This window comes from Astyanax mexicanus, chromosome 19 (genome assembly GCF_023375975.1).
Source record: "Astyanax mexicanus isolate ESR-SI-001 chromosome 19, AstMex3_surface, whole genome shotgun sequence".
Taxonomy (NCBI): Eukaryota; Metazoa; Chordata; class Actinopteri; order Characiformes; family Acestrorhamphidae; genus Astyanax; species Astyanax mexicanus.
The window spans coordinates 12,826,323-13,403,038 of NC_064426.1; the positions used below are offsets into that span (position 1 = coordinate 12,826,323).

The following is a 576,716-nucleotide window of genomic DNA, read 5'->3' on the forward strand; positions in this document are numbered from 1 at the left end:
CTGTTAGCCCCTGTAGCTCTGTAGCCCAGCCTGCTAGTCCCTGTAGCTCTCTAGCCCAGCCTGCTAGTCCCTGTAACTCTCTAGCCCAGCCTGCTAGCCCCTGTAACTCTCTAGCCTAGCCTGTTAGCCCCTGTAGCTCTCTAGCCCAGCCTGCTAGTCCCTGTAGCTCTGTAGCCCAGCCTGCTAGTCCCTGTAGCTCTGTAGCCCAGCCTGCCAGTCCCTATAGCTCTGTAGCCCAGCCTGCCAGTCCCTGTTGCTCTCTAGCCTAGCCTGTTAGTCCCTGTAGCTCTCTAGTCTAGCCTGTTAGCCCCTGCAGCTCTCTAGCTCAGCCTGCTAGTCCCTGTAGCTCTTTAGCCCAGCCTGCTAGTCCAAGTAGCTCTCCAGCCCAGCCTGCTAGTCCCTGTAGCTCTCCAGCCCAGCCTGCTAGTCCCTGTAGCTCTCCAGCCCAGCCTGCTAGTCCCTGTAGCTCTCTAGCCCAGCCTGCTAGTCCCTGTAGCTCTCTAGCCCAGCCTGCTAGTCCCTGTAGCTCTTGAGCCCAGCCTGCTAGTCCCTGTAGCTCTGTAGCCCAGCCTGCTACTCCCTGTAGCTCTTGAGCCCAGCCTGCTAGTCCCTGTAGCTCTGTAGCCCAGCCTGCCAGTCCCTGTAGCTCTGTAGCCCAGCCTGCTAGTCCCTGTAGCTCTGTAGCCCAGCCTGCTAGTCCCTGTAGCTCTGTAGCCCAGCCTGCTAGTCCCTGTAGCTCTTGAGCCCAGCCTGCTAACCCCCGTAGCTCTCTAGCCCAGCTTGCTAGCCTGGTGTAGTTTTTTAGTTTGGTCTGCTAGCCCATTTAGCCTCCTAGAAGGCATAGCCAATATTAGAATTGGCTAGACTTATCTTTGGTAACCAGTTATGGGACTTTAGATCGCTGCTAAAAGGGTGTAATTCAAAGCAGTTTTTTGTGAAGTAAGGCAGGATGAAACAATGTAAACGGTGTATTAACTGGTGTTTTATTTATAATTTAGGCCTACCACTCTGCTTTCTTCTCTGACTCTTATCCTGTAAACTGAGTGGTATGTTTTTATGCTAAACTTGGTGCTAATATTTATTGAATGTATATTGAGAGTAAACGGTTTATTTTGTGTCTTAGATCGGTCCAGCGACTAGGTTGCTGGCTGCTTTTCTCTACTTTTATTTGTTTGTTTTTTGTTTTATTGTCAAACTTCCCCTAATGCTGCTGCTTGAGCCATTTTTAACTTTAGTATTTTGACTTATTTCTTAAGGTACAGCTAAGTCTGTGACAAAATCACTAAATTCTTTTAAAAAATTCTAGATAGGGTCCTGGTGGTCTGTAGATATTAATTAAAGAAAACACATTTTTTTTAACTGGATTAATTATACTGGTGTAAAGAATCTCAAAAGAAGTAAAATTTTCATAGTGTTTCTGATTGCTAACTAAGGTATTTCGGAAAAGTATGCAGACCCCACCTCCTCTACCGGACAATCTCGGATTGTGTATATAATTGTAGCCTGCAGGGGTGGCTTCATTTAATGCTACATATTCATTTGGCCTAATCCAGGTTTCTGTCAGACACAGAACATCGAATTTCTGATCAGTTATCATTTCATTCACTAGAACCGCTTTTGAATTCTAAAAGATCTAAAGGAAAAAAAAAATTTTTGATGCAGGATGACTGTGTGTTATTAAAACCAGATCAAAACAAAGTTATGGTACAATGTGGAACTGTTTAATTTCTTATTTTCAACAATAATATGAAGTATAATTTTATAAATATACAGCTATAAGGCTTAGGTCCAAATGTACACTGTAAAAGGAAATAAAGATAATACAAAATTAATGCAATGTGTGACAGCTGTCTATAAATGGCTTATATAAGAGCTACTTTAAATATGTAACACTATATAAAATCAAAATAGCTGGTCTAAAATACTATTAATACAATGTTTTAAGATATTTAGTAAATGGGCATTTCATATAATTTGGATCAATTTTATCATTTATTCCAATATGTTTCCTAATTATTACCTGAAACATGCAACAAGCTTCAAATAAAAAAAATAATTATAAACTTGTTCAAGCTATATTTTCTGAATTGTGTTCATTTTTTGCTACAAAGATTAAAATTATAGATGAAATCTATCATAAAATTAGTAATGATGTAACCATCATTTTAGAAGAGATGCATTTCCATGGAGGCTGGATGTTATGAATGTTATTGAGAAATGAATAAACACTTCCACATTGTATCAACTTTGTTTTGATCTGGTTTTAATAACAGTTATCCTGCATCAGTAAAATGTTTGTTTTCTTTATTCATGACTGGAATTGAATGTATTTGTCTATATTGTTGGTAAATAAGCTTCTACCCACACGGCGGGCGTCTCGCGGCGTGGGAACCGGTGCCACGGTCGGCTCTCCCCCACGCACTGTGGAGACACCACCACCACGGCAAAATCTGCACACTGTACTATCTAACTAACACTACTGCATTATTATTAACAGGTTATAATTGTAGATATCTGCTCCTTTCCCTCCGAGCTTGGCTCGAATTACAGAAATTGTGAGCACGAATTACAAATCTTTCATTCAAATGAAGGAAAACGTGAACACAAACTGCTATATTGTTCACTCGATTCATTTTTTTTTTCATCCACGTCCCCCCCCCGGGCTCCGTAGGATGTAACCTTCTTACCTAAAAATAAGAATTCTTGTTACTTTTTTACTGTATTTATATTTATTTGCATATGTGTAAATCATATGTGGCGCTTTTTTCAGGCAAAACACTCACGTTGCTAAGATAAATGAATGTAAATGTAATTTGCTTAGGTGCCTAAAACTTTTGCACAGTACTGTATGTACGCATGCACGCGAGCACACACACACAAGTACATCTAAAAAAAAATTAAAAAGTTGAAAAGTTACTTTATTTCAGTAATTCAGTTCAAAATGTGAAACTCATATTATATAGCTTTATTACATACAGAGATTTTTTTTTATTGTTGTTGATTTTGGCTCACAGCCAATGAAAACCCAAAAATCAGTGTATCAGAAAATTAGAATAGTGTATATAAGACTAATTTGATACTTTTGGCAGTATGTTGTCAGCAGAGGGAAGCATGATGTGTTGTAAGATTTTTGTAGGGAAAACACTAAACTGACTTTGGACTTGATATAACAGAGTGGATCAACACCAGCAGATGACATGTCTCTCCAAACCATCACTGATAGGTAGGAAACTTACAACATTCCCACCTTCAAAAAAGCCCAGCAGAAGATGTTGAGCCTTGCTTTTTTGTCCAAGCCTTTACAAGAGGCCCATTTTCATAGTTTGTCAGCAGACATGCTACAGTATAGAGCTGATTAATGTTGCTAAAAAGCCAGAGAGGAATCTCTGTGTCAAAGAATTTGTGTTCCTTCACTTGACGTATAAGGCGTTCCAACGTGCACCCTAGGGCGGGCAATGGCCTGGGTCTCCCTGACCTCACCAGCAGGCAGCTGGGATCTTCCAGACAGAAATGGAGGCCTGTAGATTTTACATGGCAGAAAGTCATCAACAAGAAATCCTCGATAGACCATGATGGCCATCCCAGGTCTCAACAGGGAGAGCATTCCAGACTCTCTCATGATCTGTTTGTCACTGATGGATCCAGCATACAGTGGAGAGATGAATGTGACAGCCCCATGAGGAGCAACACCAAGCAGCCCTTTAAGTGGACAATGAGACTTGTACACAGAAAATACTTCACTTTGAAGAAGAGATGATGATGGGCACTGGCACCTCAGCTCTGTGTGTGGTGGAAAATAATGACAGGAAGAAAGAAATATTCAGAGTCTCTGAGTCTTGATCAGAATGAGTAACAAGATTTATTGAGAAGCCACACGTAATGAATACAGAGTGAACTCCTCCCTTGCAAGAGTGCCAAGCTCTCTTTATACCCCACCCTTACTATCTTGCTTTCCCAATTATGGGCACAGTGCCACCATTGTGACACGTCAACTTCTTCTGACATGTGATATGACATAATCCCTTAGTGAGCATCTCAGGCTGGTCCTCAAAATACTGCAAGCAGGAGAGGAAGATGGCCCTGGCGCCAGGGCTTGTAGATACGACAGCTGTGACGTGCATTCCTCAACACACATACACACACACATAGACACACACTGCTGGCGCCAGATAGAGAAAACTCTTACTCAGCATTTCAGAAAAGCTCACTGAGGGTAAAATGTTCACAGTACACATTATCATCGCATAGAACAAAAAGTAATATCATTAATAGTCGTCATTGTTTATGAATCATCACATGTCATTGATTATGAATCATTTCAGTAAACACTTTCCATCACACTCCCCCCTTTGATTCTGAATCAATAATGAAATTTTCTTTTTACAGCTAATTTTATTTACCTTCATTAAACAAACGGTCTAGCCCAAATGCAGTATCTAACTCTATTGTATCTACTGTAACTTGCAGGTACTGGCCTTTCTTCTGCATATGGCGGAACAAAAATTAATAGATATATATTAGAAAAGAGTAAAAGTACATCAACAAATAAAATCTTGATAGGTCAACACATTCGCGCGAGAGAGAGAGAGAGAGAGAGAGAGAGAGAGAGAGAGAGAAAGAAAGAAATAAACTAAAGCCAGTCGAGGGCCAGAGAGAATTCCTCATACTTCATCCAAGCAGTTATACATTTTGCAAATGACATGTGATTGTACAGAACTTATCAATATGATTACGTCAGCAGAGTCCAGTTAACAGCATGTTGTCCAGTTTTAATGACGTGATTAGCTCCAGCCTGTCTGAGCAACAAGTTCTTATCATGATGTTGTTCAGCACTGTGTCCTTCATGAACACAGCAGACAGTCCTTAAGTGTCCTAAAGTCTGTGAGAAGATGAGACAGAGGAAAAGAGTGGATGGAAAGATCTTCTGGCTATCTGAGGAGAGGTTTCCAGCACTTCACTCAGATAACTTGTTGTCTCCTAGTTCATATGCACTGGTCCCAGAACAGCAGAACAGCAGTGAAGCTTCTCTGCCACTCAGGGTCACGTTCTCCTCACAGCTCTCATTGTTGATGAAAACACTCTGACCTTCCTGATTCCTGAAAAAGTAAAAACAACCTCCAAAGCCTTGTCATAGTGACAGTTAAAAAGAGAGCAGAGATCATAAGGTTATTAAGTGAATTATAATGTGAACAGTAAAAATAATAACTGTATATATAAATGTATAAAACATTTAAGAATAAGAGTGTGAAGGTGTGGTTATCTCCAATCATACCCTTCACTCCCCCCTTCTAGACCAAATGGAATCATCCAAGATTCCATGATGGTCTACATAACGCCTAAGAAGCCCCGGGAGTAATGACAAGTGTCCGCATACAGAGTATGAGAACAAGTGTTTCTTCATCTCAGCTGTGGACATGCTGGGGCCTATTGCACACCAGTCCCCACGCCGGACTCTCCCTGCCTCGTCATGCCCACCATGGATCTGAGAAGATTCATAAACAAATTTTACTACATTAACTTTCTCTTTTTTTTTTTTTTCCAGAATTACAACATGAAGTTTAAAAGTGTTAAAATCAAGTCAATGTTTTTCAACATTGTCACTGTTTTCGCTCTAGACTATAGAATACAGTCTCAACATTTATTTATCAAATGCCTTCATATTTTCTTTTAACCTTTCACATTGTCTAATTTAATCTTCAACCACAATAATGTATATATTTTTTATACATTAATTAGACATTTTCTTACACTAGATGCTGAGAAGCTGATCTACACCTTTGTTTTGATTAGAGTATTGTAATGCATTATTCTCTGGATTACAATTATTATTCTCTACAATTTACAAATTACATCGTGGTCAAAATGCTGCAGCTACAGTTCTAACTCACACACATAAAAAAGAGAGAAGATTATTTAGATTGGATTTTAATATTCATTTAGTGTAAAAAGTGTAAAAATCTCTTAACTGCTTAGCAGCTAAGTATATATCAGGACTCCTGACAGATCGACAATTCCAGCTCATTTGTTGAGAACATTTAGCGTTGCCTTTTGTATTTATGCACCAAAGATTTGTAACTCTCTATCAGTTTATATCCATCAGGGATCACCCAGTTCTTCCTTTGAAGCACATCTAAAACTTATTTGTGCACTTCAGATTAATCTTAGTTTTATTTATTTTAAAATAGTTTGTTATGTGCCAAAATTCTTAATGCCAATCTGTAGACAAACAATCCTCAACTTTACACATACTCAGAAATCCTTAAAGCATTGTTCAGAATATTTAGTCTGATTAGTGCTGTTATTTGAGGGCGAACACACAAAGAGCATAAAACACCCCCTTTTTATTTTAGTTATTGAGTAGAGAGTTCAGTTCTTCCAAAACACTGATGAGTATGATGCAGTCAGTGCATTTCCTCTATATCCTTCGTAAACTTATTTTCCATCTGTTAACTTGAGTCTAAAAACATTTGGCTGATGTTAGAATTTAAATGTGTGTGGAGTTGTGTCCACAAGCTGTTGTAGGCATGGTCCACCTAAGTTTAGACTAACTAGTTCCTATGACAGTGATTTTGAAGCTATGAGCTGCAGTGGTCCTGTTTGAAGTTATTGGCCTAATATTTATTTTCCTTGTTCAGTTCCAATATATATTTTTGCGAACTGTGCTACCTGTAAATTAATTGCAAAAAATAAAAACATATTTAAGTTTCACTTGTTTGGCATAGTTGCAAGACTGTTAGCTGGTGGTTTAGCAAGCTAGTTATTATTATATATATTGAATTAATTTAGCATTAATATTAATGCACATATAAGAGGAAGATTTCTATCTTACCCTATATATATTTTTTTTTAAAAACTTTTGGAGCAAGCAAAGCTCTTTTTGTAGTTGATAGTCTACATTGATGTATTAATAAGATTTTAAATGGTTGATTTTTATTTAAGCCAGCATGCTTGGTTACTTTAGCTAGTTACAACTACATCTGAGTTTATATGTATTAATTTTGTCAAAAGCCAGTAAACAACTTCCCTTACATAAGCTTTAATGGAGATGATTGTTATTAAAAATGTTTTATACAAATCATAGTCATTAGGCAACATAAATTACATAATGTAAACCTAAAAAAAAAAAAACTTTCCAGTGAAAATTGAGGGCCAATGTGTGATAGGCCTCTAATGTATTAATCTGCCAAGCAACCATGTTTGGCTACTGTTTACAATGAAATTAAAGATTTTTTTTTTCCTGAACTAGATATTATTTTTAATTCATCAAAGTTTTTGATGAGAAACACTATTTAAAAGAGAAACAAAAAAAGCTAAAACCTCCCTTTTTTTTTTTCTTAAAAAGAAAGGTAAAACAGTCATAATTTGAGTCACCACCAGATTTAAAGTTTAACCAAACATTTTCTACATGAGGCATAAACATCAAAAAATTAAATAAAATCACTCCTTTTAATGGAAAAAAAGTAAACAGGCATAAAAATAAAAAATCTGGTCTCACGTCTCTGTTGCTGGCTCAGGCTGAGGGGTGGATCCACTGGGCTGATTGGCTGCTGGGGGTGGGTGGTGTTGATGGTTGAGCAGGTGCTGTCTGAAGCGGTCTCTGATCGCTCAGTTCTTCCAGATCTGAAACCAGTTTCCTGGACCAGTGCTGTAACATTTCAATCACAGCAGGTCCGGTGAAGACGCAGTCCAGCCATCGACCGACAGCTGGACCAAACACAGTCTCTCATCTGAGACTCTCCTCATGAAGTGCTCTGGTTCAGATGATGTTCACAGTACTGTTGCAGAGGACCCTGTCTCTGAGGGTCAAAACTCCTGTGATGAGCACCACCCCCGCCTTCTCAAACACCCAGAAAACAGCACTGAGCAACAATCAGTCAAAAGAGAAAAATCCCTCCAAAAAAAACCTTAAAAGAAAAAAAATAATAATAAAAAAGAAATCCTGAAAGGAATTCTAACATGGTTAAAAATTGTTTAGCCTCATGAAATAACTAAAACAAAAATTATTTCCAGCCAAACGATGCTTGATATTTCTAAACTTGTATAAACATTAACATTATATTGTTGTGCTCTGATGGGGACTCAAAATATAGCCAAGAATATGCAAGCAAGTTCTTCATTGCGAGAAATAGAAAACATATGGAAAGCAAAACAAAAAGCTCCATTTTTTTTTTTTTTTTTTTAAAACATCTGATGTCTCCTTGTTTAAAAGTCAGAAAGAGAGACCCAATTCACTGCAGCTCGTAATAGATACAATATTAAGTTTGTCAAATTAAACCTTTCCAAAGAAAGTAAGGTCTTTTCTTACTGGTTTCTAAAATCTACTATCCTCATTAAGAGAATCAAAAGATCAGCATAGACTGAGATACATGAGAACCACTAGAGAAATTAGATATGTGTATTCTTTAAATCTCATTCAGCTGAGACTGAGCTGAAGTCAGTCTCAATAAGAAAAGAATAAGAATAGAAAAGGCCTAAACCACATGAAGACAGAAGCTGTGTTCAGAATGGCTCACTCATTAACTCTTTCACTATGTAGCATTTTCTATTTACTAAACGAATTATGGAACAACCAAACAATAAAGCATGTTTGTCCTGCTCTGAGGACGTCTAATACAACAGCACTGCATTGCATTATAGTATATTTTGGAATTTCTAAATTTTGTGATGCATTAGGTTTTTCATAGTGAACTATATAGGGAACAGAATGTACTGCTGCGGTTTTAAACAGTATTGCAAAAATGGTTTATACACTATATAGTGCACTATTTCTGGAATAGGGAGCGATTCTGACACAGCCACACACACATTATATTCATCATTAGATTAGCTTATAGAATATCAGAGTTAGACAAATGTTAGAAACATACACACTTACACACACGCACAGACACACACACACACACACACACACACCAAATGTGATAGAAGATAGCAGAGAAGAGATGTTTTGTCTATCTCTCTCACTGCTTTATTCAACACACGCAGAAACACACACACACACATTGTATCAAAAGCCTGGAATCCTCATCTCTTTTCTGTTTCAATCAGGGATGACTTTCACAATGTGGACATTTGTACATAACTCATCACTACTACTCAAACATGAAGCTGTCTCACATATTCACTAAACTGTCATCCTCAGAATTCTACAGCATTTTCCATAAAGATAATGAAACATGTTACATTGAACAGTTCCAGCATGGCTCAATATTCTGCCCTACTTTAATATATGTATATTGGGTTAATATGCTAATGATTCCAAACCTTTGAACAACACTACATAAACACACACACACACAGACATACACATATAGTCTTGGCTCATTTGATTGAAAAGAGCTGCGTCATGAATTTTTGGATTAAATTTCAATTCTTTAGTTACTTGGGATCCCATTTTGTTCTCTCATTCGATTTTAATGACTCAGAGTAATTTAGCCCCAATAATCACGTCTCACCTTCCTTCTTCTAACCCTGCTTAATACACAATCAGTACCCTGTACTATTATAGTATTATTTATGCACTCCTCCCCACGGTCCCGGGACCTATTACTCTAATGACACGTCTATCAATAGAGGCCTCGCTATGACCAGGCTAGTCTTCTCTTTACTTTAAAGATATATTTACATACATCAATAAAGGCCTCACGACCAGGCTAGTCTTGTACAACGTCATGTCACTATACACTGTCCAGGGCGGAGTGCTGAAGGAAGGATGGAGGGGAGTAAATTAATTTAAGAACAAAATTTTGTATTTAAAATTTTCTTAATGAGTAAATTAGTTAACCTGTCACTCACCACCAATGTTTGTCGATGAGGCCTGGATTTTGCGAGTGAGGGGTGAGAGGCCGCACCTACCCCCGCGGTACTTCGTCCTTATTCTGTGGAATTTTCCCTTGCTTCTGGGGCCCAGCTGTTTTGCTGGAGAGCGTCCTCGGCAGGTGCTAGTCTCTCCCCCTCCGCCGCAAGACCATGCTCATCCTGTTCCGTGACGCCAAATTGTGGTGGAAAATAATGACAGGAAGAAAGAAATATTCAGAGTCTCTGAGTCTTGATCAGAATGAGTAACAAGATTTATTGAGAAGCCACACGTAATGAATACAGAGTGAACTCCTCCCTTGCAAGAGTGCCAAGCTCTCTTTATACCCCACCCTTACTATCTTGCTTTCCCAATTATGGGCACAGTGCCACCATTGTGACACGTCAACTTCTTCTGACATGTGATATGACATAATCCCTTAGTGAGCATCTCAGGCTGGTCCTCAAAATACTGCAAGCAGGAGAGGAAGATGGCCCTGGCGCCAGGGCTTGTAGATACGACAGCTGTGACGTGCATTCCTCAACACACATACACACACACATAGACACACACTGCTGGCGCCAGATAGAGAAAACTCTTACTCAGCATTTCAGAAAAGCTCACTGAGGGTAAAATGTTCACAGTACACATTATCATCGCATAGAACAAAAAGTAATATCATTAATAGTCGTCATTGTTTATGAATCATCACACGTCATTGATTATGAATCATTTCAGTAAACACTTTCCATCACATGTGCAGTCCAGGATAACTGTAGTGTCTGCATAGTCCTTGAACTCTGCTGGCAGATGTTCCCTTATTTTTTCCTCTGGCATCCAGATTCTAACTGACCCAAGCACAGCATATAAAAAGTTGCTCCACATTGTAATAATCTGACTGACTGTGCACTGGTGGACTCCAAACCGGTCGGCAAGGTCATGCTGTTTTAAACCCAGTGCAAGATAGTTCAAAAACATGAACATCTCATCTATGGGCTGCAGGTAACGAGTCTGTAAAAATAACACAAGGTAATATTTATTTATATATATAATATATATATTCATACCTGTCAAGTCTCCCGTTTTGGCCGGGAAACTACCGTATTTTACTCCTCTTTCCCGCCGTCCTCCCGTATTAGTATTTTCCCCGTAAATTTCCCGTATTATATTAAAAAATTAAAAACTTTTTTTATTGAGGCGACTGACCGCTGTGTGTTTCTGAACCAATCGTTGTGCCGGTTCAAGAAGAAAGTCCCGCCTTTTAGGAGAAACAGCCAATCAGCTTGCTAGTTTTAAGGAGCGCGGAGGAAAGTCAGTGTGGGGAACCTTGATTACTGCCATAAAATTGTGTTTCCCAGCGGATCCAACTAGTCAGCTAACAAACAGTCCTTTACTGAGTTTACCTGTTAAAATCCCTTAGCTCCTTATCGACCATAGATCAATCATTATGTATATCCAGCAGTGCATTAGACACATTATACCACCGCTTACTTCATTAAGTGCCTTCAAACAGAGACAGATCTAGAATATGCAGTAGAATATGCAGGAACAGGGTGTAGAAACACTGCTGCAACGTGACTTCTGTTCATTTGTAGTTCACAGTAACACCACAGTAAGACCTCATGTCCTGAGTAAATAGAGGGGTTCCAGGTAATTATATGTTTTGAGCAACTATACAGCAACTTAGTCAATAGTGTGCCAATGTTTAAGCAAATTTGAGAAAAGTATAAAGAGAAAAAATGTTGCAAAAGAAATGCTAGTTATTTTTTATATATGTGTTGTGAATGTTACGAAATATTTTTTTTTTTTATAGTTGAGGGCTAGTTTTAGGGCTTGTCAGTGTAATTTGGTGTAATTTACTATTTAGAAGGGGTAAAAGAGATGGTTGAGCTGGAGAGAGAAAAAAATGTGGAGAGGACTGAAATTATCTGAACTGATCAGGACTGGATTGAAGTATTAATATTATTAATATATAGATATATATTTATAATATAACAGAGTGCATTCCTGCCTGTAGTGGCAGCTCTTTCTGCCTTTGCTTACCACCAACGGAGCAGGTGTATAACAACCAGTCTGACTCGACAAAATTTCCTCAAACACAAAAAATCTTCATGTAACAATGTTTACTGACAAAAAAGATCAGAATACAAAAAATATTGATAATCCAAGCTGTACATGTCTCTCTTAGTTGAGGTCTTAACTGGTCAGTCGGTCAGAAAACTGTATCACTTCCACCCGACCGTCTAGAGAACTTAAACTGAAGTGAGTTAATTTAACTGCAACTTAAGCACATACACAAACTCCCCCTAGTGGGTAAACACATGTATTACATTTTCAACATGGCTCTTACATATCCGGCCCCTAATTGTTTATGCTGTGGCCAGAACAATTACCAATTTTTTTTATTAAAACAAGAGCCATTATACATAAACTTTAGGCTGACAAATGTCAATAAATCTCAATACTTAAACATTTTGACTAGTCCACCCGAAGAGCTCTTGAGCCAGAATTTCCTGACTCCTGGATCAAGCAGAGTTTAGTCACTGGTCTGTCCAACTGACTGGTCTTTGTTTGCACAACAGCTCGCCTGTCCAAACCCTTGGCATCAGGCAAGGTCTTTGTGATCCGTCCCATTATCCAAGAGTTGCGTGGAGCAGTATCATCTGCTATCAAGACGACATCTCCCTCTTGAAAGTTCCGCTTTGGTCTTGACCACCTTTGGCGATTCTGAAGTAATGGTAGGTACTCTTTGAGCCACCTTGTCCAAAACAGATCTGCGATATATTGTACCTGCCGCCATCGTCTTCGAACATACTGGTCATTCTTGGAGAAGATTCCAGGCGGGATGCTTATTTGTGCCTTCAAAAGCAGCAAGTGGTTAGGTGTCAAGACATCAAGATCATTAGGATCGTCTGATGCCAGTGTGAGAGGCCTGTTGTTGATGATGGATTCCACCTCACACATGACAGTTAGCAGACCTTCATCATCCAGTGACTGCTGTCCGACGATTGAGTTTAAGATCTTCCGGACTGTACGTATCTGCCTTTCCCACACACCACCGTGATGAGAGGCTGCGGGGGCATTGAATATCCATTCGACTCCTCTCTCCATCATTGCATCAATGATTCTCTTTTGGCACAAATCTTGTAGTGCCTCACGAAGCTCTCTCTCAGCAGCAACAAAATTAGTCCCATTGTCTGAACGCATGATCTTGACCTGACCTCTTCTGCATGTAAAGCGGCGGAGTGCATTTACACAGGAGTCTGTGTCCAGACTATGGGCAATCTCAATGTGAACAGCTCTTGTGGTAAGACAGCTAAAGAGTACTCCGTACCTTTTGACATGACTTCTTCCTCTCTTGACCAGAAAAGGTCCAAAGAAGTCTACTCCTACGTTGGTAAACGGAGGCTGATCTGGTATGATGCGGTCCAATGGCAGATCTGCCATTTTCTGCTCTCCTGTCCTACTGTTAAGCCTTCTGCAGACTGTGCATTTTGAAATTATGCCTCTAAATGCTGAGCTTACTTGAGGTATCCAATACTTGGTACGCAGCTTGGATAACATGTAGTTGCGCCCACAATGTCCGATTTCTTTGTGGATATGTTGCAAGATGAGAGCAGCAACTGAAGACCCCTTGCAAAGAATTGCAGGGTGCTTCATCTCCTCTGACATTGACATTCTGGAGAGACGTCCTCCCACTCTCACAATTTCATCTTTCAGGAAGGGATCCAGCTTGTAGATTGGACTGATTCTTTTCACATGTCTACCTGTCTGTAAAGCCATAATTTCCTCTGGATACGTTTGGAGCTGACTGAACCTTATTAGCTCATTCTCAGCCTCTTCCAAGTCTTTTATGGTGAGCAAAGTTGGTTTCAGCATCAGGCGACACTTTTTCATGTGTGCTGTTGTCAGCAGCTCTTGTTGGTTTGGACAGCTCTCTGACAATGTGATTTTGTCCATAAAGACCTTTCTTTCCTCTCTCAAATGTAGCAGAATTTGTTTCAGCTTCAAAAGCCAGGCCACTGCTTTTTTTAGCCATGTCCAATCAGAGTAGTACACGATCAGCTTATCCAGAGCCAACACCTTCTTCTGCCCATCCTCTTCAACCTTTATTGCACAGGACTTGACCTCAGGGTCATCTTGGGGTATGTCATTCACATAAGGCAATTCCGGCCAATCTTCCTGAGACTTTAGAAGGAAACTTGGGCCTTGCAACCAAGTCTTGTTTTCTAGAAACTCCTTCACTTTCATCCCCCTTGAGGCTTGGTCCGCTGGATTTTCTCCTGACTTCACATAATGCCATTGGGAAAGCTGGCTATGTTCCCTTATGACTGCGACTCTGTTTGCGACGAAAGTCTTGAAGCGACTATGCTTGTTTCCAATGTATCTCAGAACTGTAGTGCTGTCAGTCCAAAAGATGGAATCTTGGAGTGGCACCTGTAGTTCACGTTGCAACATCTGGTCCATTTTCACAGCCACCACAGCAACTGTTAATTCTAGCCGTGGGATTGTTACAAGTTTCAAAGGGGCTACTCTGGCTTTTCCAATTAAGAGAGTGCAACATTTCTCACCAGCTTGGTTTGACAGGAGCAGGTAGGAGGCAGTGCCATAGCCGGTCTCTGATGCATCAGCAAAGTGATGTAGTTGTGCTGACTGCAAAGGTCCAAATGATATTGGCTTCACACACCTGCTTACTGAGAATCCCTCTAGCAGTTTCATTTCTGCCAACCATTCTTGCCATCTGACTGCCTGAGAGTCTTTGATTTCTTGATCCCAGCCACACTTTTGTTCACACAGAGTCCTCAGAATCTGCTTTGCGGGCAGAATAACTGGCGCCAATAGGCCTAGGGGGTCATACAATGCACTAACTACAGACAGAATCCCCCGCCTTGTTTTTGGCCTTTCAGGAACATTCAGTTGGAATTGGAAACTGTCTGAGTCTGTGCGCCACTGGACACCCAGGGCACGCTCCATGGGAGGGATGCTGTGGCTCAGGTCCAAGTCTTTGACATCAGTTGCACGATCTTCTTCAGGGATGGTCAACAGAACAGCCTTACTGGAACTGACCCACTTAGTCAGCTGAAAGCCACCCATGGCGCACAGTGCTCTTAGGTCTTTCACAAGTTGAGCTGCCTGAGCTTCAGAAAGGACTGACTTCAAGAAGTCATCTACATAACAGTTGTGAATAACTGTGTCAGCTGCTTCTGGGCTTGCTGTTTTCTTGTTGTCCTCTGCTGTTTTCCTTAAGGCATAAGATGCACAACTGGGTGAAGATGTTGCACCGAAAAGGTGAACAGTCATTCTGAATTCTTCCATCTCTTCATCCAGGTTGCCATCTGGCCACCACAGGAAACGTAGAAGATCTGCATCTTCTTCAGGAACTTTAACCTGATAGAACATGGCTTTGACATCTGCCATCAATGCCACAGGCTCTTGCCTGAATCTCGTTAGAACACCAACAAGAGTATTGGTAAGGTTTGGGCCCTGCAGCAACTGCTCGTTAAGTGAGACTCCTCTGTAAGTTGCAGTGCAATCGAAGACAATCCGAATTTTCTTTTTCTTGGGGTGATACACTCCGTGGTGGGGAATGTACCACACCCTGCCATCATCACGCAGTAGTTGCTCACTGGGAACCCTGACTGCATATCCATTCTCAATGACATCCTTCATGAACATCTTATAGTCTTCATGGAAACCTGGAAGTCTTTTCAGTTTCCTTTTCAGGCTGATGGCACGCTGTTCTGCAATACAGCGGTTGTTTGGCATTTTTACTGCCTCATCTTTCAGTGGCAAGCCTACACAGTAATGCCCATTCACTAGTCTAGCAGAATTACTCACTAGACTCATGAACCTTTGGTCTTCTTGTGACAGTTCTTCTTTCTCTTCACAGTCACGTTCTGGGAAATCTGCATTGTACTGTTGTTTTAACAGCTCCTCTATTTCCACAACTGAGAGACGGTTAACTGTGTGGCTCTCGCCGGAGTTACTGTCCATCTTCAAACTTCTAAGCGGTCCATTCACCACCCAGCCTAAAGCAGTTCTCACTGCATAGGGACCATCTCCTTCGCTATGTACTACATGCCATGGCTCCATTGCTTTTGGGACATTGGTGCCTATGAGCAGGCCCACTTCAGCATTGATCTGAGGTAGAGACACATCTTTCAGATAAGGCCACCTTGCAATGTCTTCTGGCTTAGGAATATTCTCCTTTTGCACTGGAATGAAGCTATGGGTGAATACTCTGGGCAGGTCTATGTATGTATCCTCCTCCACACCACAAACTTCCAAGTCCGTCAGAACAAATGTCTTCAAAACCTTACTGTCATCTGCCCTGCTACAGCCCATGGTGTTGAGAAGAATCTGTGTTCGTCTACCCCTGAGATTCAGCTTTCTTAGTAGACCTTCAGTACAAAAGCTTGCTGTGCTGCCAGGATCCATAAATGCATATGTTTCCACATATCTATCACTCTTCTTGGATTTGATCTTCACAGGCAATATAGCTAATGCACATGTCCCTCCGGCCCCAGTATAGGCACAAGCTTCACTATCCAGAGAGATGCACGCACTGGAGATTTCTTTGTTCTCAGAGAAATCTTGTTCCTTTTTATCACAAAGCAAGATGTCTTCATTCTTTTCCATGTGCAACAGGTCTGGATGTCTTTGTGAACATATCTGACACTTTGCTTTTCTTTTGCAGTCCTTGCTAAGGTGTCCTGGGAAGAGACATCCAAAGCACAAGCCTTTGGACTTAAGAAAGTCCAATCTATCTTTAACTGGTAGTTCTCTAATCTTTCTACACTCTGCTAGAGTGTGCTTGTTGTAACAGTAGACACAAGGTTTCTGCAAAGCAAGATTAACAACTTTCTTCACTGTCATTTGTTGTTCCTTTTCTTCTTGTGGAGCCTTAACGCCTGTAGCAAAGCTACTCTTTTGACTACCTCTCCTGACTTCATTGTCTTTTCTGTTCTTGCCTTCCTTCATTGCATGAGACTCTGACACGATTCCAAATATGGGGTCCATGATGATTTTTGCCTGGCGATCAATGAACTCGACCATGTCTGAGAACCTTGCACGTCCTCTCCCCTTCTCTTGAATTTCAAAGGCTGCTACTCTCCATTTCTCACGCACTTTAAATGGAAGCTTTGAAAGAACAGTCCGCATATTAGTGGGGTTGTCCATTTCCTCCATGAAGTCTAAATCACCCATTGTGTTCTTGCAGCCAATCAGGAACAGCGCATATGCATTGAGAGCTTTACCATCTTCTTGCCTGATAATAGGCCAATTCAATGCTTTCTCCATGTAGGCATTTGCAATCTTTAACTCATTGCCATAGTTTTTTTGCAGCAGCCTTCTGGCTTCCTTGTAGCCTCTTTCAGATGGCATATGCTCACAGCTACGAACTAGTTCCTGTGCTTCACCACTGGTGTACTGCTCCAGGTAGTAGAACTTGTCTTGATAGGTATCAGCTTTGCTCTCCACAGCATGTTCATATGACCTAATGAACGACTTGTGAGAGGATCACCTTTAAACACTGGAACCTCCTTGCGTGGCAGACTTGATAGATTATGCTGTCTTACAAGCATTTCTGTGATGACGCTTTGTTTCTGTAACACCTGATGGAGGTCTTTGTCATCATCCAACTGTCTTGCATCTTGTGTCTGGTTACTACCCACTGGCTGGTATATTCCAGGACCAGAGCTCTGCACAACTCTTCCTGTTGATGACTGTGCTCTATCATCTCTTTCCTCCTTTATAACTTTTTGTCTAGAAGATATTTTTGAGACATAACTGTTCATGCCATCTTCTTCATATGACTCTAACACCTTCAATTTTGCAATGGATTCTGCAAGTGCTGCGTCAACTTCTAACTTCTCTCTTTTAGCCTTGAGTCTGGTTTCCTCAAGATCAAGAGCTTGTTTTTGTTCTAGTGCTGCTGCTCGTGCTAGTAAAGCTGCATGTTCTGCTGCCTCTTTGGCGCGCACAGCTGACACTGAGCTCCTTGAGGACCTTCTGGACCCACTTGAGGCCACAGATCCATATTTACTTTTAGGTCTGCAATCCTGCAGATTAACTTGTGAAACGCTATCACCCACATCATCTTCATCTTCTTCTATGGAAACATCTGAAGATGCACTTGGAACCTTTTCTTGTTTTTGAAGCTGGCATCCAACCCATTCCATAGAATTGTCAACATATGCCTTGACTGACATTATCTTATTGATGAACCATTCCTGATCCACTTTCCTTTCTTCTTCATCCATTAAAGGAATGATTGAATCATTGAGCTTGACTACTTCTTCATGCAAGTTCCACATATCACCTTGCAAAAGATCTTGCACTCTGTATACATTCTCATCATTATCCATGAGCTTATCAATTTCTTTCATTTTAGTTGTGAGCTGGCTGAATTTCCCTTTTCTTGTTCCAATTAGTCTATGCAGCTTATCTTGTAATGCCTTTTCAGTAGGCTTTGGTGCCCTCTTGTGGCCAACATCTTCAGGTGTCTGTCTGTTTCCAGAACTTTCTGCCATCTTGTTAATGCACTAGCAAACAGTTGAACCTTTCAACATCAAATGCTTGTATCCTTATACTTCTTCGAAGTGCAGAGATTATCTTATCATAAGATCCGTGATTAAACAAGACACCACATCTTCACTGCATGACTCAGCACTTAGCAATAGCAGCTATGCTAGCAGGGGTTAGCTTCTGCTTCTGACTCAGCACTTAGCAATAGCAGCTATGCTAGCAGGGGTTAGCTTCTGCTTCTGACTCAGCATTTAGCAACAGCAGCTATGTTAGCAGGAGTTAGCTTCAGCTCACCTTTCCAAACTCTTAGATCCCCTTCACGCCCCTACAGTGGTTCTGTGGCGTGTACTTCTTCCAGTGAAGTTTTCTGACTTTATGTAGTGGCAGCTCTTTCTGCCTTTGCTTACCACCAATGGAGCAGGTGTATAACAACCAGTCTGACTCGACAAAATTTCCTCAAACACAAAAAATCTTCATGTAACAATGTTTACTGACAAAAAAGATCAGAATACAAAAAATATTGATAATCCAAGCTGTACATGTCTCTCTTAGTTGAGGTCTTAACTGGTCAGTCGGTCAGAAAACTGTATCACTTCCACCCGACCGTCTAGAGAACTTAAACTGAAGTGAGTTAATTTAACTGCAACTTAAGCACATACACAAACTCCCCCTAGTGGGTAAACACATGTATTACATTTTCAACATGGCTCTTACACTGCCAAAAAAGTGAAGATTTAATGTAAATATCTAGAAAATGTTTTATTTAGGCTGTATTATAAGTAGAAGGAATACAAGAATATCCACAGCATTTCAGTGTCAACAAACGTAGACCTATTACATTCTGATAATCTAATTGTAGTCTGTAACAGGTGGTTATTTTATATTTCTTGTAAACCTGTCTCAAAATGTAAGGGATACTGAACCTCGGTTGGGCTAGTTGGATGGCTCGAAGCGGGCGGCGGAAAATTTCCCTTATTTATAAATCCAAAACTTGACAAGTATGTATATATTATATATATATTACCTATATTGTATTAATTTTATTTTTTGGCCATTATCCTGGTCAGGTTATAAGGTATGGTCCATGAAAATAAACATAATTGCAATAACAACAAAAAGTACTTACCACAGTGGAACTTGGCTCTGCGAAGGTGCCTCTCTGTGCCTGTGTGACACTAACCATACATGGCAGAGAGGGCTCTATTAAGGCCCAGAAGCACATGAGGAGGTCATAGCATCCAAACCTAAAAAATACAATTATTTTTATGATTAAAATTGGTATCAGTGTTTATTAGCAACTTAATTTGAAATAATTAAATTGAAATATATCATTAAAAAGTTCACTTTTGATAACTCAATTTAAACCACGAGCTTACGTGTGATTAATATGAAATATGGCCCTTTAAATTAAAATATAAAACCTTTTTACCATATTCTCGTTTTTAATGTTACACTGTATATTTATAATCAGCAAACAAACTTTAATCAGTGCTCAATGTCTGTATGCTTTACTTATTTTAGTGCATAAACTTCAATAATAAAACCTGCTTACCTTGTATAAATGCGAATGTCACTGTCTGAGCCAGCAAAGCCGTGAATGCCAAAGCGACGCTCCAGAGTATACTTCTCTATTTGTTGCTTCAGCTTGAGGACCTCCTCTTTAAGAAGCAGGTTTTCTTCCAGAACCAAGTCGACAGCAGCGGGATCCGGAGCCGAAGCGTAGTCGTGGTGTGCATCCGTCTCCTGGACAGGTGTCTCATCCTCGGTCGGTCGCTCTCTCCTCTTCCAAACCCCCGGTCGTGAAAGTGGGACGGAGAAATTGTTCCACTCAAACAACATCGGCACCGCTCCCTTCTCTAACAGTCGCTGTCCAGACTTGGACTCTTGTTCACGCAAATCCTCTTTCTTAAAATGCTGGCTACACACGCGGATATGCGGATTGACTGAAGTTCTCCCTCCGGATAGGGAGGGAAATGTATAAAAACTAATTTTATATATATATATATATATTCCATGATCCCATTGTTGTGGAAATTTGGTGGTTTGGAGTGAAATAATAATGTTGAATGCTGAGTCAGGATCGAAGTGAGTAGCCCTACTGTATCAGACCTCCCCCACTACCTGGTATTCATACAAAACCCATATGTTACTATTTACACAATTACAGACACTTTAATATTATGCATCATTTAATACCACACTATTCCATTACAACACCCCTCTTTTGATTCTTAATTACCTCCTTATACGTCATTCTCATTAAACAAATGTTCCAGACCTAATTCTTTATTTAATCTGAGCTGAAATTTACATTGCACTTGTGTTAAACAAATAACTTAATTTGATAAGTTTCTGAATTGAGGGTAGGGACATGTATGCTGCAGGTGAAGAGTTACTTATCTGCTTATGGCCGCTGTACACCAAAGTTAAATTTTTTTAAATCAGCGTTACTTCAAATAAGTATAAAATAGTTCATGTTAAACGAGAGATATGCGATAAAAAGAGACTTTTCACTGAATGGGGCTGACTCAGCTTCGTACACTTTGTCACAAGCATGTGAGACATGGATGAGGAGAAGCTGATTAAATGTGCTAAATGTTTTTAATAATAACAAGTTTATTTATTTGTCTGACAATCTTTAGTGTGATCTAATTATCTGTCATGGAGTGCACTTTAGTCGCGGTGCTGCTCTGCATCCTGCTCTTTCACAGTTTCTCATGGAGATCTGGTGGGAGTTAAGTCGTTTTGCTGTCTGTTTCTATGTGTTACATTGCTGATACATTTCTTTGTGGTTCAGAAAAAACTAGGACTTGTACCTTGCAACACTTCGCCAAAATTTTCCTTTAGAACTTTACATTTTTAAGCATGTTTTTTTCCTTTCAGAATTTATTACGTATAAAACAAATCTTTCTTAGTTATGTTTTAAGTAGTAAGTAATAATGTTATTTGTTATGATTTAAATATTATTTTATACTTAAAATACTTATTTTCATTTAAACTTCAGAAGAGAATTCATGTCAATTAATGATTTTTGAAGAAAGTCTAATAATATAGTTTTGTTTACTACATCCAGTTAAGAGTCTATATTAATTTAATAATTATCTAGTTTCTTTTTTGTGTAAAGACTCAAGTAATTTAAGGCAATGGGTTAATATGCAATTTTTTAATAAAGTCAACTAACTTGGGTTACGAGAATGATATCTCATCTAAACTCAGCGAAACAAAATGCCATATATTTCTGTGTACATTTCAAAAACAAATGAATCATCTGCAATGTGTGGCATCAAAGAACAAACATAATATGTATTATTACACCTGATGTATGTGCTATAAAATTTGCGTACTGCCATAAACATTTTTCTGCAGATGTCTGACATGAACCTCATCAGAATCATATAACAATGTCCCTATGCTGATCAGCAAAACAGTCCAGTCCAACTGCCATCACAATTAGCCCTTTAGCGCTGATCATCTTTTAAGATGTTTCTTCAGATGTAGTCGGAGCATTCTTGCGTATTCCATCTTCATGGCCATCTAGAACACTAGGAGCACATTTGCCTGCGGAGGTCTCGTATCAGCATCCAGTCGCCTGGCTCGTGGTTGCGTCAGCACTGCTTTCACCTGGACACAGACAGAAACACGCCTCATACAACGAGACGCAATAACCGTGAGATAATGATCTAGTATCAATGGAAGTAAAACAGTGTCACCAGACTTTGAAATTTAAAAGCACTTGAATTTTTAGCACTTAATTATTTTACATTGAATTATTGCATGTGATTTTTTTGCCTCTGAATTAAACACTTTAATTTTTCAGTATATCATTTTCACTTATTTTATTTTAATGTAAAAAAAAATCAAAAGTAAAAATTCAAGTTTAAAAAATTCAATTAAAATAAATTCAGGTTGCTCAAATTCGACCTGTCAAATTCGACTGCTAAAATACAACGCTCAAAATTCGCTGTCAACATCCGGGACACACAGGATGAGCAATCGATTCAGTCTTCAATCGAGCCAACAACCAGCCAATCACATCACGCTCCGAAGATCACGTGACAGGTAGCGCCTCACGGCTCAGAGCCACTCAACGCGAGTCACAGCCCCCTCCGCTGCTCTTCTCGAGAAGGTGAGTGTAAAACAGCTGAAAACAGGGCATTTACCTCACCACTGTGGCCATGTAATATCACTTAAACGGCGTAGAAATCATCACTTTAACCAGGGTTTGCTCTGTGGTTTGTAAACATATTAAATTAAGATAGATAACCAGATATACCTTGTTAAACTAACTAACTAAATAAATAAAGCTCCTCTGTTCATTTCAGAAAGAGCTTCAAACACGAACACTAGATCAATTATTTATAAATACAGCCAGACTGTGTGGAAGATAATTACTACTGTAGAATCTGAGATAGTAACTTAGTTAGCTAAATTATAGCTAGTTAGCTGTGGGACTGTGCGATTATAGACAAGATACTACCTAGTTAGCGGTTTGTTTAGCAATACCTTATTTACACTTTGCTGCAAAGTATGTTGCTTAGTGTACTGGCCACTGTCTAAATAAATATATTGAGCTATATTACACTTACTATACCCCTCTCAGGCTGGTCCTCTCATTAAATAAAGGAGATTTATTAGAATTGCTTTTTGTCTCTTTACTAACTAATTTAACAGAGATAATTTAAGATATGACCATTATTTATTTTATGATATTAATTTTAATGTTCCTCTCCCTGGGCTGCCACCTTATCGTGGTGGAGGGGTTTGAGTGTCTCAAGGATCCTAGGAGCTATGTTGTCAGGGGCTTCATGCCCCCGGTAGGGACACCCAAGGCAAACAGGTCCTAGGTGAGGGACCAGACGAAGTGCAGCCCAAACGACCCCAATGAAGAGATACAACATTGGATTAAGTGTTCCCTCGCCCGGACGCGGGTCACCGGGGCCCCACTCTGGAGCCAGGCCTGGAGGTGGGGCACGCTGGCGAGCGCCTGGTGGCCGGGCTTTTGCCCATGGAGCTCGGCCGGGCATAGCCCGAAGAGGAGACAGGGGCCCCCCTTCCCATGGGCTCACCACCTGTGGGAGGGGCCAAAGGGGTCGGGTGCAGTGTGATTTGGGTGGCGGCCGAAGGCATGGACCCTGGCGATCTGATCCTCGGCTGCAGAAGTTGGCTCTTGGGACGTGGAATGTCACCTCTCTGGAGGGGAAGGAGCCGGAGTTGGTGTGCGAGTTAGAGAGGTTCCGGCTAGAAATAGTCGGGCTCACCTCGACGCACGGCTCTGGCTCTGGAACCAGTCTCCTTGAGAGGGGTTGGACACTCTTTCACTCTGGAGTTGCCCCGGGAGAGAGGCGCCGAGCTGGGGTTGGCATACTTGTTGCCCCCCATCTCGGGGCCTGTACGTTGGGGTTCACCGCAGTGAACGAGAGGGTAGCCTCCCTTCGCCTACGGGTGGGGGGACGGGTCCTGACTGTTGTTTGTGCCTATGCACCGAACAGCAGTTCAGGCTACCCACCCTTTTTGGAGTCTTTGGAGGGGGTGTTGGAGAGCACCCCTCCAGGGGACTCCCTTGTTCTGCTGGGGGACTTCAACGCTCACGTGGGTAATGACAGTGAGACCTGGAGAGGTGTGGTTGGGAGAAATGGCCCTCCCGATCGTAACCCGAGTGGTGTTTTGTTATTGGACTTCTGTGCTCGTCATGGATTGTCCATAACCAACACCATGTTCAAGCATAAGGGTGTCCATATGTGCACTTGGCACCAGGACACCCTAGGCCGCAGTTCAATGATAGACTTTGTTGTCGTGTCATCTGATCTGCGGCCGTATGTCTTGGACACTCGGGTGAAGAGGGGAGCGGAGCTCTCCACTGACCACTACCTGGTGGTGAGTTGGCTCCGATGGTGGGGAAGGATGCCGGTCAGACCTGGCAGACCTAAACGAATTGTGAGGGTCTGCTGGGAACGGTTGGCAGAGTCTCCTGTCAGACGGAGCTTCAACTCCCACCTCCGGGAGAGCTTCAAACACGTTCCGGGGGAGGTTGGGGATATTGAGTCAGAGTGGGCCGTGTTCCGCACCTCCATTGCTGAAGCGGCCTACCTGAGCTGTGGCCGCAAGGTTGTCGGTGCCTGTCGTGGCGGCAATCCTCGAACCCGCTGGTGGACACCGGCGGTGAGGGATGCTGTCAGGCTGAAGAAGGAGTCCTATCGGGCCTTTCTGGCCCGTGGGACTCCGGAAGCAGCTGACGGGTACCGGCAGTCCAAGCGGCATGCGGCACGGGTGGTTGCTGAGGCAAAAACTCGGGCGTGGGAGGAGTTCGGAGAGGCCATGGAAAATGACTTCCGTACGGCTTCGAGGCGATTCTGGTCCACCATACGGCGTCTCAGGGGAGGGAAGCAGTATCCCACAAACACTATTTATAGTGGGTGTGGTGTGCTGTTGACCTCAACTCGGGACATTGTGGGCCGGTGGGCAGAGTACTTCGAAGACCTCCTCAATCCCACCAGCACGCCTTCCATTGAGGAAGCAGAGCCAGGGGACCTTGGGGTGGGCTCTCCAATTTCAGATGCTGAGGTCACCGAGGTGGTTAAAAAGCTCCTCGGTGGTAAGGCACCGGGGGTGGATGAGATCCGCCCGGAGTTCCTTAAGGCTCTGGATGTTGTAGGGTTGTGTTGGTTAACGCGACTCTGCAACATTGCGTGGACATCGGGGGCAGTTCCTGTGGATTGGCAGACCGGGGTGGTTGTCCCCTTATTCAAAAAGGGGGACAGGAGAGTGTGTTCCAATTACAGGGGAATCACACTCTTAAGCCTCCCTGGTAAGGTCTATTCGGGGGTCCTGGAGAGGAGGGTTCGTCGGATAGTCGAACCTCGGATACAGGAGGAGCAGTGTGGTTTTCGTCCTGGCCGTGGAACACTGGATCAGCTCTATACCCTCAGCAGGGTCTTGGAGGGGTCATGGGAGTTCGCCCAACCAGTCTACATGTGTTTTGTGGACTTGGAGAAGGCGTTCGGTCGTGTCCCTCGGGGAGTCTTGTGGGGGGTACTCCGGGAGTATGGGGTACCGGGCCCTTTGATACGGGCTGTCAGGTCCCTGTATGACCGGTGTCAGAGCTTGGTCCGCATTGCCGGCAGTAAGTCGGACTCGTTTCCAGTGAGGGTTGGACTCCGCCAAGGTTGCCCTCTGTCACCGATTCTGTTCATAACTTTTATGGATAGAATTTCTAGGCGCAGCCAAGGTGTTGAGGGGATCCGTTTTGGTGGCCTTGGGATAGCATCTCTGCTTTTTGCGGATGATGTGGTCTTATTGGCTTCATCAGCTCGTGATCTACAACTCGCACTGGAGCAGTTCGCAGCCGAGTGTGAAATGGCCGGGATGAGAATCAGCGCCTCCAAGTCCGAGGCCATGGTCCTGAGCCGGAAAAGGGTAGAATGCCTTCTCTGGGTTGGGGAGGAGGTCCTGCCTCAAGTGGAGGAGTTTAAGTATCTTGGGGTCTTGTTCACGAATGAGGGAAAGATGGAGCGGGAGATCGACAGACGGATCAGTGCTGCGTCAGCAGTCATGCGGGCGCTGTACGGGTCCGTCGTGGTGAAGAGAGAGCTGAGCCAAAAAGCAAAGCTCTCGGTTTACCAGTCGATCTACGTTCCTACCCTCATCTATGGTCATGAGCTTTGGGTCATGACCGAAAGAACGAGATCACGGATACAAGCGGCCGAAATGAGTTTCCTCCGCAGGGTGTCTGGGCTCTCCCTTAGAGATAGGGTGAGGAGCTCAGTCATCCGGGAGGGACTCAGAGTAGAGCCGCTGCTTCTCCACATCGAGAGGAGCCAGTTGAGGTGGCTTGGGCATCTGATTAGGATGCCTCCTGGACGCCTCCCTGGTGAGGTGTTTCGGGCACGTCCCACCGGGAGGAGGCCCAGGGGAAGACCCAGGACACGCTGGAGGGACTATGTCTCTCGGTTGGCCTGGGAACGCCTTGGAATTCCCCCGGACGAGCTGGCCCAAGTGGCTGGGGAGAGGGAAGTCTGGGTTTCCCTGCTTAGGCTGCTGCCCCCGCGACCCGACCCTGGATAAGCGGAGGAAAATGGATGGATGGATGGATGGATTTTAATGTTTATATTTAATATATATTTTATACATTTGTTAACAATTCAACTCAGGCTTTTACTGAGGATATCAACAGTAAATAATAGTCCTAAAATGCTTGTGTAATTAAAATACAGCATGATTAGTCCTGTTTACTAGTGCATCTCAAAAGTGAAAAATATATATTTGTGTTTAATATCGTTCAGTAAACGGTCACCTTATGTTTAAAGCGACACATTTAACTTTTTTTTTTATTTTAAGTTTAAACTACATATTCTAGTAAACTGGGTTAAGGTTAGGACAGTAATTCTGGTTTAATGAACTTTTAGCCAGGTAAAAATGATTTGGAATATGTCACTTTACATGTAGTGTAATGTATAATTTCTGTTCAATTATGATATTCTCATGATCTTCAGATTTTCTGAGATGCATTAGTAATTGGTTTGTGCCAAAACCAATGCAATAATAATTGCAAAAATGTTTTATATAAATATAAATGAAGTAAATACTGAATCCAAACAACACCAAGTTTAACACAGTCATATTCCTTGTCTTCATTTTCTTAAACAGGATATTTTCTCGCAGAAAAAGAAAGGATAATAAAAGGTAGGTAATGTTCTTAAATTGTTTAATTATATCCATGTATCAAATGCAGTAATTTTTCAAGTTTCTTTTGTATTCCACAGGTTTCCTTTCTCCAAACTTTTAAAGAACAAATAAAGAAATCCAATTTCATGCAGTCTGTGCTGTGTTTATTTGATTTATTTACATGTGCCATGTTCTGTTTTTCTTTAGTTGTTTACATGTGTTCTGTATTTTTTTTTTGTATGTTTTAGGCAGCCTCCCTATATTCTGGCACATCATATCATGTTCATCTTGTTTGTATAAATAATAAAAGCTGTTGCAAATAATGTGGTTCCTATTCATAATCCAAATAATTCTGCATAAAATCTTCAAGTGGTGACTTCAGAATATGGACAGATCTTTGTATTCTTTGACTTCCTTCTTTTCGTGGTGAACTCTTCATAGCTGCAAGCTGAAACTTCTCCATCTTCTTTTCAACCTTAAATAAAAACATCAGATTCACTTTTAGCGACAGCATTTACAAAATGTGATAATTATTATTAACATAAAACATTTAATAAATATTACTAATAATACTCTCTCATGGGTTGCAATATTTGATTCTCATTTATTAACATGACCTAAATATAAATAAAAATGTATAAAAGACATCACTAATAAATATTGCACTGATTACAAATTAGATAATGCCCACACATACATCTAGACCTAGTTACCAGCCTGAGAGGTATATAGTAACTGTAATAATCTCCTTTATTTAATGAGAGGACCAGCCTGAGAGGGGTACAGTAAGTGTAATATAGCTCAATATATTTATTTAGACAGTGGCCAGTACACTAAGCAAAATACTTTGCAGCAAAGTGTCAATAAGGTATTGCTAAACAAACAGCTAACTAGGTAGTATCTTGTCTATAATCACACAGTCCCACAGCTAACTAGCAAGATAGGTAGCTATAATTTAGCTAACTAAGTTACTATCTCAGATTCTACAGTAGTAATTATCTTCCACACAGTCTGGCTGTATTTATAAATAATTGATCTAGTGTTCGTGTTTGAAGCTCTTTCTGAAATGAACAGAGGAGCTTTATTTAGTTAGTTAGTTAGTTTAACAAGGTATATCTGGATATCTATCTTAATTTAATATGTTTACAAACCACAGAGCAAACCGTGGTTAAAGTGAGGATTTCTACGCCGTTTAAGTGATATTACATGGCCACAGTGGTGAGGTAAATGCCCTGTTTTCAGCTGTTTTACACTCACCTACTCGAGAGGAGCAGCGGAGGGGGCTGTGACTCGCGTTGAGCGGCTCTGAGCCGTGAGGCGCTACCTGTCACGTGATCTTCGGAGCGTGATGTGATTGGCTGGTTGTTGGCTCGATTTCTCAAGGGCACTGAGACCTGTTTATATTTTTCTTATCTGGTTCCGCTTTGCCGGAGGACCAGGGGAAAGACTTTTAATCCAATTAATGCCTGTTTATTGTTTTTTTTATATATATATATTTTTTTTTCTTCCCAGGTCATTATTAATTGATCCTATCAACCATTTCCACCACCCCAGGACTAGTGGGGTGATAAGCGTCATGCTTCTTAATATCTATCCCTAAATATTTTGGTCAAATTAACCTGAATGTAAATATGGAGTGCCATTGTCACTTGAGAAGTTGTGGCAGACCCAGCCCAGAGATAATAGGCTTGTTCGAGATGCGGCTGCGCCTCGCCTTGCTGGTCAGCGAGAGCAGCCGCGTGCATTGGCGGGGTGGAGAGGCGGAGAAGTCAGGTCGGACAGTCTCCACCTGCAGCCCACGTGAACAACACAGGATCTCGCGATGAATGCGCTGTTTGTTTACTTCTGGTGTGAATAAAATCGCAAAAGTGAAACAGAGATAACATGAGTGTTATTAAATTGAGATAAAAACTTCATATTCACAAAACATACTGTCATGTTACAGATGTATTGTGTAGCACTAAATTAATAATGGGATTAATTTTTTATTTGCAGACCAGCTTTTCTGTCCTTTGTTCTTGGAAATAAATACATCATGCTCATTTACACAGCTTTAATTGTTTAGCGCATTTCACAACACAAAAACAATAGAAGAAAAGAAAAGTAGATCTCAGTATAATAGTTATGTAGGTTTAAAGATAATTAATAAGAGCAGTTCAGGGCGCTTTATAAAACAGTAAAAATGATAGCAGTTGAGCTTTATTATGATATAAAATGCAGATTATGAACAAATAAATATTTTTGAATACTGCATGAAAATGAACTGTCTTGCTACTAGATATGACAGTGTAAATACTGTGTTTTTTAAGGGGTTTTAGAGGAGATATATATTTTAAAATAAAAAGATTCACACGTGATAGGTGTCGGTGGATCTTCTAACCAATGGGGATTAAGCTCTGTCGTCATCAGGGCGGCTCTAGGCTCCCGCAGTTGGTGGGAAGCAACTGCAGCGCCTGGGTCAGACGGCTGCAGGCAGATTTCACTCGCGGGACTATAACGCCGGAAGTCATCGTCACGTGATGAAGGCGCAGACGCAAGTCGGACAAAAAAACTAACCAGCATGCACCATACCGAGCCAGGCGGCGATCGGACTGCGCAGCGCCGGGTTAAGTCGAACAAGCCTTATCTCTCTGAAAAGAGCTTCTTCTCTGTTTCGCCATCCTGTGTAGCTGTAGAAAAAACCTTTACCCATTTGCTGAACATGCATACACAGACCACGAGAAACCGTTCTCCTCCCACTAGTATTATTTCCACAAAATTAATCTGCCAATGATGAAATGGGGAATGACCCACAGGCTGAACAAGAGAATTTTTTTTTTTCTTTTTGTCAATATTGCTATCTCTTATCAAATCCACCCCCCCCCCCCTTCTGCTCATGGTAATCTCCCCATGAGCACTAACAATTAAACCTTTCATGCACTGAAAAAACAAACTTTTTGGTATAGTAAAATACACTTAATTAACTTTGATAAAGTCTACACCGTAATATTAACATTTAGTCAAAACTAAAAAAAATAAGTAAGAATATAAATATATACACAATTTATTCATGTAATAAATTTACTGTGTTGTGTGAGTAAATCTTACTAGGAACGTCATAGTTATATTTACATGTTTTTTTGTCAATGTACATAAACCTAGAAATTCGAAGTAAATTTTAACCAAACAATACAACTAAAAAAAAGTTTTAAATCCGCGCATGCGCGTTCAGCTACACTTGATACGCGCCTTTTTTTAAGCAAGTTCAGAGCAGTTCAGAGCCAGTACGGAGGTGCCGCTGCAAGACTGGATCCAGTCGGGTGTTAGGTAAGCTCCTGCTTTAAAGATAAGGTTGTGCCGGCAGTTAGGCACGGTTAGCGCTGCCCGCTATCTATCAGGCACGGCCAGTCGTGTTTTAGCGCTGCCTGCTAGCTGCCGGGCACGGCTAGCCGTGTTTTAGCTCTCCGCCGGGAATTTGTGTCTAAATTTATGTTAAAGGATTTGTGGGGTTCTGTTGTATGTTGTATTGTGTATATAATGATTATAATCGTGTTTTATTTGAAACTGTTTGTTAGCCCAGAAAATGCTCTGAATGCATTGCCATGTTTCAGTAACTTACAATCATTAAATCAAGTGTTACAGAATTTGACTAGGTTATCAAATTAACATTAATAGGCAATATTTTATGAAATATTACATTAAATAATAAGTGTTCCACTGCAAATGTGAAAATTAGTGAACAAATAACCAGGCATGTATACAGCCCTAATGATGCCCGTTCATGGTAAAGAGAAAACATATGTAATGCGCTCAAATTGATAAGATTAGTAAAATACTATTAAAAAAAACAAAAGTGTAAACATTTGTTGAGCTTCATGCAATAGGCTGCTTTTCATCAGTATTTTACAATTTTGGTTATCCAGTTTAGGCTTGTCATTTAGTTATTATTATTCCAGTGTAAGTTCATTTTTAATTTGTTGTTCAAAATCATATTAACATTTTCTTTCAATTAACATTGTACCTGCAGGGTAGTGGCGGGTAAATTGAGGGCTGTGTGAGTGGAGAACACTCCAACTTTCATCTTGTTCAGGCAGGTAAGGATCTTTTGAGAGTGTTTTTACTCTAGTCATTCCTGACACTGCATAATACAAGGATACAATTATTGTTCTATTGTTTTAATACTGCTTTTTCCCTTCTTTTTTTTAGAGTCTCCTTACTTTCAGAACAAGCTGTTGCAGTGGACAGAATAGGCCTTAGGTCAGCTTAGGAGAGGACATACTTGACTGGTTTGAATGCTGGTGTCATCAGAGAGAAACAGTAGGCTTCCAGTATTATGAGATTATGTTATGTTATGGTTTTGTGAGTGGTAGTCCAGCGGTGGATGAGTTCAGAGAGAGATGGCCTGCTTTGTATTCTGAAGCTGAGGTAGGTGAACAGCAAATTTACAAAATGTAAAAAGAAAAAGGAAAAAATTCTCTCAGTTAAAATTTGGAAAATATATTTTTAGTTTTTGAGTCGATAAACATATAGTAGTAACACTCAGTAGTAGGATTTTACGTCCTCTTTATTTTGTATCAGATCATGTGGTCCAGTTCCTAATGTACTCACTTTTTCACTTTTTCACTTTTTTGTGATTTCAGATCAAAGAGGAATTCAGGAGAATAACTACGGTTTCCTTAGAGCAGACCTTCATGCGCAAACTTGACTACTACGCTCCAAAACCCTGATGAAGGCCAAAGAAGGTGTTGTGGGGACCAAGCTGAGACCACACTCAGACAAAATGTGTCAGGTGTGTCTTTTTCTTTTTCTTTTCTAATTTGTTGTTAATTTTTAAGGTACATATATGGTACATGCATGTACATACACTTTGTCAAGTGAGCACACAAGCATTTATTTGCAAGGAGCAGTGACATAGGCAACACAGTTTGTTGTGAGTCATGCATTGGATGAGCCATGAGTAATGATTCGTTGTCTTCATTTGTTTGCAGGATCAAAGCATTGAAATGAGACGAGATGCTATTATCCGCAGCCTCAAACTGTACCTTGGTGAGAAAGAAGAAGAACTTTTTAAAGATTGCCTGGTAATTCCTTTTTTCTTTTTTCAACAGTACAGTTTAAAATTGATGTGCAAGTTTACTTTAAAATTAACAGTGAAAGGCATGAAGCAAGCTTAGTCATTAATGGTCAAAATTTTATATTGAGGGGAGGGAGGTGGGGGAGGGTCAAATTAAGTATATTCTCAAGAATTGCAAACCAGCACAGTTAACCGTCCGTACAAATTTCACTGTAAATAGATTTAATTTATCTCTGCCTTTTTTATTTATTTTTTATTTTAGCAAGCTGTGCTGGGAAAATTTTATTTCAACTGATTCTAAATGTTTCATTTTTTGTTTTCTTTTAAATTTTATGCAGGAAGATAACCGCAGTGACGTGACTGAACACCTCCTTAAGATATTGGTCATCCATGGTGCTGAGGGAGAGGATCCAGTGGATGTCTCAATCCTTCTTGATGGTGCAGAGATCTTACCGGGATGCTGCAACACTGCCAAAGCTTGTGCGCTGCTCATGGGGCTAATTTATGCTCTGAATCTGGCATACCCTTTGTCACTGCGATACACTTTTGAGGTGTTCCAGAAACTTTTCCTGGAGCTGGATGTAATTAAACTGTCCCATTTCAATTTGCTGACCACTACACTGGACCTTCCTCTCACAAACTGCAGTTTGTCGTTCCATGGGACTTCCACTGTCCAGACACCCAGACCTTGAATTTCATTTTTAGGTATGTGCTTGGCCCCAATGGCTGCAGTGATATACTGTTTGCAGTGTTATGGATAATTTACAGGATTCTGAGTTCCTCTTCTTGATTGTTTTGTGGGACATTGCCCAATTTTCCCTAGTCCTCAAAGTTTGCTTTGTAAGTCATGCCTCGGTTCTTATTGGTCCTGAAGTCCTGAATTTTGCCCAGGTTCCTGTCGCAACAGTTGTAAAGTAGGTATTTCTTTACAGTGAGCCATTTGATTTTAAACCACTCATACTGCTCTCAGCTGAATGTACAAGTGATCCAAAGTAATTCCACAGATGTTAAAAAATGTTTTAATGTGTTTAGTGCACTGTTTCAGACGGTTTGAATGTTTTAATTACACTCCATTGTTACTGCATTCACTCTCAAATATTGGTCATGCGAACATTAAGTGGTTTCTAATATTGACCAAATAAATGGTTGAAATATATTGTATTTGTTTGGGTTTTTTTTTTCATCGTAAATGTACATTGTGTACATAGAGACATTTTTTTTTTTGGTAAAAAAAAAATTTGGTAAAGTTTACTTGCATATAATAAGTAATATATATTTATATAACCAAGTAATTTACAATGTAAAACAGAAAAAAGCATATAGAATTAAAGTTATTTTATAACATATTTACTTAATTTTAATCTTTATTTAATCTTTATCTTTAGTTATTTTTTTCAGTGTGTATACCTTTTGGGAGACATTGTCTATGTTGCTGTATGCACCCACACATTATTTAGCTGTCTTTTTTTTTTCTTCTTTAACACCCCGCTTTAGTTCATTGAATTCGTTCCCCTTCAGTGGCTATGGGTTGAATGTCTAGTAAGGATGGTTTCTCTTGGTCTGTTGTAGGGTGTTGTGCGGCGTGACTGCGGTGTCGGCGCGTACTGTATGTTTTGTCACGTGGTCTGCTAACGCATTACCCTCGGTTACTGAATCATTTGCAGTAGAATATGCTGCGCATTTAACAACTGTAATTAGTAATGGTAGGCCATTCACCTGTTTGTTTCTTTTAATTTCCATTTTTCCTCTATACCTTATTTATTTATTCAGTCAGGTATCTTATTTGTGTGTTATCGCCGTTGTTATTAATCTTATTATAGTTGTCATTCCAGATATTTTCAAGTTCAAACCCTAGGAACTTAAATCTTCAGATTTCTATAAATCTGGTATCTTTCTCTCCCCATACATGTTTTTATGAATTAGTTTAAGATATATAAAGAGAGAGGATCAGCGCGCTGACTCCTACTGATCCTCTCTCTCAGAGCGCGCAGACTCCTGCTGATCCTCTCTCTCAGAGCGCGCCGACTCCTACTGATCCTCTCTCTCAGAGCGCGCAGACTCCTGCTGATCCTCTCTCTCAGAGCGCGCCGACTCCTGCTGATCCTCTCTCTCAGAGCGCGCAGACTCCTGCTGATCCTCTCTCTCAGAGCGCGCCGACTCCTGCTGATCCTCTCTCTCAGAGCGCGCAGACTCCTGCTGATCCTCTCTCTCAGAGCGCGCAGACTCCTGCTGATCCTCTCTCTCAGAGCGCGCAGACTCCTGCTGATCCTCTCTCTCAGAGCGCGCAGACTCCTGCTGATCCTCTCTCTCAGAGGGCGCAGACTCCTGCTGATCCTCTCTCTCAGAGCGCGCCGACTCCTGCTGATCCTCTCTCTCAGAGCGTGCTTACTCCTGCTGATCCTCTCTCTCAGAGCGCGCAGACTCCTGCTGATCCTCTCTCTCAGAGCGCGCCGACTCCTGCTGATCCTCTCTCTCAGAGCGCGCCGACTCCTGCTGATCCTCTCTCTCAGAGCGCGCCGACTCCTGCTGATCCTCTCTCTCAGAGCGCGCCGACTCCTGCTGATCCTCTCTCTCAGAGCGCGCCGACTACTGCTGATCCTCTCTCTCAGAGCGCGCAGACTCCTGCTGATCCTCTCTCTCAGAGCGCGCAGACTCCTGCTGATCCTCTCTCTCAGAGCGCGCAGACTCCTGCTGATCCTCTCTCTCAGAGCGCGCAGACTCCTGCTGATCCTCTCTCTCAGAGCGCGCAGACTCCTGCTGATCCTCTCTCTCAGAGCGCGCAGACTCCTGCTGATCCTCTCTCTCAGAGCGCGCAGACTCCTGCTGATCCTCTCTCTCAGAGCGCGCAGACTCCTGCTGATCCTCTCTCTCAGAGCGCGCCGACTCCTGCTGATCCTCTCTCTCAGAGCGTGCCGACTCCTGCTGATCCTCTCTCTCAGAGCGCGCAGACTCCTGCTGATCCTCTCTCTCAGAGCGTGCTTACTCCTGCTGATCCTCTCTCTCAGAGCGCACAGACTCCTGCTGATCCTCTCTCTCAGAGCGCGCAGACTCCTGCTGATCCTCTCTCTCAGAGCGCGCCGACTCCTGCTGATCCTCTCTCTCAGAGCGCGCCGACTCCTGCTGATCCTCTCTCTCAGAGCGCGCAGACTCCTGCTGATCCTCTCTCTCAGAGCGCGCCGACTCCTGCTGATCCTCTCTCTCAGAGCGCGCCGACTCCTGCTGATCCTCTCTCTCAGAGCGCGCCGACTCCTGCTGATCCTCTCTCTCAGAGCGCGCAGACTCCTGCTGATCCTCTCTCTCAGAGCGCGCAGACTCCTGCTGATCCTCTCTCTCAGAGCGCGCAGACTCCTGCTGATCCTCTCTCTCAGAGCGCGCAGACTCCTGCTGATCCTCTCTCTCAGAGCGCGCAGACTCCTGCTGATCCTCTCTCTCAGAGCGCGCAGACTCCTGCTGATCCTCTCTCTCAGAGCGCGCCGACTCCTGCTGATCCTCTCTCTCAGAGCGCGCCGACTCCTGCTGATCCTCTCTCTCAGAGCGCGCCGACTCCTGCTGATCCTCTCTCTCAGAGCGCGCAGACTCCTGCTGATCCTCTCTCTCAGAGCGCGCAGACTCCTGCTGATCCTCTCTCTCAGAGCGCGCAGACTCCTGCTGATCCTCTCTCTCAGAGCGCGCAGACTCCTGCTGATCCTCTCTCTCAGAGCGCGCAGACTCCTGCTGATCCTCTCTCTCAGAGCGCGCCGACTCCTGCTGATCCTCTCTCTCAGAGCGTGCCGACTCCTGCTGATCCTCTCTCTCAGAGCGCGCAGACTCCTGCTGATCCTCTCTCTCAGAGCGTGCTTACTCCTGCTGATCCTCTCTCTCAGAGCGCACAGACTCCTGCTGATCCTCTCTCTCAGAGCGCGCAGACTCCTGCTGATCCTCTCTCTCAGAGCGCGCCGACTCCTGCTGATCCTCTCTCTCAGAGCGCGCCGACTCCTGCTGATCCTCTCTCTCAGAGCGCGCAGACTCCTGCTGATCCTCTCTCTCAGAGCGCGCCGACTCCTGCTGATCCTCTCTCTCAGAGCGCGCCGACTCCTGCTGATCCTCTCTCTCAGAGCGCGCCGACTCCTGCTGATCCTCTCTCTCAGAGCGCGCAGACTCCTGCTGATCCTCTCTCTCAGAGCGCGCCGACTCCTGCTGATCCTCTCTCTCAGAGCGCGCCGACTCCTGCTGATCCTCTCTCTCAGAGCGCGCCGACTCCTGCTGATCCTCTCTCTCAGAGCGCGCCGACTCCTGCTGATCCTCTCTCTCAGAGCGCGCCGACTCCTGCTGATCCTCTCTCTCAGAGCGCGCCGACTCCTGCTGATCCTCTCTCTCAGAGCGCGCAGACTCCTGCTGATCCTCTCTCTCAGAGCGCGCAGACACCTGCTGATCCTCTCTCTCAGAGCGCGCTTACTCTGGGTGTGGGGAACTCTGGGTGAGTTGGCTAGGCTCCGTTCAGCTCTTCCAGCTGTTGCTGCGCTACGCTGTAGATCCAGTTCACTCGCAAGGTTCTGGTCGTACTCGTTTTCTTTCTTCCTCTAGATCTTCTCGCTTCATCTTGGCTGGTTCTGGTCTTTTCGGCAGGGCGACATTGAGGTGATGCAGGATCAGCAGCACCTGAGACACACTGAGAAGGATCCTACACTTAACACATTAACAAGACACAAACAAATAGTAAAATGAAAAAAGAATTTTCAGAATGTTCTTTCCGGTTTGCACAACTTTTTGTAACTAATATTAATAATTAATTTATGTAATTAATATTAATATTCAACCAATTAAACCAATATTTCACTCTTGATACATAGTTACTAATATTAAGCTTTTAGGAGTAACAGTTTAGAGAGGATAACAGTTACTAATGCAAAGCTCCCAGCCTTAACAAACAAATATCTCTGTTTCGAGATGTTCTTCCCTTTCTCCCTTTTTCCGTTTTAATTTTTAAAAATGTTTTATTTATTTATCTGGGATCCCAGGTTTTTTTGCTCTCTCACTTGATTTAATGACTCAGCAATTTAGCCCCAGCAACGTGTCTCACCTCCCAATGTCCTAAGCTATCCTCTCACTTATTCTAATGCCGCTTCTTCCCAGGACCCGGGTCTACTGTAATTTGATAATACGTCTATTGTCAAATACCTCACTCTAGGAGCAGGTTACTCCAATCTGTCGAATGACAACATTCATGACAAATATATCATCAGCCTTGCTGATCATATTTATGAAACATTTATCACTGGCCTCACTCTACGAACAGGCTATTCACTTACACCGTTGTGTAATATCTATGCTATTTCAAGGGAGAAACGCACAAAGGGTAGGTGGAGGGGATATAATATATCTATAAAAAGGTTGGGTTTTTCCCCAATTGTACTTTTTGTTCCAATTATAATAAATTAATTGTCACTCACCACCACCACCACCAAGGTCCGTAGATGAGGATTGATCTGCAGGCAGAGGGCTAAAGCCACTGGACCCCCTGGCCGGTACTATTCCTTTGTTTTTGGGGAATTTTCCCTGATTTCTGGGTCCAGTCTGTGGCTGGAGAGCGTCCTTGGTCCGCGTCTTGTCTCCCTCCGCTGCAGATCACAACTCATCCCACTTCTAACACCAAAACTGTTGTGGAAATTTGGTGGTTTGGAGTGAAATAATAATGTTGAATGCTGAGTCAGGATCGAGTAGCAAGGTTTTATTGAAGTCAGAGAGTGTCGTATACACCAAGAATCTGCTTGCCCCCCAGCTCCCCCCACAATCCTTTTTATACGCTCTTTCAGCCCCTCACCCCACACACGTCGTATACGACATGTGTGAGTACATGGCATTGGAGCATGTGACCTTTTACTACATGTGTGAGTACGTGGCATAAGAGCATGTGACCAATAAGTCTTACGTGGTAAGCTCTGGATCCCTACTGTGTCAGACTTCCCCCACGTCATTTTACTGTCTAACTATAGACCTATTTCAAACTTACCCTTTATTTCTAAGATTTTAGAAAAAGCTGTAGCCCAACAACTTTGCTCTTACCTGCAAAGAAACCAGATCTATGAAAAATTTCAATCTGGATTTAGGCCTTATCATAGCACTGAGACAGCTTTAGTTAAAATAACAAACGATCTACTTATAGCCGCCGACCAAGGCTGTGTTTCCCTACTGGTACTTCTCGATCTGAGCGCAGCCTTTGATACAATAGATCATACTATCCTCTTAGAAAGACTAGAGAACATGGTCGGTGTAACCGGAACTGCCTTAGCATGGTTTAAATCGTACTTAACCGATCGCTATCAGTTTGTGAGGTTAAATGATATGTCTTCCAGTTATACCAAGGTAAGATATGGAATTCCACAAGGCTCTATATTAGGACCGTTATTATTTACATTATATATGCTCCCACTGGGCAAAGTTATTAGAAAACATGATGTGAATTTTCATTGTTATGCGGATGACACACAGCTCTTCATATCAGCCAAACCTGATGACAGAGTGAGATTAAAGAAAATCAAGGATTGTGTAGAAGATGTAAAATCATGGATGTCGCACAACTTCCTCCTATTAAATAGTGATAAAACAGAAGTTCTCCAATTAGGCCCCAAAGCTGCTAGAAATAAATTATCAGACTTATTGCTAAATCTGGCTGACTTCTCAGCCACCCCTGATTCAGCAGCTAAAAACCTTGGAGTTATCATAGATTCAGATCTAGCATCCGATAAACACATATCTAATGTTACTAGAACAGCTTTTCTACACCTCCGTAATATTGCCAAGCTAAGAAATGCCCTATCACTGCATGACGCAGAAAAATTAGTACATGCCTTTATTACCTCAAGGCTAGATTATTGTAATGCGCTACTGTCTGGATGTTCCTGCAGTAACTTAAATAAACTTCAGCTAGTTCAAAATGCTGCAGCCAGGGTCCTTACTAAAACGAGAAAATTTGACCATATTAGTCCAGTACTATCAGCACTGCACTGGCTTCCAGTCAAATTCCGCATAGACTATAAAATTCTCCTGTTAACGTATAAAGCCCAACACGGGCTCGCTCCTGAGTATTTACAAGACCTCATCTCCTGTTATGAACCACCGCGATTACTTAGATCTCAGGGTGCTGGTTTATTAGTAGTTCCTAAAATTCAGAGGAGCTCTGCAGGAGGAAGAGCTTTCTCTTATAAAGCGCCTCAACTCTGGAATAATCTCCCCGAATATGTTCGGGACTCAGACACAGTCTCAATCTTTAAGTCTAGACTGAAAACTTACTTGTTTAGTTTAGCTTTTGGTAATTAATGTTTTTTCCTTTAGATAAGGCTGCAGATTCAGGGGTTCATGGACAGAGGGAATTGTGGGTAAACTGAGATGCTGGTGCTGTTGTCCTCCCACTGCACACGGTCACTCAGGTTTGTGGACGGTGGACTGGGTGGATGCCAGTGTTTCAGGGAGCCTCCATGTCTATGTTACCTTCTGGCTCTCTGCCTTTAGTTAGGCTGTTTTATTCAGTTATGCCGGAGTCATTTGCCACACTCTGATAATGTTTTGATATTCTCAGTTTTGCATAAATCCAGTCAAAACTAATTCCATCTCTCTGCTTTCCTCCGAGTTACTGATTGCCCACCTGTCTGACCCGATACTGATGTTGGACCCTCAGGCTCTCGCGTCTCCTGTCCGGCCAGACTGATGGAAGTTTCTGAAGTCAGCTCTTCTCCACCACCACCACAGATCAGCTGCTCATCGTCCATCTTATTCTCCACTACTGATTACATACAAGCCATTAGTGGCGCTATTACACTCCTGAGTACATAAAACCTATATGGATGTATAAAAGACTTTTTAAATTTTAATTTAAAAGCCGTTTGACCAGTGGTAGGATGGTCCCCCCTCATATGTGAGTCTTGGTCCTCCCAAGGTTTCTTCCTCTTCCTGCAGCTCTGAGGGAGTTTTTTCTTGCCTCCGCGCTCACTGGGGGTTCTGTATTCTGTATTTTCTATGTTTAATGTTTTGCCTGATTCTTTGTCCTGTAATCATGTTTCTGTAAAGCTGCTTTGTGCCAACACCTGTTGTAAAAAGCGCTATACAAATAAATTTGATTTGATTTGATTTGACCTAGTATTCATACAAAACCCATATGTTACTATTTACACAATTACAGATACTTTAATATTATGCATCATTTAATACCACACTATTCCATTACACCATGTTCTTAGTTTATTATATATAAATTATTAGATATAAATTTTATAATTTCTTATTATCTTTTCATTTTACTTTACCTCTTCATAAGATATAAATTCTTTATTTATGATCTTTTTAAAATGTCCTATTTTTCCTTTTTTTGTATATATTTTAATTGTCTATAGTAAATGCCAGTTTTTATTTCAAATTAAAAAAAAATATTTATTAGCCCTTTTAAACTGTAAATGCTCAGCAGCATTGTAAATGAGGATCCCCCTCCAGTGTAAATAATCAATTACTTGATTAATGTTCAGTGTTGCAAACCCAGTTTTTACATAAACAATGAACAGAATAAAGAATAAAATAACATTACTATTTCATTATATAAGCTGCTGGTGTATCTTCACAGCGTGACGCACAGTCAGTTTATGCGCTCTTAAAATAGGAATGAACAGAAGTCAGAGCGCTCCTGCATCTTAAAGGTAATGACTACAGACACACTGATTGGTTTATTTCACGTTACGTCAAAAACACACCCATGAATAATGGGTGGATAAGGTGAATAAGTTAGAGCTGCACATCTGGGGTTTAATAAGGGATAGAAAGCAGGATTCACTGTTAGCAGCCCCGGGTGTCTCAGGGAGAGTTAGTACCCCCTCGACTCCGGCCTTAGAGCCCTCACAGCGGGGCGAATGGGTAACGTCTCGGCGGCATTGTCGAAAGGCTAAGGCTAATGCTAACGCAAAGGCCACAGCCAGCCCACCTGAACACCATGCTCCCCCAGCTCATGTGTCAAACAGGTTTGCCCCGCTCAGTGAAGCACCAACTGAGGAGCCCGTTAAAGGTACTCTGGTGATAGGAGACTCTTTCGTCCGACACGTGAAATTAGCTACTCTTTTAGGGGCACCAGTGGCAACAGTTACTTGCTTACCGGGAGCCAGAGCACATTAGTGGCAACCTTAGGCTGTTAGGGAATAGGAGATATTCGAGGGAAGTAATTCATGTAGGGGCCAATGATATCCGTCTGCGGCAGTCTGAAGTAACTAAGGCTAATATTAAAGAGGTGATTAAACAGGCCCAGATGCTGTCCGAGGAGGTAATCTGCTCTGGCCCCATCCCAATGAGACGTGGTAGTGAAGCTTACAGCAGGCTTTCTTCACTAAACCCCTGGATGTCCAAGTGGTGTGCAGAAAATCATGTGGGCTTTATAGATAACTGGCTACAGTTTGAGGGCAAGCCTGGTCTTTTAGGTAGGGATGGTGTCCACCCCACGTGGGAGGGTGCTGCCTTATTTTCATGCAGCATAGCTCATAGACTTTTATCTAGTCGGCAGAGTAGTGTTAGAAGCTGCTGACAATCCAAAGCCGGGACCAGGCCACAGACAGAGAGGCTTAACCAACCGTCTGCGAGCTGCAAAGAGACGTTACCAAGATACCAATGTATTCAGACTGTGTCTGTCCCCCGAGTCAAACAAAAACATCAAAAAACTAAAACAGTCAATCCAAATAACTTAACTTATATTAAACAATCATATCCAGACTGTAGTACTAACACCTCAAACCTAAAGATTGGTTTACTTAATATCAGATCTCTAAATTCAAAAGCAGTTCTAGTGAATGAAATGATAACTGATCAGAAATTCGATGTTCTGTGTCTGACAGAAACCTGGATTAGGCCAAATAAATGTTTGTAGTGTTTCACTCTGTGTGGAAAGACAGTCTTGTTAAATATAGAAAAGAACTTAATAAAGCCCGCTCAGCATATCTGGCCTCACCATAGACTGTATATAAAGATGGACGCCATGTCGCCGTTCCCATTCATTCAATGAAAATGAAGCCAAAATCTTCCGCCATTTTGGCGATTCAGAAACCAGAGTCTGCGCAGTAGAGACCAGAGGAGGGAGAAAGACTGTGGAGAGACAGCCTACTCATTTAAATAAACCTGCCCCTGAGGGCAGCCTCCACAGAGCTCACACAGTCTGCCGAGCCGAGCCGAGCCGAGCGGAGCGGAGTCCAGTCGAGCCGAGCGGAGAACTTATCTGCAGCACAATAAGATTAATATTTTCATAGTAACAGTGCAGTTCGTGCATGTTATGGATATTAACCGTGTACCCAGCCACATGATAGTTCTGTATGTAGCAAGTGGAAGTTCAGTTCATTTTGCCGCTGAGACGAACTGAGCCGCACGCACCGGTGACGGGCGAAGCCACTGACCAAGTAAAAATATTAATTCTACAGAGTCTAGCGAATATAGTTAGTAAGATAACTACACTAATGTTAACTAACAAATTAAGCTAGCTATAAAATCCAACCGAGATTAAATGCTTCGCCTAAGATCTTGATAATTAATAAAATAAAATGCACACAGACACAGGAGTGGAGGGAAAAACAGCCAGCAAACTTACCGAAAAAACTGCAAAGAACTTTGTCCAGAATGTCTGTTAGAGCAATTAACAGCAGAACACGACATTATTAATACAACAATCTAAATTCAGTTTAGCTAATAAAAAATAATAACGGTAGTACAGTTAGCTAGCTAAACGTTTGACTAACTACTAGTCCTAGTCTACTGCTTGACGTAAGGGGAAAAAAGAACATGATGCAGGTTCTGCTGACGGTCTGTTATTGGTCCCGCCCATACAGTCATTGGTCCCAACCCGGCTAGGTGTAACCCAGCCCTTTTTACAATAACCACACCTTTTTATATAGAGCTGAATAACGCTTTAAAAAACGAATTCTGTGTGAATATAAAAATTTGACAATATAAGCAGAGGTTACACTAGCTGTTGCATTTAAACAAAGGAGGTAGAATTACAGTATATTAGAAAAATGTGATTGAAATTTGTCTGTTTTGCCATTGAAACCTATGGGGATGGGTGGGGTTATACAGCTTTCTGCAGCCGAACAGGAGGGGGTGCCCGACCTGTGATGGCTTCACTTTTGAGAGAGGATGCTCTGTCCAGCTATATACAGTCTATGGGCCTCACAGATCGAGATGAATAAAAATAATCCTAGAGCTCTCTTTAGAGTTATTTCCAAATGAACTAAAAACCAGGCAGAAACTGAACCTCAGATTCCAGCCATTCACACATGCAATGCTTTTATGGACTTCTTCGATAGTAAAATTGAAAACATTCAGGATAAAATTAAACAGATTAATAGCACATCCTCTCTGTCATCTGGTGTGGCTGATCTAGAACAAAACTCTGTTACTGAAGTTAGGTTGGAAGTCTTTAACCCACTTCCACAGCTAGAACTAGAGAAAATGATCTCCTCTTCAAGCAGCACAACCTGCACACTTGATGCAGTTCCCACAAAATTACTAAAACAGGTACTGCCAGATATAATTTAACCACTGTTAATGATAGTAAACTCATCACTCACCCTAGACCATCAACCTAAAGCCTTTTAAACAGGTGTGATTAAACCTCTGATCAAGAAACCAATTGTACTGTCTGACTATAGACCTATTTCAAACTTACCGTTTATTTATAAGATTTTAGAAAAAGCTGTGGCCCAACAACTTTGCTCTTACCTGCAAAGAAACCAGATCTATGAAAAATTTCAGTCTGGATTTAGGCCTCAATTATCGCACTGAGACAGCTTTAGTTAGAATAACAAACGATCTACTTACAGCTGCCGACCAAGGCTGTATTTCCCTACTAGTACTTCTCGATCTGAGCGCAGCCTTTGATACAATAGATCATACAATCCTTTTAGAAAGATTAGAGAACATGGTCAGTGTAACTGGAACTGCCTTAGCATGGTTTAAATCATACTTAACCGATCGCTACCAGTTTGTGAGGATAAATGATATGTCTTCCAGTTATACTAAGGTAAGATATGGAATTCCACAAGGCTCTATATTAGGACCGTTATTATTTACATTATATATGCTCCCACTGGCCAAAGTTATTAGAAAACATGATGTAAATTTTCACTGTTATGCCGATGACACGCAGCTCTTCATATCAGCCAAACCTGACGAAAGAGTGAGATTAAAGAAAATTGAGGATTGTGTAAAAGATGTGAAATTGTGGATGTCGCGCAACTTCCTCCTATTAAATAGTGATAAAACAGAAGCTCTCCTATTAGGCCCCAAACCTGCTAGAAGTAAATTATCAGACTTAATGCTAAATCTGGCCAACTTCTCCGTCACCTCTGGTTCAGCAGCTAAAAATCTTGGAGTTATCATAGATTCAGATCTAGCATTCGAGAAACACATATCTAATGTTACTAGAACAGCTTTTCTACACCTTCGTAATATTGCCAAGCTAAGAAATGCCCTATCACTGCATGACGCAGAAAAATTAGTACATGCCTTCATTACCTCAAGGCTTGATTATTGTAATGCGCTACTGTCTGGATGTTCCTGCGGTAATTTAAATAAACTTCAGCTAGTTCAAAATGCTGCAGCCAGGGTCCTCACTAAAACTAGAAAATTTGAGCATATTAGTCCAGTCCTGTCAGCACTGCACTGGCTTCCAGTCCAATTCTACATAGACTATAAAATTCTCCTGTAACGTATAAAGCCCTACACGGGCTCGCTCCTGCGTATTTGCGAGACCTCATCTCCTATTATGAACCACCGCGATTACTTAGATCTCAGGGTGCTGGTTTCTTAGTAGTTCCTAAAATTCAGAGGAGCTCTGCAGGAGGAAGAGCTTTCCCTTATAAAGCTCCTCAACTCTGGAATAATCTCCCAGAATATGTTCGGGACTCTTTAAGTCTTGACTGAAAACTTACTGTTTTAGTTTAGCTTTTGGTAATTAATGTTTCTCCCTTTAGATAAGGCTGCAGATCCAGGGGTTCATGGACAGAGGGAATTGTGGGTAAACTGAGATGCTGGTGCTGTTGTTCTCCCACTGCACACGGTCACTCAGGTTTGTGGACGGTGGAGTGGGTGGATGCCAGTGTTTCAGGGAGCCTCCATGTCTATGTTACCTTCTGGCTCTCTGCCTTTAGTTAGGCTGTTTTATTTAGATCTGAGTCATTAGCCACACTCTAATAATATTTTATATTCTCCGTTTTACATAAATCCAGTCAAAACTAATTCCATCTCTCTGCCTTCCTCCGAGTTACTGACTGCCCACCTGTCTGACCCGATACCGATGTTGGACCCTCAGGCTCTCGTGTCTCCTGTCCAGCCAGACTGATGGAAGTTTCTGGAGTCAGCTCTTCTCCATCACCCACCACAGATCAGCTGCTCATCATCCATCTTACTCTCCACTACAGATTACATCCGAGCTATTAGTGGCGCTATTATACTCCTGAATATATAAAACCTATGTGGATGTATAAAAGACTTTTTTAATTTAAAAGCTGTTTGACCAGTGGTAGGATGGTCCCCCTTAAATGTGAGTCTTGGTCCTCCCAAGGTTTCTTCCTCCTCCTGCAGCTCTGAGGGAGTTTTTCCTTGCCTCCGCGCTCACTGGGGGTTCTGTATTCTGTATTTTCTATGTTTAATGTTTTACCTGATTCTTTGTCCTGTGATCATGTTTCTGTAAAGCTGCTTTGTGCCAACACCAGTTGTAAAAAGCGCTATACAAATAAATTTGATTTGGTTTGACTGCTTATCTGTAGAACAGTGTACCGTTTTGGAAATGTTTGGAGAGCTATTAAATAAGCAAATCAAATGGTTATTGTCACACAAGACCAGGATAGTGAATCCAAACGCAGGTTTATTTGACAAAAAAACAGACAATAATCCAAGCAACAAGGCAGTCGAGGGAAATCCAAAAATCGAGGTCTTAAACAAAAAAAAGGTCATATCACAGCAACAACACAATGAGAAAACGCTTCGAATTGCAGGAGAACTGACAAGACGTCACAAAGAGGCATGCATGAGAGAGAGTTATATAGCAGACTGATTATAAGGTCAGACCACTAAGACTGAGGTGAGAGTGTCCTCCTGTGGCGTGGAGGCGCATTACCAGGGTCACTGGTGACATCCCCCCCCTTGACTGTCGGCCCCAGCCGACCTTAGGACTGCACGACGAGGACGACCCCTGGGACGTGGGCCTGGACGTTCTGGGTGTTCCCTGTGAAAGTCAGAGATTAAGGATGGGTCAAGGATGTCACAAGCAGGGGGTGTAGGTCGTCTTCTTCGATCAGCCTGCAGTTTTATTCGGTTCACAGCTCGCTGAAGTCGAACATGGGCCTCCTCCCACGTTTGCTGACTCCTGTTTTTCCATTCATCCACGGCAGGTAGGCTACTCGGTTCTGTGTCAATGGGCAAAAAAAAAGAGGTTGAAAACCTAAAACACATTGAAAAGGGGTGAGTCCTGTGGATGAGCTGGTCAGGGAGTTCTGTGCATACTCTGCCCAGGGAACAAAGTTGCTCCAGTCATGTTGGTTGCGCTGACAGTATGAACGCAAAAAACATCCTATTTCTTGATAAAGTCTATCTGTTTGGCCATTGGAGTTGGGATGGTAGCCTGAACTTTACACTCACGTGTATATTGAGTACCTTACGAAATGCCCTCCAGACTAGATGTGAACTGTGGTCCTCGGTCAGATACAATGTCCATTGGCAAGCCATAGAACCTGAACACATTTTCAAACAAGATGTCAGCCATTTCAAATGCTGTCGGAATTTTTTTTCAGTGGAATTAGTCTGCATGCTTTGGAGAACCAGTCTATAGTCACCAGAATGGTGGTGTAGCCATTAGGCAAGTCTGTGATAAAATCCACACCTAGGTGTGACCAGGGACGTCTTGGGATCTCCAATGGCACCAACAGCCCTGCAGGCGGGGAACGAGGAGATTTACTCTGAGCACATACCTCACATTGCTGTACGACCCACGTAGCATCTTCCAGTGAAGTGGGCCACCGGTATCTGCGGTATATCAACTCTGCAGTACACTGAATGCCAGGGTGACCGGAGCTGGGAGTGGAATGGATGAGAGAGAGCAAGCGATTACGTAGGGTAGCAGGTACATATATCTTACCCTCAGGACAACCCTCGGGTGAAGGATCTGAGGTTTGTTCGAGCTGGATCTCTCTGTCTAGGTCCCACAACACAGGAGCTATTACACAGGAGTCAGGAAGAATGTTCTCCGGGCTGTCATTGAGCCGTCTTCCAGGGTCTGAAAACATGCGTGACAATGCGTCAGCTTTGCCATTCTTGGATCCAGGTCTATAGGTAACAGAAAAATGAAAGCAGTTAAAAAACAAGGACCAGCGGGCTTGTCTAGAATTCAAACGTTTAGCCGTTCTGATGTATTCCAGATTCCGATGGTCAGTGAAAATCACAAAGGGGTGTTTGGCCCCTTCCAGCCAATGGCTCCATTCTTCTAAGGCATATTTTATAGAGAGTAGTTCTCTGTTGCCAACATCATAATTTTTTTCAGCTGAGTTTAGTTTGCGAGAGTAGTAAGCACATGGGTGTAACTTGGGCGGATTACCAGACCTTTGGGACAGAACGGCTCCAACTCCAGTGTCGGATGCATCAACCTCTACCACAAAGGAGAGTTCGGGATTAGGGTGTACTAAGATAGGGGCTGAGGTGAATTTGTCTTTCAAAGCTGTGAAGGCTAGGTCAGCAACCCTAGACCAATTCAAGGATTTGAGATTACCTTTTAGAAGCGAAGTAAGGGGGCTGCTACCGAGCTGAAGCCTCTGATGAACCGTCTGTAGAAATTGGAGAACCCAAGGAAGCGCTGTAACTCCTTCACAGTCTTGGGTCTGGGCCAATTGATCACAGCATTGACTTTATCAGGACTCATGCTGACTCCACCAGGTTTGATGATGTAGCCCAAAAAGGAGAACATGGAACACATTGTTCTGCTTTGACAAAGAGTTGATGATCTAGGAGTCTTCGCAGCACCTTCCGGACGTGGTTCACATGTTCATCAAATGAGGCTGAGTACACCAAAATGTCATCCATAATGGCATTAAGACCTCTGTTATCAATGCATTGGCGGAGACCCCATCCTTCTTTTCAATAAAAAAGAAGCCTGCTGCACACGGGGAAGTGGAGGGTCTGATATGGCCCATGGCCAGGGCCTCGTCAATGTATGACTCAAGGGCTTGGGTTTCAGTTTCTGAAAGGGGGTAAACTCTACTGCGGGGGGGTGTGGTGTTGGGAAGGAGGTCTATCGCGCAGTCCCAAGGTCTGTGAGGGGAAAGTTGAGTGGCACGCTCTTTGCTAAACACCTCCAGAAGATCCGTATAGTTGTTGGGGACGTGTACAGGGTTAATCATTTGAGGGCTCTCTACAGAAGTAGCAAGACAGGGCAGGGATAAACAATGACTATGGCAAAAGTTACTCCACTGGAGGATTTCTCCATGTTTCCAGGATATGAGGGGGTCGTGTAAGGCCAGCCAGTTATAACCTAAAATGATTGGGTGATCTGGGGATTCTAAGATAAAAAATGTCATGGATTCATGATGAAAAAGGCCCACTTGCAGTGATAGTTCCTCTGTGGCTTGAGATACAGTGCCTTTTCCCAGCGGACGGCCATCTAGAGCTTTGAAGAGGAATGTGGAGTTGTTTGGCCAGTTCGACATCCATGAAGTTAGCTGCAGCCCCAGAATCTATAAGGGCTAAAGCAGAAAATGTATTAGAGCCTAGTATAATCTGTACAGGAATGGTCATTTGTTTAATTTGTGTAGAGAACTGGGACCCACTCACCGCTGCTGGGATGGATAGGCAGGAAACGCATATATGGCCAGGCTGTCCACAGTATAAACAAAGCCTCTCCCTGCGTCTCCACTGCTTCTCCTCCGGAGTCAGACGAGCTCTTCCTATTTGCATTGGTTCAGGCTCGCTATGGGGGACGGAGCTTGTGTGGGGGCGGAGCTTGCGTGGCCAGTGAGTGGTCTGAAGTCTCTCTTGAGCTTTCTCTTGTCTCTTAGAAGATTGTCAAGGGCTGCCTCGAAAAATTAACTCTTATCTTCCCTTAGTCCCTTCTGAAAAACAGTTCTCAGCGCAGGTTCACTCCAGAACGGGTGCTTTGTTTGAGTTCACAGAGCAGCAAACCCACCTCTTTACCGGCGGGGGCGTGGTCAAACACTGCTTTGAACTGACTGAAAAAGCTGGCTTCAGAGCGTAAAACTTCACTATTTGTGGACCACAGGGCGGTAGCCCATTCTTTGGCTTTGCCAGTAAGCAGAGACATCACAAAATGTATTTTAACCATCTCACAACGGAATTGAGCCGCGTTATGGTTAATGTACAAGGTACACTGCATAAGAAAGCTTTTACAGGTTCCAAGAGAGCCGTCATACCTTAAGGAAACTTAGGAAAAATTTCTATTTATTTTTGCAAAAACAACATTTCAAAGTCCTATAAAACCAGCAAATCAAATTATTATCAAATGCCACCACAATAGTCTTGAAGAACACATTCCATACTATTAATGACATGAGTAACAAAGAATAGACATTTTTCCTAAGTTTGGTATCCAATTAGTCCAAAATAATACAGTAATATTCTTGGATAATAATTTGATTTACTGGTATTATAGAACTCCAAAATGTGGTTTATGCACAACTAAATAGATATTTTTTCTACGTTTGGTATCCAATTACTTCAAAATTATACAATAATATTCTGTGTTACTCATGTTATTAATACTATGGAATGTGTTCTTCAGGACTGTCTTGGTGGCACTGGATAACAAATTGATTTGCTGGTTTTATAGGACCCCCAAATCTGGTTTATGCACAACCGAAGAGACATTTTTTAATTTTGGTATCCAATTACTCCAAAATGATACAGTAATATTCTTTGTTACTCATGTCATTACTAATATGGAATGTGTTCTTCAAGACTGTCTTGGTGCAATTGGATAACAATTTGATTTGCTGGTTTTATAGGACTTTGAAATGTTGTTTATGCAAAAACAAATAGACATTTTTCCTAAGTTTGGTATCCAATTACTCCAAAATGATACAGTAATATCACTTCAAACATATATCTGGGATACATGAGAACAAGATCTCTAAGAATTTAGTGATGTGATATGATAGCCATTTGATTTGCTTATTTAATAGCTCTCCAAACATTTCCAAAACGTTACACTGTTCTACAGATAAGCAGTGGTCTTTCTGGTGTATATTTGTGGATTAGACCTCGTTAAATCATATTTATTTAGGTGTAAAACTAGTTTCTGTTCCATTTTAAGTCTCTGCATGAGAAGCGCCAGTCTCTGCTCCTCCGGGTGCGCTGTGCACGTGGCTATGGTAAAACACGGTTTAGACACTACACTGGAATTTTCGTTTATACAGCGCGACCGAGCGTTTTCTAAGTGCAGATGGCGTGACCGCGGTTGAATTTAGACTACTGTTAGGAAAACGTTTCTTTGTACTGCATATCTAAGTATTTTTCTCTCCGTAACTGGACTACGATCATGTAAAGTATATGCTTAGTCCACCTCATTTAGGTTTGGATCCAGGCCGGAGTTTGAGTACCCCTGCGCTAGCATAACGCTAATTCAGGTTATCTTTTACATATATTTGCCTAGCGCTCAAGAACTTGGTCTGAACGTGGCCGTTTAGTGAAAGAGATTTATAAAGATTATTTAATAAAGATCACTTAGATAGTAATACTCTGATCCATTTCACCATTTCAGCTCTTGGACTCTTCTAACTTACTCACATCAGCTCTTCTTTCTCTGGGCTTGATTGCCAAGCCACTATGTGAAAAACACGCCCCTTTTTTATAATATAAGCACAAGGAAAAACAGAAATAAATAAATCGGGAAATGAATTAATGCGAATTAATTGAGTGATTTACTAGTTTTTATTTATTTATTTATTTATTTATTTATTTATTTATTTATTTTATTTGGGCAGTTTTGGTCCTCCATACAAAGATACGTTACCTAGATACCAATGTATTCAGACTGTGTCTGTCTCCTGAGTCAAACAAAAAACTAAAACGGTCAATCCAAATAACTAAACTTATATTAAACAATCGTATCCAGACTGTAGTACTAACACCTCAAACCTAAAGATTGGTTTACTTAATATCAGATCTCTAAATTCAAAAGCAGTTCTAGTGAATGAAATGATAACTGATCAGAAATTCGATGTTCTGTGTCTGACAGAAACCTGGATTAGGCCAAATGAATATGTAGCATTAAATGAAGCCACCCCTGCAGGCTACAATTATATACACAATCCGAGATTGTCCGGTAGAGGAGGTGGGGTCTGCATATTTTTCCAAAGTACCTTAGTTAGCAATCAGAAACACAGGTGTGGCTGATCTAGAACAAAACCCTGTCACCGAAGTTAGGTTGGAAGTCTTTAACCCACTTCCACAGCTAGAACTAGAGAAAATTATCTCCTCTTCAAACAGCACAACCTGCACACTTGATGCAGTTTTTCTAGCGAATGTGTACTGTTGGGAGCCATTAGCCCGGAGGCAAGCTAAAGAGTGTGTGTACGCGTGTGTTGCTGAATTATATGGTAGGTCGCTGGTTTTATTACTCGTATCTGCCGCTTACTGGCTGGAGTGAAGTACGGTCTATCTGGATAGAGTTTTTCAGTTAAATGTATTTGGTCTCTTTAGCCTAGGTTGGTGTGTGTGGTGGCGATTAGCTGTGGTTGCTACCTGGAGCTGGCGTAACGTAGCCTGTATATCCGTTGGGTATTTGTTATAATGAAGTTTTTTTTTACTTCTAAGTCATTCATTGGAGCTGGGTATCTATAGCTGGGTATCTATATGGGTCCACTTTTAGTGTATGAGTAATACCGCACTAGGCTTTAATTAATATTGGTCACATATAGTATATCTTTTTATGTATATACACTACCGTTCAAAAGTTTGGGGTCACTCAAACAATTTTGTGTTTTCCATGAAAAGTCACACTTATTCACCACCATATGTTGTGAAATGAATAGAAAATAGAGTCAAGACATTGACAAGGTTAGAAATAATGATTTGTATTTGAAATAACATTGTTTTTACATCAAACTTTGCTTTCATCAAAGCAATTACAGCATTGCACACCTTTGGCATTCTAGCTGTTAATTTGTTGAGGTAAGCTGGAGAAATTGCGCCCCACGCTTCTAGAAGCAGCTCCCACAAGTTGGATTGGTTGGATGGGCACTTCTGGCCGCTCCCACAACAGCTCAATGGGGTTCAGATCTGGTGACTGCGCTGGCCACTCCATTACCAATAGAATACCAGCTGCCTGCTTCTGCTGTAAATAGTTCTTGCACAATTTGGAGGTGTGTTTAGGGTCATTGTCCTGTTGTAGGACGAAATTGGCTCCGATCAGGCGCTGTCCACTGGGTATGGCATGGCGTTGCAAAATGGAGTGATAGCCTTCCTTATTCAGAATCCCTTTTACCCTGTACAAATCTCCCACCTTACCAGCACCAAAGCAACCCCAGACCATCACATTACCTCCACCATGCTTAACAGATGGCGTCAGGCATTCTTCCAGCATCTTTTCATTTGTTCTGCGTCTCACAAACGTTCTTCTTTGTGATCCAAACACCTCAAACTTGGATTCATCCATCCACAACACTTTTTTCCAGTCTTCCTCTGTCCAATGTCTGTGTTCTTTTGCCCATCTTAATCTTTTTCTTTTATTAGCCAGTCCCAGATATGGCTTTTTCTTTGCCACTCTGCCCTGAAGCCCAAAATCCCGCAGCCGCCTCTTCACTGTAGATGTTGACACTGGTGTTTTGCGGGTACTATTTAATGAAGATGCCAGTTGGGGACCTGTGAGGCGTCTGTTTCTCAAACTAGAGACTCTAATGTACTTATCTTCTTGCTTAGTTGTGCAACGCGGCCTCCCACTTCTTTTTCTACTCTGGTTAGAGCCTGTTTGTGCTGTCCTCTGAAGGGAGTAATACACACTGTTGTAGGAAATCTTCAATTTCTTAGCAATTTCTCGCATGGAATAGCCTTCATTTCTAAGAACAAGAATAGACTGTCAAGTTTCAGATGAAAGTTCTCTTTTTCTGGCCATTTTGAGCGTTTAATTGACCCCACAAACGTGATGCTCCAGAAACTCAATCTGCTCAAAGGAAGGTCAGTTTTGTAGCTTCTGTAATGAGCTAGACTGTTTTCAGGTGTGTGAACATGATTGCACAAGGGTTTTCTAATCATCAATTAGCCTTCTGAGCCAATGAGCAAACACATTGTACCATTAGAACACTGGAGTGATAGTTGCTGGAAATGGGCCTCTATACACCTATGTAGATATTGCACCAAAACCAGACATTTGCAGCTAGAATAGTCATTTACCACATTAGCAATGTACAGAGTGTATTTGTTTACAGTTAGGACTAGTTTAAAGTTATCTTCATTGAAAAGTACAGTGCTTTTCCTTCAAAAATAAGGACGTTTCAATGTGACCCCAAACTTTTGAACGGTAGTATATTTATATTTATATACATATACTTGTTATATTTTGTATTTTTACACTATAAAATGTTCCTGTAGCTTTACTGCATAACTGTATTATTATTATTACTTCATTATACATATTTATATGTATATGTATTGTTTGATTTTTGGAAAACAAACAAAAAGACAGTTTAACGTGCTCTGCCAGAGAATGTGAAAATGTGCAGCTGCTGAAATCAAACTGCTGTATTGCTGCTTGCTATGTGTGCAGAGGTCGAGAGAGAGTACGAGACAATAAAGAGTACAGAGAGAGAAAGACAAGAAAGCGGTGTCCTGGTCCTTCTTCACGCACACACACACACTGGTGCCATGACGCCTTGGATCTCAAGATCAGCCTGATGCAGATCACTGTGTGGTTGCAGTAGGAGAGATGGAGACCAAAGATATTCATCTAATCAGATTGTGTCTTTCAAGGGACTGTTTGTGATTGATATTTACAGCATTGTACATTTACTCTTATTCAAAAAATATTTCTTTTTTTTTCTCTTTCACAAACTTGAGTACAATATACGAAGTAGTATAGGCCCACATTTTTTTTCTCTTTTTTTTATCATTCATTTTTTTGTACATTTTAAGGATCTCTTTTTTTAACACTTTTTTTTTTTAAATATGGCCCAAAAAACCTCAATATAGTCTCAAAGTGATTAATTCAGTCCTTTTGTTCCAAGAGGTAGAGGTGCATTGTTTTCTGGATTAGCTAGGTGCTCAGATTCTTTAAATGCAAGCCCATCAGTGACTGGAATGCAAAAGACATCCAGCTAAGAATAGATGAGTACCAACGAGAACAAAGAGCAACTACAAGCCATGATAGGTTCCATCAACTTAAAAGTCATGCCACAGCACTTCAAGAGGAGCCTTTGTATGTTCAGATGCCCAGTCCACCCACTGTTGATCAGCACCATGTTTTAAGTCTGCCTTCTGCCACACAGTATCAGACATCTGCTTCACCATGCGCATCCTCTGTCTCACCCTACCTGCATTCTGCACCACTGTGCCCATCTTCCACTTCTGCACAGACACACTGTCATTCTTCGTATTCCCAGCAAGCCCACTCACTGATCCAAAATGTGCAACAGCCTGAGGAAAGGATATTGAACCGAATGATGGGAATGTTAGAGCTGGTGCTGGAAAAAAGTACAGCAGAGAAATAACCCTGCACCAAGAACTGAGAGAAAATTTTATCCTAGCTCTGCTGAAAAAACATGTAGAGTCTACAAATCAAAAACACACACTACCAAGACTCACTGCCTCAGAGAGAGATTGTGCTTTGAATGCTTAACTCCTGGCCACTCACAACGAATGCAGCAAAAGACGTCCACCTTAGCAAAATCCACAGGCAGGAAACTAGCCAACCTGTATGTGGCGGGAGGCCATACAGGTGTTTCTGAAAACTCCCATGAATGAGAGCTCAGTGCTGATGTTTTATTTGAGACCGCTAAAGCATCATGCAACACACACAAAGTTATCTTCCAGAACACACAAGTAATAGGTAGGAGTGACAGCCTGTTTTACACACCAGTTATTGTTGGAAGAAAACTCACCTTGGGAGCAATGCTAGACAGTGGCTCCATGGCCTGCACTATAAGTGAGACTGCAGAGTTACAGCTCATCAAGGCTGGTCTACTTGATGTAAAAAAACAGCATGATGCAGATGTTATTCTCGTAGGCTCTGGTGGTAATCAGGTCAAGCCCAAGTCAGCTTATGACCTCCAAATAGAAGTGTACGGCTGTGAAATGATTGTCCCAACCCTGGTTGTTCCAGTTCAACATGATGACATGATTTTAGGTACTAACATCATTAAACACATGCTACGTGAGTCAAAGAAATGTGGTAGTTACTGGACAGCAGTGTCATCTCCATGCTCTAATCTAGACTCAGAGTCTGAGCAGTTCCTGTCAATGTTAGCTGGTCTGTGTCACTGGAGAGGCGATAAAATCCCAAACAAAATTGGCACAGTCAAGTCCAATTCTGCTGTGTGTCTTGATCCTGGCAAGAAGTATCTGGTTTGGAGAAAAGTGCCAAAAACCTCTCTTGTTTCTGCTGGCAGCACTGTGATGACTGAGCCTACCTCTTCCTGCTCAGCTTCCAGAAACATACTGGTACCACGAATTGTCACATCTCTTTGGGGAAACACTCAAACTCATTAACATGTCTGACCATCCAGTGACAATCAAACATAATCCAAAGCTTGCTGACGTATTCTCTTGTGTCGCATTGGAAGACATTGATGATGATTGTCCAGTTTAACCTACTCCTCTTTCATGCTGTTCTCAGGTGACTGCCTCAGATGTAGACTGCAGGTTCCAGAAGATGTTGACAAGCGACTTCAGCAAATTGGACTGAGTGGACTGGATTTAAAATTGTGTAATGTCTCTGAGAAGTGTAGGTCTCAGCTGGTTGACCTCATTGTGCGATACGAGGATGTTTTCTCCTGCCACCACCTCGACTGTGGGAAAGCAAAGGGATTTGTGCACAGAATACACCTCTCTGACCAAGTCATTTCATCTGCCATTCAGAAGAGTGCCCCCCTAGCCAATACCAGAAGTTGAGGCAATTTCTAGACGAGATGGAAGAGCGAGACATTATTCGCAAGTCAAGCAGCGAATATGCATCTCCTTTAGTACTAGTTTGGAAGAAGAACAGACTTACGTGTGTGTACAGACTTCCGGTGGCTTAACAAAAGATCTCTGAAGGATGCACATCCTGTTCCTCATCAAGCAGACTGTTTGGCTGCACTTGGTGGCAATTGTCTTTTTTTACAATATGCCACTTCATGAAGAGGACAAGATTACTCAGCCTTTACGACACCTATGGGGCTATATGAGTACAACAGGCTCCCTCAAGGCCTATGTAACAGTCCTGCCAGCTTTATGGGCATGATGATGGGCATTTTTAGAGACCAAAATTTCCTGAGCTTACTTTGCTACCTTGACGATTTTCTTGTCTTTGCACCAAATGAGACCATTGCCTTGGAACGCCTGGAGATGGTGTTTGTCAGACTGCACAGTCACAACCTGAAACTGACTCCAAAGAAATGTTTTTTTCTTAGGAACTCTGTCAAGTTCCTTGGCCATGTAATAAATGAAGATGGTGTCTCTACTGATCCAGGAAAGGTTGAGAGCATTGCAAATCTCATGGAGGAGGATGGTGTGACACCATGCCAGAAACGTATCAGATCATTTCTGGGTATAATCAATTACTATCAACATTTTGTGCCCAACTACTCTGCTATCGCTAAGCCACTGTTTGATTTACTGTCTGGCCAGAAAAGAAAGTACAAAGGCACACGCAAGTCAAAACAAGCATCTCAGTATCGGAAGCTAAACCCAACTGACTGGACACCTGAGCACTAGCATGCCTTCGATAGACTGAAAGAATCTCTTGTTAAGATTCTTCTGGGTGCACATGGATCGAGACGTGAGAGAATATGTGCGTCATTATCAGCGCTGCATTCTAAGTAAAGCTGCTGAGCCAGAGGGCAGAGCACCTCTAGAGAACATAACATCTACAAGACCACTACAGCTTGTGTGCATCGATTTTTGGTCAGCAGAAGATGCAAGCAATACGTCCATTGACATTCTGGTTGTTACTGACCATTTTTTGAGGCTAGCGCATGCATTTGTCTGCAAAAATCAGTCGGCTAAACAACTTGCCAGAGTCCTGTGGGATAAGTACTTCTGTGTGTATGGGTTTCCAGAGAGGATACACTCAGACCAAGGGGCAAGTTTTGAAAGTCAACTGATCAGTGAAGTCAACTGCAGACACTTACTTTCATGTACAATTGCATGGTTCATGAGACGACGGGATGTAACCATATCCCATGGTCACATTCATTTTTAATAGTTTTTTTTTTGTTGTAATGGCATTTTTTCAACATCGGGGGGCTACGCTGAGCCCAAGATCTGGTGATCACCATATGGTAGAAGAAGTGGCCATTGTTACAGGTACAGGTGTTACAAACAGTTTGTTTGCTGCTCACATGCTGTTTGAGCTTTTGAAGTCCTTCTTTTGGGAAACCTGAGTGTTTTAAGCCCATCAAGGACTTTTTTTTGTGTGTACTGCTCTGTTGTTCTGGGATTTGAATGGACTATGGACAGAAAAATGGAGAGTCTTGGACTTCTATCTCCAACTTTATTGGACTTTCATAGGTGCTAAGGACAATGTTGATCATGGCTCACTCTGCTTGGCTTCGGATTGGATAACTGCAACTAAAACTCTGGGAATCAACCCTTCAATGAACTTTGACTACTCACCCGGAGAGATCAGTCCTTTTTTTGTATTTTTATTTATTTATTTATTTTTATTTTTTTGTAGTTTCTGTTTAAACCGAGGCTTACCTGGTTCAGAGACTACATTCAAACATTATATCAGCTCTGACTGAGAATTGATTGTACATTAAGTTGTAAATATTTGTGTGGAAATACATATTTTGTTTATAAGACATAATTTGTGAGGTTTAATTCATGCAACATAGGCTGATGATTAGAATCCCTTCAGAGTATGTGATTGACTTTTTTGTTCAGAAAGAGGTTTGTTTGTTTCTATTTGATGTTTGGAAGGGTCACTCATCTTCCCATAGATGTCATGTTCAAGAGTGTCCTACATGATCCATGTGTAGCAGATTACAACAAGTATGTGGCATCTCTGTCCAAAGATCTCAAGTAGGCCATGTTGATTGGCCAGAAGCATGCTGAAAAGGAGCAGAATCGCCATGCTGAGATCTACAACAGAAAAGTGAAAGGGCCTTCTATTGAAGTGAATGACCGGGTGTTCTTGGCGAATAAGACAGAAAGAGGAAAGAGGAAAACTGCAGATCGCTGGGAGTCAACAGTGTATAAGGTGGATAAAAACCCTCAAACTCACACTTTCAGGATTTGAAATACAGCCAATGGACAAGAGAAAGTTGTACATCGCAACCTCTTGATGCTAGCAAACTTCCTTCCAGTAGTGGAAAACAGTGTATTGCCTGACTCACAACTATGTCCACTGTTAGCTCAGATAAACCTATAGACATTCAGATGCAAACAGACCATGATTTTCCTGCTCCTTGCGAGAACACTGAGCAACTTTCACCTGACGACAGATAAAGTGACTGTGCATCTTTGAGCTTTGGTGGATCACAGGAACCTGTTTATGACTCTGACAGAGGAACAAAGGCATGCCCATCTGCAATTGACAGTTCAGATTCTAACTCTATGCGCACAGATGATCCAAACCATTTCAACTCTGAAAACAGGACTTTGGAATGGATCAAGGACTTGAATGAATGTCCTGCAAGAAACCTTAGCTATGCTAGAAGTGTGACACTACTTATCAAAACTGAGACCAGTACAAATATGAGTGGAGATGAGACTGAAGACATCCAAGATGGTCAAGAACCTGTAAATCTCACTGAGAGTGCCAATTCTGTACATCCTGATCAGAAGTCTCCTCATCCTGAGAATGAACAGTCTAATATACCCCTCAGTACACACCCAGATTCACCCAACACTCAGACTGAGAACACAACTACACACACAGATGTCAGATCTCGTTTTGGTCGCATTGTTAGAACAGTAAACAGATTGATATACACTGTCTAGGCAAGACGCTGTCAGCAATGCTAAAGATAATGTTCGGACCATTTGCAGGTCAATTTTTCAGACTTTCAAACATTAGGATGTAGGATAACACTGTTCAGTTTCGATACATTGTAAACCAATGTGCTTTTGTTATTGTTTTATTTTAACAGTAATTTGTTTCGATGTGACAGGCATTATGGTGCATATTTAATGGGTAATGTGGGGTGTTAAAGGCATCCTACAGCCAGTGGTTGGCTTTAGAGTTTAGTTCTGCTCTCTTGCCAGTTTAGGACATCCTGTTGGTTAAATGTTGTGTATAGCACCTAGGTGTTTTTCATATTTGTTATGTAATTTTGGCAAAATTCAGTGGGGGTGGGTGTAACCGGTTTAAAAATAACCTTAAAAATAGCCTTAATAATTCATTGTGAATTCAATCAAAAGTATAATAATATTCAGCAAATATAAGATTTTTTTTATATAATTGTTCATTTCTCTCTACTATTTTGAAGTTGTGCCTTGCATTTGCAACATCCTGTTAGCCAGTGTGCAGCTGTAGCTTGGTCCCTCCCTTTTCCCCTCACTCTGGCACAGTCTAACATGTGCTCTGCCAGAGGTAGAACACACACAAAGCACAGGGGAACTATTTCACATTTATAAAGTTAAATATGGACATATAAGTTCATAATTCTCTACTTAATTTATCAGTAACTAACTAGCCAGCACTGTTAAACTGACTTTGAAGCATTTTAGATGCAGTTTTCTCTGACCATGCTAAGCTAGCAGCTAGTAACTAGCCCATAATCCGAGAGAGAGGTCGAGAGAGAGTACGAGACAATAAAGAGTACAGAGAGAGAAAGACAAGAAAGCGGTGTCCTGGTCCTTCTTCACGCACGCATGTCACGGCCTCTTTTAAAATGGGCCAAAATATCCCTTAACACCAATTAAAAAAACTATACACCTTGGGGATTAGTAAAGCCAACAGTAATACACTGGAGAGGGTATACGTTTCACAATCATTTATTGAACAATGGAAAAATAAGATCTACTTAAGAGATTAAGAAATAAGATTTGTAGAGCTCTAAAAGTCCATGCAGAAGTCCAAAACCTTGGCAGCAGCTCAAGGAGGGAAGTAAAAACAGTCCACAGTCTACTCAGTCCATTGTTGGCTTCACCACTGACGAGATACCAAAAAAGAAAGAAAGAAACAAAAGCAGTCACTAAATCTTATAATTTGGAATTTAACTAAATCATATAAATCAACACACTATAAATAAATATAAATCAAAAATAACAAACAACAAGTATCTTTTACTGGCTTGAACTGGTAAAAACACTAAATATTCACTCCTTCACACCATTGCACACTCGATCACCCCAAAATTCAAATATACAAATTAATATGTAACTCAAAGCCAAAGCAAAACCCACACACTCTTCACAAAAATAATAAGTAAATAGCAAATTAAATATAACCAGAAGCCAGAATAAAAAAACTAAATTCTATTATTAATTTAAAGTAAACAAAATCAATAAACCAAAACAATATAAAATGTACTTAAACTAATACTAGTGGTGAGCCAAGAGTAGAATTCTCAAAATATGGGGGGAAATAGCACTTAACTTAGGGAAGGGTGAGCGTTCTCACCCTTCCTTCTCCTCACAACGCCTCTTGGAGCAGACAAACGCCGCTGCAATAGAGTCTCTCACGTTCTCATACACACCGGCAGGTCCACGTGGCTTCCCAGCGCGCAGCAGCAGACACAGGGCAAACACTAACATGAACAGAACGCCGCTCAGTTTCTCACAGACAGCAACTTGTTCAGAACTGACTCAGAATATGAACTTAACTTTGTGGAAGGGTGAGTCGAATCCACACCCTTCCCCCAGCCAACACAGCCTCACCGATTCACCTTCTCGGTCAGTGATTCAACCAGCGGCCACTCGATTCCTTCGAATCCCAGTTCAGTCAGCACGAGTCATTCTCAGTCAGCACGAGTCATTCCCAGTCAGCGCTCCGCTCCGCTTCTCCACTGCCATGTGTTTGGTGAGAGCCCCCAACCGCGTCCGCGTGCGGCGTCCCTGGTCCTGCACTTCCGCTCTCCCGATGGGCTGGTGTGAGTCTGTTAAATAGTTCCGCTCAAACAGCGCCAGTTCACAAGCCGCAGCTGAGCCACATTTAAATCAAATAGTCTTTGCTGCGGCAGCCCAACAAAATAAAAGTCCATAAAATAAAATTACAATAAATTAAAAGTCACCTTAAAAACACATTAATTTGGCACCCGTGACACCCTCCCCCACCAATGGGTTCTAGTCCCGAGAACCACAGCTCAAGAAGCCCAGTCTCCAAACCTCACTGGTGGTTGACCACGATTTACCCGCTGGGACCGTCTAGCATCTACTTCTGCTTGCTCCTCTAGGCAGTCCTGAAAAACAGGAACCCAACCCCACTGTTCTGTCACCCTCAAATTCTCTTCTATTGGGGGAACCTGAGGGATCTTTGGTGAGTACAAACAAGGGCGTAAAAGGTTACGATGGAGAGTGCGTTCGGGCCCAGACTTCCCCTCTGGTCTCACTACATACACCGGGCGCCCCTAGAAAGCTGCCGCACAATTACATATGGCTGAGACTCCCAACGATCACCCAATTTTCCCTTTGCTCTCCGCCTATTGTCCCATACTAAAACCCGTTCACCTGACAATAGTGGCGAGTCTCGAGCTGTCCTATCATACAGGCGTTTGTTTTTAGCTGCTGCCTTTGAGGAGTTCTCAGAAGCCTTACCATAAGCATAAGTTAACCGCTCGTGATGTGTGCTAACCCACTCCTGTACACTATTCGCCCCATCTTGCCTAGGCACACCCAGGGCCAAGTCAAGGGGTAAACATGCATGTCTGCCAAACATCAAATACATGGGGGCATAACCTGTGGTACTATGCATGGTGTTATTATAGGCGTGTACAAGCGAAGGGAGATGCTCTACCCACCTACTCTGTTGCTCACGCTCCAATGTCCCCAGCAAATCTAACAAGGTCTGATTGAATCTCTCACAAACCCCATTACCTTGAGGATGATACACACTAGTGCGACTTTTCCTACACCCATAAAGTGCCCAGAGCTCCTTGACTAAATTAGACTCAAAATTAGCCCCTTGATCTGAATGGAATACCTCTGGACAGCCGAAAGGCTGGATGACACAATTCCACAAAACTCTAGCTGTGGTTAGCGCAGACTGGTCTACAGTAGGCACTGCCCATGCAGATTTGGTGAACAGATCTGTAATCACAAGTATGTTTTGATAACGATCTGCAGGTCGTCCTAAAGACAGAAAATCCATAGCCACTACATTAAGAGGAGTCTGAGCTGTAAAAGGGACTAAAGGGGCCTTACTTTCCGGTCTAGCCTTACGGAAAATACAACGGGGACATGCCTGAATAAAATCACGTAGGGTACCTTCCATCCCCACCCAATAAAAATGTCTCCTCAACAGTGACAAGGTTCGCTCTACACCTTGATGCCCTGTCTTATCATGGTAATTCTCCAAAAGAACACTAGTACGCTGCTGGGGGACCCAAATTTGTGTGATAGTCTCATTTGTCTGAGAATCTTGCACAACCCTACAAATCACCCCATCCTGTACAGTTAACCTATTCCACTGGCTTAGCATCTTCCGTACCTGTCTGGACTGTTGCTTACGTTCAGGAGCTGCCGGCACTTTGCTGCTTTCTTAGTAGCCTTGCACGACTTTGAGATCGGGGTCAGCCCTCTGCAGTTCCCGCCAATGAGCTGGATCCCAACCCCACCCAAAACCTGCATCGGTCAGTTCACCTGGAGCCTGGACCATTTCCACCACACACACTGTGGTATTCTGAGTAGCCAAATCTGGGGCCGGACTGTCAACACCTGGTGTAGGAAGCCTTGAAAGAACATCAGCATTTACATGGTTACGGCCAGGTCGATACTTAATCTGATAGTAGTAATTAGCCAATTGTGCTGCCCATCTCTGTTCTACAGCCCCCAATTTAGCTGTTTCCAAATGTACCAGAGGGTTATTATCTGTAAATGAACTGTAGTTTGAATCATTTCTTTTAGCTGGATGCAAACTCCTACTAGCATAAGCTATTACCCGCTCTGTACATCTTGCTGTTGAGCCAACACTACCCCAAGCCCCTGATTGCTAGCATCAGTATAGACTAGAAAGGACTGAGTAAAATCTGCATAGGCCAAAATTGGTGGTTGGAGAAGCTTTTGCTTCAACTGGCTAAAAGCCTCCTCACATTCAGGAGTCCATTTTACACTAGGCGAACCCCGCCTTTTACAGCGACCTGTACCCCCTAACAAAGCATTTAGAGGTTTAGCCATTTTCGAAAAATCTTTAATAAATCGCCTATAATATCCAACAAATCCCAAAAAGGATCGCACTTGCCTTACAGTTGTTGGTGTGGCCCACTCCTCAACAACCGAAATTTTAGCAGTGTCAGGAGACACTCCTCTCCCACTTACACAGTGCCCCAGAAACTTCACCTCCTTCTGGAATAAGTGACACTTTTCAGGCCGAAGTTTCAATCCATACCGCTCCAAGGACTGGAACGCAGCTTCCAAATGTGCCAGATGTACTGCAAAATCTACAGAGAAGACAATTACATCATCCAGGTAAACTAAAGTTGATTCTGATAGTTGGCTTTTCACGGTCCTGTTCGTCCATCTTTACCTGCCAATACCCACTAGCTAAATCTAGAGTTGAGTACCACTCTGCTTGAGTCAAGCTGGTAAGGGAATCTTCTATCCTGGGAAGAGGGAAGGCATCCTTTTTAGTCACATTCAATTGATGATAGTCCACACAGAATCGCCAGGCCGCACACTTTTTCTGAACCAAAACTACAGGGGCAGCCCAAGGACTACAACTTTCCCTTATGACATCCCCCTCCATCATACCTTGCAGTAGGCCACGAATCTCCTTATAAAGGGTAGGGGGAACTGGTCTATACCTTTCCCGAATGGGTGGAGCATCTCCAGTTGGAATGCAGTGTTTAACAACATCAGTACACCCATAATCTTCATCATTTGAAGCAAACAAATGTTGCCACTTGCCCAAAAACTGCTGTAACTGGTGCTGTTGGTCTGCATTTAGCCCTTCGCCCTGCAAAGTCTCACCCTTGAGCCATTCAGGCAACTCATCCCTAAAAGGGCTTACCGCTGAACCCACCTGAACAATGCCCACACGCAGCTGTTACACATAGACATATTATGTAAGAAAAATGTTTATTAAGAACAGCTGCACACAGAGCTGCAAGTCAGGTGCTTAATGTCAATAAATGTAGGCGTTCACGTGTGCTCATTCTTGTGCAGCTTTAAGAAAAAACAGTTTGTTTTGTTCATTTGCTATATTGTGTTTCTATATAAAAAATATAAAAATAACAGACTATTTTCTTAAGCAGACAGAGTACGAGGACACTGATTGAAAATCTCGGCCCAGCCTGATTTCGGTTCAGACATAGGCTCAAACAGCGAATCTAAACTCTACTTCACAGGATTTCTGCTGCATTTTGGTTCCGTTTTTGCAACAAAAAAAAAAAGCCCATAAAAACGTCAAAAGTAAAATTACGGAAAAATAAATAAGGGAAATACCTTATGGTGAAGGATGACTGGCTGTGTGTTTCTGCAGTAAGCATTTAAGGTGGAACGGTAATCCGAATAAGAAGCTTGTGAAAAATCAAAGTCAAGTTCAGCTTCTGATCCGTTTTTTTAATTTTTCATTTTTGTTTGGATCATCAAATAAAAAACAGAAAATACAAGCCGTTATTTTTTTTTGGTACTATTTTCAAAAACTAATTAATAAATTGATTTTTTTATTTTCTTGATTCTCAATTAAATATCAAATAAATGAATGATACACGGATTAAGAAGTATTACACAAGGATTAAAGTGTGTGAGCACAGTGACCTTTTTTTAAGTGTATGAGGCATCTGTATTAGTTGGTTTTATAGACACAGCGCTGTTTATACAACAGTTCACATTATTAAAGTATTAAACTTCTAACATAATACCTTTCTAAACTGAATATTTGTGAGATATTTCCGTTTGTGAGGCATCTGTGAAGTTTGAGTTGGTTTTACACAGTGCTACAGTGAACTGTGTTGACTGACAGCCATTTCTTGAAAGTAGTCAAGCATCAAACCGAGAGAAAGTGCAATGGTAGCTAGCTAGCTGAGTGCTTAAAAACCAGGCTGGGTGAGCAGACCAGAGTCGGTTTAGCTGGCTTAACCCCCATATTGTTAGCGTGCTGTAATGGCGTCAACGGGGTCGCTAATGTGATGTTAGCATTATGGCACACTAACAATATGTTGGTTAAGCCAGCTAAACTGACCCTGGTCCGTTTACTGGGGTCGCTAATGTGTCGTTAGCATTATGGCCCAGCCCAGTTTGTAAGCACCCAGTGCCAGACCGTGCCTATGTGGCCACCAGGTTGGTTATCCTACGTGCTCGCTAGCAACCATTGCCCTTTCTCTCAGTTTGCAGGGACATGGGAGGGGGTCTTATGAATTAAAGCCCACACTATCCCCTTAAACAATATTAGCTAAAAAGTAAATGAGATAAAAGACACTCATATCAACATATTAATTACTAGTTCGTGTAAGCCCTCACATCAGGCTCTTTAATTTCACCTCTTCACCTGCAATTGCCCTGTTTGATTGTACCAGTATACCTCTAATAAGATGGTAAATAAAATAACATGATATTTAAAGTAATATAGTAATGTGTTTGGTTAATAATTTATTATTATTATGTTTTATGTGCAAGTGTAACAGTTGTCAAAGTGTGCTTTATATAAAAATGGTTCAGTGAAATTTATGTAAATGAGTTCAGCACCACCTGCTGATCAAATGCGGCCAGTTTCAGTGTAAAGAGTGCATGCTGGGAGACTCCTAGCAGTCTGAGATATCCCTGTTGTGGGTAAGTTGTCTCTCTGCAGAGCTCCAGTGAATATCACTAAAATATCAGAACAAGTACTCAGCGCTAGTATATTTTAATATTTGTTATGTGAATGCTGAAATTGTTTCAGGTGCGTTTAATTCTATAATTCTTATATTATTTTAATATAAGATTTTTGTTATTGTTATTTGTTATTAAATTGTTATTTTAATAACAAGAATATTAATAAGTTATATATATATTATTATATTTATGGGTATATTAATAATTTAAATATTTGAAGAATTATAAAATGTGCTTTAGCTTGAGCCTAGCTCTGCTAGGCGTGTTATATCTGGTGTAACCACAAGGTGGCAGTATTGTATCCCTTTTTCAATATTTTCTACTGTAGTATGATTTCATAAGAATGTTTTTATTTCAATTTTATTTTATTTAGTTTTAGTCATTATTTTGTAATGATAAAGCTAATTAAGTTAGATTTATAAAATGTATACTGATTATAAGAATACTGTTATATAATACTTATCTCTGCTGTGGGCAGGCTAGCTAACCAGAAACTGAACTGATGTGTCATGTGAATGCTGAACTCCTTTCAGAATAAAAGACACATCATCCAACCATGTGGTGTCCATTCTCGGGGCAGGACAGAGTAAGAAAGGTCACATGACATCGTGATATCTGTCTGGAAGTGCGGGTCTTCCTGCCATCGCTCGGGTGGAATTCAAGCACAGTTCTTTCTGCAACATTTTCACTAGCCAGTTTAATTCCATGAACAGTCAGGTTGTTGATCTGTCTGTTCAGTTGGTCACACCAAGAAAGTTAAAGAACCTCCAACCTTTAAAGGGGATGGTTCAGACACAGTCTCTATACAAGAATGGGAGGACCTTATGAAAACTTTCATAAAAAGAGCCAATCTTAGACTGGAAGATAAGACTGAAGAAATCCTCGTGCATCTGCGAGAAAAAAGCGAAAGATGTTGTGAGATTCGGAATTCAAAACAGTTGCCTTGTAACGCCCACTGAAAAAAATACGAGCCCAGTCTCTAGGATTCTCAAAACAATATAGACTAAGGAATTTACCTAGCTCCTGGTTCATGCTTTCACATTGACCATTAGTTTCTGAATAATAACCAGAGGACAGACTTACAGAGACATCTATGAGTTCGAAAAAGGCTGACCAGACCTGAGAGGTAAATTGAGGGCCCCTATCAGATACGATATCTTCAGGAATTCCAAAAATGCAAAATACATAGTTAAACAGGACTTCAGCTGTCTGAAACGCTGTGGGTAATGACAGAAACTGAATAATTCTAACTCCACCAGAGAACCTATCAATAACTGTAAGGATGGTAGTTTAAGACCAAGATCAGTGACAAAATCTACAGCTAAATGAAACCAGGGACGGCTGGGAACAGGTAATGAGACTTGTTTGCCGGCAGGCAAAGTCTTGAGGGTTTTGCACTGAGAACAGACAAAACACGAAGACACAAATTTGTGTACATCACTAGACATGCTCTCCCACCAATATCTATTGAGCAAAAGCTGCTGAGTGCGGGTCTCACCTGGATGGCCAGAAGTAATAGATGAATGTAATTAACTGTAATTAAACGGTCACAGAAATTAACAGGAACACATAACTTATCTGAAGGACACTAAGGCGTCTCAAAATCCTGTAAGGCCCTCTTGATCTCAGTTTAGTAAAAATGGTGCCTCCTCTTAACTATTCTGAAGCTACTGGGATGAGAGGCAGAGAATAGGGGTAAGGTTTAGTACTCTGATTTTGACCTCTATAATCTATACAAGTACGTAATCCACCATGCTTCTTTAAAACAAAGAAGAACCCAGAGGCTGCTGGAGATTTGGATGGTCGGATAAAACCCTGAGCTAAGAACTTCTCTACATATTCTTCCATAACTTTCTCCTCAGCCTGAGTAAGGGGATAAACTCTGAACTTGAGTAGCCCCCATCAAGGAGCTCAATAGCACAGTCATATTGTCTATGAGGAGTTTTTACTTTGTTAAAAACTTCTTGGAGATCCTGGTATTCAAGAGAGAGATGTAACATGGCATTGCTTTTGGGGTTCTCAATAGAAGTGGCACCAACAGACAAAACTGGAGTAGTTAGTTTTCCAAACAAAAGGGGAACCAAAAAAGCAGCTCTTGGTCTGACCATGAGATCAGAGGGTCATGTAGTTTTAACTAGGGCATCAATCGGGGCTGAGAAAACAGAAACAAATGGAGGGCAGTAGAGTGTAACAGGTAACAAGAAAGGCCGTGAAGCTAACCCCTGAGTGGGAATGTGAAGATGTGACGAAGTGCTCAGGTTTGGAAAATGGAAAGAGGTGTAGATTTTTCCCCGCAAGGATCAGGTCTGACTCCAGATGTAAGTTGCACACATTAAGTGATTGTTTATTTTGTATTATACAAGCGAATAGAAAATGAAAATGAAAATATTCAGGGACTAACATACATTCTCTGCCCAGATTACTCAGTCCCTATTCTGGCATATCATCTGACAGCGAGTGTCTGAGGCCGCAGGGCCACATAGACACCACCCACATTCAACGAGACCCCTCAATGAATCCCCCCTGCAGATTTATACACCAAGCCCCGCCCCAATCAGACAGACCAGACTAATCTTCTGACTGGTAGGGCTACATAAGGGACCAAACAAACAAACAAAACATTAACTCGATAGACAATAAACACATGACACATACAATACACTAGTTCATTTACCGGTAAGTATATACAATTTGTTTTTCCACCTCTAACCCTTTTCTTTGTCTTCTCCACAGGTTCCGGGACTTTACCTCCCCCCCTTCGACACAAAGCCGTGGGCTCTACCGGCCAGTATAAGAGGAAGCCCTGGAAGGCGCCCGCACTCCCCATAGAATCAGCACAAAGATCACACCCACAGGTAAGTACACATATACACCAAATACCAATACCTCTGTTCCTAGGCTTTTTACACAACTTTACAAGTCCCAGTGTCCTTGCACAGTCCTGGTGATGGGTAGACTCGCTAACCCTATCACAGGGAAGACTCACCACTTTCCAGGAGTCAGTGCCTGACATCTATGCAGACGGGACTGACAATCATGTAGAACGTGAATAGCCCCGCCACAGTACAAGCATAGACCACCATGCAAACGACAAAGTCTTTCTTCATGAGACAGACGAGAAGAGTCACACTACATGGGATCTTGTCTTCCTCACTATGGTGCAGAGGTGTTTGAGGAGGAGGAGGAGAGGGAAGCATGTTTGTAGGAAATCTATGGGTTACTTGACCAGCGTGTTGAAAAACAATTCTAGGTTTACATTCCTGCAATAACTGATCTAAACGGATAGCTTACTTTATTAAATCATCCAAAGCAAGATTATCGTCCTTACAGCCCAGTTAGCACATCAGCATTTAGGCCATTGCAAAACATCACCACCAGGCCTAGCTCATTCCACCCACTACTAGCTGCCAAAGTACAAAACTCCAAAGCAAACTCTGCCACAGACTGATTACCTTGCTTAATTTTAGCTAGTAATTCTCCATTAGATTTACCCTCATGAGGGTGATCAAAAGCTGAGCTGATCAATAAACTGCTCAAATGTACATAACTGTAAGTTAGACCATACAGCAGTAGAACAATCCAGCGCTTTATCTGTCATACCGGATATTACCAGTGATATCAGTAATGCGTTACTTAGTTACTTACTTACCCTTTTTTTCAGTAACGAGTAATCTAACGCGTTACTATTTCCAATCCAGTAATCCCCACCCCTGGCAAAACTGGTTATAATTTTTATGTTAAGGTGGCGGGAGGTGGTGTCTGCAGCTGCTGAAAGTAACTAAGAAAGTAACTTGTAAAGTAACTTAGTTACTTTTAAAATCAAGTAATCCATAAAGTAACTAAGTTACTTTTTAAAGGAGTAATCAATAATCAGTAATCGGATTACTTTTTCAAAGTAACTATACCATCACTGGATTTTACAAAAGCAATACGAGACTTATCAAAGCTTGGGGGAGAATTACTGAAATAGATAGAACACTGCAACAGAAAACCCTTGCACAAATCAGGAGAGCCATCAAATTTATCAGGTTTACTCACAGCAAAAACGTGACCAGTAATAGGAGCTACGAGCAGACTGAACAGCAGCAAAAGCTCCCAAAGTTTGTAGCTGAGAAGATAATTGCTTCATACCTTCAATCACCTGGGCTAGTTGGTCCTGCTAATCTCCCTGACACTGAGCCATAGCACTCACAGACTGAGTAAATTCTTCAAAGAGCTGCTGGTGCTGTTTTACTCCGCTTACTAACCGTGTTTTTAAGAGCCTCGAAATCCACCGTCTGCATAATGGCGAGGTATTCTGTACAGAATACGAAGACGAAAGTCAGACGCTCGCGGTAAAAACAAAATGAGGTTTTATTACAAGACACCTTAACAGATAGCGTAGTCAAATAACAGGCATGGGTCAAAACCAGAGAGACAACTAACTAATACATCAGAGCCGAATCACAAAAAAAAACGAAACCCTGAGCCAGAAGCAGAGTTCAATAAACCAGAAAATCACAAATATAAACAGAGCAATATGGTAAGGCAGAAACATAGTCGAAAGAACAAACAAGGGTCATAAACGGATAATTCAGACAGAAAGAAAACGCTCAGTATATCGCTGGATAAACAGGAAAAAAACCTTGCAACAAACATGACAAACAAATGGGTATTTATATTATCAGTAAATTGCAAACACCTAAATGCAATCTAGAATTCCGGTGACGTAGATTGCGAGAGTGAGCCAAGGTTGGCTGAGTCCAGACACGTATTGTTTTTAGGTTCATACTGAGAAGTGTAGTTGAATGAGTATCATGCTGAGACAAGCTTCAGATCTACTGCTCCTGTGTACACTGAAACGAAAGGACACATTGCCATGAACATGGCAGAGGTGGGCCCTAGCCCATTCGCCACTTCCAGCAGCCAAGTAACAGCAGACACCAAGCTCTGACCATTTTAGTTTAGCTCATGTTGTAGAGATGCTGGACAAAATCTTGCTGTGTGATCCTGGTGCAGTGCAGTCTGGCTTTTAGAAGGGAATCCATAACATGCAACCTAGAATTGAAGGCTTTGACAAAACACCTTGCTCTATTTGCAGTGATGTCGCCCACTCTGTTGTGTCTTCATCCAAAACAGTCATTTTTCATTGATCTCATAAGTTCATGACATCTGATATCTTGTTCTACACCTTGTTGTCCACAACGGTCCTACTCTCAGAGCAATGATAGATGGTGGATCAATGGCCTGCACCCTAAGTGAAGCTGCAGAGGAAAGCCTTTTACTGCATTATCCTGATATTATAAAGAAAGAGACTGAAAATATTGTCATTATTGGATGTGGTGGTAATCATGTCACCCCTAAGGGCTTGTATGATCTTAATGTCACCATCTATGGGTGCAAGATGGTTATTCCAGCACTAGTTGTGCCAGGTAAAACAGAGCAGATGATCTTGGGCAGCAATGCAATCAAGCACTTGTTAACATAATTGAAAAACACTGACAGCTAATGTTGGCTGACAGCTATACACTGACAGCTAATGTCCTTACCTTGCAAAACTGATGATGAGCTCAGTCAATTAAAGTCACTGTTGTCCAACAAAGAGCCACAAAGTGAGCATCTTATCTGGGGCAAGTTACCTGCCTCATCGTCAATGTCAGCAGGCAGCACAATACTTGTGGAGCCTACCCAGTCAAAAGCCAGGCCAAGGCACTTCCTTGTTGGGAGAGTCATCACTCTGTTGTGGGGTGATAGGTGGGTACCAGTTAAAAAAAATAATCTCACCAGTCACACTGTTGTTCTGAAGAGGAAAACAAAGATTGCACATTTTTCTCCCTGTGTAGCATTGTAAGATTTGGCTAACCCTAATGAAGTCTGCTGTGCCATGCAGTGCACCTAAAGTGTACGGTCAAAGCCGAGATTAGAGACATAACACACGTATTGGAGACTTTGGTACTATCGGATCTAAACCTGAACTCTTGTGAAGTGTCTCTTGAATGGAAGAATAAACTACTCAGTCTCATTGAGCAGTATTTTTTCACGACACAAGATGGACTGTGGTGAGGCCAAGAGTTTTATGCATTGCATTTGTCTGGTCAATGTTAAGCATTTCCGGTTACTCTACTGACGCATTCCTTCAAGTCCTTACGAGAAGCTCAGGACAGCCTTGAATGAGATGGAAGAAAAGGGCATTATACAAAAGTCGCACAGTGAATATGAATCACTGCTCGTTTTGTTGTGGAAGAAAAATGGCGATCTCAGGATTTGTTCTGATTTTAGATGGCTAAAGGCAAGGAGTGTTAAAGATGCTCACCCTCTTCCTCACCAAGCCGATTCTCTGGCTGCACTTGGTGGTAATGCATTTTTCTCCACCATGGAACTTTGCATGAGAAGGACAGGAAATACACTGCCTTTTCATCACCCTTTGGCCTTCATGAGTATACTCGTCTTCCTCAAGGATTATGTAACAGTCCTGCCACATTCATGTGTATGATGATGACCATCTGTCAGATCAGAACTTCTCAAGCCCTCTTTGCTACCTGGACAATCTCCTAGTGTTCGCCCCAACTGAAGAGGTTGCTCTTGAGAGGTTACAGATGGTATTTTCCGTCTTGCTAAACACAATCTTAAACTCTCAACGAAGAAATGTTCCTTCCTTTAGAGATCTTAAGTTCAAAAGTTTCTTGGCCACATCACATGTGAAGATGGTGTTCAAACTGATCCGGAGATGGTCAAGGTCATCAACGACATCCAGACAATAGATCTCGTGGAGTCTGATGGGAAGACACCTTGTGCCATGAAAGTCAGGTCATTTTTGGGCATGGTCATGTACTGTCAACACTTTATTGGGAGATGCTCTGCAAAAGCCAAACCCCTATTCAGCCTTACTGCTGAGCCTGCCATGCATAACTCTGGAAAGAAAAAGAGCAAGGCACTTAACCCTATCAGGACGACGGACGCACGGGCGCATCAAACGCAGCGTTGCTGGGCGTTTCTATTAATATCTTTGCGATAACACGGCACAGAAACAGAGTTCAAACATTTCCTAAATCAACCCTTTAATGATACCCAATCCTGAGTCTTTACGTCACTCATGTCTGGACTTATAAGCCTATTAAACGAGCAATCTGGTCTGCCTCTCTTGTCTGACTGGTGGATTCGTGTGTCTATCACCATCCTCTTATCTGCGAATGGTGGATACATGTGTGTGTCATCTCTGTTGGTTGTGTGAAGCTGACCAATGGGATTTCAGAAAATCACTAAAAACCCTCCCACACATCATTTACATCAGTCTTTGTCAGAGAGAAATACACGTGGGGGAGGGGTAAACAGTTCACGGCTGCTGAAGTTACAGCAGCGTTATGAGAAGCAGCGGTTTAGGTAGCAGTGTTATTGAATATTTTGATATAAAATATGTGGGTATTATTTTAAATGAAAGGCAACATTAAGAAAATATCCAAAAATCGATATAATGCCTCTAGTCTGGAAAGGGTTAAGAAAGCAACACGTCAAACTGTCTCCATCTGACTGGTCCATGTAATGTCAAGAGGCATTTGAGATCCTGAAGCATGACATCAAGACAAGTGTCACTCTGACCCACCCCAACTTCATTGAGCCATTCATTTTGGTTGCTTCGTTTGATAGAATTGGAGCAGTTCTTTCTCAAATGACACCTACTGAGAAAATATCTAGGCCTGTGGCCTTTGCGAGTAAAACACTATCCAAGTCCCAGTTGAACTACCCCACACATAGGCTTGAATTTCTCGCATTGAAATGGGCAGCTTGTGACAAATTCAGTCATTGGCTGAAGGGCAGACACTTTGTAGTATGGACAGATAACAATCCCTTGACATATATACTGACATATATACTGACCAATTTCCAAGCCTGCCTCATACAGTTTTCATTCCAAGTACATAGCTGGTCCCAAAATGTCATTACTGATGCTTTGAGCCCACAGCCATTTGTCCAGTCCTCTGTCAGCCACCGCCTTGTATCTGAGCCTTATGCTGCACTCAATAAAGTTGATGGTGTATGTGATAGCACTTATCAGGACACATTCAGACTCTCCAACAACTGTAGAACCAGACTCATAATTTAGCGGAAGGGTAAGTAGACAATTCTACATGGCATGCCACAGGGTGTTCTATAGCATCAGATGAGATTGCAGCGTTGTTCACTATGCAGCAAACTGGTGGTGTGTGTCGGATGGTGGGATCGGGCACTGCTATTCCTCAGGTTCTAAAGGAAGACACAAGCATGACCCTTTGCTTTGCTAGAACAAGATGACACTATAGGCAGAACCATGTTTTACATGCAGAGACACAAAAGGTCCAACAAACGTGAACGAGCCTTGACTCGTAGAGTCAAGTTTCTTAAGCACTGGAATAAATTCACCATAAGAAATGGTATTCTGTACAAAACAAAAAAGGGTGTCGTGAGCACAAATGTGAAACTAGGGAGCAAAAGAAGGGAATCATGTGCTTGCTGAAGAAAATGTTGCTACGGTCACTATATCCGGGCTAACCGGCCATAGAGCAGGCTGTTTGGATGTTAGCATAGCCAGCTCGCTAACTCTCCTGCCGTCTCTCTTTTCCCGCCCTCCTCCGGCTTGTGGAGGTAGGCAGTCCGTCACGAACCCCGGAGATATTAGCCAATAGCGTTCGCTGAGGGAGGTGACCCTGACTCCGCCCCCTAACTGTCAAAACCACCCCTTTCAAAACTGTCTATGTTGATCACTTTTTTTTCACATACTCTTCAAGAAGAATTTTCACAAATATATTCCATAGTATGCATTTTTTTCTCTTTCCTTTCTTATCTTTTTCTTTTATTGTTATCAAGTTTATGCTTCGCCGATTTGACAGAATTTTAAGGTGGGGTGTATGTAACAGTGTTAAAAGTGTGCTTTATATGTAAATAGTTCAGTGGGAGACTCCCAGCAGACTGAGATATCCTTGCTGTGGGTAAGTTGTCTCTCTGCAGAGCTCCAGTGAATATCACTAAAGTATCAGAATAAGTACTCAGCGCTAGTATATTTTAATATTTAACAGATCTAAACGACTAAATAATGAACGTGCATGTGTTAGTTACATGTATTAAGTACTTTTTTGTGTGCCGATTAGCTAGCTGATTTAGCTAGCAGGCCACATGTCACTAATGCAACACTAGCTAATGCTGTTTAGGCTGGCTAGCTGACCAGAAACTGAACTGAACGTGTTATGTGAATGCTGAAATCGTTTCAGGTGAGTTTAATTCTATAATTCTTGTTATATTCATAAGTTAAATATTTGAAGAATTGTAAAATGTGCTTTAGCTTGAGCCTAGCTCTGCTAGGTTATATCTGTTACCACAAGGTGGCAGTATTGTATCCCTTTTTCAATATTTTCTTCTGTGAAAATCTACAAAATGGATGATGTGATTTGAGCAACTCCAGTATGATTTTAAGAATGTTTTTATTTAAATTTTATTTTATTTTGTTTTAATCATTATTTTGTAATGATAAAGCTAATTAAGTTAGATTTATATAATATATACGGATTATAAGAATACTGTTATATATTACTTAATAATAATAATAATAATAATAATATAATTACTTAAATAGATACAATTATAAATGTTTAGTTGCCTAATTAATATTTACTATATCTTCATACTATAACGATCACTGTCTTTTCTATTTTTAATTTTTTTCTATTGTCACACCTGTTCTCAATCAAGACATCACTTAAATAGGACCTGCCTGACAAAGTGAAGTCCACCAAAAGATCCTTAAAAGCTACACATCATGCCGCGATCCAAAGAAATTCAGGAACAATTGAGAAAGAAGGTAATTGAGATCTATCCGTCTGGAAAGGGTTATAAAGCCATTTCCAAAGAATCCAGCGAACCACAGTGAGAGCCATTGTCCACAAACAGTGAAGATATGGAACAGTGGTGAACCTTCCCAGGAGTGGCCGGCCGCCCAAAATTACCGCAAGAGTGCAGCGACGACTCATCCAAGAAGTCACAAAAGACCCCACAACAACATCCAAAGAACTGCAGGCCTCACTTGCCTCAGTTAAGGTTAGTGTTTATTCCTCCACCATCAGAAAGAGACTGGGCAAAAACGTTCCTAGATGAAAACCACCGCTGAGCAAAAAGAACATTAAAGCTCGTCTCAATTTTTCCAGAACACATCTTGACAACAGACAAACAGACAAAAGCTGAGCCCTTTGGAAGGTGTGTGTCCCAGTATATCTGCCGTAAAAAAACACTGCATTCCAGAAAAACATCATATCAACAGTAAAACATGGTGGTGGTAGTGTGATGGTCTGGGGCTGTTTTGCTGTGTCAGGGCCTGAAAGACTTGCTGTGATAAATGGAACCATGAATTCTGCTGTCTACCAAAAGATCCTGAAGGAGAATATCCGGCCATCTGTTTGTGACCTCAAGCTGAAACGAACTTGGGTTCTGCAGCAGGACAATGATCCAAAACACACCAGCAAATCCACCTCTGGATGGCTGATGAAAAACAAAATGAAGACTTCGGATTGGCCTAGTCAAAGTCCTGACCTGAATCTGATTGAGATGCTGTGACAGTACCTTAAAAAGGCCGTTCATGCTCGAAAAAACTCTAATGAGGCTGAATTAAAACAATTCTGCAAAGATGGGTGGAGCCAAAATTTCTCCACAACGCTGTAAAAGACTCATTGCAAGTTATTGCAAACACTTGGTTGCAGTTGTTGTTGCTAAGAGTGGCCCGACCAGCTATTAGGTTTAGGGGCAATCACTTTTTCGCACAGGGTCATGTAGGTTTGGATTTTTTTCTCTCTTAATAATAAACACCTTAATTTAAAAATAGCATTTTGTGTTTACCTGTGTTGTCTTTGACTAATATTTAAATTGGTTTGATGTTCTGAAACATTTAAGTGTGACAAACATGCAAAAAATCAGGAAATCAGGAAGGGGCAATCAGGAAGGTTTTATTTTTTTCTTTTGTGTCATTATGGTGAAATGAACTGTATGTTAAGGTTACACTAACAAAGGTTAAGCTATACATGAATAGTCCCAAACAGCACACTTGGGAACACAACCTTATCTGCCGTTACTCCTGGTTTCGGGGAGTTATTGTAGTTTTTGGTTTATTTAGATTTCGGTTAAGTTAGCAGTGTTATTCAGTAGTTGGTTTTGTTTGTTGTTCTGGCATATGCTCACCCTTGTAGTTACAATTGTTGCACTGATTGACAAAATCTTGCACTGAGTCATTATCTGGTGTTTGGTTTGGCAAAGGCTCTGGGTAGAGAGCCCACTCTCATTTTCTGTTTTGAAAGTGGCTGATTCTACACCACTCATGACAGCTGGTCAATGTGGCAGTTTTTTTTTTTTTCAGAGCAGTGCCAGTGAGGGGGTAACGGATAAAACTTAACACCTGAAACAAAGACTCTAGTCTGCCATCAGTGTGTGTGTGTACATGTTTAACTGTTTGGAAAACACCTGCTGACAACAAGAGAGAACATCAGGCTCACAAAAGCATCACAGCAGTAAGCGCGTGCGTGTGTGTGTGTGTGTGTGTGTGTGTGTGTGTGTGTGTGTGTGTGTGTTGGTTGGGAGGGTGGTGATAAGGATGAAGGGGCAATTAGTGCAGAGGATTGTGGGTGATAAGAAGATGAAAGGGCTGTGGGAATAGATGACAAGCACGCATACACAATACACATCATTGTATCCTGTTGAGTTGAACTTTGTATTCATGCTGAACGCATCTCTCTCTCTCTCTGTCTGAGATAGTAATCAGATAGGACAAGTCTGTTGTGAATGACTGCAGTTCACGTTAGCATGAGTAGCATGACTGCGTTAGCCGCTTACTGCACATCACTTGCTAGACTAGGCTAGTCTTGCTAGACTAGCTAGTTATCTCAGGTACCCACTGCCTTGTTATCCCAGCTGCCCACAGACCACTGATGTGAACACGAACACTCATGACCTGGCTAAAGTAGTTAGCTAAGCTAGCTAACATATTTTTGGGACTGTGGGACTGAGTGGGACTGAGAAACCAGTCAGAGTTCAACTCAATAAGGGGAAGCGTCATGTTAAAAAATTAATCAGCTGAGCTGTCACACTGGGCACGGTCTGCACTAGCAAACTTAGACAACCCACTCTCTCTGGACTGATCGCTCCTGGGCTCTAAAGCAGCATTCACGCAGAACCAAACTTTCCGAAACCGTAGAGAAAGCACACCCAGGTTCGGAAAAATGGCCAGTGTGATAACGCCCCAAGCGTGAGAACCAAGCCTGTGTTAAAATCTACTCAACTCTGAAAAGCATGCAGACGTCTGTGACCAAATCCTTTATTTATAGAATTAGAATTCCTCTTATATTCTGTTGTGAAAAAACATTTTCTCTGGTTTAAAATACTGCTATGAGTTGACACGCTTTTGGCATGGTAGTGAGGAGGTAGTGTTTGTTTTTAATTTGGCACAAATTCCTTTCCATATATATTGGTAGCTAGCTACTGTGGTAGAAAAAAGTTTGATTTCATGACTTTCCTTAATTTCAGTGTAATATATCATATAGCAGACAAACAGTGATATTAAAGAAGTGAAATGAAGTTTCTAGCAGACAAACCAAGTCTCCCTGAAGCTGTGTGAGTCTCCCGCATTTCGGTAGTGGCTCCCTGATGCCCTGAAGTCACTTATAATCTCCCGGAAATCAGGAATTCAGAACGAGGGCCCCAAACGCGCACACAGGCAACTTTTTTTCTCTAATCATGTGTGGAAAGTAGAGAGAGAAAACAGAGAGGGTTCTGATTGGCCTGTTTTCTGCAAAGAGTCTGTGAGACAGCCAATTAGTTTTTAGTGTGGGCAGGCAGTGTTTTTCCCCCCTCCCGGACAGGATTTGTTGAGAGAAAGCAGATCATGGCGGAGGCAATATTAATAATTATTGTAATATGATATGAAATGTTTTTGATGTTGTGCAATTTTTTGTGATATTGTAACTGTCAATTTTTGTCAAATAAAGGGTTTTTTTTTAAAAAAAAAAAAAAAGAAGGAAAGCAGAGGCAGGGCCTTCCAAAAAGAAAAAAGATAAAACTCATTTCACCTCTGAATACTCTAAATTTTATTTTAAAAAAAAGTAAAATTAATTAATATAAAAGTAAAGTTTCGTTATCCTTTGGTGTGTGTGTGCAAGGTTTTTTTGGTCTTTTTTTGGGGGGGGAGGGGGGGGGGGGCTCACCTCCCTGAAATCAACTTTTGCAACTTGGGACGCCTGTTATAGCATTTACAGAAAATGTGCAATAATTATTTAAACAAAATTGGGCAGGTGCATAAATTTGGCCACCACAACTAAAAAATGACGTCAATATTTAGTAGCTCCTCCTTTAGAAGAAATAACAGCCTCTAAACTCTTTCTATAGCTTCCAATGAGAGTCCAGCTTCTGGTTGAAGGTATTTTAGACTGTTCTTCTTTAAAAAAACATCTCCAGTTCAGTCAGGTTTGATGGTTTCTGATCATGAACAGTCCGCTTTAAATCACACGACAGATTTATAATAATATTCAGGTCTGTGGACTGAGATGATCATTCCAGAATGTTGTACTTGTTCCTCTGCATGAAAGCTTTAGAGAGTTTAGTGTTTAGTTTAGTGTTTTTTAGAGAGTTTAGCCCAAGATGCTCTTTTACACATATTCAAAGCAGCAACAACAACTCTACGACACCACCGACAGTCGGCAAAAACACTTTCTTACGCCTTATATGAAACTATTTACCCCCAACTCTTTTTTTATTAGAATACAGTGCCCACTGGGATTAAAGAGTACAGGTAGTGGCCAATAGTTCTGCAATGCTAAAACCTTGTTATTTGTTTTAAATATATACATTTAAATATAAAATGAGCATGTTATTCCAGTTCTGCTGTACTGATTATAAGCACTGAACGAGCAGGATTACACTACAACCACACACACATACTGGGCACACACATCACACATTTCCTGTTTCTGCATTTCCTCCTGGTGCTCCATTAGGAGCTTGATGTGTGTGTGTGTTCTGCTTAAGGCTGATAGCAGAACGGATACTGGAGGAACAATCAGCAGCCTCAGGAGCTCTGCCGGTCAGCATCATTCTACTGGACAGAGGGACTAGCCCTGCATTACATCACACATTATGTCACTCACTGATCACTGTTTGTATTTCAAATGCACTGGCAAGATTATGTCTGACCGCTCCCACCCCAGACATCACCCTTTCCAACAGCTTTCCTAAGAAGTTTCTGGAACAAAGCCAGCATAACTAGACACGCTTTTCATCATGTAAATGTAAATGTCCCAGAAACTGACAAATCTTTTCAACCTTCCACACTGTGAGCCAGAACTTTAAACATGCACCCTTACTGTGGCCCAGAACTGTACAAAGCCCATTAATAAAATCCAGAACTTTACAATGCCCATATTGTGGAACTGAATTTTACAAACCCTTTTAGTGTTGTCAATTTACATACCCCTTACATACCCCTTTACAAATCTTGCACACACCACATCCACAAGTTATTCCACCACTTGCATAACCTGCACTTTTCCACCCTCATCTCCTGCTTCAATAAACCACCATTCCACACCTTAATTCCATCTGTTATCTGCCTTGAAATTGGCAAACCGCATTACTTTAATCACTGTCCTCTTCAGTTATCCTTTTTTATCTCCAAGACCAACAAAATTAGTTGCTGATGAATGTTCTGCACAGTAATTGGAGAACCAATATTAGCTGTGAGAAGATGAGATCTCTGCTTGCCAGGTTCTCAGTGGTCACAACTGCTGCACACAATATCAGTAACTAAAGACTAAAGACTAAAGTTTCTTAAGCTATAATCAGCTGCCTTTCACTCAGAACATCTTTCAGGACCCCAACCAGGCTTTAAACTGGTGATCTATATAGAAACTGCCCTTACTAGTTACTGAGATCAAATCTGCAAGATCATCTTAACATTCTTCAATCCAGATTCTAATTCCTCCATTCAGCAGCCATTGCATCATCCCATACATTCCCCACCAGTCTTGTAATCAATGGCACTGCATGGCAATGGGTTATATTATGCCTGGAAGGGTGCTCTTACCAGTTGTCCAGCATGGATGCCACTCTGGTTCTCATTCAGTCTTTTATCATTGCATATCTTTTTCTTGCTGGTCTTCCTCTGCATGGCACCACGAACTTCAGCTGATCCAGAACACAGCGACTTGTTCACATTCTCTTGCTTACAAAGTTTAGCTGACTTCCTGTAGTCACCCAACAGATTAGAAAAAAACTGACGCTTTCAAAGTCAGTGACACAAAATCAGCCCCTCCCTACCTGATGACAATGGTCAAAACCTAATCTATACCAAAAGCCCTTCAAGCTGAAGTATGGTTTAGCTTGATTCACCATTAGTCAAGATGGAACTATCTCCAGAATCCCATACAAATTTCAAGAACTTGAAATGTGTGTGAAGGTCAGGAGGTGGTACACTGTCCTACTGTGCAGCATTGCTTACCCAAATGCAATCTTCATAGAGTCATACAAATGATACCTTATGTGTCAACCCATAACAGAACCCTATGATTGAAAGACCGACAGAAGCTGGAAGAGATTTGTAAATATTTTCTGGGGAAGCAAAAACAGAACTGTTTGACCACAATCAGCAAAGATACATTTTGAAAAAAAAAAATTATTGAGTTGCTGGTTTGTGATGAAGGCAAATTTGGTCAAGAACTGAAGCAACAAAAAACAGCAGCAGTCAGATATGAAACAAGATTGGTTGCATGCACCAAGTGTGTGCGTGCAGACCTGCAGTGTGGAGACCACGGAGGAGCAACCAAAGCAAATCTGAAGAGCTGATAAAATACTCCACCCTCTCAGGAGCTTCATTCCTGAAAATATAGCTCATTTTACACATCATTGAAAAAAAGTACCTAGGTAAAAGGGTGTGTGTGTGTTGGGGTTGGGGGTGGGGTAAGGTGCCCAGATTGTCCTGCTGATTGTTAAATTTGATTTGGTTTCATTTATTAGCTTAACCAGAGAGAGAGAGAGAGAGAGAGAGAGAGAGAGAGAGAGAGAGAGAGAGAGAGAGGAGCAGCTAAGAGAGAGAGAGAGGAGGAGCTAAGAGAGAGAGAGGTGGGTCTCAGAATAAAAGGCAGGGAGAGGGAGGGTGTTAGTGAGTGGTGGAGTGCAGTCAGGGTCAGTGAGAGAGTGTAGAGAGGATGAGGGTGATCAGGCTGAGCTCTCCAGGTGGTACGGGCAGGTTCCCTGAGGCTGTGGTGTGTGTGTGTGTATGTGTGTGTGTGAGTGTGTGTGTTCTCCCACTAAGTTTCTGCTTCAATGTGGACTCTCGCTTTGCTCTGCTCAAACAGTCCCCAAACCCCGGCAGCCTGTTCGGACTCTCTGTGGCACTACACCAGCAGACCAACCCAGCCAGATACCTGTAAGTACATCTCTATCTCTCTCTCTCTCTGTCTCTCTTTCTCTCTCTTTCTCTGTCTTGTCCTGTAACTTGTGTTTGATTCTGTCTGATTCTCTCAATATATCAAATCTTTGTAGCCACTGGAAGAGATGTATTGCAATGTTCATGTTGCGGGTGTCTCTGAGGTTAGTGTGGTGGGCTTTGTGGTCTACATTACTGGAGACTTTGAGCTTAGTTTAGTGGTCTGTATGGACTACATGTAGTGTGTGGATGTGAGTCTCATATGAGCGCTCAGTGGAATATTAGATATCCTCTCAATTGTCTATGGATGTGTCCGTGAACTTTTGGTTTTACTTATCTGCTCTCCTCCCCCTCCCCTCTTACGCCTTTTCTCCTCCCTATACCTTCCGACTGCTCCACTTCTACCCTGAAAATGAGGAATGGATGAGAAAACAGGAGCAGAAGGACTAAAATAGAGGGTAACTGGGGAAATGGGACAACTGAATCCTCTCAGATATGATGTTGACTTCTGATAGCCAATCAGAACACTTGCTTTCATCTTACCACCAATACTGCCAAGCCAATCACAGCTGCTAAACAGACCGGCATCCTTTTAATAGCAGTAATCATTAACTTTTAAAAAGAATGTTCTTAAAACCTAAGTCTACTTAAAAACTTTTACCCTAGAAAATAACTGTCAAAAGCCTCAGGTGGGTGTTCTCAAGACCTCATCCTGGATAGTACTCCTCCACCATGAAGAGCACTGTCAAAAATATCCATCCATCCATCTATCTATGAAAAGGTCCATCAGCTGAAACACTAGTTGTGATCAGACTATATGGATTAAACTTTGTTTTACTTACAGCCAGTTGCTTTCTCTCTCTCTCTCTCTCTCTCTCTCTCTCTCTCTCTCTCTCTCTCTCTCTCTTTTACAGTCTTTCTATCTAACTCTCTTTCTTTAACTCTCTCTTACACACTTTCTCAATCTGTGTGTGTATTGAGTTAATGATTACTTACTTTAGTTTTCATTGTGGTTCTGTTCAGGGTGTGTTTGCCCTGATCTGTGGAGATAATAATAGTCTGTGTGTGTGTGTGTGTGTGTTTAAGGTGTGTCAGAGTAAATGATTAGTGAGAGCAAGTTCTGCTGGAGGAACTGAGTGTGAGTGTGAGTGTGTGAGTGTGTGTGTGTTGGGGGTATGATTGGTAGAGTCTGGACAGCTTCACATGTGTTTTGTCCTTTATGTATCAGATACACACCTTAATTGCTAAATACACATGCACACGCACACGTGCACACACACACACACACACACACGCACGCACGCACACACAGCAAGACTGTGTTTAAGTGCCCCTAAGTAATAATTCATATAAATCAAGTTAGAGCTCCGAGCTGATTGAACTTAAACACTCTGATCAGTGTTTATATCAAGCACAACCAAACAAATAATTCAGAGGATTTAGATTCTTAAGGGAATGATCGGTGCATCATAAAATGATTCAACTCAAGATTAACTCTGTGAATCGACTTAGCCGCTTAAACGGTTTGGTTCAATAGATCAACAAGTTAGTCCTGGTCTAGATTGTTAATTCAGATCAGCTCAGTGATTTAGAACCACTTCAGAAATTCAGATCTCATGATTTATTGATTTAGGACTAGATTAGTGATCCAAGATTAAGATTAAGATCAGTGTTTGATTCTGATCAGTGAGTGCAGTTCCTAGTTGCGTTTTTTGCTGTTTCCTGTAATTTTCGCTCCCTTAGGGAAAGTAAAGTTCTAGCTATGAGCAGGCGAGACACAACAGGTTGAAACAGGGAGACAGACAAAGAGAGAGAGAGAGATATTTAATAAGATCTGCAGGATGTGAGATCAGACAGCTGAGAGTGGTTTAATATCAGTGCAATCCAGCGTTCCACACAATCCAACTGTGAATAAAATTGCTGGGTGTAAAAACTTCAGAAATATTTCTGTTAGTATTATTATTATTATTATTATTATTATTATTATTATTATTATTATTATTATTATTATTATTATATTACTGTATTTTTCACACTATATAGCGCACTGGATTTTAGGATGCGCTATCAATAAACGTATATTTTTTTGTCTATTTTCACACATAAGGCACGTTGGATTATAAGGCGCATTATTCTACACTGGTAAGGCACAGGGGTGTCACAATGTTTTCCTTCTAATTTAGCTATATAATAAAGCTAAGTTAAGTAAACAAAACTGTAATTCTTAAAGACATATTTTATTTTAAAGTCAAATAAGAGCTGGATGCTAATCTACACAGATTTCCCTCCTGAAAGCTGTTTATTTGAGAAAAGCGCTTATTTACAGTAAGCTTAGAATTACAGATTTCCACGAAGGCTGGATGCAGCAGCAGTTAGTGGCTAATGTCACCTGACAGAACCCTGAGTGTTCTGGTAAGCCAGGACGATATTAGCTTGTGGTTGGTCCCATATAGCTTGTTTTAACAATGGTAAACACACAGGCTACAGGCCGATAATACTCACCTCTAAATGGCGTATGAGCTAGTGCTTAGCGCGGTTAGTGGCTAATGCTAATGCTGCTCCAGCAGTATTAGCTGGGGTTAGCAGCATGCTACAGGCCAATAATTCTCACCTCTGAACACCGAAAGAGCTAGGACGGTTAACGGCTAATGCTTATGTATTGGTGAGTGATTACATGCAGACATTGCAGATGTGATCGTTACAGTAAGGATAATGTACTGACTGAGCAAACCTTTAGCATTTAACTCAGACTGACTGCACAATGTTTTCAGGTGGTCTTAAAGATGGTTGGATACACAAATGGTTGTGTAGTTATTGTAAGGTTCATATTGCAATCAGGACTGATTTTTGTCTGTTAGACAGGCTCAGAGTCGCAAAAGAGTGATCCACAGAGACAGACAGAGAGAGACAAAGAGTCAGAGATAGACATACAGACAGACAGACATAAAAACATAAAACATGTTTATTATAAACAGATGTTTACACAACATCCCACATCATAGCTGGGCAGACTGTGGTCACTGTGGTCAGTGAGTGCTGAGCTGTTTACAGCTGTAATGTTCTGCATTGTTTTAAGTTTAGATTACTGTTCATCTTCAACCAGAAGGCCCCACATTTCTTCTTATATCTCTAATTGTCTCCTCATATCTCCTAATTTCTCAGAGCACTCATGTTGATGAGTAATTTGTCGTGCATACTCGCTTCCTGCTGCCTGCTTATTGAGGCCTTTGGAAAAAAAAAGGCTGGACTGCAGAGAGTCCCTGAGGGAGATTCTGTAATCTCCTATATCTGTTCTTCGGTTCCTTGTTTCTTTAATGTCTTTAGAGCTGCTGCTGAAGGGAATCAAACAGCAAATACAGACGTCACAAACCACTTGTGAGACTTCCTCCCAGCTTTCTGAAACTGTCTGGTCAGAAGAGGAAACTGTTCTTCTGTGAGACGTTGATGTTGTAGGTCACCTCTGACGATAGAAGATAGAATAGCTAAACACACACAAGCACGCACACACACACACACACACATGCATGCTGTTCAGATGTTGTATTTGTTCAGGCAGTTATGTTTTCATATAGCTCCAGTTGTGGTCTTGTTCTTATGCATTACTTTACCAGTGAAGAAGACGCAATCTTTTCTGCAATCACCCAGTTCGTTCCTGTCTGCTCTGTAAAAAGCTGCTACAGCACGGACTTGCTGAATTTACTTGTTTTAAACCTAGATTCTTCTGGTCTTGATAGAGTCCCAGACAAGAGAAAGTTTATTTCCTAAAGGGCAGTGTGGGTTCAATTCACCCACTTTTTATGACTGAGATTGAGCAAATTCTGAAATCAATATTATCAGCTCACTCCACTTGCCAATAAGAAATGAAGACGGTTTGCAGGTTTAAATTACGTGTGGCAAATCTTCTTGTCCTCTGCCTTCTCCACCAGAAGGCTGTGCAGACAGCGTTGCCCTATCAAGCCGCCCCTCACACTACCACAACGGTCATCCCTGCCTCCCTCATGTGAAGGCATGAACAGCTATCACTGGAAAAGCCTCTCTATGAGATCTCAACTCATCCACATGCTAGGCCAATCACCACCTCTGTCTATAGCTAGGTCAGGATTTGGAGGCCCACGGTTAAAACAAGCCCAACTTGATTCAGACTTCACTCAAGACAAGACTCACTGGCAACTAGACACCTGTGTAGGGTACTAGCACTCTTAAAGTGTTCCCTCTGCCACCCTACAGTCCCCCTGGTTCCTCGCATGCCACCAGAGGTTAAAGTGTGTACTCTGCTGCTGAGGGACTCGCCCTGTCTTGCACTTGTTTCAGGCCTTATGATGGTTCAGTTAGTAACATTGTGTTGCAAGCTAGCTTGATTGTAGTCTTATTGTCATAAACCTCACATTGTACTCTAATTATGCTTAAACAGAAATAGAAAACAGAAAGTTTTATATATATATATATATATATATATATATATATATATATATATATATATATATATATATATATATATATATATATATATAACTACGTATTTTAGCTTTAGCTTTGACCAAAGTGTAGAAGCATATCTAGAGACTGCAGTGAAAAAACAATAGTGGTGAGAGTCACTTCAGGAAGTTCTCAGAGAACGGAAACCTGGTAGGCTCTGTTTTTTTACAGTTTCTGCTCTGATAGAAAAAAAAAATCTGAGATTACTACCTTGGCTAATGCTAATTCCAACATGGAAGCTCTGCACAACTGAGCTTCTCCCTGAATCCAACAATGATCCAGGTAATAAAGGTCAGAGCCTTTCTGACATGAACCGTTCACATGCTGTACATTGCATTAAAAGGGTGACCTCTTTAAAAATGATTCTTCGAGGGTTCTTTAGAAAAAGCAGAGGTGCTATCATAGATAAGGGGCTATGTGTTTGATCACTGCATCTGAGGGAGGAAGTGTGTGTGTGTGTGTGTGTATTTGCTAAAATGTGATCAGAAGGGAAGTGACTCACCTTGCTATGGCTAATCACTCATATTGTTTCAGGCATTTTGGATCTAAAGGAAAAAGATACAGCCCTAAATCGAATGAAGTTGAGGCATTGTGTATAACATAATTATATACACAATTGTTCACTCATTTATTGCAACACCCAAAGAAGTTGGGACAGGGGCAACAAAAGAAAGTTGGAAAGTTGGAGGATGAGCAAAAACATTCCACAGGTGAACAGGTTAATCAGAAAGAGGAAAGGAAGCATCCCTGAAAGACGTAGTCCTTCACAAGTAAGGGTGGTGCAAGGTTCACCACTTTGTGAACTGTGAACTGGCAAAAAAAGTTGATCTGTTTGAACATTAAATATCTTGTCCTTATAATTTGCATTTATTTATGATTCATACAATGTTTCAACTTCATTGGAATTGTCGTTTTTTATGGCCTTTACATTACCGCAGCTTTGGTTAAAGGACTGGGTGTTACAATTCCTAATGTTTGCACAATTTGTATTATGGCTACTTGGATTCCTCATCGGGACACATTATCAGTTATGTACCTCAACATAACAGGGTGTTTCGGCTATTTATCATAAGACACCCTCCACTGGGGCAGGCCCACCATGGGTTGATCAATCCTGGTTGTGTGTCTCGAGATTTATCTGTTCTCCTTAGCAGCCCACAGCCAATGCCGGGTCCTCTCTGCTGTGTCGACAAGCTCTTTACTTGCCTGTCTATAAGACTGACCCCTAATTCCGATCTCCTTGAGTAGCTTTGCAGTTGTTCTGGCTAGAAATCCCCTGCACCCCACCTTCGCTGGGTAGATATTCAGGTGATGCAGTGAACAGTTATTCAGGTGATGCAGTGAACAGTTATTCAGGTGATGCAGTGAGCAGTTATTCAGGTGATGCAGTTATTCAGGTGATGCAGTTATTCAGGTGATGCAGTTATTCAGGTGATGCAGTGAGCAGTTATTCAGGTGATGCAGTTATTCAGGTGATGCAGTTATTCAGGTGATGCAGTGAACAGTTATTCAGGTGATGCAGTGAACAGTTATTCAGGTGATGCAGTGAACAGTTATTCAGGTGATGCAGTGAACAGTTATTCAGGTGATGCAGTGAGCAGTTATTCAGGTGATGCAGTGAACAGTTATTCAGGTGATGCAGTGAACAGTTATTCAGGTGATGCAGTGAGCAGTTATTCAGGTGATGCAGTTATTCAGGTGATGCAGTGAACAGTTATTCAGGTGATGCAGTGAGCAGTTATTCAGGTGATGCAGTGAGCAGTTATTCAGGTGATGCAGTGAACAGTTATTCAGGTGATGCAGTGAGCAGTTATTCAGGTGATGCAGTGAACAGTTATTCAGGTGATGCAGTGAACAGTTATTCAGGTGATGCAGTGAGCAGTTATTCAGGTGATGCAGTTATTCAGGTGATGCAGTGAACAGTTATTCAGGTGATGCAGTGAGCAGTTATTCAGGTGATGCAGTGAGCAGTTATTCAGGTGATGCAGTGAACAGTTATTCAGGTGATGCAGTGAGCAGTTATTCAGGTGATGCAGTGAACAGTTATTCAGGTGATGCAGTGAACAGTTATTCAGGTGATTCAGTAAACAGTTATTCATGTGATGCAGTTATTCAGGTGATGCAGTGAGCAGTTATTCAGGTGATGCAGTGAGCAGTTATTCAGGTGATGCAGTGAGCAGTTATTCAGGTGATGCAGTTATTCAGGTGATGCAGTGAGCAGTTATTCAGGTGATGCAGTGAGCAGTTATTCAGGTGATGCAGTTATTCAGGTGATGCAGTTATTCAGGTGATGCAGTGAACAGTTATTCAGGTGATGCAGTGAACAGTTATTCAGGTGATGCAGTGAACAGTTATTCAGGTGATGCAGTGAGCAGTTATTCAGGTGATGCAGTGAACAGTTATTCAGGTGATGCAGTGAACAGTTATTCAGGTGATGCAGTGAGCAGTTATTCAGGTGATGCAGTTATTCAGGTGATGCAGCGAACAGTTATTCAGGTGATGCAGTGAACAGTTATTCAGGTGATGCAGTGAACAGTTATTCAGGTGATTCAGTAAACAGTTATTCATGTGATGCAGTTATTCAGGTGATGCAGTGAGCAGTTATTCAGGTGATGCAGTGAGCAGTTATTCAGGTGATGCAGTGAGCAGTTATTCAGGTGATGCAGTTATTCAGGTGATGCAGTGAGCAGTTATTCAGGTGATGCAGTGAACAGTTATTCAGGTGATGCAGTGAGCAGTTATTCAGGTGATGCAATGAGCAGTTATTCAGGTGATGCAGTGAACAGTTATTCAGGTGATGCAGTGAACAGTTATTCAGGTGATGCAGTGAACAGTTATTCAGGTGATGCAGTTATTCAGGTGATGCAGTGAGCAGTTATTCAGGTGATGCAGTGAACAGTTATTCAGGTGATGCAGTGAACAGTTATTCAGGTGATGCAGTGAACAGTTATTCAGGTGATGCAGTGAACAGTTATTCAGGTGATGCAGTGAACAGTTATTCAGGTGATGCAGTGAACAGTTATTCAGGTGATGCAGTGAGCAGTTATTCAGGTGATGCAGTGAACAGTTATTCAGGTGATGCAGTGAGCAGTTATTCAGGTGATGCAGTGAACAGTTATTCAGGTGATGCAGTGAACAGTTATTCAGGTGATGCAGTGAACAGTTATTCAGGTGATGCAGTAAACAGTTATTCATGTGATGCAGTTATTCAGGTGATGCAGTGAGCAGTTATTCAGGTGATGCAGTGAGCAGTTATTCAGGTGATGCAGTGAACAGTTATTCAGGTGATGCAGTTATTCAGGTGATGCAGTAAATAGTTCTTCAGGTGATGTAGTGAGCAGTTATTCAGGTGATGCAGTGAACAGAAGAATGCAGAAGAAGACTGGACTGCCCAGCCTGCAGTCCTGACCTGTCCTCAGTGTGTGTGTAAGAATGTTTGGAGAATTGTAAAATCATATAAACAAAAAAAATAACAATAACGACAAAGTACAGTTACATACCTTAGCATGTGTTTGCAGGAACAGTGGGCAAAATCCTCAGTGCTAAAACGTTTTTGTAATGTTTTGAGAAAAAATAACAACATAATAGAGCAGTAAATGCTTTGTTGTCAATTTTTTTAAAATGTGTAGCAGGCCTAAAATATGGGAATGGATGTGATGCAATGCAATAAGGTTGTCCAAATAAAAGTGTATTGCAATCTTACTTTCAAATAAAAGTAAAAAAAAGGTAAATAACAGTGTATTAGTTGTAGCTTTTTCTGGCAGGAGTAGTAAACGGGGTATGAGTGTGGGAAAAACTTGGAAAAAACATTTAAACCTTTTTTTATTGTTGTTAAGGTAGATCTGATTGTAAAGATGTTTGTGTGGAGTCTGATGAGCTGTAACTTGTAATTGGTGGATTAGGTGCCTATCTGACTGAGTGTGAAGAATGCTGACTGAGGTGTGTTTTGATCATCATGTGATTCAGCTGTGTTTAAGCTTGTACTGGTTATTCATCCTTAAGTGATTCATATTCTGGTTCTAATTCAGTGAATCATTTCAGTGCCTTTTTCAGAGTTCTAAACTAGGATACAATAAAAAGAGAAACTTTATGAAAATACTTTTCTAACTGATTTATTTACTCTCTACTAAGATTGATTCATTTTAACAATATTTCGTTTTTTTTATGGGAACGTGTTTAGGGTAAATTATAGCTTTTGACATAACTTGTTTAAATAATACAAAATACATGTTGTTACCAACCTGTGATGCACATTAATGAGCATGAATTGTTACCTAATCTTTATATTATTAGTGTGTGATTGGTGCAACTTAATTTGTGTTCAAGTTTTGATGAGGCAGGTGATAGAAATCCCTGCATTCTATCCGATCACCAACAACTGGAACAGTTTTATACTGTCAGCCAGTTTCCTACAGAGAGCTACTACATATTGATTATTTCCATAACAATCTTCAAATTTTTATGATGTCAATATTTTTTTACATGTAAATAACTTGTACATTGTCTGCATTTCACTGTATTTAGTTTTGTTCTGTACTGTTGATCAATGTAGAGAATCAAATTCTTTGTGTGTACAACAGGACAGCCAAACCATGCAATTTCCTGGGACCCTGAGCTGGATTGGGGTTATTGTTATGAATTGAATGCAATGGCAAATTGTGAAAGGCCTTTTAAATTCTGTGCTGGTCCATGCAAGAAAGTACAATAATACTATTATCAGAATCCCCCTGACAGTAGCAAATAACCAGACTGGAACATGTTCAGCAGTATCCATGCACACTAGCCTTAACAGCACCGTTTTTAACACTAGAACAGATAAAGCTAATAATCTACATTAGTTTTGCTTTCAAATCATGGAAACAACATATCAAAACATCAAACTATCCTTTATATTGTGGGGTCAATTTTGCTTGGGGCCTCACGTAATGTAAATGAGTGAGGTTATTCCCCCTTACTGGTTTAAAACCAAAAAGCACTAAAGGAGAAATGATCAGTCAGTCACAGATAAAGCATTTCTTTAAGGTTCTTTGGCTAAAAAAGAAAACATTTCTGTGTTGCGATTAAAATTATTTCTACAGCACCTTATCAACCACAGCAGGTCTGTGTCTTCTTGTGGTTCCTAGGTTGTTCCTGTCCACACCGCTTTCAGCTCTGGGGAGAGTTTGGCACTTTTATCCAAACCTTGTCCATAACAAAGTGCCAACACCTCTCAGTAATTCAGTCTTATGTACAACTGTATGTACTGATGATCCTGAAATCTTCACATTTACATCCGTTATTTACTGGACTGTTGTGATGTGTTGGTGAGTAAGCACCAGACAGAGCAGTCCCACCTTAAATGAAGCAGCAGTCACACTCCAGAACCTCTGCCTACACCATTTAAGGTGGCCCTCTCTTTCTCTCTCTCTCTTTCTCTCTTTCTCTCTATCTCTCTCTATTTCTCTCTCTCTTTCTCTCTCTCTCGCTCTCTCGCTATTTTTCTCTCTCTCTCTATTTCTCTCTCTCTCTATCTCTCTCTATTTCTCTTTCTCTCTCTCTCTATTTTTCTCTCTCTTTCTCTCTCTCTATCTATTTCTCTTTTTCTCTCTCTCTATTTTTCTCTCTCTCTATATATATAGATCAAGAGAGAGAGAAAGATATATATATATATATATATCTTTCTCTCTCTCGATTTCTCTCTCTCTATCTATATATATATAGAGCGAGAGAGAGAGAGAAATATATATATTTCTCTCTCTCTCTCTGAGTTTGACCTCCATCTATTGTCCTTATCAGCTGTATCTCATCACCACGTGTGTCGCGTATCAAACAGACCAGAGAATAAAGAACAAATCAGCGTGAAGGAGAGGCGAGACGAGTGGAGAAGGTGAAGAGCGATGAAGGACAAGAGATTGCGCGCAATAGAGAGAGACTCGCACTGCTTTAATGTCTCTTGCTCCTTTCACCTGGTAGAGAAACCTGATCTGTATTCGGCTCAGCTCTGTGTCAGGCCTCCTCCATATTGACCTCCCCAAATGAGCTTCATGTATACCCTATGATGTCATCGTATCAAACAGACATTAAAAAACTTCTGTTCTATATTTGATTTGTTAGATTTTGCCATAACTTTAATAATATAAAAGCTAAAGATGTAAATGTCAATCATATTTAATTTTTAACACATTTAGCCACAAAGTAAAAAATACTGATACATATATAACTTTAATAAGAAATCTATGATACTTATGATACTTAATGTATCTAACATTTTTCATTTAATCCACACCATATAGACAAAACTATTGCTTCCTTTTCTGATAACAAGGGTTAAAACAGCTTTCTATTTCATTTTGAAGCATTGCTGTGTGGATTTGATTGCATTCAACAACAGGCACTTGTGAGGTAGGGGTGTTGGATGATTTCCATCCCATCTCATCCCCAACTCCCCAACAAATCCCATTTTATTCCTTCTCAGTCCTTCTCAGCAGGGAATAGACAAGCTGTCTGTGCATTTGCACATCTGTGACAAAAATTGCTTTAACTAACAGTAGCTGTATGAATTCAGTTGAAAGAAAGAAGAAATGTGTCGCTCTGATCATAAAGGCATTATTTTTGAATCTGTCTTTTAGTCTAAAGTTGTGGACAATAAATGCATTATACGTTTTATTCTGTTTTATTCAGTCCTATTTTTCTATTTACGACTACAATTTGCCCTTCTATACTGCCTTACATTGTAATTGTTCTCTACTTTTTATGCTTGTTTTCTGGTTTTGACCTTGCCTGTTTTTCATTACTATTTTGGATTACCCTTCGCATAAGCCCTTGTCTTATCCCTGCCTGGCCCTGATCAGCAAGTTGTGAGAAGATATAGTTTTAATACCAAATTAGCCCAGTGCTAGCCTTTCTTCACTGGCCAGTGACATTTAGGATCAGTTTTAAGGTCGGTATGTTAAGCTGCCAGAATACTTTTAGATATCAAATCAAATCAAATCAAATCAAATTTATTTGTATAGCGCTTTTTACAACAGGTGTTGGCACAAAGCAGCTTTACAGAAACATGATTACAGGACAAAGAATCAGGCAAAACATTACACATAGAAAATACAGAATACAGAACCCCCAGTGAGCGCGGAGGCAAGGAAAAACTCCCTCAGAGCTGCAGGAGGAGGAAGAAACCTTGGGAGGACCAAGACTCACATTAAAGGGGGGACCATCCTACCACTGGTCAAACGGCTTTTAAATAGAAATTTAAAAAGTCTTTTATACATCTATATAGGTTTTATGTACTCAGGAGTGTAATAGCGCCACTAATGGCTTGGATGTAATCTGTAGTGGAGAGTAAGATGGATGATGAGCAGCTGATCTGTGGTGGTGGTGGAGAAGAGCTGACTTCAGAAACTTCCATCAGTCTGGCCGGACAGGAGACGCGAGAGCCTGAGGGTCCAACATCGGTATCGGGTCAGACAGGTGGGCAGTCAGTAACTCGGAGGAAGGCAGAGAGATGGAATTAGTTTTGACTGGATTTATGCAAAACTGAGAATATTAAAACATTATCAGAGTGTGGCAAATGACTCCGGCAGAACTGAATAAAACAGCCTAACTAAAGGCAGAGAGCCAGAAGGTAACATAGACATGGAGGCACCCTGAAACACCAGCATCCACCCACTCCACCGTCCACAAACCTGAGTGACCGTGTGCAGTGGGAGAACAACAGCACCAGCATCTCAGTTTACCACAATTTCCTCTGTCCATGAACCCCTGAATCTGCAGCCTTATCTAAAGGGAAAAACATTAATTACCAAAAGCTAAACTAAACAAGTAAGTTTTCAGTCTAGACTTAAAGATTGAGACTGTGTCTGAGTCCCGAACATATTCGGGGAGATTATTCCAGAGTTGAGGCGCTTTATAAGAGAAAGCTCTTCCTCCTGCAGAGCTCCTCTGAATTTTAGGCACTACTAATAAACCAGAACCCTGAGATCTGAGTAATCGCGGTGGTTCATAACAGGAGATGAGGTCTTGTAAATACTCAGGAGCGAGCCCGTGTAGGGCTTTATACGTTAACAGGAGAATTTTATAGTCTATGCGGAATTTGACTGGAAGCCAGTGCAGTGCTGATAGTACTGGACTAATATGGTCAAATTTTCTAGTTTTAGTAAGGACCCTGGCTGCAGCATTTTGAACTAGCTGAAGTTTATTTAAGTTACTGCCGGAACATCCAGACAGTAGCGCATTACAATAATAGCGCATTACAATAATATCAAACCCACTGAGTCTAAAGCATCTTTTAAAAAATGTTTAAAAACCCATCATGGGTATTGTGCCTTTACTGCTGTGTTGTATTTTCTCTGTCAATTAAAAAAAAAAATTATAATAAATTTACCATATTTTTTGCACTGTAAGACGCACTTAAAATAATTACATTTTCCTAAAAAATCATCAGTGTGCCTTATAATCCAGTGCAGTTTATGTATGAATTTAACAGTTAGGTTGTAAGGAGCAGTAAAGCCACTCCGCTTGAAGTGCAGCGTTATACAGGAGTTTCAGTTTAGCTCTCCAACACCGAGACTGGAGCAGTTTTAGCATTAGCTGCTAACCGCGCTAAGCACTAGCTCTTTTGCCTTTCAGAGGTGAGTATTATCGGCTAGCACTGCTGGAGCAGAATTAGCATAAGCCTCTAACCATGCTAAGCGCTAGCTCTTTTGCCGTGGGTGAGTATTATCAGACTGTAGCCTGCGTGTTTACCTTGTTAAAACAAGCTACGTGTGACGAACTGCTAGCTAATATCATCCTTGGTTACCGGAACACTCACAGTTCCTTAGTATAGTGGCATTAGCCGCTAACTTTACTCAACCAAATAAACAGATTTCAGGAGAGAAATCTGTGTAGCTTAACATCCAGCACTCATTTGACGTTTTTTAATTGCAGTTTTGTTTATTTAAATTAGCTTAGCTTTATGTTGAAGGAAAACACCTCACTAGTGCACCTTATGTATGAAAATAGACCAGAATATATATATTTATTTATGTTGTGACTTATAATACGTTGTGCTTTATAGTGCGAAAAATACGTTAAATTGTAAAAAAAATATAAAATTGTTAGAAGCACTTTAGAGAAAGTGCTATATAAATGTATTAGTAACCGCCTAACAAAACCTATGCAGTCGCCTCGTATTGCACAACAAACACTTAGCACCACCTTAGCAACCACCTCGGATGATGGCAAACCATTTAGTAACACCTTATAAATTTCACTTTTTTCCATAAACATTTTTACAATATATGTATATACATTTTTTACAACAAATGCTATTACAAAGCTGCTTTATAAATCTGGATTGTATATTTTTTTGTTGTTGTAATTTGTTGAATTTTATACATCATAAATGAATGAGAAAGTTGAAAGTTAAATCCTAATTCAGATCAGATGGTCAGAACTGTTTTGATGCTGGACAGGATTAAACGTAACCCTGCAGGGAAGGAACCAGGCCTAGATCACATGGTCAGCCTAACACTTCACTAACTGTGGCTATTCGGTAGCAGAGGGCTGAACAGTCATGGCTCAGCAGGAGAGAGACTTATTTGGCAATAACCCTCACTGCTTAAGTGTGTGTGTGTGTGTGTGTGTGTGTGTGTGGACATGTCCTGTCATGTCTTGGTGTGGTTCTGACTCTACAGCTGATGGATTTGAAGATTACATTACTTTGCAGTTGATTCAGTGCGGGGGATAGGGAGGAATTTTGTGTGTTCTTAAATAACCACATCCCAACATGTGTGTGTTTTCTAAAGTTTGTATTACAATATTTTTTATAATTATCTTTATATCTCACTCTATTTCTCACTTTATATCTCACTTTATATCTAACATTATATTACACACCTCATATCTAACTTTATATCTAACTTTTAATCTCACTGTCTCTCACATTATGCCTAGCTTCATAGTTCACTTTATATCTCAGTTTATATCTCATCTCTTATTTTATATCAAACTTTATATCTCACTCTATTTCCCTTATTACAGATTACTCGTAGGAGCACCAAAAGAGAGGGCGGAGCCTACCATTTCAGCCAATGAAACAGGAGATATGTTTACATGTCCTATTAGCACCGACCCCAGAGACTGTAGAAGATCAAACTTAATCACCTCAGGTAAACTATATGCTTTAATCAATTAACAACACAATTTATCACTAAACGCTAAATTTAGCCTACTGTCCTTTTAAATTGTGTGTGTGTGTGTGTGCAGAACCTCTGGACCCTGATGGTATAGTGGAGGGGATGTGGCTGGGTGTCTCTGTGGCCAGTCAGCCACAAGGTGGACGAGTTCTGGTCAGTTAAATGCTTCCCTGATTATCATCAATGTCTCTATGTAAAATGTATATTGCTCTGAAGGTGGAGATGATCAGGTATTACTTAATTTAGTTTAGATTAGTTGCTACCAATCTTAAACACTAGTAGACTAGGTAAACCCTGATACATAATATACTATATGCATATTAGTGCTGTCAGTATTAACACATTAACATATGAGATTAATCTGGACTTCTCACTTACAGCCAGTGTGTAGTCTTCCCCATTAGGGCTACCTTACTTAGTTAAATTTAGTAATGGTTGACTTGGCTGCCTACACAACTGTGGGCCATAAGAACAAGGTGCTGTTTTCTTTACCTCAAAGTGTGTTATGAAGTCTGATATGAAATAAAATACAATTAAAATGCTGTCAAACTGCTGCCAGTTATTTTGTTTTTATTATTACAATTGTATATACAGTGGTTCACAGTTTTTCAAGAACCACTGTATTATACAGCTCCAGAAAAAATAAATTAAAGCCCACTTCATTAATTTATATCACTTTACTTTTTGTAAAATGAGTAAAATGAACATAGCTTTTAAAAAATGTATATCACAATATTTTTCAAGACTACTCTAAATACTGTTTATCACAGTATTTTTATTCTTATTATTTATTTATACATTTGTGCATGACAGCTACGGGTTGGTGCGGTTAGCCTCGCTCCTCCTTACAAGGGAGGCAAGGCCTTGGGACTTTCTTGGCTGTGCTCCCAGCAGCTCCGAGGACATGAGCCTTTTTTTTTTCGTACCAACCCGCCTACCGCTGCCTGATCCCTAACCTGCCCACTGGCCTCCTTCAGTTCCCACGCCAGCTCGCGTGCATGCACCTCCTGTTTCCCCGCCAGTCTCCACGTCGTCTCCCATGCCCGTGGCTCCAGTCTCCACGCCGTCTCCTATGCCCGTGGCTCCAGTCTGCCTGCGGATCCAGCGGCTCTAGCGCTGGTCTCTGTCACCCAAATCCAGTCTCCAGTCCGGGTTTTGCTGCACCTGCAGTTACAGGCCCGCTGCAGCAACATCCGCTGACTCAGCTCCTGTACCTGCATCCGCTGCTTCCGCCGCCTCATAGCCTGTATCCACGGCTCTCGGCGCTCTGGTGCCCGTGCCAGCTATTATCGTTGCCGCGCCAGCTCCTGTGCCTGCGGCTCCCGTCACCGCACCTGCTCCTTTTCCGGTGGCTGCTCCCAGAACTTTCAGCCACCGGTCACGTGCACCTAGGCCTGCTCCGGGGCCACCTGAACTATTTCACCCATCTATGCTTTTCGTACCTCTGTCTCTCCCAGTCCTAGTTCCTATCTCTGTCTACGTCCCTGTACCCATCTCCTTCTCTGTCTCTATCCCAGTCCCTGTCACTGTGTTAGTGTCGGCCCCGATTCATGTTTTAATTGTTGTCCCCTTGCTCATTAATATCCAGTCCCCGTTTCCTGTACAGTCCCCTGTCCAGTCTTTTGTCATGTCGTCCGGTCTAGTCTTCGTTCATGTCTCCTTTCGTCTCCGCTGTCCAGTCGAGTGTCCAGTCGTTTGTCCCATCACCTGTCCAACACTTCATTTGTGTCGCCTGTCCAGTCTGCTGTACAGACCCCTGTCCAGTCTAAGCTGTGCGTTTAGAGGGAGGCTACTGTCACGCCCTAGCCCTGTTCCCTGTCTGTCTTCCTTCTTTGTTTGTGTTTCTCTGTGTTCATTTACCTTCTGCACATGCCCTGTGTGTATCCTGTCCCCTCCCCTGTTGCTCACCTGTTCACCTGTTGTAGCTCCGCCCCTAGTCCCAGGTGTTTCCTGTAAATATTCAGTGAGAGTGCGCTACACAGCGCAGCGATTATCAGCAACTCTGTGTCACTCTGCAGTTTAAACCGCAAAGGTGGGAATGTATGTGTGGGGCGGTGGTCTTCTACACTGTGTGCTTCTCCACAGCGCTCTGCTGCGTCTCTAGCGGTATGTAAAAAAATCCATACCTGACTACTGACTACTCTAAACTACTGCTACCACAAAGGCGAACAGACCTAAGTTTCTTGGACCCACTGTCAAATTTGGTGGAGAATTGGTGAAGATCTGGGGAGGTTGGAGTCAGGCAGATTTGTCTTCGCAAGGGACACATGAATCAATACACATTGAAGGTTATCCAAGAAGAAAACTTCCTTCTGCTCTGGCAATGTTCACCTATTCTGAGGACAGGGCAATGCTCAATTCCACACAGTTGGATCAGTGAAGATGTGGATGAAGGACTACCAGATCAAGACCCTGTCATGGCCATCTCCAGACCGATAGAATGCACAAGCAGTTGTTTTACCAAAAGTCGTTTTCCAAAGAATGGTTCAGGAAAACTTAAGTAAATGTTTTTGAATGGCCTGACATCAACGCAATGGAAATGTTGTAAAAGGACCTGAAGTGAGCAGTTGATGTGAGGAAACCCACCAAAATACCAGAGTAGAAGCAGTTCTGTATGAAGGAACTGAGCCGGTGTGCAGGGCTGATCAGCAGATACTGGAAAAGTTTAGTTACAAAGCTGCGATGGATTGTCGGTCTGTTCAGGGTGTATACTGCCGGCTGAGACAGGTTTCAAGCCTAATAAGCCTACATAAATGTACATGGTTCATGTGATTCATTCTGTGCTTTGCAGGCCTGTGGTCATCGTTACATCCGGAAAACCGGCGACAAAAATATTCTACCGATGATTGGGAAGTGTTTTATCCGAGGAAATGATCTGAACTATGAGCCCGATAAGGATTACCAGTGGCAGTATCGATATGAAGTTTGCGACCCTACCACAGACCTGTTGCAGGAGGGTCTGTGCAACATGGGCATCTCTGCAGTCATCACCCAGAAGGATGTCATAGCGGGAGCACCAGGCTGCTACAACTGGCAAGGTAAAGATATACATTAATCGGATTAATTGAGGCTTTGGGGGTGCAGGAGATTTTGTCCAGGTCATGAATGAGCTGACTGAGGTGTAGTACACATGAATCTATATATTTAAAAAAATGAAGGCTTTTTTCTGCATTTTTAAAAGTATCTTTCTGCACACCAGCAGCATTTAAAAATATATATATCCTGTGCACGCAGAAACGCAGTTCTGCTTAAAAACGCTGGAATGAACGTCAGCCCAATAGAAGGAGATCACACCTTCTACAACATAACATCAAAACACATGTAGGAGGAGAGACATACCAAGCATACTGCTGAATAACAGTATTTAAAAACTAAACGCAGTGCATTTTGCCACCACTGTGTTCTGTAATGTGAATGACAACAGAAACAATCAAGGCTCTATCCATGTTTCCAGCTCATTCTGGACAAGCTAAGCTAATGTAAACAAGAAACAGATTTACTGTGTGATGTCAGCATTTTGTAGAACTGAGTTTACTCCATCCACACAGCTTTACAAAATCTTCATGATGGATGGTGCTTTCAAAATGCTTAATTTTCATTTCACTTTAATAAAACATTGTTTTCATGTGGACAGCAGGCTGAAATGCAGACAAACACCTCCGGATTCGTGTGAATAGGGCCTGAGATTTCTCACATCCTGCAGATCTTATTAAACCTCTTTCTCTCACTAGGAAATTCATTTGTTATTTACCGAAATCCAAATGACAAGTACGATATTCAGAAGATCAAGTTTCCAGACTTGCAACAGGGAAACATCTATATGGGTAAGAGTGTAGATTGGATTATTTTCATGATTTGAGTTATGTTAGTTTTCTCTAAAACTACAGTAAAAAATCTGCTGTTTTTGCATCATTTTACATTTTTGCATGGATCACTGTGTTTCACTGGATTAGTGTGTTTGATTGGATTACCTGTATTTGATTGCATTGAGTGTTTGATTGGATGACTGTGTTGTATTGGATCAGTGTGTTTGTTTGGATCACTGTTAGTTTGAATCGCTGTGTTTGATTGGATCACCTGTGTTTGATTAAATCACTGTGTTTGATTGGATCAGTGTGTTTGATTGGATTGCTGTGTTTGATTGGATCGCTGTGTTTGATTGGACCACTGTGTTTGATTGGACCACTGTGTTTGATTGGACCACTGTGTTTGATTGGACCACTGTGTTTCATTGGCTCACTGTGTTTCATTGGCTCGCTGTGTTTCACCGGATTAGTGTGTTTGATTGGATCGCCTGTGTTTAAATTGATCACTGTGTTTGTGCAGGTTACTCCGTGGGGAAGGACAGTGGTGTTCTGAACGAGGCTGAGGACACAGTGGTGTCCGGTGCCCCCCGGGATGAGTCTAAGGGCTCAGTGATTCTGGCTAAAGAGATAAAGAAACCTGATGGAGTGTCTGAGCTGAGGACCCAGGTCATCCTGAGAGGACAGCAGGTCGGGTCGTATTTTGGAAACAGCATCGCCATAGTGGACATTAATAATGACGGGTACGACTGGAAATCGTGTAAATAAAACACAGGAACAGGAATGTGAGTCACAGATCTTTAAGTCAGTGCGGTGGTTTTATTACAGATGGAAGGAGCTGATAGTTGGTGCTCCATTCTACTTTGATCGGAGGAAAGAAGAGGGAGGAGCCGTTTACCTCTTCATGAATGAGAATGGCTCATTTCAGGACAAAACTGATCTATTCTTCACCGGACCCAAGCAGTCGGGGTTCGGCATGGCTGTGGCCGCTATTGGAGACGTTAATCAGGACGGGTTCCAGGGTAAAACACCAGCAATGATCTACTAGTTCAGTTTTCTGGAATGCTGTGTGGTTGTAGATTTAAGTTTCTGCTCTCCTGCCACCTGCTGGTGAGCGTTTCTTATCACAACTAAAATATTTTTTGCAGATTTTGCAGTTGGTGCTCCATATCACAGTTCTGGCAGGGTGTACATCTGGATGGGAAGCAAAGATGGACTATCAAAGAAGCCAAGTCAGGCAAGAGCAGATAGAACACACACCTTTTCATGCATGTTGACAGTCCAGCTAAACTACCAATGAGTGAGTACCTGGGTTAAAGTGTATATTGTTGTGTTGTAGGTGATTGAGGGAAAGGACATTACTAATGGTGGTTTCCAGACGTTTGGCTACTCCATCAGTGGGGGGTTAGATGTTGATGATAACAAATATCCGGATATGGTTGTGGGATCTTTGGATGATCGAGTGGTGCTGCTAAGGTGATCAGGCTCAATATTTTTACTCTGTTTTAATTCTGACTTGAATAACGTGATTTTCTGTAGAACAAATTGTGTATGTGTGTGTATGTGTGCTCTCCAGATCTCGTCCTGTGATCCATCTAAAAAAATCCTTCACTGTGACTCCGCTTATCATTAACCCACAGAGCTGTGACTCCTGGTGAGCTCAAATATCACTTTAATTTACTATATCATTATCACTATTACTATTTCAGTGTTCATTTTGACAAAAAAAATTGATTTAGTTTTAGTTATAGTCTTGTGATGAAAATAGCATTTAGTTTTAGTCATAATTTAGTAATCTCAAATGTTTTTAGTTCGAGTCTAGTTTTAGTTCACTAATTATCATAAGAATATTCTTGACTAAAACAACAGTCAATTTAGTCGATTAAAATATAAAGGGTGTAAATTGAAATGCTTGTTCATCAGTTCCCTTGAATTATTACACTTACAACTATACACTAATACAAAATAAAACATTTACTAACCAGTTGTGTAATATTATTAATGTTTGAATGTGAAATATTTTTATATTTTATGTATTATTTAACTTATATCATATTGTAGGTATGTAAATTTTTTATTAAAAAATTTTGTTCTAGAAATCAGGTCATAATTAAATGTATGGAATGTAAAACCTTTAATTAAAGTATTTGAATGGTTAAATAGTTTGAACAGACCTGTAGACGCGAAAACACTAACAAACACTAACCCAGCATTCCTAGCTACATCCTATAAATGAAGTCAAACACACACATTTACACACTGTCCTGTAGAGATGCTCTCAGGATGTACTGAGAGACTTTATGAGTTTAAGTGAGAAACTTATGAGAAAGTGCTGTAAGAAAATTTACACTGACTTTTGGGTTCATAGATTCGTTTATTTTATTGTTAATGAGAGAGTTCTGTATCAGTTACATTAACTTTACAGAACAGCAGTGGTGTGTTTTAGTGCACAGCCGAGTTAAACACACCGTCATCGGCTCATTAAATAACATTAGTATTAAAACGCTGGTCTCTGCAGGGAGAGATCTGTGTGTCACCCCACGCGGTTTACACGTTGTCTTGTTTTTTGCGACATCAAAGGAGCAATATATGTGGCCTCTCCTGTTTGTCTCTACTGACTCTGTCGAGTTAACTTTGAGTCGAGCCCCGTAAGTAATGAGAGTCCTTCCGGGTTTTGTATCTGGCCGCGGCCCCGCTGCTGCAAGAGAGACCGGTATTGATTGGATGAGATCTGGAGACAAGCTTGGCCAGTCCATCAGCTTTACCCTTAGTCTCTTCAATAAAGCTGCCCTGCATCTCTGCAGGAGGAAGGGGATCAGGACATATTGGAGTTCATGTGTCCCTCAGTGAAATGTAACTCCCCAACACCTGCTGCACTCATGCAGCCCCAGACCATGGTATTCCCACCATCATGCTTGACTGTAGGCATAACACACTTATCTTTGTACTCCTCAACTGATTGCTGCAACACTTCTGCAATTTTCAGGGACCAGTATGAAAGTGTGTGAGAGCTGTACAACAATATTGAACACACCTGCTCCCCATGCACACCTGAGACCTAGAAACACTAACGAGTCACATAACATTTTGGAGGGAACATGGCAAACAGTACTCAGTTTGGACATGTAGGGATGTAGTCTCTTAGGGGTGTATATTGAGTTATTTTGAGGGAAGAATAAATTTACATTGTTATATAAGCTGCACACAGACTATTTTGTCAGTGTTATCCCATGAAAATATATACCTAAATATCTGCAGAAATGTGAGGGGTGCACTCACTTTTGTGATACACTGTAAATACTCATCGCTGTGCACTTATCACGCACATCACTATATACTATCAGAAGGTGGATAGATTGCTTTTAATTTATGCTGAATATGGAGTAAAACCATCTCTTTCTCTCTCTTTCTCACACACACAGACACAAACAAACACACATTAACACACACACATAGCTGCTGGCATGTGTTCTTTTTCCACGTTTCCTCAAGCTTCTCATGCTTGATGCTAAAGCTTCCCATTGAACCTATACTCAGCACATTAAACAATTTAATTTAAATCCATCAAAACTAGTTTGAGATATAGTAATAAAGTAGAAAAGGCTCTAGTCTGTTTGCCAGGAATAAAACACGACAAAATGATCTCCCTCACAAAATACAGCGACATTTTAGTCATAAATAATCAAAGAATATTATTGTGACTAATGTAATTAAGCCATTGACACCACTACTATAAATATAATTCCATTTTGTCATCTTGCATTCATTATAATATTTGCATTTAAAAATACACTACTAAAAGCTTAAATCTTAAGAAGAAGAAAATGTGTGATTATTATGATTTTATTGACACTGCTACTATTTATCATTATATGTTCTTTATACCCCTATTAATGTACACTCATCACTATACACTCATCACTAAACATTTTATATACAGTTTAATTTATAGCTTATTAATATAATTGTGTATGTGTGTGTGTTGCAGCATTGAGGTGAAGGTGTGTTTTTCCTACACAGTCAGCACAGGAGATTCAAACTACAAAAAGAACATCAGTAAGTACCGTTCGCTTGTGCAGGGAATGTAGTCAAAGCCGCATCAGTTAGCACATAGTAGTGGAGTTAATTAGTCACATTAGCCCCGTAACTCCAGCTTAACGATGTCTGTGATTGGAGTAATGATGGAAGGTTAAACTGTTTACTAAAAGATGGCTTTATAAGGGGTCAGTGGTAGGTGTGAGTGTTTGGTGTTTACTGTTTTAGCTGTGAAGTTTACTGTGGAGGCTGATCTGCTCCAGCGCTCCACACGGAGCCGAGTCCAGTTCCTTAGCAACAACATGGATACCTACACCGGATACCTGTCTATGCCTTCGTCCCAATGTCAGAACCTCCAGCTCGCTCTGATGGTGAGAGGCCCATTAACACACATACTATTACACTTAAAATGTCTTAACCTTGAGGTCTACACCTCTCCTAGAAAGCTGTCTAATCCTTTTATCTTTCTGTCCTGCAGACCCCAATCCGTAACAAGGTGGCGCCATTGTCTTTTTCTCTAAACGTTTCTCTGTACGAACCTCCTCCCGTCTCTCAACAGCAGCTGCAGAATCTGGATGCTTACCCTGTAATAAGCCAGGGGGAAGCACTCACAGACAGAACAGAGGTGAAGACTACTGATATTAATGACCATGATATACACTACTGATCACAACACACACTAACAGTCACAACCCAGTACTGACCACAACTCACACTACTGACCGTGATATACACTACTGATCACATCACACACTAACAGTCACAACCCAGTACTGACCACAACTCACACTACTGACCGTGATATACACTACTGATCACATCACACACTAACAGTCACAACCCAGTACTGACCACAACTCATACTACTGACCATGATATACACTACTGACCACAACACACTAACAGTCGTAATAATGTCGATTATTGCAGATGGTAATTTTAATTTGTTTTCAGTCTTTTTGATTTTGGAGCTCAGCCGTGATGTTAACTGGTGAAATTCGAGGAAATGATTGCTTCCAATGCCAAAATTCTGGGTGAGATATGGGAGAGACACTATGGTGTTGTTGTGGAATATATGTTTAAGATGGGTGATGGCTTTATCGCTCCAGGTAGTGAAGTGGAATGTTTCTTTAATCATAAGATCAGGGTTATTCCATATGGGTGAGTTGGTGCTTAGTGAGAGAGTGGAGTTTGTGATTTTGTGAAATTTCCACCAAGCTGTCAAAGTTGTTGCTATTGTTAAAATTTTGAAGCAGGCATGCTTTTTAAGTGTATAAGTGGTAAATGGTAAGTCTGCTATGTTGATATTTTTGCTATCCATGTACTGTCAGTCTGGGAAGGGCTTATCCATTTTAATATATATTGTAATTGCGTTGCGAGGAAATAGTTGTAGAAATTTGGAGCTTCTAAGCCTCCCTGGGTTTTGGAATTTTGGAGTGTGGTAAGTTTAATTCTAGGTGGTTTATTTTTCCAATAGAATTTAGAAATAGCTGTGTCTAAGGATGTTAGCCATTTAATGGGAGGTTCGACAGGAAGCATAGAAAATAGATAATTGACTTTGGGTAATATCGTCATTTTGACTACTGCTATTCTGCCTATGGGAAATGGGAAATGGGAAGGTTTGTCCAGCGTTGGAGATCGTCACATACTGTTTTGAGAAGGGGGTGGGGGGTAATTAAGGTTGGGTAACTCTGACAGCTGGGGGGACACTTTTATGCCCAGATATGTGATAAAGTCGGTGTTCGGTGGGATAGGGTGTGTCTGAATTGGGGTGTTATATACATTTGTATTTAATGGTAGGATAGTGGATTTAGACCAATTAATGGAGTAATCTGAGATTTTGGAATATTGATCAATGGTTTTAATTATTTCTTTTATTGAGGTTGACGGGTTTTGCAGGAAAAGTAGAATGTCCTCTGCATATAAGCTGATTTTATGTTGAGTATGTGATGTCTGAATTCCTTTTATAATCACATTTTGTCGTATTGCTGCAGCTAATGGTTCAATGAATATGGCAAATAAATGGGGAGAGAGGGGGCATCCTTGTCTAGTGCCCCTGTGGAGAGTGAAACCTTGTGAGATTATACCATTGGTGGTTATATTGGCCATAGGTGATAAGGTGTAATAGATAAGGTGTATAAGATCTTAATCCATTGTATAAATGATTCCCCGAAACCCAATCTTTGTAATGTGGTAAATATTAATTTCCAGTTTACTTTATCAAAAGCCTTTTCCGCATCTAGGGTTATAATTGCTGTTTGTGACTTTTGTTCAGTAGCATATTGTATTATGTTAATTAGTCTACGCATATTGGTGGAGGAGTGTCTGCCTTTAATAAAACCTGTTTGATCGGGGTGGATTAGATATGGAATAACTGTTTCTAGTCTATTTGCTAATGCTTTGCTTATAATTTAAATGTCTGTGTTGATAAGGGATAGAGGTCTGTAACTAGATGGAATGGTGGGGTCTTTGTTAGGTTTGAGGTGAAGGGAAATTGAAGCCGTATTCATACCAGTGGGCAGTTTCATTTTATGTTTGGTCTCTTTTAACACTCTTCCAAAGAGTGGAGATAGTATTGGCCAAAAATGTTTGTAGAATTCAGCTGGGAAACCGTCCGGGCCTGGAGCTTTATTGTTAGGTATTTGGTTTAGTGCTTTATGGGTTTCTTCTAATGAGATTGGTTCATCTAGAGTATATTTTTGTTCTTCTGTTAGTTTGGGTAGTTTTATATTTTCCAAAAAGGTGTTGATATCTTCTAATTTTGGGTCATGGTCTGATGAATATAGATTGAATATAGATGAAGTAATTTCGGAATGTGCTGTTGATTTAATCAGGATTCTGAGTGATCAATCCTGTTGGGTCTTTGATTGCTGGAATGGTAGTTTTTTCTTTGTTTCTTTTGATAAGATTTGCTAAGAATTTGTTTGATTTATTACTGTACTCAAAGTTTTCATGTCTTAGTCTTTGTAGTAGAAATTTGGTTCTTTCATTTGTCAGTTCGTTAAGCTGGAGTTTATGCTTTCTTAATTCTTTATATGCTTCTTCTGTGGGGTTGATTATTATAGTATTTTCTATGTCTTTGATTATTTGCTCTAAATTTAATTATTTTTCTGTATTCTTTTTTTTTTCTTATATGTAGAATAGGATATTATTTTACCTCTAAAAACTGCCTTAGCAGTTTCCCATAGGGTTGTTGATTGGATTTCTGGGGAATCATTTATATCAAGGAAGGATGCCCACTCCCTTTCAATGTAAGTGGAAAATTCTGGGTCGTTTAGTAGGGATGTATTGAAGCGCCACCTAAAAGTCGGTTTATGTTGTTCTTCTTTCAGTATGATTGAGACGGGGGCATGGTCACTTATTGTAATTGGGTGGATCTGTGTATGAGTGATGTTCTGATTAATTGAATTACTAATTAGAAAGAAGTCTATGCGGGAAAAAGAATGATGAACCGGTGATTGGAATGTAAATTCTTTTGTGTTTGGGTGGGATAATCGCCAAGACCAAATTCACTCATGAGCTGTTTTATTGTTTCTGTTGATTTCCAATTGCGTATGTTTTTTGAGTTTGTTATTCTGTCTAAATCTGGATCCATGACTGTGTTGAAATCACCACCAATTATAATTGGGGAATCTGAGAGGTTGGAAAGTTGATCTGATAAGTTTTGGAAGAATGTGGGATTATCAATATTTGGGCCATATATACTTGCAATAGTTAATGTATTATTGGAAATAGAAATATTTATAATAATAAATCGTCCTTCAGGGTCTGCAATAGTGGTGTTGTGGGTGAATGAGATGTTTTTGCTTATAAGTATTGCTACGCCTCTTTGTTTGGAATTATAATTAGCTGTAAATATGTGGTTAAAACAGGGTGACTTCAGTTTGTGTTGGTCAGAATCTGTTAGGTGAGTTTCTTGTAAAAGGCATATATCTGCCTTTAGGTTTTCGAGGTGATTTTGTATCTTATGTTTTTTTTCCTGAGATCCAATACCACGTATATTCCATGTAACAAATTTCAGTTGCGGCATGTTTGGTTATACGATGTTAAATGGTGTGTGTTTAAGTAAAACTGTCTGTCTGTGTGTGTGTGTGTGTGTGTGTGTGTGTGTGTGAAAATTAAAGGGAAAGAGAAAAACATAAAGAAAGGCAGAGGGGTTGAGAAAAGGAAATAATGGAAGATCAAAGAAAGAAGAGGAAAAGAATGGCTGGGATGTTTAGCAAGCGTATTTGAGACAAAGTGCAGAACCTTTTTTTTTAAGCAATTATATGGTGGCCTATTTAATGTGAGTAATACAGAGGTGGATTTTGTGAAGGTGGGTGTGTGTATGTGGGAGAGAGATAGATAGATAGATATTGTTTGAAGTTATATACGATAGATAGATAGATAGATAGATAGATATTGTATGAAGTTATATATGATAGATAGATAGATAGAGATAGATAGATAGATAGATAAATAGATAGATATTGTTTGAAGTTATATACGATAGATAGATAGATAGATAGATAGATAGATAGATAGATAGATAGATAGATATTGTATGAAGTTATATACGATAGATAGATAGATAGATAGATAGATAGATAGATAGATAGATAGATAGATAGATAGATAGATAGATAGATATTGTTTGAAGTTATATACGATAGATAGATAGATAGATAGATAGATAGATAGATAGATAGATAGATAGATATTGTATGAAGTTATATACGATAGATAGATAGATAGATAGATAGATAGATAGATAGATAGATAGATAGATATTGTATGAAGTTATATACGATAGATAGATAGATAGATAGATAGATAGATAGATAGATAGATAGATAGATAGATAGATAGATAGATAGATATTGTATGAAGTTATATACGATAGATAGATAGATAGATAGATAGATAGATAGATAGATAGATAGATAGATAGATAGATAGATAGATAGATATTGTATGAAGTTATATACGATAGATAGATAGATAGATAGATAGATAGATAGATAGATAGATAGATAGATAGATAGATAGATAGATATATAGATATTGTATGAAGTTATATACGATAGATAGATAGATAGAGATAGATAGATAGATAAATAGATAGATATTGTTTGAAGTTATATACGGTAGATAGATAGATAGATAGATAGATAGATAGATAGATAGATATTGTATGAAGTTATGTACGTCAGATAGATAGATAGATAGATAGATAGATAGATAGATAGAAAGGTATATGGTGGCCTATTTAATGTGAGTAATACAGAGGTGGATTTTGTGAAGGTGGGTGTGTGTATGTGGGAGAGAGAGGGAATCCATAAGATAGATAGATTGAAAGATATTGTTTGAAATTATATACGATAGATAGATATTAAATGAAGTTATGTACATCAGATAGATAGATAGATAAATAGATAGATATTGTTTGAATTTATATATGATAGATAGATAGATAGATAGATAGATAGATAGATAGATAGATAGATAGATAGATAGATAGATAGATAGATATTGTATGAAGTTATGTACGTCAGATAGATAGATAGATAGATAGATAGATAGATAGAAAGATATTGTATGAAGTTATATTAGATAGATAGATAGATAGATAGATAGATAGATAGATAGATAGATATTGTATGAAGTTATATATGATAGATAGATAGATAGATAGATAGATAGATAGATAGATAGATAGATAGATAGATAGATAGAGATAGATAGATAGATATTGTATGAAGTTATGTACGTCAGATAGATAGATAGATAGATAGATAGATAGATAGATAGAAAGATATTGTATGAAGTTATATTAGATAGATAGATAGATAGATAGATATTGTTTGAAGTTATATACGATAGATAGATAGATAGATAGATAGATAGATAGATATTGTATGAAGTTATATATGATAGATAGATAGATAGATAGATAGATAGATAGATAGAGATAGATAGATAGATATTGTATGAAGTTATGTACGTCAGATAGATAGATAGATAGATAGATAGATAGATAGATAGATAGATAGATAGATAGATAGATAGATAGAAAGATATTGTATGAAGTTATATTAGATAGATAGATAGATAGATAGATATTGTTTGAAGTTATATACGATAGATAGATAGATAGATAGATAGATAGATAGATAGATAGATATTGTTTGAAGTTATGTACGTCAGATAGATAGATAGATAGATAGATAGATAGATATTGTATGAAGTTATATATGATAGATAGATAGATAGATAGAGATAGATAGATAGATAGATAGATAGAAAGATATTGTATGAAGTTATATTAGATAGATAGATAGATAGATAGATAGATATTGTTTGAAGTTATATACGATAGATAGATAGATAGATAGATAGATAGATAGATAGATAGATAGATAGATATTGTATGAAGTTATATACGATAGATAGATAGATAGATAGATAGATAGATAGATAGATAGATAGATAGATAGATAGATAGATAGATAGATAGATATTGTATGAAGTTATATACGATAGATAGATAGATAGAGATAGATAGATAGATAGATAGATAGATAGATAGATAGATAGATAGATAGATAGATAGATATTGTATGAAGTTATATACGATAGATAGATAGATAGATAGATAGATAGATAGATAGATAGATAGATAGATAGATATTGTATGAAGTTATATACGATAGATAGATAGATAGATAGATAGATAGATAGATAGATAGATAGATAGATATTGTATGAAGTTATATACGATAGATAGATAGATAGAGATAGATAGATAGATAGATAGATAGATAGATAGATAGATAGATAGATAGATAGATATTGTATGAAGTTATATACGATAGATAGATAGATAGATAGATAGATAGATAGATAGATAGATAGATAGATAGATATTGTATGAAGTTATATACGATAGATAGATAGATAGAGATAGATAGATAGATAGATAGATAGATAGATAGATAGATAGATAGATAGATAGATAGATAGATATTGTATGAAGTTATATACGATAGATAGAGATAGATAGATAGATAGATAGATAGATAGAGATAGATAGATAGATATTGTATGAAGTTATGTACGTCAGATAGATAGATAGATAGATAGATAGAAAGATATTGTATGAAGTTATATTAGATAGATAGATAGATAGATAGATAGATAGATAGATAGATAGATAGATAGATAGATAGATAGATAGATAGATAGATATTGTTTGAAGTTATATACGATAGATAGATAGATAGATAGATAGATAGATAGATAGATAGATAGATAGATAGATAGATAGATGGATAGATAGATAGATATTGTATGAAGTTATATACGATAGATAGATAGATAGATAGATAGATAGATAGATAGATAGATAGATAGATAGATAGATATTGTATGAAGTTATATACGATAGATAGATAGAGATAGATAGATAGATAAATAGATAGATATTGTTTGAAGTTATATACGATAGATAGATAGATAGATAGATAGATAGATAGATAGATAGATAGATAGATAGATAGATATTGTATGAAGTTATGTACATCAGATAGATAGATAGATAAATAGATAGATATTGTTTGAAGTTATATACGATAGATAGATAGATAGATAGATAGATAGATAGATAGATAGATAGATAGATAGATAGATAGATAGATAGATAGATAGATAGATATTGTATGAAGTTATGTACGTCAGATAGATAGATAGATAGATAGAAATATATTGTATGAAGTTATATTAGATAGATAGATAGATAGATAGATAGATAGATAGATAGATAGATAGATAGATAGATATTGTTTGAAGTTATATGCGATAGATAGATAGATAGATAGATAGATAGATAGATAGATAGATATTGTATGAAGTTATGTACATCAGATAGATAGATAGATAGATAGATAAATAGATAGATATTGTTTGAAGTTATATATGATAGATAGATAGATAGATAGATAGATAGATAGATAGATAGATAGATAGATAGATAGATAGATAGATATTGTATGAAGTTATGTACGTCAGATAGATAGATAGATAGATAGATAGATAGATAGATAGATAGATAGAAAGATAGATAGATATTGTATGAAGTTATGTACGTCAGATAGATAGATAGATAGATAGATAGATAGAAAGGTATTGTATGAAGTTATATTAGATAGATAGATATTGTTTGAAGTTATATGCGAGAGATAGATAGATAGATAGATAGATAGATAGATAGATAGATAGATAGATAGATAGATAGATAGATAGATAGATAGATAGATAGATATTGTATGAAGTTATGTACGTCAGATAGATAGATAGATAGATAGATAGATAGATAGAAAGGTATTGTATGAAGTTATATTAGATAGATAGATAGATAGATATTGTTTGAAGTTATGTACATCAGATAGATAGATAGATAGATAGATAGATAGATAGATAGATAGATAGATAGATAGATAGATAGATAGATAGATATTGTATGAAGTTATGTACGTCAGATAGATAGATAGATAGATAGATAGATATTAAATGAAGTTATGTACATCAGATAGGTAGATAGATAGATAGATAGATAGATAGATAGATAGATAGATAGATATTGTTTGAAGTTATGTACGATAGATAGATATACCCTACTGACCACAACACACACTAACAGTCACAACCCAGTACTGACTACAACTCACACTACTGACCGTGATATACACTACTGACCACAACACACACTAACCGTCACAACCCAGTACTGACTACAACTCACACTACTGACCGTGATATACACTACTGACCACAACACACACTAACCGTCACAACCCAGTACTGACTACAACTCACACTACTGACCGTGATATACACTACTGACCACAACACACACTAACACTCACAACCCAGTACTGACTACAACTCACACTACTGCCCATAATTTACACTACTGACCAAATTAAACACTACTGAACACAATTCAGTACTGACTACAAGTCACACTACTGACCATGCTATACACTACTGACCACAATAAACACTACTGAACAAAACCCAGTACTGACTACAACTCACCCTACTGACCATGTTATACACTACTGACCACAACACATACTTACAGTCACAACCCAGTACTGACTACAACTCACACTACTGGCAGTGATACACACTACTGATCACAACACACGCTAAAAGTCGCAACCCACTACTGAGTACAGCTCACACTACTGACCGTGATATACACTACTGACCACAACACACACTAACACTCACAACCCAGTACTGACTACAACTCACACTACTGACCGTGATATACACTACTGACCACAACACACACTAACCGTCACAACCCAGTACTGACTACAACTCACACTACTGACCGTGATATACACTACTGACCACAACACACACTAACACTCACAACCCAGTACTGACTACAACTCACACTACTGACCGTGATATACACTACTGACCACATCACACACTAACACTCACAACCCAGTACTGACTACAACTCCCACTACTGATCATGCTATACACTACTGACCACAATAATACTACTGAACACAACCCAGTACTAACCACAACTCACACTACTGTCCCTGATTTACTCTGCTGACCAGAACACACACTAACAGTCGCAACCAAGTACTGACTACAACTCCCACTACTGCCCATGATTTACACTACTGACCAAATTAACCACTACTGAACACAATTCAGTACTGACTACAACTTAAACTACTGACCATGATTCACACTACTGACCAGAACACACACTAACAGTCGCAACCAAGTACTGACTACAACTCACACTACTGACCATGATATACACTACTGATCACAACACACAATAACATTCGCAACCCAGTACTGACTACAACTCACACTACTGAACGTCATATACACTACTGTTCACAACACACACCAACAGTCGCAACCCAGTACTGAGGTCAACTAACCCTACTGACCGTTATATACACTACTGACCACAACACACACTAACACTAACAACCCAGTACTGACTACAACTCACACTACTTGCAGTGATATACACTACTGATCACAACACACACTAACAGTCGCAACCCAGTACTGACCACAACTCACACTACTGACCATGATATACACTACTCAAAACAATCCAGTACTGACTACAACTCACACTTCTGACCATGCTATACACTAATGATCACAATAAACACTACTGAACACAACCCAATACTCACTGCAGACCACAGCAGGCACTACTGACCACAAGATTTACTGTCCTTTTCTGCTGTTTAGATTCACTTTGAGAAACTCTGTGGTTTGGACAACAAGTGTGAGAGCAATCTGCAGATGAGTGCCATGTTCGCCAACCCTCAGCAGGAGCCCTTACCAGTGTAAGCTGTACACAAACATAAGTAACACAACATACACTGTTGTCTGTTGTGTTACTTATCAGATCATATAATAAACAGAAATATCAACTGCTGGTCCACTGAACTGCTGCAGTAAATCATGTTAACAGTTCTTTGTGTGTGTGTGTGTGTGTGTGTGTGTGTATGTTTAGTCAGGGCAGTCACCAGGTGCTGCTGTATGACTCAAATGTTAAAAAGGTGCATCTCCAGGTGAACGTCTCAAACTTTCTATCTGATGGAAGGTTAGCTGAGGACGCTTACAACACTGTGTTGAACATCACCATCCCACCCTTCCTGCAGTACTCTGCAGTCCGGGTAAGAAACTGACATGGTCAGCGGGGGAATGAATGGTGTTTAGTAGAAAACAGGGTAGAGCAGTTTGGATGTGTACAGCAGTTTAGCTCCATCTATTCAGCCTACATCAGTTTAGCTCCATCCATTCAGTCTACAGCAGTTTAGCTCCATCCATTCAGTCTACAGCAGTTTAGCTCCATCCATTCAGTCTACAGCAGTTTAGCTCCATCTATTCAGCCTACATCAGTTTAGCTCCATCTATTCAGCCTACATCAGTTTAGCTCCATCCATTCAGTCTACAGCAGTTTAGCTCCATCTATTCAGCCTACATCATTTTAGCTCCATCTATTCAGCCTACATCATTTTAGCTCCATCTATTCAGCCTACAGCAGTTTAGCTCCATCTATTCAACCTACAGCAGTTTAGCTCCATCTATTCAGCCTACATCAGTTTAGCTCCATCTATTCAGCCTACAGTAGTTCAGCACCATCTATTCAGCCTACAGTAGTTCAGCACCATCTATTCAGCCTACAACAGTTTAGCTCCATCTAATCAGCCTACAACAGTTTAGCTCCATCTATTCAGCCTACAGTAGTTCAGCACCATCTATTCAGCCTACAGCAGTTTAGCTCCATCTATTCAGCCTACATCAGTTTAGCTCCATCTATTCAGCCTACATCAGTTTAGCTCCATCCATTCAGTCTACAGCAGTTTAGCTCCATCTATTCAGCCTACATCAGTTTAGCTCCATCTATTCAGCCTACAGCAGTTTAGCTCCATCTATTCAGCCTACAGCAGTTTAGCTCCATCTATTCAGCCTACATCAGTTTAGCTCCATCTATTCAGCCTACATCAGTTTAGCTCCATCCATTCAGTCTACAGCAGTTTAGCTCCATCTATTCAGCCTACATCAGTTTAGCTCCATCCATTCAGCCTACATCAGTTTAGCTCCATCTATTCAGCCTACATCAGTTTAGCTCCATCCATTCAGCCTACATCAGTTTAGCTCCATCTATTCAGCCTACAGCAGTTTAGCTCCATCTATTCAGCCTACAGCAGTTTAGCTCCATCTATTCAGCCTACATCAGTTTAGCTCCATCTATTCAGCCTACATCAGTTTAGCTCCATCTATTCAGCCTACATCAGTTTAGCTCCATCCATTCAGTCTACAGCAGTTTAGCTCCATCTATTCAGCCTACATCAGTTTAGCTCCATCTATTCAGCCTACATCAGTTTAGCTCCATCCATTCAGTCTACAGCAGTTTAGCTCCATCTATTCAGCCTACATCATTTTAGCTCCATCTATTCAGCCTACAGCAGTTTAGCTCCATCTATTCAACCTACAGCAGTTTAGCTCCATCTATTCAGCCTACAGTAGTTCAGCACCATCTATTCAGCCTACAGTAGTTCAGCACCATCTATTCAGCCTACAACAGTTTAGCTCCATCTAATCAGCCTACAACAGTTTAGCTCCATCTATTCAGCCTACAGTAGTTCAGCACCATCTATTCAGCCTACAGCAGTTTAGCTCCATCTATTCAGCCTACATCAGTTTAGCTCCATCTATTCAGCCTACATCAGTTTAGCTCCATCCATTCAGTCTACAGCAGTTTAGCTCCATCTATTCAGCCTACATCAGTTTAGCTCCATCTATTCAGCCTACAGCAGTTTAGCTCCATCAATTCAGCCTACAGCAGTTTAGCTCCATCTATTTAGCCTACAGCAGTTTAGCTCCATCTATTCAGCCTACAGTCGTTTAGCTCCATCTATTCAGCCTACAATAGTTTAGCTCCATCTATTCAGTCTACAATAGTTTAGCTCCATCTATTCAGCCTAAGCAGTTTAGCTCCATCCATTCAGCCTACAGCAGTTTAGCCCCATCTATTCAGCCTACAGCAGTTTAGCTCCATCTATTCAGCCTACAGCAGTTTAGCTCCATCAATTCAGCCTACAGCAGTTTAGCTCCATCTATTTAGCCTACAGCAGTTTAGCTCCATCTATTCAGCCTACAGTCGTTTAGCTCCATCTATTTAGCCTACAGCAGTTTAGCTCCATCTATTCAGCCTACAGTCGTTTAGCTCCATCTATTCAGCCTACAATAGTTTAGCTCCATCTATTCAGTCTACAATAGTTTAGCTCCATCTATTCAGCCTAAGCAGTTTAGCTCCATCCATTCAGCCTACAGCAGTTTAGCCCCATCTATTCAGCCTACAGCAGTTTAGCTCCATCTATTCAGCCTACAGCAGTTTAGCTCCATCAATTCAGCCTACAGCAGTTTAGCTCCATCTATTTAGCCTACAGCAGTTTAGCTCCATCCATTCAGTCTACAACAGTTTAGCTCTACCTATTCAGTCTACAGCAGTTTAGTAGGCTTGCAGACCAGGGCTGCTGTACCTAGGCTATTCAGTTAATACTTGCAAAAGTAGGAAATATGATTGCCAGAAAGCACCTACTCCTTATGTTTTAGTCACTCAGTCACTATTCACTTTTAGTCACTAACCATTGCTTATGCTGTGAAAATTAGCTTCTGTTTTTGACTTTTAATAAAGAATACGTTGTCCTGCTTCTTTTCTGCCAGCCTGTATTCCCCTAATGATCACTGTGACACAGTGTACCTCTGCAGCAGTTTAGCCCCTCCTATTTAGGGCTGGAGACCAGATTACAACAAGGCCAAAATAAATACAAAAAACTCGATAAACCGAAGCGGTGTAAAAACTGGGGTTGGAGTTGGATTTTACAATGTGAAATGCTTAAATGCAAACTACTCTTTGGGGTGGTGGTTTGTTTTTTCAGAAAGAGGGAATTTATTTAAGGAGAAACAAAATGGCTGCAGCCCAGCTGCAGTTTAGACAAAGGAGAAGGAAAAGGGCAGGAAAACAAGAAAAAAAGCAACAAACAAACTAAAGGGAAAGGCGATCAAACCGCAAGCACTCGGTTTGTATTGAAGAACTCAAATATAGATACTCAGGAAGGAGGAAAAAGACGATCATTTTCAGACGATTATTGAGTCTTTTACTCAGAAAAAAAAACAAATGGGAAGAAACACTAAAAACTTCAGAAGAGGAGTGAATAGAAAGCAGACCCAGGGGAGAACACCCAAGGAGGCTGGAATAGAAACTAAGTATTAGTTGTTTTTAAAGAGACACAGCCTTTTCTTCATTTTTGTTTGTTTGTTTGTTTGTTTTCTTTCTTTCTTTCTTTCTTTCTTTCTTTCTTTCTTTCTTTCTTTCTTTCTTTCTTTCTTTCTTTCTTTCAAACTAAGACAGCTCTTTGCTACTAGTGTGACCTGAACAGATTCAAGACTCTGCAAGCAATCAGCCTGATTATTGCGATTGGCAGAAGATGGTCTCTCTCTAGAGGCAGGAGGACACGGCACAAGCGCCCCCTTGCAGGACCCCCTCCCCTAGGGATGGCCCCAGAATCCTTAAGACCAGCAAGGTCTGGATAAGATCCGGGTCTAGAATACGAGCAGCCGGCACCCAGGACCGCTCTTCTGGCCCATAGCTCTCCCAATCAACCATGTACTGGCAGTGTTGGGCACGTTACTTTGAAAAAGTAATTAGTTATAGTTACTAGTTACTTCTCCAAAAAAGTAACAGAGTTACTAATGGAGTTACTCCACTATAAAAGTAATTAGTTACCAGTAAAAGTAACTATCGCGTTACTTTTTATTATTCGCTCGTCAAAAAAAGGAAATCAATTATGCATTTACTATTATTATTAGAAAAATAACAAAAAATAACAAACGAAAATAAACCCAAAATGTTGACAAAAATATAAAAAAATAAAACGAAATTCTCCACACAACCAAAGAAAATTACTAAAACTTGTAATACTGAAAAAAGCGGAAAAACGCGTCTGGGGATGAAATTTAACAAACCAAGCCACACTCAAAAGAAATATGTATATATAAAACAAAATAATGGACAAAAACAACAATTTAATGCCCGTTAAAATGGTATTAATATAATAGCTTCACCAAAAGAGAATAGAGCTTAGATCGGGCCCAAAAAATCCGACCCAGCCGGAGCCCGTGCACGTTCTGCCCAAGCCCGAACCATAAACTGTCATTATGAGCCCGACCCGATCCGCCCCATAAACTGTCTGTTTTCGGGCTGATTGAATGAGCGAAATATGATCAGAATTATGTTAATTAACACTGTAACATAGAAGCATAGAACTATTATTTAATTTAAATGATTTTTAAGAACAGCTACACACAATGCTGCAAGTCAAACGCGGAGGCGTTCGCGTGCGCCCAGAGCTACGTGATTACATTTTTCATTTTTATTATAGTTTAATTTTATTTTGTTTTTATTTTTTCTGTTCATTTTAGGGTGGGCTTGCTTTATACAAGAACTAACGGACCACGAGGTGCCGCGCGCTCGGCACAACAACTCCCGCTGTACAACTCCGCTGTACAACAGCGCTTATAAATAAATTAAACACAAAAATGAGGGTATTCTATCAGTAATTTCAGTTCGTTTTAGTTAGTTTTATAAACACAAAATACAGTTCGAGATAGTTATGTTTTTCCTTTTAATTACCGTTTTTATTAGATTCAGTTAACACATGTTTTTCACTTTCAGTTTTCGCTATTTCGTTCGCTTTAGTGAACAATAATAATTGGTTACTTAGCAACATTGTGATTATCACAAAAGAGCTTTATATAAAATAAAAATAGGAGCCTGATTTCGGGTCGGTCCTCAGGTCAGGTGGGATTCGGGCAGAGAATCTAAGCTCTAAAATAGAAAGCAGCAGCACCACAAAAACCGGAGCAGCTAAAAAGAGCTTAACGTCCTTAATTCAGAACTTGGGTTGTCCACGGCAATCACTGAATTGATTAGAGCACGCAAATCGTCACAATTGTGCCTCACTTCACCACGCCAAACCACAGGCACAGCGGCCAGAAGCTCAAGTTCACCGGACAGAGGAGGGGTTAACCAGGGCAAAGCGAAGTAAAAAAAAAAAGTTCATAGAGCGGCTAAAGTAACATGCAGTAACGGGGTGTCGGAAATGGTAACGGCGTTATAGTTACAGTCATAGTAATTAGTTAGATTACTTGTTACTGAAAAAAAGTAACGGCGTTAGTTTTAACGCCATTACTCCCAACACTGTGTACTGGACACGACACCTCACCCTGGGGGAGTCCAGAATTCGGTTTACTATATAAGCAGGTGAACCTGCGATCATACGAGCAGGTGGCGGGTCTGCAGGCTGGTGCATAGGAGTGCACAGATAGGGTTTAAGTCAGGACACATAAAAAGTGGAATTGACCCTCCATGATTGTGGGAGCTGCAGGCGGAAGGAAACGGGATTAACCCGGACAATTTTCTGTTGCGTTGCCTAAGGGGAAGATCCTTAGCAGAAAGCCATTTTGTCTGACCAGGCCGAAATTATGTTCTCAGTCTTCTCCTCCTTTCTGCAGTGGCTTTCGTGTGGCTGATTGGGCAACCAGGGTGGCACGGACACGCCGTCATGCACACTTGTCCATTAGACTGAGGGTGACCACCACAGAAGGCCTTCCAGAACTGGCTGGTGAATTGAGGCCCCCTGTCAGAAACAACATCAGTAAGGATTCCATGGTATCTCGAGCTGTGCTGTCTTCTGTTATGGCGGGAGTTTTGGTAGCCCTATGAATCTTGCTGCTTTGGAAAAACTGTCTACAATGACAAGGATCACAAAGTTCCCACGTGATATCGGCAACCCTGTGATAAAGTCTATAGACAGACCAAGGACGATGTGGAATAGAGGGTGTAGCAGACCTTGTGGTTTGGTTCTTGGCTCCTTGTTACGGGCACACACTTCACAAGGTGTGGGTAGTGCCTGGATGCCCAGTAAAAGGGCTGGCATGTCCCCACTGCATGATCCTTTGCATGAATGATGTTGGAACATAGAGTCTGTGGGTGTAAGAAATGCCATCTTCCACTCATCTCCCTGCCCAATCCACACAAGGTTATAAGCACTGCAGAGATCCAATTTTGTGAATATAAAGGCCTGCTGTAATGCCTTAAAAACTGTTGTCATGAGTGACAAAGGATACCGGTCTTTGACTGTTATCTTATTGAGGCCTCTATAGGGCCTCTATACAAGGTCATAGACCCCCGTCCTGCTCCAGCAGGTGAAGTGGAAGGCTGTACGAAGCCTTGGGCTAGGGCTTTCTCAATGTACCTCTCTATATCCATCTTCTCAGGACCAGAAAGTGAAAACAGATTACCTAGATGAGGCCAAGTACCTGGGAGGAAGTCAATAGCAAAATCAAAAGCTCGGTGAGGAGGTAGGACCTCTGCTTTCCTTTTGCTAAAGACCTCCCTGAGATCATGGTAGGCTTATGGTACTTTACTGAGGTCAGCCTGTGCCTCCACCATAACTGATGTGGTTCCACCACCCTTAGACCTTCAACGAAACCCTGGCAGTGTGGACCCCATTGACAGATAGACCATAACCAGTAATTGGGGATTATGCCTCTGCAGCCAAGGTTAGCAATAGCCTGATGTAATGCAGCCTTGTCTGCTGAGTCAATCTTAATAGCAGAGTCTAGCTATAACGGTGCAGCAATCCAAATAGAGGGTAAGAATTACCTCAGGAATTACCTCAGGAATGTTTATTATTAACTTCCTAATGGATATCTCCACCAGTGCAGACCAGATTACAACAAGGCCAAAATAAATACATGGTGTGAAGACTGGGGTTGGAGTTGGAGTTGGATTTCACACTGTGAAATGCTTGAATGCAAACAACTCTTAGGGGTTGTGGTGTGCTTTTCAGAAAGAGGCGAAACAAAATGGCTGCAGCACTGCTGCAATTTCAACTAAAGAGAAGGAAAATGAGAAACAAAGGCGCCAAACAAACTAAAGGGAAAGGCTCAAATACAGATACTCAAGTAAGAGGAAACGGAGAATCTTTTTAAGACCAATACTGAATCTTTCACTCAGAAAAAAACAAATGGGAAGAAACACTGAAAACCTTAAAAGATGAGTAAACAGAAAGCAGCCTCAGGGGAGAACACCCAAGGAGGCTGGAATAGAAACTAAGTAAAAGTAATTTATTTGATTTTCTTTAAGAGACACAGACTTTTCTTTCTTGCTTTCTTGCTTTCTTGCTTTCTTGCTTTCTTGCTTTCTTGCTTTCTTGCTTTCTTGCTTTCTTGCTTGCTCTCTGCTACTAGTGTGACCTGAACAGATTCAAGACTCTGCACTGTCTGAACAATGGCCAGTCCTTATAAAGGCACTAACCAGGTGGGATCAATCAGCCTGATTATTGCGAGTAGCAGAAGGTGGTCTCCCTCTAGAGGCAGCAGGACCACGGTGCAAGCGCCCCCTTACAAAATTAAGATTGTTAAAACAAAGATTCTAAAGTAAATACAGTGAAGGAAATAAATATTTGACCCCTTGCTGATAAGTTTGTAAGTCCACTGAAGGTTCATTTTAACAGAAAAAGATAATCTGGAGTCTGGAGAAAGTTTTGTAGATGATCTCAAAATCGTTATGATTGGCAACTCTTTAAGTTTTCTATGGGATTAAGGTCTGTAGACCGCTCCATGATCTTAATGTGCTTCTTTTTGAGCCATTCTTTTGTTGCCATAGCTGTATGTTTTGGGTCATTGTGGTGCTGAAAGCTCAGCCACAACCCATTTTTAATGTCCTAGCAGAGGGAGAAAGGTTGTCACTCAGGATTTTATGGTACATGGCTCCATCCATTCTCCCATTGATGCGGTGAAGTAGTCCTTTGCCCTTAGCAGGGAAACACCCCCATGCTTCACAGTGTTCTTGGGTCGAAGTCAGCATTTCTTCCTCCAAACATGGCGAGTTGAGTTAATGCCACAGAGCAAAATCATTGTCTCATCTGACCAAAGAACCTTCTCCCAATCACTCTCAGAATCATCTAGGTGTTCATTGGCAAACTTCTTGAGCAGGGGGACCTTGCGGGCACTGCAGGATTTTAATCCTTAATGGCCAAAGGTCTTTCACCTTCCTCATGATCAAGGATACCCCACAAGGTGAGATTTTGCATGGAGCCCCAGATTACTGTCGACTGACAGTCATTTTGTATTTCTTATATTTTCTTACTATTGCACCAACAGTTGTCTCCTTCAAACTCAGCGTCTTACTTTGTAGCTTATTCCAGCCTTGTGCAGGTCTATGATGTTGTCCCTGACATCCTTAAAAAGCTCGTTGGTCTTGGCCATGCTGTAGAGGCTAGAGTGTGACTGAGTAATTAAGTCTGTGGATAGAAGTCTTTTATACATGTGACAATTTAAGACAGCTGTCTTTAATGCAGGTAATGAGTTGATTTGGATTGTCTAACTCGTCTAAAGGACTCGTCTCTTTCTCTCTCTCTGTAGGGGTCAGCAGTCTTGTGTGTAGCTGAGGGGATTGTGCTGTGTGAGCTGGGGGACCCCTTCAGGAGTGAGCAGCAGGTATAAAACCACCCGGCACCCCTACACACTCCTGTATTTCTGATTGACACTTTATTATTGTGTTGCATGCACTGGTCTCAGGTCAGAGCTTTTGTGTTCTCTAACAGAAGGAATTTACGATCGAGTTTGAGACATCAGGGATCACTCTGGACACGCAAGAAATTGAAGTGATCCTGCAGCTTTCCACGTCAGTCAAACTAGTTTTATTCACTATATACATTTAGAGTGTTAATAATATATGTTCACCCTAATAAGACTGTAGCTCCACCTCAGTGTAGATCACTATACTTACATTTATAGTGTTAATGATATACTCTGCTTAAAAAAATAAAGGGAACACTAAAATAACACATTTTAGATCTCAATTAATAAAATATTCCAGTTGAGAATCTTAATTTATTACATAGTGGAATGCGTTGAGAGCAAAATAACATAAAAGTGATAAATGTAAGTCAAAATTCATAACTTGGAGTTCTGTATTTGGAATCATACTCAAAATCAAAGTGGAAAATCAAATGACAGGCTGATTCAACTTCAGTGGAAATTGCTTAAGACGAGTTAAAATGAGGCTCAGTAGTGTGTGTGGATCCGCTTGTCTGTATGACCTCTCTACAACACCTGGGCTGCTCCTGATGAGGCGGCGGATGTTCTCCTGAGGAATCTCCTCCCAGACCTGGATTAAACCTTCATACCTGGCTTTAGAATATCTGCATCTCCCAAGGCTTGACTTTTATAGACAATTTTAACCTCTTTTGGAATCGCCCCTCTTTCTCTAGATTTGATGGGATACATCCCAATAGGCTGGGTGCGCAGATTTTTAGAACACAACATGTTTTACTCTGTTTTTAATTTTAAATGACTACCCAAGACCTACAATGCAAGTTCAATGATACCAGTAGTCATTAGTAGTGGAAGACTTAGACCATCATTTTTACAAGAAATGCCAATAATCTACAAAATGTTAAGGTTTTTAGTAATTGTAATAATCTTATACACATTAAGCCATCTCAAATTACTGTAAACTCAAAGGAAAAACTGCACTGATAATCCAATTAGTAATATTATAAGTTTTAAAAAAGAAAAGGATTAGGTATAATCAATTTAAATATTAGAAGCCTACTACAGAAAGATAGAATGGATCATCTTAAAATTATGGTTGTACAATCTGATTCTGATATAATAGTTTTAACAGAGACCTGGCTTAGTCATAGTTCCAAGTAGTGCTGGACGATATGGCCAAAATTTATATTGCGATATATTCCTTAATTTCGGTCGATACGATATAATTTCGATATCGATATAAATACTTTGAAGGCTTAAATAAAACCTGCTAAGAATCCCTGCAATGGATATCTGTACATTACTGTCTGAAACTTTAAGTCTTTAAAGCCTCCTCTCACAAAAAACTATTTATTTTTCTAAAATACTTTAGAAATAAAAAATGATCAGAATAAATCAATTCTCACTTTTATTTGCATGTAGCAAAATAAAAACATGACATCCCTGTCAAACACAAACCTATAACCTATATACATATTACCAATATAAATAACTTTACATTACAACAGAGGTAGAGCTTCTTATTCTTTTGTAAACATATTTAACAGATCAAAACAAAAGTGCTTCAACCAGGATAAGGAATACAAAAAGCCTTCATATATATAAAAGGAACATGATATCCCCGTTAAATAAGCAAACCTGTATCAACTTTAAATAACTTAGATACAACATAAACTACAAAAGTGTTTTAGCCAGAATAAGGAAGATATTGTGTAGTGAATCTGCTTGAGGTGGAGGAACAGATGTATTACTGTTGCTGGTCGACTCCACTCTCCAGAACAATTTGGAGCAAGCTGAAGTCTAAAGTTTATCAGACCTTTGAACGCCGAACCACTGAATTAGACCTGCCTCCATCAAGTATTTCTTCTGTTTAATCACTTGTGGAAGCATCAGGCGCACTCATTCTTCATCTAAAATATCCTGCACTGAAGCCGAACGGAGCGGAGCCGAGCATCGCGGGACATTTTAGGTGCGGAGCAGAGCGCAGCCGAGATCTGCTCGATTAGGGTCGGTTTGCCTCATCGCGGGACATACTAGGTGCGGAGCACAGCGCTGCCGAGATCTGCTCAGTTGAGCTCGGTTTCGCTTCATCGCAGGAGATTTTAGGTGTGGGCTAATGCACAGCCGAGCTTCATCACCTCTGACCGTAGAGGAGATTAAGATTTCTATTAAAGTTTTATTAGATTTTTTTAAAGTTTATTGATAAATTGGCTCCTATTCTTTTGTCAGTCTTTGAGGAATCTTTAGCTTCAGGAACTTTGCCACACACGATGATGCAAGCTTCTATTTCACTGCGGTATTTATGGAACATTACAGTTCTTTTCCTGAATTAGTTATTTCTCTGGATGCAGAAAAAATGTTCGATAGAGTTGAATGGAATTTTTTATTTTTGGTGCTGCATAAATTTGGATTTGGAGATATATTTATTTCCTGGATTAGACTTTTATACACGATAAAAGCTAGTGTACATACAAATGGTATTCGATCTGAATATTTTCCAGTGATGCGTGGGACAAGGCAGGGGTGCCCGTTGTCACCATTATTTTTTGCTTTGGCTATCGAGCCCTTGTCTATTGCTTTAAAATCTCTTCCACCTTTTCAGGGTATTGTACGTGCTGATCTTTATACGCTGATGATCTGTTATTGTACGTGACTGATCCCGCCTCTTCCCTTCCATTAATTCTATCTCTGTTGAACACATTTGGCTTCATTTCAGGATATAGATTAAATTTGCAGAAGAGTGAGTGTTATCCAATTAATGCATTGGCCCTGACATTTAACTATTCCACTATACCATTCAAATTGGCTCCAACAGGTTTTAAATATCTGGGGATACATGTCTCTCACACCATACCATCTCTTTTTTGCAATAATTTCACTCCTTTGTTGAATAAACTCAAATTGGACTTGCAGAGGTGGAAATCCCTTCCCTTGTCCTTAATGCCATCAAGATGAATGTCTTGCTTAGAATTCTTTCTTTGTTTCAGTCCATTCCCTTATATTCACCTAAAAAGTTTTTTTTAAGATTTGGATCAGCTTATCATCTCGTTTATTTGGAATGGGAAGCCTCCTCAAGTAAGTAAATTAGTTTTGCAAAGATTCAGTTCTGATGGAGGTCTCTCCCTCCCTAACTTTTCATTCTATTATTGGTCAGCACATGTTCACAAAATACTTTATTGGCTTCACTCTCCAGAGTTGTTGTGGTGCAGACTGGAGACGCAAACCTATGTCATCTTCTCCACTTGTTCTACTTACCTCTCCCTTATCTCTTAAGGTTAAATTTTTTTCCAAAAACCCACTGTTGATCTCCACACTTTGCATCTGGCGCCAGTTTAGACACCATTTTAAATTCTTAGCTCTTTCTTTGTTAATGCCTGTCTTAAATAATCATTTATTTCCCCCATCTCTCTCACTGCCTTTCTTACTTGGCAAAATAGGGGTAAAAAATCTTTTGGTGACCTCTTTAGAGATGGGAACTTTTGCACCTTTGCCCAACTGGCCTCTGAGCTTAACCTACCCTCTTTGCACCTGTTTCGATATTTCCAGATCAGACATTGTGCCTTATTTCTCTTCCCTAGCTGCCCTATAGTGCAGCTTTGGGATGATTTATAGTCTTTAGATCCTCACAAAAAGTCACTTATATCTAGAATGTATTTGCAACTTCTAAATTTAGATTGGGAATCGAGAATCGATTCCTGTTGAGAATCGATTCCGTGTGTTTCGATTCCACGGAATCGTTTGGCACCTTGCTTAATGATTCTCTTATCGATTCCAGACAGCACGATCACGCAAGTTACGCAAGTTACGCAAGTTACGCATGTTACGCATGATTCAGTAAGCATGTCTTTTCAATGGCGTCCACTAGGTTAAAACGCTCGAAAGTTTGGCTTCATTTCACGCTACACAAGGATGGCAACAGGGCGTTTTGCAACCATTGTAAATTTTTGATAACATCGCCGGGAGGGAATACATCAAATATGCACAAACATCTGCGCACACAACATTATTATTTAAGTAAACAAAGTTGGTGCTTATGAAACTGTTTGCTCTCCTTTTTTCCCCAAATTGGAATCGATAAGAGAATTGATAAGGAATCGAATCGTTTCACAGAATCGATAAGGGAATCGGAATCGGAAAAATCTTATCAATTCCCATCCCTAAATTTAGATATAGCTGGTGTGTGTAAAATTAAATGTGCTTGGGAGGAGGAGTTGGGCATTTCTCTTTCGGACCAATGGTTGTTCTTCACCCTGTGCAAGGCTCCAACTGATTCAATTTAAGGTTTTGCATAGAATGCACCGTTCTAAATTGCAGTTATCAAAACTTTATCCCAACCTAGTCAATGATCGGTGTGATAGGTGTTCATTTTCTCCTTGTAATCTAAGCCACATGTTTTTCTTTTGCCCAGTTTTGCAGAGGTTCTGGACCTGTTACTTTGATATCATGTCCAAGGTTTTGGAGGTTGAAATAGATATGTGTCCACTGGTGGCAATATTTGGCCTTTCCCTTCAACTATCCTCACTTACCCGAGGGCAGGCACAGGTCTTGGCCTTTACCTCCTTACTAGCGAGGCGCCTTATTCTTTTTTTATGGAAATCTTCAAAGCCTCCTTCTGTTGCTCTGTGGCTTCAAGATGTAATTCAGTTTCTCAAACTGGAAAAGACGTCATGTACCTTCAAAGGCAACTCTGCCTCATTTTACACCAAATGGAACTCTTTTCTTTCCTACGTTGATTCGCTTTCGACATTGCCGGCCGACTGAACTTGAACTTTCGAGTACTATAATAATTTGGATTGATTTATTATAATAATTATAATTATTATTATTATTATTTTTATTTTTTGTGAGTGTGTATTTTTGTTTGCTTGTATTTTATTTTTTTTTATTAATTATCTCATTCAATTTTGCTCTATTGTGAGTTTTTATGACTAGGGTGGACAAAAATGTTTGGGGGGGAAAAATGTTGAGCGTAGAACGTTTTCCACTATCATGTAATTGTAACTGCTTTTGATATTGCTCTAAAATATAACAAATAATTGAATCCTCCATAGAAAAGAGGGGAGTTGCTATTTACACCCAGGTAAATACACAGACTACCGTTTTTGTGCAGTTTCTAAAGAAAAATGTTATTTAAGAGTTTTTAACCCTCGAGTTTTTTACTTGGGAAAAATAACTCTTTTGTTTTAATTGGGATATACAGGCCTCCCTCTGCTTCGCACTCTGCAATCGAGGAATTAGCTGATCTTTTATCAAAATGTAGTAGTTCTGAATTGCTGGTCCTAGGTGATTTTAACCTCAACTGGCTTTCCAATCACTTAATGGAAATATGTGGAAATCTTACCCTAACACAATTAATCAATGAACCAACTCGCCCAAATCTGAAAGAACCTACCAAGACAACCCTGATAGATCTAATACTGTCCAATAAAGCTGACAAAATTCCTGCCTTTTGAAATTGGCATAAGTGATCATTGTCCCATCGGATGCATTAGAAGCAGTTATACAAAGTAAACAGGCTCTCGATTGGAAATTTTTATAATTTTAACAAGCAAGCTTTCCCTTCTGAACTAGCAATGTGTGAAATCTACCTTACTCCAGAGATCCCAGATGTTGATGGGGCTCTAAACCATTTCAGTAAAACCTTCCTAACAGTGGTAAACAAACAGGCCCCATTCAAAAAGTCAAGAATAAGAGACAGGTCGCAGCCCTGGTTTACAGGTGATGTTTCCTTTTAGAAAGCTGAGAAACAAATGTACCTATGTTGTTAGAAAAGCTAAATTAGAATATTACCTCAACTTAATCGCCACCTCTAGAAACCCTTAAAACTTCCCCTCCTTTTCCAACCAGTGTTTTAGTTAATGATCAGTTGATTTTTGAACCAAAAGGAAATATGTCAAGCTTTTAACTCACATTTTGCTGCAGCTGGCCACATCTTTGATAGAAATAGCACAAACATATTGAATAAAACTGATCTCAACTCTACTGTTTCTAAAACACATGGTCTCTTTTCACTTCAGTCATTTTCCATATTTAGTTGCTAATGACCTGGCTAAAATTAATCTCCCCAATAATTTTAGCGTACATTTTATACATTTTTAATCTCTCAGTTATATTTTGCAGAATTCCCAGGGTCTGGAGAACAGTTCCTGCTATTCCTCTACATAAAGGTGGTGAAACAACAGAGTTGAATAATTATAGACCAATCTCAAAACTGTTAGCAAAGATGATAGAATTTCTAGTTAACCAACAATTAAAAATAATTTCTTCACGAAAATGTAGTTTTATCTAAATATCAGTCTGGTTTCAGAGAAGAACACAGCACTATCTCTGCTACAACCAGGAGCATTGCCTGAGTATGTAAAGATCTGGGGCTCAGACCAGTTACTTGACTAGGGCCAGTATATATATTACAATACGTATCCTGATATATAATGATTAACACTATAATGTGTAGTTTATTAGCTGATCAGTTGGATTCGTTGGAAAATACCCAGAGACCAGAGTTAAAAAACTCATTTAAACTAAGTAATGTACTAAAATCTAAAACATTCAGCTTCTAGCTAACTGGTTAGCTAAATGAATTTTCGTTAATTATAGCTTACAGTAATCCTGCAATCCTAAATTAATAAAAACAAATTTGGAAATAAAATAGTTATTGGCTGATTACATCAGGGCAAGTTAAACACATATATATATATATATATATATTTTTTTTTTTCTCAAACCTTGACTATCTATCTAAGCTAGCTAATTCTAAAGGTAAGCTAACTGACTGTAACAGGCTGTAATTTATTAAGCTCACAATGGGTTTCATCTGTGACTTTTGATTCAGAGACGAGTCTTTTTAGTCTTTTTAACCAGCTATCAGAAACATCACAGTTTCATCACAGATTACATGGTTAGCTCCATTACCTTTCTTTTAGAAAAATCACTGTATATCCGTATATATATGTTTTAACATCAGCGCTGAAACCTGGTGCAAGAACTCAAAAATCCCCAAGGGGGGGGGGTCTGCCTACTAGCCCCATTGACAGTATATATTAACTGGACCAAGCCATCCCGCTGATTTCAACGGAGCCAGGTGAGGCCAATCGTGTCACTTCCTGCTCGGCTTCTTGTGGGGCATTAACCGGGAAAGTGAGAGATTGCACAGGCGCCAGCATGACGCGAATAATCCGCGTGCTGTGCAAACAACCGTACTGTTTATAGGAGCTGCACAGAGCTATTCCGTCCCAGAATGGGTCTTTTATTGAATGAACAGCAGATATAAACTAGAATTACTGATAGCCAATTTCAGTCCACGGATTTACTGAAGAATATTCATAGTTTTTCTATATAACAAGCATTCAGAAACTCTGTAATGATAATAATAAATGTGTAATATAAACTATAGGAGCAACTACTCCAAACATTACAGCACGGTATTTTGGGTCACGTTTCTTTCACGTCATCGTTAGCATAGTTGTATAAAAATGTTATTTTCTAAAGCTGTGAACAGATTATTAATCTTATGGATCAAATGACAGAAAATCCGTTCTGAACATGGGCCGTGTCATAGTCGAAAACGGCTTGGAAATATGTTTATTATTGGTTCAAAGACACCCCGAAATGAATGGAAGTGAATGGATAGCTTTGATCAAATGGTCCTCTCATCCCTCAGCAGCACTTTTCTGGTGGCACGTTTTGGAAGGGAAAAGCTGGGGGCCTGACTAGCCCACTGCGCTCCACAAAACCTGATTGGCTGTTTCTTCTAAAAGGCAGAACTTTATCCTTGAACTGGCTCCATGGTAAGTGTTAAGAGATTTTCCATTTACACAGCGGTCACTGGCCTGTCTCCTCATTAATAATACAGCTAAACTGAGCGAATGATTCAGGTCTACTGCAAAATTATTCAGGGCTAAAGTTTTAAATCTCTAATTAGACACGGACAAGAAGAAACATTGTGCAGCTATTTTTATGGACTTAACAAAAGCCTTTGACACAGTTGAACTCACTCTTCTCTTAAGGAATCTAGAAATGATTGGCTTCAATGAAACTGCTCTGGAATGGGCCCAAAACAACCTTACTGACAGAATGCATGTTCTTGAATAATTTTAAATTGGATTTGGTATCTGTGTTTAAAGGCGTACCACAAGGTTCTATTTTGGGTCCAGTTCTGTTTAATGTTTACACAAATTGTATTGTTGCCTCTGCTTCTACCTCAGAGAGCTGGAGAATCCACCTTTATACAGATGACACAATTTTATATTGCTCAGCTGGTTCTGTTCAGGCTGCAGTAAGAAAATTACAGAACTCATTTAATGCTTTACAGGTTGAATTGTATAAGCACTAGTTTTAAAGTTCATGCTGTTTTCCAGTTTCCCCATGCACACCGGAAACAGATTAGTTGAGGCAATTTTACTAGCAGTGCTGGACTATGGCGACATTATTTATAAACATGCTCCCTCCAGCTCCCTCAGTGTATCACTCAACACTGAGGTTCATCACTGGAGATCCATACGGAACTCATCACTGTGAGCTCTACAAAAAAGTTGGTTGGCCATCTTTAATGATACGAAGGGAAACACACCGGTTAATTTTTATTCATAAGACACTCTCCGGTCATTTGCCAGAATACATCACTTCATTGATAAATGTAAATAACAGTAATTATCAGACTCACTCTTTAAAACTTTAAAACTCAGCTCACTGGTGTCACTAAATCATTTTGAACTTTTTTTAATATCTACCACCTTCAGACAGTCTGTACCTGTTTTACAGCCTGAACTTTTATTTTTTATTTTAGTTTAGTTTTATTCTTTTTTCCTTATTTTATTATTTATATGTATTCATTTATAAATGTATATATTAATTATTTAAATAGTTTTGTATTATTGCTTTCTAACTTATTTTGATTTTCTTTTATTATTACTATTATTATTTTTATTATTATTGCTTTTATAATTGTTTTGTAAATGTTTTTATTTGTATTTTTATTGTATTATGTAAAAGTTAGTTTTAGCTTAATTTTAACTATTTTTTTATTGATCTTATCTTCTTTTGATCTTAATTTCTTATTAATTCAACCAAGTTTTATTGTTTATTTTGTTTTATCTATTTTTATATTTTATTTACTGCTGTTTTAAAATGATTAAATGTAGTTATTATTTTCTTTTTCATGTCAATCCCTGTATTTGTAAATGCTCGGCTACATTGAAAATGAGGGTTGCCCTCAATGTTCTTCCGAGTCAAAATAAAGGTTGATTGATTAATTGATTAAAGCGTCAGTCAACTCCTGGACAGTCTGTGGTGCAGTGTGATGTTGGTGGATGGAGCGAGACATGATGTTCCAGATGTGCTGGATTGGATTCAGGTCTGGGGAACGGGCGGGTCAGTCCATAGCATCGATGCCTTCATCATGCAGGAACTGCTGACACACTTCAGACACATGAGGTCTCGCATTGTCCTGCATCAGGAGGAACCCAGGGCCCACTGCACCACCATATGGTCTCACAAGGGGTCTGAGGTTCTCATCTCGGTACCTAATGGCAGTCAGGGTTCCTCTGACGAGCACATGGAGGTCTGTGCGGCCCTCCAAAGAAATGCCTCCCCACAACATTACTGACCCACTGCCAAACCGGTCATGCTGGAGGATGTTGGTGCAGCAGAATGTTCTCCACGGAGTTTTCAGACTCTGTCACGTCTGTCACATGTGCTCAGTGTGAACCTGCTCTCATCTGTGAAGAGCACAGGCCGCCTATGTCAAATCTTGGTTTTCCAAGTGTTGAGCTGTAGGCACAAGCCCCACTTGTGGACGTCAGGCCCTCATATCACCCTCATGGAGTCTGTTTCTGACAGTTTGAGCAGAAACATGGATATTAGTGGGCTGCTGGAGGTCATTATGCAGGGCTCTTGCACTGCTCCTTCTGTTCCTCCTTGCACAAAGGAGGAGGTAGCGGTCCTGCTGCTGGGTTGTTGCCCTCCTACGGCCCCCTCCATGTCTCCTGATGTACTGGCCTGTCTCCTGGTATCTGCTCCATGCTCTGGACACTGTGCTGAAAGATACAGCAAACCTTCCTGCCAGAGCTCACATTGATGTACCATCCTGGATGAGCTGCACTACCTGAGCAACTTCTGTGGGTTGTAGACACCACCTCATGCTTCCTCTATGGTGAGAGAACTGACAAAATGCAAAAGTGACCAAAACATCAGCCAGAAAGGATGAGAACAGAGAAAAGGTCTGTGTTCACCAGCTGCAGAACCACTCCTTTATAAGGGTTGTCTCTATAATTGCCTCTCATTTCTACCTGTTGTCTGTTCCATTTGCACAACAGCAGGTAAAATTGATTCAGTGTGATCAGTGTTGCTTCCTAACTGGACATGTTAATTTCACAGAAGTGTGGTTGACCTGGAGTTACATTGTGTTCTTTAAGTGTTTCCTTTATTTTTTGAGCAGTGTATATTCACCCTAATGAGACTGTAGCTCTATCTCAGTGTATATCACAGTACCTACATTTATAGTGTTAATAATATATATTCACCCTATAGAGAGACTGTAGCTCCATCTTAGTGTATATCACAATACCTACATTTAGAGTGTTATTAATATTCAGGTATACATATATATATATATCAGACAGTATATATATATATATATATATATATATATATATATATATATATATATATATATATATATATATATATATATATATTTATTTATGGTGATGGAGTTGTTTTGTGATTTATTTTTCTTGCTGTGTTTAGACTTAGTATACAGAATGACCTGGCTCCTCTCACTAAAGTGCTGATGGTGGAATATACTCTGCAGCCTTCCATATTTGCGTGAGTTTAACTCTAATGTTCATTAAATCTGCTGTTCATTTCATGTAAAATCTCATCCCTCTTTCAGAAATAATTAGCCAGTCAGGTCTTGTTATACGCTTCTATAGATTCAGCTACATAGCTAGGAGGGTAATGTAACTAGCAGTACCTATACGTTTGTTGTAACTGTATATCTAAATCAGCACACACAGGCCTTAGCGATGGTAGCTTCTTACTCACGAGCTTCTTATAGCAATTTCCTTTACCACTATAAATGGTGCAGATGTTAAATTTATGCATTACAGACCAAATCATTTTCCAGTAAACCTAGCATTTCACTGTAAAACCCAACCTTTTCCTTTTAAACCGACCTTTTACCATTACAACCAACCTTTCAATATTTAACCAACCCTTTCACCATTTAACCTGACCTTTCACCATTTAACCTGACCTTTCACCATTAAACCCAACCTTTCACCATTTAACCTGACATTTCACCATTTACCCCAACCTTTCACCATTTAACCTGACCTTTCACCATTAAACCCAACCTTTCACCATTTAACCTGACCTTTCACCATTTACCCCAACCTTTCACCATTTAACCTGACCTTTCACCATTTACGTCAACCTTTCACCATTTAACCAAACCTTTCACTATTAAACCCAACGTTTTACCATTAAGCCTAAAATCTAACCCTATACCTAACCCTAATCAACCCTTAAATCTAACCCTACACCTTACTCTAACCCTTAATCAACCCTAAAATCTAACCCTAACCTTAACCCTTAATGAACCCTAAAATCTAACCCTACACCTAACCATAACCTTAACCCTTAATCAACCCTACAATCTAACCCTACACCTAACCATAACCTTAACCCTTAATCAACCCTACAATCTAACCCTACACCTAACCTTAACCCTAATCAACACTAAAATCTAACCCTACACCTAACCCTAACCTAAGCTTTAAATTTAACAATGATAAAATGTTACGATTAGGTTAGAGTTGGATGTCGGGTTACATTCAATAAATAATCATTTCCTTTCACCTTTCAGTTCAGTTACTTTTAATAGACATGCAGTTGAATGTTAGTTGAATGTCAATTGATGATCATCAAATGGACCACCCAAGTAAAGTGTTACCTTACTTTACCCCATCCAGACATATTTTCTTTCATATCTCTCTTTGTGCTACATCAGACACATTCAGTCCTAACAGATTATATATCTCTATGTCACTGACAGCACCTGGTTTAGTCAAATGCTCAGATCCAGAACCAGCTGTGGTTGGCTTACCATAGCCTCTTATTTATTATTAATAATCTGTAAATTTAAATTGTGTATTAGTTATAATAGCTGTACATCTGATATTGTTGCAGAAGCAGTAGTTATATACTGTATTTAAGATTTGGAACATGATGTAGTTAATTTTGTCATGCTGTATTCAAGCAATTGTAAATAAGATAAGAAAGATGCAGAATTGTGTGAGTGGGGAATCTAGTTTGTTAATAAAATGTAAGCATGTTTAAAACATGTATATTGTGTGATAGCAACATGAATTGTATGAACAGTATAGTCCACAACAGACAGATGTTGTGTAAAGCGTATTTAGAGATTTGAAAATGTGACTACAGATTGGACAAAAGCATGTCAGCGACTGTAAAAAACTGTGAACCTTTTTACCAATAAACCCAACATTTTACCATTTAGCCAATTCTTTCACCATTATATCCCAACTTTTCACCATTTAACCAAACCTTTCACCATTAAACTCAACATTTTACCATTTAGCCAACCCTTTCACCATTAAATCCCAACCTTTCACCATTTAACTAAACCGTTCACCATTAAATTCAACCTTTCATTATTTAACCAAACCTTTCATCATTAAACCCAATCTTTTACCATTTAACCTGACATTTCACCATTTGACCCAACCTTTCACCATTGAACCCAATCTTTTACCATTTAACCTGACCTTTCACCATTTGACCAAACCTTTCACCATTGAACCCAATCTTTTACCATTTAACCAAATTGTTTACCTTTAAATCCAACCTTTCACCATTTAACCAAACATTGTACCATTAAACCCAATCTTTTATCATTTAACCTGACATTTTACCATTAAACCCAACCTTTCCCAAATCAAAATCTGAAAAGTGTGACAGGCAAAAATATTCTGTATTTACCGTATTTTTCGGACTATAAGGCGCACCGTATTATAAGGCGCACGATGAGTGAACGGTCTATTTTTAGTGTTAGTCCATACACAAGGCGCACTGGATTATAAGGCGCACTAAATTAAACTTAGCCGCAACGCTCCGACAGACCAAAATATTATGTTGAAGCACAGCAAGTACGTATTACTCCGCGACGCTCCTGACAACGGTAGCCGCAACGCTCCGACAGACCATAATATTATGTTGAAGCACAGCAAGTACGTATTACTCCGCGACGCTCCTGACAACGGTAGCCGCAACGCTCCGACAGACCATAATATTATGTTGAAGCACAGCAAGTACGTATTACTCCGCGACGCTCCTGACAACGGTAGCCGCAACGCTCCGACAGACCATAATATTATGTTGAAGCACAGCAAGTACGGATTACTCCGCGACGCTCCTGACAACGGTAGCCGCAACGCTCCGACAGACCATAATATTATGTTGAAGCACAGCAAGTACGTATTACTCCGCGAGGCTTCTGACTGTAATAGCGTGTTGTGCCGAATTCGGTGAATAAAACGGTTTTAAAACAGAGATAAAGATTGGATAAGTTTCATTTCTGGATGAAGTGATTTCCAGCGCTGTTTGGATATAACTGTGGATTACAGGAGACTGGATTGATGGATTCTCTTTAGTCTGGACGCGTTTTGAAGGTAGGACCTGTGGCTGAGCGCGGGTGTGTGTTCGGGGGGTGGCGGCAGTGACCGGAGGTTACCCCAGGACAAAAGGAGAGCCTTTTATTACTGGAAACATGCGCTCTGACGCAGCTCTAATTCATGAAACATACATCCTACAGTAAAAGCACAGTTCTGGAATCCGGAGAGCCAGACGGTTCGAATGGTGTATGACATGACCGCATTCGATGAAATATGGACGAACGATAAATGCAAATATGAGAGTTATGAATTATTAAAATCATAACCAAGGCATATTTCGCCCTAAATGTTTATTTTCTGAAAGGATATTCCGCTAAATAGGCTAAATAGCTCAAAAGCAGAGATTCTAAGCTTTAAAATGGTATATTGGATGTCTATATTGAACCTGTAACTGTTCATAACTATTCAGAAACACAGCCAGTTATGAAATATTTCTGGCCCGCCGGTGGGCCAGCGCGTGTTAAGAGGTTAACTTTACTTAGAAGTGGGCGCTAAAAAGAAACAGTTTGTGCTATTACCCCAGAACGGGTGGAAAGGAAAGTTTACCGGCACCTTGTTCTGGCCACGGAGCTACAGTGGAAACTAGCTACCCTGAACCACAGCCGAGAGGCAGTACGGCAGTCAAAGGTAACCGCGCGCTAGCCCAAGAGGGGGATCTTTTTCTGGCGTGGGTGAGGAATTCTGCACAACAGAGCGCCGTGTACCACATAAAATCGAGGTCAGTAAACACAAGCAAAATCCATACACAAGGCGCACTGCATTATAAGGCGCAATGACGATTTTTGGGAAAAAATAAGTATTTTAAGTGCGCCTTATAGCCCGAAAAATACGGTACTCTAAGTTTGTTAAAGAACACTAGTGAACGAACAGCATCATGAAGACCAAGGACTCACCAGACAGGTCAGAGATAAAACATATTCCAAGCCTTGAGCATCCCATGGAGCACTGTACAATCCATCATCCAAAAATGGAGAATTGATTCTACAACTGCAAACCTACCAAGACATGAACATTCACCCAAACTGACAAATCGAGCAAGGAGAGGAGACTGGGAAGGAGATTTACCTTCCAGCAAGACAATGACCCTAAACATACAGTCAGAGCTACAGTAGAATGATTTAGATCAAAGAGTATTTATGTTAGAATATTAGAATGGCCCAGTCTTAAATTGCATTGAGCTTCTGTGGCAAGACATGAAAATTGCTGTTTACAGATGTTCTCCATCCAACCTAACTGAGGTTAAGCTGTTTTATAAAGAAGAATGAGCAACAATCTCAGTCTCTAGATGTGCAAAGCTGGTAATGACACACCCCAAAAGACTTACAGTTGTAATTGCAGTGAAATATGGCTCTACTAAGTACTATATACTTTTGCATGTCACACTTTTCAGATTTTTATTTGATTAACCTTTTAAATCATTTTGTTCCACTTCACATTTATGCAATACTTTGTGTTTGTCTATCACCTAAAATCTCAATAAAATACATTTAAGTTTGTGGTTGTACAGTGACAAAATGTGGAAAAGTTCAAGGGGTATGAATACTTTTGCAAGCCACTGTATTTTGGTATAATAGAAGTTTCACCTGGTCTCTCCTCAGACCATGTGGAGCTGTTCACTAATCTTTAATAGACCAGATCAGGAAGCACTAACTGCTACTGCTAACTGCAAATGTTTAAAGTATGTGTGTTTCTTCCCAGAATGCCTCACAGTGTGAGGGTGGAGTTTAGTGGGGAGGTGGTGGGGGAGTCAGCGATGAAGAGCACTGCAGACATTGGCAGCCCAGTGGAGTTTACCTTTACAGTGAGTACCTGCAGAAACATTGATCACTAAAACTGATCAAGAGTGATCAGTGTCATCACTCACAGTCAGAGATGGAAAAAGTACTGAAAATTGTAATTAAGTAAAAGCACCTTTACTTTGCTAAAAATCTACTCAAGTAAAAGTAAAAGTATCCATCTAAAAATCTACTCAAGTAAAAGTAAAAGTATCCATCTAAAAATCTACTTGAGTAAAAGTAAAAGTATCCATCTAAAAATCTACTCAAGTAAAAGTAAAAGTATCCATCTAAAAATCTACTTGAGTAAAAGTAAAAGTATCCATCTAAAAATCTACTCAAGTAAAAGTAAAAGTATCCATCTAAAAATCTACTCAAGTAAAAGTAAAAGTATCCATCTAAAAATCTACTCAAGTAAAAGTAAAAGTATCCATCTAAAAATCTACTTGAGTAAAAGTAAAAAAGTACTCAGTTTGCAGTTTTTGGCTCATTTCTTGAACCTGAGATGACATTCCTATAACTATAAGGTAAATTGGCCAAACAGACTTACAGTTCTTCACAACACTTCAGATAACCAGCAAAATGTCATATGTCTCCCAAAACATTCATTATTGCTTCAAAATGAAGTCCCTCTCCCATATAAATAGTCAGTACCATAAAAATGGCATAGATCCTTCTCAATTGCTTTGGCACATTTTCATTCATTTCCTCCTTCTGTCAAAATAAACTGAAAGGTGCAGCACAACTACACGGATCCTCATCACTGCTCATATCGCTCCAAAAACAGTTTACCCATGTGTCAAAACTAATTTCCTTTCTCACACAAATCATCAGTGCCCCCAAAATACATTGACCTCGGCATTGTGTAAGTACTGCAAGTCAAAATGCTTAGATGTTTTGTCTTTATGGCAGAGGTCTAGCTAAAGGAATACAATTTTCACACCACACACTGCACTCATTCTGCGGAGAATGAGTTTTGTACACATTAATGTAGGTAGAAAATAAAAGAAAAATACAAAGGAAAATGTATCAAATATACTATGTATACAAAATACAGCAACCTGCAAAAACAAAACAAAAAAACAGTTAAGCATCACAAATGCAATACAGTAACATTCTGACTACTCTGTGCCATCCTCTACACTGATTGCCTGTTATATCATCACAGGACTAGCATCAAAGTACTAGCACCAGGCCAAGCTGTATATATACAGCAAAGCCAGCATTCAGAATCATAGGCAACACCTGTCAGGTAACAAACTGATGGATTGGTCACCTGTAATGTGGGACACTCCTCCTCATCAAAACCTGCTTTCATCTGTTACCTACTCACCTGATTGACATGAATTTATGAAATGTTCCAAAATATGTGTTCTGTATTGTATTACAATTTCTTAACTCATTTTGAGAATTGAGCAGACTGTTCTGCAGATGATGACTTATATGATGAAATTGTGCTGACATGTTTTGGAGAGAACAACCATTACACTGAGAATCAACTAATTGGGATAGACCAACAAGATGCATTCTTTTGGAAAATGTACTAAATGTAGGATGATTGTGTGAAGTGTAGGCTACTTGTACATAACCATTTGCAAAGATGTACTAAGTGCTTGAGACATGTACAAAGCATTTGAAATGTGATGAAAGCAACGAGAAATGCCATTCTGTTGTGAGGAACTGAAAGTTAGTTTGGGGGTTTGTCCATGTTATTAAAATGAGTTATAAATGAGCCAAACCAATTGAAAAAAACTGTAAAATGTACTTTGAGTAAAAGTTACATAGTTACATTTAATTATTTGATGTAAAAAAGTACAACAAATCATAAATAAATTTGTTTTAAATTAATATAATAATACAATAACATAATAATTTGGATCGTTCAGGCAGTATTTGTTCAGACCACCCCATAAAACATTTGAACAAGTGGCATATGTTTCTATAATCCATTTTTTTTTCTTTACTGTTAGAAAGTTATGGTCATATAGGCAACTATGAACCATATTTTTATAGTTTTAAAGTTCATTATTATTTTTTTAACTTGCCATTGCTATGTTTTAACTGCTATTTACATGTTTTTAACAGTCAAGCAGATTGTTTAATGTTCAGAATAACTACAGGGACACTCTTTGAACCATGGGATCATTTTTACTTAAATTGAACAGTATTTGCTGGTGCCTTTCTTATCGGCTGAAAGGAAATCAGGTCATCCAAACAGTTAAACCCCACTTACTATTATATATTTTGTAATGATCACTGGACACTGTATTCCTAAAAAATATAAACATTTTGACACAAAATAAATAGAAATTTGTACACACATTTTTAATCTAACAAATTTTATTTTTTATTTATTTATTTATTTATTACAGATTTCTGTGTATTTTGTGTTGAAATGTTTATATTTTTGTGAGGACTACCGTGTCCAGTAATCTCCCGGAGACATTGTGGAAAATATATAAGAATTTAATATATACTTTATTTAGATTTGTTCTTTAAATTGCCATATTTAATGGCTGGACCAATACCATTGCTAGCTGGACCAAGACCAATGCTACCTGGGTCAACATCATTGCTAGCTGGGATTCCACTTATGCTTGTTGGGACTTTACCCTCACTACTAACAACTGGGCCTTCACTCATGTTAGCTGGTAGACTTCCACTGCTTGCACCACTGTTATCTGGATTTCCATCACTGCCAGTTGGGCCCTCATCTGTGCTAGCTGGGCCTTCACTTATGCTAACTGGGCCTTCACTTATGCCAGTTGGACCTTCATCTATGTTAGTTGGACCTTTACCTATGCCAGTTGGACCTTCATCTATGCCAGCTGGGCTTTCACCTATGTCAGCTGGGTCTTCACCTATACCAAGTGGGCCTTCATTTATGCCAGCTGGGCCTTCACCTATGCTAGCTGGATCTTCATCTATGCAAGCTGGGCCTTCATCTGTGCTAGCTGGGTCCTCACCTATGCTAGCTGGGCCTTCACCTCTAGCTGGGTCTCCATTTGTGGAAGAAAGCAGTGTAAAGCTGCCTGCAAACATTGTCAATAAAAGAAACAGAAGGCTGCCAAATCCTGCAATATTAAAACATCGAAAGCTTAGGGTGCTTCAAACTGTTAATAACTCTAAATTAATATGGGACTCAACACATAAGCCAAAGGGCATTCTTTGTGCACACTTAAATATACGAAGTATTCTATCGAAAAGTGACCAGGTCCACCATCTTCTTACTGACTCTAATATTGATTTTCTTTGCTTATCTGAGACTTGGCTTTGTGAATATTCGCCTTCAGCGATACTATCTGTACCTGGATATAACATTTTCAGAAAAGATAGACAGGGTTCTAAGGGAGGAGGTGTTCTGATTTATGCCAAGAATACTTTTAATTGTAATGAGATACATGTTTCAGATGAGATTGGATTAGAACATGTTGCATTAACTGTTACCTTGTCACAACAAATGTCCTTTACTCTTGTAGTTATCTATAGGCCTCCTTCTTCAAGTGTGGAATTTTTCGAAAAGCTGAAAGGCCTTTTAAAACAACTTAACCTTGCAAAAGAGGTAATAATAATGGGCGACTTAAATGTTAATTGGGAAGTTAATAAACTTAGGAAAAATTTGAAAAAGGTTATGGATGATATGGACATGACTCAGGTAATCAATGGCCCTACAAGAATTACAAACTCAACCAGCACCCAGATTGATTTAGCTTTCACTAATATGCCAGAAAGGATATTGAAGTCATACAATATGCTTACAGGAATGTCTGATCACAATCTTATAATGGTCACAAGAAAATTAAACAAAAGACGTTTTAAACCCTTGGCTGGTACTGAATTTTATGGGATACCAAGACAGGAACAACAAAATTTCCAAGACTCAATAAATGAAGTTAATTGGGATGAACTGCTCACTGGCAAAAATTTAGATATGGATTGTTCTAATATGGCCAACAAAATACAAGAAATTATTAAACGATTTACAAGGTCAATTAAACTAAAAGCTAAAAAGAACAGCATTCCTTGGCTAAATACATCTATTCTACAACTAATGAAAGAACGAGATCACTCTTTGAAGTTGGCAAATAAATTAGGACACAGCAGACATCAATTTATTTCATTGAGAAATAGGGTAGTGAAAGAAATAAGAAAATCTAAAGCTGACTTCTTTATTACCGTCTTGAATAGTGCGAGAGGGAATTCTAAAATAACCTGGAACTATATTAAAAAACTTTTGGGTGAATCCCAAAACAAAAATAAATCAAAACCAGGGCAAATTAACTTAAATGGAATTATTTTGACAAAGCCTCAATTGATGGCTGATGCCTTTAACAATTACTTTATTGAGTCTGTGTCAGAAATTTCTGATAAGTTTACAGTTAAACAAAGGAGGGAATACCCCACATTGTCTGAAACGCAGTCGTTTACCATTACAAATATTACTGAAACTAAAGTTATTAATTTAATCCAATCACTTAAGTCATCTAGAGCAAAGGATGTTTTTGGAATGGACCCGAACATGCTTAAAGATCTCGGCCCAGCTCTTGCCGCTCCTATTGCCTCAATCATTAATCTCTCAATCTCATCGCACTGCTTTCCAAAGGCCTGGAAATCTGCTATTGTCACCCCCATCTTTAAATCTGGTGAATCAACTTCTCTAATTAACTACCGTCCAATAAGTATTCTACCAGTCATTTCTAAATTAGCAGAAAAATGGGTGGCAAAGCAGATTGTCCATTATTTAAACAACAGCTCCCCCTCTCTTCATCCCATGCAGTTTGGTTTTAGATCTAAGTATTCCACTGAAATGGCTACATGCCTCTTTATTGAAAAAATTAAATATTTTCTCGATAAGGGTGGAGTTGTAGGGGCGGTGTTTTTGGACCTTAGAAAAGCATTTGATACAGTAAATCTTCTTAACAAGCTCTTAAAATTTAACTTTTCTCAAAATGCTGTGACCTGGATTGAATCATATCTGACTGATCGATTTCAATCTGTATCGGTTAATAACTGTAGATCTGACTTTCTTAGGCTTACCTCTGGAGTTCCTCAGGGGTCAATTTTAGGACCCCTTTTATTTAGCCTTTACATTAACGATTTGCCCACAGTCTGTTCGGAAGCCGAATGCCTTATGTATGCAGATGATACGGTTTTTTTTGTACATGGACACACCAAAGACATTGTTGCGGCCAAACTCATAAAAACAATGTCATGTGTTACAACTTGGATGCAGAAATGCTGTTTGGAGCTAAACACTTCGAAAACTGTAGGCATGTATTTCACTAAAACAAACAGAGTATCATCTGACCCTGATATCCATGTTAATGGAGAACGATTACAAATTGTTAACCAATATAAATATCTGGGGTTAATAATAGATTCAGAGCTCTCCTTTAAAGCCCATATCGGAAAATTGTGTAAAACAGTAAAGTTTAATCTCGCAAACTTTCGTGCGATTCGCAATAATATGTCAACTGAAGCTGCAAAAAGGTATGTGCATTCAATGATTTTTAGCCATTTTAATTATTGCATAACCAGTTGGTCCCAGGCTTGTCAAAGTTCAAAAAAACCGTTGGAAATCTTGTACAAGCAAGTAATTAAAGTAATGGATAAAAAACCCAGGTACCATCATCACTGTGCAATTTTAAAAAAATACAATTTTTTGGATTGGGACAGTCTTCACACATTTGCAGACCTAAAATTGATCTATAAAGTACTGCATAAATTGGCTGCAGATCCTCTGGCAGACTTTATCAGCCAAAGAAATAGCCTTGAGCGTGTCACCCGAGGATCTGTCAGAGGTGACTGCAACATTCCGTTGCGCAGAAGCACTTTTGGTAAATCGGCCTGGTCTGTAAGGAGTGCAAGCGTGTGGAACTCAGTACCTGAGGAGGTTAAGTTGCTCACAACATATAAGAACTTCACAAAAAAACTGAAAATGTGGCTTATTAATAACTATAGTTGCCAACATTAAAATATAAGCCTGTTGTGTTGTTTTAGTGATATGATAAATCTTTGTCTTTTTTTTTTTTTTTTTTTTTTTTTTCTGTATTATACTGTATGGTAGTTTGTCCTTTTCTTCTTACTCTCTTTTTCTTAAATTGTAATTCTATCTTGTGTCTTTTCTCTTTTAAATTTCTTCTTGCCTTTTTACATCGTGGCCTGGGGACTACAGATGAAAATTAGCCTTCTGGCTAATTCTGGCTTTTTTAACTATGTATAATCATGTGTTTTATGAAAATGCACTGTCCCCTTCTAAATAAATAAATACTAAATACTAATATATATAATCATTCTTTCGACAAAACTCAACATACTAATCGATCAAACCACAATATTAAGTCTATTAAAATAAGCTCTGCCCCATGCACTGGCATCTTCTGGCAAAATCACAACCAGATAATACCATAATTACCTGTAAAATATCAGTCTCAGGAGATGAGTGGGGAATGAAGGACTGTGAGACTGATGCTCGGGCAGTGAGATAGTGTTGCTCTCCTGACCCATCTGGTATCATAGAGCCACCGCGCGCCACCAAAAACACTTGCCCGACACGTTTAACAATTTAACTTATAATCATCTCTACTGACCCCCTCTTTCCACCCATGCCTGTATTTTTGTGGCGATATCGCAGAGTACTTACTGTCTGTAGTGGAGATTTAAAAAGGCGCGGGGTTTTAGAGCAGCTCCGGTGTGTGTGTGTGTGTGTGTGTGTGTGTGTGTGTGTGTCTGTGCTGCAGCAGCACAGAGGAGCTGGATGTGAGTGTCAGACATGTGGATTGGACATTTATGAAAATACGGAACAAATCAAATTTTGTGACAAAATGTTCTTGAGTAAAAGTAAAATTAACTATTTTAAAAACTACTTTAAAAATGACAAATTACTCATTAAATCTACTTAATTACAGTAATGTGAGTAAATGTAATTCGTTACTAAACGTGTGTGTGTGTGTGTGTGTGTAGGTGACTTTGAATGGGAGGCCTCTGGGCTCTCTGGGTTTTCTTCAGGTTGGATTTGAATGGCCATATGAGGTGGAGAATGAGAAGTGGCTGCTGTACCTGGCAGAGATTCAGGTCAGATCAGGAACATCAGTGTCTTTTTGCAGACCAGCAGAGAACATAGTCAACCCACTTAACTTACTGGTGAGTCCCCACAGATTTCTGACCACACACACAATCACACATGCATACACACAAAGAGATTTACCAAAAATGTTTTATTAATGTAAATATTTATATGTAAGCAATAGTTTCAGACATTTTGCTTATTTACATATATTAATCTGGAAATGGTGTGTGGGTGTGTGTAGGTCTCTGAGCGTAATTCTATTCAAAGGAGGAGGAGAAGTGATGAAGGCTCTGCTGTTGTCTATCCAGAAGCTCAGGCAGCTCTGAACTCACAGAGCATGCGGCGGAGAAGAGTCCAGCTGGTCAGTCCACCCGTCCACCCATCCTCCTCAGGCATTTCTCAGTGTTTTAGTTGCTAGGCAACCAGATTTACTCATGACTGACTGTCTGCCCCCACTGACTGACTTTAGTTACAGTTATATATATATATATATATATGTGTGTGTGTGTGTGTGTGTGTGTCCTGCAGAGTTGTAGGTCAGGAGGAGGAGCAAAGTGTCAGACCTTCAGCTGCCCACTGCTCAACATGACCTCCACCACTGTGCTCATGGTGCGCGCTCGGCTGTGGAACAGCACCATGCTGGAGGTTATTCTACACGCACACACCTACACACACACACACACACAATCGTGAGGTACCTACTCTTTGTAGATTCTGCAGCAAAAGTAGTCTAGATGGAAACAGGGATCCGCGAGCACATAGTGGATTTTTTTTCCCCACCTGTTTTTTCTTAACCTTTGAACCTTTAAATTTAACCCTTTAATGCGACTATGCTAATTCTGAACTGGAAAAAAAGGATGATGAAATTGGCATAGCTCCTTAAGTTAAAACCTATAAAGACAAATAAGCACACTTTTCCATACAATTTTGGGCCATGGAATTCAATAGAATGGTTATTTTTAGGTTTTTGACACATTTTGACTCAATTCTGGGACAAAAATATCAAAGATTAGCAGAAAATGTTATGGTCACCTGTATGTTTTCACATTATACATTATATTCACATTATGAAAAGTCTGACAGGTACCAGGATGAAAAATTTAATTAGCTGCAGAACTAATTGATGATAAAATCCAACAATGTACTAAAAATAAAGTATTAGTATAGTGTTGGACTAATAATTATAATCCTCATTATCACCATTGAAGAGATCATCAAAGTCTATCTTTTAAATCTCTGTCCCTTCCTCCTGATCACCTGTCCCCTCTCCAATCAATCCTGTCTCTTCTGCTCTTGCAAAAATGTCAACAAGAGAAGGAGAGAAGATGGGGCAAACTGACCAGAGTCTAGCATCATTATTACCCTCTGTCATTGTTAAGTCATTCTCACACCTGGAAATCTGGACAAAGCATTGTTTTAACACTGTAAAATAATACATTCATTACACTAGCTAATGTAGCACATATCACACAATAACCTTTATCATCAGATTTCATAAACAATATATTATATAGCAAATCTAACAGCTAATCCTGCAAAAACAAACACAATACAATTGGTTGCTACTATACACAAACTAGACCTGTACATGATACAACATAGGTCTTCCAAAACTCTACATCTGTCAGTAGTTTTCTTGATGTGTGAAATTATTGCTAACATATAAAGACTGCTTTATACAATCATAAGTAGTTCTACAGAGCTCCAAATATTATTTGAATACTTGGACTATCAGAACCCTGACAGGATCCAACATTGAGCGAGTCACAGAGTAGAAGTATCTTGACATCAGGCTGGATGAAAAACTCTCATTTAAAACTCATATAAATAATTTAGTCATTAGGTGCAGACAGAGACTGGGTTTCCTTTACTGTAATTAATCTTGTCTGCCTATGTTTGCTAGAAAAAGAGTGGTAGAGGCCACTTTACTGTCAGTGTTGGACTATGCTGATGTAATTTATAGGCAGGCGTCTGCCAGTACCCTGAAACCTCTGGACTCAGTATATGATTCTGCTCTAAGGTTCATTACTGGTAACCTTTACACTACTCACCACTGCAAACTGTACCACAAAATAGGCTGGTCCTCACTAGCAGCTCGACGGAAAACACACTGGCTTTATATAATATATAATGCCATCTTATATCTCATCCATGATTTCTATAAACACCAGTAATTATCAGACCCGCTCTACTGATTGGATCAGCTGTTTTTACTGAACTGGGAAAATGTGCTTTTAGCTACAGAGAATCAGCGAGCTGGAAGTCACTAAAACTCACTAAATCAAATGATGTCACTAAACCATTTTAAACTTTTAATATTTAACAACCTTCAGACAGCTGTACCTGTTTTAGTAGAGTTTTTATTTTAATGTGTCATTTATTTTAATTATTTTGTCTTTTTATTAATCTAATTTTATGTTTTACCATTTAGCCCTTATATTTTATTTATATTATTCATTTCATCGTTTTATTTGTTTTGTTACTGCTTTTACTTTTGGCCTTTTACATTTTTATTTCATTTATTGTCTTCCTTTTTTATATATTTTTTACTTTTTTTTACTTATTATTATTATTATTATTATTATTATATATTATTTATTTTAGTTCCATCATTTACTTTTTTTTATAATTGTGGTTATTTTAGTTCCTTTATTTTTTAAACTGTTTTTATTTCATTATTCTACATATTTATCTCTTTGTTTTTTTGCTCTACATTTTAGCCTGTTTGCATATCCTTTTATTTTGAATTAGTTAATTTTTTCTTAATTAAATCTTACATTGTTTGCTTGTTTTTATAATTTAAACTTAAGTTTCAATCCCTTTAATTTTATGTAAGCTCGGCTACATTTAAAAATGAGGGTTACCCTCAATGATTGATGGGGGGAGCACGTACACAAAGGGGAGTCAGATTCTGACAGAGAGGTAGAATTCATCACAACACCTGGCAAAGCAACTCGCCTAACTCATAACTAACATTCCACAAACCAATTAATATGAAGTATAGAGAGACCACATTGTAGTAAACTGCAGAGTGAAACCAACTGGACCAAAAAGTATATACTATACCTACTTTCTCTAAAAATAAGGCCTTACTTTGTCTTAAAATGTCTGTAATCTGTTTTTTCTAAGTTTTTCTTTTGAAATATTACAGACTGTAAACACAAATTTGCTTTTATATTTTAATTATTTAAAATATTTCTAAAATATTTTAAACAAGTTAGTTTTGTTTAAAATATTGGTTTGTTAAAAATACTATAATCATAAACTTAATGTAAAGTCTGTAATATTGGTATTTTTGTTGTTTTGAAAACTGTATTACAACGTCTTAAAAAGTCTTACATATGCAGATATCAGATCTGAGTTTACTGTAGAGCTACTCATATAGGCGTACCTAATACCTCACTACTAAAGCCACCAGAGTATAAATTTATAATTTAATATTCACATTTTTAATTCCACCTTAAAATGGCTAACATGTTACATTGCACCTGTAGTAGATGTTAGGTGCTTTAAGAGTTTTATATGTTTCAGTTAATGTTGTGCAGACAGTATAAACAGTCCACATAAAACTACACCTGGATTCTTTTATGAATCTTATGTTCCACCTTTGTTTAAGGTGGAATGGTAAATTTAAAATCTTTGGAAGAGGAGTTTACTGAAGACAGCTTACAGAGCGTGGGGGCTGTATGTGGAGAAATTGTCTGTCTTTAAAAAGCATGCCTCTTTAAAACCACACGCTCTTGTAGAACTCTCGTCCAATAGTACTGCGTGCTTTTGAGTCTCCAGACCCTTTAGGAGCAGTGCAGGGAGCAGGGTGTGATTTGGGACAGGTCGGTAAACGTTGATCAGAGAGTAGCAGCACTAAACAAACTGCATGCATCATAATGCCCTGAAAAAGTGAACGCTGCAATGTGTTCATGGCTTTAACAGCTGGAATGCACCCGAACCCTTGTTTTTACCTCTTTGAAGGGGTTCACGTCTAATAAGAGGGTCACCCCCGTTATTTACACCCTGGCTGCATCTCTCTATACTGATACTGACTGGATTGTGGAATGTTGGCAGTTAGTTCAGTGAGTTGCCTTTTTGGTGTTGTGTTGAGTTCTGCATCCCTGCCAGAATTCAACTCCCCTTTGAGTGCATGTGCATCACGCAGCAGGAAAGGGTCACTGATTTCTCTTGTTTTCTTTTATTCATGTCTATAAATAAGGGCTACATTTACATTAGATACACGAGTCACAAGTGTAATCTGTCGTACCCATACTGTTGCGTGATGCGTGTGCAAATGCATCAGAGTCTGACATTTTGGCACAACACCATTTCTTTCTTATCCTTTTAATGCTGAATAGTTGAGGATGGCCTACCACATTCTTCTGTAAATGTACAAACCATCTAATAAAAGTACTTTCTCACTGCAAATGAACGGGACCATGTGTCAGTTGCTCCAGACCAAGAGCAGTGTGTTTGTGTGTTTGTAGGATTACAGGGATTCAGAAACACGTATCGAAGTCCTGGCCACACTGCAGCTGATCACTGATAAACCCACCATCAGAATGGACAACGCCTCCTCCACCGTAAGAACAGTAAAATTCTCTCTACTGTTATATATCCCTGAGATGGGAATACACTGAGCCACACTGAATTATATACTGTAATGAGATACAGTGAGATGCGCTGAGATACACTGACGTACTGATAACCCGAGACATTATACTTTTTAGACACAATAAGATACTCTGACACACTGAGATGCAATAAATATACTGATACCATGAGATATACATTATCTCACAAAAGTGAGTACACCACCCAAGATGGCAAAGGTCATACAACAGTTTTCCAGCACAGGTTCTAGTCCCAACAGATACAGTATGATACACTTAGATTGTTACAGTGAGATTTCTTGAGACACATTGAGATTTAATGAGATATTTGATTATGACAGCTTTTCCTTTCTCTTTGGTCAGTTTTATGTGGAAGTGGTCCCCGCAGGCCAGAAGGAGATGCTGTATGAAGCTCCGCTGTGGATCATCATTGTGTCTGTGCTGGCTGGTGTCATCCTGCTAGGACTCATCATTCTCCTTCTGTGGAAGGTCTGCATTAACAAAATTAGAACCAATCACAATCATAGGGAGGAGTCTCAGAACTAACAAGGCGGTAATTAATATTAATCACAGTCAGAGGGAGACCTTTAGGACAATCAAGTGCCGACATCAGAATGAGAAATGGGACAATATTCAGACTCCTAGTGATGGCAGATTCAAATTCTGTAACTGAGTGGAGCTTATGGTTATTTCTGTTTTTCGGTGCGTGATTGGCTGTGTGTGTATTCACAGGGTGTGATTGGCTGTGTGTGTATTCACAGGGTGTGATTGGCTGTGCGTGTATTCACAGGGTGTGATTGGCTGTGTGTGTATTCACAGGGTGTGATTGGCTGTGTGTGTATTCACAGGGTGTGATTGGCTGTGTGTGTATTCACAGGGTGTGATTGGCTGTGTGTGTATTCACAGGGTGTGATTGGCTGTGTGTGTATTCACAGGGTGTGATTGGCTGTGTGTGTATTCACAGGGTGTGATTGGCTGTGTGTGTATTCACAGAGTGTGATTGGCTGTGTGTGTATTCACAGAGTGTGATTGGCTGTGTGTGTATTCACAGGGTGTGATTGGCTGTGCGTGTATTCACAGGGTGTGATTGGCTGTGTGTGTATTCACAGGGTGTGATTGGCTGTGTGTGTATTCACAGGGTGTGATTGGCTGTATGTGTATTCACAGGGTGTGATTGGCTGTATGTGTATTCACAGGGTGTGATTGGCTGTGTGTGTATTCACAGGGTGTGATTGGCTGTATGTGTATTCACAGGGTGTGATTGGCTGTGTGTGTATTCACAGGGTGTGATTGGCTGTGTGTGTATTCACAGGGTGCGATTGGCTGTGTGTGTATTCACAGGGTGTGATTGGCTGTGCGTGTATTCACAGGGTGCGATTGGCTGTGTGTGTATTCACAGGGTGTGATTGGCTGTGCGTGTATTCACAGGGTGTGATTGGCTGTGCGTGTATTCACAGGGTGTGATTGGCTGTGTGTGTATTCACAGGGTGTGATTGGCTGTGTATGTATTCACAGGGTGTGATTGGCTGTGTGTGTATTCACAGGGTGTAATTGGCTGTGTGTGGATTTTCAGCGTGTTATTGGCTGTGTGTAAATTCTCAGTGTATGATTGGCCCTGAGTAAATCCTCAGTTCGTGACTGACTGTGTGTGAGTTCCTTGTCATCAACTGTATCTTCCTTGAGCTAATGCACAAGAAAGCTCACAGTTTGCTGAAGACAAGCAGCCCAAGATCATGGATTACTGGAACCATGTCTTTCAGTCTAATGAGATCAAGATAAACTTGTTTGGCTCAGATGTTGTTCAGCATGTGTGGTGGCTTCCTGGTGAGAAGTGCCATAACAGTTGTCCCTTACTTACAGTCAAGCATGGTGGTGGTAGTATCGTGGTCTGGCGCTGCATACATGCTGCCATTCTGACATTCTAAAGCAGAGCATGATCCTCTAGCAGTTTTCAAGCATAATAATGACTCCAAACACACCTCCAAGATGACAACTGCCTTGCTGAGGAAGGTAAAGGTGATGGACTGGCCAAGTATTTCTCCAGACCTTAACCCTATTGAACAAGGTCTCTGACATGCACCAGATCTGAGATTTTAGCTGTGGAGGTGTGGATTCCAGTGTCAACCTGTGAAGTTCTGTGAAGAGAGTTAAGGCAATTTTGACACTTTGGGCACAAAGCTGTACAAGCTTTACACATTGTGCGGCTGTGTGAATTCTCATTGAGTGATTGGCTGTGTGAATTCTCATTGTGTGATTGGCTGTGTGTGAATTCTCAATGTGTGATTGGCTGTGTGTGAATTCTCATTGTGTGATTGGCTGTGTGAATTCTCATTGAGTGATTGGCTGTGTGAATTCTCATTGTGTGATTGGCTGTGTGTGAATTCTCATTGTGTGATTGGCTGTGTGAAGTCTCATTGTGTGATTGGCTGTGTGAAGTCTCATTGTGTGATTGGCTGTGTGAATTCTCATTGTGTGATTGGCTGTGTGTAAATTGTCATTGTGTGATTGGTTGTGTGAATTCTCATTGAGTGATTGGCTGTGTGAATTCTCATTGTGTGATTGGCTGTTTGTGAATTCTCATTGTGTGATTGGCTGTGTGTGAATTCTCATTGAGTGATTGGCTGTGTGAATTCTCATTGAGTGATTGGCTGTGGGAATTCTCATTGTGTGATTGGCTGTGTGAAGTCTCATTGTGTGATTGGCTGTGGGAATTCTCATTGAGTGATTGGCTGTGTGAATTCTCATTGAGTGATTGGCTGTGTGAATTCTCATTGTGTGATTGGCTGTGTGAATTCTCATTGAGTGATTGGCTGTGTGAATTCTCATTGTGTGATTGGCTGTGTGAATTCTCATTGTGTGATTGGCTGTGTGTAAATTGTCATTGTGTGATTGGTTGTGTGAATTCTCATTGAGTGATTGGCTGTGTGAATTCTCATTGTGTGATTGGCTGTGTGTGAATTCTCATTGTGTGATTGGCTGTGTGTGAATTCTCATTGAGTGATTGGCTGTGTGAATTCTCATTGTGTGATTGGCTGTGTGAATTCTCATTGTGTGATTGGCTGTGTGAATTCTCATTGTGTGATTGGCTGTGTGAATTCTCATTGAGTGATTGGCTGTGTGAATTCTCATTGTGTGATTGGCTGTGTGAATTCTCATTGTGTGATTGGCTGTGTGAATTCTCATTGAGTGATTGGCTGTGTGAATTCTCATTGTGTGATTGGCTGTGTGAATTCTCATTGTGTGATTGGCTGTGTGAATTCTCATTGTGTGATTGGCTGTGTGAATTCTCATTGAGTGATTGGCTGTGTGAATTCTCATTGTGTGATTGGCTGTGTGAATTCTCATTGAGTGATTGGCTGTGTGAATTCTCATTGTGTGATTGGCTTTGTGAATTCTCATTGTGTGATTGGCTTGTGTGAATTCTCATTGTGTGATTGGCTGTGTGTGAATTCTCATTGTGTGATTGGCTGTGTGTGAATTCTCATTGTGTGATTGGCTGTGTGTGAATTCTCAATGTGTGATTGGCTGTGTGTGAATTCTCATTGTGTGATTGGCTGTGTGTAAATTCTCATTGTGTGATTGGCTGTGTGTAAATTCTCATTGTGTGATTGGCTGTGTGTGAATTCTCATTGTGTGATTGGCTGTGTGTGAATTCTCATTGTGTGATTGGCTGTGTGTGAATTCTCAATGTGTGATTGGCTGTGTGTGAATTCTCATTGTGTGATTGGCTGTGTGTAAATTCTCATTGTGTGATTGGCTTGTGTGAATTCTCATTGTGTGATTGGCTGTGTGTGAATTCTCATTGTGTGATTGGCTGTGTGTGAATTCTCATTGTGTGATTGGCTGTGTGTGAATTCTCAATGTGTGATTGGCTGTGTGTGAATTCTCATTGTGTGATTGGCTGTGTGTGAATTCTCATTGTGTGATTGGCTGTGTGTAAATTCTCATTGTGTGATTGGCTGTGTGTAAATTCTCATTGTGTGATTGGCTGTGTGTAAATTCTCATTGTGTGATTGGCTGTGTGTGAATTCTCATTGTGTAATCGGCTGTGTGAATTCTTATTGTGTGATTGGCTGTGTGTGAATTCTCATTGTGTGATTGGCTGTGTGTGAATTCTCATGGTGTGATTGGCTGTGTGAAGTCTCATTGTGTGATTGGCTGTTTGTGAATTCTCATTGTGTTTTTGGCTGTGTGAATTCTCATTGTGTGATTGGCTGTGTGTGAATCCTCAGTGTGGGTTCTTCCGGAGGGCGAGTACTCGGGAACTGTATGAGGCAAAGTCTCAGAAGGCGGAGATGAAGGTGCAGCCATCTGAGACAAATCGGCTAACGGAGGAGGACTGAGGACGGACTGTGTTCAACTGATTGTTTAGGAGCTCTTGGTAAACTTAGTTCTCTCTATCTCTGTCCCCCTTTTTCTCTCTCTCTCTCTCTCTCTCTCTCTCTCTCTCTCTCTCTCTAACCTGTAGCTCTTTGTGGTTCTCTTTTTCTCTCTCTTTCCCCTGATTCTGCAGAACTTTAACTCACTGATCAAATGTTTAGGAACATCTTGCTTTTTAGCTGATTGTATTAGTTTCTCCAGGGAGTTAATGGTGCATGTTCACACTCAATCCAGGTTCAAAAAGTAAAAAACAGAAGCGAGTGCAGTTGTGAGTTTGAGGTCATTTAGAGAGAAAATTGGATCAAGTAAAAGCTTATTTTTGTATTATTCAGTCAGAGAAACTCTGGATTCCATCATTTACAATCAAAAAAGACATCAAGGTCATTCCCCTGATTAAAAAGTCTAATCATACCTTCCTTTTTGCTTCTGGACTCTTCCTCCCTCCTGCTCTGCGGAAATGACCTTCAGCTGAATAACCTTACTGTACTCTTTGTTCAAGGCTAACACATGTTCCTTTCCCACAGTGCACTGCAGCAGGGTCATCCAGATGTTCTGAGTCTGTGACATTAATTACAAGCCACTTAATGCCATGATTGTATTATTACTGAATATTAATATATTGTTAATATTATTAATATGGATAATTTTGAAATTAATATTGCTATTACTACTGAATTCAATACTGATATTAACGTTGCTAAATAATATGTTCTTCAGTGTTTATGATAATGAAGTTTTCATGTAGATGATCTTTTAGATTTTCCCTCGCTTTCCTACTGTTCTAATGACATCTTTTTTCTGTGTCTGTGTGTGTTTTAGAGTGGATTCTTCAGACGAACTGTTTATTTCAGAGAAATGCTGAAACACCGGGGCGTGCGAGTGTGTAAAGAGGAGCGCTACAGCCTCAGCCAGGGTTCCCTCATTCAGAAGAACACCAAAAAACCCTGGATCACCAACTTGACTGAGACTCAGCTATACTACTGACCAGATCACCGCTAGGTCCAGCTTGGGTCTAAAGGGTTTATTAGGTCCACTTTTTTTTAGGTCTACTGTTTTCACAGTATCCACTGTGGCCAAGGATTCCACAGTAACCACTGGGTCTTCTGGGCCAATTGGGTCCACAGGATTCACTTTGTCCATTGGGCCAAAGGGCTAATTAAGTTGACAAGGTCAAGGCAGCTGACATGGCAGCTGCTGGGATTGGTGGATGCTGTGAACTCGGTGGACACAAGAGAATTGATAGATGCTGTGGAGACGGTAGACATTGTGGACTTGATGGATACTTTGGATACAGTGGGCACTGTGCTAAAGACAGTCTGGACACTGTGAACACAGTGGTAGACATTGTGGATGCTTTAGATGCTGTGGATTATGTGGGTGCTGCACTTCCTTATAAACTCAGCTGGCATTTAAAAGTAGAAATAGAATTTTGTAACTGTTAAATTAACAGCACTTAATAAAAACAACAAATATTAAATGGTATAATATATTGTACTGAAACTGGTTTACATGTTGTTATGATTGATGTATGTGTAAAGTCAGTATCAACTCCTAGCATTATGTGTAAAAATGTTTTGCAGTCATGTTGATCTTGCTGTAAAATATGTTTCCGCTCTGAATTAAACCACTGTTAGATGTGTTTAAGTGAACTGTTTGTGAGATGTTTTGAAATGCTTTTTAATGTGTCATCTGCTGGATTCTGATGACCACAGCTGAACCTGGAAGGTTGGCTTCTGCGGGTTGTTTACAGTTCCGAAAGGCTTACAAATGTTTTTCTTTGACCTCAGAAGTTTTGTATCCCCTGTCAAATCCTAGAGATTAATTCACTTCTCAGTGCTCACCTGAGTTCAGTTGGAGAAGTGTGAGTGCTGTATGGGTTCCTCTTTTTGACGGTAGAACTTTATTGCTGTTCGTTGATCTGGTAAAGATATATTTAGAAATGTAAAATAATAATAATGTCAGACAGCCACACCTCTGAGAGAATTCCTAGTCCAGGCAATCACAGTAGATGTATTATTATTCCTTCTCCTGATGTTGAAAAGTGGAGTTTTTGCTCTGCGTGAAGAACCCCTCTTTATAGTGATTTATTTTTATATTGGAGATTTTGTAAAAGATGTTTTACACATTTACGGTCTAATCTGTTTTGTTGGGGTTTCTGTGCTCAGTGTTTCCAGTCTGTATTTAAATAAACCCAATAACTCTTATTGATTAGATTTCATGTGTTTATTTATTCATTCACTGTGGATAAATCTGACTTTACACAGTCTGACTGAATACTGCAAAATCCATAGTGGATACTGAATAATTCATACTACACTTGCAGAGGTGAGTACACCCCTCACCTTTCTGCAAATATTTTATTTATGGCTGTCAACATTAAAGCATTAACACACATGATTAATTTTGAATTAGTAACACGTTTTTTGTGTGTAATTTTTTACGCACATTACTTTTGCGTAACTTCTGCCTAAAAGTCTTGGAGCTCCCAACAGGGAAATGATGCAGTTTAGGTACGAAGTGGCCGGCTAGACCAGCACTCACCGTTCACATTCTCCTGCTCTCACGAACTAACTGTGGTGGCTTAACTGCCTCTTAAGCTGTTAAATCTCTTAAATATAATATAAAATATATGAACTATCTTTAGCTTTAGAGCAGAGAATGCTAAGAAAATAGCTCTGTAGACACACACACACACAAACAGGTAGTAAGCAAACAGCAGTAGTAAGGGCAAAACATACCAGGGTGGTCAAACAGTCCAGAGGTCACACACAATGCAGGCAACATCAAAGGGTAGACAAGAAGAAGGCAAGAATTGTGGTCAGTAAACAAACAAAGGTCAAAAAAGAGAGAACAATAGTAACAAAGGAGAAACGCGTAGCACAAGGGTAAACCTACAATACACAGCAAAGACTATGGCTGCGTCCAGAAACTTTTGCTACTCCTCCTTTCCTACTCCTCCTCTCCTACCCCGGAAGAAGGTGGAGGAATCGAGGAGAGGAGCAGGAGGAACTGAGGAAAGGAGCTGTAATTGGGGAAATGGAACAGCTGATCCCTTTTAGATAGGATGTTGACTACTGATGAACTGAGCCAATCACAATGCTCACTTTCAGCACATGCCGGAAACTGCCCAGCCAATCACAGCTTCCGCATACAAAAATAAAAACGAGAAATCAATAAACACAACTCCAAATTCTAGAGATCATAACTTTGACAAGCATATTAAGCTTCAAAGTGCAGCCTGATTTGCTATTGATGAAGGTTGCATATGTAAATATTAAATTATTTTAATAGTGAAATGTGATTTCATTGAATGTAATAAAACAAAAAATAATTAATAAATAATAAATATAATAATAAATATTATTTTTTCATACATGTTGAAATGATGTGTACATGTACAACAACATGTTACATATAGGGTCATTAATAAAGTTTTACTGAGCATACAGCTTACCTAAACTAAACATTATATTACTGCTTTACTGGCTGTTTAATTAGACAAGGAACCTAGTTAATTAATATGTTTATGATGTATATTTGTGCGTTGCCTTCTCCATTTTCGCGTGCTCTGTGGGCGTGGATGCAGTGATGTCATTTGAAAATCCCTAAGTCTTCCAGAGTAGGATGCACTGATGTATCCTCCATTGGAAGCCTATTCGAGGCGGATTTTAAGCGGCTTCTTTCGTCTCCTACGGTATTCGGACAGGCGGCAAGATGGCGTCACGAAATCACTTTCCGGGTCACGGAGGAGAGGAGGAGGATCGGTAGGAAAAAGGAGACACTTTTGGGCCCCTTTTATAGTGCTAGAATTCAGATGACCTGTTTCCTCAAAGTGTCATGTGCTGTGTCATGTCATCGGGGTTGTGTGTGATGTCAGTGTTTGATGCATTCTGGGCAATGTAGTCCAGAGGCTGCAGATCGCAAGCGGAGCTAAGTGTGGGAGAGAAGATAATAATAATAATAATAATAATAATAATAATAATAATAATAATAATAATAATAATAATAATAACACAGTGAATGCATAAACAATGAGATAGATATAGCAAAGAATGTCAAGTCAGGTCAAGAGGCTTTTATTGTCATTACATCTGAGTATAGGTACACAGGCCTGTCACGATAAGATTTTTTTTGTGGACGATATATTTTCCCACAAATGATTGCGATACACAATTTTTTTGTAATTTTAAGACTATTACATTCCACTGAGATAATGATAATAGAATAGCATAAAAAAGCAATTATATATTTTTTGAAGACAGCAAAAATAATTAATTAAAATGAATCATTTATTATAACAAGTTTGGGAATTATATATTTATTCCTTTACCTACTTTAGTCTACACTGTGTGTATGGAGTCAAAGTTATTGAAGCATGACTGGATAAAATACTGTTTACTGTTATATATGTGAACAAACATTCAAATAAACACAATAGACGTTATCACGATTATTAAAAAGTATTGAGGTCATGTTCATTTATTGTACAATAAATCAAAATAGCAATTATTGTGACAGGCCTAGGTACACAGTGTAATAAAATTACGTTCCTTCAGAACCATTATGCAACATAGAACAACAATACAATAGAAAACATAAAGTGCAACGAAAACTAAAACACTACCATAAATACAACAGATGAGACAGTTTAACAGACAGGACAGTGCAGTACCGATACGGTATAATGAAATGTTCTAGTGAGGATAATATGTGTAACATACTGTAACATGTAGAACATACATAATCACAGCAGTTCTGTGTAAGCAGCACACACACCTCTGCAGTCATCCACGGCTTCTGTTTGAGACGAGTTGGGATTGTATTGGAGACAGTATAAACATCAATGACAGAACAAAACAACAGTACAGAGAGATAATGTAAAGCTATAGAAAATGTAGCAGTTACTTATTTATGAATGTAAAGATTTATGAATGTAAAGATTGAGACTGTGTCTGAGTCCCGAACCTATTCAGGAAGGCTATTCCAGAGTTTGGGAGCTTTATAAGAGAAAGCTCTTCCTCCTGCAGAGGAACTGCTAAAAAAGCACCCTAAGATCTATAATATTAATTTTTTTGTCTGATTTGATATTACAGATTAATGTGGAAACAAAAGTAAGTTCAGCACACTTTACAAAAGAGTGTTTCTTTAAAACACTGGTTGAAATGATAAAGTTAAAGAAGGATCCTGTGCCCACGTTCTTTGAAGGGCTACAGGGTATTTTTCTAGTCACTAATATTTAGTAACTAACTAACTAGCATGTTAGCTAACACGTGAGTTTTCAATACAGCTAACAAAGGTAATAACCTAGCTCCTCTCCACATCGTGCGCATAACCCTTATGTCAGTTGCTGTACCCTTTGTTATCTTAGTTTTCATGTCAAACTTGGGGGAACTGACAACCCTACACGTTAGTCAGCGACCTATTATCGTCCCCGTCCTTGCGTGAGTTCGTAGGTAATCATGGGGAGAAGCATAGAATCTGACAATCATGGGTACAGTAGCACTTGCGTGATGGTAGCGCTTTTGTGCATAGAAAAACGCAAACAGAAGAGAAAGAAGCGACTGTGGGCTCGTTCCTGGGTGACCCAAAGAGGACATCACTGGCTTTTTGTACTCCAGAGAGAACTTGAGGTATGGTAAATCTACGTAGGTTTCAGTGCCTGTAAACAGAATATCTCATGGATGAAGTAGATTATTAGATGATTATTAGATTATTCTTCTGTTTCGCTGGTCCAGCAAACTGCAGGAGCACCGTCCCACTTTCTTTTCCCATCTTTACATCTGTGCGCCACAGAACGCTCTGTCCTCCTATTAGTCAGGGAGCTCTTTGACTGTGTCACACTACACAGACCTTTGTCGCTCGAGACACTGAATTTTGGATCTGACGCAGGCAATTTGTCGGCTCCAACAAAATCGAGTCAAAGTCGGGCTAAAATCGTGTAGTTTGATCCGGGCATTAACTAAAAAAAAAGCCCGGGGAATCTTGCACTTGTTTTCTGTCAATTTTTCAATCTCATTCACCATTAAATCAGGGAGGTGTGCAAAGTTAGTTGTCCACACAGGCGCTGCCATTTACACTGGATATTCGGCCAGCTGCCTCGCTGCTTGGAATTTCCGGTTTAGTAGCCAGCCTCACTTTTGGTTCAACATGGGCACTGAGTGAATCAGGTGCACTGTGTGTGTGTGTGTGTGTGTGTGTGTGTGTGTGTGTGTGTGTGTGTGTGTGTGTAAATGATAAAACAGTAGGGGAGAGCGGGGTAATGTGAGCCATTTTTTACATTTGCCCCTTGTTAGCTGAGCTACAATGATATATAAGAAAAATTTTATCCAATTAATTCAGGATGTTTCCTAGCTATTAAAGTTATCAGAATGTCTTCAAGACAAAGGACAATGAAAATATGTTTGTTTTAAAAAAAGTGGTCTTGTGTCTCACTTTACCCCAACTCAGGGGTAAACTAAGACAGACCAGAGAAATTAAGGGGGTAAAGTGAACCAGTTGGGGGTGTGCTGTTCCACTTATGTTTTCCACTTTTAAACTACCATTAACATTACATGTTGTAACAATTACCATCCTTACAGCTAGATTGACAACCACACATTCCATAACTAATATCAGACTAGTGTTAGGATAATGGAGATTCAGTCCATTAATATTTTGCTGGTCATTATCACAACCCACTCACTATTAGTCTCTTATATCATGTATAGCGCTGTGGTTTTTGAACTGTAAAGACACCTGTTTCATCCACATTGTAAATCATGTGTGGAGGGAATGCGTGTCTTTTAAAGATGAGAGACAAGGGAAGAATCTTATTGAAATCAAAGCCAAAAATTACAGGTAAAGTCTCCATAAAACTTATGCAACTAAAGAATTGATTCTGTCACCTGTCCATTACTACAGCGAGATTTTCGAAGAACTCCCTCACTGTTGTTTTATTGAAAGTTGTAGCCCTTTGCAGGGATGTTCACTTTACCCCACAGCGTTTGTCTCACTTAACCCCACAGCTACCATTTTAGAAAAAACACAATCTCTAGCAAATCAGGCTAATCTTCAACTAGCATCAATCACATGGTTTTATATGTTGAAAGTTCATAAGCATGTATGATATTAGTTTTTCTACCTGAATCAATTTACTTAGATAAAATAGTTGATTAAGTTCAAAGCAAGAAAATTTACTTTTACATGCAGAAAACACCTTTTTGTGAAAAAAAAAAAAAAACTTAACAGCGCCAGCAACAACTTCCTCTTCCGTGGGAAATGGGGGGACTTGACAACATAATGGTCACATGACCACAATTGTGTTCAGTTGCCAAGATACAAGGGGTGTCTCACATTACCCGATTTCTCACATTACCCCGCTCTCCCCTACAGAACTCCAGTCTTTTCCTCTTTAGGATCTGGGCGCCCACTGTCTGCAGCTGAGAGAACTGCAGTGTATATCAGCGCCCTCTGCAGGCTCTGCCTGAAAATATCTTATTCTTTTTCTCCGAGTGTGTGCTTGCGTGTGTGTGTGAGAGAGAGAGAGAGAGAGAGAGAGAGAGAGAGAGAGAGAGAGAGAGCGGCACTGTGTATAGGTGTTGGAAGCTTCACTGTGTTTTGCTCGGCGGTGGTGTGAGTGTGTGTGGAGTGTGTGTGTGTTAGAGTATAGATCAGTGAGTGTGTGCTGCTCGGTCTGTCCTGTCCGGATGGGCAGCAACAGCAGGCTGGACAAAACTCATCTTCCTCACCGTCGTCCTCCACCACCTCCTCCTGCTGCTTTCTGCTGTCGGAGCGCGGCGCTGGGATGGACTGAGCGGACGATGCAGCTCCTCTGCGAGATCTTCCTCATCCTCCACATCACCATCATCAGCTCTGAAGGTAGGTCTGAGAACAGGAGAATGTCTGTGCTGCTCTGCTGCTGGACTCTGCTGGATGTGTGTACATCCTCTGAACTGCAGCCTCTGATTCTCATTCACCTCACAGCTCAAAACTTCAGCCTCTCTACTGCTCCAGCACAGCCCACATAACACCTGCCCTGCTGCTGCTGCAGAGCTCAGGTGTTCAGAGTTAATGTTACTTAATGAAGAGTTTAAGAAGAGTTGTGTAGAGGTAGTGTAGAGTTAAAGGTGCTAAATCCAACGTTTTAAATATTATTATAGCGGCATAATTAAGTTCTGTGTTTAGATGTTTTGGATCAAAGGTATTGACATTCATTCATTAAGGGTTTAAAATACTGTTGTAGAAGGTGAACTCAACTTTCCCACGTGTAAAAGGACTGGTTTCAAATCTACTTCAAGTATAAAAGTAAAAGTAAAGCCATACAGGGGGGAAAAATAAAGCCATAAAAAATAGTTCCCCCTCCTGAAAACACATTTTTTTAATAGCCATGATGACTATAATGTAATATTAAAATGGTAACGTTGATACATTTGGAAAGCACGATGCTCCATGTTTCAGCTGCATATATGCTCCTTGCACATGAATTCTTTTTAGTACAAAGTAAATATATTAAAGAAGCTTAGTTGGACATTTGGCTCGAGTTCTCTTGAGTCTCTGCACGGATCATCTTCATACTAGGCTACATACATCTGCTATGTTCTTGCTGAAGTGTGGGTGGGGCGTGTGCAGGTTTGATGGATTGTGTATAAACCAATAGGGTGTCAGAATGGGATATGTTTATGTTAATGCTTCATATGGAATCACAATCAAATTCACTCTATCCGCATGGCAATAAAAACAAACTGAAATGGAATAGGAGCAACAAGGCTATTTTTAAAATGAGTAGAAAGTTCATATTTGGGTGAAAATGTACGGAGTAGAATGAAAAAAAAATACACCAGTAAAATATAGATAACCAAAATTTATACTTAAATTATTTGACTAAGTATCTGTAGTTTATTACTTGACACCTCTGGTAGTGGATCAACCGCTTCATGAGCAGAGAATGAAGTCACACTCCTTCTGTTCTCTGCTTTTTATGTTTATAGCCTGTACAACTGTTTGTGGGTTTTAGTGCCACCCTGTCAAAACTTAGGCCCTCCCAGAGAGTCAAGACAGTGCCCCGTGCAGGAGTGCAGGACAGAAAGTTTAGGAGAAAGGTGAAATATTGCTTCTCTTTTATGCATTACGTTTTCTAGAAGCATGTTTAAACAGTACACTCTTTAAAGGTTTAAAATCCTGATGCTGCCAGAGACAGCAGCCAGGTTTCACAAGTTTGGAGTAGGTTAGCCACAGTGCTAGCTGTCAGCCTTGACAGGATTGGAGCAGAAATGATAACAGACACAGCAGTCAGCCTAGGAATTGGAGTGGGTTAGGCACATTGCTAACCGCCAGCCTTGACAGGGTTCAGAAAAGCAGCACAGCAGTCATGTAAAGACACAGAGAAGCGGCAGTCATAGGGAGATGCCAGTATTCTTTCACCTGGAGATAAAGGCACAGACTTTATAAATATGAAACCTGTGCTTCTTTATCTTACTGCTTTGCTGTACACGTCTGTGTTTAGCAGCTGCTTTCTCTGAACTGTAACACAGTTCTGAGCACACAAACTGGAAGAGATGCTGGTGGTGGTCTGCATGGTCAACATGTAGCAGGGGTTTCTGAGGTTAGTGTGGTGGTCTGTTTGGTCTACACGTAGCAGAAGTCTCTGAGGTAAGTGTGGTGGTCTGTATGGTCTACATGTAGCAGGGGTCTCTGAGGTTAGTGTGGTGGTCTGTATGGTCTACATGTAGCAGGGGTTTTTGAGGTAAGTGTGGTGGCCTGTATGGTCTACATGTAGCAGGGGTTTCTGAGGTAAGTGTGGTGGTCTGTATGGTCTACATGTAGCAGGGGTTTCTGAGGTAAGTGTGGTGGTCTGTATGGTCTACATGTAGCAGGGGTTTCTGAGGTTAGTGTGGTGGTCTGTATGGTCTACATGTAGCAGGAGTTTCTGAGGTAAGTGTGGTGGTCTGTATGGTCAAAATGTAGCAGGGGTTTCTGAGGTTAGTGTGGTGGTCTGTATGGTCTACATGTAGCAGGAGTTTCTGAGGTAAGTGTGGTGGTCTGTATGGTCAAAATGTAGCAGGGGTTTCTGAGGTAAGTGTGGTGGTCTGTATGGTCTACATGTAGCAGGGGTTTCTGAGGTAAGTGTGGTGGTCTGTATGGTCTACATGTAGCAGGGGTTTCTGAGGTTAGTGTGGTGGTCTGTATGGTCTACATGTAGCAGGAGTTTCTGAGGTAAGTGTGGTGGTCTGTATGGTCAAAATGTAGCAGGGGTTTCTGAGGTTAGTGTGGTGGTCTGTATGGTCTACATGTAGCAGGAGTTTCTGAGGTAAGTGTGGTGGTCTGTATGGTCAAAATGTAGCAGGGGTTTCTGAGGTAAGTGTGGTGGTCTGTATGGTCTACATGTAGCAGGTGTTTCTGAGGTTAGTGTGGTGGTCTGTATGGTCTACATGTAGCAGGGGTTTCTGAGGTTAGTGTGGTGGTCTGTTTGGTCTACACGTAGCAGAAGTCTCTGAGGTAAGTGTGGTGGTCTGTATGGTCTACATGTAGCAGGGGTCTCTGAGGTTAGTGTGGTGGTCTGTATGGTCTACATTTAGCAGGGGTTTTTGAGGTAAGTGTGGTGGCCTGTATGGTCTACATGTAGCAGGGGTTTCTGAGGTAAGTGTGGTGGTCTGTATGGTCTACATGTAGCAGGGGTTTCTGAGGTAAGTGTGGTGGTCTGTATGGTCTACATGTAGCAGGGGTTTCTGAGGTTAGTGTGGTGGTCTGTATGGTCTACATGTAGCAGGAGTTTCTGAGGTAAGTGTGGTGGTCTGTATGGTCAAAATGTAGCAGGGGTTTCTGAGGTTAGTGTGGTGGTCTGTATGGTCTACATGTAGCAGGGGTTTCTGAGGTAAGTGTGGTGGTCTGTATGGGCTACATGTAGCAGGGGTTTCTGAGGTAAGTGTGGTGGTCTGTATGGTCTACATGTAGCAGGGGTTTCTGAGGTTAGTGTGGTGGTCTGTATGGTCTACATGTAGCAGGGGTTTCTGAGGTAAGTGTGGTGGTCTGTATGGGCTACATGTAGCAGGGGTTTCTGAGGTAAGTGTGGTGGTCTGTATGGTCTACATGTAGCAGGGGTTTCTGAGGTAAGTGTGGTGGTCTGTATGGTCTACATGTAGCAGGGGTTTCTGAGGTAAGTGTGGTGGTCTGTATGGTCTACATGTAGCAGAGGTCTCTGAGGACAGTGTGGTGGTCTGTATGGTCTACATGTAGCAGGGGGTTCTGAGGTTAGTGTGGTGGTCTGTATGGGCTACATGTAGCAGGGGTTTCTGAGGTTAGTGTGGTGGTCTGTATGGTCTACATGTAGTGGGGAAAGTTCTGGGAAGTGAAATGGTGGTTTTGAACAGGTGTTAAACAGAAATGATCTTTAAATAAATATGTAAAGCAAAGCAGATGTGGGTAAAACCTTTGACAGTTTGAAGGTCAGGAGAGTAAAGTAGGGTTTAATAAAGTATTCAGACATCAGTGGAAGCTGTGTGTGAGAGAGAGTGAGAGAGAGATTTAGCATTCTGTTTGTTGTGGCCAGTGTGTGTTTTTTTAGGGGGGATGTTTGATGGAGTGATGTAAGCGAGAGCTGGAGGTGAGTGAAATGGTGGTGTAATAAAAACAGAATGAAATAAAACCCCAGCTCCCGAGCTTCTGACCTACTTTTCCACACTGGAGATCCATAATGCATCTGGCTTCATTTCATCCAGCCAATTAGGATGCACGAGCCGAGCAGAGATTTAATTAAGCCACACTGCTGTATGCAGCCATGTTGCTAACACTGAGGCGTGTATCTACATGTGTATATTCACTTTTTATCAACCAAAACATGTTTAAAATTAAGCTGGTCCATTACAGGTTTTAACTGTCTGTTCCACAATGAATGGCGCAGACCATTTAATGTGGAAAAGGCGATTCCAAGAAGAAACCAATTTCAGTTTATGGAGGCAACTATATATTGATTATCTTCAGTGCTGATTGAAAGGATACGAGTTCATACATTTTAAGCTACAGTGCTAATTGGTGAGAAATACACCTACATATATATATACAGCTGAATAGCTATATTTGTGGAGAATTTAGAGTCTTTATTGCATTATTCCTATAACAAAGGCAGTGTGGAGCGATTATGGTGGTGTTAATGATGTTCTCCTGTTTCGCCTGCAGCTCAGCCTGTCTCCTCAAAGCTTCATGACGGTTGGTGGGCTTACAAAGACGCAGTGCAGGGAACCTTCATCCCAGGTAAGAGAGAGTGGGTGAGGGGTAAAGTAATAGAGCTGTGTGTAAAGCAGGGTCTTTGTCAGTTATAATTTATATTGTTTATAATTTCATTCTGAATTCATGTTTTAAATTGATCCACACATGAAGATCACACGCTCTGCTCTCCCAAATCTTCTGATGATTTTTCACAGGAGCTTATAAAGAGGTTCATGTTTATTTGATGAAATTAATCCGCAAACAAACAGACACACACACACACACACACACACACATATCCATTAGCATAGTTATATAAGAGCTGCATTCACTTAATGAGTCTGTGGTGTTCCAGAGTGGAGCTGTGCTTTCAGGAGTGGTGAGGGAGGAGTGGGGCTCATGAAGATGAGCCCACCTCTTTCCTCTAAATCACTCCCAACACAGATTTAAACCCAATTCTGTCTTAAATAAGTCACCTCTATCGCTTATTTCATTCACAGCAACCATTTTTTCAGTCTTCTGAGTATTCACTGGGAATAAGGTTACCATCACCATGGTATTGAGTGTAGTGTCACCATGGAAGTAAGTGTAGTGTTAACATGGGAATAATTGTAGTTTTACCATGGAAGTAAGTGTAGTGTTAACATGGAAGTAAGTGTAGTGTTACCATGGAAGTAAATGTAGTGTTACCATGGAAGTAAATGTAGTGTTGCAATGGGAATAAGTGTAGTGACACCATTGAAATAAGTGGATGTGAGCGATGAACCAAAGAAGTATATTTGATTGTTGGGTCAGATCAAGGTAGAATCACATTCTCACCACCTCAACTTTCCGGTCTGGAGTTCACTTGGGACCAGACATAGAACACTTTCTCTTGTGGGTGTTGGTGCAGTTGTTTTAGTCTGCACCCAGGTGTGATTAATGTCTTTACACTTGCCAAAGAGAGAGCTCCAAGTGTGCAAATGAGCCAATTTTAACCGGGTCAGTTTTAACCAGACCGGGAAAGTGCTGCTATGAAAACACCCAAACAAATAATACAATCATGATAACCTTTAAAATATGAAAGTTAAGATAAAGTTGTCTGATTGTGACAGGACTGTGTGTGTGTTTGATTGTGCTCTCCGTAGAAACATTCCATTTTAATTAAAGTGAAAATAATGGCTTTGTTGTGAGAGATGAGGCGAGACGAGCATGTTGGAGTCGAGCGCTACGTTCTCCTCAGGGCTATAATGGGATTGTAGCAGCGTTTAATGGGATACTCTACAGTCTGTGTCAGAGTTACTGTACAGTTCAGAGGTACGTTTCCGTCCAAAAGTATTCAGACACCTTTTCTACTGAGTGACTGAATTGTTTTAAGGTGTCTGATACAGGTGTTTATACACAGTCATATAATCTCCATAGAAAAAACTGACCAACAGCTTTGGAGCAGCTGTGATCACATGAATCAAAGAGCCACTGTGCCCAGCTATCAAAGACCAGTGCCTGAATTATTCTTTAACGCTCATCAAACATCTATTTGACTGTTTCTGTCTCTTTCTCTCTCTCACACACACACACACACACACACACACACACACACACAGAATTTAATAGAATTTAATAAAGTGCTTTGGGAGGATGTATTGTGTGGAGAAATATAAAAATTGATGGCTGATTAGTATGTAGTAAGTGGAATTGTGAGTGGAGATGTATTGTGAGTGGAGTGATGTGGGGTGATGTATTGTGAGTGGAGTGATGTGGGGTGATGTATTGTGAGTGGAGTGATGTGGGGGGATGTATTGTGAGTGGAGTGATGTGGGGGGATGTATTGTGAGTGGAATGATGTGGGGTGATGTATTGTGAGTGGAGTGATGTGGGGGGATGTATTGTGAGTGGAGTGATGTGGGGGGATGTATTGTGAGTGGAGTGATGTGGGGGGATGTATTGTGAGTGGAGTGATGTATTGTGAGTGAAGTGATGTGGGGGGATGTATTGTGAGTGGAGTGATGTGGGGGGATGTATTGTGAGTGGAGTGATGTGGGGGGATGTATTGTGAGTGGAGTGATGTGGGGGGATGTATTGTGAGTGGAGTGATGTGGGGGATGTATTGTGAGGGGAGTGATGTGGGGTGATGTATTGTGAGTGAAGTGATGTGGGGTGATGTATTGTGAGGGGAGTGATGTGGGGTGATGTATTGTGAGTGGGTTGATGTATTGTGAGTGGAGTGATGTGGGGGGATGTATTGTGAGTGGAGTGATGTGGGGGGATGTATTGTGAGTGGAGTGATGTGGGGTGATGTATTGTGAGTGAAGTGATGTGGGGGGATGTATTGTGAGTGGAATGATGTGGGGTGATGTATTGTGAGTGGAGTGATGTGGGGGGATGTATTGTGAGTGGAGTGATGTGGGGGGATGTATTGTGAGGGGAGTGATGTGGGGTGATGTATTGTGAGGGGAGTGATGTGGGGTGATGTATTGTGAGTGGGTTGATGTATTGTGAGTGGAGTGATGTGGGGGATGTATTGTGAGTGGAGTGATGTGGGGGGATGTATTGTGAGTGGAGTGATGTGGGGTGATGTATTGTGAGTGGAGTGATGTGGGGGGATGTATTGTGAGTGGAATGATGTGGGGTGATGTATTGTGAGTGGAGTGATGTGGGGGGATGTATTGTGAGTGGAGTGATGTGGGGGGATGTATTGTGAGTGGAGTGATGTGGGGTGATGTATTGTGAGTGGGTTGATGTATTGTGAGTGGAGTGATGTGGGGGGATGTATTGTGAGTGGAGTGATGTGGGGTGATGTATTGTGAGTGGAGTGATGTGGGGTGATGTATTGTGAGGGGAGTGATGTGGGGGGATGTATTGTGAGTGGAGTGATGTGGGGGGATGTATTGTGAGTGGAGTGATGTGGGGTGATGTATTGTGAGTGGGTTGATGTATTGTGAGTGGAGTGATGTGGGGGGATGTATTGTGAGTGGAGTGATGTGGGGGGATGTATTGTGAGTGGAATGATGTGGGGTGATGTATTGTGAGTGGAGTGATGTGGGGGGATGTATTGTGAGTGGAGTGATGTGGGGGGATGTATTGTGAGTGGAGTGATGTGGGGTGATGTATTGTGAGTGGGTTGATGTATTGTGAGTGGAGTGATGTGGGGGGATGTATTGTGAGTGGAGTGATGTGGGGTGATGTATTGTGAGTGGAGTGATGTGGGGTGATGTGGGGTGATGTATTGTGAGTGGAGTGATGTGGGGGGATGTATTGTGAGTGGAATGATGTGGGGTGATGTATTGTGAGTGGAGTGATGTGGGGGGATGTATTGTGAGTGGAGTGATGTGGGGGGATGTATTGTGAGTGGAGTGATGTGGGGGGATGTATTGTGAGTGGAGTGATGTGGGGGGATGTATTGTGAGTGGAGTGATGTGGGGGGATGTATTGTGAGGGGAGTGATGTGGGGTGATGTATTGTGAGGGGAGTGATGTGGGGTGATGTATTGTGAGTGGGTTGATGTATTGTGAGTGGAGTGATGTGGGGGGATGTATTGTGAGTGGAGTGATGTGGGGGGATGTATTGTGAGTGGAGTGATGTGGGGTGATGTATTGTGAGTGAAGTGATGTGGGGGGATGTATTGTGAGTGGAATGATGTGGGGTGATGTATTGTGAGTGGAGTGATGTGGGGGGATGTATTGTGAGTGGAGTGATGTGGGGGGATGTATTGTGAGGGGAGTGATGTGGGGTGATGTATTGTGAGGGGAGTGATGTGGGGTGATTTATTGTGAGTGGGTTGATGTATTGTGAGTGGAGTGATGTGGGGGGATGTATTGTGAGTGGAGTGATGTGGGGGGATGTATTGTGAGTGGAGTGATGTGGGGTGATGTATTGTGAGTGGAGTGATGTGGGGGGATGTATTGTGAGTGCAGTGATGTATTGGTACTGGAGTGATGTGGAGTGATGTATTGTGAGTGGAGTGATGTGGGTGATGTATTGTGAGTGGAGTGATGTGGGGTGATGTATTGTGAGTGGAGTGATGTGGGGTGATGTATTGTGAGTGGAGTGATGTGGGTGATGTATTGGTACTGGAGTGATGTGGAGTGATGTATTGTGAGTGGAGTGATGTGGGTGATGTATTGTGAGTGGAGTGATGTGGGGGGATGTATTGTGAGTGGAGTGATGTGGGGTGATGTATTGTGAGTGCAGTGGTGTATTGGTACTGGAGTGATGTGGAGTGATGTATTGTGAGTGGAGTGATGTGGGGTGATGTATTGTGAGTGGAGTGATGTGGGGGGATGTATTGTGAGTGGAGTGATGTGGGTGATGTATTGTGAGTGGAGTGATGTGGGGTGATGTATTGTGAGTGAAGTGATGTGGGGGGATGTATTGTGAGTGGAATGATGTGGGGTGATGTATTGTGAGTGGAGTGATGTGGGGGGATGTATTGTGAGTGGAGTGATGTGGGGGGATGTATTGTGAGGGGAGTGATGTGGGGTGATGTATTGTGAGGGGAGTGATGTGGGGTGATGTATTGTGAGTGGGTTGATGTATTGTGAGTGGAGTGATGTGGGGGGATGTATTGTGAGTGGAGTGATGTGGGGGGATGTATTGTGAGTGGAGTGATGTGGGGTGATGTATTGTGAGTGGAGTGATGTGGGGGGATGTATTGTGAGTGCAGTGATGTATTGGTACTGGAGTGATGTGGAGTGATGTATTGTGAGTGGAGTGATGTGGGTGATGTATTGTGAGTGGAGTGATGTGGGGTGATGTATTGTGAGTGGAGTGATGTGGGGTGATGTATTGTGAGTGGAGTGATGTGGGTGATGTATTGGTACTGGAGTGATGTGGAGTGATGTATTGTGAGTGGAGTGATGTGGGTGATGTATTGTGAGTGGAGTGATGTGGGGGGATGTATTGTGAGTGGAGTGATGTGGGGTGATGTATTGTGAGTGCAGTGGTGTATTGGTACTGGAGTGATGTGGAGTGATGTATTGTGAGTGGAGTGATGTGGGGTGATGTATTGTGAGTGGAGTGATGTGGGGGGATGTATTGTGAGTGGAATGATGTGGGGTGATGTATTGTGAGTGGAGTGATGTGGGGGGATGTATTGTGAGTGGAGTGATGTGGGGGGATGTATTGTGAGTGGAGTGATGTGGGGTGATGTATTGTGAGTGGGTTGATGTATTGTGAGTGGAGTGATGTGGGGGGATGTATTGTGAGTGGAGTGATGTGGGGTGATGTATTGTGAGTGGAGTGATGTGGGGTGATGTATTGTGAGTGGAGTGATGTGGGTGATGTATTGTGAGTGGAGTGATGTGGGGTGATGTATTGTGAGTGGAGTGATGTTGGTGATGTATTGTGAGTGGAGTGATGTGGGGGGATGTATTGTGAGTGGAGTGATGTGGGGTGATGTATTGTGAGTGGAGTGATGTGGGGGGATGTATTGTGAGTGGAATGATGTGGGGTGATGTATTGTGAGTGGAGTGATGTGGGGGGATGTATTGTGAGTGGAGTGATGTGGGGGGATGTATTGTGAGTGGAGTGATGTGGGGGGATGTATTGTGAGTGGGTTGATGTATTGTGAGTGGAGTGATGTGGGGGGATGTATTGTGAGTGGAGTGATGTGGGGTGATGTATTGTGAGTGGAGTGATGTGGGGTGATGTATTGTGAGTGGAGTGATGTGGGTGATGTATTGTGAGTGGAGTGATGTGGGGTGATGTATTGTGAGTGCAGTGATGTATTGGTACTGGAGTGATGTGGAGTGATGTATTGTGAGTGGAGTGATGTGGGTGATGTATTGTGAGTGGAGTGATGTGGGGGGATGTATTGTGAGTGGAGTGATGTGGGGGGATGTATTGTGAGTGGAGTGATGTGGGTGATGTATTGTGAGTGGAGTGATGTGGGGTGATGTATTGTGAGTGGAGTGATGTGGGGGGATGTATTGTGAGTGGAGTGATGTGGGGTGATGTATTGTGAGTGGAGTGATGTGGGTGATGTATTGTGAGTGGAGTGATGTGGGGGGATGTATTGTGAGTGGAGTGATGTATTGGTACTGGAGTGATGTGGAGTGATGTATTGTGAGTGGAGTGATGTGGGTGATGTATTGTGAGTGGAGTGATGTGGGGGGATGTATTGTGAGTGGAGTGATGTATTGGTACTGGAGTGATGTGGAGTGATGTATTTCAAGTAGAGAGATATATTGTTGCTGTAGTGATGTAAAGTGATGTATTGTTAGTAGAGAGATATATTGTTACTGTAGTGATGTGGAGTGATGTATTGTGAGTGGAGTGATATATTGTTACTGTAGTGATGTGAAGTGATGTATTGTTAGTAGAGAGATATATTGTTACTGCAGTGATGTGGAGTGATGTATTGTGAGTGGAGTGATATATTGTTACTGTAGTGATGTGGAGTGATGTATTGTGAGTAGAGAGATATATTGTTACTGTAGTGATGTGGAGTGATGTATTGTTAGTAGAGAGATATATTGTTACTGTAGTGATGTGGAGTGATGTATTGTGAGTGGAGTGATATATTGTTACTGTAGTGATGTGGAGTGATGTATTGTGAGTAGAGAGATATATTGTTACTGAAGTGATGTATTGTTAGTAGAGAAATATATTGTTACTGTAGTGATGTGGAGTGATGTATTGTGAGTAGAGAGATATATTGTTACTGTAGTGATGTATTGTGAGTAGAGAGATATATTGTTACTGTAGTGATGTATTGTTAGTAGAGAAATATATTGTTACTGTAGTGATGTGGAGTGATGTATTGTGAGTAGAGAGATATATTGTTACTGTAGTGATGTATTGTGAGTAGAGAGATATATTGTTACTGTAGTGATGTGGAGTGATGTATTGTGAGTAGAGAGATATATTGTCACTGTAGTGATGTATTGTGAGTGGAGTGATATATTGTTACTGTAGTGATGTGGAGTGATGTATTGTGAGTGGAGTGATATATTGTTACTGTAGTGATGTGGAGTGATGTATTGTGAGTAGAGAGATATATTGTTACTGTAGTGATGTGGAGTGATGTATTGTGAGTAGAGAGATATATTGTTACTGTAGTGATGTATTGTGAGTAGAGAGATATATTGTTACTGTAGTGATGTATTGTGAGTAGAGAGATATATTGTTACTGTAGTGATGTGGAGTGATGTATTGTGAGTAGAGAGATATATTGTCACTGTAGTGATGTGGAGTGATGTATTGTGAGTAGAGAGATATATTGTTACTGAAGTGATGTATTGTGAGTAGAGAGATATATTGTTACTGTAGTGATGTAGAGTGATGTATTGTGAGTAGAGAGATATATTGTTACTGTAGTGATGTATTGTGAGTAGAGAGATATATTGTTACTGTAGTGATGTGGAGTGATGTATTGTGAGTAGAGAGATATATTGTCACTGTAGTGATATGGAGTGATGTATTGTGAGTAGAGAGATATATTGTTACTGAAGTGATGTATTGTGAGTAGAGAGATATATTGTTACTGTAGTGATGTGGAGTGATGTATTGTGAGTAGAGAAACATATTGTTACTGTAGTGATGTATTGTGAGTAGAGAGATATATTGTTACTGTAGTGATGTATTGTGAATAGAGAGATATATTGTTACTGTAGTGATGTATTGTTAGTAGAGAAATATATTGTTACTGTAGTGATGTGGAGTGATGTATTGTGAGTAGAGAGATATATTGTTACTGTAGTGATGTATTGTGAGTAGAGAGATATATTGTTACTGTAGTGATGTGGAGTGATGTATTGTGAGTAGAGAGATATATTGTTACTGTAGTGATGTATTGTGAGTGGAGTGATATATTGTTACTGTAGTGATGTCGAGTGATGTATTGTGAGTAGAGAGATATATTGTCACTGTAGTGATGTATTGTGAGTGGAGTGATATATTGTTACTGTAGTGATGTGGAGTGATGTATTGTGAGTAGAGAGATATATTGTTACTGTAGTGATGTATTGTGAGTAGAGAGATATATTGTTACTATAGTGATGTGTAGTGATGTATTGTGAGTAGAGAGATATATTGTTACTGTAGTGATGTGGAGTGATGTATTGTGAGTAGAGAGATATATTGTTACTGTAGTGATGTATTATGAGTAGAGAGATATATTGTTACTGTAGTGATGTATTGTGAGTAGAGAGATATATTGTTACTGTAGTGATGTGGAGTGATGTATTGTGAGTAGAGAGATATATTGTTACTGTAGTGATGTGGAGTGATGTATTGTGAGTAGAGAGATATATTGTTACTGTAGTGATGTGGAGTGATGTATTGTGAGTAGAGTGATATATTGTTACTGTAGTGATGTGGAGTGATGTATTGTGAGTAGAGAGATATATTGTTACTGTAGTGATGTGGAGTGATGTATTGTGAGTAGAGTGATATATTGTTACTGTAGTGATGTGTAGTGATGTATTGTGAGTAGAGTGATATATTGTTACTGTAGTGATGTGGAGTGATGTATTGTGAGTAGAGAGATATATTGTTACTGTAGTGATGTGGAGTGATGTATTGTGAGTAGAGAGATATATTGTTACTGTAGTGATGTGGAGTGATGTATTGTGAGTAGAGTGATATATTGTTACTGTAGTGATGTGGAGTGATGTATTGTGAGTGGAGTGATGTGGGTGATGTATTGTGAGTGGAGTGATGTGGGGTGATGTATTGTGAGTGGAGTGATGTGGGGGGATGTATTGTGAGTGGAGTGATGTGGGGTGATGTATTGTGAGTGGAGTGATGTGGGGTGATGTATTGTGAGTGGAGTGATGTGGGTGATGTATTGTGAGTGGAGTGATGTGGGGGGATGTATTGTGAGTGGAGTGATGTATTGTGAGTGGAGTGATGTGGGTGATGTATTGTGAGTGGAGTGATGTGGGGGGATGTATTGTGATTGGAGTGATGTGGGGTGATGTATTGTGAGTGCAGTGATGTATTGGTACTGGAGTGATGTGGAGTGATGTATTGTGAGTGGAGTGATGTGGGTGATGTATTGTGAGTGGAGTGATGTGGGGGGATGTATTGTGAGTGCAGTGATGTATTGGTACTGGAGTGATGTGGAGTGATGTATTGTGAGTGGAGTGATGTGGGTGATGTATTGTGAGTGGAGTGATGTGGGGGGATGTATTGTGAGTGGAGTGATGTGGGTGATGTATTGTGAGTGGAGTGATGTGGGGTGATGTATTGTGAGTGGAGTGATGTGGGGTGATGTATTGTGAGTGGAGTGATGTGGGTGATGTATTGTGAGTAGAGTGATGTGGGGTGATGTATTGTGAGTGGAGTGATGTGGGGGGATGTATTGTGAGTGGAGTGATGTGGGGGGATGTATTGTGAGTGGAGTGATGTGGGGTGATGTATTGTGAGTGGAGTGATGTGGGGGGATGTATTGTGAGTGGAGTGATGTATTGGTACTGGAGTGATGTGGAGTGATGTATTGTGAGTGGAGTGATGTGGGTGATGTATTGTGAGTGGAGTGATGTGGGGGGATGTATTGTGAGTGGAGTGATATATTGGTACTGGAGTGATGTGGAGTGATGTAAGTAGAGAGATATATTGTTGCTGTAGTGATGTAAAGTGATGTATTGTTAGTAGAGAGATATATTGTTACTGTAGTGATGTGGAGTGATGTATTGTGAGTGGAGTGATATATTGTTACTGTAGTGATGTGAAGTGATGTATTGTTAGTAGAGAGATATATTGTTACTGTAGTGATGTGGAGTGATGTATTGTGAGTGGAGTGATATATTGTTACTGTAGTGATGTGGAGTGATGTATTGTGAGTAGAGAGATATATTGTTACTGTAGTGATGTGGAGTGATGTATTGTTAGTAGAGAGATATATTGTTACTGAAGTGATGTGGAGTGATGTATTGTGAGTGGAGTGATATATTGTTACTGTAGTGATGTGGAGTGATGTATTGTGAGTAGAGAGATATATTGTTACTGAAGTGATGTATTGTTAGTAGAGAAATATATTGTTACTGTAGTGATGTGGAGTGATGTATTGTGAGTAGAGAGATATATTGTTACTGTAGTGATGTATTGTGAGTAGAGAGATATATTGTTACTGTAGTGATGTATTGTTAGTAGAGAAATATATTGTTACTGTAGTGATGTGGAGTGATGTATTGTGAGTAGAGAGATATATTGTTACTGTAGTGATGTATTGTGAGTAGAGAGATATATTGTTACTGTAGTGATGTATTGTTAGTAGAGAAATATATTGTTACTGTAGTGATGTGGAGTGATGTATTGTGAGTAGAGAGATATATTGTCACTGTAGTGATGTGGAGTGATGTATTGTGAGTAGAGAGATATATTGTTACTGTAGTGATGTATTGTGAGTAGAGAGATATATTGTTACTATAGTGATGTGGAGTGATGTATTGTGAGTGGAGTGATATATTGTTACTGTAGTGATGTGGAGTGATGTATTGTGAGTAGAGAGATATATTGTTACTGTAGTGATGTGGAGTGATGTATTGTGAGTAGAGAGATATATTGTTACTGTAGTGATGTATTGTGAGTAGAGAGATATATTGTTACTGTAGTGATGTATTGTGAGTAGAGAGATATATTGTTACTGTAGTGATGTATTGTGAGTAGAGAGATATATTGTTACTGTAGTGATGTATTGTTAGTAGAGAAATATATTGTTACTGTAGTGATGTATTGTGAGTAGAGAGATATATTGTTACTGTAGTGATGTATTGTGAGTAGAGAGATATATTGTTACTGTAGTGATGTATTGTTAGTAGAGAAATATATTGTTACTGTAGTGATGTGGAGTGATGTATTGTGAGTAGAGAGATATATTGTTACTGTAGTGATGTGGAGTGATGTATTGTGAGTAGAGAGATATATTGTTACTGTAGTGATGTGGAGTGATGTATTGTGAGTAGAGAGATATATTGTTACTGTAGTGATGTGGAGTGATGTATTGTGAGAGGAGTGATATATTGTTACTGTAGTGATTTGGAGTGATGTATTGTGAGTAGAGAGATATATTGTTACTGTAGTGATGTGGAGTGATGTATTGTGAGTAGAGTGATATATTGTTACTGTAGTGATGTGGAGTGATGTATTGTGAGTAGAGAGATATATTGTTACTGTAGTGATGTGGAGTGATGTATTGTGAGTAGAGTGATATATTGTTACTGTAGTGATGTGTAGTGATGTATTGTGAGTAGAGTGATATATTGTTACTGTAGTGATGTGGAGTGATGTATTGTGAGTAGAGAGATATATTGTTACTGTAGTGATGTGGAGTGATGTATTGTTAGTAGAGAGATATATTGTTACTGTAGTGATGTATTGTGATTGTAGTTAAGTGGAGTGAATGGAGTGATGTGAAGGTGCTGAGTGAGAGTAGCAGGATTGCTGGGAGATTTCAGCTCTATTTTGGGAAACACATAAATGTAGGTCAGTGAAGAAAAAACAACTAAAGAGTGTTACGATTGGTTAAACCTGTACAGGACACTCCCTCACTCCACCTGTACTCACACCACATACACACTGTAAAAGTATTGGGGCACCTATTTGTTTCTTGTTTCTTCTGAAATCAAGGCTATTAAAAGTTTGTACTGCTTTTGTTTGAGTAACTGTCTGTGCTGTGCAGTGAAAGATTTTGCAGCACTGTTGTGAGTATTTGATTACATTCAGGAAAAGGGTCTCCAACTTTTCAGGAGGGAGTCACTGTCAGCATACTGTCATTCAATTAAGATTATGGGTTTATTTTACTTAAATGTAAAATTAATTTTGTTCACATTATTAATGAAACTTCTTATCCCTCACTGCACTTGATCTGAGCTGATGTGTGAGAGATGTGTATTTTGGGGTGGGGTGGGAGGGTTTTACTGTCGCAGAGACCTGCAGCCCCCTCCCCCCAACCCCACTCGATGATGTAATTCTGAATGGGGTCAGTATTTTACTGTCCATCTGCTGTATCTGCCCACAGCTGTTCATCTCCCACTGCTGCTGCTTAATGACAGACATCTCCTACTGTTCTTCATCAGCCCTCCACATCACTCCAGTAACAAATCATAGTCAGCCCACTGTCACCCACAGTCAGCCCACTGTCACCCACAGCCATCCACCATCACCTACAGTCATCTACATTCATCCACAGTCAGCCCACAATCACCCACAGTCACCCAAAGTCACCCACAGTGACCTACAGGCATCCACAGTAAACCACCACCATTTACAGTCACCTACAGCCATCCACAGTCCCCTACAGTCAGTCCACCATCACCTAGAGCCATCGACAGTCACCTACAATCAGCCCACCATCACCTAGAGTCATCCACAGTCACCTACAATCAGCCCGCCATCACCTAGAGCCCTCCACAGTCACCTACAATCAGCCCACCATCACCTAGAGCCACCCACAGTCCCCTACAATCAGCTACAGACACCCACAGTCCCCTAGTCACCCACAGCCACCCACACTCAGCCCACAGTCACCAAAGGCACTCACATTCGCCTACAGTCACCCACAGTCACCTACAGTCCCCTACAGTCACCCACAGTCACCTACAGTCAGCCTACTGTCACCCAGAGCCATCCACCATCAACTACAGTCACCTACAGTCATCTACATTCATCCACAGTCAGCCCACCGTCACCTAGAGCCATTTACAGTCACCTACTATCAGCCCACCGTCACCCACAGTTACCTACAGTCACCCAAAGCCATCCACACTCACCTACAGTGAACTAAAATCACTCACAGTCACCTACAGCCATCCACAGTCACCCACCACCATTTACAGTCACCCACAGTCACCTACAGTCACCTATAGTCCTCTACAGTCACCCATAGTCACCTGCAGTCACCCACAGTCACCCGCAGTCACTTACAGTCACCCACAGTCACTTACAGTCACCCACAGTCACACACAGTCACCTACAGTCACTCATAGTCACCCACAGTCCCCTACAGTCACCTACATTCATCCACAGTCAGCCCACCGTCACCTAGAGCCATTTACAGTCACCTACAATCAGCCCACCGTCACCCACAGTTACCTACAGTCACCTATAGTCCTCTACAGTCACCCATAGTCACCTGCAGTCACCCACAGTTACCCGCAGTCACCTACAGTCACCCACAGTCACCTACAGTCTCCTACAGTCAGCCCACTGACACCCACAGCCATCCACCATCAACTACAGTCACCTACAGTCATCTACATTTATCCACAGTCAGCCCACCATCACATAGAGCCATTTACAGTCACCTACAATCAGCCCACCATTACCCACAGTTACCTACAGTCACCCAAAGCCATCCACACTTACCTACAGTCAATCACAGTCACCGACAGCCATCAGCAGTAAACCACAGTCACCGACAGTCCCTTACAGTCAACCAAGGTCCCCTAGTTACCCACAGTCCCCTACAATCAGCTACAGCCACCCACAGTCCCCTAGTCACCCACAGCCACCCACACTCAGCCCACAGTCACCCAAAGTCACTCACAGTCCCCTACAGTCACCCACAGTCACCCACACCAGCCATCCACAGTAAACCACCACAATTTACAGTCACCTACAACCATCCACAGTAAACCACCAGCATTTACAGTCACCTACAGCCATCCACAGTCACCTACAATCAGCCCACCGTCACCCACAGTTACCTACAGTCACCCAAAGCCATCCACACTCACCTACAGTCAACCATAGTCACCGACAGTCCCCTACAGTCAAACAAGGTCCCCTAGTCACCCACAGTCCCCTACGGTCAGCTACAGACACCCACAGTCCCCTAGTCACCCACAGCCACCCACACTCAGCCCAAAGTCACTTACAGTCACCCACAGTACCCTACAGTCACCCACAGTCACCTAAAGTCAACCACAGTGACCTACTGCCATCCACAGTAAACCACCACAATTTACAGTCACCTACAGCCATCCACAGTAAACCACCAGCATTTACAGTCACCTACAGCCATCCACAGGCCCCCACAGTCAGTCCACCATCACCTAGAGCCATCCACAGTCACCTACAATCAGCCCACCATTACCTACAGTTACCTACACTCACCCAAAGCCATCCACCCACAGTCACCTAGTCAGCCCACTGTCACCCACAGCCATCCACCATCACCTACTGTCACCTACAGTCATCCACAGTCAGCCCACAGCCACTCACAATCAACCACAGTCAACTAAAATCACCCACAGTTACCTACAGCCATCCACAGTCACCTACAGCCATCCACAGTCACCCAGAGTCACTTACAGTCACCTACAGTCACCCACAGTCCCCTACAGTCACTGACAGTCAGCCCACTGTCACCCACAGCCATCCACCATCAACTACAGTCACCTACAGTCATCTACATTCATCCACAGTCAGCCCACCATCACCTAGAGCTATTTACAGTCACCTACTATCAGCCCACCATCACCCACAGTTACCTACAGTCACCCAAAGCCATTCACACTTACCTACAGTCAATCACAGTCACCGACAGTCCCCTACAGTCAACCAAAGTCCCCTAGTCACCCACAGTCCCCTACAATCACTTACAGCCACCCACAGTCCCCTAGTCACCCACAGTCAGTCCACAGTCATCCAAAGTCACTCACAGTCACCCACAGTCACCCACAGTCCCCTACAGTCACCCACAGTCACCCACATTCACCTACAGTCACTCACGGTCACACTCAGTCCCCCATAGTCACGCACAGTCACCTACAATCCTCTACAGTCACCCACAGTTACCTACAGTCACCAACACTCACCTACAGTCAACCACAGTCACCCACAGTCCCCTACAATCAGCTACAGCCACCCACAGTCCCCTAGTCACCCACAGCCACCCACACTCAGCCCACAGTCACCCAAAGTCACTCTCAGTCCCCTACAGTCACCCACAGTCACCTACAGTCACCGACAGTCCCCTACAGTCAACCAAAGTCCCCTAGTCACCCAGAGTCCCCTACAATCACTTACAGCCACCCACAGTCAGCCCACAGTCACCCAAAGTCACTCACAGTCCCCTACAGTCACCCACAGTCACCCACATTCACCTACAGTCACTCACGGTCACACTCAGTCCCCCATAGTCACGCACAGTCCCCTACAGTCTACTACAGTCACCCACAGTTACCTACAGTCACCGACAGTCCCCTACAGTCAGTGTGTGATTAAAAGTGTGTGTGTATGTGTGTGTGTGTAATAGAGAGTGTGTGAGTAATAGAAAGTGTAATAGAGAGTGTGTGAGGTGTGTACGTGTTTGAGTAATAAAGAATGTGTGAGGTGTGTAGGTGTGTGAGTAATAGTGTGAGGAATAGAGCTTGTAAGTAATAGAAAGTTTGTGATATGTGTAGGTTTGCGAGTAATAGAGAGTGTTTGAGTAATAGAGAGTATGAGTAATAGAGTGTGTGAGTTATGTAGGTGTGTGAGTAATAGAGAGTATGAGTAATAGAGAGTGTGTGAGTAATATAGAATGTGGGATTAATGAGAGTGTGTGGGTTGTGTAGGTGTATGGGTAAAAGAGTGTGTAGGAGTAATGGACAGTGTGTAAGGTGTGTAGATGTGTGAATAATAAAGAGTGTGTTATGTGTAGATGTGTGAGTAATACAGAGTGTGTGAGTAAAAGAGAGTGTGTGAGTAATACTGTGTGAGTAATAGTGTGTAAGTGTGTGAGTAATACGGTGTGAGTAATAGAGAGTGTGTGAGTAATACTGTGTGAGTAATAGTGTGTAAGTGTGTGAGTAATAGAGAGTGTGTGAGTAATAGTGTGTGAGTTGTGTAAGTGTGTGAGTAATAGAGAGTGTGTGAGTAATAGTGTGTGAGTTGTGTAAGTGTGTGAGTACTAGAGAGTGTGTGAGTAATAGTGTGAGTTGTGTAAGTGTGTTAGTAATAGAGAGTGTGTGAGTAATAGTGTGTGAGTTGTGTAAGTGTGTGAGTAATAGAGAGTGTGTGAGTAATAGAGAGTGTGTGAGTAATAGTGTGTGAGTTGTGTAAGTGTGTGAGTAATAAAGAGTGTGTGAGTAATAGAGAGTGTGAGTAATAGTGTGTGAGTTGTGTAAGTGTGTGAGTAATAGAGAGTGTGTGAGTAATAGAGAGTGTGTGAGTAATAGTGTGTGAGTTGTGTAAGTGTGTGAGTAATAGAGAGTGTGTGAGTAATAGTGTGAGTTGTGTAAGTGTGTTAGTAATAGAGAGTGTGTGAGTAATAGTGTGTGAGTAATAGTGTGTGAGTTGTGTAAGTGTGTGAGTAATAGAGAGTGTGTGAGTAATAGAGAGTGTGTGAGTAATAGAGAGTGTGTGAGTAATAGAGAGTGTGTGAGTAATAGAGAGTGTGTGAGTAATAGTGTGTGAGTTGTGTAAGTGTGTGAGTAATAGAGTGTGTGAGTAATAGAGAGTGTGTGAGTAATAGTGTGTGAGTAATAGTGTGTGAGTTGTGTAAGTGTGTGAGTAATAGAGAGTGTGTGAGTAATAGTGTGTGAGTAATAGAGTGTGTGAGTAATAGTGTGTAAGTGTGTGAGTAATAGAGAGTGTGTGAGTAATAGTGTGTGAGTAATAGAGTGTGTGAGTAATAGTGTGTAAGTGTGTGAGTAATAGTGTGTGAGTTGTGTAAGTGTGTGAGTAATAGAGAGTGTGTGAGTAATAGTGTGAGTTGTGTAAGTGTGTTAGTAATAGAGAGTGTGAGTAATAGTGTGTGAGTTGTGTAAGTGTGTGAGTAATAGAGAGTGTGTGAGTAATAGTGTGAGTTGTGTAAGTGTGTTAGTAATAGAGAGTGTGTGAGTAATAGTGTGTGAGTAATAGAGTGTGTGAGTAATAGTGTGTAAGTGTGTGAGTAATAGAGAGTGTGTGAGTAATAGTGTGTGAGTTGTATAAGTGTGTGAGTAATAGAGAGTGTGTGAGTAATAGTGTGTGAGTTGTATAAGTGTGTGAGTAATAGAGAGTGTGTGAGTAATAGTGTGAGTTGTGTAAGTGTGTTAGTAATAGAGAGTGTGAGTAATAGTGTGTGAGTTGTGTAAGTGTGTGAGTAATAGAGAGTGTGTGAGTAATAGTGTGAGTTGTGTAAGTGTGTTAGTAATAGAGAGTGTGTGAGTAATAGTGTGTGAGTAATAGAGTGTGTGAGTAATAGTGTGTAAGTGTGTGAGTAATAGAGAGTGTGTGAGTAATAGTGTGTGAGTAATAGAGTGTGTGAGTAATAGTGTGTGAGTTGTGTAAGTGTGTGAGTAATAGAGAGTGTGTGAGTAATAGTGTGTGAGTAATAGAGTGTGTGAGTAACAGTGTGTAAGTGTGTGAGTAATAGAGAGTGTGTGAGTAATAGTGTGTGAGTAATAGAGTGTGTGAGTAATAGTGTGTGAGTTGTGTAAGTGTGTGAGTAATAGAGAGTGTGTGAGTAATAGAGAGTGTGTGAGTAATAGTGTGTGAGTTGTATAAGTGTGTGAGTAATAGAGAGTGTGTGAGTAATAGTGTGTGAGTTGTGTAAGTGTGTGAGTAATAGAGAGTGTGTGAGTAATAGTGTGTGAGTAATAGTGTGTGAGTAATAGAGAGTGTGTGAGTAATAGTGTGTGAGTTGTGTAAGTGTGTGAGTAATAGAGAGTGTGTGAGTAATAGTGTGTGAGTTGTGTAAGTGTGTGAGTAATAGAGAGTGTGTGAGTAATAGTGTGTGAGTTGTGTAAGTGTGTGAGTAATAGAGAGTTTGTGAGTAATAGTGTGAGTTGTGTAAGTGTGTGAGTAATAGAGAGTGTGTGAGTAATAGTGTGTGAGTTGTGTAAGTGTGTGAGTAATAGAGAGTGTGTGAGTAATAGTGTGTGAGTAATAGTGTGTGAGTAATAGTGTGTGAGTTGTGTAAGTGTGTGAGTAATAGAGAGTGTGTGAGTAATAGTGTGTGAGTAATAGTGTGTGAGTAATAGAGAGTGTGTGAGTAATAGAGAGTGTGTGAGTAATAGAGTGTGTGAGTAATAGTGTGTGAGTTGTGTAAGTGTGTGAGTAATAGAGAGTGTGTGAGTAATAGAGTGTGTGAGTAATAGTGTGTGAGTTGTGTAAGTGTGTGAGTAATAGAGAGTGTGTGAGTAATAGTGTGTGAGTAATAGTGTGTGAGTAATAGAGAGTGTGTGAGTAATAGAGAGTGTGTGAGTAATAGAGTGTGTGAGTAATAGTGTGTGAGTTGTGTAAGTGTGTGAGTAATAGAGAGTGTGTGAGTAATAGAGTGTGTGAGTAATAGTGTGTGAGTTGTGTAAGTGTGTGAGTAATAGAGAGTGTGTGAGTAATAGTGTGTGAGTAATAGTGTGTGAGTAATAGAGAGTGTTATTAAATTTTAATAAAAACACATCACATATATTTTAATCTCTCTCTGTCTGTAGAACACTAGAGTAGATGAACCACATACAAAATTAATATATTTGTGTGCGTTTGTTTGTGTGTGTGTGTTTTTCTGTGTGTGTGTGTGTTTGTTTGTGTGTGTTTGTGTGTGTGTGTTTGTTTGTGTGTGTGTGTGTGTTTGTGTGTGTGTGTGTGTGTTTGTTTGTGTGTGTTTGTGTGTGTGTGTGTGTGTGTGTGTGTTTGTGTGTGTGTGTGTGCGTGTGTTTGTGTGTGTGTGTTTGTTTGTGTGTTTGAGTGTGTTTGTGTGTGTGTGTGTGTGTTTGTGTGTGTGTGTGTGTTTGTGTGTGTGTTTGAGTATGTGTGTGTGTGTGTGTGTGTGTGTGTGTGTTTGTTTGTGTGTGTGTGTTTGTGTGTGTGTGTGTGTGTTTTCGCAGTGCCATCATTTTGGGGACTGGTGAACACAGCATGGAACCTGTGCTCTGTGGGGAGGAGACAGTCTCCGGTTAACATTGAGACCCGGCGGTTAATCTTTGACCCCTACCTCACTCCGATACGCCTCAACACTGGAGGGAAAAAGGTAAGAAACAGCATGAAAATGTCCACAATGTTTAACTATTACATACATCGCCATATATACTTTATAACTACTGTATATGTGAAACACTGTATATGAGAGACCCTTTATTATACAACAGTTAGTTCCGACCTCACAATATGATTGGTTGAGAAGTAATCTAGCCGTGATGATATTTCGTGATAACATCACGGCCTTCTCACACTAAACTTGTATCTCTCCGCCGACGCGTTGCCGAGTAAGCTAACTTTCGTGGTGTTAGTCTGCCTGAACCATACACTGTATGTAGTTAAGTTGTGGTGGAACTACTTTTTGGCAGAAGGCTCAGTCCATATTAAAGCATATTCAAACTGAATTTCTTAAAGTTCTTTGATTTATTTTCTTGATTTATTTAGTAAAAAATAAACTGTTGTATAAAAGCAATAGAACACTCGAGGTCGTGTGTTATCACGAATAACATCACGGCTGTGATGATCTACAGTATTCGCCTTCGGCTCGTGCTTGCGACCAAATCACAGCCGTGATGTTATTTCGCGATAACACACTCCCTCTCGTGTTCTATTGCTTAAATATAACACAGTATACATAATACTAACACAAAACTAACAGTAAAATAAAAATTATTCAGTGATTAGAAAATAGCTAAATTAATTGTTGTTATTTTGGTGTATTACTGTCAAATACTGCTTAAAACTCACAATAAATATGCAATACAACAAACAAAACAACTGTAAAAAGTTATTGTCTTACATTATAAAGGTGTATATTTTAGTGTCATTTCTGACATTTTGGGTAGTTTTCGGTAAATCTTATGGTGATGGACCCTAAGCTTAGATAGTTTCTCAGTTTTAGAGGATACATGTCCACTTTATTCTGTGCAACGGCAAGGAAGTCGCCATGTTTGTTTACGTTGTGTTGGATTTTCCGGTGCAGCAGCAAATCATTGATGTAGATTATACCCACAGTGATAATAAACGTAGAGAATGAGTAATATAATATACTCTGTTAGTTAGAGTGTGTTACAGTCATTAGAAGAAGAGGAGAAGTTTGCTTGAACAGCAGAAAGATTGCAGTGGTGAGAAGTTCCATTTTACTTCCAAAGAAGAGGAGCTGCGTCTGTGATTAAAGGAGCTCAATTTTAAAGACCAACCCAAACGTCCATACGTCTGCTCTTACCAATCAGTGGAGGGGAAATCATCGAGAGAAACAGACTGATTCAGCTACAGTAAAGGAACATGTCGAGCGTGAACACACCCGTATTCCTGCATCATCAGCACCCGACCCGTCCGCTTCACCAGAGCCTCAGAACAGTTCCCTCTGCTGAACAGTAAAAGCAGATGTTTGGATGGATGTTTTTTATTTAGCTCCTTCAACTACAGACTCTGAAAGGCATTGGAGATGTTAGCTAACTAGCTAATTAACATAACTATCCTAGCTATAACTGTAACACGGAAGAGGCGGCAGGATGCAAATGCAAGTTGGTTTTATTTTCCATTTTTAGCAAAAATAAACAAACAACAAAACACTAGGGAGGAACTATAATAAATAAGGATACTGAAAAAAAACACTATAAAACAAAGGATAAACTAAAATACTTAAACAAGCAAGCAAAATAAGCAAACAAAAAAACAAACTAAAGAAAACAAAACAGAATACTGTAGACAAAAACACAGCAGGTCCAAGGCTCAACAAACAAGATCCAAACAGAGTAACAGGATGAGATCAAACCAAAAACACAACAGAGAACAAAGGAACACATGGGGTATTTATACTCAGGAACACAAAGGGACACCTGTGGAGGTAATGAGGGAGCGGAGTTACAAATGAGACACAAGGTGATAACACTAATGACTAGGCCGGGGCTAGGGTGGAGACTGGACAATAACAAAACAATGCCATGTGCTCAAAAAAGCACATGGCTGGGAACACAAGACAGGAAAACAGAGGGCAGCTGCACAGAAAACCAAAAGAGGGAAAAACACACGACAGACAGGCTAATGTGTTACAGTAACTATTTAGTGCCCCCACATATGCTCCCAAATAGCTGTAAATAACATTTAAGCAGGAACCCGTCTGCGCTCTGAATCAGCCACAAATCTCTTCACAGTATCATAATCACGCTTCAGTTTTCGTAAAATATCTAATGTTTTCATACCTTGTCCAGGGCATTGCACTATTTAACGCTTTTCAGGAGCAGAGAAATCCTTTCTTTCCCATGTTGCTTGAAACCTGTGGCCTGCTTAACAATGTGGAACATCCTTCTTTAGTAGTTTTCCTTTAATTGGGCTCACCTGGCAAACTAATTATCACAGGTATCTGAGATTGATTTCAGTAATCCAAAGAGCCCTGAGTGTCAGGTCTTAGCCCTGTCTCGTGTCTCTGTGTGTCTTCCCCACGTGACCTGTGCTCCCCTATGTCTCCCGTCTTAGTAGATTTCCACCTGTGTCTCATTTGTAGCTCCGCCCCTTCCCCAGGTGTTTCCAATTCTAGAGTGTTTCTTGTTTCTTTAAATAGCCCTCGTCTACCACTTTGTCTCCGTCGGTCTTTGCACCTTCCCATGTCGTTTTGTCTCTCAGCGTTTCTCTGTGTTTCATTGCCTCTCTGTGTTTCATTGCCTCTCTGTGTTTATATCTAGTTTTATGTTTCTAGTTTCCTGTTTATTTCCGTCTCCCTAAGCTCCTTATATATATCCCTGCTTTGTGTTTATTTTCTAGATTTGTTACTTGTTATTTATTTACTAAATCATTCATTTTTCACTTACCTGCATTTGTGTCCGCCTCCTCGTCTCCCTGCCTGGGTCATTTGTGACAGATTGTGACACTGAGACACAATACCATCCATGAGTTTAATTGAAAAACATGACACTTAAATCCAATTTGCACAGAGTATAAGTATCTTGGCATCAGGCTGGATGAAAAACTCTTATTTAAAACCCATATAAATAATTTAGTCATTAGGTGCAGACAGAGACTGGGTTTCCTTTATTGTAATTAATAAAAAGTCTGCCTATGTTTGCTAGAAAAAGAGTGGTAGAGGCCACTTTACTGTCAGTGTTGGACTACGCTGATGTAATTTTATATTTTATTATTTTAATTATTTATCTCTTTGTTTAATTGCTTTACATTTTAGCCTGTCTGCATGTCCTTTATTCTGAATTATTTTTATTTTATCTTTATTAAAGCTTATATTGTTTGTTTGTTTTTATAATTTAAACTTATTTTTCAGTCCCTTTAATTTTGTAAATATATATATATATATATATATATATATATATATATATATATATATATATATATATATATATATATATATATATATACAGTGCCTTGCAAAAGTATTTTGAACTTTTCAACCTTTTGCCACATTCCAGGCTTCAAACATAAAGATATGAAATTGTATTTTTTGTGAAAAATCAACAAGTGGGACACAACTGTGAAGTGGAACAAAATTTATAAGATATTTGTGATGAGGTAAGAAGTCTCCCTCATCACCAAAGCTGTTGCCAGAGTTTTAATATTCTGTAAAGACAATTGTTTTAACAAACACAGGGAGATACTTACCTGAGAAGGGGGTTCCAAAGGACTGGCAGCCATTACAGTTCCTCTTCTTGTACTAGCCAGAAGGGCCCATGGCAGTGCAGGAGAGAGGGGAGCTGGAGTGAAGAACCTGAAAAAGAAAAAGACTAAGTTAATTAAAAGGAATACTTACCGGTAGATGTTGTGATGAAATGGCCATTTTAAACCTGTGTGAGAATATGTGCACATTGTAGAAAATGTTAATGTTTGTATGCATTTAATTAGGATGTTTTAACCCACCTGCTGAGATTTGGTTTAGCCCGGGGCGGGGCTTCCAGTATTTAAAGGGGCAGTAAGTTAGAGTGGGGGAGCCTTTTTTTCTCATTGTGTAACTGACTGCTGAAGAGTTAGTAAGCTCAGTGAAGTACTGTCCTGAAGCCTAGGCACAGTATTTATTTGTAGGACTGCTGTTCAATGCTAATTTGCATTATAGTCCTTTAATTTGCATTGTATTTTTTAATTCTTTATTTTCCTTTTTTCTTTAATTACACTTTTTTTGAATAAATTCTGCACTTTGAACTTACCTGGAGGTATCCTTTGATCTTGGTGTGGTGGATTCCGATCTCCTACCTTGGCGCTTTCCACACGTAAATCCCTAAGTTCCCCTGGCTTCACACACCTTCCAGTGGAGAACTCTTACAATATTTTAAACTTTTTTTAGAAATAAAAAACTGAAAATATTATTCAGCCCCTTTACTTTCAGTGCAGCAAACTCACTCCAGAGGTTCAGTGAGGATCTCTGAATGATCCACCTTTGACCTAAACCAGGGAGAGCACCAAGCAGCGATGGGATAACAGCTGAAGTCCTGAAATGCGGGAAGCCTGCTCTACTCAAAAAACTTCACAAACTCTTCTGTATGTGCTGGAGTGAAGGTGCTGTACCACAAGACATGCGGGATGCCACCATCGTCACCCTGTATAAGAACAAGGGCGACAGGAGTGACTGTAAAAACTACTGTGGTGTCTCTTTACTCAGTACCACTGGAAAGCTCCTTGCAAGAATTGTGCTGAACCGACTTCAGGTCCTTCCAGGGAAGATCTACCCTGAATCACAGGCAGGGTTCAGGGCAGGAAGAGCAAGCACTGACATGATCTTCTTTCTCAGACAGTTAAGGAGAAGTGCGGAGAGCAGAATAAACCGCTCTACATGGCATTCATTGACCTGACTAAGGCTTTCGACCTAATAAGTAGGAGTGGCCTCTTCTAGCTGGTTGAACGGGTAGGCTGCCACCCAAAACTTCTCCGTATCCTCCAGTTCTTTCACACAGACATGCAATGTACAATACAGTTTGATGGGTCCACCTCGTATGCTTTCAAAATCTGTTGTGGTGTCAAGCCGGGATGCGTGTTGGCACCCACCTTGTTTGGGATCTTCTTTTCTACTTCTTTTCTACTGAGGCAAGCTTTTGGATCATCAACTGAGGGCGTCTACCTCCACACATGAACAAATGGTAACCTATTCAACCCTGCCCGTTTAAAAGCCAAAAAAAAAGGTTAGGCCACTTGTTATCCGGGACATGCTGTTTGCTGATGATGCTGCAGTGGTAGCACACTCCCGGAGCACTTGCAAACTCTCATGAACTGGTTTACTCAAGCCTGTAAAGACTTTAGCCTGACCATCAGTCAGGCCAAAACAAAGACAATGGGACAAAGCACTATAAAATCATCACCATCAAAACTACACTCTGGAAGCCATGAGCAACTTCACCTACCTCGAATCCATCATCACAGACAATCTGTCACTTGATGCAGAACTTAGCAGCCGCATTGGAAAAGCTGCTTCTACTTTCGGGAAGCTCACAGAGAGTGTATGGAACAGTGGAAAACTCTCTGTCCATACAAAAGTGCAGATGTACAGAGCCTGTGTCATCAGTACACTACTATATAGTAGCAAAACCTGGAAACCTTACTCGTTTCAAGAACGGCGGCTCATATTGGGTATTACCTGGAGGAATGGGATCACCAACACCACAGTTCTGGAAAGAGCGCAGCCTCCCAGCATGTACTCTCTTCTAAGGCAGCGACGTCTCCACTGGCTGGGCCATGTCCAGCGGATGGACGATGGACGAATTCCGAAGGACATCCTCTATGCGGAACTGTCATCTGGCAAGAGAAAAACTGGTTGCCCCAGGCTTCGCTACAAGGACATCTGCAAGCGTGATCTCAAGTGCTTCAACATCAGTCCTGCCACTTGGGAAAATGCAGCTCAGGACCACCTTCAGTGGCAGCGGCCCTTTGCAGCGGGTTGTTACAATATGAAACCACAATGGCCCGCTGTCAGGAAGCAAAGAGGGGAAGGAAGAAACAAAAACAGGACACCACCACACCACCAGCAACAAAACCCATATACACATACGTCAACTGTGGTCGAGTCTGTCGTTTGCAGATTGGCCTTCTCAGTCACAGCAGACGCTATGTGAATACCTAACTCCAGGCACAAGAAATCTATGGTCTTCCGAGACTGCGATGCCGACGAATTAGAATTCAGTACGGTCCAGTTAGAGAAAATTTCCGCACCATCACCATTTTTTACTTGCATTAGGATTCAGTATTATATCCTTTATACTGAAGAAGCCTAGTAGTTCTGTCAGTGTTATATGTCACCAACAACTAAAGACAAAACAAATTACACATACTAGTATATTTCAACACTATTGTTTTAAATAGGCCTGTCACAATAATTACATTATCAACCTATCATAAAATAAATGGAAACACCCTGAATAATTGTACTTATCGAGTCAACTTTGCTTCAAAATGCTATATTAATTATATTTCTTATTTACATGGTTACCATGGAGACAGCAGATTATGAGGCTCTGTGATCTGGTTTGTATAAGCACGATCAGGTTCTTGGGCAGCACCAGCAGATGCTGGTAGGCCCCAACCAGAGTGTGGGTGAGCTATCTAACCAGAAGAGCTCTCATAGCTCTCAGCTAGCCCAGATTAGTGCAGGTTTACACAGTCTTATCAGCAGGCTATACCAGCTACTACTTCACCAGTATCTCACAGTACAGTATTTCCTGTGTGTAAGCCTAAGTGTGGTGTTTTTTACTACAATACTCTGTTTACTTTAGTAACTCCCAGCCTAGCTCTGATCAAGCTAAGATAGCTTTTGTTATTTCCCGTCTTTCTGGTAAGACATTGGAATGGGCTTCTGCTATCTGGTCTTTACTTCAGTCTCTATCTTATTATAACTTTCTGTTGAGAACGGCAACTTTGTTTCGGAAGGGTCTCTCTGTCGACGTCAGCTCTGAACTAGCTTGTCGATTTATAATCTTAGGCTTGACCATTTTTTTTCTCTCGCTATTCGTATAGATCTAATTTTTTTCCTAGTTTATTTCCACTCATACGCTCATTAGTGGCACTCAAGTTACCCCTTAGTCTCCTGCTGAAGGCATGTCCTGTGACACCACCCGTCTCTCGCCAGAAGAGCGCCAGAATCGCCTCTGCCTGTACTGAGGAGAATCTGGTCACTTTAAGGCTACCTGTGAACATTTTTATAGACAACATCCTTTTCTATTCCCCAAATTTTCAAACCCACGTTAATTACGTCCGCCATGTTCTCTCACGTTTTAGGATAACCATCTGTATGCCAAAACAGTCTCCTTCCTTGTTATGGGATCAGTTTTTCTTGCATCCTCATAATGTGTGATGAAAAGGTTACAGCCATTATGAATTGGCCCACTCCCACTAGCATGAAAGAGTTACAAAGATTTCTAGGTTTCACTAACTTATATAGGCGATTCATTCGCAATTTCAGCTCTCCAGCCGCTCCTCTCATTTCCCTGTTAAATGGATCCCCCTAAACCTTTACATAGGACAGACACTGCTCAGTGTGCGTTTGACACGCTCAAGGTAGTGTTCACCTAAACTCCCATTCTGAAACATCACAATCTTGATTTACCATTTGTTGTTGAGGTAGATGCTTCCGAGTCAGGCTTTCTTCTCCTCCAAGTTATTTCCTGCAGAACGCAATTCTGGTATCGGTGATAGGGAGTTGTTAGGCATTAAACTGACATTACAGAGTGGCGGCACTGGCTAGATGGTGCGTCTCATCTGTTTGTGGTTTTCACAGATTATAAGAATCTTGAGTATCTTAAGTCTGCGAAACGCCTTAACTCACATCAAGCCCGCTGATCTCTGTTCTTCTCAAGTTTTGATTTCTCTATTTCGTTTCGTCCTGGTCCTCACAACACCAAGGCTGATGCCTTGTCTAGTGTTTTCTCTGAAGAGGGGGAGAAGGTGTCTACTCATGAACGCATCCTACCTCTGATTGTTTCCGTTTCTGGTATTCGGTGGGAGTTTGATAAACAGATTTGACAGGTAGCTATTCACCAAACTCCTGATGGTAAAATGTTTGTCCCTACACAGTTTCATCCCCAACTTAGTTGGGCACCCTAGCTTATCTCAAACCGTTATTGGTGGGACACAACGTGCAATGTCCAGGAGTTTGTAGCTTCTGGTTCCGTAAGTGCTCAGTGCAAAACTCACTGCTGGTAAACAAGTACCATTACCCGTTCCTAAACATTCTTGTTCCTATTTAGCTGTAACCTTCGTAACTGATTTAACCCCATCCAATGGCTACCACCATACTTACTATAGTTGACAGGTTTTCACAAGGAGTCAGATTCATCCCATTTTGTTCACTTCTCACAGCCTTTCAAACAGCCCAAGCCTTGTTTGAACATGTATTTAGATATTACGGTATCCCAGAGAATATCCTTACTGGACGCGGTCCCCAGATCACATCCCAAGTTTGGAAAGCATTTTTTGAACACCTTGGTGTGTCAGTTAGTCTCACGTCAGGTTTCCACTCTATTTGTAATGGCCAGTGGGAAAAAGCCAACCAGGAGTATAGTTTCACATATCCTAGTGACTGATCTGCATGCTCTACTGACATTCTTGCCATCAATGATTGGATGAGATGCAGTAAACCTGTCTGGGAGGAGAAACATCACCACATCCACACTCTCCTGCAGAAGCACAAGGAGCAGGCTTAGGTGTGCCAACCCCAAGTACTAATCAGGGGACATGGTATGGTTGATTTCTAAGGACTTGAGGTTTGATCAGCCAGCACCCAGACCCACAGGGCGTCCTTGGCGCTCTTTTCCCGGTTTGCAGCTTGTATGCTGGGGTGCTGGATCCCTGGTATTGCGTCCGTCCAGATCCTCCGCTGGTCCTGTTGTGGCTTCTTCTCCCTCTTCCTCTCCGTCGGTTGGTCGCCGTTGGGGGTCATGCTCACCTCAGGCCCGCTTCGGGCGCTTTAGGGGACTTCCTGTCTGCGTGCCATGGACTCTAATTCTGTGACTCAGCACTACACTCTCCAGAGTTCCCCTGTGCTCTCTCTACAGGACTCTCCCAGTCACGTGCCACTGCATCTCACAAACTCTCAATCTTACTAATTAGTCTGATTGTTCTCACCTGTTCAGCCCTGTATAAATACCCCCCATTTCCTATTGTCTGTGCTCGGTATTGAATCTAGTTCCTAGCTCTTCTACCTCGTGTTCTCTTTTGCCTTTCTGCATTTTCGTGTATGATCTCTGCCTGTTTGTTTCCTTACCACTGCTTTAGTTTAGCCCTTCTGTTTGTAATTGTGTTCTGGTTCAGATCCTTCCTGTAGTTCTGTTGCCATTTTAATTAAATTCTCTATTTCTTATCCGCGTGTTTCTCACCGGTATCTGGCATGCGTGACAACTAAATGTTACTTAAAGCTAATGCTGCTACCTAATATGACGAAAATTATTACCTTTCAGTTTTTACAGTACATAATAATTATCGTCATATTTTGACACATACACAAAAAAAAATTATCATCAATAGTACAGTGATTTTTCTTCAAAATCTATCCAGTTACACAAATTACACTTTCTGGTATTACAGTTTTGCTGGTCAGTGTTTTTTAAAGCACTAATAATATCCACAATATTCTCAGAAAAGTATGTGTATTACAATAACAAAATTGATCAGAGTTAATAAAAAAAATAATATTGCTTATAGGCCACCAGTTAGCATGGAAGCTGCGAGGCTTATGTAGCTTACATAATAAATGAAAGTTTGTGCTGCACCAATTAGCATTGGTGTTTTTCACATTTAATTGTTGAGCAGTTCCGTCAGTCCGGTTGTGTCTCTTCTCAGACACAGAGTGGAGGTCTAGTGTGTCCTTAAGAGAGAATAATGATGTGGTTTCTGATACTGTACGACTCTATAGTGTACTTTGGTAACAGACTATCGCTTTAATCAGAGGATCTCTGACCCTGTTGGTTCTGGTGGTTCAGAGTTAAGAGATACAGTGTTCAGTTCAATATAGCTGGGCATATATCAGTCTGCACACTGTTTATCCTGAGTGGACTGATCCATATAAATCTGTGGAGGCTCATTGTCTTATAGAGTGTGTGATAGAGTGTATTATAGAGTATGTTGTGGGTGGAATAACAGGGAGTGAGGAGTTAACTCCTGATTTAAAGTCTGCTGCATGATTAATGCTACTGTGCATCTGCTGGGGAGATTAGACTACACACCATCTGTGCAGATGGACGAGGGTGCACACACACTTACACAAAGACACACACACACACACACACATGGGAAGAAATATAGTTATAAACAAACCCTTTGAGAGAATCCTAACTTCCCATGGAGCCCAGAGTAAATCATCGGAATCACAGCTGTACAAGAGATGCTCACTCAGCTGTGTATGAATTTGACGTGTTTTCATTAGTTGTATATAAACCTCAGAGCAGAGTGAATCAGTTAAGTGTGCAGGTCAGACCAAATCCCTTATATTTGAAGCTCCGAGTGAATAAGTTATATATGGGTCAGTTGTGTATCTGTCAATTGTGTGCAAATCTCAGAGTAAATCAGTTATGTAGAAAGGTCATGATAAATGAGTTTTATCCAAAAGTGAATCAGTTGAATATGATTTAGATGTATATGCAGCAGTTATGTGCAAATTACATGAGCGTCTTACATGAATTAGTTACAGTGCTTTCAGAAAGGTTTCATACTCTTATACTTTTCCAGATTTTATACACATGTATTTTATGCATGTAAAATTTTCTTAAGAATTGATCATAAGCTGTGTCAAACATCAAGACCAGGAGACTGAGACCCAGCATGCATAGTGCCTTATGAAAGTTTAAGGTCTGCATTATCTCAAGTTGACCGTCAGAATCGATGGAGTTTTCTTTAAATCAGGATGATGTAAACACTGCTCTGGGGTCCTTGTGGAGTGTGAATGTTAACCTATTGTTACTAGCAACACTGTTAAGCATCAGTGCTGCTTGTGATGCTAAATTTCCTACTGTGCTCAGATGAATATCATACTACAATTCCCTACTTATTCAGTTTTATAGGCAACTAATAGGCTACTGATGATATATAGGCCCTAGATTAAGCTATATGACATTGTTGAATATGTTATACAAAGAGTAGGCTAGTTGACTGTTATCAGACAAATCAAATAAAATGTATTTATATAGCACTTTAGCATTTATATAGCATTTATTTAGCATTTTACAATTGATGTCGCAAAGCAGCTTTACAGAAATGTGGTAGCAAGATTGTGAATCAGGAGCACCTTGAACTATCACATGTACTGTCAAGGCTAATATATAAAGGGGGACCGATCCTCCTCTGGTCAGACAAAGGTAAAAAGTAATTATAGATCCACATATGTCTAAAATATTCAGGTGAAGAGCCACACCAGTAGTGGGATCATTTAGAAAATTCCTAGTTAACGTTCATATGAAAAATTGGATGTAATTAGAAGTGGAGAGTGATTAACTAGTCCTAGGCAGGTGGTTAAAAACTGGACAATGGCCAGCTGATCTGTGGTGGGTGATATGGAAGGCCGGAATCCAGAAACTTCTATTAATCTGGCCGACAGGTGACAGGAGAGCCTGAGAGTCCAACATCCAGCTGTGTCTGGCAGAACAGGTGGTCAGTCAGTAACTTGGAGGAAGGCAGGGTATGAAAATCTGAATAAAACAGCCTAACTAAAGGGAGAGAGCCAGAAGGTATCATAGACACAGAGGCACCCTGAAACACTGGCATCCACCCACTCCACCGTCCACAAACCTGAGTGACCGTGTGCAGTGTATTATAATGGACACCAGCACCAACATCTCACTTTACCACAATTCCTTATGTCCTTAGTCCCCTGGATCTGCAGCCTTATCTAAAGGGAAAAACATGAAATACCAAAAGCTAAACTAAACAAGTAAGTTTCTAGTCTAGACAGTTGGGTCAGCCGGAGTATACACTGTGGTTGATAAATCAGGAAGGTTATCAGTAAATTGTTGGGCTGTAAAGGGTGTTATTGAACATTTCTTAGAGTAGCTGGGGGATGTGCGCATATTATGAAGAGGATGATATGAGATTGTTGAGGTTTAAGAAATAATTTCTAGATTATCTATTTAAAACTAAATCCAGGGTATTATTACAGTAATGTAGGTCCTGTTACATTTTGAATAAAGGTTGTTAATAGTCTGCATATGGTTTGCAAAGTGTCTAAAAGGGGACTATCCAAACAAAGTGTTGCTAAACCTTTTTGCATTTTTTGCTTTTTGCATCACTTTAAAATTATAGCTTATAACTGGATAAAAATATAAAAGATCCATCATTAATAATTTTTTGCAATGTGAAATGCCACCACCATGCTTCAATGTGAGGATGAATAGTTCTTGGTTAACAACAAATATGCTAGAATTTCTATGCTTAGAAATTAGGCTTCCTAAAACCAGACAGTTTTGTTTCTCACAGTCTGAGGGTCCTTTTCTCACTCCGGGCAAGCTTACAAGATACACAAAGGGCTGTGATGAATATGATGACATGTTGGATCATTGAGTTCTGGAGAAATACTGTATGTATTTTTAAAATTCACAATATATGAAATATATTAAATATTGCAATATTTTTTTTCTAATGTTATGCAGTTCTAACACTCACCCACATTGCAGCCATAGCCAGTGTTGGGAAGTAACGGATTACATGTAACGGCGTTACGTAATCAGATTACAAATTATGAGTAACTGTAATCCGTTACAGTTACTGCTTCAGTAAATGGTAATCAGATTACAGTTACTCTGCTAAAGTAAATGGATTACATTGCGGTACTTTTCTATTTTTGGTCTTCCAATCCAACACTGACAAAACGCAAACACATTCACATAAATCACGACATCAGAATATTCTATGATTCACAACCTCCTGCTCAGAATGTTTTCACTGCAGAAGCGCCCCCTAGCCCGTCGGCGGGCCCGTTCTGACTATGTAAAGTTGAATGCTTATAAGCGTCAAATATTCTAAACACACCGACCAAATAACCGACTCATATTCTTTAGTACTAATTTAACTACCTGCATGCAAATTTACAACCATCTACATGAAACCAGTCGCCAGAAATCGCCAACTGAAAACAGCCTGTTTTTTCACATTGTTTACATGGGGAACACGCCTCCCCAACAAAATAGCCTTATAACATATTATTAGTATATAAAATAACATCATATTACATTATAGAAAATTCACTTACTATCACAGCATCCACAATACAGCACTGAACCGCAGATAAAATATCCATAAAGTCCTTTATTCGCCTGCTCACTTCTCCTCACAAACATGCGTTTATTTTCAGCGCAGCTGAAACGTAATATTCTCAAGCTCCTAGCGACCACACAATGTAATATTTTCACGTAAAGTTGTACGTGAATACAAAGCTAAGGATGTCCTCTTCTAGATTCTGTGTTTTTTATTGGTCCACAAACCACTTTTTTTCTTGAGTGATCGTCTTTTGAACCAATAACGTGAGCGCTGGATCAATCCAATCCAATCAAATCAGGTCATAGCCTTTCTCCAGCGTCACAAAAGTGATTGACACCTATTTCAACCAATAGTCCACCCTTAGACGAAAACATTGGTACGTAATTTGCCCTGATTGGTCTCCTAATGGCTGGGGGAGGGGCATGCCTAACCGCTGTCACCAAATTCCCTCTGCTAAACATAAGTGCGCCCACAGCGCGCATACGTGTGATTTTGTTTGTCATTTCATCAAAAGTATTAATATTACTCTGAAATAGACTTACATGCATTTATTTTATCACAAACAAACAAAAAAATTACAAACTCTGGCTGTATAGAGACAGATTTACTGGAGAGGTTTTGAACACTTTGGAGACGCCTGGTGGACACCTAATATAATGCAGTGTAACTCTTCAATGCATTGTGATATAAATTACAAATTTTGTAATTTGTTTGTCAAGACCCTACTGAATCAGGAAATGTAGAGAATGATTGACTATTCATCACCAACATCCATACACACATTGTAAACTCTAAATATAACAGGCGCTTTTTTTTTGTTACATTTTCTTCTGCATTTGATGTTCTCAAATGGAACTTAAATAATGGAAATGAAAGTGTTGAAGTGAATTATTGTTTACTGTTTATGATTACACTGCATTTGACATTTAATAATAAAACATTCAAATTATATTTTGTTTGCATTTGTGAGTTCTTAGAAAAGGAACAGATTGTAATCGCATTAAATCCTATTGGACCAAATTGTATCGTATAAAGACATAATTTGCATTACAAATTTACATTATCGTATCGCTGACTAAAATAATCGTATTGTATCGTATCGTAATGAATCTTGTGATTTACACCCCTAGATAATCCTGGCAAAAAATCCACCTGCAGAAAGTGGCAAACCTGCAAATAGTTAGCTTACAGTTGTTGTTACATTGTTTGGTTTTTAATGATTTTATCATCAATTTATAGAAGTGTTTTATAAAATTGTTTGATTAAATGGTTTCATAAGTATTTTTATAGGGTGATTGAAAAGGCTGTTTTATTTTTATTTTCTATCTATTAACTGGAAGGAAAAATAAAAGAATAATATGCAAGATGTGGTTGCTACATTCATTCAGGCTTAAAAAAACGACAATATTGTAAGTAATCCAAAGTAATCAGATTACGTTACTCACTTGAAGTAATGTAACTGATTACGTTACAAATTACATTTTGAGTGATGTAATCAGTAATCTGTAAGGGATTACATTTTAAAAGTAACCTTCCCAACACTGGCCATAGCAAAAGACAGTGAAGTTATTTAGAGACTCCTCAGCTTTATAAATACAGAGAGTAATGTCAGTCAGGTAATTACACAATTTATCAATCAATCTGTCTTTCTTTCACTCTGTATATTTGTATTTATTTCTGTCTGTGTACGGTTGTGTCTCTGTGTGTGTGCGTGTGTGTGTGTTCTCAGGAGACTACTGATGGAATGTTAAAGAGACCTAGTTACATTTATTTATGAGTTAAAGCTTAGTAGATTATGAGGGTGATGATGAGGATGATGAAGAGTGGTCAATTTGGTTTCTAGAGCTTTTCTCCTACTCAGGTGAATTGTTCTAGCTTAGTAAACAACCTCACTGGTTTTAGTGGCAAGGTTCTGATTTTGTTATGCACTAGCAACAATGCTTTAACTTACCTGACAGTCCGAATTACATATGTATATGTACAGTTGAGATTAAAATTATTCAACTCCACTGCAGTAAAGTGTTTTAGCAAATTTAACATTTATTGTTTATCTTCTTAACAATCAGATCAAGTAATGACTTGTATAATAGACAAATGCAACTTAAATGACAACTATATTTTTTTCTGATACAACAACAAATGTCCTTTTTGTGATTTCCTCATCGACGAAAAAAATCCTTAAAGATTTCCTTAAAGATTTCCACTCTTCGGAACAGAAGTTTCCGTCAGGTGTTTTCAATCAGGCATTAAAAAGCACCTGTAAGTGTGAATAGGACCATAATGGCCAGCAATTTAGCAGATTTAAAAGGTCTTAGATACTCAGCTACTTCTAGACAGTTAATGGTGTCTCAGCAACATGGTGAAGTCCAGGGAATGGTCAAAGAAGTTTAGAGAGGAGGTAATTGACCTTCCTAAGCAAATGATATGGATATAATATAAAGATAGCAAATCAAATCAAATTTATTTGTATACCGCATTTTACAACTGATGTTGTTGCAAAGCCACTTTACAGAAATGTGATCGCAGGACAGAGAATCAGGCAAAACATTGAACATACAACACAAAACTCCCAGTGAGCAACAGGCAAGGGAAAGGAGCTAGAGGAGGAAGAAACCTTGGCAGAAACCAAGGCTCACATATAAACCTGGATGTAATGTGTAGTGGAGAGTGAGAAACTAGACATTAAACATTTCAAGAGAAATAATTGGAACAAAGTACTGAGTACTGATATTGTATGTGACTAAGGGGTTGAATAATTTTGTCAATGAGGAAATCACAAAAAGGACATTTGTTGGTTTATTATAAAAAATATGGTTGTAATTTATGTTGTCCTTATTGACCAAGATAAAACAAATGTGTTAAACTTGCTAAAATACTTTACTGCATTGGGGATTGAATAATTTTGAACACAACTGTAGTTGTACCACCCAGTGGGCTGTATGGTAGTGGATAGAGGAAAGGGGTCTGTTCAGGGGAGAGTATGGAACAGTTCCCAAAGGGCACACCCATGGACAAAAAATAGTGATGCAATTATGGTTTAAATTCAGACATGTATGCACAGTCAACAATCACCAGAACACACCTGTGGCAGGCAGGGTTGAGGCCCAATGTTACCTACATCTGAAGTGATCAAATTTTAGACCATGCAGAACTGTGTGCATATAAGGCATAAGGGAAAAGGAAGAGACAAAAAAAACTTGTTTTTCCAAACTAGGCCAAAATTCTATTTTCTTAATGTTTCTTACACCTTTTAAAAACAAATTTTGCTGACCTGGACCATGTTTATAAAATGGATAGACTGGCATGGGGTCAGAGAGCTTTTCATCATGTTTTTGGAATCCCCAGGGGCCCGTCAGTCAGAGTTTCCATGCCCGTCATGAACCACTCAAGGAGGAGATCTCACTGATAAATTCTAATGCTCAGCTTCTTGAGTGGAAGGCACCTGAGGTAGCGATTGATAACCCTAAAGGCCAGAATCGGATGATAGCCTTTGTCTTTTTTGGGCACGAGAATGTAAACTTAACACAGATGAGGGTGTGTGTTAGCAACAATGCCAGTAGGTGCTATGGTGATGGCCTATGGGCTTTGACAAACTTTAATGAGATCTTCCTCCATGGGACTGCAGGCTTGAACAATTTTTCAATTGAACAACTTTGTCAGGAAAGACAAGTAGAAAAGCTACACACTCATCCATGGGGGGCATGTGATCCAGGTAGTCCAAGCAGGGATGCACCTGCCATACTGCCAACTATCTGCGCCAAAGATGCCTGACCTCGTGGTTTGTTGAGCTGTGTCCAGCCCCTTATGAGTTAAGGGAGGCCTAATAATTCCAACGAATTAGCCGGAGATTCTCACGCTTCCCCTTGGTTGTCACACTGTGCTGGGTGCTCAACAAAAGAGTGTGATGGAGATGAGAGTATAAAGCTCGGAATATCCAGCTCATGATACTTTGCAGCACACAGCATGACTATATATACTTATATATATATATACTCTGTGAAGCATTTAAGTGGACTCTTATCTGGGGTGCTGTTAACTCTGATGAAAATATCCTGTGCAATAGAGGTAACTCTTGCTTATACTTTCCTGGGGCTGTCCTGATACATTTGATGGTCTTTGCGACTGCACTTGAGGATACTTTGCGGCTGCTCTTGCAGATAACTTCTTGAATTTTTTGTATTGACTAACCATCATTTTTTAAAGTATTGTTTACTTTACTTAGTTGAGTAGGTTTTGACTAAATATGGATTAGAACATTACTCAAATAGAGATATTCACTGTATACCTGTAACTCTACCTCTTCACCACTGATGCTCTCTAACACATTAAGGGACAAGAAATTCAAGTAATTAACTCTTGAGGAGTTCAGCACAGCTGTTAACTGAAAGCCTGAATTCCAGGTGATTCTACCTAATAAAGCTGACTGAGAAAATGCAAATATGTGCAAAGCCATCATCTCAGCAAAAGGTGCTACTTTGAAGAATCTAAAGTATAAAACATATTCTGGTTTGCTTAACATCTTTGTGTTTATAAAATAATTCCTTATATTTTCATAGTTTGGATGACTTTAGTATTAATCTACAATGCAAAAAACAAACAAAAAAAAAACACAGAATTTAAGGTGACTGGTACTGGAATAGAAAACATGCAACATGGAGTATGCTACCGACCCCTGCAGCTCTGATTGTAACAGCCTATAGAGAGCCAGAAGGTAACATAGAGCATCCTCTAACGCTAACGCTGGCAGACAGTGTATGACGGGGTTGATTGGAGGTGTGCAGGTAGGTTGTGATGTTATGTTAGCTCGACAGCTGTAAAAGCTTCATTATAGCCGTACACTCTCACAGACGATGATTAACAATCATCACTGCCAGATTTGTCCTGACAGAACCGGCTAGCCCAGGAGAGAGCAGGTGTTAGCTTCCATTTATAGTCCTACCTCTCTCTCTGTAAATATACAAACACAGCTGCACCTGCCGCCCCACTTCACCTAAAAAAACCTTCCCATGATTCAATGTTTAAACCTCAGCCACCCATCAGCAGAGAAACACGCCTCCATCTGCACTTCCATTATCATTTCTGCTAGTCCCTAAAGCTTATCCTCATGGGACATTAGCTTTAGATCATTAGAGACAAATACACACCTTATTATATATATATATATATATATATATATATATATATATATATATATATATATATATATATATATATATACAGAACAGGCACCTTCTCATTCAGTGTGTTTTCTTTATTTTTATGACTATTTACATTGCAGAGTATATCTATATCTATATATATATATATATATATATATATATATAATGCCTTGCAAAAGTATTTGTCCCCCTTAACTTTTGCCACCTTTCAGGCTTCAAAGATATGAAATTGTAATTTTTTTGTGAAGAATCAACAACAAGTGGGACACAATGATGAAGTGAAATGAAATTTATGGGATATTTTAAACTTGGGGCTTGGGGAGTACAATATTATTCAGCCCCTTTAGTTTCAGTGCAGCAAACTCACTCTAGAAATTCAGTGAGGATCTCTAAATGATCCAATGTTGACTAAAATGACTGATGATAAATAGAATCCACCTGTGTGTAATCAAGTCTCTGTATAAATGCATCTGCTCTGTGAGAGTCTCAGAGTTTTGTTTAAAGCGCAGAGAGCATTATGAAGACAAAGGAACACATCAGGCAGGTCCGAGATGCTGTTGTGAAGAAGTTTAAAGACGGATTTGGATACAAAAATATTTCCCAAGCTTTAAACATCACAAGGAGCACTGTGCAAGTGATCATACTGAAATGGAAGGACCATTGCAAATCTGCTGTCCCTCTAAACTTTCAGCTCAAAGACTGATCGGATATGTCGACAAGAGGCCCATGATCACTCTGGATGAACTGCAGAGATCTACAGCTAAGGTGGAAGAATCTGTCGACAGGACAACTGTAAGTCGTGCACTCCACAATCTTGGACTTTATGGAAGAGTGGCAAGAAGAAAGCTACTGTTGAAAGAAAGACATAAGAAGTGATGTTTGCATAGCAAGCATGTGGAAGAAGGTTCTGTGGTCAGATGGATCCAAAGTTGACGTTTTTGGCCTAAATACATCGTGCTTTGTGTAGTAACACAAGTAACACTGCTCATCACTCATAACACACCATCCCCAAATTGAAACATGGTGGTGGCAGCATGATGGTTTGGCCCTGCGTTTCTTCAGCAGGGACAGGGAAGATGGTTAAAATTGGTGGGAAGATGAATGGAGCCAAATACAGGATCATTCTGGAAGAAAACCTGTTGGAGTCTGCAAAAGACCTGAGACTGGGATGAAGATTTATCTTCCAACAAGACAAGGATCCAAAACATGAAGCAAAATCTACAATGGAATGGTTCACAAATAAACATATCCTGGTGTTAGAATGGCCAAGTCAAAGTCCAGACCTGAATCCAATAGAGAATCTGTGAAAAAAGCTAAAAACTGCTGTTCGCAAACGCTCTCCATCCAACCTCACTGAGCTCCAGCTGTTTTGCAAGAAAGAATGGGCAAAAATTTCAGTCTCTTGTTGTGCAAAATGGACATACCCCAAGGGACTTGCAGCAAAAGGTGGCGCTACAAAGTATTAACTCAAGGGAGCCAAATAATATTGCACGCCCCACTTTTCAGTTTTTTATTTAAAATATCCAATAAATTTGCTCCACTTCCCGATTGTGTCCCACTTGTTGTTGATTCTTCATAAAAAATTACCATTTTATATTTTTATGGTTGAAGCCTAAATGTGGCAAAAGGTTGAAAAGTTAAAGGGGGCAGAAAACTTTTGCAAGGCACTGTATATATATATATATATATATTTAGTTTAATTTGTTCATTCATTAACATTTTAATTTACTTACCTACTAAACACTGAGAGTATAATTCTGTGGTAGAACAAGAATAGACACTACAGCGCACAGACCAAAACAGACAACAGTAACTTGCTCTTGCTCCACACATATACCTACGAAAACACAGCCCAGCGAAAATAAAAGCAGATTTACTATCGTACACCCTGCGCAAGGCATGTAGCGTGGTGCGTTGCCATCGTACACCCCGTCAACAGTCTATTTTTACGCCTTGCGCACGTGTCCTTAAAATAGCAATGAACTTTTGGAATATATTAACACCAGTGGGCGTGGTGGTCTGGAAATGATGTGTGTTCAGGTACATTTCTAATGTGTTTCTATCTTGGCGGCGGAAATAAGCGGCAGAAAAAAAGCTGTTTGAGAATTTTAACAGATGCTTATTCTCACAGTGCGCGCGGAATTACCTTTGTTTTCTTAAAAACATTTTAACAATTAACGTCGGATCAAGTGTAGCAAAATCCATGGTATTAAATTCACTATTAAAGGCAAAATGTGCTGCTCATCTCTCTCTCTCTCTCTCTCTCTCTCTCTTCTGCAGCGCGGAGCTGAATTCAGCGCGAGGCTACAAATAATATAAAACTCAGTTTAGTTAAATAAAGTAAGATGAGTGAGGACCTGTAAAGTTAATCAAATATTGTCAAATATAAAGGTTTTGAGGTTGAGGTTTTGGTGAGCTGTTTTCATGATTTGAAACTAAACTGAAACTGAAACTTTTATTATTTATTATTCTTATTAGGAAGCCTGTAATTGTTTTAAATGAGTTTTTTAATGTGTTTATATTTTATAGATTGTTTTATTCATATTTATTTATTTGTATTATTTTATTGATTAAATTAGTTAGGCAAGGCGTATTTTTCGTGCGCTCATGATACCAAAGACACAGGACACGCCCCTAAATCCAGCTGCACAAAGCGCAACTACCTAAAATAGGGCCCTGTGTCGGTGACCTGAAGACATGCCAAGTATGCAAATAGATGGTGGCAGGAGCCAATGGGAAAGATGTTTTTGAAAAGTTGTATTGCAATAACAAACAAGTGACTGCAGATTATTAAATCAACACGGCTGACTTAGTTACAATGTTTAGAAATTATTCAGTTTAACAGTAGTGCAGTTTATACTTGTGAGTGTGCCAGTGGCATGAAACCAGATACAAGTTAGTAATGTGTGCATGTTTATGTGTGTGTGTGTGTTTAGATCAGTGGGATAATGTACAACACGGGTCACCATGTCTCCCTGAGGCTTGATAGAGCCCACCTGGTGAACATGTCTGGGGGTCCACTGAGCTACAGCTACAGGCTGGAGGAGATCAGACTGCACTTTGGTAGTGAAGACGGACAGGGGTCTGAACATCTGCTTAATGGACAAGCTTTTCCTGGAGAGGTGAGAAACTGAATATGAATCAACATCTTTAAGATCCCTTCTACTCTGTATAAATCTCTTATTTTTCCACCCCCAAAGCATCCCCAGACCATCATGCTGCCTCCACCATATTTGACAGATGGCATTAAGCACTGGTCATGCATCTATTCATTGGTCCTCTGCCTCACAAATGTTCTTCTGTTTGATCCAATGACCTCAAACTTGGACTCCTTTGTCCACAAAACCTTCTTCCAATCTTCCTGCATCCAATATATTTTCTCTTTGGCCCACTCTTTATTGGCCAGTGTGAGGTATGGCTTTTTCTTGGCAATTCTGCCATGAAGTTCAGCATCCTCGAAGTCGCCTCTTGATCGTTGATGCTGACACTGGTGTTTGATGGGTTCCATTTAGTTCAGATGTCAGATGATAACCTGTGAGGCGTCTTTCTCTCAAACTGCACACTCTAAGATATTTATCTTTTTGCACAGTTGTGCATCAGGGCCTCCTTTTTTGTTTTTTCAGAGCCAGTTTGTGTCACTCTTTAAAGGGAGTAGTTAACAGCATGGTAAGATATTTTCATTTATCTCGCATTAAGTAGCCTTTCTTCCTTTACTTTCAAAAAGAAGGACATTTACAAGTGAACTAAACTTTTGAGAGGTAGTGTATATGTAACACAACTGAATTTTAGATGTACACATAATTTGTTAAATGCTATATAACTGTAAATAGATGATTAGATGATGATGATTTAATGTTTAAGAAGCGAGTGCTTAGTGATGTTAGTGATGTTGGGGTGTAATTTAATGTTATTAAAGGTGTAGAGACAGGTTGGGGTGGAGGGGTGGCTAAAAGCTTGGTGCTGATGAGATTAGCTGGGTTGCTAAAATTTCTGCATGACAATAAAGGCGAACTGGCTGATGCTAGCTGGACTGCTGATGATTCTGATAAAAGGACAGAGGCTCTCGGCTCAGGCTTTGTGTTTGTTTTGTTGTTGTTTGTTTTGTTGTTTTACTGGGGTTGAAAGTGTGTCAGAAGAATCTGTCGAATACTGATCAAAGAGTTTCAGACAGAGCTTTAACCTGCAGATAGTGTGTGTGTATGTGTGTGTGTGTGTGTGTGTGTGTGTGCGTGTCTCCTGTGTCAGTTTTCTATATTCAATATCTTTCTAATTTTGAACATTTTACAAGCACTGTTTTTTCTTTTAGAAATGTATTAGTAGTTATTCTAGTTAAAATAATAAAATAAATAAAATATTATTTAAAACATTAGTGGTGCTATTATACTCCTGAATATATAAAGCCTATGTGGATGTATAAAAGACTTTTTAAATTTTAATTTAAAAGCTGTTTGACCAGTGGTAGGATGGTCCCCCCTTAAATGTGAGTCTTGGTCCTCCCAAGGTTTCTTCCTCCTCCTGCAGCTCTGAGGGAGTTTTTCCTTGCCTCCGCGCTCACTGGGGGTTCTGTATTCTGTATTTTCTATGTTTAATGTTTTGCCTGATTCTTTGTCCTGTGATCATGTTTCTGTAAAGCTGCTTTGTGCCAACACCAGTTGTAAAAAGCGCTATACAAATAAATTTGATTTGATTTGATTAGATTAAAATATGAAGTGTAAAAATCTGATATGCTATGCCATAAACTGGACCTACACAATAGCCTACACAGTAGTTTGAACAATGTTTCTACTATAAAGTTTTTAAGTTATTGATTCTGTAAATTTGTTTCAGGTGCAGTTAATCCACTACAACCAGGACCTGTACCTAAACTACAGCGCCGCTGCCAGGAGTCCCAATGGCATTGCAGTCATCTCTATATTCATGAAGGTCAATGCACACACACACACAAATGAATGTGGATTTTCCCAAATTCTTCACCATTGTTGTTATGAAACTGCAGTAAATCTATTTTTATTTTTGGTTCCAGATTTCAGAACCCACCAACTTGTTTCTAATCCGGATGCTGAGCAGAGAAATCATCACCAGAATCACATACAAGAGTAAGACCCTCCATATGTTTATACTGTGTGTGTGTGGGGGTTTGTGTTCACACGGTTCTTTAGGGTTTTTTTGTGGGTTCTTTGTGAATTCCTCCAGAAGATGCGTATGTGCTGGAGGGTCTGAATTTACAAGATCTGTTTCCGGAAACGTCACGGTTTATAACGTACGACGGTTCTCTGACCATTCCGCCGTGCCTTGAGAGCGCCACATGGATCCTGATGAACAAACCCATTTACATCTCACAGATAGAGGTTAGAACCTTCCTTTTGAAGCTTCACCTAGAATCTCCACTATCACGCTTTTATACCTAATCACCAGTCTGAATATTAATGCTAGTAAATGTGAAAACTGTGTGTGTATTTGTGTTTAGATGCAGTCTCTGCGATTATTAAGTCAGAATCAGCCAATGGAAATCTTTCTCAGTATGAGTGACAACAACCGACCGGTGCAGCAGCTCCACCAGCGCTGCCTCCGCACCAACATCCACTACAACCAGCAAGGAAGAAACTGCCCCAACAACCGCATGCTCCGCCCACAGTACAGAGGTACTATCAGAGAATCTTTAATAGAGTCACTCCTGAGTTTGTCCACACAAAACAATATCAAATGTTTCAGCACTGCAGACCGTTTTCTTTTCTTTTCTTTTTTTTTTACAAAATGCATCATTAGTTACTACCTCCTCAGTGATTACCCATTCATTTTGTACTCAATCATGGGCTCCCTTTAGAGGTTTAGAGGTCATTTTCTGATATAGCGGCAGAGAAAGGAAGTAAGTATGCTCTCTATAAGTTGGTTTTGATACACACAGTGAACTGCTGTAGGCTGAATGGGTGGGGCTAATCTACTGTTGGCTTGATGGGTGCTTTAGACTAAATAAGTTCAATAAACAGCTATAGGCTGATTGTTCAGACTAAACTGCTGTAGAGTTTTTCTGCCTTAAGCTAAAAGGTGGGGTTATACTGCAATATGCTGACTGGATATCCCTAAACTGATGTAGGATGAAGTGTCTGTGTTTAGGGTTTAATTTGCTCTGTTTGGTTTTGTGTTTCAGTGAACGAGTGGCTGCTGAAGTAACTGTGTTCTGGAGCTGAGTTTCAGTCCACTGAGAATGATTCTGAGGCAGAGGACAGAACTTCATAACATCGCCTCCTATTTTTATACGTATTTATATGTTTATATCCCAGAGGAGGAGGAGGGGGCAGAACCCTGCGTGTTGCTCCTAGATATACAGATGGAGGATAATGAACAGGCCCACAGCTGCACCCAAACTTGTCAACTTTGTCAATACATTTTGGGAAAATTCTAATTGTGTACAGTTTCCAGACTCAGAGGAACCACACTGAGGGGTGGTGGATGATTATGGAAGGACGTTCTGAGCATGTTGCCTTCTGTCTCTGTTTACAGTAATAAACACCTGATCAATATCTGTCCAATAAACCTGATCCAGGTGATCAATAGCTGTGCTGTTTCTTAAAGAACTGCAGAACCAGATACAAACACAAGGGTTCTCCTATCGTTCTTTAGTAAAAGCTGTGGTTCTGAACAAGGCCATCTTTTCTGCACAGATTTGAAGGACGCTTTGAATGTTGACAGTTTTTTCTCAGTCACTCTGATATATTTCTCAGATCATAACTGGATTTTTCTTTGCTATTTATTTAATCCACATCATCTAGTCAGTTGTGTCTGTCATATAAACTGTTTCTCATTTATTTTGAACAAAAATCAAATGCTTTGGCATATGTCAGCAAATGATGTTATACTATTGTCTGCTTCTTTCCCCTTCATTATCAATCACTTTTATCATGCAGATCAAAATGTACTTTACTCTGCTCAACTGTTCTACCATTTAAAAACACTGAACCAGTTGTTAGGATCTGTGAAGCAGATTTTATCAATTTCTGTATAAGCCATTTATTTGAGCTAAACCACTGATAAAGCAAGCACAGTTTAAACTGATATATTAGCTAGATAACACTAATTACCACAGCTGTGAACAAACACTGTGTCCGTCTGCGCTGCATTCACTGCTCACAGCCGCGTGACTCTGTTTATTATGTATAAATCTGCGCTGCACGTAGAAACACAAAATCTTCTCGCTGTATTTACTTTTTTCTTATATTTATATTTAACGTACTTCCGTGTCAGACAGCTCTGACCAATCAGAGGACACAGGCTGCTCCCGTGGTTTATTGATGCGCATTTTGGTGCGTTTACATTTATGCCTATGTGAAACCAGACCGAACAGAGCGAGAAAACGCTCCAAGTAAACGAACTCATTAACTGATTCAGACCAGAGAAACGAACTACAGGTGTGAAAATGCCCTAAAAGACCTTTTTTCTTTTTAGCTTGTGGAATTAGACATAATCGTTCATATATGCCACCATTCAAAAAGGGTTCTCTAAAGCTTCTTATTTACAAAGAACCATGACAACATAAAAGGTTTCTTTGTTTTTTTAATCATTTTTTAGGCCGAAAAACTGCTTTTTCATGCTATAAAGGATATGCTTTGCTTATAGACCAACTGAATGCTTAGATGTTCTTTGTCTCTCACAGTTGTCACTATTATCACTATTGTCAGTCCTGCAGTGCAGTATTTCAATTTCTATTTACCTGGAGTACTGAAATTAATTACATGTGCATTTTTCAATAGTTGCTGACCTGCAGGACAAAGCCAGATGTTGGTAATTCAGCTATAAAGAGTAAAATCCACCCTGGATTTTGTACTGACTACCTGGATGGCTTTGTGTGTAGCTTATTCAAAATCTGGGGATGGATTTTACTCTCTGGACCTGGATTCTTCACCTCTAAAAAAAAGGACACATTTATTGTTTAAAATGTAATTAGAACATCAAGCACACACACACACACTCAGCTGTCCCTCAGTCACATTATGTTCAGTCTATTTCCTATTAAAATCATCCAGCTGAATTCACTCAGTGTTAAATTAAATTAATGAAATGATAACTCATCTCTAAAATGCATTGCTGTCCATTACTCACCACATCACATCATCAAAAGCAATGACGACGCTTTAGGCTCCGTATTTATTCTTTTAATACAGTTTAATTGTGTACTAACTCCCACAGGAAGGAAACTGCCACTGATTCTTCAGAATTCTCTAAACAACAATCATTGTAAACAGACTTACACACAGCAGCAGATCCTAAGCATCATAACTGATATTTCATATAAAACCACATAAAAATATCAAAAATAACAGGCCTAGACTCATTTTGCTGGCCGCTAAAGAAGAGTATTAAATTCATTTGTACAATAATTTTACACAGTAACATTTTCAGTGAAAAGTAGAGCAGAATACAATGTAGTGCTATAGTGTAGAGTAGATTAATATAGTATAGTTTAGTATAGAGTAGTACATAATAGTTTAGCATAGTTTAGTGCAATATTGTATAGTTAAGTATACTGTTTAGTATAGTATAAAATACTATAGTAAACAGAAGTTTAGTGTAGTATAGTATAAATGCACTGTGGTATGGTGCACTATAGCATATTATAAAATAAGGTGCAGTATAACAGGTATAGTGCATTATAGTGTAGAAGACGGATGTATATAACCTTGTATATAAAAGTACTGGATGGAGCACCAGTTTCACTGCTGTACAGCACAATGCTGAGGGGTTTTATTGGCAGTCATTTTCTACAGGGACTAGCAGAGATGCTCACAAGTCTTTGATCACGAGTCCGAATCAAGTCTCAAGTCTCTTCTTGCAAAATAAAAGTCAAAGAAATACTCTGTGAGGCAAATAAGGCCTGGTCTTGAAAAAATAATGGAAAATTAATAACAGAAAAATGAATATGAAATTGGAAAATAACCAACTAAACTAAGCCCAATAAAATCTAATCTAACGAATTTCAAACGATAAAAACTAAAAACTCAGCAGAAGAGTAGTATTAAATAAAGTAATACTTAAAAAAAAACAATAAACTGCATCTGGATAAGTTAGCAAAGCTATGCGCTTTCTCAACATTTTGTTCTGCTGAACTGAGTGCTGGTATTCGAAAGAGTTCTGCATACTAGAGTTAAGATTGTCTGCCTGCCAGTGTCACCATAAAATTGGCATCTCTGTGGTGCTGCTCATAAGAGGCGTGGGCCTGTTTTTCTCTGTAAAGCTGCTTTGTAACAACCTTTGTTGTAAAAAGTGCTATAAAAATAAAATTGAATTGAACCCGAGCCCAAGTCGGAGGCTAAACCTCAGCCTGAACCCGAGCCTAAAGCATAAACTCGAGCCTTAACCCGAGTCTGAACCCAAGCCTGACTGACCCGACACCTAAACCCAAGCCTAAACCCTAGCCTTAACCTTTGTCTGAACCCAAGCCTGACTGACCCGACGCCTAAACCCAAGCCTGAACCCGAGCCTAAACCCTAGCCTTAACCCGAGTCTGAACCCGTGCCTTAACCCAAGCCTGACTTGCCTGAACTTGGGCCTAAGTTTTAATGTAACAAATTACATTGTGATTTTACAGTTACAATTCATCCACCTGTTTAAAGCTTAAAACCTGTTGTTTTAATCGGTGCGCTGTGCACCTCACGATTTGGCGCATCTTTTAAGCAAGATGATGGACAGTTTTGGGGCACAGATGATAAAGTACAGCACGTACATCTCAGAATTGTAGTTAAAAGGTCAGTTTTAATGCTCTACTAAATTAATATCGGACAGCTTGTGAGTCAGACTACAGTGTCAGCATATACAGGTCCTTCTCAAAAAATTAGCATAGTGTGATAAAATTCCTTCTTTTCTAAAATGAAATGATCAAAATTAAACTTTCATATATTTTAGATTCATTGCACACCAACTGAAATATTTTAGGTCTTTTATTGTTTTAATACTGATGATTTTGGCATACAGCTCATGAAAACCCAAAATTCCTATCTCACAAAATTAGCATATCATAAAAAAAGGTTCTCTAAACGAGCTATTAACCTAATCATCTGAATCAACGAATTAACTCTAAACACCTGCAAAAGATTCCTGAGGCTTTAAAAAAATCCCAGCCTGGTTCATTACTCAAAACCACAATCATGGGTAAGACTGCCGACCTGACTGCTGTCCAGAAGACCATCCTTGACACCCTCAAGCAAGAGGGTAAGACACAGAAAGAAATTTCTGAACGAATAGGCTGTTCCCAGAGTGCTGTATCAAGGCACCTCAGTGGGAAGTCTGTGGGAAGGAAAAAGTGTGGCAGAAAACGCTGCACAACCAGAAGAGGTGACCGGACCCCGAGGAAGATTGTGGAGAAGGGCCGATTCCAGACCTCGGGGGACCTGCGGAAGCAGTGGACTGAGTCTGGAGTAGAAACATCCAGAGCCACCGTGCGCAGACGTGTGCAGGAAATGGGCTACAGGTGCCGCATTCCCCAGGTCAAGCCACTTTTGAACCAGAAACAGCGGCAGAAGCGCCTGACCTGGACTACAGAGAAGCAGCACTGGACTGTTGCTCAGTGGTCCAAAGTACTTTTTTTTTTATGAAAGCAGTGCCAGAGTCTGGAGGAAGACTGTGGAGAAGGAAATGCCAAAATGCCTGAAGTCCAGTGTCAAGTACCCACAGTCAGTGATGGTCTGGGGTGCCATGTCAGCTGCTGGTGTTGGTCCACTGTGTTTTATCAAGGGCAGGATCAACGCAGCTAGCTATCAGGAGATTTTGGAGCACTTCATGCTTCCATCTGCTAAAAAGCTTTATGAAGATGAAGATTTCATTTTTCAGCAGGACCTGGCACCTGCACGTGCCAAAACCACGCGTAAATGTGATCTGGTCACTGGTCACTTGCCAAAACAGACAAACCAAGTCTCCCTGAAGCTACGAGAGTCTTCCGCATTTCGGTAGTGGCTCCCTGATGCCCGCGAGTCACATATAATCTCCCGGAATTCAGAACAAGTGCGACAAACTTTTTTTCTCGAATCATGTGTGGAAAGGAGAGAGAGAAAACAGAGAGGGTTCTGATTGGCCTGTTCTCTGCAAAGAGTGTGTTTTTAGTGTGGGAGGGCAGTGTTTTTCCCCCCTCCCGGACAGGATTTTTTCAGTGAGTGAGAGAAAGCAGATCATGGCGGAGGCAATATTAATAATTATTGTAATATGATATGAAATGTTTTTGATGTTGTGCAATTTTTTGTGATATTGTAACTGTCAATTTTTGTCAAATAAAGGCTTTTTAAAAAAAAAAAAAAAAAAAGGAAAGCAGAGGCAGGGCCTTCCAAAAACTTATTTCACCTCTGAATACTCAAAATTTAATTTTTAAAACAGTCAAATTAATTAATATAAATGTAAAGTTTCGTTATCCTTTGGTGTGTGCAAGTTTTTTTTGTTTTGTTTTTTTTTTGGCGGGGGGGAGGGAGGGGGGGTGTAACCTCCCTGAAATCAACTTTTGCAACTGCCAAAACCATGGTATTACTGTGCTCAATTGGCCTGCCAACTCTCCTGACCTGAACCCCATAGAGAATCTGTGGGATATTGTGAAAAGAAAGTTGAGAGACGCAAGACCGAGGGCATAACTGAACATAATTATTTGAAGGTTGACTTTTTTTGTATTAAAAACACTTTTCTGTTATTGGTCGGATGAAATATGCTAATTTTTTTAGAAGGACCTGTAAATCGCGTCCGTTTTCCTACAAGACAAACCATTCAAACGTGCAGATGAGCTCTCATTAAAAATCACACAGTGTCTGTCTTGGTTAAAATACTTAGGTACAGCTATTTAATATAGATTAATAAATTAACATTCATTAAAAGATCAGTGAGAAGTTCTGTATGCTGAATGACAAAGAATCTATCAACCAGCTAAAAGCTAATAAGCTAACAACAACATTTAATAATAACAGAAAAATAGATATGAAATTGGAAAATAAGCAACTAAAGTAAGCTCAAAATGCTAAAAGAAATATAGTCTAAACAGCAGTAGAAAAACATAGTCTGGGCTACTGAACCAAACAAAGAAATAACAAAAAATGTACAAAAACAACAATTTAACAGCCACTAAAATGGCACAAATCTCAAAGCAGCATCTCAAAAGCCAGAATATGCAGCAAAGACCAGCGCTATGAGATGCAACACCTGTAAAACAGAAGGAGCAGTGGCAGCGCGACGGTTCTAGTAAAATACATTAGTAAGTAAAAAGCATTTTAATAAGGGGACACACCATTTTGGCTAGCTTCCAACAACAGAGCCTAAAGTTTTATCACGTTGATATATATATACATATATATATATATGTATATATATATCAAAGATGATGTAAAGTGTCACACAGGTGGTTTTACTGTCCGATAACCAGCGAGGAATATCGTGTTTATTCCCGTGAAGAACTGCTGGCCCTTCGACCCGCGGGACGTGGGGGCATTGTCCACTCAATACCGGGGGAACTAAGGAGGAATTACCGAGGCTGTAGGGCCGGAGCTAAGCTAAAGGCTAAGCTAAAGGCTAAGAGTACGGAGAAGCGCTGGAGGTACAAACCCTCAGTTCCGTCGGTGGTTATGGGGAATGTCAACTCACTGACCAACAAAACCGACGAGCTAGCGTGTCTGGTGAAGAATCAGAAGCTCTACAGGGAGTGTAGCGTGCTGTGTTTCACCGAGACCTGGCTCACCCCCAACACGCCGGATGCTAACGTGGAGCTACATGTAAACGTGAAGGAGGTGATCTGCTGTCGGGATATTGAACTGTTAGCGGTGAGTCTCCGACCTTATTACATGCCGCGGGAGCTCTCTCATGCGATCCTCGTCTGTGTTTACATTCAGCCGAGAGCGGACGTACAGGCGGCGTGTGACGTCATCCACTCCACCGTCGCAGCGCTGCAGACACAGCACCCTGACGCCTTCTATAAGGCGTATTTTGAACATGGTCTGACATTGCAAGCCTTGTGCAGTCAGCAAAAACTGTTCTACAATTCAACGGAAAATTTTGCAGAGCCATGATTGCACTGACCTAAAGGCAGGGTAAACACTATGGATATAAAATGGCGGGGGTTACATTATGTGAAATAGGGGGTACATCATAGACACATGATTACAACGTTTCAGTTATGTGGACCTTGCGTGCAGAGTGTGTATGAGTATGTATGGGGCTATGTCACGGTACGTAGACACTGCGTTGTAACCCACGTAAGCGTCTTATGAATATGGAATACAATACGTTGCATGACATCATGTGTTGTCAGGCTGCCTTATTACAATGCAAATGTATGCATAGGCGCGTTTACCGATTGGATGTTAGATGCCAAAACGTGTATACACGAACAGTTTTACCGCCTGTACACGTGATTTTTTTACGTGTGGACACGTCATATTTTTACGCGTGGAGGCGTTTCTTTCCCACACGTTTTGGCTTAGTTGGCTTGCCATATCTATGTGATTACTGGTGATTTTAATCACGTAACGCTGGACTCTACACTGCCTGCCTTTTTCCAGTTTGTGGACTGTCCCACCAGGAAGAACAGAACCATAGACTTGCTGTATGCTAATGTGAGGGATGCATACAGGGCTATTCCACTACCACCGCTGGGGAGATCAGATCACAACCTGGTCTTCCTACAGCCTCAGTACAAACCACTGGTACTGAGGCAGCCCACTACCACACGCTCATTCAGAGTCTGGTCTCCTGAAGCAGAGGAAGCCCTAAGGGACTGCTATGACACCACTGACTGGAGCGTGCTGCTGCACCCACATGGCGAGGACATTGAGGGGCTGACTCACTGTGTTACAGACTACTTGAATTACTGTATGGATGTTGCTGTTCCCACAAAGACTGTACGCTGCTTTCCAAACAACAAACCTTGGATTACCAGCACCGTCAAGGACCTCCTCAACCAAAAGAAGAGGGCGTTCAAAGATGGAAACCTGGTAGAGCTGAAGCGCGTACAGGGGGAACTCAAGGTACGTCTTAAAGAGGCCAAGGAGTCTTACAGGAAAAAGGTGGAAAGAAAGCTGCAAGATAACAACACAAAGGAAGTCTGGGGTGCGATGAAAACCATCACTGGGTGCAAGAACAACAGCGGCAACCCAGCAGATGGGGGTGTGGACAGAGCAAACCAGTTTAACAACTTTTACAACAGGTTTGACTGTCCTGCTCCTGCTGCCCCCTCCTTCTACCCCCCTGCATCTTTACCATCATCTCCATCTCCACCGCCACCACCATCATCATCTCCATCTCCACCATCTTCATCATCATCATCACCACCATTACCCTCTCCTCCATCTTCACCACCACCACCACCAACCTCATCACCTCCATCATCATCTTCATCACCCTCACCTCCACCATCTTCATCACCACCATCACCCTCACCCCAACCATCTTCTTCATCATCATCATCACCACCAGCACCCTCACCCCCACCATCTTCTTCATCATCATCGTCACCACCATCAACACTATCAGCTAGCAGACAAATCAGCTCCTCCAGTCCACCAACCTTTACTGCAGACCAAGTCAGGAGACAGCTGAGGAGACTTCACCCCAGGAAGGCAGCTGGCCCGGACAGAGTGTGCCCCAGAATGCTCAAGGCTTGTGCTGTTCAACTGGGTGAGCCCCTCCAACATGTGTTTAACCTGAGTCTGCGTCTAGGGAGAGTTCCTGCCACGTGGAAGACAACCTGCCTCGTTCCAGTTCCTAAGAAGGCACACCCGAAGGAGCTGAATGACTACAGGCCAGTTGCTTTGAACCATCTACAGCTGAACATCTCCAAAACCAAGGAGATGTGCATAGACTTCAGAAGGTCCAGGCCCTCTGCTCAGCAGCCAATCTCCATCGAGGGGGTCAATGTGGAAGTGGTCAAGTCCTACAGATACCTTGGTGTGCACCTGGACGATAGGCTGGACTGGTCAGTGAACACTGACTCCCTCTACAGGAAGGCCCAGAGCAGACTGTACTTCCTCAGAAGGCTTGGGTCCTTTAACATCTGCCAGAAACTCCTGCTGATGTTCTACCAGTCTGTGGTAGCCAGCGTCCTCTTTTACGCTGTAGTGTGCTGGGGAGGCAGCATCAGCAAGAGGGACGCTGGACGACTGAACAGGCTGGTGAGGAAAGCTGGTTCTGTGTTGGGACTAGAGCTGGAGTCCTTAACACCACTGGCAGAGAGGAGAGCCCTCAGCAAGCTGCTGAACATCATGGACAATGTTCACCACCCTCTGCACAGCACCATCACCAGGCAGAGGAGCTCATTCAGCGGCAGACTGCTGTCCCAGTCCTGCTCCACAGACAGACTTCGAAAGTCTTTTGTCCCTCAGGCCATAAGACTTTTCAACTCATCTCAGCACAGCAAACTGAAGACTCTGTGACACCTTTTCTTTCCAGCAATTCTGTCCACACCATGGACATACCCCCATCTATGGTCACACTATCTTGCTGATGCCCATAACACTATTTTTATAGTTCTACCCTATTTTGCACTAGTAGTTCATTCACTAGTTCATTCATCTACTGTTTACGTATCATTTGCACTGCTAAATTTAAATTATTATATAACTGTGTTTGCACTTTCTGTATGGCGGACATCAGTTATCCTTATCCTTACTTTATGCACATCAACTGGTGTTCGCTGTCTATTGTGTTCAACTGCACTACCTCCATTTTACATCACACACACACACTAAAGACTGTATTTTTTTTATCTTTTTGTAACTTTGTGTACTATACACACCTGCTGCTGGATGTCTATCTATCTATCTATCTATCTATCTATCTATCTATCTATCTATCTATCTATCTATCTATCTATCTTTCTTTCTTTCTTTCTTTCTTTCTTTCTTTCTTTCTTGCTTGGATATGTTTTTCCAGTCCAGCTGCTCTCTCTTCCTCTCCCGTTCTCTCACTCTTCTCCCAAAAAAGCTCCTAGCCCCGCCCACTACTTAGACTTTTGACTGACAAGCAGATAAACTAATCACCTTGCAGCAACTAAAAAGATATCTCAACAGAAATTACTGAATTAAAATGTGAGCACAAATAAACTATTGTAAAAATGAATGAACTTGATGATTTAAATGAAGTTTTAATATAATTTCCTTGAAATCTCTTTTTAAATAACTGAAAAATTAAACAAGGCTACATAATAGACCAGTGCAGCCATGTTGTCAGTTTGTAGTTAGGTCCCCTTTCTACACTGCTTTTTTCTTTGGGCAAAATAAATGTGGTTTTCAAAAGCTCGCCTCTATCACATTCTGTGGTAAATAAATATGTTCAGAACCCTGTACGTTTCATTCTGTGTACATCACTGGATCCTCTGAATTATGAAATCGATTAAGTAATAAGAAAAATGCTAACTTTAAGCTCATGCTACAGCGCACTGAATTGATGGCACAGGCAGAGATATGACACCAGCAAACTCCGGATAGGTCATGTTTTTTATTATTATCCTCACAGGGAATCATTGATTAGTTTGATTTGATTAGTGCTCATACCAATATGATAGCACATAGAACATTCATCTGTTTCTCTAATCAAGCATCCTAATACCACAGCAGCTACACTGGAAAAGCATGGCACAGTGTTTAAAGAATGTTTCTGGAGTAACACTGTGCTGCTTGTTTTAGTGATTTTCTGCTGTAATCCTACCAGCTCACCTCAGAGAGGGTAGTTAGTTCATTAATTGGATCAGCTGTAATATGCTGTAAAAATAGGACTGGAGTTTGCTGGCGTTGCACTAAACTGAGAAAGCACTCTGCTGCTGTGCTGTGACGTCGGTTCAGTGCGCTGTAGCATTAGCTTTAAGCTAGCATTTTTCTAATAATGACTTATAAACGATCTCGTAATTGAGAGGATCCAGTGTTTTTCTGGAGAATTATGTACTCAGAATAAAACATACAAGGTTCTAAACATATTTATTTACCAAGGAATGTGATAGAGGCAAGTTTTTGAAAACCGTACGAGGACTACAGAATGACACATAACTGCAGTGGCCTATATTTTATGTTAAATGCTGAAGGGGAAACGCCCCCTACAGATATAATGCCCATGGTGTAATTACACAGAGCATGTTTAAAGAAAAAATATTGTATTTTATTATGTAATGTAATATTATATTATGTCCAGGTCATTATTTCTTCGTGTGTTTGTTGGAGTCTAGAAAACACAAGCCTACAGAGCGGTATAGACAAAGATACATTATCGGTACTGTGCTGCCCCCTGCAGTTCAGTGTATGTGGGACACTGTGGGGGTACTGTGGCTGCGCTGCCGCAGTGTTTAGGCCGGCCTGCGGGGGCAACACTGAGACCGTGCAGAGTCAGGCGGAGGGAACAAAGGAGCGCGGGTGAGTGTTTAAAGCGCCCAATATTTCTAAAATTAATCTTTAAAACTGGCAATTAAAGTTCGGATCGCCCTTCATATTGTGTGTTATGAGCCTTAGATCACGAGCCCGGCTGTTCGGGTCGGTAATGTTGGGTTATCTGTCGCCGGTTTCTGACTGTTAGGGTTTGGCTGCGATAGCGGAGCTTCATCGCATTCAACCGATTATTAACCTCACCGCGCTGCTGTTTTACTCCAGCTTTTTAGCTTTTACCAGAATGTATCCAGACAGTTTACGCAGTTTAGGAAAATAAGTGTAGAGACCGCTTTGTAAGTGTGATTTATGATCATGAGGGGTAATGTAGGTTAACGAGTTATATTTGTTGTAATTCTGACTATGAAAGGGTTGCCGTAGCTGCTAAAGGCTGGGCTCACAGATGGATATCCTCAGTCCGGGCTAAAGATAAAATTAGTATTTTAATTTTAGAGATTAATTAACTCCAATCACCCGACGTGTTTTCTATTATATAGAGTTACTTTATTATTAGTGAAAATCAGCCCACATTAGCTCTCACTGCCGAAGCTAAATTTAGCTAGCCTAAGGTAGATTAGTTTATTTGAATTGTTCGTTCCACCTTAAATGGTTACAGCAGGTTAGGGCAGCTCTCAAGCCCCGCTGTAACTGCTGCACAATTTAAGGTGGCACAAACAATTCAGACAAGCCAACTTCAGCTGCAGGCTAACACGCGCTAACGTGGACTATAACATTTCTTTTAACACTTTAATGTTTACTCACGTAGCCTTAATTACTTATCTCCGGTTTTTAATCTAATTTTAGCTACTGTATTACAATCCTAAACATGCTTAACCTCGCTAGCTAGCTTGCGTGTTTTTTTAGCAACGTTTATTTCTTTTATTCCGGTTTAGCTTAGCACAGGGTGCTAATCTGCTAATGCTAGGTAACTTGCTAACTGGCCCGAATGCTCGCACTTCTAGCTACAGATCGCATCGAGTTATTGTTTTGGGAGAGTTATTATTGCATCTCTGTTGTTACAAAATACACTTTAAACGTTACAATAGTTAAATATAACGTTTATGCCATTAGATTCGTTTGGTCAGTTAAAATAGTATGGTAGCTATATTCTAATAATGTTTATGTTGTTTAGTAGTCCAGGAGCTTGTATTGTTATAGTAAATCGTATAATCTCTATTCACATGAAATTGTTCAGGCAGATATAGTCATTTAGGGATGTTTTAATGTGCCATATGGGACTGAAAGCGTGCCTCTATGTCTAATCCATCTTTACCCTATTGTAGAACCGTGATGGAGTTAGCCTGATATCCTCAATCCTGCAAACAAGATGTCAAGTAAGAGCTCTAATTTTATCTGAAGGTCATCTGTAACCCTTGTCTGAGACCACCTGTATAATGCTTTGCTGTTATGAATGTTGTCTTAAGGCCCTGTATGTGAACCTCTGAACCGTGCAGCCTTTCTATGCCATTTGCAGGAACGGCTTGTTTAAAGGGGAACTTAGCCAGCCATTTAGAATTGTGTAATTCATTGTGTTTGATGAATTCATTTGTAGTGGGGTCTTGGTGTAAAATTGTGGCTTATTCTAAGCAAATTTACTCACTGATTCACCATAACTACAATACAAATGTAGCCATTTTATTTTCTATCCAAGCCCACCAATGAATGTGTATGTTTTTCTCAGAACAGTGTTCCATGCAAGTTTCTTTAGATTGGAGCATTTTACACCAAGCCGACTCCGAACGTCTTTGTTCACGTCATACCTGTTTAACTACACAGATAATTTAGGAAATTGATGGGATAACCCTGTGAGTGATGTGTAGAAGTGATGTGAGTAAGATTCAACTGAAGCGGATGCGAGGTATAAGTAGGTTTTAGTACTGCTTCGATAAATGGCAAACGTCTCATTGTAATGGAATAATGTCTGCCCTCTGTGTGATTTTTCTCTTACAGAGCGGCCCTCGTACGCCCCTCCCCCCGCCCCGGCCCCCACCACAGTAAGTGTTCCACCACACCATCCATAAATGACCACATCACCCACACCAAACCTTAAGACCCCTGGAAGTGTGGAAAGGACTGCGGGATGATGATGATGATGATGATGATGATGATTCTTCCATGGGGTGGCTCAGTAGTACATGTTCCAGATGTTACAGAATATCCAGCTTATGCTGAGTTTTTTTATTTTTTATTTTTTATTTTAAAACCATCTCATTGAATTTAAAGCCCCCCCTTCCCCCATAGTGTGTGTGGCTTGGCTTTGAGTGGGTGTAAAACAATGCCAGGTTGTGCTGCTGTCAGATTGCTGCTTTTTGCATGTCTTATGCAAATCATGACCAAAAAAAGCAAAAACAAATCTTCCTTTTTTCTTTTTTTTGTCCCTTCCTCCCTTGTTTGTGTCATTTCTCATTCGTGTTTTGTCTCATTTGTCTCCATCAGCAAATGCCCACCACCCCTGGGTTTGTGGGGTACAACCCATACAGCCATCTGGCCTACAACAACTACAGGCTGGGAGGGAACCCCGGCGGGAACAACAGGGTAATGGTAGGACAAAAGGAAAAAGCAAAACTGCGTAGCTGCAGCAGAGGAGCTAGAACCCCAGAGCAGAACTGCCCGAGCTGACAACCTGGGCTGTAACCCAAAAGTCGTGCTATTTTACTCTAGTCTGTTTTACTACTTTTAGTTTGGAACATGGGCTTCTTATATTAGGGGGCGGAGCAAGGAGAGACTTGATATCATGGGTAGCTGATGTAGATCTTAGATGCTTCTGTACTGTCCTCTTCCTCACTCCTTTTGTAAACCACTTGGCCCACTCTGTCCACTCTGATTTTAAGTTACAGGTTTCCAGTGTTAGGACATCACCCTCCTCATTAGTTTGCATGAGTGCTATGCCCTTCAGCTTGCTTGGCTTCTAAACATAAATGGCTATTTAGAGATTTGTTTATTTTTCTCATTAGTATTGATTAATTATTTGCATAAAGTTTTGAAAAGCTCATATTTTTTGTCAGTATCTTTTTCTGTAAATTGTATGAAGTTGCACACAGGTTGCTACAGGTGGGCTACAGTAGTATGTGTAAATGTGTGTGTATATATTAAGTATTGACATTTCATGGTACATGTTTTTTTTTAAACTGTAAAAGCACATCCTCTATGGTGTGATAAATGTTCAATGAAATGGTTGTCATACCTGAGATACACATTTGTAACTCAACTCTTCTGTATTCCACCTGTAACAGTGAAAACATCGCCAGCAGTTAGCTTGCTATTGAACAAAATTTAATGTGTAAGAATAGTTATTAAGCATATAATAATCAATGAAGTGTGACCCTCCTTTATTTCTTGAACCCATTTTTTTCTTGAACCTCACTTAAAGAAATTAGTTTGTTTTATAATTGAGCATTACTGACAAGAGAAATAGCCTACATTTAAATTTTTTTATGAGCCTGCAGCAGTTTAGCTCCATCTATTTACTCTGAAGTTTAAGGAATGTTTGGTCTGGGCTACTGTTTAAATGAGCCTCAATACATTTCAGCCAATAAAATGTATGTACATATGTATAGGCAGAGTATATCTACAAGGGAAAGATATTCTGAGGTTGGTATAGAAATCATTTCTGAGTTTGTTTAGTTTATAAACTTGCACAGAAGGACTCTGGTGTCTCTGGTGGAGGTTAAATGTTGGATATGGGCCCTTGAATGTGAGCTGTGTTTAACTGAAGATAAGCAGCTCTCTCTCTCTTTCTTTCTTTCACACCTCACATACCACACATATGCATGTGCACACATTAGATTTGTTTCCTTAACTATTCAGTCCTGCATTTTTTCTTTTTTTGCTGATCTACTGTATCAGTTTGGTGTCATGTCTACTTGTAATGGCCAAAGCAGGGCAGTGGCTCAGCTCAGTGTTTGAAATGGCATTAAAGCATTGTTAACTTTTGGCTGTTCTCTTACTTTGCACGAGACTGTTGGGATCAAAACAACCAACTATCAAAGGCACTGATTTGTTTTAAAGCTTCATTAAACCCTCATCTGCATGTGATGTTCTGTCAATAAACTCCAGATATGTTTGTTTAGATCATTCTTCCACTGTGGCTAGTCTCACCTTCCTCATTTTCAGTTCAACCTGACTCTTAGTGCTCCATTGCTGTGTTTGAGTGTGCGCGTGTGTTCCATTGCCTTTTCTATCGCCCATCTAACCATTTAACCCCTTGGTCGCTTTCTTTTCTCCTTCTCCTCTTTTCTGCAGAACTCCTCAGGGATCACTGTCCCGAAGCCCCCGAAACCGCCCGACAAGCCGCTGATGCCCTACATGCGGTATAGCCGGAAGGTAAGCAGGAAGGTAAGACACCCACGGTGTCTGCTTTTACTGCTTTTACTGAAGGAGTGCTCGGAGCTGCCTGGAACCTCCAGCTCTTCCCTACCCTTCCCTGGAGCTGCCTTGGATGACAACCTACTGGAGTTTATTCTGTTACCTGATTGCAAAGGCTTATTTACTGTCTTTATAAATATTTTAAGGAGAATGTTTTGTAGTTTCTGCAGTAGATAAACTGTATTTTTCTGCCAAGTGTTATAAGGTGGGAATAAGTGAATGTCAATTACAGAATCATGTTGTTTGATATTGCAGATCTTACAGCAGTTTCGGTATATTTGTCTTGTCTAACCCTTAACTCTGTCAATATAATTTATTTTACTGATTAGAGTATTCAGCTAGGCAGTATGTTTGTGTAGTAGCTATGCAGTTACTTACATCTGGGCCATCAGATGTAAATATCAGAGTTGGAATTGTACAAAATCTACATTTCCCTTAAAAACATTGGGATATTAATAATTTAATAATTTGTTCAATTCTTAAGCCCTCTTTACTGTGTTGACTCCCCTCACTTACGGCCGAACAGCCGCTCCCTGTACCCCTGCCTAGACTGAACCTCTCAGTTCAGGTTATTGCAAGTTCTGACTGTTCCTCCTCTTCAGGTTTGGGACCAAGTGAAAGCCTCTAATCCCGATCTGAAGCTATGGGAGATCGGGAAGATCATTGGTGGGATGTGGAGGGACCTTACTGATGAGGAGAAGCAGGATTATTTAAACGAGTACGAAGCTGAGAAGGTCAGTGTGAAAATCCATGTGAGCCTGTTTAGTTAACCGTACAGTCACATATGGATCACTCTGTGCAAAGCCTATGACATAAAAATAGATAAACTACTTTTAATAAGAAATGATTAAAAAAAGAGAAAAAATCAAGGGCTTTGTTTGTGTGAGGAGTGCTTTTGGCTACAAGAAGTTATGGTAAGAGATTAAAGAAAAAAATAAACAAAATAATTAACACCTGTCAGCCGTGATGTTCTCTGTGTTCCTGATTGGGAATGTTCTGCCTCTGCAGATTGAGTATAATGACTCTTTGAAGGCGTACCACAACTCTCCGGCGTATCTAGCGTACGTCAACGCGAAGAACCGCGCAGAAGCTGCTTTAGAGGAGGAGAGCAGGCAGAGACAGTCTCGGCTGGATAAGGGGGAACCCTACATGAGCATCCAGCCTGCTGAGGACCCCGACGGTAAGAACACCAGAACAAGCAGGAACTGGGCAATTGGTCATAGTGTGTAAGTTAAATAGAATACTTGATCTAATCTGAAGCACAAAACATTGTATTGATTTAAACATACAGATTTTCAGAGGCAGTATACATAATGAATGGTAATAAAACAGAGGTAGAATACAACACAAATAGAATACAGAATGTTTATTACTGAGCTAGCACATTTTCTCACTGTATGTTCACTCTCTGGAAAGGGTTCCAGTTACACATGCCGGTTTTCTAATCCAAGAGTAAATCCACAATATAAAATATATGCTAATGTTTTGTGTGGATTTTTAGACTACGATGATGGCTTCTCCATGAAGCACACAGCAGCAGCTCGTTTCCAGAGGAACCACCGCCTGATCAGTGATATCCTGAGTGAAGTTGTGGTGCCGGACGTTCGCTCTGTGGTCACCACCGCTCGCATGCAGGTCCTGAAGCGGCAGGTCCAGTCCCTTATGGTACATCAGGTATGTTGGACAACTACACAGAGATAATCTACTGCTTATCCACCTGTGGGTGATGTGAGCTGATCAGGACCAAAACCTGAAGCAGCGAAGAACAGAGCTCGATTTCTAGTGCATCCTCAGTCAAGAAAAGCTTTATAAAATGACTGTCAAACAAAGATGGTAGATTCCAGTCAGCCTGATTTGGTTATCTTGCCTAATGGAGAAATCCTGCTGGAACGCCCTCAGTGTCAATCCTGGTCCTGGAGACATTGTTGATTCATGGTTTGATGGATGTGGGTGTATGTGTGTTCCTTTTACAGAGGAAGCTGGAGGCAGAGTTGCTCCAGATTGAGGACAGACATCAGGAGAAGAAGAGAAGGTTCCTGGAATCCACCGAGTCTTTCAACAGTGAACTCAAACGGGTAAGACTGTGTGTGGTTCACCTCCGTTTAGTGACTAAATTGACTCATTGTTTAATGTTTGTATGCATCATGGTTAGGGCTGGGTATCGAAATTCAATACTAAAAAGCACAGACTGAAATGTCTCTGTACTACCAAGTACAGAAAATTTGGTTCCTATTTCTGATACTTTGCGTGAAATGCACAAACGTGGAATGAAATCCATTTTCTGAGACACGGATTTTTGGGTTTTCGTTGGCTGAAAGCCATAATTAACAGTACTTTTAGCGCAGACAACAGAAGCCTGTCACTTACACAGAGAAGACGCTGTAAACGCACATGTGGGAAGCTGTGCACCTTAGTCCAGCACAGTTTTGTGCAGATATTTCTAGTTACAGCTCAATTCACACTTTAAATCTAGAAAAATGCTTTTATTTACATTTTAAAAAGCCATTTAAATGCCTGATTAAGGACCGAATACTGTTTTGCTTTGGTTTTGAAAGCTCGGCTCTTGATCGGTCCGGACGCGAAACAGTCCGCGGGTGGGGGCGGGACTGGTGACGTCATGGACCCTGCATTGTTTAATATCGCAATATGTATCACCTCAAAAAAAAAAACATTTGCAATGTAAACTTTTTCCAATATTGTGAAGCCCTAACATTTTTGCATTTTAGTGCTTTGTCCTGCCTGTACCTCTGCTGGGAGCATATTTAACATAGTACTTTAGCCTATTTACTACCTAATGTTTTCTTTGGGCGAGTTTCCTGTAAATATACACTACAGTAGCACAATTTAGCAGACATACCCAAACCATGTTGAGACTACATGAGGGGAAAGAAAGGCAAACCTCCTTCTCTAGATGGCTGTTCAGCAGTTGGGCTAATGGATGTATTTCTGCAACAACGGAATACATCATGACTATACTTTAGCTCTGAGGCTCTTGAGTCATCGCAGTTTGTTGGTTTCATAATTTTAGCATTTTTGTGAAAAAAAAAAAAAAAAAAACAACTCCCCACAACTAATTTAACTGAAATGAGAAACTGTACTTTAGCTTGTAGCTGCATTTCATGGATTTATGTCCCAAATGGTCCTGTGTGTGTTTGTATGTAAAAATATATAAAATTTCTATTTAATGTGTGTGTGTGTGTGTGTATAGTTGTGCAGTCTGAAGGTGGAGGTGGATATGGAGAAGCTTGCGGCAGAAATGGCGGCAGCTGAAGAAGCTGCACGACGACGGGCGGAGGAGAGGGAGAGGGAGGCAGCAGAGCAGGCTGAGCGGGCAGCTCAGGAGGAGCAACAGGGTGGTGCTGGAGGAGCTGCTAATTCTGAACAGAACAGCTCTGACAGTAAAGAACAGCAAGATAAACCCAGCCCAATGGAGACAGGTTAGAATCACGATTTCTGAATGGGTATAGGATTTTTTTAGTGTTTTAGCCACATATACAATCAGGAATTACTAAAGTGTTATCTGAGGGGAAATTAGCCAGTTTACATTTAGATTCCCAAAGATGTAAAAAAAAAAAAAATAGTGCTAAATTGTGCTTTGATTACTATTTAGCTACATTAGCTTGTAGCTCCAGTGTAAACCTGATCAGATGTGGATTAGATTTTCACTGAACTATTGCATTAAACTCCCTCTTCAGACGAAGCTCCTGCTGAAGCGTCTGATGGGCCGGTGGAATCTGAGGAGAATCCTGCAGGGGCGACGGTGGAGAAGCCAGCGGCGGTGGAGCCAGCGGAGGGCGCTACAGATGAGGGAACGAGCGACAGTACGGCTCCATCAGAGAGTAGCTCTGGACCGCTGACTGAGGCCCCATCAACTGAAATGGGGTCAGAGGAGCGCCCCCCGCCCCCCAGTCAGTAACACAGGACCATAGCGACCTCAGTATGGGGTTTAAAGCCACACCCTTTTTTTCATTTAAAGGGATGCTTTGGTGCTGCTGAAGGTTCTGTCTCTCTGATTCAATTAAACGGTATCCACCCATTAATTAAGTGTGACATATTAATTGGATATAAACCTAAATAACTGTTCCACATGCTGCAGCTGCATCAGACAGAGATTATCTTGAAAAGCACTGAAGTATCTCTTTAATTCTAGATTATGCAGATGTCGATACCCAGAACTGGCCTCTAAAAGCAGATGAAAGGGAGCTTTTAGATCACTTCTCTTAGAAAAGATCTAGACCCAGTTTTTGTGACTAAAATTGGGCAGTAAAGTAATTCTCTCCACCTGGAACACAGATCGTTACAGAGGAATATGAAAGTTCTGCTCTCGCACTGTGCCGTCGTACAAATTTGTTTCTTTTTTGTTCATCTTTGTTGCCTTTCTGTAATCTGGAGCATTAGTTAGTAGAATGTGGTTGATGGTGTCTTTCAGATAGAGATGGGGAAAATAAAATATCAGGGTCCAGAAAGTCAAAATCCATTTTTCACTTTGTGGACCTGAGTTTACCATCTCTACTTTCAGTCATTTTTTTCTTTTACCTTGCTTTTTTTAACGCTCCTGATCTTTATTTGATGACATATCTCAGCAAATCACTGATGGATCTGTAGGCACTCTCCTTGAAATTTTACTGTAGGCTTCTTTGTTACTGACTGCTGTTTTGTATTGTCACTATTGCCCAATAAAGTGATTTCTATGTCTGTTTTAATATACCTGCATCTTTCTTTACAATAAAAACACAGACATGTTTAAAAGAGAACATTTCCTAGAGTTATCTTGGGTTCTGAGGTCACTCGGTCAGCTGAATCGAAGTAAAGTAATCTAGTCTCCTGTTATTAGGCAAAAATGCTAACAACCAAAGACAGCCCAGCTAAACGCTCGTATCTAGCAGTAAACTAGTGAACTAGTGATGGTAAAGTCAGGACATATATTTCCCTTTTGATTTAGACAGAGACCTTCATCATTGCTTCCTTTAAGGTGAGCATAATATCCCACAGATTCTCTATGGGGTTCAGGTCAGGAGAGTTGGCAGGCCAATTGAGCACAGTAATACCATGGTCAGTAAACCATTTACGCGTGATTTTGGCACTGTGAGCAGGTGCCAGGTCCTGCTGAAAAATTAAATCTTCATCTCCATAAAGCTTTTCAGCAGATGGAAGCATAAAGTGCTCCAAAATCTCCTGATAGCTAGCTGCATTGACCCTGCCCTTGATAAAACACAGTGGACCAACACCAGCAGCTGACATGGCACCCCAGACCATCACTGACTGTGGGTACTTGACACTGGACTTCAGGCATTTTGGCATTTCCTTCTCCACAGTCTTCCTCCAGACTCTGGAACCTTGATTTCCGAATGAATACTTTGGACCACTGAGCAACAGTCCAGTGCTGCTTCTCTGTAGCCCAGGTCAGGCACTTCTGCCGCTGTTTCTGGTTCAAAGGTGGCTTGACCTGGGGAATGCGGCCCATTTCCTGCACACGTCTGCGCACGGTGGCTCTGGATGTTTCTACTCCAGACTCAGTCCACTGCTTCCGCAGGTCCCCCAAGGTCTGGAATCGGCCCTTCTCCACAATCTTCCTCAGGGTCCGGTCACCTCTTCTCGTTGTGCAGCGTTTTCTGCCACACTTTTTCCTTCCCACAGACTTCCCACTGAGGTGCCTTGATACAGCACTCTGGGAACAGCCTATTTGTTCAGAAATTTCTTTCTGTGTCTTACCCTCTTGCTTGAGTGTGTCAATGATGGTCTTCTGGACAGCAGTCAGGTCGGCAGTTTACCCATGATTGTGGTTTTGAGTAATGAACCAGGCTGGGATTTTTTTAAAGCCTCAGGAATCTTTTGCAGGTGTTTAGAGTTAATTCGTTGATTCAGATGATTAGGTTAATAGCTCATTTAGAGAACCTTTTCATGATATGCTAATTTTGTGAGATAGGAATTTTGGGTTTTCATGAGCTGTATGCCAAAATCATCAGTATTAAAACAATAAAAGACATGAAATATTTCAGTTGGTGTGCAATGAATCTAAAATATATGAAAGTTTAATTTTGATCATTTCACACTACTTAAAATACTGAAAAAAATGTTACCTGTCCCCACTCTCTAACTATACACTTTACCATAAAATATTATTAAAATTTCTACAGAGACGTTTTTTTTTATTGTTGTGTGACTCCAAATCCAATCTAGGTTTTAAAGATAGTTTTCATTCTAAATCCATAATATTTAATTTAAAATATTCATTTTAGTTGTGTCCCTGGGTTTCACTTATTCCTGTTATTAAAACATATATTCCCATCTGAAATATCTGGAACATTCTATAAGTCACATCTACAACAGAGTTGGTTCCCTGATTTATCTTTCTGTATGTTTGATCTTCTATGTTTGTTGTAATGATGACTGAGGAGGTAAATCTCAACACTCATTCGTGTTACCTAAATGAATTCTTAGATCTTATTTGTTTATTTTTTCAATACAAACTGTGGGAAAGTCACTACAATCTGCACAGCGTCCTCAGGCTATTAGCATAGCCATGCTTTGGCTATTTTTCATGTTTTTGCTAATTCTACACTTAAAAATCATTCCTGTTACTTTCAGTCCTGTTACTCAAAACATAACAAGTAACAGGAATAAGTGCCATTAACAGGAGTGACTTTCAGTAACAGGAGTGATTCCCTGGTTTATAAATTTACTAATGTAAATATTAGTTAATGTAATCCACTTTTTCCAATTCTGTTTGGTTCATCATTTTTATTATTTATAGGTTTATGTTTGAGTAAAATGAACATTGTTGTTTTATTCTATAAACTACAGACAACATTTGTCCGAAATTTCAAAGAAAAATATTGTAATTTAGAGCATTTATTTGCAGAAAATGAGAAATGGCTGAAATAACAAAACAGATGCAGAGCTTTCAGACCTCAAATAATGCAAACAAAACAAGTTCATACACATAAAGCTTTAATAGTTCAGAAATCAATATTTGGTGGAAGAACCCTGGTTTTTAATCACAGTTTTCATGCATCTTGTGATGTTCTCCTCCACCAGTCTTACACACTGCTTCAGGATAACTTTATGCCACTCCTGGTGCAAAAATTCAGTTTGGTTTGATGGGTTGTGATCATCCATCTTCCTCTTGATTATATTTCAGAGGTTTTCAATCATCATTTTCATCATTTTTTAAGTGGTCTCTTACTTCTTTCCAGGAGCTGTATATAGTGTTTTGTGTCATAAATAACAGAGAAGATCAAAGGAATTAGCTGACTTGCTTTTCAAGATGCTTTTTAATTATCACGATTTTTGGTAACAGACTGATGTCAAACTTATGTTTTACAAGGATTAGAAACCTTGTAAAACATAAGGCAAAGCTGTCTGAGATAGAACAATACATGTTTTGAATAGTTAAATATATGTGTTATTAGATTCAGAGTTGGGGAAAAAAAGATAAAAAAAAAAAGTTTAATTTGTTAAAATTAGTTACAACAAGCAAATGACACGATCGTTTGAAACGAATTAGAGTTAGAGACTATACACACAAATTTACACTAATCTTTTCAAACCCAGCCCTGCTCATTGGCTCCCCATTTGGGTGACCTTTTCATTAGAGAACTTGTATTTACCAAACAGGAAATAGTAAAGACTGCCTTTATTCGCCGTTTAATCTGTGTACTTTGATATGATGCAGCACGTGAGAGAGATTACACACCTCTACTTATTATTCCCACGCACTGACCTTACAATACCTCCAGGCGGCCGGAAGAGGGCAGAGAGGAGCGCAACAACAATGTTTGGACCTTTGAGGCAGTTCCAGTATACAAATAACCAATTAATTATTAGATAAACAAAACAAATATTAATAAATAAACACGAGTATATGAATGGTTTAAGTAAACAGTTAAATTAGTCCATAAAGTTTAGTTTATTTGTCTTTATGGCTCTTTAAGGCTTGGTAAATGAATTTTAGTATGTTGTACGTTGAAGCTGTTTCTGTGTTTAACAGAGGAAGTGTCGGGGTGTTAACCAGAGGAAGCTGCAGCAGCTAAAAGATAGATAAAAATGCTGCTGATACACTCCACAGCTCATCAGCACACACACACACATACGCATGCAGAGTTACTGAAGGGTTAAAGGCAGGGGTTTAGCAGAAACTGCTTCTCAGACTAATATCAATATAAGTGTACTGTAATATGTAGTATTGTGGATACTACATATTACAGATTTAAATTGCGTTACTCTTTGACCCATACAGTGGCTTGAAGTTTTTCACAATTTGTCACCTTACAACCACAAACTTAGTAGCACATAATTGTGAAGTGGATTTTTTTTTTTTATTTCATGGTTTTCAAAATTTGTATCAAATAAAAATTGTGATGTGCAAATTCTTCTTCTTCTTCTTCTTCTTCTTCTTCTTCTTATTATTATTATTATTATTATTATTATTATTATTATTGATGTTGTTATTGAATCAAAACAAATGTATTTGTACAGCACTTTTTATAACTGATGTTAGTGCTGGACGATATGGCCAAAATTTATATCATGATATATTCCTTAAATTTCGGTCGATACGATATAATTTCGATATCGATAAATACTTTGAAGGCCTCAGAAAAAGAATCCCTGCAATCTCTGCAGCTTGCACTGCAAATTTAAATTATTATTTAACTGTGTATTTGCACTTTTTGTATCAATCTATCTAATGGAAATCTGTACCTACTACTGTATGAAAATGTTTTTTAAGTCTTTGAAACCTCCTTTCACAAAAACTTTAATACTTTAGAAATAAAAGTAGTCAAAATAAATCAATGCTCAATTTTATTTGCATATAGCAAAATAATAACATGACATCCCTGTCAAACATAAGCCTATATAACTATTACAAATAAAAATAACTTTAAATGACAACAGAGGCAGAGCTTCTTATTCATTGTAAACAAATTTAACAGATTAAAACAAAAGTGTTTTAACTAGGATATATAATACAAGAAGCCTTTATAAATAAAGCGACAAGATTTTCCCGTCAAATAAACAAACCTATAGGATTTTTCAACTATAAATAACTTAGTGACAACATAATCTATTAAAGTGCTTCAGCCAGAATACAAGCGGTATTCAACATGATATCAACGGCAAATAAACAAACCTAAAGGATTCATAAACTTTAAATAACTTAGTTTCAACATAATCTATTAAAGTGCTTCAGTCAGTATAAGGAAAATATTGTATGTAGTGAAGATGCTTGAGGTGGTGGAACAGATTAGATGTATTAACGTTACGCTGCTTGTCGGCTCCACTCACCGGCACAATTTGCAGCAAAGCGGCAAGCGAGCGGACCCGCGGCTGGGCGAGCGGAGCCGCGGATGAGCGAGCGGAGGCGCGGATGAGCGAGCGGACCCGCGGCTGGGCGAGTGGAGCCGCGGCTGAGCGAGCGGAGGCGCGGATGAGCGAGCGGACGAGCGAGCGGAGCCGCGGATGAGCGAGCGGACGAGCGAGCGGAGCCGCGGATGAGCGAGCGGACGAGCGAGCGGAGCCGCGGATGAGCGAGCGGACGAGCGAGCGGACGCGCGAATGGGCGAGCGAAACAGCGGCTGACCGAACCGAGTCTACCCTAGCCTTGGATCCGCTCGTCCCGGCTCCGTTTCGAGACATTTTAGATGCGTAGCGGAGCGGACCTGAACCTAACCTAGCCTAGCCTAGCCTAGCCATTTTAACCTAGCCTAGCCTAGCCTATCTGGCTACGTGCCTGTGTGATTGCGTCATCACGCACTGAGGTAGCACAGCTATGGGGGCTGAATGTGTTTGGCTCTGCGGCGAGCTGACGCCAGTAAAAAACGCCTGTCCGTGACAGATTCTGTACATAATACATATCGATATACCACAAAAGTGATATCACCGTTATTGAAACATTTCTTATCGCGATAAATACCGATATCGAATTATTGTCCAGGCCTAACTGATGTTGCAAAGCAGCTTTACAGAAATGTGATCACAAGACAGAAAATCAGAGAAAACAATGAACATACAACACAGAACCCCCAGTAAGCACAGAGGCAAGGACAAACTCCCTCAGAGCTGGAGGAGGAAGGAACCTTGGGAGGAACCAAGACTCACGTGTACTATGGAATGTACTATCGAGGCTAATATATCAGCAGTGGAAGCAGTTAGACAGTTCCTAGTTAGAGTTTATGTAATCGGTAGTGAAGTGTAATTAACTAGTCCGAAGCTGTTGGCATAAACTGGACGTTGGGCAGCTGATCTGTGGTGGGTGATGGGAAGCCTGACCTCTAGAAACTTTCATCAGTCTGGCCGGACAGGGGACAGGAGAACATGAGATAACATACACACAGAGGCTCCCTGAAACACTGGCATCCATTTACTCCACCGTCCACAAACCTGAGTGACCGTGTGCACAATTCCCTCTGTCCATGAACCCCTGGATCTGCAGCCTTATCTAAAGGAAAACATTAATTACCAAAAGCTAAACTAAACAAGTAAGTTTTTAGTCTAGACTTAAAGATTAAGTCTGTGTCTGAGTCCCGAACATATTCAGGAAGATTATTGCAAAGTTGGGAGAGAAAGCTCTTCCTCCTGCAGAACTGTAGTTGTGATCTACTAGGAAACCAGCACCCTGAGATCTAAGTAATCATGGTGCTTCATAACAGGAGATGAGGTTTCAGGAAGCAGATTGTTTGTTATTCTAACTAAAGCTGTCTTAGTGCTATGATGAGGGCTAAATCCAGATTGGAATTTTTCATAGATCTGGTTTCTTTGCAGGTAAGAGCAAAGTTTTTGGGTCACAGCTTTTTCTAAAATCTTAGAAATAAACGGTAAGTTTGAAATAGGTCTATAGTTAGACAGTACACTAGGATCAAGATGTGGTTTCTGCTATTGGCTACTGCTATTTTAAAGGCTTTTAAAGGTTTTAGTAATTTTGTGAGAACTGAATCAAGTGTGCTGTTTCATTTTATAGTCCTAGCTGTGGAAGTTATTATTAATATTATTATTATTATTTTAAATATGAAATGGAACAGCGCCACTGACACATCCGCCTTCGGCTGTAGGACTACGCATGCGTGAGAGCCAAACCCCGCGCCACAATAATTAGTAAGAGTGGGCGTGTCTTGAACGCTTCGTGAGCACAATGGGCGTGGCCTGTAGTGGTGGCTCGCGCAGCAGCAGCGGCTTCGGCAGCAGTAGCGATAGTGCAGGTGCAGTGTGTCTGCGTGTGTGTGAGAGAGAGAGGCGCGCGCGCTGTGAGGATGGCGGATCTCGCGCAGAGCGGCAGTGACGGAGAGCAGCGCGCACGGGGCTTCGCGCGCCAGGGCGCCCTGAGGCAGAAGAACGTGCACGAGGTGAAGAACCACAAGTTCATCGCGAGGTTCTTCAAGCAGCCCACCTTCTGCAGCCACTGCACCGACTTTATCTGGTGAGCAACATCAGCCCCTGTGTGTGTGTGTGTGTGTGTGTGTTAGTTATAGTACCCCATAAACAAACAAACAAGTAATCAAAGTTTCTCCTCCTCATTTGTGGTCTGTTATTGTTGTTGTTTATGCAGGGGCTTTGGTAAACAAGGATTCCAGTGTCAAGGTAAGACTCTGTAATAACACCCCGATCAGCCATAACATTAAAACCACTGACACTGTTGTGGCTCCTGTCAAAAGGGTAGACACATTAGGCAGCAAGTGAACAGTCAGCAAAAAAGGAAAGCCTAAGAATCTGAGATACATTGAAAAGAACCAAACTGTTCTAGAAGACCAGGTCAGAACAGGTCTTTAGGTTGGCTGTTCCAGCCTGCAGTAGTCAGTACCTCCAAAAAGTGCTCCAAGAGGAAGGACAACCAGTTGACAGGGACATGGACACCTAAAGCTCCTCACACATTACAGGGATCTGCTGTAACATTAGTCTTGGTGCCAGATACCACATACATATTTACTGTCATGCAAAACCCTTCTCCCATTTTTGCTTTTTTTCACCTTTATTCATAATGTGAATCTGGGTGTTGTTCTTTATATTGTATTAGAATTCCTTGGTTAATAGACCAATAGAGATGTTTGACTCCCGATACAAGAATGCAAGAAATTAAATAAATATAAATGTTACATATTTTTTTTTACATTTCATTTTAGATTTATCATTTTTTATAGGACATAATTGTAAATTGACATCTAAATGGAGAGGGCTGTGTTGTTGGCCCAGGTCTTGTCACGCCTGGAACCTTGCAGATCCTAGATAGGAAGAAGGAACTGTGCAACCAGGAAACAACAATCTGGAAGCAGGGGGGAGGAAAGAGGGGAAACATATATATTTTCTGTATTTAAAAGTCATATTGTTTAAGAAATAGGTTGAAGCTAGTGATTGATTAGGAAATAAAGTAGTGTTTGAGTCTCCTAGTAGAACTTTTTCAGTTAAATTGCTGTTTAGAAGATACAAGTTTTTTGTAAATATATTTATATACAGTAATATATTTATTTAGTGCTCTCACTTTATCTCTCTCTCTCTCTCTCTCTCTCTCTCTATATATATATATATATATATATATATATATATATATAGTACTGTATATATTAGCTTGGACTGTGTTGCTGACTGTCTGCAGCAACTGAGCGGTTTACACTCACACACAAACTCACACACATACACACCCTTTCTCTGCGCTGGTTAATTATAGTGTCTCTTTTACACACACACTGTGACCGACTCATTCATTTTGAATAAGGCCACTTCACACACACGCTCACACACGCTCACACACGCAAACCCACTGTTTGGGTTTCTCGTGCAAGATCGGGTTTGCAGCCGTTACACACTCTGTATAAACACACACTTTAAAGATGCACACACCGTTTATACTGTACATATCACACATTCACACACACATTCACACACACTCTGTTTGAGCGTATACAGCAGTGTTCTCTCTTTGTGTGTAATATGCTCAGTATAAATGCTGTGTGTGTCTCTACAGTGTATGCTTATTTCAGAGTTCCTACAGGTGGAGTTGATGGGTGCTGCAGGTTTGTTGTGGGTGGGATTTGTGGGCGTGCCCTTGGGCAGAGATGATGTGAGCTGCTGTAGTTTGTGGTTACTGAGAGACTTGTGAGATGTCTGTAGAAACAATGTGTTGTAGATCTTTAGAGCTAGACAGTTTCTGCTCAAAGCCAATTTGAATATATGAGGCCCCACCCCCTGCCCCATCCCCTGATGGACAGCACATAGGGGTGTTAAAACACTGTTTTTTTAATCTCTTAGAGGACGAGAGGTTTAGCTGACTCAAACTGAAATAAGAGCAGCATCTCTCTGACTGTTAAAGTGGTCATGTGATGTAAACGCGTCGTACTCGGGGAATTCACTGCAGTGCAGTCGTATCAATAAAGAGTACACAGATAACTAATCTACCCTAACAGTGATAACGATTTGACTCAACAGGTTTAATAGGTGCTGAATAATAAAGCTCCAGTAACACAACCATCGCACAGATCTCGCCACAAACATCAGATTCTACTATATTGTATCTAATTTTATCCTTTATATCTTGCGTCCTTATATTGGATTATGTTGTATGATATATTGTAGTCTTCCAGCTTGCTTTCTTAGAGCTGAGCTGTTGATTGGTGAGTGCGTTTGTGAACTCAGCCTCAAATGCCTAGTCTTTGCTGATAGGCTGGATTCAGGGTATCCAGGGAAACAGGTATGTCTGATTTTAAGTTGAAGTATCGCTTTAAAGCTGCTGCTGCTGTTTCCCAGCGGCTCCTTGCTCTATTTCAGCTCCTCAGGGGCAAGAGCTTGTTCTAATAACAGGTGCACAGTGGAGTATGTGTGTGAAAGTGTGTGTGTATGAGAGTGTCTGTGTGTGTCTGCCCACCGTACACAGCATTATGATTCAGTGATGGAGAATAATAATGGTGTCCTGCTGTCGCACACTGTATTCACCCTTACTCTGCAGAACCATCTGATATACAAAAAAAGTTGCTAGAAAAAGTATGTGAACCCTTTGGGATTACTTGGATTTCTGTATAAATTGGTCATTAAATGTGTTCTGATCTTCATATTAGTCTAAAAAATTATGTGAACCTTTGTATTTAATTACTGGTTGATCCTCCTTCGGCAGCAAAAACCTCAACCAAACATTTCCTGTAGTTGCAGATCAGACCTGAATTTTGGATCATTCCTCTTCACTAGACTGTTTCAGTTCAGCTATAATATTCTTGGGATATCTGGTGTGAATCTCTCTCTTGACGTCATGATGCCACAGCATCTCAATTGGGTTGAGGTCAGGACTCTCCAGAGGGCGTATTTTCTTCTGTTGAAGCCGTTCGGTTGTTGATTTACTTTTATGTTTCGGGTCGTTGTCACGTTGCATCATCCATCCTCTGTTGAGCTTCAGTTGGGGGACAGAAGGTTTTAGGTTTTCCTGAAAAATATATTTGTAAACTTGGGAATTAATTTTTCCGTTGATGACGGGCCCTGAGGCAAAGCAACCATGATTGTAGATTTGTCAACAAAAATGTTTATGTGCCAGAGATTTCAGTCTTCAGATGACACTCTAGGATTCTTCCTCACCTCATTGATCATTCTGTGCTGTGCTCTTGCAGTCATCTCTACAGGACAACCACGCCTAGAGAGAGTAGCAACTGTGCTGAACTTTCTCCATTTATAGACCGTCTTTCTCACCGTGGACACATGAACATCAAGAGTTTTAGAGATACTTTTATAACCCTTTCCAGCTTCATGCAAATCAACAATGCATGCAAAAATGCATGAGAGCTCTTTTATGTGAGGCATGATTCACATCAAGCAATGCTTTTTAACAACAGGAAACTCAAAACTGGTGTGTGTTTCTCAGCGTTGGGAGTAATGGCGTTAAAATTAACAGCGTTACTAACGCTGTTTCTTTTTTTCAGTAACGAGTAATCTAACTAATTACTCTGAGTGTAACTATAACGGCACTACCATTTCCGACACCCCGTTACTGCACGTTACTTTTTTTCTTTTAACTTCGCTTTGCCCTGGTTAAGCCCTCCTCTTTCCGGTGAACTTGAGCGTCTGGCTGCTGTGCCTGTAGGTTTACGTGGTTTGGCGTGGTGAAGTGAGGCACAATTGTGACTATTTGCGTGCTCTAATTAATTCAGTGATTGCCGTGGTAAGGCCAAGTTCTGATTTAAGGACATTAAGCTCTTTTTAGCTGCTCCGGTTTTTGTGGTGCTGCTGCTTTCTCTTTTAGAGCTTAGATTCTCTGCCTGAACCCGACCTGACCCGAGGACCGACCCGAAATCAGGCTCCTATTTTTATTTTATATAAAGCTCGGGTGTGATAATCACAATGTTGCTAAGTAACCAATTATTATTGTTCACTAAAGCAAACAAAATAGCGAAAACTGAAAGTGAAAAAACATTTGTGTTAACTGAATCTAATAAAAACGGTAATTAAAAGGAAAAAACACAACTATCTCGAACTGTATTTTGTGTTTATAAAACTAACTAAAACAAACTGAAATTACTGATTAGAATAACCTCATTTTCGTGTTATTTATAAGTGCTGTTGTACAGCGGAGTTGTACAGCAGGCAGTGTTGTGCCGATTCTGTTTGCGATGCAGAGTCGGATTCAGCAGGGAGTCGGATACGGCACAGCAGCAGCAGCGTGCGGCACCTCGTGGTCCGTGGTGTTTGTTCTTGTTTAAAGCGCTCGCGCTAACCGCAAAATACAACAGAAAACACTGAGAAACTTCAGAATTATGTATGGGATTAGAATAAGAGCGTGAGGCTGATGAAAGAGAAACAGGAGATACAGTGTGTGAAAACTTTTACCTGTGCGTAGCTCACACACCAGAACACACAAATCTCTCTCTCTCTCTGTCTCTCGTTTCCTAGATTGATCTCTCTGATGAGATGTGTGAAAACTAATAAAAAATATCAAGCCCACTCTAAAAACAAATTAAAACTTACTGAACAGAACGCCTCTGCGTTTGACTTGCAGCATTGTGTGTAGCTATTCTTATTCAATTCTCATTCAAACAGCCCGAAAACAGTCGGATCGGGTCAGGGTCGAACAGAACGTGCACGGGCTCGGGCTGGGTCAAGTCAGATTTTTTGGGCCTGATCTAAGCTCTATTCTCTTTTGGTGAAGCTGTTTGATCCAGCTGTTAAACTGTTATATAATACCATTTTAACGGTCATTAGATTGTTGTTTTTGTACATTTATTTTGTTTTGATTACATATTTCCTTTGAGTGTGGCTTGGTTTGTTTAATTTCATCCCCAGACGCGTTTTTTCCGTTTTTTCAGTATTACAAGTTTTAGTAACTTTCTTTGGTTGTGTGGAGAATTTTGTTTTGTTTTTTTAATTCATTAGATTATATTTTTGTCAACATTTTGGGATTATTTTCGTTTGTTATTTTTCTAATAATAGTAGTAAATAAATAATTGATTTCCTTTTTTTTTGAAGGGCGAATAACAAAAGTAATGCGATAGTTACTTTTACTGGTAACTAATTACTTTTATAGTGAAGTAACTCCGTGAGTAACTCAGTTACTTTTTGGGAGAAGTAACTAGTAACTATAACTAATTACTTTTTCAAAGTAACGTACTCAACACTGGTGTTTCTTATAGGGCCGGGCAGCTTTGACCAACACATCCAATTTCATCACATCCTGACTCCAATTAGCTTAGAAATAAGAATTAGCCTAGGGGTTCACATACTTCCATCCTGTACATGTTGTGTTCAAAAAACATGCAAACATATAATTAATGTGTGGTATAAGTTTACGCAAACGAATTATCCAACTGATATTGAGATTGAGTGGAGTGTGTTAAGGTGGAATAGAGTGTGTTCAGATCGAGTGGAGTGTGTTAAGGTGGAATAGAGAGTGTTCAGATCGAGTGGAGTGTGTTAAGGTGGAATAGAGAGTGTTCAGATTGAGTGGAGTGTGTTAAGGTGGAATAGAGTATGTTCAGATTGAGTGGAGTGTGTTAAGGTGGAATAGAGAGTGTTCAGATTGAGTGGAGTGTGTTCAGGTGGAATAGAGAGTGTTCAGATCGAGTGAAGTGTGTTCAGGTGGAATAGAGAGTGTTCAGATCGAGTGGAGTGTGTTAAGGTGGAATAGAGAGTGTTCAGATCGAGTGGAGTGTGTTAAGGTGGAATAGAGTGTTCAGATCGAGTGAAGTGTGTTCAGGTGGAATAGAGAGTGTTCAGATCGAGTGAAGTGTGTTAAGGTGGAATAGAGAGTGTTCAGATCGAGTGAAGTGTGTTCAGGTGGAATAGAGAGTGTTTAGATCGAGTGAAGTGTGTTCAGGTGGAATAGAGAGTGTTCAGATCGAGTGGAGCGTGTTCAGGTGGAATAGAGAGTGTTCAGATCGAGTGGAGCGTGTTCAGGTGGAATAGAGAGTGTTCAGATCGAGTGGAGCGTGTTCAGGTGGAATAGAGAGTGTTCAGATCGAGTGGAGTGCGTTCAGGTGGAATAGAGAGTGTTCAGATCGAGTGGAGTGCGTTCAGGTGGAATAGAGAGTGTTCAGATCGAGTGGAGTGTGTTCAGGTGGAATAGAGAGTGTTCAGATCGAGTGGAGTGTGTTCAGGTGGAATAGAGAGTGTTCAGATCGAGTGGAGTGTGTTCAGGTGGAATAGAGAGTGTTCAGATCGAGTGGAGTGCGTTCAGGTGGAATATAGAGTGTTCAGATCGAGTGGAGTGTGTTAAGGTGGAATAGAGAGTGTTCAGATCGAGTGAAGTGTGTTCAGGTGGAATAGAGAGTGTTCAGATCGAGTGGAGTGTGTTCAGGTGGAATAGAGAGTGTTCAGATCGAGTGGAGCGTGTTCAGGTGGAATAGAGAGTGTTCAGATCGAGTGGAGTGTGTTCAGGTGGAATAGAGAGTGTTCAGATCGAGTGGAGTGCGTTCAGGTGGAATAGAGAGTGTTCAGATCGAGTGGAGTGCGTTCAGGTGGAATAGAGAGTGTTCATATTTAGTGGAGTGTGTTAAGGTGAAATTGAGAGTGTTCAGATTTAGTGGAGTGTGTTAAGGTGGAATAGAGAGTGTTCAGATCCAGTGAAGTGTGTTCAGGTGGAATATAGAGTGTTCAGATCGAGTGGAGTGTGTTAAGGTGGAATAGAGAGTGTTCAGATCGAGTGGAGTGTGTTCAGGTGGAATAGAGAGTGTTCAGATCGAGTGGAGTGTGTTCAGGTAGAATAGAGAGTGTTCAGATCGAGTGGAGTGCGTTCAGGTGGAATAGAGAGTGTTCAGATCGAGTGGAGTGCGTTCAGGTGGAATAGAGAGTGTTCAGATCGAGTGGAGTATGTTCAGGTGGAATAGAGAGTGTTCAGATTGAGTGGAGTGCGTTCAGGTGGAATAGATAGTGTTCAGATTGAATGGAGTGCGTTAAGGTGGAATAGAGAGTGTTCAGATCGAGTGGAGTGTGTTAAGGTGGAATAGAGAGTGTTCAGATCGAGTGGAGTGTGTTAATGTGGAATAGAGAGTGTTCAGATCGAGTGGAGTATGTTCAGGTGGAATAGAGAGTGTTCAGATTGAGTGGAGTGCGTTCAGGTGGAATAGATAGTGTTCAGATTGAATGGAGTGCGTTAAGGTGGAATCGAGAGTGTTCAGATTGAATGGAGTGCGTTAAGGTGGAATAGAGAGTGTTCAGATCGAGTGGAGTGTGTTAAGGTGGAATAGAGAGTGTTCAGATCGAGTGGAGTGTGTTAATGTGGAATAGAGAGTGTTCAGATTGAGTGGAGTGTGTTCAGGTGGAATAGAGAGTGTTCAGAACAAGTGGAGTGTGTTCAGGTGGAATAGAGTGTTCAGATTTAGTGGAGTGTGTTCAGGTGGAATAGAGAGTGTTCAGAACAAGTGGAGTGTGTTCAGGTGGAATAGAGTGTTCAGATCGAGTGGAGTGTGTTAAGGTGGAATAGAGAGTGTTCAGATCGAGTGAAGTGTGTAAAGGCGAAATTGAGAGTGTTCAGATTTAGTGGAGTGTGTTAAGGTGGAATAGAGAGTGTTCAGATCCAGTGAAGTGTGTTCAGGTGGAATATAGAGTGTTCAGATCGAGTGGAGTGTGTTCAGGTGGAATAGAGAGTGTTCAGATTGAGTGGAGTGTGTTCAGGTGGAATAGAGAGTGTTCAGATCGAGTGGAGTGTGTTCAGGTAGAATAGAGAGTGTTCAGATCGAGTGGAGTGCGTTCAGGTGGAATAGAGAGTGTTCAGATCGAGTGGAGTGCGTTCAGGTGGAATAGAGAGTGTTCAGATCGAGTGGAGTATGTTCAGGTGGAATAGAGAGTGTTCAGATTGAGTGGAGTGCGTTCAGGTGGAATAGAGAGTGTTCAGATCGAGTGGAGTGTGTTAATGTGGAATAGAGAGTGTTCAGATCGAGTGGAGTGTGTTAAGGTGGAATAGAGAGTGTTCAGATCGAGTGGAGTGTGTTAAGGTGGAATAGAGAGTGTTCAGATCGAGTGGAGTGTGTTAAGGTGGAATAGAGAGTGTTCAGATCGAGTGGAGTGTGTTAAGGTGGAATAGAGAGTGTTCAGATCGAGTGGAGTGCGTTCAGGTGGAATAGAGAGTGTTCAGATCGAGTGGAGTGCGTTCAGGTGGAATAGAGAGTGTTCAGATCGAGTGGAGTGCGTTCAGGTGGAATAGAGAGTGTTCAGATCGAGTGGAGTGCGTTCAGGTGGAATAGAGAGTGTTCAGATCGAGTGGAGTGCGTTCAGGTGGAATAGAGAGTGTTCAGATCGAGTGGAGTGTGTTCAGGTGGAATAGAGAGTGTTCAGATCGAGTGGAGTGCGTTCAGGTGGAATAGAGAGTGTTCAGATCGAGTGGAGTGTGTTCAGGTGGAATAGAGAGTGTTCAGATCGAGTGGAGTGCGTTCAGGTGGAATAGAGAGTGTTCAGATCGAGTGGAGTATGTTCAGGTGGAATAGAGAGTGTTCAGATTGAGTGGAGTGCGTTCAGGTGGAATAGAGAGTGTTCAGATTGAATGGAGTGCGTTAAGGTGGAATAGAGAGTGTTCAGATCGAGTGGAGTGTGTTAAGGTGGAATAGAGAGTGTTCAGATCGAGTGGAGTGTGTTAATGTGGAATAGAGTGTTCAGATTGAGTGGAGTGTGTTAATGTGGAATAGAGAGTGTTCAGATTGAGTGGAGTGTGTTCAGGTGGAATAGAGAGTGTTCAGAACAAGTGGAGTGTGTTCAGGTGGAATAGAGTGTTCAGATTTAGTGGAGTGTGTTCAGATGGAATAGAGAGTGTTCAGAACAAGTGGAGTGTGTTCAGGTGGAATAGAGTGTTCAGATCGAGTGGAGTGTGTTAAGGTGGAATAGAGAGTGTTCAGATCGAGTGAAGTGTGTTAAGGTGGAATAGAGAGTGTTCAGATCGAGTGGAGTGTGTTAATGTGGAATAGAGAGTGTTCAGATCGAGTGAAGTGTGTTAAGGTGGAATAGAGTGTGTACAGATTGAGTGGAGTGTGTTCAGGTGGAATAGAGAGTGTTCAGATTGAGTGGAGTGTGTTAAGGTGAAATAGAGAGTGTTCAGATTGAGTGGAGTGTGTTCAGGTGGAATAGAGAGTGTTCAGATTGAGTGGAGTGTGTTCAGGTGGAATAGAGAGTGTTCAGATTGAGTGGAGTGTGTTAAGGTGGAATAGAGAGTGTTCAGATCGAGTGGAGTGTGTTAAGGTGGAATATAGAGTGTTCAGATCGTGTGGAGTGTGTTAATGTGGAATAGAGAGTGTTCAGATCGAGTGGAGTGTGTTAATGTGGAATAGAGAGTGTTCAGATTGAGTGGAGTGTGTTAATGTGGAATAGAGAGTGTTCAGATTGAGTGGAGTGTGTTCAGGTGGAATAGAGAGTGTTCAGATTGAGTGGAGTGTGTTAAGGTGGAATAGAGAGTGTTCAGGTGGAATAGAGAGTGTTCAGATCGAGTGGAGTGTGTTAAGGTGGAATAGAGAGTGTTCAGATTGAGTGGAGTGTGTTCAGGTGGAATAGAGAGTGTTCAGATCGACTGGAATGTGTTAAGGTGTAATAGAGAGTGTTCAGATTGAGTGGAGTGTGTTAAGGTGGAATAGAGAGTGTTCAGAGTGAGTGAAGTGTGTTAAGGTGGAATAGAGAGTGTTCAGATCGAGTGGAGTGTGTTAAGGTGGAATAGAGTGTTCAGATAGAGTGGAGTGTGTTAAGGTGGAATAGAGAGTGTTCAGATCGAGTGGAGTGTGTTAAGGTGGAATAGAGAGTGTTCAGATCGAGTGGAGTGCGTTCAGGTGTAGAATATTGCTAAAATGAAAAAAAATGATCACGGTATAATAAAATTCATGTATTATATGTGTTACGCTTAATCTAGTAAGCTCAGGTTAAATAGTGTGTGAAAATAGTATGTTCAGGTGCTGCTCATTCCATTCTCAGAGACCTGTAACTCAAGCCTTCTCTAACAAACCCAAACTTTGTTTAATAATCCAAAACCTTGTTTAACAAACCCAAACCTTCTCCACCAAACCCATCCCTTTTCTAACAAACCCAAACATTCTGCAACAACCCAAACCTTCTCCACCAAACCCATCCCTTTTCTAACAAACCCAAACATTCTGCAACAAACCCAAACCTTCTCCACCAAACCCACACCTTCTCTTACAAACCCAAACTTTCTGCAACAAACCCAAACCTTCTCCACCAAACCCACACCTTCTCTTACAAACCCAAACTTTCTGCAACAAACCCTTCCCTTTTCCAACAAACCCAAACCTTCACTAATAATAACAAACCTTTTCTCTAACAAACCCAAACTTTGTTCTATAATCCCAAACCTTTTCTCCAACAAACCCAAACCTTCACTAATAATAACAAACCTTTTCTCTAACAAACCCAAACTTTGTTCTATAATCCCAAACCTTTTCTCCAACAAACCCAAACCTTCACTAATAATAACAAACCTTTTCTCTAACAAACCCAAACTTTCAGTAATACAATCACTTTCGAGTTTCCGGCGCTGACGAGATCTATCTATCTATCTATCTATCTATCTATCTATCTATCTATCTATCTATCTATCTATCTATCTATCTATCTATCTATCTATCTATCTATCTATCTATCTATCTATCTATCTATCTATCTATCTATCTATCTATCTATCTATCTATCTATCTATCTATCAAACATACTCTTACAAATACAAACTTTGTTCTATAATCCCAAACCTTCTCCACCAAACCCATCCCTTTTCTAACAAACCCAAACATTCTGCAACAAACCCAAACCTTTACTAACAATACCAAGCTTTCTGTGATGCTGAACACATGCACTCATCTAAAACCCATGCCTTCAACAAACAAAATACTCAAACAATCCTAAATCTTTACTGCCAAACAAAACATTCTTCAGCAAACTCTTATGATCTGCATCAAACCCATTCCTGCTCCAACTAACCTGACCCCTATCCACCAAACGCAACCATCATTAAGCCCAGCCCTTGAACAACCCAATTTCAGAGAAAAAAACATCTATTCTAGACCTTCTCCATCAACACCATCAAACTTTTCCAACAAAAAACACTTTCTTTAAAGTACTTAAATCTTCTTTAACGGTCCTAAACCCTCTCCATCAAAATGCAGCCTTCTTCGCTAACCTCCAAAAAACTTCTCTAACAATCACAAATTTACAAACCATCTCAGACTTTATCCAAAAAAATCCAGACATTTTCCATAAAACATTAAACACACATTTTTCAAGAACCAAAACCGTCCTCTTCAATTACCCCAAACCTTCTCCACTAAACCCAATCATTCTTTTGACTTAAAATTTATTTCTTAGTATGTTTAACAGCCTGATGGGAGTAAAGGTATTCTCTGCTCATTAGTCTTCTTTAAACATCATTTTGTATGATAATCTCCTTTATATTGCTTCCATCCTCCTTTGGGAACCTGTTGTCATACTGTTTTGTTGTAGAAGACCTTCAGTTGTCTGGTGTAACAGTGAGTGGCAGATAATATTTTCTTGTACTTTTTTTGTTACATCCAGTTTTCAGCTCTACAGCTCATTATTTGGACCTCTGTTTGCAAAAACTTGGGTTTGAAGGTCCTTGTTCTGCTGAGCTGTTTTGTGTCGTGTCTCTCCTCTCTGGGTCATTTGTTGTTGATTGTTGATCTGAGAAGTTAAAAGCCGTCTTTCTTCACCTTTTCTATCGGTAGTGAAGCAGAATAGACCGGTGAATCAGCAGCTTTGGATCGATGTAGTACACTCCTACTCACACTGCTGACCTTCAGTTTCAGCCGCAGGGTTTCAGAAAAGCTTTAAAGGTGAAAAAAATCTTTTAAAGGACTTCCAGACTCAACTTGTTCAGGAATTTACACACACACACACACAAACACACAATATACACAACATCTTTCTCTCTTACACACACATACTTTAGGACTGTTTAGAGTTTTTTGCATTCTCTACGCACAGTTTCTGAATCTGTGGCTGTGTCTGAAATTCCTACTTCTGGTATAGACTCCTAAAAAAAACACTTCGTTTTTAAGCAAGCCGGGATGTGCCTACAATGCACATGTGCGAATCTGAATCAAGTTGGTTTGAGAAAAACAGTAAATAAGGCTGATGACTAAAGCCTAACATCTCTGGATATTGTCTGTATCTGATTCTCTGCACATTTTGTGGAGAATGCTTAATTAGCATCACTCTTTTGATTCCCAGGGACTGTGTCAGAACCTCTTTGGTTGTCGTGTTAAGAACCCATGGGCTGGCCTCTCTGCCCAGCCTCACAAAAAACTCAAACCAGGGTTCTCTTTGTCCAGCATTAACCTGTGGCCTCTTCACATGGCTCAGAGTTATAGAGATTAGCTAGAACTGTTTTCACAAGTAGGGGTAGTAGTAGTAATAGTACATATGTGGTGTTTTTGTTTTCCAACAGAAAGGGTTTTTAGTTTTTAATGATGTATACCATGTAGGAAACTGTTTTTTAGAATTACCAAATGAGTGTAAGATAGACATTTTGCATATGGTTTAGTGCACTAGGCCAAATGATCAGTTTTTGGGGGTTGCACAAACTGTAATAGAAGGAGGCACTGGTGCGATACACAGTGAGGTAAGGGTAAATAATTCTGCAGCGGGCTGTTAGGAACCATTCCATTATTTTGAGTGGAGAAAAGTTTTATTCTGATTCAGATTTTGTTCTAAGTCCAGTAGTTTCTGACTTTGCTGTCACTCTACTTCAAGGGGAATTCCACTTAATGTGTTTGGTTTTATCGAAAACAAAATACATACAAAAACTCCCTTTCTGACCACCCTATCATACTGTATACACTCTCAGCCAATGGGTTCAATCAAGTTAACACCAGCTGTTCTGTATGTATATATTATTATTCAAATTAGTTTCCACCCAGAATGATAAATACAGCTATTAATATACTGTTTAATCCCATATGCAGGTTACAGCGCCCCCTGTAATGTGACGACCCCAGACTGTGAGGCTTTTGACAATGGAAACCTGAGCTCTTACTGGGATTTGAACATGTGATCTCTCCGTTAGTCCATAGGGCCAGTCTAGTGCTGGGAAACTACACTACAGTTCAAGATCATGAGTTTCAATCCTGTCAACACTTACAAAAGGAACACCTTCCCTATTTCATGTGATGAGGGGTTCTAATCTGCAGCTGGAAATATAGTGTATCACAAAGAGAGTACACCCCTCACATTTCTGCAGATATATCTTTTCATGGGACAACACTGACAAAATGACACTTTGGCACAATGAAAAGTAGTCTGTGTGCAGCTTATATAACTGTAAATTTATTCTTCCCTCAAAATAACTCAACATACAGCCATTTTCCCTCCAAAATGTTATGTGACTCGTTAGTGTTTCTAGGTCTCAGGTGTGCATGTGGAGCAGGTGTGTTCAATATTGTTGTACAGCTCTCACACACTTTCATACTTGTCACTAAAAGTGCTAACATGGCACCTCTTGGCAAATAACTCTGAAGATCTTAAAAGACAAATTTGTTGCAGTACTTGAAGATGGCCAAGGCTACAAGAAGATTACCAACACCCTGAAACTGAGCTGCAGCACAGTGGCCAAATCATTCAGCTTTTTAAAAGAGAAGGGTCCACTCAGAACAGACCTTGTGTTGGTCGTCCAAAGAAGCTGAGTGCACGTGCTCAGCATCACGTCCAAATGCTGTCTTTGAAAGATAGACGCACGAGTATGGCGTCACATCAATGTCAAAAGTCACGGGCGCAGAAATAACAGGTGATAAAAATTAACCAGCGTGTTTTAACATTTTGCGTGTGTAAATTAACATCTCGTGAGCACAAATGTGAAACTTGCAGGCAAAAAAAGTGAATCATGCGCGCTGAACAGAATATCGCTCTCGAGTAGGGTTGTAGCGGTAACCGGTTTCACGGTATACCATGGTATTAAAATGCACGGTTATCATACCGTGTGTGTTTGCTTATTACCGGTAAAACGCAAGCCAGCGGAGAAACTCACCTGCGCATGCGCAACTCTGCTCCGCTTCAGCTACTCAGCACACAGCGGTGAGAACAGCAGAAAGTGCATCAGACTAAACAAATCTCCGTCCGCCTAAAAAAAGGCTAAACTAAAATCAGCAGTGTGGGAATATTTCAGAGACCCGCCGAACGCACCCGAGGATGGTTATCCGATTTATAATCAATGTGGCCGTAAAGTCACAGCTAAAGGTGGACATACGTCAAACCTGTTCTCCCATCTCCAAGAACACCACCCCGCCGTGCAGCGCAAAGTATGTGTTTAGTTTATAATTTTAATCTGAACATAAATAAAACCTCTTTGTAGTCGTGCACAACCCCTGCGGTAAGCGAAAGCGCTGAGTTATCCGAAATTTGGGCACGCAGGTACAGGCGTGAAGTGCGTGCTGCGATGGATTCACGTGTCCGTGTAAAGGTCCTGGCTGGACTGGATGTGAAAGACGCCATTTATTTACATGCGTTCATTTTCAAATTCTGACGTGCCTGTTTTTCATGTGTTAAAACCAGACTCAGAAATAAATCCCCTCTATCTGGTTATATACCAACTTGGCAGTAAAACGGACGTTTACAACAGTTGTTGATCAGACACTGACCCAGGCTCAGTTTATCAGATATTAAATAATTTAAACTTAAATAATTGTACTGAATAGTTTAAACACAGGATCTTTACTTCTTAGAGGACATGTAATGTGTGACACGTGTGTGTGTGTGTGTGTGTGTGTGTGTATATATATATATATATATAATTATATACACCCTTAATGCCCTTAAGAGTAGTGGAAAAACCTGGTTTCCTTCACCTAATGGTGTACAGTTTATTTTTTTTAAGGAGACATTATCTATATAGTTGTTCCAGGTTTCTACAATAAATAGTTAATTGAACAAAAACCTTTGTTGTAATTTCTTTAAGGGTCAGTTTAATAATATATGTAACAAACTGTGATACCGTGATAACCGTGATACCGCGGTATTTTCTGAGACGGTTATCATACCGTGAAAATCTCATACCGTTGCAACCCTACTCTCGAGCTTCATTTTTCTCCTCTCTGGTGTTTTTTTTCTGTTGAATTCACTGTTCTTATCGCACATCATGCTAATTACCTGCGGCTGCAGTTTGTGCTCGAGTGAGTTTTTTGCTCTCAAGTTTTGAAAGGGGTGGTTTTGACAGTTTGGGGACAGTCGGGGTCACCTCCCTTAGAAATTCTATTGGCTGATATCCAGGGTTTGTGATGGACCACCTACCTCGGAGAGCCGGAGGAGGGCGAAGAAAGGAGGACAGCAGGAGAGTTAACTAGAGCCAGTTGCACCAGGTGCTAAACCAGGCAGACAGAGCCAGAGAGCTCGGTTGCTCTGGGCACTAAACCCAGGCTAACAGCACCGGAGAGCGGCTTGTTTGGATGTTAGCATAGCCAGCTAGCTAACTCTCCTGCCGTCCTTCATTCTCCACCCTCCTCCTCTTGGGGGTAGGTGGTCCATCACAAACCCTGGAGATATCAGCCAATAGCATTCGCTGAGGGAGGTGACCATGACCCCACCCCCAAACTGTCAAAACCACTCTTTTTAAAAACTCACTTGAGTACAAACTGCAGCGTCAGGTCATTTGCAGAACTGTGAATTAATTTTTTACATTTGTGCTCATGAGAAGTTAATTTCAAATTTTTAAAACATTCTGGTTAATTTTTTTCATCTGTTATTTTTTGCCCACAACTTTTGACATTGATGTGATGTCAGACAGGAGTGCTGTCAGCAATGCTGCAGAGATTAAAGAGGTGGGGTTCAGCCTGTCAGAGCTCAGACCATATGCTGCATACTACATCAAATTGGTCTGCAATGCTGTCACCCAAGAAGACAGCCTCTTCTGAAGTCTGTACACAAAAAAGGCTGCAAACAGTTTGCTGAAGACATGTCAACAAAGGACATGGATTACTGAAACCATGTCCTATGGTCTGATGAAACCAAGATTATGTTGTTTGGTTCAAATGGTCTTAAGCATGCATGGCGGCAATCAGGTGAGAAGTACAAAGATAAGCCTACAGTCAAGCATGATGGTGGGAATACCATGGTCTGGGGCTGCATGAGTGCAGCAGGTGTTGGGGAGTTACATTTCACTGAGGGACACATAAACCCAAATATGTACTGTTAAACACAGAAACAGAGCATGATCCCCTCCCTCCAGAAACTGGGATGCAGGGCAGAGTTTCAGCATGGTAATGACCCCAAACACACTGCTAAGACGACCACTGCTTTATTGAAGAGACTGAGGGTAAAGCTGATGGACTGACCAAGCATGTATCCAGATCTAAACCTAATAGAACAGCTTTGTTTCATCCTCAAGCGGAAGGCGGAGGAGCGCAAAGTCTTGAATATTGGCCAGCTCTGTGATGTCGCCATGAAGGAATGGAAAAGCATTCCATGCCCAGGAGAGTTAAGGCAGTTCTGGAAAATCATGGTGGCCACACAAAATATTGACACTTCAGGAACTTTCTCTAAGGGGTGTACTCCCTTTTGTTGCTGGTGGAATAGACATTAATGGCTGTATTTTTTGAGGGAGGAATATATTTACACCGTTATATAAGCTGCACACAGAGTACTTTTCATTGTGTCAAAGTGTTGTTTTGTCAGTGTTGTCCCATAAAAAAATATACTTTGATATCTGAAGAAATGTGAGGAGTGTACTCACTTTTGTAATACACTGTTTAAAGTAAGGTAATAAGGGAAAGAAGGGTCAACTCTCTTTATTGTTGAGTAATGTTAAAGGGATAGTTCGGGATTTTTGACATGAATCTGTATGGCATCAACATGACCAGTGTCGTGCATTCTCACTGACTTACCCCCGACCATGTCCGCTGAGCGGAGTTCTTGTCCAGTATTGTCCGAGCCGAAAGTAGTCCGGCATGTTTGCTGGGGTCACGAAACGAAAGCGTTTTTCTTCCCAAAACAGTACGAGTGCAAAAGAGTGATTTATTTGCATAACAAAAAACGGTGTCTGCAAAAGTCACGCCTCATTATCACTGGGGCACTACTTTCATTTTGGATCAGTGCGCATGTCATTCTAACTGCGAGCAGCGCACTAGTCTTTCAGATCATTGGCTGCGCTCAGCTTCAACCAGCAACGCAAAGAGCAAGCTTTAGAGAGAAGTTTATCGGCTTTTATAAGCTTCTTGAACACAGATTTATACATTTGTATGTGTGTGTGTTAAAATGGTGCGGACTTGTGATTATCCAGGCTGTAGCAACAAAGATGTGGCTGATTCTCCGCACAGTTTCCATCGTATCCCCGTGACTGACATTGCTCTCAGGCAGCTTTGGATACTTGCAATGGGCTTCCATGTGGACACCAAAGTGGTGAAAATTAAGAAGCTTCGTGTTTGCGGTGCGCACTTCAGCGAGGATGACTATGTTTCTCCATGCCCGCTGTTGTTTGTGATGCAGGCAGCAGCTGGCCCGCCGACGTCCTCATCAATTGACAGGTTCTGTATCTCGGGCATAACTAAATCCCACTCGTGGCAGCAGTAACATTCCACCTCTGTCGGCATTAGTTCGCACTTCAAACAAGTGCACCAGGATTTGTCGGCCACCCTTGGTATCGCAGCAGCAGCGGCTCCAGCTTCGGTCTCAATCATTTCTCTGTCCACCCTCTCTCTTTCTGCACGATCCAATTCGATTTGGGCAAGTTCCTCCTCAGTATACTCAGGCTCATAAAGATACCCCCTTGGCTCTGAGCGGAAATCAATATATTCCTCGTCGCTCTCGTAGTCCGACATGTTCCCGAACAGTAAACAGTGAAATCGAAAACGTAGGCTAGCTGCCAGGTTGCGCAATCGCGCGCACTGATCCAAAATGAAAGTAGTGCCCCAGTGATAATGAGGCGTGACTTTTGCAGACACCGTTTTTTGTTATGCAAATAAATCACTATTTTGCACTCGTACTGTTTTGGGAAGAAAAACGCTTTCGTTTCGTGACCCCAGCAAACATGCCGGACTACTTTCGGCTCGGACAATACTGGACAAGAACTCCGCTCACCGGACATGGTCGGGGGTAAGTCAGTGAGAATGCACGAAACTGGTCATGTTGATGCCATACAGATTCATGTCAAAAATCCCGAACTATCCCTTTAAGGTTAATTACCCTGCTGAGGGTATTTTTTTGACTCTCTAGATCCACCTCTAGTAATCAGCTATTGCTCTTTAGTCTAGTCTTAGACTTAGTCTGTGACTGTTTTTGTCTTTAGTTCCAGCTCTTCAGCAGACATCCTGACCTTCACCCTGCTGTGTATGGTTGCTGGAGTGTGTTTGATGTGGTGTGTGTGTGTGTGTTTGATGTGGAGCTGCAGGCTGGTTTGCTGGAGGATTAAAGCAGGTTAGTGGGACGGCGAGGGGGGTGAAGGTCCTGGGGGAACTTCTACAGTCTCTTTATCACTTTAGAAATTAGGCCGTACAACACTGATCCTAGCCCAGGAGGATGAGGAGCTTTCAGAGTTGTTTCTGTTCTCCACACAACAAAACATTGAAGAAACAGAGCATCAGAAGTTATGCATTGCATTATGCACGTATATTGCATGTGTTTTAAAGAGACTTCATCTCTGAAGAGAAAACATCATCTCTGTTACCACAAGGTCATTGGTCTGATCCCTAGTAATGTCACAGCCATCCGTCAGTGTTTACGAACCCAAGAGAGCATAATTGACTTGTCTCTTGGTGGGTTCACCTTTTCACTCTGATGTCATAAGGTATGTTTAGAGTGCATTTCTGCTACATGTAGCCTATACAGACCACCACACTGTCCTCAGAGACCTCTGCTACATGTAGCCCATACAGACCACCACACTGTCCTCAGAGACCTCTGCTACATGTAGCCCATACAGACCACCACATTAACCTCAGAAACCTCAGCTATATGCAGAGGCGGCTCTTTAATTAGTCAAACCTAGGCATTTGCCTAGGGCCTCAACCAAATCTGTCCTCCATAGGGGCCCCCAAATCTGACCATCCCAGCTACAGTAAATACACCAAAAACAAGGTTAATTTGTTACTTATGTAAATTAAAGAAAAACAAATTTCTATTAAAAAAACAACAGAAATATCAGTAGAATACAGAATTAATGTCTAAATACCAATTGTTCAAACACACATACCCCCTCCGTTGCTTGCATTGAACTAGTACATAATATGATGACGTAGCAATGTGCCACACGACGTGACTTCAAACCAAAACAGCGGGAACTGTACGCGACTAGAGTGACAGCTGTCACAGTGAAAATGAAGCGGAGTTATGAAAGTGGTTCTGCTAAACTAAAGAAACGGCAGAGAGCAAAAGAATCGCAGATGCACTGCCAAAATTTACCTCCTTTTTTACACCTCCTGGACCGATTAGTGTTTTTGGAGCAGATTCCGATCGCTGATCATCTTTCACCACGATCGGCCGATCGCCGATACCAATATTGGGCGGGGCCAAATGCCACATTAATGCAACACAGGTGCCAGACAAACCTGGAACTGATTCCCCTAATTACATCCACGCCAAAGCAAACACTGGTAATTTTCGCTGCTAGTAAATGAACACAAGAGTGTTACTGACCAAAATAAACGCTTTTTAGGAGAGATATAAGTTATGTGTAAATATTTATAAGACAATACCTGACAAAATCTGTTTTAAGAACGACAGCGCTAGTCACAGTTTCACCGCAGCAAAGGACAAAGACGTGAATCACTTATCTAACCAGTGGTTGGTAGTGGTTGGATGAGGAACTGCAGCTTCCTGTAAGCGAACAGTTTCACCGGTTTCATCCACACACAGCTCTGATAAACTGCTTAACCCTAAACTCCTGAATCAGATCGGCTAAAATCAGAAGAATATCTGCAGATCGCTGATACCGTATTTTGGCTGAAAATTGGCTGATAGCGATACACTGCCGATCGATCGTTCCATCTCTAGTTATTTGGTTTATGTGTGTGTTTCAAGAATGAGGGCTCCTTGTTTATATTTTGCCAAGGGCCCCAAAATGGCTAGATCCACCCCTGGCTATATGTAGCCCATACAGACCACCACACTGTACTCAGAGACCTCTGCTACATGTAGCCCATACAGACCACCACACTGTACTCTGAGACCTCTGCTACATGTTGACCATAAAGACCACTACACTGTCCTCAGAGTCCTCCGCTACATGTAGACCACACAGACCACCACAATGTCCTCAGAGACCTCTGCTACATGTGGCTAATGCAGACCACCACACTGTCCTTAGAGACCTCCGCTACATGCAGCCAATACAGACCACTACACTGTCCTCAGACACCTCCGCTACATGTAGCCAAAACAGACCACCACACTGTACTCAGTCACCTACACTACATGTAGCCCATACAGACCACCACACTTAACTCAGACCTCCGCTACATGTAGCCCATACAGATCACTACACTGTCCTCAGAGTCCTCCGCTACATGTTGACCACACAGACCACCACACTGTCCTCAGAGACCTACGCTACATGTAGCCCATACAGACCACCACACTGTCCCCAGAGACCTCTGCTACATGTAGCCCATACAGACCACCACACTGTCCTCAGAGACCTCCGTTACATGTAGACCACACAGACCACCACACTGTCCTCAGAGACCTCTTCTACATGAAGCCCAAACAGACCATCACACTATCCTCAGAAACCCCTGCTACATATAGACCATACAGACCTACGCTATATGTAGCCCATACGGACTACCACACTGTCCTCAGAGACCTCTGCTACATGAAACTAGGGCTGAACGATTTTGGAAAATAATCTAATTGCAATTTTTTATCTATAAATTGCGATTGCGATTTAAAATGTGATTTTTTAATGTCTTCTCAAGTATTTTTCAACAAAAAGAAGCAATAAATCAAGTTGTTTAATAATAAACAATGTCAGATTTATTTAAAGCACAGATAACAATAAAGCAAACAAATCTATGCTTTTCCTTTTCACCATTTGTTTTTTTTTTATAGAAAAATAAATATATAAATAGCTTTTCCTTTTCACCATTTTTTTTTATAGAAAAAATAGATATAAAAAAATTAAACTTACTGCTCTCCAGCTGGTAACATCATAATGAAGTAAATAAAGTGCAAAAAACATAAAGAGAATCTGCTTTAACCAACTCGTTATTTTCTGTATTTGAAAATGCAGCACTGGTCGTTGGCATTTTAGCCTTGCAAATACCATACGAGGCTTTGTGATGTTTTTTTTTAGGGCGTTTTCACACCTGTAGTTCGTTTCTCTGGTCTGAATCAGTTAATGAGTTTGTTTACTTGGAGCGTTTTCTCGCTCTGTTCGGTCTGGTTTCACATAGGCATAAATGTAAACGCACCAAAATGCGCATCAATAAACCATGCGAGCAGCCTGTGTCCTCTGATTGGTCAGAGCTGTCTGACATGGGAGTACGTTAAATATAAATATACGAAAAAAGTAAATACAGCGAGAAGATTTTGTGTTTCTACGTGCAGCGCAGATTTATACATAATAAACAGAGTCACGCGGCTGTGAGCGGTGAATACAGCGCAGACGGCGCGAGCATGGAGACAGTGTTTGTTCACAGCTGTGGTAATTAACTTTATCCACCTCCTCTAGCTGGTCTCGGTTCGGTTCTTTTGATCCGCACCCGAGTGCGATTACTGTTTTCACACCTGCTCAATCGAACCGCACTAAAGTTACAAACGGACCAGAGTTCGATTTAACCAGACCAAACAGTGCTGGTGTGAAAGTGCGCTGTGTTGACTTCACTTCTCCACCTCCCTGCCTCCTGCTCGGGTTTGCTCCGCTCGTCCTCGGCTCGGCTCGCTCCCAAGTCACGTGACCAGTCAAATCGCAGCCTGTGCGGTTAGAGAATCTCATTTTAAAATATCGCGAGATAATCGCAAATGCAATTAATCGTTCAGCCCTACATGAAACCCATACAAACCACCACACTGTCCTCAGAGACCTATATGTAGAGCATGCAGACCACCACACTAAATTCAGAGTTCTGTCCGCTATAGATAGCTCATACAGATCATATCTTTAATATAAACATTAAGTTGAATATGCTTCAGATGCTGTTCATCATGCATAAATTATATATGCAGAGTGATGGATCTGTAAACAGCTTGACTCATATGTAAATAAGATTATAAGCTGATAATGAATACTCAGTTAATGCATTTGAACTTTGAATGTGTTAAGAGGTCTCGGTGTGATTCTCCAGCTTTCACATCATTTTGTAAGGTATAGGTGTATTCAGACCTGTGTTTGTTTGTTTTTTTATGTTGCTTGTGTGAAAGATTAGTGTGTGTATTTGTGTGTGTGATCGAGTGAATTGTTTATTTATATAAACAGAAGGGTTACATTTTTAAACACTTTAAAAATGTTAATTTATACTAACGCTTTTTATTGTTCAACTCTAGAAAGTATATTATGATTGTCTGAATCATTTGTTAACTTACATCAAGTTTTTCCCCAAAAATATAAATCTAATATATATAAGATCTAATATATATAATATAAAAATATGTATAAGAGGTTTATTAAAAAAGACAGGTGCAGGAGGTACATGTTATAGCCAAAACCTCGAGTCATTTATTCATACTAGAGACCACAACTAGACATTTTAAAAATGAATTAAAAAATTATAGAATGAGACCTTTAAGAACAGGAGAGACTGTGGAAGACTGCCATATAAGCAGGGGTTGTGTCATAGTACACCAACTGCACAGTACACACAAATGCAGATACAAAGCACAGTCTTTATTAAAGGGGCGTAGGAAAAAAAGGGTAGTAAGAGATTGGCAAGGTCGATATTAATAGGGCAGCGTAAACAAAAAACATACCAAAAAATTGTCAGGCAGTCCGTGGTCATACACGGTAAATCCAAAGTGCAGACAAGGCAAAAGGGGAATTCAAAGACAAAAGCAGAACAACGTAACAAGAACGTGTTGTGTGAGAGCTAGTAATCTAGATGCAATACTTTGCGGAGACAGGAAGAATGTGAGGGGTATATATACACAGGTTAACAGGTGTGTGCAATCAGCAGCTTGGACAGTGGGAACACCGTATCGTCACATGATGAGATGTGTGTGAGAGTTCCAGTAAGAGTGCATGCTGGGAATTGGAGTTCTGAGTGTTCACTTTAGAGTCCGGTGACAGGCTGACAGTGTCAGGACTGACACCAGCGGAACCACCGCAACTAAATCCTGTTCACCTACAAACACATATAACACATAAAAAACCCCACCGACACCATCCCTGAATAGTTTCAAACAAAGAAAAATGCACAGAAAATTTTGAGTGTGAAGCAAAATTAAGAGGCGGAGCCTTTGAGACTCTGGAATTTTAATGCTGAGGGTGGTTAGAATAACTCTCTGTAAGTCCAAAAATGTTTACACTGTAACTTTAAAACTGGATTTTAAAAACTGGTGTAAATGGATATAACTTGGCACAAACTGGTATTATCAAGGATCGTTGTGTTGTTGCTGTGTGTGTATGTGTGTTTGTTAGTTTGAACCTGACTGGAGGTGTTTACTGTGGACTACATGGAAGATTCTGATGAATAGCGCTAATGAAGGTGTAAAACCTGTCACAAACTCCGCCTGTTACTCCACACCTCACACTCATCTGCAGCTGTACCATGCACACACACACAAACACACACTCACTAAACATCTGTCACAACAAACTATAATCACTGAGAAAAGCAGACCATGTGCGTGTGTGAGAGAGACAGTGTTGTTGAGCTGATTTATGATTTTAACCCCTCAGGCTCCGTGCTCCTGTGGTTGCTAGGAAACAGCAGATTAAGTGATGGATATTTTTCTCCATTATTACAGTCTCTCTCTCTCCCTCCTTTCTCAACTCGCCCCAAAAGTACAGGATGGAGCACCATCATTCCTGGATGGAACCAATACAGTTCCACTGCTCTGCTTATCTATACTCAACTATACTATATACAACTACACAACTATATTCATAATACATACTGCAATAGGTTTATGTTTATCCCATCCAGAGAGGTCTATTCTGTTGGTAGTATTTCTGTGTGTTTATGTGTGTGTGTGCGTGTGTGCATTTGCACATCTGTGTCAACAATGCGTGCGACTTAAAATTATTATAAAAATAAATGATTTCATTTCATAGGTGTCCAGACAGAAAGTAAAACTATATATGTAAATACACTATATTGTAACGCGCGAGCAGATGGGAGGCGGACGTAAATGCGGGTAAGAGAGACTTTAATAAATAACAAATAAACAAATAAACAAACAGGGGAATCACGAATAAATATATATACATAAACAAACAGGGAAAACAAACAAAGAGCTAAGCTAAACAGATAAGTGGCTAAACTAAACAGATAATAACAAAACAGGGCTAGGGAATATATACAAGGGTAAATACGTGGATATGTACAAACAAGGAAAATAACAAGACTAGAAATAAACGTGACAACATATAAACTAGAAATAAACAAGAACGTAAGAACACAATAACATAGAAAGAGCAATGACGTGGCGTAGTACACAATGAGAAAACGTGAACGTGACAGACAACAGAGGAAGGTGCAGAGACCGACAGCAAACGTAGACTAACAAGTACTATTTATACTAAACATGAAACAATAAACACCTGGGGAAACAGGTAACGAGGGGCGGAGCTACAAATTACACACACGTGAGGGAAAAGTACTAGAGAAACACACTAGGAAACGAGGAAAACACAGGAAAACATAGCGAGGGCGTAACATATATACTGTTCCTCTATACAATATTAAATGTATTTTTTATGAAATGTTTTGGGTTGGGTGGTGTGGTTCTATTCTGGGTAAGCGTGATGTAGGCTGCATGTACTGGTGGTTAAATCAGCCTATCCCAGGTTTGAGAGGCATCAGGCCTATTCATTCAGCGGTACTGCTATTAAACTGCTGCTACCTCTCGCTCTCTATCCACCTCACCACTCATCCTCATCCACCACTCCTGGAGGGTAAAAGGAGGACAGGATGGTTTTAGGGGAGGTCAGTGGGAAGCTTTTATTCAGAGCCTGTGTGAAGGTTATCGACAGAAAAACAGGTAGATGGTAGAGCTGCACTCCATGGCGTAGAGAGCTGGGGCCTAACAAAGACACAAAATGTTGGTTCATATACAAACCACCTTTAACCAAAAAAGCAGCTGACCTTCAGTGGAGAGTCCTGCATGGTATCTTGTCTGTCAACTCTTTAATTTAAACCCTGAGGTCTCACATGAGTGTCCCTTCTGCGTGCAGAGAGAAACGGTGTTTACTGCTTTTATGAGATGTTTTAGACTGCATACCCTGTTTGGAGTTTTACAGACTGTTTTACTCTTCTTAACCTCAGTTTTACGCCACAGTTTCATCCTGGGTTTTAAATGCAGTCGATCCCAGCGGTTCAAGTGCCAGATAAACTTTATCCTTGGCCAAGTGAAACAGGTCAAATACACCAGCAGAAAGAACAAGATAGCATCCAGCACAGACTATGATACTGTGCAGATCTTCACCAGGCAGGTCAGGGTGAGAGCGAAGATTTATTAAAACCTTGTAACATATGTTTATGATATCTCTGTCACCCCCTCTCTTGCTCTGTCTATCTCTCTCTCTCTCTCTCTCTCTCTATCACTGTCTCTCTATCACCGTCAGTGTCTTTGATCTCCATTGGCTTCCAGTTGCTGCTTGTATCAAATTCAAAGCTCTTACAATGGCCTACAAGGTGATGACAGAACAGCTCCTTCCTACCTGCACTGAACTCCTGAAGGCTTACACTACCTCCCGGCCGCTGCGCTCCTGCAATGAACGTCGCCTCGCTTTACCAAACAAACATTCACACAAAGCAATCCAGACTGTTCTCATACAGAGTTCCCCAATGGTGGAACAAACTTCCCTCCACTACCAGATCAGGAGAATCTCTCACTATCTTTAATAAACTCCTGAAGACAGAGCTCTTCAAAGAGCACTTACTCTCCTAACACCTCTAACTAACTACCTTCTACTACCAGATCAGGAGAATCTCTCGCTATCTTTAATAAACTCCTGAAGACAGAGCTCTTCAAAGAGCACTTACTCTCCTAACACCTCTAACACACTAACTACTTCTAACCTCATTTCCTTCTTCCCCTCCTTCACTCCTCTATCCCATTATTTCCCTTTGACCTCCTTTAGGCCCTATCTAAAAATGTTTTTACCTTTAACTTCCATTACTTTTGTATTTAACAATGGTAAGTCGCTTTAGACAAAAGCGTCTGCCAAATGTAATGTAATGTAATAACTGTCTCTTTATCCCCCCCTCTCTATTACTGTCTCTCTATCACTCTCTCTCTATCACTGTCACTCTATCACTCCCCCTCTCTATCACTGTCTCTCTTTCACTTTCTCTCTATCACTGTCACTCTATCACTCCCCCTCTCTATCACTGTTTCTCTATCACTCCCCCTCTCTATCACTGTCTCTTTATCACTGTCTCTCTATCACTCCCCCTCTCTATCACTGTTTCTCTATCACTCCCCCTCTCTATCACTGTCTCTTTATCACTGTCTCTCTATCACTGTCTCTCTATCACTCCCCCTCTCTATCACTGTTTCTCTATCACTCCCCCTCTCTATCACTGTTTCTCTATCACTCCCCCTCTCTATCACTGTTTCTCTATCACTCCCCCTCTCTATTACTGTCTCTCTATCACTCCCCCTCTCTATCACTGTCTCTGTATCACTCCCCCTCTCTATCACTGTCTCTCTATCACTCCCCCTCTCTATCACTGTCTCTCTATCACTCCCCCTCTCTATCACTGTCTCTCTATCACTCCCCCTCTCTATTACTGTCTCTCTATCACTGTCTCTCTATTACTGTCTCTCTATCACTCCCCCTCTCTATTACTGTCTCTCTATCACTCCCCCTCTCTATCACTGTCTCTGTATCACTCCCCCTTTCTATCACTGTCTCTGTATCACTCCCCCTCTCTATCACTGTCTCTCTATCACTCCCCCTCTCTATTACTGTCTCTCTATCACTGTCTCTCTATTACTGTCTCTCTATCACTCCCCCTCTCTATTACTGTCTCTCTATCACTCCCCCTCTCTATCACTGTCTCTCTATCACTCCCCCTCTCTATCACTGTCTCTGTATCACTCCCCCTCTCTATCACTGTTTCTCTATCACTCCCCCTCTCTATTACTGTCTCTCTATCACTCCCCCTCTCTATTACTGTCTCTCTATCACTCCCCCTCTCTATCACTGTCTCTCTATCACTCCCCCTCTCTATCACTGTCTCTTTATCACTGTCTCTCTATCACTGTCTCTCTATCACTCCCCCTCTCTATCACTGTCTCTCTATCACTCCCCCTCTCTATCACTGTCTCTTTATCACTGTCTCTCTATCACTGTCTCTCTATCACTCCCCCTCTCTATCACTGTCTCTTTATCACTCCCCCTCTCTATTACTGTCTCTTTATCACTGTCTCTCTATCACTGTCTCTCTATCACTCCCCCTCTCTATCACTGTCTCTCTATCACTCCCCCTCTCTATCACTGTTTCTCTATCACTCCCCCTCTCTATCACTGTCTCTCTATCACTCCCCCTCTCTATCACTGTTTCTCTATCACTCCCCCTCTCTATCACTGTTTCTCTATCACTCCCCCTCTCTATCACTGTCTCTCTATCACTCCCCCTCTCTATCACTGTCTCTCTATCACTCCCCCTCTCTATCACTGTTTCTCTATCACTCCCCCTCTCTATCACTGTTTCTCTATCACTCCCCCTCTCTATCACTGTCTCTCTATCACTCCCCCTCTCTATTACTGTCTCTCTATCACTGTCTCTCTATCACTGTCTCTCTATCACTCCCCCTCTCTATTACTGTCTCTCTATCACTGTCTCTCTATCACTCCCCCTCTCTATCACTGCCTCTCTATCACTCCCCCTCTCAATCACTGTCTCTCTATCACTCCCCCTCTCTATCACTGTCTCTTTATCACTCCCCCTCTCTATTACTGTCTCTTTATCACTGTCTCTCTATCACTGTCTCTTTATCACTGTCTCTCTATCACTGTCTCTCTATCACTCCCCCTCTCTATCACTCTCTCTATCACTGTCTCATTATCACTCCCCCTCTCTATCACTCTCTCTATCACTGTCTGTCACTCTCTCTCTTGCTCTGTCTATGACTCCTTCTCTTTATCACTATCTCTCTATCACTGTCTCTCTATCACTCCCCCTCTCTATCACTGTTTCTCTGTCACTCCCCCTCTCTATCACTGTTTCTCTATCACTCCCCCTCTCTATCACTGTTTCTCTATCACTCCCCCTCTCTATCACTGTTTCTCTATCACTCCCCCTCTCTATCACTGTCTCTCTATCACTCCCCCTCTCTATCACTGTCTCTCTATCACTCCCCCTCTCTATTACTGTCTCTCTATCACTGTCTCTCTATCACTCCCCCTCTCTATCACTGTCTCTCTATCACTCCCCCTCTCTATCACTGTTTCTCTATCACTCCCCCTCTCTATCACTGTCTCTCTATCACTCCCCCTCTCTATCACTGTCTCTTTATCACTCCCCCTCTCTATCACTGTCTCTTTATCACTCCCCCTCTCTATCACTCCCCCTCTCTATCACTGTCTCTCTATCACTCCCCCTCTCTATCACTGTTTCTCTATCACTCCCCCTCTCTATCACTGTCTCTCTATCACTCCCCCACTCTATCACTGTCTCTTTATCACTCCCCCTCTCTATCACTGTCTCTCTATCACTCCCCCTCTCTATCACTGTCTCTTTATCACTCCCCCTCTCTATTACTGTCTCTCTATTACTGTCTCTCTATCTCTGTCTCTCTATCACTGTCTCTCTATCACTCCCCCTCTCTATCACTCCCCCTCTCTATCACTGTTTCTCTATCACTCCCCCTCTCTATCACTCCCCCTCTCAATCACTGTCTCTCTATCACTCCCCCTCTCTATCACTGTCTCTCTATCACTCCCCCTCTCTATCACTGTCTCTTTATCACTCCCCCTCTCTATTACTGTCTCTTTATCACTGTCTCTCGATCACTGTCTCTCTATCACTCCCCCTCTCAATCACGGTCTCTCTATCACTCCCCCTCTCTATCACTGTCTCTCTATCACTGCCTCTCTATCACTCCCCCTCTCAATCACTGTCTCTCTATCACTCCCCCTCTCTATCACTGTCTCTTTATCACTCCCCCTCTCTATTACTGTCTCTCTATCACTGTCTCTTTATCACTCCCCCTCTCTATCACTGTCTCTCTATCACTCCCCCTCTCTATTACTGTCTCTTTATCACTGTCTCTCTATCACTGTCTCTTTATCACTGTCTCTCTATCACTGTCTCTCAATCACTGTCTCTCTATCACTGTCTCTCTATCACTCCCCCTCTCTATCACTCTCTCTATCACTGTCTGTCACTCTCTCTCTTGCTCTGTCTATGACTCCTTCTCTTTATCACTATCTCTCTATCACTGTCTCTCTATCACTCCCCCTCTCAATCACTGTCTCTCTATCACTGTCTCTGTCACTCCCTCTCTTGCTCTCTCTATCACTCTCTCTCTCTCTTTCTATCACTCTCTCTCTCTATCTCTCTCTCTCTCTCTCTCTCTCTTTCTCTTTCTCTCTCTCACTCACTCTCTCTCAGATGTACAGTGTGTCCTATATAAAGTGGTCAAATTTAACAAGTTTTTGGGTCATTAGACTGAAGTGTTGGAGTGTGTGTGTGTGTGTGTGTGTGTGTGTGTGTGTGTGGCATGAATCTTGAGAAGAAAAAGTCAGCAAAGCGTGAGAGAGACGACACAATTGAATAAATTAAAAACCAAACATACCCTTATTAAAAAAACCCTGACACCAACATGTTAACAAACAGATGAAATCTAGTCTCTAGTCCGCTTGCCTTGTCTTTTGCTTTGTGTTTCTGCTCATATGAGACCTCTCGGTTCCTCGCTGTTCAGGTCACAGTGGGTTTTGTGGTTTAAATGGAGCTCAGGTGGTTGCGGTATGGTAAAAACATAGTATTTAATATGTAAATAATATTTTTATGCTTCATACTCAGTAAGACAATAGAATGTATATATAGCAGGACTTAGCCAGAAGTTAATAGTAAAGCTGTAGTACTTAATTAATATAAACATACTTTGCAAGTAAATAGGAACTTAAATAAAATCTATAAAGTATGTACTTGTAGTAGAGGTTAGATCGGGCCCAAAAAATCCGACCCGACCCAGCTCGAGCCCGTGCACGTTCTGCTCGAGCCCGACCCAACCCGAACCATAAACTGTTATTCTGAGCCCGAGCCCGAGCCCGCCCCGCCCCATAAACTGGCTGTTTTCTGGCTGTTTGAATGAATTATGTTAATTAACACTGTTACATAGAAGCATAGAACTATTATTTAATTAAAATAATTTTTAAGAACAGCTACACACAGTGCTGCAAGTCAAACGCGGAGGCGTTTAGGTGCGAGAGAGAGAGAGAGACAGACACAGAGAGAGAGAGAGAGACAGAGAGAGAGTAAGAGATTTGCGTGTTCTGGTGTATGAGCTACTCACAGGTAAAGGTTCTCACATACTGTACATATCCTGTTTCTCTTTTATCTCCTCATGCTCATATTCTAGTCCCATACAGAATTCTACAGCTCCCTCAGTGTTTTCTGTCGTATTTTGCGGCTAGCGCGAGCGCTTACAACTAACACCACGGACCGCGAGGTGCCGCCGCGCTGCCTCTGTTGTGCCGAATCCGCTGCTGAATCCGACTCTCGCTTCGCGGACAGAATCGGCACAACACCCCCCGCTGTACAACTGCGGGAGTGAAAACAGCGCTTATAAATAAATTAGTTTTTTTCACTTTCAGTTTTCGTTATTTGGTCCGTTTTCGTTAACAATAATAATTGGTTACTTAGCAACATTGTGATTATCACTCCAGAGCTTTATTTAAAAATAAAAATATAATTAAAAAACAGATGCCTACATCTCAGACTATTTTCTGGAGCCCGACCCAACCCGGCCGAGGAATGTGGTGGGAAATCTCGGCCCGAACCGACCCGATTTTGGGTCAGGCCTTGGGTCAGGTCGGGTTTGGACAGACAATCTAAGCTCTAACTTGTAGGGGTGGGTTTTAAAATTGATTTTTTATTAAATTTAACCTTCTTTTAAATTATTCAATAATCTTTGCACCGGCACGTAAAACTCGCGTCACAGCGCAAAAAAAATGTCATGCTTAGGGCACTACCTCTTCACACTTGCTCCAGGTAACAAAAGACCTCGTTACCAGTGTTAATTTTGACAACCAATTTTTATTTAGTTTTAGTTGTAGTCTTGTGACAAAGAGAGCATTTAGTTTTAGTCTAGTTTTAGTCGACTAAATATCATAAATGTACAGTCAATTTAGTCGACTAAAATATAAAGGGTGTAAATGTAAATGCTTTTTCATGAGTTCCCTTGATCCCTTTTAACTATACACTTATTAAAAATTTAAACATTTATTAACCAGTTGTGTAATATTGTTAATGTGAAATATATTTATATTTATACAGTCATATGAAAATGGGTGTTTGCAACAGCCATTTCAGTTTGATATATCCAATAACTGATGGACACAGTAATATTTCAGGATTGAAATGAGGTTTATTGTACTAACATAAAATGTGCAATATGCATTAAACCAAAATTTGACCGGTGCAAAAGTATGGGCACCCTTATCATTTTATTGATTTGAATACTCCTAACTACTTTTCACTGACTTAATGAAGCACAAAATTGGTTTGGTAACCTCATTGAGCTTTGAACTTCATAGCTGTCAGGCTGAGGTGTGAAGGAGGAGGAGGACGTAAGTGCAAAGATATTTATTTTAAACAAACAAGATAAATCAGAACAAATAAAACGCGGGTAACGCAAAACAACAAGGCTTGGAATAACAAACTAACAAACACAGACTAAGAAACTAAAACTAGGAAACATACGGGCAGCAAGGATACATACAGACTAAGGACATCGGATACAGGATACAAAATACAGGATACAAAATACAAAAGACTCGACACTGAACATTCAAACAGAGGGGCTTAAATACAGGAGGGGAGTGAGAAACACCTGGGCTGGGATGACGAGGGGGCGGGGTTACAAACAGGACACAGGTGAGAACACTAATAGCTAGGGCAGGGATGGGGCGGAGTTATGGTAGAGACAAAAACAACAACACAAGCACATGGCTGGGAACACTTGACAGGAAAACAGAGGGGCAGGAGCACAAGAGACCAAACGAGAGAGAAACAGAAGACAGACACGGGCTAAACTGTAACATAACCCCCCTTCAACGGCGCCACTGCCAGGGGCGCCGAGAGAGAGAGGGAACAGAGGAAGGGAACATAGACGGGACTAACGACCGAACAGGGGCTGAGACTGGACACGAAACGGGGACAGGACCTGGAATGGAGACGGGACAGGGGACGGAGACTGGGACTGAACAGGGGACAGGACACAGGGCTGGACAGTAGACGGAGACTGGACAAAAGACTGGACAGGGGGCTGAGACTGAACAAACGACCGAGCAGGGGGCTGAGACTGGACAGGGGACACAGACTGGACATGGGGCAAGGACTGGACAAAAGACTGGACAGGGGACCGAACAGGAGACGGAGACTGGGCAGCAGACCGAACAGAAGACGGGGACTGGACAAAACTGGACAGGGGAACTGGGACAAATACATGGACAGGGACGGACAAGAACATGGTGATGGGGACAGGAACCGAAACAGAGACTGAGATGGGTACAGGGACACAAACTGAGACAGGGACCAAAACAGGGAGAGACACGGGAACAAACAAAACTTGGGGATGCCCAGGACTGGCTAAAGTCTGTGGGGTAGTTAGAGGGGCCAGCCTGGGCACAGTTCTTGGGCAGAGGTCCGGGGGCCTTGGGGCGGGCCTAGGAGCCCGTGACCTGGGAGCAGGCCTGGGGATAGGCCTGGGGGCATACAAAGTTCTGGGAGTGGGCACAGGGTCAGAGGCGGCCGGAGCCGCGGGCACAGGGTCAGAGGCGGCCGGAGCCGCGGGCGCAGGGTCAGAGGCGGCCGGAGCCGCGAGCAAAGAGTCAGAGGCGGCCGGAGCTGCGGGCAAAGAGTCAGAGGCGGCCGGAGCCGTGGGCACAGGGTCAGAGGCGGCCGGAGCCGCGGGCACAGGGTCTGGAGCAGTGGGTACCACGTGGGCAGCAGGCACTGCTGGTGCTGGAGCTGAGGCCGGAGCAGTGGGAGCTGCTGGAGCTGGAGCCGAGGCTGGAGCAGCGGGAGCTGCTGGAGCTGGAGCCGAGGCTGGAGCAGCGGGAGCTGCTGGCGCTGGAGCTGAAGTAGCAGGAGCTGCTGGTGCTGGAGCTGAAGCAGCGGGAGCTGCTGGCGCTGGAGCTGAAGCAGCGGGAGCTGCTGGTGCTGGAGCTGGGGCAGAAGGTGCTGGAGCCGGGGCAGCAGGAGCTGGAGCTGGGGCTGGAGCAGCGGAAGCTGCTGGTGCTTGAGCTGGAGCTGAGGCTGGAGCAGCGGGAGCTGCTGGTGCTTGAGCTGGAGCTGAGGCTGGAGCAGCGGGTGCTGCTGGAGCTTGAGCTGGAGCTGAGGCTGGAGCAGAGGAAGCTGCTGGTTCTTGAGCTGGAGCTGAGGCTGGAGCAGCAGAAGCTGCTGGTGCTTGAGCTGGAGCTGAGGCTGTAGCAGCGGGTGCAGCTTGAGCAGGCGCGGCGGGTGCAGCTTGAGCAGGCGCGGCGGGGCCGCGGGAACTGGGTCAGAGGCGGCCGGAACCGCGGGAACTGGGTCAGAGGCAGCCGGGGCCGCGGGAACTGGGTCAGAGGCGGCCGGGGCCGCGGGAACTGGGTCAAAGGCGGCCGGGGCCGCGGGCAGCGCTGATCCAGAGGCGGCCGGAGCCGCGGGCAGCGCTGAAACAGAGGCGGTGGGTCCTGCTGGCGTGAGCGCGGCAGGCACCGCTGACGTGGAGGCGGCTGCCACCGCGGGCTTGGAGGCGGCTGGCACCGCTGGCGAAGAAGCCGCTTCAGCGGGAGCTGAGAGTGCGGCTGTCGCCAAGATCCGGACTGGAGCCGCAGATTCAGCAGTGGGCGTGGTTGTAAACACCGGACCGGAGCTTGCTTCCGGAGCCGGAGTCGACGATCTGGAAGCCGGCCGGGCTAGAAAGCTGGAAGCCTGCCGAGCTGCAGTGCTGAAAGTCGGCCGGGCTGGAGAGCTGGAAGCCGGCCGCGCTGGAGAGCTGGAAGTCGGCCGCGCTGGAGAGCTGGACGCCGGCCGAGCTGGAGTGCTGAAAGTCGGCCGGGCTGGAGAGCTGGAAGCCGGCCGCGCTGGAGAGCTGGAAGCCGGCCGAGCTGGAGTGCTGGAAGTCGGCCGGGCTGGAGAGTGCGGTGGAGCTTACATGCTAGTTAGCTTAGCTGGAGCTGGGCCGACACTCTCCACCCCAAGGAGAGGCGCCGGGAGCGGTTCATCCCCCCGAATTAGCTCCGCGAGGAACCGGAGATACTCCAGGTCCGCCTTCCTCGTGGCATTCCACTTTGCTACGTCCATCTTTTGGTCGAGTCTTATGTCAGGCTGAGGTGTGAAGGAGGAGGAGGACGTAAGTGCAAAGATATTTATTTTAAACAAACAAGACAAATCAAAACAAATAAAACGCGGGTAACGCAAAACAACAAGACTTGGAATAACAAACTAACAAACACAGACTAAGAAACTAAAACTAGGAAACATACGGGCAGCAAGGATACATACAGACTAAGGATATCGGATACAGGATACAAAATACAGGATACAAAATACAAAAGACTCGACACTGAACATTCAAACAGAGGGGCTTAAATACAGGAGGGGAGTGAGAAACACCTGTGCTGGGATGAAGAGGGGGCGGGGTTACAAACAGGACACAGGTGAGAACACTAATAGCTAGGGCAGGGCTGGGGCGGAGCTATGGTGGAGACAAAAACAACAACACAAGCACATGGCTGGGAACACTTGACAGGAAAACAGAGGGGCAGGAGCACAAGAGACCAAACGAGAGAGAAACAGAAGACAGACACGGGCTAAACTGTAACAATAGCCAGGTGTATCCAATCATGAGAAAAGGTATTTAAGGTGGCCAATTGCAAGTTGTTCTCCTATTTGAATCTCCTCTGAAGAGTGGCATCATGGGCTCATCAAAACAACTCTCAAATGATCTAAAAACAAAGATTGTACAACATAGTTGTTCAGGGGAAGGATACAAAACGTTGTCTCAGAGATTTAACCTGTCAGTTTCCACTGTGAGGAACATAGTAAGGAAATGGAACACCACAGGGACAGTTCTTGTTAAGCCCAGAAGTGGCAGGCCAAGAAAGATATCAGAAAGGCAGAGAAGAAGAATGGTGAGAACAGTCAAGGACAATCCACAGACCACCTCCAAAGAGCTGCAGCATCATCTTGCTGCAGATGGTGTCACTGTGCATCAGTGAACAATACAGCTCACTTTGCACAAGGAGCAGCTGTATGGGATAGTGATGCGAAAGAAGCCATTTCTGCAAGCAAACCTTTCAAAAGCCAAAAGCACACCTCAGGCGACTCTGTTTGTGGCGTGCTTGCAGAAATGGCTCATTTCGCATCACTCTCCCATACAGCTTCTCCTTGTGCAAAGTGCGCTTTGGTTTAATGCATATTGTACAAACCTCATTTCAATCCTGAAATATTACTGTGTCCATCAGCATGTGTGCCCAAACTTTTTCATATGACTGTATATGATTCAATGTATATTATTTGTATTATTGTAGGAATGTGACTATTAATATTTTACATTTAAAATTTTGTTCTAAAAATCAGGTCATAAAACATCTGAATGGTTAAATTATAGTTTGAACAGAGCTGTAGACGTAAAAGGAACTTGTTTTATCTCCAGCACTAAACCAGCACACCTACTGTAGCTACATTCTGTATAAACACAAACACACAAACTGTCCTGTAGAGATGCTCTCAGGATGTACTGAGAGACTTTATGAGTTTAAGTGAGAAACTTATGAGAAAGTGCTGTAAGAAAATTTACACTGACTTTTGGGTTCATAGATTAACTTATTTTATTGTTATATTTCCGCTACATCTTTTTCCTTTCTGACCTGTTCCTGCTGTCAACACTAGCTTTGTGTTTCCCACTGTGGGACTAAACAGATGATCTGATCTTAACTAGTGAGTTAATCTGTATCAGAAACATTAACTTTACAGAACAGCAGTGGTGTGTTTTAGTGCACAGTCGAGTTAAACACCACGGCCGCACTGCTGCAGAACAGACGGTATTGATTGGATGACTAACCTACTTGTCCCGCCTCCACCTTCGCTAAAGTAGTAGTGATTGGACCTCTTCTTAACTACCGCTCACAAAACTAAATCAGCTCTGATTGGATATCGTCCCTGCCAAACACTGAAATCTCGTTTTTATTTGTCAGGTAATTTCGTCTCGTTTAATTTTTTTATGCTGTTTTTATTTATTTATCATTTCGTTGACGAAAACTATGACGGGAATTTTTTGTCGACGAAATTAACTCGTTACTGAGTGAGCTGAGAATTTTCTCAACCTTTTTAACATAAAACGTGGGTATTTTAGTGTAGTCAACATGTCTTTTAAGGCCCTCGGATCCCTGATCTCCGTAAAATGTTAACTAATATTTTTAATAATGGAAGGTTGAGTGTTCTTTTTACAATTACAACCTCAGTTCTGGAAAAACCTTTTCATATTCAGACAAACCTGTAATTGTAAAATATCCCTAAATGAAATAATATAGAATTATATATCAGAATGTAAAGCAAATAGAGACCTGGTGAATTGGAATTAAAGAGATTCTGGAAATCGGTGGTAATACTCAGCCCCATATTCATCAGTACTTAATATGTAGTACATACAAGAAATAGCCTAAACTTTGCAAGTAAGTCAAAGGTGTGTCCAAACCTTTGATTGGTATTGCACATTCATACATACCTATCTGCCTAAATGCAACCATATAAACTTGCAATTATGCAAGAGTTACGAGCTGGAGCTAGCGAGCATGTAGCCACACTCAGCAACACAAAACATGGCAGCTTGCTTTTACAATAGTATTTGATGCATATCTTTGTGAAAATACAGCACATTTAAGAAATTCACAACCAAAGGTGACAACCATCAACTTTGATGCTTAAGAAGGTTAGGAAATTGCTGTAAAATGCTGTAAAGATTGGGGTGGATGTTTCATGCCATAAAATTCCAGAATATCCTGGATTCAAATGTCAAACCGTCTTTTAAAAGTATGAAGGTGTCTTGGTGATTAGTTTGGTTCCCTCTCAGCACCGAGTTTCAGTATTCTCCTCATAACCACACGGAACTCAAACAGAGCCAAAACATGGAGATCGGGATAATTGGTTACTGTGTGAATTCTTTCAGTGGATGTTTTTTTTAAACTACTTCTTTTTTTCTTAACATTATAAAATATCTGTGGATGACCTTAAATAAGCATTGCAGCCAAAAACATCTTATAAAATAATAGAAGCTATAGATCCAACTACAAACTACAAAGATTTTAGTTTTAAGAGAATAGATGTTTTCACATGTGAAGGTCCAGAAGTAGGTCTTAACTGACGCTAATTATTGTTTTCCAGTGATTATTTTTATCCCAGTTAGTATTTGTTCCATTCCTATGTCCTGTCCTCATCACCTTATACTGGGTGTCCCTATACATTGATTGGCTGTAGAAGGGCGTGTCTGATGTTGTAGTGGTGTCAGTTCAGTGGGTCATCTTTTCGGGAATAAATGGTAAACAGACTGATTTGGCTACACTAAACTGCTGATATTTAAGCGTTACTACGAGCATAACCAACTTTAAACATAAAAATCCCAGACTAGGTCCAGTTCTCCTGAGGAATGAGCTTGTCCTGCAGCAGTTACATCATCACTCTGTGACAGAACAGGTCTGCCGGGCTAACACTGATTATGTTTCTAGCCTTCTAATTTTTCAAACATCGCTCCGCCCCTGTTTAGTACTCACTATTTATGTTACATGCTTGTTTGGTTATTTACATAATCTTTCAGGTAATTGTTACTTTGCAGGGTTTGCTAAGCAGAGACAGATGTTTTTTTTTTAAAGGGCCCCATTGTAGTTATCTATAGGCAAAAACCCTCAAACGTGCACCGTGGATTAGTATTTTAATGGCACAGTGCTTCTGCTGTTCACAGCAGAGGAAACTGACCTGTGCATTTATGCTGTGTTTAATGCGGGAGGAGGTTTATGCATGGTGAGTGCTCACGGCGATCCTGCATTGACAAGAGAGGGTTTAAATCAAGCGCACCTGTGTTTTCTGTTGCCAATTTAATAATACACCATCACTATTTTAATGGCAAAGGCAAAAGGCATGATTAATAGCTTGTTGACGGAATGCAAGATAGCAAGGAGCATCATGGTGTGCCTTTGCAGGGCACAGGCTGTAAGATACAGACTCTCATCCATACTCCATAGCAGTTGGGGTAGCAGTTGTGGTTTCCAGCAGAGAAAGGGGATCCAAATGGTTTTACCTGGTCTTCTGTAGTCCCAGGGCAAGTTGAGGCATGCACAGTTTGGGGCAAGTGGCTTGGACCACCTATAGGGGAAAAGAGTCTTTACATATTTTCTCTCTTTTTTCTTTCCCTTGGGTATTGCAGAGTTTCTCAGCTCTCTGTTTCCCAAGATTTTTTGTAAGTTTTTATTTCATATGTATTAATATTTTATTTAACATATTTGGGCACAAGCATGTGTTTATATGTTTGGACAGATCCAAATGATTAAACCATCCAAGAAAGTAATTTCACACTGCAGATGAACTGAACCACAGCTGATTTTGATCTGTACAAACAAGGTATGTATGAAACATTTGCACAGTCCCCCTGATATGCTGGATGATTTTAAAATCTATTTCTTCTGCTGCTGGGTTACAGTATGGATGTGGTCTGGTTGTGTGAGTCAGAACCTGTGAAATCTGTAGATGTTTTTTTATTTTTTTGTGTCCTAATCTTTCCCACAGTTCAATTACTTACTTTGCAGCTAGATTGCAGTGTGTGTGTGTGTGTGTGTGTGTGTGCGCAGGTATGCCGGGGTCAGGTGTGTGTGTGGGTGTATGTTGAAGAGGGAGCCTATTCGTGCTGCAGAGCTGCTACACATACAGATGGGAAGAGAAGCGAACACACACAAACACATGCACACACACACACACACACACACACACACACACACACACACACACACACACTCACATGCTGGAGAGTTTGACCTGTGACTTCAGCCTGTTTTTCCTGCTGGAATCCTCCGTTCACTCTGCATTCATTACTGATCCTCCAATCAAGCGAGAGAATCAGCCTCAGTCTGACTGAATGTACCTTTACTGAGATCTGCAGCTTTTTTAGGTTTACAGTGGAGCTACAAGGCAAATTGTGCTACCAAATGAAGGGAATTTATACCCCACCATTAGCATGGTGCGAACTGCATCACTAAATCATCACACTCTCCTTGCTTACCTAAATGAAGCTGCCTTCCTTTTCTTTTGTTCCACTTTAAACACTATCACTTATGTCATGGTACATTGCACTTTGCTGTGCACAAAGATAAAGATCTGTCTCCATCCCATTTTTTTTATATCTCTATTTAAAGTAGAATGGAAAAATTGATCTTCAATGTTAAGCTTTCATGCTTTTGCTTTGAGACCAACTTTGCGATTTGTGATCTGGACTAATTGTGATCTGGGGGAGGTCTCTGAATAAAAATGAGGTGGTAATCAGGTCTACTCACAGTTTGGAGGGGTTTAAGAATTTAAAAAATGAGGTAGTGATCAGGTCTAATCACAGTCAGAGGGAGGTCTCTGAATAAAATGAGGTAGTGATCAGGTCTAATCACAGTCAGAGGGAGGTCTTAGAATTAAATGAGGTAGTGATCAGGTCTAATCACAGTCAGAGGGAGGTCTCTGAATAAAATGAGGTAGTGATCAGGTCTAATCACAGACAGGGGGAGGTCTCTGAATAAAATGAGGTAGTGATCAGGTCTAATCACAGTCGGGGGGAGGTCTCTGAATAAAATGAGGTAGTGATCAGGTCTAATCAAAGACAGGGGGAGGTCTCTGAATAAAATGAGGTAGTGATCAGGTCTAATCACAGTCGGGGGGAGGTCTCTGAATAAAATGAGGTAGTGATCAGGTCTAATCACAGTCAGATGAAGGTCTCTGAATACAAATAAAAAGGTGATTAGGATTAACCACAGTTAGGACTAACTTGGACTAATTACATTGACAGTACTAAGCACAACATATACACAGCTTCAGGCTTTAGGATTAAAAGAGCGAGTGAGAGAAGACCTGTATAGTGGAGAGAGAAATATCTATCTCTCTCCTTCTGTCTTTTTCAGGTCCTGAGCTTGCTGATGACTTTTAAGTCATATACCTCACACATGATGGATGAAGAAATTCATGGTGAATGGTTGGTGTGAATGTTTTGCAGGCCATGTAAACTGAGCATCACTCTGAGGCATGAGGATTATGGTTGAATGTGGATCTGGGCCTGAGTGCCCCGATGTGGATTTGAGAAGCTTGGAGATCCAGAGCCTGCAGAGCCGCTCAAGTGTGCTTAGCTTTAGGCAGTGGGAAAGAATGATCAGAAATGTGTGTGAGAGAGAGAGAAAGAGAGAGAGCAGAAGTTGAGGACAGCTGTGTATTGGCGGCTGACTCACTGACCCCTCTCTGCAGTGTGTGAGCTGGCCCGGGAGTCCTGCTATTTATACTGCAGCGTAGGCCGAGAACTCCTCACTTGCATAACTCCCATTACCACATTACCACGTTACCACCAGCATTAAAGGTGAAAATCAAACATCTCTCGCCACTCTCTTTTATCTTCTCTGAGAACAATCGACTCCTACTCAAATCTCCCTCAGAACAATCCAGACCTTCACCTCTTTTCCCATCTAAAAGAGGTTGAGGTATAGAGAGTACCAGTAGGGTCCGTAGGCTTAAGGTATAGAATGTACTGGTAGGAGTCAGTAGGGTTGAGGTATAGAAAGCAATAGGAGATGTCAGTAAGGGTGAGGTATAGAGAGTACTGGTAGAGGTCAGTAAGGGTCAGGTATAGAGAGTACTGGTAGAAGTCAGTAAGGGTGAGGTATAGAGAGCACTGGTAGAGGTCAGTAAGGGTGAGGTATAGAGAGTACTGGTAGAAGTCAGTAAGGGTGAGGTATATAGAGTAGTGGTAGAAGTCAGTAAGGGTGAGGTATAGAGAGTACTGGTAGAAGTCAGTAAGGGCGAGGTATAGAGAGTACTGGTAGAGGTCAGTAAGGGTGAGGTATAGAGAGTACTGGTAGAAGTCAGTAAGGGTGAGGTATAGAGAGTACTGGTAGAAGTCAGTAAGGGTGAGGTATAGAGAGTACTGGTAGAGGTCAGTAAGGGTGAGGTGTAGAGAGTACTGGTAGAGGTCAGTAAGGGTGAGGTATAGAGAGTACTGGTAGAGGTCAGTAAGGGTGGGGTATAGAGAGTACTGGTAGGAGTCAGTAAGGGTGAGGTATAGAGAGTACTGGTAGAGGTCAGTTAGGGTGGGGTATAGAGATTACTGGTAGGAGTCAGTAAGGGTGAGGTATAGAGAGTACTGGAGGGAGTCAGTAGGGTTGAGGTATAGAGAGTACTGGTAGAAGTCAGTAAGGGTGAGGTATAGAGAGTACTGGTAGAGGTCAGTAAAGGTGAGGTATAGAGAGCACTGGTAGAAGTCAGTAAGGGTCAGGTATAGAGAGTACTGGTAGAAGTCAGTAAGGGTGAGGTATAGAGAGCACTGGTAGAGGTCAGTAAGGGTGAGGTATAGAGAGTACTGGTAGAGGTCAGTAAGGGTGAGGTATAGAGAGTACTGGTAGACGTCAGTAAGGGTGAGGTATAGAGAGTACTGGTAGAGGTCAGTAAGGGTCAGGTATAGAGAGTACTGGTAGAGGTCAGTAAGGGTCAGGTATAGAGAGTACTGGTAGAGGTCAGTAAGGGTGGGGTATAGAGAGTACTGGTAGGAGTCAGTAAGGGTGAGGTATAGAGAGTACTGGTAGAGGTCAGTAAGGGTCAGGTATGGAGAGTACTGTTAGGAGTCAGTAAGGGTCGGGTATAGAGAGTACTGGTAGGAGTCAGTAAGGGTGGGGTATAGAGAGTACTGCTAGAGGTCAGTAAGGGTGGGGTATAGAGAGTACTGGTAGAGGTCAGTAAGGGTGAGTTATAGAGAGTACTGGTAGGAGTCAGTAAGGGTGAGGTATAGAGAGTACTGGTAGAGGTCAGTAAGGGTGGGGTATAGAGAGTACTGGTAGAGGTCAGTAAGGGTGAGGTATAGAGAGTACTGGTAGAGGTCAGTAAGGGTGGGGTATAGAGAGTACTGGTAGGAGTCAGTAAGGGTGAGGTATAGAGAGCACTGGTAGAGGTCAGAAAGGGTGGGGTATAGAGAGTACTGGTAGAGGTCAGTAAGGGTGAGGTATAGAGAGTACTGGTAGGAGTCAGTAAGGGTGAGGTATAGAGAGTACTGGTAGAGGTCAGTAAGGGTGAGGTATAGAGAGTACTGGTAGAGGTCAGTAAGGGTGAGGTATAGAGAGTACTGGTAGGAGTCAGTAAGGGTGAGGTATAGAGAGTACTGGTAGGAGTCCGTAAGGGTGGGGTATAGAGAGTACTGGTAGGAGTCAGTAAGGGTGAGGTATAGAGAGTACTGGTAGAGGTCAGTAAGGGTGAGGTATAGAGAGTACTGGTAGGAGTCAGTAAGGGTGAGGTATAGAGAGTACTGGTAGAGGTCAGTAAGGGTGGGGTATAGAGAGTACTGGTAGGAGTCAGTAAGGGTGAGGTATAGAGAGTACTGGTAGAGGTCAGTAAGGGTGGGGTATAGAGAGTACTGGTAGAGGTCAGTAAGGGTGAGGTATAGAGAGTACTGGTAGAAGTCAGTAAGGGTGAGGTATAGAGAGTACTGGTAGAGGTCAGTAAGGGTGAGGTATAGAGAGTACTGGTAGAGGTCAGTAAGGGTGGGGTATAGAGAGTACTGGTAGGAGTCAGTAAGGGTGAGGTATAGAGAGTACTGGTAGAGGTCAGTAAGGGTCAGGTATGGAGAGTACTGTTAGGAGTCAGTAAGGGTGAGGTATAGAGAGTACTGGTAGAGGTCAGTTAGGGTGGGGTATAGAGATTACTGGTAGGAGTCAGTAAGGGTGAGGTATAGAGAGTACTGGAGGGAGTCAGTAGGGTTGAGGTATAGAGAGTACTGGTAGAAGTCAGTAAGGGTGAGGTATAGAGAGTACTGGTAGAGGTCAGTAAAGGTGAGGTATAGAGAGCACTGGTAGAAGTCAGTAAGGGTCAGGTATAGAGAGTACTGGTAGAAGTCAGTAAGGGTGAGGTATAGAGAGCACTGGTAGAGGTCAGTAAGGGTGAGGTATAGAGAGTACTGGTAGAGGTCAGTAAGGGTGAGGTATAGAGAGTACTGGTAGACGTCAGTAAGGGTGAGGTATAGAGAGTACTGGTAGAGGTCAGTAAGGGTCAGGTATAGAGAGTACTGGTAGAGGTCAGTAAGGGTCAGGTATAGAGAGTACTGGTAGAGGTCAGTAAGGGTGGGGTATAGAGAGTACTGGTAGGAGTCAGTAAGGGTGAGGTATAGAGAGTACTGGTAGAGGTCAGTAAGGGTCAGGTATGGAGAGTACTGTTAGGAGTCAGTAAGGGTCGGGTATAGAGAGTACTGGTAGGAGTCAGTAAGGGTGGGGTATAGAGAGTACTGGTAGAGGTCAGTAAGGGTGGGGTATAGAGAGTACTGGTAGGAGTCAGTAAGGGTGAGGTATAGAGAGCACTGGTAGAGGTCAGAAAGGGTGGGGTATAGAGAGTACTGGTAGAGGTCAGTAAGGGTGAGGTATAGAGAGTACTGGTAGGAGTCAGTAAGGGTGAGGTATAGAGAGTACTGGTAGAGGTCAGTAAGGGTGAGGTATAGAGAGTACTGGTAGAGGTCAGTAAGGGTGAGGTATAGAGAGTACTGGTAGGAGTCAGTAAGGGTGAGGTATAGAGAGTACTGGTAGGAGTCCGTAAGGGTGGGGTATAGAGAGTACTGGTAGGAGTCAGTAAGGGTGAGGTATAGAGAGTACTGGTAGAGGTCAGTAAGGGTGAGGTATAGAGAGTACTGGTAGGAGTCAGTAAGGGTGAGGTATAGAGAGTACTGGTAGAGGTCAGTAAGGGTGGGGTATAGAGAGTACTGGTAGAGGTCAGTAAGGGTGAGGTATAGAGAGTACTGGTAGAAGTCAGTAAGGGTGAGGTATAGAGAGTACTGGTAGAGGTCAGTAAGGGTGAGGTATAGAGAGTACTGGTAGAGGTCAGTAAGGGTGGGGTATAGAGAGTACTGGTAGGAGTCAGTAAGGGTGAGGTATAGAGAGTACTGGTAGAGGTCAGTAAGGGTCAGGTATGGAGAGTACTGTTAGGAGTCAGTAAGGGTGGGGTATAGAGAGTACTGGTAGGAGTCAGTAAGGGTCGGGTATAGAGAGTACTGGTAGGAGTCAGTAAGGGTGGGGTATAGAGAGTACTGGTAGGAGTCAGTAAGGGTGAGGTATAGAGAGTACTGGTAGAGGTCAGTAAGGGTGGGGTATAGAGAGTACTGGTAGAGGTCAGTAAGGGTGAGGTATAGAGAGTACTGGTAGGAGTCAGTAAGGGTGAGGTATAGAGAGTACTGGTAGAGGTCAGTAAGGGTGGGGTATAGAGAGTACTGGTAGAGGTCAGTAAGGGTGAGGTATAGAGAGTACTGGTAGGAGTCAGTAAGGGTGAGGTATAGAGAGTACTGGTAGAGGTCAGTAAGGGTGGGGTATAGAGAGTACTGGTAGGAGTCAGTAAGGGTGAGGTATAGAGAGTACTGGTAGAGGTCAGAAAGGGTGGGGTATAGAGAGTACTGGTAGAGGTCAGTAAGGGTGAGGTATAGAGAGTACTGGTAGGAGTCAGTAAGGGTGAGGTATAGAGAGTACTGGTAGAGGTCAGTAAGGGTGAGGTATAGAGAGTACTGGTAGAGGTCAGTAAGGGTGAGGTATAGAGAGTACTGGTAGAGGTCAGTAAGGGTGGGGTATAGAGAGTACTGGTAGGAGTCAGTAAGGGTGAGGTATAGAGAGTACTGGTAGAGGTCAGTAAGGGTGGGGTATAGAGAGTACTGGTAGGAGTCAGTAACGGTGGGGTATAGAGAGTACTGGTAGGAGTCAGTAAGGGTGAGGTATAGAGAGTACTGGTAGAGGTCAGTAAGGGTGGGGTATAGAGAGTACTGGTAGGAGTCAGTAAGGGTGAGGTATAGAGAGTACTGGTAGAGGTCAGTAAGGGTCAGGTATGGAGAGTACTGTTAGGAGTCAGTAAGGGTCGGGTATAGAGAGTACTGGTAGGAGTCAGTAAGGGTGGGGTATAGAGAGTACTGCTAGAGGTCAGTAAGGGTGGGGTATAGAGAGTACTGGTAGAGGTCAGTAAGGGTGAGTTATAGAGAGTACTGGTAGGAGTCAGTAAGGGTGAGGTATAGAGAGTACTGGTAGAGGTCAGTAAGGGTGGGGTATAGAGAGTACTGGTAGAGGTCAGTAAGGGTGAGGTATAGAGAGTGCTGGTAGAGGTCAGTAAGGGTGGGGTATAGAGAGTACTGGTAGGAGTCAGTAAGGGTGAGGTATAGAGAGCACTGGTAGAGGTCAGAAAGGGTGGGGTATAGAGAGTACTGGTAGAGGTCAGTAAGGGTGAGGTATAGAGAGTACTGGTAGGAGTCAGTAAGGGTGAGGTATAGAGAGTACTGGTAGAGGTCAGTAAGGGTGAGGTATAGAGAGTACTGGTAGAGGTCAGTAAGGGTGAGGTATAGAGAGTACTGGTAGGAGTCAGTAAGGGTGAGGTATAGAGAGTACTGGTAGGAGTCCGTAAGGGTGGGGTATAGAGAGTACTGGTAGGAGTCAGTAAGGGTGAGGTATAGAGAGTACTGGTAGAGGTCAGTAAGGGTGAGGTATAGAGAGTACTGGTAGGAGTCAGTAAGGGTGAGGTATAGAGAGTACTGGTAGAGGTCAGTAAGGGTGGGGTATAGAGAGTACTGGTAGAGGTCAGTAAGGGTGAGGTATAGAGAGTACTGGTAGAAGTCAGTAAGGGTGAGGTATAGAGAGTAGGGCTGTGACGATAATTTTATTACCGCAATACCGCGGTTATGGGACGTCACCGCGGTGATGAGCTCATTACCGTCATTACCGCATTTTTTTATGGCTGTCAAATCTGATTGACTGCGTTTTGAGCGGTAGTAAAATGCTCCATATAAGCACAACTGTGGTGAATTCAGTATTAATATGTCAAGTGTAAGTCCTACACTATAGGGCTGGGCAATATATCAAATATATTTTGATCGCGATAGATATTGGTGTCAAACGATCTCAAAATTCATAATATCGAATATAAAATTTTTTGTCATTTATCTGTGCTGCCGCTGCACTGGCGCGGCAGCGAATGGGTTAAGCAAAACGCGGTGCGTGGTACTCAATGAGGTCAGAACAGCTCTGGAGTCTCCTGCTCACTTCGTCTCCATTGAGGCTGCTGAAGAGAGTGAAGATTAGCAGCACTAATATTGGCTCGGAAATGGAAGCTACAGGGCAGGCTCAGTAAGTTGAGAAAAAAGGAAGAAAAAGACTCAGAACAGAAGAGAATCATCTGCAAGATTTGCCGGAAAGTGGTGTCTGCACCTCTCGCCAACACATCAAACTAATTCACCCACCTCAAGGTAAACCATAGAGCCATATAAGGTGTTCCGTGGTCACATTTTAAGAAAGTAAAATATATTAATTCATTGTCTGGCTGCTGGCTGTTCTGCGTGAGCACCGCGGAGAACGCGCGGCATTGCGCCTGAGTCTTGGTAAAAATAGTAAGGTTGGTTGAAGTGTAGTTCAAACAGCAAAGCAATGATATAAAACTATAACCACCATCTTTACTGAAATGTTGTTATTTGACCAAGTCTGAGGTAAAATGCGCTGCGCTTGTCTCTTTCACAGCACGCGGAACTGAGTTCAGAACCGTTACAAGTATAACCATATAAAACTCAGTTCAGATAAATAAACTTCAGATGAGTAAGGACACGTAAAGTGAAACAAAAATTGTCAAACATAAAGGACAGGTTTCTATTATTTTAAAATGGAACTAATGTCTTTTTTTTTTGGTCGGTTGTTTCTTGCGAGCCGATTTCTTAACGTCACGACATTTTAATCAACATATTATATGACGTGGGTCCCGTCAGGATATCTTGCGGCACAGACAGAACTGAATTGTTATTGGCGGGAACAGGAGTTTAATCAATCCAGAGGATGTGGGAGCACATTAATAAATAGTTAAGAAAATTGTAATAATCACGCAGTGATTCTCATGCACGCAACAAAAAAACCCTAAGCACAAAAAAGGAGCGGAGAATGGACCGACACGCGCACACACACACCGATTTTTTTTTGTAATGTGGTAAGAAACGTGACCGCACTATTCAGCGCGGTTTTAATAAATATTTTTTTTTATTTAAAGCACTAAATGTAATTTATTAAATTTATTTAGGACCGCGGGGCAGGTGCGGCAAAACTGTGTATGTGGCGGGCTGATGCGGGATTAAAAGAAGGATTTTTTTTGCGGAACGGTAACGGGACAAAAAAGAAATGATGTCTGAATTAATTTCCTCCAATCGAATATAATTTACCATGGTTTAAGAATATAAAATAATTTATAAACAAACGAAATATTTAATATTGAGCTAATAGCCCAAGTGCAAAAATACAAAATCTGTAATACTCTGCACTGCACAATTCAAACGAAATAGCCGTAACGCAGCTGCGCTCCTGCCCTGCGATGCAGCCGAAGCCTGGTGTGAGGCAGCAGAAATTCTGGGGTGAAAACTACATAACTACACAACATAAGGAGACATAATGCACTCCAAATATTCAGGAGGGAAGTGAAATAAATGATACTGTACAGATATAATCTGTATCTAGTAGATATTTAATGAGAAATAAGAAGAGTGTGAATAAAAAAAAAACAGACGCCTATCACAGACTTCTTGAGCCTTGAGCCCGAACGGCCCGAGGAAAGGGGTGAGAAATATATTTTTTTCGGGCCCGGGGTCAGTGGAAAATTTTGCTGTGGATTAATTCGTCTTTTTTTTAAACGAATATTAGAATATTCGCTACCAATTACTGCCGAATATCCTGAGCTCAAAACCGCTATTCGGGCCAGCCCTAAAATAGATCTATGGATGGAGAAGGGGGAGGCGTACAAGCTCCTCCTTCAAAAAGTCTGCTCAGAAAAAGACAGGTTAGCTGTACAATGACGAATTATACAGGCAGCATATGTTCACTTGTTATGCTGTATTTATGGTTTATGTAGAGGTTGTATGTAGGCTGTATGGTTTGAAGAATAAAGATTTGTTACCAATAAATTTGTGGTGTTTTTTTTTTTTTGGGGGGGGGGGGGGGGTTGGGGGTTTGGGGTCTCGCGGTTAACCGCAATATCGCGGTGATGCGTTAGTTTTTTACCGCGGTTATAAAAAATCAATACCGCCCCAGCCCTAATAGAGAGTACTGGTAGAGGTCAGTAAGGGTGAGGTATAGAGAGTACTGGTAGAGGTCAGTAAGGGTGGGGTATAGAGAGTACTGGTAGGAGTCAGTAAGGGTGAGGTATAGAGAGTACTGGTAGAGGTCAGTAAGGGTCAGGTATGGAGAGTACTGTTAGGAGTCAGTAAGGGTGGGGTATAGAGAGTACTGGTAGGAGTCAGTAAGGGTCGGGTATAGAGAGTACTGGTAGGAGTCAGTAAGGGTGGGGTATAGAGAGTACTGGTAGGAGTCAGTAAGGGTGAGGTATAGAGAGTACTGGTAGAGGTCAGTAAGGGTGGGGTATAGAGAGTACTGGTAGAGGTCAGTAAGGGTGAGGTATAGAGAGTACTGGTAGAGGTCAGTAAGGGTGGGGTATAGAGAGTACTGGTAGAGGTCAGTAAGGGTGAGGTATAGAGAGTACTGGTAGAGGTCAGTAAGGGTGGGGTATAGAGAGTACTGGTAGGAGTCAGTAAGGGTGAGGTATAGAGAGTACTGGTAGAGGTCAGAAAGGGTGGGGTATAGAGAGTACTGGTAGAGGTCAGTAAGGGTGAGGTATAGAGAGTACTGGTAGGAGTCAGTAAGGGTGAGGTATAGAGAGTACTGGTAGAGGTCAGTAAGGGTGAGGTATAGAGAGTACTGGTAGAGGTCAGTAAGGGTGAGGTATAGAGAGTACTGGTAGAGGTCAGTAAGGGTGGGGTATAGAGAGTACTGGTAGGAGTCAGTAAGGGTGAGGTATAGAGAGTACTGGTAGAGGTCAGTAAGGGTGGGGTATAGAGAGTACTGGTAGGAGTCAGTAACGGTGGGGTATAGAGAGTACTGGTAGGAGTCAGTAAGGGTGAGGTATAGAGAGTACTGGTAGAGGTCAGTAAGGGTGAGGTATAGAGAGTACTGAAGGGAGTCAGTAGGGTTCTGTTTCTCTGATTATCTAAGAGAAACATACATGCTTTATTTTCACCAACATGTGCCACTCACAAGTATCAGTGTTTTCTTCTGTGTATGTTGTGTGTTTGTGTGTGTCAGTGAATGCAAAACAGTGTATTCCTTATATAAGGATGTAAATCAACACAATCCCACACACCTACACCCTCCACTCATCTCACTCTGCAGCTCCACAACCAGAACACACTCCACTTCTCACCCTGCACACCTACAACCTGTGAGTGTGCACAGAACTGCGGGTCTAGATAAATCTGGATTCTGTTTGTGTGTATTCCCACCCCAGAACTATGTCTCTTACTATATCAGGAGCATACTGTATTAGAACGTGGGCTCTAGCTATATCTGAAGTTTGTGGGTGTGTGTTGGCATTTACAACTGTAGCTCTATCTAGAGGTGAATCTTGTGTGTGAGTATTGTATTTATTTTTGTGGCTCTAGCTAAATCTGGGCTCTTTGGTTCTGTATGGTTTTTAGATCTGTGGCTCTGGCTAAATCTGGAGTCCATGCATGGACAGTGATATGAAAAAGTGTTTTATTATTTTTTCTTGTTTGTCATTGCTTAAATGTTTCAGATCATCAATTAAATTTAAATACATACCTTAAACAAACACAAACAGCATTTTTTTAATGTTATAGTTTTATTGTTAAGGGAGAAAAAAAATTCAAAGCTACATGTGTGAAAAAGTGTTTGCCCCCTAAACCCCTAAATAACTGGTTTGGCTGTCCTTAGCAGCAACAACTGCAATCAAGTGTTTGCGGTAACTTGCAAAAAGTTTTTCACAGCATTGTGGAGGAATTTGGCTCCACTTATCTTTACAGAATTGTTGTAATTCAGCCTCATTGTAGGGTTTTTTCAGTTTAAACGGCCTTTTTAAGGTCGTGTCACAGCATCTCGATCAGATTCAGGTCAGGACTTTGACTAGGCCACTTCAAAGTCTTCACTTTGTTTTTCTTCATCCATCCAGAGGTGGATTTGGTGGTGTGTTTTGGATCATTGTCCTGCTGCAGAACCCAAGTTCGTTCAGCTTGAGGTCACAAACAGATGGTCTGGCATTCTCCTTCAGGATCTTTTGGCAGACAGTGGAATTAATGGTTCTTTTTATAACAGCATTTTTTCCAGGTCCTGAAGCAGCAAAACAGTCCAGAGCATCACACTACCACCACCATATTTTACTGTAGATATAATGTTCTTTTTATGAAATGCGGTGTTACTTTTATCCCACATGTAATAGGACACACCTTCTAAAATGATCAACTTCTGTCTCGTTAGTCCTAACAGTACTTTTCCAAAAGTCTTGGGGATTATCAACATATTTTTTGGCAAAAGTCTTAATGTTCTTTTTGCTCAGCAGTTTTTTCATGTTGGCACTCTACCATGAAGGCCATTCACTGTTGGGAGAGGTTTAGCACTGTTTTTGCTATTTGGATAATGGCTCTCACTGTGGTTCACTGTTGTCCCAAAACTTTTGAAATGGCATTATTATTTCCAGACTCATTTCTCATGTCTCTCAGATCTTTTTATTCTTTTTCTTATTGGATCCTGAATTTCTTTGGATATTGGCGTGATGTCTAGCTTCTCAGTATCTTTTGGTGGACTTCACTTTGTCAGGCATGTTCTATTTAAGTGATGTCTGTATTGAGGACAGGTGTGGCAGTAATCAGGCCTGGGTGTAACTAGAGACATTGAACTCAGGTATGATAAGTTATGTTTTGAACTGAAAGGCAAACACATTTTCATACAGGGCTGTGTAGGTTTGGATTTGTTCTCCCTTAATAATGCAAACTAAATTATTTTGTGTTTACTTGTGTTGTCTTTGACAAATATTTAAATTTGTTTGATGATATGAAACATTTAAGCATAACAAACATGCAAATAAGAAGTCATGAAGGGGCAAACATTTTTCACACCATTTACAACCGTGACACTATGTAAATCTGGAGACTGGTTCTGCATGGTGTGTTTACTTTGCCTGTATCTAAATCTACACTTTTTGGTTGTGTTTAACATTTAATAATGTGGCTCTAGGTAAATCAAGAGCTGGTGCCTGTATAGCTCTTAGAACCATGGCTGTAGTTGAAGTAAAATTGAAATCAAGGATTCAAGGAGATTTTGTCATTGAGTTAATTAGTTATTGTCATTCCATCACATACATGGTACATGAGGTGGAGGTGAGGACCGCGCTCCAGAGTCCAGCTCGTCTCAGTCTCCTGAGGAAGTAGAGCCGCTGATGTGCCTTCCTGACCAGAGTGGAAGTGTTGTTGCTCCAGGTGAGGTTGCTGCTCAGGTGCACACCCAAGTACCTGTAGCTGTCAACCACTTCCACCGCAGATCCTCCAATGTGCAGGGGGAGGTGGGCATGCTGCCCCTTCTGAAGTCCACAATCATCTCCTTCGTCTTTTTACATTGATGCAGAGGTTCTTCACAATCCTCCAGGTGTTCCACCTCCTGCCTGTAGCTGGACTCATCTCTGTTCATGATGCATCCAACCTAGAGCTTAGATTCTCTGCCCGAACCTGACCTGACCCGAAATCGGGTCGGTTCGGGCCGAGATTTCCCACCACATTCCTCGGGCCGGGTTGGGTTGGGCTCCACAAAATAGTCTGAGATGTAAGCATCTGTTTTTTAATTATATTTTTATTTTTAAATAAAATAACGAAAATAACGAAAACTGAAAGTGAAACTAAACTCATTTATTTATTAGCGCTGTTTTCACTCCCGCAGTTGTTCAGCGGGGGGTGTTGTGCCGATTCTGTCCGCGAAGCGGGAGTCGGATTCAGCAGCGGATTCGGCACAAGCGCGGCGGCACCTCGCGGTCCGCGGTGTTAGTTGTAAGCGCTCGCGCTAGCCGCAAAATACGACAGAAAACACTGAGAGACCTGCAGAATTATGTATGGGACTAGAATATGAGCATGAGGAGATAAAAGAGAACTTTTACCTGTGAGTAGCCTCCGCGTTTGACTTGCAGCACTGTGTTTAGCTGTTCTTAAAAATCATTTTAATTAAATAATAGTTCTGTGCTTCTATGTTACAGTGTTATTTAACATAATTCTGATCATATTTCGCTCATTTAAACAGCCCGAAAACAGCCAGTTTATGGGGCGGATCGGGTCGGGCTCGGGCTCAGAATGACAGTTTATGGTTCGGGTTGGGTCGGGCTCGGGCAGAACATGCACGAGCTGGGGCTGGGTCGGGTCGGATTTTTTGGGCCCGATCTAACCTCTAATCCAACCACTGCAGTGTCGTCCACAAACTTCACAATATGACAGCCTGGATGAAGAGGTGAGCAGTCATATGTGAGCAGTATGAACAGGAGGGGGCTCAGCACACAGCCCTATGGGGAGCCAGTGCTGAGGATTATGGTGGGGGAGGAGATGTTGTGAATCCTCACAGACTGCAGCTGTTGGTCAGGAAGTCTAGGACCCAGTTGCACAGGGAAGAGCTCCAAGTGAGGAGAGTTTGGTTATCAGTGTCTGAATGGTGTTGAAATCAGATGTGAAGTCCACAAAGAGCATACAGATGTAGGAATCCTGCTTTTCTGTTTAAGGGGTGCTACACTGTCTAAAGTAGAATGAAAGGTATTTTTTGGTTAGTTTTTCTAGTTCTACTGGGTCTACAGGAAAGTAAATTCTCATCCCATCTCATTGTCAACCGCTTTATCCGTGAAGGGTCGTGGGGGGGGCTGGAGCCTATCCCAGCAGGCATCGGGTGGAAGGCAGGACACACCCTGGACAGGCCTCCAATCCATCGCAGGGCAGACAGACACATTCAGGAGAGTAAATTATAGTTAATAAATCAGGAAGTTTATCAGTAAATTGTTGGACTGAAAAGATGGTTATGGAACGGTTTATAGAGGCATGGGGCATGTAGGTATATAAGTTTGAATAAGTATGATTACAGTGATGAGTAGGTCCTGTTATATTTTGAACAATACAAACTGATTCTAAAATGAATGGAATTGCCTTTTTTAATAGATCATTCAATTTTTTGAAGTCTCCTACTATAATCACTTACTCACTACATACTGCTAAATCTGTGACAAAATCACTAAATTCTTTAAAAAATTATACATAGGGCCCTGGTGGTCTGTAGAGAATTCTTTTTTGTAACTGGATAAATTATAGTGTAACGGAGCTAAAAGAAAAATCACTGTAGTGTTTCTGATTGCTAACTAAGGTATTTAGAAAAAGTATGCAGACCCCACCTCCTATTTGACTGTAACTCCTCCCTTTTGTTATTAATCCCAGCCTCATCTTGTTCCCTGCTGGCTCTGCACTATACATACTGAAATGCTCACTCCTTAGTTTTGCTTTGTGTTTTTGTTGGCTTTAGTTCTGCTGTTTCATGCTTTCTGATTTTGTTTATTGTTTCTAATCTAAAATAATGAATACTGAAAGGGTTTATCCTGGGATTGTTGTATTTTCTGGGAGATTTCTGTAAGAATTTCACCCATTACTCCTGAACTCAGCATTTACATTAGATTAACATGGCATTAGGCTAATCTAGCAAGCTACTTTATTGAGCGCTACTTTTTTCTGTTTTTCATTTTTCTCCAAAATTTTCCTGTATGTTTGCAAACATATAACATCATATTAAACAGAACAAATATGCAGTTGTGCTCTGAAGAATTTTATTAGAATGTTTCTTTACCACTTCGCGATGCATGAAGAAAATTGATAATCTGTCACCACGCTGTTTGATGCTTCTTGCTAAATCATGGCTACAAAGAGCTCTCATAAGAAATGAAAGTTTGCTTGTTGCTGTGTCACCTGCTGGTGTGAACACAGGGTTAAACCTCTGTGCTGTTGCTGATGTTGGTCCTGAAGATCCATTAGCTTGTGTAAGACCGAGCTGCAGATCTATTTAAGCTGAGCTGAATTAGAGCTCATTAAGCAGAAGTGTTGGGTAAATTCTGCATCCCCTGGGCCTCCCGATGAGCCGTAATGAGAACAACCTGAAAGCTGCATTAATGAGCACTCTCACAGCCTAAGACACAAGCAACTGTTTAAACAGCACAAAAAGAACATTTATGAAATTAATTATCATGGCAGGAATTTTCATAAATGTTCCTGTTCCAGACATTTATCAGAGAAAGCTAACACCACTGAGATTTTGGAACTGCAACAACTACACTGTGCTACAGATCAATTTTAGTGCCCTTCCCAGACTCTGATACCCAATGTTTCTTATTAGGGTGAATATGTAGTAATAACACTAAATGTATACATTAAGGTGGAGCTACAGGGGTGAACGTTAATGACAATGAGGTAGTGCTACACAAATACAGCTGTACACACATTTCTGTAATTATTTAAATTCGTTAGCATATTAAGGCCAGTTAGAGTGCAGATTCCTGAAGGCTGTTTGTGTCTCTGATGAATTTGTGTCCTGATTATCCCAGCCTTTTCCTGATACCAGTGTTTGAGCAGTCAGACAGACATAGGCAAAAATATCTCCCACTGTTTTGTCCTCCTTTTCACCAAGGACTCTTTAATAATCGTGTTGTGTTTCTTCTCTTTCTGGCTGGTTCTCAGAAACAAGGTCACCAAAAGAAACCAAGGACCATCAAGTGGTTCTCAGCATTTCCTCATATTATTCTTTGTTCTGTAATTCCCTTAGTTTTCCCTCAACATTTTTTCAGCACTCTTTCACGTTCCTTTGATATGAGGTGCTCTTGTTGCTGACTGAAATCAAATCCTCACAGCACTTCTAGAGGCTAGTTTAGTTACTACAACAAAAGCAGGTTATATCTTTGATTTCAGAAGAAACTATAAATAAGCAGGTGTCCCATATATATATATATATATATATATATATATATATATATATATATATATATATATATATATATATATATATATATAAATATATATATATATATATATGTGTGTGTGTGTGTTTGTGTGTGTGTGTAAATGAAGGGCCATTTTTTTTCGTATTGCTTTCAGCTGTGTTCTCTTGGATGCTTCTTCAGGCATCAGTTAATGAATAAAAGTAAAAAGCTTGCTTTAAAGATTCCCAGTTGCTAACTTAAATCAACATACAGGTACTTCTCAAAAAATTAGCATATTGTGATAAAGTTCATTATTTTCTGTAATGTACTGATAAACATTAGACTTTCATATATTTTAGATTCATTATACACAACTGAAATAGTTCAAGCCTTTTATTAGTAAAGAAAAAACAAAAATCTAAAAAAATTTGCATATTTCATCCGACTAATAAAAGAAAAGTGTTTTTAATACAAAAAAAGTAAAATGTTGAGTTATGCACTCAATACTTGGTTGGGAATCCTTTTGCAGAAATGACTGCTTCAATGCGGCGTGGCATGGAGGCAATCAGCCTGTGGCACTGCTGAGGTGTTATGGAGGCCCAGGATGCTTCGATAGCGGCTTTAAGCTCATCCAGAGTGTTGGGTCTTGCGTCTCTCAACTTTCTCTTCATAATATCCCACAGATTCTCTATGGGGTTCAGGTCAGGAGAGTTGGCAGGCCAATTGAGCACAGTAATACCATGGTCAGTAAACCATTTACGCGTGGTTTTGGCACTGTGAGCAGGTGCCAGGTCCTGCTGAAAAATGAAATCTTCATCTCCATAAAGCTTTTCAGCAGATGGAAACATGAAGTGCTCCAAAATCTCCTGATAGCTAGCTGCGTTGATCCTGCCCTTGATAAAACACAGTGGACCAACACCAGCAGCTGACATGGCACCCCAGACCATCACTGACTGTGGGTACTTGACACTGGACTTCAGGCATTTTGGCATTTCCTTCTCCCCAGTCTTCCTCCAGACTCTGGCACCTTGATTTCCGAATGACCTGCAAAAATTGAGCAACAGTCCAGTGCTGCTTCTCTGTAGCCCAGGTCAGGCGCTTCTGCCGCTGTTTCTGGTTCAAAGGTGGCTTGACCTGGGGAATGCGGCCCATTTCCTGCACTCCCTGTGCACGGTTGGCTCTGGATGTTTCTACTCCAGACTCAGTCCACTGCTTCCGCAGCTCCCCCGAGGTCTGGAATTGGCCCTTCTCCACAATCTTCCTCAGGGTCCGGTCACCTCTTCTGGTTGTGCAGCGTTTTCTGACACACTTTTTACTTCCCACTGAGGTGCCTTGATACAGCACTCTGGGAACAGCCTATTCGTTCAGAAATGTTTGGCTAACTAAATGAATTTTATAAATCTTAAATGCACATTTTTTACATATTAATTAAAAAAATTAATTATCTGAACTAAAGCTTTTTGGTTGACACAACTATTGGTGATTTTCTAGTACAGTAAGTTGCCTTGACATACATTTTTACAGTGCATTTAGAGGTGCTTAGTATTCTTTAGTAGAGCTAATCAAGTGCTTTGACATTATGGCTGTATACATACGTATAATTGCATTTTTAATTCAGTTAATCACAGAATTCCGTTGTGATTAATCAGATTTATTTTTATTATTTTTTTTTTTTAATGAGAGAGCTATGTTTCTAAAAAAACATATCAGCCAACGATTATTGTATAAATAAAACAATACTCTAACTCCTGTGTTTATCAGTCACTCAAGTGTATGTTTTTGCAACAAGTTGCAACTTGTTTCTACTACTGCTTAGTAAAGTAAATATAAAAAAATATATATTGTTATGCATATAATATATATATATATAATTAACCCCAACAAACAGAAAAGAGCATGCTGGGAGTTCCTCCATGAGCTCTGATGCCACCGCCATGCAGAAGACGTCATACTGCAAGAGCCGTGAGAAGTCCCCCAAGTCCCCTTTTTTCCCCAGTGCTAAAACAAAGACCCTCAGGTTGTCAGGAGCACAACCCGAGCACTCCCAGCACCATCCAAGTGCTGTCATGCTGTTAAACAAACCAAAATACTCATTCACTCATTTGATGGTCTTTGCACTTGAGGATAGAGTTTTTTTATGTTTTGGATTGACTGACCTTCATTTCTTAAAGTATTTTTTATTTTCTTTACTTAATTGAGTAGTTCTCGTCATAATATGGATTAGAAAAGTACTCAAATAAAGCTACTCACTGTATACAAACTCTACCCCTACACAACTTTACAACTGATGCTCTTAAACACATTAAGAGGACAAAACAAGTTCAGCACATCTGTTACATGAAAGGCATTCCAGATGACTCTACCTCATGAAGTAAATGACTGAGAAAATGCCAGGATGTAAAAGTTTTATCTAAGCAAGAGGTTCGACTTTGAAGAATCTAAAATATAAAATATTCTGGTTTAACACTTTTTTGTTTAGTAAATAACATATATGGGCCATTTCACTGAATGGGTGTCATTTGCTTGTTGTAACTCTTCCAAATTATTATTTTTTTTTTCTAACTCTAAATCTAAAAACACATTTATTTAACTATTTAAAACATGCACTGGTCAAACTCAGGCTGTTTTACTTAAGGTTTCTAAGCCAAAGAAAGTTTTTTTTTCTTCTCAGCCCTTTTATCAAATTTTATGTGACATTTAAAAAGCATGTTTAAAAGCAAGTTAGCAAATTTCTTTGATTTTCTCCCCCCAAAAAATGTTGACTGCATGTTTAAATATTGCATAATAAATATTGTTATATATATATATATATTTAAAAAAGACCCATATCAGAAATTGATCAATTTTATTATTATTAAATGACAATACTCATTCCTCTTACCGGCCCTCACTCCTGTTACTGGAACTCATTTCTGTTACTTTTTTTGTTTTGAGTAACATGACTAAAAAATTGCACAAATTCGTTTTTAGTAACATGAAAATTAGCTAAATGACGACTAATAATTAGGACACTGAGCACATTCTAGTGATGTTCCAAAAATGTGTATTAAAAATAAACAAATTAATTTAGATAACAGGACTAGAAAACGGAGTGTTGAGGTTATCCATGTATGACACTTGTTTGTTTTATTTTCCTTGGTTTATTGAACTCTGCTTCTGGCTCATGGTTTTGTTTTTGGTTTGTGATTCAGCTCTGATGTATTGGTTAGTTGTCTCTCACGCCTGTTATTTGACTACGCTATCTGTTAACGTGTCTTGTAATAAAGCCTCGCTTTGTTTTTACCACAAGCGTCTGACTCCTATCTGTGGCATTACAAAGATCAAATATACTGAAAAATAAATGAGGGAACTTAATTTGGGTCTTCCCATGATCTTCAGAAGAACCAACTTCCAAAAGTCTCAGATGGGGTACTGTGTTTCGATAACAGGACTGATTGAAACCCAGGGACACAACTGAAATGTGTTTTTTAACATAAATATTATACATTTATTATGAATAAAATATATTAAGAGTAACACAACACACAACAATGCAAAAAAAAACATCTTTACTAGGATTTTACTAATTATATTTCATGGTAAAGTTTATAGTTAGAGAGTGGGGACAGGTAACAAATGCTATCTTTTCAGTGTTTTAAGTTATATTATCTGCACATTTATACATGTAATTTCCTGGGGACAGAAATGGCACCACTGATTGAGGAAAGGCTCCATCTTCATTAATTGCACATTGCACCAGTAAGAGCAGAGTGTGAAAGTTTAATTAGCAGGGTAAGAGCACAGTTTTGCTCAAAATATTGCAATGCACACAACATTATGGGTGACACCAACCACATCCAACAGGATTAACTGTGGACGCAAGAGATGAAAGGGATGTTTGAGTGCTAACCCGGATTGTATCCAAAAAACATATATATATATATATATATATATTATTTTCTATTCTATCATAAACTAGTAAAATATTTAGGTCCTTTTGAAGTACAGAACCGTGTAAAATGCTCTTTATGTTGGTGCTGAAAGGTATATATCTGTTAATGGTTTTACTTAGAACCACACAGCCAAGCCAAGAACCATTTGGGAGGCTTTATTTATATGAGTGGAGCTGCTATAATCAGAGAACCATCAGAGACCATAGCTGTGCAGCAGCCAGGACTGTGTGTGCGGGGGTGTTCTGTGGGTGTGAGCACTTAAGTGTATGTGTGTGTGTGTGTGTTTGGCCACTGTTTGTGTGAGTGTGTGGGAGTGCCCTTGTGTTTCTCTGTGTTCTGAAGCAGTTCTGCAGTACAGAATGATCCTCATTGTGCTGGAGGAGCAGGAGCTTTTCTCTCGCAGATTTTAATTGAATATGAGCTCTGGTGGCAGAGTGAGTCAGAACGGCACGCCACAGCTAGTGTGTTCAGAAACGAACTGAACTGACCCTTCTGCAGTCCGGCACTGCTGATCCAGACCTAAACACACCGGCTGTGTCTTTGCATGGATATTTAATGGTGTAGTTAATAATGAAAAGAGGGATCAGCCCTGCAGAGCGTGCTGCAGGTTACCTGAGTGCTGTGTCACCTTTTAACAGCCTCACCCTTAAACTCCAGGGGTGTTATCAAATTATTAACATTTACAGACTTTTTATTAGTATGTATGATCAGGTGCTTATCTACTAAGAAACAGGTGATATACACAGTGTAATCCTCAAAAGAGGTGATAACCAGAGTGTAATGTCTGAAACAGGAAATGATCAGAGGGTAATGTCTGAAACAGAAAATGATCAGAGGGTAATGTCTGAAACAGGAGATGATCAGAGGGTAATGTCTGAAACAGAAAATGTTCAGAGGGTAATGTCTGAAACAGGAGATGATCAGAGGGTAATGTCTGAAACAGGAAATGATCAGAGGGTAATGTCTGAAACAGGAGATGATCAGAGGGTAATGTGTGAAACAGCAGATGATCAGAGGGTAATGTCTGAAACAGCAAATGATCAGAGGGTAATGTCTGAAACAGGAGAAGATCAGAGGGTAATGTCTGAAACAGCAGATGATCAGAGGGTAATGTGTGAAACAGGAAATGATCAGAGGGTAATGTGTGAAACAGGAAATAATCAGAGGGTAATGTCTGAAACAGGAGATTATCAGAGGGTAATGTCTGAAACAGCAGATGATCAGAGGGTAATCTCTGAAACAGCAAATGATCAGAGGGTAATGTCTGAAACAGGAGAGGATCAGAGGGTAATATCTGAAACAGGAGATGATCAGAGGGTAATGTCTGAAACAGGAGATGATCAGAGGGTAATGTCTGAAACAGGAGATGATCAGAGGGTAATGTCTGAAACAGGAGATGATCAGAGGGTAATGTCTGAAACAGGAAATGATCAGAGGGTAATGTCTGAAACAGGAGATGATCAGAGGGTAATGTCTGAAACAGGAGATGATCAGAGGGTAATGTCTGAAACAGGAGATGATCAGAGGGTAATGTCTGAAACAGGAGATGATCAGAGGGTAATGTCTGAAACAGGAGATGATCAGAGGGTAATGTCTGAAACAGGAAATTATCAGAGGGTAATGTCTGAAACAGGAGATGATCAGAGGGTAATGTCTGAAACAGGAAATGATCAGAGGGTAATGTCTGAAACAGGAGATGATCAGAGGGTAATGTCTGAAACAGGAGATGATCAGAGGGTAATGTCTGAAACAGGAGATGATCAGAGGGTAATGTCTGAAACAGGAAATAATCAGAGGGTAATGTCTGAAACAGGAGAGGATCGGAGGGTAATGTCTGAAACAGGAGATGATCGGAGGGTAATGTCTGAAACAGGAGATGATCGGAGGGTAATGTCTGAAACAGGAGATGATCAGAGGGTAATGTCTGAAACAGGAGATGATCAGAGGGTAATGTCTGAAACAGGAGATGATCAGAGGGTAATGTCTGAAACAGGAGATGATCAGAGGGTAATGTCTGAAACAGGAGATGATCAGAGGGTAATGTCTGAAACAGGAGATGATCAGAGGGTAATGTCTGAAACAGGAGATGATCAGAGGGTAATGTCTGAAACAGGAGATGATCAGAGGGTAATGTCTGAAACAGGAAATGATCAGAGGGTAATCTCTGAAACAGGAAATGATCAGAGGGTAATGTCTGAAACAGGAAATGATCAGAGGGTAATGTCTGAAACAGGAAATGATCAGAGGGTAATGTCTGAAACAGGAGATGATCAGAGGGTAATGTCTGAAACAGGAGATGATCAGAGGGTAATGTCTGAAACAGGAGATGATCAGAGGGTAATGTCTGAAACAGGAGATGATCAGAGGGTAATGTCTGAAACAGGAGATGATCAGAGGGTAATGTCTGAAACAGGAGAGGATCAGAGGGTTGTTAGATACTCAGAGGATGTTGAAGATGTTTCAGATGATGTGCTGTCAGATTCATTGTGCATCAGTACTCACTTTGACGTAGATGTTTCTGACATGTTCTGACTGACAGCTCTATTCCTTTTCTGTCTAATACATATCTAGTGTAACACTTGAGTGGAACCTGAGAGTGATGTGGATCTGTACAGATCTCAGAAAGCTTCCCCTCTGAGCTCATGATGACAGATCTGAGTGTTTTAATGGTGAGGTTCTGACAGGCCTGTGAGGTTTATCAATAATGACAGCTGCTTGGTGATGGTGTTTATACACATTTGGCCTGCAGTTGTTAATTACGGTCGTTCTTTTGATTCTGATCTTTGCAATCTTTCTGTGCTGACTAAAAAAGAGCAAATTTTTCCTGTACCATATGGCCACGCATTCGAGTGCGTTTGAGCTTCACAATCCACTCCCACTGTCTCGCAGCCTCTCTCTCTTTCTCTCTGAGTTATTGTCTGTGGGTGGAGACATAAGTTGAGGCTGTGAGATTTCAGTACATTTCCACTGCAGAGCCGTAAAGATGTTATACGCTCCCCAAACAGACGCAAACGTCCAAGCATGTGACCTGAGGCTAAACTGTTCTGGCTGAATTATATACGCTGTATGGTATCCTTCGGTGTATTATGAAGCACTGATGCCTACATCGTTGGAGTGTGTGTATGTGTTTTCTGCTGTGCATGTTGTGTGTGTGTGTGTTTGTGTTTAGAGCTGAACACTTCTGCTTTGTGTCTGTACTGCTGTTCAGGGATGCATTTGCATGGCAGAGATCTAACTCCTGAAAGTGTTTCTTATTCACATGACCGCTTTGGGTTAATAATGTGTTAGAACTGATCACACATTAAAACGATTGCATTCAGCGACAGGAGTGTAAGACTAATGATGCCTAATGATGATGATCATCAATGGACAATGGGCTTTTGCACCTTAATGTGACTTGAAAACTTATGTTGACTCTGTAGAACATACTGTCAAACCCCCTTCCTGTTTTCATGTATGCTGCTGTTGCTTAGCACAAAACAGGCTCTTGTGCAGACCATAATTAGACTTTCATATCCATAATGTAATTAGATGCATGGGGCTCTGTTTAACCGTTCCATAAGCAAGTAGTTATGGGTTTGTTTTGGGTGTCACATGGAATAACCCAATCAGTGTTTCACTTGTCAATGCCTTTAAGTGCCAGGTGCGCTCCAACTTTGGTAGATGGCTAATTTAACAGCGCAGTGCTTCTCAGCAGACGAAACAGACCTGCTCGTTCACACTGTTAAGGTGTGTGAACAGGTCATTTATGATAACAGCAATGTTATTTTGTTTTTGTACTTTTGTTTTCTAGATCTTATCCTGACCTACACAATTGCATTTCTTAATAATAGTCCTCACTGTAGAAATAAGAGTCAAAGAATTTATAAACATTAAAAATTTGACTCAGCTGACAGTTCCTAATTACAGTTGATGATTAGCCTCAGGCCTGATTTGCTAATTAGGCATTGTTTCACAAAAGTGGTTTGTGCACATTTCCCCTCGCAGTTCACAGATTCACATTTCACCAACAAAAAGCTTACAAATGAGCAGAGTTTCTGCGACTACTTCAGAGTTACAGCAAATCCCTGTTTTCTCTGTGGTAGGCCCTGGGGTTAGGGGCGTGACCACTGTGACCCGGAAGGAGGAAGCCCACAGAGAACACAGACACGGGGAGTAAATAAACTCAAAACGTACCTTTTATTTCGGCTTTAAACGCCCTCCACCACACCCAAAAACCAACTTAAATAAACATAGCCCAATGGGGCTCTAGAGTCAGTATAATTACTTTTCTTTAGTTCTTAAAGGTCCGTGCGGCCTCAACCCTCAGCTCCCCAGTCAAGTGTTCCTCCCTCAGTGAGCTGAGGCTGAGTTTTTATACCTGTCCCAGCCGGCTGCTTAATCAGTCCTGAATGCACACCGGCTGGGACAGACATGGCTGTGAGTTCCGGCGTGGGGCGGACCCACGGTTCCCCCGCCTCCTCACGCCACATCTCACAAACATGGAGATTGACTTGCTTGTGTGGGGGCTCACACAAAGTCAGAAAGAACCACAAATTGCAAGATCACATTATCCACTCAATACATACAGTTTCCGAATTTATACAGTTTTATAGACTGCTGTGTTCTGTCCAGAACATCACATCTGTATACAGTTACTTATGCAAAAGACCTGCCACTATTTCTCAGTGTTTAATAATGTATAATAATGATAATGAGAACAGTTGTAGTACTTCATAATAAATACCAAAAAATAAAAGCTACATAAATGCAAAAAAAGGAACTACATTAATTTGTAGCCAATAACTGTAGCTGATCATTTAGAGCAGCGTTTCTCAACCTTTTTTCTACCACGACACCCTTTAAAAGTATGAAAAATGTCAAGGCACCCCAGTTTACAATGTATTAAAAACATATACTCTGCATTATTTATTAGAGGGAGCTAAACGGGAGGGGGGGGGGAGTGTTGCTGGCGGAATAGTTTTTTTCAGGTGAGAAGGGGGGGGGGGGGTAATTTACAATTAGCGGGAAACCTGCTGAATTTTCAAACTAGTGAAATACTCTGCTACACTCACTGCTGAACTACCACTGGATGAAGAAGTTAATGGCTCCGATTCAGAGTTATCTGAACCTGCAGTCTTCTTTTTAAAAAACGTTCCATGCTAGCTTGAGTGCTTCACACTACTCTCGCAGTGCATCGCATGGGGGGAAAAAATTGTGTACCAATTTAGGGGCCGCATCCTTCGGAGGCTGTATTCGAAGGCAGATTGCGTCACAGCTGCGCAGTAATACACCGCCTATCTCTGTGGGTCGCATCCTTCAGAGTATGCTGCCTGTGAATTGGGACACACCCCGACACGCGCTGACTCTGGAAAGGAAATATGCACGTGAAGCGCAATATTTTCATGGCACCCCTGATGAAGCCAGGTGGCACCCCAGGGTGCCGTGGCACCCTACGCTGATTTAGAGAACAGTTTAGTTATAAACATTTACAATTAAATGTTTGCAGTTCACAATATTTGAATGTGTCCAGTGTGCATGTTACATATCACAGAACAATTCAATATCAAGTAGAATATAGATAAAGTATGAGAACCTTATGCTTTTCAGTTTGCTGTGCAGAGAGTCCTGTCTGACCTTAGCTGATTAACTGTAGCAAGTATCTGACAGTGTGAAATAAATGCAGGATGAATATGTGCAGGAATGCTGTGTTATCTTCTTACTGGTGCTGTAATCCACTGTCCTGTGCAGCTCAATCCTAAATACTGTATATCTGTTTTATACTGTTCTACAGTACTGTACTGATTGTTAGAGTGATGGAGTTAGAGATGTAGCTGCAGTGGAACACAGGTTCCTCTACACTGATGTGAAGCATTAATCCTGTCTAAACAGGTGAGGGGCAAGAAACATAACCATGCCATCGTCAGTGTTCCAGGGTGAGCAGCCACTATGCCTCCCCTGCCCCTACAACACATTTTACAACTACATTTTACTGGGATGCTCACATACAAAGCTGTTTTTTCACATGCTACAATACTCTATATCCCTGCATTCTATCAATGTTTTTTATCATGGTGGAAGGTCTGTGGTCACCAAACCCACCAACCCGACCAACTCATACTTGTATTTATAAGGGCATGAAAAATTATTTGCACCAAACAGATTTCTTTTGTTTTTGCATTCTTGTCATACCTACATTTTTCACATGATCAAACTTTAATTTCAGACAAAAATAACCTGAGTAAATATAAAAAAGCACTTTTTAAACAATGATTTAATTTATTAAGTTAACAGACTATCCAAACCACTCTAGCCCTAAAAAAACCCTGAAAAAGTGATTGTCTCCTATAAATGAACTGTGATTACACAAATAAAAAACACACAGTGGCCAAAATTAAAAATTATAATCAGTTTAATGTTCTCTCCTCTCAAAATGCTGTTTTGTTTTCAGAACCAGTTGAACACTGATGTGCTTAAGGAAAACACTTTAATGTTCAGTGTTACACTTACAACAGACAGTACATTCATAAGTGTGTTGTAAAATATTGTTTTTATACTCAAAACACACAAATACAGAGTAAAAAAATATCTTTTATTGACCCACAAAAACAATTTACTGTAAACAGTTAAGGTAAAATGAAAAACTAAGCTGCATTGGATCTGACCACTGCACCTCATCCACATCACAAGCACTGTTTTCCCTGAACAAGCAGCAGAGAAATACTGTATCCCCTAGCATGAAGAATCAAGCCATAAAAAGAATACTGTAAATACTGTGTAGGAACACAAAGTAAGAATATTTTTCACAAATAACTGAAACATACTTTCTTTTTTACAGCCCTACAGAACAGTTCACAGTCAATACTGTACTACTGTACTCATTAATACCGTATTTATATGTATTTATTACTGCACTTTCACAGTGTGGGTAGATTTTTATTCTCATTTCTGAAAGTCCAAATGATGGGTGCTACACTGTATGCTGCTCTAATTTGGCTGAGCTCACCAGTTTCTCTTTCATGCTAAAGCGTTGATTGTGTGACAGGTGTTTGCCCATGTGACGAGTAGTGTAATTAAAGTATATGGAAAAAAGTGTATTTTAGAGCTGCAGTTTGGGTGTAAAGCAGGATTTGAGCTTGTAGTTTAGCAGAATTGGTTACATGTTGTGGTCCTTGTGTCTCAAGTACCAGTTTTTATGTTTAAACAATCGAGAAAAACTGTAATCACACTTTTCGGAAGTTCAATGTCACTACTTACCACAACCAGGCCTAATTAAGGAATCACTTAAATAGAACCTGTCTGACAACATGAAGCCGATAAATGATCTCTATGCTGCGATCATTTTGCCGCAATCTGAAGAAATTCAAAAACAGATAAGAAAACAAAGTTATTGATCATCTATCTATCAGCCTGGAAAATGTTACAAAATCATTTCTAAGGCTTTGTGACTCCAGGGGACCACAGATATTATTCATACATGGAGAAAACATGGAACAATGGTGAACTGTCCAAGGAGTGGCTGGCCGACCCAAGGCAAAAAACACTGCTGAAAAACAAGACAACGCCCCACATCTTAGGTGTACTTGGGTTCTGCAGAAGGACGATGGTCCAAAGAACACAAACAAGACATGAAAAAAACAAAATGAAGGATTTAGAGTGGCCTAGTCAAAGTCTGGTGCTGTGGCATGATTTAAACAGTCTCAAAAATGCTCCAGTGTGGGTGAGTTAACACAATTCTGCAAAAAAAAGTGGGACAAAATTCCTCCACAGAGATGTGAAAGACTCGTTGCCAGTTATCGGTAAAGATTGATTGCAGTTGTTGCTGCTAAGCGTGGCATAACCAAGGTATTAGGCTTAGGGGCAAACACTTTTACAGAGCTTTGGGTCACATGTCAGCTTTATCCAGCAGTGTAAGAATGTGAAGGTCAGAATGTTGTGTTTGTGGTTTGAGCAGCTGTGTGTACAAAAGAAGAAATGTGAACGATAGAAGAGATGAAATTGAGTCTAAATAAAAGGTAAGGGATTAACTGTGTGTGATTGCGTTGTGTTGTGTGCAGGTAAAGTTAAATGTAGCCGCGGGGCTGATTGGCAGTAAAACTCTGTGACTGCGCACTGTGACTTGTGCAGTCACGCAAGTGACTGAGATTTTGATTTTTTCGTGAAATGCTCAACAAAAAGCAGCAGTTTTTTACTGTGTCCAACTCAGTACAGCTTTGTTCACAGGTCTAGACATTTCAGTGGATCTATTCTGAACATTTCTGCATATTACATTTATAGAGTTGATGAGGACTGATCTGATTTAGTGCTGAGAAGGTTTTAGGGTTACGACCTACATGTGACCAGGATGTGACTGAGCTGTGTGTGTGAATGATAGTGACTAAAGTAAATAAGTGGGTGCTGATAATAGCTCTTACAGTCTTTCTCTCTCTCTCTCTCTCTCTCTCTCTCTCTCTCTCTTTCAGTGTGCTGCTTCGTGGTTCATAAGCGCTGCCATGAGTTTGTCACTTTTTCCTGTCCGGGAGCAGATAAAGGACCTGCGTCTGACGTGAGTAGAACCAGATTTGTTGGGTTTCTTTTGCTCTGCTCTCTCTCTGATAAGCTCCTGTAATCATGGGTTCCAGTCTGCTGTAGAAAACGCTTCATTTCTGAGTCATCTTCAGGAGAGTGGTTGGGACGGGGTGGGTGGGGTGCTCTTCATTTCCCAAGAATAATTGGTAAACAATACTAATGAACATAAACACATACGTTTGGAGTAAAACTGCCAAAACAAACAGCCCTGTGTTGTGTTTCTTCATCATCGCTTTTGATTGGCTAAAAATTATTTATTAAAGCTGGATATTTCAGGGCTTTAAATGGCTAAGCAGACTAAAAATGCTGACATAACGATTGCTAGTTTGAATGTCAGGTGATATTGTTTTGGTTCAGCAGCCGGAGCTTAATCTGCCATACTCTCTCCAGGTGGGTAGATGGCACTCTCTTCCCCATCACTCTCATTAGGATGCTGGCAGGCACAGGCGTCTGTTGGCTGATGTATTGGAGCTGGTGTTTCGGTGTTTATCTCTGGGTACATCGACTGCCTAGTGATGCTGCATTGCCAGTTTGGAACGAGGCGCTGATTGATTACACATGTAACGGAGGGGGCATTTGCTGGTCTTCACCCTCCTAGTGGTGGCAGCTTTGCAACTGATAGGGATTCCCAGTGACAGGGTGGGGTACAGGAGGAAACTGGGTTAAAATAAACAAATAAATAAAGGTAAATGTTTTCTGAGCTACTGCATAATGAAGAAAAGCTCCGGGAATCCATGTTTTCTGCAACTTTCCATATTTGTATCGCTGTTCTGAGCAGCCCCTGCATTCACACCAGATACTTTTGCCTCCCAGTACCCAAATCAAGAGGCTTTTGTCATCATTACATCTGAGTACAGGTACACAGTGTAACGAAATTACAATCCTCCAGAACCATGGTGCAACATAGAACAATACAATAGAGAACATAAAGTGCAAGATTGTGACGAAGTGCAACATAAAACTATAACACTGCAGTAAATAAAATTTACAGACAGACATACAGATATAATTTAACAGACAGGACAGTGCAGTACCGATATGCTACAATGAAATGTTCTAGTGAAGATAAGGTGCAGAGATATGTAATATACTGTAACATATAGAACTTACATAATCACAGTAGTTACTGAGGTAGAGAGTTTATAGTTATTTTGGAAGAAGCAATATTGCTGATAGGGATAGAGACATTTTAGTGCTGTGAGTGTGTGTGTGTGTGTGTGTGTGTGTGTGTGTGCAATCTTTGTACTTTGTGAAGTACAGTCTTTGTGCGTGTGAAAAGTGGTGAGGGGGTTCAGTTCAGATCTGTGTGAGTGTGTTGGGTGTGTGGGGGGGTTCAGCTTCATCTCTGTATGTTGAGGAGTCTGGTTGCCTGGTGGAAGAAGCTGTTGCAGAGTCAGTTGCAGAAGTAGCAGCTTCTCTGAACATGTACCAGTTAGTGTGCTAAAACAGTCCTGAAGAGCAGAGATGGCTCTTGGAGGCCAGGTTGTCACTTGCTTCTTTCCTGATTTGACACGTCTGATGGGCTGTCTGTATGCTGGCATCACAGAGATGTGGTCCGAGGAAACGTAGTGAGGGCGGGGCTCTGCTCTGTACGTGCTGGGAATGTTTGTGTAAACAAGATCCAGCACGTTAGCTCCTTCACACACCTTCACACACCTTCACACACCTCCATACACCTGCACACACCCTCATACACCTTCATACACCTTCATACACCTTCACACACCTTCACACACCTCCATACACCTGCACACACCTTCATACACCTGCACACACCTTCATACACATGCACACACCTTCATACACCTGCACACACCTGCACACACCTTCATACACCTGCACACACCTTCATACACATGCACACACCTTCATACACCTGCACACACCTTCACACACCTTCATACACCTTCACACACCTCCAAACACCTGCACACACCTTCATACACCTTCATACACCTGCACACACCTTCACACACCTTCATACACCTTCATACACCTGCACACACCTTCACACACCTTCACACACCTTCATACACCTTCACATACCTTCACACACCTCCATACACCTGCACACACCTTCACACACCTTCATACACCTTCACACACCTTCACACACCTTCACACACCTGCACACACCTTCATACACCTGCACACACCTGCACACACCTGCAAACACCTTTACACACCTTCATACACCTTCACACACCTTCACACACCTCCATACACCTGCACACACCTTCACACACCTTCATACACCTTCACACACCTTCACACACATGCACACACCTTCATACACCTTCATACACCTGCACACACCTTCACACACCTGCACACACCTGCACACACCTGCACACACCTTCATACACCTTCACACACCTTCACACACCTCCATACACCTGCACACACCTTCACACACCTTCATACACCTTCACACACCTTCATACACATGCACACACCTTCATACACCTGCACACACCTTCACACACCTTCACACACCTGCATACACCTTCACACACCTTCACACACCTGCACACACCTTCACACACCTTCACACACCTTCACACACCTGCACACACCTTCACACACCTTCATACACCTTCACACACCTTCACACACCTTCATACACCTTCACACACCTTCATACACCTTCATGCACCTTCATACACCTGCACACACCTTCACACACCTGCACACACCTCCATACACCTGCACACACCTCCATACACCTGCACACACCTTCATACACCTCCATACACCTGCACACACCTTCATACACCTGCACACACCTGCACACACCTCCACACACCTTCATACACCTCCATACACCTTCATACACCTCCGCACACCTTCATACACCTCCATACACCTTCATTCACCTCCACACACCTTCATACACCTCCATACACCTTCATACACCTCCACACACCTTCATACACCTTCATACACCTCCACACACCTTCATACACCTTCATACACCTTCATACACCTCCATACACCTGCACACACCTTCATACACCTTCACACACCTTCATACACCTTCATACACCTGCACACACCTTCACACACCTTCACACACCTTCATACACCTGCACACACCTGCACACACCTTCGCACACCTTCATACACCTTCACACACCTTCATACACCTTCACACACCTTCACACACCTGCACTCACCTTCACACACCTTCACACACCTTCATTCACCTTCACACACCTGCACTCACCTTCATACACCTCCATACACCTGCACACACCTTCATACACCTGCACACACCTCCACACACCTTCATACACCTTCACACACCTTCACACACCTCCATACACCTTCACACACCTTCATACACCTTCATACACCTGCACACACCTCCACACACCTTCATACACCTCCATACACCTGCACACACCTTCATACACCTTCACACACCTTCATACACCTGCACACACCTTCACACACCTTCACACACCTTCACACACCTTCACACACCTTCATACACCTGCACACACCTTCACACACCTTCACACACCTGCATACACCTTCATACACCTGCATACACCTTCACACACCTGCATACACCTTCATACACCTTCATACACCTGCACACACCTTCACACGCCTCCATACACCTTCACACACCTTCATACACCTTCATACACCTGCACACACCTTCACACACCTTCACACACCTTCATACACCTGCACACACCTTCACACACCTTCACACACCTGCATACACCTGCACACACCTTCACACATTCTTCACACACATATTCAACCTAAGCTGATCAAAGTTCTATTAGTGTACATCTGACACTAAGGTTCAGTTTTAAGTGGTCAGATTAAGCGTAGTCATGGTTGTACAACATTTTACTTTCTCTGGAAACTTTAAAAGTCTGTGTAGTCTCAGATTAAGCTCAATTCTTTTGTGGGAAATTGCTTGGTTTAACAGTTTTATTGGTCAGTCTGTGGTTGGTTTGAGACCAGTATAGAGAAATGTAGATACTGAACAGAGAGTAGAATATTTGGAAATGTTTTGCTCCACCGTTAATTCTGTGGTGCTTTCCTGGTGTCTGAGATGCTCTCCAGTCATCTAATGCACTCTGGCTTTGCTCTAAGAGGCTTTCATTTACTTAAGCATGCTTTTGGTTCCCTTTGGCCTGCTCTGACTTCACCTTTCCTCCCACTGCGCCACTCCAGCTCCTTTAACTCTGCCCTCCTGGTGCTCTCCTCCCCTTCATCGGCACACTCAGCTCTCTCCGGAGCTGGCTGTTTCCCATCAGCGCAGCCGCTGGAACTGGGTGACAGATTTACTATGCAGGACATAAACGTGGTGTAGGTGGGATCGTTTTTTACGCTTTAATTGCACGTTAGCGTTCTGGTGCTAACCTACGACTTATTTTTCTGAAGATGCCAGAGGTTCTTCATTCATCCTTTTTCTGCCTAAACGATGCCCTTTTATCCGTCTCCAGCGTCGCGCCTCGTTCTGGCTCGGGTCTTTTCTCCAGCAGCCCAGAAATACCCACGATTCCCTGCGGCCCCCGCCTCGACACGTCACTTGCACAAAGCAATAATGTCTGTTTAATGAATCTGCCGCCCTCTGACACTGTCGTTAGATTGTATGTAAATCTGCTGGTTTGTCTCTGTAGACAGACCTCGGCGAGGGTGGGTGCAGGTACAAATATAGTCAATGTCAAACGCAGACGAGCAGAGGAGGAGTCTGGGTAGTCTTCAGAGGGGCTTCAATTATAGAAGTGGGCTAATTAGACCTTCACCAAATGAGCTGTGTATTCTCAATAAAACATTACACCTTTAATAAACCTACATTTGGTCTTTTTGACGCAGGAGGACGAACAAATTTGCTCTGACAGAAACATGTGGTAACCCATAACAAACAACCCCCTTACAGTTTCTATAATTTGTTCAAATCTCAATGTATTAAGCTTCTCAAACATCCAAGTTCCTGGACTTTCTTTTCAGCAGTGATAAATCCCTATAAACTTGAAGTACAACCACTGAAAAGAACCAAGACTTCCTGTGAAGAATTTCTATAAAAGACCACTGAGAGGAACCAAGATTCAAAATGAGAACCACACTAGAAGCAATAAGATGATCCACTCAAAGAAACTAAAATTTTTATTTTCTTCACAGACAGAATAGGAAATACTAAGAAGAACTGTTACTGAGAAAATGAATCTTTGTTATAGACGTTTGAGAAGAACCAAGGCTTTAACAAAGAACTTCAATGGAGTTCACTGAGAGGAGCCACTCCTATAAATAACTTGGTTCCAAAAGAACCAAGACCCAAAATGTGAATCACTTGAAAGAAAACCCTCTGAAGATCTGAAAGAGGAATCTGCTTTTGTTCATTTTGTTAATTTCTGTTAGAGACAACTGAGGAACCAGTACTCAAAAAGAGCATGAGAAAGAAGCTTTGAGGAACAAAGACCCAGAAGGAAAATGTCTTTAAAGTCATGATAACCAGTGGAACAGTGGAACAGGAGATTATTTAAGATGGAATGGAAATTCAATGATAATTCTTTCCACCTTAAATAATGCGTTTGAGGCAGGGTGAGGCTAAGGGTCGCTTTAGGTCCTGATTGTTATTGTGTAAGAGAAACTAAATAAAGAGGTGTGAGAACTGAGGGATTTATATATTACCACACTACTCTCTCTCTCTCTATCTCTCTCTCTATCCCTCCTGGTTAGAAGGAAGGATTATGGTTTGCAGAGAAACTCTGCACCTTTCCACCTGCTCCCCACGCACCCCGACACTGACTCACCTGTTCTGGTGGGGGAGGGGTATCAAAGTATTAAAAAGTATTAAAAAGAGAGTGTGTGTGTGTGTGTGTGTGTGTGTTCTGTGCATGGTTCATTTTACCATCACTCCTACACTCCTCAGGCAGTGCATCAGTGTGATGACCAGTTGAGGGATTACCTGTCCTGCTTTAATCATCACTTTCAGAGCCAACGTCTATTCACACTACAGTTTTAAACGTGAGGGGTTCAGGCTTTAGGGTCTGTGATTCATGGTTTGGGATTAAGGGTCTGTGATTTATAGTTCAGGCTTTAGGGTCTGTGATTTATAGTTCAGGCTTTAGGGTCTGTGATTTATAGTTCAGGCTTTAGGGTCTGTGATTTATAGTTCAGGCTTTAGGGTCTGGGATTCATGGGCTGGGCTTTTGGGTCTGTGATTTTTGGTTCAGGCTTTGGGTCTGTAATTTATAGTTTAGGCTTTAGGGTCTGTGATTTATGGGCTGGGCTTTTGGGTCTGTAATTTATAGTTTAGGCTTTAGGGTCTGTGATTTATGGTTCAGGCTTTTGGGTCTGTGATTTATGGTTTGGGCTTTTGGGTCTGTGATTTATGGTTCAGGCTTTAGGGTCTGTGATTTATAGTTCAGGCTTTAGGGTCTGTGATTCATGGGCTGGGCTTTTGGGTCTGTGATTTATGGTTCAGGCTTTAGGGTCTGTGATTTATAGTTCAGGCTTTAGGGTCTGTAATTAATGGTTTGGGATTAAGGGTCTGTTATTTATAGTTCAGGCTTTAGGGTCTGTTATTTATAATTCAGGCTTTAGGGTCTGTGATTTATAGTTCAGGCTATAGGGTCTGTGATTTATAGTTCAGGCTTTAGGGTCTGTGATTTATAGTTTAGGCTTTAGGGTCTGTGATTTATAGTTCAGGCTTTAGGGTCTGTGATTTATAGTTCAGGCTTTAGGGTCTGTGATTTATAGTTCAGGCTTTAGGGTCTGTGATTTATAGTTCAGGCTTTAGGGTCTGTGATTCATGGGCTGGGCTTTTGGGTCTGTGATTTTTTGTTCAGGCTTTAGGGTCTGTGATTTTTTGTTCAGGCTTTAGGGTCTGTGATTTATGGGCTGGGCTTTTGGGTCTGTAATTTATAGTTCAGGCTTTAGGGTCTGTGATTTATGGTTCAGGCTTTAGGGTCTGTGATTTATGGTTCAGGCTTTTGGGTCTGTGATTTATGGTTTAGGCTTTTGGGTCTGTGATTTATGGTTCAGGCTTTAGGGTCTGTGATTTATAGTTCAGGCTTTAGGGTCTGTGATTCATGGGCTGGGCTTTTGGGTCTGTGATTCATGGTTCAGGCTTTAGGGTCTGTGATTTATAGTTCAGGCTTTAGGGTCTGTAATTAATGGTTTGGGATTAAGGGTCTGTTATTTATAGTTCAGGCTTTAGGGTCTGTTATTTATAGTTCAGGCTTTAGGGTCTGTGATTTATAATTCAGGCTTTAGGGTCTGTGATTTATAGTTCAGGCTATAGGGTCTGTGATTTATAGTTCAGGCTTTAGGGTCTGTGATTTATAGTTCAGGCTTTAGGGTCTGTGATTTATAGTTCAGGCTTTAGGGTCTGTGATTTATAGTTCAGGCTTTAGGGTCTGTGATTCATGGGCTGGGCTTTTGGGTCTGTGATTTTTTGTTCAGGCTTTAGGGTCTGTGATTTTTTGTTCAGGCTTTAGGGTCTGTGATTTATGGGCTGGGCTTTTGGGTCTGTAATTTATAGTTCAGGCTTTAGGGTCTGTGATTTATGGTTCAGGCTTTAGGGTCTGTGATTTATGGTTTGGGCTTTTGGGTCTGTGATTTATGGTTCAGGCTTTAGGGTCTGTGATTTATAGTTCAGGCTTTAGGGTCTGTGATTCATGGGCTGGGCTTTTGGGTCTGTGATTTATGGTTCAGGCTTTAGGGTCTGTGATTTATAGTTCAGGCTTTAGGGTCTGCAATTAATGGTTTGGGATTAAGGGTCTGTTATTTATAGTTCAGGCTTTAGGGTCTGTTATTTATAGTTCAGGCTTTAGGGTCTGTGATTTATAGTTCAGGCTTTAGGGTCTGTGATTTATAGTTCAGGCTTTAGGGTCTGTGATTTATAGTTCAGGCTTTAGGGTCTATGATTTATAGTTCAGGCTTTAGGGTCTGTGATTTATGGTTCAGGCTTTAGGGTCTGTGATTTATAGTTCAGGCTTTAGGGTCTGTGATTTATAGTTCAGGCTTTAGGGTCTGTAATTAATGGTTTGGGATTAAGGGTCTGTTATTTATAGTTCAGGCTTTAGGGTATGTTATTTATAGTTCAGGCTTTAGGGTCTGTGATTTATAGTTCAGGCTTTAGGGTCTGTGATTTATATTTCAGTCTTTAGGGTCTGTGATTTATAGTTCAGGCTTTAGGGTCTGTGATTTATAGTTCAGGCTTTAGGGTCTGTGATTCATGGGCTGGGCTGTTGGGTCTGTGATTTTTTTGTTCAGGCTTTAGGGTCTGTGATTTTTAGTTTAGGCTTTAGGGTCTGTGATTTATGGGCTGGGCTTTTGGGTCTGTAATTTATAGTTCAGGCTTTAGGGTCTGTGATTTATAGTTCAGGCTATAGGGTCTGTGATTTATAGTTCAGGCTTTAGGGTCTGTGATTTATAGTTCAGGCTTTAGGGTCTGTGATTTATATTTCAGTCTTTAGGGTCTTTGATTTATAGTTCAGGCTTTAGGGTCTGTGATTTATAGTTCAGGCTTTAGGGTCTGTGATTCATGGGCTGGGCTTTTGGGTCTGTGATTTTTTGTTCAGGCTTTAGGGTCTGTGATTTTTAGTTTAGGCTTTAGGGTCTGTGATTTATGGGCTGGGCTTTTGGGTCTGTAATTTATAGTTCAGGCTTTAGGGTCTGTGATTCATGGGCTGGGCTTTTGGGTCTGTGATTTATGGTTCAGGCTTTAGGGTCTGTGATTTATAGTTCAGGCTTTAGGGTCTGTGATTTATAGTTCAGGCTTTAGGGTCTGTGATTTATGGTTCAGGCTTTAGGGTCTGTGATTTATAGTTCAGGCTTTAGGGTCTGTGATTTATAGTTCAGGCTTTAGGGTCTGTAATTAATGGTTTGGGATTAAGGGTCTGTTATTTATAGTTCAGGCTTTAGGGTCTGTTATTTATAGTTCAGGCTTTAGGGTCTGTGATTTATAGTTCAGGCTTTAGGGTCTGTGATTTATATTTCAGTCTTTAGGGTCTGTGATTTATAGTTCAGGCTTTAGGGTCTGTGATTTTTTGTTCAGGCTTTAGGGTCTGTGATTTTTAGTTTAGGCTTTAGGGTCTGTGATTTATGGGCTGGGCTTTTGGGTCTGTAATTTATAGTTCAGGCTTTAGGGTCTGTGATTTATAGTTCAGGCTATAGGGTCTGTGATTTATAGTTCAGGCTTTAGGGTCTGTGATTTATAGTTCAGGCTTTAGGGTCTGTGATTTATATTTCAGTCTTTAGGGTCTGTGATTTATAGTTCAGGCTTTAGGGTCTGTGATTCATGGGTTGGGCTTTTGGGTCTGTGATTTTTTGTTCAGGCTTTAGGGTCTGTGATTTTTAGTTTAGGCTTTAGGGTCTGTGATTTATGGGCTGGGCTTTTGGGTCTGTAATTTATAGTTTAGGCTTTAGGGTCTGTGATTTATGGTTCAGGCTTTTGGGTCTGTGATTTATGGTTTGGGCTTTTGGGTCTGTGATTTATGGTTCAGGCTTTAGGGTCTGTGATTTATAGTTCAGGCTTTAGGGTCTGTGATTCATGGGCTGGGCTTTTGTGTCTGTGATTTATGGTTCAGGCTTTAGGGTCTGTGATTTATAGTTCAGGCTTTAGGGTCTGTAATTAATGGTTTGGGATTAAGGGTCTGTTATTTATAGTTCAGGCTTTAGGGTCTGTTATTTATAGTTCAGGCTTTAGTGTCTGTGATTTTTATAGTTCAGGCTTTAGGGTCTGTGATTTATAGTTCAGGCTGTAGGGTCTGTGATTTATAGTTCAGGCTTTAGGGTCTGTGATTTATAGTTCGGGCTTTAGGGTCTGTGATTTATAGTTCAGGCTTTAGGGTCTGTGATTTATAGTTCAGGCTTTAGGGTCTGTGATTTATAGTTCAGGCTTTAGGGTCTGTGATTTATAGTTCAGGCTTTAGGGTCTGTGATTCATGGGCTGGGCTTTTGGGTCTGTGATTTTTTGTTCAGGCTTTAGGGTCTGTGATTTTTTGTTCAGGCTTTAGGGTCTGTGATTTATGGGCTGGGCTTTTGGGTCTGTAATTTATAGTTCAGGCTTTAGGGTCTGTGATTTATAGTTCAGGCTTTAGGGTCTGTGATTTATGGTTCAGGCTTTAGGGTCTGTGATTTATAGTTCAGGTTTTAGGGTCTGTGATTTATAGTTCAGGCTTTAGGGTCTGTGATTTATAGTTCAGGCTTTAGGGTCTGTGATTTTTTGTTCAGGCTTTAGGGTCTGTGATTTATGAGCTGGGCTTTTGGGTCTAATTTATAGTTTAGGCTTTAGGGTCTGTGATTTATGGTTCAGGCTTTTGGGTCTGTGATTTATGGTTTGGGCTTTTGGGTCTGTGATTTATGGTTCGGGCTTTAGGGTCTGTGATTTATAGTTCAGGCTTTAGGGTCTGTGATTCATGGGCTGGGCTTTTGGGTCTGTGATTTATGGTTCAGGCTTTAGGGTCTGTGATTTATGGTTCAGGTTTTAGGGTCTGTGATTTATAGTTCAGGCTTTAGGGTCTGTGATTCATGGTTTGGGATTAAGGGTCTGTTATTTATAGTTCAGGCTTTAGGGTCTGTTATTTATAGTTCAGGCTTTAGGGTCTGTGATTTATGGTTCAGGCTTTAGGGTCTGTGATTTATAGTTCAGGCTTTAGGGTCTGTAATTAATGGTTTGGGATTAAGGGTCTGTTATTTATAGTTCAGGCTTTAGGGTCTGTGATTTATAGTTCAGGCTTTAGGGTCTGTGATTTGTGTTTTTTTGCTTTAGGGTCTGTGATTTATGATTTGGGCTTTAGGGTCTGTGATTTGTGTTTTTTTTGTTTAGGGTCTGTGATTTATGATTTGGGCTTTAGGGTCTGTGATTTGTGTTTTTTTTGTTTAGGGTCTGTGATTTATAGTTCAGGCTTTAGGGTCTGTGATTTATAGTTCAGGCCTTATGGTTTGGGCTTTAGGGTCTGTGATTTATGGTTTGGGCTTTGGGGTCTGTGATTTATGGTTTGGGCTTTAGGGTCTGTGATTTATAGTTCAGGCTTTAGGGTCTGTAATTAATGGTTTGGGATTAAGGGTCTGTTATTTATAGTTCAGGCTTTAGGGTCTGTGATTTATGGTTTGGACTTCAGGGTCTGTGATTTATGGTTTGGGCTTCAGGGTCTGTGATTTATGGTTTGGACTTCAGGGTCTGTGAGTTATAGTTTGGGCTTTAGGGTCTGTGATTTATGGTTTGGACTTCAGGGTCTGTGATTTATGGTTTGGGCTTCAGGGTCTGTGATTTATGGTTTGGACTTCAGGGTCTGTGATTCATGGTTTGGGCTTCAGGGTCTGTGAGTTATAGTTTGGGCTTTAGGGTCTGGGATTTATAGTTTGGGCTTTAGGTTCTGTTATTTATGGTTTGGGCTTTAGGGTCTGTTATTTATGGTTTGGGCTTTAGGTTCTATGATTTATGGTTTGGGCTTCAGGGTCTGTAAGTTATAGTTTGGGCTTTAGGGTCTGAGAATTAGGGTTTGGGCTTTTTGGTCTGTGATTTATGGTCAGTGATATGGTCTTTCATGGTTTGGTTTTTATTTTTAAAGGTTTTGGCTTACAACTTAGTTTAGTTCTTGGGATTTAAAAGTTTAGGATTTGGGATTCAGAGTTTTAGATTTAGAGTTGGGATTAAGATGTTATATTTTGTATTTAGAGGATATATGTTCCTGTGGTGTCTCTCTCTCTCTGTATCTCTCTCTCTCTGGGGAGGTTTAACCGTTTCATCCTCTTTTCACTCCCCAGTGTTATGAGTTAATTTCCTGCTCGGCGATCAGCCGTCTGTAGGTGGCTGCTATAAATACCCATGCTGAAAGCTGATTGGCTCCTGTTTCAATAAGGCCAGGCAGGCAGTTATACAATATAAGTATACCATATTTTAGATGTTATTAACATCAGCCCTGATTGGCTGATTGCCTTTTGGAAATCTGAGCACAGATGTGTGTTGTGTGAAGGTTTCCAGTGTGTATGTGTGATTTTTACTCACTTCTACTGCATGACCTGCAGTTGTCACCACAAGGTGAGGGAGAGAGAGACATTTAGTGTTTAGTGCTGATTGCCCTAAGACCTTCACATGCAGACACACACATACACACACACACACACACACACACACACACACACGCATACACACAGACATACACACACACACATACACACACACATACACACACATACACACACATACACACACACACACACACACACACACACACACACACACAGAAATACACCTGCAGTTAACAGCCTGTTGCTGAGCGATAGGTTTTGGCCATCACCATGGTAACACAGTGAAGGCCACAGGATTCATCAGTGATGCAGTTTAGCGTCTGTTCATCACCGAGTGCAGAACAGCTCTTTCTTCTTTTTTTGTGTGTGTACTTGTGTAACAGATCTGTAGTGTGTGCAAGTGTGTGTGTGTGAGGGTGTGTGAATGTGTGTGTGTGCGCGTAAAGCTAGTTGGTGAGTCAGTGTGTGGGTGGATGTGTTCCTCTAGGAGAAATCCTGAACAGGTTACAGTAATGGAGCTCAGCCCCACTCAGAGCCCTGTTTCCTTCCTCTCGCTAATTACCATAGAGTTTAAACACTCAAAAAACATGCCTCAAACACACCTTAAGCACCACCTAAAATATTCCTTAAACATGCCTGCAACACCATTTATAATACACCTGAAAGAAGATATAAAAAGCAGATAAACATGCCTTAAACACACCAAAAACACCACCTAAAATATTCATTAAACATGCCTGAAACACCACCTTAAGCACACCACGAAGACCATCTTAAACACTCTACTAACACCACGTGTGTTATGCCTCGATTGTGCCTCAAACACCTCATTACCACCAAAATCACGTCTCAACCATGCCTCAACCACCACTTAACAGATATCCCAAAAACACTTAAAAGATACCACAAACTCCACTCAAAACATACCCCAAACATGCCTCAAACACCACAAAAAATATTTATCAAACACCACATAAAACATGCATTAAAAACCACTTAAAATATGCCTTAAACACCACATAAAACATGCCTCAAACACCACATAAAACATGCCTCAAACACCACATAAAACATGCATCAAACACCACATAAAACATGCCTCAAAAACCACTTAAAATATGAATCAAACACCACATAAAACATGCCTCAAACACTACTTAAAATATGCCTCAAACACCACATAAAACATGCATCACACACCACTTAAACCATGCTTCAAACACTACATAAAATATGCATCAAACACCACATGAAACATACGATAAACACCACTTAAAACATGCTTCAAACACCACTTAAAATATGCCTCAAACACCACGAAAAAAACATGCATCAAACACCACATAAAACATGCATCAAACACCACATAAAACATCCTTCAAACACCAAATAGAACATGCATCACACACCACTTTAAATATGCCTCAACCCCACAGAAAACATGCCTTGAACACCACCTAAAACATGCATCACACACCACTTAAAGCATGCCTCAAACACCACTTAAAACATGCCTCAAACACCACATAAAACATGCATCAAACACCACTTAAAATATACCTCAAACATCACTTAAAATATGCCTCAAACACCACTTAAAACATGCTTCAAACACCACGTAAAATATGCCTCAAACACCACATAAAACATGCTTCAAACACCAATTAAAATATGCTTTACACACCACTTAAAATACGCCTCAAACACCACATAAAACATGCCTCAAACACCACTTAAAATAAGCCTCAAACACCACAAAAAACATGCTTCAAACACCACTTAACATATACCTCAAACTACACATAAAACATGCCTCAAACACCACATAAAACATGCATCAAACACCACTTGAAACATGCCCCAAACAACACTTAAAATATGACTCAAACACCACATAAAATATACCGCAAACACCACATAAAACATGCTTCAAACCCCACATAAAACATGGCTTAAACACCACATAAAACATGCCTCAAACACGACAAAACATGCCTCAAACACCACATAAAACATGCATCAAACACCACATAAAACATGCATCAAACACCACATAAAACATGCCTCAAACACCACTTAAAATATGCCTCAAACACCACTTAAAACATGCCTCAAACACCACATAAAATATGCCTCAAACACCACTTAAAACATGCCTCAAACACCACATAAAATATGCCTCAAACACCACATAAAACATGCCTCAAACACCACTTAAAATATGCCTCAAACACCACTTAAAACATGCCTCAAACACCAGTTAAAATATGCCTCAAACACCAAATAAAACATGCTTCAAACACCACGTAAAATATTCCTCAAACACCACATAAAACATGCTTCAAACACCACTTAAAATATGCCTCAAACATCGCATAAAACATGCCTCAAACACCACTTAAAATATGCCTCAAACACCACATAAAACATGCCTCAAACACCACTTAAAATATGCCTCAAACATCGCATAAAACATGCTTTAAACACCACTTAAAATATGCCTCAAACACCACATAAAACATGCCTCAAACACCACTTAAAATATGCCTCAAACACTACTTAATATATGCCTCAAACACCACAAAAAACATGCATCAAACACCACATAAAACATGCTTCAAACACCAAATAAAACATGCATCACACACCACTTAAAGCAGGCTTCACAATACACTTATTCACTTAAAATATGCCTCAAACACCACAGAAAACATGCATCAAACACCACTTAAAATATGCCTCAAACACTACTTAAAATATGCCTCAAACACCACTTAAAATATGCCTCAAACACCACAAAAAACATGCATCAAACACCACTTAAAACATGCTTCAAACCCCACATAAAACATGGCTTAAACACCACAAAACATGCCTCAAACACCACATAAAATATGCATCACACACCACTTAAAATATGCCTCAAACACCACTTAAAATATACCTCAAACACCACATAAAACATGCATCAAACACCACTTAAAACATGCTTCAAACACCACTTAAAATATACCTCAAACACCATTTAAAACATGCCTCAAACACCACTTAAAATATACCTCAAACACCACTAAAAACATGCCTCAAACACCACTTAAAATATACCTCAAACACCATTTAAAACATGCCTCAAACACCATTTAAAATATACCTCAAACACCACTAAAAACATGCCTCAAACACCACTTAAAATATACCTCAAACACCATTTAAAACATGCCTCAAACATCACATAAATAATGCTTCAAACACCACATAAAACATGCCTTAAAACCACCTAAAACATGCTTCAAACACCACTTAAAAATGCTTTACACGCCACTTAAAATATGCCTCAAACATCACTTAGAATATGCCTCAAACACCACTTAAAATATACCTCAAACACCATTTAAAACATGCCTCAAACACCACTTAAAATATACCTCAAACACCACTAAAAACATGCCTCAAACACCACTTAAAATATACCTCAAACACCATTTAAAACATGCCTCAAACATCACATAAATAATGCTTCAAACACCACATAAAACATGCCTTAAAACCACCTAAAACATGCTTCAAACACCACTTAAAAATGCTTTACACGCCACTTAAAATATGCCTCAAACACCACTTAGAATATGCCTCAAACACCACTTAAAATATACCTCAAACACATTTAAAACATGCCTCAAACACCACTTAAAATATACCTCAAACAACACTTAAAATATGCCTCAAACACCACTTAAAATATACCTCAAACACCATTTAAAACATGCCTCAAACACCACTTAAAATATACCTCAAACACCACATAAAACATGCCTCAAACACCACTTAAAATATACCTCAAACACCATTTAAAACATGCCTCAAACATCACATAAATAATGCTTCAAACACCACATAAAACATGCCTTAAATACCACATAAAACATGCTTCAAACACCACTTAAAAATGCTTTACACGCCACTTAAAATATGCCTCAAACACCACTTAGAACATGCCTCAAACACCACTTAAAATATACCTCAAACACCATTTAAAACATGCCTCAAACACCACTTAAAATATACCTCAAACACCATTTAAGACATGCCTCAAACATCACATAAATAATGCTTCAAACACCACATAAAACATGCCTTAAACACCACATAAAACATGCTTCAAACACCACATAAAACATGCCTCAAACACCACTTAAAATATACCTCAAACACCACTTAAAATATGCCTCAAACACTGCTTAAAATATTCCTCAAACACCACATAAAACATGCTTCAAACACCACATAAAACATGCCTGGAACACCACATTAAACATGCCTCAAACACCACTTAAAATATACCTCAAACACCATTTAAAACATGCCTCAAACATCACATAAATAATGCTTCAAACACCACATAAAACATGCCTTAAACACCACATAAAACATGCTTCAAACACCACTTAAAAATGCTTTACACGCCACTTAAAATATACCTCAAATACCTCTTAGAACATGCCTCAAACACCACTTAAAATATACCTCAAACACCATTTAAAACATGCCTCAAACACCACATAAAACATGCTTCAAACACCACTTAAAATATGCCTCAAACACCACTTAGAACATGCCTCAAACACCACTTAAAATATACCTCAAACACCATTTAAAACATGCCTCAAACACCACTTAAAATATACCTCAAACACCACTTAAAACATGCCTCAAACACCACTTAAAATATACCTCAAACACCATTTAAAACATGCCTCAAACACCATTTAAAACATGCCTCAAACACCACTTAAAATATACCTCAAACAACACTTAAAATATGCCTCAAACACCACTTAAAATATACCTCAAACACCATTTAAAACATGCCTCAAACACCACTTAAAATATACCTCAAACACCACATAAAACATGCCTCAAACACCACTTAAAATATACCTCAAACACCATTTAAAACATGCCTCAAACATCACATAAATAATGCTTCAAACACCACATAAAACATGCCTTAAATACCACATAAAACATGCTTCAAACACCACTTAAAAATGCTTTACACGCCACTTAAAATATGCCTCAAACACCACTTAGAACATGCCTCAAACACCACTTAAAATATACCTCAAACACCATTTAAAACATGCCTCAAACACCACTTAAAATATACCTCAAACACCATTTAAGACATGCCTCAAACATCACATAAATAATGCTTCAAACACCACATAAAACATGCCTTAAACACCACATAAAACATGCTTCAAACACCACATAAAACATGCCTCAAACACCACTTAAAATATACCTCAAACACCACTTAAAATATGCCTCAAACACTGCTTAAAATATTCCTCAAACACCACATAAAACATGCTTCAAACACCACATAAAACATGCCTGGAACACCACATTAAACATGCCTCAAACACCACTTAAAATATACCTCAAACACCATTTAAAACATGCCTCAAACACCACTTAAAAATACCTCAAACACCACTTAAAACATGCCTCAAACACCACTTAAAATATACCTCAAACACCATTTAAAACATGCCTCAAACATCACATAAATAATGCTTCAAACACCACATAAAACATGCCTTAAACACCACATAAAACATGCTTCAAACACCACTTAAAAATGCTTTACACGCCACTTAAAATATACCTCAAATACCTCTTAGAACATGCCTCAAACACCACTTAAAATATACCTCAAACACCATTTAAAACATGCCTCAAACACCACATAAAACATGCTTCAAACACCACTTAAAATATGCCTCAAACACCACTTAGAACATGCCTCAAACACCACTTAAAATATACCTCAAACACCATTTAAAACATGCCTCAAACACCACTTAAAATATACCTCAAACACCACTTAAAACATGCCTCAAACACCACTTAAAATATACCTCAAACACCATTTAAAACATGCCTCAAACACCATTTAAAACATGCCTCAAACACCACTTAAAATATACCTCAAACACCACTTAAAACATGCCTCAAACACCACATAAAATATATCTCAAACACCATTTAAAACATGCCTCAAACATCACATAAATAATGCTTCAAACACCACATAAAACATGCCTTAAACACCACATAAAACATGCTTCAAACACCACTTAAAAATGCTTTACACGCCACTTAAAATATGCCTCAAACACCACTTAAAATGTACCTCAAACACCATTTAAAACATGCCTCAAACACCACTTAAAATATACCTCAAACACCATTTAAAACATGCCTCAAACATCACATAAATAATGCTTCAAACACCACATAAAACATGCCTTAAACACCACATAAAACATGCTTCAAACGCCACTTAAAAATGCTTTACACGCCACTTAAAATATGCCTCAAACACCACTTAGAACATGCCTCAAACACCACTTAAAATATACCTCAAACACCATTTAAACATGCCTCAAACACCACTTAAAATATACCTCAAACACCATTTAAAACATGCCTCAAACATCACATAAATAATGCTTCAAACACCACATAAACGACTAGTCATGCACCATATCAAGTCTTCACTCCCCTCCTCCCTGGACCCCTACCAGTTTGCATATCGGTCAAATCGCTCGACCGATGATGCCATCTCCACTGTTCTCCACTCAGCCCTCACACACCTGGACAAGAAAGACACCTACGTCAGAATGCTGTTTGTTGACTTCAGTTCAGCATTCAACACAATCATCCCCCAACAGCTCATACACAAACTGGACAGTCTGGGGCTGAGCACTGGTAGACCACAGGCAGTGCGGGTTGGCAGCAACACATCCAGCATCACCACACTGAACACAGGGGCTCCCCAAGGATGTGTACTGAGCCCCCTCCTGTTCACTCTGCTGACCCACGACTGCACACCAGAACACACCTCCAACCTCTTCGTCAAGTTTGCGGATGACACGACGGTGGTGGGTCTCATCAGCAACAACGATGAGTCACACTACAGGAGCGAGGTGAGCCGCCTGGCCTCCTGGTGCAAACACAACAATCTCTCTCTGAACACAGAGAAGACTAAGGAGATTGTTGTGGACTTCAGGAGAACTCACACACTGCACACTCCTCTGTCCATCAACGGAACTGCTGTGGAGAGGGTGAGCAGCACCAAGTTCCTGGGTGTGCACGTCACAGAGGACCTCTCCTGGAGCACCAACTCAGCATCACTGGCCAGGAAGGCAAACCAGCGTCTCTACTTTCTCCGCAAGCTGAGAAGAGCTGGAACCCCCACCCCCATCATGACCACTTTCTACAGAGGGGCCATCGAGAGCATCCTGACCAGCTGTTTCACCGTGTGGTACGGGGCCTGCACAGCATCCTGCCGCAGGACCCTCCAGCGCATCGTGAGAGCAGCTGAGAAGATCGTTGGCACCTCTCTCCTGCCTTCAGGACCTGTACAGCTCCCGCCTCACGCGGAAAGCCCTCCGTCTGGCAGGAGATCCCTCCCACCCACTACACAGCTTCTTCAGCCTGCTGCCATCAGGGAGAAGACTGCGGAGTCTCGGGTCTAGGACCAGCAGACTGCGAGACAGCCCCATCCATCAGGCTGTGAGGATGCTGAACTCTCTTCCCGCACTACCCCCCATCCCAATCCTGCCCACAGCACACACACTCATCATCCTGACCCCACATCCTCCCACCAACACAGTACTGAAACTCTGCACTAGAACACACACAGTACTGTAACTTTTGTAAAAGGACCTGCACTACACACCCAATACCTGCACTACTGTTACGCTGCACTGTCATACACACTTTAATTCCCCAAGAACTGGGAACTTTAAGAACTTTACCAGCCTTAAGCTAGATACAACATTGCACTACTGTTATACGGGTTCTATTTATATTGTCACTTGATCTTAATCACCATTAATATTGCACTATTATCTTCTGTCTCACAAATGTCTATTGTGTTTTTGTTGTATTGTACATATAGTGTCTCCCACTCATTTAGATTTAGATTATATATTTATTTCTTTTTATTTCTATTTATATATCTATTTCACCCCCACCACTACTGCACCTTGTTCTGTCTCATGTATGTCTGTGTCCCTGCTGCTGTATTGTACATATAGTGTCTCCCCTTTTTCTTTATTTTTCTTTATTATCCATTATCTGTACTTGCTGTAAAATTGGGAAGGAGAGTAACGTAATTTCAATTCTATGTATGTCCTGTACATATGCAGCATTGACAATAAAACTACTTGACTTGACTTGACTTGATAAAACATGCCTTAAACACCACATAAAACATGCTTCAAACATTACTTAAAACATGCCTCAAACACCATTTAAAACATGCCTCAAACACCACTTAAAATATACCTCTAACACCACTTAAAACATGCCTCAAACACCACTTAAAATATACCTCAAACACCATTTAAAACATGCCTCAAACACCATTTAAAACATGCCTCAAACACCACTTAAAATATACCTCAAACACCACTTAAAACATGCCTCAAACACCACTTAAAATATACCTCAAACACCATTTAAAACATGCCTCAAACATCACATAAATAATGCTTCAAACACCACATAAAACATGCCTTAAACACCACATAAAACATGCTTCAAACACCACTTAAAAATGCTTTACACGCCACTTAAAATATGCCTCAAACACCACTTAGAACATGCCTCAAACACAACTTAAAATATACCTCAAACACCATTTAAAACATGCCTCAAACATCACATAAATAATGCTTCAAACACCACATAAAACATGCCTTAAACACCACATAAAACATGCTTCAAACACCACTTAAAACATGCCTCAAACACCACTTAGAACATGCCTCAAACACCACTTAAAATATACCTCAAACACCATTTAAAACGCCTCAAACACCACTTAAAATATACCTCAAACACCACTTAAAACATGCCTCAAACACCACTTAAAATATACCTCAAACACCATTTAAAACATGCCTCAAACATCACATAAATAATGCTTCAAACACCACATAAAACATGCCTTAAACACCACATAAAACATGCTTCAAACACCACTTAAAATATGCCTCAAACACCACTTAGAACATGCCTCAAACCCCACTTAAAATATACCTCAAACACCATTTAAAACATGCCTCAAACACCACTTAAAATATACCTCAAACACCACTTAAAACATGCCTCAAACACCACTTAAAATATACCTCAAACACCACTTAAAACATGCCTCAAACACCACTTAAAATATACCTCAAACACCACTTAAAACATGCTTCAAACACCACATGAAACATGCCTTAAACACCACATAAAACATGCTTCAAACACCACTTAAAAATGCTTTACACACCACTTAAAATATGCCTCAAACACCACATAAAATATGCATGTGTCAAATACCACTTGAAACATACCCTGAACATACCTCTGCTGTCATACTAAACAGATACTCATCATTGTCGTCTCCTCTCCAGTCAGAACTCATTTTGGGTAGTCCACTGGATCTAACGATAGTCAAGTTTATTCTCCAGGGAGCAAACATTGAAAAGGAGGATGGACGGGAGCGCCAACCGGCTCAGTTTTCACAATTATGCCCTCTTTGTGCATCACTTTGGACGTCCCTTATTTGAGCAAGCTCAGGCAGCACCATGAATCCTGTTAAGTCTGGCGCACAGCTCTTCTGGTAGATTGAATGAAAGTGCATGTTTCGGCTGATTCTACAGGGTTTAGCATTGATAGATATTGGTGCTGATTGTTATAGTAGTAAGGTATTTTTTCAGGTTGAGATTTAGCAGTAAGTTATGAATATAAGTCTTCTGAGAATTAATCAGAGTGATTAGTGTGTTCAAACTAATCAGTGTAATCAGAGTGTGGTGAGAGTGCAGAGGAGGGTTTGAGTGAAAAAAGGTTGTAGAACTGTTTAAACCACTTCTCAAAAAACAGTTCTGTTTGTATCAGTTAAAGATTATACAGTTATGCCCATAAATGTTTGGACAGTGACACAGATTTTGACACTGATTAATGATTTTGGTTCTGCATGCCACCACACTTGATTTGACATGAAATGAATGAGATTAATTTAAAGTATAGACTTTCAGATTTAATTTAAAGGGGTTGCACAAAATATGCAATGAAGTGTTTAGGATTTTTTTTTTCTACAAAGCCTCCTCATTTCAGGGGCTCAGACGAAATTGGACAAATAACCTTTACCATAAAGAAAATGTGCATGTTTAATAGGTTGTTGAGAATCCTTTGCAGGCAATGACTGCCTGAAGTCTGGAACCAATGGACATCACCAAACTGGGTTTTTGCTGCTTTTTGGTTTGTGGGTCTTTCTGCCTTTGGCCTTTAGCCCTGTCCAACCAACCTTGCTGCTTTTGGTTGAATTATAAAGTAAATATTGATGTGATTTTTCTGTTGAGGTGCCCAAATTTATTAACCTGCCTAATTATTTTTTAAAGAATTATTGCACACTTTCTGTAAATCCTCTAAACCTATTTTAACTTCTCAAATATCACTGTGTTTGTCTGCTATATGATATATTTAACTGAAATTGCTGATCCGAACATCCAGTGATTTATAAAGGAATATCATTAAAAGGAACAGGGGTGCACCAACTTTTCATACCACTGTATTATTGAGCCTACCTGTATGTTCTGTTATTATGCAGACTCTCTCTCTCTCTCTCTTTGTTACCTGAACCTTTAGTATCCTATATAAGATTAGGCTGAGTAAATGGGATCAACTGACTTCCTCATAGTCTCTTTCTGCAGAGTATATGTGTGTGTGTGTGTGTGTGTGTGTGTGTGTGTGTGTGTTGAATGGTTGAATATTAAAGCAGGCTGTTGGTGAAGGGTGTTATAATGGAGAGGTTATATCAGATACACATTGTATAAATAATAGATGGGGGTGGGGGTTGGGGTGAAGGGACGGGTGCTGTAAATATGTGTGTGATGAGGTCAGTAGAACTGCTCTTCAACAGCAATGTGTTTAATACCTACCTGGTATACTTACTTGTAAGACTTACCTGCTATATTTACCTGCTATACCTACCTGTTATACTTACCTGTATAACTTACCTTGATTACCTGTATGTGTTTTAGAATGACTCACTTCATTGAGTATGGTAGGCTGTTGGGCCCACAGCTGATTCTGGTAGGGGTGAGTTTAAAAAGGGAATGTGTTGTTAATTGTGTACACTGTTCAGTGTTAACCGGTATTGCTACAGGGCCTGTCAGTTGATTTTAAATGTAATTACTTCGACCTACCTTGATGGGTTAGCTTACCTGGGGATGAAATATAATAGTTTGGTCCATGTAAAGGGGGTGAGGCTAGTCCCATTAGAAGGGTGGGAAAAGTTACTTGGGGGAGCTCTGGTGGGACTTGCCTGTTGCTGCAGGAGGGCACAGGTAATGGAGTCAGAGCAGGATGTGAGTTGTATAACCTTGCGGTCTGGGCTCTTATATTTACCTGCAGTGATTTTAGTCAGGGAGTATTCTTTTAATCAGTTTTGTTTTTCTTATTCAGTCTTTTTTTGTATTTTTTATTGTGTGTAAATAAGTTTCACAGTTTAAATGGACTTTATGCGTCAGTGTGTTACCTGTATACAATACTAAGTTGCACTACCCGGTGACTTTGTGTCTTCCCTGTGCGGGAGTTCGGTTAGCATCGTCGCATTGTTTTTTTAACAGCACAACTAAAGCCAACAGAAACAAAAACACTATGTATGTAATATATTGAAGGGAAAGGTTTTGAACTGGTGGCCTTTTTTCAGTGTTGCCCCTACTGCCTCTACTGCAGTAATAGCCTTCAGATAAACTGCAAAATTGTTTTCTGAGATAAGTTTAGTTTTCCATCAGAAGAGCTGTGGTTATTAGCACTGACTAAACAATCTGTGGATGAGTTTTACTACATGGACAGTGTTGGGATACCTGCTAATTCATTGTTTCTAAAAATAAAAAAGTTTATTGTGCTTTTGTTTGAGTAACTGTCTCTATGTCCCTGGGAAGGTTTTCTATTAGATTTTGAAGCATTGATGTGAGGCTTTGAGTGCATTCACCCTCAAGAGTGTAGTGAGGTCAAGATGTTGGAGGATGCAAATTTTTTGAATGGAGCTCCATCATGTTTATCTGTTGTGGGGAGTCTTATTCTATTGGCAGTACTTATTTATGTTTGTGGGGAGTGGGCGTGCTCTCAAGAATTCAAGTCAATGACATTAAATATTGCTAATGCAATGGTGCATCTGACAAACTACACATGAATCAGTGTCAGAGTGGCAGTATGTATGTATGTATGTATGTATATACATATGTGTGTATGGTATATTTGAGAAGTGAAATAGGATTCACAGAAAGTGTGCAAAAATTCTTTAAACTAAATTAGGCAGGTGCACAAATTTGGGCAGACCAACAGAAAAAGTACTTTAATATTTAGCAGATCGTCAGAGTCTGACCTGTGGTTGAAGGTAATTTGATCCATTCTTCTTTAAAAAACATCTCCAGTTCAGTCAGGTTTGATAGTTTCTGATCATGAACAGCCTGCTTTAAATCACACCACAGATTTATAATAATATTCAGGTCTGGGGACTGAGATGATCATTCCAGAATGTTGTACTTGTTCCTCTGCATAAAAGCTTTAGTAGATTTTGAGCAGAGTTTAGTGTTAAGGGTCGTTGTCTTGCTGAAGTATCCAGCCTTGGTACAGATTTCTCACTGATTCTTGAATCTGCTGATATTGACTGAAATCCATGTGACCCTCAACTTTAACAAGATTCCCAATACCTGCACTGATCACACAGCCCCACAGCATGATGGAACCACCACCAAATTTTACTGTGGGTAACAAACGTTTGTGTTGGAATGCTGTGTTTCTTTTTTGTCATGCATAACGTCCTCCAAATAACCCAATTTTAGATTCATCAAAATGAAGCTGGCTTGTTCAGCTTAAGCATACCTCAAGTGACTCTGTTTGTGGCATGTGAACAGAAAAGGCTTTTTCTGCATTACTCTCCCATACAGCCTCTCCTTGTGTAAAGAAGAGAACAACTTGCAATTGGCTCCTTAACTCTTTTTCATAATTGGATTCACCTGTGTATGTAGGTCAAGGGTCAAATAGCTGACCAAAATTTTTGTGTTCCAATAATTAATGTTAAAAGAATTCAAATCAATAAAACGACAAGGTTGCCCAAATGTAAGCAGCAGTCTAATTATTGCACACTTTTTGTAAATCCTATAAACTTTGTCACTTTTCAAATATTTCAGATGTGTTCTTCTGCTATATGTTAAATTTAATTAAAATTGCTGATCCAAACAACTAGTGATTTATAAAGAAATATTTTCATTCCACACATTTTTTTATGCCACTGTAATATTTTGCATTTACATTCATGGCACTTGTCCAGAGTGACATATAAGGTTATTTTGATTAGAGAGGTGGGTCAGTGTAGTGTTAGGAGTCTTACCCAAGGTGTAGCACAGTCTAGTCACCCAGACCAGGAATTGAACCCTAGTCTCCCACATAATGTGGTAGCTCACTGGCAGGGGGTGGTTCACAGTTGATCTCGGTTTTGTGTAAAATGTTTCTTTAACTGCAGGTGAATGACTCTCTGCTGTTTGTCTTCCTTTGCAGGATCCGCGGAGTAAGCACAAGTTTAAGGTGCATACTTACTCCAGCCCGACGTTCTGCGATCACTGCGGTTCTCTGCTGTACGGACTCATTCACCAGGGCATGAGATGTGACCGTAAGAAACACATTCATATTGTTAGGATATCTTACCTTTATTATATTAAAGAATTATTTATCTATCTAAAAAAAAAAACAGGGCACATTATTTGCATTAGCAAATAAAATCAACATGCTAGCAACAGCTGTTTTAATGAGTTTACCCCAAGTCTTTATAGGCAAGTCAGTTCTAGCAATGCTACCAGACAGTTATATGTTTAAATGGGGAGAGAGCAACATATTTTAAACCAATTTGGCCCATTATGCACAAAAAAAAAACAGGATTTTTGGCTTGTTCTAGCTACTGCTTTTGTGCAGATCTCCTTATCGAGTGGGGCTTTTCCACTAGGATGCTGACCCCCCTTTACTCCCAGTGTAAACAGCAAGTTGGTTGATTCCTTATGTTAAAAGGTGGGACTTTTAGCACCCAGTGGTTGGTCTCCTCATTAGTAACATTCCTGGTTTAGGTAGCTCACCTTAAGTACATGCTAACAGTTTTATTATTTGGATAGTGCTGTTTTAAACTGAACTGATATGGGGTTCTAAAAATGCTGTGTTTGATCAGATGTGGGTCTGAAATTAGGACACAGAAATAGAGTTTCATACTGACACACATTTCAGGGTGAGGATTTGTGCTGTTGGTCCCACAGCAGGGAATTTTCAGCTCCTTATGAAGAAGCGACTGCTGCAGACTTACTTATTTTCCTCCGCTGCTGATCCAGTGTCTCATACATCAGCTAACAACATTCACAGCACACCCCCCCTTTACACACCTCATAATCAGATGTGGCAAACCCAGGCCCAGGATGTAACACTCCAACTCTGGGTTTTCTTACAGTTTCTGGGAACAATCCTCTATGGTGAATTGATGCACTGGTGGCTTTGATTTGTCACCTCTGCTGCTAATACATTCTGAGCAACCCACACGTTTTAGGAGTTTTTGTAGACATCTGTCAGGAACCCTCAGAACGATCTAGACATTTCATTACAGGTCACCTGTAGCCTCATCTCAAATTTAGCCATGCCAACCTGCTACCCCACCCAAATACCACCTGTAATCCCACCCACTTATAACACACCTGTAAGCCCACCTTAAATGCAGTCATGCAGATAAACACACAATTCACAAATTCTCACCAGTAACTGCACCCAAACTTTGGCATTCCCACCTGCATTCAGACAGCCGCACTTTTAGCCACACCCAAATGTAGACACACCTGTTACCCCACCCAGAATTTAGACACTCCCACTTGTAACCCAACCCACAAGTCATGCTAACCTGTACCACTCTACCACTCAATGCCAAAAAATGCCACTCTAGTTTTCCGGAGAGCGGTAGTGTGAGCAAAATATTTTTTTCTGGAACAGAACTCATTCATTTTTAGAATGTGTGTGTGTGTGTGTGTGTATTCTCCACTCTGTTTACACTCCAGCTGAAGTTCTTCCCCCAGCTCTCTGTGAACTGTGGAGGAGGACTTCAGAGCCTCAGGATAAAGAGTGGGAGTGCAGGAAGGTGTATGTGTGTGTGTGTGTGTGTGTGTGTGTGTTTTATCTGTATACTGTATAGAAGCCTGATGTATTGTTGGGGTTAATTACAGGAGACAACTTTGACTTAGGTTATTGGTGGGTGTGGCTACATATGTGTTGGGCTATAGGTGGGTATGGCTACATTTGGGGAAGGATTATAGGTGGGTATGAATATATATGGGGTGGGAATACAGTTGCAAGAAAAAGTATGTGAACCCTTTGCGAATACTTGGAATTCTGCAAAAATTGGTCATTAAATGTGTTCTGACCTTCATCTAAGTCACAACAATAGACAAACACAGTCTGTTTAAACTAATACCACACAAAAAATTATATGCATGCATGGTTTTATTGAACACAACATATTAAAATTCACAGTGATTTTGTATTTAATAACTGATTGACCCTTTTTTGGCAGCAGTGGCTTCCTCCTTAGTGTCCTCCCATGAACTTTTTATTTTTGTTTAATGTTTTTCTTATTGTAGATTTGTCAAAATAAATGTTAGCATGTGCCAGAGATTTCTGTAAGTCAACTCATTGATCATTCTGCGCTGTGCTCGCGAAGTTATCTTTACAGGACGACCACGCCTAGAGAGAGCAGCAACAGTGCAGAACTTTCTCCATTTATAGACGGTCTGTTTTACCGTGGACACATGAACATCAAGAGTTTTAGTGATACTGTAACCTTTTCCAGCTTCATGCAACTCAACAGTTTTTGAACGTAGGTCTTCTGAGAGCTTTTTTGCATGAGGCATTATTCACATCAAGCAATGCTTCTTAAGAACAGCAAACTCAAAATGGGTGTGTGTTTTTATAGGACCGGGCAGCTTTAACCAACATATCCAATCTCATCACATCCTGACTCCAAATAGCTCTTAGAAAAGTCATTAGCCCAGGGGTTCACATACGTTTTCCACCCTGCACTGTGAATGTTAACCTGTTGTGTCCAATAAAACCATGCAAACATATAATTTGTGTGGTATAAGTTTAAGCAGACTGTGTTGACTTGACTTTGTCTATTGTTTTGATTTAGATGCAGATCAGAGCACATTTAATGATTCATTCATGCAGAAATCCAAGTAATGCCAAAGGGTTCACATACTTTTTCTTGCAACTGTATAGGTTGGTATAGCTACATTTAGGGTGAGATTACAGGTTGGTATAGCTACATTTAGGGTGAGATTACAGGTTGGTATAGCTACATTTAGGGTGAGATTACAGGTTGGTATAGCTACATTTAGAGTGAGATTACAGGTTGGCATAGCTACATTTAGGGTGAGATTACAGGTTGGTATAGCTACATTTAGAGTGAGATTACAGGTTGGCATAGCTACATTTAGGGTGAGATTACAGGTTGGTATAGCTACATTTAGAGTGAGATTACAGGTTGGCATAGCTACATTTAGGGTGAGATTACGGGTTGGTATAGCTACATTTAGGGTGAGATTACAGGTGGGTATAGCTACATTTAGGGTGAGATTACAGGTTGGTATAGCTACATTTAGGGTGAGATTACAGGTTGGCATAGCTACATTTAGGGTGAGATTACAGGTTGGCATAGCTACATTTAGGGTGAGATTACAGGTTGGTATAGCTACATTTAGAGTGAGATTACAGGTTGGTATAGCTACATTTAGGGTGAGATTACGGGTTGGTATAGCTACATTTAGAGTGAGATTACAGGTTGGTATAGCTACATTTAGGGTGAGATTACAGGTTGGTATAGCTACATTTAGGGTGAGATTACAGGTTGGTATAGCTACATTTAGGGTGAGATTACGGGTTGGTATAGCTACATTTAGGGTGAGATTACGGGTTGGTATAGCTACATTTAAAGTGAGATTGCAGGTTGGTATAGCTACATTTAGGGTGAGATTACAGGTTGGTATAGCTACATTTAGGGTGAGATTACAGGTTGGTATAGCTACATTTAGAGTGAGATTACAGGTTGGCATAGCTACATTTAGGGTGAGATTACAGGTTGGTATAGCTACATTTAGGGGGAGATTACAGGTTGGTATAGCTACATTTAGGGGGAGATTACAGGTTGGCATAGCTACATTTAGGGTGAGATTACAGGTTGGCATAGCTACATTTAGGGTGAGATTACAGGTTGGTATAGCTACATTTAGGGGGAGATTACAGGTTGGTATAGCTACATTTAGGGGGAGATTACAGGTTGGCATAGCTACATTTAGGGTGAGATTACAGGTTGGCATAGCTACATTTAGGGTGAGATTACAGGTTGGCATAGCTACATTTAGGGTGAAATTACAGGTTGGTATAGCTACATTTAGAGTGAGATTACAGGTTGGCATAGCTACATTTAGGGTGAGATTACAGGTTGGCATAGCTACATTTAGGGTGAGATTACAGGTTGGCATAGCTACATTTAGGGTGAGATTACAGGTTGGTATAGCTACATTTAGGGTGAGATTACAGGTTGGTATAGCTACATTTAGGGTGAGATTACGGGTTGGTATAGCTACATTTAGGGTGAGATTACGGATTGGTATAGCTACATTTAGGGTGAGATTACAGGTTGGTATAGCTACATTTAGGGTGAGATTACAGGTTGGTATAGCTACATTTAGGGTGAGATTACAGGTGGGTATAGCTACATTTAGGGTGAGATTACAGGTTGGTATAGCTACATTTAGGGTGAGATTACAGGTTGGTATAGCTACATTTAGGGTGAGATTACAGGTTGGTATAGCTACATTTAGGGTGAGATTACGGGTTGGTATAGCTACATTTAGGGTGAGATTACAGGTTGGCATAGCTACATTTAGGGTGAGATTACAGGTTGGTATAGCTACATTTAGAGTGAGATTACAGGTTGGTATAGCTACATTTAGGGTGAGATTACAGGTGGGTATAGCTACATTTAGGGTGAGATTACAGGTTGGTATAGCTACATTTAGGGTGAGATTACAGGTGGATATAGCTACATTTAGGGTGAGATTACAGGTTGGTATAGCTACATTTAGGGTGAGATTACAGGTTGGTATAGCTACATTTAGGGTGAGATTACGGGTTGGTATAGCTACATTTAGGGTGAGATTACAGGTTGGTATAGCTACATTTAGAGTGAGATTACAGGTTGGCATAGCTACATTTAGGGTGAGATTACAGGTTGGTATAGCTACATTTAGGGTGAGATTACAGGTTGGTATAGCTACATTTAGGGTGAGATTACAGGTTGGTATAGCTACATTTAGGGTGAGATTACAGGTTGGTATAGCTACATTTAGGGTGAGATTACGGGTTGGTATAGCTACATTTAGGGTGAGATTACAGGTGGGTATAGCTACATTTAGGGTGAGATTACAGGTTGGCATAGCTACATTTAGGGTGAGATTACAGGTTGGTATAGCTACATTTAGGGTGAGATTACGGGTTGGTATAGCTACATTTAGGGTGAGATTACAGGTTGGTATAGCTACATTTAGGGTGAGATTACGGGTTGGTATAGCTACATTTAGGGTGAGATTACAGGTTGGTATAGCTACATTTAGGGTGAGATTACAGGTTGGTATAGCTACATTTAGGGTGAGATTACAGGTTGGTATAGCTACATTTTGGGTGAGATTACAGGTTGGTATAGCTACATTTAGGGTGAGATTACAGGTGGGTATAGCTACATTTAGGGTGAGATTACAGGTTAGCATAGCTACATTTAGCTATATTTGGTTTGGATTATGGGTATTGTGATTACATTTGATTACATTTGGGTTCCTGGTAGGAATGTGTAAATGTGGGTGGGGCTACAGATGGGTGTGGTTTTGTTAGTGAAGTTAGAAATGGGGTTATAGATGGGTTTGGTGAATTTGATGAATTGTTTCACCAGTTGCCATTATATGGGCTTAAAGAGGTAAACTCATTGTTCTGGGTGATGTAAGATATGAATAGTGTGTTAAGGTCGTGTAATCAGCCCAGTTATCACTCTAAGCAATTAATAACAGTGTCTCTCTCTCTCTTTCTCTCAGATTGTATGATGAATATTCATAAGCGCTGTGTGGCCAATGTTCCCAGTCTGTGTGGAACTGACCACACCGAGCGCCGCGGCCGCATCCAGATCACTGCTGACATCAAGAACAACGCCCTGACCGTCAGCAGTGAGTCTCTCTCTCTCTCTCTCTCTCTCTCTCTCTCTCTCTCTCTCACACACACACACACACACACATACACACAAAGTTCCTGGATATATTCTTGTTCTGTCTAGAAAAGCTTCTGCTGCATCATTTGGTGTCTCACTGATGAAAACAGAAATATTCAGCATTCATTGTGAATTTACTGCAGACTCAGTGGCAAAAGATAACGTTCACATCTACAATAATATGTTTTCATGTTCTTGTATTTTACATAATATATGTTTTGCACTAAGGCACACTTAAAATCCTTTCATTTTCTCAAAAATCATCAGTGTGCCTTATAATCGGGTGCACCTTATGTATGAATTCTACCAGTCAGGTATTAAGGAGCAGTAAAGCCACTCTGCTGAAGTACAGAGTTATACAGGAATTTCAGTTTAGTTCTCCAAGACCAAGCAGTATTAACATTAACCACTAACCGCGCTAAGCACTAGCTCTTTCCTGGTTCAGAAGTAAGTATAATTGGCCTGTAGCCTGCTGCTAACTCCAGCTAACATCACCCTGGCTTACCGAAACACTCAGGCTTCCTCAGTGTAGTGCTGTCCGTAATATTAACTACAGCAGAGGTATTCAACCTTTATACTCCTGGGCCCACTTTGTACCCACTTTTCTTCGAACTTGTAGCCCCGACCAGCTAAAGTATGTGTGTCAATATGCAAACTACTGGCTGGAAAAATAAAGTACTCCACAGCCCATCCAGTCAATTCCATTTCAGTCATTTAGCTAAAATCTGTTTCTCTCTCATTTGGGCTTAAAAATGTTCCTCTGTTACTCAACCAAATCATTGTTTTAGGTAGATATGTTTTCTCTCTCTTTAAAAAGCAGTTTTATCACAAAATCGCACACACATCGTACTTGCAACCCACCCCCCCCCCCCCCACCCCACCCCCCAATTTGGGGAGACCTGCACCTGCAGTTTAAATATCTCTTCTCAACAGTATTGGCCTTTAATATAGCAAACAAAAAAGCAAATACACTACTGTACTATTGAGAAACTGTGAAAGGGGAAGTGAGACATGTTTAGGAAGATGTTATAGAAAAGAAACACCCACACACACACTGAGGCAGTGAGGCATCCCTTTACACACACACCCACCCAACCAACCGTATCACCCCTTTGCTCTAAAAACAGCTTAAAGATTAGAGAGACACTCGTTCACTGCAGCCTGGCTTTAAGCTGAGTGTAAACACCTGTTCAGGGAACTGTCAGGGTTGTTTCTATCTACAGTTTGTGTGTAAATGGTGTTTGAAAGCTGTGTTGGGAATTGCTACTTTATAAAACACACTTTGAACATTCATGAGTCTTTGATGCCACCTAGTGGTGAGCTCTGAGAGACACAGCATGGCTGTTGGCTAGTTGTGAAACTAGCCAAGATATACATATACATTGTTCTAGTGTACTACTTTCTTATAGGATTTATATAAAACTTATTCCATTCTTATTCAGTCAGTTTAGCCTTTTATATCATATTTATAAAAAATTTACATATTAAATTAAATTATTTTATATATATATACAATTTTATATATATATTGTTATATATACTTTTATATTATATTTATAAAATATTTTCATATTATATCAAATAATCATATATATTTATAAAATATTTTATATTTACATATTAAATTAATATGCAAAATGGGTAAAACATCACAAATCAGTTATAAGTGGGTTACCACAGATTGTGCATTATTAATATATTTGTAGTGATTATTAAATGTTAGCAAATGTAAAAAAAAAATTAGAGTGCATATTATTTGATAATAATATTTAAGTACACTTGTATTGTAGTTTATTATTAAGTAGTTGGTATTTATACTCATATAAGGGAATAATATGGAAAATACTGATGCAGTACTGATGTGTTCTTTCTGTTAGTTAGTTCTGTTCATTCATTGAACGATTTATTGCAGTATTTTGCAGTGCACTGGGGTCTATTTCAGTGTTTCAGAGTTTCAGAAATCATAGTTTCCCCTGGAAGATGTGAACATGTCAAACAACCTCATGACTAGTGCTCAGACTCAGTAAACCATAAACCAGCTTGTTTTATTAGTAGTGTAAACTACAGGGGGATTGAACCCCACACTCACTGGGGTTCTGTATTCTGTATTTTCTATGTTTAATGTTTTGCCTGATTCTTTGTCCTGTGATCACGTTTCTGTAAAGCTGCTTTGTGACAACACCAGTTGTAAAAAGTGCTACACAAACAATTTGGTTTGATTTGATTAGTAAGGAATTAGCTGCTCCTACATAAGTAGTTCAACAGACTATTTATATCTTTAATTAATTCTGGGCAGAGTACCGGTTCATTCTGTACAGTGTGGGGGGAGGGGGGTGCACTAGAACCGGCATGTGTTTCTTTTATACTGCCATACAGCTAGAGGCGCTGTGGAGCACCGTGCAGAACAGCACCGTCAAGAGAACACGTGTGGAGTCAAACGCTGGTCTGGCTCTGTCCTGCTCAGTGTGTTCTCTTGACTTTGTCACTAAATTTAGTCACTCACCTCGTCCACAGTGTCTGACTCTTTGTAAAAAGCTAAACATCTAACTAGCTAGCTCATCGTTGAACAATTTGTCTATAATAGGTTTAAGAAAACTTGTAGAAAAACAGTTCTGGCTGCTCTTATAATAACATTTAACAACACAGAAAAAACATTCATGTAATTTACATATAAATGAATTTATTTTGAGACGTGACTGCCTATTTAAAATGCAACAGAAGTTGTTCATTTGTAAGAGTTCATTTGTAAAATTTCTAACATATTTAGAGTGTTTTTTTACTCATTTTTGTCTCTCCCACAACATTAATCCTTTACAGCTTCAAAAACATGTATTATGCAAATTAGGCAATGACGTCATCTAGCAACTCCTAGCCAATAGCTACTTTCTTTACTGAGGAGTTGGCAACACTAGTCCTGCTTGCAGAGAAATCAGAACACCTCCTGCTGCTGTTTCTACTGTAGGAGTGTTTTATCCAGTTAAAATAAAGCAGTAACTACAGCCATTTTAAACATATTAATACTGTAGCTTAATTGATGATTTGGATGTATTTTCTAACTGGAGAAAGAAGGGATACTTAAACATTGTGTATACTTGAATACTTAAACATTGAGTATTTTAGGTCCATTTATAGTGTTTATGGAAGTATTTAACACACCAGGAGGGTGAAGACTAACACATGCCTCCTCTGATACAGCCATCACCTCTTTTCCAACTGCTGCTGATGCAGCATTGCCGAGTAGCATAACAGTGCACTCAGAGGAAAACATCACATGATGTGGGGAGAGAGCACCATCTACCCACCCAAAGAGAGCAAGGCTAATTTTGCTCTCTCAGGGCTCCTGTAGCTGAGGGCAAGCAACATAGACCTAATGTTGTTTAAATAATTATTGCATACTTTCTGTAAAAATTATAAACTTAATTTTACTTCTCAAATATCACTGTGTTCATCTGCTATATAATATATTGAACTGATATATTGAGCAGATCCAAACAACAATTTATAATGGAAAATCATGAAAATGATCAGGCGTGCCCAAACCTTTTCATACCACTGTATGTACACCATAGTGCTGGACGATATGGCCAAAATTCATATCACGATATATTCCTTAATTTCGGTCGATACGATATAATTCCGATATCGATATAAATACTTAGAAGGCCACAGAAAACTGCTAAGAATCCCTGCAATGGAAATATGTACCTACTAGGGGTGGGCGATATGGCCCTAAAATAATATCACAATATTTCATGGTATTATCGCGATAACGATACTCTTGGCGATATGACAAAAAAACAAAAAACTTTTTTATTATTGTATACGATATAATATTGCACACCTTTAAGACATTTAAAAAAAACAATAATTTCAGCAGATTTATAACAGAAGTCAATATTTGAGAATTACATGATACTAATAATAATAATGCACTCCAAATATCTCCATATATCCAGTATTAAAGTAAAATAAATGACACTTTACAGATATAATCTGTCTCTAGTAAATATTTAATAGGAAATTAGAAATGTGTGAGTTTTTCTTTTGCTTAAAACAGCAAAAAAATTAGTACCCTGATGTGATAATTAGGGATGAGTGATGTGGCACGATATTTCAGAGTATAATATCGTGATATATGATATGGCACACCCCTAGTACCTACTACTGTCTACTTAATTTAAGTCTTTGAAACCTCCTTTCACGAAAACATTATAATACTTAAGAAATAAACAAAAGTCAAGATAAATCAATGCTCAATTTTATTTGCATATAGCAAAATAAAAACATGACATCCCTGTCAAACATAAGCCAATATAACTATTACCAATAAAAAATAACTTAAAATTAGGATAGAAGCAGAGCTTCTTAGTCTTTTGTAAACAAATTTAACAGATCAAAACAAAAGTGTTCCAACTAGGATAAAGAACACAAGAAGCCTTTATACACATAAAAGCAACAAAATTTCCCCGTCAAATAAACAAACCTATAGGCTTTATCAACTATAAATAACTTAGTTACAATATAAGCTACAAAAGTGCTTCAGCCAAAATACAACTCTTTATAAACATAAAAGGAACATGATATCCCCGTCAAATAAACAAACCTAAAGGATTCATAAACTTTAAATAACTTAAATAACTTACAACATACGCTATAAAAGTGATTCAGCCAGTATAAGGAAAATATTGTATGTAGTGGAACTGATTGAGGTGGTGGAACAGATTAGATGTTTTAACGTTACCGCTGCTGGTCGGCTCCACTCTCCGGCACAATTTGCAGCAAACTGAAGTTTAGCAGACCTTCCGAGAGTCGAACCAAATCCTCACCACTGAATTAGACCTCCCTCCTTCAATTAATCACTTGTGGAAGCGGCAGGGGCATTCATTTTGCATCAAAAATGTCCCGCGCTGGGAGCCAAGAGGACCCGCGGCTGACCGAGAGGACCCGAGACTGACCGCTGACCGAGCGGACCCGTGGGCGGACCGAGCGAACCAGAGGCGGACCGAGCGGACCCGTAGGCGGACCGAGCGAACCCGTGGGCGGACCCGAGGCTAGGCTAGGCTCGGTTCCGTTCCGTTCCACTCCAGCGCGGAACATTTCAGATGCAAACCGAGCCTACCTTAACCTTGGATCCACTCGTGCCGGCTCCGTTTGGCTCCAGCGCGAGGCATTTTAGATGCGTAGCGGACCCGAGCCTAGCCTAGCCTAGCCAAATTTAGCCTAGCCTAGCCTATCTGGCTACGTGCCTATGTGATTACGTCATCACGCACAGCGATAGTCCAGCTACGGAGGCTGATTGTGTTCAGCTGTGCGGGGAGCTGACGCCAGTAAATCTCATGTCCGTGACAGATCTGTAAATAATACATATCGATATACCACAAAAATGATATCACCGTTATTGAAACATTTCTTATCGCGATAAATACCGATATCGAATTATTGTCCAGGCCTAGTACACCAATTATAAAGGTTATTGTGTGGTATGCACTACATTAGCTAGTGTAATGGATGTATTATTTACGAAACTGTAAGGATTATTGGACTTCAGTTCACTGAAGCAACTTCGCTGTGCTGTTTTCTCTTTATACTGTGAAGAAAAACTTGACACCAAGATTACTGATTTGTTTGTTGCCACTCGTTTAGGTGGTCAACACTCCATCCCTGCTATCAAATATGCAGGAACTGCATGAGAATCTTCCAGCTGTGTACATGTGTGTATATGTGCATTTAAATAAATATTGCTCAAATCATCCTAAATATTTAACCATTTATTGATCTTTTCAAAAAGCATTGCATTCCAGCACTTAATTCTGGGTGTAACTTTTTTTTTTGACAATTGGTGTACATACAGTGGTATGAAAAGGTTTGGGCACGCCTGATCATTTTCATGATTTTCCATTATAAATTGTTGTTTGGATCTGCTCAATATATCAGTTCAATATATTATATAGCAGATGAGCACAGTGATATTTGAGAAGTAAAATTAAGTTTATAATTTTTACAGAAAGTATGCAATAATTCTTTAAACAACATTAGGTCTATGTTGCTTGCCCTCAGCTACAGGAGCCCTGAAAAATTAGCCTTGCTCTCTTTGGGTGGGTAGATGGTGCTCTCTCCCCACATCATGTGATGTTTTCCTCTGAGTGCACTGTTATGCTACTCGGCAATGCTGCATCAGCAGCAGTTGGAAAAGAGGTGATGGCTGTATCAGAGGAGGCATGTGTTAGTCTTCACCCTCCTGGTGTGTTGGGGCATCACTGGTGATAAGGAGTCCTAATTAGTGGGTTGGTTATTTAATTGGCTCAGTAAATTGGGGAGAAAATGGGGAAAAAATGAGAAATAAAAAAATAGGCAGGTATGTGGGGCTGTGTGGTCAGTGCAGGTACTGTTAAAGTTGAGGATCGCATGGATTTTAGTCAATATCAGCAGATTCTTAAGGACAATGTTAAAGAATCAGTGAGAAGGTTGCAGAGGAACAAAGTACAAAATCTGTAAAACTGTGGTGTGATTTAAAGTGGGGTGTTCATGCTCAGAAACCATCAAACCTGACTGGACTGGAGATGTTTTGTAAAGAAGAATGGTCCAAAATACCTTAGACAAACACTTATTGGAATTATTGCACACTTTCTGTAAATCCTATAAACTTAGTTTCACTTCTTAAATATCACTACGTTCGTATGCTATATGATATGTTTACCTGAAATTGCTGATCAGAAAAGCCCAATCATTTATAAAGGAAAATTATCAGGGGTTCCCAAACTTTTTCATATCACTGTATTTAATATTTTATTAACTGAATTAAGTTCAGCTCCTAGAAAGTCTTTTTTTTTTTTATCTCTGAATGGGACTGTATCATTTCATTTTAACAGTTAAGTGTTTTTTTTTTAGGGTTGGGAGTGGAAACACTGTAGGAGTAGATTGAGGACATGAGTCCAGAAGGAACTCTTGTGGTCGAGGCTCCTGTGCTAAGTGATCAGAGTGTGAAAAGGATTAAGTATGTGAACAGATTGATCTGAGCACAGTTCTGAACGTATTAGGCCAGTAATCAGCCGGTCAGCTCAGAGATGATCTACTGCTGCAGTGCTGTATTGGTTTTCACCTCTTGGGGACAGTGTGGGCCAGTTTTCCAGCCCAGTTCAGTTTATTCCTGCAACAGCTGTGGTTTGCAGAGCTGTGGTTTTCAGAATGACTGGCTGGTTTAAGCTCTAAAGCTCCTGGATTATCGATCACTTTATTTATCCTCACTTTCATTTCTCAGTATCTGCTGTGAAAATGGATTGTTGCTGTTGAAAACAGAGAATATTTCATGTTCTAGATCCTTCAGCACTCTGAATGTTTCTCTTACAGTCAGTCAGCTAATCAGAAGCAGAATCTATACACACTGCGGTCATACACACACTTCCCTCAGCACTGTGTTACTGAGCATGCTGGGTGTAGCCGTCATTAGCTGGCAAATTAAGCTTGGTGCGGTAATACACACACAGGTCTGCTAATTGCAATGGAATAAGCTGAACAAACACACACACACACACACACTGTCTTAATGACCACAGCAGCCTTCCTTCACTCATTATGCAAATTTCTCTGGCTGTGAATCTCAGGGCCGCTGTGTTCTCCAGGGATTAATTGGTTCTCTGGTCAAGTGCTAAGGTCAACCCCAATTAGCGCAGAATTACCAAACATATTCTACAAACTGCGATAAGACAGCCCCGCCCTGCTGGAGGGTGTAGATACTGCCTACATGAGTATAATTTACCCCAGTCCTGGCTGCATCTGTTTAAAACCAAGATTAGATTTAGTCAATTAAAACACATATAATATTGTGGTATATTTATAGACAGTAGGTTCTACTGTTGAGTTCACAGTCAAATGAAGTTTTCTCAGAAAAATGAACACAAAAATGTGAGTTTCATCCTTTGGATCAGAAATTTGTGTAATAAAGCAATTTCAAGGTCAACAATTCAATTACCCATATTTTTCACACTGTAAGGCGCACTTAAAATCCTTTAATTTTCACAATAAAAATGTTCTTATAATTCGGTGCACTTTATGAATGAATTTTATATAAAGTACGGCGTTATGCAGAAGTTTTTAGTTTAGTTCTCCAGCATCAAGGTATCAAGGCAGTATTAGCATTAGCTGCTAATTGTGCTAGGCTCTAGCTCTTTCAGCATTCAAAGGTGAGTATTGTTTGGACTGTAGCCTGCGCATTTACTGTATTAAAACAAGCTATGCGGGACAAACTGCTAGCTAATATTACCCTGGCTTACTGGAGCACTCAGGATTCCTCAGTGTAGCACTAATGCTAGCGGTTAGCTGCTAATGCCTTTGTGGAAATCTGTAAATCTGTAAAAAAGGAAGCGCTTTACCCAAATGAACGATTTTTTTTTAGGAATGACAGTTTAGTTTACTTAGCTTAGCTTTACAGGTCTTCCCACCCAGCCAGACCTGTTGAATTAAAAGAAAAACATGGTGGCACCCCTGATTATGCTTTAGAGCATTTGGTTTAATTTTTTTCATTTTCCAAAATCCGCAAAAAAAGTCAAATATAAGGTATGTCTAAATATTAGTGGGAGGTACAGCTTTGTGTCTCTAGTTAAGGGACAGGTTTCACTGCATGTCCATTTATGCTACAGAAAGTAAATAAAGCCCTCATGAAAGACCAGTCAGTTTTTAGTGCTGATTTTGATCATCAAGCATCTTTCAGGTTGGTCACCAATACAGATATTAGGCTCGGCCAAACGCCACATTAATATCACACAGATGCCAGGCAAACCTGGTACATATTTCCCTAATTACAGCCACATCTACACAAACACTGGAAATCTAAGCTGAGTGTAAATAAACAAAATAAACAGAATTCAGGAGATATATTTGTGTTAATTGTTTATTTTGAAAATAGCCTATATTTACTGTATGATAAGTTTTTTATTTTAATAATAAAAAGAAAATATCTGCTTATCCAGCACTAAAAGCATTTTAAACATGTCATCTACAGCTTTCTGACTGCAGGTACTGTTGTTAAAAGATAGACCCTGGAGAGTTTTATCTGGTTAGTTCGGTTAAAATCTTTATTCTCTTTCCTTCACGGCGCACATTAGTTCTACACATATGAACTGCAGAAACAATAAAAAACTCCAGACTGACTGAGCTGAGCCTGTAACTGGTCTTGCTGCAGCCTGTAGAAATGCGGCGCTCCTCAAGTGAGTATTGGCACATATTTTCCAGTTCCAGGTTCCTTCTAGCAGCTGGATGAGGACCTTCCTGTGACCAAACTGCCCCAACAGGGATCCACACAGCACTGCAGTGTAAACTAACGGCCATTCATGACCATTCACGACACGATACATTGACCATCAATCGTATAGAAAAGGCATCTTAGTGACAAGATTTTACGGAAGCATATACTCAGAACAGAGCAAAAAAGCAACGAACTGCAAAATGCTTGGGCAAGTATTATGGGCAAGCAGGTTGGGCTAGGGTGGAGACAAAGGCCAAGGCACAATCACAGGGCCATGTGATAGAATACACACAAGAACACATGAAGAAAGAAAAAACCCAACCTTACAAAGTTTATTTTACTTTACCAGATCACCCCATAGTCCATAGTTAGACTTCCTCAGTGTGTGATGAGCTGAAGTTACTGTAAAGGTGTATTTAGAGATCTTGTTGTTTGTATTGTTTAGTTAAGGAGGCGAAGAACCTGGTACCCATGGACCCAAACGGCCTGTCTGATCCTTACGTCAAACTCAAGCTCATCCCTGACCCAAAAAGTGAAAGCAAACAGAAAACCAAAACCATCAAGTGCTGCCTGAACCCCACATGGAATGAAACATTTACATTGTGAGAAACTTTTCTGAAGCTCATTTTTTACTCCTTCTGATACTCCCAGTGATCTAAGTTAATACACTTCTCTCTTATTCTGTCTCTTATTTCTCTCTTTTTTCTTTCTCACACACAGTAATCTGAAGGATGCAGATAAGGACCGCAGGTTGTCAGTGGAGATTTGGGATTGGGACCTGACCAGCAGGAATGACTTCATGGGCTCCCTTTCATTCGGTATCTCAGAGTTACAGAAGCAGGGGGTGGACGGCTGGTGAGATTTGGTTACACAACTATCTGATCTTTCACCCTAATGAGAGACTGTAGCTCAGCCTCAGTGTATACCACAATACCTACATTTAGAGTGTTATTAATATATATATTCACCTTAATGAGAGACTGTAGCTCCTCCTTGAGTTTTATTAAAGGGGTGTTTACCAATGTTGTGCAAAACTTGTAGAGCTTTACAACATTAGTTATGGGTGACATAACTAATTCTTCAGTTCTTCAGGCTGGTTTAATAGAGGAGGAGAAGCTGCAGAACTGTGAGAGACTGTGAAAAGCTCCAATTTCACACTCGCACAGCACCTTCACTCTGTAATTAGCTTTTTGGCTCTGGCTTTGACCTTCTTTAGTATTTCATGATTTGAGAGAAGACTATTTTTCTAGTCATCATTTTGTGTTACCTTCGATTTATAGCCTGCTCCCTTCTCTCTGCCTGTTTCTTTATCTTTCTTTTATCTCCATCTTGATGTCTCCTTGCACTGCCTCCATCTCAACCTTCGTAATTTTTATCTACACCATCAGCTTCACCCTAATGTCCTCTTCCATTTGCACCCCTTTTGATTTCACCTTCACCTACTTCTTCATTTCCAGTGAACAACATTTCTGACAATGATGGTGATGTAACGTTCATACATTCTCCTTTACACTGAACCTGGATCTGTTTGCCAACAAATTGTGTCTTTTCTCACTTTTTCATTGGCTGTTATATGCACTGTGTAAATCACATCTCAGACAAACACGGACACTGCACTGCATGAACTTCATGATGCACTCACATACTTTTATACACCATTGGGACACTTAAGTCATTGTGGTTGGGGACAAAAAGCAGAGAGACCTCAAAACCTATCATGATGGAAGTTGGGAAGACTCCAGACCAGTTGGTGAGCTCTAATGACATTTGAAGACAGATTTAGCTATTCTATGCTACCATTTGTGGCAGGTTGATAGAGTGATGAGCAATGTGGCAAATCCTTTTTCTCTAGGTAGGCTGACAGTTCATGGGAAACCATTTGATGGCCATTGTACATTGAGATTTTATCCAGGAGGCCTCAGAAGATTGCAAGTTAGAAACATGAATTATTAAATGGGCTGTGACTGAGCCCACCAATGTTTTAGCCACTTTGAATGGAGGTCATAGGTCACAATGAGGAACTGCTGCTGGTGTGGCACACTGTACAATTCACATATATCAAATTGTAGGTGATCCGAGTATAAGATAGCCAGTATAAGTTCTGCAGGGGTAAAGGCAAGCTGGGTGCCCTCGTCTTACCTCTAAGGAGATATGAGGTGAAGTCCCTTACCATGGGCTCAGTTGCCCTGTCAGAACTTCACACTGTCACACTGAAGTTAATCGGATACCTTTTTGTGCCAGGCCTTTTGACTCTGCCTACTGGAGTGGTGTGTGGATGAGCTGAGCAAGGTGAGCCCCGGAATCAAGCGTGATAACCATGTTGTTGCTACCCCGTTTAAACTAGATGCAGTTGATATACTGCTGAAGTTGGTCAGGCCAATGATGAAGAGTGGTTTTTGACCATTACCCAATATGGCCTAAATACGCTTTATCAGCCGAGCTCAGAATGAAAGACATACACTTGTACTACCAGTTGCTGCTATCCAGGTGTAACGGCTCCTGAAGGCAGCCCTGGCGGAGATCCAACTTGGAAATATGATGGATCTATAACAGGGCAGTAAGCTTCTTTGTCATTGGGAAGGGGCACTTATCTGGAATACTGGCATTGTTCAGTTCCCTTATATCCATGCAGATACACAGCTACCTTTACTTCTTCACTATTAGCAAGTTGGATGTTTAGGAAGAGGTATCCACCTGTTTAAGTATGTCATCTCCACTGAGATGCTGTCCCATAGCACTAGAGAGTTGTGCAGGGGTTGTCTCTGTCACTATCGGGTGTACCAAGGGCCGTTGGTGAAAACAGTGAAGCATTGTTGATGCCAGGGGCAGCAACTGTGTGAATATCCAAGCCAGAAGCGTCAACCAGTAAAAAGGTCAAGGCCCTATGCCATGTCCTATGAAATTTAAACTTAGGAGCCACCTTGTCACCATATCTCACCAGCAGATGAAATCAGCCCACAAAATAAATTAAGTTCAGACCAAGAGCATACTGCAAGATGCGTAATGAAATTCCCAAACAATCACAGGACATACAGGTATCTCTTGACACAGTTGATGTCATTGTACAGCATCAGTACACAACATTCACAAGAACCCATACCTACTGTAAAGCATGATCAAAGAAATGTCATGGATAAGTGCTGCTTTGCTGAAGCAGGGCCTCAATATAAATTCTTCACTGTATCAGAGGGTGCTTAAAGAAAATGTAAGACCTTCCATACAAGCATGAAGATAAAACATCACACAGCTGAAATAATTCTGCATGGAGGAGTACAAAAACTTTTATCCCAGTCGGTATCAAAGTCTGGTAGATGGTTAATAATTTATTGTGTTAATAACAGTGATTAGGGATTAGGGTATTCTTACTTTTTTCTCACAAGAAATGTACATATCCTTTATGTTTGTTAGCTGTTACATCTTGCGTTTAAAAGTAATTCCTTCAGTTTTATTTGTTTACATACAGTAAGCTTTATCCTTCAATGCTGTTAAAATGAAGCACAATTGTCTATATGCATATTGTCTATACATAAGTCAAAAAAAGGTTTTCATGGTGTCTCCTGATAACTGTAGTGGTAACATGTATGAATATGTGACATATAAACTTTTCATTTAATTTGACCTGACTTGACAGTGACACAGAGAGTGAAAGAAAGAGATGATTGACCCTAAGTGGAGATTAGCTTGTACAAACATCATTTAGCACCATCCACCGACACACACATACACTCTTCTTCTATTGCCCCCACAGCATGTGTGTGCATGCTTCTGAAGCAATTGAACAAAAGCCATGAGTCACAGAATCACACAGACTCTAAAACACATCATATATTACACACGCAATAAACCCCCCAAACACAACCATTACCCCTAGTGTGTAGTAACAGTGTTTAGTCTGGCGCAGTCTGTTGTTAATCTGGTATTATTTGTTGCATGGTGTTAATCTGCTGTTAGTCTTTTGTTTGCTTGGTGCCAGGTTAGTGTTTGTTTTGTGTTAGTTTAGTTTATAGTTATTATAGCCAGACTGTACACAGATTTAAACTCAATCTAAAGCTAATTGCTAATCACTTGTATTTCAAGTAACACTGCTGCAGCTCCAGGAGGGCTTTCTGCAGGTGTTGGATAGACAGCTTGGTGGAAGAGAAAAGTGTGCTCTTTATCTCTCTCTCTCTGTTCTTCCTCTCACCAGGTTTAAGCTGCTGAGTCAGGAGGAGGGGGAGTACTTTAACGTTCCTGTTCCTCCGGAGGGAGAAGAGGGCAATGAAGAGCTCAGGCAGAAATTTGAGGTAAAAGTTCTACTTCCTCCATTTATGATCTGTAAAGATCTCTTAATATAACACTACAACAGTAATAATAATACTAATAATAATATATCCTTAACTGACTTCAACCTAATCCATTGTCCCCAACTACAGTGGTATGAAAAAGTTTGGGCACTCCTGATCATTTTCATGATTTTCATATACAGTCATATGAAAAAGTTTGGGCACCCCTATTAATCTTATTCATTTTTAGTTCTAAATATTTGGGTGTTTGCAACAGCCATTTCAGTTTGATATATCCAATAACTGATGGACACAGTAATATTTCAGGATTGAAATGAGGTTTATTGTACTAACAGAAAATGTGCAATATGCATTAAACCAAAATTTGACCGGTGCAAAAGTATGGGCACCCTTATCATTTTATTGATTTGAATACTCCTAACTACTTTTCACTGACTTAATGAAGCACAAAATTGGTTTGGTAACCTCATTGAGCTTTGAACTTCATAGCCAGGTGTATCCAATCATGAGAAAAGGTATTTAAGGAGGCCAATTGCAAGTTGTTCTCCTATTATCAAAACAACTCTCAAATGATCTAAAAGCAAAGATTGTTCAACATAGTTGTTCAGGGAAAGGATACAAAAAGTTGTCTTAGAGATTTAACCTGTCAGTTTCCACTGTGAGGAACATAGTAAGGAAATGGAAGACCACAGGGACAGTTCTTGTTAAGCCCAGAAGTGGCAGCCCAAGAAAGATATCAGAAAGGCAGAGAAGAAGAATGGTGAGAACAGTCAAGGACAATCCACAGACCACCTCCAAAGAGCTGCAGCATCATCTTTCTGCAGATGGTGTCACTGTGCATCAGTGAACAATACAGCGCACTTTGCACAAGGAGAAGCTGTATGGGAGAGTGATGCGAAAGAAGCCATTTCTGCAAGCACGCCACAAACAGAGTCGCCTGAGGCGGCGGATGTTGTCCTGAGGAATCTCCACCCAGACCTGGATTAAAGCGTCAGTCAACTCCTGGACAGTCTGTGGTGCAGTGTGATGTTGGTGGATGGAGCGAGACATGATGTTCCAGATGTGCTGGATTGGATTCAGGTCTGGGGAACGGGCGGGTCAGTGCCTTCATCATGTAGGAACTGCTGACACACTTCAGACACATGAGGTCTCGCATTGTCCTGCATCAGGAGGAACCCAGGGCCCACTGCACCACCATATGGTCTCACAAGGGGTCTGAGGTTCTCATCTCGGTACCTAATGGCAGTCAGGGTTCCTCTGACGAGCACATGGAGGTCTGTTCTGCCCTCCAAAGAAATGCCTCCCCACAACATTACTGACCCACTGCCAAACCGGTCATGCTGGAGGATGTTGCAGCAGCAGAATGTTCTCCACAGAGTTTTCAGACTCTGTCACATCTGTCACATGTGCTCAGTGTGAACCTGCTCTCATCTGTGAAGAGCACAGGCCGCCTATGTCAAATCTTGGTTTTCCAAGTGTTGAGCTGTAGGCACAAGCCCCACTTGTGGACGTCAGGCCCTCATATCACCCTCATGGAGTCTGTTTCTGACAGTTTGAGCAGAAACATGGATATTAGTGGGCTGCTGGAGGTCATTATGCAGGGCTCTTGCACTGCTCCTTCTGTTCCTCCTTGCACAAAGGAGGAGGTAGCGGTCCTGTTGCTGGGTTGTTGCCCTGCTACGGCCCCCTCCATGTCTCCTGATGTACTGGCCTGTCTCCTGGTATCTGCTCCATGCTCTGGACACTGTGCTGAAAGATACAGCAAACCTTCCTGCCAGAGCTCACATTGATGTACCATCCTGGATGAGCTGCACTACCTGAGCAACTTCTGTGGGTTGTAGACACCACCTCATGCTTCCTCTATGGTGAGAGAACCGACAAACTGCAAAAGTGACCAAAACATCAGCCAGAAAGGATGAGAACAGAGAAAAGGTCTGTGTTCACCAGCTGCAGAATCACTCCTTTATAAGGGTTGTCTCTCTAATTGCCTCTCATTTCTACCTGTTGTCTGTTCCATTTGCACAACAGCAGGTAAAATTGATTCACAATCAGTGTTGCTTCCTAACTGGACATGTTAATTTCACAGAAGTGGGGTTGACCTGGAGTTACATTGTGTTCTTTAAGTGTTTCCTTATTGGAATCCAACCAACCATCCATCACAAACCCTATTCCCAACAATACCCAACCCTAACCCAAACACTATTCCCAACAATTTTCAACCCTAACCCAAACACTATTCCCAACAATATCCAACCATAACCCAAACCCTATTCCACAACAATATCCAACCCTAACCCAAACCCTATTCCCAACAATATCCAAACCTAAAACAAACCCAATACCCAACAATACACAACCATAAACCAAACCCTATTCCACAACAATATCCAACCATAACCCAAACCCTATTCCCCAACAATATCCAACCCTAACCCAAACCCTATTCCCAACAATACTCAACCCTAACCCAAACCCTATTCCCAACAATATCCAACCCTAACCCAAACCTTATTACCCAATAATATCCAAACCTAACACAAACCCTATACCCAACAATACACAACCATAACCCAAACCCTACTTCACAACAATATCCAACCATAACCCAAACCCTATTCCCAACAATATCTGACCATAACTCAAACCCTATTCCCAACAATACCCAACCATAACCCAAACCCTATTCCACAACAATACCAAACCATAACCCAAACCCTATTCCACAACAATACCCAACCATAACCCAAACCCTATTCCACAACAATATCCAACCATAACCCAAACCCTATTCCCAACAATATCTAACCCAACCCTATTCCCAACAATACTCAACCCTAACCCAACCCTATTCCCAACAATATCCAACCCTAACCCAAACCTTATTACCCAATAATATCCAAACCTAACACAAACCCTATACCCAACAATACACAACCATAACCCAAACCCTACTTCACAACAATATCCAACCATAACCCAAACCCTATACCCAACAATATTCAACCATAACCCGAACCCTATTCCCAACAATACCCAACCATAACCCAAACCCTATTTCACAACAATACCCAACCATAACCCAAACCCTATTCCCAACAATATCTGACCATAACTCAAACCCTATTCCCAACAATACCCAACCATAACCCAAACCCTATTCCACAACAATACCAAACCATAACCCAAACCCTATTCCACAACAATACCCAACCATAACCCAAACCCTATTCCACAACAATATCCAACCATAACCCAAACCCTATTCCCAACAATATCCAACCATAACCCAAACCCTATTCCACAACAATACCCAACCATAACCCAAACCCTATTCCACAACAATACCCAACCATAACCCAAATCCTATTCCCAACAAAACCCAACCATAACATAAACCCTTTTCCCAACAATATCCAACCATAACCAAAACCCTATTCCCAACAATATCCAACCATAAACCAAACCCTATTCCCAACAATACCCAACCATAACCCAAACCCTATTCCCAACAATATCCAACCCTAACCCAAACCCTATTCCCAACAATATCCAACCATAATCCAGACCCCATTCCCAACAATATCAACCCTAAACCAAAGCCTATACCCAACAACATCCAACCCAAACCCTATTCCCAACAATATTCAACCGTAACCCAAACCCTATTCCCAACAATATACAACCGTAACCCAAACTCTCTTCCCCAACAATACCCACCCCTTATCTAGGCCTATTTAAACATTTTTCAACAACAAAATTCAACCCCTGTCAATTAATGTTTCCTGAAAGTAGAAACCCTCCTTTTTATTCATCAAACATAAACTTGGGCACTTAAACTTTTTCCAGCCAAGGGTAACCTGTTTCAGGGCTGCTTTATCCTGCCTAAATACAGGAACCATATTTCTTTTTTTTTGTTTTAGAAAAATAAAATGAATATTCACAAGGAAGCAATTGCACAAAGCTCTCTTTTTCAGCTCTCATTCAGAACATTTCCACTGAATGCAGTTTATTTGTGTGTGTGTGTGTGATAGAGTAATATGCGCAGAAGCAACTGTCTGTTGCCCTCAGCTCCTATTGTTATGATGCATAATGCAGAATGCGAGAAAATGGCCAATCTGCATCTGAGCTGATGGAGGCTTTCACTTAGACCTTATTATCTCTCTCTTTCTCTCTCTTTCTCTCTCTCTCTCTCTCTCCCTCTCCCACTTTCTCTCTTTCTCCTACTGTCTCTCACTGGGTAGGGGATTCTTAGCCAGTCATATGACCTTCATACCCCACCCTGGTGAGCTTAAGCAGTGTTTTAGCTGTGTGTTGGGTTCTGTCACTAGAACCATAAACTAAATCCCTTTGATTTGCCTTATATTGTACATTCCTAATAATTCATAGCATTACTCAGGATACTGAGTTTTTTAAAGTGGATTCTAAACTAATCATAGCAGGTACTGAGTAATTCATAGTGGATGCTGAAGAAATCATAGCAGATACTAAGTAATTCATAGTGGATACTGAAGAAATCATGGCAGATACTGAATAATTCATAGTGGATACTGAAGAAATCATAGCAGATACTAAGTAATTCATAGTGGATGCTGAAGAAATCATGGCAGATACTGAATAATTCAAAGTGGATACTGAAGAAATCATGGCAGATACTGAATAATTCATAGTGGATACTGAAGAAATTATAGCAGATACTGAATAATTCATAGCGGATACTGAAGAAATCATAGCAGGTACTAAGTAATTCATAGTGGATACTGAAGAAATTGTAGCAGATACTGAATAATTCATAGTGGATACTGAAGAAATCATAGCAGATACTGAATAATTCATAGCGGATACTGAAGAAATCATAGCAGATACTAAGTAATTCATAGTGGATGCTGAAGAAATCATAGCAGATACTAAGCTATTCATAGTGGATACTTAACGAAGTATAGCAGATACTGAATAATTTATAGCAGATACTGAAGAAATCATAGCAGATACTGAATAATTCATTGTGGATACTGAAGAAATCATAGCAGATACTAAGTAATTCATAGTGGATACTTAACAAAGTATAGCAGATACTAAATAATTCACATTGGATACTGAACAAATTATAGCAGATACTGAATAATGCATGGCCGATACACAATTATTTATTGAAGATACTGAAGATTCATTGCAGAGGCTAAATATATATGTTGGACACTAAATAATTCATAGTGGTTGCTGAATAATTCATAGTGGTTACTGAATAATTCATAGCAAATACTAAATACTAAATAATTCAAAGTGGATATTTCATTTTAAAAAGTGGATAACTCATTTATTGCAGATGTTGATTAATTCATTGTAGATAATGAATAATTGATACTGAATAATAGTTATATACTAGATTGCAGTTCCTGCAGAAACTGCGAGTGTGATTGCAGTGCTGGCTGGTATCTGCTAAGGTGTTGCTAGGTGGTTGCTAAGGTGTTGCTAGGTGGTTGCTAAGGTGTTGCTGTGGTATCCGGGGTGGTTGCTAAGATGTTGCTAGGTGGTTGCTAAGGTATTGCTAGGCGGTTGCTAAGGTGTTGCTATGGTATCCAGGATGGTTGCTAAGGTGTTGCTAGGTGGTTGCTAGGGTGTTGCTAGGCGGTTGCTAAGGTGTTGCTATGGTATCCGGGGTGGTTGCTAAGGTGTTGCTAGGTGGTTGCTAGGGTGTTGCTAGGCGGTTGCTAAGGTGTTGCTATGGTATCCGGGGTGGTTGCTAAGGTGTTGCTAGGTGGTTGCTAGGGTGTTGCTAGGCGGTTGCTAAGGTGTTGCTATGGTATCCGGGGTGGTTGCTAAGGTGTTGCTATGGTATCCGGGGTGGTTGCTAAGGTGTTGCTAGGTGGTTGCTAAGGTGTTGCTAGGCGGTTGCTAAGGTGTTGCTATGGTATCTGGGGTGGTTGCTAAGGTGTTGCTAGGTGGTTGCTAGGTGGTTGCTAGGGTGTTGCTAGGCGGTTGCTAAGGTGTTGCTATGGTATCCGGGGTGGTTGCTAAGGTGTTGCTAGGTGGTTGCTAGGGTGTTGCTAGGCGGTTACTAAGGTGTTGCTATGGTATCCGGGGTGGTTGCTAAGGTGTTGCTAGGTGGTTGCTAGGTGGTTGCTAGGGTGTTGCTAGGCGGTTGCTAGGTGGTTGCTAAGGTGTTGCTATGGTATCCGGGGTGGTTGCTAAGGTGTTGCTAGGTGGTTGCTAGGTGGTTGCTAGGGTGTTGCTAGGCGGTTGCTAAGGTGTTGCTATGGTATCCGGGGTGGTTGCTAAGGTGTTGCTAAGTGGTTGGTAGGTGGTTGCTAAGGTGTTGCTAGGCGGTTGCTAAGGTGTTGCTATGGTATCCGGGGTGGTTGCTAAGGTGTTGCTAGGTGGTTGCTAGGGTGTTGCTAGGCGGTTGCTAAGGTGTTGCTATGGTATCCGGGGTGGTTGCTAAGGTGTTGCTATGGTATCCGGGGTGGTTGCTAAGGTGTTGCTAGGTGGTTGCTAAGGTGTTGCTAGGCGGTTGCTAAGGTGTTGCTATGGTATCTGGGGTGGTTGCTAAGGTGTTGCTAGGTGGTTGCTAGGGTGTTGCTAGGCGGTTGCTAAGGTGTTGCTATGGTATCCGGGGTGGTTGCTAAGGTGTTGCTAGGTGGTTGCTAGGTGGTTGCTAGGGTGTTGCTAGGCGGTTACTAAGGTGTTGCTATGGTATCCGGGGTGGTTGCTAAGGTGTTGCTAGGTGGTTGCTAGGTGGTTGCTAGGGTGTTGCTAGGCGGTTGCTAGGTGGTTGCTAAGGTGTTGCTATGGTATCCGGGGTGGTTGCTAAGGTGTTGCTAGGTGGTTGCTAGGTGGTTGCTAGGGTGTTGCTAGGCGGTTGCTAAGGTGTTGCTATGGTATCCGGGGTGGTTGCTAAGGTGTTGCTAAGTGGTTGGTAGGTGGTTGCTAAGGTGTTGCTAGGCGGTTGCTAAGGTGTTGCTATGGTATCTGGGGTGGTTACTAAGGTGTTGCTAGGTGGTTGCTAGGTGGTTGCTAAGGTGTTGCCAGGCGGTTGCTAAGGTGTTGCTATGGTATCTGGGGTGGTTGCTAAGGTGTTGCTAGGTGGTTGCTAGGTGGTTGCTAGGGTGTTGCTAGGCGGTTGCTAAGGTGTTGCTATGGTATCCGGGATGGTTGCCAAGGTGTTGCTAGGTGGTTGCTAGGTGGTTGCTAGGGTGTTGCTAGGCGGTTGCTAAGGTGTTGCTATGGTATCCGGGGTGGTTGCTATGGTGTTTCTAGGTGGTTGCTAGGTGATGTATATGCATCAGTTAGATTAAATGGTGTTTGCACGTTGCTACGCAACGTGCAAATACATCAATCAGCTATGCACGCTAGGTTGCTCTGGCCGTTCGGGGGTGTCCAAACTTTTGACCCGTGGCTCCATTACACACAGTACTGGGGGGCCGGGGTGTCAAAACTTTTGACCCGTGGCTCCATTACACACAGTACTGGGGGGCCGGGGTGTCCAAACTTTTGACCTAACGCTGATTTATCCCATAGCTGCTCCATACACTCACAGTACTGGAGTTCTAGCTACCTGTCCTTCGATCTAGCTGCCGTCCTCCGATTGGCCCCATTCATTCCAATGGGGCCACTTCGTACGACATTCGTACGAAATCCGTACGTCGTAACTTTTCGTAACGCATATTTTCGGAAAGAGCTCAATAAGTTCTACAGGTCCTCAATTGGTTTCATCTTCGTATTTCAAAAATTGCGACGTCCACGGGCGTGCAAAGTTCTGCCCATTCATTTTCAATGGTCAAAAAAACGCGTACTTACGAAGTTTTTACGAAAAACGTAAGTCCGATCGGAAAGCTGTATACAAGCCCACCATTCCCGATATGGACGCACGTTTTCTCTTTTGAACGAAGTCGATATTTCGAAAACTGCGGCACTAGTTAACCGGACAAAAAACAGGTGGAATAATAATAATAACTAGATTGCAGTTCCTACAGAAACTGCGAGTGTGATTGCAGTGCTGGCTGGTATCTGCTATGGTGTTGCTAGGTGGTTGCTAAGGTGTTGCTAGGTGGTTGCTAAGGTGTTGCTATGGTATCCGGGGTGGTTGCTAAGATGTTGCTAGGTGGTTGCTAGGTGGTTGCTAAGGTATTGCTAGGCGGTTGCTAAGGTGTTGCTATGGTATCCGGGGTGGTTGCTAAGGTGTTGCTAGGTGGTTGCTAGGCGGTTGCTAAGGTGTTGCTATGGTATCCGGGGTGGTTGCTAAGGTGTTGCTAGGTGGTTGCTAGGTGGTTGCTAGGTGGTTGCTAAGGTGTTGCTATGGTATCCGGGGTGGTTGCTAAGGTGTTGCTAAGTGGTTGCTATGTGGTTGCTAAGGTGTTGCTAGGCGGTTGCTAAGGTGTTGCTATGGTATCCAGGGTGGTTGCTAAGGTGTTGCTAGGTGGTTGCTAGGGTGTTGCTAGGCGGTTGCTAAGGTGTTGCTATGGTATCCGGGGTGGTTGCTAAGGTGTTGCTAGGTGGTTGCTAGGTGGTTGCTAGGGTGTTGCTCGGCGGTTGCTAAGGTGTTGCTATGGTATCCGGGGTGGTTGCTAAGGTGTTGCTAAGTGGTTGCTAGGTGGTTGCTAAGGTGTTGCTAGGCGGTTGCTAAGGTGTTGCTATGGTATCCGGGGTGGTTGCTAACGTGTTGCTAGGTGGTTGCTAGGTGGTTGCTAGGCGGTTGCTAGGTGGTTGCTAGGTGGTTGCTAGGCGGTTGCTAAGGTGTTGCTATGGTATCCGGGGTGGTTGCTAAGGTGTTGCTAGGTGGTTGCTAGGGTGTTGCTAGGCGGTTGCTAAGGTGTTGCTATGGTATCCGGGGTGGTTGCTAAGGTGTTGCTAGGTGGTTGCTAGGTGGTTGCTAGGGTGTTGCTAGGCGGTTGCTAAGGTGTTGCTATGGTATCCGGGGTGGTTGCTAAGGTGTTGCTAGGTGGTTGCTAAGGTGTTGCTAGGCGGTCGCTAAGGTGTTGCTATGGTATCCGGGGTGGTTGCTAAGGTGTTGCTAGGTGGTTGCTAGGTTGTTGCTAGGGTGTTGCTAGGCGGTTGCTAAGGTGTTGCTATGGTATCCGGGGTGGTTGCTAAGGTGTTGCTAGGTGGTTGCTAAGGTGTTGCTAGGCGGTCGCTAAGGTGTTGCTATGGTATCCGGGGTGGTTGCTAAGGTGTTGCTAGGTGGTTGCTAGGCGGTTGCTAAGGTGTTGCTATGGTATCCGGGGTGGTTGCTAAGGTGTTGCTAAGTGGTTGCTATGCGGTTGCTAAGGTGTTGCTAGGCGGTTGCTAAGGTGTTGCTATGGTATCCGGGGAGGTTGCTAAGGTGTTGCTAGGTGGTTGCTAAGGTGTTGCTAGGTGGTTGCTAGGTGGTTGCTAGGCGGTTGCTAAGGTGTTGCTAAGGTATCCGGGGTGGTTGCTAAGGTGTTGCTAGGTGGTTGCTAGGCGGTTGCTAAGGTGTTGCTATGGTATCCGGGGTGGTTGCTAAGGTGTTGCTAAGTGGTTGCTAGGTGGTTGCTAAGGTGTTGCTAGGCGGTTGCTAAGGTGTTGCTATGGTATCCGGGGTGGTTGCTAAGGTGTTGCTAGGTGGTTGCTAGGGTGTTGCTAGGCGGTTGCTAAGGTGTTGCTATGGTATCCGGGGTGGTTGCTAAGGTGTTGCTAGGTGGTTGCTAGGTGGTGGCTAAGGTGTTGCTAGGCGGTTGCTAAGGTGTTGCTATGGTATCCGGGGTGGTTGCTAAGGTGTTGCTAGGTGGTTGCTAGGTGGTTGCTAAGGTGTTGCTAGGCGGTTGCTAAGGTGTTGCTATGGTATCCGGGGTGGTTGCTAAGGTGTTGCTAGGTGGTTGCTAGGTGGTTGCTAGGGTGTTGCTAGGCGGTTGCTAAGGTGTTGCTATGGTATCCGGGATGGTTGCTAAGGTGTTGCTAGGTGGTTGCTAGGTGATTTATATGCATAAATTAGTTTAAATGGTGTTTGCACGTTGCTACGCAACGTGCAAATACATCAATCAGCTATGCACGCTAGGTTGCTCTGGCCGTTCGGGGGTGTCCAAACTTTTGACCCGTGGCTCCATTACACACAGTACTGGGGGGCCGGGGTGTCCAAACTTTTGACCCGTGGCTCCATTACACACAGTACTGGGGGGCCGGGGTGTCCAAACTTTTGACCTAACGCTGATTTATCCCATAGCTGCTCCATTACACACAGTACTGGAGTTCTAGCTACCTGTCCTTCGATCTAGCTGCCGTCCTCCGATTGGCCCCATTCATTCCAATGGGGCCACTTCGTACGACATTCGTACGAAATCCGTACGTCGTAACTTTTCGTAACGCATATTTTCGGAAAGAGCTCAATAAGTTCTACAGGTCCTCAATTGGTTTCATCTTAGTATTTCAAAAATTGCGACGTCCACGGGCGTGCAAAGTTCTGCCCATTCATTTTCAATGGGCAAAAAAACGCGTACTTACGAAGTTTTTACGAAAAACGTAAGTCCGATCGGAAAGCTGTATACAAGCCCACCATTCCCGATATGGACGCACGTTTTCTCTTTTGAACGAAGTCGATATTTCGAAAACTGCGGCACTAGTTAACCGGACAAAAAACAGGTGGAATAATAATAATAATAATAATAATAATAACTAGATTGCAGTTCCTACAGAAACTGCGAGTGTGATTGCAGTGCTGGCTGGTATCTGCTATGGTGTTGCTAAGGTGTTGCTAAGTGGTTGCTAAGGTGTTGCTATCGTATCCATGGTGGTTGCTAAGGTGTTGCTAAGTGGTTGCTAGGTGGTTGCTAAGGTGTTGCTAGGTGGTTGCTAAGGTGTTGCAATGGTATCCGGGGTGGTTGCTAAGGTGTTGCTAGGTGGTTGCTAAGGTGTTGCTATGGTATCCGGGGTGGTTGCTAAGGTGTTGCTAGGTGGTTGCTAGGGTGTTGCTAGGCGGTTGCTAAGGTGTTGCTATGGTATCCGGGGTGGTTGCTAAGGTGTTGCTAGGTGGTTGCTAGGGTGTTGCTAGGCGGTTGCTAAGGTGTTGCTATGGTATCCGGGGTGGTTGCTAAGGTGTTGCTAAGTGGTTGCTAGGTGGTTGCTAAGGTGTTGCTAGGCGGTTGCTAAGGTGTTGCTATGGTATCCGGGGTGGTTGCTAAGGTGTTGCTAGGTGGTTGCTAGGTGGTTGCTAGAGTGTTGCTAGGCGGTTGCTAAGGTGTTGCTATGGTATCCGGGGTGGTTGCTAAGGTGTTGCTAGGTGGTTGCTAGGTGGTTGCTAGGGTGTTGCTAGGCGGTTGCTAAGGTGTTGCTATGGTATCCGGGGTGGTTGCTAAGGTGTTGCTAGGTGGTTGCTAGGTGGTTGCTAGGGTGTTGCTAGGCGGTTGCTAAGGTGTTGCTATGGTATCCAGGGTGGTTGCTAAGGTGTTGCTAGGTGGTTGCTAGGTGGTTGCTAAGGTGTTGCTAGGCGGTTGCTAAGGTGTTGCTATGGTATCCGGGGTGGTTGCTAAGGTGTTGCTAGGTGGTTGCTAGGTGGTTGCTAGGGTGTTGCTAGGCGGTTGCTAAGGTGTTGCTATGGTATCCGGGGTGGTTGCTAAGGTGTTGCTAGGTGGTTGCTAAGGTGTTGCTAGGCGGTTGCTAAGGTGTTGCTATGGTATCCGGGGTGGTTGCTAAGGTGTTGCTAGGTGGTTGCTAGGCGGTTGCTAAGGTGTTGCTATGGTATCCGGGGTGGTTGCTAAGGTGTTGCTAAGTGGTTGCTATGCGGTTGCTAAGGTGTTGCTAGGCGGTTGCTAAGGTGTTGCTATGGTATCCGGGGAGGTTGCTAAGGTGTTGCTAGGTGGTTGCTAGGTGGTTGCTAAGGTGTTGTTAGGCGGTTGCTAAGGTGTTGCTATGGTATCTGTGGTGGTTGCTATGGTGTTTCTAGGTGGTTGCTAGGTGATTTATATGCATAAATTAGATTAAATGGTGTTTGCACGTTGCTACGCAACGTGCAAATACATCAATCAGCTATGCACGCTAGGTTGCTCTGGCCGTTCGGGGGTGTCCAAACTTTTGACCCGTGGCTCCATTACACACAGTTCTGGGGGGCCGGGGTGTCCAAACTTTTGACCCATGGCTCCATTACACAAAGTACTGGGGGGGGCCGGGGTGTCCAAACTTTTGACCTAACGCTGATTTATCCCATAGCTGCTCCATACACTCACAGTACTGGAGTTCTAGCTACCTGTCCTTCGATCTAGCTGCCGTCCTCCGATTGGCCCCATTCATTCCAATGGGGCCACTTCGTACGACATTCGTACGAAATCCGTACGTCGTAACTTTTCGTAACGCATATTTTCGGAAAGAGCTCAATAAGTTCTACAGGTCCTCAATTGGTTTCATCTTCGTATTTCAAAAATTGCGACGTCCACGGGCGTGCAAAGTTCTGCCCATTCATTTTCAATGGTCAAAAAAACGCGTACTTACGAAGTTTTTACGAAAAACGTAAGTACGACCGGAAAGCTGTATACAAGCCCACCATTCCCGATATGGACGCACGTTTTCTCTTTTGAACGAAGTCGATATTTCGAAAACTGCGGCACTAGTTAACCGGACAAAAAACAGGTGGAATAATAATAATAATAATAATAATAACTAGATTGCAGTTCCTACAGAAACTGCGAGTGTGATTGCAGAGCTGGCTGGTATCTGCTATGGTGTTGCTAAGGTGTTGCTAAGTGGTTGCTAAGGTGTTGCTATCGTATCCAGGGTGGTTGCTAAGGTGTTGCTAAGTGGTTGCTAGGTGGTTGCTAAGGTGTTGCTAGGTGGTTGCTAAGGTGTTGCAATGGTATCCGGGGTGGTTGCTAAGGTGTTGCTAGATGGTTGCTAGGCGGTTGCTAAGGTGTTGCTATGGTATCCGGGGTGGTTGCTAAGGTGTTGCTAGGTGGTTGCTAAGGTGTTGCTATGGTATCCGGGGTGGTTGCTAAGGTGTTGCTAGGTGGTTGCTAGGGTGTTGCTAGGCGGTTGCTAAGGTGTTGCTATGGTATCCGGGGTGGTTGCTAAGGTGTTGCTAGGTGGTTGCTAGGGTGTTGCTAGGCGGTTGCTAAGGTGTTGCTATGGTATCCGGGGTGGTTGCTAAGGTGTTGCTAAGTGGTTGCTAGGTGGTTGCTAAGGTGTTGCTAGGCGGTTGCTAAGGTGTTGCTATGGTATCCGGGGTGGTTGCTAAGGTGTTGCTAGGTGGTTGCTAGGTGGTTGCTAGAGTGTTGCTAGGCGGTTGCTAAGGTGTTGCTATGGTATCCGGGGTGGTTGCTAAGGTGTTGCTAGGTGGTTGCTAGGTGGTTGCTAGGGTGTTGCTAGGCGGTTGCTAAGGTGTTGCTATGGTATCCGGGGTGGTTGCTAAGGTGTTGCTAGGTGGTTGCTAGGTGGTTGCTAGGGTGTTGCTAGGCGGTTGCTAAGGTGTTGCTATGGTATCCAGGGTGGTTGCTAAGGTGTTGCTAGGTGGTTGCTAGGTGGTTGCTAAGGTGTTGCTAGGCGGTTGCTAAGGTGTTGCTATGGTATCCGGGGTGGTTGCTAAGGTGTTGCTAGGTGGTTGCTAGGTGGTTGCTAGGGTGTTGCTAGGCGGTTGCTAAGGTGTTGCTATGGTATCCGGGGTGGTTGCTAAGGTGTTGCTAGGTGGTTGCTAAGGTGTTGCTAGGCGGTTGCTAAGGTGTTGCTATGGTATCCGGGGTGGTTGCTAAGGTGTTGCTAGGTGGTTGCTAGGCGGTAGCTAAGGTGTTGCTATGGTATCCGGGGTGGTTGCTAAGGTGTTGCTAAGTGGTTGCTATGCGGTTGCTAAGGTGTTGCTAGGCGGTTGCTAAGGTGTTGCTATGGTATCCGGGGAGGTTGCTAAGGTGTTGCTAGGTGGTTGCTAGGTGGTTGCTAAGGTGTTGTTAGGCGGTTGCTAAGGTGTTGCTATGGTATCTGTGGTGGTTGCTATGGTGTTTCTAGGTGGTTGCTAGGTGATTTATATGCATAAATTAGATTAAATGGTGTTTGCACGTTGCTACGCAACGTGCAAATACATCAATCAGCTATGCACGCTAGGTTGCTCTGGCCGTTCGGGGGTGTCCAAACTTTTGACCCGTGGCTCCAGTACACACAGTACTGGGGGGCCGGGGTGTCCAAACTTTTGACCCATGGCTCCATTACACACAGTACTGGGGGGCCGGGGTGTCCAAACTTTTGACCTAACGCTGATTTATCCCATAGCTGCTCCATTACACACAGTACTGGAGTTCTAGCTACCTGTCCTTCGATCTAGCTGCCGTCCTCCGATTGGCCCCATTCATTCCAATGGGGCCACTTCGTACGACATTCGTACGAAATCCGTACGTCGTAACTTTTCGTAACGCATATTTTCGGAAAGAGCTCAATAAGTTCTACAGGTCCTCAATTGGTTTCATCTTCGTATTTCAAAAATTGCGACGTCCACGGGCGTGCAAAGTTCTGCCCATTCATTTTCAATGGGCAAAAAAACGCGTACTTACGAAGTTTTTACGAAAAACGTAAGTCCGATCGGAAAGCTGTATACAAGCCCACCATTCCCGATAAGGACGCACGTTTTCTCTTTTGAACGAAGTCGATATTTCGAAAACTGCGGCACTAGTTAACCGGACAAAAAACAGGTGGAATAATAATAATAATAATAATAATAATAATAATAAGAAGAAGAAGAATAAGACTTAAGAAGATCAATACTGTGATTGCATTACTGCAATCACACTAATAATAAGAAGAAGAAGAATAAGACTTAAGAAGAACAATACTGTGATTGCATTACTGCAATCACACTAATAATAACTAGATTGCAGTTCCTACAGAAACTGCGAGTGTGATTGCAGTGCTGGCTGGTATCTGCTATGGTGTTGCTAAGGTGTTGCTATGGTATCCGGGGTGGTTGCTAAGGTGTTGCTAGGTGGTTGCTAGGTGGTTGCTAGGGTGTTGCTAGGCGGTTGCTAAGGTGTTGCTGTGGTATCCGGGGTGGTTGCTAAGGTGTTGCTAGGTGGTTGCTAGGTGGTTGCTAGGCGGTTGCTAAGGTGTTGCTATGGTATCCGGGGTGGTTGCTAAGGTGTTGCTAGGTGGTTGCTAGGTGGTTGCTAGGGTGTTGCTAGGCGGTTGCTAAGGTGTTGCTATGGTATCCGGGGTGGTTGCTAAGGTGTTGCTAGGTGGTTGCTAGGTGGTTGCTAAGGTGTTGCTAGGCGGTTGCTAAGGTGTTGCTATGGTATGCGGGGTGGTTGCTAAGGTGTTGCTAGGTGGTTGCTAGGTGGTTGCTAAGGTGTTGCTAGGCGGTTGCTAAGGTGTTGCTATGGTATCTGGGGTGGTTGCTAAGGTGTTGCTAGGTGGTTGCTAGGTGGTTGCTAAGGTGTTGCTAGGCGGTTGCTAAGGTGTTGCTATGGTATCCGGGGTGGTTGCTAAGGTGTTGCTAGGTGGTTGCTAGGGTGTTGCTAGGCGGTTGCTAAGGTGTTGCTATGGTATCCGGGGTGGTTGCTAAGGTGTTGCTAGGTGGTTGCTAGGGTGTTGCTAGGCGGTTGCTAAGGTGTTGCTATGGTATCCGGGGTGGTTGCTAAGGTGTTGCTAGGTGGTTGCTAGGTGGTTGCTAAGGTGTTGCTAGGCCGTTGCTAAGGTGTTGCTATGGTATCCGGGGTGGTTGCTAAGGTGTTGCTAGGTGGTTGCTAGGTGGTTGCTAAGGTGTTGCTAGGTGGTTGCTAAGGTGTTGCTATGGTATCTTGGGTGGTTGCTAAGGTGTTGCTAGGTGGTTGCTAGGTGGTTGCTAAGGTGTTGCTATGGTATCCGGGATGGTTGCTAAGGTGTTGCTAGGTGGTTGCTAAGGTGTTGCTAGGCGGTTGCTAAGGTGTTGCTATGGTATCCGGGGTGGTTGCTAAGGTGTTGCTAGGTGGTTGCTAGGTGGTTGCTAAGGTGTTGCTAGGTGGTTGCTAAGGTGTTGCTATGGTATCTTGGGTGGTTGCTAAGGTGTTGCTAGGTGGTTGCTAGGTGGTTGCTAAGGTGTTGCTATGGTATCCGGGATGGTTGCTAAGGTGTTGCTAGGTGGTTGCTAGGTGGTTGCTAGGGTGTTGCTAGGCGGTTGCTAAGGTGTTGCTATGGTATCCGGTGTGGTTGCTAAGGTGTTGCTAGGCGGTTGCTAAGGTGTTGCTATGGTATCCGGGGTAGTTGCTATGGTGTTGCTAAGTGGTTGGTAGGTCACTCCTTAGCAGTTGCTAGGTGGTTGCTAAGGTGTTGCTATGGTATCTGTGGTGGTTGCTATGGTGTTTCTAGGTGGTTGCTAGGTGATTTATATGCATAAATTAGATTAAATGGTGTTTGCACGTTGCTACGCAACGTGCAAATACATCAATCAGCTATGCACGGTAGGTTGCTCTGGCCGTTCGGGGGTGTCCAAACTTTTGACCCGTGGCTCCATTACACACAGTACTGGGGGGCCGGGGTGTCCAAACTTTTGACCCGTGGCTCCATTACACACAGTACTGGGGGGCCGGGGTGTCCAAACTTTTGACCCGTGGCTCCATTACACACAGTACTGGGGGGCCGGGGTGTCCAAACTTTTGACCTAATGCTGTTTTATCCCATAGCTGCTCCATTACACACAGTACTGGAGTTCTAGCTACCTGTCCTTCGATCTAGCTGCCGTCCTCCGATTGGCCCCATTCATTCCAATGGGGCCACTTCGTACGACATTCGTACGAAATCCGTACGTCGTAACTTTTCGTAACGCATATTTTCGGAAAGAGCTCAATAAGTTCTACAGGTCCTCAATTGGTTTCATCTTCGTATTTCAAAAATTGCGACGTCCACGGGTGTGCAAAGTTCTGCCCATTCATTGTCAATGGGCAAAAAAACGCGTACTTACGAAGTTTTTACGAAAAACGTAAGTCCGATCGGAAAGCTGTATACAAGCCCACCATTCCCGATATAGACGCACGTTTTCTCTTTTGAACGAAGTCGATATTTCGAAAACTGCGGCACTAGTTAACCGGACAAAAAACAGGTGGAATAATAATAATAACTAGATTGCAGTTCCTGCAGAAACTGCGAGTGTGATTGCAGTGCTGGCTGGTATCTGCTAAGGTGTTGCTAAGGTGTTGCTATGGTATCCGTGGTGGTTGCTAAGATGTTGCTAGGTGGTTGCTAAGGTGTTGCTAGGCGGTTGCTAAGGTGTTGCTATGGTATCTTGGGTGGTTGCTAAGGTGTTGCTAGGTGGTTGCTAAGGTGTTGCTAGGTGGTTGCTAGGTGGTTGCTAAGATGTTGCTAGGCGGTTGCTAAGGTGTTGCTATGGTATCCGGGGTGGTTGCTAAGGTGTTGCTAGGTGGTTGCTATGTGGTTGCTAGGGTGTTGCTAGGCGGTTGCTAAGGTGTTGCTATGGTATCCGGGGTGGTTGCTAAGGTGTTGCTAGGTGGTTGCTAGGTGGTTGCTAGGGTGTTGCTAGGCGGTTGCTAAGGTGTTGCTATGCTATCCGGGGTGGTTGCTAAGGTGTTGCTAGGTGGTTGCTAGGTGGTTGCTAGGGTGTTGCTAGGCGGTTGCTAAGGTGTTGCTATGGTATCCGGGGTGGTTGCTAAGGTGTTGCTAGGTGGTTGCTAGGTGGTTGCTAGGGTGTTGCTAGGCGGTTGCTAAGGTGTTGCTATGGTATCCGGGGTGGTTGCTAAGGTGTTGCTAGGTGGTTGCTAAGGTGTTGCTAGGCGGTTGCTAAGGTGTTGCTATGGTATCCGGGGTGGTTGCTAAGGTGTTGCTAGGTGGTTGCTAGGTGGTTGCTAAGGTGTTGCTAGGCGGTTGCTAAGGTGTTGCTATGGTATCCGGGGTGGTTGCTAAGGTGTTGCTAGGTGGTTGCTAGGTGGTTGCTAAGGTGTTGCTAGGCGGTTGCTAAGGTGTTGCTATGGTATCCGGGGTGGTTGCTAAGGTGTTGCTAGGTGGTTGCTAAGGTGTTGCTAGGCGGTTGCTAAGGTGTTGCTATGGTATCCGGGGTGGTTGCTAAGGTGTTGCTAGGTGGTTGCTAGGTGGTTGCTAGGGTGTTGCTAGGCGGTTGCTAAGGTGTTGCTATGGTATCTTGGGTGGTTGCTAAGGTGTTGCTAGGTGGTTGCTAGGTGGTTGCTAGGGTGTTGCTAGGCGGTTGCTAAGGTGTTGCTATGGTATCCGGGGTGGTTGCTAAGGTGTTGCTAGGTGGTTGCTAGGTGGTTGCTAGGGTGTTGCTAGGCGGTTGCTAAGGTGTTGCTATGGTATCCGGGGTGGTTGCTAAGGTGTTGCTAGGTGGTTGCTAGGTGGTTGCTAGGGTGTTGCTAGGCGGTTGCTAAGGTGTTGCTATGGTATCCGGGGTGGTTGCTAAGGTGTTGCTAGGTGGTTGCTAGGTGGTTGCTAGGGTGTTGCTAGGCGGTTGCTAAGGTGTTGCTATGGTATCTTGGGTGGTTGCTAAGGTGTTGCTAGGTGGTTGCTAGGTGTTTGCTAGGGTGTTGCTAGGCGGTTGCTAAGGTGTTGCTATGGTATCCGGGGTGGTTGCTAAGGTGTTGCTAGGTGGTTGCTAGGTGGTTGCTAGGGTGTTGCTAGGCGGTTGCTAAGGTGTTGCTATGGTATCCGGGGTGGTTGCTAAGGTGTTGCTAGGTGGTTGCTAGGTGGTTGCTAGGGTGTTGCTAGGCGGTTGCTAAGGTGTTGCTATGGTATCCGGGGTGGTTGCTAAGGTGTTGCTAGGTGGTTGCTAGGTGGTTGCTAAGGTGTTGCTAGGCGGTTGCTAAGGTGTTGCTATGGTATCCGGGGTGGTTGCTAAGGTGTTGCTAGTTGGTTGCTAGGTGGTTGCTAAGGTGTTGCTAGGCGGTTGCTAAGGTGTTGCTATGGTATCCGGGGTGGTTGCTAAGGTGTTGCTAGGTGTTTGCTAGGTGGTTGCTAAGGTGTTGCTAGGCGGTTGCTAAGGTGTTGCTATGGTATCCGGGGTGGTTGCTAAGGTGTTGCTAGGTGGTTGCTAGGTGGTTGCTAGGGTGTTGCTAGGCGGTTGCTAAGGTGTTGCTAGGGTATCCGGGGTGGTTGCTATGGTGTTTCTAGGTGGTTGCTAGGTGATTTATATGCATAAATTAGATTAAATGGTGTTTGCACGTTGCTACGCAACGTGCAAATACATCAATCAGCTATGCACGCTAGGTTGCTCTGGCCGTTCGGGGGTGTCCAAACTTTTGACCCGTGGCTCCATTACACACAGTACTGGGGGGCCGGGGTGTCCAAACTTTTGACCCATGGCTCCATTACATACAGTACTGGGGGGCCGGGGTGTCCAAACTTTTGACCTAATGCTGTTTTATCCCATAGCTGCTCCATACACTCACAGTACTGGAGTTCTAGCTACCTGTCCTTCGATCTAGCTGCCGTCCTCCGATTGGCCCCATTCATTCCAATGGGGCCACTTCGTACGACAATCGTACGAAATCCGTACGTCGTAACTTTTCGTAACGCATATTTTCGGAAAGAGCTCAATAAGTTCTACAGGTCCTCAATTGGTTTCATCTTCGTATTTCAAACATTGCGACGTCCACGGGCGTGCAAAGTTCTGCCCATTCATTTTCAATGGGCAAAAAAACGCGTACTTACGAAGTTTTTACGAAAAACGTAAGTCCGATCGGAAAGCTGTATACAAGCCCACCATTCCCGATATGGACGCACGTTTTCTCTTTTGAACGAAGTCGATATTTCGAAAACTGCGGCACTAGTTAACCGGACAAAAAACAGGTGGAATAATAATAATAATAATAATAACTAGATTGCAGTTCCTACAGAAACTGCGAGTGTGATTGCAGTGCTGGCTGGTATCTGCTATGGTGTTGCTAAGGTGTTGCTATGGTATCCGGGGTGGTTGCTAAGGTGTTGCTAGGTGGTTGCTAAGGTGTTGCTAGGCGGTTGCTAAGGTGTTGCTATGGTATCCGGGGTGGTTGCTAAGGTGTTGCTAGGTGGTTGCTAGGTGGTTGCTAGGGTGTTGCTAGGCGGTTGCTAAGGTGTTGCTATGGTATCCGGGGTGGTTGCTAAGGTGTTGCTAGGTGGTTGCTAGGGTGTTGCTAGGCGGTTGCTAAGGTGTTGCTATGGTATCCGGGGTGGTTGCTAAGGTGTTGCTAGGTGGTTGCTAGGGTGTTGCTAGGCGGTTGCTAAGGTGTTGCTATGGTATCCGGGGTGGTTGCTAAGGTGTTGCTAGGTGGTTGCTAGGTGGTTGCTAGGGTGTTGCTAGGCGGTTGCTAAGGTGTTGCTATGGTATCCGGGGTGGTTGCTAAGGTGTTGCTAGGTGGTTGCTAGGTGGTTGCTAGGGTGTTGCTAGGCGGTTGCTAAGGTGTTGCTATGGTATCCGGGGTGGTTGCTAAGGTGTTGCTAGGTGGTTGCTAGGGTGTTGCTAGGCGGTTGCTAAGGTGTTGCTATAGTATCCGGGGTGGTTGCTAAGGTGTTGCTAGGTGGTTGCTAGGTGGTTGCTAGGGTGTTGCTAGGCGGTTGCTAAGGTGTTGCTATGGTATCCGGGTGGTTGCTAAGGTGTTGCTAGGTGGTTGCTAGGTGGTTGCTAGGGTGTTGCTAGGCGGTTGCTAAGGTGTTGCTATGGTATCCAGGGTGGTTGCTATGGTGTTGCTAAGTGGTTGGTAGGTCACTCCTAAGCAGTTGCTAGGTGGTTGCTAAGGTGTTGCTATGGTATCCGGGGTGGTTGCTAAGGTGTTGCTAGGCGGTTGCTAAGGTGTTGCTATGGTATCCGGGGTGGTTGCTAAGGTGTTGCTAGGTGGTTGCTAGGTGGTTGCTAGGGTGTTGCTAGGCGGTTGCTAAGGTGTTGCTATGGTATCCGGGGTGGTTGCTAAGGTGTTGCTAGGTGGTTGCTAGGGTGTTGCTAGGCGGTTGCTAAGGTGTTGCTATGGTATCCGGGGTGGTTGCTAAGGTGTTGCTAGGTGGTTGCTAGGTGGTTGCTAGGGTGTTGCTAGGCGGTTGCTAAGGTGTTGCTATGGTATCCGGGGTGGTTGCTAAGGTGTTGCTAGGTGGTTGCTAGGTGGTTGCTAGGGTGTTGCTAGGCGGTTGCTAAGGTGTTGCTATGGTATCCGGGGTGGTTGCTAAGGTGTTGCTAGGTGGTTGCTAGGGTGTTGCTAGGCGGTTGCTAAGGTGTTGCTATGGTATCCGGGGTGGTTGCTAAGGTGTTGCTAGGTGGTTGCTAGGTGGTTGCTAGGGTGTTGCTAGGCGGTTGCTAAGGTGTTGCTATGGTATCCGGGGTGGTTGCTAAGGTGTTGCTAGGTGGTTGCTAGGTGGTTGCTAGGGTGTTGCTATGGTATCCAGGGTGGTTGCTATGGTGTTGCTAAGCAGTTGCTAGGTGGTTGCTAAGGTGTTGCTATGGTATCCGGGGTGGTTGCTAAGGTGTTGCTAGGCGGTTGCTAAGGTGTTGCTATGGTATCCGGGGTGGTTGCTAAGGTGTTGCTAGGTGGTTGCTAGGGTGTTGCTAGGTGGTTGCTAAGGTGTTGCTATGGTATCCGGGGTGGTTGCTAAGGTGTTGCTAGGTGGTTGCTAGGTGGTTGCTAGGGTGTTGCTAGGCAGTTGATAAGGTGTTGCTATGGTATCCGGGGTGGTTGCTAAGGTGTTGCTAGGTGGTTGCTAGGGTGTTGCTAGGCGGTTGCTAAGGTGTTGCTATGGTATCCGGGGTGGTTGCTAAGGTGTTGCTAGGTGGTTGCTAGGTGGTTGCTAGGGTGTTGCTAGGCGGTTGCTAAGGTGTTGCTATGGTATCTGGGGTGGTTGCTAAGGTGTTGCTAGATGGTTGCTAGGTGGTTGCTAAGGTGTTGCTAGGCGGTTGCTAAGGTGTTGCTATGGTATCCAGGGTGGTTGCTATGGTGTTGCTAAGTGGTTGGTAGGTCACTCCTAAGCAGTTGCTAGGTGGTTGCTAAGGTGTTGCTATGGTATCCGGGGTGGTTGCTATGGTGTTTCTAGGTGGTTGCTAGGTGATGTATATGCATAAATTTGATTAAATGGTGTTTGCACGTTGCTACGCAACGTGCAAATACATCAATCAGCTATGCACGCTAGGTTGCTCTGGCCGTTCGGGGGTGTCCAAACTTTTGACCCGTGGCTCCATTGCACACAGTACTGGGGGGCCGGGGTGTCCAAACTTTTGACCCATGGCTCCATTACACACAGTACTGGGGGGGGCCGGGGTGTCCAAACTTTTGACCTAACGCTGATTTATCCCATAGCTGCTCCATACACTCACAGTACTGGAGTTCTAGCTACCTGTCCTTCGATCTAGCTGCCGTCCTCCGATTGGCCCCATTCATTCCAATGGGGCCACTTCGTACGACATTCGTACGAAATCCGTACGTCGTAACTTTTCGTAACGCATATTTTCGGAAAGAGCTCAATAAGTTCTACAGGTCCTCAATTGGTTTCATCTTAGTATTTAAAAAATTGCGACGTCCACGGGCGTGCAAAGTTCTGCCCATTCATTTTCAATGGGCAAAAAAACGCGTACTTACGAAGTTTTTACGAAAAACGTAAGTCCGATCGGAAAGCTGTATACAAGCCCACCATTCCCGATATGGACGAACGTTTTCTCTTTTGAACGAAGTCGATATTTCGAAAACTGCGGCACTAGTTAACCGGACAAAAAACAGGTGGAACTAGATTGCAGTTCCTACAGAAACTGCGAGTGTGATTGCAGAGCTGACCGGGGTACCCAAACTTTTGACCAGTTGCTCCATTACACAGTACTGGGGCTCTGGGGTGTCCAAACTTTTGACCCGTGACTCCATTACACACAGTACTGGGGCTCTGGGGTGTCCAAACTTTTGACCCGTGACTCCATTACACACAGTACTGGGGCTCTGGGGTGTCCAAACTTTTGACCCGTGGCTCCATTACACAGTACTGGGGCTCTGGGGTGTCCAAACTTTTGACCCGTGACTCCATTACACACAGTACTGGGGGGCCGGGGTCTCCAAACTTTTGACCTAATGCTGTTTTATCCCATAGCTGCTCCATTACACACAGTACTGGAGTTCTAGCTACCTGTCCTTCGATCTAGCTGCCGTCCTCCGATTGGCCCCATTCATTCCAATGGGGCCACTTCGTACGACATTCGTACGAAATCCGTACGTCGTAACTTTTCGTAACGCATATTTTCGGAAAGAGCTCAATAAGTTCTACAGGTCCTCAATTGGTTTCATCTTCGTATTTCAAAAATTGCGATGTCCACGGGCGTGCAAAGTTCTGCCCATTCATTGTCAATGGGCAAAAAAACGCGTACTTACGAAGTTTTTACGAAAAACGTAAGTCCGATCGGAAAGCTGTATACAAGCCCACCATTCCCGATATGGACGCACGTTTTCTCTTTTGAACGAAGTCGATATTTTGAAAACTGCGGCACTAGTTAACCGGACAAAAAACAGGTGGAATAATAATAATAATAATAAGAAGAAGAAGAAGAAGAAGAATAAGACTTAAGAAGAACAATACTGTGATTGCATTACTGCAATCACACTAATAATAAGAAGAAGAAGAAGAAGAAGAAGAAGAAGAAGAATAAGACTTAAGAAGAACAATACTGTGATTGCATTACTGCAATCACACTAATAATAAGAAACAGACTTAAGAAGATCAATAGTGTGATCTGCAATCACACTAACTAGATTGCAGTTCCTGCAGAAACTGCGAGTGTGATTGCAGTGCTGGCTGGTATCTGCTAAGGTGTTGCTAAGGTGTTGCTATGGTATCCGGGGTGGTTGCTAAGATGTTGCTAGGTGGTTGCTAAGGTGTTACTAGGCGGTTGCTAAGGTGTTGCTATGGTATCTGGGGTGGTTGCTAAGGTGTTGCTAGGTGGTTACTAGGTGGTTGCTAAGGTGTTGCTAGGCGGTTGCTAAGGTGTTGCTAGGCGGTTGCTAAGGTGTTGCTATGGTCTTTGGGGTGGTTGCTAAGGTGTTGCTAGGTGGTTGCTAGGTGGTTGCTAAGGTGTTGCTAGGCGGTTGCTAAGGTGTTGCTATGGTATCCGGGGTGGTTGCTAAGATGTTGCTAGGTGGTTGCTAGGTGGTTGCTAGGGTGTTGCTAGGCGGTTGCTAAGGTGTTGCTATGGTATCTTGGGTGGTTGCTAAGGTGTTGCTAGGTGGTTGCTAGGTGGTTGCTAGGGTGTTGCTAGGCGGTTGCTAAGGTGTTGCTATGGTATCCGGGGTGGTTGCTAAGGTGTTGCTAGGTGGTTGCTAGGTGGTTGCTAGGGTGTTGCTAGGCGGTTGCTAAGGTGTTGCTATGGTACCCGGGGTGGTTGCTAAGGTGTTGCTAGGTGGTTGCTAGGTGGTTGCTAGGGTGTTGCTAGGCGGTTGCTAAGGTGTTGCTATGGTATCCGGGGTGGTTGCTAAGGTGTTGCTAGGTTGTTGCTAGGTGGTTGCTAGGGTGTTGCTAGGCGGTTGCTAAGGTGTTGCTATGGTATCCGGGGTGGTTGCTAAGATGTTGCTAGGTGGTTGCTAAGTGGTTGCTAAGGTGTTGCTAGGCGGTTGCTAAGGTGTTGCTATGGTATCCGGGGTGGTTGCTAAGGTGTTGCTAGGTGGTTGCTAGGGTGTTGCTAGGCGGTTGCTAAGGTGTTGCTATGGTATCCGGGGTGGTTGCTAAGGTGTTGCTAGGTGGTTGCTAGGTGGTTGCTAGGGTGTTGCTAGGCGGTTGCTAAGGTGTTGCTATGGTATCCGGGGTGGTTGCTAAGGTGTTGCTAGGTGGTTGCTAGGTGGTTGCTAGGGTGTTGCTATGGGGTTGCTAAGGTGTTGCTATGGTATCTGGGGTGGTTGCTAAGGTGTTGCTAGATGGTTGCTAGGTGGTTGCTATGGTGTTGCTAGGCGGTTGCTAAGGTGTTGCTATGGTATCCGGGGTGGTTGCTATGGTGTTTCTAGGTGGTTGCTAGGTGATGTATATGCATAAATTTGATTAAATGGTGTTTGCACGTTGCTACGCAACGTGCAAATACATCAATCAGCTATGCACGCTAGGTTGCTCTGGCCGTTCGGGGGTGTCCAAACTTTTGACCCGTGGCTCCATTACACACAGTACTGGGGGGCCGGGGTGTCCAAACTTTTGACCCGTGGCTCCATTACACACAGTACTGGGGGGCCGGGGTGTCCAAACTTTTGACCTAACGCTGTTTTATCCCATAGCTGCTCCATTACACACAGTACTGGAGTTCTAGCTACCTGTCCTTCGATCTAGCTGCCGTCCTCCGATTGGCCCCATTCATTCCAATGGGGCCACTTCGTACGACATTCGTACGAAATCCGTACGTCGTAACTTTTCGTAACGCATATTTTCGGAAAGAGCTCAATAAGTTCTACAGGTCCTCAATTGGTTTCATCTTCGTATTTCAAAAATTGCGACGTCCACGGGCGTGCAAAGTTCTGCCCATTCATTTTCAATGGTCAAAAAAACGCGTACTTACGAAGTTTTTACGAAAAACGTAAGTCCGATCGGAAAGCTGTATACAAGCCCACCATTCCCGATATGGACGCACGTTTTCTCTTTTGAACGAAGTCGATATTTCGAAAACTGCGGCACTAGTTAACCGGACAAAAAACAGGTGGAATAATAATAATAATAATAATAATAACTAGATTGCAGTTCCTACAGAAACTGCGAGTGTGATTGCAGTGCTGGCTGGTATCTGCTATGGTGTTGCTAAGGTGTTGCTAAGTGGTTGCTAAGGTGTGGCTATGGTATCCGGGGTGGTTGCTAAGGTGTTGCTAAGTGGTTGCTAGGTGGTTGCTAAGGTGTTGCTAGGCGGTTGCTAAGGTGTTGCTATGGTATCTGGGGTCGTTGCTAAGGTGTTGCTAGGTGGTTGCTAAGGTGTTGCTAGGCGGTTGCTAAGGTGTTGCTATGGTATCCAGGGTGGTTGCTAAGGTGTTGCTAGGTGGTTGCTAGGTGGTTGCTAAGGTGTTGCTAGGCGGTTGCTAAGGTGTTGCTATGGTATCCGGGGTGGTTGCTAAGGGGTTGCTAGGTGGTTGCTAAGGTGTTGCTAGGCGGTTGCTAAGGTGTTGCTATGGTATCCGGGGTGGTTGCTAAGGTGTTGCTAGGTGGTTGCTAGGGTGTTGCTATGGTATCCGGGGTGGTTGCTAAGGTGTTGCTAGGTGGTTGCTAGGTGGTTGCTAGGGTGTTGCTAGGCGGTTGCTAAGGTGTTGCTATGGTATCAACCAGCTATGCACGCTAGGTTGCTCTGGCCGTTCGGGGGTGTCCAAACTTTTGACCCGTGGCTCCATTACACACAGTACTGGGGGGCCGGGGTGTCCAAACTTTTGACCCGTGGCTCCATTACACACAGTACTGGGGGGCCGGGGTGTCCAAACTTTTGACCTAATGCTGTTTTATCCCATAGCTGCTCCATTACACACAGTACTGGAGTTCTAGCTACCTGTCCTTCGATCTAGCTGCCGTCCTCCGATTGGCCCCATTCATTCCAATGGGGCCACTTCGTACGACAATCGTACGAAATTCGTACGACGTAACTTTTCGTAACGTATATTTTCGGAAAGAGCTCAATAAGTTCTACAGGTCCTCAATTGGTTTCATCTTCGTATTTCAAAAATTGCGACGTCCACGGGCGTGCAAAGTTCTGCCCATTCATTTTCAATGGTCAAAAAAACGCGTACTTACGAAGTTTTTACGAAAAACGTAAGTCCGATCAGAAAGCTGTATACAAGCCCACCATTCCCGATATGGACGCACGTTTTCTCTTTTGAACGAAGTCGATATTTCGAAAACTGCGGCACTAGTTAACCGGACAAAAAACAGGTGGAATAATAATAATAACTAGATTGCAGTTCCTACAGAAACTGCGAGTGTGATTGCAGTGCTGGCTGGTATCTGTTATGGTGTTGCTAGGTGGTTGCTAAGGTGTTGCTAGGTGGTTGCTAAGGTGTTGCTATGGTATCCGGGGTGGTTGCTAAGGTGTTGCTAGGTGGTTGCTAGGTGGTTGCTAGGCGGTTGCTAAGGTGTTGCTAGGCGGTTGCTAAGGTGTTGCTATGGTATTTGGGGTGGTTGCTAAGGTGTTGCTAGGTGGTTGCTAGGTGGTTGCTAAGGTGTTGCTAGGCGGTTGCTAAGGTGTTGCTATGGTATCCGGGGTGGTTGCTAAGGTGTTGCTAGGTGGTTGCTAGGTGGTTGCTAGGGTGTTGCTAGGCGGTTGCTAAGGTGTTGCTATGGTATCCGGGGTGGTTGCTAAGGTGTTGCTAGGTGGTTGCTAGGTGGTTGCTAGGGTGTTGCTAGGCGGTTGCTAAGGTGTTGCTATGGTATCCGGGGTGGTTGCTAAGGTGTTGCTAGGTGGTTGCTAGGTGGTTGCTAAGGTGTTGCTAGGCGGTTGCTAAGGTGTTGCTATAGTATCCGGGGTGGTTGCTAAGGTGTTGCTAGGTGGTTGCTAGGTGGTTGCTAAGGTGTTGCTAGGCGGTTGCTAAGGTGTTGCTATGGTATCCGGGGTGGTTGCTAAGGTGTTGCTAGGTGGTTGCTAGGTGGTTGCTAAGGTGTTGCTAGGCGGTTGCTAAGGTGTTGCTATGGTATCCGGGGTGGTTGCTAAGGTGTTGCTAGGTGGTTGCTAGGTGGTTGCTAAGGTGTTGCTAGGCGGTTGCTAAGGTTTTGCTATGGTATCCGGGGTGGTTGCTAAGGTGTTGCTAGGTGGTTGCTAGGTGGTTGCTAGGGTGTTGCTAGGCGGTTGCTAAGGTGTTGCTATGGTATCCGGGGTGGTTGCTAAGGTGTTGCTAGGTGGTTGCTAGGTGGTTGCTAAGGTGTTGCTAGGCGGTTGCTAAGGTGTTGCTATGGTATCCGGGGTGGTTGCTAAGGTGTTGCTAGGTGGTTGCTAAGGTGTTGCTAGGCGGTTGCTAAGGTGTTGCTATGGTATCCGGGGTGGTTGCTAAGGTGTTGCTAGGTGGTTGCTAAGGTGTTGCTAGGTGGTTGCTAAGGTGTTGCTATGGTATCTGTGGTGGTTGCTATGGTGTTTCTAGGTGGTTGCTAGGTGATGTATATGCATAAATTAGATTAAATGGTGTTTGCACGTTGCTACGCAACGTGCAAATACATAAATCAGCTATGCACGCTAGGTTGCTCTGGCCGTTCGGGGGTGTCCAAACTTTTGACCCGTGGCTCCATTACACACAGTACTGGGGGGCCGGGGTGTCCAAACTTTTGACCCGTGGCTCCATTACACACAGTACTGGGGGGCCGGGGTGTCCAAACTTTTGACCTAATGCTGTTTTATCCCATAGCTGCTCCATTACACACAGTACTGGAGTTCTAGCTACCTGTCCTTCGATCTAGCTGCCGTCCTCCGATTGGCCCCATTCATTCCAATGGGGCCACTTCGTACGACATTCGTACGAAATCCGTACGTCGTAACTTTTCGTAACGCATATTTTCGGAAAGAGCTCAATAAGTTCTACAGGTCCTCAATTGGTTTCATCTTCGTATTTCAAAAATTGCGACGTCCACGGGCGTGCAAAGTTCTGCCCATTCATTTTCAATGGGCAAAAAAACGCGTACTTACGAAGTTTTTACGAAAAACGTAAGTCCGATCGGAAAGCTGTATACAAGCCCACCATTCCCGATAAGGACGCACGTTTTCTCTTTTGGACGAAGTCGATATTTCGAAAACTGCGGCACTAGTTAACCGGACAAAAAACAGGTGGAATAATAATAATAATAAGAAGAAGAAGAATAAGACTTAAGAAGATCAATACTGTGATTGCATTACTGCAATCACACTAATAATAATAACTAGATTGCAGTTCCTGCAGAAACTGCGAGTGTGATTGCAGTGCTGGCTGGTATCTGCTAAGGTGTTGCTAAGGTGTTGCTATGGTATCTGGGGTGGTTGCTAAGGTGTTGCTAGGTGGTTACTAGGTGGTTGCTAAGGTGTTGCTAGGCGGTTGCTAAGGTGTTGCTAGGCGGTTGCTAAGGTGTTGCTATGGTATTTGGGGTGGTTGCTAAGGTGTTGCTAGGTGGTTGCTAGGTGGTTGCTAAGGTGTTGCTAGGCGGTTGCTAAGGTGTTGCTATGGTATCCGGGGTGGTTGCTAAGGTGTTGCTAGGTGGTTGCTAGGTGGTTGCTAGGGTGTTGCTAGGCGGTTGCTAAGGTGTTGCTATGGTATCTTGGGTGGTTGCTAAGGTGTTGCTAGGTGGTTGCTAGGTGGTTGCTAGGGTGTTGCTAGGCGGTTGCTAAGGTGTTGCTATGGTATCCGGGGTGGTTGCTAAGGTGTTGCTAGGTGGTTGCTAGGTGGTTGCTAGGGTGTTGCTAGGCGGTTGCTAAGGTGTTGCTATGGTATCCGGGGTGGTTGCTAAGGTGTTGCTAGGTGGTTGCTAGGTGGTTGCTAGGGTGTTGCTAGGCGGTTGCTAAGGTGTTGCTATTGTATCCGGGGTGGTTGCTAAGGTGTTGCTAGGTGGTTGCTAGGTGGTTGCTAGGGTGTTGCTAGGCGGTTGCTAAGGTGTTGCTATGGTATCCGGGGTGGTTGCTAAGGTGTTGCTAGGTGGTTGCTAGGGTGTTGCTAGGCGGTTGCTAAGGTGTTGCTATGGTATCCGGGGTGGTTGCTAAGGTGTTGCTAAGTGGTTGCTAGGTGGTTGCTAAGGTGTTGCTAGGCGGTTGCTAAGGTGTTGCTATGGTATCCGGGGTGGTTGCTAAGGTGTTGCTAGGTGGTTGCTAGGTGGTTGCTAGAGTGTTGCTAGGCGGTTGCTAAGGTGTTGCTATGGTATCCGGGGTGGTTGCTAAGGTGTTGCTAGGTGGTTGCTAGGTGGTTGCTAGGGTGTTGCTAGGCGGTTGCTAAGGTGTTGCTATGGTATACGGGGTGGTTGCTAAGGTGTTGCTAGGTGGTTGCTAGGTGGTTGCTAGGGTGTTGCTAGGCGGTTGCTAAGGTGTTGCTATGGTATCCAGGGTGGTTGCTAAGGTGTTGCTAGGTGGTTGCTAGGTGGTTGCTAAGGTGTTGCTAGGCGGTTGCTAAGGTGTTGCTATGGTATCCGGGGTGGTTGCTAAGGTGTTGCTAGGTGGTTGCTAGGTGGTTGCTAGGGTGTTGCTAGGCGGTTGCTAAGGTGTTGCTATGGTATCCGGGGTGGTTGCTAAGGTGTTGCTAGGTGGTTGCTAAGGTGTTGCTAGGCGGTTGCTAAGGTGTTGCTATGGTATCCGGGGTGGTTGCTAAGGTGTTGCTAGGTGGTTGCTAGGCGGTTGCTAAGGTGTTGCTATGGTATCCGGGGTGGTTGCTAAGGTGTTGCTAAGTGGTTGCTATGCGGTTGCTAAGGTGTTGCTAGGCGGTTGCTAAGGTGTTGCTATGGTATCCGGGGAGGTTGCTAAGGTGTTGATAGGTGGTTGCTAGGTGGTTGCTAAGGTGTTGTTAGGCGGTTGCTAAGGTGTTGCTATGGTATCTGTGGTGGTTGCTATGGTGTTTCTAGGTGGTTGCTAGGTGATTTATATGCATAAATTAGATTAAATGGTGTTTGCACGTTGCTACGCAACGTGCAAATACATCAATCAGCTATGCACGCTAGGTTGCTCTGGCCGTTCGGGGGTGTCCAAACTTTTGACCCGTGGCTCCAGTACACACAGTACTGGGGGGCCGGGGTGTCCAAACTTTTGACCCATGGCTCCATTACACACAGTACTGGGGGGCCGGGGTGTCCAAACTTTTGACCTAACGCTGATTTATCCCATAGCTGCTCCATTACACACAGTACTGGAGTTCTAGCTACCTGTCCTTCGATCTAGCTGCCGTCCTCCGATTGGCCCCATTCATTCCAATGGGGCCACTTCGTACGACATTCGTACGAAATCCGTACGTCGTAACTTTTCGTAACGCATATTTTCGGAAAGAGCTCAATAAGTTCTACAGGTCCTCAATTGGTTTCATCTTAGTATTTCAAAAATTGCGACGTCCACGGGCGTGCAAAGTTCTGCCCATTCATTTTCAATGGGCAAAAAAACGCGTACTTACGAAGTTTTTACGAAAAACGTAAGTCCGATCGGAAAGCTGTATACAAGCCCACCATTCCCGATAAGGACGCACGTTTTCTCTTTTGAACGAAGTCGATATTTCGAAAACTGCGGCACTAGTTAACCGGACAAAAAACAGGTGGAACTAGATTGCAGTTCCTACAGAAACTGCGAGTGTGATTGCAGTGCTGGCTGGTATCTGCTATGGTGTTGCTAAGGTGTTGCTAAGTGGTTGCTAAGGTGTGGCTATGGTATCCGGGGTGGTTGCTAAGGTGTTGCTAAGTGGTTGCTAGGTGGTTGCTAAGGTGTTGCTAGGCGGTTGCTAAGGTGTTGCTATGGTATCTGGGGTGGTTGCTAAGGTGTTGCTAGGTGGTTGCTAAGGTGTTGCTAGGCGGTTGCTAAGGTGTTGCTATGGTATCCAGGGTGGTTGCTAAGGTGTTGCTAGGTGGTTGCTAGGTGGTTGCTAAGGTGTTGCTAGGCGGTTGCTAAGGTGTTGCTATGGTATCCGGGGTGGTTGCTAAGGTGTTGCTAGGTGGTTGCTAGGTGGTTGCTAAGGTGTTGCTAGGCGGTTGCTAAGGTGTTGCTATGGTATCCGGGGTGGTTGCTAAGGTGTTGCTAGGTGGTTGCTAGGGTGTTGCTAGGCGGTTGCTAAGGTGTTGCTATGGTATCCGGGGTGGTTGCTAAGGTGTTGCTAGGTGGTTGCTAGGGTGTTGCTAGGCGGTTGCTAAGGTGTTGCTATGGTATCCGGGGTGGTTGCTAAGGTGTTGCTAGGTGGTTGCTAGGTGGTTGCTAGGGTGTTGCTAGGCGGTTGCTAAGGTGTTGCTATGGTATCCGGGGTGGTTGCTAAGGTGTTGCTAGGTGGTTGCTAGGTGGTTGCTAGGGTGTTGCTAGGCGGTTGCTAAGGTGTTGCTATGGTATCCGGGGTGGTTGCTAAGGTGTTGCTAGGTGGTTGCTAGGTGGTTGCTAGGGTGTTGCTAGGCGGTTGCTAAGGTGTTGCTATGGTATCCGGGGTGGTTGCTAAGGTGTTGCTAGGTGGTTGCTAGGTGGTTGCTAGGGTGTTGCTAGGCGGTTGCTAAGGTGTTGCTATGGTATCCGGGGTGTTTGCTAAGGTGTTGCTAGGTGGTTGCTAGGTGGTTGCTAGGGTGTTGCTAGGCGGTTGCTAAGGTGTTGCTATGGTATCCGGGGTGGTTGCTAAGGTGTTGCTAGGTGGTTGCTAAGGTGTTGCTAGGCGGTTGCTAAGGTGTTGCTATGGTATCCAGGGTGGTTGCTAAGGTGTTGCTAGGTGGTTGCTAGGTGGTTGCTAAGGTGTTGCTAGGCGGTTGCTAAGGTGTTGCTATGGTATCCGGGGTGGTTGCTAAGGTGTTGCTAGGTGGTTGCTAGGTGGTTGCTAAGGTGTTGCTAGGCGGTTGCTAAGGTGTTGCTATGGTATCCGGGGTGGTTGCTAAGGTGTTGCTAGGTGGTTGCTAGGGTGTTGCTAGGCGGTTGCTAAGGTGTTGCTATGGTATCCGGGGTGGTTGCTAAGGTGTTGCTAGGTGGTTGCTAGGGTGTTGCTAGGCGGTTGCTAAGGTGTTGCTATGGTATCCGGGGTGGTTGCTAAGGTGTTGCTAGGTGGTTGCTAGGTGGTTGCTAGGGTGTTGCTAGGCGGTTGCTAAGGTGTTGCTATGGTATCCGGGGTGGTTGCTAAGGTGTTGCTAGGTGGTTGCTAGGTGGTTGCTAGGGTGTTGCTAGGCGGTTGCTAAGGTGTTGCTATGGTATCCGGGGTGGTTGCTAAGGTGTTGCTAGGTGGTTGCTAGGTGGTTGCTAGGGTGTTGCTAGGCGGTTGCTAAGGTGTTGCTATGGTATCCGGGGTGTTTGCTAAGGTGTTGCTAGGTGGTTGCTAGGTGGTTGCTAGGGTGTTGCTAGGCGGTTGCTAAGGTGTTGCTATGGTATCCGGGGTGGTTGCTAAGGTGTTGCTAGGTGGTTGCTAGGTGGTTGCTAGGGTGTTGCTAGGGGGTTGCTAAGGTGTTGCTATGGTATCTGGGGTGGTTGCTAAGGTGTTGCTAGATGGTTGCTAGGTGGTTGCTATGGTGTTGCTAGGCGGTTGCTAAGGTGTTGCTATGGTATCCGGGGTGGTTGCTATGGTGTTTCTAGGTGGTTGCTAGGTGATGTATATGCATAAATTTGATTAAATGGTGTTTGCACGTTGCTACGCAACGTGCAAATACATCAATCAGCTATGCACGCTAGGTTGCTCTGGCCGTTCGGGGGTGTCCAAACTTTTGACCCGTGGCTCCATTACACACAGTACTGGGGGGCCGGGGTGTCCAAACTTTTGACCCGTGGCTCCATTACACACAGTACTGGGGGGCCGGGGTGTCCAAACTTTTGACCTAACGCTGATTTATCCCATAGCTGCTCCATTACACACAGTACTGGAGTTCTAGCTACCTGTCCTTCGATCTAGCTGCCGTCCTCCGATTGGCCCCATTCATTCCAATGGGGCCACTTCGTACGACATTCGTACGAAATCCGTACGTCGTAACTTTTCGTAACGCATATTTTCGGAAAGAGCTCAATAAGTTCTACAGGTCCTCAATTGGTTTCATCTTAGTATTTCAAAAATTGCGACGTCCACGGGCGTGCAAAGTTCTGCCCATTCATTTTCAATGGGCAAAAAAACGCGTACTTACGAAGTTTTTACGAAAAACGTAAGTCCGATCGGAAAGCTGTATACAAGCCCACCATTCCCGATATGGACGCACGTTTTCTCTTTTGAACGAAGTCGATATTTCGAAAACTGCGGCACTAGTTAACCGGACAAAAAACAGGTGGAATAATAATAATAACTAGATTGCAGTTCCTGCAGAAACTGCGAGTGTGATTGCAGAGCTGACCGGGGTACCCAAACTTTTGACCAGTTGCTCCATTACACACAGTACTGGGGCTCTGGGGTGTCCAAACTTTTGACCCGTGGCTCCATTACACACAGTACTGGGGCTCTGGGGTGTCCAAACTTTTGACCGATAGCTCCATTACACACAGTACTGGGGGGCCGGGGTGTCCAAACTTTTGACCCGTGGCTCCATTACACACAGTACTGGGGGGCCGGGGTGTCCAAACTTTTGACCCGTGGCTCCATTACACACAGTACTGGGTGGCCGGGGTGTCCAAACTTTTGACCTAATGCTGTTTTATCCCATAGCTGCTCCATACACTCACAGTACTGGAGTTCTAGCTACCTGTCCTTCGATCTAGCTGCCGTCCTCCGATTGGCCCCATTCATTCCAATGGGGCCACTTCGTACGACATTCGTACGAAATCCGTACGTCGTAACTTTTCGTAACGCATATTTTCGGAAAGAGCTCAATAAGTTCTACAGGTCCTCAATTGGTTTCATCTTAGTATTTCAAAAATTGCGACGTCCACGGGCGTGCAAAGTTCTGCCCATTCATTTTCAATGTGCAAAAAAACGCGTACTTACGAAGTTTTTACGAAAAACGTAAGTCCGATCGGAAAGCTGTATACAAGCCCACCATTCCCGATATGGACGCACGTTTTCTCTTTTGAACGAAGTCGATATTTCGAAAACTGCGGCACTAGTTAACCGGACAAAAAACAGGTGGAATAATAATAATAATAAGAAGAAGAAGAAGAAGAAGAATAAGACTTAAGAAGAACAATACTGTGATTGCATTACTGCAATCACACTAATAATAATAATAACTAGATTGCAGTTCCTACAGAAACTGCGAGTGTGATTGCAGTGCTGGCTGGTATCTGCTATGGTGTTGCTAAGGTGTTGCTAAGTGGTTGCTAAGGTGTGGCTATGGTATCCGAGGTGGTTGCTAAGGTGTTGCTAAGTGGTTGCTAGGTGGTTGCTAAGGTGTTGCTAGGCGGTTGCTAAGGTGTTGCTATGGTATCTGGGGTGGTTGCTAAGGTGTTGCTAGATGGTTGCTAAGGTGTTGCTAGGCGGTTGCTAAGGTGTTGCTATGGTATCCAGGGTGGTTGCTAAGGTGTTGCTAGGTGGTTGCTAGGTGGTTGCTAAGGTGTTGCTAGGCGGTTGCTAAGGTGTTGCTATGGTATCCGGGGTGGTTGCTAAGGTGTTGCTAGGTGGTTGCTAGGTGGTTGCTAAGGTGTTGCTAGGCGGTTGCTAAGGTGTTGCTATGGTATCCGGGGTGGTTGCTAAGGTGTTGCTAGGTGGTTGCTAGGGTGATGCTATGGTATCCGGGGTGGTTGCTAAGGTGTTGCTAGGTGGTTGCTAGGTGGTTGCTAGGGTGTTGCTAGGCGGTTGCTAAGGTGTTGCTATGGTATCCGCGGTGGTTGCTAAGGTGTTGCTAGGTGGTTGCTAAGGTGTTGCTAGGCGGTTGCTAAGGTGTTGCTATGGTATCCGGGGTGGTTGCTAAGGTGTTGCTAGGTGGTTGCTAAGGTGTTGCTAGGCGGTTGCTAAGGTGTTGCTATGGTATCCGGGGTGGTTGCTAAGGTGTTGCTAGGTGGTTGCTAGGGTGTTGCTAGGCGGTTGCTAAGGTGTTGCTATGGTATCCGGGGTGGTTGCTAAGGTGTTGCTAGGTGGTTGCTAGGGTGTTGCTAGGCGGTTGCTAAGGTGTTGCTATGGTATCCGGGGTGGTTGCTAAGGTGTTGCTAGGTGGTTGCTAGGTGGTTGCTAGGGTGTTGCTAGGCGGTTGCTAAGGTGTTGCTATGGTATCCGGGGTGGTTGCTAAGGTGTTGCTAGGTGGTTGCTAGGTGGTTGCTAGGGTGTTGCTAGGCGGTTGCTAAGGTGTTGCTATGGTATCCGGGGTGGTTGCTAAGGTGTTGCTAGGTGGTTGCTAGGTGGTTGCTAGGGTGTTGCTAGGCGGTTGCTAAGGTGTTGCTATGGTATCCGGGGTGGTTGCTAAGGTGTTGCTAGGTGGTTGCTAGGTGGTTGCTAGGGTGTTGCTAGGCGGTTGCTAAGGTGTTGCTATGGTATCCGGGGTGTTTGCTAAGGTGTTGCTAGGTGGTTGCTAGGTGGTTGCTAGGGTGTTGCTAGGCGGTTGCTAAGGTGTTGCTATGGTATCCGGGGTGGTTGCTAAGGTGTTGCTAGGTGGTTGCTAGGTGGTTGCTAGGGTGTTGCTAGGGGGTTGCTAAGGTGTTGCTATGGTATCTGGGGTGGTTGCTAAGGTGTTGCTAGATGGTTGCTAGGTGGTTGCTATGGTGTTGCTAGGCGGTTGCTAAGGTGTTGCTATGGTATCCGGGGTGGTTGCTATGGTGTTTCTAGGTGGTTGCTAGGTGATGTATATGCATAAATTTGATTAAATGGTGTTTGCACGTTGCTACGCAACGTGCAAATACATCAATCAGCTATGCACGCTAGGTTGCTCTGGCCGTTCGGGGGTGTCCAAACTTTTGACCCGTGGCTCCATTACACACAGTACTGGGGGGCCGGGGTGTCCAAACTTTTGACCCGTGGCTCCATTACACACAGTACTGGGGGGCCGGGGTGTCCAAACTTTTGACCTAACGCTGATTTATCCCATAGCTGCTCCATTACACACAGTACTGGAGTTCTAGCTACCTGTCCTTCGATCTAGCTGCCGTCCTCCGATTGGCCCCATTCATTCCAATGGGGCCACTTCGTACGACATTCGTACGAAATCCGTACGTCGTAACTTTTCGTAACGCATATTTTCGGAAAGAGCTCAATAAGTTCTACAGGTCCTCAATTGGTTTCATCTTCGTATTTCAAAAATTGCGACGTCCACGGGCGTGCAAAGTTCTGCCCATTCATTTTCAATGGTCAAAAAAACGCGTACTTACGAAGTTTTTACGAAAAACGTAAGTCCGATCGGAAAGCTGTATACAAGCCCACCATTCCCGATATGGACGCACGTTTTCTCTTTTGAACGAAGTCGATATTTCGAAAACTGCGGCACTAGTTAACCGGACAAAAAACAGGTGGAATAATAATAATAATAATAATAATAAGAAGAAGAAGAATAAGACTTAAGAAGAACAATACTGTGATTGCATTACTGCAATCACACTAATAACTAGATTGCAGTTCCTACAGAAACTGCGAGTGTGATTGCAGTGCTGGCTGGTATCTGCTATGGTGTTGCTAGGTGGTTGCTAAGGTGTTGCTAGGCAGTTGCTAAGATGTTGCTATGGTATTTGGGGTGGTTGCTAAGGTGTTGCTAGGTGGTTGCTAAGGTGTTGCTAGGCGGTTGCTAAGGTGTTGCTATGGTATCCAGGGTGGTTGCTAAGGTGTTGCTAGGTGGTTGCTAGGGTGTTGCTAGGCGGTTGCTAAGGTGTTGCTATGGTATCCGGGGTGGTTGCTAAGGTGTTGCTAGGTGGTTGCTAGGGTGTTGCTATGGTATCCGGGGTGGTTGCTAAGGTGTTGCTAGGTGGTTGCTAAGGTGTTGCTAGGTGGTTGCTAGGTGGTTGCTAGGGTGTTGCTAGGCGGTTGCTAAGGTGTTGCTATGGTATCCGGGGTGGTTGCTAAGGTGTTGCTAGGTGGTTGCTAGGGTGTTGCTAGGCGGTTGCTAAGGTGTTGCTATGGTATCTTGGGTGGTTGCTAAGGTGTTGCTAGGTGGTTGCTAGGTGGCTGCTAGGGTGTTGCTATGGTATCCGGGGTGGTTGCTAAGGTGTTGCTAGGTAGTTGCTAGGTGGTTGCTAAGGTGTGGCTATGGTATCCGGGGTGGTTGCTAAGGTGTTGCTAGGTGGTGGCTAAGGTGTTGCTAGGCGGTTGCTAAGGTGTTGCTATGGTATCCGGGGTGGTTGCAAAGGTGTTGCTAGGTGGTTGCTAGGTGGTTGCTAAGGTGTTGCTAAGGTGTTGCTAGGCGGTTGCTAAGGTGTTGCTATGGTATCCGGGGTGGTTGCTAAGGTGTTGCTAGGTGGTTGCTAGGTGGTTGCTAGGGTGTTGCTAGGCGGTTGCTAAGGTGTTGCTATGGTATCCGGGGTGGTTGCTAAGGTGTTGCTAGGTGGTTGCTAGGTGGTTGCTAAGGGGTTGCTAGGCGGTTGCTAAGGTGTTGCTATGGTATCCGGGGTGGTTGCTAGGTGGTTGCTAAGGTGTTGCTATGGTATCCGGGGTGGTTGCTAAGGTGTTGCTAGGTGGTTGCTAGGGTGTTGCTAGGCGGTTGCTAAGGTGTTGCTATGGTATCCGGGGTGGTTGCTAAGGTGTTGCTAGGTGGTTGCTAAGGTGTTGCTAGGCGGTTGCTAAGGTGTTGCTATGGTATCCGGGGTGGTTGCTAAGGTGTTGCTAGGTGGTTGCTAGGGTGTTGCTAGGCAGTTGCTAAGGTGTTGCTATGGTATCTGGGTTGGTTGCTAAGGTGTTGCTAGATGGTTGCTAGGTGGTTGCTATGGTGTTGCTAGGCGGTTGCTAAGGTGTTGCTATGGTATCCAGGGTGGTTGCTATGGTGTTGCTAAGTGGTTGGTAGGTCACTACTAAGCAGTTGCTAGGTGGTTGCTAAGGTGTTGCTATGGTATCCGGGGTGGTTGCTAAGGTGTTGCTAGGTGGTTGCTAGGTGGTTGCTAGGTGGTTGCTAAGGTGTTGCTAGGCGGTTGCTAAGGTGTTGCTATGGTATCCGGGGTGGTTGCTAAGGTGTTGCTAGGTGGTTGCTAGGTGGTTGCTAGGGTGTTGCTAGGCGGTTGCTAAGGTGTTGCTATGGTATCCAGGGTGGTTGCTAAGGTGTTGCTAGGTGGTTGCTAGGTGGTTGCTAGGGTGTTGCTAGGCGGTTGCTAAGGTGTTGCTATGGTATCCGGGGTGGTTGCTAAGGTGTTGCTAGGTGGTTGCTAGGTGGTTGCTAGGGTGTTGCTAGGCGGTTGCTAAGGTGTTGCTATGGTATCCGGGGTGGTTGCTAAGGTGTTGCTAGGTGGTTGCTAGGTGGTTGCTAAGGTGTTGCTAGGCGGTTGCTAAGGTGTTGCTATGGTATCCGGGGTGGTTGCTAAGGTCTTGCTAGGTGGTTGCTAGGTGGTTGCTAAGGTGTTGCTAGGCGGTTGCTAAGGTGTTGCTATGGTATCCGGGGTGGTTGCTAAGGTGTTGCTAGGTGGTTGCTAGGTGGTTGCTAAGGTGTTGCTAGGCGGTTGCTAAGGTGTTGCTATGGTATCCAGGGTGGTTGCTAAGGTGTTGCCTGGTGTTTGCTAGGTGGTTGCTAAGGTGTTGCTAGGCGGTTGCTAAGGTGTTGCTATGGTATCCGGGGTGGTTGCTAAGGTGTTGCTAGGTGGTTGCTAAGGTGTTGCTAGGTGGTTGCTAGGTGATGTATATGCATAAATTAGATTAAATGGTGTTTGCACGTTGCTACGCAACGTGCAAATACATCAATCAGCTATGCACGCTAGTTTGCTCTGGCCGTTCGGGGGTGTCCAAACTTTTGACCCGTGGCTCCATTACACACAGTACTGGGGGGCCGGGGTGTCCAAACTTTTGACCCATGGCTCCATTACACACAGTACTGGGGGGCCGGGGTGTCCAAACTTTTGACCTAATGCTGTTTTATCCCATAGCTGCTCCATACACTCACAGTACTGGAGTTCTAGCTACCTGTCCTTCGATCTAGCTGCCGTCCTCCGATTGGCCCCATTCATTCCTATGGGGCCATTTCGTACGACATTCGTACGAAATCCGTACGTCGTAACTTTTCGTAACGCATATTTTCGGAAAGAGTTCAATAAGTTCTACAGGTCCTCAATTGGTTTCATCTTCGTATTTCAAAAATTGCGACGTCCACGGGCGTGCAAAGTTCTGCCCATTCATTTTCAATGGGCAAAAAAACGCGTACTTACGAAGTTTTTACGAAAAACGTAATTCCGATCGGAAATCTGTATACAAGCCCACCATTCCCGATAAGGACGCACGTTTTCTCTTTTGAACGAAGTCGATATTTCGAAAACTGCGGCACTAGTTAACCGGACAAAAAACAGGTGGAATAATAATAATAAGAAGAAGAAGAAGAAGAAGAAGAATAAGACTTAAGAAGATCAATACTGTGATTGCATTACTGCAATCACACTAATAATAAGAAGAAGAAGAATAAGACTTAAGAAGAACAATACTGTGATTGCATTACTGCAATCACACTAATAATAATAATAATAATAAGAAGAAGAAGAAGAAGAAGAAGAAGAAGAATAAGACTTAAGAAGATCAATACTGTGATTGCATTACTGCAATCACACTAATAACTAGATTGCAGTTCCTACAGAAACTGCGAGTGTGATTGCAGTGCTGGCCGGGGTACCCAAACTTTTGACCCGTGGCTCCATTACACACAGTACTGGAGTTCTAGCTGCCGTCCTTCGATCTAGCTGCCATCCTCCGATGGCCCCATTCATTCCTATGGGGCCACTTCGTACGACAATCGTACGAAATTCGTATGTCGTAACGTTTCGTGACGCATATTTTCGGAAAGAGCTCAATAAGTTCTACAGGTCCTCAATTGGTTTCATCTTCGTATCTCAAAAATTGTGACGTACACGGCCGTGCAAAGTTCTGCCCATTCATTTTCAATGGGCAAAAAAGCGCACACTTACGAAGTTTTTACGAAAAACGTAAGTCCGATCGGAAAGCTGTATACAAGCCCACCATTCCCGATAAGGACGCACGTTTTGTCTTTTGAACGAAGTCGATATCTCGAAAACTGCGGCACTAGTTAACCGGACAAAAAACAGGTGGAATAATAATAATAATAAGAAGAAGAAGAATAAGACTTAAGAAGAACAATACTGTGATTGCATACTGCAATCACACTAATAAGAATAAGACTTAAGAAGAACAATACTGTGATTGCATTACTGCAATCACACTAATAAGAAGAAGAAGAAGAAGAAGAATAAGACTTAAGAAGATCAATACTGTGATTGCATTACTGCAATCACACTAATAATAATAATAACTAGATTGCAGTTCCTACAGAAACTGCGAGTGTGATTGCAGTGCTGGCTGGTATCTGCTATGGTGTTGCTAGGTGGTTGCTAAGGTGTTGCTAGGTGGTTGCTAAGGTGTTGCTATGGTATCCGGGGTGGTTGCTAAGGTGTTGCTAGGTGGCTGCAAGGTGGTTGCTAGGCGGTTGCTAAGGTGTTGCTATGGTATCCGGGGTGGTTGCTAAGGTGTTGCTAGGTGGTTGCTAGGTGGTTGATAGGTGGTTGCTAGGTGGTTGCTAAGGTGTTGCTAGGCGGTTGCTAAGGTGTTGCTATGGTATCCGGGGTGGTTGCTAAGGTGTTGCTAGGTGGTTGCTAGGTGGTTGCTAGGGTGTTGCTAGGCGGTTGCTAAGGTGTTGCTATGGTATCTTCGGTGGTTGCTAAAGTGTTGCTAGGTGGTTGCTAGGTGGTTGCTAGGGTGTTGCTAGGCGGTTGCTAAGGTGTTGCTATGGTATCTTGGGTGGTTGCTAAAGTGTTGCTAGGTGGTTGCTAGGTGGTTGCTAGGGTGTTGCTAGGCGGTTGCTAAGGTGTTGCTAAGGTGTTGCTAGGTGGTTGCTAGGGTGTTGCTAGTCGGGTGCTAAGGTGTTGCTATGGTGTTGCTAGGTGGTTGCTAGGGTGTTGCTAGTCGGGTGCTAAGGTGTTGCTAAGGTGTTGCTAGGTGGTTGCTAGGGTGTTGCTAGTCGGGTGCTAAGGTGTTGCTAAGGTGTTGCTAGGTGGTTGCTAGGGTGTTGCTAGTCGGGTGCTAAGGTGTTGCTATGGTATCCGGGGTGGTTGCTAAGGTGTTGCTAGGTGGTTGCTAGGTGGTTGCTAGGGTGTTGCTAGGCGGTTGCTAAGGTGTTGCTATGGTATCCGGGGTGGTTGCTAAGGTGTTGCTAGGTGGTTGCTAGGGTGTTGCTAGGCGGTTGCTAAGGTGTTGCTATGGTATCCGGGGTGGTTGCTAAGGTGTTGCTAGGTGGTTGCTAGGTGGTTGCTAGGGTGTTGCTAGGCGGTTGCTAAGGTGTTGCTATGGTATCCGGGGTGGTTGCTAAGGTGTTGCTAGGTGGTTGCTAGGTGGTTGCTAAGGTGTTGCTAGGTGGTTGCTAGGTGGTTGCTAGGGTGTTGCTAGGCGGTTGCTAAGGTGTTGCTATGGTATCTGGGGTGGCTGCTAAGGTGTTGCTAGGTGGTTGCTAGGTGGTTGCTAGGGTGTTGCTATGGTATCCGGGGTGGTTGCTAAGGTGTTGCTAGGTAGTTGCTAGGTGGTTGCTAAGGTGTTGCTAGGCGGTTGCTAAGGTGTTGCTATGGTATCCGGGGTGGTTGCTAAGGTGTTGCTAGGTGGTTGCTAGGTGGTTGCTAGGCGGTTGCTAGGCGGTTGCTAAGGTGTTGCTATGTGATCCGGGAAGGTTGCTAAGGTGTTGCTAGGTGGTTGCTAGGTGGTTGCTAGGGTGTTGCTAGGCGGTTGCTAAGGTGTTGCTATGGTATCCGGGTGGTTGCTATGGTGTTTCTAGGTGGTTGCTAGGTGATTTATATGCATAAATTAGATTAAATGGTGTTTGCACGTTGCTACGCAACGTGCAAATACATCAATCAGCTATGCACGCTAGGTTGCTCTGGCCGTTCGGGGGTGTCCAAACTTTTGACCCGTGGCTCCATTACACACAGTACTGGGGGGCCGGGGTGTCCAAACTTTTGACCCGTGGCTCCATTACACACAGTACTGGGGGGCCGGGGTGTCCAAACTTTTGACCTAATGCTGTTTTATCCCATAGCTGCTCCATACACTCACAGTACTGGAGTTCTAGCTACCTGTCCTTCGATCTAGCTGCCGTCCTCCGATTGGCCCCATTCATTCCAATGGGGCCACTTCGTACGACAATCGTACGAAATCCGTACGACGTAACTTTTCGTAACGCATATTTTCGGAAAGAGCTCAATAAGTTCTACAGGTCCTCAATTGGTTTCATCTTCGTATTTCAAAAATTGCGACGTCCACGGGCGTGCAAAGTTCTGCCCATTCATTTTCAATGGTCAAAAAAACGCGTACTTACGAAGTTTTTACGAAAAACGTAAGTCCGATCGGAAAGCTGTATACAAGCCCACCATTCCCGATATGGACGCACGTTTTCTCTTTTGAACGAAGTCGATATTTCGAAAACTGCGGCACTAGTTAACCGGACAAAAAACAGGTGGAATAATAATAATAATAACTAGATTGCAGTTCCTGCAGAAACTGCGAGTGTGATTGCAGTGCTGGCTGGTATCTGCTAAGGTGTTGCTAAGGTGTTGCTATGGTGTCCGGGGTGGTTGCTAAGGTGTTGCTAGGTGGTTACTAGGTGGTTGCTAAGGTGTTGCTAGGCGGTTGCTGAGGTGTTGCTAGGCGGTTGCTATGGTATTTGAGGTGGTTGCTAAGGTGTTGCTAGGTGGTTGCTAGGTGGTTGCTAAGGTGTTGCTAGGCGGTTGCTAAGGTGTTGCTATGGTATCCGGGGTGGTTGCTAAGGTGTTGCTAGGTGGTTGCTAGGTGGTTGCTAGGGTGTTGCTAGGCGGTTGCTAAGGTGTTGCTATGGTATCTTGGGTGGTTGCTAAGGTGTTGCTAGGTGGTTGCTAGGTGGTTGCTAGGGTGTTGCTAGGCGGTTGCTAAGGTGTTGCTATGGTATCCGGGGTGGTTGCTAAGGTGTTGCTAGGTGGTTGCTAGGTGGTTGCTAGGGTGTTGCTAGGCGGTTGCTAAGGTGTTGCTATGGTATCCGGGGTGGTTGCTAAGGTGTTGCTAGGTGGTTGCTAGGTGGTTGCTAAGGTGTTGCTAGGCGGTTGCTAAGGTGTTGCTATGGTATCCGGGGTGGTTGCTAAGGTGTTGCTAGGTGGTTGCTAGGTGGTTGCTAGGGTGTTGCTAGGCGGTTGCTAAGGTGTTGCAATGGTATCTTGGGTGGTTGCTAAGGTGTTGCTAGGCGGTTGCTAAGGTGTTGCTAGGCGGTTGCTAAGGTGTTGCTATGGTATTTGGGGTGGTTGCTAAGGTGTTGCTAGGTGGTTGCTAGGTGGTTGCTAAGGTGTTGCTAGGCGGTTGCTAAGGTGTTGCTATGGTATCCGGGGTGGTTGCTAAGGTGTTGCTAGGTGGTTGCTAGGTGGTTGCTAAGGTGTTGCTAGGCGGTTGCTAAGGTGTTGCTATGGTATCTTGGGTGGTTGCTAAGGTGTTGCTAGGTGGTTGCTAGGTGGTTGCTAGGGTGTTGCTAGGCGGTTGCTAAGGTGTTGCTATGGTATCCGGGGTGGTTGCTAAGGTGTTGCTAGGTGGTTGCTAAGTGGTTGCTAGGGTGTTGCTAGGCGGTTGCTAAGGTGTTGCTATGGTATCCGGGGTGGTTGCTAAGGTGTTGCTAGGTGGTTGCTAGGTGGTTGCTAGGGTGTTGCTAGGCGGTTGCTAAGGTGTTGCTATGGTATCCGGGGTGGTTGCTAAGGTGTTGCTAGGTGGTTGCTAGGTGGTTGCTAGGGTGTTGCTAGGCGGTTGCTAAGGTGTTGCTATGGTATCCGGGGTGGTTGCTAAGGTGTTGCTAGGTGGTTGCTAGGTGGTTGCTAAGGTGTTGCTAGGCGGTTGCTAAGGTGTTGCTATGGTATCCGGGGTGGTTGCTAAGGTGTTGCTAGGTGGTTGCTAGGGTGTTGCTAGGGTGTTGCTAAGGTGTTGCTATGGTATATGGGTGGTTGCTAAGGTGTTGCTAGGTGGTTGCTAGGTGGTTGCTAGGGTGTTGCTAGGCGGTTGCTAAGGTGTTGCTATGGTATCTGCGGTGGTTGCTAAGGTGTTGCTAAATGGTTGCTAGGTGGTTGCTATGGTGTTGCTAGGCGGTTGCTAAGGTGTTGCTATGGTATCCGGGGTGGTTGCTATGGTGTTTCTAGGTGGTTGCTAGGTGATGTATATGCATAAATTTGATTAAATGGTGTTTGCACGTTGCTACGCAACGTGCAAATATGCACGCTAGGTTGCTCTGACCGTTCGGGGGTGTCCAAACTTTTGACCCGTGGCTCCATTACACACAGTACTGGGGGGCCGGGGTGTCCAAACTTTTGACCTAATGCTGTTTTATCCCATAGCTGCTCCATTACACACAGTACTGGGGCTCTGGGGTGTCCAAACTTTTGACCCGTGGCTCCATTACACACAGTACTGGGGGGCCGGGGTGTCCAAACTTTTGACCTAATGCTGTTTTATCCCATAGCTGCTCCATACACTCACAGTACTGGAGTTCTAGCTACCTGTCCTTCGATCTAGCTGCCGTCCTCCGATTGGCCCCATTCATTCCAATGGGGCCACTTCGTACGACAATCGTACGAAATCCGTACGACGTAACTTTTCGTTACGCATATTTTCGGAAAGAGCTCAATAAGTTCTACAGGTCCTCAATTGGTTTCATCTTCGTATTTCAAAAATTGCGACGTCCACGGGCGTGCAAAGTTCTGCCCATTCATTTTCAATGGGCAAAAAAACGCGTACTTACGAAGTTTTTACGAAAAACGTAAGTCCGATCGGAAAGCTGTATACAAGCACACCATTCCCGATATGGACGCACGTTTTCTCTTTTGAACGAAGTCGATATTTCGAAAACTGCGGCACTAGTTAACCGGACAAAAAACAGGTGGAACTAGATTGCAGTTCCTGCAGAAACTGCGAGTGTGATTGCAGTGCTGGCTGGTATCTGCTAAGGTGTTGCTAAGGTGTTGCTATGGTATCCGTGGTGGTTGCTAAGATGTTGCTAGGTGGTTGCTAAGGTGTTGCTAGGCGGTTGCTAAGGTGTTGCTATGGTATCTTGGGTGGTTGCTAAGGTGTTGCTAGGTGGTTGCTAAGGTGTTGCTAGGTGGTTGCTAGGTGGTTGCTAAGGTGTTGCTAGGCGGTTGCTAAGGTGTTGCTATGGTATCCGGGGTGGTTGCTAAGGTGTTGCTAGGTGGTTGCTATGTGGTTGCTAGGGTGTTGCTAGGCGGTTGCTAAGGTGTTGCTATGGTATCCGGGGTGGTTGCTAAGGTGTTGCTAGGTGGTTGCTAGGGTGTTGCTAGGCGGTTGCTAAGGTGTTGCTATGGTATCCGGGGTGGTTGCTAAGGTGTTGCTAGGTGGTTGCTAGGTGGTTGCTAGGGTGTTGCTAGGCGGTTGCTAAGGTGTTGCTATGGTATCCGGGGTGGTTGCTAAGGTGTTGCTAGGTGGTTGCTAGGTGGTTGCTAGGGTGTTGCTAGGCGGTTGCTAAGGTGTTGCTATGGTATCCGGGGTGGTTGCTAAGGTGTTGCTAGGTGGTTGCTAGGTGGTTGCTAAGGTGTTGCTAGGCGGTTGCTAAGGTGTTGCTATGGTATCTGGGGTGGTTGCTAAGGTGTTGCTAGGTGGTTGCTAGGTGGTTGCTAAGGTGTTGCTAGGCGGTTGCTAAGGTGTTGCTATGGTATCCGGGGTGGTTGCTAAGGTGTTGCTAGGTGGTTGCTAGGTGGTTGCTAAGGTGTTGCTAGGCGGTTGCTAAGGTGTTGCTATGGTATCCGGGGTGGTTGCTAAGGTGTTGCTAGGTGGTTGCTAAGGTGTTGCTAGGCGGTTGCTAAGGTGTTGCTATGGTATCCGGGGTGGTTGCTAAGGTGTTGCTAGGTGGTTGCTAGGTGGTTGCTAGGGTGTTGCTAGGCGGTTGCTAAGGTGTTGCTATGGTATCTTGGGTGGTTGCTAAGGTGTTGCTAGGTGGTTGCTAGGTGGTTGCTAAGGTGTTGCTAGGCGGTTGCTAAGGTGTTGCTATGGTATCCGGGGTGGTTGCTAAGGTGTTGCTAGGTGGTTGCTAGGTGGTTGCTAAGGTGTTGCTAGGCGGTTGCTAAGGTGTTGCTATGGTATCCGGGGTGGTTGCTAAGGTGTTGCTAGGTGGTTGCTAGGTGGTTGCTAAGGTGTTGCTAGGCGGTTGCTAAGGTGTTGCTATGGTATCCGGGGTGGTTGCTAAGGTGTTGCTAGGTGGTTGCTAGGTGGTTGCTAAGGTGTTGCTAGGCGGTTGCTAAGGTGTTGCTATGGTATCTGGGGTGGTTGCTAAGGTGTTGCTAGGTGGTTACTAGGTGGTTGCTAAGGTGTTGCTAGGCGGTTGCTAAGGTGTTGCTACGCGGTTGCTAAGGTGTTGCTATGGTATTTGTGGTGGTTGCTAAGGTGTTGCTAGGTGGTTGCTAGGTGGTTGCTAGGTGGTTGCTAAGGTGTTGCTAGGCGGTTGCTAAGGTGTTGCTATGGTATCCGGGGTGGTTGCTAAGGTGTTGCTAGGTGGTTGCTAGGGTGTTGCTAGGCGGTTGCTAAGGTGTTGCTATGGTATCTTGGGTGGTTGCTAAGGTGTTGCTAGGTGGTTGCTAGGTGGTTGCTAGGGTGTTGCTAGGCGGTTGCTAAGGTGTTGCTATGGTATCCGGGGTGGTTGCTAAGGTGTTGCTAGGTGGTTGCTAGGGTGTTGCTAGGCGGTTGCTAAGGTGTTGCTATGGTATCCGGGGTGGTTGCTAAGGTGTTGCTAGGTGGTTGCTAGGTGGTTGCTAGGGTGTTGCTAGGCGGTTGCTAAGGTGTTGCTATGGTATCCGGGGTGGTTGCTAAGGTGTTGCTAGGTGGTTGCTAGGTGGTTGCTAGGGTGTTGCTAGGCGGTTGCTAAGGTGTTGCTATGGTATCCGGGGTGGTTGCTAAGGTGTTGCTAGGTGGTTGCTAGGTGGTTGCTAGGTGGTTGCTAGGGTGTTGCTAGGCGGTTGCTAAGGTGTTGCTATGGTATCCGGGGTGGTTGCTAAGGTGTTGCTAGGTGGTTGCTAGGGTGTTGCTAGGCGGTTGCTAAGGTGTTGCTATGGTATCCGGGGTGGTTGCTAAGGTGTTGCTAGATGGTTGCTAGGTGGTTGCTAGGGTGTTGCTAGGCGGTTGCTAAGGTGTTGCTATGGTATCCTGGGTGGTTGCTAAGGTGTTGCTAGGTGGTTGCTAGGTGGTTGCTAGGGTGTTGCTAGGCGGTTGCTAAGGTGTTGCTATGGTATCCGGGGTGGTTGCTAAGGTGTTGCTAGGTGGTTGCTAGATGGTTGCTAGGGTGTTGCTAGGCGGTTGCTAAGGTGTTGCTATGGTATCCGGAGTGGTTGCTAAGGTGTTGCTAGGTGGTTGCTAGGGTGTTGCTAGGCGGTTGCTATGGTATCCGGGGAGGTTGCTAAGGTGTTGCTAAGTGGTTGGTAGGTGGTTGCTAAGGTGTTGCTAGGCGGTTGCTAAGGTGTTGCTATGGTATCCGGGGTGGTTGCTAAGGTGTTGCTAGGTGGTTGCTAAGGTGTTGCCAGGCGGTTGCTTAGGTGTTGCTATGGTATCCTGGGTGGTTGCTAAGGTGTTGCTAGGTGGTTGCTAGGTGGTTGCTAGGGTGTTGCTAGGCGGTTGCTAAGGTGTTGCTATGGTATCCAGGGTGGTTGCTATGGTGTTTCTAGGTGGTTGCTAGGTGATGTATATGCATAAATTTGATTAAATGGTGTTTGCACGTTGCTACGCAACGTGCAAATACATCAATCAGCTATGCACGCTAGGTTGCTCTGGCCGTTCGGGGGTGTCCAAACTTTTGACCCGTGGCTCCATTACACACAGTACTGGGGGGCCGGGGTGTCCAAACTTTTGACCCGTGGCTCCATTACACACAGTACTGGGGTGCTGGGGTGTCCAAACTTTTGACCTAATGCTGTTTTATCCCATAGCTGCTCCATTACACACAGTACTGGAGTTCTAGCTACCTGTCCTTCGATCTAGCTGCCGTCCTCCGATTGGCCCCATTCATTCCAATGGGGCCACTTCGTACGACAATCGTACGAAATCCGTACGTCGTAACTTTTCGTAACGCATATTTTCGGAAAGAGCTCAATAAGTTCTACAGGTCATCAATTGGTTTCATCTTCGTATTTCAAAAATTGCGACGTCCACGGGCGTGCAAAGTTCTGCCCATTCATTTTCAATGGTCAAAAAAACGCGTACTTACGAAGTTTTTACGAAAAACGTAAGTCCGATCGGAAAGCTGTATACAAGCCCACCATTCCCGATATGGACGCACGTTTTCTCTTTTGAACGAAGTCGATATTTCGAAAACTGCGGCACTAGTTAACCGGACAAAAAACAGGTGGAATAATAATAATAATAATAATAAGAAGAATAAGACTTAAGAAGAACAATACTGTGATTGCATTACTGCAATCACACTAATAATAATAATAAGAAACAGACTTAAGAAGAACAATACTGTGATTGCATTACTGCAATCACACTAATAATAAGAAGAAGAAGAATAAGACTTAAGAAGAACAATACTGTGATTGCATTACTGCAATCACACTAATAATAATAATAAGAACTAGATTGCAGTTCCTACAGAAACTGCGAGTGTGATTGCAGTGCTGGCTGGTATCTGCTATGGTGTTGCTAAGGTGTTGCTATGGTATCCGGGGTGGTTGCTAAGGTGTTGCTAGGTGGTTGCTAGGGTGTTGCTAGGCGGTTGCTAAGGTGTTGCTATGGTATCCGGGGTGGTTGCTAAGGTGTTGCTAGGTGGTTGCTAGGTGGTTGCTAAGGTGTTGCTAGGCGGTTGCTAAGGTGTTGCTATGGTATCCGGGGTGGTTGCTAAGGTGTTGCTAGGTGGTTGCTAGGTGGTTGCTAGGGTGTTGCTAGGCGGTTGCTAAGGTGTTGCTAGGTGGTTGCTAGGTGGTTGCTAGGGTGTTGCTAGGCGGTTGCTAAGGTGTTGCTATGGTATCCGGGGTAGTTGCTAAGCTGTTGCTAGGTGGTTGCTAGGGTGTTGCTAGGCGGTTGCTAAGGTGTTGCTATGGTATCCGGGGTAGTTGCTAAGCTGTTGCTAGGTGGTTGCTAGGTGGTTGCTAGGGTGTTGCTAGGCGGTTGCTAAGGTGTTGCTATGGTATCCGGGGTGGTTGCTAAGGTGTTGCTAGGTGGTTGCTAGGTGGTTGCTAAGGTGTTGCTAGCCGGTTGCTAAGGTGTTGCTATGGTATCCGGGGTGGTTGCTAAGGTGTTGCTAGGTGGTTGCTAGGGTGTTGCTAGGCGGTTGCTAAGGTGTTGCTATGGTATCTGGGGTGGTTGCTAAGGTGTTGCTAGGTGGTTGCTAGGTGGTTGCTAGGGTGTTGCTAGGCGGTTGCTAAGGTGTTGCTATGGTATCCGGGGTGGTTGCTAAGGTGTTGCTAGGTGGTTGCTAGGTGGTTGCTAGGGTGTTGCTAGGCGGTTGCTAAGGTGTTGCTATGGTATCCGTGGTGGTTGCTAAGGTGTTGCTAAGTGGTTGCTAGGTGGTTGCTAAGGTGTTGCTAGGCGGTTGCTAAGGTGTTGCTATGGTATCCGGGGTGGTTGCTAAGGTGTTGCTAGGTGGTTGCTAGGTGGTTGCTAGAGTGTTGCTAGGCGGTTGCTAAGGTGTTGCTATGGTATCCAGGGTGGTTGCTAAGGTGTTGCTAGGTGGTTGCTAGGTGGCTGCTAGGGTGTTGCTAGGCGGTTGCTAAGGTGTTGCTACGGTATCCGGGGTGGTTGCTAAGGTGTTGCTAGGTGGTTGCTAGGTGGTTGCTAGGGTGTTGCTAGGTGGTTGCTAAGGTGTTGCTATGGTATCCAGGGTGGTTGCTAAGGTGTTGCTAGGTGGTTGCTAGGTTGTTGCTAGGGTGTTGCTAGGCGGTTGCTAAGGTGTTGCTATGGTATCCGGGGTGGTTGCTAAGGTGTTGCTATGGTATCCGGGGTGGTTGCTAAGGTGTTGCTAGGTTGTTGCTAGGTGGTTGCTAAGGTGTTGCTAGGCGGTTGCTAAGGTGTTGCTATGGTATCCGGGGTGGTTGCTAAGGTGTTGCTAGGTGGTTGCTAGGTGGTTGCTAGGTGGTTGCTACGCGGTTGCTAAGGTGTTGCTATGGTATCCGGGGTGGTTGCTAAGGTGTTGCTAAGTGGTTGCTATGCGGTTGCTAAGGTGTTGCTAGGCGGTTGCTAAGGTGTTGCTATGGTATCCGGGGAGGTTGCTAAGGTGTTGCTAGGTGGTTGCTAGGTGGTTGCTAAGGTGTTGCTAGGCGGTTGCTAAGGTGTTGCTATGGTATCTGTGGTGGTTGCTATGGTGTTTCTAGGTGGTTGCTAGGTGATTTATATGCATAAATTAGATTAAATGGTGTTTGCACGTTGCTACGCAACGTGCAAATACATCAATTAGCTATGCACGCTAGGTTGCTCTGGCCGTTCGGGGGTGTCCAAACTTTTGACCCGTGGCTCCATTACACACAGTACTGGGGGGCCGGGGTGTCCAAACTTTTGACCCATGGCTCCATTACACACAGTACTGGGGGGCCGGGGTGTCCAAACTTTTGACCTAATGCTGTTTTATCCCATAGCTGCTCCATACACTCACAGTACTGGAGTTCTAGCTACCTGTCCTTCGATCTAGCTGCCGTCCTCCGATTGGCCCCATTCATTCCAATGGGGCCACTTCGTACGACATTCGTACGAAATCCGTACGTCGTAACTTTTCGTAACGCATATTTTCGGAAAGAGCTCAATAAGTTCTACAGGTCCTCAATTGGTTTCATCTTCGTATTTCAAAAATTGCGACGTCCACGGGCGTGCAAAGTTCTGCCCATTCATTGTCAATGGGCAAAAAAACGCGTACTTACGAAGTTTTTACGAAAAACGTAAGTCCGATCGGAAAGCTGTATACAAGCCCACCATTCCCGATATAGACGCACATTTTCTCTTTTGAACGAAGTCGATATTTCGAAAACTGCGGCACTAGTTAACCGGACAAAAAACAGGTGGAATAATAATAATAACTAGATTGCAGTTCCTACAGAAACTGCGAGTGTGATTGCAGTGCTGGCTGGTATCTGCTGTGGTGTTGCTAAGGTGTTGCTAAGTGGTTGCTAAGGTGTGGCTATGGTATCCGGGGTGGTTGCTAAGGTGTTGCTAAGTGGTTGCTAGGTGGTTGCTAAGGTGTTGCTAGGCGGTTGCTAAGGTGTTGCTATGGTATCTGGGGTGGTTGCTAAGGTGTTGCTAGGTGGTTGCTAAGGTGTTGCTAGGCGGTTGCTAAGGTGTTGCTATGGTATCCGGGGTGGTTGCTAAGGTGTTGCTAGCTGGTTGCTAGGTGGTTGCTAAGGTGTTGCTAGGCGGTTGCTAAGGTGTTGCTATGGTATCCGGGGTGGTTGCTAAGGTGTTGCTAGGTGGTTGCTAGGTGGTTGCTAAGTTGTTGCTAGGCGGTTGCTAAGGTGTTGCTATGGTATCCGGGGTGGTTGCTAAGGTGTTGCTAGGTGGTTGCTAGGGTGTTGCTAGGCGGTTGCTAAGGTGTTGCTATGGTATCCGGGGTGGTTGCTAAGGTGTTGCTAGGTGGTTGCTAGGTGGTTGCTAGGGTGTTGCTAGGCGGTTGCTAAGGTGTTGCTATGGTATCCGGGGTGGTTGCTAAGGTGTTGCTAGGTGGTTGCTAGGTGGTTGCTAGGGTGTTGCTAGGCGGTTGCTAAGGTGTTGCTATGGTATCCAGGGTGGTTGCTAAGGTGTTGCTAGGTGGTTGCTAGGGTGTTGCTAGGCGGTTGCTAAGGTGTTGCTATGGTATCCGGGGTGGTTGCTAAGGTGTTGCTAGGTGGTTGCTAGGTGGTTGCTAGGGTGTTGCTAGGCGGTTGCTAAGGTGTTGCTATTGTATCCGGGGTGGTTGCTAAGGTGTTGCTAGGTGGTTGCTAGGTGGTTGCTAGGGTGTTGCTAGGCGGTTGCTAAGGTGTTGCTATGGTATCCGGGGTGGTTGCTAAGGTGTTGCTAGGTGGTTGCTAGGTGGTTGCTAGGGTGTTGCTAGGCGGTTGCTAAGGTGTTGCTATGGTATCCGGGGTGGTTGCTAAGGTGTTGCTAGGTGGTTGCTAGGGTGTTGCTAGGCGGTTGCTAAGGTGTTGCTATGGTATCCGGGGTGGTTGCTAAGGTGTTGCTAGGTGGTTGCTAGTTGGTTGCTAGGGTGTTGCTAGGCGGTTGCTAAGGTGTTGCTATGGTATCCGGGGTGGTTGCTAAGGTGTTGCTAGGTGGTTGCTAGGTGGTTGCTAGGGTGTTGCTAGGCGGTTGCTAAGGTGTTGCTATGGTATCTGGGGTGGTTGCTAAGGTGTTGCTAGATGGTTGCTAGGTGGTTGCTATGGTGTTGCTAGGCGGTTGCTAAGGTGTTGCTATGGTATCCAGGGTGGTTGCTATGGTGTTTCTAAGTGGTTGCTAGGTGATGTATATGCATAAATGTGATTAAATGGTGTTTGCACGTTGCTACGCAACGTGCAAATACATCAATCAGCTATGCACGCTAGGTTGCTCTGGCCGTTCGGGGGTGTCCAAACTTTTGACCCGTGGCTCCATTACACACAGTACTGGGGGGCCGGGGTGTCCAAACTTTTGACCCATGGCTCCATTACACACAGTACTGGGGGGCCGGGGTGTCCAAACTTTTGACCTAATGCTGTTTTATCCCATAGCTGCTCCATTACACACAGTACTGGAGTTCTAGCTACCTGTCCTTCGATCTAGCTGCCGTCCTCCGATTGGCCCCATTCATTCCAATGGGGCCACTTCGTACGACAATCGTACGAAATCCGTACGACGTAACTTTTCGTAACGCATATTTTCGGAAAGAGCTCAATAAGTTCTACAGGTCCTCAATTGGTTTCATCTTCGTATTTCAAAAATTGCGACGTCCACGGGCGTGCAAAGTTCTGCCCATTCATTTTCAATGGGCAAAAAAACGCGTACTTACGAAGTTTTTACGAAAAACGTAAGTCCGATCGGAAAGCTGTATACAAGCCCACCATTCCCGATATGGACGCACGTTTTCTCTTTTGAACGAAGTCGATATTTCGAAAACTGCGGCACTAGTTAACCGGACAAAAAACAGGTGGAATAATAATAATAACTAGATTGCAGTTCCTACAGAAACTGCGAGTGTGATTGCAGTGCTGGCTGGTATCTGCTATGGTGTTGCTAAGGTGTTGCTAAGTGGTTGCTAAGGTGTGGCTATGGTATCCGGGGTGGTTGCTAAGGTGTTGCTAAGTGGTTGCTAGGTGGTTGCTAAGGTGTTGCTAGGCGGTTGCTAAGGTGTTGCTATGGTATCTGGGGTGGTTGCTAAGGTGTTGCTAGGTGGTTGCTAAGGTGTTGCTAGGCGGTTGCTAAGGTGTTGCTATGGTATCCAGGGTGGTTGCTAAGGTGTTGCTAGGTGGTTGCTAGGTGGTTGCTAAGGTGTTGCTAGGCGGTTGCTAAGGTGTTGCTATGGTATCCGGGGTGGTTGCTAAGGTGTTGCTAGGTGGTTGCTAGGTGGTTGCTAAGGTGTTGCTAGGCGGTTGCTAAGGTGTTGCTATGGTATCCGGGGTGGTTGCTAAGGTGTTGCTAGGTGGTTGCTAGGGTGTTGCTATGGTATCCGGGGTGGTTGCTAAGGTGTTGCTAGGTGGTTGCTAGGTGGTTGCTAGGGTGTTGCTAGGCGGTTGCTAAGGTGTTGCTATGGTATCCGGGGTGGTTGCTAAGGTGTTGCTAGGTGGTTGCTAAGGTGTTGCTAGGCGGTTGCTAAGGTGTTGCTATGGTATCCGGGGTGGTTGCTAAGGTGTTGCTAGGTGGTTGCTAAGGTGTTGCTAGGCGGTTGCTAAGGTGTTGCTATGGTATCCGGGGTGGTTGCTAAGGTGTTGCTAGGTGGTTGCTAGGGTGTTGCTAGGCGGTTGCTAAGGTGTTGCTATGGTATCCGGGGTGGTTGCTAAGGTGTTGCTAGGTGGTTGCTAGGGTGTTGCTAGGCGGTTGCTAAGGTGTTGCTATGGTATCCGGGGTGGTTGCTAAGGTGTTGCTAGGTGGTTGCTAGGTGGTTGCTAGGGTGTTGCTAGGCGGTTGCTAAGGTGTTGCTATGGTATCCGGGGTGGTTGCTAAGGTGTTGCTAGGTGGTTGCTAGGTGGTTGCTAGGGTGTTGCTAGGCGGTTGCTAAGGTGTTGCTATGGTATCCGGGGTGGTTGCTAAGGTGTTGCTAGGTGGTTGCTAGGGTGTTGCTAGGCGGTTGCTAAGGTGTTGCTATGGTATCCGGGGTGGTTGCTAAGGTGTTGCTAGGTGGTTGCTAGGTGGTTGCTAGGGTGTTGCTAGGCGGTTGCTAAGGTGTTGCTATGGTATCCGGGGTGTTTGCTAAGGTGTTGCTAGGTGGTTGCTAGGTGGTTGCTAGGGTGTTGCTAGGCGGTTGCTAAGGTGTTGCTATGGTATCCGGGGTGGTTGCTAAGGTGTTGCTAGGTGGTTGCTAGGTGGTTGCTAGGGTGTTGCTAGGGGGTTGCTAAGGTGTTGCTATGGTATCTGGGGTGGTTGCTAAGGTGTTGCTAGATGGTTGCTAGGTGGTTGCTATGGTGTTGCTAGGCGGTTGCTAAGGTGTTGCTATGGTATCCGGGGTGGTTGCTATGGTGTTTCTAGGTGGTTGCTAGGTGATGTATATGCATAAATTTGATTAAATGGTGTTTGCACGTTGCTACGCAACGTGCAAATACATCAATCAGCTATGCACGCTAGGTTGCTCTGGCCGTTCGGGGGTGTCCAAACTTTTGACCCGTGGCTCCATTACACACAGTACTGGGGGGCCGGGGTGTCCAAACTTTTGACCCGTGGCTCCATTACACACAGTACTGGGGGGCCGGGGTGTCCAAACTTTTGACCTAACGCTGATTTATCCCATAGCTGCTCCATTACACACAGTACTGGAGTTCTAGCTACCTGTCCTTCGATCTAGCTGCCGTCCTCCGATTGGCCCCATTCATTCCAATGGGGCCACTTCGTACGACATTCGTACGAAATCCGTACGTCGTAACTTTTCGTAACGCATATTTTCGGAAAGAGCTCAATAAGTTCTACAGGTCCTCAATTGGTTTCATCTTAGTATTTCAAAAATTGCGACGTCCACGGGCGTGCAAAGTTCTGCCCATTCATTTTCAATGGGCAAAAAAACGCGTACTTACGAAGTTTTTACGAAAAACGTAAGTCCGATCGGAAAGCTGTATACAAGCCCACCATTCCCGATATGGACGCACGTTTTCTCTTTTGAACGAAGTCGATATTTCGAAAACTGCGGCACTAGTTAACCGGACAAAAAACAGGTGGAATAATAATAATAACTAGATTGCAGTTCCTACAGAAACTGCGAGTGTGATTGCAGTGCTGGCTGGTATCTGCTATGGTGTTGCTAAGGTGTTGCTATGGTATCCGGGGTGGTTGCTAAGGTGTTGCTAGGTGGTTGCTAGGGTGTTGCTAGGCGGTTGCTAAGGTGTTGCTATGGTATCCGGGGTGGTTGCTAAGGTGTTGCTAGGTGGTTGCTAGGTGGTTGCTAAGGTGTTGCTAGGCGGTTGCTAAGGTGTTGCTATGGTATCCGGGGTGGTTGCTAAGGTGTTTCTAGGTGGTTGCTAGGTGGTTGCTAGGGTGTTGCTAGGCGGTTGCTAAGGTGTTGCTAGGTGGTTGCTAGGTGGTTGCTAGGGTGTTGCTAGGCGGTTGCTAAGGTGTTGCTATGGTATCCGGGGTAGTTGCTAAGCTGTTGCTAGGTGGTTGCTAGGTGGTTGCTAGGGTGTTGCTAGGCGGTTGCTAAGGTGTTGCTATGGTATCCGGGGTGGTTGCTAAGGTGTTGCTAGGTGGTTGCTAGGTGGTTGCTAAGGTGTTGCTAGCCGGTTGCTAAGGTGTTGCTATGGTATCCGGGGTGGTTGCTAAGGTGTTGCTAGGTGGTTGCTAGGGTGTTGCTAGGCGGTTGCTAAGGTGTTGCTATGGTATCTGGGGTGGTTGCTAAGGTGTTGCTAGGTGGTTGCTAGGTGGTTGCTAGGGTGTTGCTAGGCGGTTGCTAAGGTGTTGCTATGGTATCCGGGGTGGTTGCTAAGGTGTTGCTAGGTGGTTGCTAGGTGGTTGCTAGGGTGTTGCTAGGCGGTTGCTAAGGTGTTGCTATGGTATCCGTGGTGGTTGCTAAGGTGTTGCTAAGTGGTTGCTAGGTGGTTGCTAAGGTGTTGCTAGGCGGTTGCTAAGGTGTTGCTATGGTATCCGGGGTGGTTGCTAAGGTGTTGCTAGGTGGTTGCTAGGTGGTTGCTAGAGTGTTGCTAGGCGGTTGCTAAGGTGTTGCTATGGTATCCAGGGTGGTTGCTAAGGTGTTGCTAGGTGGTTGCTAGGTGGTTGCTAGGGTGTTGCTAGGCGGTTGCTAAGGTGTTGCTACGGTATCCGGGGTGGTTGCTAAGGTGTTGCTAGGTGGTTGCTAGGTGGTTGCTAGGGTGTTGCTAGGCGGTTGCTAAGGTGTTGCTATGGTATCCAGGGTGGTTGCTAAGGTGTTGCTAGGTGGTTGCTAGGTGCTTGCTAAGGTGTTGCTAGGCGGTTGCTAAGGTGTTGCTATGGTATCCGGGGTGGTTGCTAAGGTGTTGCTAGGTGGTTGCTAGGTGGTTGCTAGGTGGTTGCTAGGCGGTTGCTAAGGTGTTGCTATGGTATCCGGGGTGGTTGCTAAGGTGTTGCTAAGTGGTTGCTATGCGGTTGCTAAGGTGTTGCTAGGCGGTTGCTAAGGTGTTGCTATGGTATCCGGGGTGGTTGCTAAGGTGTTGCTAGGTGGTTGCTAGGCGGTTGCTAAGGTGTTGCTATGGTATCCGGGGTGGTTGCTAAGGTGTTGCTAAGTGGTTGCTATGCGGTTGCTAAGGTGTTGCTAGGCGGTTGCTAAGATGTTGCTATGGTATCCGGGGAAGTTGCTAAGGTGTTGCTAGGTGGTTGCTAGGTGGTTGCTAAGGTGTTGCTAGGCGGTTGCTAAGGTGTTGCTATGGTATCTGTGGTGGTTGCTATGGTGTTTCTAGGTGGTTGCTAGGTGATTTATATGCATAAATTAGATGCAACTACGCAACGTGCAAATACATCAATCAGCTATGCACGCTAGGTTGCTCTGGCCGTTCGGGGGTGTCCAAACTTTTGACCCGTGGCTCCATTACACACAGTACTGGGGGGCCGGGGTGTCCAAACTTTTGACCCGTGGCTCCATTACACACAGTACTGGGGGGCCGGGGTGTCCAAACTTTTGACCCGTGGCTCCATTACACACAGTACTGGGGGGCCGGGGTGTCCAAACTTTTGACCCGTGGCTCCATTACACACAGTACTGGGGGGCCGGGGTGTCCAAACTTTTGACCTAATGCTGATTTATCCCATAGCTGCTCCATACACTCACATTACTGGAGTTCTAGCTACCTGTCCTTCGATCTAGCTGCCGTCCTCCGATTGGCCCCATTCATTCCAATGGGGCCACTTCGTACGACAATCGTACGAAATCCGTACGTCGTAACTTTTCGTAACGCATATTTTCGGAAAGAGCTCAATAAGTTCTACAGGTCCTCAATTGGTTTCATCTTCGTATTTCAAAAATTGCGACGTCCACGGGCGTGCAAAGTTCTGCCCATTCATTTTCAATGGGCAAAAAAACGCGTACTTACGAAGTTTTTACGAAAAACGTAAGTCCGATCGGAAAGCTGTATACAAGCCCACCATTCCCGATATGGACGCACGTTTTCTCTTTTGAACGAAGTCGATATTTCGAAAACTGCGGCACTAGTTAACCGGACAAAAAACAGGTGGAATAATAATAATAACTAGATTGCAGTTCCTACAGAAACTGCGAGTGTGATTGCAGTGCTGGCTGGTATCTGCTGTGGTGTTGCTAAGGTGTTGCTAAGTGGTTGCTAAGGTGTGGCTATGGTATCCGTGGTGGTTGCTAAGGTGTTGCTAAGTGGTTGCTAGGTGGTTGCTAAGGTGTTGCTAGGCGGTTGCTAAGGTGTTGCTATGGTATCTGGGGTGGTTGCTAAGGTGTTGCTAGATGGTTGCTAAGGTGTTGCTAGGCGGTTGCTAAGGTGTTGCTATGGTATCCGGGGTGGTTGCTAAGGTGTTGCTAGGTGGTTGCTAGGTGGTTGCTAAGGTGTTGCTAGGCGGTTGCTAAGGTGTTGCTATGGTATCCGGGGTGGTTGCTAAGGTGTTGCTAGGTGGTTGCTAGGTGGTTGCTAAGGTGTTGCTAGGCGGTTGCTAAGGTGTTGCTATGGTATCCGGGGTGGTTGCTAAGGTGTTGCTAGGTGGTTGCTAGGGTGTTGCTAGGCGGTTGCTAAGGTGTTGCTATGGTATCCGGGGTGGTTGCTAAGGTGTTGCTAGGTGGTTGCTAGGTGGTTGCTAAGGTGTTGCTAGGCGGTTGCTAAGGTGTTGCTATGGTATCCGGGGTGGTTGCTAAGGTGTTGCTAGGTGGTTGCTAGGTGGTTGCTAAGGTGTTGCTAGGCGGTTGCTAAGGTGTTGCTAGGGTATCCGGGGTGGTTGCTAAGGTGTTGCTAGGTGGTTGCTAGGGTGTGGCTAGGCGGTTGCTAAGGTGTTGCTATGGTATCCGGGGTGGTTGCTAAGGTGTTGCTAGGTGGTTGCTAGGTGGTTGCTAGGGTGTTGCTAGGCGGTTGCTAAGGTATCCAGGGTGGTTGCTATGGTGTTGCTAAGTGGTTGGTAGGTCACTCCTAAGCTGTTGCTAGGCGGTTGCTAAGGTGTTGCTATGGTATCCGGGGTGGTTGCTAAGGTGTTGCTAGGTGGTTGCTAGGTGGTTGCTAAGGTGTTGCTAGGTGGTTGCTAGGTGATGTATATGCATAAATTAGATTAAATGGTGTTTGCACGTTGCTACGCAACGTGCAAATACATCAATCAGCTATGCACGCTAGGTTGCTCTGGCCGTTCGGGGGTGTCCAAACTTTTGACCCGTGGCTCCATTACACACAGTACTGGGGCTCTGGGGTGTCCAAACTTTTGACCCGTGGCTTCATTACACACAGTACTGGGGGGCCGGGGTGTCCAAACTTTTGACCTAACGCTGTTTTATCCCATAGCTGCTCCATACACTCACAGTACTGGAGTTCTAGCTACCTGTCCTTCGATCTAGCTGCCGTCCTCCGATTGGCCCCATTCATTCCAATGGGGCCACTTCGTACGACAATCGTACGAAATCCGTACGTCGTAACTTTTCGTAACGCATATTTTCGGAAAGAGCTCAATAAGTTCTACAGGTCCTCAATTGGTTTCATCTTCGTATTTCAAAAATTGCGACGTCCACGGGCGTGCAAAGTTCTGCCCATTCATTTTCAATGGGCAAAAAAACGCGTACTTACGAAGTTTTTACGAAAAACGTAAGTCCGATCGGAAAGCTGTATACAAGCCCACCATTCCCGATATGGACGCACGTTTTCTCTTTTGAACGAAGTCGATATTTCGAAAACTGCGGCACTAGTTAACCGGACAAAAAACAGGTGGAATAATAATAAGAACTAGATTGCAGTTCCTACAGAAACTGCGAGTGTGATTGCAGTGCTGGCTGGTATCTGCTATGGTGTTGCTAAGGTGTTGCTAAGTGGTTGCTAAGGTGTTGCTATGGTATCCGGGGTGGTTGCTAAGGTGTTGCTAGGTGGTTGCTAGGGTGTTGCTAGGCGGTTGCTAAGGTGTTGCTATGGTATCCGGGGTGGTTGCTAAGGTGTTGCTAGGTGGTTGCTAGGTGGTTGCTAGGGTGTTGCTAGGGTGTTGCTAGGCGGTTGCTAAGGTGTTGCTATGGTATCCGGGGTGGTTGCTAAGGTGTTGCTAGGTGGTTGCTAGGGTGTTGCTAGGCGGTTGCTAAGGTGTTGCTATGGTATCCGGGGTGTTTGCTAAGGTGTTGCTAGGTGGTTGCTAGGTGGTTGCTAGGGTGTTGCTAGGCGGTTGCTAAGGTGTTGCTATGGTATCCGGGGTGGTTGCTAAGGTGTTGCTAGGTGGTTGCTAGGTGGTTGCTAGGGTGTTGCTAGGGGGTTGCTAAGGTGTTGCTATGGTATCTGGGGTGGTTGCTAAGGTGTTGCTAGATGGTTGCTAGGTGGTTGCTATGGTGTTGCTAGGCGGTTGCTAAGGTGTTGCTATGGTATCCGGGGTGGTTGCTATGGTGTTTCTAGGTGGTTGCTAGGTGATGTATATGCATAAATTTGATTAAATGGTGTTTGCATCAATCAGCTATGCACGCTAGGTTGCTCTGGCCGTTCGGGGGTGTCCAAACTTTTGACCCGTGGCTCCATTACACACAGTACTGGGGGGCCGGGGTGTCCAAACTTTTGACCCGTGGCTCCATTACACACAGTACTGGGGGGCCGGGGTGTCCAAACTTTTGACCTAACGCTGATTTATCCCATAGCTGCTCCATTACACACAGTACTGGAGTTCTAGCTACCTGTCCTTCGATCTAGCTGCCGTCCTCCGATTGGCCCCATTCATTCCAATGGGGCCACTTCGTACGACATTCGTACGAAATCCGTACGTCGTAACTTTTCGTAACGCATATTTTCGGAAAGAGCTCAATAAGTTCTACAGGTCCTCAATTGGTTTCATCTTAGTATTTCAAAAATTGCGACGTCCACGGGCGTGCAAAGTTCTGCCCATTCATTTTCAATGGGCAAAAAAACGCGTACTTACGAAGTTTTTACGAAAAACGTAAGTCCGATCGGAAAGCTGTATACAAGCCCACCATTCCCGATATGGACGCACGTTTTCTCTTTTGAACGAAGTCGATATTTCGAAAACTGCGGCACTAGTTAACCGGACAAAAAACAGGTGGAATAATAATAATAATAATAATAATAACTAGATTGCAGTTCCTGCAGAAACTGCGAGTGTGATTGCAGTGCTGGCTGGTATCTGCTAAGGTGTTGCTAAGGTGTTGCTATGGTATCCGTGGTGGTTGCTAAGATGTTGCTAGGTGGTTGCTAAGGTGTTGCTAGGCGGTTGCTAAGGTGTTGCTATGGTATCTTGGGTGGTTGCTAAGGTGTTGCTAGGTGGTTGCTAAGGTGTTGCTAGGTGGTTGCTAGGTGGTTGCTAAGGTGTTGCTAGGCGGTTGCTAAGGTGTTGCTATGGTATCCGGGGTGGTTGCTAAGGTGTTGCTAGGTGGTTGCTATGTGGTTGCTAGGGTGTTGCTAGGCGGTTGCTAAGGTGTTGCTATGGTATCCGGGGTGGTTGCTAAGGTGTTGCTAGGTGGTTGCTAGGTGGTTGCTAGGGTGTTGCTAGGTGGTTGCTAAGGTGTTGCTATGGTATCCGGGGTGGTTGCTAAGGTGTTGCTAGGTGGTTGCTAGGTGGTTGCTAGGGTGTTGCTAGGCGGTTGCTAAGGTGTTGCTATGGTATCCGGGGTGGTTGCTAAGGTGTTGCTAGGTGGTTGCTAGGTGGTTGCTAGGGTGTTGCTAGGCGGTTGCTAAGGTGTTGCTATGGTATCCGGGGTGGTTGCTAAGGTGTTGCTAGGTGGTTGCTAGGTGGTTGCTAAGGTGTTGCTAGGCGGTTGCTAAGGTGTTGCTATGGTATCCGGGGTGGTTGCTAAGGTGTTGCTAGGTGGTTGCTAGGTGGTTGCTAAGGTGTTGCTAGGCGGTTGCTAAGGTGTTGCTATGGTATCCGGGGTGGTTGCTAAGGTGTTGCTAGGTGGTTGCTAGGTGGTTGCTAAGGTGTTGCTAGGCGGTTGCTAAGGTGTTGCTATGGTATCCGGGGTGGTTGCTAAGGTGTTGCTAGGTGGTTGCTAAGGTGTTGCTAGGCGGTTGCTAAGGTGTTGCTATGGTATCCGGGGTGGTTGCTAAGGTGTTGCTAGGTGGTTGCTAGGTGGTTGCTAGGGTGTTGCTAGGCGGTTGCTAAGGTGTTGCTATGGTATCTTGGGTGGTTGCTAAGGTGTTGCTAGGTGGTTGCTAGGTGGTTGCTAAGGTGTTGCTAGGCGGTTGCTAAGGTGTTGCTATGGTATCCGGGGTGGTTGCTAAGGTGTTGCTAGGTGGTTGCTAGGTGGTTGCTAAGGTGTTGCTAGGCGGTTGCTAAGGTGTTGCTATGGTATCCGGGGTGGTTGCTAAGGTGTTGCTAGGTGGTTGCTAGGTGGTTGCTAAGGTGTTGCTAGGCGGTTGCTAAGGTGTTGCTATGGTATCCGGGGTGGTTGCTAAGGTGTTGCTAGGTGGTTGCTAGGTGGTTGCTAAGGTGTTGCTAGGCGGTTGCTAAGGTGTTGCTATGGTATCTTGGGTGGTTGCTAAGGTGTTGCTAGGTGGTTGCTAGGTGGTTGCTAGGGTGTTGCTCGGCGGTTGCTAAGGTGTTGCTATGGTATCTTGGGTGGTTGCTAAGGTGTTGCTAGGTGGTTGCTAGGTGGTTGCTAGGGTGTTGCTAGGCGGTTGCTAAGGTGTTGCTATGGTATCCGGGGTGGTTGCTAGGTGGTTGCTAGGTGGTTGCTAGGTGGTTGCTAGGGTGTTGCTAGGCGGTTGCTAAGGTGTTGCTATGGTATCCGGGGTGGTTGCTAAGGTGTTGCTAGGTGGTTGCTAGGTGGTTGCTAGGCGGTTGCTAGGCGGTTGCTAAGGTGTTGCTATGGTATCCGGGGTGGTTGCTATGGTGTTTCTAGGTGGTTGCTAGGTGATGTATATGCATAAATTTGATTAAATGGTGTTTGCACGTTGCTACGCAACGTGCAAATACATCAATCAGCTATGCACGCTAGGTTGCTCTGGCCGTTCGGGGGTGTCCAAACTTTTGACCCGTGGCTCCATTACACACAGTACTGGGGGGCCGGGGTGTCCAAACTTTTGACCCATGGCTCCATTACACACAGTACTGGGGGGCCGGGGTGTCCAAACTTTTGACCTAACGCTGATTTATCCCATAGCTGCTCCATACACTCACAGTACTGGAGTTCTAGCTACCTGTCCTTCGATCTAGCTGCCGTCCTCCGATTGGCCCCATTCATTCCTATGGGGCCACTTCGTACGACATTCGTACGAAATCCGTACGTCGTAACTTTTCGTAACGCATATTTTCGGAAAGAGCTCAATAAGTCCTACAGGTCCTCAATTGGTTTCATCTTCGTATTTCAAAAATTGCGACGTCCACGGGCGTGCAAAGTTCTGTCCATTCATTTTCAATGGGCAAAAAAACGCGTACTTACGAAGTTTTTACGAAAAACGTAAGTCCGATCGGAAAGCTGTATACAAGCCCACCATTCCCGATATGTACGCACATTTTCTCTTTTGAACGAAGTCGATATTTCGAAAACTGCGGCACTAGTTAACCGGACAAAAAACAGGTGGAATAATAAGAAGAAGAAGAAGAATAAGACTTAAGAAGAACAATACTGTGATTGCATTACTGCAATCACACTAATAACTAGATTGCAGTTCCTGCAGAAACTGCGAGTGTGATTGCAGTGCTGGCTGGTATCTGCTAAGGTGTTGCTAGGTGGTTGCTAAGGTGTTGCTAGGTGGTTGCTAAGGTGTTGCTATGGTATCCGGGGTGGTTGCTAAGATGTTGCTAGGTGGTTGCTAAGGTATTGCTAGGCGGTTGCTAAGGTGTTGCTATGGTATCCGGGATGGTTGCTAAGGTGTTGCTAGGTGGTTGCTAGGGTGTTGCTAGGCGGTTGCTAAGGTGTTGCTATGGTATCCGGGGTGGTTGCTAAGGTGTTGCTAGGTGGTTGCTAGGTGGTTGCTAAGGTGTTGCTAGGCGGTTGCTAAGGTGTTGCTATGGTATCCGGGGTGGTTGCTAAGGTGTTGCTAGGTGGTTGCTAGGTGGTTGCTAAGGTGTTGCTAGGCGGTTGCTAAGGTGTTGCTATGGTATCCGGGGTGGTTGCTAAGGTGTTGCTAGGTGGTTGCTAGGTGGTTGCTAAGGTGTTGCTAGGCGGTTGCTAAGGTGTTGCTATGGTATCCGGGGTGGTTGCTAAGGTGTTGCTAGGTGGTTGCTAGGTGGTTGCTAGGGTGTTGCTAGGCGGTTGCTAAGGTGTTGCTATGGTATCCGGGGTGGTTGCTAAGGTGTTGCTAGGTGGTTGCTAGGTGGTTGCTAAGGTGTTGCTAGGCGGTTGCTAAGGTGTTGCTATGGTATCCGGGGTGGTTGCTAAGGTGTTGCTAGGTGGTTGCTAGGTGGTTGCTAGGGTGTTGCTAGGCGGTTACTAAGGTGTTGCTATGGTATCCGGGGTGGTTGCTAAGGTGTTGCTAGGTGGTTGCTAGGTGGTTGCTAAGGTGTTGCTAGGCGGTTGCTAAGGTGTTGCTATGGTATCCGGGGTGGTTGCTAAGGTGTTGCTAGGTGGTTGCTAGGTGGTTGCTAGGGTGTTGCTAGGCGGTTGCTAAGGTGTTGCTATGGTATCCGGGGTGGTTGCTAAGGTGTTGCTAGGTGGTTGCTAGGTGGTTGCTAAGGTGTTGCTAGGCGGTTGCTAAGGTGTTGCTATGGTATCCGGGGTGGTTGCTAAGGTGTTGCTAGGTGGTTGCTAGGTGGTTGCTAGGGTGTTGCTAGGCGGTTACTAAGGTGTTGCTATGGTATCCGGGGTGGTTGCTAAGGTGTTGCTAGGTGGTTGCTAGGTGGTTGCTAGGGTGTTGCTAGGCGGTTGCTAGGTGGTTGCTAAGGTGTTGCTATGGTATCCGGGGTGGTTGCTAAGGTGTTGCTAAGTGGTTGGTAGGTGGTTGCTAAGGTGTTGCTAGGCGGTTGCTAAGGTGTTGCTATGGTATCCGGGGAGGTTGCTAAGGTGTTGCTAGGTGGTTGCTAGGTGGTTGCTAAGGTGTTGCTAGGCGGTTGCTAAGGTGTTGCTATGGTATCTGTGGTGGTTGCTATGGTGTTTCTAGGTGGTTGCTAGGTGATTTATATGCATAAATTAGATTAAATGGTGTTTGCACGTTGCTACGCAACGTGCAAATACATCAATCAGCTATGCACGCTAGGTTGCTCTGGCCGTTCGGGGGTGTCCAAACTTTTGACCCGTGGCTCCATTACACACAGTACTGGGGGGCCGGGGTGTCCAAACTTTTGACCCATGGCTCCATTACACACAGTACTGGGGGGGGCCAGGGTGTCCAAACTTTTGACCTAACGCTGATTAATCCCATAGCTGCTCCATACACTCACAGTACTGGAGTTCTAGCTACCTGTCCTTCGATCTAGCTGCCGTCCTCCGATTGGCCCCATTCATTCCAATGGGGCCACTTCGTACGACATTCGTACGAAATCCGTACGTCGTAACTTTTCGTAACGCATATTTTCGGAAAGAGCTCAATAAGTTCTACAGGTCCTCAATTGGTTTCATCTTCGTATTTCAAAAATTGCGACGTCCACGGGCGTGCAAAGTTCTGCCCATTCATTTTCAATGGGCAAAAAAACGCGTACTTACGAAGTTTTTACGAAAAACGTAAGTCCGATCGGAAAGCTGTATACAAGCCCACCATTCCCGATATGGACGCACGTTTTCTCTTTTGAACGAAGTCGATATTTCGAAAACTGCGGCACTAGTTAACCGGACAAAAAACAGGTGGAATAATAATAATAATAATAATAATAACTAGATTGCAGTTCCTACAGAAACTGCGAGTGTGATTGCAGTGCTGGCTGGTATCTGCTATGGTGTTGCTAAGGTGTTGCTAAGTGGTTGCTAAGGTGTGGCTATGGTATCCGGGGTGGTTGCTAAGGTGTTGCTAAGTGGTTGCTAGGTGGTTGCTAAGGTGTTGCTAGGCGGTTGCTAAGGTGTTGCTATGGTATCTGGGGTGGTTGCTAAGGTGTTGCTAGGTGGTTGCTAAGGTGTTGCTAGGCGGTTGCTAAGGTGTTGCTATGGTATCCAGGGTGGTTGCTAAGGTGTTGCTAGGTGGTTGCTAGGTGGTTGCTAAGGTGTTGCTAGGCGGTTGCTAAGGTGTTGCTATGGTATCCGGGGTGGTTGCTAAGGTGTTGCTAGGTGGTTGCTAGGTGGTTGCTAAGGTGTTGCTAGGCGGTTGCTAAGGTGTTGCTATGGTATCCGGGGTGGTTGCTAAGGTGTTGCTAGGTGGTTGCTAGGGTGTTGCTATGGTATCCGGGGTGGTTGCTAAGGTGTTGCTAGGTGGTTGCTAGGTGGTTGCTAGGGTGTTGCTAGGCGGTTGCTAAGGTGTTGCTATGGTATCCGGGGTGGTTGCTAAGGTGTTGCTAGGTGGTTGTTAAGGTGTTGCTAGGCGGTTGCTAAGGTGTTGCTATGGTATCCGGGGTGGTTGCTAAGGTGTTGCTAGGTGGTTGCTAAGGTGTTGCTAGGCGGTTGCTAAGGTGTTGCTATGGTATCCGGGGTGCTTGCTAAGGTGTTGCTAGGTGGTTGCTAGGGTGTTGCTAGGCGGTTGCTAAGGTGTTGCTATGGTATCCGGGGTGGTTGCTAAGGTGTTGCTAGGTGGTTGCTAGGGTGTTGCTAGGCGGTTGCTAAGGTGTTGCTATGGTATCCGGGGTGGTTGCTAAGGTGTTGCTAGGTGGTTGCTAGGTGGTTGCTAAGGTGTTGCTAGGCGGTTGCTAAGGTGTTGCTATGGTATCCGGGGTGGTTGCTAAGGTGTTGCTAGGTGGTTGCTAGGTGGTTGCTAGGCGGTTGCTAAGGTGTTGCTATGGTATCCGGGGTGGTTGCTAAGGTGTTGCTAGGTGGTTGCTAGGTGGTTGCTAGGGTGTTGCTAGGCGGTTGCTAAGGTGTTGCTATGGTATCCGGGGTGGTTGCTAAGGTGTTGCTAGGTGGTTGCTAGGTGGTTGCTAGGGTGTTGCTAGGCGGTTGCTAAGGTGTTGCTATGGTATCCGGGGTGTTTGCTAAGGTGTTGCTAGGTGGTTGCTAGGTGGTTGCTAGGGTGTTGCTAGGCGGTTGCTAAGGTGTTGCTATGGTATCCGGGGTGGTTGCTAAGGTGTTGCTAGGTGGTTGCTAGGTGGTTGCTAGGGTGTTGCTATGGGGTTGCTAAGGTGTTGCTATGGTATCTGGGGTGGTTGCTAAGGTGTTGCTAGATGGTTGCTAGGTGGTTGCTATGGTGTTGCCAGGCGGTTGCTAAGGTGTTGCTATGGTATCCGGGGTGGTTGCTATGGTGTTTCTAGGTGGTTGCTAGGTGATGTATATGCATAAATTTGATTAAATGGTGTTTGCACGTTGCTACGCAACGTGCAAATTCATCAATCAGCTATGCACGCTAGGTTGCTCTGGCCGTTCGGGGGTGTCCAAACTTTTGACCCGTGGCTCCATTACACACAGTACTGGGGGGCCGGGGTGTCCAAACTTTTGACCCGTGGCTCCATTACACACAGTACTGGGGGGCCGGGGTGTCCAAACTTTTGACCTAACGCTGATTTATCCCATAGCTGCTCCATTACACACAGTACTGGAGTTCTAGCTACCTGTCCTTCGATCTAGCTGCCGTCCTCCGATTGGCCCCATTCATTCCAATGGGGCCACTTCGTACGACATTCGTACGAAATCCGTACGTCGTAACTTTTCGTAACGCTTATTTTCGGAAAGAGCTCAATAAGTTCTACAGGTCCTCAATTGGTTTCATCTTAGTATTTCAAAAATTGCGACGTCCACGGGCGTGCAAAGTTCTGCCCATTCATTTTCAATGGGCAAAAAAACGCGTACTTACGAAGTTTTTACGAAAAACGTAAGTCCGATCGGAAAGCTGTATACAAGCCCACCATTCCCGATATGGACGCACGTTTTCTCTTTTGAACGAAGTCGATATTTCGAAAACTGCGGCACTAGTTAACCGGACAAAAAACAGGTGGAATAATAATAATAATAATAATAATAATAATAATAATAATAAGAAGAAGAATAAGACTTAAGAAGAACAATACTGTGATTGCATTACTGCAATCACACTAATAATAATAATAATAATAATAATAAGAATAAGACTTAAGAAGAACAATACTGTGATTGCATTACTGCAATCACACTAATAATAATAAGAATAAGACTTAAGAAGAACAGTACTGTGATTGCATACTGCAATCACACTAATAAGACTTAAGAATAACAGTACTGTGATTGCATACTGCAATCACACTAATAAGAAGAAGAAGAATAAGACTTAAGAAGAACAATACTGTGATTGCATTACTGCAATCACACTAATAATAATAATAAGAAGAAGAAGAAGAAGAATAAGACTTAAGAAGAACAATACTGTGATTGCATTACTGCAATCACACTAATAATAATAATAAGAAGAATAAGACTTAAGAAGATCAATACTGTGATTGCATTACTGCAATCACACTAATAATAATAATAATAATAAGAAGAAGAAGAAGAAGAAGAATAAGACTTAAGAAGATCAATACTGTGATTGCATTACTGCAATCACACTAATAAGACTTAAGAAGAACAATACTGTGATTGCATTACTGCAATCACACTAATAATTGATACAGAATAATTTCACGTCAATACTGGATCATTAATAACAAATGCTGAATAATTCAAAGTGGATATTAAATAAATGATAGCAAGTACTGAATTATTTATAGTGGATTCTGAATAATTTTTGGTAGCTACTGAATAGTTTATAGTGGATCCTGAGTAATTCATTGTAGATACTAAATAATTTATAGTGGATTCTGAATGATGTATTGTGGATACTGAATAAATCATAGTGGATCCTGAGTAATTAATTGTGAATTCTAAATAATTTATAGTGAATGCTAAATAACCCTTTGGTGGATACTGAATCATTTATACTGAATACTGAATGGTTAATTGTAAATGTAAAATAATTCATAGTGAATACTAAGTAATAGATGGATGGTTGTAGTTGATGGTGGGAGGTTGTGGTAAAAATGACAGGGAGAGGTGTTGGTAATGGTGGGAGATGGTGTTGGGAGATGGCAGTTGGACTGTTGGTCTGAAATAGAAAGAGGAGAAACATCTCTGAATAGGTAAAGGATGCTGATGGTTAGGAGGGTTTATAGAAAGTGAGGTTTATTCTTACTATTATTATTATTATTATTATTTTCTCTGCGTGTGTGTAATATTTATTACTCTTCTGATCATTTATGTGTGTGTGTGTGTGTGTGTCCTTCTGTCATTCTTCACCCTGCCAACTTGGACACTGAATGTGTTGCCAATGAGTCTTGTATATCATATATTTAACTCAGTCCCATGTATCAGAGATTTGACTGTGACTCAAACCACAGACATCTGATTTAGACTCGTATAGTGTAGACAAGATTTAGACCCATATAGCAAAGATTTGACTCAGACCCCTATATCAGAGATTTTACTCAGACTTTAAAGTCAGACATTTGACTCATGCAGCAGAAATGCAACTCAGACTTTTATTTAACTATCAGATGTAGTGTTCAAAGACATATATCAAATATTTGACTGGGACAGGTATAGTAGAGATTTGACTCAGGTCTGCTCTCTCTGGGTGGGCAGATGGTGCTCTCTCGCTCTCTCATCTCTCACTCCTAAGGTAGTGTTTTTCAGCACAGGCCGTCTGTGAGCTGATGTATCAGAACCGAGTCGCTGCGCTTGTGATGCTACTCGGCAATACTGCATCAGCAGCAGTTCAAGAAGAGGTGGGGTATAACTTCACATGTATCGGAGGAGGCATGTGCTAGTCTTTACCGTCCTGGTGTGTTGAGGCATTACTACTGATAGGGGAAGTGCAGCTAATTGGGTGGGACTGTTGGCATGGCTAAATTGGGGAGAAAACTGGATAAAAAAAGAAAGAAAAAAGGTATGGTTTAGGATGGTATGTTAGAGATTTGACCCGGACCTTTCTATCACAAGTTTTTTTATTTCAATGATTTAACTCTTGTAGTAGAGATATGATTTAGACTCATACAGCAAGGACTTGATTTAGACCCAAAAATCTGAGCTTTATCTTTAGTTTGTATATAAGAGATTTAATTCAGACTCCTAAGACAGACTTTTGACTCAGATTCGGGTATTTAAAACTCTGTAGCCGAAATTTGATTCAGACTTTTAAATCAGAGATTGATTCAGACAGCTACAGTAAAGATTTGAATCAGACTCATGTATCAGATGTTTTGTGTCTAGGCTTTTATGTCAGAAATCTGGCACAGACTGAGGTTTTACTTTGACCATAATATGACATTTAATTCAGATTGAGATTCAGAGATTTGAATGAGACTTATGTAGCAGGGATCAGACCTATTAAGACCATTAAACTTTAAACAATAAAGTATTGACTGATACTCATATTTGAGACATTTGACTGAAACTTCTATTTCAGAACTTTATTTGTACCTGGGAGGCCTGTTCTCTTGATGCTGTTTGATATTTTCCCCATAGAGAGCCAAAATTGGTGCAGGCACCAAGAACACTGACAGCTCCTCCAATGCCATCTCCAAATTTGACAGCAATGGGAACCGAGATCGGATGAAGCTCTCTGACTTCAATTTCCTAATGGTGCTTGGAAAAGGCAGCTTTGGCAAGGTAATTCCTCTCACTCCTGCTCATGCTAATCTTCTGCTACCTGCCTACCTCTTTCTGTAGGCCACTAAGTACTTTATTTACTTGTCCATTTGTAAGCTGTGCATGTTTTTTTACTGGAAGTTTCATACACTTTATTTTGTGGTTGTATCTGTTGAGTAACCTGTACCTCAAAAACCTGACTCAGAGACCTGACTCAGTCCCCAGCCACCTGTAGTAATTCAAAGGCTTAAGTTGGTGCAAAAGTATGCAGTTTTAATTTGTGGTGTGGCTATTGATTTTTCTGTAGATATTTCATAATAAGAATGTATTGGGCTGGCCCAACATTTAGGTAGCAAAAGAGGTAATGTATTTGTTTTAAATGGATTATCTTTTATTTCTTAATGATGGATTACTATTCATTACAGCTCTACTGGCTTTAAACAGAGATCCCAAATCCTTACCACCAGGGGGCGCAAAGTTTAAAGACCAGGTTATCGTAAGAGTAAGCGTGAGAGAGAGAGAGAGAGAGAGAGAGAGTTTAATGCTCCTGCTTTAGCAGCTGGCCGTCACCATGGTAACAAGATTTCGGCTGCTAAGGGAAGGTGGGGAAGCATCAGCATCACACACACACACACACACACACACACACACACACACACACACACACAAACTTAACATACATACCATAAGCACACCCATTCACCCACCAGTGCCCCATATTCAAACACACATACAGAATCCTAAATACTCAATACACCATTACACATTCATTTCTTTCTCATTCACTGTCTCTCTTTCACAAACATTATAAAACTTCCCCACACACCATGTGTTTCAGAGTGACAGTGCAGAGAGTATTGTGCTAGTTATTATACACATATATATATATAATAAAAACAGTGATCTGTAAATTGCATAGTCCAATGTTTTATTCACAATAGAATATTGAGCACATATTAGATGTTGAAGACAGACAAACATACTCAGATTGTATATAAAAGATTTGTCTCCAACACAATAGGGTCTAACATTCAATATTGGATGCTGGTGACCTTTAGGCCTGCAGGCAAAATGTTTGGGCTCAGAAACACTTCCAGAAATCATTGTCTGTGATAGTTACCAGTTCAATCCACAAAAGCAGGTTAAAGCTGTATCATGCAAAGAAGAAGACATGACAACATGATCCAGAAACGCTTCTGTGCTCTTTTAGTTTACTGGTTTTGGTCTTGACATGGACTCAGCCTTGACTCTGATTCAGCTTCTGCAAATCTTAGGGCCTTATCTTACTATCTGTGGAAGGCTTTATAGAAACGGAGATGCTCATTTATATCTTGCACTGCACCAACAGTCTATTTTCATAAACAATAAAATAACATTGTCTTAGTCTTGATTTAGTGTTGGCCTTAACATGGATTCAACACAGTGTTGCTCTTGTTTCAGACTAGGGCTTAACTTGGAGTCAACTTCTACAAATTCTTAGTTTTGATTTAGCGATACACTTGGATTGATGTCAGTCTTGTTCTTGATATTAAGGTAAATTTCTATCAAGTCTTGGTCTGGAACTGATCTCATTTTTTAAGTCAGTTTCTGTAAAGTTTTTGTAAAGTATTTGTCTTGATATGAAAGTCATTTTCTATGAAGCCATGCTCCTGAATTGATGTCAGTTTCTTTAAAGTCTTGATCTTGAATTGATGTCAGTTTCTGTAAAGTTTTGGTTTGGAATTGATGTCAGTTTATGTAAAGTCTTAATCTTTACTTGGTTTTGACTCTGTCATAGTCTGGTCTGTCACTGCTCTAATGGTCATGATTTTCATAGTAATAATTATTATGCTAATATGCATGTATTTTGGTGAGAGGGGTGAGGGGTGGAGTTAGAAGGTTCTGCTGGGCCATCCGGGCACATCCTTCCTATTCATCTCTTTACAATTTTGCTGAGCTAATGAATAAGAGTGAGTGCTCATGCTCATCTGCTATGTGTGTGTGTGTGTGTGGGGAGCAGATGGTGCCCTTGTGAAGTTGAAGAAGATGATGGTTTTCCCATTTTCATGGCGCATCACCAAACGTCCATCTGGGCCTGCTTTTAAACTCAGCACAGTTCATTTTAATGTGTGGGTGAGAGAGTGTGTGTGTGTGTGTGTGTGTGTGTGTGTGTGTGTGTGTGTGTGTGTGTGTGTGTGTGTGTGTGTGTGTGAAGGAGTTTATTCGAAGTGACCCTGAAGGTTTAGGATCAAATGGGAATTTTGTCTTATACAATCTTAGAGTCCTGCACACAAATCATCCCTCATTCCAGCATCTGCTCACTGATGTTTTCTTTCATAACTACTGTTCAGTTTGAAGCTTTACTTAAACGTTTGTAAAGAAAAAAAATGTTTTTGCTACAATATGAATAACACTAAATGTAGGTTTACTTACATTTTATAGAGCATTATAGAACTTCCTATGTAGTGTAGTACAGTCTGTCAGAATGAGCATATTGCTTATTGCCCTGCTGCAGAACCCAAGTACCTATGCCTCAGATTAAGGTCACAAACAGATGTCTGGACGTTCTACTTCAGGATTTTCTGATAAAGAGCAGGATTCCTGGTTTCAACAATTACAACAAATATTCAAGGTCCTGATGTAGCAAAGCAGGCCAAGACTGCAGAATATTTGTATTATTATTTATGAATGCATTTTTTAGATGTTGACCTTAACTGATAGATAGATAGATAGATAGATAGATAGATAGATAGATAGATAGATAGATAGATAGATAGATAGACTGTGAGGAGTATGTGAGGAGTGTACTCACTTTTGTGATACACTGTACAGATGTTAAAGGACCCGAGCCTCCTAAGGAAGTATAGCCTTCTCTGCCCCTTCCTGTACAGAATGTCTGTGTTGGCAGACCAGTCCAACCTATCATCCAGATGCAGTCTGAGATCTTGTAGGTCCTGTAGGTCTTCACCATCTCCACATATAGAGACAATAGAGACAGGCTGTGTGGGTGGGCTGGCCCTGTGGAAGTCCACCACCATCTCTTTGGTCTTGGAGGTGTTCAATAGCAGGATGTTCCTATTGCATCATGCCACAAAGTCTTCCACAAGGTGTCTGTACTCCTCCTCCTTTCCTCCCAGTACAAAGGCCACACTGTGTCATTCAAAAGTTGTACTGGAAGTCTGAGGTGTGGAGTGTAACCAGGAACAGGAAGAGCACAGTCCCCTGTGGTGGTCCTGTGCTGCTGACTACAGTCTCTGATGTACAGTCCTTTAACCTGGCATACTGAGGTCTGTCAGTGAGGTAGTCTGTGATCCAGGAGACCAAATACTGATCCACCTGCATCCCCACCAGCTTATTTTTTCAGTAAGAGGGGCTAAATGGTGTTGAAGGCACTGGAAAAATAAAAGAACATGCGCTCACAGCGCTGCCTCCTTTGTCCAGATGAGAGTGGGAAAAAGTACAGTACTCCACTCCCACCCTCTCTCTGTAGATGAACTGCAGGGGGGTGCATTGCATGTTGAACCTGGGGTCTAAGGTGGTGTAGAAGCAGATGTTCCAGGGTCTTTATGACATGTGATGTAAAAACGACCAGTCTGAATTCATTGAGCTCACTGGGACGCGCCTTCTTGGGTACTGGAACCAGGCATGATGTCTTTCACAATGTGGGGACCCTCACCAAACGCAGACTCAGGTTGGAGATGTGCTGCAGGGGAGCCCCCAGATCAGCGGCACAGGACTTCAGTAGTCTGGGACACACTTTGTCCGGCCCAGCTGTCTTTCATGGGTGGAGTCTTCTCAGCTCAACTCTAACCTGGTCTGCAGTGAAGGTGTGCAGAGGGGGAGAAGGAGGGGGGGCATCAGTGGTGCTGTGGGTCAGGTCAGCTGAGTGTGGAGTGGGGGGAGAGGGGGCTGAGTTAAATCATGAAATAAGGGGGGTGTGGAGGTGGTGTCTGCCAGAGCCATGGGGTCTTAAACAGGGCAGTTGAATCTGTTGTAAAAGTTCTTGAACTCATTGGCTTTCTACATCACCATCTGTGGCACCGTCCTCTGCTTACAGCCTGACTGTTTTCATACCATCCCATACCTTATGTTAACTGAGGCAAGTGAGACCTGCAGTTCTTCAGATGTTGTTCTGCATTCTTTTGGGACCTCCTGGATGAGTTGTTCATGCCATTTTGCCCTTCTGTATGCTGAACACTCCTGGAAGGGTTTAACACTTTCATGTTTTTTCCATTTGAGTTTCAAAGCCTTAGAAATGAATTTGTAACATTTTCCAGACAGATCCTATTGTCAGACAGGTGATTCCTTGATTCTACAGGTCTGGCTAGTAATCAGGCCTGGTTGTGGCTATTAAAGTTGAACTCAGCTTTCCAGAATATGTGGTTAATCAGAGGTAATTCAAAGGGGTGTTTGCTTTTTGTATTTATTCGTGTTATCTTTGTCTGATATTAAAGTCAGTTTGATACTCTGAAAAATATTTTGACAAAAAAGAAAAATCAATCAATAAATCTGTGAGGGGCAATTACTTTTTCACTTACTGTATGCGTTATAGATTAATTGAACTGTTGATGATTTTGAAATTTTAAAGATGTTGATGATTTTAATGGTTATATTTATATTTTGATTTAACAGAAAGCAAGAAAAATATTCTAAGGAGAAATCTTTCTCTCTCTCCTGCTCTCTCTCTCTGTAGGTGATGCTGGCTGAGCGTAAGGGGACGGATGAGCTGTTTGCAATAAAGGTTCTGAAGAAGGATGTGGTGATTCAGGATGATGATGTGGAATGTACGATGGTGGAGAAGAGAGTGCTGGCTTTAGCAGGAAAACCCCCATTCCTCACACAGCTGCACTCCTGCTTCCAGACCATGGTACACGCACACACACACACACACCATAGTAACTGCTTATTACTAACACAGCAACCATTTGGAATTGCTGAGCAACTGCAAAGACCTCTGCAGTCGTGTTGTCATTTTGTAGTCGGCACCATGTTTTTTATGCTTTTATGCTGTCTCACCACTACATTTTCTTTCTAAAACAGTAGAAAGGGCAGTTCTCAATCAGGTCCTTGGTTTTCCTCTCCCAGAATGACCTCCTGGACCTGAACCAATCAGGTTTCAAAAAAAGGACACTCCACGGAGACGGCTCTTTTGTCTGTAACAGAATAATTAAAAACTACCAGCAGAGCTGCAGGACAGTCCTCAGTGTTAGTTCTGCTGGACCTCTTGGTCGCCTTCGACACAGTCAACCATGACTTCTTCCTAACTATGCTCTCAAACATGGGGATCTCAGACAATGTGCTGTCATGTTTCAGATCATACCTCACTGAGCGCTCATTCAAGGTGTCGTGGCAAGGACAGCTGTCCTCAGCTGACCTCATTATCCACTGGGGTTCCCCAGGGTTCAGTACTGGGACCTCTTCTCTTCTCCATATACACCACCTCTCTAGGCCAGGTTATCCGCTCACATGGCTTTTCCTAACATTTCTTTGCTGATGACACCCAGCTATACCTGTCATTCTCACCTGAAGATAACTCAATCTCTGCATGGATATCGCAGTGTCTCTGACATATCCTCATGGATGAAGGAGAATCACCTTCAAAGTGAAAAAAAAATCTCTCAAAGACTGAACTTCTGCTTATACCAGCAAAACCATCTGTCCAACACAACTTCACCATAATCATCGACTTTCTTTCTCTCCCCTATACAGGTTGCTAGCAACCTGGGTGTTCTGGTTGATGAGCAGCTCTCCTTCATGCACCATGTTGCCTCAGTTGCTCGATCCTGCCACTTTGTGCTGTATAACATCAGAAAATTACACCATTTCTAATGCAACAAGCCATCTCAACAGGTCCACTCGCGTCTCGACTATTGCAATGCCATATTAATGTTCCTCCCGGCCTGTGTTATAAAACCACTCCAGATGATTCAGAATGCAGCAGCACGTCTGGTCTTCAATCAGCCAAAACGGGCACATGTCACCACACTGCTCATTGAGCTCCATTGGCTACCAGTAGTTCAAAAGCTCTTACAATGGCCTACAAGGTGATGACAGAACAGCTCCTTCCTACCTGCACTCACTCCTGAAGACTTACGTTACCTCCCGGCCGCTGCGCTCCTCCAATGAACGTTGCCTCGCTTTACCAAACAAACATTCACACAAAGCAATCCAGACTGTTCTCATACAGAGTTCCCCAATGGTGAATTTCGTTATAAACTCCTGAAGACAGAGCTCCTCAAAGAGCACCTACTCTCCTAACACCTAAAAAAAACAGGGACTTAAAATTGTTGCCGAACCCAACAAAAAAAATTATACACTCAATTTTAGCCTTGTACGAATGTGTGCACAATTAAAACCTTGCCCAACTGTCCCTTGTCCCAGACTAACTACTACTCTCCCTTGTCCTAGACTAACAATCACTCTCCCTTGTCCTAGACTAATTACTACTCTCCCTTGTCCTAGGCTAACCATCACACTGCCTTGTCCTAGACTAACCGTAACACTTTCTTGTCCTAGACTAACTATCACACCCCCTTGTCCTAGACTAACCATCACACCCCCTTATCCTAGACTAACTATCACACTCCCTTGTTCTAGACTAACTATCACACCCCCTTGTCCTAGACTAACTATCACACCCCCTTGTCCTAGACTAACTATCACACCCCCTTTGTTCTGCACTATCACTCTTCTTTGTCCTGCACTATCACTCTCCTTTGTCATGCACTGTCACCTTTCCTTGTCCTGCTCTGTCACACTTCCTTGTCCCTCACTTACCATCCCTCTCCCTTGTCCTGCCCTATCACTCTTCATTGTCCTGCACTACCTATTGTCCTTCATTATTACTCTTCCTTGTTCTGCCCTGTAACTCTTTAATGTCCTGCACGATCACTCTCTATTGTCCAGCCCTATTACTCTCTATTGTCCTGCCCTTTCTCACTCTATTGTCCTGCCCTATCACTCTCAATTGTCCAGCCCTTTCACTCTCTATTGTCCAGCCCTATCACTCTCAACCATGTCATGCACTCCCTTCTTCTCCTCTACCTTGTCCTGCACTAACTTCTCCTGCACTAACTTCTCCTGCACTAACTTCTGCTGTTTATTGTCCTGCACTTACTACTCCTCCTCATTGTCCTGCACTAACTTCTCTTCTTCATTGTCCTGCACTAACTACTCCTCTTCATTGTCCTGCACTAACTTCTCCTCTTCATTGTCCTGTACTAACTTCTCCTCTTCATTGTCCTGCACTAACTTCTCCTCTTCATTGTCCTGCACTAACTTCTCTTCTTCATTGTCCTGCACTAACTACTCCTCTTCATTGTCCTGCACTAACTTCTCCTCTTCATTGTCCTGTACTAACTTCTCCTCTTCATTGTCCTGCACTAACTTCTCCTCTTCATTGTCCTGCACTAACTTCTCCTCTTCATTGTCCTGTACTAACTTCTCCTCTTCATTGTCCTGCACAAACTTCTCCTCTTCATTGTCCTGCACTAACTCCTCCTCTTCATTGTCCTGCACAAACTTCTCCTCTTCATTGTCCTGCACTAACTCCTCCTCTTCATTGTCCTGCACTAACTTCTCCTCTTCATTGTCCTGCACTAACTTCTCCTCTTCCTTGTCCTGCACTAACTACTCCTGTTCATTGTCCTGCACTAACTTCTCCTCTTCATTGTCCTGCACTAACTTCTCCTCTTCATTGTCCTGCACTAGCTACTCCTCTTCATTGTCCTGCACTAACTTCTCCTCTTCATTGTCCTGCACTAGCTACTCCTCTTCATTGTCCTGAAATAACTTCTCCTCTTCATTGTCCTGCACTAACTTCTCCTCTTCCTTGTCCTGCACTAACTACTCCTCTTCATTGTCCTGCACTAACTTCTCCTCTTCATTGTCCTGCACTAACTTCTCCTCTTCATTGTCCTGCACTAACTCCTCCTCTTCATTGTCCTGCACTAACTTCTCCTCTTCATTGTCCTGCACTAACTTCTCCTCTTCATTGTCCTGCACTAACTTCTCCTCTTCATTGTCCTGCACTAACTTCTCCTCTTCCTTGTCCTGCACTAACTCCTCCTCTTCATTGTCCTGCACTAACTTCTCCTCTTCATTGTCGTGCACTAACTTCTCCTCCTCATTGTCCTGCACTAACTTCTCTTCTTCATTGTCCTGCACTTACTACTCCTCCTCATTGTCCTGCACTAACTTCTCTTCTTCATTGTCCTGCACTAACTACTCCTCTTCATTGTCCTGCACTAACTTCTCCTCTTCATTGTCCTGTACTAACTTCTCCTCTTCATTGTCCTGCACTAACTTCTCCTCTTCATTGTCCTGCACAAACTTCTCCTCTTCATTGTCCTGCACTAACTCCTCCTCTTCATTGTCCTGCACTAACTCCTCCTCTTCATTGTCCTGCACTAACTTCTCCTCTTCATTGTCCTGCACTAACTTCTCCTCTTCCTTGTCCTGCACTAACTACTCCTGTTCATTGTCCTGCACTAACTTCTCCTCTTCATTGTCCTGCACTAACTTCTCCTCTTCATTGTCCTGCACTAGCTACTCCTCTTCATTGTCCTGCACTAACTTCTCCTCTTCATTGTCCTGCACTAGCTACTCCTCTTCATTGTCCTGAAATAACTTCTCCTCTTCATTGTCCTGCACTAACTTCTCCTCTTCCTTGTCCTGCACTAACTACTCCTCTTCATTGTCCTGCACTAACTTCTCCTCTTCATTGTCCTGCACTAACTTCTCCTCTTCATTGTCCTGCACTAACTTCTCCTCTTCATTGTCCTGCACTAACTTCTCCTCTTCCTTGTCCTGCACTAACTTCTCCTCTTCATTGTCCTGCACTAACTTCTCCTCTTCATTGTCCTGCACTAACTCCTCCTCTTCATTGTCCTGCACTAACTCCTCCTCTTCATTGTCCTGCACTAACTCCTCCTCTTCATTGTCCTGCACTAGCTACTCCTCTTCAAATATTCATCCCTTTGCTTTGTTCTCTTTCTCGTTTCTCAGCACAGCGATTTGGTTCTATGCTGCTTTTCCTTATTTTTTCCTTTTTTTTAAATTGTTTTTAACATTTTCAAGAGAAGCAAGGCTTTTTTTTCAGTCTCAGTCCAGTCAAGGTCCAGTCTCAGGATCTTTATTATCTCTGCCTCCATTATTTGTAAGTCAGTCTGAACAGCTTAAAATGACCTACTTTGTGATGAGCAGTGGATGTTTTAATGATAAATTGATAGTTTAAACAGAATGCTCAGCAGCTTCAGCTGATTCTGAGCTGATTCTTTAGCTGAATGTAAAATATTTACCCACAGTAAAACAACAGTAGCTATAACAACACATTAGTGTTTAGAGTCTATACCATTATTGTGACTTTGTGTTTGTTCTTGTGTCTGTAGGACCGTCTGTACTTTGTTATGGAGTACATTAATGGAGGAGATCTGATGTACCAGATCCAGCAGGTTGGCAAGTTCAAGGAGCCCCACGCTGTGTGAGTACTGGTTACCTTCCAGTACTGTAGGAGTAACTTTGGTTCTTCTGCAATAGGACAACATGCATTATTATGTTTTAACACTTTATGAGTGAGTCCTCTAAGATTGTACAGGGTGATAGAGTTGATGATAACAGACTGAAGGTAACAAATTTGATGGCATCTGGTCTGATAGTAACAGGCTTAAGGGTAACAGGGCAGATGGTAACAGGGAACAAGCCTGGTAATAACATCTTTAATAGTACCAGGGGTGGTGAGTTGATGGTAATTGGATAGATGGCAAGGATGTCCCCAATCCAATTAAGTTAATCGTAAATGGAAATCATCATAATCGTATTTTTCACTTTTCCAAACTGCAGACACAGCATTACTGTACTAAAGATTATTAGCATTTCTCTCTCTCTCTCTCATCCACTTACCTTATCAAAACCTTAAGGGAAACCTTAGATAAGTTATTTATCTTTTTAACTTTATTGCCAAAGTATTGGATTGGGACTCATTACCGGCAGATACTCAAAATCAAATGACTCAGACTCGGGAGCAAAACAAATGTGATGGGGAACATCCCTACTAGATGGTTGGAGCATGACAGGGTGGGTAGTTACAGGCTTGTGCATTACAGAGATCATAGTAACAGTGTTTGGGTTATTTAGGTTATTTGGGCAGAAGGTTATACGTTTATATGTTTTAGAGGCTGAGAGTAACGGTGTGGGTTTTAGCATGATTGATTGTATAATGTCTACATCGACTAATGTGGGTCATTCTTGGCTCATGACTTTTTCATCTGGAATCTGGAAATAATTGGACGAGGCAGAATGTAACCGCTGCACTGTATAAGACCAAGCAGAAAATTCAAATGAGACGACTGTGAATAAGAACCCGGCCTAATCATCACACACTCTAAGAGCGTGTGGAGGTGTTCAGTAATCTCTAATAGACTCGCTTATTGGGTTTATGACACTGTATGACTCACTGTTCTGAAGAACATGGACTGATGTAATGCTTTTGTTCATTCAATAACTGTGTGTGTGTGTGTGTGTGTGTAGGTTCTATTCTGCTGAGATTGCTATAGGCCTGTTCTTCCTGCACACAAAGGGCATCATTTACAGGTGAGGAAATCCCACACACACACACACACATACACATACATACGCACACATACACACACACACACACACACACACATACACACACACACACACACACATATACATACGCACACATACACACACACACACATACACACACACAAACACACACACACACATATACGCACACCTTCACGCACATACACACACACACATACACACACACACACACACACACACCTTCACACACATACACACACATACACACACACACACACACACACACACACACCTTCACACACATACACACACATACACACACACACACACACATACGCACACCTTCACGCACATACACACACACACATACACACACACACACACACACACACCCACACACACCTTCACACACATACACACACATACACACACACACACACACACACACACACACCTTCACACACATACACACACATACACACACACACACACACACACACATACGCACACCTTCACACACATACGCACACCGTCACGCACATACACACACATACACACACACACATACGCACACCTTCACACACACACACACACACACACATACACACATACACACCAGGTAGGCAGGTAGGCAGCAGATCTGAGTGATGCTGAGTGGAGGAGGCAGCTGTTTGAAACACACAGACACACACACATAAACACATTTTCACATAGAAACTGCACACACACCACACAGCAGTGTCTCCCCCTACACTTGCTTCTATACACTCTGACAGCCGGTCTGTAGATGGTCTTGTTCTGCTGGCAAGTCCACCTATGGCCATTGCAATTGCAGTTTAGGGACGCAATTAATTAAGACAATTAGTTATTAATTCAGTGCTTTTCATTTCTAGTATAGGTACCATTCACACCAGTGTGTAAATCAGCTGTGTTTTTCACCCTGAAAAACAACGTTCTTTACATACAGTACTGGTCAAAGTTTGGACACCCCTTCTCATTCAATGTATTTCTTTATTTCATTTATTTTTAACATTGTAGATTAATATTAAATGAAAACAAGGGACGCAATCCCCTGATCTAAACCTGATCAACTGAGATGGTGATTTGAGGTGATTTGGGATGAGCTGGAGCGTAAAGGAAAATCAGCGTAAAGGAAAATCAGTAACTATTGTTCAGCATCTCCAGGAACTCCTTCAAGATGCTGAGAAAACTATTCCAGGTGACTCTACCTCATTAAGATGTGTGTAGAGTGTGTGCAAAGTGGTCCTCACAGATACAGGAAAAAAGAATCTAAAATATAAAACGGATTCTGGTTTGTTTAACACTTTTTGTTTACAGAATAATTCTGCATGTGTTATTGTATAGCTTTAATGTCTTCAATATTAAATGTACAAAGTAAAAACTCATAAAACGAAAGAAAACACAATGACTGAGAAGAGGTGTGTACAAACTTTTGACTGGTGATAAGTGATAGGAGACAGAGCCACACATATGGACTAATATATTAGTCCTGCTGCTTTGCTTTGTTTTCTGAGATATACCATATTTTCCACACTAAAGGCGCACTTGATTAGGTGCAATCTACAAAGATTTCTCTCCTTAAATTTGTTTATTTGGGTGAGTAGAGCACTTCCGTTTACTGAAAGTAAGCTTAGATTTCTACTAAGGATGGGTGCAACAGCATTAGCATTAACATTAGCAGCTAACCTCTAGTAAATGAAAGTATTATAAGGGCACTTTGTAGAGTGAAATACAGTAGTTCATGTGTATCCACTTGTGAAGAAGCAGATCAGAACAGCATTCAAGATAGGAAGTTTGACATCTCTCTCTCTCTCTTTATCTGTGTCTCTCTCTCGTAGGGATCTGAAGTTGGATAATGTGATGCTGGACGCTGAGGGTCATATTAAGATCGCTGATTTCGGGATGTGTAAGGAGAACATGTCTGAGGGAGTGACCACCAAGACCTTCTGTGGAACTCCAGACTACATTGCCCCTGAGGTGAGCAGAAGTCATTAACTGTTGTACTTCATATACAATCTCATTGGCTATTGTACCTCAGATACACTCTGATTGGCTATTGCATTTTACATTTTAGGCTATCAATTTGTTGATAAGGCTTAATACTAATTAGTCATCAAAAGCTCACTTTTGTGGTTGTGTTTTATAGCAGGATAGAGAATGACCTGCCACTATACACACAACGTTCTGTGATTGGTCGATTTGTATGTCAGTCAGACAATCCCTGTTTGAAAATTGAACCCATGAGGAGCATGGGAGATAGTCAGAGGAGTGTCTGACTGAGAGTAAAGAGTGTGCTGGAGTGCATTAATTCACATGCCTTATCTGTCTACCACACACAAATGCTACCACACACAGACACACACACACTCACTCACACACACATACACACTGACACGTGTGCATGTTAATATGCATGAAGACTCAAATGTGTGTTTATCTGTAGTGTGGGTAGCTGTGTGTGTGTGTGTGTGTGTGTGTGTGTGTGGTGTAGAATAAGGCAGGTAAGGCATGTGTGCAGTAATGTTGTGCATTAAAGAGCTGAGAAGAACTGGTGAATTCATCGTCCCTAAAGGAAGGGATAAAAGAGCTGATAATGTGTCCTACCATAAGATAAGGTACAAACAACAAGTGATGTCCTACAGCCTACAGTAAGCCCTCACTGACAAAATACTCCTTACACTCCTCTTAAATAACACAAATCCTACCTAAACAACTATTAATACAGGGGTATGAAAAGGTTTGGGCACCCCTAATTTTTTTTTTTGATGATTCTCTGATAAATGATTGGTTGTTCAGATCAGCAATTTCAGTTAAATATATCATATATCAGACGAACACAGTGATATTTGAGAAGTGAATGAAGTTTATGGGATACAGAATGTGTGCACTAATTCTTTAAACAAAATCAGGCAGGTGCAAAAATGTAGGCGCCCCAACAAAAAAATTACATCAATATTTAGTAGCTCCTCCTTTTGCTAAATAACAGCCTCTAAACACTTCCTATAGCTTCCAGTGAGAGTCTGGATTCTGGTTGAAGGTATTTTGGATCATTCTTCTTTACAAAACATCTCCAGTTCAGTCAGGTTTGATGGTTTCTGATCATGAACAGCCTGCTTTAAATCACACCACAGATTTACAGTAATATTCAGGTCTGGGGACTGAGATGATCATTCCAGAAGGTTGTGCTTGTTTCTCTGCATTTAGTAGATTTTTTTTAATAGAGTTTAGTGTTTAGGGTCGTTTCCTTGTTGATGTATCCAGCCCCGGCGCTTTCTCACTGATTTTTGAACATTGTTCTCAATAATCTGCTGATATTGACTGGAATTCATGAGACCCTCAAATTTAACAAGATTCCCAGTACCTGCACTGATCACACAGCCCCACAGAATGATGGAATGCTGTGTTCTTTTTCTGTCACGCATACATGACTCAGTTTTAGTTTCATCAGTCCACAGCACCTTTTTTCCATTTTCCAAAATGTTTAAATGTGCTTTAGCTTTAGCGTACCTCAAGCGACTCTGTTTGTGGCGCACAGAAAAGGCTTCTTTTCCGTTACCCTCCCACACAGCCTCTCCTTGTGCAAAGTATGCTAAATAGTTAAATGATGCACAGTGACTCCATCTGTAGGAAGATGATGATGTAGGTCTTTGGAGCTCTGGAGGTCTGTGGGATAAATATGACTGTTCCCAACATCCTTCTCCTCTGCTTATTTGAGATTTTTCTTGTTCTGCCACTTCAGGCCTTAACTAGAACTGTGTGTGGTCTTTCATTTCCTCAATATGTTCCTCACAGGGGAAACTGACAGCTGAAATCTCTGAGACAGGTTTATATATTCTTCTCCTAAACCATGATGTTGAACAATCTGTGATTTCAGCTCATTTGAGAGTTTTGTTTTGAGGCTCTTATGTTGTCACCCTTTAGAGAAGATGCAAACAAGAGAAAAACCTGCAATTGGCTCTTTAACTCTTCTTATAATTGGATTCACCTGTGTATGTAGGCCAAAGGTCAATAAACCTACTAAACAAATTGTGTTTTTCAATTAGTGTTAAAGGAATTCAAATCAATAAAACCACAAGTATGCCCACATTTATGCACCTGCCTAATTAAGTTTAAAGGATTATTGCACAATTTCTATAAACTTTACTTCACTTTTTAAATATCACTGCTATATGATATATTCATCTGCTATATGACATATTTAACTGAAATTGCTGATCAGAACTTCTGAACATCCAAGAATGAGGGTCAGAGTGGCAACTCACTGTACCTGTGTTTCTACTGACGTGTGTGTGTGTGTGTGTGTGTGTTACAGATCATTGCGTATCAGCCGTATGGGAAGTCAGTGGACTGGTGGGCATTTGGAGTGCTGCTGTATGAGATGCTGGCGGGACAGGTATCTCTCTCTCTCTGTTCAGGACTAACCCTACGTTGAGACGGTCATGTCAAGTTGGCATCTCTGTTATTATTGATGCACAAAACCATTTAGAAGCTTAGAAGTGCTCCTGAATTAATATAGTTTATTAATGTTTATTAATGAGATGAGTCTGTGTTTTTATATGTTAAGGAAATGTATACTTATTGCAAAAAAGGTAATCTTATGAAGATTGAAGATTGCACACCATTTACAATGAAAAAGAGTAAATATCAAATAAAACTAAATGTTCTCTAGTCACCTTATTTCTCAGCATGATCACGGCATGTTCATGAAAAGAATAAGTGAAAGCATGAGAAACTCTCTTTCTCTCTTCCCTCCTCTCTCTTCTCAGCCTCCATTTGATGGAGAGGATGAAGATGAGCTGTTTCAGTCCATCATGGAGCATCATGTGTCCTATCCCAAATCCATGTCTAAAGAGGCTGTGGCCATCTGTAAAGGGGTAAGAAACTCCGCCTCCGAGTCAGAATAAGAATCTAAATCAGATTCATAGTCAATTAGAATTGCAGTTACCTAATCAGAATAACAGTCATTATCAAAATAAATCAAAATTATAATCTGAGTCAGAGCCAGAGTCTGGGCCAGATTCAGGATCAGAATCCAAATTTGAATCGGAATCAGATTCACAGGCAGGACAGAACAAAACAGTTAAAACTGTTGTTTGTTATGTGTGTGAGCATACATGTGTAAAACGTACAGTGAAAGAACTGCCCACTCACATGTAGCAATTGCATTTGATATAAATATTTTATTTTTTATTTCATCTAAGCATAAAACAAGAACAACATGTATATAACAAATAAAAATACAATAAACTGTATAAGGAATTGAGTAGTAACTATACTGTAACAAAACTGTAAAACTGCAAAATGTTCAGAGGTGTATGTGTGACATAATGCTGTGCAACTGAGCAGGAGGAAAAACTATTAGAATTGCTACAAATAACAGTCCTTATTTTACTGGACTTTATCACACTGGTTAACAGTGTTAAACTGGTAAGTGATGACTTTCATTTTGTTGTAAAAGTGGCTGTGAATAAAATGGATCACACTCCCCTCCGTTCCACTATGTGTATGAGTCAGCACTGTCACATTAACGCATATGAGTATCTGAGCCATTTAAATCTCTATACTCTCTCTCACACACACACAGACACACACACCTGAACTGAATTATAGTCTCTGACGTCTTGCTGAGCAACAGAGACATCAGAGACATGCATTGTGGTCCACACTCATTCTTAGGACTGGAACTAGTACTGTGTCCCACGACTTTTGCCATATCCCTTGAAAGCTGGAGGACATCACACTGACCTGAGGGACATACATGTGAGACATTGCAATAAATCTGGATGTGAATCGAATGACGGTTCAAACACAATTCATAATCGTTATCACCGACTGCACTGTCCACTGCGAATGTTAATGTCTTCTCTGAGCTATTCTCGGTAAACATGTGACCCTAAGGGTTAAATGGTTGAATGACATTATAACTTAAAAAAGGAAAGGCAATCCATACACTATCACACATTATAAACAGGTGTCAAAGTGTTCCCATTCATTACTCAGGTAGAAGTATTGATATTACAGTTAAAGCTACTTCAGCTCATGCCTGTTATTCAAGTAAAGGTGTAAAAGTACTGGTGTAAAAAAAAGTGTAAAAACTGCTTAAAGTATAGGATTCAAGGATTCAAGGAGATTTTATTGTCATTCGCATCACATGTGGTACATGAGGTGGAACGAAATTGTTTAGAAATTGTCCAGTTTTACACCCAAAGAGCTGTTATTAATAGATATATAGATAAAAAAAAGAATACAATAAAAGAAATAGAATATACAAAATAAAGTATTGTAAGGAAAATTTGTCATTAAGGACAAAAGCATAATCTGCGCCACAGGGTCCTATAGTGCATTAATTCAATCTAACCTGATGTTGTTGTTTTTTTGAGTGATGTGAAGCCAGAATGAAATGAAATAGGAGTAATGAGACTATTTAAAAAAAAAATGTGAGGAGCAGAAAGTTCAGTAAATTGCGTGAAAATATAAGGAGTAGAAGTAAAAAATAATTACCTCAGTAAAGAATAGATTACCAAAATGTATACTTAAGTGAGGTAATGAAGTATTTGTATTTTTTCCATGACATTCGACAATCATGAAACAAATACTGACATTTTTGCTGTTGTACCATGACATTTGGGCATGTTAGTGTGTAGTACAGTATTATGCGGTTCTGAAAACTTTCAGTGCACTATAACAATCCCATAATGCACTGCAGTAAGTAGTGTGAAAACACTGTATCAGAGGAAGTCCAATGTATAGATTGTTTACATGACTTAAGTTGCTGTTGCCAAAAGTTGCTGTTCACTACCCTTCGGAATTTGATTTCCTATAACAGTGCTATATGTAGTGAACTGGATGTTGGGAACAGTGAATAGAAGACAGGTGTTTTGAACTACACTAGTTAGCACTACACTGTGGGAAAATATAGTGCACCCAAAATCAGGCTTAAGTTCCTCTTTATGGTTCAGATATGTACTCAGCAGTGCCCTAAAACATCAATAAACAGATATTTCAGTCACAGCTAGTGATTCCAAACTTCTGAACTGTACTGTAAATGCACAGTGCCTCAGAGCAGCAGACAGAGTGGGTAATTTATCTTGGCCTACAGCTGTCAGTCTGTATGAAGTTATTGCTGCTAACGGTCATCTTACTGACCCTCTGTTTAAAGCAATTTCTCTCAGTATGATCAGCTCTCTCGCCCGCTCTCTCACTCTCTCTCTCACTCAGTGTTACTCTCTGACCCCACACTCTACTTTAATGAGAACACTGTCGTCTCTACTTACGCTCAGAAAAATCACAGCGTTTCAGCAGCTGGCTGGCCTGAATGTCCACTTTCCACACCTGATCACCCTGTATTTCTCTCTCACCCAGTCAAATACAGGGAGCTTTGAAGTGATTAAATAAATGATTGCTATTAATATTAATAACATCATAAAGAAAACAATCCTGCCTGTTCTCCCCGCCGCTGTGGGTGTGGAGAGCAGTTTGGCTGAAGGAGACATAGAGGAGAGGATAGCTGATGGGGGGCTGAAAGGTGAGCGACTGCTGGGAGAGACTCAGGTGGTCTCTGTGGGGGGAGACGGGACGTCACACGGCTGTTGTCAGCGGATTTTTTCCGGCTTTGATCAGGATTTGCCCGACGGCACCTCACTGCGGCAGAGTTTGGAGAAAAGGAGCCACTCTCAGAGGAGAGAGAGTAAAGAGAAAGAGGGCGAGCAGGTGTCTCTAAAGGGACCCGCACGCTAGCACATTCATGCTAATGCCCGTATTAAATAATGAATGGGACAGACATGCTCAGAATCCCAATACTGCTGCTGCTGCTCTGAGTGCCTTTATGAAAATGCAGTGTCTGAGAACATTCCAGAAATTCCACCCATGTTCCATCCCATCAGTCGTCCCCATGGAGAACTGGAAAGAGTCATTAATATCAGTTCTCTTCGATAGGGTTAGCTCAGGTGGTGCATCCTCCCCAGAACTGTATGTCCTAAACATCTTCATTTCAAGAATAAACAGGTTAATAGAGAAGTGATGTCCAAACTTCTGGTTTGTTTTATTTTTGACATTAAGATAAAAACTATATATTTTTTTATATAGATAACTTTAAACATTTAAATACAGATTAACCTATCACTTGGTCCCCATTTCAATAATTCCAAATTCCAACATCCCCACTGCCATCATTCCTGCTTACATTACGTTTAATTTCTCAATCCATGCTTCTGTCATTCATTCCTCTGTCATCACATCCCTCACCCCTCCTGCTTCAATCATCCCTAATTCCATTATCCACAATTCTTTTATTGACACTTTCATTATACTTGCTTTTATTATCTGTGCTTCCATCATCCCTGCTTTCATTATTCCACTTACATCATCATTTCATTACCCCAACTTTAATTAACCCAATTCCATCACCCCTTTTTCACTTAGCTCAACTTTAATTATACACAACTTTAACTTCCGTCACCCCACTTCCATTATCACTGCTTCCATTTTCCCCCTTACATCATCCCCATTTTCATTACCTCTTCTTTAATTAACCCCACTTCCATCACCCTTGCTTTCATCATCCCCATTTTCATTACCTCTTCTTTATTATCCCCACTTCCATCACCCTTGCTTTCATCATCCCCATTTTCATTACCTCTTCTTTAATTATCCCCACTTCCAACATTCCTGCTTTCATTATCCCCTTCCATTATCCACATCCCCATTACCCCTTTTTAAATTATCCTCATTTCCATCATCCCAATGTCCGTTATCCTTGCTTTCATTATCCCCACTTCCTTCTTCGCTGTCTTCATAATTCCTGCTTTTATTATTCCTGCTTTTATCATCCCTGTTTCTCAGCCAAGGCTACCTCCATTAATCCTTCATGCTTTTTTCTCAGTAATTTATTTCTATATAATCCCACTTTCATCAATCTCACTTTAATTACCACACTACTAGTGGGCCTTTGTCAGACAAATGGTAAATTTCCTAATCCATTAGTCCTGCCTCTGTTAATCCTACCTCCAGTTCCACTGCCTCCACCAGGCCTGCATCCATCAGTCCTAACTTCATCAGTTCTGCCTCAATCAGTCCTACCTTTATTATTTCTCCAGTCCTGCCTCCATCAGTTATAACTCCATCAGTCCTGCCTCATCTCTTTCAGCTCTGTTGGTCCTACCACCATTGGTCCTGCTTTCATACTCTTGTACCTCCATCAGTCCTGTCTCCATCAGTTTTGCTCCTTTACCCTATCGCCATCATTCCACCTTTTATTAGTCCTGCTCCAATCAGTGTCCTCCATTAGCATCCCAACCCTATTTGTCTTTATTAGTTCTGCCTCAATCATCTCCACCTACACCTGTCCCACCTCCAGTAGTCCTGTCTAACTGCCCTGTCTAATTTCTTTCTTTGTCATTTTTTCTTCAGATGTGAAACATATTTTAACCCCATATACTTCTTTTTATCTTTCTTTCTTACGTAATTTCTGTTCTTCTGATTTTCTTCCCTTCTGTAAGTCTTAGACTCTGGGGAGAGTCTGAGGACCACAGTCCTTAACTCTACTACAGGAGGGCTAAACGAGTCCCTGAAGTTTTAGAGGCAGATTGGAGAAGCATGTTCATTTGGAGTTCAGTGTGTAAGTGCTGTTTGGAGAATTATGGTGGAGTTGTAAAATATGTATGAGGAGTTTCCCTCACACAAGTGGAGCGATCACTCTTCCAGCTCTGTAGCTAAATGACTAATTCAGTTAGTTTCTGTAACTTTGACATCTGGTTTAGCATCTGAGTTTGATTATAAGAGAGAAAACGCAGTGATGGAAATCTTTTCTGTGAATGAGAATCAATGTAAATTCACTCACACTTCAGTGGTTTTTGGTTTAATTGGGACTTGGATGAGCCAATTATATGCTGCACTTCCCCTCACTGACGTCATTGCTTTGGACCCCACTAGCCAATGGTATGAATTACTTTATGACTTTCAATTTAACAACAAATGTCTGGGCCAATCAGGTGTTAGAATGTAGTGTGAATGTTTTTTTATCCAGACTCTTCAGTGGTTGTTTACTAAAGTTTGTTTGTTATATTTGTCAGTTGTTCTTGTAAATAAAAAATGTAATATATATCATTTGGTACAGTGGAAAATATTGAAAAACATTTTACATTTTATTTTATATAGAACCTCAATAGTAACAAAAGGGTTACAATCAGACTTTTAGTGTAACCACTAGTACAAGTAAAACCAGGACAATGTGAAGAATGATTTAAATACTTACAAAGTTATTTACTTGGATTCATTTAGAAAAACATTTTGAAGACTGCTCTATGTGACCACACACCTACTATCTTAATGAGATATGATACATTTTTTTCTAGTACTAGATATAACAGTCTGTGCAGGGGTGTAGGTAAGATGCTCTATATTGGAGTGTAAATGTATCTTATATTATTGTGTAAATTGGAGTGTGTGTTTGTGTGTGTGTTAATTGAATATATGATGCTAAACAGCGGAAGAGCTGGCAGATAAGTTTTAATTACAGCTGTTGGGATAGGGTGGTGTGTGCATGTGTGTGTGTGTGTGTGTGTGTGTGTGTGTGTGTGCGCGTGTGTGTGTCCTCGGTACTAATTAGAGGGTTGTCAGTGCTGATGGTGTGCAGCTGCAGTGTGAGTGGATTAGTGGAGAGACTGTGAGAGTGAGATAGTGAGGATATGGACATAGGCCCACAACCACCCAAACACACACACACACACACACACACACAGTAAAGGGGGGGGGGGGTCTGTGGAATCTCTTCTAAGAGCAGAGCTAGAACCACTGAGAGGAACTGATACTGAAAGGGGAACCATCTCCCAACAATTAACCTTCATGAGTGCATGAGGAATTCAGAACAACTTTCTAAAAGCAGAAATAAAGCACTGAGAGGAGCCACAACTCAAATGTAGAACCTCTCTAAAAGCATGATCAAGAACCGCTGAGAAAACTGAGAGCATAAAGAGAAAGACACTAAAAGAAACTGACATAAGAAGAGCATGAGGGAGAAAATGAAAAGAAACTGATAAGAAACTCTGTAGAGCAGTACAATAGTTTTGAGACTGTACTGAATCAGGAGCAGGGAGTGTTCAAGTTGTACTGAATCAGAATCAGTAGAAGAAAGTGTTTAGGTCATTCTGAATCAGAATCAGTAGCAGAGAGTGTTGAGGTTATACTGAATCAGAATCAGTAGCAGAGAGTGTTGAGGTTATACTGAATCAGAATCAGGAGCAGAGAGTCTCCGCGCTCACTGGGGGTTCTGTATTCTGTATTATCTATGTTTAATGTTTTGCCTGATTCTTTGTCCTGTAATCATGTTTCTGTAAAGCTGCTTTGTGCCAACACCTGTTGTAAAAAGCGCTATACAAATAAATTTGATTTGCTTGATTTGCTCTTCTGGCTCTGGGTTTACTTTGCTTTCGATATTGGTTTGGTTCTGCCTGCTGTAGTTTGTGTGTGTGTGTGTTCTCTGCCTGACTCTGTCAGCAGTGTGTTGGCTCAGGGCGCTGATAGATCAGGACAGGCAGGTGTGTGTGTGACTGCACCTGGGTGGGCTGACACCAACAGCTGCTAATCACACACACACACACACACACACACACACACACACACACACACACACACACAGGGACAGATGGTAGTGTTTTATGACTGGATAATATTATTAATATTATTATAAGTATGAGCATTATAAATAATAATAATAATTTCAAAGAAAAAGCAAAACTATAATTAAAATATATAGTTGAACATTAAGCATTTAACATTTAACATTTACGCATAACCACCTGACTCCACTGCCTAAAACAACCCTATTGTTTCCTAGTGGGAAAATACATTTAAATCATTGTATGGTAAAAATAATTTGGTCTCTTTACTTAAACAAAAAAGTTTTTTTACTACTTGCCAAATATTCAGTGCATTCAATACAAAATACAAAATATTTACACACTGTATGTGTTTGAGTTTCACTGTAGTAAATTCCTCTCAGTTAGTACTGATATGTCAATATAGTTATTAAATGAAATGACATTTACACACACACTAATAATCAGTGGATTGGGTCTCCAGGTGGTCAAGTGGACTAAGACGCTCTCACTATGATCTGAGTAGTGCTGGTCTGAATCCTGGATCATGCTGGTCGTCATCAGCTGCCAGAGTCAGAGAGAGCACAATTGTCCTCGTTCTCTCTGGGTGGGTAGAGTGAAGTCTCTCTTCAGTCACTCCCAGTGTGATGATGGTCAGCGCAGGTATCTGTTAGCTGATGTATCAGGACCGGCTGCCTGTGCTTTCCTCAGCTGCAGTTCGTAAAGTCTGACTTTACATATATCAGAGGAGACATGTGCTGGCCTTTACTCTCCTAGTGCTGGGGGCATTACTAGTTATGGAGATTGGGGGGGCTTTAGTGAGTGAGTGGGGTAGTTAGCCTTCCAAATAATAAGATTAGAAAAAAAATATTACTACTTCTATTACTATTACTACTAATAATAATAAAAGTTTTATTTATTATAGTTTTATAAGTCACACATTAGCAGGGTGACCAAAACACCTACTTCAACCTAAGACATATTGCCAAATTTTATCTCGAACTGGAAGCCAAGAAGCTGATTCATGCCTTTGTTTCAAGTATACTATACTGTAGTGCTCTATTTACTGGTCCTCTAAAACTCAATAGAGAAACTACAGTTAATTCATAGTTAATTCAACTTGTCTTCCTGTGTCTTTTAGAATTGATTTAAATGGTAAACATTAACACTCTGAATCATCAGTGTACCACAACAATTCATTAATACATTTTATTATAAAAGCTTTTCTGTTTTTTTATAAACTTAGGCTTAAAGTTTTTAATATTTGTAGCATAACATCCATAGATTAGTGCAACAATACGGGTAATGTAAACATATTACAAATATCTCATGCTTTGACCTTTTTTGAAGAACAGTTCAAGATCGTATTATAGCATGGAGAATGGAGTTTCCCTTTAACTTGACTTAACTTAACTTCTCCAAATATCTTCTTTCTGTTTCTCTGCTCTCTGTCTCATTTTACTCTTCAACTTCCCCCTCCATGTGAGACCTTATTAGCGAGAGAAGCTGTAGTTCATGGTTGTATGTGAACATGAACAGACGACAATGAACTTAAAATAACACAGCTACATAATGTCTCTGTGAAGAATTCATCATATCACAGCTCTTCAGTTCTACTCTGCTGCATATGTCCTGTGACCTCTGCATATTTATGGTCGGCATGTTGCTCTTTGTATGAGCTTTTGTGTTCTGTTTTGAACATGATCACAAAGAGCCCAGAATCAAAACATGCCAATATTTAAATAAAAAATTACAGATGGGCTCAAAAGTCCTTTACTAGCTCTGTTTGTGATGATACTGTATTGCCACTCACCATTAGTTACAGTGCGCACACACGCACGCACGCACACACACACACTCACTCTCACACACACACACACACACACACACACACACTCACACGCACGCACACACACACACAAACTGTGGGTGGCTGTGTTGTACACTGAGCTGCCATATGCATTAATGATGATGATGAGGGCACTGAAGCACATGGCTCTGATCAAGGCCTGAACTCTTTGTGTGTATGTGTGTGTGTGTGTGTGTGTGTGTGTGTGTATGTGTGTGTGTGTGTGTGTGTGTGTGTGTGTGTGTTAGGGTTAAACTCAGGCAGTGGTGTGGGGAGCTCCACTACACAAAGAGCCGAAAAGACTTTTTCTGCTGCCATCAATATTTCATACACTCAGAACCTCCAACAAAAGTAGCAACACACACACACACACACACACACACACACACACACACACACACACACAGGCTAAAGCCTCTCACTGGAATAAAACCGTCAAACGCTTTAGACGCATTCAATGCAGCATCCTACTACCACCACAAACACTTTAACTCCAAATGCCCTTTAAACTGCTGTAGCTTAAAGGAATGGAGCAAAACTGCTGTAGACTGAATGGGTGGGGCTAAACATTTTATAGACTGAATGGGTGGGGCTAAACAGCTTTAAGATAAATAGGCGGGGCTAAACTGTTGTAAACTGAATGGGTGGAGCTAAACTGATGTAGGCTGAATGAGTGGGGCTTAACAGCTTTAAGATAAATAGGCGGGGCTAAACTGTTGTAGACTGAATGGGTGAAGCTAAACTGCTGTAGACTTAATAGATGGGGCTAAACTGCTGTAGAATGAATGAGTGAAGCTAAACTGCTGTAGACTTAATAGATGGGGCTAAACTGCTGTAGACTTAATAGATGGGGCTAAACTGCTGTAGACTGAATGAGTGAAGCTAAACTGCTGTAGACTGAATAGGTGAAGCTAAACTGCTGTAGACTGAATGAGTGAAGCTAAACTGCTATAGACTGAATGAGTGAAGCTAAACTGCTGTAGACTGAATAGGTGAAGCTAAACTGCTGTAGACTGAATGAGTGAAGCTAAACTGCTGTAGACTGAATGGGTGAAGCTAAACTGCTGTAGACTTAATGAGTGAAGCTAAACTGCTATAGACTGAATGGGTGAAGCTAAACTGCTGTAGGCTGAATGGGTGAAGCTAAACTGCTGTAGGCTGAATGGGTGAAGCTAAACTGCTGTAGGCTGAATGGGTGAAGCTAAACTGCTGTAGGCTGAATGGGTGAAGCTAAACTGCTGTAGGCTGAATGGGTGAAGCTAAACTGCTGTAGGCTGAATGGGTGAAGCTAAACTGCTGCCACTTGCGCTGTCTTCTCAGTCTCGTACATGGTCCGGACGTTCCATGTAGCGATGGTAGTAGTGGTCCTGGTAGAGATGATGATCTTCGGCCTGACAGCTTCCAGATGACTCTGGCTTTCACTGTCTGATTTCATACTCCTTCCAGCTGGAGGTCCATCTTCTCCCAGGTCCATGGTGTCTGTTAATATTCTTGTTGGCGTTTCTGTAGCAAGAGTGTTTTTTACAGGGTGGGGTAGCTAGCCCCACGCCCAACCCTCCTCCTTTTGCAGCTGGGCTTGGGACCGTCCTTGGCGGAGACTGAATAGGTGGAGCTAAACTGCTGTAGGCTGAATGGGTGAAGCTAAACTGCTGTAGACTGAATGGGTGAGCTAAACTGCTGTAGACTGAATGAGTGAAGCTAAACTGCTGTAGACTTAATAGATGGGGCTAAACTGCTGTAGACTGAATGAGTGAAGCTAAACTGCTGTAGACTGAATAGGTGAAGCTAAACTGCTGTAGACTGAATAGGTGAAGCTAAACTGCTGTAGACTGAATGAGTGAAGCTAAACTGCTGTAGGCTGAATGGGTGAAGCTAAACTGCTGTAGACTTAATAGATGGGGCTAAACTGCTGTAGAATGAATGGGTGAAGCTAAACTGCTGTAGACTGAATGGGTGAAGCTAAACTGCTGTAGACTTAATAGATGGGGCTAAACTGCTGTAGACTGAATGAGTGAAGCTAAACTGCTGTAGACTGAATGAGTGAAGCTAAACTGCTGTAGACTTAATAGATGGGGCTAAACTGCTGTAGACTGAATGAGTGAAGCTAAACTGCTGTAGACTGAATGAGTGAAGCTAAACTGCTGTAGACTGAATAGGTGAAGCTAAACTGCTGTAGACTAAATGAGTGAAGCTAAACTGCTGTAGACTGAATGGGTGAAGCTAAACTGCTGTAGACTTAATAGATGGGGCTAAACTGCTGTAGAATGAATGAGTGAAGCTAAACTGCTGTAGACTTAATAGATGGGGCTAAACTGCTGTAGACTGAATGAGTGAAGCTAAACTGCTGTAGACTGAATGAGTGAAGTTAAACTGCTGTAGACTGAATGAGTGAAGCTAAACTGCTGTAGACTTAATAGATGGGGCTAAACTGCTGTAGACTGAATGAGTGAAGCTAAACTGCTGTAGACTGAATGAGTGAAGCTAAACTGCTGTAGACTGAATAGGTGAAGCTAAACTGCTGTAGACTGAATGAGTGAAGCTAAACTGCTGTAGACTGAATGGGTGAAGCTAAACTGCTGTAGGCTGAATGAGTGAAGCTAAACTGCTGTAGACTAAATGAGTGAAGCTAAACTGCTGTAGACTTAATAGATGGGGCTAAACTGCTGTAGAATGAATGGGTGAAGCTAAACTGCTGTAGAATGAATGGGTGAAGCTAAACTGCTGTAGAATAAATGGGTGAAGCTAAACTGCTGTAGACTGAATGGGTGAAGCTAAACTGCTGTAGACTGAATGGGTGAAGCTAAACTGCTGTAGGCTGAATGGGTGAAGCTAAACTGCTGTAGACTGAATGGGTGAAGCTAAACTGCTGTAGACTGAATGAGTGAAGCTAAACTGCTGTAGACTTAATAGATGGGGCTAAACTGCTGTAGGCTGAATGGGTGAAGCTAAACTGCTGTAGACTGAATGGGTGAAGCTAAACTGCTGTAGGCTGAATGGGTGAAGCTAAACTGCTGTAGGCTGAATGGGTGAAGCTAAACTGCTGTAGGCTGAATGAGTGAAGCTAAACTGCTGTAGGCTGAATGGGTGAAGCTAAACTGCTGTAGGCTGAATGGGTGAAGCTAAACTGCTGTAGGCTGAATGGGTGAAGCTAAACTGCTGTAGGCTGAATGGGTGAAGCTAAACTGCTGCCACTTGCGCTGTCTTCTCAGTCTCGTACATGGTCCGGACGTTCCATGTAGCGATGGTAGTAGTGGTCCTGGTAGAGATGATGATCTTCGGCCTGACAGCTTCCAGATGACTCTGGCTTTCACTGTCTGATTTCATACTCCTTCCAGCTGGAGGTCCATCTTCTCCCAGGTCCATGGTGTCTGTTAATATTCTTGTTGGCGTTTCTGTAGCAAGAGTGTTTTTTACAGGGTGGGGTAGCTAGCCCCACGCCCAACCCTCCTCCTTTTGCAGCCGGGCTTGGGACCGTCCTTGGCGGAGACTGAATAGGTGGAGCTAAACTGCTGTAGGCTGAATGGGTGAAGCTAAACTGCTGTAGACTGAATGGGTGAGCTAAACTGCTGTAGAGTAAAGGGGAGGAGCTAAACTGCTGTAAAATGAGTGGGTGGAGCTAAACTGCTGTAGACTGAATGAGTGAAGCTAAACTGCTGTAGGCTGAATGGGTGAGCTAAACTGCTGTAGAGTAAAGGGGAGGAGCTAAACTGCTGTAAAATGAGTGGGTGGGCTAAACTAATGTAGACTAAAGTGTTGGGGCTAAACTGCTGCTTTGTGTGTTGCAGTTGATGACTAAGCATCCTGGGAAGCGTCTGGGCTGTGGTCCGGAGGGTGAACGGGACATCAGGGAGCACGGCTTTTTCCGCTACATGGATTGGGAAAAACTGGAGAACAAAGAGGTTCAACCACCATTTAAACCTAAAGCTGTAAGTCTGAACACACACACAGTCTTTCTGATTTGGTTTGCCCTAACACACAGGTGGATGACCCTCCAGAGAGTGTGTGTTGGAGAATGATGGTGATTATTCCTGCAAGACCTCGTATGATGAAAGAAAAGATTCATGGACCTAAAATCACTCTGGTCCCAGAGCTCAGCCTTGTGATTTCCACAGGCACATGCTCACGAGGACTAAACCACAAATGTGCTTTTTGAGACTGGGCTTCAAAGCAAAAGTTCAGCCATACATGCTAACGTTGCTAACAGTGAATAGATGCTAGTAGTCACCAGTTCATGTGATGTCAGGTGAATACTGCTTTTTGTTGACTGTTCACTTCCATTCACTGTTAGCATCATCAGCATTTTTGACTCAACATTCCTTTATCGTCTTCACACACTGACGCTGATCTAGTCACATGATTTATTGTCTATAATGATATCTACATGCATGACTGATGACCTTGTTTTTCAAATGTACACTTACTTATCTAAGAATATGAGTCTATTTGCCCTATTTTTGTGAAGATTCGCTGAAATAGTAGCTATGACATAGCGACAAAACAAGATGGCAGATTAGTGGTTTGTGGTCGGCAGGGATAGTGCTACTCTTCTCAGAGCAGGTAAAGCACCATTTCAGACAATCATTTATATCTGTGCTGCAACTGCTCTGCTCTCTAGTGATGTTAAAATTTTACAGCTAGGAGTCCAACATGGGAGTTGTTTATAGGTGTGTAGGGCAGTTATGTAACAGAATTAGCAGTTAGTGTTCTACTCCAAGCATGTTGAGTTTTTAGAAGTTTAGCATTCATACTTTCAGCAATGCTAATCCTGGATATCTTTTCAATGTATTGGAAGTTAAAGAAGAAAAGTTCATATAAATTATTTGCCAAAGTAGTGTCACACCTACATTTATAAAAGCAGTTGTGGAGCGCAGCGGATGAGCAGTTTGGGATGCAGGATATTCAGAGCTTAAACATCCGCTCTGTGGTTTGTAAAAGGACTCCAGAGGAAGGAGCGGACTGGCTTTGTTAGTGTCCAGCAGAAGCCTGGAGGCAGTGTGTGTCAGGTCGAGAAGGATTGTTAGCCTCTCTCAAATTTAATTAGGGAAACCCCATCTCTGGCTTTGTCTGAGGGAGTTGTCAGACTATTTCTCTCCTTCTCTCCTCCCTCTCTCTCTCCTCTTAGAGGTCCTGAAGGAGTGCTGAGATGTTTAGGTGTGGGAGTGAATGTGTGCGCTGGTGTGTCGGGATATTACAGTTCTCCCTTCACCGTGATGGAGGAAATGAACTTGCTGGACTGACGTTAGTTCTGTGCAAGGGTAGGGTCAGATCACTGTATCGTGCATCTTGCGCACCCAATCAGAAATGAGATTTTTTCAGACACTGCAAATTACAGTACTGAAAAGGATAATCTTCTTTGGACAACAAGCTTTAAAAATGTATTTTAAGTCCCTCTCGGACATGCTTCTTTAATAGTTAAAACAGATGCATTTTGTAAAAAAATAAAAATAAAACATCTCAAAAGTTAAGCAGTAGTTATTAGATGCTTTCCTAGAATAATAACAGGTAGTCCACTAAAAGCAGGGATGGGACCTTAAACCCAGCATCCAATCAAAAAATACTAATGAACATGACTGAAATGTTAGACTTGAACAAACGCAGGCCTGCAGTAGTGGTGAAATTTGTAAATAATTTATATAAACTACAATTTCTCAAGCAGGCTAGGCTAAGGGGACAGACACTCACAGATAACAATGGCAGAGTTTATTACAGAAGTGGCGCACAAGAGTTGCGAGAGACAGGCAAGGTCAGTAACAAAATGGTAGCAAATGTAAACAACATGCCAAAGAGTAGTCAGGAAAAGCAGGTTCATACAAATCCAGCAAATCAAGGGAAAAGCAAAAAAGAGGTCCAAAAATACAAAAACAACAACAGCAACAACAACAGGTAATCATTAGAATGGGCAAAGAAAAGATGATAAACTGTGATACTAAAAGGGTCAGCAGCGAAGAACGCAAAACAATGAAATGCGTTGTAGAAGAGTGAGGAAAACTAGATTAAATTCTCAGCACTGAACTGAGCAAATAGAGGAGTATATATACTGGGGAGGACAGATGGAGCGACTTAGTAACTCAGAGAACGGGAACGCTTTAGCGTCATGTGATCAGTGGAGTCAGTGAAGTCAGGTGTGGGTGCATGCCATGACAGTGTCAGGACTGACACAAGTTCATGACACAAAGAAAAACATTCATATCAGTGAACATGTCATTAGTCATGAGTCATCAGGATGGCAGGTCAGTGTGTCATAGTCAAAACTCTGCACACTTTCCTTGTAGTTTTTTTGTATACTGTGGGTGCATGAATAATGTTACTGGGATCAGTATCAGGCCCCATACTATGATAATGTACTTGTTCTTGTATTCACCAATAAGCGAGCAAGTGCTCTACGTAGCAGAGTGCATTTATACTTCTGAGTGTGTGTCCACAGAGTGTCACGCAGTTTCAGGTCACGCAACATATAGTTACAGTAATTTCTGTGAAGGTGTGTCAGGCTCCAGTGTATTCTGAATGGGTAGGGTTCACATCTATGCATAGGGTAGGAGCAGCCTACAGCGATCATTCTATAAGCTTTACTGTATGAGCTTTAATAATGCCCGCAGATCCTAATCTCCCCAGAACCTACTGAATCTGAGATGTTCCTCCACCTTAACATCAAAACGTTCTTGCATCCAACACGAGGTATCCACAGACTTAAAAAAAAAACAGTACAGTACAGAATACAATATAAGACCTGGCCACATGCTTCTGTGTGTTCAGTGAGCTGTGTACTGATATCTACTAGATATCTGTAAACAAGGTTCAAGAGGTGCATCACCAGAGGTAGAACCAAACAAATCACAGTACAAAATCATTGTTCAAAATGAATGAAAAATGGCTTTTTGATAGCCACCTGAATAGAGATGATGTGGATGAGACAAATAGACAGAACTTAATTCTGATCTACGAAATGCATTCTGTGTTTCTCTCTTGTACACGCTCAGATCAGGTATAGTTACTACTGAGTTTACAAATGCAGTTTAATCAGGTGTATTTGTTGACAGTCATATTCAGTCTTTGTACCCACATCTAGTGCAATCCTAGCAGATAACATGATACCAATTCTATCTTGGTTGCAAATCCAGTGTTGGTCAGAAAATGCACAGATAGAACAGGCCTTTCCACTTTGTGTAAATACCTCAGGAATATGAGGAATCAAAGCTCTGTACTCTTATGGTAAGATACAGTATACTGAGCTGTTCATACTGAGCTGTTCATACTGAGCTGTTCATACTGAGCTGTTCATACTGAGCTGTTCATACTGAGCTGTTTATACTGAGCTGTTTATACTGAGCTGTTCATACTGAGCTGTTCATACTGAGCTGTTTATACTGAGCTGTTCATACTGAGCTGTTCATACTGAGCTGTTCATACCGAGCTGTTTATACTGAGCTGTTCATACTGAGCTGTTCATACTGAGCTGTTTATCATGCTCTACATGTATAACTATTTGAAATGTTCTATTAAAATGAACCTGATGATTAATTATAATGTTTATTAAGAACACTAATGAAGGAATTTTAAGCAGGACCACTTGCACTTCCCTGCCCTTCTCTCTCTCTTTCTCTGCAGTGACACATTTAAACCTTTCATACTCATGGTCATTTGAAGGACACTAAAGTGGAGGAAAAGAGGCTGAAGGGTGTTCAGAGTGAAAGTGATAGAATTACGAGGGCGAGTGTGAAGACTGAGAGGTGATGGAACACTCCAGGTTCCTTTAGAAGAGGTTCTTTAGAGGCAGTTGTTAAATAGAGATTTTTAGGTCAGTGCTGAAGTGGAATGATAAGAGAAATGCAGACCGACATGAACACAAACCAAAAGAAATGCAGACCAACAGAAACACAGATGGACAACAACAGATATACTGACCATAAGAAATAACAGAAATTCAGACCGACAGGAACATGAACCAGCAGAAACATAGACCAGTGCTACAGCAGAAAGACAATAACAGACCAGCTGCAACACTGACTGACAGAACAACAGAAACATAAACCAACATAAACCGTTACTGCCACTGACCAATAGGAACAACAGAAACATAAGCTGAAAGGGCCGACAGGAAAAAATGCAAACTGTCTAAAACACAGACTGACAGAAACACACACACAAACCTTCTAAAACACAGACTGACAGAAACACACACACAAACCGTCTAAAACACTGACTGACAGCAACACACACACAAACCGTCTAAAACACAGACTGACATAAACACACACACAAACCGTCTAAAACACTGACTGACAGCAACACACACACAAACCGTCTAAAACACAGACTGACATAAACACACACACAAACCGTCTAAAACACAGACTGACAGAAATACACACACAAACCGTCTAAAACACAGACTGACAGAAACACACACACAAACAGTCTAAAACACAGACTGACAGAAACTCACACACAAACCGTCTAAAACACAGACTGACAGAAATACACACACAAACCGTCTAAAACACAGACTGACAGAAACAGACACACAAACTGTCTAAAACACAGACTGACAGAAATACACACACAAACCGTCTAAAACACAGACTGACAGAAACACACACACAAACCATCTAAAACACAGACTGACAGAAACACACACACACAAACCGTCTAAAACACAGACTGAGAGAAACACACACACAAACCGTCTAAAACACTGACTGACAGCAACACACACACAAACCGTCTAAAACACTGACTGACAGAAACAGACACACAAACAGTCCAAAACACAGCCTGAGAGAAACACACACACAAACCGTCTAAAACACAGACTGGCATAAACACACACACAAACCGTCTAAAACACAGACTGACATAAACACACACACAAACCGTCTAAAACACAGACTGACAGAAACAGACACACAAACGGTCCAAAACACAGAATGAAAGAAACAGACACACAAACCGTCCAAAACACAGACTGAGAGAAACACACACACAAACCGTTTAAAACACAGACTGAGAGAAATACACACACAAACCGTCTAAAACACAGACTGACAGAAACACACACACAAATCGTCTAAAACACTGACTGACAGCAACACACACACAAACCGTCTAAAACACAGACTGACAGAAATACACACACAAACCGTCTAAAACACAGACTGACAGAAACACACACAAACCGTCTAAAACACTGACTGACATAAACACACACACAAACCGTCTAAAACACTGACTGACAGAAATACACACACAAACCGTCTAAAACACAGACTGACAGAAATACACACACAAACCGTCTAAAACACAGACTGACAGAAAGACACACACACAAACAGTCTAAAACAGAGACTGAGAGAAACACACACACAAACCATCTAAAACACTGACTGACAGAAATACACACACAAACCGTCTAAAACACAGACTGACAGAAACACACACACAAATCGTCTAAAACACTGACTGACAGAAATACACACACAAACCGTCCAAAACACAGAATGAAAGAAACAGACACACAAACCGTCCAAAACACAGACTGAGAGAAACACACACACAAACCGTTTAAAACACAGACTGAGAGAAACACACACACAAACCGTCTAAAACACAGACTGACAGAAACACACTCACAACCCGTCTAAAACACTGACTGACAGAAACAGACACACAAACCGTCTAAAACACAGACTGACAGAAACAGACACACAAACCGTCCAAAACACAGACTGAGAGAAACACACACACAAACCGTCTAAAACACAGACTGACAGAAATACACACACAAACCGTCTAAAACACAGACTGACAGAAACACACAAATCGTCTAAAACACTGACTGACAGAAATACACACACAAACCGTCCAAAACACAGACTGACAGAAATACACACACAAACCGTCCAAAACACAGACTGACAGAAACAGACACACAAACCGTCCAAAACACAGACTGAAAGAAACAGACACACAAACCGTTTAAAACACTGACTGACAGAAACAGACACACAAACCGTCAAAAACACAGACTGAGAGAAACACACACACAAACCATCTAAAACATTGACTGACAGAAACACACTCACAACCCGTCTAAAACACTGACTCACAGAAACAGACACACAAACCGTCTAAAACACAGACTGACAGAAACACACACACAAACCACCTAAAACACTGACTGAGGGAAAGACACACAAACCGTCTAAAACACAGACTGACAGAAACACACACACAACCCGTCTAAAACACTGACTCACAGAAACAGACACACAAACCGTCTAAAACACAGACTGACAGAAACACACACACAAACCACCTAAAACACTGACTGAGGGAAACACACACAAACCGTCTAAAACACAGACTGACAGAAACACACACACAAATCGTCTAAAACACAGACTGACAGAAAGACACACACACACAAACAGTCTAAAACAGAGACTGAGAGAAACACACACACAAACCGTCTAAAACACTGACTGACAGAAATACACACACAAACCGTCTAAAACACAGACTGACAGAAACACACACACAAATCGTCTAAAACACTGACTGACAGAAATACACACACAAACCGTCCAAAACACAGAATGAAAGAAACAGACACACAAACCGTCCAAAACACAGACTGAGAGAAACACACACACAAACCGTTTAAAACACAGACTGAGAGAAACACACACACAAACCGTCTAAAACACAGACTGACAGAAACACACTCACAACCCGTCTAAAACACTGACTGACAGAAACAGACACACAAACCGTCTAAAACACAGACTGACAGAAACAGACACACAAACCGTCCAAAACACAGACTGAGAGAAACACACACACAAATCGTCTAAAACACTGACTGACAGAAATACACACACAAACCGTCTAAAACACAGACTGACAGAAACACACACACAAATCGTCTAAAACACTGACTGACAGAAATACACACACAAACCGTCCAAAACACAGACTGACAGAAATACACACACAAACCGTCCAAAACACAGACTGACAGAAACAGACACACAAACCGTCCAAAACACAGACTGAAAGAAACAGACACACAAACCGTTTAAAACACTGACTGACAGAAACAGACACACAAACCGTCAAAAACACAGACTGAGAGAAACACACACACAAACCATCTAAAACATAGACTGACAGAAACACACTCACAACCTGTCTAAAACACTGACTGACAGAAACAGACACACAAACCGTCTAAAACACTGACTGACAGAAACACACACACAAACCACCTAAAACACTGACTGAGGGAAACACACACAAACCGTCTAAAACACTGACTGAGAGAAACACACACACAAACCATCTAAAACACTGACTGAAAGAAACAGACACACAAACCGTTAAAAACACAGACTGACAAACACACACACACAAACTGTCTAAAACCGAACTGACAGAAACACAGACTGATAGAAACAGACGCAACAACCATCTAAAACACATAAACTGTCTAAAACACAGACTGACAGAAACAAAGACTGTCTAAAACACTGACTGACAGAAACACAGACTGTTCAAAACACAGACTGTCTGAAACACTGACTGACAGAAACACAGACTGACAGAAACAAAGACTGTCTAAAACACTGACTGACAGAAACACAGACTGTTAAAAACACAGACTGTCTGAAACACTGACTGACAGAAACACAGACTGTCTAAAACAAAGACTGTCTGAAACACTGACAGAAACACACTCACAACCCGTCTAAAACACTGACTCACAGAAACAGACACACAAACCGTCTAAAACACAGACTGACAGAAACAGACACACAAACCGTCTAAAACTCTGACTGACAGAAATACACACACAAACCGTCTAAAACACAGACTGACAGAAACACACACACAAATCGTCTAAAACACTGACTGACAGCAACACACACACAAACCGTCTAAAACACAGACTGACAGAAATACACACACAAACCGTCTAAAACACAGACTGACAGAAACACACACAAACCGTCTAAAACACTGACTGACATAAACACACACACAAACCGTCTAAAACACTGACTGACAGAAATACACACACAAACCGTCTAAAACACAGACTGACAGAAATACACACACAAACCGTCTAAAACACAGACTGACAGAAAGACACACACACACAAACAGTCTAAAACAGAGACTGAGAGAAACACACACACAAACCGTCTAAAACACTGACTGACAGAAATACACACACAAACCGTCTAAAACACAGACTGACAGAAACACACACACAAATCGTCTAAAACACAGACTGAGAGAAACACACACACAAACCGTCTAAAACACTGACTGACAGAAATACACACACAAACCGTCCAAAACACAGAATGAAAGAAACAGACACACAAACCGTCCAAAACACAGACTGAGAGAAACACACACACAAACCGTTTAAAACACAGACTGAGAGAAACACACACACAAACCGCCTAAAACACAGACTGACAGAAACACACTCACAACCCGTCTAAAACACTGACTGACAGAAACAGACACACAAACCGTCTAAAACACAGACTGACAGAAACAGACACACAAACCGTCCAAAACACAGACTGAGAGAAACACACACACAAATCGTCTAAAACACTGACTGACAGAAATACACACACAAACCGTCTAAAACACAGGCTGACAGAAACACACACACAAATCGTCTAAAACACAGACTGAAAGAAACAGACACACAAACCGTTTAAAACACTAACTGACAGAAACAGACACACAAACCGTCAAAAACACAGACTGAGAGAAACACACACACAAACCATCTAAAACATAGACTGACAGAAACACACTCACAACCTGTCTAAAACACTGACTGACAGAAACAGACACACAAACCGTCTAAAACACTGACTGACAGAAACACACACACAAACCACCTAAAACACTGACTGAGGGAAACACACACAAACCGTCTAAAACACTGACTGAGAGAAACACACACACAAAACGTCTAAAACACTGACTGAAAGAAACAGACACACAAACCGTTAAAAACACAGACTGACAAACACACACACACAAACTGTCTAAAACCGAACTGACAGAAACACAGACTGATAGAAACAGACGCAACAACCATCTAAAACACATAAACTGTCTAAAACACAGACTGACAGAAACAAAGACTGTCTAAAACACTGACTGACAGAAACACAGACTGTTCAAAACACAGACTGTCTGAAACACTGACTGACAGAAACACAGACTGACAGAAACAAAGACTGTCTAAAACACTGACTGACAGAAACACAGACTGTTAAAAACACAGACTGTCTGAAACACTGACTGACAGAAACACAGACTGTCTAAAACAAAGACTGTCTGAAACACTGACTGACAGAAACACAGACTGTCTAAAACACAGACTGTCTGAAACACTGACTGACAGAAACACAGACTGTCTAAAACACAGACTGTCTGAAACACTGACTGACAGAAACACAGACTGTCTAAAACACAGACTGTCTGAAACACTGACTGACAGAAACACAGACTGATAGAAACAGACACAACAACCATCTAAAACACACAAACTGTCTAAAACACTGACTGTCAGAAACACAGACTGTCTAAAACATGGGCAGTAAAACACAGACCACAAAAAGCTCCTGCACTGCATCCCCTCTCTCCCCTCCCCCGTGCTGCAGTCATGTTGGAGGTGGCGGTGGAGAGCAGGGAAATGCCACTGCTGTTTCTTGTAAAAGCGAGAGAGTGTGAGGACGAGATAGAGAGTGAGAGAGCGGGGGTGGAGAGGGAGTTTGCAGGGGAGACACAGTGTGTGTGTGTGTGTGTGTGTGTGTGTAGAGCTGTAAATGGTCATTGTTTAGCACTTCTATCACACGTCTGGATGCAGTAAACGCTCTCCTGCTGTCTGATCTTAATCACAGTGGACAGACAGATCTATGAGGACACTAAAAAGCTTTTGCCCGAGTTTCTGGAGCTGATGGAGGAGGAAGTGCTGGAGTCACGTACTGACTGAAGAACTTCCTCTGAAACTGTAGTCTATATTAAACCTATATCTGCTCCACAGGGTCTACCTGCACCAACATCTATTTAAAAATCAATAAATGTTTAATTATTTAGAATGTTTCAAAATTCCCAAATGAATAAACCAAAAAACAAGGTCAGTGTATCAGCTTATTTACATTAGTGTGCTCTATGAGATAAAAACACAATGAATAATATTGATGTCAGCAAAAAGAATTGAGGCTAGGTCCATAAACCGTACCGAGTCTGACTAACCCATGGATTTTCATAGGCACTCAGTCTATACTATACTAGCTACAGTCTACAGTACAGTCAGTACTACTGCTGCAGTGAAATTTTCATAGTATCAAACGTCTGTTTAACTTGTGAATGGTAGTATGAGAGCTCACATTAAGGTGTGTGCAGTGGGGCAGCAGGGCAGCTGGCTGCTCTACTAGACTCTTTAATTGTTTTTATATTAGAGTGGCTGATGTATATAGATGCCACTGAGTGTGATTTAATGCATTTTGCCTGCCCTCATCTCACCCCCTGCACACTTGCATTTGTCAGAGCAAAGCTTGAAGCATCTTCGAGACTCCTTGAGACTCTAATCAGTTCACCACAGTGTCCAAAATCCCCTCTGGATGATAAAAATGTGGTTGTGGGACAGTGAGCTGTGGGAAACTGCAGTTTTTATTAGAAAAGCTAATCTTTTAGTTGCTAACGCTAATGTTCTGGAAGGAGTGAATAATGAATATGTGCTCTAAGCTAAGGGCTTCTGTTCGGTTACTGTACTTCTAATAGTGGAGCCCCTTTTTGGATAGAGTTTTTGTTGTACTTGAGGATGTTTTATATTAGGGGAAATATTTGATGTATTTGAATGATTGTTAGAATTGTCAGAGTTCTATACAGTACTGTTTCTCTTTGTCAACCCTTTAGTTTTCTGGATTTATGGAATAATCATGACCTAAAACATTCTCAGATTTTTATAGAACTGTTTACACAATATTTTACACAAAAGTTCTAAAGTAGATGCACAGAACTAAAACAAATCAATAACACACAAATATTTGAAATTTGCTTCTGATAACCTGATGGGCTGCTTCAGGTCCTTCCACAACATTTTTACTGGATTAAGGTCAGGGCTTTAACTTGGCTATTCAAAAACATTAACTATACTGTATTGAACCATTTGTTCATAGACAACATTGTCTTGCTGAGGTCAGTTCAGGGACAATTTTTTTTTCTTTGGTTCTTTAGCAAAGAAAATAATTATGTATGAAACCAAGGTAACTCAAAGAACCAACTGAATGTTTTAAATTTTTCTTTTGCTGGTTAAATTGGAAGGAAAATGTCTTGAATGAGGTCATTCAACTCTAGTCAGGTGCTGAAAAACTTGAAAGCAGAGAGGGTTTATCTAAAGAGGCTTCAGCTCCAGAGGACTAACTGACAGGAGGAGCAGCACAGTGGACACCAGATCCTAAATTCCTGGCCTGGACAGAGTGGTGTACATTATGTTTTATCACCAATCATCACTGGTGTAGATGAAACATAAACAGATATCATCCCAGACACCAGTGCTTACAGAGGCTAACAGAGCACTGAGTAACCAAACACCATATAGGCAAATCTGTTTATTGGGTGGCCATCTTTAAAAAAACACCAGCAGCCTCCCATCTCTTTGAAGGGGGAGAAGCTGGCATACTGGAAACTGAAGGTCAAACAACCATTACTCATCAACCATTTATATCCTTTGGCTCAAAAGTACATAGTTTTTGGCTCATTATGGCTACTGCATCTACGCAGATCTCCATATCAGAGGAGCTTTCCTCTCTAGCATGCTGACACACCTCTGGTCATGATGTAAGCAGCAACCAACAGATTGTCTCTTTTTGTTGACGGGCAGACATCATGATGACAGTTCCGAGAACTTATTAAATTTTCAACCGATTGGTTTCCTCATTATTATAGTCTTTGGTCTGACCTTGGTTGAGCTAAAGTGCTACAGGCTGATTTGGTGGTCTAAACTGCTGTACCCTGAATGGACAGGGCTAAACTGCTGTACAGGGTCTTATAATTACAGGGGTATTTATACCCCTTAAACCTATCCACATATTTTTCCATGTTACACCCACAAGCTTAAATGTATTTGCATGTATTTTTTACACAGCATTGCAAGTGTTTTGTGGGTTGTATATATAGAATTATTTAACCAAACAAACAACTATGTATTTATTTGAATTGGGTTTTCTGGTTTGTCATGAGTCTTTAGAATGAGTGAAACCAAAATTGTAATAACGTCCCAGTGAATTACAGTAGCAGTCAGTACCAATGTTAGAATAGTTTTTCATTATACTTAAATTTAATTTTGTTTTCACTTTTCTCCCTCAGTTCAGTAAGATTGAATTAGTTTTAGAGTGGGTTTGCTAGTTTTTTATTTGTTTTTATTAGTGCTTAGTTTTAGAACTTTTTATTTTTTATTAATTCTAGTATTAGTTTTAGTTTTTTTTTTTCAGATTTTGGGTAATTTGTGAGGTGCAGGATTCAAAAGGGTGTTTTGTAATAAAACTCAACAAATTGTTACAGTATGACATGTTATACAGAACATTTATACATATTTTATTTTAAATATTGTTTACATTTACATCATTTACCTGATTCTCTTTTCCAAGGATCTCACAAGTGAATCATGTTCCTTAGGCAGGAGAATATAGAGAATATATTCCGCAGTATAAGGACTGCGGAAAAGGAATTCTAGTCTGCTGTGGGAAGGGTGGTGTTATCCACTACTCTTCAACAGTGGAGTTGATTCTCCTGGTGCAGCTGGTGGTAAGATCTGGAGGTCTATTTATTTAAGTTGTTTGTGGTGAACCTGCTGAAGGGGCTCTACATATGAAGTGACTTTGTCAGCTGCAGAGATTTGCCTCATTTCCTAACACTTGCTGTTACTTCTCACTCATATGTTGTTGGTTTCCTGGTATTTCGAGATTCAGAGTGAGATAATAGTGAGAGAAACTATTAGATCCTGTAAAGCACTCGTTCCCTATCTATGTTTTTTTGTTGTTGTCAAAATCAGAGCTCAGAAGGTTTGAAATGTGAAGGTCTGATTGTGTGTGTACTGATGATGGTGTTTTAAATGCTATTACTGATTTGTCAACATCAGAAGTACACTCATGTGTCAGTGTAGCTGTTTCGCCTCTATGCGTCACATTTCGCACCGTTTGTGTCTTTGGGCTTTCACTGTATCAGCCTCCTCACACTTACCCATCACTTCACCCATCAACAACACCTCTGACCATTGTCTACATTTTTGTTTGTGTTCTGTCATGTTTTGCCTTTCCCTTTATGATTTTTCCTCCCTCCATCCATCACATGCTTCTCTTTGTTTTTGTTTTCTTCTCTCCCTCTTACAGTGCGGCCGGGATGCAGAGAACTTTGACCGTTTTTTCACGCGTCATCCTCCAGTTCTCACTCCCCCAGACCAGGAGGTCATCATGAACCTCGACCAAGACGAGTTTGAGGGCTTTTCCTTCATAAACCCTGAATATCCTGCCATGGAAACCCCCACCACCCCTCCATAAGCCCACCCAACTAGAGCTACATCATCCCTCATTCCAGCCAATCCCCTCTCACTTCCATTGGCGTGTTCCCCCCTAGTGGCCGCCAGGCTGTGGTGCATATGAGCATAATAATTAGTCATGTGGCAATATTTAACCAACTACATACGTGTAGATGCATGCAATACTTTGGTATATTAGCTAGCTAGTCTGATGTTTGGGACAAATACCTTAGGAAATGTGTTTGTATTTTTTAACCAGTGGCTTCTTGATCACTGGCTTTTTTCTCTTTCTTGCACATTTTATCTCCATCCCTCCTCTTGTTCATGTGTTACCTAGTACACCATGTCCCGTAGTCAGTTTAGGTGTGTGATGTGCTTAGCTTATCCTTTGGGATCTGCAGTTCCCGCAGGCTGCATGAGTGATGTCCAGGAGGGACTTACTGCACAATAGCTCACTGCATCTCTTCTACTGCATTGTTTGAGATGTTGTAATGAACTTATTTTGTTTTCAAAGCCATTTACTTCCTTTTTTGTTATTTATCTTTGATTTAGTTTGCCTGTTCAAATTTTCATACATGAGCAAGAACGCACACAGCCTCCAAAATCACAATTGCATGACTATTGCTTTCATCGCAACTCCAGTATGTATTAGATAAACGGCATTTAAAGGCCAGGCCTGTTGTTCTGCACTCTGACCCGCTGACGGCAGGTGTTTGAAGCATGTGTAACGGTTATGTCTGCAGAATGCATCTGCATTTTTAAACTGCGCTTGCCTGGATGCGCCTTGCTGCTCGTGGTTTCTCTCGCTCGAATTTCTGAATGCCACTGGCTATCGCCACCCCCTTTCAGACCTCCATGCATTGGGTTTACTCTCTACGGGCTCCGGTGAATCTTCTACTGTGTGTGGTGACCCCTCCCACTTGGTGTAACAGCCAGGTGGAGAGGCAGTTAATGTGTTCAACAGTGCTACCTCCTCCCAGAGACAGCAGTGTGGAAAGGGAAAACGAAGAACCTGTGGCCAACCTGTGCAAGACCTGCAGAGGCTTAAAGATGCAGGAGATGGCCAGTCTTTATTTACAGCTATAACACCTGCTGAACCACTCCCAATAAACAGTCTGTCCACCAACCATCTGATCATTATTTCATAATGAGGCCCATTAAAGTATCACGATTGATACTGAGTCCACATTCAACAGCCAAGACACTGATGTGTTCTTCTTTAGTTACCAACAGTGGCAAATCAAGGTCCTCGAAAATCCACCTCAGGAATTTATACTGACATACTGGGCATCTCTTCTGCAGCCCATTTATACACAGATTTGCCAGGATAGATTGCATCCATAGCTAACAAATACTAAACTGTTACCAAACTCATTTCTGTAAACTCACACCCCCAAAAAAGAATTTAGAAATGATTTAAGAAGGCTGCATAAACATGCTAAACTTGATTTAAGTTTTCAAGCACAAAAAACAGCATTTTAGGGATGCTTGTTAAAGTTTAGCTAGCTATCTCTGTCAGGGGCTGACCATTTACTCTGATAGCTAATCCTAAGTCTTAAAATCTTTTAATTTGTAGTAGTTAAACAGAACACTCATGTTTTGTTTGTTTACTTGCTGAAGTTGATTATTTCCACCATAGAGGATCTAAATCCCAAAAACGAACATAGCGCAGTTGTAAGAGTGAGCCAGGCTGACTGTTTAGTGGGAGTGGATCAATATTCAGGCAGTAGATAATTACACTGATTGTACTGTTTGCACAGTGAAGTCCACACCATTCCAACATATTCTTCCACTGACCTTTCAGAACCGGTACTGTTCTAGTCTGCAGTGTAAATGAATGTTAGATTGTTTTACAACATTACAACATCTGCTCTGTCCTAAAGAATGGACTTCTTTACTGGACTGGAAATGTGGACTGTCTCAGATATCTGGACGTTTTTTGCACCCTGGGTTATGGACATAGAGCACACTTGATGTTCACAGGTGTCTAGAGGGACAGGGACCATCCTAGCAATAACATTAACACCATGTGGAACTCAAAAATAAACAAAAATACATGTGAGTGTAGAGACTGTTTAGCCAGTCTATATAGAATCTATATTAAATGTCAGTCGTATTCGTCAGTGAAGCTCTATGTAATTAATAATTGTTTTTGATCATACAAAAGGATGTACCGTTATTAAAATGTTTTAGCTTACTTATATTAGTATCAGTACAAGTAATAATCATTCAGGTCTCATCGGTTACCTAAAATGACTTGTTTGATGATGAATGAATTTATCAGTTATCAGAAATTTAGCTCACTAAAATTGTAAAATAGTGTTTGTTATATCATTTGAAATGGAAATATATATTACAAAATGAATATATTAGCTGCAGTGACATTTTTAGATCAGTCACGCTTTAAAATCTATTTCGGTTCGTATAATATTTAATATATGCTGGTTGATAGAAATTGTTATTGTTCTCAGCAGATTTTAGTATAATTCTTGGGACCAAATGCCAGTCAAGGTATTATTAAGCATCAGACTTCTCAGTATCAGCAATACAGTATTCATACTTTAGTCACACTTTGTTTTTTATTACAATACACAGTACTGTGCAAAAGTTTTAGGCACCTAAGCTAATTACACTAATTCATTTATCTCAGCAATACAAGTGTTTTTGCCTGAAAAAGCACCACATATGATTTAAACAGATGCAAATAAACATAAATACAGTACAAAAAACAAGAATTTCTCTTTTTTAGGTAAGTAGGTTGTATCCTGAGCCGAGCTGTAGAACAAAGTGTAGTTCCAGATTTCTCCTGGATGCCCTCAGCCAGCATGTGTGAATGTTCAGTTCCGTCAGCAGCTCACCTAAATTAACATCAGTAAGATTTTATTTACCAAACTAGGTGTGGATATGATGAGAACTAGAAATAACTCTATTAGACTCATAAGAGATTAGGAGCTGTTTTAAAGAAAACAGGGATGTAAAAGCTCTGCTTTTTGTAAGTTTGCTGTTTGTATTTATTGTAATGCTAGTGTTAATAAACACTTACTTCACAGATTCTTTTCTGAAATTCACTCAGGTGCCTAAAACATTTGCACAGTACTGTATAAAATGTAAATTCCAGTTAAAGGCCATAAAAATCGTATATTGATATTATAAATTATCTGTCTCTTATATTAAACAGTGTCATTTTCAGCATAATCAACAAAACTCTAATTTGATGATGAGAATTTTTTGTTCCTTAAAATCAGATTTTTTTTAAAGATATATACTAATGTAAATTCTTACATACACTCTGTGATAGTGGATTTAACTAAAACCACAGGTGCTCCCCCTCCAGTCTTCACCTGCAGGACTTCAGGGCAGGGTTGAGCCTCATCCTGCTCAGACCACTTCAAACCAGTTCAGCTCTTTAAAGGTTAAGGGTCAGAATATCAAAGCATTTCTGCCAAAAGACTGTATAGAGTGTATTCTTCACCAGAGTCTGAGATCATCCTGAAACCTGTGTCAAATGTGTGCACTGTGGCGAAGTGGTCAGTACTGATCGTTAGTAGATGATTAGTGTGTGTTATTTAATAATGCAGATCCGTATAGAGGACTGAAGCGCTTACTGCATGACTTATTAACTCAAACTGTGATTCATAACCAGATCTAGACTGTAGACATGTAGTAGTGTTACAGGGAGTGCTTTAGACTGTATGCGTGTGTATATGTGTGTATGTGCGCTTTATATCATATTAAATTGCTTTTCATGTGCCAAAGTATGTTCCAGAAGCAAAAACAGAAATTCAATAAAATGTAAATCATAAAACATTTTTGTCAAGATCTGGAGTGTACTGTTACCCTTTTACACCTGTTACACCTATTATGTTTGTGGGTGAGCGTGTGCATGTGCATGCTTCACATCATATTCTATTGCTTTTCATGTGCCACAGTATTTTTCAGAGGAAAAACTGAAATTGAATAAAATGTGAATCTGTGTTTGTTCATTTTGTTTGTGAAGATTCAGATTGTACTGTTACCCATACACTATCTGTCTGTATATATATATATATATGTGTGTGTGTGTGTGTGTGTGTATGTGTGTGTGTGAACTGCATGGCATATTTAATTCTTTATGTTCCACTCTGTAAACAGTTCTTCAGGCTCTGTGTCCACTAACATGTTCATGTTCATCAACTGGATAAGCTTTACACAACTTACAGCCACTTTGCCTGGAAAGAGGCCTGTTCTCAATTTTCCTACCTTCTAAAGGACTGGTTGCATCCATTGTTAATCAGATCGTGTGTCACCAGCTTTACGTTAATGTATACCCATCAGATTCTGCTAGAAATGCACTGTTGATCTGTAGGGCTCGGCCAGCTTTGCAGTCAAATAGATGATAAGGTAGTAGACAAGAAAAGGAGAGGAGCCTGGAGAGATCATTTCACTAAATATACCAAACCTAAATGTGTGTGTGTGTGTGTGTGTGTGTATATATGTTTTCTGTAAGGGTGTGAAGAGCGGAGAGAGATTTAAAATAAGACACAGTGAATTAAACACCACTTCTCTGAGAATATTGATAATTGATTAGCTCCTGATGTGACGTGAATATTAAACACAGTGTTGACTTTAACTCCACCTTCCCACACTCTCTGCTTCCAGAGCTAGGGAGTGTTTAAGAGTGCGGTGTTAAAGACTAGCAGTAGCTGTTAAATTCTTGCAGCTAATCCCACTCAGCTTGCACTGTTACGCAACAGAGCGCTAATGTGGTGCTGAGCGTTCTTTCGGTTCTGTCCCAATAATCTGGTAAACTTTGTTGTTCTGGTTTATCTCGCGTGCTCTAGCCTCCCCCGTCCGCACACGAGCTCTAATTAATTCTGAATTAGAATGAGTCGCTGTGTGTGTGTGTGTGTGTGTGGCTTATCAGCAGAAAGCAGGTCAGCGTTTGATTCCGCTGCTGTTCTGCTCTGCGCTGACATCAGCCGGCGGCTAATCCGCTGCTTCCTGAAAAGCCGCTTCTTTAGTGGAGGACGAAATTAAAGAATCAAGATCGGAATTAAAGCAGAGCCAGACAAGCACCTGGAACCAGCATTCTGGGTTCTCTCTCTCGCTCTCTCTCAGCCCGTGGTTCTCCTCCTCTGGATGTTCTGGTGCAGCATGACTCACTTTTATCTCTGCTCCACATCTGCTGAAGAACCAGAAACAGCAGATCAGCTTCAGTGTGTTCTCCTCAAACACCCCCCAGCATTACAGAGAAAACCCCCCACCAACGCTCACACTCCCGCTCTACTGTGGCTCTCATCCATCCCCCCCTCCCCAGTCAGCCCACTTTCCCAGTCCTGGTTATGACGAGTTCCCCTGCTCTTCCAGAGAGGCAGAGTCTCCTCAGTGGAACTGTAAGAGGGCTCTGTTTGCAGTTAAGACCTTAACATACTGAAGTGTAAATGTTTAGAAAACTAACATCTGCAGACATCGCCAAGCGGCTTCAATCACTGGGTGGGGTCGGCCAGCAGAAGGCGCCTGTTAGCCGATGTATCAGAACTGGGTTGCTGCACTCTTCTCTGAGTGTGCTGGCTACCCGGTAATGCTACATCATTGGCAGTTCAAAAAGAGGCTTCACCTTTATTGTCTTCACCTTTATAGTGTTGGGGTATTACTAGTGATAGGGGGAGGGAATGTGGGTGGGGCAGTCAGCATAAAGAAATTGGGAAAATAAATGAATATGAAAAGGTGCATTTTGCAACACTCCTATATACAAAAACCTATCTACAGTAGAACCACAGCTCTACACAAAATAAAGTTCATAAAGTAGAGTTCAGAAATTCATATTTGGTGGAAGAACCCTGGTTTTTAATTACAGTTTTTATGCATCTTGGCATGTTCTCCTCCACCAGTCTTACACACTGCTTCATAACTTTATGCCACTCCTCATTCAAATTCAAGCAGTTCAGTTTGGTTAAAAGAACAAAAGTGACTTTAATTATGTTGACAGTAACCACTCACACTCACAGCCTATCTATCTATTGACCTCCAGAACATTACAACAGAGCCCTGGTTTGCTAGAGCAGCAGAACACCAGAACCTTTGGACGGGCTGCTTCACTGCATGAGTTCTCATCTCACCTGTTTAGAATGAGTGAATGTTTGTTATGAATGGTGAATGGCACTGACCAGCAACAGATTGAAGAACACAAGACTGATCATGACCAGCCAGACAGTTATCTCTACCCAAGTCCAAACAGACCCAGTCTCCTGTCTGCCTGGTGTATGCTTCATTTTAACAAACACACTTCACCCTACAGACAGGAGAACAGATCTGAACAGAACTGTGTTTAGAGATATTGGGTCATGTGAGAGAAATGTTAATATAGTGTTAAACATGGTCATTGTCAAACAAAAAAATTATATCTCCATTTTTGCTGTTTTGTAACTCTGCTTTTCTTCCACAATGTCAATTTTGAAAGTAGTTCTTTATATTGTTCCGTTTTAGGATGGATGGGCTAATAGAAAAATGCTTTAAAATATAAAGAGAACATAAATTACGTTTACTTCTGTTAAAAGATCCTTTTTTCCTTCTCCCCCAACATAGCATGTTTTATTAGGACAGTGGCAACAAGTAGATAAATAATAACATTTAAACTGAATTCTATTGGTGGATAGATAATAAAAAAGCTGCTTTATTGCACATTACAGTGCCATCAGACTGGTGATGTGTTTTTCAAGCACAGTTGTTCACAGCTCTGCCGGTTGTTACCCACACACACAAGTCACTGTGTCTAGCTATAGATGTCATGTAGCCTTATTATTTCTGTCCCAAGTGTTAGTCTTCTTAAGAATACTTGTGATTTCTCTATGATATCCCTCAAAGAACCATTTAACAAACATTCATTATTAAGAGTGTAGATGTTTATGAAGTGCACAGTCAGACTCTGGTCTGAATGATCGTTCGGCAGCACGATGCTCAGTGCCATTCTGACTGCTGTAGAGTTCTGCTTCCTTTAGTGTCGTCCAGTGGTATATGTTCATGTGCTGTGGTGTGGTGAAGTGTCTCCAGGTGGACTGCAGGTAGGACACACACACACTCACACACTCACACATGGTGCTTTTTTCCATGTCTCTCCATATGGAGCTCAGTTTTTCTTCTGTAGGTGCCAGAACATCTCAAACACTGCCTCATCCATCTCCCTTTATCTCTCTTTCTCTCTCTTTCTCTCTCTCCATCGTAGTGATCTGCATTCTGATCTCGTGAGCTCTGTCTCTGTGCTCCGTTGCTCGGGGTTGTTTGTTAAGTTCTCTGGCTGTGCTCATTGCTCTTGCTCACTCTGTGTCTCTGCCGTGGTTCTTCTGTCATTTTATATATATTCTTTCAAAAACCTAAAAACCCATCACATCAAATGAAACAAGTGAATGAAACAAAGTTACCTGCAAAGTGGTCAGCTTACCTGAACATCAGACACTGACAAAAATACAGGTTAATTTATGAAGTGCACAGCAGATCAGCCATAACAATAAAACTATGGGCTTCAATGGCTCCTATAAAGGGGTACATACACTAGGCTTTAAGTGGACAGTAGGACGCAGGAAAAACAAACAAACCTAGTAATCTTAGGAACTTTAAAAAGAACCTAAACGTTGGAGACAGCTGGTTCAGAACATCTTTCAAACACCAGGCAGGTCTTGTGGGGTGTTGCAACTGTGCAGTAATCAGGTACTAAATATGCACCAATGAAGGACAACCAGTTACCCAGTGACAGGGCAGGTGTACCCCAGGCTCCTCGCACTAGCTACGCTATCCCAACATTACAACAGCCCATTTAGCCCTAATAAAGGCTATTTACAGCATATGCAACTTATATCCACCACCTTCCAAAGAAAAGGAGATGCAGAAAGGTTCATACATCTGCTCTTATCATTCTGTGTAGGAGAAACTATGTTGCTCCAGAGAAACATATGCATTGGGTGCTGTGAGGCTGTCAGAAGAAATATCAAGAGCTGATATACAAGCACAAGAACATGGATGTAGTGTGTCGTGGATTAACCCTGATCCACCTGCTTTCCCGGAGCTTAATGACCAATTCAGCTCTCATTAGGATATTCTGGTGCTGGTTTCTCCTCCACAAAATGGTAAGAGCAGAAGTATGGATGTTTGGGTGTATGCTTCAAATTTAGCTCCACGGGTGAAGCTCCTCATCTTTCAGTGTAAGTTAAATGTACCTCCTCAACACTCAGATAGTAATGTGTTGTGTTTAAATTCTTCTCTTACACTCATACACAAACAATCAAACACATTAATGCAAAAACCCATTAATACAGAAACGCTTAGAAACACGCCTACACAAATACTTTCATAAAAACACCCTTATCTGAAACACTCACACAGTAACACTAATACTGAGACATTCATACACTCATCCTGAAACCCGCTCACACAAAAACCCTTACACACAGACACACACAAACCCTCATACAGAAACACTCATACACACATGCTTATACAATCAATAAACTTCATTTAAAATCAGGAGTACTTTCTGGGTATCCCTCATTTACAAATGTAAATATATGAAAAATAATAGAAACAAATACTAATGTTATATAGAATATATAACATCCAAGTCTGATATACAAAATATACAAAAACATACAAAAACATTTACTCACAAACATTTAAAAAAGAACACTCGTACAGAAACACTAATACAACAAGTCATACAGAAGCACACGCATACTGTGACACTCGTACAATAAAATAAATACACAAACAGCCAATCAGGAACAGTCTTACAGAAATATTCATACAGAATACAATAACACATACAAAAACGTATACAAAAAAACAATATAGAAACAGTCATACAGTCATGACCTTATACAGTCAATAATACAGATTCGGCCACTCCAAAATATGCAGAAACAATGATACACTCACCCAGAGGCCAGACCTAAAGCTAAAGGTTCTCTGGACTCTGGAGGAAAGGGTGAAAAATACTTGATGAGGATGATAAGTGTGCAAGAGAGCGTTCAGAAAAAGAGGGAAAGGGAAAAAAAGAATAGAGCATGCTCCATGGGGGCTACTTTCGTAGTAGGGAGCGAAAGGGCATTGTCTGGGGCACGTGCACCTGCTGCCGAGATGATTCATAAAGCTCGGCATGCCATTTGAGCTGTGCCAAAAAAGCTCACCAGATATAGGTAGATGAGTACAACTGTGAACCTGTGATAATTCCCATGCCATGACGTAGCATTACACTGCATTTATCAACAGAAAATCCACGTGACTTGGTTTACTAGGGACTTCACAGTCATGAGGAGATGACAGAGTCTATGTGGCTTTTGAGCATCATGTGATCAAAGGTTCTCAAAAGGTCCTTCTCCATACGCCTGAAGGCTTTTCTCGGGCACCGTATGTCCGAACAGACCGTCTCACCAGGCTAAACAATGAGAAGCCACACACAGTAGACCCCAGTCCCAGAAGGTGTGCATCTATTATTATTGGCGAAAGCTCATGTCAAAGAGATGCCACACAAAGCCCTGTTAGACAGGAACACCCGACTTTAGTATAGAACAAAGAAGCGGCTCTCTGGAGAAGTTTGAGGTTACAAATGGATGTTCTGAGGCCAACCCGTGCTGGTTTATAGATGACTGAAAAATGCTGGTAAAAACAAACAAGCACTCACTAAGCTTTACACCCAACCATGGCTGAGGCTTGTCATGGTCTCTGTCGCTCTCATCTGTGGAAAACTCTGTGATAGTAGAACCTGTTGTAGCAGGTGTATTCTGCGGAGCCTATAGCTGCTGTTGTAGGCTAATGCTCCCTTGATATTCTCCATGTGCACACCACTTTAATAGTGGAGAGTGGTGCCACACATACAGTTGTTGGCATTCAGGTCTGAAATACACTTTGTGACAGGTTTACATTCACTACTTTACACTCATACAGACACACAAATACACACATATAGAAACACTAATACACACATATAGAAACACTAATACACACATGCAAAAATACACATATAGTAACACTAATTCAAAAACAGTCCTGCAAAAACATGCAAACAGGAACAGTTATATAGATACACTAAAACAAACATTCTACAGAAACTCATGATAATACACAAGTCATACACAGTAATGCTGACACAGAAACCCAGATGCAAATATATCTTTATAGAAACAGTCATACAGGAACACTAACACAGATAACTTACAAGCAGTGATGTCAGTAATGTGTTACTCTAATCTGACCTTGTTTTCAGTAAGGAATAATCTAACACTACTACTATTTCCAATCCAGTAATCAGATTAAAGTTACTTATCCAAATCACTAAATTACTTAGTAAAACGATATTGTAGTGCTCAGCTGGATGAGTTGAAAGGATGGACGAGAAAGACCTTTACAGTCGTCGCTTTATTGCTGAAACTGTTGGCTGCAACTATGCCAAAATAACAACAGGCTAGTGAGCTAACAAGCTAATCTGGCGTATAAGACACGCATGTAACACCACACAGCAGTACAAACGTAAATAATGGAGGGAGGAGAGAGATGCACGTTTTCTATCTGGAAATGCAGGATTTATTCAAGGCTGGTTTTTCACTCAGTGCTGGTGACAAAGTTCTACCTAGCTTCAAAAACACAACATCAAATTTGAACAAATGTCTGGAGTCGCAGCTGCTCACTTACTTTCCAGTAAAGAGAGTTTTCAGGTAACTTATAAGTAATTTAGGTACTTTTATAGCCCCTTGCTATAAAAGGGGGTGCATGCACAAGTCACTTGACCACTTCAGATCCTCTCTCCATGGAGTTCTACTTGTGTGACAAGTGACTCTGATGGTCATCCAGCTTAGGTTAGGTAATGGATGATGAATACCACCGAGGTCATGAAGGCAGACTGCTGAATGAAGCCACTAAAATGATGGTACTCCAAAGGATTGATGGAGATAACTACAGCCATGTAGATAAGTTGAAGGCACCTTACATTGGGCGCCCAAGAGGCTGAAAAACGCATACTGGATGGCCCAACTATCTGATAGGCAGTGTGCATCCAAAGCTCTAAAAGTCAAGCAATTGCTTCAGCCAACCAATGTGAAAAATGCAGCCTAGGGAGTAAGCTGCAAGTGTGTCAAAGCGCATGAACATGGCACAATATGAAAAGCTGGCTGACCGATTCACAGAAGGCCATCAGGCAGATGGACTGCGTGATGACTATGGTGCCAAGACTTTAGGCAGGAAGGTTAGATACAATGCTCTGTGCGGTCAGAGATGAAACACTTCTCAGTGGGAACAACACGTCAGATGCTACCAACACCAGGGACCAGGCACCATCAATGCAACATATTTTAATTTGAGGAGATCTATACATTACATTACATTTTACATTTACAGCATCCAATCTATCTATCTGCCAATTTATCATAAAGTGACTTACAAGGTTATTCTTATTACAGAGGTCAACTAATGTAGTGAAAGTTGTAGTGAAAATGGGTGTAGTTTCACCCAAGGACTCTTATTGGTGTTGTGCAGCACCAGGAATTGGACCTCAGTCTCCCACATGATGTGGTAACACACTAACAGGTAGTGGTGTTATCCACTGTGTCAAACCAGCCACCATAAAAGCTACAGGTTCAAGAAGGGGTGAGGCTGATTTGCACCCCAAGAAAGAGTCCATCTGTAGCATACAGTAGTATCCACTGTTTCTATTACTGCAAGAATGCAGTTTGATGATCTAGACCTAGAGGTTAACCCAGACAGTGACTCTCTTGATTCAAGCAACACATTAGTCCTTTCAACTGGAACAAAAAGTTCTTTCTGAAACAGGAACCCAGGAGGCCTGTAGGAGAGAGTACAGAGGGGGAAAACTATGGATTGGCAGGGTGTCATGGATTAAGAGTAGCACTTTGTGTCACAGATGAGATTGTGTAGGAAAAAAAGAAATAATGTAGGTATTATTTTATTCTTTTAGAACTGCTGCACTGCTGTAGGTCAGGCTAACTCGCACGTGACAATATACGTACCATGAAAAGGGATTTCAAGCAACCTTTCGACAATTCCCATTACTAAAATTCAGCAGAGGCTCTGGTGACCGGTTCTGGCACTATGTATCTACAGTAGCTAGTTATAAGCCAACCTATATTAAAGCTAATTTAGTGTGCAGCAGCCTGAAGAGAAATCACTAAAACTAGTGAACCTGTGAAGAAGTGCAGATGAAGCACCCTAGTGTTTATAAGTAGCTAACTTTGGCACCAGCTCACTGATAAGAGAGAAGAAGAAAACTTTACTGCTCAGGGTGAACTGAGTAGTCTCTTCACTATGGCAAGACACTGACAGAGGTTGAGTGATGTGTGCAGCCTCTTTTTATAGCAAGAGGTGTTGTGTCACACATGACTTACACTAATACACGTTCATACAGAAACACTCACACACAAACACTCATAGAAACATTTAATAATTAAACACATGCAACCACTAATACATGTTATTACAGAAACACTCACACACTAACACTCATGCAGAAACACTCACACACTAACACTAATACAGAAACATTCACACACTAACACTCATACACAAACACTCATAGAAACATTTAATAATTAAACACATGCAACCACTAATACACGTTCATACTGAAACTCTTGCATGCTCATACACACTCATACACAGTCATACAGAAACACTCACACTCGCACACTTATACACTCAAACACCAAACACTCCCACCCTCATACAGAAACACAAATACTCACACAGACATACACAAACACTCATGCATAAACACACAAACACTCATACAAAACACTCATAGAAACATTTAATAATGAAACACATGCAACCACTAATACACGTTCATACCGAAACACTTATACCAAAACACTAATACACACTCATACTGAAACACTTATACATAATCATACACAAACACTTACACACCCATACGCATTCATACAGAAACACACACACAAACACTTATAGAAACATTTAATAATGAAACACATGCACACATACACACTCATATCAAAACACTCATACCAAAACACTCATACACAAACACTTACATGCTAATACACATTCATACAGAAACACTCACCCACGAACACTCACACACAAACATTCATAGAAACATTTATTAATGAAACACATACAACCATACACACTCATACCGAAACTCTTGCACGCTCATACACAGTCATACAGAAACACTCACACTCACACACTTATACACAGTCATGCATAAATACTCAAACACCAAACACTCCCACCTTCGTACAGAAATACAAATACTTACACAGTCATACACAAACACTCATGCATAAACACACAAACATTCATACACATTCATACAAAAAACATTTAATAATGAAACACATGCAACCATAAACACTCGAACACATTCAAACCGAAACACTCATGCCGAAACACTTATACACATCCATACACACTCACACAAATTCATACAGAAACACTCACACACAAACACTCATACATGCAACCACTAATACACACTCAAACACTCACACATGCATACAGAAACATGCGTACAGAAACACCCACACACTCATACATACGCTCATACAAAAACACTCATACAGTAGCAGTCTCTATCATTTTGTGCAAAAACGTTTTTATTCATATATGTACCATGTTGTGTGTGTGTGTGTGTGTGAGTGTGTAGTATGTCTGTAGCTGAACCTGTGTCCCCTCCCCCAGCTGAACTGTTTGCTTTCATGATTTTACACAGCTAAAGCGCTGCATTAACACTGCATACCCCCAGAGAATACACACACACACTCACACACACTCACTCACTCACTCACACACACATACATACACACACACTCACTCGCATACACACACACTCACACTCACACACACACACACACTCCATCTCTCTCTCTACCTTGTCTCTCTTGCTCATGCTCATCCTTTTCCTCGCTCCTTGTTCTCCCTCCCTCCTACACAGTGCATGCTTCTGTGTGTGTGTGTGTGTGTGTGTTGGTGTGTGTGTGTGTCCGCGCGTGTGTATGTGTGTGTGTGTGTGTGCGTGTGTGTGTGTGTGTATGTGTGTGTGTGTGTGTGTGCGTGTGTGTGTGTGTTTTCTCCTTTAGGCGATCTCTCAGTAAGAACAGTCCTGTGGGTCTGACAGACTGTCTGGCCCTTTAGCTTCAACTCTCTATGGATTCACACACACACACACACACACACACACACACACACACTGCTCCACAGCCAGGCTGTGTGCCCTGCAGCAGTGTGTGTGACGGCCTGGCGGTGTGTGAAGTGGACGCCCCGGCGGAGCTCCTTACAGGGAGAACCCGTTTATTTTCTGCTTAGGAACTGTGGAGGATGCTGAAGATCTGAAGGTTCTTCAAAGATCTGCGAAGCGTTTTAATTTTAAAGTGACAGTTCCAACAGAAAACAGAAGTCCTCCACTGAAACCTAATCCATCAGCTGAGACACACACACACTCTCTGCACATTATCACTTTACTTTTACACTGTAAGACTAATGTAGCTAAAAACGTAATGGAACTTATACCCCACCATTTAGTACTTAAGCTACAGGCTAATGTTTCTGGCAATCTGAAAGATTGGAGCTACCAGATGTATGCTACATGTATAATGTTAGAAAGTCAAAGAAGCCCATACTGCACCAATCAGCATTGTAGCTACAAGGCTAATGTGACTAACAGTATGCTACATTAAATTGTACTGTGTTGCACAGTGCATCGAGGTGGAGTTTCAGTATCTCATCAGAAGGAATATTAATAACACACTATAAATGTAGACATTATTACATTCACTAAACTGATATATAAATGAATATATATGAAAATAAATAATAACTCTCTAAATGTTGGTATTGTGATATACACTGAGGTATAAATGTCCCTTTAATGTTGTCTGTTTGTTTGTAAAATTGTTTATCTTTGTTTTTCGTTGCTGATCGACCATATTTGAGGTAAGGGTTTTCCTGCTAAGCTGTGTGGAAGTCTGAGGAGCGCAGAAAGCCCCAGAATGTGCTGAATGCGAGTGTAGAATCTAGTGTGAGGGTTTGTGTAACTTATGTCTCTCTTCTCTGTCATGTTGTAGAAGAACAGTCGAGACACTTCCAACTTCGACCGAGAATTCACCAAGATGCCCACCGAGCTGACCCCCACCGACAAGCTCTTCATCATGAACCTGGACCAAGACGAGTTCCTGGGCTTCTCCTACACCAACCCAGAGTACATCGCCCCCAACCAGGGCTGAAAACCTGCCAAAAACATCTGTCCAACCGTCTGTGTGTCCATCAGTCTGTCTGTCCGTCCGTCTGCCGGTCAGTCTGTATGCTCAGGGTTGTGAGAGCTCATTGCTGCAGCAGGAATCTACTAAAGGGCTCAGCTGAACTGCCCCAGTGTACATCACTGTGCAAATGTTTTAGACCACATGAGATAAACACTCCCACACTAATAAATATGACATAGGGGTCTCTGACTTCTCTCACTGCAGTAGTGGAATCTTTTTGCTGCTTAAGTTCTACAAACTAAAAAAAAGGCTTTCTATTAGGTTTTGAAACATTGCTGTGAGCATTTGATTGCAGTCAGCAACGAGAACATTAGTGGATTAAGAACGCTGGAAGATCACCATCCCACCTCTGCCTCAATACCCTCACGTATTCCAAAAGCAGTGGATGCAACTCATCATTCCAGGGAACACAGTTCCACCGCGCCACAGCTTAATTCTCAATTCCAAAATCCCTACTATGTGTTAAGTTTTGACTCCTTATATTTTAGAAAAGCACTCATAGTCCCTCACAGGATAGAAGTTTCTCAGGACTTTCTGATTTTTTAATTTTCTGTGTGGTTCTCATAGTGAGACTGGATGTGATACTGGTGTTAATGCAGTTGCAAATTCAGCCAATACCGTAAATTAAGAACAAGCTTGACTAACTCCAAGTGATCCATTTGAAAAACAACAATGCCGTGCTCAATTATTTATTTGCAGTTCATTATTTTCTGGGCGCGGGCGAGCTGCATATTAAGCTGTTGTTTAATTCACCGGCTTCATCTCATTATGCAGAAATATCATTATCTCCCGCACTTCCGATCATGCGGAATTCCCAGAAAATAAACAATTACAGGAAAGTAAAAGAACAAAACATCTGGATGCGTCTCTAAACAGTAAAGTTCGATAACAAACCTTGAGTGCTGGATGTTGATTATACAGTTGGGCATTTAACCCATTATATTGAGCAAATAAATTAGAATTTACTGCATTCTTTTAACTTACTTCTAAATTGTCTACTCAATTTAGTTTTGATTTCAAACCTGTGAACATTTTTTAATATTCTTACAGAAACCAAAAAAGAAAAAAAAAACCCACTATAAAGTATTTAAAAAAAAAAACAGAATTTATCAAATGTATTAAAGTTGAAAGTTATAATAAAATAAAATATTTTGTAACAAACAAAATTTAATTAGTAATTAAAAACTTTTTTAAACTAAATTTACAATGAAATAATATTTCTGATTTCACATAAAAGATATCAACACTTTTTTAAACATTTCTAACAAAAACTGCTTTGTAGGCTTCTAAGCATTGTTTGATACTGTGCTTCTAGACATTTGAAATGAATCATCGAAATATTTAATTTAATGTAGTGGTGAAAGCCTTTAAACGCGCACTATGGATGAATATCAACACCTTTACAATTTTATTTCTTTTATATTATTATGTTGTTAGGGACTGGGAATATTGCCCTTACTGCAGAAAAAAACTTGGAATGCCAGTTTCTGATGGGGTCAAATACTTTTGCACAGTGCTGGTTGGTTCAGGGCTGTAGTGCAGAATGATTAAACTGAGTATTTAAACACAGTGCATAAAGCAGTATCTATGCACCAGGAGGACATTAGACATTAGGTCTGCTTTACCTAAGCGACTTCACCTTCACATCATCCCCAAACGCCCAACACCAACACCAACACCAACCTGCCTCCACCCCCCACTCCCTCCTTTAGTTTAATTTGCATGATTACAATAGCTTACCCTCTAATTCTAAGTATTATCACTTTCGGCTGTGTTTTTGAGTCTGAACACAGCTCTGTGTGTGTGTGTGTGTGTTTGTGTGTGTGTGTGTGTGTGTGAGAGAGAGAGAGAGAGAGAGAGAGAAAGCCATTTATAGCAGGCTGATGGGCGAGCGAGGCTGAGCGCTGAGATGACTCACACTTGTTTTTTGTAAATTAACTGTAAGAAGAGAACATTAGATGAATTAATAAGGTTCTGCTGTAGAACATCAGTAGTGGAGAGGTTCTGTACAGGTGTGTATATTCTCTACAGTTCTGTACGTCTGTCTGTTTCTGTTTACACTGAAGAAAACTCTGCTCTCTGAATTTACACCGTCCACATCGATTAAATACTGCGTATTACAGTATGCATACTGTGCATGTTATCTGTTGGGTTGATGATGGGCTGGGTGAAGTCAGAGTGCAGGGGTGTTGTGTACAGTAGCGTTTGTTTGATAGTAGAAAGCTGTAATAAGTTCTGAATATGAGTTTAAAATTAGATGCACATAAATATCCAATATCCTAAGCGGCCTGGACTGATTGTGTGTGTGTGTGTGTGTGTGTATGTGTATCATCGTAGTCAGTTGTGTTTATCTTACTTGTTTTAACCGTCTTTGCCAAATAGTTTTGTTCCATAATGCAGTGCGAGAGCTGGTCATCTCAGAGCTACTGAATAGTGTAATAAACAGTGTAATAAACAGCTGAACTACGCAGAGAGGATGAGCAGTGTTAGTGCTGAGGATTAATCACACTGAGCGGCTTGATCATCAGAGTGAGCTTCACTGCTGGATCTGATGTGGAGCGCCGCTCTATACAGCTAATAAAACTCTAAATCAATACATACTGGAATAAACTCCACCCACATTACACTGTTACCATGTTATACAATGATTTAATATTTAATATACAGATTATTACTATTACTGATGTATTTGTGCTCATGATTTGTTTCTAATACAGATAATCAATACAAACTAATACACTGTGTTGTGTGTTTTTTTATAAGTGTGTTTGTGTGTGTGTGTGTGTGTTTGACCGCTCTATAAATATTGAAATAAATGTTCATGATCTGAAATAATAGTTGTGTATATTTACAATGAATCTTTAAATCGTTACTGTTGTATACATCACTATTATAGTCTTTATTGTAAAGCATTATCTCTGTCACATCATTACGGTAGTATCATTAATGGATCATTACTATTGTAACAACATCACTGTTACATTTTTTGTTGTTTTGACATGGATGTAATTTATAGTATTGATGTTGGGTTTGTGTGTAGCCTAGGGGTCTCACTTTACTCCAGACTATTCAATCTATCTGAGGATTTTGAGGTTTGTTACACCATTCCTGTAAAATCCCCACAGTTACACTCAATTACTGCAGTGCATATTAAATCAAATCATATTTATTCATGTACCATTTTTACAATTAATCAAAACAATGCTCACACAACACTGAACCCCAGTGAATGACGGAAGCAAGAACAAACTCCCTCAGAGCTGGAAGAGGAAGGAACACTGGGAGGAACCAAGTACCTTTAACTATCACATGTACTGTCAAGGCTAATATATAATGTGGGACTCATCCTCCTTTGGTCAGACAACTTATAGATAAATGTTAAAAAGTCCTTATTCATTCACATACTGTATGTCTAATATATTCAGGTGTATAGCCACACCAGTTATAAAAGTCGTAATGACTCTAAATATAACAGTTCTTAAACCTGAGTGATCGTGCGCAGTGGGTTATATTCAGGAAGATTATTCCACAGTTGGGGAGCTTTATAAGATTTTCTAGTTATTATTACATCATCATCAAAATCTCCATAACAACAACCTTATTCTTCATTACTGTCAGGAATGGACTGGCCATATATAGTACCAGGACCATTCAAAAGCTAAAGAAAGAGCTGAAAGAGAATTTTAATATCTGAAGTGTACTGAAGTGAACTTTCAGCCCTGTCCCAAATGACTCATTCTCCCTACTTAAAACACTACTCACAAGTCGATTACAAAACAGTCATTGTTTAATGTTAAATGTTGTTAAATGGTGAATTATTTTAACTATTTCAGAATATAAAGGGTATTAGAACAGATGTATTGTGCACTATTTGGGTGCAGGTTCCGTCATTTCATGTCCAACATAGACGGAGGATCTTAAACACTGCCCTAGCTCATGCTTGTGGGACTACAGAGGAGTTTAATTCAGAAGATTATTCTTGAGCCATGATTCTATGATTAAATGTAGTGACGGGAGATTTACTATTACAAAATGGGAAAATGACACTATATAATCTTTTAAGAAAATCCATTAATAAAGAATTGTAATAATAATTTATACCTTGTAATATGGTGTTTGGTTTGATTAATGTCAGGGAGAACCTATATTATATTGATAAAACATAATAAATAAAAAGTAAAATCTAATATTTTTTATCATTTGCTTTGCATACAAAAGAGAGCTACTCAGAAAACTACATATTATTAGTTTAGGAAAAGTTTACATATGTTCTAGAATAGTGTTTTTTTTAACATTTGAATCATTTCTTTAGGAAAGCGGATGAGGGAGTTGGGTGATTTTACTTTGTAATTGTAGTTGTAGTGGGCTGGTCTTAAAAACTAATCCTGCCCTGATTACTGTTATACTTCTTACAACATCCTCATCTCGGTAACATCATCACTGTGACAATTGTGAATTTTGGAAGTTGTTAAACCTATTACTTATCTTCTAATTTCCCACTGCAACATCACACTTCCACTTCATCAGTGTGCTTCATTACATCACTGGCAGACTCAAGGTGGGATTTGAGTTTTGTGTGAAGTCTCACTTTAAGCCTCTGAAAGTTGTGTTGAGTTTGAGAGTGAAACTGCTGGAAAGCGGAGGAGGAAGAGGAGGAGGAGGAGGAGGAGGAGGAGAAAGAGGGGGAGCAGAGCTGACCTATTCTGACCGGCCGAGTGTTTAGCATGTTTAGCGCGTGAAGATTCCTCTCAGATCTACACCTTCATCTGGAAAACAATGAGCTGCTTTAACATAAAGACAGAGGAATATGGCCCTGCGAGCCTCGCCAGGGGTAATTAAACACACAGGGTGCCAATTATGAGAAGAGGCAGAACGGCTAATTACTGAGACTCGTCTATAGGAGAATATTTATCCCCCCGTCAGCATGGGCAGGGTGGGGGTGGATATACTGCAGCCAGCTTTAAAAAATCCATCACACATAAAGAGAGAGAGAGAGAGAGAGAGAGAGAGAGACAGAGAGAGAGAGGCAAGCATATACATATCTCTCTCACCCCCACACTGATTTACAGTGGCTAGGAGAGAAATGTGTGTGTGTGTGTGTGATTAAGTGGCCTTTAGTCCCTAAGTGAACTGTCTCTGCCTGTCACTCTGATGTGGTTGTGATGATAGAGGGGTGAATCCAGGTCCAGAGAGTTTAAATCTGCCTCCAACTTTGGTTTGAACTGTGTTGATGTGCACAGCACAGCCTTCCAGACCTTCAGAACAAAGTCCTCCACCCTATTAGGTTCCAGACTGTATTATCTAGAACATGGACTAAAGAACAGACGAATATTACTAAAACACAAAAGAGTGATAAAGAGACACACAAACAGAAACACCATTACTGTTATCACCACTCATCACTGCTACATACATAACTATAACAATCACTGTAACACTCATTATCACTGCTACATACATAACTATAACAATCACTGTAACACTCATCATCACTGCTACATACATAACTATAACAATCACTGTAATACTCATTATCACTGCTACATACATAACTATAACAATCACTGTAACACTCATCATCACTGCTACATACATAACTATAAAAATTACTGTAACACTCATTATCACTGCTACATACATAACTATAACAATCACTGTAACACTCATCATCACTGCTACATACATAACTATAACAATCACTTTAACACTCATCATCACTGCTACATACATAACTATAACAATCACTGTAGCACTCATTATCACTGCTACATACATAACTATAACAATCACTGTAATACTCATTATCACTGCTACATACATAACTATAACAATCACTGTAATACTCATTATCACTGCTACATACATAACTATAACAATCACTGTAATACTCATTATCACTGCTACATACATAACTATAACAATCACTGTAGCACTCATTATCACTGCTACATACATAACTATAACAATCACTGTAATACTCATTATCACTGCTACATACATAACTATAACAATCACTGTAATACTCATTATCACTGCTACATACATAACTATAACAATCACTGTAATACTCATTATCACTGCTACATACATAACTATAACAATCACTGTAATACTCATCATCACTGCTACATACATAACTATAACAATCACTGTAATACTCATTATCACTGCTACATACATAACTATAACAATCACTGTAATACTCATTATCACTGCTACATACATAACTATAACAATCACTGTAACACTCATTATCACTGCTACATACATAACTATAACAATCACTGTAACACTCATTATCACTGCTACATACATAACTATAACAATCACTGTAACACTCATCATCACTGCTACATACATAACTATAACAATCACTGTAACACTCATTATCACTGCTACATACATAACTATAACAATCACTGTAATACTCATTATCACTGCTACATGCATAACTATAACAATCACTGTAATACTCATTATCACTGCTACATACATAACTATAACAATCACTGTAACACTCATTATCACTGCTACATACATAACTATAACAATCACTGTAACACTCATTATCACTGCTACATACATAACTATAACAATCACTGTAATACTCATTATCACTGCTACATACATAACTATAACAATCACTGTAACACTCATTATCACTGCTACATACATAACTATAACAATCACTGTAATACTCATTATCACTGCTACATACATAACTATAACAATCACTGTAATACTCATTATCACTGCTACATACATAACTATAACAATCACTGTAACACTCATTATCACTGCTACATACATAACTATAACAATCACTGTAACACTCATCATCACTGCTACATACATAACTATAACAATCACTTTAACACTCATCATCACTGCTACATACATAACTATAACAATCACTGTAGCACTCATCACTGCTACATACATAACTATAACAATCACTGTAATACTCATCATCGCTGCTACATACATAACTATAACAATCACTGTAATACTCATTATCACTGCTACATACATAACTATAACAATCACTGTAATACTCATTATCACTGCTACATACATAACTATAACAATCACTGTAACACTCATTATCACTGCTACATACATAACTATAACAATCACTGTAACACTCATTATCACTGCTACATACATAACTATAACAATCACTGTAATACTCATTATCACTGCTACATACATAACTATAACAATCACTGTAACACTCATTATCACTGCTACATACATAACTATAACAATCACTGTAATACTCATCATCACTGCTACATACATAACTATAACAATCACTGTAACACTCATTATCACTGCTACATACATAACTATAACAATCACTGTAATACTCATTATCACTGCTACATACATAACTATAACAATCACTGTAACACTCATCATCACTGCTACATACATAACTATAACAATCACTGTAACACTCATTATCACTGCTACATACATAACTATAACAATCACTGTAACACTCATTATCACTGCTACATACATAACTATAACAATCACTGTAGCACTCATTATCACTGCTACATACATAACTATAACAATCACTGTAACACTCATTATCACTGCTACATACATAACTATAACAATCACTGTAACACTCATCATCACTGCTACATACATAACTATAACAATCACTGTAACACTCATCATCACTGCTACATACATAACTATAACAATCACTGTAACACTCATTATCACTGCTACATACATAACTATAACAATCACTGTAGCACTCATCACTGCTACATACATAACTATAACAATCACTGTAACACTCATTATCACTGCTACATACATAACTATAAAAATTACTGTAATACTCATCATCACTGCTACATACATAACTATAACAATCACTGTAATACTCATTATCACTGCTACATACATAACTATAACAATCACTGTAACACTCATTATCACTGCTACATACATAACTATAACAATCACTGTAACACTCATTATCACTGCTACATACATAACTATAACAATCACTGTAATACTCATTATCACTGCTACATACATAACTATAACAATCACTGTAACACTCATTATCACTGCTGCATACATAACTATAACAATCACTGTAATACTCATTATCACTGCTACATACATAACTATAACAATCACTGTAATACTCATTATCACTGCTACATACATAACTATAACAATCACTGTAACACTCATTATCACTGCTACATACATAACTATAACAATCACTGTAACACTCATCATCACTGCTACATACATAACTATAACAATCACTTTAACACTCATCATCACTGCTACATACATAACTATAACAATCACTGTAGCACTCATCACTGCTACATACATAACTATAACAATCACTGTAATACTCATCATCACTGCTACATACATAACTATAACAATCACTGTAATACTCATTATCACTGCTACATACATAACTATAACAATCACTGTAATACTCATTATCACTGCTACATACATAACTATAACAATCACTGTAACACTCATTATCACTGCTACATACATAACTATAACAATCACTGTAACACTCATTATCACTGCTACATACATAACTATAACAATCACTGTAATACTCATTATCACTGCTACATACATAACTATAACAATCACTGTAACACTCATTATCACTGCTACATACATAACTATAACAATCACTGTAATACTCATTATCACTGCTACATACATAACTATAACAATCACTGTAATACTCATCATCACTGCTACATACATAACTATAACAATCACTGTAACACTCATTATCACTGCTACATACATAACTATAACAATCACTGTAATACTCATTATCACTGCTACATACATAACTATAACAATCACTGTAACACTCATCATCACTGCTACATACATAACTATAACAATCACTGTAACACTCATTATCACTGCTACATACATAACTATAACAATCACTGTAACACTCATTATCACTGCTACATACATAACTATAACAATCACTGTAGCACTCATTATCACTGCTACATACATAACTATAACAATCACTGTAACACTCATTATCACTGCTACATACATAACTATAACAATCACTGTAACACTCATCATCACTGCTACATACATAACTATAACAATCACTGTAACACTCATCATCACTGCTACATACATAACTATAACAATCACTGTAACACTCATTATCACTGCTACATACATAACTATAAAAATTACTGTAACACTCCTTATCACTGCTACATACATAACTATAAAAATTACTGTAACACTCATTATCACTGCTACATACATAATTATAACAATCACTGTGACACTCATCATCACTGCTACATACATAACTATAACAATCACTGTAACACTCATCATCGCTGCTACATACATAACTATAACAATCACTGTAACACTCATTATCACTGCTACATACATAACTATAACAATCACTGTAACACTCATTATCACTGCTACATACATAATTATAACAATCACTGTGACACTCATCATCACTGCTACATACATAACTATAACAATCACTGTAACACTCATCATCGCTGCTACATACATAACTATAACAATCACTGTAACACTCATTATCACTGCTACATACATAACTATAACAATCACTGTAACTCTCATTATCACCGATATCCTTGTCACTGTAATACCCATTATGCTTACACTTATCAGTGTATAACCCATTATTATAACTGTTATAATTATCAGTTTACAACCCAGTGTATTACCCATTATTATCACTATTATTACAGTCATAATTACTTTTTCACAAGACACTGTAAATCATTATCACTGATACAGTCAATCACTCATATGCTGTTACACGCATTATCACTGTTATACTCATCACTGTACACTTGTACAATAACTATTAAACTTATCACTGCTATATTTCTCATTACAGATACACTTATCATCACTGTTACTAATCTTTTCCTCCACACACCAAGAGTTATCAACCGGCTGCGCCACTGTACTGACCAAAACACACCTGCATTTTAATCAGCTAAAGGACACACACACACTGAAACTCACTCCAGTGCAGCGTCACTCCAGCATGGGTCTGTCAGCTGCAGTGGGTGGAGACGGAGTTTTAGAGCTTTAGGTCAGAACAGTGAACAGAAGATTTTATATCACTCTCTCTCTCTTTCTCTCTCTCTCTCTCTCTCTCTCTCTCTCTCTATATATATATATATATATATATATATATATATATATTTTTTTTTTTTTTTTTTGTCACTGTTATTTTATATCTGTTGTAATAGCTTGATTTTTGTTAAGACATGAAAAAGTTCTGATTGACCTGGTGTGTGAAAAGTGCTGCACATTCTATGATGATAATTCAGCTTTATCTACATTTGATTTTTTCAGGTTTTGGAGCTAATGCCTTTCTTCTGCTTGTAGTTTAAGTGCTAAACTGATGGGCTACAAGCTTTCCTTACTGCTTCTTTATATTAGCTAAATAGCTCCAGTGATCATTGTTGGGGTAAAAGTTTTCATGGCTTATTATTTATTAGATACATTAGCCTCATAGCTCCGATGATAATTGGTGGTGTATACATTTTCATTACTTATTGCTTATTAGCTACAGTACAGTCCAAAAGTTTGGACACACCTTCATTGTAGATTCTCACTGAAGCATCAAAACTATGAATGAACACATGTGGAGTTTTATGTACTTAACAAAAAAATGAGCTGAACCTCCACAGTCACCGGGCCTGAACACAATCCAGATGGTTTGAGGTGAGCTGGAGCACAGAGTGAAGACAAAGGGGCCAACAAGTGCTTATAAACACCTCTGGGAACTCCTTCCTTCAAGACTGTTGGAAAACCATTTCAGGTGGCCACCTCTTGAAGCTCATTGAGAGAATGATGCCAAGAGTGTGCAAAGCAGTAATCAGAGCAAAGGGTGGCTATTTTGAAGAAACTAGAATATATAACATGTTTTTAGTTATTTCACCTTTTTTGGTTAAGTCACTCATTACTTAAGTAAGTTACTTATAATTTATTAGCCTCATAGCTCCAATGATAATTGGTGGGGTATAACTTTCCATTACTTATTTATTAGCTACATTAGCCTCATAGCTTCAATGATAATTTTACTTTTACTGTTAGCTTTATTTCATTTCTGATTACTTAAAGCTTCAATGATAATTGGTGGGGTGTAAGAGTCCATAAATTATTAGTCATATATGCCTCTTTGACTGTAACGCTCGAACCCCGTAAATCGCCGCTTGCGGCTATATTTATTATTATTATTCTTATTCTTTTTCTGCCATAGAAGTGATCGGGCAGAAGAAACCGTAAGGCCTACAGGGCTGAGACTTGGTCATATGGTAGTACTTCTCACCGCTACTCAGATTCAAAAGATGAGCCAAATCGGCCTCAAGGGGGCGCTATGGCGAAGGTCAACGCGTTAGGCCTCGTAACTGCCACGCCCTGATAGCTAGAGCAAAAATTCTTGCATTATATGATTCCTTGGTTAATGGCAAATCAAAAAGGTCACTTACTTATAATTTATTAGCCTCATAGCTCCAATGATAATTGGTGGGGTATAACTTTCCATTACTTATTTATTAGCTACATTAGCCTCATAGCTTCAATGATAATTTTACTTTTACTGTTAGCTTTATTTCATTTCTGATTACTTAAAGCTTCAATGATAATTGGTGGGGTGTAAGAGTCCATAAATTATTAGTCATATATGCCTCAAGTGCCAAATGTTGGGGTATTAGTTATGTTAGCCTCATAGTCCCAGTGCTAAATGATGGAGTGTAAGATTCCATCATTGAATTGCTTTATAAGTGTTTAAGTGTTATTTGGTGGGGTATAAGCTTCCATTACTTGTTAGCTACATTAGGCCTTCAGCTCTAGTGATAATTGGTGGGGTATAAATTTTCAGTTACATTTTCCTCATAGCTCTAGTGTTATTTTATAGGGTGTAAGCTTACACACAGTGTTAATGTTGATTTTCAGCCAGACTGTTGCGTTAAGGCCATTCTGGACAGAGGCTGATTGTCTGCTGACCTTGAGCCATCCTGCATGCTGGAACACAGAAGCATCAGAGCAGCGCACATCCTTTAAAACACACACAGATAATAATTATGCGAGTTGGTGTAGCCCCAAATCCCAAAGCGACTGTTCTTTAAACATTTATGAGGCTGGCAGGATTCAAACCAGAAGTGCTGTGGTTACTAATCTGACCACTACATCACCAGCAGCATGCGAGAACCCTGTTCCAGACGCTCCCCTGCTCTGTCCTCGCCTTGAAGAATCAGTTACTAAATTATAGATTTTGCATGAAATCCTCCTTTAAAAACATTCCGGTTTAAAAAGGTTTTCCGTGTTTGAATGATGGCTCCCCCACTGCTCTGTGTGGAATACTGTAAGAACGTTTTGAAGGGTGTAGAACATCTGCAGGCGCAGTCATACACACTGTTTCAGTTTTAAAGAACAATTGCATTGGAAAAAAAAGAGTTTACACACTTTTCACCACTTTCTTGCTTTTGTTTACAATATAAAGCCTCAGTGCGTATATTTAAATATTACAATTATATAATGATACACCCAGCTGATTCCATGATTTTGAACCTGGTGTTCACACACAGCTACACTCATCAAAAGAAAGAAAACACATTGACTGAGAAAAGGTGTGTCAAAACTATTTACTGTTACTGTATTTAATTTCCTTAGAGAAGCACTGACCAATAAAATGGGATGCATTGGAGATGTGATCATATGACTCAAACATCACATGACCCCATTTTTTAAAGTAATGTTTACTGGAAAGTGAAAGTAAAGTAGACTTTAAACATTTAATTATTTTGCCTAAAAAGTAAGTTATTTAATCATTTCGGAATAAGATAGCCTGACCTCTCTTGGGGATCAATGCAATTAAATCTTTCTCACTACAAAAAAACTAAGAGAAAAGTAATAGAGTAGAGGTTGTTACTGTAGTAAAGAGATGCAAACTATCTTCGGACTAGTTCCAATGTTTTCAGAAAATAACAGGAGGAGCAGGACATCACTTACTAATAATTCAATTATGCAATCTTATGCTCCATCATTTAGCACTGAAACTATGAGGCTAACATAACTAATACCCCAAAAATTGGCCTTTTAACCAGATAAATAAAAACAGTTACTGCGTATGGTTGGTAAATTCCACACACAACACTACAGATTGCACAGAACTAAAACAATTTGTGATGTAGTAAACCGTGGAGTCCTTATATGCAAGTATTTTTACTCAACGGCCATCTTTGCAACACAGCTAGGCAGTTCTTTCCAGTCATGTAAGACCAGCTTCCATCCGTTTAAATGAGGAAAGACAAAGATAATGGAAACTGAAGGTCAGATTATAATTTCAAAAACACATTTTAAAATCTAATGTAAATCTCAGGATCACTTTGTAGCCAGTCAGTAGCTGTTCTTCTCATTAATAACATCTGTAGTGGAGCACAAACTAACATAATAATACATATTTTTTTTTAGTTTAACTGGTTCCAGTAGAATGTGTTTTAGGTCATCTTTCACTTTCACTTTTCACATCTATCACTGGTCTGAACAGATCAACATCAAACTGAGAGTTTTGGAAGTACAGCTTCCAAACAAAATAGGGATAGGGTTAGGATTAGGGTAGGGACATGGGTTAAGGCCATGACTTGTAGGACAATTACAATATGTGCAAGTGAGGGTGGGAGGGGCTTAATTTTTCTTAAGCATTTACCCCTTTACCAAGAAATGTCATTAAGGATTCAGATTACAATATGTCCACTACAAGTTGAGTAGTTTGTTTTTCTTTAAAGCTAATGTCTCATGTTTTTTTTTGCCGGACAGTGGTGACTCATTTACAGTTACAGTTTACAGGTACCAGAAACATACTAAATATTGTCAGTTTGATAAAAAAGAGAATTGGTAAGTTAAAGTGCAGGTCTCGCAACATCTGTAAACTTGCAAATCCTGCTGGAGGCAGAGGTCATGCCAACCACCTGGTGACCCAACTGGTGGAAATGAAGAGGAATCAGGGAAAAGATGAAACATCAACCCCAATAACCTAAATTGGGGTATTTTAAGCTATAAAAAAGTATTAGAGTTTACCAGTAGAACTTCCACTCAAATTACTTTTCTATCCACCTTTTCAAAAGCAATTTCTGATCATATTGTATCAGATGGCTTATGGATGCATTGTCTTTAAAGTAAATGCAGTTTGAAGTGGCTCTTGCTGTGCACACTGATCATAAAGTATGCTAACCCAGCATTCAAAGCTCTATTTAATCTTATTTAAAACACTACTGCCGTTTACATTAGAGCAGCTGCGTTGGTGGCTGACACCATTAAATTTAAAACGTCCACCCAAAATCCATAATGCTAACATTTTGTGTAGTAAAGTGTCACCTAAAAGCCCCACAAGTACATTTATTTTAATCATAACCACTACTTATATTGTACCATTTTTATTGGTCTGGACTGGTTGTAATAAAGATTGACCTATTGCTGCACTAAAAGATCTAACACAAAGCAGACAAAGATATGCTCCACACATTTTTATAATAGAAAATAAGGTGGAGTGGTTTGTTTAAAGTTAGATTAAAATGTTTTTTTTTTTTTCAGATTAGCAGGAAAAAGGAACAATGCCCAACACGAAGATTTCAGGATTTTGGGTTTTTCTTCTCTCATACAGCCATTATTTTTTTAAATAAACGAATAAAACTCTGAAATGTTCTTAGGGGAACCCAAAGTGGTTCTTCCCTGGAATCACTTAAATCATTTTTGATAACACTCGGTACTTTTCCCATCTCTCTCTCTCTCTCTCTCTCTCTCTCTCTCTCTCTCTCTCCCTCTCTCTCTCTCTACCTGTGCGAGGATAAAGTGCCTGTGCCTGAAGTAATTTCTATGCTAATGAGGCTGCGGGTGAGATAAGATGGTCGCCATGGCGGCCTCTCCAGCTCCGCCTTTGTGATGAGTAGGCTCCCTCGCCTGCTCTATCTGTCTCTTCCTGCATTTATTTATCTTTAATTCATTGGCTTTCGTTTACGTTTGTTCGCCTGCACTGTTTGTAAGCTTTTCCTCCTCTCTAATGGCATTAGCAGTGTGTCACAGTGTGGGTAGAGTCGCATTGGTTCTGGAGTCAATTCACACTGAGGAGGATTCTGCAGCCTGAGTGGGTGGGGCTCATCCTCTGTGGGGTGAATGGGTGGAGCTAAACTGCTGTAGGCTGAAAAGGTGAAACTGCTGTAAGATAACTGGGAGGGGTTAAATATTCTAAGTTTAAAAAACCCCAACGGTAGCCCCCAACAGGGCTAAACTGCTGTAAGCTTAATGACTGGAGCTAAACAGCTATGGTTTAAATGGCTGAGTGGGTGAAGGTAAACTGCTAAATAAAGTGGATCCTGTTTAGTTTTAGTCCAGCGTGTGAATTGCTCTCAGGAACTTAGATGGAGAATTGTGGATTTTCTGTGTCATCAGTGCTTGTTGAATTATTGAGTAGATTGAAGCAGGTGTTATGGCCACCTGTGCTGAGATTCTGCACAACTTTAGAGTTCAGCTAGATCAGATAAATCCAAACAGAAAATCAAGATATGAGTTATGTATAAAGGTGTCTGTAAAACTGTGTTTAAAATTGTATTTACAGCTGTTTAGAGCTGTCTGTGGAGGTGTGTGTAAAATTGTGTGTAGAGCTGTGTTTAGAGGTGTATAGATATGTGTTTAGAGTTGTGTGTAGAGCTGTGTTTAGAGGTGTGTAGAGCTGTGTTTAGAGGTGTATATAGTTGTGTTTACAGGTGTATAGAGATGTGTTTAGAGTTGTGTGTAGAGCTGTGTTTAGAGGTGTGTGAAGCTGTGTTTAGAGGTGTATAGAGTTGTGTTTACAGGTGTATAGAGATGTGTTTAGAGTTGTGTGTAGAGCTGTGTTTAGAGTTGTGTGTAGAGCTGTGTTTAGAGGTGTATAGCGTTATGTTTAGAGGTGTATAGAGTTGTGTTTAGAGGTGTATAGAGCTGTGTTTATAGGTGTATAGAGCTGTGTTTAGAGGTGTATAGAGCTGTGTTTAGAGGTGTATAGCGTTATGTTTAGAGGTGTATAGAGTTGTGTTTACAGGTGTATAGAGATGTGTTTAGAGGTATATAGAGCTGTGTTTACAGGTGTATAGATATGTGTTTAGAGTTTTGTGTAGAGCTGTGTTTAGAGATGTATAAAGCTGTGTTTATAGGTGTATAGAGATGTGTTTAGAGTTGTGTGTAGAGCTGTGTTTAGATGTGTATATAGCTGTGTTTATAGGCGTATAGAGCTGTGTTTAGAGGTGTATAGAGCTGTGTTTAGAGGTGTATAGAGTTGTGTTTACAGGTGTATAGAGATGTGTTTAGAGTTGTGTGTAGAGCTGTGTTTAGAGGTGTAAAGAGCTGTGTTTAGAGGTTTATAGAGATGTGTTTAGAGGTGTATAGAGCTGTGTTTAGAGGTGTATCGAGCTGTGTTTAGAGTTTTGTGTAGAGCTGTGTTTAGAGGTGTATAGAGCTGTGTTTAGAGGTGTATAGAGCTGTGTTTAGAGTTTTGTGTAGAGCTGTGTTTAGAGGTGTATAGAGCTGTGTTTAGAGTTTTGTGTAGAGCTGTGTTTAGAGGTGTATAGAGCTGTGTTTAGAGGTGTATAGAGCTGTGTTTAGAGTTTTGTGTAGAGCTGTGTTTAGAGGTGTATAGAGCTGTGTTTAGAGGTGTATAAAGCTGTGTTTAGAGGTGTATAGAGTTGTGTTTAGAGGTGTATAGAGCTGTGTTTAGAGGTTCTTTAGAGTTATGTTTACAGGTGTATAGAGATGTCTTTAGAGTTGTGTGTAGAGCTGTGTTTAGAGGTGTATAGAGCTGCATTTAGAGGTGTATAGAGCTGTGTTTAGAGTTTTGTGTAGAGCTGTGTTTAGAGGTGTATAGAGCTGTGTTTAGAGGTGTATAGAGCTGTGTTTAGAGTTTTGTGTAGAGCTGTGTTTAGAGGTGTATAGAGTTGTGTTTAGAGGTGTATATAGCTGTGTTTAGAGGTGTATAGAGTTGTGTTTAGAGGTGTATAGAGCTGTGTTTAGAGGTTCTTTAGAGTTATGTTTACAGGTGTATAGAGATGTGTTTAGAGTTGTGTGTAGAGCTGTGTTTAGAGGTGTATAGAGCTGCATTTAGAGGTTTATAGAGCTGTGTTTAGAGGTGTATAAAGCTGTGTTTAGAGGTGTATAGAGTTGTGTTTACAGGTGTATAGAGATGTGTTTAGAGTTGTGTATAGATCTGTGTTTAGAGGTGTATAGAGTTGTGTTTACAGGTGTATAGAGATGTGTTTAGAGTTGTGTATAGAGCTGTGTTTAGAGGTGTATAGAGATGTGTTTAGAGTTTTGTGTAGAGCAGTGATTAGAGGTGTATAGAGCTGTGTTTAGAGTTTTGTGTAGAGCTGCCTTTATAGGTGTTGTTTAGAGTTTTGTGTAGAGCTGTGTTTAGAGGTGTATAGGGTTGTGTTTAGAGGTGTATAGAGATGTGTTTAGAGTTGTGTGTAGAGCTGTGTTTAGAGGTGTATAGAGCTGTGTTTAGAGTTTTTTTTGAGTTGTGTTTACAGGTGTATAGAGTTGTGTGTAGAGCTGTGTTTACAGGTGTATAGCGCTGTGTTTAGAGGTTTATAAAGCTGTGTTTAGAGGTGTATAAAGCTGTGTTTAGAGGTGTATAGAGATGTGTTGACTTTGACTTTGACTTGACTTTGTTTAGAGTTGTGTGTAGAGCTGTGTTTAGAGTTGTATAGAGTTATATTTAGAGGTGTATAGAGCTGTGTTTAAAGGTGTATAGAGCTTTGTTTAGAGGTGTATAGAGCTGTGTTTAGCGGTGTATAGAGTTGTGTTTACAGGTGTATAGAGATGTGTTCAGAGGTGTATAGAGCTGTGTTTAGACGTATATAGAGCTGTGTTTAGAGGTGTATAGAGATGTGTTTAGAGTTTTGTGTAGAGCAGTGTTTAGAGGTGTATATAGCTGTGTTTAGAGGTGTATAGCGTTATGTTTAGAGGTGTATAGATCTGTGTTTAGAGGTGTATAGAGATGTGTATAGAGGTGTATAAAGCTGTGATTGGAGATGTATAGAGTCGTGATGAGAGGGGTATAGAGCTGTTTAAAGATGTTTAGAGTTGTGTTTAGAGGTGTATAGAGGTGTGTTTAGAGGTGTATAGAGATGTGTTTAGAGTTGTGTATAGAGATGTGTTTAGAGGTGTATAGAGATGTGTTTAGAGTTTTGTGTAGAGCTGTGTTTAGAGGTGTATAGCGATGTGTTTAGAGGTGTATAGAGCTGTGTTTAGAGGTGTGTAGAGATGTGTTTAGAGTTGTGTATAGAGCTGTGTTTAGCGGTGTATAGAGTTGTGTTTACAGGTGTATAGAGATGTGTTCAGAGGTGTATAGAGCTGTGTTTAGAGGTATATAGAGCTGTGTTTAGAGGTGCATAGAGATGTGTTTAGAGTTTTGTGTAGAGCAGTGTTTAGAGTTGTATAGAGTTATGTTTAGAGGTGTATAGAGCTGTGTTTAAAGGTGTATAGAGCTTTGTTTAGAGGTGTATAGAGCTGTGTTTAGCGGTGTATAGAGTTGTGTTTACAGGTGTATAGAGATGTGTTCAGAGGTGTATAGAGCTGTGTTTAGAGGTGTATAGAGCTGTGTTTAGAGTTGTGTGTAGAGCTGTGTTTAGAGGTGTATATGGCTGTGTTTAGAGGTGTATAGGGTTGTGTTTAGAGGTGTATAAAGAGTTGTTTAGAGTTGTGTGTAGAGCTGTGTTTAGAGGTGTATAGAGATGTGTTTAGAGTTTTTTTTGAGTTGTGTTTACAGGTGTATAGAGATGTGTTTAGAGTTGTGTGTAGAGCTGTGTTTACAGGTGTATAGCGCTGTGTTTAGAGGTGTATAGAGCTGTGTTTAGAGGTGTATAGCGTTATGTTTAGAGGTGTTTAGAGCTGTGTTTAAAGGTGTATAGAGCTTTGTTTAGAGGAGTATAGAGCTGTGTTTAGCGGTGTATAGAGTTGTGTTTACAGGTGTATAGAGATGTGTTCATAGGTGTATAGAGCTGTGTTTAGAGGTATATAGAGCTGTGTTTAGAGGTGTATAGAGATGTGTTTAGAGTTTTGTGTAGAGCAGTGTTTAGAGGTGTATAGAGCTGTGTTTAGAGGTGTATAGAGATGTGTTTAGAGTTGTGTATAGAGCTGTGTTTAGAGGTGTATAAAGCTGTGATTGGAGATGTATAGAGTCGTGATGAGAGGGGTATAGAGCTGTTTAAAGATGTATAGAGTTGTGTTTAGAGGTGTATAGAGGTGTGTTTAGAGGTGCATAGAGATGTGTTTAGAGTTGTGTATAGAGATGTGTTTAGAGGTGTATAGAGATGTGTTTAGAGTTTTGTGTAGAGCTGTGTTTAGAGGTGTATAGAGATGTGTTTAGAGGTGTACAGAGCTGTGATGAGAGGTGTATAGAGATGTGTTTAGAGTTGCATATAGAGCTGTGTTTAGAGTTGTATAGAGTTATGTTTAGAGGTGTATATAGCTTTGTTTAGAGGTGTATAGAGCTGTGTTTAGCGGTGTATAGAGTTGTGTTTACAGGTGTATAGAGATGTGTTCAGAGGTGTATAGAGCTGTGTTTAGAGGTGTATAGAGCTGTGTTTAGAGTTGTGTGTAGAGCTGTGTTTAGAGGTGTATATAGCTGTGTTTAGAGGTGTATAGGGTTGTGTTTAGAGGTGTATAGAGCTGTGTTTAGAGTTTTTTTTGAGTTGTGTTTACAGGTGTATAGAGATGTGTTTAGAGTTGTGTGTAGAGCTGTGTTTACAGGTGTATAGCGCTGTGTTTAGAGGTTTATGAAGCTGTGTTTAGAGGTGTATAAAGCTGTGTTTAGAGGTGTATAGAGATGTGTTTAGAGTTGTGTGTAGAGCTGTGTTTAGAGTTGTATAGAGTTATGTTTAGAGGTGTATAGAGCTGTGTTTAAAGGTGTATAGAGTTTTGTTTAGAGGTGTATAGAGCTGTGTTTAGCGGTGTTTAGAGTTGTGTTTACAGGTGTATAGAGATGTGTTCAGAGGTGTATAGAGCTGTGTTTAGAGGTGTATAGAGATGTGTTTAGAGCTTTGTGTAGAGCAGTGTTTAGAGATGTGTTTAGAGTTTTGTGTAGAGCAGTGTTTAGAGGTGTATAGAGCTGTGTTTAGAGTTGTGTGTAGAGGTGTATAGAGCTGTGTTTAGATGTGTATAAAGCTGTGATTGGAGATGTATAGAGTTGTGATGAGAGGGGTATAGAGCTGTGTTTAAAGATGTATAGAGTTGTGTTTAGAGGTGTATAGAGGTGTGTTTAGAGGTGTATAGAGATGTGTTTAGAGTTGTGTATAGAGATGTGTTTAGAGGTGTATAGAGATGTGTTTAGAGGTGTATAGAGCTGTGTTTAGAGGTGTGTAGAGATGTGTTTAGAGTTGTGTATAGAGTTGTGTTTAGAGGTGTATAGAGCTGTGTTTAGAGGTGTATAGAGATGTGTTTAGAGGTGTACAGAGCTGTGATTAGGTGTATAGAGATGTGTTTAGAGTTGCATATAGAGCTTTGTTTAGAGGTGTATAGAGCTGTGTTTAGAGGTGTATATAGCTGTGTTTAGAGGTGTATAGATATTAGTTTAGAGGTGTATAGAGCTGTGTTTAGAGGTGTATAGAGCTGTGTTTAAAGGTGTATAGGTATTAGTTTAGAGGTGTATAGAGCTGTGTTTAGAGGTGTATAGAGCTGTGTTTAGAGGTGTATAGAGCTGTGTTTAAAGGTGTATAGATATTAGTTTAGAGGTGTACAGAGCTGTGTTTCGAGGTGTATAGAGCTGTGTTTAGAGGTTTATAGAGCTGTGTTTAGAGGTGTATAGAGTTGTGTTTACAGGTGTATAGAGATGTGTTTAGAGTTTTGTGTAGAGCAGTGTTTAGAGGTGTATAGAGCTGTGTTTAGAGGTTTGTGTAGAGCTGTGTTTAGAGGTGTATAGATCTGTGTTTAGAGGTGTATAGAGATGTGTTTAGAGTTTTGTGTACAGTAGTGTTTAGAGGTGTATAGAGCTGTGTTTAGAGTTTTGTGTAGAGCTCTGTTTAGAGGTGTATAGAGCTCTGTTTAGAGGTGTATAGAGATGTGTTTAAAGGTGTATAGATATTAGTTTAGAGGTGTATAGAGTTGTGTTTAGAGGTGTATAGAGCTGTGTTTCAAGGTGTATAGATATTAGTTTAGAGGTGTATAGAGCTGTTTCAAGGTGTATAGATATTAGTTTAGAGGTGTATAAAGCTGTGTTTAGAGGTGTATAGAGCTGTGTTTAGAGGTGTATAGAGTTGTGTTTAGAGGTGTATAGAGCTATGTTTAAAGGTGTATAGATATTAGTTTAATAGACATTAAAGTGCTTTTTTTCCCAGTCCAGCCCTGTTATACACTTACCACTGTTTAGATTTAAAGTAGATTATCACAGTAGAATAGCTGGCTAGAATAGCAGAGGAGCTATGCCACCTTCATCACAACCGAATGGACTGCCGGGCACGTAGTTAGCTAGCTAACATAAACATTAGCTATAAATTGTGTTGCTTGCCTATCTGCTGCTAAATTACACCGTTTGTACACATAGGCCTAATTAATCCAATATAAACATCCACTAACTACTGTCTTGTTTTTTCATTTCTTCCTCTTTCTTTCTCTTCTTTCACCTCTGGCTTCCTGATTGATAAATTCACTTAATGATGCTGAAGCTTCATATTTGCCGGAATCTCAAACCTGACTGGCTGATCCAGATCCTGTCTGCTGTCAGCAACTGTCCCCCTTGAGGGGGATTCTAATAACATTGTCATGCTCCTGGACCATCACAGAATTAAAGGGGGGGCTCACACAGTTTGTTCATGCATTTAATACTTAACCTGTCGTGGCCGGGGGGCCCCAAGCAATCGTTTGGTGTGCAATGGGCCTGACTGCTGTCTTCTGTTTACACCAGGCATCAACAATGTGGTAACTAACCTCTTCTCATCTGCAGCATGGAAACCAGATCAGATGATGTCCTCTCCCTAGCATCTCTTTTAATGAGGCATAACTTCAGCTACCCCAGACAGGCTTTATCTCATGCCCCACCAAAACTCCATACCAAGATAACTGGCATGTTGCGTTCCACATGTATCACACACTACTTTTATAAGTGTAACTTAAAATTAAGTTAAAATTGTCTATATAAGTCAACATTTTTATAATGTGTTGTTCCTCATTACCATTATCTTCTTTTTAGAAAGCACTGCAGTCTGACACTCTGCAACTATCTTTTGATGATGAGTGTATATTATTTTATATTACATTCTGTTGCGATGTATTGTACTGGTCCAAATGAAATTAATCATATAGTGACTTCCTTCTATTCTATTTTGTTCTTTAATATATGTTACATTGTTCTGTAACATAATTACATTACATTACACAGTAGTCTGTTATTACACAGTATTACACAGTAGTCTGTTATTAACAATATGTTACATTACTATCAATTGAATTAGTTGTTACAGTACTAAACAATACACTGAATTATGTTCTGATAAAATGTGAAATCTGTGAGATTTGGGATTGAGAGTGAGAGAAACAGGGAGGGGCGAGAGAGATAAGGCTAGATGTGATCTTCACACTGCACAGCACTGAATGTCACACAAGGTGTCACATTTTTCATCTGCTCGTTTAATTCACAGCTCAGATACGTGAGTGCATGTGTGTGTGTGCGGTCTTGTGTAATGAATCGAGGTGGTGTTTTCTGGGAGAATGTGTTTTAATAATTTTTCCTCTAATGTGTGTTCTGTAAATATATACAAATATAGCAATTTGTGATGAGTGTAAAGGTATGATGCTTGTTTTGTGTGATGCATGTGGTATGTGATATATGTGACAAATGTGATATATGAGTACAATGTGTGTGTGATTGTTGTGATTTGTCTGATGTATGTAATTAGTGTTGGATGGGTGTAGAGAGTGTGATCTGTTTGTGATGAGTGTGATTTGTCTGTATATCAAAAGTATTGTTTCCATATATGGTGAATCTTCAGATATATTAGTCTGCCTAATTAGGAAGTTTTTAGACAATTGTGAGTCAAGTTTACTTCCTTGGTGCACTCAGTCCTGTTACTGGAACACTCTCCTGTTACGGAAAATCATTCCTGTTACTGGAACTCACTCCTGTCACTGGCATTCTTTCCTGTTACTCTTTATGTTATGAGTAACAGAATTGAACGTAACAGGACTGAGTTTTTAGCATAGAATTAGGAAAACATGAAAATCACTTAAATGGTGGTTATGCACGAGAACACTGAGGGGATTCTAGTGACTTTCCTACAGTTTGTATTTAAAAAATAAACAAATAAGATCTAAGAATTAATTTAGGTAACAGGATTGTGTGTTGAGATTTACCTCCTCAGTCATCGTTGCAATAATATCAAACATACTGAAAAGTAAATGAGGGAACCAACTGATGTAACTTCCTGTTGTAGATGTGACTTGTAGAATGATCCAGATGTTTCAGGTGGGTTAATGTGTTACAGAAACGAGTGAAACCCAGGGACTAGGGTTGTCACGATACCAAAAATTTTGACTTCGATACCGATACCAACTGTAGTATCACGATTCTCGATACCAAAACGATACTTGGAAGAAGAAAAAAAACAATAAAAATATCTGAACATAAAATGTTTATTTTTGACTGAACTGGATTGAACACTGAACAATCGGTGCAAACGTTTTTATTCTAAAATAAAACATTTGAACAAAAAACAAGTTTTGTTATTATAACCTTAACTATAACATAATTATCTAAACACTTCCTAAAAACTAAAACTAAAACCAGAGGTAATGGTAGCCTGACTATGTGAACCTGACGGGCAGGCAGAAGTTAAGTTCTGAATAAGGAAAATAAAGAGACAGAAGAACATTACAATGTTATGTTCATTTTAACACTCACTGCTCCGTTTTATTAATCAACCGTTTACCGTTTTTAATAAGCCCATGTTCAGTGTAACGATCAAGCAGGCTACGTGCCTGACCACAGATTTGCGATGGAAACGCGAAAACGTGAACATCTTGAGTTTATGTTTCACAGCCAATGGGATAATGGAGAAATAGAGAAAACCACGGGTCCAAAACAAAACTCCTGCACACTCCTCTCCGTGTTAATGTGATTTACTAGCAGTCGCTAGTAAATCTTAGTAAAGCTACAGACAGAGTGTATCTTGACTAACTCCACTAACCTGTCGACTTCTCAGCTCTTTGTAGAGATCAGGGTGCTTGTCTGCTAAATGAATGAGCGAAATATGATCAGAATTATGTTAAATAACACTGTAACATAGAAGCATAGAACTATTATTTAATTAAAATGATTTTTAAGAACAGCTAAACACAGTGCTGCAGGTCAAACGCGGAGGCGTTCACGTGCGAGAGAGAGAGACACAGAGAAAGAGTGAGAGAGTGAGAGAGCGAGAGTGAGAGAGAGAGAGATTTGCGTGTTCTGGTGAGAGCTACTCACAGGTAAAGGTTCTCTTTTATCTCCTCGTGCTCATATTCTAGTCCCACACATAAGTCTCCCTCAGTGTTTTCTGTCGTATTTTGCGGCTAGCGCGAGCGCTTACAACTAACACCGCGGACCGCGAGGTGCCGCCGCGCTTGTGCCGAATGCGCTACTGAATCCGACTCCCGCTTCGCGGACAGAATCGGCACAACACCCCCCGCTGTACAACTGCGGGAGTGAAAACAGCGCTAATAAAGTAGTTTAGTTTCACTTTCAGTTTTCGTTATTTTCGTTATTTTATTTAAAAATAAAAATATAAATAAAAAACAGATGCCTACATCTCAGACTATTTTCCCACACTTCACTCCTCGCGCCCGTTTTGTCCACAAGTCGCGGACGAGAGACATCTGTTATTTTAGCCGTCGCCATTCTACACTCGCTGCTGCTCTGCTGGCTTGCGCGTGAATCGATTCATTTGTTCAGAACACTAAGTTTATCTGAATACTGCCACACCGACTATTGCGGTGTGAATCAGTTTTCTTATGAACTGAATCAAATCGCGCCTACTAATTTGACTCATTTGAAGCTAGTGACTGGGCTATACAGTATCGAAAGCATCGAACGCTAAAGAACCGAATCGTTTGTGATGACGTAGTATCGAAAAAGAATCGAACCTTCGGTACACCGTGCAACTCTACCAGGGACACAACTAAAATGTGTATTTTAACTTAAACATAATGGGTTTACAGTTTTTCTCAGTCGATGTGGAACATTTCTCAGATCAGAATTGAAATTCTCAAAACTGTTTATTCAATCTGCACATCATAACTCATAAAAAAGAAAGCACTATAATTCCTTAAGTTGTTGTCTTAGGTTGTTTTGAATGTTTAGAGTAAGTTTCTAATTGTGTCGTTTTTGCTTTGTGTTATGTACAGAGTGCTAACAAATTTCTGTGAGATTTTTTGGTCAAAAAATTGCAGTGCAAACAATAAAAGAACATTACTCAGAATTGTTGATTACAGTCCAATTTCTTGCTATCAGTCTCCCACATACAGTCATGATTAACTATGTGTTTTGTAAGTTTGTATTTTGGGTAAAACACATAGTTTTAATTGTTTTGATTTGAATCAAAAGATTGTTTCTATCAGAATATACTTACACTGTACACTGTTGACAACATGAGTAGGCATTCTGGTGGCACTGACAAGTTGTTTAAAATAAATATTTGCTTTTGAAGCAAAAACTAAGACTTCTGAGGGATTTATGTTTTTGCAGGTATTTCATTAAGTTTTGCTGTTTGCACTTGTGACGCCATGATGTGAGAAATTAACCAAATTGCCTGAGAAAAACTGTATTTTGAAAAATATATTTTAAAATATTTTATGGTATTGGAGTTACACAACAATACAACAAAATACATCTCTTATTTTATGCTAATGTTTATAGTGAGAGAGTGGGGACAGGGAACAAATGCTATTTTGTTATTAATTTTTTAAATTATGTATCTTAATTTTGCAATTAGGTGAATGTACAAGACACTGTGCTTGATAAAAAAATAATTGTAGTTATATTGTGTGCACATTTATACATTTATACAATTTCCTGGGGACAGAAATGGGACAGATTCAGCGGAATATGCCATATACTTGAAATAGAATATTGTGTAATATATTAAAAATAGTGGTTAAATGCAGAGCATGGGAGGTCTTCTGGTTACAGTTAAACTGTGAGACTATATGCTTGTACCTTCCTTAAATGTCCAAGTAGAACAGAACACTTCTCATTTACATGTAAATCTATAGCACTATTTGGCACTATTGACATTTGGATACCTTTGACCCTCATGGAACATTCCTAAACACAGCAAGAGCCGAAAGAGGAGTGTCCAGATTTCTTCACTAAGATCATTGTGTTTCTCACACTGAGACAATTAAAATGACGCTAAACATTTTTCATATCACTTTTCATATACACAAAATACATCCCAGATCCAGCATTAATGTCCTTTCACCTCAGTAGACTTGGCCAACCAAGATTTGTTACTGCGTTATGACCAGGCTTCAGAATGAACTCAATTAACAAATCAACACATTCAGCCTGATTCCTGTCTGCTGAAAGATTCAAATATCCAGGGTGAGAAGTGGAGGTGTGCAAAGATAATTAACATATGAGTTATGTTTGTAATGTGTGTGAGATGAATGTAATGTGTATGATGTGTGTGTTGAATGTGATGTGTGTGATGAACGTAATGTGTATGATGTGTGTGTTGAATGTGATGTGTGTGATGAATGTAATGTGTGTGATGTTTGTGATGTATGTGATAAATATGATTCATTTCATGTTTGTGATATGTGTGGTGAATGTAATGTGTGTTATCTTTGTGATGTGTGATGAATGTGATGTGTGTTAGGTTTGTGATGAATGTGATGTGTGTTAGGTTTGTGATGTGTGTGATGAGTGTAATGTGTGTTATGTTTGTGATGTGTGTGATAAATATGATTTGTGTTATGTTTGTGATGTGTGTGGTGAATGTAATGTGTGTTATGTTTGTGATGTGTGTGATAAATGTGATGTGTGTTATGTTTGTGATGTGTGTGATGTGTGTTAGGTTTGTGATGAATGTGATGTGTGTTAGGTTTGTGATGTGTGTGATGAGTGTAATGTGTGTTATGTTTGTGATGTGTGTGATGAATGTGATTTGTGTCATGTTTCTGATGTGTATGATGAATCTGCTGTGTGTGATGTTTGTGATGAGTGTGATGTGTGTGATGAATGTGATGTGTGTTAGGTTTGTGATGTGTGTGATGAATGTGATGTGTGTGATGTGTATGATACATGTGATAGGTGTGTGATGAATGTGATGTGTGTTATGTTTGTGATGTGTGTGATGAATGTGATGTGTCTTATGTTTGTAATGTGTGTGATGAATGTGATGTGTGTGAAGTTTGTAATGTGTGTGATGAATGTGACGTGTGTTATGTTTCTGATGTGTATGATGAATCTGCTGTGTGTGATGTTTGTGATGTGTGTGATGAGTGTGATGAATGTGATGTGTGTGATGAATGTGATGTGTATGATGAATGTGATATGTGTGATGTTTGTGATGAGTGTGATGAATGTGATGTGTGTGATGAATGTGACGTGTGTTATGTTTCTGATGTGTATGATGAATCTGCTGTGTGTAATGTTTGTGATGTGTGTGATGAATGTGACGTGTGTTATGTTTCTGATGTGTATGATGAATCTGCTGTGTGTAATGTTTGTGATGTGTTTGATGAATGTGACGTGTGTTATGTTTCTGATGTGTATGATGAATCTGCTGTGTGTGATGTTTGTGATGTGTGTGATGAGTGTGATGTGTGTGATGTGGGCTCTGTATGTGGGCGGCTCTCTGTGGAGGAAATCATTAAAGCGTTCGTTGCTCTTTAAGTGCTGTGGCGTTCTCCAGGGTCTGATTCTTCATGCATCGCTTGCCAATATCTGTGCATATGAAGGTCTAAGCAGCACATTGTCAGAGCCGCGGGCAACGGCTGTACAGCAGCAGCCACGAGGAGGCCGCGGATTAAAGACTGCAGAACTGCTTCAATTCTCAGCACTGAGGGAGCTACAGACAGCAGCAAAACCACAGCACAGACATCAGCAGTGCTCTAATCATCAGCACAGACATCAGCAGTGCTCTGATCATCAGCACAGACATCAGCAGTGCTCTAATCATCAGCACAGACAACTGCGACAGCACTGTATTAACAACCATAGATATTACTCTCCGTAGTACAGCCACAAATAATCACTTATATTGTTACCAATATTTTGCCAATATTCAGCACAAACATCAAATATAGTCAATAACACAAACAGCGGTAACACTTTATTTTAAGGAACACAAATTAGGCACTTATTAATGTCTTATTATTTGCTTAATAAAGCCTTAATTAGACATTTATAAATGATTTATTCACCACTTATTAGTCTTTATTCTGTGTAAGTGTTATTGGTGCTTAATTAGTGGTCTGTTATGTGGAAATGATTAATAATGGCTGTATTAGTTCTTATAGTGCACTATTAAGAGTTATTTTAGCACCCAGTTAAGCAGGTAATTAAGCATTAACTATTAGCCAAATCATACATGTTATTAGTGTATAATTGGTCGCAATTTGATCTATGTGAGTTTGGTAAGGTTATGGCTGTGCTGGAGTTTACTGAGTTGATCAGGGTTTAATAAGTCACTAATAGACCAAGAAGTGTACCATATTCTAAAGTGAGGTTCTGTTCATCACTAATTACACCCTAAAAAGAACTGAATAAATATTTTATCAACCCATCCCCCTCGTGATGTATTTAATAAGGGGTTAACAAGTCACTAATAGACCAAGAAGTGTACCATATTCTAAATTGAGGTTCTGTTCATCACTAATTAGACACTAAAAAGAACTGAATAAATATTTTATCAATCAATCCCCCTCACAATGTATTTAATAAATGTTTAATAAGTCACTTATACACCAAGAAGTTTACCATATTCTAAAGTGAGGTTCTGTTCATCACTAATTAGACACTAAAAAGAACTGAATAAATATTTTATCAATCAATCCCCCTCACAATGTATTTAATAAGGGTTTAATAAGTCACTTATACACCAAGAAGTGTACCATATTCTAAAGTGAGGTTCTGTTCATCACTAATTAGACACTAAAAAGAACTGTGTGTTTGACTTCCCATTTACATAAGTTGAATGTCAAAAATGCAGTTGTCCTAATCAAACAACAGAAAACACATTTTAGCACATTTATTCTCTATTGAATTGAAGCAGTTTTATTTTCTACTGGTTTAAGACTCTCAACTGTTAAATTTAAAATGTAGATTGACTGACTGACTGGTCGAATGTGCAGATACCAATATAGCTAAAATGGTAACAGCAATGGCAACATATGAACATGAATTATCATATTATTATGTACCATTTATTACCACATATTTTGCAATGTACTATATATTGTACTTTATATTTTGAACAATACACTTCACTCTGTATTCAAGAATATATTTTAATATATTACTATCAATAATACACCTACCCTCTATTACCACACATATCACAATTTATTTTATTATATATTTAACAATACACTTCACTATAAATTCAAGAATATATACTACCATATGTATAATACAAAAACAGATAAAGGTATGCTTAGTTCAGAAAAACATCAACATTAAAGAGTTCCATCAGTAGCACTGGTGCTGTCCCACTGGCTGTAGCTTGAAAAATGAGAAATAAACAAACAATGACCACCAGCAACACAATGCTACTTAGTTACAAGTGGGTCCGAATACTCTTAGATTAAAAACAATTTAATTTAAAGGTAAACTGTGATAGTTTAATAATGTACAGCTAAAGCCTTAATACAAAATAAATTAGCATAGCTATTTCATGGGATAATGTGAGATAGCTAGATTAGCTAATTAAAACATATCTCAAAGCTAATTTAGCTAGCTAACTAGTTAACTTAAAGCTAAGTTAGCTAGTTATAACTTCATCATTAAGCTAGGTTACCTAGTAATAAATCCAAAATTAAAGATAGGTTAACTATTTATAACATAAATTAAAGATAAGTTAGCTAATTATAACTTATAATTGAATGCTAGGTTAGCTAGCTATAAATTATAACTTAAAGCTAGGTTAGCTAGTTAAATTAAAGTTAGGTTAGCTAGTTAAATTAAAGTTAGGTTAGCTAGTTAAATTAAAGTTAGGTTAGCTAGTTAAATTAAAGCTAGGTTAGCTAGTTAAATTAAAGTTAGGTTAGCTAGTTAAATTAAAGCTAGGTTAGCTAGTTAAATTAAAGCTAGGTTAGCTAGTTAAATTAAAGTTAGGTTAGCTAGTTAAATTAAAGCTAGGTTAGCTAGTTAAATTAAAGTTAGGTTAGCTAGTTAAATTAAAGTTAGGTTAGCTAGTTAAATTAAAGCTAGGTTAGCTAGTTAAATTAAAGTTAGGTTAGCTAGTTAAATTAAAGTTAGGTTAGCTAGTTAAATTAAAGCTAGGTTAGCTAGTTAAATTAAAGTTAGGTTAGCTAGTTAAATTAAAGCTAGGTTAGCTAGTTAAATTAAAGTTAGGTTAGCTAGTTAAATTAAAGCTTGGTTAGCTAGTTAAATTAAAGTTAGGTTAGCTAGTTAAATTAAAGTTAGGTTAGCTAGTTAAATTAAAGTTAGGTTAGCTAGTTAAATTAAAGTTAGGTTAGCTAGTTAAATTAAAGCTAGGTTAGCTAGTTAAATTAAAGTTTGGTTAGCTAGTTAAATTAAAGCTTGGTTAGCTAGTTAAATTAAAGCTAGGTTAGCTAGTTAAATTAAAGCTAGGTTAGCTAGTTCTGTGGACCTTTATTGGCACATTCAGGATGTATTTTAAATCATGGTACTCTTTTGTCTCTTTTGTGAAATGCTTAACTAAGAAAGACACTAATAAATACAAAAAAAAGCATTTGGTCTAAAAAAAATATTGCAGTTTAGAGATTTTGTCTTTATTGCGGTATGTTTTTATATTTAGCAATATATAGAAATAAATGGTCCATGCATAAATTGGCATATATTAAACAATAGATGTCCTTTTTTCCATATACAGTGAGTCCAAGAAGTATTTGATCCCTTGCTGATTTTCTTCGTTGGCCCACTAATAAAGACATGATCATTCTATACTTTTAATGGTAGATGTATTCTTACATGGAGAGACAGAATATTAAAAAGAAAATCCAGAAAAGAAATCTAAGGAATATATATTAATTGATTTGTATTTCATGGAGTGTGACGTGGGAAATTTCATTATCACAATGTTATTACTATTATAACCACCTTGTTATGACAGATGTGATCATTTTATGCATGTTCATTTTATTAGATGTGTTTAATCACACTAAATATTTACAGTGGTAATTCACTTCATATTAGCTTGTTTTGCAGAGTTACTCTTTAGGTCATTCTGACATTTGTGTACGCGCCAGCAGAGAAACCTTGTCTGATAACCATTCTGGGTAAACACCAGGATGTGACCGTGAAGAGGTTAGGTTGACATTTCTGACGGGAAACATCCTAAAAAACCCTGCCTGGGAACAGAAGGGAGTTTCCGTCTTGGCATAGAAGGGAGATTTGGAAGGACGCCGTTGCAAGCGGAAAACCATATGTCCAGTTATGGTTTATGGTTCCGGACACAGCGGAGCGGGGATAAATAACGGCTCTGAGAGACTGTTACTCTCAGAGCACTTTCAGAGCGTGATGATTTCATGACTGATTGTACTCTCAATAATCTGCATTAATAAAAACTTGTTACTCATCTGACACGACTCAGAACTTAATATTTGTCTTTATTAATCGTCACAGGTATTTCCACCACAAATTGGCGTCACGAGACAGGATCCCAGAGTGATCGACGGACGGAGAAAGGTCCCTCTCATCGAGGACGCTCTCCGGTGAGACCGGACCCAAAACGAGGAAGGCCCACAGACAAAGGGACAGTACCGTGGGGGTGAAGGGGGGCAGGTCTCCATCCGCCGATCTGACGGGATTTAATAAGAACCTTGGTGGTAAGTGACAAAATCAGTTTTTGAGAAAACTTTAATATTAAATTCCCTCCACCGGTCCTCAAGCAGCTCCTTCTTGAGAATAAAATAGTACCTATATGGCAGTTAGCGGCCCTTTAAAGGGGTGGCAGTTAGCGGTATAGTATATGTGGCAGTTTTAACGGCATATAACTCGTGGCAGTTAACGGCGTCCAAAGACGCGGCAGTTAGCGGCGTGTGTACAAAACCCACCTGGTTGATAAGGTCTCTAAGTACAGACGTGTATTAGAGTAAAATAGGTCCGGACCGCTAGAAGGACTGCAAGAATAGAGGAGGGTGAGAACAATTTTTGGGAACTAAATTTCTGAGTCAAAGTCAAGTGAGAGAACAACAAAATGGGATCCCACTTAGCTAAAGAATTAAAATATAACCCAAAAATACACACTGCTCCATTATTTCATGAGATGAGTAGAAATTATGGCACAGAGAGTGTAATGTATGTTCCAATTTGGATTAGATACTTTGGGTTTCCAGTAAATGGCAGTCTTGGTGTTAAATATTTAGGGAGATTCAAGCAGAGGATACAGCAGCCGCCCATGGGGTGTCCACGGGCAGTAACTAATCATTGGAAAAAGCATACGGAAAATATGTTAAGGGCAGCAGGGTTTTGGATAGAGGAGGCAGAAAAACGGGAGAAAGAAAGGGAGGGGGGTGCAATTAAACCCATGTCTCAGTGTCTCTCAGCAGTGCTCGATCCTGACCTGGACGCCGCCTGTCCCCGACGCCCACCACCTAACAACAATCAAGTAGGCGCTCCAGCAGCTGAGGCACCACCACCACCAGCAGCTGAGATACCACCACCGCCACCACCACCAGCGTATGCAGGGCCATTTCAACCCGGTCCGTATGCAGAACTGAGGGAGAGGCTGGATGAGATGATAGCCAGCACAAGTTTGGGGACCAACGCCCCAGCAAGTTCCCCGGTGTCAAGCAACACAAGGCAAAGGAGGCCAGGGGGGGGGCAAACCAATCTCCCTCCTGCAAAGCCCCAAAACACAGGGCGTTTGGACCAGTCAGATGATCTGATTTTCGTAGGACCGATGGTTGAAGTAGCAGGGCATGAAGGGCCAATGCTAGTTCACAGATACTGGACTGAAAAGGACATTTTGGAAGTTTCTACTGGATTACCAGACCCACAACAAGTTGGAGGAAGGAAATTCGGAAATGAATTTGAGAACTTTTGTATTTCGTGCCGACCCACAGCCAATGAGATAAAGCGCATCCTGATGAGAAAACTTGGATCAAGTTACTGCAAGATTGACAGAGGCTGGCCGCAGCAGGACATCAGACTGGGTGATGTTCAGTGGAATCGAGATCCTGCAGCAGACCCAGATGTGAATTTGGAGTACAGGAATATGATAAGAGACTTAAAAGAGCGTCTTGTTGCAGCTTTTCCCCTTCACGTCAACATGGGAAAAATCGCTGAATGCAAACAGGAAGACGGAGAGACTGTGCAGGATTATATGGTTCGTTTAACCAGAGTCCACACTGATCATAGTGGACTTGACGCTCCTGCAGCCAGAGCAGAAAATGCTGATGCGGTTTCTTCCTGGGAAGCACACTTGCGCAATAGCTTCCTACTGGGACTGAAGCCAGAATTGGCCAATTCCATCAAACAACACTGTATTGGATATTATCGACAACCTCTCAGCGTTATTGAGGATCATGCCAGACACTATGAGATTCTCTTCAAAAATCAAGAAAAGAAAAAGGAGAAGAAAAAGTCTGAAACGATGGATCAAGCTATGTTAACGATGGTACAGCAGGTAACGGAGCTAACTGCAAGCTCCCAGAGGGGAAAAGGAAAAGCACGAGGAAAAGGAAGAGGTAGAGGTGGACGAGGTGGACGAAGTGGATTTGCTGGTAACGGGCCTGTATTCCGACCACCAGCTCCTCAACAACAGCAACAAAACAGTCAGGAGGACGAAACTGAAGTGGATTGGACAAACAGGTGTTATGCCTGTAGAAGGGAAGGACACTTTGCTAGAGACTGTCCTGGAGAAGTTGACAGCAGTGCGTCAAACAAGTGACGGGCGGCGGAGAGGCAGGACGGCACAGACGAGTCCACTGAGTCATCGGACAGGGAAGTAGATCTTTCTTTCTCTTACCTTAGTTTAGTGCAGCAATTAACCAATAATCCTACAGCAATGCCAATGTTAAATGTTGAAGTATGTGGAAAGACATTGAAATTTATGGTTGACAGCGGTGCTGGTTATTCTGTAATTAGGGCTGAGGATTTGAAATGTGAAACGCAACCAGGGAAACATACAGCATTAATTGGGGTAGGAGGGCAAATAGTTAAAGAAAAGGTGTCTGTGCCTCTCCAATGTTCTTTAAATGATCGATCCTTCTCTCACTGCTTTTTGATCTCCTCAACGTGCCCAGTAAACTTGTTGGCTAGAGATTTGATGTGTAAATTAGGTTGTAACTTGATTAGCTCACCAACTGGTTTATCTATAGAATTTGAACAACCATGCATGGTCCAATTTGCACCTGGGGCTCCAGGATATGCATATATGTGGCGTTGTGTAGAAGAACAGAGTGAAACAATGAAACATTTTCTGTCAGAAACAAAGAAACTGGTGACAAAGCCTTTAGAGTGGAAGCAAACTGATTTGCATTGTACATCCCACATTAGCAGTGGGCCAGACCATGAATACGAACAGTTATTTTACCACCAGACTTCAGAACCACTATCTACAACATTTTTAATTTGGGACAGTGAAAAGGCAGCAGCTATGGTCTCTTTAACTAAACAGCAGGACACTTTGTTCACAGTAGAAAATTCCTCCCCTCACATCTCCCTGGCCAGAGTTAACCATACCGTGCCATGGAAAAATATTGGTCCATGGGCTTTACGGGTGGCCAGGGCTAAAGATTGGGTTAATACAAAACACCCCAATGTGCAGCACAGCGCCTCCACCCACACGTGGAGATGCCCTTATCAGTATCGTTTGAAAACAGAGCCTACAGTGGAGCTGTTTGGCAGCGCGCCACTGGTGCAGGCGGTTTCGCTCACAGAGGAAGAGGAACTGGAGCTCAGCTCTCTCCCTCCTCAGCTGTGGGCCAGCAGTAAGTATGATGTAGGGTTGATTAAAGGCTGTGAACCTGTGTCCATTACACCTAAATCTTCATATAGGCCTAGACAAGCTCAATATCCTTTGAAACCTGAAGCAGTTGAAGGCATTAGGCCCGTGTTTCAAGCTCTTCTTGAAAAAGGGGTCATAGTGCCATGCGCAGACTCACCAGTTAGAACTCCAATCTTTCCTGTTAAGAAGCCCGGCCGGGATGAGTGGAGATTTGTACAAGATTTGCAAGCGGTAAATGCAGCAGTTCAAGCGCGAGCCCCTGAGGTTCCAAATCCCCACACTATTTTGTCTCAGATACCAACGGAACACACCCACTACAGTGTAGTGGATCTGGCTAATGCATTTTTCAGTGTTCCAATTCATCCAGACAGTAGATTCTGGTTTGCATTCTCCTTTGAAGGGAAAGCATATACTTTTACGAGGTTGTGTCAGGGTTATTGTGAGTCACCTACTATCTATAATGCTGCACTGAGAGATAGCCTGGCAAGCTTAGTTCTACCGCAAGGGGTCACTCTGGCGCAGTACATGGATGATCTTCTCATCTCTGCCCCCTCGCGGCAGCTTTGTAAACAAGCCACATTACAGTTGCTGAAACACTTGGCTGAGCAAGGCCACAAGGCCAGCAAAGCAAAATTACAGTACTGTAAGACTGAGGTTACTTTTGTGGGCCATGTCATAAGGGCAGGAGAGAGACGCATGGCAACTGACAGAATTGAGGCAATTTGCCAAATTCCTAAGCCCACAACAAAGAAGCAACTGCTTTCCTTTTTAGGAATGTGTTCATACTGCCGCACTTTCATTTCCTCCTATGCAGAGCAGGAGGGCCCTCTCAGAGATATTATTCCTACGAAAGGGGTTAGCACTGCAAAACTGCAGTGGACACAAGAGGCAGAAGAAGCATTTATACAGCTTAAGGTGGCTTTGCAAAATATGCCAGCATTGGGCATACCTGATCCAACTAAACCTTTTGTTCAGATGGTAGATGCAAAAGGCATCTATATGACTTCAGTGCTTACTCAAAAACATGGAGATAAGCTTCGCCCTGTTGCATACTTCTCTTGTAAGCTGGACTCAGTGGCTCAGGGCCTGCCCACCTGCCTTAGAGCAGTGGCAGCAGCAGAAAAGGCACTAATAGCTTCAAGAGACATAGTGGCTTATGCTCCACTTACATTAAAGGTACCACATGCAGTGCACAACATTCTCCAAGATCAGAGAGTTGCACATCTATCAGCCCAGAGATGGCTGCGATATCACACTGCTTTACTTGACATGCCTAATGTTACAGTACAACGTTGTAGCACGCTCAATCCTGCTTCCCTCCTGCCAACTCCAGAGGATGGGGAGCCACACGACTGTCAGCTGTTGCTGCAGCACGCGTGCACACCACGAATTGATTTGCAAGAAGAGCCATTGCACAATGCGCAAATGGAGCTCTTTGTTGATGGCTCAGCAAGCAGAGATAAGACAGGAACGAACAGAGTAGCATACGCTGTAGTGTCAGCCACAGAGGTCTTGGACACTGGCGTTTTGCCCAGCTCTTACTCAGCACAGGCAGCTGAGCTAGTAGCCCTTACAAAAGCATGTGAATTGGCAAAAGGTCAATCATTAAATGCGTACACTGACAGCAGGTACGCTTGGGGCGTGGCAAATGATTTTGGTTTTATGTGGAAGCAGCGTAATTTCCTGACAAGTTCAGGAACAAAGATCAAACACCATGAGCTGATTAACAACTTGCTTTCTGCTCTTTTGCTTCCCTCACAGATCGCAGTAATCAAGTGTGCCGCACACACATCCACAGGAGATCCAGTGAGCAGGGGAAATGCGTTTGCAGACAGCGTCGCTAAGCACACAGCTCATAATGCAAACATCACAGCTGCACAAATTTCTACACCAGAGCAGGAGAAACCTTCCTTAATTGACATTCAGTCAATGGCAACACCATTAGAGAAAAAATTGTGGGCTAAAACTGATTGTTACAAAGACAATGGCATTTGGAGACAGAAATCCACCAACAGGCCGCTCCTGCCCAAACAATATGCTAAGGTTTTGATCAAAATTGTCCATGGGAGGAGTCACATGGCCAAGGGAGGGATAGTAGAGCAGATTTCCAGGTATTGGTATGCACCTGGACTCCATACACTTGCCCAAAATTTTTGTTCTTCATGTCTCATCTGTGCTCAACACACACACAGACATGCTGCACCACTCACACAGCAGCCAGCAGGTCATCCACCTGCCACAGAACCATTTCAACACTGGCAGATAGACTTTGTAGAGCTAACTCCAGCTGAAGGAAAAAAGTTTCTCCTGGTCTGTGTTTGCATGTTCAGTAAATGGATTGAAGCTTTCCCAACAGGTAAACAGGATGGAGAAGCAGTGGCTAAAGCATTTCTCAGAGAACTGATCCCAAGATTTGGTCTGCCAAAAAGGGTTTCTAGCGACAATGGCACACCATTTGTACACACAGGGCTCAAAAGTTTGACCAAATATTTGGGTATTGACATGCACAAGCATTGTAGTTACCACCCCGCCTCAGCAGGGGCAGTAGAGAGAGCAAACGGCACCATCAAAAATGGATTGGCAAAAATTACACAGCAAACAGGTCTAAATTGGGTCAAATGTCTCCCTCTGGTCCTGTGGCAAAGCAGAACCAGGGTGCAAGCAAAAACAGGCCTAAGTGCATTTGAGATTGTTTTTGGCAGACCTCCCAATGTAGGAGTGGGGCCCCCCCCACTGGAGGATCAACTGTTAGACCACACACTTGTTGAATACTGTATCTCATTGCATGATTCTCTTTTGTCTGCATCTCGACAGGTAAAAGCTGTGCTACCTCAACCAGCTGACCAACCCTTCCATAACCACAAGCCAGGAGACTGGGTGCTGATCAAGGATCTGCGGAGACGAAGGTGGAACCAGCAAAGGTGGACTGGACCTCATCTTGTGCTCCTGACGACCCACACTGCGCTGAAGATTGAAGGACGTGGAACCTGGGTTCATCACTCACACTGCAAGAAGGCCCCCACCAAACCTGAAGAAGAGGAAGCTCTGGTTGATCAGTGAGTGGGTGTCTTAAGGTCTCACGGCTGGTGGGACGAGTGCGATTGGGCGTGCCCGCACTCTGAGCACTAAAGTGTCTACATAGGCTAGGGGCACCCACCCTGATAAACCAGTATCACCATGCTGTGGCTGTTAATGGTGGTGACCCTCCTACCTGGGTCCCATCAGTCCCTTCAGGACCGAGTGGAACAACAGTGCTTTGGAAACAAAGCATGCATGGCCACAGTAGCAGCAGCTGACGAGGTGTCTCCCAACAGAGAATGTATTGTCTGCCATAAGCTTGCTGTCCCCTGGATACCGACTCCTTTAAACAATGTGACCGCTGCTACATTGCTGAAGGATCCAGCAGACTGTGCTCTAGACAGGCAGATGGCATTTATGCTAAATGTATCAGCCCATTTCGCAGCCACGAAACAAAGCCCTCCATTTAATGGAAATGTGACTGCTATGTTTCAGATGATGCCCCAATGTAACATGACCCACCCCGGACCAAGATATGAGCCAAAATTTGCGAACATGTCTTTCACCACGGTGCCCCCTCTCAATGCATCCACCTGCATGTGCTCATCTGGAATAAGAGGAGGGCCTCGTTTAGGGTACACTGACTGTAAGGTTAACATCACCTTCTATGATAGCATAGGCTTCAACTGTTCAATATCGGATGGCACTCACACCGTGAGACCCAACTACACAGAATGTCACATCATGTCAGGGGCCCGAACTTCGGGACCTGTGAGCTGGGTGTGTGGCCAAACTGCCTACACCAATCTACCACGAAAGAAGAGCCGGAACGGGACTTGGGTCCACTCATTCCCTTGGAATGGGTGTTGCGCTCCAGCTATGGTGGTCCCACACATGGCAGTTCTCCCTAAGAACTCTTTGACTAGGAAACGACGTGCCTTGGGTTCGAAATACAACGGGTATGTCCTGGCTGACCCTTGGACAACACCTGGAGCATCAGTTGGATGGTCCCTTTTCCTAGGAGGTGGAACAACTGCTACTTTGAATAAGATCAATGGACTTGCATGGCAAATGTTGGTTATGGCTAATAGTAGCACCGAAGCCTTTTTTCTAATAAATGCAGAGATGAGGGCCATACGTCAGGCTGTACTTCAGAATAGAATGGCTCTTGATCTTTTGCTAGCCCATGAAGGGGGAGTGTGTCAGGTTTTAAACACCTCTTGTTGTTTTTCAATTCCAGATTATTATGAGAACATCACTGACCTTGTAAGTCACATGAAACAAGCAATCCATGAACCTCCACCTGTGAATGAGCCATGGCTAGCATGGCTGGAGTCTTTTTTAGGGCCATGGGGACGTTGGCTACTGCCTATGGTCCTCCCTATTATTTGTTTGGGACTCCTTATCCTATGTATCGTACCATGTGTTATGAATTGTATCTCAAATATGATTACTCGTGCATTCAGTCACTACCAGATGTTTCAGATGATTCCAGGTTACGAAGACCCTGTTATAGGGCTATCCCGAATGTTTACTGAGGAATCTCAGTATGAGAATGCGAGCAATGTGTAGGAAATTGTGTGAGTTGATTCCTAGAATCAAAAGGGAGGAGTGACGTGGGAAATTTCATTATCACAATGTTATTACTATTATAACCACCTTGTTATGACAGATGTGATCATTTTATGCATGTTCATTTTATTAGATGTGTTTAATCACACTAAATATTTACAGTGGTAATTCACTTCATATTAGCTTGTTTTGCAGAGTTACTCTTTAGGTCATTCTGACATTTGTGTACGCGCCAGCAGAGAAACCTTGTCTGATAACCATTCTGGGTAAACACCAGGATGTGACCGTGAAGAGGTTAGGTTGACATTTCTGACGGGAAACATCCTAAAAAACCCTGCCTGGGAACAGAAGGGAGTTTCCGTCTTGGCATAGAAGGGAGATTTGGAAGGACGCCGTTGCAAGCGGAAAACCATATGTCCAGTTATGGTTTATGGTTCCGGACACAGCGGAGCGGGGATAAATAACGGCTCTGAGAGACTGTTACTCTCAGAGCACTTTCAGAGCGTGATGATTTCATGACTGATTGTACTCTCAATAATCTGCATTAATAAAAACTTGTTACTCATCTGACACGACTCAGAACTTAATATTTGTCTTTATTAATCGTCACAGGTATTTCCACCACAAGTGAAATAAGTATTTGATCCCTTAGTATTCATTAGCAGTTCTGGCTTTTACAGACCAGTTAGACACTCCCAATCAACTTGTTACCTGACCTGAAGCCACCTGTTCTCCCTAATCACTTGTGTGAAAAACACCTGTCCACAGAATCAGACAGATCACACAGATTTCAAGTCTCCAACATGGGTAAAACCAAAGAGCTGTCACAGGACCTCAGAGTCAGAATTGTTGACCTTCACAAAGCTGGAAAGGGCTACAAAAAGATTAGTAAGGTGTTGGATGTGAAAGTAACAACTATTGGTGCAATTATCAGAAAGTTTAAAGAGTATAACATGACAATCAACAGACCTCGGCCCGGTGCTCCAAAGAAGATTTCGCCTCGTGGGGTGGCAATGATGCTGAGAACGGTCGGGAATTGTCCTGCAACCACTCGGCAGGAGTTAGCAAATGACCTGAAGGCAGCTGGGACCACAGTTTGCAAGGAAACAATTGGCAACACTTTGCGCAACAATGGATTCACATCCTGCAGTGCCCGAAAGGTACCCCTGCTGAAGAGAGCACATGTGGAGGCGCGCCTCAAGTATGCCAATGATCATTTGAAAGATGAACCAAGTTATTTGGAGAAGGTTTTGTGGTCAGACGAGACCAAAATTGAACTTTTTGGCCTCAACTCCACCCGCCATGTGTGGAGGAAGAAAAATGCTGCCTATGACCCCAAGAACACTGTGCCCACCGTCAAGCATGGAGGTGGAAGCATAATGTTTTGGGGGTGTTTCTCTGCCAAGGGTACAGGGCTACTTCACCGCATCACTGGGAAGATGGATGGAGCCATGTACCGCACAATCCTGAGGGACAACCTCCTCCCCTCTGCCAGGGATCTGAAAATGGGCCGTGGTTGGGTCTTCCAACATGATAACGACCCTAAACATACAGCAAAGGCAACAAAGGATTGGCTCAAGAAAAATCACATTAAGGTCATGGAGTGGCCCAGCCAGTCGCCAGACCTCAATCCGATCGAAAATCTATGGAGGGAGCTGAAGGTCAGAGTTGCCAAGCGACAGCCCACCAACCTTCATGATTTAGAGAGGATCTGCAAAGAAGAGTGGGACAAAATTCCCCCTGGTGTGTGTGCTAAACTTGTGGTTAACTACAACAAACGTCTCACCGCTGTGCTTGCAAACAAAGGCTTTGCCACTAAGTATTGAGTGTGTTTGGCAAGAGGGATCAAATACTTATTTTCCTCATTGAAATACAAATTAATTAAAATATATTCTTTAAAATTATATTCTGGATTTTTGTCTTGATATTCTGTCTCTCCATGTTAGAATATATCTACTATTAAAAGTGCAGAAGGATAGTGTCTTTATTAGTGGGCCAACGAAGAAAATCAGCAAGGGATCAAATACTTCTTGGACTCACTGTATGAAAACTTATTATTTAATATATTGCACTATATTTTCCAATATATTGCAATTTATTATTGTTTCGTAAGGGATATTAGTTACATAGCACCAGAAAGTAAACAAATATACCAAATAATTCCTAAATATACTAAATTGTTCCAAATATATCAAATTATTCCCAAATATTCTAAATTATTCCTAAATATATAGAATTATTAAGATATATCAAATTATTCCCAAGAATACAAGCCGTTTATTCTGAACTATAAGAACTAATACAGCCATTATTAATCATTTCCACATAACAGATCACTAATTAAGCACCAATAACACTTACACAGAATAAAGCCAAATAAGTGGTGAATAAATCATTTATAAATGTCTAATTTTGGCTTTATTAAGCAAATAATAAGACATTAATAAGCGCCTAATTTGTGTTCCTTAAAATAAAGTGTTACCCAAACGGCAATACAGAAGTTTGGCAGAACAACCCTCAGCAGTATAATCATCATCACAGGTCCACATCTCCACTGACAGCAGCAGTATTGTAATAGGTACAACCAATCTTGCATTTAGCAGAACTGACAAAAAATAACTAAATACAGACATTATCAGTATTACTTTTAACAGTGTAGACATTAAGAACTAAGGCAGTGAATTTACAAGAGCTTGGCAATACAATACATATCACGATACAGGGGTTATGATAAACTATTACATAAATATATTGTGATACTGTCATAAAGTTAATTACTGAAATGATCAATGTTACATTATATACAGATCTAAAGTACAGACTTTAAGAATCATCTCTACAGACATTATAATGGTTAGTTTCATCCAGCGGTACAGAAAACAATTTCATAGTCTGAGTTGTGTAATACATTGTTGTTCTTAATGTCTGTACTGCGAAATCCAGATGCTTTTAGCATTTAGCACTACAGACATTATAATTATTACTTTTATTCAGCTGCACAGATATTGTCAACAACCCAGTTTGGGGTGTGTAACACAGTGCTGTTCTTAATGTCTGTACTGCTGAATACAGACAGTACTGTTGGTCACCAGCATTGCAAACATTTACCAGTGGTATAGCAGTACAGACAATAAGAACAGCACTGTATTCAGCATCACAGGCATTACCAGTGATATTCAACACTACAGACATTAGGAACAGCACTGTATTCAGCATCACAGGCATTAACAGTGTTACATTCAACACTACAGACATTAAGAACAGTACTGTATTCAGCTTCACAGGCATTACCAGTGATACCAGTGACATTCAACACTACAGACATTAAGAACAGTACTGTATTCAGCATCACAGGCATTAACAGTGTTACATTCAACACTACAGACATTAAGAACAGTACTGTATTCAGCTTCACAGGCATTACCAGTGATACCAGTGACATTCAACACTACAGACATTAAGAACAGTACTGTATTCAGCATCACAGGCATTAACAGTGTTACATTCAACACTACAGACATTAAGAACAGTACTGTATTCAGCATCACAGGCATTAACAGTGTTACATTCAACACTACAGACATTAAGAACAGCACTGTATTCAGCATCACAGGCATTAACAGTGTTACATTCAACACTACAGACATTAAGAACAGCACTGTATTCAGCATCACAGGCATTAACAGTGTTACATTCAACACTACAGACATTAAGAACAGTACTGTATTCAGCTTCACAGGCATTACCAGTGATACCAGTGACATTCAATACTACAGACATTAAGAACAGTACTGTATTCAGCTTCACAGGCATTACCAGTGATACCAGTGACATTCAACACTACAGACATTAAGAACAGTACTGTATTCAGCTTCACTTTATTCAGTATTACAGACATTACCAGTGGTGCATTCAACACCACAGACATTAGGAACAGTGCTGTTTTCAATAGTGGCAGCCCCAACATACAGCAGCACCTGCACCACAAAGATTGATGTAAGGCGTGTGATTTTTTACCATACAGAATGTGCATTCAACACCATAAACATTTAACTAAAGCTTTGTTGCTGTTTGACCGCGCTCTGTTCAGAACCACGGACAGCAGCTGCAGTACAGACATGAAGAGACGTGTTGCACTCAGCAGAGCAGACATAAGCAGCACAAACAGGCGCAGCTGTGCTGCACTCAACACGCAGACAGACTCAGCTGCCTCAGTGTCATTCAGCAGCAGCGCAGACAGCGGCGGGAGCGGCGCGAGCGGCAGGGGCTGCTGTCGGTGGGCGTTGCTGATCGCTGCTGATCGCTGCTGCTGATCGTCGCTTTAGCGCTTCGGATTCCGAAGGATCGCGAGAGCAACGGACCTGCGCGCGCGGCGGAGAGACGTGCGGAGCGCAAGCAAAGGGGGTTTCTCCTGTTTCTATCATCAACACTGTGAGAGCGTGCCTTCATTACATCACACACATCCGACTGCCCGCGTACGGAGAGCGATTCAGGAGAGCATGCTCGCGCGGGAAAAGCACGAGCGGATCCACCGAGGGGGATCGTCTCTGTCCAGCTCTCTCCAGCGCGCTGGAGACACGGCGCTCTAAGGCACGCGCGCTGGAGGCTGTTGTTTACTGCTGGATTATAAGTGTTTGTTTGTGTTGGGGAGAGAATACAGATAAGGGATTGATTGATGCTTATTGGCGGTTGATATGCGCGCGGAATGAGGTGGAAATAGCTTGGAAATAAAGTAGCCTAAAGCTTTTGGAGAAGAGATGATGCTCCTCAGCATAGAAGAACACATCTAGCTCTCTCTCTCATTCTCTCTCTCTCTCTCTCTCTCTCTCTCTCTCTCTCTCTCTCTCTCTCTCTCTCTCTCTCTCTCTCTCTCTCTGTCTCACAACCCTTCATCCTGAGAGCGATGGAGACGATTTAGACAGTTTGGACAGTGAATGGCACGCGACCACCAGAGCTTCCTCTTCTCCAGAGCTTCCTCCTCCTCCTCCTTCAGCTCAGACTGTAGTGTAGAAGTTGTCTCTCTAGAAGCAGAAGAGACCCTGCAGAAGCCCCCGTCACAGATAATGCGCGTGCGTGTGTGCGAGGTGTACCGGGCAGGTTAAGGAGGTCCGTCCTTATACCCCCGCACCCCGCCCCCACCTCCCCCCGCTGTGTTTTTCGCTCGTGGCCGTGATCTCCATTCTGAAATGAGTCGAAGATGCTGATGTGCGACCGAGGTGTTCAGATGCTCATCACCACCGTGGGCGCGTTCGCTGCCTTCAGCCTCATGACCATTGCTGTGGGCACGGACTACTGGCTGTACTCCAGAGGAGTGTGCCGGGTCAAGAGCAACAACGAGAACGAGACCAGTCGGAAGAACGAGGAGGTGATGACCCACTCCGGCCTGTGGAGGACCTGCTGCCTGGAGGGTGAGTGCAGACCCACATATTAACCAGATTACTAGATTACCAGATTACTAGATTACTAGATTACCAGATTGCCAGATTACAGATTACCAGATTACTAGAATACCAGATTACTAGATTACACACTGCCACAGTATATGCTCTTAACTGTATTTAGATTAACACTGAAGTGACACTGTGTGTTTTTTTTTTTTTTACAATATGATATCATACATTACAATATAGGGGTTACAATTCAAAAATCTCAATGTGTTTTAAAACTGTAAACAAGATTGTGAATGTTTAAAAGTACAAAACACATCTTGGTAAGTTACTCTTTATAAAAAAATTTTTTAGCCTTTTTGCTTTTACTGCATGTATGAAACTCTTATGTTTATACTAAATAAAACTTTTATATTTATTTTGTTGCACTAGTATATTCTTAAAATTCATTAAAAAAAATTGTTAATGTTTTGTCTTATCTGCAGGAATATCTTTATCACAAGAATACCCTGATATATAGTGATATTATTTTAGGGTCATATCGCCAACCCCAAATAAATTTAATCTGAGTAAAAGAAACATTTACTTTTCATGCAGTGATAAAATATCTAACACTACCCTACAAATACACTACAAAATGAATCACTTTTTCTGCCACCAATCTTAACATGTAAACTAATAATAAAAAATATATATATTTCGAAGTGATTTTGAAGAAAACAGCAGCCGTGAATTAACCTACAGTAGCAAAGATTCAGTGACCTTCAGTAAAATGCAATTTATTCTCAGCGTAGGCTTAATCTGAACCTGTGCCAAGGCTTAATTTTAAGGTAGGTCTGGTCATTGAGTATATAATAAAGATTATTTGTGGTGAGTTTAAGGTAAGCTTTAGACTTGCTCTTGGTCTATGAATTATTATTTTGTTTAGGAATTGTTTAGGCATAATCTGGGTTTATGATCTGTTTTAAAGTTTATATTTAATCATTTTCATGATGGTAAGAGTCACAAGAGAGGGCAGCCAATTGTACAGAACTCATTTACATGTATCAGTCTTAAAGGTGCAGTGTGCTTTTTTTTTAAGGATTTAAAAGAGGGTTGGAGGGTTGTTTGGCTTCTTTTATTTTGTACTGTAGCTTCAAGGCTAATGTAGCTAATATGTAATAGAAGCTTTTATTGCACTAATTAGCATTGGATCTAACTGTATGTATAAATCATCACACACCCTCCATAAACTATGGGTAGCTGTCAGTTATCACTAACAGAGAGGATTGTGTGTTTTTGATGCACTGATGTTATCTATAGACTGAATCTGTATATGTCTGTACCTAAAGGCCAAAGGTCACTCTAGACTGGAGAATGGTTTGCAGGTGTGAGTGGAGCAGAGCCCTAAACACTGGGAGGTCTGGAATCACCCTAACCACTGCTCCCTACATTTAGAAACTGAATGACTGTGTAGGACACTGTTACTGTGAGGGAACTGGTAAAAATAAAGATCTGAGAAGCTTCACACACTAAACTTCCTGCTAGCACTGTAACCTCACTGTTGGGCAGCACACACATTCAAATAATGTTGCTGTGGTGTTACATGGATTCGCTGTGGTTGCTGTGTTATCCCAGTTGGCTGCTATGCTTGTTGTTAGGTGGCTGTGAATGTACCCTAAATGGTATACCAAAGTGGTTGCTCTGGTGCTGCAATTATAATGCTAGATAGTTGCTGTGTTATCCCAAGTGGTTGATATGCAGTTGTATGTTGTCTGAGGTGGTTGTTAATCTGTTTTTAAGTGATTGCCAGGTGGTTAGTGTGGTTCCTTTGTAGTTGATATGGATTAGATAAGCAGTTGTTATGTTCTACCAGGTGGATGCTAAAGTGTGCCTAGGTGGTGGCTGGGGAATTGCTATAGGGTGTTGCTTATCAGTTTTTATGCGGTTGCAATGAAGTGACTATGTTATCTCAGGTGGTGACTACAGTGTTACCAATCAGGTGTTATTTGATTTCAGGAGACTACTCTGATATTTACAGGTGATTGCTGTGGTACCCCATAATGTTGCTACTGTAAATGAATGCTGTGGTGTTACCAGGCAGTAGTTATGTTATCCAAGTGATTGCTGGAGTGTTTATGGGTGGTTGCATTAGAGTTGGTAGGTGGATGCTATGGTACACAAGAATGTTATTGCTGCACACTTTAAGGTGGAACTGTATATTCATTTAAAAAACTCAGAATTTTAGCTTTATTGTGGCGTACTGAAGCAAAGACTACAGCTGATAACAGTGACCTTGCGACTCCTGCAGGGATAAGACAGCGCGGTTCTCCCCACACTCCCACCGCCTTCATAAACATGCATACCACTCCACTTCACCCATCCAACCACCGCTTCAGCAGAACCGCATTCATGCTCCTTATAATGTCTCCCTTCAAACTTTAAATTAATCTCCTGCCCAGAGCAAGGCAGCGTGTGTGACGTGAGTGTGAAGGGGTGAGTGTGTGACAGTGTGTAATTGAAAGTGACAGGGAGTGCTCAGTGAATGTGCTTATAGCAGATATTAGTTATTATTAAGTTATAGGAGGGAGAAGGTTAAGACTGGGCTCAAGCTTTATGTATTCCCCCTTAAAATATACGGTTGCAATTTTTCACTAATAATAAAAGATATGCTATGGTTTTGTATTTTGGTGTTGTTTTGGAGTGTATACTGTAGCTCTATAGTTTAGAATATTTGTTCTCTATACAAGTGTGCAGCTTTTATTTGGTGCATTGGTGTTATATTGGAGTGTATTGTCTTTGTAGTTTGACATATTGGGTTTGTACTGCAAAAAAGTGGCCACCTGGATTTAAGGAAGTAAATGATGTGGAGTTGATGCAGCAGTTGGTCAGGTCTGGGTTCAGCAACAGTATGTGCTGATAGAATGAGGTCAGCTGACTACCTGAATATACTGAATATAGACCAGGTTATTCCATCAATGGATTTTTTCTTCCCTGATGACACGGCCATATTCCAAGATGACAATACCAGGATTCATGGAGCTGGAATTGTGAAAGAGTGATTCAGGGAGCATGAGATCCTCATTTTCACACATAGATTGAGAGAGTTCACCACAATTCCAGACCTTAACCTCATTGAGAATCTTTGGGATGTGCTGGAGAAGAGCTTTGTGCAGTGGTCAGACTCTACCATCATCAATACTGCAAGAACTTGGGAAAAAATAATGTAACACTGGATAGAAATAAACTAAACCAACCAAATATTAGAGTGTGTGACCTTTTTTTTTGGTGGTGACTTTTTTTTTGGCCAGGCAGTGTATTTCACTGTATATTTGGTATATTTGTGTTGTATTGGATTGCATGGCTTTAAGTATGTTAGAATGTAGGGTATACAGGTTTTAGCAAGCACGGTATATTGCACTGAACTTTGGTTCAGTGGTGTTGTCTTTTGTGTATAGTATTGTATTTTGCCATATTGTTATTGTATGCGAGCATGTGACTCTGTTCTGTCTTGGAGTGTACGACTCTGTAGTTTGCTACACCTGTATTTTATTGGAGTGTATGTATGGCTTGTGTCTGAGAGTATGGCTCCACAGTTTGGTGTATTACAGTGTATAGCTCTGTAGTTTGGTAAATTGGTGTTGTTTTGCAATTTTGGTATATTGTTATATTACAGTGTATGGCTGTGTAGTTTGGTATAATTGTTGTTGCAATTGAATGCAGGGTATGTATGTGTTGTATTGGACTGTTTCACTGTGTAGTTTGATATTTTTTTGTATTGAGTTATATGGCTCTGTATTTTGGTATATTGCTATTTTACAGTGTATGGCTGTGTTGTTTGGTATAATTTGTGGTGCAATTGAATGCAAGGTATGTATGTGTTGTATTGGACCGTTTCACTCTGTAGTTTGATATATTGGTGTTTTATTGGAGTGTATGGCTTTGTGGTTTGTTATATATGTGTGACAGGGAGTATGTTTTTGTTGTTTGGAAAAAGTATGACTCTGTAGTTAAATACGTTCACTTCCTATTGGAATGTATGGATCTCTCTTAAGTATATTCATGTTGTGTTGTATATGTATATGGCTCAGTGGTATATGTCTCAGTAGTTTTAGCATATTTGTACCAGATTTCAGATGTAACTCAAAGTCTAAAGGAGCTGCTGGATACAGATTCACCAGGGTCATTTTCTAGTTTTGATTTCCCAAATTTAAAAAGTATTAAACACGTCTCACAAATTCCACTGTTCTGAAACTTGAAAAGTGAATTTTCCTGGGAAGGTTATAACACATCCAGACCCCACCTGACACAACTGTATCTGACACAGTTCTGTCTAACCTGATTCTAGCCAATACAGCTCCGTCTATCCTGACTGTAAATTAGTCTGGTGTGATGTTTGGGATCTTACTTTAATGACTTGAAGCTTGTTTGAACTTTGGTCTTTTGTTGGAATTTTGGGGCTCCTGCCACAGTTTTCCTTATTGGTTGAATATTGGATGGTCCTTCCCCATTGTCTTTATTGGTGGGACATGTTGGTTTCTATCATACATATGTTGTGTTTTCTTTGCAGAGCCTCGGACAGCAAATGTATTCATGTGAGTGTGTGTTTGATTGAGCACTGCCGAAATGGTTCTTCTCAAGATTATTCCCAAGTGTTACAAAATTAGCAAATGTTCTGATTTAAACCTACAATGTCATACTAATGATTTAAGTACTGATCAAGATATGGATCTAACTACTGATCTAACTACTGTTAATCTATTAATTGGTCTAAGTAATAATTTGGCTACAGATTTAACTACTGTAACTACTCATTTAAATAATAATGTACCTTATATAGACTATCAATCTAAGTAACAGTCTAACTACTAATCTACCTACAAATCTGACTGTCCTACAACTGTAACATCTCCTTTTAAATTAAACATTAAAATAAATTAACCGATACATATAATGAACACACAAAGGAATCAATGAATAAATAGGAGCTTTGGTCGAGGTCAGTTTTTCAACAGCTCAGAGTTCCCCAGACTGGATGTGTGTTTTCAACACAGTGTGTGATGAGTAAACGGTCAGTGCAGTGTGTGTCCTGAGACATGCAGAGGGAATCTTCCCTGTAGGTGTACAGCCTACCCCCAACACATTCCCCCCCCCCCCCCCCACACACACACATCTCTATGGAAACCAGCCACTCCTTCCTGTGAGGAACAGGCAGAACAAGAAAGAAAAGAAACGGAAAGAAAAGAAGGAAAAGTGTGAATGTGTGTGTGCACATATGTATGTAGTAATTGTGTCACTGCTCTGTAGAACATGATGAACGCAGAGCTGGTCAGTGAATGGACAGAATGATAGGTTAGTTTATTTTAATATTACAGCACACTAAAATGACGTGTAGCACAATTATTTAGACAGCACTTTTTAAATACACTGCATAGCACACAACACTCTGACACAAAGATACGTGCTTCCATATCAAAACACTGCCATTCAAAATCACACAACATCAGCCAATTGGTCAATATATGTGCCACCTGGCCAAACACCTTATTTCCTAATTATTAGTACTTCAATTAGGTATTAAGCAGAATGAAAAGACCACAGGTGAGCTCCTTTCACAACAACAGAGGAGAACGCTGCAGAAAGAGGAAGAGCGAGAGAGAAGAAGAGGGAGAGAATGAGGAGGGAAAAACAGTGAGAGAGGAAGAGTGAGAGGGGGTGAAAAAATGAGAGGTAGGGGTAGAGTTGATAGAGGAAGAGTAAGAGGAAGGGGAGGAAGAGTGAAAGGAGGGGGAGGAAGAGTTGAGAGGGGGAGGAAGAAGGAATGGTAGGGGTAGAGCTGGTAGAGTGAGAGGAGGGAGAGGAAGAGTGAGAGGGAGGAAGAGTGAGAGGTAGGGGTAGAGTTGGTAGAGTGAGAAGAGGGGGAGGAAGAGTGAGAGGAGAGGAAGAGTGAGAGCGGGAGGAAGAGTGAGAGGTAGGGGTAGAGTTGATAGAGGAAGAGTGAGGGGAAGGGGAGGAAGAGTGAAAGGAGGGGGAGAAAGAGTTGAGAGGGGGAGGAAGAAGGAAAGGTAGGGGTAGAGTTGGTAGAGTAAGAAAAGGGAGAGGAAGAGTGAGAGAGGACGAGTGAGAGGGGAGGAGAGGGAGGAAGAGTGAGAGGTAGGGGTAGAGTTGGTAGAGTGAGAGGAGGGGGAGGAAAAGTGAGAGGGGGAGGAAGAAGAAGAGTGAGGAAGAGTGAGGAAGAGGGTGAGGAAGAGTTAAAGAGGAAAAGTTAGGGGTAGGAAGAGTGAGAGAGGAAGAGTGAGGGGTGACGAAGAGTGAGAGGTAGGGGTAGAGTTGGTAGAGTGAGAAGAGGGGGGAAGAGTGAGAGGGGGAGGAAGAGTGAAAGAGTGAGAGGGAGGAAGAGTGAGAGGTAGGGGTAGAGTTGGTAGAGTGAGAAGAGGGGGAGGAAAAGTGAGAGGGGAGGAAGAGTGAAAAAGGAAGAGTGAGAGGTAGGGTAGAGTTGGTAGAGTGAGAGGAGGGGGAGGAAAAGTGAGAGGGGGAGGAAGAAGAAAAGGTTGGGGTAGAGCTGGTAGAGTGAGAGGAGGGGGAGGAAGAGTGAGAGGGGGAGGAAGAGGTAGGGGTAGAGTTGGTAGAGTGAGAAGAGGGGGAGGAAGAGTGAGAGAGGATGAGTGAGAGGGGGATGAAGAGTGAAAGAGAAAGAGTGAGGGGAGGAAGAGTGAGAGGTAGGGTAGAGTTGGTAGAGTGAGAGGAGGGAGAGGAAGAGTGAGAGAGGAGGAGTGAGAGGGGGGGAAAGAGTGAAAGAGGAAGAGTGAGGGGAGGAAGAGTGAGAGGTAGGGTAGAGTTGGTAGAGTGAGAGGAGGGAGATGAAGAGTGAGAGAGGAGGAGTGAGGTTGAGGAAGAGGTAGGGGTAGAGTTGGTAGATTGAGAGGAGGGGGAGGAAAAGTGAGAGGTAGAGGTAGAGTTGGTAGTATGAGAGGAGGGGGAGGAATAGGGAGAGTAAGATAGGAAGAGTGAGAGGAGGAGGAAGAAGGAAACTTTGGGATAGAGCTGGTAGAGTAAGAGGAGGGGGAGGAAGAGTGAGAGAAAAAGAGTGAGAGGGGGAGGAAAAGTGAGAAGTAGAGGTAGAGTTGGCAGAGTGAGAGGGGGAGGAAAAGTAAGAGGTAGGGGTAGAGTTGGTAGAGTGAGAGGAGGGGGAGGAAAGGGAAGAGTGAGGGGGGAGGAAGAGGAAGAGTAAGAGAGGAAAAGTAAGAGGGGGAGGAAGGAGGAGAGGTAGGGGTAGAGATAGTAGAGTGGGAGGTAGGGGGAGGAAGAGTAAGAGAGAAAGAGTGAGAGTGAGAGGGGAAGTAAGAGGTAGGGGTAGAGTTGGTAGAATGAGAGGAGGGGGAGGAAGATGAAGTGTGAGAGGGGGGGAAGAAGGAGAGGTAGGGGTAGAGCTGGTAGAATGAGAGGAGGGCGAGAAAGAGTGAGAGAGAAGAGTAAGAGAGGAAGAGTGAGAGAGGGAAGAAGGAGAAGTAGGGTAGAGCTGGTAAAGTGAGAGGAGAGGGAGGAAGAGTGAGAGAGAAAAAGTGAGAGGCGGAGAAAGAATGAAAGGTAGGGGTAAGGCTGGTAGAGTGAGAGGAGGGGGAGGAAGAGTCAGAGAGGAAGAGTGAGAGAAGAAGAGCGAGAGGGGGAGGAAGAGTGAGAGAGGAAGAGTGAGAGAAGAAGATCGAGAGGAGAGGGAGAGTGAGAGCAGGAGGAGGAAGAGTGAGAGAAGAATAGCGTGAGGGGAGGAAGAGTGAGAGAGGATGAGTGTGAAAAGAAAAGTCGGAGAGGAAGACTGAGAGCAGGGAAGGAAGAGTGAGAGAGGAAGAGTGGGAGAGGAAGAGTGGGACAGGAAGAGTGAGAGCAGGGGGAGGAAGAGTGAGAGGGGGAGAAAGAGTGAGAGAGGAAGAGAGAGAGAGGGAGGATGAAGGACAGGTAGGGGTTGAGCTGGTAGAGAAGTTTATGGCCAAAAGAGAAAACAAACTTTTAAATAAAATCAGACCAATCTTACATGATTATCATCAACCATGATCTGACACTACGAGAGGCTGGACAGAGTTCAGCTGTTTTATTGCTGCCTCTGTAATCCCAACATTAAGAGTGTAAATATATCTGCTGCACATATATTATTGTGTGTTATTTGGTGCAAAAGTATGATTTTGGTAATGTTGTGTGTAGTTTTGTTTGCAGTGAATTATGTTGCAGGGTATATGAGCTATTTTGCAGTTTGGTTGCATGGTTCTGTGAATTGTATTATATATTTAGATAAAATCAGTCTAGTTTACAAAATTGTGTTTTAGCAATATTTTACAAAAACATCACAGGTCTATTGAAGTCAATTCAGTTCAATTTAATTTTATTTATACCGCGCTTTTTACAACAGAAGTTTTCACAAACCAGCTTTACTGAGAAAACCTCTTATGAGCAGCAACACAGAGATGCCAAGTATTGTGGGACACAGTGGCAAACCTTAGGAGGAACCAAGACTCAGTCAGAAGAACCCACCCTCCTCGGGTCGACCCGCTCAGTACAATCAAATAACAAACAAATAACAGAAGAAAACGACAGTACAGAGAGATAATGTAAAGCTATAGAAAATGTAACAGTTACTTATTTATGAATGTAAAAATGTGATGGGCACATAATGGAGTTATGGATAATGCAGAAACAGGTACTAATCTGTCAATGTGAAAAGGTGATGAGCACATCATTGATAGTAAAGAGCTATGGCTAATATAGAAACAGATTCTGAGTGTGTTGATGCTGATCAGTGCAGGGTTGTAGAGCAGGGATGCAACACAGCGGGCAGTGGAGAGCCAGGCTGGGCAACATCAGCAACAGGGCATCTCCATACATGTAGAAGAGATAGATAGAGAAAACAGAAAGAAAGAGAGATGGAATTAGTTTTGACTGGATTTTTGTAAAACAGAGAATATAAAATATTATCACAGTGTGATTAATGACTCCAGCCAATCTGAATAAAACAATGTAACTAAAGGGAGAGAGCCAGAAGATAACATAGACACAGAGGCTCCCTGAAACACTGACATCCACCCACTCCACCGTCCACAAACCTGAGTGACCGTGTGCAGTGGGAGAACAACAGCACCAGCATCTCAGTTTACCCACAATTCCCTCTGTCCAAAAACCCCTGGATCTGCAGCCTTATCTAAAGGAAAAAACATTAATTACCAAAAGCTAAACCTGCAATCAGCTTTGCATTCAGATCACACCTCAAACACCTCACATACCACACACACGTTATCCTCACAAATCTCACAGACCATCTCAGTTTTGATGTCTGAGTGAGACATATACACCGATCAATCTTAACATGACCTCCTGCCCTTTTCTACATCCATTATCCATTTTTCAGCTCCACTGAGTATATAGGTGTACTTTAGTTACTCATCAGTTCTGTATAAAATCTGCTTTACAGGCTCTGATAACTATAATAGTTTAACTGAATTTTAATGTAAGAATGAATGCAGTGAATTGATGATAATCTGCTCTGGTGGGTAAGCCAGTTCAGCAGAATAATGTATAATATATTGTGATCTGCATGACAGAAGCTATTGATAGTTTGTGAAACAGCAGACATTTGTACAAAATAATTTGCTGTTTGTATAAAATAAATGAGAAAGTGCTTCTGTGATGAGCACAAGTGACTAGATGAAGTGCAAATTGAACAACTGTTTTTGAGAAGTTAAATTCTGATGTGAGAAATGTTCCAAAAGAGAAAAACTGTAAATACTGAATCCTCAAACACTGCATACTTAAATACTGATTCCTTAAATACTGCAGACGTAGACAATCCAACCCTAAAAACTGCAGAATGTATGGAACACAAATATATATAATGGTAATAAAATCCAGTCAGTCTGATACAGTTTACCCTACCTTATGGGGGAAGTTGTAGTGTTTACACTCAGTCTGGTTTCTGGTGTTCATCTATTTTTTTAAGAAATGGTTAGAACTGTGTTGAAGTAATACAGCTATTATTAATCTGCAGAATTTCATTTTGGTCAGTTTCGGTCATTTTTAGTGCTGCTCTCACTGTTTTCAGGCAGCATTGCCGTTGCTCTGACTCATGGCGTCCAGAGTCTGGCCTGATTCTGTCCTGCCCCTGGCTGCACTGACCTTTATGAGTCAAATCACTCCTCACTGATTATACAGATCATTCAGTTAAAGAGTCCATCCCTCCCCACACACTAACAGTGCAGTCAATCAGCTGAGGTGTGATCACTGCAGCACTGAATCCATGAGGCTAATGTAGCTAACAAGTAAAGAAAACTGTACCCCACCAACTAGCACAGAGCCATGAGGCTAATGTAGCTAACAAGTAAAGAAAACTGTACCCCACCAACTAGCACAGAGCCATGAGACTAATGTAGCTAACAAGTAAAGGAAACTGTACCCCACCAACTAGCACAGAGCCATGAGGCTAATGTAGCTAACAAGTAAAGGAAACTGTACCCCACCAACTAGCACAGAGCCATGAGGCTAATGTAGCTAACATGTAAAGAAAACTGTACCCCACCAACTAGCACAGAGCCATGAGGCTAATGTAGCTAACAAGTAAAGGAAACTGTACCCCACCAACTAGCACAGAGCCATGAGGCTAATGTAGCTAACAAGTAAAGGAAACTGTACCCCACCAACTAGCACAGAGTCATGAGGCTAATGTAGCTAACAAGTAAAGAAAACTGTACCCCACCAACTAGCACAGAGTCATGAGGCTAATGTAGCTAACAAGTAAAGAAAACTGTACCCCACCAACTAGCACAGAGTCATGAGGCTAATGTAGCTAACAAGTAAAGAAAACTGTACCCCACCAACTAGCACAGAGCCATGAGGCTAATGTAGCTAACAAGTAAAGAAAACTGTACCCCACCAACTAGCACAGAGCCATGAGGCTAATGTAGCTAACAAGTAAAGAAAACTGTACCCCACCAACTGGCACAGAGTCATGAGGCTAATGTAGCTAACAAGTAAAAGAAACTGGACCCCACCAATTAGCACAGAGCCATGAGGCTAATGTAGCTAACAAGTAAAGAAAACTGTACCCCACCAACTAGCACAGAGCCATGAGGCTAATGTAGCTAACAAGTAAAGAAAACTGTACCCCACCAACTAGCACAAAGCCATGAGGCTAATGTAGCTAACAAGTAAAGAAAACTGTACCCCACCAACTAGCACAGAGCCATGAGGCTAATGTAGCTAACAAGTAAAATAAACTTTACCCCACCAACTAGCACAGAGCCATGAGGCTAATGTAGCTAACATGTAAAGTAAAACTGTACCCCACCAACTAGCACAGAGCCAGGAGGCTAATGTAGCTAACAAGTAAAAGAAACTGGACCCCACCAATTAACACAGAGCCATGAGGCAAATGTAGCTAACAAGTAAAGAAAACTGTACCCCACCAACTAGCACAGAGCCATGAGGCTAATGTAGGTAACAAGTAAAGAAAACTGTACCCCACCATTTAGCACAGAGCCATGAGGCTAATGTAGCTAACAAGTAAAGAAAACTATACCCCACCAACTAGCACAGAGCCATGAGGCTAATGTAGCTAACAAGTAAAGAAAACTGTACCCCATCAACTAGCACAGAGTCATGAGGCTAATGTAGCTAACAAGTAAAGAAAACTGTACCCCACCAACTAGCACAGAGTCATGAGGCTAATGTAGCTAACAAGTAAATAAAACTGTACCCCACCATTTAGCACAGAGCCATGAGGCTAATGTAGCTAACAAGTAAAGAAAACTGTACCCCACCAACTAGCACATAGTCATGAGGCTAATGTAGCTAACAAGTAAATAAAACTGTACCCCACCATTTAGCACAGAGCCATGAGACTAATGTAGCTAACAAGTAAAGAAAACTGTACCCCACCAACTAGCACAGAGCCATGAGGCTAATGTAGCTAACAAGTAAAGAAAACTGTACCCCACCATTTAGCACAGAGCCATGAGGCTAATGTAGCTAACAAGTAAAGAAAACTGTACCCCACAAACTAGCACAGAGTCATGAGGCTAATGTAGCTAACAAGTAAAGAAAACTGTACCCCACCAACTAGCACAGAGCCATGAGGCTAATGTAGCTAACAATTAAAGAAAACTGTACCCCACCATTTAGCACAGAGCCATGAGACTAATGTAGCTAACAAGTAAAGAAAACTGTACCCCACCAACTAGCACAGAGCCATGAGGCTAATGTAGCTAACAAGTAAAGAAAACTGTACCCCACCATTTAGCACAGAGCCATGAGGCTAATGTAGCTAACAAGTAAAGAAAACTATACCCCACCAACTAGCACAGAGCCATGAGGCTAATGTAGCTAACAAGTAAAGAAAACTGTACCCCACCAACTAGCACAGAGTCATGAGGCTAATGTAGCTAACAAGTAAAGAAAACTGTACCCCACCAACTAGCACAGAGCCATGAGGCTAATGTAGCTAACATGTAAAGAAAACTGTACCCCACCAACTAGCACAGAGCCATGAGGCTAATGTAGCTAACAAGTAAAGAAAACTGTACCCCACCAACTAGCACAGAGCCATGAGGCTAATGTAGCTAACAAGTAAAGAAAGCTGTACCCCACCAACTAGCACAGAGTCATGAGGCTAATGTAGCTAACAAGTAAAGAAAACTGTACCCCACCAACTAGCACAGAGCCATGAGGCTAATGTAGCTAACATGTAAAGAAAACTGTACCCCACCAACTAGCACAGAGCCATGAGGCTAATGTAGCTAACAAGTAAAGAAAACTGTAAACCACCATTTAGCACAGAGCCATGAGACTAATGTAGCTAACAAGTAAAGAAAACTGTACCCCACCAACTAGCACAGAGCCATGAGGCTAATGTAGCTAACAAGTAAAGAAAACTGTACCCCACCATTTAGCACAGAGCCATGAGGCTAATGTAGCTAACAAGTAAAGAAAACTGTACCCCACCAACTAGCACAGAGCCATGAGGCTAATGTAGCTAACATGTAAAGAAAACTGTACCCCACCAACTAGCACAGAGCCATGAGGCTAATGTAGCTAACAAGTAAAGGAAACTGTACCCCACCAACTAGCACAGAGTCATGAGGCTAATGTAGCTAACAAGTAAAGAAAACTGTACCCCACCAACTAGCACAGAGCCATGAGGCTAATGTAGCTAACATGTAAAGAAAACTGTACCCCACCAACTAGCACAGAGCCATGAGGCTAATGTAGCTAACAAGTAAAGAAAACTGTAAACCACCAACTAGCACAGAGCCATGAGGCTAATGTAGCTAACAAGTAAAATAAACTTTACCCCACCAACTAGCACAGAGCCATGAGGCTAATGTAGCTAACAAGTAAAGAAAACTGTACCCCACCAACTAGCACAGAGCCATGAGGCTAATGTAGCTAACATGTAAAGAAAACTGTACCCCACCAACTAGCACAGAGCCATGAGGCTAATGTAGCTAACAAGTAAAGAAAACTGTACCCCACCAACTAGCACAGAGTCATGAGGCTAATGTAGCTAACAAGTAAAGAAAACTGTACCCCACCAACTGAGCCATGAGGCTAATGTAGCTAACATGTAAAGAAAACTGTACCCCACCAACTAGCACAGAGCCATGAGGCTAATGTAGCTAACAAGTAAAGAAAACTGTAAACCACCATTTAGCACAGAGCCATGAGACTAATGTAGCTAACAAGTAAAGAAAACTGTACCCCACCAACTAGCACAGAGCCATGAGGCTAATGTAGCTAACAAGTAAAGAAAACTGTACCCCACCATTTAGCACAGAGCCATGAGGCTAATGTAGCTAACAAGTAAAGAAAACTGTACCCCACCAACTAGCACAGAGTCATGAGGCTAATGTAGCTAACAAGTAAAGAAAACTGTACCCCACCAACTAGCACAGAGCCATGAGGCTAATGTAGCTAACATGTAAAGAAAACTGTACCCCACCAACTAGCACAGAGCCATGAGGCTAATGTAGCTAACAAGTAAAGAAAACTGTACCCCACCAACTAGCACAGAGTCATGAGGCTAATGTAGCTAACAAGTAAAGAAAACTGTACCCCACCAACTAGCACAGAGCCATGAGGCTAATGTAGCTAACATGTAAAGAAAACTGTACCCCACCAACTAGCACAGAGCCATGAGGCTAATGTAGCTAACAAGTAAAGAAAACTGTAAACCACCAACTAGCACAGAGCCATGAGGCTAATGTAGCTAACAAGTAAAATAAACTTTACCCCACCAACTAGCACAGAGCCATGAGGCTAATGTAGCTAACAAGTAAAGAAAACTGTACCCCACCAACTAGCACAGAGCCATGAGGCTAATGTAGCTAACAAGTAAAGAAAACTGTACCCCACCAACTAGCACAGAGCCATGAGGCTAATGTAGCTAACAAGTAAAGAAAACTGTACCCCACCAACTAGCACAGAGCCATGAGGCTAATGTAGCTAACAAGTAAAGAAAACTGTACCCCACCAACTAGCACAGAGCCATGAGGCTCCCCCACTGTACCAATTAACTGAATACCACTAATTAGCACTGAAGCCGTGATGGAAACTGTACCAGTACAATTTGTACACCCCCAGCACAACCAAAACACCCTAAATAATTGATGTGTAAATTTTCTACTACCAAATGTAAATGCATGTGGCCAAAAAGACGACACAATTTAGACACTAGTCTCATACAATGACCAGGTGTAAACACAGAGGCGCCATTACTGAGAATATCGACAGCATATGAGGTGAGACAAGGCTGAACCAGGGATTTCTTACTAATTACATTATCATCTTAAATGTTGCAAAAAGAGAGGCAGGAAAGAGCGAGAGAGAGAGAGAGAGAGAAAGAAAAAGAATGAAAGAATGAAAAAAAAGGAGAGAGAGAGAGAAAGAGAACAAAAGAAAGAGAGAGAGAGAGAGAGAAAGAATGTGTGAGTGTGTGAGAGAGAGAGAGAGAGAGAGAGGGAGAGAGAGAGAGAGAGAGAGAGAGAGAGAGAGGGAGAGTGGTGGAGCAGTCAGAGTGGGACGGAGAGTCAGTTTTATGAGTGGGACCCTAGCAAACCTGGACATGTGCCCAGTGTTCACACACACACACACACACACACCTGTCACCTGTTCAGCGGGCTAACTGGCTGTCATTAGGATGAGGTGAAAGGGGCAGACTAGATTGATGTGACTGTGTTGTTTGCTTAGAGTAGTTTGGGGGGGTTGTACTTTAGACACTACTGTCTGTTATTACTAAATGCAATATCAATATTACGCTCGTTATTATTATCCTTTACTCCACAACTCCACTGCTATCCAATGTGTATTATTATTATTATTATTATTATTATAATTATTATTATTATTATTATTATTATTATTATTATTATTATTATTACATGGAAGAGCCGAATTGCTATTACGTATATTCCTCTTTCTATTATTATCATCATTATATTTAATACTTGGATGCTTTTTTTTTTTTAAACTTGTATTTCCTTCAGGAAATGCACATCTAAAATGATCATGTTTTTATTCTGGCTGGTCTGCAAGTTCTAGTCCAAAGCTATACCGATACCCACTTTGACATTTTCTCATCACTTGTTCCTTCAATTTATTCCCATTCCTTTTTTATCCTTGGCCAAGGCCTGGAGTTTCCTTTACTCAACACCTTACAGTGTGTTTCCTGTTTTTTCATCCCTTTTTCCACCTATTCAGCTGCATAACAATTTTGTGTTTCCTTCAGGAAGCTTGTTTTTGTTGTTTCTTGTTTCTTGTTATTAACCCATTTTTGTGAGGCTAAATCAGAATGCAGTTTTCAAGATATCGATTTTTATTTGTTGGTCATTGATGAGGTGGGCTTGTATACAGCTTATGGATAAGTACAGTAGTATTCGTACAGTAAGCATCTGAACTCCACCCCTCCGTAGATATTTGTCCTATTCACCCTTTGCTTAAACTTTTGCTTTCTCTACAGGTTATATTTTTGAGCTGCAAACAGATTTACACTTTGTGCTTTATGAACTGATTTAATTTGCACTTAAAAAAAAATAATAATAATAATCACACATTTTTCCCATAGGAATGAAGGGCTGAATGGTCATGTCTCCCACACACCAGCTGAGAAAAAAACACAGCCTTTCTCTTTAAAGTTGTCCAGTACTGTCTTAAACACCCACAGAAGGAAACAAATATCTAATTTGATTGTCAGCATCATTGTAAAATATACTGAAACAGATTTGTTGTTTTTAGCCAAGCCACACATTCCCATCCAACGCTACACTGTGGAATACTGTCATACTGTCACACTGTACAGTGCTCTAAAAGTGAGTGTTTTCACAGAGATTAAAGGCTGTAGTACCTTACTTACTACCATCTGATGGACATATTGCGCTTGTGTAGCTGTAAGGATGCTCATGATAGGTAGAAAGAAATGATGATATATATATATATATATATATATATATATCACCTTTGTTCCGTAATTAAATATCTTTTGTATGGGTGCTTTCACATCTACCTTGTTTGATCTGGACTTTCAGACTTCAGACTTTCAGACAGTTTGGTCCAAAAAAATATTCTGGCAGAGTGGTAGAATTCGGCACAACACCGGAAAGGGCAACTCACCAAACATACATCATTCTACAAATCAATTAATGTGAACTATAGGGAGACACAGTCCACATAGATGATGATAAAAGACTAAGAGAAGTTATTGTTCTGGAACTCTGTGCAGTCTTACTTTGAACATGTAATTATTTTACTCTTTTAACACTTAGACCAAGAAGAGCCTATGTTTATATGTTAACTGAAATACGATCGGATTCCTTAGTTGCTGTTCAATCCGCATTAAACAACACTAAAAAAATTAAAATAATGATGTCCTGAGTTTCTCAACCTACTACTTAATGAATTAATATTTGACTAGTAAAAAAAAACTAGTAGTGCATCTCCTAATCCAGGCACAGTCCTTTTTATTTAAATTAAATTATATATTTTTTTAACTATTTGTTTTTTTATATTTAAAATCATATTACGATATGGTAATTAAATTTTTTTTTCTGTAAAATAGTTTTAAATATTTCGATATTGTTGAAATATTGCCCAGAGCTGTAGAGAAGGCCGGTATCCATGGAAACAGATGTAAAGAAAGCTGGTCACCATAGAAACATCTGTAATGAATGTCTGTATCCATGGTAACAGATGTGAAGAAGGTTGGTCTCCATAGAAACAGCTATAAGGGTGTTAGAAACATCTGTGAAGAATGGTGATCACCATAAAAACATCGGTAAAGACGTTTCATGTTGGCCAGATATATTGATCCACCAGAGTCAATGATGGGACCAGAAGGGGGTAAACATGGACCTCATATAGGTTAGGGTGGGTTGATATGATAGGGCCCATTTGAAAAGCCCAACCGGATCCCAGTAACAATACAGACAAAGTCAGAGCCCAGACCCTCCTGGATCCCATACAGCATATGTTTTACACATGTGTGACCCACAGGAGCATGACAAGTTTGCTCTGCTGATTTCAGATAGCCCTGTGCGTGTGTGTGTGTGCGTGTGTGTGTCTTTGAGTCTGCTCCTCCACTGACTCAATACCAGACACATTTCTGAGGGCGAGCGAGCCAAAAGAAGTCCATTAAATCAAATGTTGGACAACACGCTCAGTGCCTGTTCTGGCCTGTCTTCAGCAGCCTTCCCTGTCTCTGCCCTACATCCCCCACCATCCTTCCCCCTCCTGCCTCACTCCTCCAGACCAATGTGTTCTTTCATGAAAAAGCTAAATGAAGCGTGTACGCCACTCCAGAGATTAAGGCCATTTGAAGGCCACTGGAAGCATGAAGCACAGAAACACAACGATAAAGAATGCGTAGTTTATTCACTATAACACTACATTTATCTATCACCACTCTCCTGCAAACTCTATGGGTCAGTTTCAGAGACTACGCCTAGTCAATGACTATATTTTCCTTTTAATGGAGGATCTCCATTCAAAAGGTTGTATAATCTAGAGCCTAATCCCATTTATTTTTGTACCCCTACCCTTTGTTTTTGAGTTTAACCCTTCCACTAGGAATAGCGTTCCTAACAGTGCAGGGGTGAACTCCTCCCCCTAAGAACTGCTGTTGTGGAGTGCAGAAAAATTGCTGCTAGTTATCTAGGTACTTTTAGGACATTGTATGCCTTCAGAAAGGGGGCAGGTTAATACCTGTGTGATGGGGAGCTGAAATCAGATTTTATTTTTCCATTCTACCGTAAATGCTGCAGCCTCTTCCATCTGGTGCACCACTTAAGGTGCATTTAATCTACTAAGCAATTTTTGTTTATGCATTTTTATAAAGAAAACGGCAATAAAACATTGAAACTACACATTAAACTATGGTAATGTAGTGGTTATTGTATTACAAGCAAAATACTTACATTTGTTCTATGGTCACATGTGCCGCCAGCTTGCCTGTAATTCTCATAGCCCTCTGTTTGGAGTGTGCCTCTGTTTGAAGGATCATGTAGCCGTACCACTTTCCCCTACTCCTCCAGCCTAACAAGAATTAATTTCATGATGACTGGACCACTTAGAAGCTTTTTTTTTACATATATTCTAATTAAATGTCACGCCACACAGAACATCAGAGGCCTCTGCTCTTTCTTCTTTCCACTGTTGGTGTCTCTGATGCTTTTTTGTCTCTCCTTTAGTCAGTACTCTGAGTATCTTATCATGGCACCTCCTGTATATCTCCAGCTGAGTGCTGTCTTCCACCCTGCCAGTAAAAGGACCATCCTCTTAGACAGTTCCTTACCTGGCTGAAGGTTCTTCTATTTTTTTTTTTTTTTATGTTAGCATGTATTTGTATGCTTATGATATTTTCTGTCTGGTTATAGAGTTCCTTGAGGGTTCTATAGTGAATGCAATTGTACCAAACTTCCAATGGTGCTTTAAGTTGCTATGGTTCTTAATAGCAACATAGCTTTTACTAGTTTAACATCCACATGTTTTCTTGTACAGAGCACTTGAAGAGTTTGTTTGTTTAAGCAGCATAATCACGTTTACTGAGGAACCCCTGAAGCACGTTTTTTTTTTTTTTTTTTGAGTGTAGATGTGGAGTAAGAAGGAAAACCCTGGGGAATTAGCCAGTTGCCAAGCGCTGAATGTATTCTGAGATGAAGGGCATTGTGTGACATGGTTCTCATGCTGATGTTCTGCTGGAATGTTCCAGAATCAGGAGGGGGAAGAACTCCTGCTTGGCAGGACGGTTTTGTGGAAGCGCTGAGTTGGTCCCGCTGCTCCAGCATAATGACGTCCTCACACTCGCTCTGTAAGTTCCCTTTAAGCCGGGCTGAATGCATAGGCAAATTAAGCTGAGCATGTAGTTCTGTGAAGTGTGACTAACAGTGTGTCAGAGAGAGAGAGAGAGAGAGAGAGAGATAAGGCAGTAAAGCTCTTCTCTGTGTGGGTAAAGCCCTCAGCCGCTCGCTGCAGGCCACCCATGGGTGAGAAAGAGAGAGAGAGAGAGCAAGAGAATGATAAGAAGGACAGCAGAGAATCTTTCCCTCACTCCCTATATCCTGGGCCTGGTGCTGAATCTGACGCAAAACATTTCAGGAGAGCAGGTTTCTCTAATGTTTAAATTAAACACAGAGTATCAGTCAGAGAACACGTCAGACCAAAAGCAGCCCAGAGATTATGCACATCCCAGTATATCACAATGAACTGAATCATAAGCACTGTATTGTGATATGTATCGTATCAGCAGGTTCTTGATAATATATACACAGTTGTATTATGCTATATGTGCATATGTTTGCTGACGCCGCTCCTAGTTAATGCATCATTCAGCACTGATGACACAGATGTGCAAATGCACAGAAATCTCTGGAGCAAATAAAAACATTTGCGCCTTTGCCTAATACCATGTGAGGGATAGAAGGTTATAAAGGCCCTTAGAATTGATCTGTGTACAACTGGAACTGTGTTCTCTGGATTAATGGTGCTCCATCTAGTATGTGTGACTATGTGTGATCACAGAAATGCTCCAGTAGAGAAAGATACTCCAAAAGCTGGATAAACATTTTAATACTCCAGTGAATGAGTCCTAATGATGCTACACTCTAAAAAGTGATTTTGTGTTTTAGCCAGGAGAACTAATATTGTTATGGAACAACTAATATTGTTATTGAACTTTCCAGCCAGTACAACTCAGAGAACTTCAACCTGAAAACTTAAAAATGTTTGTTGAGCCAGTAAAAAAATGTGATTTGAACAAATTTTTAGTCACTAAACGTGTCAATGCTCTTTCTACAGTGTTGGTTCTTACAGCCATAAGGCTCCTGGCATATATTTACATATTGGGTGTGGCCTTTCCCTGACTTACCATCTTTGTGTTGTAAGGTTTAAGAGCACGTCACCTTTATTCTGTGTTCCTAATGCTCACAGTATGTTGGTTTGGAGCTACAGTTGTTCATTCAGGAGTTCATTCTTATGCTGCCCCAGTTTTATGCTGTCAGTATTGGTGGTTCTATGAAAATGTGACAAATATATTGAGAATAACTATATACATATTAAATAAACTAATTTTAAGCCCACAATACATGAAAAAAACCACAGTTGAGTTCATTAAACTATTGGGTAGCACTTTACATTAAGTGTTGACTAACTAACATGAATTATGCATTAGTTACCATGAATAAGACATGAGGTAATACATTAACAAAGCTTAGGTAATGTTAATTAATCACAGAACTACAGCATTAATTAATGTTACTTTCACATTAACATTAGAAGTAAAGCATTTGTTAAGATAAACAATAAATCATATATGTTATTAATAGTTTTTTTGGTAGTTTGATACTATGTTTGGTAAACAAGTAACAACTGATCTTCTTGTCATTTGCTTATATGCTGCAGCATTGCATACAGTAATTGTTGAATATTTATTAATTAAATATTAGTTACAAATATTTTTGGCTGTGATAACACTTATGCAGTGGTATCCAGTTACATATTTCATTATTATTTACTAATGTTAGTTAACTAATATAATATTATATATTTTACATTGGAAATACATCTCTGCATGGATTAGAATTATTTTACTTTTACTTTACATCAGGTATATTTATTTTACTAAACAGAGCTGTATAATATAGATGCTTAGTAATGTTTAACAGATGTTAATAATGCTGTAAAAGGCATTATTGGTTAATCAAGGTTTATATTTGCAATTTCTACATGTAAGTTAAATTTCAACAAACACTCACACATATATATGATGAAATGAAGCATAAGCACCATCCAGACTAGTTTTTACTTAATAAATATTTAACGATTACCGTATGCATAACTACAGTACACAAGCATATAGAAATAAGATGAACTAATGCAGTTGTTACTTGTTTACCTAACATTAGTAAAGTATATGATAATAAGTATTTGATTTATTGTTCATTTTAACAAATGATCCACTTGTAATGTGAAAGTAACATTAATTAATGCTGTAGTTCCGTGTTTAATTAGCATTATCTAAGCATTGTTAATGTATTACCTCATGTCTTCTTCATGGTAACTAATGCATTAATTCACGTTAGTTAGTCAACACTTAAAGTGTTAGCAACTATTGTTGTGTGAACAAAACTCAGTTAAGTTGAATAAACTTAAAATGTTATATATTGACAACTTAACTGAGTCAAGGCAAAGTGATGACGTGAAATGTGAAATGATGAATGATGTGAAATGAAATGATAGAGCTTACTGCTACAGAGATGAATGTAACAAAGCTAAATGTAACTAGGCTCAGTGTAACAGAGCTCAGTCTTAAAGAGCTTGCTGCTACAGAGTTGAGTGTAAGAGAGCTAAATGTAACAGAGCTCAGTGTAACAGAGCTCAGTATAACAGTGCTTTCTGGTACAATGCTAAGTGTAACAGAGCTGAATGTAACATAGTTGAGTGTAACAGAGCCCAGTAAAATAGAGCTTATTGCTACAGAGGTGAGTGTAGCATTAAATGTAACAGAGTTAAATGTAACAGAACTGAATGTAGCAGCTGAGTGTAACACTGTAGCTTACTGCTACAGAGTTGAGTATAACAGAGCCAAATGTAACATATGTAACACATGTATCCCCAATTCTAGAACGAAATGCATCACTAAATATCAATGAAACCCAGATAATCCTAAAAGAGCATCCTGAAATTCATTTTCATTCCTCAGTCAAGGCTTAATTATTATCACCCTCTCTACTCACTCCTCTATTCACCGTATTCCATCGTGCAGCTTTAGCCCAAACCCACTGGAAGAGCTGCAGAGAGCAAAATTGGGAACAATCTAACCTTCTTTATCCCTTTTCTTGCTCCCTCTCTCTCTCACTTACTCTCTCAGTCTCTCAGTACTGAAACCCAGGCTTTCCATTAACCCCGGTATGAACACTAACAATAGGTGACTAATCATTTTTTAGAGGGTAACCAGATATCAAGGGTTCTTCAGTGATACACTCCTGCATTAAAGACACACTACAAACCATTTAAACAAACCAGTTATACAGTGATGTTTTAACATTATACAGTGACTCAGTTGTATTGTGATACAGCAATCCAGTGCTGTACAGGTACAGTCTTATAGTGATAGTCATACAAGGATACAGTTATGTAGTGATAATGATGGTGATGATGATAATGATGATCGTGATGATAATGATGATGATACTGTCAAGCAGTAATGCAGTCATAATTTGATGCACTAATACAGTGATACCTCCCGGCCTGCGTAGTAAAACCACTCCAAATGATCCAGAATGCAGCAGCACGTCTGGTGTTCAACCAACCAAAACGGGCACATGTCACCCCGCTGCTCATTGAGCTCCACTGGCTACCAGTTGATGCTCGCATCAAATTCAAAACTCTTACAATCGCCTACAAGGTGATGACAGAACAGGCTCCTTCCAACCTGCACTCACTCCTGAAGGCTTACGCTACCTCCCGGCCGCTGCGCTCCTCCAATGAACGTCGCCTCGCTTTGCCAAACACTCACACAAAGCAATCCAGACTGTTCTCATACAGAGTTCCCCAATGGTGGAACAAACTACCTTCCACTACCAGATCAGGAGAATCTCTCGCTATCTTTAAGAGACTCCTGAAGACAGAGCTCTTCAAAGAGCACTTACTCTCCTAACACCTCTAACAAACTAACTAATTCTAACCCCATTTCCTTCTTCCCCTCCTTCACTTCTCTATCCCTTTATTTCCCTTCGACCTCCTTTAAGCCCTATCTAAAAATGGGTTATCTAAATTCCTATTACTTTGTACTTCATTATTGTAAGTCGCTTTGGACAAAAGCGTCTGCCAAATGAAATGTAATGTAATGTAATGTAATGATACAGCAGTGCAGTCATGCAGTAAGTTGGTAAAACAGTGATAAATTTATGCAGTAATGCAGTGGAAGTCAAACAAATATACAGTCATACAGGGATACAGTGTTACAGCCAAACAGTAAAGCAGTGATAAAGTAAAACAGTCTTACAACCATGCCGTGATATATTTACACAGTGATGCAGATGTCAGAGTAATGCACAGAAACTGTCATATAGTGTTGCAGGGATAGTCACAGCATGTGATGCAGTCATACAGTCATACAGTGAGGCAGTGTTACAGTCATACATTAATGCAGTGAATCACTGATGGGGTAATAGTCATACAGTAATGCAGTGACAGCAAAACAATGATACAGTGATACAGTATTACAGTTATATAATGGTCGTCAAAAAGTGCATTGGCTCTGGTCAAATAGTGATGTAGTGATACATTCATATAGTAATTCAGTGATACTGCAATACAGGGGTAGTCATAGACTGATACAGCCATACTGTGATGTAGTGATACAGTCTACAGGGATGTAGTGATACAGTCATATAGTATTGCAGTGATACAGTTATAAAGTAATGCAGAGATACAGTCACAAGCAATTCAGTGATACAGACACATAGTAATGCAGTGATACAGGCATATAGTGAAAAAGTGACACAGTGATACAGGCATGTAGTGATAAAGTGACACAGTGATACAGTGATACAGATATAAAATGATGCACAGATACAGATATAAAGTGATGGAGTGATACGGTCATATAGTGATGCAGTGATACAGTCATATAGTGATGTGACACAGTCATACAGTGATGTAGTGATACAGTCTACAGGGATGCAGTGATACAGTCATACAGTGATGTAGTGATACACTCATATAGTGATGCAGTGATACAATCATATAGTGATGTAGTGATACAATCACATTGTGATGTAGTGAAACAGTCATATAGTGATGCAGTGATACAATCATATAGTGATACAGTGATACAGCCATAGTGATGCAATGATAGTGTCATGCAGTGATGCAGTGATACAGTCATATAGTGATGTAGAGATAAAGTCATACAGTGATGCAGTGATAGTGTCATACAGTGATATAATGATACAATCATACATTGATGCAATGATACACTCATATATTGATGCACGGATAGTGTCATACTGTGATATTGTGATAGAGTCATACATTGATGCAGTGATACAGTCATATAGTATTGCAGCGATACAGAGATACAGTCACAAGCAATGCAGTGATACAGACATATAGTATTGCAGATACAGGCATATGGTGATGCAGAGATACAATCATATAATAATAAAGTGATACAGTTATACAGTAATGCAGTGATACAGATATATAGTGATGAGTAATACAGTTATACAGTAATGCAGTGCTAGTCATAGAGTAATGGGATGATACAGGCATACAGTGATACAGTTATTAAGTGATGCAGTAATAGTCATACAGTGATGCAGTGATACAGTCATACAGTGATGTAGCGATGCAGTCATTCAGTGATGCAAAAATACAGTCATACAGTGATGTAGTGATACACTCATACAGTGATGCAGTCATACAGTCATACAGTGATGTAGTGATACACTCATACAGTGATGCAGTCATACAGTGACATAGTGATACACTCATATAGTGATGCAGTGATACAGTCATATAGTAATGCAGTGATACACTCATATAGTGATGCAGTGATACAGTCATATAGTGATGCAGTGATACAGTCATATAGTGATGTAGTGATACACTCATATAGTGATGCAGTGATACAGTCATATAGTGATGCAGTGATACAATCATATAGTGATGTAGTGAACAGTCATATAGTGATGCAGTGATACAGTCATATAGTGATGCAGTGATACAATCATATAGTGATGTAGTGAACAGTCATATAGTGATGCAGTGATACAATCATATAGTGATACAGTGATACAGCCATAGTGGTGCAATGATAGTGTCATGCAGTGATGCAGTGATATAGTCATATAGTGATGTAGAGATAAAGTCATACAGTGATGCAGTTATAGTGTCATACTGTGATATTGTGATAGAGTCAAACATTGTTGCAGTGATACAGTCATATAATAATGAAGTGATACTGTCATATAGTCATATTGTGATAAAGTCATACAGTGATGTAGTGATACAGTCATAAAGTGATGCAGTGATACAGTCATATAATAATGCAGTGATACAGACATATAGTGATGCAGTGAAACAGTCATATAGTGATGAAGTGATACAATCATAGTGATGCAATGATAGTGTCATGCAGTGATACAGTCATATAATAATGCAGTGATACAGACATATAGTGATTCAGTGATATACAACCATATAGTGATGTAGTGATAAAGTTATAGTGATGTAGTGATACGGTCATATAGTGATGCAGTGATAGTGATATACTGATGCAGTGATACACTCATAAAGTGATGCAGTGATAAAGTCATAGAGTGATGCAGTGATACAGTTATACTGGGGTAGTCGAGGAGTGATACAGTCATACAGTGATGTAGTGATACAGTTATATAGTGATACAGTCATACAGTGATACAGTCATATAGTGATGCAGTGATGCACTCATACAGTGACACAGTCATATAATAATGCAACAATGCACTCATATAGTTATGCAGTGATACAGCCATACAGTGATATTGTCATATAGTGATTCAGTGATACAGTTATACAGTAATACAGGGGTATTGATGCAGTGATACAGTCATACAGATAAGTCATTATATATACAGAAATAATGAAAAGAATTTTTAATGCATGTTGGAATCACAGTCTAAATTTGTGGAACTCCAGGATAAAAATATCTGTATTTTGTTGATTTGTCTGCATTTAAAATGTGTACTAATGATGTTCTAATTGTATCTGTGCACCATCTGACATTCTGGGTGACTTTGTCATTGCAGTAGGAACAGCATGAGAAACGAAACATGCTCTGTTTTTGATGACTAACATTAGCATTTTAATGAAAAGAGAAGCGACCCTGCAGGCCCAGTGATGCTCTCCCAGCTCAGGCTGGTGTCCTGAACCTGCAGCCTGATTTCACAATGAAAGTAAAGTGCATTTTTACAAAAGCAGTGATTGCACAAAATGAGCCATCCAAGAAGTTGCTAAAGTGTTGCCAGGTGGTTGCTATGTTGTTGCTAAGTGATGTAAATGGTTCATCCCCATCCATTCTATAGAAATTATTTGCAACCAGAGTCTGCCCATTAGAGACCAGAGGATCAGGACTTGCCTACACTTTTGGTAGACCTCCCTCCCTCTCCAAAACCTTGACCAAAAGTAGAGTGGATTTTTATCTACAGTTACAAGAAAAAGTATGCGAACCCTTTGGGATTACTTGGATTTCTGCATAAATTAATCCTTAAGTGTATTCTGATCTTCATCTAAGTCACTAAAATAGACAAACACAGTCTGCCTAATACACAAAACATATGATTGCATGGTTTTATTGAACACATGTTAACATTCACAGTGAGGGTGGAGAAAGTATGTAAGAGCTAATTGGAGTCAGGATGTGATGAGATTGGATATGTTTGTTAAAGCTGCCCGGCCCTATAAAAAACACACACCAGTTTTAAGTTTGCTGTTCTTAAGAAGCATTGCTTAATGTTAATAATGCCTCACAAAAAAGAGCTCTCAGAAGACCTACGTTCATGCATTGTTGAGTTGCATGAAGCTGGAAAGGGTTACAAAAGTATCTCTAAAAGTCTTGATGTTCATGTTTCCAAGCTAAAGTAGACAGTCTACAAGTGGAGAAAGTTCAGCACTGTTGCTACTCTCTCTAGACGTGGTTATTCTGTAAAGATGACTGCAAGAGCACAGCGCAGAATGATCAATGAGGTGAGGAAGAAGAGTGTCAGCTGAAGACTTACAGAAATCTCTGCCACATGCTAATATTTTTATTGACAAATCCACAATAAGGAGATTTGAAGTTTGAAGTTTGCAAAAGAGCACCTGGATGTTTCACAGCACTACTGACTAAATATACTGTGAACAGATAAAAACAAAATGTAGTTGTTTGGAAGGAACACACAGAGCTATGTGTGGAGAAAAAAGGCACTGCACACAATCATCAAAACCTCATCCTAACTGTGAAACATGGTGAAGGGGGCATCATGGTTTGGGGCTGCTTTGCTGCCTCAGGGTCTGAACGGATTGTTGTCATCAATGGAAAAAGATTCCCAAGTTTACTGAGACATTTTGCAGAAAAACCTAAAACCATCTGTCTGCAAACTGAAACTGAAACAGGATGGATGATGCAACATGACCACGACTCAAAACATAGAAGTAATTCAACAATCGAACGGCTTCAACAGAAGAAAATACGCCTTCTGAAGTCCTGACCTCAACCCAATTGAGATGCTGTGGCATCATGACCTCAAGAGAGAGATTCACACCAGATATTCCAAGAATATTACTGAACTGAAACAGTTTTGTGAAGAGGAATGATCCAAAATTCCTCCTGACTGTTGTGCAGGTCTGATCTGCAACTACAGGAAATGTTTGGTTGAGGTTTTTGCTGCCAAAAGAGAATCAACCAGTTATTAAATACAAAGGTTTACATACTTTTTCCACCTTGTGAATGTTAACAGGTTGTGTTCAATAAAACCATGCAAACATATATTTTTTGTGTGGTATTAGTTTAAACAGACTGTGTTTGTCTATTGTTGTGACTTAGATGAAGATCAGAACACATTAAATACAGGATCTGCGGTGGAAGTGGTTGACAGCTACAGGTACTTGGGTGTGCACCTGAGCAGCAACCTCACCTGGAGCAACAACACTTCCACTCTGGTCAGGAAGGCACATCAGCGGCTCTACTTCCTCAGGAGACTGAGACGAGCTGGACTCTGGAGCGCGGTCCTCACCTCCTTCTACAGATGTGTGGTGGAGAGCGTTGTGTGCTCCAGCATCAATGTGTGGCATGGAAGCTGCTCTGCTGCAGACAGGAAAGCTCTGCAGAGGGTGGTGAAGGATGCACAGAGCTTCCCCAGCACCACGGACATCTACACCTCCAGATGCAGGAAAAGGGCCACCTGCATTAGGAAGTATTCCACCCACCCAGCACACACACTTTTTGTCCCGCTCCCCTCAGGCAGGAGGCTGCAAAACAACCAGACTGAGAAACAGCTTCATTCCGGAAGCTGTAAGACTCTTAGACTCCACCTAAACAACACACTGCACTGACACTTTACAAAGACAATTACTGCTTACAAACACTGTCACTTTACCCGCACTGAGACACTTTATCTTGTACTGCTCTTAATTCACATTATCATGCTGCTATAGCAAACCTGCACTCTGGACTTCATGTTGCTGCTACCTGTCTACTCCCCCTATTTATTTTTTATCTTTGGGGTATTTAATTTTATGTATTTTGTATATCCTATTTTTATTTTATTTTTTATTTTATGTCTATATCTATTTTAATAACAGCTTTTGGGTGTAAACTGGATCGTGAGATTACAATTTCGTTCCACCTCATGTACCACATGTGATGCGAATTACAATAAAATCTTCTTAAATCCTTGTAATCAGTGTCTGTATGTTTTACTTACATATTTTGGAAGGTTTCATGAAGGAGGCCTAGTGTTCTGCTATCCTAATCAAATCATTTTGAGCCATTGGTCAGTGCTGAAACTGAATTAAGAGTTTTAATTCCACTACAGAGTCTCAGCTGGCAGGCTATTTTCCAGAGGAGCCGTCGGGATAATAGCATTAGCGTTCCTTTTATTTATTCAGAGGCTGTTTATAATGATAGAGGCCACAGAGTGGACAGATAAAAGCTAATGAAATACTCTGTCTCTAATGCATTTGCCCTTCTGTCCCTGAGCCCTGCCATGAGACGGAGGCTGGGGTTCTGACGAGTTTTTCGCTGTTCCAACTCATGAAATCTAAGACCCATAGGTGTGTTCTAATAGTTAAGGTTAGAGAAATGTCATCTACTTAAAAACAGACAAACACACATGACAACAACTAAAAATATAATCATCTTGTTGTTCTGTGCAGATTTTAAGTCTGCAGTGATGCTCTCAGCCCCGCTAGGCACAGGTGACCTTCCTGTCCAGAGGGGTGGCATCACCCGGTGGGTGTAGAGAAGGGAACAGAGGTTCTGGCAGGGGAAAGTTGCCAAGCTGAACTGCTCTGTTCTTTACAATGTGGAGTACATTATGTCTGTACTTTTTTCCTAGAACCTCCTGTCTCTGTTCTCTTTCTGTTCTTGTGCATTCTGGGTCTGATCTAGAACCTTCTGCATCATAGCTGATCGAATTCAGTTTGTGTACTCTGTTCTAGCTCCTCCTTTATTACTGATCTGCTCTAGAACATTATGTATTTGCCCTCTTTCTGTTAGTACATTCTATCTGTGCTCTGTGTCTGCTCTAGAATAGCTCTGTACAGGGTTTAGACAATAAAACTGAAACTCCTGGTTTTAGACCACAATAATTTAATGTCCTGACAGACAGTTCTGGTGGAAACAGGAGAGTTGAGGTGCACATTGAATTCTGAGTAATTTGGGCAGCCGTGGTTTTATGTTTTTTGGACACAATCTGGGTAAGCACCCGAACATCCCTTTCAGACAGCTTCCTCTTGTGTCCACAGTTAATCCTGTTGGATGTGGTTGGTGCTTCTTGGTGGTGTGCTGACATTACCCTGGATACTGTGGCTCTTGATGCATCACAAAGACTTGCTGTCTTGGTCACAGATGTGCCAGCAAGATGTGCACCAACAATTTGTCCTCTTTTTAACTCTGGTATGTCACCCATAATGTTGTGAGCATTGCAATATTTTGAGCAGAACTGTGCTCTTACCCTGCTAATTGAACCTTCACACTCTGCTCTTACTGGTGCAATGTGCAATTAATGAAGATTGGCCACCAGGCTGGTCCTAACCCTAGCCATGAAACCTCCCACATTAAAATGACAGGTGTTTCAGTTTCATTATCCAACCCCTGTAGTTTGTTTTCCGTGTTTTTTTCAGTTTGGATGTTTATAGATTTGTGAGTTGAAACTGCATAAGATAATGCCATTGAACGCTAACTGAATCATCCTGTGTGATGGAAAAGTAACATTAGCCAGCTAGATACATTATTAAGATTTTTTAAATATTATATGCTATATGCTAAAATCTATATCCAAGTTTAAAAGCCTCAGGAATCTTTTGCAGGTGTTTAGAGTTAATTCGTTGATTCAGATGATTAGGTTAATAGCTCGTTTAGAGAACCTTTTTTTAAGATATGCTAATTTTGTGAGATAGGAATTTTGGGTTTTCATGAGCTGTATGCCAAAATCATGAGTATTAAAACAATAAAAGACATGAAATATTTCAGTTGGTGTGCAATGAATCTAAAATATATGAAAGTTTAATTTTTATAATTTCATTATGGAAAAGAATGAACTTTTCCATATTATGCTAATTTTCTGAGAAGGACCTGTACATGAACCAGTGCAAGACGAGTTTAATAACGTCTACCGTGGCAAGCAATGTTATAAACCAGCTCATGTGGATTTTATATAAATTTGTTAAAAATTACATGCTTTCGGAATTCTTTGATGTACCCCACAGTTCTAGTAATAAAATACTGTCTAATCTTTGCTAACTACAGATGTCAGTGCTTGAACTTTGCATATTTCCTTAATATCTGATTACACATCCTGATAATTTTATCATTTACTTCTAAAAATGTTATTGTTATTGGTCCTTTTAAGCATAAGTGAAACTTGTTTGCTTGGTGTAACATATTCGGTTGTAGCAGACCATCAGCTTGAATGTAATGGCTACATTCAAGTCAAGAGTCTTTTATTTTCATTATATCTGAGTACAGGTACACAGTGTAACCAAATTATGTTCCCCCAGTACCATGGTGCAACATAGAACAATATAATAGACAACATAAAGTGCAAGAGTGTAACATAAAACCATAACTCTACAGTAAATGTAATTTACAGACAGGACAGTGCAGTACTGATACAGTACAATTACATTTTCTAGTGAAGGTAAGGTGCAGAGATATGTAATATACTGTAGCATATAAAACATACATAATCACAGCAGTAACTGAGGTAGAGAGTTTATGGTATTTGGAAGTAGCAGCAAATATTGCTGATAGAGATAGAGACATCTCAGTATCTGTGTGCTGAGAGAAAGAGAGTGTGTGTGTGTGTGTGTGTGTGTGTGTGTGTGAAGTACAGTCTTTGTTCTGTGTGAGTGTGTTGGGTGTGTGGTCAGGAGGGGGGGGGGGGGGTTCAGCTCTGTCTGTGTGTGTTGTGGAGTCTGACTGCCTGGTGGATGAAGCTGTTGCAGAGTCTGGTAGTTGAAGCTCGGATGCTCCTGTATCTTTTGCCGGATGGCATCAGAGCGAAGAGTCTGTGTAAGCACAATGCAGGTGGCTTTGCTGATGCAGCTTGTGGTGTAGATGTTGGTGATGTAGGGGCGAGAGACTCCGATGATCTTCTTAGCTGTCATCCTTATCCGCTGTAGGGACTTGCGGTCAGAACTGTTTCAGATCCCAACCCAGACTGTAATGCAGGTGCTCAGGAACATGGTGAGGATGGGAGGAGTTATATTTGTTTTCCTCAGTCTCTGTAGGAAGTCGACAACCAACTCTTTGGTTTCATCTACATTTAGAGATAGGTGGAGAAAACTGCTAGAGAAAACTGGTATTGTTTTGATTGGTTTGCTTGTTTAATATGTATCTTATTTAGTATTCTGGGAGGTGAAATGTGACGCAATCTAACTAAATAAGCTAGACTTATGTTTCCAATCCTGGCTCATTTTTGTCAATTTCAGCTCCATTAAAGAAGCTTAAGCTGCACTCAGTTACTATGGCAACATATGCTTTTGGACAGAGCTGCTGTGTGTTGTGCTGATGGGCTCAGTGTGTCTGTATTGCAGCTTCTGTGGCGGCTTCCGGGACTTAATGCTTTCTGTGCTCTCAACTCTCTGAGATTCAAACATCAAATACCACACAATGTATATTAAACACAGCCCTCACAATCATCCTCTACTGCACCTTTACCTCAAACCCTACATCCTTTTCTTCTTACCTTTATCTCTCTCTCTTTCTCTCTGGTTTACATAAAGATTTTACTCTTGACTCCTTAGTTTTCAATCTTATACTTATTTACTCTCTCTTTAGTCTCCCCATAGTTTATGTTCTAAAGTCTAGTCTTTATTCTACATCTTGTTTCTGTTCTAAAGCTTAGTCTTTATTCTCCACCTAGTTTCTGTTCTAAAGCCTAGTCTTTAGTCTCCATCTAGTTTCTGTTCTAAAGCCTAGTCTTTAGTCCTACCAAGTTTCTGTTTTAAAGGCTAGTCTTTAGTCTTCACCTAGTTTCTGTACTAAAGCCTAGTCTTTATTCTTCACCTAGATTTGTTCTAAAGCCTAGTCTTTAGTCTCCACTTATTTCCTGTTTTAAAGCATAGTCTTTATTGTCCACCTAGTTCCTGTTCTAAAGCATGTTTTTTATTCCCACCTAGTTTCTGTTCTAAAGCCTAGTCTTTAGTCTCCATCTAGTTTCTGTTCAAAAGCATGTTCTTCATTTCCACCTGGTTTCTGTTCTAAAGCCTAGTCTTTAGTCTTCACCTGGTTTTTGTTTTAAAGCCTAGTCTTTATTCTCCGCCTAGTTTCTGTTCTAAAGCCTGGTCTTTATTCTCCACCTAGTTTCTGTTCTAAAGCCAAGTCTTTAGTGTCCATCTAGTTTCTGTTCCAAAGCCTAGTCTTGATTCTCCACCTGGTTCTTGTTTTAAAGCCTAGTCTTTATTCTCCACCTAGTTTCTGTTCTAAAGCCTAGTCTTTATTCTCCGCTTAGTTTCTGTTCTAAAGGCTAGTTTTTTATTGTCCACCCAGTTTCTGATCTAAAGCCTAGTCTTTATTCTCCACCTAGTTTCTGATCTAAAGCCTAGTCTTTATTCCCCACCTAGTTTCTGTTCTAAAGCCTAGTCTTTATTCTACACCTTATTTCTGTTCTGAACCCCAGTCTTTAGTCCTACGAAGTTTCTGTTTTAAAGCCTAGTCTTTAGTCCTACCAAGTTTCTGTTTTAAAGCCTAGTCTTTAGTCTTCACCTAGTTTCTGTACTAAAGCCTAGTGTTCAGTTTCCACCTAGTTTCTATTCAAAAGCCTAGTCTTAATTCGTCACCTAGTTTTCGTTCTAAAGCCTAGTCTTTATTCTCCGCCTAGTTTCGGTTCTAAAGCCTAGTCCTTATTCTCCACCTAGTTTCTGTTCTAAAGCCTAGTCTTTATTCTCCACCTAGTTTCCGTTCTAAAGCATAGTCTTAATTCCCCACCTAGTTTCTGTTCTAAAGCCTAGTCTTTAGTCCTACCAAGTTTCTGTTTTAAAGGCTAGTCTTTAGTCTTCACCTAGTTTCTGTACTAAAGCCTAGTGTTTATTATTCACCTAGATTTGTTCTAAAGCCTAGTCTTTAGTCTCCACTTATTTCCTGTTTTAAAGCATAGTCTTTATTGTCCACCTAGTTTCTGTTCTAAAGCATGTTTTTTATTCCCACCTAGTTTCTGTTCTAAAGCCTAGTCTTTAGTCTCCATCTAGTTTTTGTTCTAAAGCCTAGTCTTTAGTCTTCACCTGTTTTTTGTTTTAAAGCCTAGTCTTTATTCTCCGCCTAGTTTCTGTTCTAAAGCCTAGTCCTTATTCTCCACCTAGTTTTTGTTCTAAAGCCTAGTCTTTAGTCTTCACCTGGTTCTTGTTTTAAAGCCTAGTCTTTATTCTCCACCTAGTTTCTGTTCTAAAGCCTAGTCTTTATTCTCCGCTTAGTTTCTGTTCTAAAGGCTAGTTTTTTATTGTCCACCCAGTTTCTGATCTAAAGCCTAGTCTTTATTCTCCACCTAGTTTCTGATCTAAAGCCTAGTCTTTATTCCCCACCTAGTTTCTGTTCTAAAGCCTAGTCTTTATTCTACACCTTATTTCTGTTCTGAACCCCAGTCTTTAGTCCTACGAAGTTTCTGTTTTAAAGCCTAGTCTTTAGTCCTACCAAGTTTCTGTTTTAAAGCCTAGTCTTTAGTCTTCACCTAGTTTCTGTACTAAAGCCTAGTGTTCAGTTTCCACCTAGTTTCTATTCAAAAGCCTAGTCTTAATTCGTCACCTAGTTTTCGTTCTAAAGCCTAGTCTTTATTCTCCGTCTAGTTTCGGTTCTAAAGCCTAGTCCTTATTCTCCACCTAGTTTCTGTTCTAAAGCCTAGTCTTTATTCTCCACCTAGTTTCCGTTCTAAAGCATAGTCTTAATTCCCCACCTAGTTTCTGTTCTAAAGCCTAGTCTTTAGTCCTACCAAGTTTCTGTTTTAAAGGCTAGTCTTTAGTCTTCACCTAGTTTCTGTACTAAAGCCTAGTGTTTATTATTCACCTAGATTTGTTCTAAAGCCTAGTCTTTAGTCTCCACTTATTTCCTGTTTTAAAGCATAGTCTTTATTGTCCACCTAGTTTCTGTTCTAAAGCATGTTTTTTATTCCCACCTAGTTTCTGTTCTAAAGCCTAGTCTTTAGTCTCCATCTAGTTTTTGTTCTAAAGCCTAGTCTTTAGTCTTCACCTGTTTTTTGTTTTAAAGCCTAGTCTTTATTCTCCGCCTAGTTTCTGTTCTAAAGCCTAGTCCTTATTCTCCACCTAGTTTTTGTTCTAAAGCCTAGTCTTTAGTCTTCACCTGGTTTTTGTTTTAAAGCCTAGTCTTTATTCTCCGCCTAGTTTCTGTTCTAAAGCCTAGTCCTTATTCTCCACCTAGTTTTTGCTCTAAAACCTAGTGTTTATTCTCCACCTAGTTTTTGTTCTAAAACCTAGTCTTTTAGACCCCACCTTAGTTCTGTTCTAAAGCCTAGTCTTTATTCTCCACTTAGTTTCTGTTCTAAAGCCTGGTCTTTATTCTCCACTTAGTTTCCATTCTAAAGCCTAGCCTTTATTCTCCACCTAATTTCTGTTTTAAAGCCTTGTCTTTATTCTCCACCTAGTTTCTGTTTTAAAGCCTAGTCTTTATTCTCAGCCCAGTTTCTGTTCTAAAGCCTAGTCTTTAGTCTCCACCTAGTTTCTGATCTAAAGCCTACTTTTTTATTCTCCACCTAGATTCTGATCTAAAGCCTAGTCTTTATTCTACACCTAGTTTCTGTTCTAAAGCTTAGTCTTTTTTCTGCACCTAGTTTCTGTTCTAAAGCCTAGGCTTTATTCTCCGCCTAGTTTCTGTTCTAAAGCCTAGGCTTTATTCTCTGCCTAGTTTCTGTTCTAAAGCCTAGTCTTTAGTCTTCACCTGGTTTTTGTTTTAAAGCCTAGTCTTTATTCTCCACCTAGTTTCTGTTCTAAAGCCAAGTCTTTAGTGTCCATCTAGTTTCTGTTCCAAAGCCTAGTCTTGATTCTCCACCTGGTTCTTGTTTTAAAGCCTAGTCTTTATTCTCCACCAAGTTTCTGTTCTAAAGCCAAGTCTTTAGTGTCCATCTAGTTTCTGTTCCATAGCCTAGTCTTGATACTCCACCTGGTTCTTGTTTTAAAGCCTAGTCTTTATTCTCCACCTAGTTTCTGTTCTAAAGCCTGGTCTTTATTTTCCACCTAGTTTCTGTTCTAAAGCCTAGTCTTTAGTCTTCACCTGGTTTTTATTTTAAAGCCTAGTCTTTATTCTCCACCTAGTTTCTGTTCTAAAGCCTGGTCTTTATTTTCCACCTAGTTTCTGTTTTAAAGCCTAGTCTTTATTCTCCACCTATTTTCTGTTCTAAAGCTTAGTCTTTATTCTACACCTTATTTCAGTTCTGAAGCCCAGTCTTTAGTCCTACCAAGTTTCTGTTTTAAAGCCTAGTCTTTAGTCCTGCCAAGTGTCTGTTTTAAAGCCTAGTCTTTAGTCTTCACATCGTTTCTGTACTAAAGCCTAGTGTTCAGTTTCCACCTAGTTTCTATTCAAAAGCCTAGTCTTAATTCGTCACCTAGTTTTCGTTCCAAAGCCTAGTCTTTATTCTCCGCCTAGTTTCGGTTCTAAAGCCTAGTCCTTATTCTCCACCTAGTTTCTGTTCTAAAGCCTAGTCTTTATTCTCCACCTAGTTTCTGTTCTAAAGCATAGTCTTTAGTCTCCATCTAGTTTCTGTTGTGAAGCTTAGTCTTTAGTCCTAAAAAGTTTCTGTTTTAAAGGCTAGTCTTTAGTCTTCACCTAGTTTCTGTACTAAAGCCTAGTCTTTATTATTCACCTAGATTTGTTCTAAAGCCTAGTCTTTATTCTCCACTTATTTCCTGTTTTAAAGCATAGTCTTTATTGTCCACCTAGTTTCTGTTCTAAAGCATGTTTTTTATTCCCACCTAGTTTCTGTTCTAAAGCCTAGTCTTTAGTCTTCACCTGGTTTTTGTTTTAAAGCCTAGTCTTTATTCTCCGCCTAGTTTCTGTTCTAAAGCCTAGTCCTTATTCTCCACCTAGTTTTTGTTCTAAAGCCTAGTCTTTAGTCTTCACCTGTTTTTTGTTTTAAAGCCTAGTCTTTAGTCTCCGCCTAGTTTCTGTTCTAAAGCCTAGTCCTTATTCTCCACCTAGTTTTTGTTCTAAAACCTAGTCTTTATTCTCCACCTAGTTTTTGTTCTAAAACCTAGTCTTTTAGACCCCACCTAAGTTCTGTTCTAAAGCCTAGTCTTTATTCTCCACTTAGTTTCTGTTCTAAAGCCTGGTCTTTATTCTCCACTTCGTTTCCATTCTAAAGCCTAGTCTTTATTCTCCACCTAATTTCTGTTTTAAAGCCTTGTCTTTATTCTCCACCTAGTTTCTGTTTTAAAGCCTAGTCTTTATTCTCAGCCCAGTTTCTGTTTTAAAGCCTAGTCTTTAGTCTTCACCTAGTTTCTGTACTAAATCCTAGTGTTCAGTTTCCACCTAGTTTTTATTCAAAAGCCTAATCTTTATTCTTCACCTAGTTTTCGTTCTAAAGCCTAGTCTTTATTCTCCGCCTAGTTTCTGTTCTAAAGCCTAGTCCTTATTCTCCACCTAGTTTTTGTTCTAAAACGTAGTCTTTATTGTCCACCTAGTTTTTGTTTCTTAAACCTAGTCTTTTAGTCCCCACCTTAGTTCTGTCCTAAAGCCTAGTCTTTATTTTCCACTTAGTTTCTGTTCTAAAGCCTGGTCTTTATTCTCCACATAGTTTCTGTTTTAAAGCCTAGTCTTTATTCTCCACCTAGTTTCTGTTTTAAAGCCTAGTCTTTATTTTCCGCCTAGTTTCTATTCTAAAGCCTAGTCTTTATTCTTCACCTAGTTTTCGTTTTAAAGCCTAGTCTTTAGTCTCCACTTATGTCCTGTTTTAAAGGATAGTCTTTATTGTCCACCTAGTTTCTGTTCTAAATCCTAGTCTTTCTTCTTCACCTAGTTTCTGTTCTCAAGCCTAGTCTTTATTCTCCCGCCTAGTTTCTGTCCTAAAGCCTAGTCTTTATTCTCCACCTAGTTTCTGTTTTAAAGCCTAGTCTTTAGTCTCCACCTAGTTTCTGATCTAAAGCCTACTTTTAAAATTTTCCACCTAGTTTCTGTTCTAAAGCCTGGTCTTTATTTTTCAACTAGTTTCTGTTCTAAAGCCTTATCTTTAGTCTCCACCTTATTTCTGTTTTAAAGTCTAGTCTTTAGTCCTACCAAGTTTCTGTTTTAAAGCCTAGTCTTTAGTCTTCACCTAGTTTCTGTACTAAATACTAGTGTTCAGTTTCCACCTAGTTTCTATTCAAAAGCCTAATCTTTATTCTTCACCTAGTTTTCGTTCTAAAGCCTAGTCTTTATTCTCCGCCTAGTTTCTGTTCTAAAAGCTAGTCTTTATTCTCCACCTAGTTTTTGTTCTAAAACCTAGTCTTTTAGTCCCCACCTTAGTTCTGTTCTAAAGCCTAGTCTTTATTCTCCACTTAGTTTCTGTTCTAAAGCCTGGTCTTTATTCTCCACATAGTTTCTGTTTTAAAGCCTAGTCTTTATTATCCACCTAGTTTCTGTTTTAAAGCCTAGTCTTTATTCTCCGCCTAGTTTCTATTCTAAAGCCTAGTCTTTATTCTTCACCTAGTTTTTGTTCTAAAGCCTAGTCTTTAGTCTCCACTTATGTCCTGTTTTAAAGCCTAATCTTTATTCTTCACCTAGTTTTTGTTCTAAAGCCTAGTCTTTATTCTTCACCTAGTTTCTGTTCTAAAGCCTAGTCTTTATTCTCCCGCCTAGTTTCTGTTCTAAATCCTAGTCTTTTTTCTCCACCTAGTTTCTGTTCTAAAGCCTGGTCTTTATTTTTCAACTAGTTTCTGTTCTAAAGCCTTATCTTTAGTCTCCACCTTATTTCTGTTTTAAAGTCTAGTCTTTAGTCCTACCAAGTTTCTGTTTTAAAGTCTAGTCCTTAGTCTTCACCTAGTTTCTGTACTAAATCCTAGTGTTCAGTTTCCACCTAGTTTGTATTCAAAAGCCTAGTCTTTATTCTTCACCTTGTTTTCGTTCTAAAGCCTAGTCTTTATTCTCCGCCTAGTTTCTGTTCTAAAGCCTAGTCTGTATTCTCCACCTAGTTTTTGTTCTAAAACATAGTCTTTATTCTCCACTTAGTTTTTGTTCTAAAATCTAGTCTTTTAGTCCCCACCTTAGTTCTGTTCTAAAGCCTAGTCTTTATTCTCCACTTAGTTTCTGTTCTAAAGCCTGGTCTTTATTCTCCACATAGTTTCTGTTTTAAAGCCTAGACTTTATTCTCCACCTAGTTTCTGTTTTAAAGCCTAGTCTTTATTATTCACCTAGTTTTTCGTTCTAAAGCCTAGTCTTTATTCTTCACCTAGTTTCTGTTCTAAAGTCTAGTCTTTATTCTTCACCTAGTTTCTGTTCTGAAGCCTAGTCTTTATTCTCCGCCTAGTTTTTGTTCTAAAGTCTAGTCTTTATTCTTCACCTAGTTTCTGTTCTAAAGCCTAGTCTTTATTCTCCCGCCTAGTTTCTGTTCTAAAGCCTAGTCTTTATTCTCCATTTAGTTTCTGTTCTAAACTTAGTCTTTATTCTCCACCTAGTTTCTGTTTTAAAGCCTACTCTTTAGTCTCTGCCCAGTTTCTGTTCTAAAGCATAATCTTTATTCTCTGCCTAGTTTCTGTACTAAAGCCTAGTCTTTATTCTCCACCTAGTTTCTGATCTAAAGCCTAGTCTGTTGTTGCCACCTAGTTTCGGATCTAAAACCCAGTTTCTGATCTAAAGCCTTATCTTTAGTCTCCACATTATTTCTGTTCTGAAGCCTTGTCTTTAGTCTCCACCTAGCTTCTGATCTAAAGCCTAGTCTTTATTCTTCTCCTAGTTTTGTTCTAAAACCTAGTGTTTTAGTCCCCACCTTAGTTCTGTTCTAATGCCTAGTATTTAGTTTTCACCTAGTTTCTGTTCTAAAGCCTGGTCTTTATTCCCCACTTAGTTTCTGTTCTAAAGCCTGGTCTTTATTCTCCACCTAGTTTCTGTTTTAAAGCCTAGTCCTTATTCTCCACCTAGTTTCTGTTCTAAAGCCTAGTCTTTATTCTCCGCCGAGTTTCTGTACTAAAGCCTAGTCTTTATTCTCCGCCTAGTTCCTGTTCTAAAGCCTAGTCTTTATTCTCCGCCTAGTGTCTGTTCTAAAGCCTAGTCTTTATTCTCCACCTAGTTTCAGTTTTAAAGCCTTGCCTTTATTCTTCACCTAGTTTATGTTTTAAAGCCTAGTCTTTATTCTCCGCCTAGTTTTTGTTCTAAAGCCTAGTCTTTATTCTCAACCTAGTTTCTGTTCTGAAGCTTAGTCTTTATTCTCCACCTAGCTTCTGTTCTAAAGCCTAGTCCTTACTCTCCACCTAGTTTCTGTTCTAAAGCCTAGTCTTTATTCTCCGTTTAGTTTCTGTTCTAAAGCTTAGTCTTTATTCTCCACCTAGTTTCTGTTTTAAAACCTACTCTTTAGTCTCCACCTAGTTTCTGTTCTAAAGCCTAGTCTTTATTCTCCACCTAGTTTCTTTTCTAAAGCCTTGTCTTTATTCTCCACCTAGTTTCTGTTTTAAAGCCTAGTCCTTATTCTCCACCTACTTTCTGTTTTTAAGCGTAGTCTGTATTGTCCACCTAGTTTTTGTTCTAAAGCCTAGTGTTTATTCTTCACCTTAGTTCTGTTCTAATGCCTAGTCTTTAGTATTCACCTAGTTTCTGTTTTAAAAAGTCTTTATTCTCCGCCTAGTTTCTGTTCTAAAGCTTGGTCTTTATTCTCCGCCTAGTTTCTGTTTTAAAGCCTAGTCTTTATTCTCCACCCAGTTTCTGTTCTAAAGGCTAGTCTTTATTCTCCGCCTAGTTGCTGTTCTAAAGCCTAGTCTTTATTCTCCGCCTAGCTTCTGTCCTAAAGCCTAGTCTTTATTCTCCACCTAGTTTCTGTTTTAAAGCCTAGCCTTTATTCTCCACCTAGTTTCTGTCCTAAAGCCTAGTCTTTATTCTCCACCTAGTTTCTGTTCAAAAGCATGTTCTTCATTTTCCACCTAGTTTCTGTTCTATAGTCAGGTCTTTATTCCCACCTAGTTTCTGTTCTAAAGCCTAGTCTTTAGTCTTCACCTGGTTTTTGTTTTAAAGCCTAGTCTTGATTCTCCACCTGGTTCTTGTTTTAAAGCCTAGTCTTTATTCTCCACCTAGTTTCTGTTCTAAAGCCAAGTCTTTAGTGTCCATCTAGTTTCTGTTCCAAAGCCTAGTCTTGATTCTCCACCTGGTTCTTGTTTTAAAGCCTAGTCTTTATTCTCCACCTAGTTTCTGTTCTAAAGCCTGGATTTTATTTTCCACCTAGTTTCTGTTTTAAAGCCTAGTCTTTATTCTCCGCTTAGTTTCTATTCTAAAGCCTAGTTTTTTATTCTCCACCCAGTTTCTGATCTAAAGCCTAGTATTTATTCTCCACCTAGTTTCTGATCTAAAGTCTAGTCTTTATTCTCCACGTATTTTCTGATTTAAAGCCTAGTTTTTATTCTACACCTAGTTTCTGTTCTAAAGCCTGGTGTTTGTTTTCCACCTAGTTTCTGTTCTAAATCCTAGTCTTTATTCTACACCTTATTTCTGTTCTGAAGCCCAGTCTTTAATCCTACCAAGTTTCTGTTTTAAAGCCTAGTCTTTAGTCCTACCGAGTTTCTGTTTTAAAGCCTAGTCTTTAGTCTTCACCTAGTTTCTGTACTAAAGTCTAGTGTTTAGTTTCCACCTAGTTTCTATTCAAAAGCCTAGTCTTAATTCTTCACCTAGTTTTTGTTCTAAAACCTAGTCTTTATTCTCCACCTAGTTTTTGTTCTAAAGCCTGGTCTTTATATTCCACTTAGTTTCCATTCTAAAGCGTAGTCTTTATTCTCCACCTAGTTTCTGTTTTAAAGCCTAGTCTTTGTTCTCCACCTAGTTTCTGTTCTAAAGCCTAGTCTGTATTCTCCACCTAGTTTCTGTTCTGAAGCCTAGTCTTTATTCTCCACCTAGTTTCTGTTTTAAAGCCTAGTCTTTTTTCTCCACCTAGTTTCTGTTCTAAAGCCTAGTCTTTATTCTCCACCTAGTTTCTGTTCTAAAGCCTAGTCTTTTTCCTCCACCTAGTTTCTGTTCTAAAGCCTAGTCTTTATTCTCCACCTAGTTTCTGTTCTAAAGCCTAGTCTTTATTCTCCGTTTAGTTTCTGTTCTAAAGCTTAGTCTTTATTCTCCACCTAGTTTCTGTTTTAAAGCCTACTCTTTAGTCTCCACCTAGTTTCTGTTCTAAAGCCTAGTCTTTATTCTCCACCTTGTTTCTTTTCTAAAGCCTTGTCTTTATTCTCCACTTAGTTTCTTTTCTAAAGCCTGGTCTTTATTCTCCACCTAGTTTCTGTTTTAAAGCCTAGTCCTTATTCTCCACCTACTTTCTGTTTTAAAGCCTAGTCTTTATTGTCCACCTAGTTTTTGTTCTAAAGCCTAGTCTTTATTCTTCACCTAGTTTTTGTTCTAAAGCCTAGTCTTTATTCTTCACCTAGTTTTTGTTCTAAAACCTAGTCTTTAGTCCTCACCTTAGTTCTGTTCTAATGCCTAGTCTTTAGTATTCACATGGTTTCTGTTTTAAAAAGTCTTTATTCTCCACTTAGTTTCTGTTCTAAAGCCTGGTCTTTATTCTCCACCTAATTTCTGTTTTAAAGCCTAGTCCTTATTCTCCACCTAGTTTCTGTTCTAAAGCCTAGTCTTTATTCTCCGCCCAGTTTCTGTACTAAAGCCTAGTCTTTATTCTCCACCTAGTTTCTGTTCTAAAGCCTTGCCTTTATTCTTCACCTAGTTAATGTTTTAAAGCCTAGTCTTTATTCTCCACCTAGTTTCTGTCCTAAAGCCTACTCTTTATTCTCCACCTAGTTTCTGTTTTAAAGCCTAGTCTTTATTCTCCACCTAGTTTCTGGTCTAAAGTCTAGTCTTTATTCTCCACCTAGTTTCTATTCTAAAGCCTAGTCTTTATTCTCCACATAGTTTCTGTTCTAAAGCCTGAATTTTATTTTCCACCTAGTTTCTGTTTTAAAGCCTAGTCTTTATTCTCCGCTTAGTTTCTTTTCTAAAGCCTAGTTTTTTATTCTCCACCTAGTTTCTGATCTAAAGCCTAGTATTTATTCTCTACCTAGTTTCTGATCTAAAGTCTAGTCTTTATTCTCCACGTATTTTCTGATTTAAAGCCTAGTTTTTATTCTACACCTAGTTTCTGTTCTAAAGCCTGGTGTTTATTTTCCACCTAGTTTCTGTTCTAAAGCCTAGTCTTTATTCTACACCTTATTTCTGTTCTGAAGCCCAGTCTTTAATCCTACCAAGTTTCTGTTTTAAAGCCTAGTCTTTAGTCCTACCAAGTTTCTGTTTTAAAGCCTAGTCTTTAGTCTTCACCTAGTTTCTGTACTAAAGTCTAGTGTTTAGTTTCCACCTAGTTTCTATTCAAAAGCCTAGTCTTAATTCTTCACCTAGTTTTTGTTCTAAAACCTAGTCTTTATTCTCCACCTAGTTTTTGTTCTAAATCCTGGTCTTTATATTCCACTTAGTTTCCATTCTAAAGCGTAGTCTTTATTCTCCACCTAGTTTCTGTTTTAAAGCCTAGTCTTTGTTCTCCACCTAGTTTCTGTTCTAAAGCCTGGTCTTTATTCTCCACCTAGTTTCTGTTCTAAAGCCTGGTCTTTATACTCCACTTAGTTTCCAATCTAAAGCGTAGTCTTTATTCTCCACCTAGTTTCTGTTTTAAAGCCTAGTCTTTGTTCTCCACCTAGTTTCTGTTCTAAAGCCTAGTCTTTATTCTCCACCTAGTTTTTGTTCTAAAACCTAGTCTTTTTTCTCCACCTAGTTTTTTTTCTAAAGCCTAGTCTTTTAGTCCCCACCTTAGTTCTTTTCTAAAGTCTAGTCTTTATTCTCCACATAGTTTCTGTTTTAAAGCCAAATTTATATTCTCCACCTAGTTTCTGTTTTAAAGCCTAGTCTTTATTCTCCGCCTAGTTTCTATTCTAAAACCTAGTCTTTATTCTTCACCTAGTTTTCGTTCTAAAGCCTAGTCTTTAGTCTCCACTTATGTCCTGTTTTAAAGCCAAATTTATATTCTCCACCTAGTTTCTGTTTTAAAGCCTAGTCTTTATTGTCCACCTAGTTTCTGTTCTGAAGCCCAGTCTTTATTCTTCACCTAGTTTCTGTTCTAAAGCCTAGTCTTTTTCGCCCACCTAGTTTCTATTCTAAAGCCTAGTCTTTATTCTCCACCTAGTTTCTGATCTAAAGCCTAGTCTGTAGTTGCCACCTAGTTTCTGATCTAAAACCTAGTTTCTGATCTAAAGCCTTATCTTTAGTCTTCACGTTATTTCTGTTCTGAAGCCTTGTCTTTACTCTCCGCCTAGCTTCTGATCTAAAGCCTAGTCTTTATTCTTCTCCTAGTTTTGTTCTAAAACCTAGTCTTTTAGTCCCCACCTTAGTTCTGTTCTAATGCCTAGTCTTTAGTCTTCACCACGTTTCTGTTCTAAAGCCTAGTCTTTATTCTCCACCTGGTTTCTGTTCTAAAGCCTGGTCTTTATTCTCCACCTAGTTTCTGTTTTAAAGCCTAGTCCTTATTTTCCACCTAGTTTCTGTTCTAAAGCCTGGTCTTTATTCTCCACCCAGTTTCTTTTCTAAAGCCTTGTCTTTTGTCTCCACTTAGTTTCTGTTCTAAAGCCTGGTTATTCTCCACCTAGTTTCTGTTTTAAAGCCTAGTCCTTATTCTCCACCTACTTTCTGTTTTAAAGCCTAGTCTTTATTGTCCACCTAGTTTTTGTTCTAAAGCCTAGTCTTTATTCTCCGCCCAGTTTCTGTACTGAAGCCTAGTCTTTATTCTTCACCTAGTTTCTGTTTTAAAGCCTTGCTTTTATTCTTCACCTAGTTTATGTTTTAAAGCCTAGTTTTTATTCTCCACCTAGTTTCTGTCCTAAAGTCTAGTCTTTATTCTCCGCCTAGTTCCTGTTCTAAAGCCTAGTCTTTAGTCTCCACTTATTTCCTGTTTTAAAGGATAGTCTTTATTGTCCACCTAGTTTCTGTTCTGAAGCCTAGTCTTTATTCTTCACCTAGTTTCTGTTCTAAAGCCTAGTCTTTTTTCTCCACCTAGTTTCTGTTCTAAAGCCTAGTCTTTATTCTCCACCTAGTTTCTGTTCTAAAGCCTACTCTTTAGTCTCCACCTAGTTTCTGTTCTAAAGCCTAGTCTTTATTCTCCACCTAGTTTCTTTTCTAAAGTCTTGTCTTGATTCTCCACTTAGTTTCTGTTCTAAAGCCTGGTCTTTATTCGCCACCTAGTTTTTGTTTTAAAGCCTAGTCCTTATTCTTCACCTACTTTCTGTTTTAAAGCCTAGTCTTTATTGTTCACCTAGTTTTTGTTCTAAAGCCTGGTCTTTATTCTTCACCCAGTTTTTGTTCTAAAACCTAGTCTTTAGTCCCCACCTTAGTTCTGTTCTAATGCCTAGTCTTTAGTATTCACCTAGTTTCTGTTTTAAAAAGTCTTTATTCTCCACTTAGTTTCTGTTCTAAAGTCTGGTTTTTACTCTCCACCTAGTTTCTGTTTTAAAGCCTAGTCTTCATTCTCCACCCAGTTTCTGTTCTAAAGCCTAGTCTTTATTCTCCGCCTAGTTTCTTTACTAAAGCCTAGTCTTTATTCTCCACCTAGTTGCTGTTCTAAAGTCTAGTCTTTATTCTCTGCCTAGTTTCTGTCCTAAAGGCTAGTCTTTATTCTCCACCTAGTTTCTGTCCTAAAGCCTAGTCTTTATTCTCCACCTAGTTTCTGTCCTAAAGCCTACTCTTTATTCTCCATCTAGTTTCTGATCTAAAGCCTAGTCTTTAGTCTCCATTTAGTTTCTGTTCAAAAGCATGTTTTTCATTCTCCACCTAGTTTCTGTTCTAAAGTCAGGTCTTTATTCCCACCTAGTTTCTGTTCTAAAGCCTAGTCTTTAGTCTTCAGCTGTTTTTTGTTTTAAAGCTTAGTCTTTATTTTCCACCTAGTTTCTGTTCTAAAGCCAAGTCTTTAGTGTCCATCTAGTTTCTGATCCAAAGCCTAGTCTTCATTCTCCACCTGGTTCTTGTTATAAAGCCTAGTCTTTATTCTCCACCTAGTTTCTGTTCTAAAGCCTGGTTTTTATTTTCTACCTAGTTTCTGTTTTAAAGCCTAGTCTTTATTCTCCGCTTAGTTTCTCTTCTAAAGCCTAGTTTTTTATTCTCCACCCAGTTTCTGATCTAAAGCCTAGTGTTTATTCTCCACCTAGTTTCTGATCTAAAGCCTAGTCTTTATTCTCCACGTATTTTCTGATTCAAAGCCTAGTCTTTATTCTTCACCTAGTTTCTGTTCTAAAGCCTGGTCTTTATTTTCCACCTAGTTTCTGTTCTAAATCCTAGTCTTTATTCTACACCTTATTTCTGTTCTGAAGCCCAGTCTTTAGTCCTACCAAGTTTCTGTTTTAAAGCCTAGTCTTTATTCCTACCAAGTTTCTGTTTTAAAGCCTAGTCTTTAGTCTTCACCTAGTTTCTGTACTAAAGCCTAGTGTTCAGTTTCCACCTAGTTTCTATTCAAAAGCCTAGTATTAATTCTTTACCTAGTGTTCGTTCTAAAGCCTAGTCTTTATTCTTCGCCTAGTTTCGTTTCTAAAGCCTAGTCCTTATTCTCCACCTAGTTTTTGTTCTAAAACCTAGTCTTTATTCTCCACCTAGTTTTTGTTCTAAGACCTAGTTTTTTAGATCCCACCTTAGTTCTGTTCTAAAGCCTAATCTTTATTCTCCACCTAGTTTCTGTTCTAAAGTCTGGTCTTTATTCTTCACTTAGTTTCCATTCTAAAGCCTAGTCTTTATTCTCCACCTAGTTTCCATTCTAAAGCCTAGTCTTTATTCTCCACCTAGTTTATGTTTTAAAGCGTAGTCTTTAGTCTCCACCTAGTTTCTGTTCTAAAGCCTGGTCTTTATTCTCCACTTAGTTTCCATTCTAAAGCCTAGTCTTTATTCTCCACCTAGTTTCCATTTTAAAGCCTAGTCTTTATTCTCAGCCCAGTTTCTGTTCTAAAGCCTAGTCTTTAGTCTCCACCTAGTTTCTGATCTAAAGCCTACTTTTTTATTCTCCACCTAGATTCTGATCTAAAGCCTAGTCTTTATTCTACACCTAGTTTCTGTTCTAAAGCCTGGTCTTTATTTTTCAACTAGTTTCTGTTCTAAAGCCTTATCTTTAGTCTCCACATAGCTTCTGATCTAAAGCCTAGTCTTTATTCTCCACCTAGTTTTTGTTCTAAAACCTAGTCTTTTAGTCCCCACCTTAGTTCTGTTCTAAAGCCTAGTCTTTATTCTCCACTTAGTTTCTGTTCTAAAGCCTGGTCTTTATTCTCCACCTAGTTTCTGTTTTAAAGCCTAGTCCTTATTCTCCACCTAGTTTCTGTTCTAAAGCCTGATCTGTATTCTCCACCTAGTTTCTGTTCTGAAGCCTAGTCTTTATTCTCCACCTAGTTTCTGTTTTAAAGCCTAGTCTTTTTTCTCCACCTAGTTTCTGTTCTAAAGCCTAGTCTTTTTTCTCCACCTAGTTTCTGTTCTAAAGCCTAGTCTTTTTTCTCCACCTAGTTTCTGTTCTAAAGTCTAGTCTTTTTCCTCCACCTAGTTTCTGTTCTAAAGCCTAGTCTTTATTCTCCACCTAGTTTCTGTTCTAAAGCCTAGTCTTTTTTCTCCACCTAGTTTCTGTTCTAAAGCCTAGTCTTGATTCTCCACCTGGTTCTTGTTTTAAAGCCTAGTCTTTATTCTCCACCTAGTTTCTGTTCTAAAGCCTGGTTTTTATTTTCCACCTAGTTTCTGTTTTAAAGCCTAGTCTTTATTCTCCGCTTAGTTTCTCTTCTAAAGCCTAGTTTTTTATTCTCCACCCAGTTTCTGATCTAAAGCCTAGTGTTTATTCTCCACCTAGTTTCTGATCTAAAGCCTAGTCTTTATTCTCCACGTATTTTCTGATTCAAAGCCTAGTCTTTATTCTTCACCTAGTTTCTGTTCTAAAGCCTGGTCTTTATTTTCCACCTAGTTTCTGTTCTAAATCCTAGTCTTTATTCTACACCTTATTTCTGTTCTGAAGCCCAGTCTTTAGTCCTACCAAGTTTCTGTTTTAAAGCCTAGTCTTTATTCCTACCAAGTTTCTGTTTTAAAGCCTAGTCTTTAGTCTTCACCTAGTTTCTGTACTAAAGCCTAGTGTTCAGTTTCCACCTAGTTTCTATTCAAAAGCCTAGTATTAATTCTTTACCTAGTGTTCGTTCTAAAGCCTAGTCTTTATTCTTCGCCTAGTTTCGGTTCTAAAGCCTAGTCCTTATTCTCCACCTAGTTTTTTTTTCTAAAACCTAGTCTTTATTCTCCACCTAGTTTTTGTTCTAAGACCTAGTTTTTTAGACCCCACCTTAGTTCTGTTCTAAAGCCTAATCTTTATTCTCCACCTAGTTTCTGTTCTGAAGTCTGGTCTTTATTCTTCACTTAGTTTCCATTCTAAAGCCTAGTCTTTATTCTCCACCTAGTTTCCATTCTAAAGCCTAGTCTTTATTCTCCTTTATTCTCTTTAGTCCTCACCTTAGTTCTGTTCTAATGCCTAGTCTTTAGTATTCACATGGTTTCTGTTTAAAAAAGTCTTTATTCTCCACTTAGTTTCTGTTCTAAAGCCTAGTCTTTATTCTCCGCCCAGTTTCTGTACTAAAGCCTAGTCTTTATTCTCCACCTAGTTTCTGTTCTAAAGCCTTGCCTTTATTCTTCACCTAGTTAATGTTTTAAAGCCTAGTCTTTATTCTCCACCTAGTTTCTGTCCTAAAGCCTACTCTTTATTCTCCACCTAGTTTCTGTTTTAAAGCCTAGTCTTTATTCTCCCCCTAGTTTCTGGTCTAAAGTCTAGTCTTTATTCTCCACCTAGTTTCTATTCTAAAGCCTAGTCTTTATTCTCCGCCTAGTTTATGTTTTAAAGCCTAGTCTTTATTCTCCACCTAGTTTCTGTCCTAAAGTCTAGTTTTAATTCTCCGCCTAGTTCCTGTTCTAAAGCCTAATCTTTAGTCTCCACTTATTTCCTGTTTTAAAGGATAGTCTTTATTGTCCACCTAGTTTCTGTTCTGAAGCCTAGTCTTTATTCTTCACCTAGTTTCTGTTCTAAAGCCTAGTCTTTATTCTCCACCTAGTTTCTGTTCTAAAGCCTAGTCTTTTTTCTCCACCTAGTTTCTGTTCTAAAGTCTAGTCTTTATTCTCCACCTAGTTTCTGTTCTAAAGCCTTGCCTTTATTCTTCACCTAGTTTCTGTTTTAAAGCCTTGCCTTTATTCTTCACCTAGTTAATGTTTTAAAGCCTAGTCTTTATTCTCCGCCCAAGTTTTGTTCTAAAGCCTAGTATTCTCCGCCTAGTTTCTGTACTAAAGCCTTGCCTTTATTCTTCACCTAGTTAATGTTTTAAAGCCTAGTCTTTATTCTCCACCTAGTTTCTGTTTTAAAGCCTAGTCTTTATTCTCCACCTAGTTTCTGGTCTAAAGTCTAGTCTTTATTCTCCACCTAGTTTCTATTCTAAAGCCTAGTCTTTATTCTCCGCCTAGTTTCTATTCTAAAGCCTAGTCTTTATTCTTCACCTAGTTTTCGTTCTAAAGCCTAGTCTTTAGTCTCCACTTATTTCCTGTTTTAAAGGATAGTCTTATTTGTCCACCTAGTTTCTGTTCTGAAGCCTAGTCTTTTTTCTCCACCTAGTTTCTGTTCTAAAGCCTAGTCTTTTTTCTGCACCTAGTTTCTTTTCTAAAGCCTAGGCTTTATTCTCCGCCTAGTTTCTGTTCTAAAGCCTAGGCTTTATTCTACGCCTAGTTTCTGTTCTAAAGCCTAGTCTTTATTCTCCACCTAGTTTCTGTTCTAAAGCCTAGTCTTTATTCTCCACCTAGTTTCTGTTCTAAAGCCTAGTCTTTATTCTCCGCCTAGTTCCTGTTCTAAAGCCTAGTCTTTATTCTTCGCCTAGTTTCTGTTCTAAAGCCTTGCCTTTATTCTTCACCTAGTTAATGTTTTAAAGCCTAGTCTTTATTCTCCACCTAGTTTCTGTTTTAAAGCCTAGTCTTTATTCTCCACCTAGTTTCTGGTCTAAAGTCTAGTCTTTATTCTCCACCTAGTTTCTATTCTAAAGCCTAGTCTTTATTCTCCGCCTAGTTTCTATTCTAAAGCCTAGTCTTTATTCTTCACCTAGTTAATGTTTTAAAGCCTAGTCTTTATTCTCCACCTAGTTTCTGTTCTGAAGCCTAGTCTTTTTTCTCCACCTAGTTTCTGTTCTAAAGCCTAGTCTTTTTTCTGCACCTAGTTTCTTTTCTAAAGCCTAGGCTTTATTCTCCGCCTAGTTTCTGTTCTAAAGCCTAGGCTTTATTCTACGCCTAGTTTCTGTTCTAAAGCCTAGTCTTTATTCTCCACCTAGTTTCTGTTTTAAAGCCTTCTCTTCAGTCTCCACCTAGTTTCTGTTCTAAAGTCTTATCTTTATTCTTCACCTAGTTTCTGTTATAAAAAGTTTTTATTCTCCACTAGTTTCTGTTCTAAAGCCTGGTCTTTATTCTCCACCTAGTTTATGTTTTAAAGCCTAGTCTTTATTCTCCGCCTAGTTTCTATTCTAAAGCCTAGTTTTTATTCTTCCCCTAGTTTTCATTCTAAAGCCTAGTCTTTAGTCTCCACTTATTTCCTGTTTTAAAGGATAGTCTTTATTCTGCTCCTAGTTTCTGTTTTAAAGCCTAGTCTTTATTCTTCACCTAGTTTCTGGTCTAAAGTCTAGTCTTTATTCTCCGCCTAGTTTCTTTTCAAAAGCCTAGTCTTTATTCTGCACCTTGTTTCTTTTTTAAAGCCTAGTCTTTATTTTTCACATTGTTTCTGTTCTAAAGCCTGATTCTGTTATAGAGTCTTTAGCGTCTATAGAGTTTTAGAGTAAAGTTTAAAGACTCTAGAACAGAATTCAGGTGGAGGTTAAAGTCTGTCTACATTATGATTTTGTTCTAGAACCTTCCATCTCTAGTCTTTTTTTCTTCTTTAGTTAAAAGAGTTTATGTCTGTTAAAATAGTCAAACATTTTGATTGTGTACAGAACCTTCTTAAAATGCTATATAGTGCAGAATTTCAACAATCTCAGGAAACATATAACGTTTTACGCAGGACTCTCTCCACCCTATTCCTACAAAAGCTTTTACATTTAGTCTCCATGCTTTACGCCCTTTAAGTCTATGTTCCAGGACCTGGTACTGACATGTTCCTGTTGAGTTCTAGATCCTCCTGGCTCTATTCTATAACTATTTCTACCTCATTATGGTACATGTTACAATACGTGTTTTTTCCTTCATACACATTCTGAGTATTCTGAGATAAAACACCAAAAGGAAATTATATTTTTTGAACATCTCTTTTGTTCCCTAAAGGTTCTAAGATGTGCTTTTAAAGCTCACAGGCTTGAACATTATTTCTGATTTTACATGAGAACAATCTCCATGCAGATCCCTGTCCCTCCTGCTTCAGTCATGCACTGTGTTTGTGTGTGTGTGAATGGAGCTGAATGGCTGTGAATGGTGTGTCTGTCGGGTGGTCTGCGGTCTGGCAGGCGGAGGGGCTGCAGCAGCCAGCAGGAATTAGCAGGAGAGCGCAGGAACATGACTCACTCTCTAACTCTTTCACTCGCTCACTTACTCTCTCTCTCTCTCTCTCTCTCTCTATCTCTCTCTCTCTCTCTCTCTCTCTCTCACACACACACACACCATAACTGAATCCCTCTTTCCTGCTCACCACATTCAGCCTGACACCGGGGCGTTCCCTCACCCACTGCTCAATCAGTTCTGCTGCACATGAAGGATTCAACCATCAAGTTACCTCCAAATAACGTAAACCTCCAAATAGTATTTATACATCTGTATATGTATATTATATATTAATAGCTTGTACTCTTAAACAGTAAAATGATGTATATGTAAGTTATGTGTCTATATTATAAAGGTTTATGTACACCTGTTATTATTGTGATGTGGGCATTAATATCTAACTGACGTTGATCTCCAATTATTGAAAATTTCCAAACAATGTTCATCTCCTTCTAATATAACTATAATAACCTCCAACCAATACAAATCTCTAAATAATTTGAACCTCTAACTAGGGTAGTACTATATGAAAACGTTTTAAAATAAAGACATATTAACACTAATAACAATCTTTGCAATGTCATGTGTTACATTACAACATGCAGTTCAGCCACTGACCTAGTCTTAGAGTGTCTGTAAAACGCCAAATCCACCGGAGATCCTATGTAAACCTATTTAAACACACAGAGGTGGTTAGTCCAGGTCCAGAAAGTAAAAATCTGACTCAGCTGCAACAGAGCCGGGGTGAAAATTTACTTTCTACCCACTACCCAACCCATGAAGCTTACTCAAGATAGCTGGCTAGCTAAGTGACTAGTGTAAACAGATCTATTTATTTGATTTCATGGTTAAATAATAAAACATTGGAATAATGGGAACTTTGAAATACCCATTAATTAGTTAATTTACCCACTGTTTATTTTTGTCACATGTTTCCTGGTCCCTTGTCCTAGAGTTTCTGTATGAATGCAGAATCTACTGGAGATCCGATGTAGACCTGTAGTTATTTACACAAGATAGCTAGTGTAAACAGAATTATTTATTTTATTAGTAAATAATAAAACACTGAGATAATGAGATGCTCTAAAGATTTATTAGCTAATTTACACTGTTTATTGAATTGTTTAGGTAACTCATTTAAAACACCATTGGGTCATAACACAACAATTATAAATGTTCTAAACATACACACCTACCTACTGTATCTCTGTAGTTGTACTTTACTGGTGGTGTTCAATAGACAAATTCTAACCATTTGTTCCTTAGCTCTGATTAACTGGGAAAAACATGTAACATTGATGTGCAGTATCATATACAACTCAGAGAGACCTATTGTATTTCACAAAGAACAAGAACAAGTGGATTTTAGCGAAAGGACTCCTGTAAGTAAACAAAAAATAATTAGACAATAATTAGACATTCCTAATAATTAAACTTCCTTCTTTTTCACATTAGCTTCCAAGACATTCAAGGTATTTTGATCATAAGTTTATTTAGTAATGTCCAAATAAAATGAAAAACTCAATGTTTTTTTTTTATAATGTTACATCTCCAACCACAAACCTCCAAATACTTCAAACCTCCAACT

At 41.4% G+C, this 576,716-nt stretch overlaps 6 protein-coding genes and 3 long non-coding RNA genes across 23 annotated transcripts in view; 8 read left to right on the forward strand and 1 right to left on the reverse strand.

Annotated features, from left to right (window-relative positions):
- Positions 1-27,006: 27,006 nt before the first annotated feature.
- On the reverse strand, positions 27,007-28,628 carry LOC111191881 (uncharacterized). Its single transcript, XR_002649714.2, has 2 exons — positions 28,241-28,628; positions 27,007-27,458 (listed from the first exon to the last, which is right to left on the reverse strand). It is a non-coding gene; the product is annotated as an uncharacterized LOC111191881 (long non-coding RNA).
- Positions 28,629-30,293: 1,665 nt separating this feature from the next.
- LOC125784438 (uncharacterized) lies at positions 30,294-31,684 on the forward strand. The gene is made up of 3 exons (XR_007427242.1): positions 30,294-31,056; positions 31,169-31,387; positions 31,603-31,684. It is a non-coding gene; the product is annotated as an uncharacterized LOC125784438 (long non-coding RNA).
- On the forward strand, positions 31,683-33,192 carry LOC111191880 (uncharacterized). Its single transcript, XM_022667964.2, has 3 exons — positions 31,683-31,751; positions 31,951-32,043; positions 32,375-33,192. The coding sequence occupies exons 1-3, from the start codon at positions 31,689-31,691 to the stop codon at positions 32,726-32,728; spliced, it is 510 nt and encodes a 169-aa protein (XP_022523685.2). The 5' UTR covers positions 31,683-31,688; the 3' UTR covers positions 32,729-33,192.
- A 49,069-nt stretch (positions 33,193-82,261) lies between these two features.
- Positions 82,262-157,909, forward strand: itga3a (integrin, alpha 3a). 3 transcript variants are annotated; one of them, XM_049468030.1, is made up of 26 exons: positions 82,263-82,542; positions 97,018-97,145; positions 97,243-97,325; positions 99,964-100,210; positions 100,904-100,996; positions 101,499-101,718; positions 101,804-101,997; positions 102,124-102,212; positions 102,315-102,451; positions 102,552-102,629; positions 104,964-105,031; positions 105,239-105,381; positions 105,489-105,635; positions 115,298-115,395; positions 115,566-115,728; positions 124,052-124,126; positions 124,234-124,313; positions 134,933-135,010; positions 139,579-139,681; positions 146,619-146,798; positions 146,966-147,085; positions 147,253-147,369; positions 151,200-151,295; positions 151,689-151,814; positions 155,558-155,706; positions 156,525-156,616. In XM_049468030.1, exons 1-25 carry the CDS (start codon positions 82,322-82,324, stop codon positions 155,666-155,668), a joined length of 3,195 nt encoding a protein of 1,064 aa, XP_049323987.1. In that variant the 5' UTR covers positions 82,263-82,321; the 3' UTR covers positions 155,669-155,706; positions 156,525-156,616. The 3 variants fall into 3 exon arrangements, with proteins under 3 accessions (XP_049323985.1, XP_049323987.1, XP_049323988.1); XM_049468028.1 differs by lacking the exon at positions 155,558-155,706 and having other exon boundaries at positions 82,262-82,542; positions 156,525-157,909; XM_049468031.1 differs by lacking the exons at positions 82,263-82,542; positions 155,558-155,706 and adding an exon at positions 95,522-95,624 and having other exon boundaries at positions 156,525-157,909.
- A 5,130-nt stretch (positions 157,910-163,039) lies between these two features.
- On the forward strand, positions 163,040-214,308 carry ca10b (carbonic anhydrase Xb). 3 transcript variants are annotated; one of them, XM_049468059.1, is made up of 9 exons: positions 163,040-163,562; positions 167,856-167,930; positions 186,602-186,744; positions 207,955-208,140; positions 209,846-209,941; positions 210,042-210,114; positions 210,215-210,366; positions 210,486-210,660; positions 211,167-214,308. In XM_049468059.1, exons 1-9 carry the CDS (start codon positions 163,391-163,393, stop codon positions 211,187-211,189), a joined length of 1,095 nt encoding a protein of 364 aa, XP_049324016.1. In that variant the 5' UTR covers positions 163,040-163,390; the 3' UTR covers positions 211,190-214,308. The 3 variants fall into 3 exon arrangements, with proteins under 3 accessions (XP_049324016.1, XP_049324017.1, XP_049324015.1); XM_049468058.1 differs by having other exon boundaries at positions 163,046-163,562; positions 210,212-210,366; XM_049468060.1 differs by lacking the exon at positions 207,955-208,140 and having other exon boundaries at positions 163,044-163,562; positions 210,212-210,366.
- A 7,952-nt stretch (positions 214,309-222,260) lies between these two features.
- On the forward strand, positions 222,261-231,449 carry smarce1 (SWI/SNF related, matrix associated, actin dependent regulator of chromatin, subfamily e, member 1). Of its 6 annotated transcripts, none has more exons than XM_049468048.1 (11): positions 222,261-222,372; positions 223,665-223,715; positions 224,332-224,375; positions 224,818-224,922; positions 226,624-226,716; positions 227,349-227,480; positions 227,755-227,926; positions 228,248-228,420; positions 228,720-228,821; positions 229,955-230,183; positions 230,442-231,449. In XM_049468048.1, the coding sequence occupies exons 2-11, from the start codon at positions 223,709-223,711 to the stop codon at positions 230,660-230,662; spliced, it is 1,278 nt and encodes a 425-aa protein (XP_049324005.1). In that variant the 5' UTR covers positions 222,261-222,372; positions 223,665-223,708; the 3' UTR covers positions 230,663-231,449. The 6 variants fall into 6 exon arrangements, with proteins under 6 accessions (XP_049324005.1, XP_049324007.1, XP_049324006.1 ...); XM_049468050.1 differs by having other exon boundaries at positions 226,624-226,704; XM_049468049.1 differs by having other exon boundaries at positions 222,262-222,372; positions 224,818-224,916.
- Positions 231,450-237,920: 6,471 nt separating this feature from the next.
- prkcbb (protein kinase C, beta b) lies at positions 237,921-481,291 on the forward strand. Of its 2 annotated transcripts, none has more exons than XM_022685279.2 (17): positions 237,921-238,162; positions 238,292-238,323; positions 305,851-305,933; positions 331,598-331,709; positions 337,207-337,335; positions 347,063-347,219; positions 347,338-347,472; positions 350,804-350,900; positions 421,593-421,736; positions 426,388-426,561; positions 431,084-431,175; positions 432,222-432,284; positions 434,123-434,261; positions 436,597-436,677; positions 437,051-437,158; positions 449,513-449,653; positions 463,154-467,282. In XM_022685279.2, the coding sequence occupies exons 1-17, from the start codon at positions 237,996-237,998 to the stop codon at positions 463,319-463,321; spliced, it is 2,022 nt and encodes a 673-aa protein (XP_022541000.1). In that variant the 5' UTR covers positions 237,921-237,995; the 3' UTR covers positions 463,322-467,282. The 2 variants fall into 2 exon arrangements, with proteins under 2 accessions (XP_022541000.1, XP_022541001.1); XM_022685280.2 differs by lacking the exon at positions 463,154-467,282 and adding an exon at positions 478,362-481,291 and having other exon boundaries at positions 237,922-238,162.
- Positions 243,240-248,689, forward strand: LOC125784437 (uncharacterized). Of its 5 annotated transcripts, none has more exons than XR_007427241.1 (5): positions 243,240-244,664; positions 244,825-245,304; positions 245,345-245,860; positions 247,015-247,574; positions 247,873-248,689. It is a non-coding gene; the product is annotated as an uncharacterized LOC125784437 (long non-coding RNA). The 5 variants fall into 5 exon arrangements; XR_007427240.1 differs by having other exon boundaries at positions 243,240-243,666; positions 243,707-245,304; XR_007427237.1 differs by having other exon boundaries at positions 243,240-245,304.
- A 41,178-nt stretch (positions 481,292-522,469) lies between the features above and the next one.
- cacng3b (calcium channel, voltage-dependent, gamma subunit 3b) overlaps positions 522,470-576,716 on the forward strand; it is an 83,247-nt gene continuing 29,000 nt past the window's right edge. The window contains exon 1 of the mRNA XM_022662733.2: positions 522,470-523,773. Coding sequence (XP_022518454.1) covers positions 523,563-523,773 — 211 coding nt within the window. The 5' untranslated portion in view covers positions 522,470-523,562. The remainder of the gene's footprint in view (positions 523,774-576,716) is intronic.

Bases quoted from the DNA above. Each gene is read 5' to 3' on its own strand.
- LOC111191880 (XM_022667964.2), top strand. From the start codon at position 31,689: ATGAAGGCCAAAGAAGGTGTTGTGGGGACCAAGCTGAGACCACACTCA. The intron at 31,752-31,950 runs GTGTGTCTTTTT...ATTTGTTTGCAG, and splicing joins ACTCAGACAAAATGTGTCAG to GATCAAAGCATTGAAATGAG. The intron at 32,044-32,374 runs GTAATTCCTTTT...AATTTTATGCAG, and splicing joins AACTTTTTAAAGATTGCCTG to GAAGATAACCGCAGTGACGT.
- itga3a (XM_049468028.1), top strand. From the start codon at position 82,322: ATGAGGGTGATCAGGCTGAGCTCTCCAGGTGGTACGGGCAGGTTCCCT. The intron at 97,146-97,242 runs GTAAACTATATG...GTGTGTGTGCAG, and splicing joins ATCAAACTTAATCACCTCAG to AACCTCTGGACCCTGATGGT. The intron at 102,213-102,314 runs GCAAGAGCAGAT...GTTGTGTTGTAG, and splicing joins TATCAAAGAAGCCAAGTCAG to GTGATTGAGGGAAAGGACAT.
- ca10b (XM_049468058.1), top strand. From the start codon at position 163,391: ATGGGCAGCAACAGCAGGCTGGACAAAACTCATCTTCCTCACCGTCGT. The intron at 209,942-210,041 runs GTCAATGCACAC...TTTTGGTTCCAG, and splicing joins TCATCTCTATATTCATGAAG to ATTTCAGAACCCACCAACTT. The intron at 210,661-211,166 runs GTACTATCAGAG...TTTGTGTTTCAG, and splicing joins GCTCCGCCCACAGTACAGAG to TGAACGAGTGGCTGCTGAAG.
- smarce1 (XM_049468048.1), top strand. The intron at 224,923-226,623 runs GTAGGACAAAAG...TCTTTTCTGCAG, and splicing joins GCGGGAACAACAGGGTAATG to AACTCCTCAGGGATCACTGT. The intron at 228,822-229,954 runs GTAAGACTGTGT...GTGTGTGTATAG, and splicing joins TCAACAGTGAACTCAAACGG to TTGTGCAGTCTGAAGGTGGA.
- prkcbb (XM_022685279.2), top strand. From the start codon at position 237,996: ATGGCGGATCTCGCGCAGAGCGGCAGTGACGGAGAGCAGCGCGCACGG. The intron at 350,901-421,592 runs GTAAAAGTTCTA...TTTTCCCCATAG, and splicing joins AGCTCAGGCAGAAATTTGAG to AGAGCCAAAATTGGTGCAGG. The intron at 432,285-434,122 runs GTGAGGAAATCC...TCTCTCTCGTAG, and splicing joins ACAAAGGGCATCATTTACAG to GGATCTGAAGTTGGATAATG.